Source organism: Delphinapterus leucas, chromosome 12 (assembly GCF_059928025.1).
Source record: "Delphinapterus leucas isolate spDelLeu-1000000601 "Yukka" chromosome 12, BTC_Dleu_Yukka2, whole genome shotgun sequence".
Classification (NCBI taxonomy): domain Eukaryota; kingdom Metazoa; phylum Chordata; class Mammalia; order Artiodactyla; family Monodontidae; genus Delphinapterus; species Delphinapterus leucas.
The window spans coordinates 92,661,346-93,238,061 of NC_143140.1; the positions used below are offsets into that span (position 1 = coordinate 92,661,346).

Sequence of the window (576,716 nt, forward strand, 5' to 3'; positions counted from 1 at the left end):
TTAATTCACAGAATTAGGAAACTGGAATTCGTAATCAGAGGGCAATGAGTAGACAAAGTAAGTACCGCCGAGAAGTAGAATGTGAGGCTGGGAAGGGAAAGGAAGCTCCTGAGAGGGAGGAGAGTGAACACACAATGGAGCATCACGGGTGGCTGCCCCACACCTGGTCTCATTTAATCCTGACGGTGTCCTATGGCAGGGGAGTGAATGATCTCACCTAAGGAGCAAGACAGAGGTCAATAAGAGAGGAAAAAAGCCCTGAGCAACCAAGATTCAAAGGAATAGAAATTGTGAATCAGGAAGTGGGAATGGAAAGGTAGTCCAATGTGGGCAAAAGAGCACAACCCAATGAGAAAGGGAAACAGAACTTCCTCCAAAAGAATTATCATTAACCTTTCCAAACTGATGCACCTTATTTTTTTATTTTTTAAAGAAGATGTTGGGAGTAGGAGTTTATTAATTAATTTATTTATTTTTGCTGTGTTGGGTCTTCATTTCTGTGCGAGGGCTTTCTCTAGCCGCGGCAAGCGGGGGCCACTCTTCATCGCGGTGCGTGGGCCTCTCACTATCATGGCCTCTCTTGTTGCGGACCACAGACTCCAGACGTGCAGGCTCAGTAGTTGTGGCTCACGGGCCTAGTTACTCCACGGCATGTGGGATCCTCCCAGACCAGGGCTCAAACCCGTGTCCCCTGCATTAGCAGGCAGATTCTCAACCACTGCACCACCAGGGAAGCCCATGAACCTTATTTTTAATAACGCCATTAGACTCCAGATTTCTGAGCTATTTTATCTTACTATTTCCTATAAAATTAATAAGAATTATACATTTAGGATAATTACCACACTTATTCTTTCTCTTTTTAAAAGACGTATCCTACTTCCTATCTTCTGATCTTCTGATACCTTCCCGGGTCTCTATTTTTGTACTCTAAAAATACTTTTTAGTACTTGAATTTGTTTCTTAGTTAGTTCAGCTGCAGCACTGCATTCAATGCCATCTGGAACCACTAATTTTATTTTGTTTAAATTATCCAAGTGTGCCCTTACCTGAATTTCAACAGCAGCTATTTTTACAAAGTCTTCATTATTTTCTAATTTTCTGGAACATGTTTCTTCTTTTTCCAGGATTTTTAAAAGAATGATTAAAGATACTAAAAGAACTGAGGTCTCTGAAATGTGCTACTTTGAGATGTCTCATTTTAACAACAAACACCAGTAAGATTTGGTTGAAACACTAGATTTTCACTTGTTTGTTCTCTACTACATGCTTAATTAAAAACCTCTTCAAAACCTTCATTTTTGAATCAGCAGGATACTGACTCAATCTGCTTTGAAAAGTATTTAATAAAACTGAGTCACAAACAATTATTTCAATAACTACTGGAGTACAGGTGAGATTTTAAGACTGGAAAGGGAAATAACAAATGACTTCATTGGTAAAGGAGTAGGTGCTTTCATGAAACATCTATACTTGTCAACATAACCTGATGCTCTCAGGCCACTCCCTGCTCTATCAGACTCCAGGCATTGGTCCTGCATAGAAGGATCAAGACAGCTCCGTCTCTACACCATCCCTGACTCAGAGAAATTTAAGGATCTTAACAGTCCAGCATCAGCACCAAATCATGCTCACCTCTAAATCCTGCTCAGATCTGGTAGCACTTGAGCTACCTGAGCTTCTGCCTTTTTCCTTACGCCTAAATCCTTATTCAGTACTCCAGCCTCCCAGTACATGTGGTCCTGTGGGACCAGGATTCCACCTTGCTTTGAGCATCTACACCCACAGCTCTTCCTGCATCTAGCTGGCATCCACCTGTCCGTGGCCCCTGCCCTGAGATAGAGCTCCAGTGTTTGAGGACATACATTGCCAGGCCATCTGTCTACCTACCTAAACTTCTACTTATCACTCAGCTGAGATTCCTTACTGCCTCATGCTGCCTGCAGGTAGACCTCCCTCTACCTCACATTAGACCACCACACTAGCTTTCTGGCTGAATTTTCCAGCATCACTTGTCAGATTCTTTGATTTACATGCCTTTGTTTTGGAATGGACCTCAATAGTCCCTTCAGATGGCCATAGTAGGGATCAAATTTCTCTTGGTATGAATCTTTCTCAGTCTAATTTATTTTAATAACAACCAGACCAGGTTCAATGTAACATCAGCTTTACAAAAATTTTGACGTCTAAATAGAAATTCAACTGGCAAACAATTACGGCAAGTAATTACTCAAATTGCAGTTGTGTTTTAAAAATTAATAGAATAAGTAATCGTGTGTGAAGAGAAGTTTCTACAAGACAGTAAAGAGGACATTCCAGGACAAAATAATTACAGACTCAAGGGCCCAGAGGCATAAAGCTCAGGGCAGATGTGGTGGATGGAGATGAAGTTGGCCAAGTACAGAAACTTAGTCATAGGGCTTTTCTACCATGATAGAGAGAATGCATTTTCTACTGAGAAATGTTCTCTATGAAAAACACTGAGGGAAGGAGTAAAAGAATCAGATTTATAAGTGATGGAGACCATTCTGTCAGTGGTGTGGAATGGATGAGGCTGGAATCAGGGAGACCAATGGGAACTCTGCTCTTACCAAGGAAAATGGACATGAGCATAGGAGTTAAGAATATGGCTTAGACCACAGCGTAGAAATGAAAAATACTTCAGACAGATCATGGAGAATAGGGAGTGACTGACTATTTGGGGAAGAAATGAGACAGAATGACTGTCCAGTTTTCTGAGTTGGGTAGGTTTGTGGAGAAGCCGATGAGCCCATGATACAAGAATTAATACATTCATTCACTCATCCCTTCTCTTGCCAAATACTTGGTAATTCCTATGGGTCTACATGATGAAAGTCACATTTGGAAAATGCAGATAGAGATATATGTCTCTGGAAATCAGGGGAGATGTATTGACTGGGAACTCATTGCCACAAAGGCAGAAGCTGAATGCCATGAAAATCAACAGAAAAAGCAAAGGAGAGTTCATAAAGTTGGAGGGGAAAAGAGCCAGAGAAGGCAAATTTTAAAAATTAAACCTTTGAGGACTTCCCTGGTGGCATAGTGGTTAAGAATCCGCCTGCCAATGCAGGGGACACGGGTTCGAGCACTGGTCTGGGAAGATCCCACATGCTGTGGAGCGGCTGGGCCCGTGAGCCACAACTACTGAGCCTGCCTTCTAGAGCCTGTGAGCCACAACTACTGAGCCCACATGCCTAGAACCCGTGCTCCGCAACAAGAGAAGCCACTGCAATGAGAAGCCCGCGCACCACAAGGAAGAGTAGCCCTCACTTGCCACAACTAGAGAAAGCCTGTATGCAGCAATGAAGACCCAAGGCAGACAAAGGTAAATAAATAAATTAAATTAAATAATTAAACCTTTTAAGAATGTCTTGTTTATATTCCTTGAAAAATTCCTCAAGGAATAAAAGTTGAAGACATTATTGGGACAATTGAGAAAATTGCAATCTAACCCATGAATTATATAGTAGTATTACATCAATATTAAGTATCCTGATTATAATAATTGTACTATGGTTATTTAAGAGAATGTCCTTTTCCTTAGGAGATACATTCTAACGTATTTAAAGGGGCATTAAGTTTGCCATTTACTCTCTAATGGTTCAGAAAAATAAGATAAAGATATACATATATATAATATATTTAACATGTAATTATAACTTTATTATTATATATATAATTTCTCTCTCTCCCTCTCTTGCTCCCTCTCTTTGAAGGAGAGAGAGTGAACACTGAAACAAATGGGGCAAAATGTAAACAATTAGTAAATCAGGATAAAGGATAAAGAATATACAGGTTTTATTTACCTATTCTTACAACTTTTCTGTAGGTTTTGAATTATTTTACACTGCGAATTCATATCAAAATAAAATGTTTATATTAAAACTTGAGGAAAGGGGGTCATGTTGGAAAAATTGAAAGGAAAGGAGAAATTTTTGTGGAATAAAAATTTTAATGACTATGTAATATGAATAAAGTAAAAAAAAAGTTTTAATATGGAGTCTGACTCATTGTTTAATGACCACTCCTCAGTCCAAAACAAAACTTGTATAATCAAAAGGATGGAAATGGGATATAAAAATTCTGGACAAAATCAGCAGGTGGAGGGGTTGCCTGGGAATCAAGGATTCCTGGCAACTCCACATCAAATGTCTGTGACAAGTGCCAGTTCTGATCAAGGTATGTCCACTGTCAGTAAGAGTCTAGGAGCCCCTCTCTGAGAGCATAGGGATTAGTTTGCTCAGAGGGAGTCTCCATGGCCTCATAAGAGCACTTCTAGCCTTAACATTGTTGGCATATTATGTTTTGGCCATTCTTCCTTTCTAATATTCATGTAACTGTATATAAATATCTTCGCAAGGTAGGATTAAATAACAGTAATTCCAACATAGTTATCTTTTCATTTTTCTTGGGTACAATGAAAGAACTGATTTTTCTTGATTAGACTCATTAATTCTACATAAAAGGAAATCTTGTTAGTTGCAAGTTAAGTGGAACTTAAGATAAGGATAGATGTGTGACCAGGAAGCCCAGGGCAGGAGGAGCATTGTACCTCAGGGAGAGACTGGAAGCAGAAACTGGTGAGTGACAGGCATTCTGCATCTCTTACATCTCTTTCTTTTGTATTTTTGTCTCAATCTCCTCTCACACCAGACTAGCTTCCTCCTCATGCTCCAGAATTAGGATATTGTTTACTCAGAGCCCCTGGGTTTAATGTAAAAGATAAATAGATTTTTATCACACCCTGAGTGTATCAAAAATATACAATTTTCCTGCCAATCGATTTTACACAAGGTGCCAAGATTATTCAACTGGGGAAGAATAGTCTTTTCATTAAGTGATGTCAGAACAACTGAATTTCTACATTCAAAAGAATGAGGTTGGACACTTCATACCATATACAATAATTAACATAAAATGGATCAACAACCTAAATATAATAACTGAAACCATTAAATTCTTAGAAGAAAACATAGGAGTGAATCAGTAATGGATTCTTTGATATGACACCAAAAGCATGAGCAACAAAAGGAAAAATAGATGAGCTGAACTTCACTGGTCAAAAACTTTCATGCATCAAAGGACATTATCAATAAAACAAAAGAGCACCTACAGAATGGGAGAAAATATTTACAAATCTTCTACTTGATAAGGGTCTCGTGTCCAGAATATATAAAGAACTCTTACAACTAAAGTACAAAAGGACAAACAACTCAATTTAAACATGAACAAAGGACTTGAATAGACATCCCATCAAAGAAAAGATACAAATGGCTAACGCACACATGAAAAGATGTTCAAAATCATTAGGCATTAAGGTAATGTAAATCAAACATACAAAGAAGTACCATTTCACACCCACAATAATGGCTATAATTTAGAAAATGGAAAATAACAAATGTTGGTGAGGATGTGGAAAAAGTAGAACCCTCATATATTGCTGCTGACAATGGAAAACGGTTCAGCAATGTGGAATACAGTTTGGTGGTTTCTCAAAAGATTAAACATAGACTTACCCTATGACCTAGAAATTCTACTCCATGGGAAGTATCCCCCAAAATTGAAAACAGGTACTTAAACAAATCGATGTATATGCATGTTCATAGCAGCACTATTACAGTAACCAAAAGGTGAAAAAACCCAAATACCCATCAATGGATGAATAAATAAAAAATAGTGTTAAATATATGCCATGAAATATTAGCCATAAAAAGGAAAGAAGTTCTGATACAGGGTACAATGCGGATGAAATTTCAAAATATTATTTTAAGGACAAGTAACACAGAATTCACATATTGTATGAATAGGTTTATTTGAAATATCCAGAATAGATAAATCCACAGAGAGAATGCAGGTGGATGGTGAGCAGGGCTAGGGGAGGGGAGAAGTGAAGAGCAACTGATTCACGGGTACAGGGTTTCCTTGTGAGGTGATGAAAATCAAGTCAGTTTTGGAGCTAGATAGAGGTGGTGGTTGTATAACATTGTAAATGTACTAAATGGCACTGAACCATTCACTTTAAAATGATTAGTTTTAGGTTATGTCATTTCATGCCAATAAAGAAAGAAAGAAAATAACATACAATTTTCCTCATTTCTACTACTGATCTGAGTCTCCATTTCCACTTGACAGTGAAAATATTAGATACACTCAACAGACATTTCTGATTTAAAACTCAGTGTAGATTGGCAAATAAGCTTTTCAAGATTTCAAGTTACTCTTAATCTAAACCCTAATCCTTCAGTGAGCGACCCCCTTTCGCCTTCTTTGGAATAATCCTCATGATACAATATGGAAGACAGGGGGCTGGGAGGACAGTGGGGATAGGTTTGCTCTTCCCGCCCCCCACCCCGGGAATCTCCTGATATTGTGTGTTGTTGAAATCATGAGTTACATGTTCTCCCAGCTTGGACAATGTTTGGATATTCCTTTGGACAGTGGTGATGGGCCAGGTTTGCATTTTCATTACCCATCTCTGTGAGGTTCCAGAGAACGTGTACCTCCATTTTTATGCTGGGAGGAGCCCCTTACTTCACAGACTGTGAGGGACACCTGGCTATTGTATGTGCCACTCTCCAGCTGGGAGAAAGGGTCAGCAGCATAGCTGTGCCCCTCCCAACCTTGGAGGCACCATCCCATTACCATATGTCTGCCTTCACCCCCAGTGGTGCAGGAGAGGTTTTCACATCAGCTGTTCTCAATGGTGGATTAGCATCTAAGGAATTGGCTCATGCCATTGTGGGGTTGGCAAGTCCAACATCCATAGTGCAAGTTGGCAGTCTGGAGAATCGGGTAAGTGTTGATGGTGCAGTCTTGAGTCTGAAGGCTGGAAATTCCGGCAGAATTTCTATGTTGCAGTCTGGAAACAGAATTCCTTCTTCTTTGGCAAACCTCAGTCTTTGCTCCTAAGGCCTTCATCTGACAGGATGAGTCCTAATCACATTATGGAGGGTGATAATTGACTTACAGTTTACTTAAAGTTAACTGATTGAAAACATCAATCGCATCTAAAAAAATACCTTCACAGCAACATCTAACTGGTGTTTGACCAAACAGCTGGTTCCCATAGCCCAGCCAAGTTGACAAATGAAATTAAGCATCACAGCCACATAGAGGGAGCCTGGATTCTGATACTATAAACCTGCCCAACTAACCTCAGGCAGTCTACCTCCAGACTTTTTATATGAAAGAAAATAAAGTTCTGCTCGATTTAATTCACTATTATCTTTTCCTGTTACTTTTGGCCAAACCTAATCCTGACTGATATGCCTCCTCTCTTATTCTCACTAAATTAATGGATGCTGTATCTTGCCTCCTTTTCTCTGGGAAATCTAAGGGACTTAGGTAGGTGGAGTGATTCCCAGTTCTCCTTTCTTCTCCAAACTCTGTCCTCCAAAGCTGTTTTCTTTCCACAGCCTGGAGTTTATTTACTACCCAGGGTGTAGAGGGAAAATCCTCTTCTCCTTTGTGCACAGTTTCCACAACAACTGTCCACCCACACCCCCCGGTCTCCCGTTGTCAAGAATGTGCCATTTCTCCTTGGTTGATGTGACAGCCAGTGGTTGTGGGGAAGGAGGACAAAACACTGCATTTGGTGGCTCTTAGGCGGCCACAATTTAATGCTCTGGCAGAAAGAGTCAGAGGCAGGACTGTGACACCCTCAACCCTGGAAGCACCATGTCATCACCATTTAGCCACACTCCTTTCAATTTCAGCCACACTCAGAGACAGAGCAAATGGTCCTGGGTCACAATTCTAAATCCCCAGAGAGAAAAGTTATGATCCCAGATGGAGATCTTGTCCACACCTGGTCCACGCAGCTGGGACAAGGGAGGAGAGTCATGTACGGACCGCCGTCCGTAGTAGGGGATGCAATTCTAGATACCTATGCAACCGGCAGATGCCTTAGCAGTGCTTTATTACATTTCCTTTCTAAACTTAGACACAGATGTGGGTGTGAGGAAAGGTACAAACGTGTATGTAACAATATCCAGATAAGTTCTTGAAAGTTTCTGAAGATGGAAAAATGACTTATTGAGAAGAGTTGAAAACGAAATTAGCAATGTGAGCTGCCAGGTGCTTCCCTGGTGGCGCAGTGATTAAGAATCCTCCCGCCAATGCAGGGGACACAGGTTTGAGCCCTGGTCTGGGAAGATCTCACATGCCGGAGAGCAACTAAGCCTGTGAGCCACAAGTACTCAGCTCACGTGCCACAACTACTGAGCCCACGTGCCACAACTACTGCAGCCCACGCATCTAGAGCCCATGCTCCACAGCAAGAGAAGCCACCACAACGAGAAGCCCACGCACCGCAACAAAGAGTAGCCCCCGCTTGCCGAAACTAGAGAAAGCCCTCGCGCAGCTATGAAGACCCAACGCTGCCAAAAATAAATTTAAAAAAAAATGAAATGTGAACTGCAGGCTTGTACTCATGTAAAGTCGTATACTGTACAGGGATTTCTTGTGAGCGTTTTCACTAATCCTTGACCAGTTTTTCCAAGAGAACAGAGATGTGAACGACTCTTCTTTCCTTGCTAAGATATTCGCTCTATGCACTCTTTACACTGGCATGTCTGTTCCTTACTTAAGGGTTCTTATTACTTATTGCCCCAAGCTGTTAACCTCACTTTAGCTATGTACTCAAAGAACAGTTGTTAAAGACTCTGCTTCCCACCATCAAGATTTGCAGAGTTCTGGCTGCCTGCTTTGCTTAACAGAAATGATTGTGTGCGGATGTAGTTCTCTGCCTTGTGCCAGTGTTTTCTGCCAAACTAGCAGTTTTCTCTGCCAGTATCAGTCTCCTGTACTCCACAGTGACAGGAGAAGCACTTTAAACCTCTTTTTTGTGAAGAGACTTACTTCCTATTGCAGAGGTAATAGAAAAAAATTGGCCTGGACACAGCCATTTGAACTGTTACATCATCCTTTCAAATTTCATTGAACATGGAAAAGTTAATTTCAAACTGAACATAGAATAGTGGACTTCTGGGTTTTTCTAACAGTCACACGGTTAGATTTTTAACTCCTGATTTATCAGAGGGTCTTCAATAGGCTTCATAGAGAGTCAACATCAAGGGCTCTCTCTAGTTGCAAAAACTTTATTAACATGATTTTTCTCCTAATTTAAAATTTGGTGGATTATCAATTATATATCACCTTTTCCTAATGAATGCAGAAATGAGACCAACTAACAAACATACAATGGAATACTATTCAGCCATAAAAAAGAATGAAATTTGCAGCAATGTGGATGGGTTTGAAAGTTATTATGCTAAGTGAAATAAGTCAGACAGAGAAAGTCAAGTACCGTATGATATCACTTGTATGTGGAATCTAAAAAATACAACACACTAGTGAATATAACAAAAAAGAAGCAGACTCACAGATATAGAGAACAAATTAGTGGTTGCCAGTGAGGGGGAGGGGCAATATAAAGGTGGGAGAGTGGGATGTACAAACTATTAGCCTCAAGGATACATTGTATAACACAGGGAATGTAGCCAATATTTTGTAATAAGTGTAAATGGAGAGTAACCTTTAAAAGTTGTATAAAAATTTAAACATTTTTTTAAAAAGAACCTTTCCAACCCAATTACTAGAATGAAAGAAAGAAAGAAGAAAAGAAAAAGAAATGCAACCAACTAGAGTCTGCATCCAAACTCCGCCCCAAGCCTCTGCCTCTGTAATGCCCTGGAGACCACACAGGACCCCCTCATTAGCCAGTGCCACACTGGGTGTGTCTCATCACTCTTGGTTTGTTGCTGGTTTGTTGCTGAATCCACCATTATGTATCAGTCAGGGCCAGGTAGGAGACAGAGGGTCTATCCAAGCAGGATAACTGAGAAAAGTTCCAGAATGGGACAATTTATAAAACTGTGTGGAGTTTTAAGAAATCAACAAGAGATGGTGAGGCATCCTGGGGCTGACACAGCTGGACCTGAAGGGAGGAAGTGGCTACCAAAACCTGGAGAGAGCCAACGCAGCTGTACGACACAGCTGTCCAGACAGACAGTGATGCAGCCAACAGCGGGGGAGTCCAGGGGCTGAGCTCCAGTCTCCTCCTGGTGAGTCTCAACAGCCAGAGGGCCCAGCCAGGGCGCCATTGACTCAGCCCATGCAGGACAGCCTCCTGAGGCGCAAGCCGGTTAGAGAAGGAGCAGAAGTGCCTAACAGGAGCAAACAGAAATTTTGCCAGGGCAGCCATTGCATGAAAGGCTCTGATTCTTCCTGCCCTGCTCTGCCAAGCTGGAAGGTTCACTGGCTCACTTACAACCTTTCACAATGGACCCTGGCTTCCATACCAAATGACCATGCTCAGATGTCCTCCTCAGATGGAAGAACCGGTGGGGACAAAAGGTCCATGTCAGCAGGGTCTCCTGATTCTCATTGCTCCTTTAAGAGTCACTGTGAGCTTCTAGAGACTGGTTCTTGTTCATGGCTTCATTCCCAACTCCTTTTTCTGGTGTTTGGTGACAATTAAATGGCATAAAATGCTTCTTTTTAAAAACAATTTATTTTATTTATTTTTTTATACAGCAGGTTCTTATTAGTTATCCATTTTATACATATTAGTGTATATATGTCAATCCCAATCTCCCAATTCATCAGACCACCACCACCCACCTGCCAATTTCCCCCCTTGGTGCCCATAAGTTTGTTCTTTACATCTGTGTCTCTATTTCTTCCCTGCAAACTGGTTCATCTGTACCATTTTTCTAGGTTCCACATATATGCGTTAATATACGATATTTGTTTTTCTCTTTCTGACTTACTTCACTCTGTATGACAGTCCCTAGATCCATCCATGCCTCTACAGATGACCCAATTTGGTTCCCTTTTATGGCTGAGTAATATTCCATTGTATATATGTACCACATCTTCTTTATCCATTCATCTGTCGATGAGCACTTAGGTTGCTTCCATGGCCTGGCTATTGTAAATAATGCTGCAATGAACATTGTGGTACATGACTCTTTGAATTATGGTTTTCTCTGAGTATATGTCCACTAGTGGGATTGCTGGGTAAAAATGCTTCTTGAGTTAATAAACAAGTGAGTGAATGAACACATTTTTTTCTCCTTAAAACAGGCTTTAGCTAAAGTAACTCTATGTCCTAGAACTTCTGGAGCATCCGTATTTCAAATATTCTCACTCAATGTTCCCAGGTAAGTACACTGACATTTGACAGACCCAGTGCCCTGATCTTCAGCTCTGAGCACAGGCATACCAGCTGCTGAGCCCTAGCTTTATTATGCTAAATGTAAGCACCGAGGGCAAAAATGGCAATGGATAGCTTGCTGAGTTCATAGACTATAGTTATCAATATTCTCGCTCACTGGCACATGGTAACATTCCAGCCCTGGAACCAGTTTTGTGCTTTCAAAAGAAAGTACAGCAATCAATTACCAAAGAAGGATTATTTTTGTATTGCAACTGCTTGCCTTCCAGAATAATTCAAAAATCATTATAGACCACCACATTCACAGAAGAACACTCTTCCACCCTTTCCCAATAGATTTTGCCTTACAAAAAAAGAAGAACTTGACAACCTGTTTATTGAAATGTAAGAAACGTCTTTGTTTTACTGTTACTTCATTTTGAACCCACAGCGCTTCTCTATTTCGATCTTTACAAACTAAGTTGTCAAATTTAGTCAGTCTATAAGTTAAGGAGAAGCTAGGATCCTCACATGGCCTGTTATAAAGCCATTTTTCTATTTTATTAGCCACATTAGCATTCTATTGCCCTTTAAATGTCACATGTTCAAGAGTACCACTGTATGCATCCTGGATATATTTCTTCTCATTGTAATAAAACTTTAGGATATAAATTCCTAGAACATAGATAAGACGACAGAGAAACAACAAAATTAGAATCAAATGTGTTGCGTACTGTTAAACAGATAAGAAACTAGTTTATTTTTCAGTCAAAGCTTTGTCATTGTTCTAAAACTGAGCCAGTCAGGAAAGTGTTTCATTTGTTCTTTGGTACATGCTATTGTTTTTTCTTTTATCATCTGAGCCATGACTAGAAAAATGAAATTTGTTCATTCTGAGATGTGCAGAAATATGAGGTGCTACCTCTTTCTAAATAGAGGAAGGAAAATCACATCATGAGGAACAGTATTATTTCAGAAGTGCTTGCAACCCACTAACAATCTGAGTATCCATTGTAGTTACAGATAAGCTTGGAACTATAACATTCCCCATATCTCAAAACCTATAGTGAAATAAAGCAATACAGTAGACTGATCAAACAATGAGAATGGGGAGAGAGTAAAGAATAAGTGAATTCTGATTTTTCTGATGTCTTAAGTCCATATTTAGATCTTGTAAAAATAGGGTGAAATGTGATTTTCACCAATATTTTCAATGACTGATCCCCAAGAAAACACATGCAAAAGATTTCTTCCTTTATCTTACTCTTCCTATCATAATTCTTAGCATTTTCTAAAATTTGAATTCTATTTTTCTTTTTTCATCTGTATACAGGTCCTTTCAGCTCTCTTTCCAAAATTCTGCCGATGTAGGGGACGTGGGTTCGTGTCCCGGTCCGGGAAGATTCCACATGCCGCAGAGCGGCTGGGCCCGTGAGCCGTGGCCGCTGAGCCTGCGCGTCCGGAGCCTGTGCTCCGCAACGGGAGAGGCCACAACAGTGAGAGGCCCGCGTACCGCAAAAAAAAAAAAAACCTCTGTCCCCATTACCAGTAACTCTGCAATTCTTTTCCTGCCCCAGTCCCTGGAAACCACCAATTTATTTTCTCTCTCTATGTATTTGCCTTTTCTAGACATTTCACATAAGTGGAATCATGAGATATGTTGTCTTTTGTGACTGGGCTTCTTTCACAACACCTACTAATGGAATTTCAGGGTCATATGGTAACTCTATATGTATCCTCTTGAAAAGTTGCTTTCCAAAGTGCTACACTGTTTTACATTCCCACCAGCAATGTATGAGGGCTTGAATTTCTTTCCATCCTAGCCAACAGGTGCTGTTGTTTAACTTTTTTTACTGTAGTCATCCTAGTGTGTATGAAGTGGTAACAATCACATCGTGATTTTAACTTGCATTCTCCCATTGACTAATGGTATAGTCTAATGATCTGTTCATTTCTTTATTAATAATTTGCATATCTCCTTTGAAGAAATATTTATTGAAATCATTTTTAATTGCTTTGCATATTGCTGAATTCATTAGTTCTAATAATTTTATTGTAGAACTCTTAGAATTTTCCATATACAAGATTATATAGTCAGCAAATAGAGATAGTCATACATCTTCCTTTCCAAACTTGATGCCTCCTATTTCTTTTTCTTGCCTAATTGCACCAGATAGAACCTTCAATGCAATGTTGAATAGAAGTGGTGATAGCAGGCACACTTGTCTTGTTCCTGATCTTAGGGGGAAAGCATTCAGTTTTTCTCAATTGAGTATATTAGCTTTGGGACTGGCCCCGATGTCCTTTACCAGGTTAAGGAAGTTTCCTCTATTCCTAGTTCGTTGAGTGCTTTTATAATAAAAATAGATTAGGTTCTTGTCAAATGATTTTCTTGTATCTATTGAGTTGTTCATGTGGTTTTGTCCATTGTTCTAGTAATATGGTGTATTACATTGATTTTCAGATGTTGAAACAACCTTCTTATCCAATGATAAGTCCCACTTGGTCATGATGTATAATCATTTTATATGCTGCTTGATTTTGTTTACATTATATTGTTCAGGAATGTTGTATCTATATTTATAGGTGATATTGATCTGTTGTTTTCTTTTATTGTATTTTCTGTCTGGATTTGACATCAGGATAATACTAGCCTCACAGAATGAGATGGGAAGTGTTCTCTCTTTGTTTACTTTTTTGGTAAAGTTTGTGAAAGATAGGCATTAAGTCTTTAAATGTTTGGTGAAATCACCAATGAAGTTGTCTAGGCTTGGTTTTTTTGTTGTTGTTGTAGATTTTTACTTACTAACTCAATCTCTTTGTTTGTAATCAGTCTCTTTCAATTATCTCTTTCTTTTGACCAGTTTCAGTAATCTTTGCCTTTCTAAGAATCTATACATTTCACCTAAGTTACCTAATTTGTCAGCATGCTTTGTTCATGCTATTTTCTTATAATCCTTTTTATTTCTGTGAGGTCAGTGGTGATGTCCCATCTTTTATTAGTGATTTTAGTCATTTGAATTTTCTCTCTTATTTTCTTGATAAGTCTAGCTCAAGGTTGTCAGTCTTACTGGAGAAGAAATATTTTTAAACAAAAAAATCATGTTTACAGTCTTTTATGTATATACCTTTATATATACCTATGTATGTGTATGTACCTTTACTGGTGTTGTTTACCACTTCATGTGGATTTGAGTTATTGTCTAGTGTCCTGTAATTTCAAACTAAAGAACTCACTTTAGCATGTCTTATAGGGAAACCTTGCTAGTAATAAATTTTCTCAGTTTTTGTTTATCTGAAATTGTCTTAATTTCTTATTGTTTCACTGGATATAGAATTCTTGACTGACAATCTTTTTTCTTTCAGCATGTTGAATGCCTCATCCCACTCCTCAAGAAGGTTATACAGACTTCATGAAATCCTAACAAAATCCCTGGAAAATTAACGTTTTGTTAGAAATTCAGAAGACATTTCTAAAATTTGTACAGAAGGGAAGAGCCAAGATTATTTCAAGACAAGCTACTGGATGTTGAGAATTACATAAAGCCACGGTAATTAAAGGAGTGTGTTATTGACATAAGGATCCATAAATAGAAATAAAATAGTAAGAGTCTACCAACAGAACCTCCCATAAGTGGACGCTTTGTTATGACAAAGTTTGTACCGCAGAGCAGTGGAGAAAGAACCGTCTTTTCAAAAAAATTGTACTGGGTCAATTGGATACCAATATGGCAAAAAAGTAAAATGACATCTGCCTCATACCACAGCGAAAAAATTATACCTTATGGATTGGAGTTCTAAACGTGACAGGTAAAACAACAGCACTCCTTGAAGTGTGTCATCCAATAGAACTTTCTGTGCTGATGGACATGCTTTGCTATCTGCACCGTTCAACATGGTAACTGCTCGCCACTTTTGAGCACCTGAAATGTGACTCTTGTAACTGGATCACTTAATTTTTATTTTTACTTTATTTTACTTAATTTAAATTTAAATATGGAGCAGGCAGCTACTTCTTAATACAAAAAGTTCCCCATAATGAAAAAGACTGATAAGTGAGACTACATTTTAATTAAGAACTTATATTCATCAAACAACATCTTCCAGAGGGTACAACAGTAAGCTGGAAAATTGGAGAAACTGTTGTAGCCCACGTAGTAACAAGTCTCCAGAATCTGAAAACACCTCCCATAAAACAATGAGAAAATTACCCCCCCAAAATAGAAATCATACTTATGTCATGAGTCATTAAGGAATTTTGGTTAAAATCACAATGGGGTTTTTCTATACACTCGCCAGAATAGCTAAAATTAAAGACTCACAGGACAAGAGGCAACGATTTGGAGCAACGGGAACATTCACACTCTGCAAGCGGTAAATTGGAACCCACTTTGGAAAACAGTTAAGGCATTATCTTCTAAATTTGAATGCATATGTACTGTAGAAAGAGCAACTCCACTCTAATGGGTATGCCCAACATAAATGCATATAGATGGGCACCAAAAGTCTTGGAAAAGACATGTGGAATGTTCTTCAATCTGGGTTTATGTGGTATTTTCTCATGATAAATAAATTGTGAGATGTGGTAAGAAATTGTGAAATACAATGGAGTATTACAAAGCAATGAAAACGAACAAACTACCTGGACACACAACAACCAGACTGAAACCTATAAGCATCATAGTAAGGGAAAGAAATGAGATACAAAGAATACATGTATGTGATTCCTTTTGTGTTAGATTAAACAAAAAGTAGTACTAGTCCATCATGTTAGAAGTCAACGTCATGGTTGCCATGGTTACCCATGTCATGGTTACCCATGTCATGGTTGTCATGGTTACCCATGGGGAAGAAAAGAATGGGAGGTAGTTAGTACTATACAGCGTGAAGGGGTCTGAGGCATGTATAATGTTCACTTTCAAGCTCTGGATAATGAACACCTAGGTTTGCTCCCATGTGGTCAGACATTCTGTATGTTTATGATTTGTCACTATTTCGGGGTTTGGTTATCTGGCAGTGAAAAATTATAACAAATTTTATAACAAAACAAAAATTATAACATTATTACTTTAAATTCATAGTCTTAGACATTTATCCCATTAACTCTTTGTGTAATTTCTTCCCATAGGCCAGCAGTTCCAAGCCTGGTTTTATGACATTGCTACTCCTGCCAGGTGTTTCAAGAGCATGTTTGTGTATTTCAAATATCCTCAAAATTAAATTAAATTAATTTCTTTGAAATTCAAAAAATAAACAATATTATAGTTTGAAGAGACAATGAGAATATCACAAAAGTCCACAAAGAATTTGACTTCCATCTCCTAAAACAGTGGAATGCCCTGCTTTAAATGATTGGAATCCTTGTCCTAGCAAATATTGATGGAGTCTAACTTTCCAAGGTGAATTTTATGGTGCTAACAACTTTTGTAAATGATTTCTGGGCTAAAATATTGAATTAGTATTATTATCCTTTGGTGTGTCATTAGATGTTTAATGAATGTTTTTTTACACAGATAACAATGGACATTGTTATCCTGGTAGACATATAAAAGAAACCATTATCTCACCACTTTTATATCCTTCTTTGCTTTAGTTCTTTTAAAATCCTTCCAAAGAAAAACGTGTACACCTCTTTTCATTCTTTATGCCTTTCCAGGGCTTACATTAGTTGCTAATTGCAGTATCCTGTTTTATCTGCTTTGGTCCACAGAGGTCAAAGACTTTTTGTGACTTCCTTTCCATAATGCCAGGCATAAATTGCTCTTTATTAGCCACATATATAATGAGCCAGCATTGTCAAGGGGAAATTTCTCTTAGATGAGAAAATTTGCATAAAAATAGATGTTTGCATTTTAATTCTAGGGGCTATGGCTACTCTTATCTATGCCAGAATTAAAATACAAAAACAGCAAAATAATAATGTGTTGGGAAAAGGCTAACCTATAAGCTAATACACAATCTACCCTCGTCTAACCCTCAATAAACTACAACAGCATCAGATATTAGTAGTGAGTTAGATAAAAATAATACTGTTCTAACGTTAACAGGTCAGTGTAGCCTTCTTGTAGAATCCAAAGACTTGAGGGTTTTCTGAATTATCATATTCTGGAAAACATTGCCTTAAATTTCATTTTGAGGCATTTTGAAATATACTCCAATGAAACTTGTGAAGACATGTTTTCCACATGTGTTTATGCCTCACTCCCTCTCACTCTACAACTCCCTTTTCCATTGTAAAATGGAATATTTCCTGAAAAATTGAGGTCTCTCTGGTCTGTCAGGATAACTGACAAAAAAGCTGAAAAGGTATTTCCACTAAACAGTGTATGACAAGCTAGTCTAATGAAGTATAGCGATTTTCGTCATACATCAGTGACCCTGCAAAAGAATTACCCATTCCTCTTATAGGAACAAATTACATTCCACTTGATATACTTTCTACTTTCTGAAATAGCAACAAAAAACACAAATCTCTCACTGGCCGAGTTGTTCCCACCTTGCGCCATCTGGTACAATCCATTACTGCCATTTGAGAGCTGTTGCAACCAGCACTTGTTTGGTGATCTGTGTGTGTGCTTATGTGCATGTGCATGCATACACGTGTACTCATGTGGATGTGTGTGCATGTATGTGCACGTCTCTGATGTTATGTGCGTGTGTGTGTGTGCTTAATTATATTTTAGAGGAAGAAGAGAAAATGAATCTTTCCTCTTTTAATCTGGAAAAAACAAACTATATACGTACATTTTTTTAAATATTCTTAATACCTTGTTCTACCTTTGGAACTGAAGAGAAAGAAGAAATGTAGGATATTTCTTGTGGCATTTTCTGATGGACACACCAGAATCATTGTGATTTCTATAGCCTGCTCATCCATGGCTGTTTTCTCCCCACTTTCCATAGAAACTTTATATTTTTTGCTTTTCTTCTCTGTTGTGTCTTTACTTCTGTGAATTTTCATACTTGGTAAAGTTATAAAAGGAAAGAAAAATTGCACCTGAAAATAGTTTACCTCTTTGTTGAATTTATTTAGTTATTATTTCAGCTATCGGTGCTTCAAATAGGAGTCTCCCACCCACGTAAAATGGCTTCTCCATCTGCTTGATCTTCTGGACATAAAAACTGAATGCCCTGCCATAGATTTAATATCAGAACTTCAGTGTGGGGTCCATATGGCTCACGTGTTTCCTAGGCTGGGAAATAATGAAGCTGCTTTTGTTTTATTTTGTTTTGTTGTTGTTGTTTTAGCATAATTGGATCCAAATAAAAAACTAGGGTCAAAAAAGGAAATGCAAGTCAAAGGTGACTGGAAGTTCATTTTATGTGATGACATTTTTAAGCCCTTTTTCCAAGCTGGCATTATTGTTGGTTTGTTTGCCTGTTTCATTAAAAGGAAAAAAATAGCTGAAATCATAAGAATAAAGTGGCATTGATATAAATCCTGGGATCCCCAGGATTCTTTCTTTACTAAGGATTCTTAAAATTCCAATAGGTTGCCTATCAATACAAGTTATTTTATGAATTAATCTTTCTAGAATATGACACTTCTTAGCCATGCTAGGTTTTCCAGGCTACCACCAAAGAAATAAAACAAGAGTCAAAACAGAGTAAGCACAGACAACATGAAAAGAGGAAAACTTGCGTCACAATAAGGAATCTCCAAAAGCCAAAGGGTCTGTCTTCCAGCTGGGACTTAAGTTTGTAACCTGAATTTTATCAGAAAGCTCAGCAATATTCAGGCTGCCAACAGAGAGATTCTGGAAGCAGAAGAAAACCAAATCTGCAGGGGAAGGAACCCAAACTCCAAAGTGAAATCGTAAACTATATCAAGACATTTTAGCCTCTAGGTTTGCTCCTTTCTTTTGTGTGCGAGAAGGGTCAAACAAGCAGGACCACGCATTCTGCCCTTAAGTGGATGAAGTATTCCTTTGCTGACTTCGGTGGGTGGCTGCTGTGAGCCTCTTACCCTATGGCTGCAGGTGCCAGGCACCTGTAGGCAAGGCGGTTTGCTGTCATCTGGCAAATGATAGGGATGAAAATAACATTTCTGAATTAAAAGCCAGACCAATGTGCCAACATTTGAGCAATTGTCACCAGCACCTGCTTCTGAGGTTCCAAGCCTCCTGCCTGTGACTAGATTTAAAGACAGAGAGGGAAAGACAGAGATCGAGAGACAAAGAGAGACAGAGAGAGACCCAAGAATTTCACTGGCTTTCAGTCTGTAGGAAATTTAAAGCTTTGGATTGTTACCTTCTATAGAGTCAACTAGGGGGACTAGTTAATACTTCGCCTTCCAATGCAGGGTGTGTGGGTTTGATACCTGGTCGGGGAGCTAAGAGACCACATGCCTCAGGGCCAAAAAAACCAAAAACATTAAAAAAAAAAACAGAAGCAATATTGTAACAAATTCTATAAAGACTTTAAAAATGATCTACATCAAAAAAAAATTTTTTTTAAATAGGTCAAGTGGGGAAGGCCCTTTTTAAAGTACAGACCTTGAGTAGATGTTAATTCAACCTGTAAATGTTTATGAGCCCTTCACACACTGGCCATCAACCAGTGTGGAGATCACAACTCTTTATAATAATAAAGTTTTTTAGAGTATTCAGAAGGAATTTCTATTGTCATTCGTGCCATCTTTTTTCCTATGCCTGTTAAATTTGTATGATAGCTATATCTAAATGTATTTAATATCTATATTGACAAATATGAGAAATTTAGAAGTCAAAATTATTCAGAAAAAAAATATCCTGGGGAAAGTATGCAAATTAAGTGAGACAAAAAACATTACGTGCAAAAAAATATTTTAATATATAACATTTAACAGGAACTAAAATAATAAGAAGAAGAAGCAGAAGAAGAAGAACCTAACATTTTAATTTGTAGCTAATTCACACATTTATTGAGCATTTACTTTATGCAAGAGCCTGTGAAAATATTGTAGATATAAAAGATAAACAAAACATGCTCCCTGCCCTCAGAGAACCCCCTTTTTAATAGGGAAGATAAAGCAAATATATTGATAACCCTAACACATGGGAGAATATAGTGAGAGAAAGGAGTATGGTCAGCATGTGGTGAGTGCAAGTGGGAAGCTGAGTTAGAAGCAGAGTCTGAAGAATATTTAAAATCAAGACTTGGAATGCCATGGGCAGGCCTGATACAGGTCCAATAGTGGCAAAAAGAAAACCCAAGGGTATATAACTGCTGCCCTGAAGGAGTGTCCTGACAGCATAGATGGGTGAGGATCCTGTTTAGCAGAGTAACAGAAAACCTTACTGACCTAAACGTGCAAGGAATAGGTCTCTTTCATGGAACAATTTGAACATGATTTTTAATTTATTTTTAATTAACATTTTAATGAACATTTTTAAATGCAAAAAAATAGAAAAAATGGTATAATGATCCCTTAATCACCCAGTTTCAAAAATGTCGAAATGTTTACCTTTATTCTTTCATTAATACACCTTCAGCTTTTCTTTTGTGGAGGGAGCACATCCAGACTATTTTAAAGCAAATCCCAGACAGCGTATCATTTCACCCACATATGCTCAGTACCTGTTTTCATATAAGAACGTTTTTATAAAAACAAAACCACCATTAGTGAACTTAACAAAATTAAAAATTATTTATTGATATCTTTTAATACCCAGTCTGAATATGATTTTCCCTAATTCACTCAAAAATGTCTTTTTATTGTTGATTTATTTGAATTAGATTCCAGGAAAACCCATATCCTACTTTTTGTTGATGTCTTTTAATCTATAACAAGTTCTCTTCCCCCCTTCTTTTTTGGAGTATTTGAAGAGATTAGGTTATTTGTCCTGATGAATTTTCCACTGTTTGAACTGAATTGTGTTCCCCCAAAATTCATGTATTAAAGCTCTAATCCCCTATACCTCATAATGTCACTGTATTTGGAGATAAAACCTTTAAAGAGGTAGTTAAGTTAAAAGGAGGTCCTTGGGGGAAGGGGGGGTCCTAAACCAATCTGACTGGTGTCTTTATAAGAAGAGGAGATTGGGACACAGATGCACAGAAGGAAGATCACATGAGGACACAGGAAGAAGTCAGCCATCTACAACCTAGGAGAGAGGCCACGGAAGAAACCAAGTTGGCTGATACCTCACCTTGATCTCGGACCTTCAGGCTCCAAAACGGTGAGGAAATAAAATTCTGTGGTTTAAGCTGCCCTGGGGTATTTGTGATGTAGCCCTAGCAAATTAATACACCCACATTCTGGATTTAACACATTTCTCTCTCTGTCCCATACTTTTGGTTACCTGGTTGTGGATGATGCTGTGCTGGCCTGCCCTGGTCACCGCTACTGGTCCAGCAAACATCCCCCAGGAACTGTGGGTGAAGGATGCTGACGGCTTATAGCTGTTCCCCTTCTCTGGACAACTACCTACAACTGACAGAGCCACCTTGCCTGGGAAATTGCTCCCACCATCTCACACCTGATGGCCTAAAGCCAATGGCCGAGCTACATAGGGACATGAAAGCCTGGCTCACTAGCCTAAGGTGGGCAGAGGGAAGCAACTCCCTGGTGTGGATTATACTCCCTTTGTGGGTCAGGCCAACACTAGGCTTGACCTGAGACCAGCTTGCTCAGCTTTCCCCCCTGCTCTCTCTTGCTTCACAACCTACAGATTTTTCCCAAAGAGCATTCACTCAATACTGTAAATCACATGCTCTGAACACTGGATTGGGGACGGCTTTTAGAGAACTCAGTTTAAGTTGGTTGGTGACAGTCAACTTCTCTAGAAACAGAATCTTGGTATGGGGTGCAGGAATCAGATCGCTGGCAGACCTGAAGGCAATGAGGTTTTTATGATTGGTGACGGTTGGAGTATTGCTAGAAATTAGCAAGTAGATGTGTGATTGCTAAGGCATCTACCTCTGATAAACGGGATCTGGATAAACATAGAAGGAAACACACTAGCTCTTGCAATACCTCTGTCATTTGAAAAACATGGGGAACTTGGTAATTTTAAGGTCTATAGACTTGGATGAACATGGCTAAGGGCCATAGATTCCTTGAAGAGAGAAAATGGCAGCCATAGATCTATTAAGCACAATTTAGAGCATAATGTGAAGGTCAGTGAACTCCTTTGAAAACATTTGAATGAATTTTCATATTTTGCAATCCAAAGGCAAATGGAGCTAAAGATCAATCATGGAGCCTAATTCTAACAATGGAAAAACTTCAAAGAAGACTCCTCTAGTCATCATTGATGATTTACTTGCTTTCTGAAATGACAAAATGTCCAAAATTTATACTGCTCCCCAGACCTAGAAGCAGCCATTTATTTAAGTGGTCCTTCTTCTTTTCAGTGTGGAATGGTATTTAAGTTCCTGAATCTGGAGGTAAGGGTGCTCTGAATATGGATGGAAATGTCAAACCCAATAAAGTCAGATTACAATCTGTCATTTTTTAATTTTATGAATGTCAATGTAGAATTAAATCTACAGATCATTTGAAGATTTGCACGTTCAATATTTCAATTTTTCCAAAACACAATTTTCAGAGTCAAGTAGTTTAATATGATGTCAAATGACTTTCAGTAACTAGATAAATTTTAAAACATAATTAAATTGGAAAACCCTAAGAAACCTATCCCTGATTAATTTATAAAATACTCAAAACTCTGTGTACCCATGGAAAATGAATTTCAAGAATGCAATAATAAAAGGTGTAAGAGAGCAGTGATATAAACTAAAGTAACAGTAAAAACAGAGACAATCTTACTTACAGTTGAAATGTGGTAAAATAAAGTTCTTAATTCAACTCTTTCTTCATTAATCAAGTACACCTTCTAGTTTATTTCCTTAGAAATTTGTGCATAAAAACCATGGTGTTCAATACACTAAGATCTAACCTCCCTAGGGAAGAGGGAGATTAAAATCATTAAAATATCCAAGTTAACAGAAAGCTTAGAATCAACTATCACCACTAGTGTGCTGTCCATGGTCCTGATTATATATGGGGGATAGAATGAGGGAAACACTAAGGACACAGTATTATCTCCAATCCCCAACTTTCCACCATAACAAGTTAAAATCCCAACACATGTGGAAAAATTATGAGCATTTATTAAAAATATGACAGAACATAAAATATGACATTATATATTAATTAAGTTGTGAGATGTATTAAGTAAGTTGTGAGATGCATTTGCTTTATAAAAGCATAAAATTTGCAAATATCATCAAGATAGAAAACATCTGTAAAGTAAATTGACAGTGTGAACCGATGGACTAATGTCCCACTAGCAGGTCAGATTGTGTTCCCAATGCCAATTCCTTATAAACCCACTCTCCAGTCAAAGCACATTCTATATAACAAAGTATTTATAGTTTATCTCCCAGTGGTCACCCATCCTTTGCTTCAATATTTGTGGACCGGTTTAGTTTTCAGCTCATTTGATGCTTTCTTCTAGTTACCTTCTTCAGCGCAACCCACAAAACCCCTGGGTCCTCACCACATTCCCACCAACAACAACTTAATACTGTGGATTTAACAAAGTATCATTTTAAGGCATAGGAATTGTTTTCCTTAACAAAATGGATTTCTAGTCAAACATTCAAATTTTACTCAGGATTTAATTTGCCCCTTTTCATAAGAAAATGAATGTATTAAATTATTTTAATTGTTGGTAATAAATGGATCATTTCTTTGGTATAGCTCTACTCAGCACTATCTTTTTTCTTGTTTCTTTTAACTATAAGTTACATCACTCAATACGCTCTTGGGCCGTGGGAAGTCTAATTCTTAGATGTCTTAACTAATGCTTAAATCTAAAAGACTGGCAACAAAATCCTAGTCCTAGATTAAAGTCCACTAACATAAAACATGAAGAACGCCTGGAGAAATTAACTCCAGTTAAAGCTTTTGTAAAAAAAAAAAAAAAAAAAAAAAAAAAAACCCTAAATATCTTTAAAGAAAAGTAATGACACTCAACATAAAGACACAGCATAAATACATTTGGGTGAATTGGCTGTGTGTGTGTGCATGTGTGAGTGCGCATACACATGTAGCTATAAGGCCAAAATACTCTAAATATACAAAGATATGTATGCAACCGAATTTATGTTACAGACAATAAACAAATATTGTGTAGGAAAGACCTATTAAGAAATTTTGATTTATATGTCATTTGTGGGTTTATCTCAAGGTGAATTTCCTTAAGATTTTATTTCCTAATAAGAGGCATTAGCACATTTAAACAGTAGTTGAGTTTTACATGTAATAAGAAATGTAATATGTGTAAAGAAATATATTCTTTCTACTGATAGATGCGAATGAGAGAAGGATGAAGATGAGACCTATTGTTTAAGCAAACTATATACATTAGGAAATGGACAACTTTGAGCCATCTACACGAAGTGAGTGAGAGTACAGTAACAGGAAAATTCACATAATTTTTATTATTCTTGGTTCATCACTCTGTTCTGAAATCTTGAGGCTTTGTTTATCCTATCTTAAGTCTACTCATCAAAGATTTGATAAAGATCTGCTCCATGCTTTACTGTACTAAGGGCTTCAAGAAAAATTCATATAAAAATTAGATCCCTTCTCTCAGGGAGATTTTTACAAATTACTACAGTATACAGCAAATGTAATGTGTGTGATAGTGGAAGTACATGAAAATTCTAAGAGTAAAAAGGCAGAGAGAATTATATCCTAGGCATTCTGTAAGGGTTAATCCAGGCAGATTCGCTATGACAAGGGAATTAAAAAAGGTTTCCTGGAGGATTTTACAAGTGAGCTAGATCTTCAAGCTCAGGTAGAAAGAAGAAATGGAAATTACAGATAAAAAACCAGAAAAAGCAAAACTTCAGGTCATGTTTTATCTACTCTCTATAATTTTTGCCATGAAATATTCCATCTTCTGAAAGTGTTCAGAAACTAGGGTCTGTGAATGAGGGTTTTAATAAGGAATGAAACAGCAGATGCCAGATTGTAAAAGACAGTGAAAGAAATCCAGATAAGAGAATTATATTTTATCACATAAGAAGATAGCATGGAAGATTTTAGAGCTGGGAATAGTAAAATCAAGTCTGTTCAGAGGCAGGGAGCAGAGATTGGAGTCACGGAAGCTGTTTAGATACCATCACAGGAAAACAAAATTGCTAAAATACTTTGAACATTTAACCTGGTACCAGGCACTAGGCTAAGCACTTAGCATGAACCACTCTTTTAATCCTCACAATAGTCCTATTATGAGGATACTGCTATGACCTTCAACCTGGCTTTACAGCTGAGGAAACAAGTTGAGATGATACTGAAATGTAGAGAGAACAGGTAACTTGTCCATCCTGTAGCTAATAACACAGTTCATGGTGCTTCCGAGGGGATCAAAATGAATCGGGCCCAAACACATCATTAACATTATGATCTTTCAAGGCTTTGGCCTTATTATAATATCTTGGATTCCTCTAACTTCCCTTAGAGTACAATTCCATTAGCAACCTCCAGTTAGCCCTCATTACAAGAATATTTATCTCAACCCCTTGGGAGTGTATTGTTCTCCCCGCAAACTACCCCAGTGGAATGGGGTGTCCATCACCCCATTGTTGGTGTCACAGATCCTCACCCCTCAGTCTTTTCCCATGCCACCAGTCAGATCCATTTCCATCAATCTCTGTGAACATGAGCCTCCCACTCTCTATAAAAGTCTACAACAATCGTCAATGTCTTCCACTTATCAATCAAGAGTTATTTACTCAGTACAACTGAATGCTCAAAGCTATGCTTGAACGGTAAAAAAGAGAAAAATGGGTTAAGACCCAGGGCCCGAACTGCTAATAGTTTTGATCTAGCTAGAAAGATGAGATTGATATGCTTGTAAAACAAATGCAAGATAAGAGGCAAGTCAATTTCAGAATGTGTGCCTTCTTCCATATCTAAGTTTTAAAGTGCCCACCACTTTCTCTTCATTCATGAATGTGTAAACATTAATGGGATGGATGTGGTAGGCAAATGTATATGTGTATCCCTGAATAAAAGATTGTCAACGGGTAAAATAAATTCCAGATAGTAGATTCTACCTAAACCCTAGGGCCAAAATTACTAGGTGTTGTGAAACTTTAAAGTGAGAATAGGGGATGCTAGATTTGAATTGTCTGGGTAAGAGATGAAACGTGGAATAATCTAAGAGCTGGAGAAAAGAAGAGACAGGTGCTTCATGGTGTTTTCTGAAAACAAAGAAGGAATTAAGAGCTGTACAATGTATACGTCCTCTGCAAAAGCCATCATAATATCCTGCCTGTTTTTAACTAGTTAATTTTAGCCTAAAATTTCATCTCTCCCAAAAGAATTACTGTTTTTTTCTAAAGTAAAAATGAAATTAAGGATGTGAAAAAAATCTAAAGATTATTTTTCTAAGCTTTTATGTGGGTTTACCTAGCTTCAAATCCACTTCAGGGGGCAGACACCAGATTTCCTCTGATTCACAAGTGGATATCTCATCTCTTACATTTGGTAGAACTGAACAGTGACTCATGAGGCTCACTCAGCAGGGAAGTAAGCCACTTGACTAAGGACAATCAAAAGACTGTCCTGCCTTGCTGCTGAATAAGCAACTCCAAAATCGTGTAGAGTGGAAAAAAGAAAATTCCTTTCCTATAACCAGCTTTATCATTAATCATCTCTAATATCTCAAGAGTTATATATTGTCATACGGACTTTTCAAAAACCAAAATGAATACTTTTTCAGAGCAAAATTTTATAATTAAGTTAGATGGAAGTGTACCTCCTAGTCATCATTCTTAGTTGCACACAGCATAATTCACCCAGCTGATTTTAGGAGGAGCTTTTACACGATACAGAGGTGGCCATGCAAGCTAACAACACAGAATAGAGAGTCCAGAAACAGGTCGTACATGTACAGTCAATAAATATTTTACAATGTTGCCAAGGTAATTCAATGGGTAAAAGAAGAACTTTACAACAGCTGGTGTTGAAACATCTAGATACATAGATGCAAAAACAGAAAAAGGAAGGAAGGAAAGAAGGAAGGGAGGGAAGGAGAGAGGGAGGAAGGAAAAGGGGAAGATATAAACTTAAATTCTCACCTTACACTGCAAACAAAAGTAAATTTCAAACACTAAATGTCAGAGCTAAATCTATAACATTCTGAGAACTAAACAGATGAAAATAATTTATCACTGTGGGTTAAAAATACATTTCTAGGGCTTCCCTGGTGGCGCAGTGGTTGAGAGTCCGCTTGCCGATGCAGGGGACACAGGTTCGTTTCCCAATCCAGGAAGATCCCACATGCCACGGAGCGGCTGGGCCCGTGAGCCATGGCCACTGAGCCTGCGCGTCCGGAGCCTGTGCTCTGCAATGGGAGAGGCCACAACGGTGAGAGGCCAGCGTACCGCAAAAAAAATACATTTCTAAAGCACAGGGAACTATATTCAATATCTTGCAATAACCTATAATGGAAAAGAATCTGAAAAAGAATACATAAATGTAACTGAATCACTTTGCTATACACCTGAAACTAACACAACATTGTAAATTAACTATACTTCAATTTAGAGAAATGGTTAAAACCATAAAATAATTTTTTTAAGTTATAAACCTTTATAAGTTTACTTGGAAGTTCTCTTGTTTAATGAATACAGATTTATGATTCCTATAAATCTTTGTCAATTTCTCCATATTTAATGTGTATATTTAATAAAACTTTAATTTAAAATTTTTTTTAAAAATTCTAAGATAATACACAAATTCACAAACCACAAAACAAAAATTAAAAATTGAACTTCCTCAAAATTAAATTTTTTTCTCTTTCAGAGGTGCTTAAAAATTTATAAGTCAATCCACTTGCTGGAGGCAAATAGTTTTTAAAAGTCTCTCCAGGGCTTCCCTGGTGGCGCAGTGGTTGAGAGTCCGCCTGCCAATGCAGGGGACACGGGTTCGTGACCCGGTCCGGGAGGATCCCACATGCAGCGGAGCGGCTGGGCCCGTGAGGCATGGCCGCTGAGCCTGCGCGTCCAGAGCCTGTGCTCTGCGGCGGGAGATGCCACAACAGTGAGAGGCCCGCATACCGCAAAAAAAAAAAAAAAAAAAAGTAAGAATTCCTCAGTTGCACTAACAACATGTCACGTGTTCAATGGTCACGGCAGATAGCTGTACTGGACAGCACTATCTAAAATTACTCACAAGGAAAACACTATTTTTCAGATTGAAATGGAAAAAAGATATTAATTCTTCATTCTTTCCAGACCTCTTTTGAATACAGTAGACGTACTTAGAAACAGCATGTGTGGAGGCTAGGTGATGGAAACTTAGAGCTTTCAACATTTTATTTTTTAGTGAGAGAAATGATTATTTCAGAAGGTTCTTGGTTAGAACACAAGGCAGATTACCATGGGAAATAAGTGTTTCTGTCATGCCATCCAACTAGAGCTTGCAAATGAAGGTCTGTGAAGCTGTGAGCTGATTAAATATTGAAGAAGACATGTGAAAGCTGATGTAAAAGCAAGTTTTGAAGGAACCGCAAACATCAACATTTACTGTCCACATAGGCAAAAGATTAATTCCTCTCAACCATTATTTTCTCTTTTTAAATATATAACTAAGAGGTTTGGTACGCTCCCACCAGAAAGAATGTGTCCTGACTGATTCTCAATTTCATTAAGTTTACAGGTAGGAATGTTAATAGCATAAAAATAATATTTCATAAGGACCTTCCATGGCTTAAACATAGAATCAGGCTTAGTTAATTGATAATAATCTCTGTTTTGGGGTCTTCTACTAACTACTGCCATATATATCATAAGCAAACTTAATATGCAGTGATATTTTCATGTTAATGTCATTTTTTCATAAGATCTATTTTCCAAAGTTATGACAAAAAGACTAGCCAAGCCCATATTTTCCATTTCTATATGTTAGAGCTTTTACTAAAAATTGTTAAACAGTTTTAATGCAGTTGCTTTGCTTCAAAGTGACACTGAAGATTATTATTGTGGAGAAATTCTGTGAAACAATAATATGTGATTGGGAAGAACTTAAATTAAATATTTTATGCATTTTCTTTCCCACCAATTCGCACTTATGGAGTGGTCCTTATCATTAGGGCTCCCATCATTTATGAGATGAAGCTGCCCCTAGGAAGGCTGGCATTTCTCAACAGGTATTTATCGAGCTGTGGGATGAGTTTTCCATGTTTACTGCTGATCATGCACTGTGTTTATAGAAGAGACAATGACATTGAAATTGGACTGGTCCTATCTCTCCATGCCCGCTGAGACCTGGCAGGCAGGAAACTGTGGTGTGTAGCTCTCATTTTTTTAAAGCAAAGACTGCAGATAGCTGTAAGGAAATGTTTCTTAACGTCTGGGAAAAGACAGACTCCACCACCAAATCTGCATATGTTAGAAGGACCAAACCACCTCCTTAGCACACCTTTGAAGGCCTTCTGACAACTGACTTCAGCATAACTTTCTTAATTCATCTCCCACCACGGAACCTGCATTTCCCCAACATCCCCTTTTGTATCTCCCGCCTCTCTGGCTCGATGCCATTCTTCATGCCATGCTTTGACACTTTCCTCCTCCAGGTCTGCTCTGCCCACTGAATTCCTTCAAGGAACGTCTCTAATAGATTTATATCTAATGAATCTATTCAATAAATTATCATAAACTGCCATCCAGGTAGCGTTCCCTAGTGAACCTACACTTAGCCACATACAATAGGGATTATCAATCAACTAACGCTCTTCAAAAATGATTCATTAAACAAGTCTTCTATGCCATAAGCCAGGCTGCACTTGCATTCAGTTATTAGTAATGGCAACAAAAATAACAGACATCAAACCATGATTTTAAAAATAAGGGATTTTTTTCCTCTTCCACAAATGGAATCCCAGTGCAGGATTGATTCAATGGTTCAACAACATGAAAGACTTAGACCCCATTTATCTTCCTGCTCTGCTATCCTTACTGTGGGACAGTTGTGTTCATAATGACAAGATTCTGTTCACCCCCAGACATGTCTTCCATGTTCCTGGTGAGAAGAATAAGGAGAGGGGTATACAACACCCAGAATAATAGAGTAAGGACCACTTATAATAGTAAGGACCACTTTATGAAAATGTGTTCCTCCACAACATCAACGACAACACTAGCAAAAATGGCAAATCAACTTTTTCAGAACTATGGAAATTAAACAAAGGCTTGCAAAAATCCAGTTTATTCAAGGAAAATGACAGAACTTCAGTAAAAACAGTGAGGTTTTTGGTGTTTTAGCTTGCTCTGTTGCCATCTTCCTCACCCCATCTTCGTGAGGCCTTGAGAACCAACAGTCTCGACGGCAGGAGATCTGAAGACTAGCAGCCTAGGCACCTCTGGATGGGAGAGAACTGGTTTGGAACTCCCAAAGCTCCATCCTCAGTGAATTGTCACAATCTGACCTGTCTGGAAGCTCCCTGGAAACCCCCCACTTTCAGGACTTCTCTTTATTGAACCTCACTCAGAAGTCACAGGCTCTGAACTCTTTTCCTCCAGACATATTTTGAAAATAACCAATGGTGACTGTTTAACATCATAGCTGCCTGAGGAAGGGATAATATCTGGATAAAACAAGAAGCTCACAAAAATATTAAAAAGAAAATCTGAGGGATGAAATATCCATAGAAGCTGTGAAAAATGCCAACATATTCCTGGAAATCTAGAATTCAACATGCATATGCAAGGCTGTATGCTTTCCCAGCAAAGACCTTAGAAGATCATAAACACTTATCTCGGTGAAACTTGAAATTTTGTGCAAGTATGTAGTGAAGACAGAGGCAGAGTTGTAAACTCTAGACACATTGTAGACAGATCCCCAACACAAACACAGAGCTCATTAGCAAACACTGGAGTATTATGTCATAGTATTTAAATAAACCTCTGTACAACCATTACCTGACCTCTAAGATAAGCAGGTCAGGAGCTTCAGTGGCTGTACATGAGAAAGAATACAGACTTTACAGAATTAGTTCAAGAAAGTAATTAAAGAAATAAAAAGCAACAAACAGGAAAAGAACATCAACAATAACAAACTCTGAAAAATGCAGGTGGAGAATATGATTTCCAGAGTTGCTACATTACATTGTGTTATTTAAAATTCCAGTTTTCAATAACAAAAAAAAAATTACAAGACATTTAAAGAAGCTATAAGGCATGGCCCCTGTGCAGGAAAAAATAAGTCAATAAAAATTCTCAGGTAGCCCACCTGTTGGACTTACTAGACAAAGATGTTAAATGAACTATTATAACTATGTTCAAAAATGAAAGAAGCCATGTCTAAAGAATTAGAGTAAGTATGAAAACAAATAGAAAATATCAAAAAAGAGATACAAATTAGAAAAAGCTACCAAATCTAAATAGGAGTTGAAAAATGAAATAACTGAAACGTTCATTGGAGGGGCTTAACAGTAGATTTGAGCTGGCAGAAGAAATAATCAGTACACTTTAAGATAAGTCAATGAATACGGTCCAACCCAAATCACAGAAATTAAAACTATGAACAGGGTCTCAGAGACTTACGGGACTTTGATGGTACCGACATACACATAATGAGAATCCCAGAAAGAGAAGAGAGAAAGGGGCAGATAGAATATTTTTTAAAAGTCTGAAAACTTCCCAAACTTGACTTTTAAAATATTAATCTACACTTCAAAATAAATTCTGTTGATTTTTTTAATTTAAAAATATTGTAAATTTGTAAAGTACCACATTTTAAACATATAATTTTTTAAAATATTCACTCAAAATATTTGCCTATTTTTTACTATTAAAAGAGTAGACAGAAATGTTGGGCAAACTTAAGTTCTCTATGATACTTTTGTCTCTTTTTTTTTTTTTTTTTTTTGTGGTACGCGGGCCTCTCACTGTTGTGGCCTCTCCCGTTGCGGAGCACAGGCTCCGGACACACAGGCTCATCAGCCATGGCTCATGGGCCCAGCCGCTCCGTGGCATGTGGGATCTTCCCGGACCGGGGCACGAACCCGTGTCCCCTGCATCGGCAGGCGGACTCTCAACCACTGCGCCACCAGGGAAGCCCTATGATACTTTTGAATCTATATCTTGCTCAAAATCTTGCATCACAGGTTCAAAATATCAATTTTTTTTCTTTTTAAAGTATGGAAGCCATTTTAAAATTGTATTTTTATAACTTTTATTTTATCAATAAAATAATTGTTTTCTTCCAAATTAAAAATTCAGGACAACTAAGTGAATTTGAAACACACAGGGCAGAAGAAAAGAAGGAACGCCTCTAGGGCTTTAAATAGATAATTACTTCTAATATTTCCTTCCAGAATTTTTGTCAGGAATGCTTATTTAAATATATTTAGAATGATAGCATTGCTGTAGGCACAGGTTACAGACAGAAAAGAAACAGAAGACAACTTGGAAACAAATAATATCTATTAATAAGTAGTTTATTTGTATTTCCTAACTTTAACATATGCAGTGTATAAGTCAATCAAAAGGAGGTTTAAAAAAAATAAAATTACCAAATTCTTTTATAAATGGCAATTTCGTTGCCTTTCACAACATTGTTTGAATAGGAGTTAAGATTAGATTTTTTTAAATAAGTAATTTTCCAATCTCAGAGTTCAAATTAGAGAAATATTTTACCAAAATTGGTAAGTAGTGAAGGAGAAAAAAGAGTAATCATAGGAAGTGGACACAAAGTTGAGCGTTAGATTCTGTTTCCATGTATGGGGGTAAGAACATGGCTGAGAAAAGGGATCATCGTGAGAAGAGTAGTCAGGTGTGTAACCAGTGAGGAAAATCTAGCTTGGGCCCACCTGCTGTACCTGTCAGAATACACAGCTCAGCTAAATTCCTGAGTCTCTGGTGGAATCCAGGAAGGGAAGACTTGCAAGCCCTTTTGAGCCATGAATATGTTACTTTTTTTTTTTTAATAAATTTATTTATTTTTGCTGTGTTGGGTCTCCGTTGCTGTGCGCGGGCCCGCTCTATTTGCAGCGAGCAGGGGCAGCTGCTTGTTGGGGTGCGTGGGCTTCTCATTGCAGTGGCTTCTCCCGTCGCGGAGCATGGGCTCTAGGCACACAGGCCCCAGTAGTTGTGTTTCGTGGGCTCTAGAGCGCAGGCTCAGTAGTTTTGGCGCACGGGTGTAGTTGCTCCGCGGCCTGTGGGATCTTCCTGGCCCGGGGCTCGAAGCCATGCCCCCTGCATTGGCAGGCGGATTCCTAACCACTGCGCCACCAGGGAAGGTCCAAATATGTTACTTTTAAAGTCATAGCTTCAATGCATCTTGGTATGTTTCCAAGGTTTCTTTTTACCATAAAAATAACAAATTTACAGTGTATTTTCCTAGTTCTTGTACATCTGTAACTGTCTTTAATGCCTTCCTGCATAAAAAACAACTTCTTTAGTCATGTGCTTCTTGGGTAGCAGGCATTTATCTCATAAATGTTGACTACGGCGCAGTTTTCTTCTGAAACTAGGTGCAGAGGAAAAGAAGGAAGCCAACTTAAGCTTTTGCACCTTTGAATGTAAAAGATTCATACTCCTTCAATACTTCCAGAATCTTTCTAAGTTCTCATAACTAAAAAGAAAAACACCATACAGGGAAGGCTGTGCGTGTGTGGTGGAAGGGAGCATATGGGACTTCTCTATACTTTCTGTTCAATTTTTCTATGAACCTAACTAAAACTGGTCTAAGAAATAAAGTCTATTTTTTTAAAAAAAGGAAAAGAAAAATACCTAGTGGATTTAGGAATGAATCTCTTCTCAAAGAGATTGAGAAGAGATTACTCCAAAATACAGTTATCATTTTGTAAATGAACCCTTCGAATTGACTTAAAGGTACTATTACATTTTTAAAAATTTCACTGCAGTCCTTTCTTAACTCATGCATCTCCATGTTTATTCACCCCTGTTCAGTTTTTATCCTCTTTCTTCTCTTCCAATGTATAGCAGCCCCTGTGTCTTGAGAGTTCATTCTATCGTACAACCTATTAAGAATGTTTAGCAATTTTCTACATTTTTCTTCTTATCCATGTAATAAAACAATTGAAAAGAATGTTAAGTTCCCTCTATGACTCAAGATGTTATTCACTTGCCCCTTTGGTCTTCCTTAGAACCCTTGTTTATTTGTGTTAAAGTAAGGCAGGCTCTCAACAGAACCATTCTGTACCAACAGGAGAGGCATGTGCATTGCTTTTGACTCATTCCCCATCCACTTGGATGATAATCAAAATTCCTCGTAGGATATTCAGGTGCAGAATAAGTTGATGGACATAGTTTCTTTCTCTCTATCCTCATGTTCAGTAGACATTCATCCAGGTAGGTTCTGCTGGACCAGAGTGGGACCTCCCAATACTCCCAACCAATGAAACACAGAGCCCACCATGAATCCCAGCATGCACTGCTCCAGAGCTCTCCCCCTCACCCCACTCCTCCTGGCCCCTGACTTGTGACCAATGTTCTGCCGACAGTCCCCCCCTTCACCCCACCTACTTTCTACTTTTTGTTTTCTATGAGTATGATATTTCAAAAGAGATGATAGAGAAGAGAACACAATAGGGAAGGGAGGAAGATCACTCTAATTGTGCCAATAATCAACACATGAAAATAATGGAACCGTCCTATTTTCTTGATGCTATTAATCTAATCTCTCTGAGATCCATAATATGCAGTGGGCAAAGGCCAAGTAAAGACAGTTCATGAAAGAAATACAAATGCCTGATAAAAATATGGGGAAAATTCCATCTTATGAGTAATTACAGAAATACAAGTTGAAACACTGATGCATTATATTCACCTCCAATCTTAGTAAATACTTAGTATAAAGAGTTATTTTGTGAATATGTATTATTGGTGAGAGTGCGAGACAGTGCAGACATTTTTTAAAGATTGTACCCTTTATATCAGTAATGTTACTTCCTAGCATTTGTTATAAAGAAACTATAATAATAAATATCATTCACAGCACTATTTATAACAGAAAACCAAAGCACCAATAACAGAAAATGATTAAATTGTAAATCTAAAGTGTAATTCTTTTAGAAAATGTTTTTAAATTACTTAATAACATTTAAGAATGCTCATTATGTCATGTTAAGTCAAAAAAAGATTCATGACCCTATTATGAACAATACATCATGTACAGAGTTATTCCAATTTTGCCCTCCACATATACATTTGTATAAGCAAATTTTTTCACCATATAAGCATAAGTTTATATATGTATATTTACATGGAAGAAAACAACTAGAAATATAAAATGTATTAATAATTGTTTTATGTAACAATTTATAAATTTTTCCTTATTTGTTCTATTTCTAATAGACAGTACTATGAAATCAATCTTCTTTTAAAATTAGGATAGAAACAAGTAACAACATAAAAATATTACTGAGAAAGAAGCTAATGAGTTAATGCCCTGATATACAATTGGTATTTTGGGCTCACTTTTAATTGTGACTTAGGCCTCAAAACATTATTGAGTGCATAGCACAGAATTAGACATAACCATATTACCCGTTAACATAAGGGCAGCCTGAATAATGATAGGAAAGGGGTACAACAATTGCTTTACTCCAACAGTGAATCATATTTAGAAACTGCCCTAAGCAAATGTACTCAATATGAAATGAATAAATGTACAGAAGATATTCTGGGACCATTTATATGCTGAAAGAAGTACTTTATCAAGCAATCTCCAATGTATGGGTTAGAAATGATTAATGTTTCCCAAGAGTTACTAAAATAAAAGATACATAGATGGTGAATAAATGATGATGATAGATAGATAGATAGGATGTAGACATTTTTAAAATAGCACAAGAAAGGGAACAAAATACAGTTCAAGGTGGAAGCCTTATTTACTCATTTTATTTGTTCACTTATCACTATTATTCTCTCTCTTCTGTGAAGAGAGCCAGGAATCAGAATTTCTGAAAATTCATTCTCTGCTAGTCTTCTATGGGCACATGTCACAAAAGGCACTCCACAAAAATTCACACATTGGTGATTACTAGAAATTCAGCCACATATCTCTGTAAATTCTCCTCATGTGGTAACATGAGTCAGATTAAGAAATCTTGATTTTACCTCCAGGTTGAAGCCCAGACAAAATGTGACCTTAAGATGTTTCTCTCATGCTTATTGTCTCCTGGGTCCCACTGGGTTGCAACTACCTGGCTTTATCACTCAGAGTTAGTAGAAAGAGGGATGAGAGAAGTATTTTCTCCCAGGTTGGAGGAAATCCTGGATCACATTTCATCACTACTCCCATGGAAAAGGAATACAATAAAAGATGAAAATCTAAATGGTAAAGAAATCAAAAAGGGACATGGAAAAGACCTCTTTGAACCACTTGGATTTTCCACTCAAAAGCTCTATTTACTTTACTTATGAAAGTATAAAAGTCCTAGTCATAGTAGGGTTAATTTTTCCACCATATTCCTTTACATGCCACTTCCTTATGGGAGAAGGAAGGTGGGAAATTTTGCAACCCCCTAGAGGCTGTGCTCCAGCTACAATCACCCACTGCTTGGACCCTTTCTTTAAAAATGAATAAAATGACCATTATTGTATATTTTGTTTTGTTCTAGGGACTATGCTTATTGATTTCCATTTATTTTTTTAACCAATCCCATCAAAGCCTGTACAAAATAAGCACTATGGTTGCTACTCCCATTTTAAAGATGAGAGGCTGAGGCTCCCAGGGGGCCTCACAGCTGGAGAGAGGCAGAGCTGGAATTCTAGTCCAAATCTGTCTGAATCCAGAGCCTTCGTTCTTCACATCTCCACCACATAGCCTGGTGAACTGGTCAATTTAACTAAATCAACTTGTTTTGAAACCAGTGTGGACATAATTTTAATATGAGTATGCTTTATTTCACCCGATATTTCCAATGTAGTTTTAAGATCAAAGATGGTCTAGGTATGTGTAACTAGCAATCTGATCTATAATTAACTGCATAAACCCAACATTTAGTCTCAACCCATTTCTAAATATACATACATACATATATGTAATGTGCATAGTGTATTTTTCTGAAGATATAAGTGGTGACAAGGGAGATTTACAGACTTAAACACAAAACCTGACCCTCAGTCCTTAGAATTATCACTTTCCTTGTTTCTTTTTGTTTTGTTTATGTATGTATGTATTTGTCACTGGATTCTGTTGCGTCTCATCCCACTCTAAGAACTTCATCTTAAATTTCATCTTTTCTTTCTCCTGATAATTATTCCTTAAGTGAGAGTATTTTACAAGATTCCATATCTGTGTCAGAGACTGCTAGCTGACCATCAATCCTATTTTCTTGTATTTTAAGCCACAGTCAGGCTACATTTCCCAGCTTCACACACAGCCAGTGGGAATAACCTATATATGTCCCAAGTCAGACCCATAAAGATATTCTCCGCATAATCCCCCATCTTCTTTACATGTGTGCTGGCTGAACACTGGAGGGCAATGTCAAGATAGCGATGCTTTGGCAGCCTGAGTCCCTGGGTAAAATGTAAGGAACAGAATCCCCTACATCTAGAAACTCTGAAGTTGACCCATATGCTCTGGTTAGATAAGCAGGAAATAAATAAAGCGGAGTCAGAGCATCATGTGTTGCACTGCTTTGGGCTGCCCTTAGCAACATATGAAATAAGCTTAGGCAAAACATCGATGGTTTTCAAGCTGAAATTAAAGGAAATACAGAACTTCTGAAAATAAAGAAAAGCCAAGTGCTTCTGGCCCAAATAGAAGAGAATAAGATTGATTAGAGCTTTGGGCAACAAAGGCTAGTAGGACTCCTCAGTTGGACAGAGTGACCTGGAGCTGCGATAAATACCAGGCTCCACCCCTAAGCCTGTTATTTAAGATGCTTATATGGTGAAAGAAGCATGGAAGGAGGAAGAAAAGATGAAAGGCACATCCAGGAATGAACTTGGGTATGGTTCTCCCACACACAACTGACCAGAAACAGGCCAGAAGCATGATGGTTTCTAAGGGGAGGGTGTTGCCCAGGAAACCATGATTCTGGTATGAAAAAAAAAACCATGATTGTTAGGTGAGCCTTGAAAAAGCCTTGAGGAGCTAGACGTTGCACAAGCCCAAAGCAAACTGCATGTTCAGTCATTAAGGAGAGCGTACTCCCCATAACCTGCCTTAGGTGTAGCCATGGAGAAGGGAAAAGAAAAACCCTTCCAAATGAGAATCCATTTTGTTTCAGTGCGTAAAAGTCATTTTGCAAAGTTAGCAGCTCAAAAAACAAGCATTTATAAGCTCGAACAATTACCGTGGGTCAGGAATCTGCAGTCAGCTTCACCAGGTGGTCTGTCTCAGGCTCCCTTGGGAGGCTGCGGGCAAGATGCTGGCTGGGCTGCAATCGTCTGAAAGCTTGACTGGGCTGGGGTATCTCTTCCAGTGTGGCCCGACATCTGACCCAGCAAGTCAGTGCTGGTGGCTGTCCGAGGCTGCGGTTCCTCACCCCAAGACCTCTCCACTGGGCTGCTTATGTGTCCTCAGACACAGCAGCCGGCTCCCCCCAGAGGGCACTCCAAGAGACGGCAAGGTGGAAGCCACACGTTGTCATGCCAGCAATATACCATGGGTCAGGCAGCCCAGCCCTGTCCAATGCGAGAGAGGACAGCACAGGACCTTGTATTAGTTCCTGGGGCTGCTGTAGCGAAGTACCACAAATCAGGTGGCTTAAACTAGCATTCTCTCACAGCTCTGGAGGCAAGAAGTCCAAAATCGAGGTGTCATCAAAGCTGCTTCTTTCTGGAAGGGAGAATCTCTTCCTTGCCTCTCCTAGCTTCTGGTGGTTGCTGACAATCCTTGGCTGTCGTTGGCTTATAGATATATCACCCAGCCTCTGTGTGCCGCTTCCCATGGGATTCTACACTCTGTGTCTACAGATCTCCCTTTTCTTATAGGGACACCAGTCATTGGATTTACAGACCCACCCAAGTCAGTATGACCTCACCTTAACCTGATTACATCTGCAAAAACCTTATTTCTAGAAAATATCACATTCTGAGGTTCCAGGGGGACAGGATTTGGGGGGGACATTATTTGACCAAAACAGACATGACACCAGGAGCTGAGAATCATTCAGGGCCGTCTGGGAAGTTCACTGCCACAGCCGTTGATGTAGGGATTTAGCTGCTGCTGTGGCTGTCTTCATTGTTATAGCTGTTACCTACCTTAATATTCATTCTCTTTCCTTTTCACTCCACAGATTCTCCTTTGGCAATATGTGCTGCTCTGATAGCTTCCACTAGCAATACTAAGCTGATGGAATACAAAATCCTGTCTCCAGCTTTGATCTATCTTATGAGCTCCAAAACCACTTTTGTTTGTTTGTTTGTTTTTGCGGTACGCGGGCCTCTTACTGTTGTGGCCTCTCCCATTGCGGAGCACAGTCTCCGTACGCGCAGGCTCAGCGGCCATGGCTCACGGGCCCAGCCGCTCCACGGTATGTGGGATCCTCCCGGACCAGGGCACGAACCTGCTTGCCCTGCATCGGCAGGCGGACTCTCAACCACTGCGCCACCAGGGAAGCGCCCAAAACACATTTTGATTTGCCTGATTAACATCTTGATACAAGATTCCCAAACCTTTGAAACAACATTTTCTAAACAGAATTTATCACAGAATCCCCACAGATGCATGGCAAACTACTCCTACTCAGATATATCATCAATGCCTCTCTAATTCCACTCTGAACAATCATTAAATCCACTTCCTCGCATCCACCTTTATCTTATTGCAGCCACTGCCCAGCTTCATAACTGGAATTGATAGCTCTCCTGCTACCATCTCGCTTCTTCCAAATCTGTGCTCTTTACAGCTACCATCATCAGGTTTGTTTCCATAAATACAGAGCAGAGAATGCCACCCCTTTGTTATAAAATAGTCAGTTGCTTTCTATTTCAAACTTTTCATTCTGGTATTTAAAAGCCCCCTAAATTGATGAAGTTCTATTCCCCCTAATATAATCAGTCCTTTGTCTTTCTTCAAGTTGTTTCCTCTGCATGAATTGCCCTTCTGAATTCCAGGCATCTTTTAAATGACCTCTCCAGTTCTAGATTCTTTAAGAAGCTATTACACAGATTTTTTTTTAAAGTATTCACAGATAAAACTGACCTCTCCCTTCCTTTACCCTCAGTATTATATTGTGTCTTACTTATTGTATATCTGCATTGGAATAAAATCGTTTACAGACATGCCTGGCTCCCTGATTGGATGTTAAGATTCTAAAGAAAAAGGACAGATTCTTGGTCATCTTATTAACCCCTAGGGCCTGACAGAGGACACCTCCCCCACGGTAAGAATTTGATAAGCGCTGACTGAATATGTATTGAATAAATTATTACTGAATTATTTTAGATCCTCAAGTTACATGTATTGAAAGCAAATATTCAATTACACACAGTTTTGCCTTCAAAATCCAGCTATGGCATATTTGTCTATCTCTTCCATCATAAGGAATTTGAATCACCACCACCTAAGTTTAAAATGTCATCAGTCAATTCCATGATGTTAGAGAGAGAAAAATAGAAAAGGATGGGGAGACAAAGGGATACACTACTTATTGTCTTGTAATCAGAGGCAGATTTTGATTCTGATTTTTTTAATTGCTTCTGAAAAGAAGTTCAGAACAAATGAGCATGAGTTTAATCTTCCTTGGTCTAGTTACCTTTCTTCCCCAAATAATCGTTGATGGAAGATGTTCTGGCCAGGATGGGCACTGGAAGTTTTGTTTTGTTTTGTTTTGTTTTTTGCGGTACGCGGGCCTCTCACTGTTGTGGCCTCTCCCGTTGTGGAGCACAGGCTCTGGATGCGTAGGCTCAGCGGCCATGGCTCACGGGCCCAGCCGCTCCGCGGCATGTGGGATCTTCCCGGACCGGGGCACGAACCCGTGTCCCCTGCATCGGCAGGCAGACTCTCAACCACTGCGCCACCAGGGAAGCCCCTGGAAGTATTTTCATTAGGTCTCTCGGAGATTTCCCCGCTTTCAGACATTCCTCCCTGTATTTCACACTGTAAGACGTGGCCTTTAGTTCAGCCCACAAGAGCATTGTGGGCAACCCAGCTTGAATGTGTGTCAGACACTTGCCCAGAGTGGAATCGGACAGGTTTGACCCAGTTTCCCTGTTACATTTTTCCAGAAGAATACATTTTCGCCAGGGCCAGAAACCATCGGACTAGATTTGGACCGTGGATTAGAAAGGTCCGTATTTGTAATCCACCTGACACCTTATGCTCTGAAATATTATATACACACTTTACATTTGCTGAAGCCATAAGAAACATTAACAATTCACTAATTCACCCTCTTTTTTGGAGTAGAGAACTCATAAAGTACAAAGTGACTCTAAGCAACAAGGGAAAAGAAAGCTCCAAGCATTGGATAAGGGCTTCCGACAGACACTGAGAGGCTCCTCTGGAGAAAGGCTCATGGTTTCCTCGTCCACAATTGACTTCTGGCCTCACCCTCCTGTGAGTGATTCTGGTCCTTACTCCTGGTTCATGTGACACCAAAGGAGCCCTGGGCAGGACGGGCACAGCAATGACAGCCCCTGCTCTCCACCAGGACTTGCTGGTCCCTCGCCCCTTTCCTTCCTTTGATTTCTCACCCAAATCAGCTTCTCCAGACTCTGCTCCACACATGGGTTGCTTTGGTCCCACTTTAATATGAACCTCCATCAGGGTAGGGATCACTGTCTATTTCTTCACTGATGCATCATCCCAAGACTTTGCAGGTTTCCAGGCCACAGCGGGTGCATAAACAAATACTTGTCGCATGAATGAATGACAGGTCAGGGGCCCAAAACACCAGGGTGTGACACAAACTGAGGGGAAGAGGTTCCCTTGCGGCCTTGCCTTGTGTAACAAGAGGTGGCAGCAGGTCCTGTAGAAGGAGGTGGGAGTCCCCAGTGCCAGGTGCAGAAACCCCGCATCACTGGCCTTAGCAGGTCCTACAGCACAGGGAGGCCGGGCAGCCGACTGGCATCCTCTGTGCTGCTTCATGGCTACTGGTAGCCTTTGCAGTCTGTGGAAGGCATTCAGGACCAGAGAAAATATCGAAACTCTTATCTATGTGCTTTTCTAAAATAGAAAGGACCAAAGATCCTATCTGTATGAAAAGCACTTAGTCATTCTTTAAAGGAAGGCCAGCTCATTTTTATCAATAATGAGTCCAGAAGATTCACTGTGAATGAATGAAAACATGTTGTAATCTGCCAAGGTATAGCCTTTCCTCTTATAAAAGTTGTCACGTGAGAGTGGCATTTTAGATACTGAAAAGTCAGGGATCCATCTATAAGAGAAAAGCTCAGACAGCTTTCTGACCACTATCTTCCTCCCCTCAGCATTTCAAGAGAGGGATGTCTTTGCTCTGGCAGATTTTCTTTCTCCCTCTTAAAAAAATGTGGAGAATATTTTTCTTCTTACAAAAACAAAAGCATTGAGACCGATATCATAAGTAAAGAGAACACACCACAGAGCGGCATTTTAGTGCTCGGATGCCATCAGAAGGTACATTTAGCCACATGACGTCAGCATTAGAGCGACTGCTATGGTGAAATTACAACATACTGGACAGAAGCCCCAATGGCTCCAGTGTGTGCCATGAGATGGGAAGCCAAACACTGGTAAGAACAGCACAAGGAGAAATTCTAAAGGGCTCGTCGCCCTTAATATCTGGAATTCAAACTATGACGGAGACCTGGAAGATAAATGCTTAAGAACGTCAATGACCTTCTCAGCACCTCTGGAAAGTATCTACTGAAGATCCTCCAAGAAAAATCCGTATGTGCTGGATAAGCTCAGTGGTGAACTCATTCAGGATACATAGAAATCAAGGCCTTTTCCAAGAACTGTATGGCTTCTCATCTTCAGATATGCCAGCATGTAAATCAACCGTGGAAAATATTTTCTGAAGAATCGCTAGATCACGTGCTCCTTGAGGGCATAACCCGCCGCATATCCAGAGCAAGCTCCATACCTAGTACAGCAGTTGGCTTATTTGATTGCTTATTTATTGAATTAAATAGATTTCAAGTTGATTTGGAAATTTGAAATCTACACCACTGGGTTGCGAATTAAGTAGATGATTTTTTATAAAATATCTATTTTAAATAAAATTTTGAAGTATATTGGATTAGATTCCGCTAGACCCTAACTGCTATCTAATCCCACTTCTCAGCTGATAGGAGAATATCTGTTACAGCCAGGGCCAGCCGCTGTGGAGTAGAAGCTCCAGGAACAACTACTCTGGACTCTGGGCTGCCAGTTGCCTGCCGGTTAGACAGCAAAACTTCCTGCTAAATCCAAAAGCTGCATTTCAGCTCTGGTCAAATATTCCAGTAGAGATGTACGATAAATTTCTATAAAGCAGGGCTGAGGATTTTCTTCTTATTTCTCCCTCCTCCCCACCTCCTTTTTGCCTCCTAATTGCTGATGTGGACCTAAAAAAAAAAGCAAGGTGTAAAAGCTTCGCTTTTTCTTTTTCTTTATTATCCTAAGTGTGAACCTTACACGGTGAACTTGGGATGTCAACCCAAGAAAATGCAAATATAATTTGAGTTTGAAAATATACCATAGCTGCCTAGCTACAGAAAAGCCTGAACAGCTGTACCTGTTAGTCAGCTGTGCCAGATCTGCCCACACTAGGCTGCAACTACGTTCTTTGCTTTGGAATCTCTTGTACTCTTTTATGTAATCTTCTTTGCTAAAATACGAGGGGAACAATCAAGCGACAGTATGAGAAAACTCATGGAGTGGCAATCCAGTCAATCCATCAGTCCTTACCGAGTGTGAGTCTCTTGTGAGGCACTGTGCTCTGTATGATGTGGGAATGTATGGGTGGTATTGCTTATCCTCAAGAAAAAAATCATCTGTAAAGGAGACAGGAGAAAACACTTGAAAGCGTCATTTACGATACAGGACATGGAGAAAACAAGAAAACTTCAGAGCAGGGAATAAAAACAATGTCCACTGCACTGTCCCTGAGGTGTCTTACCCCACTGTGGGTCCAGCCAGGAGTTTAGTTTAGGATTGCCTTTGGCAGCCTCCAAACCCATCCCAAGGCCGGCTGTGCTTTCAGCTCCTGTGGGGATAATTTCAAGTCTTGTGGTTAGCTGGGACTTGAAGGCAGTGTGGAAATTCCAGAAACCTCCCCATGATGAGGTGCCTGCTTTATTGGCCAATCTGGGGAACTCAGAGCAGGAGAATCCCAAGAATGTGAGCCCCTTGAGCCACCCTGCATTCTAGGGGAGTGTCCCCAGCTGCGTCTCTGAGCCTCTTCAAAAAGAAGCTGGGCGTGGAACAGAAAAAGACAAATATCATATGATACCACTTATATGTGGAATTTAATAAAAATTGATACGGTTGAACCTCTTTACAAAACAGAAACTGAGTCACAGATCTCGAAATCGGACTTACGGTTACCAAGGGGGAAATGCAGGGGAAAGTGATGAATTGGGAGATTGGGATTGACATATACACACGACTACATATAAAATGGATAACTAATAAGGACCTACTGTAGAGCACAGGGAACCCTGAGGTTAGGTGAATAAGGGACATGATTTTTATATCTTCTTGAGGAAATATTGCTTTTATTGTTAAGAAATCTCCTTCTTTATTCTCCTTAGTTCTTTTCCCCATAGCTTTTTTTCTGATATAGCTAATCTAGCTTTCTTTAAGATAATAACTCCATGGTTTATCTTTTTCCCTTTCTACATTTTCGACCCTTCTATATCCTTGTATTTTAGGTACATAGATAACTCTTCTAAACAGCATGTACCTAGACTTTCTTTAATCCGTTCTGAGAATACTTGTCTTTTAATAGATGGATTTAATACATTTAAATTATTAAATTTATTCCTAAGTATGTTATCTTTTTTGTTGCTGTTATAAATGGGGTTTTCTCCTCCATTTTACTCTAATTGGTTATTTTTGTCTGTATATGGAGACTATTGATTTTTGTGTGCAAAGTTTATATTCTACTACCCTGATAAATCCTTTTATGGTTTGAGTTAGTTTTGTTATTGTTTCTCTAGGGCTTTCCAAGCATGCTTTCATATCAGTTATGAATAGTGCTTTTACTCTTCTTCTAAGTCTTGTGTCCCTAATTGTTCTCTCTTTCTTAATTGCGTTGGCTTCCCATGACCTGCTAAATATTCTTGCTTTGTTCCTGACCACGAAGGGAATGCCTCTTTCCTCCCCGTTAATAGTCTGATGTTAAGACTGAGGTATTTATATCTTATGATGTTAAGAAAGTACCTATCCGTACTTATTTTCTTGAAAGTCTTTAATAGGACAGGTGTTGAATTGTGCCAAATTCAAAGTTTTTAAACCACGTTTGGATATAATTACATGATTTTTCCTCTTAGACTCATTAGTATGGGGAGTTATATTAATAGATTTCCTGGGCTTCCCTGATGGGGCAGTGGTTAGGAATCTGCTTGTCAATGCAGGGGACATGGGTTCGAGCCCTGGTCCAGGAAGATCCCACATGCCACGGAGCAACTAGGCCCGTGTGCCACAACTACTGAGCCAGTGCTCTAGAGACCGCGAGCCACAGCTACTGAAGCCCGCGCACCTAGACCCCGTGCTCCACAACAAGAGAAGCCACCGCAATGAGAAGCCCGCACACTGCATTGAAGAGTAACCCCCACTTGCCGCAACTAGAGAAAACCTGTGCACAGCAACAAAGACTCAACGTAGCCAAATATAAAATTTAAAAAAAAAAGAAAGATTTCCTAATACTAAATCAGATTTGCATTCATAGTATACATTTCACTTAGTCATGGTGTAATTACTTTTAACGTGGTTTTCAACCTGTTTACTAATATTGTAACTAGTATTTTTGCACTATATCCATAAGCAACATTGATCTATATTTTATTTTTGGCATATCTGTGTCAATGATAATATTGTTTCATAAAATGAATTTAGAAGTTTTCATTCATTTTCTACAATTTTTTTTTAAATTTGAGATTATCTGGTCATGTAATGATTTGGTGGAAGTCCCCTGTGATAGCATCTGGGCCTGGTGCTTTTTGTGGCCTTGATAACTTTCCTATTTCTTCTATAGGAATGAATAGAAGCTTTTTGTCTCTACTGGGATTAACTTGGATAAATTTTATTTTCCTAAGAAACTGTTCATTTCACTGAGATTTTCAAATATATTTCCATAGTGGTGTAAAAGTGTTTTATGTTGTTTCAAATTCCTCTGTATCAATAAATATTTTGTATATATGTGCTTTCTCCCATTTTCCTTAATGAAATTGGTCAGTGGATTTTCTTCTTTTCTTTCTTTTTTTTTGATATCTGCAAAGAACCAACATTTTGGATTATCAGATTTATCCAATATTTTTCTGTTCCAAACCTCATTAATTTTTCTTTATTATTTTCTTATTGTGCTTTTGTGCTTTTGTTCTGTTTACCTTGTACTTTGAATAACTTTTTAAATTGTAAATACATTTATTTCACTCTTGCTTTCATTGCTAGAGCTATTTGAGGCTATATATTTTCCTCTAGTCACTGCTTTAAATGTATCCCATTGATTCTGATATGTAATATAAGTTCCTATTGTTTTTTCCAGAAATTCTGAAATTTCAATTCATATTTCCCTTCTTCCCATAGTTGTTTAATAGAAGGCTTTAAATTTCCAAATAGAAGGAATTTGAGGAGTTTTTAATTCCTTTTCAAATTTCTAGGATTTTGGAGGGTTTTTTTTTTTTTGATTAAAGAGTTTTGTTTGAAATATATTTACTACATAGAACTTACGAATGCTTTCTTGATGATCTGATATATGATCAAAATTACATACTTTTTGTACATGATCTATGTGCAGTTGTGAAGAAGGTATATTCTCTATTTTCAGGATATATTTTTATATATAGTGATACATAGATAAAGATATAGACAGATATAGGTATATATACATATACATAAGAGCTACTTTATTCTAGATGTTTTTTAGATCCTTTATATTCTTACTTACCTGTGCACTTGACCTGTCTTTCACCATGTGGTATGTTAAAATTTTCTACTAGTAGTGTGTTTATGTGTATCTCCCATTGCATCTCCTGTAGTTTCTGCTTTGTGCAGGTAGTGGCTGTTTGGGGCATAGATAATCATTTCTTGGTTATGAATTTTTACTCTTAGCATTTTAAAGTAACCTCATATGATGCTCTTTTGCCTGAATTTTCCTTCATTCCAAATCAGAATTGCAGCACCAATCTTCTTATTGTTTCCATGCCTGGTATACAGTCCCTCATCCCTTTATTCTTAGCTTTTTGAATCAATGTGCCTTGGGTGTGTCTTTATTTACAGCATAGAGCGGGGTTTTATTTTATCTGCCACTGTGAAGATGGTTTTGCTTTTTTGGGGGGGAGGGGGGCGCATTACATGGCTTGTGGAACTTCCCTGATCAGGGATTGAACCCATGCCTCCTGCATTGGTTGTGTGGAGTCTTAACCACTGGACCAGACTGCCAGGGAAGTCCCACTTTAGCTTTAATAGATGAGTCAAGCCCATTCACCTTTTACTGATATGACTGATATATTGGTCTCAGATCTGTCACATAATTTTTTGTTATAATACCTGTATGTATTATGTCATATTTATTGTTTCTTTATACGGGGAGTCACCTCTGTTATTACTTTTTAAATTCCTTTGGTATTTTTCAAAGGCTTAAACTTATTCTAGCTGTTAAATGTATGTTTATACCTTTTACAACGCAGAGTCCTCATTTTGTTTTCTTACATAACCACCACTATTAGGCCTGTGAGGCTTAAATTGTATTGTTTGACTCACACCTATTTTCGGTGTTTTTCTATTTTCAATGATCTTACTCTAATTTCCCTTTGTCTCTTCCTCTAATTGCCATTATTTACGTGTTTCTTTCTACATTGTCAGAATATATTCTTGTTTTAATCTTAGCTCGTCCGTTAACTGGATTAAGTTATCAGCATCGATTCTTTGCTAAGGCTTCCCCACTTGATGATGGACATCTTTTCGGTGACGTTTCACGCAGCCCATGTGTCCACTCTGTCCCCTGAGTTCCCGCACCTTCAGTGCTGTTTTCCCAAAGCCTATACTTGGAGGACTACTTGGTCTCAAGTTTGCCTAATTCATTTAACCACATCAGTAACTTTTTTTTTTTCAGGAGGTCCAATGAATACTTTTAATAGCCTTTCTCTCAGGTTTAGTGATTTCAGTTCAATTTCCTGGGAAAACAATGGCCATTTTCAAGAAATAAACTTCAGTCTTTCCCAGAAAATTTACCTAGATTGTTATTTTAAATATTGGTTCTCTTCCTTTATTTTGTTTTACTTCTTCAGTAACTCCAATTATATCTACTTGGGGCCATTTTTCCTGCATTCAATTACAAACTCTTTCCCTCTGAACATTTCACTTTTATTACATTTTCATCTTCTTCATTGTTTTTCTGCCTTTCTTCAAAGTTTCTTAGTATATTTCAATTGATTCACTCTAAGCCACCCAATAATTTTTTTTTCACTTCTGACATGGTTTTTGTCTTTTTCTTCATAGTTCTCCTGATTTCTATTCAGGTCATTACCATTATCCCCCTAACACTATAGCTTACGCATTTTATTGTCCTGCAATGTTCATTTCTCCTGCAGAGTAGACTTTTCAATAGTCATTTTTGGTAGACATTCTGTCTTTTCTCTTTGATAGCTGTTTAGATATTTATTTTCATATTTGATAGCCCATAATAGTTTTCCTACAATGTGCCTATGAATAAATGTGTTTTTATTTGTTGTTATTGAGACATTGTGCTTTTTCATACTGAAGTTTCATGTCTTTTTTTTTTTCAATTTCAGAAAACTTCCTTCCCTATTACTTTATTATGTCTTTCTGGAACTTTATTTGATATATGTTGGGACTTCAATTTCTTTCCCAGTGTCTATTTTCCTTTCTTGCTAGTAATAAAATCTCTTTTTTTTTTTCACTTTAAAACCACAAAATTTATTTTGTCACAAGAATCCACTGTATCAGTGATCAGTGGATGGGAAGACATCCCTAGTCTAGTTCCCCATATAAAACTTCTATTTCCCTTTTCTATGGACTGTTGCTCATCTCTGAACCCATCTATTAGTTATACTGGGATAATGGCCATGTCAGTAAATACTGACCAGTGAGCGGGGAACTTGGAAAACCGTTTTATTTCTGTTATCAGTTATACTAATGTATTGTGAGAAGTTAATAATGCAGGCAGATTTAGGCAGATTTAAATGAAACGTGTTTCCAAAATAATCATTTCATAAAAGGTAATTTCAATGATCAGTGTCAGTCGTTCCATCAGCATTTCTTCAAATTGTACTACACATCACTTTCTATTTTACGTGTAAAAAACATCAGTGTAATGTTAATTAATATTGTCATAATCTAGATATAAATATTATGCCAAGTCAGAGATTTAGGGAAACAGCTTTGTACTCAGAGACAGCAGATCAGGTCATATCCCAACTCTGCCCTTCACTGCTTGTGTGACCTTAACAAACTCAATTAAATTCTCTTAGTTCCTTCAGCTGTTAAATGGAGAGTTATTTTAGGAGAATAGCTAATGAAAGTGCCTAGCACAGTTCCTGAAGCAGACTATGATTTAATCTGAAGTATGTCATCAGACAAAATTAAACAATGGTTCTGTGTGATTCTTCACCTTTAGTTCATCAAGCTTTTAAAATCTCTATACTTTAGTGACAACAAGAGGAAGTGAAAATATCAGGTAATGTTTGAACTCTGAGAGTTTTGACATCATCAGACCTAATAACCCAACACAGTCATTTTCCCAATGCAGAAAATGAGACAGTTAAAAACTTGTCAGAAAAAAAATCACCATAAGCCCAGGTGTCCTGACTTCCTTCCCAGCGTTTTTCCGTTACCCTACACTACCTCTGATCAGGCTGGCTCAGAACAATAACTCATCTTAAAGTCTCAATATTCTTAAGTGTTTTTTCCATGTTTGTTATATTTCAAATATCACATGACTTTCCTTCTCCAGTTATCCTGTTTTGCTTTGTGAAATTAACATAGAAAACCTCTATAAAACTCAATTAATATAATTAAATATACATCAATAATACTTTACATATACATGCAAAATTAAAGAGTTTTATTCATATTAGCAAGAGGTGCTTATAAGTTACCATCAAGAAAAGAAGGAAGCCAACAGATCTTTCCATTAATATTTAAGACTGAATAGCTTCATTCTTTTATTTTATTATATCAAGTTCAGTGTTGCTGCCAAACTTGAACTTGACTTTGAAACATCAGCCATATTTTGTTAATATCTCAGCTGTTGCAGGAGTCTTTAGGACAGACTGTGATATAGACAAGAAGATGGTGTGGAAATGAAATGAGAGTGGCTTTATTCTTGTTTGGCAGAACATTTGAAGTTTTTATCATTATCTTTCTTATTTGAGAATCCCTTGTGCCATTCTTCTCTCATCCCAAAATGGACACGTTACAAATGGAAAATTAGTGGCAACAGATAAGGACTTGGTAATTATGTGACTGCTAGGTGGTAAGATTAGGAGCCTATAATTTAAAGGAAATCACTGACAAAGCTTTCTGATTCATAAAGAGCAGAAAGAGAGCACATTTGTGCTGACTACATCTTCTCCAGTCCTCATTTGCCTTTATCCACCAAAAAAACCCACTTTTTCTATTGCAAACATATCTTGACTGTTGAAATATGCAAGTGTATTTGGCTGAGAACTGGTCATTAGAATACTAATAAACAGAGATATAATGATAACATTAGAAACAAAGTTATTGTGGAATCTTAGAATTTTCTGACCAAAGAAGTAAAAAGCTGTTCATTGCAACCTTCATATGCACTGCACCCTATTCACTGTGTGGTAAGAGCTTGTCTCTGACATCTGCTGTAAAATGCTCCTTCTATTCTCAATTCTGGAGGACGAAGAGCATTTAACTAAAGCCCTAGGGAACTGATTAAAAGAACCTGGCTCCCAGAGGCCAGACCAGCAGATTGCAACACAGAATGCCAATATATTATTTTATAATAATGAGAAAATAGACAATTTTCCAATGACCAGCATATCTATGCTCGGTCTCCAAGGAACCTCCTGTCCTAGAAACAAGCTTGGAAGACAAAATTGAGTGCCTTACTCAACAAGCACAAGTAAGAGTAACAAAGGTTTTGAGGAGGATAAATACATTTAAATGTATATCTTTAAAGGACATTTTTAAGTATGCCTATCAAAACTTTGCTGTATAAAAAAAGAAACTGGAAGAATACTGGTGTTAAAATTCATGATAAGATAGACATCTGTCTTGTATTAAAATAGAAAATATCTAGGGCTACCCTGGTGGCGCAGTGGTTGAGAGTCTGCCTGCCGATGCAGGGGACACAGGTTCGTGCCCCGGTCCGGGAAGATCCCACATGCCGCGGAGCAGCTGGGCCTGTGAGCCATGGCTGCTGAGCCTGCGCGTCCGGAGCCTGTGCCCCGCAGTGGGAGAGGCCACAGCAGTGAGAGGCCCGCGTACAGCAAAAAAAAAAAGAAAGAAAATATCTAAAAATAAAATAAAAAGAGATTCTTTAGTAAACTTCATAGACTTCCAGTAAAAAAAAATAAAACAGAAAATATGGTGTTTTTCTCTCTCTCATTTTTTTGGTCTTACTTCTCCAATACCTATGGCACCGAAGTCATGTAGGACAGCATAGTTTTGAAAATTTGACAGAGAACTGTAATAATATATTTTCCCTGAAATATATGTATTCTTGGTATCTTACTGCAATATGACCATCAGAAGAGTCCCTGGGCTACCAGGAAGTAAAATTAAAGGTCACTTATATCATAAAATAGAAATGATGGCTCCAGAAAAACAACAAATGCCTAGAACACACTGTTATAATTTATTGACTACTTTACCCTTTCCTCACTGATTTCCTCTGATGTTGAGCTATATTTCTCAGTGGTTCATAAAGTACATCCCATGAAGGTGAGAAGGGACCAGGGGGATGGAGGGAAAGTAGCTGCACCTGGACATTCGGAACCCCTCTGTGACCGTGACCTTCAGCAATTTCTCCTGTTTGCTGCATCCTTTGTCTTCACTTATGTGTCCTGTGTACCCTGTGGAGTCTGTGAGTTCTTTCAATCCCTCACCCTGGGTCATCAATGCAATGTCTCACCTGTATGGCAAGCAGCCCTCTTATTAATTTACAAAAATATCTTTATTTTCATGCACTTCTTCATTAGGAACTTCAGAAAAAATGCCATCTAGTTATAAAAGGAAAGGCATTACGATTTTGGTTGGAAATTTGCTAAATATGTAGATCTACTTATTAGTCAATTAACAGCATTTCCAATTTCCTTTCATGCCCTTCAGATAGGGATGAACACATACACAACAGTTAAAGATAAAAGCAACACAGCAGGGCATGTATGCAAGTGAGAAAATGGAGAAGGAAAAACTTGGCTGTTATAAAATGCATGATTTTAAGGGTGCCACTAGACAATTTTAAAAGCTAACATTCATTAAATATTTCCTATGGGCCAGGCACTGTTTGAATCACTTTGCATAAAGCAACTTGTTTAATCCTGACAACAACCTGTGAGGTATGGATAGATGTGGATGATAGATAGAAGACTGATAGATTGATGACGGATAGATAGATGACAGATAGATACAGAGATACGAGAGAGACAGAGGATTGATAGATGTAGTGATAGACAGTCAATAGAGATACACAGATATGAGAAAGACAGACAGAGAAAGATGATAGACAGAGGATACATTAGATAGATAGATGATAGATAGATAGATAGATAGATAGATATCAGACGATAGATAGATAGATAGATAGATATCTGACGATGAGGAAACTGACATTCAGAGAAGTTAAGTAATTCACTCAAGGTCAAACATTGAGGAGAATCAAGCTTCAGACACCAGGAGCTGAAGTGAGACCCCAGAGCTGGAGTCCTTAACCACTACTCTACAGTTCTAAGCAAATAAGCTAATAGTCTAAGACGCAACAAAGCTGGATATAGTTAACCCTGCATCTATGGTGTGTGTGCCCACGGTGCAGACATTTGCTTGCACTAGTTGGAGGAGGGATCAGGATTCCTGGAGGGAAGTATTTACTGGGGTTACCTAGGCAGCATCACAGTGCTTCAAAGCAAAGGCCCATTTTTCAGTCCATATTCCCAATCAGCACAAGAGCCCTGTCCACACCTTAGCTGCAGAGAACTCAGTGCGGAGAGGGGCCTTCGGACACATGCCTACAGGAGCTATGCTTGGGGTGATACGCAGCTCTCCTTTCTAGCACATATTCCAATACACGGAGACCAGAAACAGTTACTAAGGCTGCATATCAGAGGGATTTTGAACACGTACCTAAGCAAAAGCTGAGGATATTCTGCAAGCGTGCGAGGGCCTGAAACATGCAGCTCTTCAGCTCATTGGGCAAAACCAAGGGATGGCGGAAAGCTCAGCAGAACCCCAAAGCGACTGAACTTGATGAGGAGAGACGATTGTCTGGTGCTACGTAAGTATCACCCTCAAGGCAGGTAGAACCTGAAGAAAAGCAGGACCTCTCCACTTGTTATGGACAGCCGTGGTTTTTAGGCAAATCTAACACCTGGAAAGAAGCACCTCTACCATTCTTAATCCAGAAAGCAGGTTTGCATCTTAATAAATGCTCTTCTTTCTTCAATATTCTAAGAGAAACTGGGCCTTCTCGCCTTGTTTACATGGTTTGGATGGGGCGGACTCCATCTGAACAATTATAGTCCAACAATCAAAACCTTAGAGACCCCATCAGATAAATCCAAGGTTTTTGTAGACAGCTGCTCTGCTCAGGCCAGACTGAATATCCTTAGCTAATGCCTTTACTATTTGAGGATTTAAACAAGCACCGGCCACAGGCAAATGTAAGCTGCTTTGTAATTCAGTAAAGTGGTCCAAATGTTCTCATCTCTGCTTCTGGAATCCAGATTTCTCAGGTTTAGAAGAATCCTAATTAGCTGAAGCTAATCACATTTATGCAGATCTCCACCGCTGTGTAAGCCTCTTACAGCCTCAGGATGGAATATAACCTTACATAATCACTAACCTTATCCTACGATGGGCCTCCATCTCATTAGATGCAATTGCCCTATATTGGCGACACGACAGAACCTTGCACCAGGCCTGGATGCCAGCTGGGGCTGGAATTATTTGAACAGGTGAAAAGGTGCTTTGGGAAAACAACAGAAAGAACAATCCCCATGATTTTCACCCAGACTTATCCACACAAGTCAAAGTCAGTTTTCTGAGGAACATGATTTAGACCCACTTGCTCCTTGACTCACTTGTAAATCTCTGTCCAAGTTTCTTTCTGTCCTCACCTGCTTGGACTTCCCACTTGCTTTGCCCACCGTCTGTACTGTCCAGGACTCAGCACCACCCAGTGAGTGTCTAGTTGTTACTAGGGTTCTGATCTCCCATAGCCTCTCTGCACAGGTGTTCTGGTCCTAGCCTCCAGCTTAGAGGAATACCTCTAGTTCTACCAAGCTCCAGCATATTCAGTGGGCTATAAGGGCCATAGACTAAGAGACCAAAGTTTACAAAAGTATGTTCTATTTCATTAGGAGTATTATAAGGCATTTTTGGCATCCACCATTTATTACAGAGGAGAAGTGTATTAGAACCTTTCTTACTTTCATCTAATGGGGCCAAATAGAAAAGAGTCTCATTCTCTAAATAAATTCAAAGATCAGATAGTCGGAGGACTAAAGGGATCTTCAATCCTATTCAGTCCATTCCCAGTCATGGTAGCTCTAAGATGGCCCCAGACCTCACATCTCCCATTGTGCTAGGGTTGGTCCATTCAACCAATAGAAATGGCAGAAGTAATGGTGAGTCACCTCTGGGATGATAGTGTAAAAGATGCTGTGCTTCCATCTTCCACTTTCTCTCTCTCTCTCTCTCTCTCTCTCTCTCTCTCTTTCTCTCTCAGATTGCTCACTCTACAGGAAGCCAGTCGCCAAGTCCTGAACAGCCCCACAAAGAAACCACATGGTAACAACCGAGGTCTCCTGCCAACAGCCATGCCGGTGATCTCCCAGCCCCATCAGGTCTTCAGATGATTGAAGCCCCAGCCAACAGACTGGCTGCAATCTCACAAGAAACTACGAGCCAGAAGCACCCAGCTAAGCCATTCCCAGAACCCTGACCCTCAGAAATTGTGTGAGGTAGTGACCTAGACAGCATATAGGAGTGTCCCGTTTGGGAAGGGGGTTGTTGGGTGGGGGGAGTCATCATTTTTTCACAAGTTCTGGAGCTGTTAAATTTGAAAAACAAACCCTACGAGGTGAACCCCCATGGTGTGATGGAAGAAAATACATTTTCTGCATATTATGACATTATCTAAATGTTTAAACACATGGAGCAGAGAAAGTAACAAGAGATCTACACCTCTTATTCTGATCTTGGGTGTAGAGCCCATTCATACCTTATTCACTTTCACAGTCCCCATAGCTCCTGACAGAGCTTCTTGTAATGGCAGGTGTGCAAGAAACGTGATGAATGGGTTAATGAGCCCATGTATTTGAGGGTGAGGGAATATTTTTCTTGTTGAAGTCCTGCCCTGTTACTCTCAAAACTATAATACTGATGATTTAATGCATGATTCAGAAGGTAAATACCAAAGGTCTATGAAGGAAAAAATACTTTCCCTCTGAAAATGTCACAAAAAAGTCATCATCCCACTTGCTACCTGGAGAGGTAACTGTGCTACATTCTACCTCATCTCAGGTGCAGCACCAACGTGTACCTGCTCTGACACTGAGATATATAAACATCCCCTTTCCCGCCAATTTGTAACCAAGGGCTAACACTGAATGTTTGAGGATCACAAGTTTTATTCAAATTCTGTCCCAAACCAATATCCTATTTCTTCCTCCATGAGTGAAAACACATGAAATGTGAATTGTAAGATGGTAACATGACCTGTTTCACTGTGGCCAATTTCAACCCATTTAACCTCCTTAAGAGAAAAAAAGAGTAACAAGAACATGTATTTCTGGGCACTACTGTTTTCTATAATGACTACTAATTTGAACTCCAGAGCCTCCATCTTTAATTAGCAATGTCTAAATAATATGTTGGAACCTTACTATGTATTACCTATTTTGAAACAACTAAATATTGTGCTACTTGTTGCACAAAGCAAGTTCTCCAGACTCAATCTCAATCAGCATTTCACAGTCTTTTTTTCTCTAATGTTCCCTGTTTAAGAGTGGATAATCCCAGTTTCCTTCCAGAAATGCGTATTTGAATGATCTATGGGCTGCTCCTTAATATTATGACTTTTCTTGTCTTTGAGTCCCTTGCGGTTACATGTCACCAATCTTTGCTCTGTCTCTGAAACCCACTGAGTCAATGGCATGAGGATCACTTTTGATAAGTCGCTGGGGAAAAGATTTACAAGAAGGTAATGCATTTGTTGCTTAAATTAGGAAACCATCAGATAATATATACGTCTGATATGACAGCTGAGAAATGAAAAAATAGTACTTCCACAGAGAGAGTCAGAAATTGACAGGAAGAATACATCTCGTTACTATTTTCACAAGGTAAATGATCCTATACTTTTGGATCTATTATCAATTAGTTGTGTTATTTTGGAAAAATCACTTCACATCTCTAAAGACCATATTCCTCATTTTTGCAGTGAAGAGATTTGACTAGATAAACTGTCCAATTCATTTCCTCTCTAAATCATGTGTGATTCAAACAGTACCTTGTGGAGGGGTCTGAAAGCTGACAACAAACGATTAATAATCTATCTCTTGTCCTTTTACAGACAAAAAAAAAAACAGTGAATCCCTTTTCTTCTATCTTTGTAGTGCTCCCCACCTTGTACCCTGCCATTTCCATAAGATCTGCCTCATTGGTTTAGAAATAAGCTTGGCACCCTGCGACATTATTAATATCCTAACAGATCTCTGTGGATTAGCACAGCACACTGACAAAGCACACGTGGGGTTGCTCCAAGGCATCACATCACAAATCCTATTTATGCAAATTTGCAAACTGCAGACTGACAAGATATTCTGTCTAAAAGATTCCTTATTCATGTCTAGGAGCACCCGGCTGACAGGATGCGTTGTTGGAGTTCCACTGGGTGGCCCCAGGCTCCGAGCTGAGGACAGCATTTGTTCCTTCATGAAGCACCAGGCACAGATGAGTAATGAGTGATCTGAAGGGAACCAAGGGGGGCCCCGTTCACAGCAACCAGGTCCTGTCAACTAGCCACTAAAACCGTGGGTTGTGCGTCACTCCCAGCACCACTCAAAATGGACGAGTCTCCCGGCCCTGCTTCCTCTGGAGTCTTCAGATTCAGGGTGATGGTAAGAACACGATGCCACACTCCGCTGTATGCAACCTGCTACAGGTACCATATCACCACTCAATTGAGAATATATTTTACACAAAAACGTACATGTGAAGATGATGTTGGGAATGGTGTGACTGGTGACATACTAAGGATGAGACAGAAAATGTCATCCATCAGTTGGAAAGTTCAGGGAATCAGGGATTCTCAGAGTGGGAAAAACCTCTCTTCCTGAGCTGCTGATCAAATCCAGATTCAAGTAGTGCACACAAGAATTTATGGCCCAGAGTCTTCAGGCCACAACGCAGGATAAGCTCTCAAGAAAGTGTGATGAACTGCAGGTTTGGGAAGCGGAGCCTTAGAGAATCAGAAGCATGAGTTCCCAAGATGTCATTTGACTTGCCAAAACCGTTAATCCAGAAGCAGAGGTAAAACTGCAATAAAGGTCTCCTGATTCCCAAACAAGTGGCTCTTCTGACTATTTTCCAGCAAACAAAGCAAACTCAAGGTCATGCAGACCATCTACTGTTTTCTAGATATTCTACAATACATTTCAAGATCTAGAAAATCCAGCAAAATACGGTACCAACGTCAAATTTGCACACTTGTGGAATCACTTACTAAGTTGCATTTTCTTTTTATGATGTCAGCTTACATTGATTATCTTTAAAATAAATAACTGTGAAAATTATTGCATTTCTAAGGGTTTCAGTAAGTAAACAAACATCTCTTCCCCGTGTGACAGCTGAGCCAATTGAGAAATAGAAAATAAGCAAACAGGTGGAAATCCAACATACTATTTTTTGACTGATAAACGAATATTAAAGAATTTTCAGTCAGTGGGATTACGCGGATCTATTCACAGATCCAGTCATAGGCAGTAGCGGGCTGGCATCATTTCCCATTATTTTTGATGGCTGTAGGGATTCCCCTGTAATAGGTGATAACTCAGAGTAGAGGGAAGTCTGTATCCCAGCAGACACCTTACTCCCAAGGAGAGGGAGAAGCCACTGTGCTCTTCATGCCAAGGTTTGCTTTGCACCAGCTCACAAAGGGAATGAGAGGATGGAGAGAGGCCAGACGTGCTTCTATAATGAAGCATTCTCCACTTGGAGGGAAACATCACGAGTGGGGGACAAGCATCCCCCAGTAATAAAACTCAGTAACTACCATAAAGACATTACTGAGGACTTTGTATGTTGTGTTACATAGAGTGTAATTCTTTACCACACTCTCTGAATTCTCAGCTGACATTAACCCCAGAGCAGTTCCAATTCTAAGTATAGAATACATACAAATAGTCTTGGCCACATGCACTACCAGAATGCCTTAGGACTCAATCAGAGAATACATGCAGGCCTTAGTAACACATGTCTAACGTGATCCTTGTCTGCAGTTCTCATCATCCTTCCCTCCCTCCTCCTCCTTCCTCTTCGTGTTGTAATCGAGTCACTTAATATTGTCACATATCATCCACCCTTGAAAGCCACTTGAAACGCTTTTAGTAACAAGGCAAGGTACAAAATAAATAAATATTGGATTTGCCTCAAAAAGCAGCTCTACCCTGACAAATGATTCATCCAAAGAGCATTTTCTACATACCATAAGATGAATTTCACCTTAGGAGTCCTGATTTTCTGTCAAAATCAAAGCAAAACACTGAACTTTTCTTTCCTTTTTGGAATCATCATTCCACAAAAGCAATCACTCTCTCTCTCTCCATTCCCAAGGTGCATAAGTTTTAAATATATTTCTCCAGCTCAGATATCTATTGGGGTACCAAATACCTACAAGGCTTTTGCACCTGGGCATCTCAAAGAAAGCACCTCCTCAACTGAAGTGACAGCCTTTCTTACAAGAATCTCCCTGTAAAATTCCCTTTTCAATGATCACGGAAGTACCCTGCCGTGCACCACCCAAAAAATGTGGGCATCATTCCAGAATCTTCATGATCCCCACCTCTAAATGCCATAAATAAGCATAAGTAAACATGGTTTTATCAACATAACCTGGGACTATAGAATGCTTCCCCAGCCCCAAACCTCAACACCACATTACTAAAGGCCTATTTACCCTGTGCATCATATCCAGCTATGAAGGAAAAATTACAAGACAGAAAATACGTTGGAAGAGACAGAGAAAGTATCAGAACCAGGCATGACAAAGATAAAGGAATTATCAGATACGGAATTCCAAACAACTGTCATCAACATGCCAAGGACTCTAATGGAATATAAACACAGAGATGGAAACCCTAAGACAGAGCCCAAAAGAAATGCTAGAGATGAAAACACTGTCACAGAAATAAAAAATGCCTTTCATGGGCTTATTAGCAGACTGGACACAGCGGAGGAAAGAATCTCTGAGCTAGATTATATATCAAGAGAATCCTCGAAAACTGAAGAGTGAAGAGAGCAAAGACTGAAAAAAAATAAAACAGAATATCCAGGGACTGTGGGATGACTAAAAAATATGCAACATATGCATAATGGGAATAGCATGAGAAGAAAGAGAAAGGAACAGAAAAAAATATTTGAAACAGTAGTGACTGAGAATTTCCCCAAAATTAATGTCAGATACCACACCACAGAGCCAGGAAGCTCAGAGAACACCAAGCAGAACAAATGTCCCAAAAAATTCTACCTAGGCATATTATATTCAAAGTACAGAAAATCAAAGGTAAAGAAAAGAAAAATCCTGAAAGAAGCCAGAGGGGATAAAAACCAATTTACCTAAAGGGGAAAAAAGATAAGAATTATATCAACTTTTCACAGAAACCATGCAAGCTAGGAGTGTAGTGAAATATTTAAAGTGCTAAGAGAAAAAAATCACCAGCCTAAAATTCTGTACCCTTCAAAATTATCCTTCAAAAGTGAAAGAAAGGGACTTCCCTGGTGGTGCAGTGGTTAAGAAGCTACCTGCCTATGCAGGGGACAGGGGTTCAATCCCTGCTCCAGGAAGACCCCACATGCCATGGAGCAACTATGCCCACGTGCCACAACTACCGAGCCTCTGTGCCTAGAGCCCATGCTCTGCAACAAAAGAAGCCACCGCAATGAGAAGCCCACGCACCACAACGAAAAGTAGCTCCCGCTCACTGCAACTAGAGAAAGCCCACACGCAGCAACGAAGACCCAATGCAGCCATAAATAAATAAAAATTTTTTAAAAGTGAAGGAGAAATGAAGACTTTCTCAGAAACAGAAACTGAAAGGATGTTAAAATAAGTTCTTTAAAGAGAGGGAATATAATACAGCTTAGAAACTCTGATCTACATAAAGAGAGGAAGAATATCAATGAAGGAGTAAATGGGGGTAAAATAAAATTTTTATTTTTCTTATTAATTGATCTAACCAATAACCATTTGTTCAAAATAATAACACTGTATTCCATTATGTATGCTTATGTATAATTGAAATGAATGAAAGCAATGATACAAGGGACAGTACAGAGAAATTACAATTATTTTGTTATTATAAGATACTCAAAATAACAAAAAGAATAAAAAAGAAAGAAAAAAAATAAGATACATTACCTGTAAGGCCATATAGTTTTATTTGCACGTGAACTTGAATTAGTTGTAAATGTATTTTACCAACACTAGAGTAACCACTAAAAATAAATAAATAAATAAAAGTATAACAGATATGCTAAGAAAGGAGAGAAAATGGAACCATATATAAAATGTTTATTAAAACCTCAAAAGGCATAAAAAGTGGAAGACAAAAATAGGAACAAATAACAAGACAACAAATAGAAAACAGTAACAAGTATGGTAGGTATTAATTCAACTATATCAGTAATCAACTTAACATCAAATATCTAAATGTACCAATTAAAAGCTTATCTGAATGAATCAAAAAATAAAACCCAAATATATGTTGCCTATGAAAATAATATAATTAAATATTAGACATATATAGATTAAAAGTAAATGGTTGAAAAAAATTATACCATGATAACACTGATCCAAAGGAAGCAGGAGTAGCTATATTAATTTCAGACAGAGCAGACTTCAAAGCAAGGAAATTTATCAGGAACAAGGAAGCACATTACACAATGATAAAGGGATCAATTTTCCCAGAAGACATAACAATAAACACTTTTAAGAAAATAAACAGAGAAGCTGGGAGAAAATATTTCCAAAGCAGGTATCCAATAAAGAACTTACAACCAAAATATTTTTGTCTTTCAATTCTATAATAAAAAATTTTAAAACCCAGTTAAAAAGATAAGCTAGGGCTTCCCTGGTGGTGCAGTGGTTGAGAGTCTGCCTGCCGATGCAGGGGACACGGGTTCGTGCCCCGGTCCGGGAAGATTCCACATGCCGCGGAGCAGCTAGGCCCATGCGCCATGGCCGCTGAGCCTGCGCGTCTGGAGCCTGTGCTCCGCAACGGGAGAGGCCACAATAGTGAGAGGCCCACATACCGCAAAAAAAAAAGATAAGCTAAAGATTTGAACAGACACTTCACCAAAGAAGAGCTATATAAAGACAGCAAATAGCACATGAAAAGATGCTCAACATCATTAGCTATTATGTAAATCTAACTTAAAACTACAATTTAACACTACTATAAACTTGCAAGAATGACTCAAATTTTTAAAACAATACAGAGAGTTAAGATGTTGAGCAATAGGAAAATTGATCCACTCCTTCCAAGAATGCAATATGGTACAGTCACTTTGGAAAACAATGTCACTCTTGGGTATTTAACATGTGTCTGCACAAAGAATGTTCATAAGAGCTTTATTTGAATAAACCAAAAATCAAAACAACTCAAATGTCCATCAAGTGAATGTATAAACAAATTGTGGCACGTTGCTACCATGGAATACAATTTAGGAATAAAAAGGAATGAACTGTTACTACAAGGTATATCGTGAATAAACCTCAAATTTATAGTGATGAGTAAAAGAATGCAGACATAAAAGTGTACATACTATATAACTCCATGTACTTAAAACTCTAGAAAAGAAAAACCTGTAGAGACAGAAAACAGATGAGCGGCTGCCTGGGGTCATGGCTGGGGAGTTGCCCGGGAAGAGGCACAGGGACTATTTTGTTGTGACAGAAATGCTCTACCTACTGATTGCATTGGTAGATATACAGGTGTATCAATTTGTCAAAAGATGCACCAAAAATGGGTGCTTTTATTGTAAGAAAATTATACATTAATAACGTTAATTTTAAAAACCATACATGAGGACGACTTCTGGTTTGGTAGCATAAGCAAGGACCCACTCTCTTGTGAAATGAGCATGATTGGTGAAACTTTTCTTTAAAAAAAAAATTTTAAGTCTCTAGAAATTGTCCTAAGTGTATATAGCAAACAAATAAACATTTGATCAAGAAAATCTATGAAATCTAAATAAGAATAGAAACAGTCTGTAGTATTTGAGCCATGATCCCCTCCTTCCCTCCTTTTTCCTTCGCCCAAAGTGACAGAAGCACCACATGTATGGGGACAGAAGAGGACACACAGCTTCCTCTCCCCCCAGATCCCAGTGGATGGCTATGGTATCTCCCCAGGAGGGGAAAGCTACCAGTGTTTTTTCACCAAAGCCCCAGGTCCATGTTGTAGAGGCTTTTCTTCCAGACAATGGCAACAGAGGGATCTGAGACTCTTTTATCTACCCAATTCTCATTCATAAAGCAGAAGCTCGGCCTTAAGCACAGCAGGTGGAGAATACCAGGGCCCCAGTTGCTCTCCCCTGAGCCCAGCACCATGGTTGTGAAGCAGGGTGTTTCAGAGAAGTGTGGTACTGTGCTTGGCCCAGCTCCAGAGCAGTCGTACAGAGATTGTTGCTCAGAGGAAGAGGAAAGGCATAATTACAGATAGCGCCCAAAGCTCTCCCCAGTTGAACTAACTTTATTTAGAACAAAACATGGGGAAATTCAATCCTAAAGGTGTTCTTGAAAACAATGGAGATTGTGGTGGCAAGCAAACAAGATATGAAGGTACTGAGTCAAAATTCTTATGTGCAGTAAGAACAGCTCAGGGTGAGGAGAGCTTTGTAGCTGGTGAAAGTTGCAGCTGCTTGAGTCAGCACACGTGATAGAAAATTCTTTTGGAGAGCTCCTAAAACACTTTCATAAGATAGGGAGCATTTGTCCTCATGATCAGGTCAATTTTCAGTTCACGTAATTCTATTCTGTGGCCCTAATATTCTTGATGCCATTTCAATTTTAGCATTCACCCTTGGCATCTTCCGCTTGAGGAAAAGTCTTAACAGACAGCTGTGTCACACCGCCGACATCAACTGGCTTTCACACTCCCTACCTTGACATGGCGACCTTTGTAACTGCAGCTGGCAAACAATGACAGTTTAGTCAAGACACATCAGCTGTTTTTTCTGCAAGTCATACACATGGGAAATATTAATAATTGCCCCATGAAAGTTCATTTCTGTCTTGTTCCTAAACCTAAACAATTTCCTGTGCCTTTATCTTTCAGTGTTACTGTGTTAGTGTGCATTTAATGTTTATGTTATTATAGCAGATGAGACAATGGTGTGGAAAAAAATTAATTAATAGAGATTTCAGCTTGGCTTCAAGTATCCTTAACTCTTAATTCATACAGGCATTTCATTTTTCTAAACTGAACATTCTGCAGAGATAAATGAAGACTGATCGCATTACCCAGAAGCTGCTTATCTTGATGAAAGATCTCAGGGAATCACAGCTGTAAGCAAATGTGACCCTTTGACATCTTACATGTAGACAGGTTTTGGAAGAGAGGGGCGGCAGTGTGTTAGCACAGCTGCTTCTCCGATAGGAATGCTGACAGTGCTGCTGTGATTATTTTTTGTTTAAATTCTGCATCCCATTAGTTCGGATACGAAAGGCTGAACATTTGATTCTAATGTATTCACATTTCTCCCATCAGGAAAAGTCTCAGTCTGGTTCAGCAGTGCTAGAATCCAACACCACTCAGTCAAAATTATCTGAAACCTAAACCCTTATCATGTCTTGTCATATATTTTAAGAACACAGTCAAGTTTGTTATGTCAAGTGATATATGATCAACAAACAGTAAATGTAATAAAAATGAGGATATCGTTCAAAATAAAAGCTATTTGGGCACCTGTGTCTGGCAGGCTATTAAAGGAGAAAATAGATGCTTGGGTTGTTTTCCTGACACTGGATAAACATTCCAATGGGCAATGATAAATTGGAAGGTGAGAAAAAAGTGTCTTATCTCTTACATAGACAAAAAAGGACTTGACAACTATTTTTACATTCTCTGTATGTGTCCAGATAAAGAGTGCATGACTGGTTTCCCTTGGAATCTTACACTGAGTGTTTTTGCCTCAGTCTGAATGAATATTTGTTCAGAGTCTAGATACCACAGATTAACACCATAGAAATAGATGAATACAGAAGATAGTAGAGTTGGCAAGAGTAGGGTCATTTTAGAAGAACCTGGGGGAGGATTGGGACAAAAAGAGAGCATATTCGTATGTTCCTATGCATTCTTATTTTAAATGGCCCAGACCGGTAAAATTTTTAACTACATCAGCATGGGAATTAACTCGAGTGGTCAATTCCTGTCAATACTGAAAACCTTTATCTGTCACCTGGTAGATGGGAATTCAATGTGAGATGAAACATGAAAGTTAAAGTAAGCAATGTATGGAACATTAAAGTTAACGATCATTTTACCCATTAGAGTGCAGTAATGAACAAAGCAGTGTAATTAAAATTATTTATCAAACTGAACACAGAAAGCAAAATACCTATTTACTGGGTGATAATATTCCCATCGGTTACCAATCTAAGTATTTGTTCTCTCCTTTGTCTAGAAAACAGTAAAAATAATATAAGTAGCGTTAAGTTTCTTCATCTGTAAAATGGGAATGACGATATCGCAGGGCATTGTCGTGAAGACTAGAGTAATGATCTTTATTCTGGGCACGCGCTTGGTGCCCTGTGAGAAGCTTTCTTTGCCTTGCCTCCACCAGCATACAGTCTTCTTCCCACATACTGGGAACTTACTGGGAACATACTGGGTCCTTCATTAGGACCCTGCCTAACCCTGCCATGTTCAGCCCATTCTGTCAATCTCTCCTAACACTGATTTGCTCAGTGATCAGATCTAAGCTACCTTTTAGGGAACCAAGTTATTAAACATGTTAAATTAGGCTTTTCCAGTCAGAATTGCTGCTAAGGACTCTAGGTTTCAAGTATCCCCATGTTCGAAAGAGATACACCAGCCAGTACAAACAAGTCACACACAAGACGATGAAAGCTCTTTGGAGCTCTCCCCCAGGCCAGGTACTTACAGGAGACTGATCAGTAAGGGAGAAGACTGACCAGGAGGATTTCCTTGGAAAATGTTTGAAGAGTACTGTGTGTCCTATACCCCCATCCAGGAAAGGGTATATTTCCTCTAATTCAAGTCAGGTAAAAGGAAGCATTACATCCACCATATAAAGTTTGAGGCATAGAGACTGAGTAATTGACCTTTATCTAGAAAAATCCAAAAGCAAGAGTTTGGCTGTAGGTATCTGCGATAGATGAGTGAGAAATTATAGCTACATGGAGAGTGACCTGCCAAGTGCTTTCCACGGGCCAAAGTAGTCACCATGGAAAGTAACCCATGAACTTCCATGAAAGAGCCCGTCCCAAAAATGGCCTGTCAGGGAGAAGCGACACCAATGGAAAGAAGATGTGTGAGCTTTACCCCAAGACTGAAGTGTCTACATGTTCACAGCAGAAACATCAGTACTATACCAGATTGCAATGACAGCAGTCAAGCAAGACCTTTACATTCCTACAACTCCTCCCTCTGCTCACCCTGGAGGCGCCAGAAGAACCAGGGCTAAGAGAAGAAAAGGAGGAAAGAGGAAAACGCAAACCACACCTTCTTCCTACATAAGCTTCTGGGTTAGGCCAGAAGACCTGTGGAAAAGAGAGTTTAAATTGAATGAGAAACCGAAGCTTCGATTTAGGTCTTTTCTGTGCATGAAACTTTATCAGTATCTGAAACTGACTGAGCGTTTGCCAGAGTCTTTGTTCTTAGGGAGAGGGCCCTCTGACATGAGTCAGAAAAAGTTGCTGTGGGGAGTTCCCTGGTGGCCTAGAGGTTAGGATTCCGGGCTTTCACTGCTGCAGCCAGCGTTCAATCCCTTGTCGGGGTACTGAGATCCTGCAAGCCATGCAGTGCAGCCAAAAAAGAATTTGCTTCTTTATTCAGTACTCAGAGCTCAGATCATTCAATAAACCTATTATGATTATTAATGTTCAATGTTTCCTTAATATAGTTTCCCTCTCCTTATGTTTAAATACTAAAAATGTATGATTGGAAAAGTTCTTAAGAAACATTTTGTCCCCCAGCACAGTCTCCAAAAGAAGGTTGCTACTCTTGTGTTTCTGCCACACATTTGCCTTATGCATTCACTTACACATTTTTTTTATTTAACAAATATTTATTAGTATCTTACTGTGTATGCATAAAGGGAGAATAAATGGCATGGGCTCTTGGAATCATAATTCTCCTGACCTGAGTCCCAGTTCCCCAACTGGTTCACTGAGAAAACTAACAGGCTACTTGTGGTACTTCAGTCTTCTTATTGGGAAACATGTAAATAATAATGTCATCAGCATTAAATAAGATAACCCATGCAAAATTTTTAAATAGTTTCTTCCTGATCACAAAGACTCAGAAGAACTATGACTAAAATGAGCTAAGAGAAGAGTATTCCAGGCAGAAGGAACAGCAAGTGCAGAGCCATCCAGGTGAGGGAACCGGTTTTTCTGGTTAGAGGAACAGAATGAAGGCTGGTGTTGCTCTATATCGAATTACCCAAAAAAACTTTAATGCTCTAAAACTGCAACTATTAATGTGGCTCACTTTTCCATGAGTCAGCAATTTGGGCAAGTTGAGATAGACTGTGTTTCTGGTCTCAGTGGGGCTCACTCATGCTGGATCTGTGGTCAGTTGTTGGGTCTGTTGGGGGCTTCTTGATCTTGGACTGCCTCAGAGGCAATAGCAAGTCTCTGCTCCACGTGGTCTCTCATCCTCCAGCAGGCAGCTGTCATGGTGTCTGGATAGTGACTCGAGATGCTAGCAGAAGCACAGTAGGCCTTCTGATGCCAGGACTCAGAACGGATGCACCATCACTTCTGCTGCGCTCATTTAATCAAGGCAATCACAAGGCCAACACAGGTTCATGGGGGAGAGAAATAGACTTCATCTTTTGACGGGATAAGCTTCAGTAAGTCATGAGTCTGGGGAGGGTAATATTCGGGCTGTTTTGCCATCTATACCACGACTGCTGATGCAATTAGTGCAATGAGAGAGATGGGCAGCAGTCAAATGATTCAGCACATGTGGGCCAAGTAAGGAGATGTAGTCTTTTTACTAAATACAGTATAACTCACTAGAAGCTAGGTGATTTATGGTTTTGAAATATTACTTAGGGACCCTACATAGGTAATAAGTTGCAAGAGCAGAAGCAGAGTGATCATTTAGAAGTAATTGAAGAAATACAGGCAATATTTAATGATGTCTTAGATGAGATGCTGGAAAAAATTCAATTAAATCAGGAAATATAAGTAAAGCTGATATGACTTGCTAATGTACAAACTATAGAGGGCTATGGAAAGAGAGGAACCATGCATGATCGCTAGAGCTTTATGTACTGGGTAAGTTATGGGACTCTTTACAGAGAAGTGGAAAAGTGGAGAAGAAACAGGTTTGGTGAAGCAATTCAAATTATATTTTGTACATATGAAGTTTGTGATCCCATTATTCATTCAAATGGCAATGTCAAGTAAGCAATTAGATATGTGAGTCTAGAGGCCATCGGGTGTTTAAAGCTAGAACAATCAGCATACCAATAGCATTTTAAAACAGGAAAATGTATTCGATTACCCATGGAGAGAACATAAATGGAAAATGAAGTACAGGACCAAATCTTATAAAATTCTAACATTTAGAGGTTATCTGGAAGATGATAAGAGCAAATGAGACAGGAGCATCCCTTGAAACCATCAGACAGTTACAAATAAAAGATAACCTCAGCACCTTGGCACTTCATATTGACATGCTGGGCTTGATAATTCTTTGTTGTGAGGGCTTCCTGTTCTCTCCCCACTAGATGCCAGTAGTACGTCTCCATCAGGACAACAAAACATGTCTCTAGACATTCCCAACTAACAAATGGGGTATAAAAATCACCCCCAGTTGAGAACCTCTGATCTAAGGGGGAAAAAATGATGTCAATTGCATCAGATAATACTAAGAAGTCAAATGTACTGTGAAAAGAGAGGTGACCACAGGGTTTGTCACTATGGAGTTCCTGGTAATCCTGATGACGTAGTTCGAGTCCAGGGGCTGGCAGAGTCAGCACCCGGAAAAACCCCATGTTTCAGTTTGTGAGATAATAGAAAAAATATATATATTAATCTCTGCCCCTCAGTCCCTGACACGGGGCTTATAAAAATCTTTGTAAGTTCCTCAATGGTAAGAAAACTAGGAGTATCGTTTGTACTAATGGGGTGAGTCTGGGTAGGCTCCTAGATCGGGGCTGGTCACCAGAAAGACCAAGTCCGAATTAGAAGCTTGGCATTTTCAGCTCCAACCCCACCTCCATCCTCCATAGAGGGAAAAGGGGCTAGAAATGAAGATAATAATTCACCATGCCTGCATTAGAAAGCCTCTATAACACCCCAATAGTATGGGCTTGGGTGAGCCTCCAGGCTGGCAAATACATCCACGCATTGGGAGGTGATGTACCCCAACTCCATGAATACAGAAGTTCTTGTGCTCAGGGCCCTCCCAGACCTCACCCTATTTATTTCTTCATCTGGCAGTTCATTTGTACCCTTTATTATATCCTTTAATAAATGGGTAAATGTAAATAAGTGTTTCCCTGAATTCTGTGAGCTGCTCTAGCAAATTAATCAAACCCAGGAAGGGGAATCATTGGAACGTCTGATCTGTAGCCAATTGGTCAGAACCACAAGTGATAACCTAGGCTGGCGACAAGCATCTGAAGGGTGTGGAGGAGGGGAGGCAGTCTTGTGGGACTGAGCCCTTAACCTGGGGGATCTGATGCTCTGTCCAAGTCACTAGTGTCAGAATTGAGTTAAATTATAGGATACAGAGCTGGTGTCACAGAGAATTGCTTGGTGTGGGGAAAACCTCCATACATTTTGTAACCAGAAGTGTCAGAAGTGAAGTGTTTTCTGGAGACACACGGTAGGGAAGAACTGGGTTATTCCCTACATGGGAAGGAAAAAACTGAGGTGTTTTTTTTTTTTTCCATCATACAGTTCAAGTCTAAAGGCAAGGAAAAAACAATGTTCCAGCTTGAAGACAGTCAGGCAGGAGGAATTCCATCTTACTGGCTGGACAGTTAGTGCTTTGCTCTATTCAGGTATTCAGCTAATTGGATGAAGCTGCCCACATAAGGGATGTTGATTTGCTTTGCTCAGTCTACAGATTCAAATGTTAATCTCATCCAGAAAGGTCCTCACAGACACCACTGGAATAATGTTTGACAAAATATCCTCGCACTTCATGGCCCAGTCAAGTTAACTCATAAGATTAACCATCACAGGTGTCATGGGAGAAAAAGAGAAAACTGGAAAAGAACAAGCCCAGGAGCCTTGCCTTGTAGAATAACCTCTCTCTCTCGTACTTAGCCTTTCATACAGCTGGCTGAGAGCTCCACCATGTAGGATCCAGGGACAGGACAATGTCAGAGCAAAGTCACTGCTTAGGACCCATCCAACCTCCATTCTTGATTACTGCTCCATCCCAAATATTGAGGTCGTATTATAATTACACAAGCCTCTTCACCTACCTGTAACATCAGAAACACATGCTTCTACTCAGGTAAATGTGCCAGTTCATAGCTATTACATGGACAATGGTATCTAAAAATATACCTTCCAGAATAAATCAGAGAAGGCTATAGACTCCCCTTCGGGTCTACGCTACCTGAAGCTTTTATGATTATACCATCATAATCTGAGCATGCACTCTGTCTTTGAGGTTAACAAGGTTTCCCTTCTGTCCACCTGTTTCTCTTGCTCTCGTCACGCCTGTGAGAGTTCTTGGCTTTCTACCCTCTAGTTTCACTGCTGAGGCTCAGACTCAGCTTGCTTGACAATCCATTTGGAAATAGGCCCCCAAGTGATTAATGTCAGCAAACATTAAGCTTAACCCAAATTAAACGTCCCTCAGGTCATAAATATAAGGCTGAGGGTCAAAGGTGTTTCCTCCTACCCATCCAGGTCCCCTGGGACATATAACCACCAGGACAACTTTGCCAGGCTTCCCACTAGGGAGAGGAACTTGGAGAATCAATAATATACTTATTTCCATCTGAAGATGGTGTTTGCCACTTAATCCATACCCCTTGCCCACTTTCTTTTGTACTCAACTCATGGTTTCACTAGATGGATTTAGGCTATAGAGTTTTTTTCTCCATATTAGATGCCCATATTAGCTGCAGACTGATAATCATGCTAACGTTAGCCCATGTTCCATGCCAAACTAGTTGACACCCTGAAAAGGAAAAACAGTGAGAAAAATACATTAGTTTCACATGCACATTTTGCTGAGTTGTTCATAACAAAAACACTCATCACCCTGACTCCTATCTCATTTCCCACGTCAAATCCACCTGACCCTAGTTTGTATGTTATTTTTCTTTTTAAAAACTGTTTTATTTATTTATTTATTTATTGGTGGCACCCTGCAACTTGAGGGATCTCAGTTCCCTCACCAGGGATCGAACCTGTGCCCCCTGCAGTGGAAGCGCAAAGTCTTAACCTCTGTACCACCAGGGAAGCCCCCATATGTGTCTTCTCTCATAGCACTCATCTTCTAACAAGTTACAAATTAAATATTCAAATATATCTTTGTTACTTTCTGTCTTCACATTCCCACCACCTCCATTACAATATAAACTCCAGAAGGACAATAATCTTTTTTTTGTTCACTGATGAATCTCAACCACCAGGAACCCAACTGGTGCTCTAGACAGTCTCTATCAAGTGAATGAATTGGATTTCTCCCAGTAGGCAAACAGTTTTGTCAAAGAGCAGCAAAACAGTCCAATCCAATCTCCTATATTCTCTTTTCTCTTAGAGAGAAGCAAGTGGCCCAGGAACTTCTCCTACATGCTTCCTTGCCTTGTTCTTTCTTCTGAGTTCTTTTTTTAAAAACATCTTTATTGGAGTATAACTGCTTTACAATGGTGTGTTAGTTTCTGCTTTATAACAAAGTGAATCAGCTATACATTCACATATACATGTATCCCCATATCTCCTCCCTCTTGCATCTCCCTCCTACCCTCCCTATCCCTCCCCTCTAGGTGGACACAAAACACCAAGCTGATCTCCCTGTGCTATGAAGCTGCTTCCCACTAGCTATCTATTTTACATTTGGTAGTATGTATAGGTCAATGTTACTCCCTCACTTCGTCCCAGCTTACCCTTCCCCTTCCCTGTGTCCTCAAGCCCATTCTCTACGTCTGTGTCTTTATTCCTGTCCTGCCCCTAGGTTCTTCAGACCTTTTTATTTTTCTTAGATTCCATGTATATGTGTTAGCATATGGTATTTGTTTTTCTCTCTCTGACTTACTTCACTCTGTATGACAGTCTCTACGTCCATCCACCTCACTACAAATAATTCAATTTCATTTCTTTTTACAGCTGAGTAATACTCCATTGTATATATGTGCCACATCTTCTTTATCCATTCATCTGTCGATGAACACTTAGGTTGCTTCCATGTCCTGGCTATTGTAAATAGAGCTGCAATGAACATTGTGGTACATGACTCTTTTTGAATTATGGTTTTCTCAGGGTATATGCCCAGTAGTGGGATTGCTAGGTCATACGGTAGTTCTATTTTTAGTTTTTTAAGGAAGCTCCATACTGTTCTCCACAGTGGCTGTATCAATTTACATTCCCACCAACAGCACAAGAGTGTTCCCTTTTCTTCACACCTTCTCCAGAATTTATTGTTTGTAGATTTTTTGATGATGGCCATTCTGACCTTTGTGAGGTGATATACCTCATTGTAGTTTTGATTTGCATTTCTCTAATGATTAGTGATGTTGAGCATCCGTTCATGTGTTTGTTGACAAGCTGTATATCTTCTTTGGAGAAATGTCTATTTAGGTCTTCTGTCCATTTTTGGATTGGGTTGTTTGTTTTTTGGATATTGAGCTGCATGAGCTTCTTGTATATTTTGGAGATTAATCCTTTGTCAGTTGTTTCATTTGCAAATATTTTCTCCCATTCTGAGGGTTGTCTTTTGGTCTTGTTTATGGTTTCCTTTGCTGTGCAAAAGCTTTGAAGTTTCATTAGGTCCCATTTGTTTATTTTTGTTTTTATTTCCATTTCTCTAGGAGGTGGGTCAAAAAGGATCTTGCTGTGATTTATGTCATAGATTGTTCTGCCTATGTTTTCCTCTAAGAGTTTTATAGTGTCTGGTGTTACAGTTAGGTCTTTAATCCATTTTGAGTTTATTTTTGTGTATGGTGTCAGAGAGTGTTCTAATTTCATTCTTTTACATGTAGCTGTCCAGTTTTCCTAGCACCACTTGTTGAAGAGGCTGTCTTTTCTCCATTGTATATTCTTGCCTCCTTTATCAAAGATAAGGTGACTATATGTCTGTGGGTTTTTCTCTGGGCTTTCTATCCTGTTCCATTGATCTATATTTCTGTTTTTGTGCCAGTACCATACTGTCTTGATTACTGTAGCTTTGTAGTATAGTCTGAAGTCTGGGAGCCTGATTCCCCCAGCTCTGTTTTGCTTTCTCAAGATTGCTTTGGTTATTTGGGGTCTTTTGTGTTTCCTAACAAATAGTGAAATTTTTTGTTCTAGTTCTGTGAAAAATGCCATTGGTAGTTTCATAGGGATTGCATTGAATCTATAGATTGCTTTGGGTAGTATAGTCATTTTCACAATGTTGATTCTTCCAATCCAAGAACATGGTATATCTCTCCATCTATTTGTATCATCTTTAATTTATTTCACAGTGTCTTATAGTTTTCTGCATATAGGTCTTTTTTCTCCTTAGGTAGGTTTATTCCTAACTATTTTATTATTTTTGTTGCAATGGTAAATGGGAGTGTTTCCTTAATTTCTCTTTCAGGTTTTTCATCATTAGTGTATAGGAATGCCAGAGATTTCTGTGCATTAATTTTGTATCCTGCTACTTTACCGAATTCATTGTTTAGCTCTAGTAGTTTTCTGGTAGCATCTTTAGGATTGTCTATGTATAGTAGCATTTCATCTGCAAACAGTGACAGTTTTACTTCTGCTTTTCTGATTTGAATTCCTTTTATTTCTTTTTCTTCTCTGATTGCTGTGGCTAAAATTTCCAAAACGATGTTGAATAGTAGTGGTGAGAGGGGGCAACCTTGTCTTGTTCCTGATCTTAGAGGAAATTGTTTCAGTTTTTCACCATAGAGAATAATGTTGGCTGTTGGTTTATCATATATGGCCTTTATTAGGTTGAGGTAAGTTCCCTTTATGCCTACTTTCTGGAGGGCTTTTAATCATAAATGGGTGTTGAATTTTGTTGATAGCTTTTTCTGCATCTATTGAAATGATCATATGGTTTTTCTCCTTCAGTTTGTTAATATGGTGTATCACATTGATTGATTTGCATATATTGAAGAATCCTTGCATTCCTGGGATAAACCCCACTTGATCACGGTGTATGATCCTTTTAACGTGCTGTTGGATTCTGTCTGCTAGTATTTCATTTGAGGATTTTTGCATCTATGTTCATCAGGGATATTGGCCTGCTGTTTTCTTTTTTTGTGACATCTTTGTCTGGTTTTGGTATCAAGGTGATGATGGCCTTGTAGAATGAGTTTGGGAGTGTTCCTCCCTCTGCTATATTTTGGAAGGGTTTGAGAAAGGTAGGTGTTAGCTCTTCTCTAAATGTTTGATAGAGTTTGTCTGTGAATCCATCTGGTCCTGGGCTTTTGTTTGTTGGAAGATTTTTACTCAGAGTTTCAATTTCAGTGCTTATGATTAGTCTGTTTATATTTTCTAGTTTTTCCTGGTTCAGTCTCAGAAAGTTGTGCTTTTCTAAGACTTTGTCCATTTCTTACAGGTTGTCCATTTTATTGGCATATAGTTGCTTGTAGTATTCTCTCATGATCCTTTGTATTTCTGCAGTGTCAGTTGTTACTTATCCTTTTTCATTTCTAATTATATTGATTTTAGTCTTCTCCCTTTTATTCTTGATGAGTCTGTCTAATGTTTTATCAATTTTGTTTATCTTCTCAAAGAACCAGCTTTTAGTTTTATTGATCTTTGCTATCATTTCCTTCATTTCTTTTTCATTTATTTCTGATCTAACCTTTATGATTTCTTTCTTTTTGCTAACTTTGTGGGGGGGGATGTTTGTTTTTCTTCTTCTTCTTTCTCTAATTGCTTTAGGTGTCAGGTTAGCTTGTTTATTTGAGATGTTTCTTGTTTCCTGATGTAGGATTGTATTGCTATAAACTTCCCTCTTAGAACTGCTTTTGCTGCATCCCATAGGTTTTGGGTCATCATGTTTTCATTGTCATTTGTTTGAGGTATTTTTTGATTTCCTCTTTGATTTCTTCAGTGATCTCTTCGTTATTTAATAGTGTGTTGTTTTGCCTCCATGTGTTTGTATTTTTTACAGATTATTTTTCCTATAATTGATATCTAGTCTCTTAGCATTGTGGTCAGAAAAGATACCTGATACCACTTCAATTTTCTTAAATTTACCAAGGCTTGATTTGTGACCCAATATATGATCTATCCTGGAGAATGTTCCATGAGCACTTGAGACTTTCCTCTGACTTCTGATTTAATCTTTGCTTCCAACTCTAATTTGATTAATTGGCTTTAACCCAACTCTTTCCTGGGAATCTGTTTGCTATTTTTTTATATCCGAGTGACAATCAATCATGTGGCATTTTTCAAGTAGCATTTCTATACTTATCCTTCAATTTCTAACTTGTCCCAAATGTCTCCTTCTTTATTACCTTTTAATCCTCAATTTATGGCACTGGCCTTTGATACCTTGTTCAAGTACATATTGTTTAGAAGACATTGTACAGCCTCTTGGGTACTAGAGTGGTAACAAGTGGCTTAGATCACTCTACCCCATTGAATCAGAGCCAAACCACAAAGCTGTTTGAATCAATTTCAGAATTTTTTTTCTCCAACAGTGGGTGACACTGAACTGATTTTAAGCACGTCTCACCAAATCCACATCATTACATGAGTGCAATATGATGAACTCATTTTGTAGCAGCATTGCTATATTCACACAAACAAGCACCCCAGCCACTGTGTGTAGACCATGCTTTACCTTGATGTCTGAAAACACTTGAAAACCTCTTCTGATGCAAAACTGGCAGCAGTCTGGCTCCCAAATGACTTCCCTCCATTGATTTTCTTGGGTAAGTAGTTTCCAGCCCTACCTGAGAGATTAAAAGAAAAGGGGAAGAATTTCTCCTCAAAAGATAAGGTACAAGGATTGCTGACACTATATTTTCATCTGCTACATTGAGCCATATTTGTCATATCCACTGAAGTATATTACAGATTATTTAGTATTTTTTAAATATTCTATTATTTTTCATCACAGTGGAAGGAAATCTCAGAGCAAAGGATATAAAGATTAGGAAAGTCACTCTTATATGACTTATTCCATCTTGATGAAAGCTTAAACATTCAGTAAGTGTCTTTCATCATCCTCCTTTTCAAGTCTAGCAGTCAGTCATTATAGTGCTAAAGAACTCTAGGAAATTGAAAAGATATTAAACACGTTTTTTGTTGTCAAGGCCCATAATCCAGTTAAAAGAACAAAGCATGTTTTCATGAAAAAATTACCTTTTTGTAAATAGTACAAGGTAATATACTATGACTCAGAGAAAAGGGAAAGATGAGCTTAGGCTAAGCTGATTAAGAGTGGAATAATTTGAGTAGGTGAAATGAGGTCTGCATCTTCAGAATTAGCTCTCATTAAATCAATGGCATGGAGAAGCATGAGTATTCACAGAACAGCAGCAGAGGTAATAGGGCTCAGTGGGCAAATGTCCACATGGCAGATGGCTGGTTGAGGTCACAGGGTTAATTACTTCATCCGTCCCTTTGTTAATTCCCTAGATCAAATAATTGTTTACTGAGTGTGTTTAATATACCAGAGGCCCTGTTGAGTGGGTGCAGGGAATACAAGAGTGAACCAAACAGAAATAATCCCTGCCCTCATGGGGCTTACATTTTACTAGAAGAGACAGAAGCTAAACAAGTTCACTAATTAAATATTATGTTAAGTGCCAGAAAAGAAAGAAGCAGGTTTCTATAAGATTGAGGAGAGTTGGGGGAGAACATTCCAGGAGAGGGAGCAGCAAATGGGAAGCCTCTGTGGTGTGAAGAACTCAACGCGTTGTGACAGTAGAAGCAGACTGGGGTGACCGCGGGGGTACAGACAAGATGAAGCAACACAAAGTGAGGTCACAGTGCTTGTCACAACCCAAGCTTTCCATGGCAAGTGGGTCCAGGGCAATGCGGTAAGGAGCTTGGTGTTTATTCTAAGAGTAACTGGAACACTCTGGAGTATGTTAAGCCATTAACTGGCATAATGAATTTATACTTAAAAGAAATCACGCATGCTGATGTGTGGAATGGAATGGAGGGAACGTAAGCAGAAATCAGGATACCAGTTACGTGACTCCAGAGGTAGGATGCTGACTCCTGGAGGTGGTTTCCAGAGAAAAGACCATGATTTGGGTATGAGAGGGGATCCTTGACAGTATTCCAGGGAAATGTTTACCCATTTTTATTCTTGTGGGAAATACCCATGTCTGCAGGCACAGAGGAGATGCAGTGGGGAGGGAGGACATTGAGGTAAAAGAGGGACAAAAGGGAACATTAAAAGAATACAATCCTGAAGGACACAGAGATGCCAACCGGCAGGGTTAGCCTTGGAAATGAGATCCTTCTTACTCTAAGATGGTTGGAAAGGAAGACAGATAGCTGGCTGCGGAGAGAATGCATGAGTGTGTGGTACATCCACAAGCAGAACGTCACAACTGCTGTGTTCCAGGATATCCACCCATTTTTTAGCCAACACTTGACTGGCCCTGTGACTAAAACTGGTAGAACGCATCTCGGTACTTAGTAGAGCATAGGTTCTTCTGTCTCGATGCAGAAAGAATTCAGTAAGAGGCAGAGTGACAGGTAAGGAAAGAGGTTATTAGAATAGGAGGCTTGTGAGAAATACCAGCTGGCAGGCAAGAGAGTGCCACATTGAGAACTTAGTGGGCTACAGTTTTATAATCAAAAGGAAAGTGGGGAGGGGGAGAAGACCACCTTCTTCCTCATTCTTGAGTAGACGTCGAGCTTCCATCATCAGCCCGTGCCCCTCCTCCACGTTGGGCGGGGGAGTTTTCTTGTCCCTACATGGTCAAACTGGGACTGTCATGGTGCCATGGAAATGAGCAAAAAGTTGGTAACATATGCTAAAATATGGTAAATCTTCTCAGATTTCAGTATAAAGTCACCTTTTCCTTATATTTTTGTTTTTAGTGTGCCCAGAAGAGCATGTCCTAGGAATCATTAGCTTACTGAGCTCACTGGGCAGGATGTGGGTCTCAGGCCACCATTGTTGTATTGTTTGGGGGCATGTCTCATGCTTCTGTTGCATGGTCTTGTTGCTAAAACAAGCCTGCTTGGTTTTGTGGTTAAGCAAACCTGCTTTCTTGAGTGATCATCAAGTTACAGGGGTCTCCCATACTGTTTCCTTTACTTAGGATCCGTTCGTGGGATTAACTATTTAATCACCTACTTTATCCCTTTACTCTGTCCCTACCATGACAAGGTAGAGAGCCTCGCTGTGGCTCCAAAGAAGGTGTCCGGATAGGCTAAATGTCAGTGGACCAGGACCAATGAGGGTTTGAAAAGGACAATATAATCTGATGGTGACAATTGAAAAAAGGAAGCATTTGTTAAGGAATCATGATAGGATAACCCTCTCGAAGCACAGCGGAGAGCAGAGAGCCTGACAACCCCTCTCCTTCCCAGTGTGTCCAGAAGTATGGGAAGGACGGTCCTGAAGTGAATCATCATGGCCTGGCCAGGTCTGGATCAGAAGTGGAGCCCAAACTAGCAAATTATAGACCTGGAATGAAGTCAGAGATTGTAACTCCAAATCCAGACTCTTTTCACAAGGAGAACATTAGGGTAAAAGATTTGCCTGGAGCAGTAATTGTATGCATTGGGATTGAGTGAATTTGGAGGTCTGCAATAAAGCAGCATTAATTTGAGAGGCCAAATGAATAATAATGAAGAATTTAGCTACCGGAGTTTATGAAATTGACCAAGCCTAAATTCCATTTGGAAAATTGCCATAGTTGCCTCTGCAGGACTCTGACTTGGTTCGTATCAATAGTTGTTCACTCTGGCAAGAAAAAAATAAGCCAAACAAAATATGGGGCTCCCGAAATCGGGCTGCCCAGTGCAGAACTGTTTCACTTGACCACACTTGGATTCTTCCAAGCTCTCTCTCCCACCAATTTTTCAGCCCTATTTCTTACATTTCTGCCCATAACTTTACTGTTCCCTAATAAAATGGCACTAACACATGTCTCTGGAAGGAAGCGAGATCCCCAAGTCCTCATGGCTGGACCACTGTTTTAGAAAACAGCACACCTCTGACTTGATTCCATTTCATTGCCCGGAAACGATAGCGATTTGGGGGGAAAGGGGTTTTACTACAGCTTTAGCTGATGATCGCTTTCAGTAAGGGGGAAATAAATTGGCTCAGTAAATGTTTTTGAGCAAAACAAACAAGCAAGAATCTTGCTAGGACAGTCCGGTCTCAACATTAAGGAAATAGCAGCTTAGGGTGACAGCTCACCAATCGGGACATCACCTCACCTCCCCCAGGTAAGGTTTTATAGGGTCAGAGTACCATTTCAGGCTAGTTTATACTGCGTTTAAATCTTCTGCAGTCTCTTTGGAACTTGTTATTCTTGTAACATTCCTATTTCATGTTCATTCAATCTAAAAATGTGGCTTTTCTGAAGTGTTACAAGATAGGCACAAATCAGAATGCTACACAGCGGTGGTGGTGTTGGCTGTGTGTGGTTCTGTTAGGTTAAGTCAGTTTAGTGCTGGATAAAGAGAAGGACTAAATTAGAATTTTGGATGGCAGAAATAGTCTCCCATCTGGCACTGTAATTACATACTACCTTGACCTTGCTGTTCTAGCACTAGGGTTCCTGAGGGGCACACGCAAGATTTAGGAGATATATATTATTTAGAATATCTTCTTTATATTTCTGAAAAAATAAGCTGTATAAAAATTATTTTAATATGCCTCTCGCTTTTAAAATGAAATAACTTCCAGACGCCTAAGAAATGTGACCAATTTATGGTCGAAATAAACAGCCGAGATCTGTCTATTTTCACGCATGACATCAGACATTATTTCAACTAGGACACTGTTTCAGTACACTCTTCGGTGAGCCGGTCCCTGGGCTTTTCTTTCAAAGGGTCGGTCTTGGTTGCTGCTGACACGCGGCATTTTCAAAGACTCAAAGTGGTCTTTATTACAACCCTTGACTTCACCTTCTATGCTAACGGGAAATTTTATACAGCTCTAATCTCCCTGTCGCAGCCCAGCAGGAAGCTGTGCTCTGCCTGGTTCGATACTGCCACCTACTGGCAAAATATATTCCGCCCCCCCTTCTCATTTTATTGATTTTTTTCTGGGCTGACACTTAGTGCTTCCTGGAATCCATGTGGAATTAGCTTTTAACTTTCTACCTAAAGCCACAGGCTGGACTTATAACCAAATAAAATCACCATCTGAATCTCTGCTATTGCAAAATAGGGCTGAAATCACCCAGGCAAGGTGTAAGCCCATTTTTACTGTCAAACACAAGCGTGTGTCGCCATCCTGCGTTTTCTCAGGCCCTGCCCACAGGGTGACCCGAAGCAGCCAATAGCCAGGGCCTTCTCTCTGCCCTCTGGTCTCTCCCCACGCATTGTCCTACTGGGTCTAAGTCTCTAAGTCCCTCCAAATGGCTACTGCACTCACAGGCGGCCAAATAAATGGATTGCTTTTAAACAGAAAAATGGCCCTGATTGTCATTAAATATAACTAGTGCCTTATGTACATTTCATTGGAACTACCAGCTCGAATTAGCCTGTCAGAATTTCACTACTCCTGATGCCAGTGTGTCAAGGGGCACAAACAATCAGCTCAAGAGAGTAAAGAAAAGGCTTGTCACAGCCTTTACAGCATCCTCTTCTCTGAGTTCCATCCCTTTGCATGGTGCCTGATTTATTTCAAATTCTTTTCATGTTTGAAGTGCACGTGTGTGTGTGTGCACACGCGCGCGTGTTACCCTTCAAACTTCAAAACCATCGCACGGTAAAACCTTATTTGTTATAAGGGTCCAAGTGCTTTTTTTCTCCTTTGACTCCCCTTCTGCAGATGAGAATTTATCAAAGGCTGGATCCTAACCCTTTGTGAGAAAAACAAAGTATGCTGAAAAGAGGATGTAAAATTCACACTGAAACTGGAAAGATCAAACTTGAGGAATATTGACCCAGCATGACTAGATACCACCAAATCTGAAGGCTTCAGGACTACCAAGAGTAGCTCTTTCCAGGCGGTGAGAAAACAGAAATAAGTCTGTATTTAATGTGGAATCAGAAGAAGAGTCCCTTCGGTGCCATGTCCTGCCTCCAGGAAAAGTCAGTATGATATTGGATCCTTTTGAGAAAAGCTTCAATACACACGCCTCCAAAACAAACGCTTGGAACAGACCCCGCCAGCCGACGGGGGGAATGTTTCCCAAAAGATGCAAATCCACTCCTGCAGTGAGAGCTGGGATTGCTGCGGATCCTAATCCCAAGGATTGTGAGGAAAGCTCTTTGAATATTGGAGGAGTGTGCCCCAAAGACACGTGTGTTGCGGGATCACATGCCACGGTTCACCAAACTTGGGGCCACGACAGGGGAGTCCACGAGTTCCAGAAAAAACAGGCAATCCCACACAAGCCACTCAGAGGCTGGCAAGAGGGGCAGTGGAGACCCAACCTGGGTCTCTTCCCCTGGAGTCAGCATAAAGGATGCAAGTGTCTCTTCATGCTCAAAAAGCCAATTTTCTACCAGCAAATTATGAAAACATCCTCTTTTGTCTTCAAACCCTTTTTCTCCCATGCCATATCAGTCAGGTATCTCTAGAGAAACAGAACCAATGAGAGAGAGAGAGAGGGAGAGAGACTTATTTTAAGGAATTGGCATGGGAGATTGTGGAGGCTGGCAGGTCCAGAATCTACAGGGCAGGAGGGCAGGCTGGACACACAGGCAGAGCTGACATTGGGATCCTGAGGCTAAATTCCTTCTTATCCAGGAGACCTCTTCAGGCCTTCAACTGATTGGATGAGGCCCACCCACATGACGGAGGGTAATGGGCTTTACCTAAACCAAATGCAGAGTGATTGCAAATGTTCATCACATCTACGGAGTAACCTCAGAGCACCACCTAGATGGTATGTGATGTAACAACCAGCATCACAGCCCAGCCAAGCTGACATAAAATTCCCACCACATCCAGGTCCTCTCCATCTAGGTACCCAAGAGGCTACACACTGAATATAAATCTATGTCACTTTCATATCACTTAAGATTCTGAAACATTTAGACCCCGGTTTAAAATATAACTGTATCCATCCTGTCACTTTCTCTCCTCTACCTTTCAACCTTTCTGCTCCATCTGCCTTTCTTGCCTAAAATCTGGCTTGGGGAGAGCTGGTCTCCTTCCAAGGGGTCAGCTGGCTTTCTAGCGAGGCCACAGGCTGGAGTGCCTGCCTCCTGGAAGCCGCCGGAAGAGCACAGCGTGGAGGATCTCCAATGAGCTCTGCCTTGGTCAGGTACCGCCAGGTGTTCACGGCCTGTCTGTCGCAGGGCCTGGCTCTCCTCCACAGGTACGAACAGGACAGCCAGGGTGGCAAGTTAAATACTAGTGTCTGGATATAGAATCTGAATAGAAGTCAGCAAGTATAACAGGATCTGCTTGGTTATTTTGTTTTAATTCCCAAGATAAAATAAATGTGTTCATTCCCCCTAGGTATCTCCCACCAGCACTGCAGACAGAGCCCCTCTGTGTCCGGGACCCCAGGCTCTGCGTCGGCAGGCGGCCCAGGTGGCAGCCTCGCGGCGCCCCGAAGCAGAGGTCGGGAGCCCCCTGTGCTTCAGGGATCGTGTCTTGCCCTCCACGCGATTTCAGCCCGACTCGGTGCGCAGACCACGGGCAGAGGCTCCACTGAGGACCCCTGGCCTCCCCGGGCTGCCACGCCCCCCGCCCCCCACAGGGGAGCGCAAAGCGACAGAGTAGCTCACGGTGGCGCACGGATTCAGAGCCCAGGGCAGCCCCGGCCCTAGAGGGACAGGCAGTGCAGCCCACGCTGCTCACACCTGACAGGTGCCAGCAGCGGACCTCATCCCCAAGGCTTCTCGGAGCCCACGGGACGCAGACCCGAGCACGCGTCGCCATCAGACCTGCTCCAGGGGATTTTGGCCGCCGAGACAGGACGCTGCTCCCTCACCCCCAGTGGGACGGACTGCAGAGCGGTCACTCCCATACCCGATATCCCTGCCCACACAGAAAGTGCTGTTTTTTTATTTTTGAGATTAAGTATTTTTTTTAATTGAAGTAGAGTTGATTTACAAAGTTGTGTTAGTTTTAGGTGCACAGTAAAGTGAATCAGTTATATATATATTATATATATTTTTATTTATTTATACATATGTAAATGAATCATATAATATTTGTCTTTCTCTGTCTGGCTTACTTAGTATGATAATCTCCAGGTCCATCCAGGTTGCTGCGAATGGCATCATTTCCTTCTCCTTTATGGCCAAGTAATATTCCATTATATATGTAAGGATTTACGGGGTGTGGCACCATGAGACCAGAGCCTAGGAGACGTGGTTAGTGCTGGCCTGGAATCACACGGCAGGTAAGAGGCTGTCATCCTCCGGCTCAGGAGACTGCCGGCGGCCTGCTGGCTGTTCTAGGCACGGTGTGGCAGAGGAAGAACATTGCCCTGAGTGACCAAGGCTGCTCAGAGCATTAATACAATACGTAATCACTGAGATTCACTATAAACAAAATTAGCTGTGCGTACTGGATAAAGAAAATAGAAGATCCATGAAGGTCACGTGCACACACGGAGGAGCAAAGAATTCGGAATTACTGACTTGGTTCTAGGAACAAAGTAATACAAGCAGTCAACCAGGGCATACACTGTCCATGAGCAATCGCTGGTCAGGACAATGCATCACAAACAACAGGCAGGCAACAGAGCCATTGGAGCCTAAGACTGAACAGGCTGTGGATCTAACTTCCAGAAAGCAAATCACTTTAGGTTAACAAAATCAGGCATCATGCCATAAAATTTCTAAAGTAATTGTTATTTGATTTGGGGGTGGTTAGAACATATTCTCTAGTAGATTACTTCTTTATTATTATTATTTTTTATATTTCTAACAGCTTTGTTGATATCTATCTAATATAGAGTACACTGTGCATATTTAGGGGGTACAATTTAAGAATTTTGACAAGTTTATATCCTGTAATCAATGTTATGAAATAAAAACCACGTGCAAAGTTTCTTTCTGCCCCTTTGAAATCCTTCCCTCCTGCCCCTTTCATTTCACCTCCATCCCCAAGAACCAGTAACCCACTTTCAGTCATTATAGGTGAGTTTGCATCTCACAGAATCTTACATAAGTGAAACCATGCAATATATCCTTTCTGCTTCTTTCATTCAGCATCGTGTTTTGGGATTCATCCATTTGTGGCCCATATCAATAGTGTATTCCTTTTTATTGTTGGATAATATTCCATTGTATGGATATATCTATCCATCCATCTATGGATAGACATTTAGGTTTTCTTCAGTTTGAGGCTCTTGCAAATAAAGCTGCTATGAATGTGTGTACAAATGTTTGCAAGGACGTGTTCTTTCATTTCTCTGAATCCCCAAGAGTAGGATGCCTGGGTTGTGTGGGAGGTGTATGTTCAAGTTTTTGAGAAACTGCTGAATCCTTTTCCAAAGTTATTGTACCATTTTACAGTCACAGTGCTGTATGAGAGTTTCAGGTCCTCCACAACCTTGTCAGCACTTGCATGGTCATTCATTTTCATGTAAGATAGTCTATAAGGTATGTCTCACAGTGGTTTTAATTTTCAGTTCCCTTAAAACCCAGTAGTTTTAAGCATGTCTTCATGAGCTTCTTTCCAATGGTTTCATTGACTTCTCTCATCGATTGATCTTATAGTCAACCACTAATTACTTTTTGGCTTTACTATCACAATTTGTCATTTATTTTGCATAGATGCTCAAGGTGTAGTTTTCTTCCAACCTCTATTATTTACTGTGGAACACACAGCATAATATCAATTGTCAATCAGTTGCAAGACAACTCTTTTAGGTAAAAATGAACCAAAATAAAATTTTAGAGTTTTATATTCAAATTCATTTGAGAAATAAACTTTCCATATATTGCTTTATCAGAGAGAAAAATGTGCTCTCACTTAAGAAATATATTTTCTCATTAAAATCAATCTAAATGCAATAAACATTTGTTTTAACTCATTTGGAAGAAGGCTTGAACAACTCTTACCCTGCACCTAAATTTATACCTAATTTTCTTGGGTATAATTTCTAAGTTCAAAGGTTTTTCATAAAGATTTTTAAAACACTTTTCTGCCGAGATTTATGCTTTGTCTCCCCATAGCTACTACCTTTACAACATTTAAATGCTCCATTCCTACTATTCTTAGTCATTCCTAAGTTTTCCAAGGCTGATTTTATCAGTGTGAGGATAAATAAGTTCCATTGGCTGAATAATTGAACACATATCCCCCATGTATACATGCGTTTGAATATGTGAGAGAAAGAGAAGTAAAGAACAAGCTATATTTCCTTTCAAAAATATTATTGTAAACATGTAAATCCAGTGAGACTTTACACATTTGGTATCCTCTACTAGTAAACTACATCAAAATAATAATAATAAATATATTTTCCCAGCCATATAAAAGGTCAAATAAACATTCATAATTGCAAAACATCCCAGTTACAACAATAATATAACAAGCAATAAAGAGTCACATTTCTGCAATATGCCTTTTGTATGCTCATCAATCAGCTGTTATTTCTCTCATCTGATGATACTGTTTAAATATGTGAGTCTATTGTGAAGTCCTTAAGATTCTTCACCGACTGTAGCTAAATACTTTCATTGCAGTAATGTGAAGTTTTACGGCAAAGTAGAGAAACGAATTGTTCAAAAATGAAAAAAAAAAGAAGTCTTTCCAGGAAAGCACTGAGGCAGGGAACACGAGGGGATAGGTGAAGAGGGGAATCAGAGAAAATGATGAAAAGTAAATAAGGTGTCAGAAAGCCAAGAAAGCGTTTAATGAGGTGGAAATGAAGAGTCTATGGGAGGATAAAAGAAGAAAAGTGTCCAAGTATATTTTGAAAATTAGGCCAAAGATTAAATTAGTCCAAAGAGTTCAAAATTAGGCTGAAGATTAAAGAGAACTTCTCTCACCCAGGTCTTAAGTTAGAGGCCATCCCCGCCCGTAGCCCGCCCAGCACCTGGGCAGCAGGGGCCAACAGAAGACAGAGTCTGCACAGACCTGGAGAGCAGACTTGTGGTTGCCAAGGAAGGGGGGGTGAGGGAGGGATGGATTGGGAGGTTGGGGTCGGCAGATGCAAACTATTGTATCTAGAATGGATAAGTAACAAGGTCCTCCTGTAGAGCACAGGGAACTCTATTCAATATCCAGGGATAAACCATAATGGGAAAATATATATATGTATATATGTATAACTGAGTCACTTTGCCGTACAGCAGAAATTACCGCAACCTTGTAAGTCAGCCATACTTCGATAAAATTAAAAAAGAAGAAGGAGACAGGGTCTATTCCTGTGCCCACCAAGGAGTAATGTGCTTCTGTGGTCGTCCTCCCTCCCTCCCCTGCCCCTCCTCCCCCTACACCGTGGCAGCAGGTGTGAAAGAAAGCGCTCTGGGCACAGCAAGCCAGTGACGGAAGCATTCCAAGACAGAGTTTCAATAATATTGCAGCCTCTTGACCCGGCTGCTGAAGACCTTGTAATAACAGTGTGTATTGAATCAAATTATTATGACATGCATCTCAAAACCTCTGACGTCACAAACAAGCAGAAGTGCCTGCTAAGTGGTGCATGACCATGATAAGGTTTGCCTGTCTCTACACTGGCACTCCCTGAGCATTGGAGGGGAATAGAAATGTAAGGGTAACGGAAGCTGTCTGTGCACAGCTCTTCAAATGCACCAGGTATGGCTGGGAGTCCCTGGTTGAAAGGATAGCCCTCTCTCTCAGCCTCGGAGGGACGTTTGCCATCCCAAATGCCAAATAATTGTTGTTAGGATCATAACAATAAGCCAAACGTAATTGAATTTGGATGGAGCATTTTAAAATGTTGTAAAGCAGGCTGCCCTGCCATCTTGTGGTTGATATTATACAAAGAAAATCTCCTGTTCAAAATTGACACACAAAACTTGATCTTTATTTCTTGAGAGGATGGTGTCCGTATTTCAAGATGGAATGTTCCAGAGAACTAAACTAAGAAGAGGGGGTAGCAGGGGTCTTCAACTCAGCCCAACTTCAACCATCCCCATGCCACTTTTCAACACGTACTTGGAACTCTCAATAAAAATTCATGAGAAACATGTTACTAATCAAATTTATTGATTCACTTATTTTGAGCGTACAGTTCAATGGATTTTGACAAATGCAAACAAAACTGTCGCTACCACCACCACAAATAAAATTTTCCATTACCCCCCAAATTTCCCTCATGGCTGTTTGCCAAACTGCCCCCCCATACCAGCCCTAACCACGGATCTGCTTTCTTTTATATTATGCCAGGTTTCGAATTTTTGATAAATTGAATCATACAATATATTTGCTTTGCTTCCTGACTTCTTTCACTCACCATGATTTGGAGATTTACCCATGTTGCATGTACCATGAACTTAACCTTTTTTCTTGCTGAGTAGTATTCCGTTGTACGGATATACCGTATTTTGTTTATTCATTCATTACTTGGTGGGTGTCTAAGTAGTTTCAGTTCGGGGTAATTATAAATAAGTCAGTCAACATTTGTACACAAGTCTTTTCATTTCTCTTGAAATGCCTTGGAGTAAATTCACAAGGTCATATCGTGAGTGTATAATAACTTTGTAAGAAGCTGCCTGAACTTGCTCCAAGGTGGTTATATCATTTTATTTTCCAACCAGCAGTGTATGACTGTACCTGTTGCACCACATGCATGCCGACAGTGGACACCTCACTTTAGCTGACAGAGCAAGTATGCTGGAATATCTCACTACGGTTTCAGGATGCTTTGTCCTGTTTACTAATGATACACATCACACCTGTGAAATAAGATTCATATTTTACGGCAAGACAAGAAAAATTTAAACATAAAAATTCTTCTCTGCCCTTTGGCCTCCCCTCTCCCTCCACTGCATGTTGTGTATCTGCATTATGTGTCAACCAGACCTCCCCCATCAGCAGGAACACCTGCTCAACCATAAAGAGCAGCATTCTCCCAGCATCAACAAGACGACTCCTTAAAAGTAACCTTCCTTCTTCATCTCGTAAGGGGCCACGTGGCGCTTAGCTCTGGATTGTGTGAACTGTCAATAATACGTACATCAGTTGATGCACAGCTCTCTGTCTCAAAAAACTTATATAAACCGTGTCTTGACTTCTAATGGGTGGAACAGTTCTCAGAGCTTTCTGAGATGCTCTTCCCAGATTACAATCCTCAAATTTGGTTTGAATAAAATTTTCCAATGGTTTCTTAGATCAACTGATTAATTTTTCATCAACACACTACAAGTGTACAGTACACATGAGCAGGTACAGATGTTCAGATAAGTACTTAACAAAGATTCAAAGAGACACATAAGCAGACTTCTGGAATCTTTTCTCTGCACAGCTCACAACTCTTCTGTCCACTGTCCTGCAAATTCCAGCCTCTTTGTCTCTCCAACTACCAACACTCACTGGTGACCTCCCTCCTGCTCTAAGGCCCCCTCATTTGTTCTCTTCTCTCAGGGAACACAGTACTACATTGCCTGTTGCCCAATGTCTGTAAGCAGCTCTTTCATTATTTTACCCAGTTTCTAGATTTTTAGAGTAGGAAGGCAAATCTAATCCCAGATAATCCATCAAGTGATAAAAGTGAAAATTCCCAGGAAGTTATCTTTTGATATTCAGTGAAAATTGAATGTGTGTATTAGCTCCCTGTGGCTTCCATAACAAATTATCACAGACTTGGTAGTTTAAAATGATGGAAAGTTATCCTCTCACAGTTCTGGAAGCCAGCATCTGAAATCAAGGTATTGGTAAGGCTATATTCCCCACAGGGGCTTTAGGAGAAGATCCATTCTTTGTCTCTTCTAGCTTCTGGGGGCTGTCAGCGTTCCTTGACTTGTGCCTGCATCCCACGGGAAAGGTCTTCAAAACCACATTCCAGTCTAATCCCCTGATTTAAAACTCTGGAAAATGAGGCCCCCCAAAATGAAGGAGACATTTTCACTCAAGAAGCAGAGGAAATATACAGATTCCCAGACCTCACCCTTAGAGGCTCTGAGTTGGAATAGGAGCAGGGAATCCAAATTTTCCAAAATCTGAGAAGATTCTGATGCAGGTGGTCATTGGACCACACTGAGAAAGAGCATTCAAAGGGCCCTCACCTGGCCAGGAAATAAGGTGTATAAGAACGTCCACAAGCCAAAGGCACAGAATACACCATCAGAGTGGACAGGTGATTAAGCCTACAACGTCAGCATCAGTTCTCCTAGCGTCTGCTACTTTTATTAGACTCAAAGAGCCATGACCCTTGTCATATTATCACCTGATTTCTTCGCTGAAATGGATCCTTTTCTTCTCTAAATCTTGACCTCTAGCAAGCTGATCATAATAGAAAGCCACTGGCCACATCTGAAGGTTTTTGCACTTATAAATTCACTTATGCCTTATGAATGAGGTAGCACTAGGATCAAAGTCCTCTTGGACGCTCCTGGTGCCAAGTTCCATCTTTAGGCTACAGGTGTGCCCTAAAAGTGAACATGGTCCTACCTTCCCTACTGATGAAACTCTAAAGTTGCCCCTCAAACATATCCTGATCAGAGACTTCACAGCAAATATTTTCAGATTTTTCTAATGGCTTTAAAAAGAGGACACCAATGAAATGCATAACATACTTAATTTCGTAAATTGACCTTGAAACTATTTCAGTATCCCATGGATCAATAGGAAAGAGGGGGAAGAACATTTAAGTGGTCTATAATGATATTTTAAAAAGCTAGAGAATAATAACTACATGGAAGTTTACATGACTGACATTTTTAGCTAAAGATCAGCTAGAAAATGATTTTTGTCTATGTGTTCTCAGAGCCAAAACCACCAGTCAATTCAATCAATCCAAATGAATTCAAAAGTCAAACTGGTTAGAAGAAAAATCCTAGTGACTCCTAAAGTTTCCATTTGAACAGGTAAAATATTATAAAAACACGAAGACATTTATAAGACTTAATACACAGTGCCGTAAGAACTCTTTCTTTTATCCACTGAAGGAAATGAAAAATGTGTGTAAATCTAGCTTGGACCCTTGTCAGTTACATGAGAAATGTAAACCACTTGATGACATGGGCTAAGCTTTATTCATCACAGTGTGTAACATATAGAAGGGGCTGAATAAGTATTTGAACAACTCCATAGGAATAGACTTATGTTTTCCTGGAATAGAACAGAAAGCTTTTAATAAAAGTGTTTTATTATTATTACAAAATAAATAATGTAAAGAACCCATGAATTTTGAAATGAGTTGCTGAGTGAAATCTGTTATTTCTTTCTGCTGAATTCTCTAAGTCCTAACCTGACAAAATTAAATAGCAGTAAATTTCCTTATTCCTTCATATGTCTACATACTATATTTCATTTACCCATGAGACTCAAGCCTATTTAAATAAAATAGCATTGCTTTTCAAAGGTAAGCAATTACTTCAGGGAAAACTTTGATAAAATATTTCATGTAGCTCAAAAACATTTCAATAACACCTCCAGATACCCAATTTTTTAGAAATCCTCTATTCTATTCTCTCCTGCATAGTTACCCCTATTACCCATTCATTCCACTGGTGGCACTCCAGCTGGCAATCACAAACGTATCCCATACACTCCTGGAGAGAAAGTGAGATCTGAAATGAATATTTCATCCTTTCACTATAAACGCTTCTTCATGTTTTCAAGTGTCTCCATAGAAAGTCTTGGGTAAAAATGATAAGTGTAAATGGAATGCAAAATGGAAAATACTTTTAACTATTTTAAATGACTTGGTTTGAGAATAAAAATATCAAGCTGGAAGTGGGGAGTAGGCAGTGTGGGGCAGGGTGGGAGTGGGATGGGTATGATAATGAGCTGGTAACAGACAAATAAGCCCCAAAATGCCACTGCAGCAGCAACTCCAAGCTACAGTTCTCAACAGTGATGATTTTCAGGAGCAGATCAGCGCAATCTGTTACCTGGGAACCCTTGCCTGACTGCTTCCATGGTAACATCTCCCTCCCTCTCAATTCCCAAGGGCTGTTACACAAAGCTGAGAAGTGGGTCTGGAGTCTTGATGTTCATTGAGGCTACATCCTGCAAGTACAACCAAGTTTCAACAAATTAGATATCTAAGTAAATAGGATCCCAAAGCAGTGCTAGATAATCATTAGACTCTCACATGACTCAAAAGGCCTGTCAAGATTTTCTAACACATGAGGATTATGTTTGTAAAAACAAATTACTCTATTGACAAAATATGTCCGAAGTTATTAGTAGAGATTTGCAATTGGAAACACAACCGAAGGAAGGTGTTCTCCTTGTGCCTGGGAGTCAGAAAGCTGGGAAGAACATTCCTTCTACTCCAGCCACGAGAAAAAGCTGGATAATTTCAAAAACATAATAATGATATCCCAACAGAGAGCTAAGGTCACAGAGCAAATAACCTAAAATCTACAGAAAGGCATAACCATCCAAGGAAAGAGGTAATGGACCCTGGCTCACTTGTAGTAGAGCATGGGAAGAAACAGTAGGCACCAAGAATTGATCCAAAAATTGTAGAAATTCCTAAAGGCTTGTGTGGGCAAGCCTGAGAATACAGAACTTCTGGAAGCCAGAGACACAAGAGGAGGTCACACCCTCTCGCTGTATCCTTACATACTTCTGCTGGGTGCTCCCAGAAAGGCAGGGCAGAGAAAGCTATGGGCTCTGGTGCAGCCTGGGGGAGGCGATGGTTTACTAGTGCAGAAAAGGCACAAGATAAAAGGACTCCTCCCCTCTGAAAATTAAGCTTTAAGCCACTACTAGAACCCAGCCAATCCCAGTGCTCACGTGATGACACATTGCAGCTGGGGAAAGAGTAAAAGGAACAAAAGCCTTCTGTCCTGGGGAAGGTGAAGGAAAACTCCTGGATCCAGGATCCTAAATCAATTCAGTGAGGTCTTTTACCACTGTGGGAAGAAAAGAAAGACCTCCCAGAATCACTGAAAAAAAAAAATCATGACTCAGGTACATAGAGCCTAAGACTGAGGCTACACTGGGAAACAGAGAAATGCTCCCTCCCAGTGCCCCCCACCAGGCTATCAAGCACCGAGGAACAAGTGACAACAATCTACCACTGGGAGGGGGGTGAGAGCATTGGGTTGAACTGTGTCCCCCCAAACTATATGTCAGTCCAAACACCTAGTACCTGTGAATGTGACCTCATTTGGAAATGGAATCTTTGGATTTGTTATCAAGTTAAAATGAGGTTATTGGATCAGGTTGGCTCTAATCCAATGACTGGCATCTTTATAAAAGGAATTTGAACACAGACATACAGAGTGGAAAAGGCCTTGTGAGGCAGAGACATTCACAGACAGAAGATGGCCATACAAAGACAGAGGTGTAACAGGGAAGAACAAATCTGGCTCCATATTGGATCTGTTTTTTTTAATTTAAACTTCGTAGTCTATTGATTTTGCTGCAAGTTAATCACTAAAGGGATGTTGCCTGTAACTTAAATTACACATAATGGCCCATCACCAGGAACCCTGCCTCCTATGCTTGAAGTTAAGCTAAAATACTTGTTTAGCTGCAAGAAACATCCTGACCAGGCCCACCTATGAATGGCTGCAGGAAGGAAGAAATTAACCCATCCCCTCCAGAGTCTGGCTGGAACCAGGAAATATTTGTAACAACTTATCACCTTTATTACTTTACCTCCTCACCTACCCCTCTTTGTTCTATATAAGAAATGAACACCCAAACCCAGGCAAGATGGTTCTTTAGGACATGAGTCCACCATCTTCTCAGTCTGCCGGCCTTCTGAATAAAGTCGCTATTCCTTGCCCCAGCAATTCGTCTCTCAATTTATTGGCCTGTCGTGCGGTGAGCAGTATGAGCTTGAACTTGGCAACAGAGGCAGCGATTGCAGCGATGCTGCCACAAGCTAATGAACACCTGGGGCCACCAGAAGCTGCAAGAGGCAAGGAAGGATCCTCCCCTGGAAGACTGCAAGGAACATGGCCCTGCTGGCACCTTGATTTCAGCCCTCTGGCCTCAAGAACTGTGAGAGAATACATTCCTGTTGCTGAAAGCCATCAAGTTTGTGGTAATTTGTTACAGCAGGCATGGGAAACTAATACCCAGCCCCCCAGGCATAGGAGCACAGCAAAGATTAAGAGCTGAAGATGGAGGATGAACCTGAGAAAAGCCCTCAGGATGCCAGCCACCACCTTCAACACAAAGCAACACTAACAGAATTTGAAGCTAGGGGTGCAGTGAGTGGAACCAGGGCAACAATAAAACCTAAATCCAGCTCAGATATTGACTGGGCTGACTTCACGTGCCATACTCAAAGCATTATAGATGAAACGTGGACCCGTATACGAGCTCAGTCTCTACAAGTCTACAATACTCAGCACTTAAAAAGTATTAGACACGCAGAAACTCTGACATATCATCTTCAAACTGCTAAAAGTCAAAAGTAAAAATAAATTCTTGAAGGTTACCAGAGATAAAAATACGTGACACACAGAGTAACAATACAGGAGATTGCAGAAGACCTCTTGTCAGAAAATAGGCAACGTTAAATATGATAGAGGGTTTTTTTTTTTTTGCCATATTACCCTTATTTCAATTACCTGTAATTGTCATTGTTGCTCCCAGATTATCTTCCAAGTATCTGTAAATTCCTTAAACCATTGAATATTGAGAATTGAATTTATGCTCTTTCTCTCTTGGCCCTTTCAAATAAGATGCGTTTGCCACTTCAACCCCCAAGATTCAAGCGGCCGAAAGAAAAGACTCTCTCGTCCTGCCTTATGTTCTCCATAGGCACTAAAACGGTGCTTCTCACATAGGAGGCATCAATCAATCAGTTTGGAAGTGAAATTGAGATTGTTCTTGTATTATTTCATTGTCTTGTATTTTATATCATACTTTTCCTTTCTTTATTCAATCTTTTCATAGCTATCTAATCATATCCTATATGTGTTCATTTTCACTTGCAGAAAGAAGTAATCTAAAAAATTCTGCAATGAGTTTGCAAACATTATACAATTTTTTAATCAGTAAAAACTTTTGCTTTGATTGATAGCTTTACTAAGAAAAATCAAGTTGCACACTTCAGTATATTTTATTCACTTATGGTGTTTTGCAAGAAGAGTTTATAATTAAGTTATGCTAGGTTAAAAAAATAATAATAACAAGCTCTTTCAGAAAATCTTATGTGAAGCTTCTGTATTTTGGCACAGTCTTGAGTCCATGTGTTAGAGGAACAGTGGTTGATAAGTCAGAGTCTATATCTTTTCGGTTTGGTCAAGGTTAAGAAAAGGACTTTAATTTAAATTAAAATGTTATGATAAATAAAGATCGAGCACCCTTTAACAACGAATTCAATCATTCATCAAATGTTTATTAATTTCTTACTACATGCCAGGTACTCTCCAAGGCATTTAAGATACACTGGTGAACAAAACAAAACAAGACAAAAATACCCATGCCTTCAAGGAGCTTAAATTTTGCCAAAGGAGGATGAAAGATAAGTAAGTAAATAATATAGCATGTTGGAAGCTGATAAATACTCTGGGGGGAAAAAGTGAAGCAGGAACAAAGGAAGGTAGCAGAAGTGGGTCACATTGTATGAGGCACATGGAAGAATAAGGTAGAGAAAAAGTGTGGAATTTGTTGGAGAAACACAATCAACAGATCAAATTAATAATCCATAGTTAGAAATCTTGCTATAAAATATGACTATTTCATCTATTTGATGTTTTCTAATGATTATCCACTATACTCATAATGTATGCTTACTTTATGCCTCAACTATCGCATTCAATATCTATCCACAACCAAATATGTGCACTTATGCAAGATTCTAGCATGCATACATTTATTCATGAATATCTTCCCAACAGCGGCACGGATTACAACTCTAGGATATATGGAATTCCACTGTCTCCCCCTGGGGATAATTAGAAAAAGAGAAAACTGGGGTTTGGGTACAGAAATGGGACAAAAAGCAGAGGGCAAAGCAGGAGTCAAGTTTTCTTACAATGAAGTCTTCTGAGAAGTAAAGGACATGAAGTGGATATGAGAGCAGGACTTAGAGCTTCTTAGAGTCTCCTGTTTAAAAGGGAGTTAAGAAATGTGTAGATAAAATAAATCTTATTTTAAATATCTCTAAATATCTGTGTGCCTGGAGCAAACCAACCACTGCCCACCAATGGAGATGCAGAAACACACACAAAGCAATGAACTGAGCCCAGGCCGGGGCCCCAGCTCTGAAGGGAAAACACTCAACTTGAGGAGGTGTGGACCGCCCTGGCTCCTGAGTGGTGATAAAAGACTTAAGAACATGTATATGTATCACCGAATCACTTTGCTTTATACCTGAAACTAAAACAACATTGTTAATCAACTATACTCCAATATAAAATAAAAAGTTAAAAAAAAATTTAAAAAAGAACACATACTCTGGAGCCAGGGCACCTCCCCTGCTTACAAACCCCAGGATCTCAGTCAGTTGTTAGGCCCTGCAGGGCTTGCTTCAGCTTTCTCTTTATAAAGTAAGGATAATAACAGGGTACCTACTCTTACGGGTGGAAGGAGGATTAGATGAACTGATGTACACAAGACACATAAAGCATCAGAAAAAGTGTCACAAATTCGTTGTGCCCATCACTGTTCTAGGCTCGGAGGACAGAGTGGACAAAACCAACTTAAATCTACAACTTTTGGAGCTGACATTCAAGCTGGGAGGAAGCAGGCAATAAACAGAGACAATAAGTAAATTAATTGGGGTGTTACATGATATATATGTCTGGGGGAAGAATTAAGCAGGTATGAAGGATGGGAGATGGAGGGCTGTAATTTTGAGTAAGGTGGTCATGGACGGCCCCACCAGGGCACCCTGAACAGAGACTCAGTCCACAGGGAGAGGCCAGAGTGTTCTGGTTGGAACCAACTGGGAGGAGGGGTTGCAGAACAATGGTGGGCGGAGCCATGAGAGCCAGACAGGCACCTAAGCACTTGGGAATTTACTCTTCAGGACTGGGTGCCAGGGAGCCTGTGAGCAGAGTAAGTGCTTGCCTCACGTTTCAGAAGCATCCCTCTGGGTGTTGAGCTGGGGACACCAAGGAGAGAAACAGGGGGACCAGTAGGAGGCAATCACTATAATCCCAGAAAAATATAACCCGGGTCAAGTGCAAAGTGGTGCCCAGGTGGTATTGGCAAGTGACAGCAGTGTGACTCTGGATCTACTCTGAGGGTAAAACAAGCGGAGATATTTTCAACGGGGCCCGTGACATTCGGTGTCTGTCACTGCTCTCTTGATGAATTCTTGTCACAGCAGATGAGGAAAGGTGGTGGGACACAGACAGCTAGAAACGGAAATGTTTGTTATCCCTGTCTTTACAATATTTTGCCAACCCAGATGTTCGATCTCTGATTCTGCAGAGGTGGACGATCTGCAAGTCTGCGCTCCACAACATTACATCTACAATATATAAGTAAAGTTCAAAGTTTAATTAGCATATTTATATAGATTGCAAAGTATTCCTATTTTCTGAGAGCAGAGGGGCTTAGGAATGTGCACCAAGTCTGAAGATAAAAGTTCTTCTTGGATAAGCAGGCTGAAAACACCAGCAGACGTGAGCGTGAGTCTGTAAGGGTCAGCCCTGAACCCTTGTCAGCAGGCACCCATAACTAAAGCAAAATCTACCCAGAAACTGCAATGTGTGATTTGTAGGACTGTGTCATTAGTCACAAAGTTTCATTTTGTTTCCAGTTCAGGGCTTCATATTTTCTGTGAAATGTACAGAAATGGGAGTGGCTTCAAAGTTAGCAATAGTATCAAAATTGCTAACTCTCCCTGCTGCCTGCAGCAAAAATTCACTTAAACTGCAGTAAATATGCTTTAGGTTAGACATGTGGAACAATGTTTCTTTAGAGAGGTAATCATATCTGCAAAAAAGAGTCATCTTTCTTGGAGAAATTTAAGAATTTCTGGAGGTGTCTACGGGGGGAATAAAAATTCCAAAAGCAGAAGGATCCTCTTGCATAGTTTCAAGGCTAACCCCCCCCCCCAGGATACAGAAAGATAACTTTGCTGACAGAGGGAGGAGGACATGTCACCAAGAACCCTCCATATTGGGTGACCGAGGCAGCGCAGAACCTCCAGCCCGTGAAAAGCAGGTGACAAGGTCAGGCCGAGCCACACCAGATCCAGACAATACACTTTTCTCTAGGGGTGCTCCTTTCCAAGGACGCTAATATATAAACCTGAATTCCAAACATACGTTAAAACATGCCTTTGCATATTAATATCTCCTCATCCTTTTTTCAAGAATCATAACTGGTTTTAGTTTAAACAGCTCTACACAATGGAAGCGATTCCAGACAATTCCCGTATTTTGTAAATATTTGTTTCCGCAGAGGGGGCCACACAGCACTCAATCAAGTCGTATGAATCAATGCTTGAATTTGTGAAATCATAAAGGTGCTCTGATCAGGCTATTGGGTGCAAGTGACAGAAATCTATTCGAACTGCCAAAGGAGAGGTTTTATGAGGACCCTACAGGCCAGAGCTCAGACACACAAGTCTGGCGTTGAAGCATCTCTCAGTCCCCAGGGGCTACCCGGCATGTCTCACCTCAGCGTGTCTGCAGGTACGCACCGTGTCCTCTCTGTCCAGCTTCCCCTGGCCTTTCTCCCTTCCCTGTAGCATCATGTACGGTCCCTGCCCTCCCAGAGCCCCTCACCCCACCCTGGATGTCACCTGCAGCTTGGCGGGAAGTTCCCACGCACCCCTGGGCCCCTCTCCTGAGATCTCTCTCTGTCCACAGAGGCCTGCTGGCTCCTTCAGGAGCACCAGGGTCATGATGCACCCCCAGAAGCAACTCTCAACCCACGCAAGATGGAAGTTGGAGATAAATACCCCAGCTTCCGCCCTCCTGGGTGGGATCATTCAGGACTGGGTACAGGCTCCCTGAGCATCCCAGCTGCCCACAGCAGACATGCAATATACTTTCAGTTAGGCGTTCCTGGGGCTCAGGTGTCCATCCTGTGACACTGAGGACTGGTGCCCAGTAACCTGCTGCCCACTCAGGGGCAGGTGTGTGATTCCCTCTGAAGGGGATCTCACCACAATTACTGATATTGCCAAAGCAATTATCTGGGACTTGACCTTCATAGTAGTTATGTGAGTTATTATTATCACCTCCCATTTTGAAAGAGGGAAACTGGAAGGTATTAAGGCAATAACACAAGGGTAACCTTCCACCTGGCCTCCCCGGCCCTGCCAGGGCAGAGACGGAAAGGTCACCTGTATAGCCTCTGTTTGGGATAGGAAGGTCCCATCAAATACTTGGGGTTCTTCTTTGTAATATTCTGGATAACATGCCAATGAGAGTTAACTTAGCTCCAAAAGCCATTGTTCTGCACAAGCCAAGGAAACTTGAAAGTATGTGATTTAGACTAGGGGAAATGAGCATTCATGCCCTAAACCTTACAGGTGAAAAGGAAATACAGTAGCCAAATAGGCTTATTATTGTACAGATGTGAAGAGTAATGTTCTCAGAAAGAATAAGCTAATACTTGCATTTCTGAAAAAACTAGATAATAACTGTTCAGCCATTTTACAAGAGTGTAAATCAACTTTATTTGTGTGTAAATTCCTTGAGATTTGAAAAATCAAATAGGTCAGTTTCACTTTACTACCTGAAGAGAAGTTCACCACTATTTTCTCATTTCTGCCAAGGACTCTGAGTTCAATATGTTTTGAAAGTGTAGGAAAATGTCTAGCAAAGCATTGTCTGGAGAGAGGGAAAACCTGAATTACTTTCAATGAACCGAGAGAATTTGAAATGGAAGATACAGTGAAGCAAATAATTACCTGGAAATAAATTTTAAATATGCAATTGCTTATACGATGCTTGCATTTCAGAAAAGTCTAACATAAATTCTTAAAAGACCAGAGAATAAGAAATCTAGACAAAATTTAGGTTAAAAGATAATTTTCTTAACTAAAAATGAGGAGTGTGAATTCACAAGTAAAAAGTCACATCCAATATTTACACCATTTTGAGCAGGGCCCATCTAGGTTTGAGCCCCAGAACATAGCCCTGTACTAAGCATGCCTCCCCCATCCTTTGGCTCTGTAATAGGGAAGAACAAATCTGACTCCATATTAGATCTGTCTTTTACTTTAAACTTTGTATTCTATTGCTTTCGCTTTGCTTTAAGAATGTTGCCTATAGCCTGAAATATACAGAATAGCTCATTCTCAAGGCTCTGATCTTTAAGGATAACACACTTTTCACTCATACAGAGATAAAAAGCTTCAGAACAGAGAACATTTGTCTTCTTGGAGGTTTACAGGAACGCGTGACCTGACCTACATGGACAGCTGCAAGAACAAAGGATTCCTGCTCAAGAAGTTTGCAACTACCAACCACTCCCCTCCCTCACCTGGCCTTTAAAGATGCTTTGCTGAAACCCGTTGGAGAGTTAGGGGTTTGGAGGGGGGGGATGGGCCCCCTGTTCTTGAATGGTCCTGCAATAAACCTTTCTCTGCTCCAAACTCCACACTTCGGTTTGTTTGACCTCACTGTGCGTCAGGCATAAGAACTTGCGTTCAGTAAAAGCTCTACCTGCATTGGGGGTCAGAGCTTCACTCCTGTGGTCAAGGTTAGCTTCCCTGTTCACTCGTTCACTCAGTCACCCAGCAGACATGCAGGGATTCCTCTCTGTCTTTGCTTCCTGTGACTGCTGTCACAAAGTGCCACAGACTGAGTGGCTTAAACACCAGAAGTGTAAACACCAGAAGTGTATGCTCTCACAGCTCTGGAGGCCAGAAGCCAAAATCAGGGTGTAGGCAGAGCCAGGCTCTGTCCCAGGCCGCTCTCCTAGCTCCTGGCGGTTTCTTGGCTTGCTCTCCCTGTGTGCGGGTCTGGGGCCAATATTCCCCTTTGCATAAGGACACAGTCATACTGGATTAGGGCCCACCCTATGACCTCATCTAAACTTAATAACCTGCAAAGACCCTAATTCCAAATAAGTTCACATTCTGAGGGACAGGGGTTAAGAATTCAACATCTTTGGGGAGAACACATTTCAACCCATAACGTCACCAAAACGCATTACATGTTATGAGGATACTGAAGGCAACAGGTATGACTTGTGGCTCTTGCCTCAAGGAGCCACCCCTCTTGTGGGGGGACACAGACCCACAAACAGAAAATCACCACATCTATGACAATGTGTACACAGAAGGGGCTTTGTGCCCCTAGGACGGTTTCCTAGACAAGGTGAACATCTGATTCTTAAAGATGGATCCTACTTACTGTAGCAGCAAGGTTGGGAAGGCTGTTCTAGGCTGAGAAACCTTCCCTGTGACATTAAAGCAGAGATGGTGTGATGCTCTGTGGGGCCAGGAATGGGTGCTTGTGACAGAGAGCATGAAACGGGATGAAGAGGGGACCAATGAAAAGGACCAAGAACAGTGTCAGGTGTCCTGGACCAACGCCTGATGCCAGCCTTTCAACTGGATGTGAGGAGGTCAGAAGACAGCAGCTCTAAACCCTTTGGAGAGGAAAGCAATGACATGAAGAAGGCCCCAAGAAGTAGAGCCTGAGTCAATGTGGCTCAAATAAGAAAACTCACTGAGAAGGCAGAGGTGGGTGGCCTTCGGGAGACTGTGGTCAGATCAGTTCACAGTCCGCATGCCCCTCTCCTCCCTGTGCCCATCTCTGTGTGTCTATGCTGCTCTCTTGATGTCCTTCTTCATCGTTGCCAGACAGTTGTCAGCAGCAACTGAGCAACTTGCCTCCTTGTTGACCTTCGGGGGCCAGAGGACACTGCTCCCGACCTCACAGTAGCATCCTTGGCTTTCATCTGATTGGTCCAATGTAGGTCTTGGACCCCTAGACAGTAAGAGTCCCCTATACCAGGCTTCAGCCTGAGTTCCTGCCCAGATAGAGGGGAGGGATAAAGTCAAAAGCACCAGCTCAGCCGTCAGAAGAACCAGGGGAACTTACACAAATTTCTAATACCCAAGTCTCACCAATCTCTCAATTTAATTAGTCCAGGTTGAAGCTCAGGCATCTATTTTTTCTTAATTTCCCTTGGAGGAGTCTAATGTTCAGATAAAATTGAGACCCATTGGCACGGTTGAACTTGGGATCCACTCTTGAATGTAGAAGGAAGGTCTGGTCTGCCACATTACAAGGGCTATGGTGGAGGAGGTGTGGGTACGGTGGAAAAAAAATTAAAAGTATAAAACAATTGAAAAACACGGATTCTTTTAGGAAGGCAGAGCGGGTAACAGATGCTAGATAGGCAGCCCACACTACAGCAGAGTAAAATCAAGGGAAGTTTGTTCTTTTTCCTTGCTGTATGTTTGTTTGTAACATGGATAACTTGGCCATGTTTACAAGTTAAGGGAAAAGACCCAGGAAAGGAGCGATTAAAGATAAAGGACAGAGAGTCTGATTGATGGGGCAAGGTTATTGAAGAGTCAGAAATGGGTATCTCCAGAGGCTTAGAGCGTACACAAGTTAAATGCTCAGAGAAGCGCTGTTAACACACCGATGAGTCCCTTGCAAATAAGAGTAGACTCTGAGATCCAAAAAGAGCCGCTGCTCAGCAACTGGAAGTTATAAGTAAAGAGGGAGTGAGTCTTGGAGAGTGCTCTATGAGGACACTCTTAAAATCAATAATTATTTCCTCCCTTCCTGAAAGGCAGTGCTCTTTCACTTTCTGTTGGCAGCTCAGAACAGTTTTGCATCCTTAGGACCTTGGAAAACCCTTCAGAGTGCCCTGACTCTTACTATTCCAGGCAAGAAAGGTACAAGAACAAATCCACAACACACACTGATAGCAGAATTTAAAAACTCATCTTGGAATTAAAATGCTGTTAAGCGTTGCAAGAAGAAAACATGGGAGAAATGGCACATCCATAGACCAAATTAAATAGTTCTTAAGGTCATAAATTTTGAATCAATTAGATCCAAGGGATTTTGTATATATTTAACATAAAACATAATATCCATTTAAATATTATAACTAGAAGGCTCAGCTGAGAGCCAAAGCTAAGCAAATTCGGATGATAAAGTAATAATTTTAGATCAAGTCTCCACGATAACAATCAATGGAGACTGAAAAATCATAGTTTACTCTTGCAAAAATGTTCCTCTTAACAATTTATTTTTACATTTATGAATGGACCTAGAGCAAATTAAAATATGGGACCAATTCAAGTTAGGATGTTCAGCATTCTGAACAGAATGCTTTATTCAACATTATAAAGATAAAGACATATTATAAATCAGTTTTAAATGAGCTCACTAACTGCAAGTGCAAATTAATGGAGTTTATAAAAATAGTTCACAAAAAAAAGACTATGGTGTTTGATTAAAGTTATTGCTATTTCACTCATTCTGCTAATTTGGTCAATGTTTTTAATTCAAGTTTTAAGACTATTATTCAAAATATGCAAAGAACTTTTAAAACTAAACAATAAGAAGATGAACAATCCAAATAAAAAATGGGCAAAAGATCTTAATAGACACCTCATCAAAGAAGATATAGAGATGGGAAGTAGCATATGAACAGATGCTCTACACCATTTGTCATCAGGGAAATGCAAATTAAAATGACAATGAGGTACCACTACACACATGCGAGAATGGCCAAAATCCAGAACACTGACAACACCAAATGCTGACGAGGATGTGTAGCAACAGGAACTCTCATTTCTTGCTGGTGGGAATGCAAAATTGTGCAACAACTTTGGAAGGAGTCTTGCAGTTTCTGACAAAACTAAATATACTCTTCCCAAATGACCCAAATGTGCATATGAATGTTTATAACAACTTGATTCATAATTTCCAAAAGTTGGAAGCAACCAAGATTTCCTTCACTAGGTGATGGATAAATAATCTGTGATACCTCCAGATAATGGAATGTTATTCAGCATTAAAAAGAAATGAGCTGGACTTCCCTGGTGTCACAGTGGTTAAGAATCCGCCTGCCACTGCAGGGGACATGGGTTCGATCCCTGGTCTGGGAAGGTCCCACATGCTGTGGAGCAACTAAGCCCGTGCGCCACAACCACTGAGCCTGCTCTCTAGAGCCCGTGAGCCATAACTACTGAGCTCACATACCACAACTACTGAAGCCCGTGTGTCCTAGAGCCCGTGCTCTGCAACAAGAGAAGCCACCGCAATGAGAAGCCAGTGCACTACAACAAAGAGTAGCCCTTGCTTGCTGCAACTAGAGAAAGCCTGCGCACAGCAAAGAAGACCCAAAGCGGCCAAAAAATAAATAAATAAAAGTAAATAAAAAATTAAAATTAAAAAAATAAAACCAGAAGAAAAATATGCACTACATAAAAAAATTTCCAAAAAAGAAAAGAAAGAAAGAAATGAGCTATCGAGCCATGAAAAGACATAGAGGAAACGTAAATGCATACAACTAAGTGAAACAAGCCAATCTGAAAAAGCTACATACTGTATGATTCCCGCTATATGACGTTTTGGAAAAGGCAAAACTATGGAGCTGTAGAAAGGTCAGTGGTTGCCAGGGGTTAGCGAGTGGATGAATAGGCAGAGTACAGAGGATTTGGGGGACAGTGAGTTAAACTTCTCTGCATGATACTATAATGGTAGATGCATGTCATTATACCCATGGAATGAACAACACCAAGAGTGAACCCCTAAGGTGATGATGTGTCAACATAGGTCCATCGATTATCCTAAATACAACATAGGCCCATTAGATTATCCTCTAATCAGGAGGATTTTCCTCCTGATACAAAAGCGAGGAATAACACGAAATGCCTCTCTTCTTTGGCAAATTTACCATGAGGGAAGAAATCTAAATATTAAACCAAAATACTAGGACAGCAGAACCATGGACAGAACCTGGATACCGAGGACACTGGAACCACTGGATCAGCTCTAAACTGCCTGCCTCTGGGCTTTCTGACATTTAAAATAATACATTCTTAGATTTACTTAAAAGGTATAAAAAAGTGCAGAGAGTTCCTAAGAACCTTCACCCAGATTCCCCTAATGTTAATATCTTATGTGGCTACAGTGCATTTGTGAAAACTATGAAATTAACACTGGTCCACAACTGGTATCTAAACTACCAGCTTTGATTGGGTTTCACCAGTTTTTCCACTACTGTCTTTGTCCTGTTCCGGGATCCAATCCAGAATTCCACATTGCCTTTTACTTTTTTTTCCTCGCTTCCTGTGCCCTCACTTAAAAAGAATGTCTTTGCTGCCCAAGCTCATGAAAATATTCTCTTGTGTTCCCTCTGGTGGCTTATTGTTTAGCATTATTGCCAAGTGTAGGCCCATCTCTAAATGATTTTCCTGGATGGTGTGAAGTAGAACTTGAGAAAGCACTTTCCCCTTACGTATACTCAGTTATTCTAACACCATTTGTTGAAGATATTTTTCCTTCGCCGTGGGATTGCTCTAGCATCCTTTTCAAAAACACTGACCATATATGAGCGAGTCTATTTCTGGTCTCTACTTTTTGTCATTTTACCAATACCATACTCTCTTGATCAACTTTATAGTAAGTTTTGATGTCAGGTAAACTATGTCCTTGATTCTTGGTCCTTCACTTTTCCAAATAAATTTTTAAATTGTCTTTTCAATGTTTAGAAAAGAAATTACCCCCAAGATTTTTATACCCACCAAAGAGTAGCTGGAGAGAGGAACTCTAATAATTGATATGAGCTATCTTTCTACCAGGTGGATAAGGGTTTCAGAGCCAAATTTAATTCGACTTAGAAATAAAGCAACTTGGCATTCCATGTGTGTTATGGAGCAAATTGCACGCTCGTGCTCACCTGCCACCTTGTCGTGCCACGCAGACCCTCAGGCTCCATGGGCTCAGGCAGTGACCCTCTGTTTGACTCATGTGTGTGCAGCCAACTGCAGTCCCTGGCACACAGGGCAGGATGTCTGCTCACAAGCCCACAAAGTGCAGGCAAACGGTCCGTTAAGAACCTCGACTCTGACACAAAGATTTTCCCCTAAGAAGACTATCGAGTAAAGAAGTTCTGGTTCTTTTTGTTTTTAATAGGAGAGATTTAGACATTTTTACCCTGATGCGAAAGAACCGATGGAAAAGGACTATCTGACGATATAAGGAAATAAGACACCACTGAGTCGAGGGGCCAGGGAAGGAAAGAGTAGGATGAGGATGTGGGCAGAAAAGTCTCCCACGTGGAATGAGCTTGGACTCCAGAGGCTACACAGCAGCACTTAGGAGCAGGGCCCCGGGGCCAGACAGCACGGCTTGGCCGCAAGGTTCTGTGAACTTGGGCGAGTCCTTCACCTCCTGTGCCGCGGTTTCCTCATCTGCGGGGCTGGGATAATAACAGCCCCTTCCTCTGTTTAGAACAGCGAGCCCGGCACTGGGCTCTTACTGTGATCACGACACTTGGTATATTCGAGGAAGGCGGCGACGATGGTTGCGAATATGGATGATTCTGTCATCAAAGAGCAGGACATAAAGATGGCTCTGATCAGATGGCTTCCGGTCTTGGTTGTTTTCTTTGTTTTTTTTTTAATTTTATTGGAGTATAGTTGATTTACAACGTTGTTTCAGTTTCAGGAGTACAGCAAAGTGATTCAGTTAGACATATATTTACATATATCCATTCTTTTTCAGATGATTTTCCCATATAGGTTATTACAAGATATTGAGTAGAATTTTCTGTGCTCTGCAGTAGGTCCTTGTTGGTTATCTATTTTATATATAGTAGTGTGTATATGTTAATCCCAAACTCCTGATATATCCCCCCCCACACTTTTCCCCTTTGGTAACTGTAAATCTGTTTTCAATATCTGTAAGTCTGCTTTTGTTTTTTAAATAAGTTCATTTGTATCATTTTTTAAAATTGTTTTCTGCCAAGTAGGAATGAAGGCCAGTAGCAGAAATTGAAGCTGCATGGAAGAAGTGGGGGCTATGGAGGTGTCCTGTGGCTCAGGACAGAGGGAAAGGTCTCTGAGTCGCTGGCCCAAGCCGAGATCTGTTGTCCACGAAAGGCACAGTGTGGACCTCCACAGTGATACATCTGACCTGATTTCCACAAGCAGGTAAGGACGTGGATTCACCTGGATGGACGGTCTTGGTGCCTGGGCCCCCAGTCACCTACAGCTGAGACTCAGTATTGTCATCTGCAAAATGGGAACAAAATGTGATTTTCCTGAAAGAAGGGCTCTCCAGATGCTTTCGAGAGGTTCTAATCAGCTCTGAGAACCATGAGAACTTTGCACGTTGCCCCCTCCTCCTTCAGAATGCTGTTACCTATTTACAGGTTGGCCCCCAAAATTCCAGATGGAGCTGGCTGTGCTCCAACCAGCCATGTGGGGCAACCAGCCTGACCCCTTACAGTGAAAACATACACATCCACACACTTCAGAACCCCACTCAAGCAGGCACACGCCTTAAAAAAATAATTTCAACTTTCTTGCGGTTTTAATTAAATAAAGTAGTACTAATAGAATACACTCTGGGGCTTTCCTGGTGGCGCAGTGGTTGAGAGTCCGCCTGCCGATGCAGGGGACACGGGTTCGTGCCCCGGTCCAGGAAGATCCCACATGCCGCGGAGCGGCTGGGCCCGTGAGCCATGGCCTCTGAGCCTGCGCGTCCAGAGCCTGTGCTCCGCAACAGGAGAGGCCACAACAGTGAGAGGCCCACCTACCGCAAAAAAAAAAAAAAAAAAAGGTAGAAAACACTCTGTGTACAATTGACAGGTGAATAAATTCATGATTACTTAAAAACTGAAGTCCAATTGTCTCAATTGCTGTTATTCCAAACAGAAATCAATGCTTTGTACTTGCTGAATGCTACACAAGATCCGTGTGCCAAGTCACACAGAATTCAGATGAAAAACCCATAAAACAATTGGGTGCGACATAAATGGGTAGCCAATAAGCAATGAAAAATAGTTATTGAGTATCTACCACATGCGAAAAATATAGAGAAGGGGGAAAAGGATAGCTAACATGCATATTTTAAGATGCTTGATCTTGTTAATAAGAAGACATTAAATGGCCAGATAAAATTTATTTTTAAAAGCTCAAGTAAGAATCTTAAATTAACTAAAAACTCATAATTCCCTCCCACTCCACTCTCTCCATTTCCCCAAAACCCATGCTTCCCACAGTCAGCTCCTGCCTGTTGCTCAGACAAAAAGCCTTAAAGTCACCTTAGATTCCATGCTCTCCCTCCAGCGTTAGATCCAAACCATCAGCAAATCCTGCCATTTCCCCTTCAAATCTGCTTTCCTCTACCCCCAGTTTCTAGCACATTTGACCACTTCTCGCCACTCCCAAGTTTCCTGGCTGGCTCAGCATCACCCCCTGCCTGTATTCCTGGAAAATTCTCCTCGTGGGGTCCCTGTGTAGAAGGTTTCTGCCCTGGGGCCTGTATCAGCCATGGTTCTCCAGGGAAAGTTACCCGTAGGCTATACATGTTAAAATGAATCTTTAAAGGAATTGGCTCATGCCATGTGGAGGCTGGCATGCTTGAAATCTATAGGACAGGCCAGCAGATTGGAAACAGGTGGGAATAGATGCTGCCATCTTGAGGCAGAACTTTTTTACAGGGAATCCTCAGTTTTTGCCCTTAAGGCCTTCAACTGATTGGGTGAGGCCCACCAGCATTAGGGAAGGTGATCACCTGTACTTAAAGCCAACGGATGGTAGATGTTAACCCCACCTCCCACATAGCTTTATACCAACACCGCAACAGTATTTGATTAAATCCCTGGGCACTGTGGCCCGCACAGTCTGACTCATAAAACTCACCATCCAAGCCCCTTCCCAGGAGACAGACTGGTCCTCTCTCCTCTATTCTCACCCCCAGTGACTGCCTGTCACCCTCACTGTAGAAGCCCTGCCCTAAATCCGGGCATCTCTCCCTGCTCGTTCTCCCTTGCTCCCTCCTTTCTGTTGTATTTCCCTCCTTGCTGAGCCTATTCTTGGGATGGTAGCACGAGCAGTACTGGATGGACACCCCTGCTGTGCCTTGAAGTCCCAAGTCCTTCTGTTTCCAGGGCCTTTGCACGTGCTCTCTTTCTGCCTGTTTCCAGGGCCTTTGCACGTGCTCTCTTTCACCAGACCCTTGTATGATTTCACCTCTCTTCTTTAGGGTGTCTGCTCCAATATAATGATAGGAGGGAGAGCTTCCCTCACCGCTCTATGTGGAATGGCATCGTCCTCACTCGCCTCCACGCACCCTGTCTCCTTTCCTCTGCTTTACTTTCACTCATAGCACTAATTGCCATCTGCCTTATTCACTAATTTACTGGTGAGGAACTGGTCAGGAACTGGTCAGGAACTGGGGGTCCTGAGCCCAGGACTCCTGGAGCTTTGTATTTGGCATCTACAGCTGTGTCTCCATTAAGTAGGATAACGCCCAGCACACAGTATGTCCTCAATAAATAATTGTGAGTAATGATTGAATTAGAAATAATAACTCCAATAGCTGCTAGTTACAAAGAGGTGAAATGGGTGTTCTATGGCTGATGAGGGTTTAATTTTGGTACAACCAAATTGCAGTTTCACAATTTGGACCAATTTTAACAAAACTAGAAAAAAAATTAATGCATGTACCATTTTACATAGAAATCCTACTTTGAATAGTTTATCTTAAAAAACTACCATCTCAAATAAAGGTTGTTCGTGGCAGTTGCAAACGTCCATTTCATTGCAAAAAGATTTTGAGAACAAGCTAAGAGTCAGTAATCCATGAGAGAATGGTTAAATCAATTAAAATATAGCCACACCATAGAATACGATGTAGCCATTCAACAAAAAAGCAGATTTTCATGTTCTTATTTTAAAAGATGATGCTAGTATAATGTCAAATAGGGACAAATTTCAAAGCTGTTATAAGTTGATCCAGTTTTGTTAAAATATGTATGCACTTATTAATTTATAGTTACAATTAATTTATCATTAATTATTAATGTAAGTGCACAAGCCTATTATAGAGATATGTATATGCACCAAATACATAGAAGGCCATCCAGAAGGTCATCCCTTGAGTCAATATTATGAGTATCTTTGGGAGATAGATCCCTGGGATGATAGCATGTGTAGTATTATCTCTACAATCAAGATAAAGGTTTAAAACTACACAGACAAGATTAAAAGCCAAGATTCACGTCAATTCCAATATGCAAGTTAGACCCATGAGCAGACTGTGGTCTAGAATTTTGCCTTTCATGGAAAAGTAAATAGTGAATATCTTTTGCCTAGAAGGTTTTACCACCTCACGTGGTGAAGGCATGAAAGCAATCCTGTGTGGATGTTTCTATTGCACAGGACATAAAGCATGCTGGAGATGTGCTTCCTAGCTCCCTTCGGCCGTGCAAACTCGCGCAAACTCACGTTGCATGAGGGCTGTGGTGTGCTGGCTGCGGGGGAAAGGAGAGCTCAGTGGGAGACACAGCGCCTGGTGAAGTGCCTACCAGAAGGGAACCCTCTCAGAAACAGATGTGAGACACCTTCTCCTGCGCCCAGAAACACGTGGGGGGTGCCACAGGCTGAGGTGCCCTGTCTATAAGCAGAAGCCACACGCAGGAATTTGAAGCTTGCCTGTTGGGTGACCTGTAGGAGACAGAGGACTGGGGAACGTGGCTTTCGTGTGTAGAAGAGAAAGCGTGGCCCATGGTCCCTATTCACGAATGCCAGCATGCCCTGCTCACCCTTGGGATACCCCCCACCCACTCCCTTGGACTCCAGTGGCCACTTTCATCACAGAAAGCAACTGATTCTCCTGTTCCTTCCTCACTGCAAACTTAATGCTTAAGACATCTGTGTTATGACTCCGGCTTCTCTCTACTATGATTCTCATTCCCTTTCAAAGCCAAGCATTCCTGCAGCATCTCTGATGGACGCTCCTGGCACCACCAAGTCCCTGGAGACCTTGCACTTGCTTCCTATATCCTAACAGTTGGGACTTGGACAGTTAAAGGTTTATCTAAATAAACCTATGTCATAAATACACTACTGTGTGTAAAACAGATAGCTAGTGGGAACCTGCTGTATAGCACGGGGAGCTCAGCTCGGTGCTCTGTGATGGCCTAGATGGGTGGGATGGGGGTCGGGGAGGGAGGTCTAAAAGGGAGGGGATGTGTGTATGCGTAGGGCTGATTCACTTCATCGTGCAGCAGAAACTAACACAACATTGTAAAGCAATTATACTCCAATAAAAAATTAAAAAATAAATAAATCTATGTCACCCAATAGACTCTTTCCAAAATGCTGTGAGATTTGCGATACAACCCAGTCTTCAGGGAGTGATGTCAACATCATTGTTTAATAATATGTCCCTCATTCTTCCCCCCCCCCCCGACTCCACAACAACAATTCATGGTCCATCCACAGACAAAGGTGCCTCTGTGGAAGCTGTGGGATCCAGCACCATATGTCAAGGGACCCAGGGACAGCCTCACCCACGCATGCACCTGGTGATAGGCAGGCAGACCTTGGTCCCAGGTGTGCACCCTACTGGGGCCCACGAACCAGCACCAGCCCCTCTCAGCCATGGGAGCCCTTGAAAAACGCTGTCTTAGACAATCACCTACAGTCAAGGGAGCCTGTGAAGTCCAGGTTTCCAGAGGAGAAGGTCCTGCACAACTTTGGAGCAAAAAATACAAGTTTGGATGCACTCCCGTGGGTAAGAGGAGAACTTTGGCTTTACTACATCATCCTTCTCCCAGGGCAGCCCAGCTGAGGGCCAAGACAGCTCACGATCTTCCACGGGGGAAGGTGTGAGCCTGTGAGGGCCACTTCTCTCTCACTCCATCCCGAGTACCAGATCGTGGCTGCAGGACTGGGCGCAGGAAGAGGCTGGGAGGGCGGTACTGTTCCTGGTAACTTCATGGTAACAAGGGGCTCAAAAAGGCCATCAGGCCTTTCTGACCCCTCTCTCCCAGTGCTCATGAATCCTTTGGGTCCGTCTTTTTACTCTCCTTATACCATTTACAAATACTTACACCACAGCCCCATAACGGGGCTATTCCACTCATCGTTTTATAAAATATATTTAAATTGTGAAACATTCTAAATAAGCAATTCCCCATCTATAAAATGAGGATGATAAGTGTAATCTACCACACGGGGTCATGTGAGAATTAAATGAACACACGTAAAGCGCATAGACTAGCGTCTAGTATATGGTGAGTGTTGGATACATGTTGGGTGCTAGCATAATAGTTGTACAGCAACATACAGAAAATAATATAATCGATCCTTGTGAATCCACTATCAATATTAAACATACATTAGGAATGTATCTAGGGATATCTGCTTCAAATTTTTCTTTTTTAAAAGAAATGAAACATTACAGATATACTAAACCATTAAAGCTCGCTATGCCTTCTCTTTTCTTCCCTACAGCTAATCGGCATCCTAGAATTAGTGAGCTTCATACCAATGTGTGTTTAATTATATGTTTGTTTAATTTTATTTAATAATTGTTTATTTGTTTAATTTTATATTTAATTAATGATACCACGATATATGTATCCTCTTGAAACTTGCTTTTTTCACCTAACATTATATTTTTGATATTTAGCAATGTTAACATATGTAGCTCTATTTCTTTTAACTGCTCTATAGTGTTCCACTGAAAGATTTCATCACCAGGACCATTACTACCCTACTCAGGAACCATTAAGTTGCTTCCATTTTCCACTATCACAGTTATACAGTGACCATTGATAGATAGGTATTGAGATAGATGATAGATAGATAGATAGATAGATAGATAGATAGATAATAGACAGACCAAATGAGAGAGAGAAATCTCCTTGGGTACATGTACATGAGTTTCTTCTTTAGGGTCAGACTTTTTTTTTTTTTGGCCAGCCAGTGCCCTGACCAGGGATCGAACCTGGGCTCTCGGCAGTGAAAGTGTGGAGTACTAACCATTGGACCGCCAGGGACTTCCCTAGGGTCAACCTTTAGAGTAGATCAGGATAGGTTATGCTGCAGTAACAAGTTAATCCTAATACCTATTGACATGTATAATATATATAGCTGTAATAAAGCTTACATCTTACTGATGTTGCAACAGGGGAATGTTTACGTCACAATCCACACTCTGAGTAACAGCATCTTTGGGCTCACTTCCTTCCTGGCATGGAGCGACTCCCAAACTCTCTAAGGGAGACAACTTCCCATCCAGTCACTGCATCCAGCTCAAAGTCCACAATCACTGGGGGATACCCTGTAGTCTCTCCATCCGCTAATAACCAGAAATAATTGCAATAAATGTACAAGTGTGTTTTCATACAGAAAAGGTGAGAATAGGGCTTCCCTGGTGACGCAGTGGTTAAGAATCCGCCTGCCAGCGCAGGTGACACGGGTTCGAGCCCTGGTCACGGAAGATACCACATGCCGCGGAGCAACTAAGCCCGTGCGCCACAACTACTGAGCCTGCGAGCCACAACTACTGAAGCCCACATGCCTAGAGCCCGTGCTCCATAACAAGAGAAGCCACCGCAATGAGAAGCCTGCACACCACAACGAAGCGTAGCCCCCGCTCGTCGCAACCAGAGAAAGCCCGAGTGCAGCAACAAAGACAAAACGCAGCCAAAAATAAATAAATAAAATACATAATTTTTTTAAAAAAGGTGAGAATAGAACATACACATAGCGGCCCTTGCTGTGCAGCGTTTTGAAGCCCTGCAGAGAGACACTGTAAGTGTCCCTAGGAAGCATGGGGTGAAGTGCTCGGTTTAAGTACTGATTCTGCATCTGAATGGAGCCCTCTTGTTCATTGTCCTTGTCACTGGCTTGGCCCTCCTTTGTTCCCCACTTGGACATGTTTGAAGTGGGCTTCCCGGAACATGCTTCCTTGGGAGATACACGTTTTCTCAGCTTCCTTCCTTCACCTCTTCATTGAAGTTCAGGGGGGTCCAAGGATGGTTCAAGATTTTGAACAGCAATGGACTTTCTTGCCTTAGGTTTCCAATTTCCTTGGCAGTAAAAGTCCCCTCAAAACTCATTAGATGTCCACTCCATTTGCTTCCAGTCACTTCCAGGTGACCACTGTTTGCTTAGAGATGCTCTCAGATCTTTTTCTTTGCTTTCTCATTCCCACTGCCCAGCTCTAATCTGCAATTCAAGGACAGTTTCCTGGAGGCAATGGGGCTTTGGTGGAAAGGCCACACCTGTAATTTACTCTTTATTTTCACACGGTCAATCAAGTTACAGAGATTTTATAATCTCATCTCTTACATCTTTGGACTCAAAGCAGTCATTTTTTTTCATAGTAAGAAGTCCAAATTTCTGACTTTTTTGTATTATTCTTTTTTATTTATTTTTACAAATAAGTTGATCTTTCCGGTGCTCACCTTTCTTGTAATATGTTATCACAACCCTCCCACATTGGCCCAAACATGTTACCTGGTCTTCCTGCAAGGGGGGTTGGGACACATTAGGAACACAGATATTCGCTGACCAGCACAACTTGTGGCCTAATTACATTCTAACCTGTTCGTATCAATTTACACTCACTTCAGCAGTGGGTAAGACTTAGTTTATCCGTGTCCTTGTGTGCACTTAGGTTTAGCAGACTTTCTTTTTTGTGGTTATTCTGTTCAGAAATCTGTGCAGCAAACAGTAAACTCCCTAAGGATTGGGACTGTGTCTTCTTTCCCATACTTCCAGCAACTAGCATATTGTCTGAAATGTACCTGAATGTTGATGTAATGAATGTTGCTTGAATAAATGAATGAATAACAGGATGACAAGCAATGAATGTTGTTTGAATAAATGAATGAATAGTAGGATGAATAGTAGGATGACTTTTTTTAAAGAAAAATTAACCAGTCCCAAGGATATACATACCAAAGTGACTGCTACAAGACTTTGATCTTGACAAAGATTTGTTATAGTTTATCTCATATCTCTTCAAAAACAATGTTTCTGTGGCATTAGCCAGAATAATGGCCAATTGAAAGAAGGATTTTCCTGCCCCTCCACTCCTCCCCCACAAATCCATTTGGTCTCTAAAGCCAGTAGCCCTCATAACATGGAATAACACATCCCTTTGCCTCTACATCCAGCTTCTCTGCCTTCAGAGTAGATCTTCCCTGACCCCGTCTCTTGAGTGAATAACTCTCCCTTTCTTGACAAGCAAATAAACGCAGCTTTGTGTGTTGGTCTGTTTTTAGTTCTAGTGGTCTTTACGTCACTCTTTGACATTGCAGAAATTCATTTCCCTATATCTTGACTGGTGATGTGTCAAAATAACATGGCACGCTACAGTGATAAGAGTTTAGGAACTGAGCAAAAGCCACACCTGGGTTTGGATCCCAGTTCTATTATTTAAGTGAACTTGAAGCAAATCAACTCACCATTTTACATTTTCATTCTCTCCCCTGTGTAATGGGATATCAGGTGCCTACTCAATGAGATTCCAAAGAACATAAATAACCCATAGAAAGCAACTTGTACATAGAGAACTCAACAAACATTAATAAAGTCTAATTTATTTCTATACATGGTAAAATGTTTCTGTTTCAGTTGCCACCCGTGTGTCTCTGAAAGCAGAGGGGATCAGGTCCTAGGAAGAGATGGACATCTTAAGGAGACCTGTGATGAACACACCTTCCAGTCCATAGAAAGTAAACCTTGCTTATCTCTTTCTTTCTCTCTAACCTCAAACCCTACAGTTCCAAGTTAGGGTTAAAACCCTCATGTTTATACCTATCGCTGACATTTGACATTCACTGCAGCCCTATATACAGTTGTCCAAAGTAACTGGACTTGCATTTACTCTGAGTGTTCAGACCGTGTTATAGGCAAAGTGCGGATACAAAGGCTGTCATGAAGATTGCCATCAACCAAGAAATGCACAGTGCAAAGCACTGTGCTAGTTTTGTAACGGTGGTAGAGCACTGTGTCATTTCATTAAATGGATATTTATTCAATGACTACTACATTTTATTAAATGCTTATACATAAACTTGCATTGGCAAATAAGAAATAATTTTAATCTGTATTGCAGCAGTGCTGAATTTCCTATCCCTATCAAACAATTGAAAGTATTTTTTCCTGGAGAAAGTTATTGAATGGAAGCAGAAAATACTCTAAGAACTACTATTTTTATGAATATGTATACAAAGTGAAACTAATCACATGAATACATGTACTTATTTCAATATCTTGAGTAGGATACATATACCACATTAATTTTATTGGAGATTAAAACTGACAAAATGAAATGTATCTTCATTAATTTATACCTCTGCAAACATCCACACTATATAGATGGTGGCTGTGAGTTTTCCTGGGTCATTCTTCCAGTCACTTAAGAGTTATCTGTCTGTTTTAATTTTACAAATTCATTAATAAATTCCCAAAGGTTCCTTAAAATACAAAACAAATGAGTACAATGGGTTAGAAAAAAGTACATTAAGCATAAAAGAAAATTTCAAAATAAATATCTATTTAGGACACATTTACTCAAAACCTTAGAGTAAGACTTTGCAACCCTCCACTTTCTTTCAGAGGATATTTGTAGTAGACTTTTGGCCTTGAATGTAGCAAAGTTTCTCTCTCTACATAGGGGCACAGTCCCCTGCAACATTTTCCAGGCTAAGTAGGGTGTGGCAGCAGAGGTAGATTTACCTTGACGATAATGATGTTTAAACGTCAGGTCAGTTCATTCTCACTGCCAAGACTATGGAAGGAATCTTCCCTCTTTTGTATTTGTACTTCTATATTCTTTTCCTTTGAGGATAATACAAGGCCTCACAGAGCCTGGATCTACCTGTGTGGCTCAGTCAACACCCATACTAACACCTTTTCTCCTCTCTCTGCCATGCTGGCAAGTGGAATGGTTCTATTTTCTGACTCCTTTGCAGCTAAGGGTGGCCTTGGGATGCGGTGCTGACCAGTGAGATACGGTAGAAGTCCCTGGGAGGGGATTTCCTTCCTAAATACAACAGAATAAGCTCATAATGAGAAGCTCTTTGCCACCTGTCCTGTACTTTCCCCTTTCTTCCCACATGGGACACGGACCCAGTGCCTGAAGACAGCCACGCTGAGGCCCTGAGGAGGAAAACCATCCTTAAGGAAAGCAGGGAAGGAAGAGAGAAGAACCCTGGTTCCTTGATGATTTCATTGAACCTATGCCACCAACAACTAAACGTCTTTTTACTTGTTGATACAATAAGCTCTTTCCATATTTAAACCATCAAAGGTTTTCCCAGCCTTTCCAAATCCTGAGATTTAAACTATGGTACCAACTCAAATGAAAATTAACTCTACAAAATCTAAATGTATGTAACAGATAATACAAATCAGCGTTTTATTTTTAAATTAAAATTTTCAGAATCATACCTGTATAGGTTGTTTCAAAGATTTAGTATCACTGAAAGCCATATAATTTGAGAAAAGAAAGCCACTCGGAGCCACACATCTCCCCACCTTCCTGATCCCTGTCCATGAGTATTCACCCTCAATTCATCAGCTTTGTCCAAAGAATTTATTTCTAGATTGCTGAACAATATATACAGTGGAGCTTGAAATCTTGGACTAAGCATTCTTAAGCACTGGAAAGGATGTGTGGCATGCATGTGTGAAGTTAACACTCAGGAATGCAAACACTTCAAAAGTACCGTCCAGTGTAATCTAGCTGTAAATGGACGATCTTGATAGTTCCAACATCAGATTATTATGACAGTTCCTTTACCAGGGCATCAGTACTCACTGTTGTTCCCCCTCACTCAGCTTGCTCTTCCCCATGATCCGCTTCACGTGGTTTTCAACAAACTACCAAGAATCAGAAATCACTTGGTCATGTATAATGCATGATACTGCTCATTGGTAATGGCGGTGACGTTGTCGATTACATCCAAATGCATTACCACTTCTAGAATCAGGCATAGCATACTACTTCATACTGTATATAATACATATGTAATCAAGGCAGCACTACCATCTACGAAACAACAGATTGTTACCGTGTATTTCGGAGGGCTATCCTGGAAAGTCATTAAGGGAGCCGGTTCATTACATTCCTTGTCACCAAATAAACTTATTACAATTAATTTTTATGTGCAGAGGGGTTAGAGAAATGGTCAATTCTGATTGACACATTCAACTATTAAAAAAAGAATGCTTTTCTTTTCATTAATACATTAGTTTACACCTGTCCAGTTTTAAGCTAATGTCCGCATAGCAAGATATTCCTGGCATGAGAGAAAGTTATCATTTAGAAAGATTATGCATATACTTTCATATTTGGTTTATGACATAGTACGAGAAGGCACTAGGGGGAATATTTTTATTGAAAAACATAGATTCACACAAACTTACTTGTATTTTCTTCTTTAAAATTTTATTTGCTGTCTCCAACTTTATAGTTTCAGTCTGAAGGAAAAATGGTTTGAAAAGAAAGATACTTGATTAAGAATATTTGTTAAATATTTTTCCCCATTTATGGAAAAAAAGTATTATGTGAATGCTGTTATTCTAATTTCAAAAGTATTCAACAGCACACCACTTAAAAACAATGAATAAACAAAGCATGACTTGAAGGACATTTATTAAGACAGAAAGATCCTGGCCCTCTGGGTCAAAAACTAGAGAAGGTGGAAGCTGATGTTGCAAAAAACTGGAGAAGCTTAGGGAAGTTCCAGAGTAGAAGAGTTACTCATTTATCAGAGCTAATAATGGAATTTTTAAGATAGCCAGATACAATATAAAAATACAAACAGCAATAAGTCACATAATATCAGTGTTAACTGATTATAAACTGTAATGTTAAGAAAAAAAATTTTGAGTTGCCATTCACAATAGTAACAGATACCAAAACGTTGCAAGAACAAAAGTAACAAAACATATTTAAGACCAATGCATTAAAATAAACAAATACAAAATGATCCTAGATGGAGTGCTCACATTGTAAAGCTGCCACTTCTTCCCTAATGAATTTCTAATTCATTAGAAGCACAATAAAAATACCAAGAGTATTATTACTGCAACTGAAAAATCAGTTAATACTGTAAATGACAATATCCAAGATAACTGTGAACAAAATAACGATGAAGAAAGGATATCTGCTCTTCCAGATATCCACCATATTGAAAAGGATTCGCAATTGCATCATGAGGCTGGATAATGTATAATTAAGAAGTCGGGCTGACTTTAAATCCTAATTCTACTACTTGATGCCGTGAGCTTAATCAAGTTACTTAGTATACCTGTGCCTTGGTTTCCCTATCTGAAAAAGAGGGTTACTAACAGCATCTATCTCTTAGGGTTGTTGGGAATTAAGTGAAATAGTGTTTTTGTATTGTTTACAGCAATATCTGTGCATTGTAAATCCGTGATATGTTTAGTTACTTTTTCTTCTGGTTAGAAATAACATTTCGAATCCAGATCCAGATACCAGTTACTTAATAGGATAATAAATGCAATTCTATTGTACCCTCCAGTATTTGAATTAAGGAGCCAAATATAAATAATAAATATTTAAAGTATTATAAGTTACTGATATGGAATCATTATAGGGAATCTTCTATTTCCTAGGTTCAATCCATTTAAAAGGGGTCTTAATTATGAAAGAAAAGTTTACATGATTTTGCATTATAACATGCTCACAATACATAAAGCTACGACTCATTTTCACTGTTTAAAAATTCAACTATAAATTAGTGTTTCTTCTCAAGACAGTTTTAGTTTAAAAAGGAAGGGGCAGACTCTAAATGAAAACACAGAAGGAAATCTGAACAGATTATTTTAAAATAGAGAGAGAGAAATCAAAACAGGTTTAGACCACCCCCACCTTCCTATACACTTTATAATTTGACTTAAAAAGAAAAAAAGGTAGTACTGGGAAAATGTATGTAACTCTATAACCAGGAGAAAAAGAATATTCAAATATCACTTATAAATTCTTTAAGTAGAAGTTGTATTGAGTTAGATTCTGCATAAATAAAATTTAGGTCATAACATTAAAAATTTGGGCATCATAGCATTTCAAAACATAGATCATAATTTATATTTTATTGTTTATCAAGAAAATGGTTAGCAACAATTGATAAAGTCTAATATAGTAGACCCTCAATGGCAGTAACTAATCCTATCTTCCAGCATAACTGTACAACTTGTATGGAGTCTACGTGGCTCAATAGTAAGTATAAGGACTTTGGGGCCCAGAAGAATTAAACTGAATCCCAGCTTTGCCACCTGTATTCTGTGTCAAGTTGGGCAGGTCACTTAGCCTCTCTGGGCTTCAGATTAAACTACATAGTATATATTAGACACTGAATGATGGGAGTAATTTTTATGATAAACATTTTCTATACAAAATTGTTAAGTTTTAAGAGATGTCAACTGACCTGAAAGAGATCCAATTTGACCCTTAACAGAGCTGTACAGAATTTTTATCACCTTCATTTTTGTTGTTTTAGCTGTACGTCTTAATTATTCTAATCATTTGCTATAAGTGTTTTGAAATGAAAATATGTTTGGACCAAATGTTATGTTATTTTTTTTCCCTATTGCAAAATCAAAACGCTTTATGTGTTTGCCAAGATCTTCCAGCAAAAGAACAATGTAAACATTCAAATAAACAATTTGCATACCTCTAAGCTTTTAATCTTATTCTCGGTGATATGCAAAATTCCAGTATGAACCAAAGTTGTTTTAATTTCTCTTTCAAGAGCTTGAATTTCATCCCATTTATTAAGCACTTCACACCTCTTTTTTTCAACCTTCTCAATAAGAGTAGGGCACTCCTCCTTCATTACATTTTTCTCAGGTGATTCTGGAATATTTTATAAAAGCAAAGTATTCTATGTTTAATACCTTAGTCCTTATTAATAACATTATGTATTAACAATATTATGTATGTTGCATATAGTTATAAACTATAATGTAACTGAAACTTCAAGCACATCCATAAAAGTTATCTGATCCAAGTTAAGTATATGTATTTCATTGCCTTGGTATCTATATATTTTTCTATGTTGTGAATCTTTTCCTATTAAAAATATAAACAGTAAAGGCATAGCAACTGAGATAAAAGGAAAAAATTATCTGATCCAAGAATGGGGGGATTACTCCTTTAATTCATTTATGTAATTGATGAGTATTTATTGAGTGCCTAACACAGTGTGGGGAAGATGCGTGGATGGATGACTTTACCAGAGACGTGTGACTAAGTTGAGACCAGGAGGATGAACAGCAGTCAGACAAGCAGGAGGGTGTGGGGAGGAGGCGGAAGGGCAGAATTTGGCACATTCAGTAAAAGGAAAGTTACACAGTAGGCTGGGGGCACTGCAGGACCAGTGAGAGACATGAAGAAATGACACTAGAAAGGAACAGCGGGCAGATCAGAAAAGGTCTTCTAACATGCGTGAAGAAATCAGTCAAACCTGACTTGAAGGCTGGGAGGCTTTTAGGCTGGGAGGAAACACTATCGACCATGGTCACTCTGTCTACGGTATCAAAAGTGACAAAGGCAAGACTCCAATCTGGACGGCCAGTTAGGAAGCTACTGCAGTCATTCGAACCATCAGATCATGATAGAACCTGGGGCATAAAGAGAAGTGGAGGGGGACGATTTAGGAAATACAACTGGTAGCTGCCATGATCAGGATGTAGGGGAGTAGATACCAAAATAACCCCTAGGTTTCAGCTTGGCCATAGCTAAGAACAGATGTGGTGGGAAGGGAATAATGAGCTCAGTGCAGCAGAGGGGTAAGAAAGAGCTGGGTTTAAACCCAACTTGGCCACGGCCACTTACCACAAGCCCTGTTGACATGGTTGCAGGGAGGAGAGTGAAGATGCCTGCCAGTGGTGTTCTGACTTGAGCTGCCACGCGTTTGGAGATGCCATTCATTGAAATTTCCAAGGACATGCAGATTCAGAGAGAGAGCGAACCCAACCTTGGACTTGTTGAGTTGACACTCACGTGCCATGTCCAGTAGGCAGTGGCATATACAGATCTTAAGCCTAAAAATGTATTTTAGCAGGGAAGAGATTTAGAATCAAAGACATGTGGATTGAACCAAAAACATGCTGGGCTCCAATCAATATCAGTATTCAAGGAGTGCCGAGAGGCGGTGGAGACAGAGAGTAACTCACTGCTAAGGCTGCTTTGTTTTCAGGCAGCACAGCTAGATTCTGATGAGTGGGAGGTTAAAATTTTTTGAGAAAGAATGACTACTCCTTTTTGACAGGAAAAAAGGCAGAAGGAGCGATCATGCCTACTTATACATAGGTAAGCAGGACCCAAGTCATTGCCGTCACTCAAACTTGCCAAATTTGGAAGAAGGGAAAAGTGGGAAGGTAAGTTTTGATACATGATGAGCTAACAGAGCAGAAACAGTCATTAAGCCTCTACACGAACTCTGAGAGATACTACAAAATAAAGTCTTTGATCCGCACCTTGATCTAACCTGAGGGTTTCACCTGAAACAATTAACTGTCAGCAAAGAAGCCAAAAGGAGTGTGACCCAACTGTTCCTCTTTTTTACCTAAAGAGGAAGACTGTCGTATCAAAATGGGGGGAATTCCACAGAAAATGTGTATGGTTGGAGAAGGCTTGCGAATGAGAAAACTTTAGAAAAAGAATAAAGGAGGAAGAATACAGGACACCAGATTTCTTCTCAAAACCAGTCTCAAAACAGGTTAGACTTGTGAGAACAACCTCAGAGATGCTGAGAGGAGAAAAGTGATTCCAGGATGAGTTAGTGTGGAACAAACCTGGAGGAAAAATGACATTTGAGTGAATCATAAATGTAAACAGTAAAGATTAATGAGCGGCATACTTAATTGAACTTATTTTGGTTATTTAATCAAACTCTAAGTTGCGTATCTAATTTTGAGATAATTTTTAATATCTTTAAAATATTTTATGTTTAAATATCTTAAAAATTTTTTGATATCTTTAAATTATTTTATGTTACTTCCTAAATGTTCACAAAATGTAATTAATTTCCCGTGACCTGTGTGTTCCTGTTCACATGTAATAATGATACAAGAAGGAGCTGACAGGCAGAGCAACTCCGCTGTGCCAGGCCCTGGCCCTGTGCTCTTGCCTCACACGGGTCATCAGGCTGAATCCTCCCAACGACTGAGGGAAGCACTATCACTGTCCCCAGTGAACAGGCAGCAGCTGAGATGAAACCAGTTCAAATGACAGCCATGTGAGTGGGTCGCTGTGATGGGCAGGTTGAGGACCGTCTGCAAGAGAGGGCACCCCAGACCTGGACAGAAACTCATTGTTGTCTGGAAAAGCTGACTCCTCTGATCCAGGAATAAAGATGTAAAGGTTGTGAAAACCAGGCTGGGCTGTCTTCCTTGCTGTTACCCTGGAAACCACAGGCCACGGCCCCGCTTCCTCTATTTCCATCTCATTTGGTTGCGCTGAAGTGTTCACTGTCTGCCCCCCGCCCCTAAAAACTATTATATATTTCAAGACACTTTCTCTAAAATCAACAGCGTTTAGTCCTTCAGCACTTCCTCGAGGGAGCTGACTCTCATATTTATATCATTTGGTCAATTTTCCTAGAATCTATTCCAAATATCTTGGTCAAAGCTTGACCTAATTCTTGCTACATAAGGTCCTGAATTCATGCAATGTTCCACTAAAACCCACAAAGATCCTGGAGGAAAATGAAATGCACACAAGTCGTCTCTTGTTACAGAGAAACTCAATAACCAAAAGTGCCCAAAGCAGCAGAAACTGGGATAATGATCTTGGCCGTGACATAATCTCTTAAAGAAATCAACTGCTTCCTTGTGTCTTTAAAGTATTTCATTTAAACCACTTCAGATAAAATGAAAACTTACTGAATTTCTAAAGAACTTGATGGGGAAAAAAAGGAATAAAACGTAATAATCTCTCTGAAAAACCCTTTCAAACAACTAACAGAAGAGACCATGAACAGTGGACAAGGTTTGAAGATTCCTCACCCGAAGGTCACAGCAAAAGTCACGTCAGAAGATCAATCACACGGTCACTCACCTGATCTCTTCTTAGTGGATTGCAGCAACATGCGTTCCAGCTCCAATTCACTTTTGAGTCTACGGTTTGGTGAGAAAACATAGTGATGTATTAGAACCCTGTTTGTACCATTTTCCTTTTGTCTATTTTATACAACAGTCCTAAAATTGAGAAATAAGAACAGATCTTCTTAGTTTCTAACAAAAAAGGTGATTTGAAGATGTATGAGAGCCTGGATCAGTCAAGTTCAATAAACAGAAGAATACTTTCTTACCAAGATTGCCTAAGCCACTGGTAAAGGAGCTGGTCTTACAGCATTTATTGATATTACTTTGTGACTTGAATTTTTAAGAAGCAAGGGGGTAAAAAACCTAGCATTTTACACTCTGAAGCCAATAATGAAACAATGAGTCCAATAATGGAAAAATCCTACCGATATTGGAATACATGTTGCATTTTCCCTGTTAATTATGATTGTATCCCATAGATACAATTTACAAATTCCACTATATTTAAACTAAAAATAAAACACAAGAAATTTTAAAAGGAGGAAATAAAACCTTTGTTATCTCTTTGTATCTTCTTCCTCGTTCAAAATAAACTACACTGACTATCTCTAATAGATTTAGAGACAAAAAGGAATCAAATAAGTCTTGCATATACTGAGGGAAACGCTGTGATTTGGTGAAAAACATCAGCACCACAAATGTTTTAACACTGCCTTTTCTACAAGGGGCTTTTGATGGTTTAAGAGTTTCGTACGCATTAACTCATTTTATGACAGACTAAAAGAAATAGAAAAGTATTATGACTCCAAGTTTAAGAAATTAAGGTTAAGTGGGTTAATAATAATGGTGAAAACCTTTTCAATATGTATTTCAGAGGGTTCAGTCTCCACAAACTTTTGATGTGTTGTGTTATATGAGACTTCCCTGGTGATGCAGTGTTTAAGAATCTGCCTGCCGATGCAGGGGACACAGGTTCGATCCCTGGTCCGGGAAGATCCCACATGCTGCAGAGCAGCTAAGCCCACGCACCACAACTACTGAGCCCATGTTCTCTAGGGCCCACGTGCTGTAACTACTGAGCCTGCGTGTCACAACTACTAAAGCCCACATGCCTAGACCCAGTGCTCCACAACAAGAGAAGCCACCACAATGAGAAGCCCATGCACTGCAATGAAGAGTAGCCCCCGCTCACCACAACTAGGGAAAGCGTGCACACAGCAACGAAGACACAATGCAGCCAAAAATAAATTAAAAAAAAAAACTTTTAATGTGTTACAGTTCTAAATTTACTTATGTTTCTATTTCACTGCTTTGTTTTTCTTCCTGGGGACTTCCATTACATATAAGTTGGATCTTCTTTGCCTGTCTTTTATTTCAACCACTTTTTCTCCGACTCTTTTACTTTATTTATCACATTTTAATTCTCTTGATTGTTTCTTGCTTTTTCCTAATGCCCCTTGTTACATTTTCATTCAAAACAATTCCTCCCTGGACATGTCCTAGTTTAGTCTTGATCTGTAATATAATTTTGACTTTTTCACTATCTTTCCTCAGTTGTCAAATCTTGTTTCATGGCCTCCTCTTTTGCTGCTGTTGATTTCTGTGTTTAGGTTTTAAATTTATGACGCAAGGTTGTTTTTATACCCTGAAATGCTCTTTTGAGAATATGTGGTTTAGTTTGCAGGGCTGTGGCACAGTTTTCTTCTCCAGCTGTTTGTTGTTGTTGTCAGATGTTAGGGATTTTCATCAACTAAATCATATGGGTCCTTATTTTCTGTTTTCTTTTTAGAGTCAGCTGTGTGGACACAGACTCTGCATTTTTATGGTTAGGGCTCCTAGTTTGTGAGATTCTTAATTCAAGAAGACACTTTTCTGTCAGAGCAAATTATACTGTTGTTGGGGTTTTATTTTGTTTTGTTTCCTTTTTTTTTGAAGAGGCGGAAAAACAGTAGTGGGAGGGGTTGTGTGCCCTTTGATTTTCTTCTCTTAAGGGGTTCTAAGTTTCTCTCCCTTGCTAATTTTTCTCTTCCAAGTATGCTGATCACTTCCTCTTAACCCTCTTCTCACCCATATCATCATCTCAGAATTGTTTCCTTGCTTCCACACTCACTTTTATGTCCCCTTCTTTTGAGTCAGTTCTCTGGTGGACCTCCCAGTAACCTGTGCAGTATTCTCACTTTGGGTGGTTCACTCTCTCTCACACAGTGCTTTTAAGACAATTTTAGGATTTCTACTAGCTCCATTCTTCTCTCTGCCCCAGACTGACCTTGCTTTCACCAAGTTTTGCAGAAAGAGAGTAGATAATGTTTCACTGGCACAGAATGTTTATTTTCTATTTTCAGGTATTTTGAAATTAGGACACTTTCTGTCTTTTAGTTACACTGAAGGCAGAGTTTTGATTTTTGGTTTTTGTTTTTTGTTTTGTTCGCTTGAGCATATTATGAGTGTGTCAGATTTACTTTCATCTTTTTTTTAATTCTTTAAAAAAATTATACCCTATCAGATTGTGGTTTCACCCTGAAAGACTAATCACAGAGGTTAAAAGATTTTCTAAGTTAAAAAAATAACTAGGGCATTCTTAAAAGCTATCTTGAATTTGCAGCATACTCAGCCAACAATAAATCCTCAGGGGACAACTGAAGATGGCCTGAGATTCCTTCAGAAACCTCCCCAAACTCCTCATAGAAACACCAGATTTAGTAGAACATCCTAGTCACGTGTGTGACGGTTTGTGCAAGACACCCGGCGACCAGGTTGTTGTTGATAAAGGCAAGGTGTCACACCCAACAAGGCAGGAAAAAGTGTAAAATATGCTTGTCACATGGTTTTAAGACATTGTAAAATAAGTGTAATCCCAGCATAGATCAACCCTCACTTGTCATTACGGTCCAGGGCTGCTTTGATGGCCATCACGAGCACCCTCAGCTCCTCCCTGGCCTGGTCGACATCTGCGGTCCTCACCCTCCTCGTCTCCAGCCCCTGGATGTGAGTCAGCAAAGTCTGGGCAGAATGAGGCCGTAACAGGTGAGACAAACACAAAGCAAAGGTGAGCATTTTCCTTTTTCTGTTAATACAGTGTGTTCAAGATGTCCTGAGTCAAAATACAAATTCTAGTCAAAATAGGTAAATAGGGAGGACGGAAGGGAGGGAGGAATATCAGAGGAGGGATAGACAGCCACGTGAAGATCTGGGTAAGGTATATATTTTTTTGGTTTGTGTGGGGGAAGGAAAGTGATGAATAAAGTGCTTCGAGCGCATTATTATCAGGACTGCAATTGTTTTTCTAATTAGTGAGAAACGATAGTAACTCGATGGCTATATCTGCATATAAAGTGATGCTTCTCAAATGTGGTGAAACAAAGGTCTCTGCCTTCTTAAGTGACGGGCTGCCAAGTTTCCAGAAGCAGAAGGAAGGATCTAGTGCCCTGATGCCCTGGGGAATTCTTCATTCTGGTGTTTGATTGGGATATGGGCATATATGTTCCTTTGTGACTTAACCTCAATAAGTAAAGAACAGGGCAGACCCCCAGCTGGAGCCATTGCTTATTCCTGCCAAACAAAAGCTTTTTTCTGAAGCACGAAAAGCTCAAAACAAAGAACACCATGCAAACATGTGATTTTCGATTAAGAGCTAAGTTAGAACGGACTTCCTTATGAGGCTGTGATTTTTATTTTTTCATAGACAAAGTAAGACATTCTTCTTCCCAATTTATAAGATAGAATTTTTAAACTTTATTGAAAATGTCAAAAGTCATCCTAGCTACAGTGCTATATTCTCTTAGTTTTGTAAGTGATAACATCATTCCTGTAGTCCATCTTCCTTATTAAGCATCCACAGGTGTGGCTTAAGCCTAGAGGGAACCCCTGGAAGTTGGCACAGTGAGAGGAGGTAGCCACAGTTTATGTGGGCTGCTCGCTCTCCCCTGAGGGTAAAAACTGTACATGCTTTCCAGTAATTACTAACGTAGCACCCTCTATATTCCCAAACCATTAACATCTATAGCTACTCCACGGTTTGGGACTCCAGAGAGTCCCATCTCTGCTTCCAACTTCCGTGCTGTGTCTGTGTCCAAACTTCCCTCTTCCTCTAAGAACACCTGTCATTGGATTAGGACCCACCCTAATGACCGCATCTGAACTTGATTACATCTGCACAAACCTTATTTGCCAAGAGGTCACCCAGCTTCCAGGTGGACACTATTTCACCTCATTGGGAAAATGCAGAATGTGCAGTTTGGAAGGAGCTGGTGAGGCATCAGGAGACAAGGACCACACACGAACTATGGCAGTAAATATTCAGTAAAGAGCACCTTAACAACAGTGTCGGAAACTGGAGATGTTTGTGGGACATTTTCTTACTTTCATTTTGCTGTCATAACAAATTACCACAAACTTAGTGTCATAACACAAATTTATTATCTCTGTTCTGTAGGGCAGAAATCTGAGTGGCTTTTGGACTCTGCTCAGGGTCTCACTGGGCTGAAATCAAGGTGCAGGCTGCACTGCCTTCCCTTCTGGAGCTCCAGAGCACAAACTCTTTCCATGATCATTCAGGTCATTGGCAGAATCCGGTGCCTCGAGGTTACAGGACTGAAGTCCCATTCCCCTGCTGGCTGTCAGCAGGGTCCACTCTCAGCTCCTAGGGGCCTCTCTCTAGTCCCTGCATCTGGACCCTCCACCTCACAGCTCCCAATGGTCCTGAATTCTTCTCAGGCTTAGAATCACAGAACTCTGACTTCCCCTTCTGCCACCTCTCCCTTCTGACTTCAGCCAGGGAAAGTTCTCTGCTTTTAAGGGCTCGTGTGATTAGATTGGGCCCACCCAGTTAATTCAAGATAATCTCCCAATTTTAAGGTCTGTAACCTGCCGACTCAGACACGTAAGTGTCAGCCTCCAGGGGACACTGGCTGGATACACTGTAATCTGGAACTCACAGGAAAGATTGGGGTGATGCATACAAAGCCAGGAGCCATCAGTGTAAGGGATCTCATCTACCAGCAGGGAGCAAGGAGAGAGAGAGGGCCGATTCTGAGAGAAGCAGACACGCGAGGACTGGGTTACAGAAGGACAGGCCTGCAGAGATCATGGAGAACTGGTGGCCAGAGATACTGCAAAAAACAAGAAACGTGTGTGCCTACCCCGCCCATCCCTCACTGTTGCCTTTACCTGGAGTGTCCTTCATGAGTATAAAGCCAATTCCTATTAAAAGCGTCAGCTGTTCTAAATTATGGAGGCACAAATGGGGCTTCTTTGATTCAGACAAGTTTCCAGTGCTCAGGAAATATGAAGAAATAGGTTCTACTTAAGACTTGCATGATTGATTGTTACCTTATACTGTTCTGTGGGCTGGGTCTTCAGAAGTAATAACATGTAGAGTTCATATTCATCCTATAGAAAGCAAAAAAGAAAAAAAAAGAAAGAAGGAAGAAAGGAAGCAAGGGAGAAAGGAGAGAAGAAAGAAAGATCCATTGGAAATGTGTTATGAGATTACAGTACAATGTAATATTCTTTGCATATGTAAATAAAATGGAGGCTAAGGGTGCCAGTTCAGATCATTTAAAAAAATGTAAGAATGCTCCCGCAATATATTAAATAGTATACATACTAAAATGTACAAAATCTCACCATCTTTAAAGCATATTTGAATATTAACTATTGAGGACTTCAGGATAGAATCACAAAATACCTTGACACATGTACAACATATGACCTCCTGCCACTAGGATGCTCCGTGGATTTGGGTCCTACTGACCTTCCAGAGATGGAGATGTTCTCTGGAGGGCAGACCACCACACCCTGCTTTTAAGCCTTGCTTGTTTTGGGGACTTGGACAATAGCAGATTCCACAAGCAACCTAATTCCAACTCAGCTATGATATGATGGTCACTTTCACCATGAAATCACAACAAACTTAAAACTCCTTAAAGATTTATATAAAATTATATATGCATAACCATAGAAGTTTCTGTGTTACATATGTGCAGTTTATAAGAGTTTATCTACAATTAGGAAGCTTTAGTATATATATATGGGCTTCAGGAGTGAGCTAGCTGGGTGTTTATCTCACGTGACCCATTTATGACTCATGTGTCTGTAGGCATATTCCTTCAAGTCTCCGTGAATGATTTTCCTCATGTGTAGAATGGACACCATGATACTCGGCAGGATTTCTGTGAGGCTTGAGCTCATGTGTGCAAAAAATCATGCATGGCTCTCAATTGTTATCTGGGAAAAGCATGTTTCTCTTACCTTAATTTCTTTCAAGATATCACCAAATATCAAAGAACTATTGCAAATATCTTCAAAGACTTCTCCAAAGACCTGTAGTCTGTTGAACTCTTCAGGGTCACAGACACATATTTTCTGGAGCTTCTGGAGGAAAAAGAGAACTAGCCCGTTTCAGGATGACTTCGTTTTCCCTTCTGATTACTTTCTCAGGTTGAGGAATCAGACACCCCACGGGGCTTTCTATCAGGGGGCACAGGTCCCGCCCCCCAGCGTTGGGTCTCAGCAGAGCTGAGTGCCCAAACACCTGGGGCTGAGAACCTATGTTTGCCTGATTTTTCTTGATTTATTGCCTTGCCTCCCGTGAGTCAGGGATTCACTCTCCACCTCTGCAGTGTCCTCAAGGTCCTTCTCTTTCTCTCAGTCCCCTCAGCCAAACATCTCATCACTGGTTACTTCACATGTAGACTCTTCCCTGCATCCTCACCCTTCCCATCACTAAGTTCCACTCTCAGCCCTCGGTCGCTCCCGGCAGCATGTCCCACGACGCCAAACTACCTTCTAAAGACCGCTTGGCTCCTACTTGGATTTCACCTGCATCCTCAACTCTCTCCTCGCCCTCTCTTCACACTCTTCCATAGTGAGTTAGGCCAACCTCTTCCTCAGGTGCTTCTGCTGTCCCAGGGGCACTTGCTTGACTGTAGCTGCTCTGCAGCATCCATTGCTATCCATTATGACATCACCTCCAAGGCACCACTTTCCAAACTTAACCTTCTTTGATTTCACCCTGTCACCATCTACATCGCGTGGGATATTCTCAGCCTTTTTCCATCCTACCTGGGAAAGTAAGTGAGGTGTCAGAGAGCCAGCCTCCGCCCACAATCTTTATTTATTTATTTATTTATTTATGGCTGTGTTGGGTCTTCGCTTCTGTGCGAGGGCTTTCTCTAGTTGCGGCGAGCGGGGGCCACCCTTCATCGCGGTGCGCGGGCCTCTCACTGTCGCGGCCTTCTCTTGTTGCGGAGCACAGGCTCCAGACGCGCAGGCTCAGTAGCTGTGGCTCATGGGCTTAGTTGCTCCGCGGCATGTGGGATCCTCCCAGACCAGGGCTCGAACCCGTGTCCCCTGCATCGGCAGGCGGACTCTCAACCACTGTGCCACCAGGGAAGCCCCGCCCACAATCTTTAGACTCCCAGGACTGACACCGGTACCGATAGCATCGCAGAACTGCCCTCCTTACCTGCTCCAACTTCTTTTCATGGCACGTCACCACCTTGCTCCCAGTGAAGTCACTCTTCAACACATCTTGCTTTGCAAGAACCTGTTTCTGGAAAATCAAGAACTTCCTGTACTTGTCTGCTTTTGTTATGCCAGCCAAGTGTGAGCTGAGGTACTGGAACTCGTCCCTGCCTGGGGGGCACATCGCACACTCACAGCTGGACTTCACTTCTTTGTACTTCAGAACCTTCATCTTGGGCCATCTTAGCTCTTCTCTCTCTGGCCGTTCGGGGGAACCTTCCTCTCTCAAACCCTTCTTTGGAATCAAATCCTCCTCCGAAGTGTGGGAACCATGTGTCAGAGGGTTCAAATACCTGAAGAGTGGTGTGTTCTCGGCATCGTTTGGGCCCACAGCTGTGTTGATGGTAAAATAAGCTAAAGCACCTTTCATCTTTTTAGTCTTCTTGTCAGATGGCTTTTCTCCTCCAAAGACGTTTGCCTCCTTGGGCCTGTTGGCATTGGGCCAGTGATACAGGATTGTCTCCGGAGGCCTGTAGAGCTTGCTGGGGTTCAGGTGTCCGGAGGTGTACATGTAGACATCATCTCTGTGGTCTTTCTGGAGTTTGTTCAGAAGTGTCCTTAGATTGCACAGAGTCTTAATACCTGGTGTCTCACAGTGTTTCCACCTTAGGTAAACTGGTCAGGAAAGACAAGAAGAACGTTAAATACCACTCTAGCTCTACAAAGAGGCTGTAAGAGGGCTGTGTGTATTGGCTGAGCCAGCATATACCTCTCCCAGAGCAGGACCCACACATACAGAGAGAAGAGAGTACAGGCCAGTCTGACTGCAGACGAAGGGTGAACCAGGGCACTTGATGGGCAATTGCCATCAGAAAGCCCAGGACCCGCAAAGCCAGGAAGAAGGAAAAGGGGATTTTGATCCAACAGGGAATTTCTTACTCTCTTAGCAAAGGCTCTAGAAGAAAAATCTAAAGGCATGATCATAATTCTTAATGACGCTTAAAGCGAGCTATGCTAGGGAATAAATAAAGGTGTTTTTCTTTCTCCCTTAAAACTAAACATCTCAGGAGTCCCTGAGCAAACCGATCCATGACTGATGAGACGTTCACACATCCCCCGCCCCGTGTAGGAAGGAAATGAGCCACAGAGTGAAACCTGCGGCTGTGTTGACAGGGGCCCCAGCTCCCTCCACAAAGGGTCCCGGAGGTAGGAGTCCGTTCGGGCCCTGGGAAACGCCGCCTTCTGAATCAGTTCTAACTGTGTGAGCGCAAAGACCTTGTATAACCTCTTGGAGCAGCCCCGTCCTCTGCACGATGCGGAGAGCCGTCCTACTCTGAAGGGCCGACCGCCAACCAAATGCAGCTGCTTTTGGCAAACAAGCACATGGACGGAGTAGATACTCCGTAAAGGCCACCTAGTTTTATCAAAGGACTGCAGTCCAGGGAACACCTTCTCAACGCTTCTGGTAGGACAGGAGTAGGCCCAGACTCCAACAAGACACGGGGGAGGGGCTTTCTTCCTGGGCTGTCGCTGAGATGCTCACGGAGCGGCAGGCCTGGTGCGCGACCTTCCCAGACAACGCTGGAGGAATCAACCAGCAGACGTCGTATCACTGCCTTGTTACCCGAGCTGGGAGGGGCCCTGGGAACAAGGCAGTGAACCAGGCCCATCGGGGCCCTCGAGGGCCTGGCCTGAGCTCTCAGAGGCCCAGGATTCACCTACATCCACACCTGCCACACCCCCTCAATCCACACGACAGGCCCACCTGTAACTAGGCCCCTTTGGTGACAGGGAAGCCGAGGGGAGTTTTGTGATCAACTCAAGTCCCGGCACCTGACAAGTGGCAGCGTTGATTTCGGAATACGGCAACTTTACCCTAACTATTGGGTTCTTCCCTCATTCCACAAGGGCTCGAGCAAAGGGGGCCAGGGCAGGGCTTTCTGGGACCCACACCAAACCCCTTCCTCCGGCCAATCCACGTCTGAAAGCAGGACCATAAATCAGGACATGTCATTGTCTGCATTGCCACCTGAGAGAAGAAATGAGGCCCCAGAGGGTATGAGGAGGGGTAACAGCGTCTCGTGCTGTGTGACGAAGCCCCCTACGTCCAGAAGCTTCACACCCCCAGACTAGCTCACTACTCCATGGTCGGCACTTCAGCCCGCGGGCTGAGCTCTCCACTCCAGGATCACAACGAGGATATCAGGGTGTGGGCCTAGCTGGGTCCTTGGAGGCTTTGAGGGGAAATCTGACCCTGGGCTCAGTCCTGTTGTGACAGAAGCCAGTTTCTCGCAGGTGTTGGACTGAGGTCCCCACCTCCTAGTTGGCCTTTGGTGGGGGTCACTCTTGGCTCCTGGGGCCACCCACCTTCCTGGCCACACGGGCCACCTTCATCCCTGAGCCAGCAAGGGCACTCTGCATACTTCCCAAGCCCTCGACCTCTGACTCCTCCCTTGTGACTGACCTCATGTGATCAGGTCAGGCCCACCCTGCACTCTCCCGGCCGTGAGGTCACTGGTGCCATGGGACACAGTGCAACCAGAGCGCTCGTCTCATGTTCGGTCCTGGGATCTGTGCTGGGCACGTACAGCAGGGGGCAGGGAACTCGGGCCACCCCAGGGCTCTGCCCACCCCAAGCCCAGAGCCCAGGCTCCCTCTGCACTGTCCCAGGTGGAAAAGAATCATCCTTTCCCTCCTGTGCGGTTGGATCCTGGAGCAAACACTTCTAGCAATGGGATCCTTGAGAATTTCCTTGCTAAGTAGTTTAGTACTTCAAAGAAACCAATTAAGAAATGTTAAAAGAATTTTTTTCAGCCAGAACTCCTTTTTTCTTTTTAACCTTTTATTTTATCTTGGAATATAGTTGACTAACAATGTTGTGATCGTTTCAGGTGTACAGCAAAGTGCTTCAGGTATACATGTACATACACATGTGTCTATCCTTTTTCAAATTCTTTTCCCATTTAGGTTACATAATATTGAGCCGAGTTCCCTGAGCTATACAGTTATCCACTTTAAATATAGCAGTGTGTACATGTCAATCCAAGCCTGTTTCTGTTTTGTAAATAAGTTCATTTGTATCAAGGAAATGTTAAAACATTAATAGAACAAGTTTTCAAGACAGATAATCATAATTCATCAAACGCACCAACATGTAAAGAAAGCACTAAAAAAACATTGCATCAGTTGGGCTTCCCCAGAGAAACAGAACCAGCAGGATGAATATATAGAGACAGAGATTTATTGTAAGGAATTGGCTCACACAGTTATGCAGTCTGCAGAGTCCAAAATCTGCAGGGTAGGTAGCAGGCTGGAGACAGAGTACACGTCCAAATACCTCCTGCTGGAGGATTTTCTCTTGCTTGCGGGAGGTCAGTTTTTGGTCTATTAAGATCTTCAACTGATTAGATGAGGCCCACCCACACTATGGAGGGGAATTTGTTTTATTCAAAGGCTCCTTACTTAAACGTTCATCTCATCCAAAAACACCCTCAACAGAAACATCCAGCATGTTTGACCAAATATCCAGCACTGTAGCCCCACCTAAGCTGACACATAAAATTCACCGTCACACACATTAGACCCACTCTTTTTGGAAAATGGGAGGAGATGACTTAATTGTTGTGTTTTCCTTTGTTTATTCTATTTCCAAAAATGAGTTAGAGCCACCAGCAAATTAATTAGTAAAATCAGTTTCCTACTTAGAATTTCTTTTCCTCAGTTTGCAGGAAGACTTGTGTCACTAGACTTGGAGAATCCAGATTCCGTTTCTCTCTGCCAAGATCTTATGATAAGTACCAAGGGTCCCATCTCAGCAATGAATATTTTAATGATTTTTCTAACTGTAAACATTGTGATTTGCGTATCCTGCCATCTCAAGCTGACACCCGGGAAAAAAAAAATTGAAAGGGTTCATGGAAAATGTGATTCGCTACAAAATGATCAAGGAATAAATTTGCTTTAAGTAAAACCAAACCAACTTTTTGACTAGATACTGATAAGGCAGATACAGTAATAGGTTTGGGGGACTAGATTTGAATTAACAGATATTTCAACCATTATTATTAGCATTTGATATTTTTAAACACGGGGTGTTGTTTTTCAGTAACTCACCTTTTTCAGAATAGAAGCAACAGGTCTTTAACATCAAAATTATTAGAAATCACTGTCCTGTGTTAGCTGAACTCTGGGAACCCTGGCATCCCATGGAAATCTCGTTGGTCTCTTTCCAGAACATCCTACACCACCTGTGTTTTCTGTGCTCCGTCTCCCCCACTTCCATCCTGAAGTCAGCAAATATCCTGGAACGTGTTATTAGCAAGAATTCAGAGAACAGGCCAGGCCAGGTGGGGTGCCAGGCTTCAGACAACCCGGTCCCTCCCTGTGTTCTGTGGTCCCCTACCAACTCCTAACAGAGCCTACAAGGGGCATCTTTCCATCCATGTGGACCCTCTCCTTCTGGCTATTTTGCTCTGCCCCATCTTATCCACCTGGAGGATATTTAAAAACTCCTCTCAAGATTGTCATCTTTCTTTCCTGAACCCAGCAGACGGCATTGGGACTGTTTCCATACACTTCTGCTATGACTCTTAAATTTCCTCAAGGGAAAGAACTATGTTGTATTCACACTAGCATCTTTGGGAAAAGATCAGGGGTAATTGTTTAGTTTAATGAATAAATGTGGAAAAGAAGTAAAGTTTTCAGAATTTTAAATAATAATTTAAAATTTTATTCTGTACCACACACTGTGCTCTCTCTCTTAGGGGATAAAGCAAATGTCCCACTAGGAATCTTAAAGTCCGATAAGGAAGAAGATATGAACACCTGTGATAGGGGAGAATACAGGTGCCGTGGAAGAAGCACACATTACAGTGTTGACTGAGAAAGGAAAAAGAGATCTTATGTCAATTATCTTTCTTAAGTTGGTTGAGAGTGGAAGGCAGAGTAATTGGTGCCTCAAAGATGTCCACCTCCTAAGCCACGCTCCTGACAAAAGGACTTTGCAGATTTAATTAAAGTTATAACCTTAAAATAAAGAGATTTTTCTGAATTATCTGGGTCCAGTCTAATAAATCCCTAAAAGCAGAGAACTTTCCCTGGCTGAAGTCAGAAAAGAGAGGTGGCAGAAGGGGAGGGCAGAATTCTGTGATTCTAAGCCTGAGAAGGATTCAGGACCATTGGGAGCTGTGAGGTGGAGGGTCCAGATGCAGAGACTAGAGAGAGGCCCCTAGGAGCTGGGAGTGGACCCAGTAGACAGCCGGCAAGGGAATGGGACTTCAGTCCTACAACCTCAAGGAGCAGGATTCTGCCAATGACCTGATGATCCTGGAAGGAGTTTGTGCCCTGGAGCCTCCAGAAAGGAAGGCAGCCCAGCCTGCACCTTGATTTCAGCCCAGTGAGACCCTGAACAGAGGCCACCTGAGCTCACCCAGATTTCTGCCCTACAGAACGGAGATAATAAATTTGTGTTGCTTTAAGTTGTGGTAATCCGTTATAGGAGCAGCAGAAAACTAATACATTGGGACAGTGAGTGGAATGTAGGTTTAGTTGATCTGTGATAGGAAGGGTGGGACAGTGATGACAGGGTGGCGGAAGCTAGTGGCCAGCAGAAGGGGCTGCAAAATCCCTAGACAGAACTGGCATTTCAAGGACAGCAGGCATTGCAAGAAGAGGTGACGGGTGACCACCCAGAGCCCACCATCTTCCTCCCCCGGTGACCCTAAACGGAAGAAAGCAGTGACACCTCCCAACCTTATGGAGTAGAGCGACTTCAGTTTCTTTACTTGCCTACTAAAGAAAGAATGACCTCCAGGGCTGACCGACCGTAGAATTGCCACCGCTGTCCCATGCACTTCCCACGGCTGGAATGCAGGCATCTCAGCCTCACTGGCACCGAACACAGACTCTGGCCTTCTACCCACTTTACCTGGTAGGGATTTGCCTGGTAACTAATTTTTCTTCCTACTTTTAATTTACAGATTATGTACTTATTATGAAATACAAAAATAAGGTGAGATGCTTTTCTATGTCCAACCACCGAGTTGTACTTTTACACGTGAAATGAAGTTACTTTATGAATTTCATTCTGTAGGGCAGTTCCTGAGAGTCAGGGACATTAACACGGATGTTCCAGCAAAGTGGGCTTGGATGTTCTGTCTCAACCTCATGAGCTCTACTCTGGGCGCCCACCTCCTTCCCTCCCACCCCTCACGGGAACAACACTGACACCCTCACGGGACACAAAGGAACAGGTATTTTGCGCAAAACTGTCTGAATGACCGGTACGACGGAGGCAACACACCTGGAAGCAGACAGGAGCTTGACAAGAGCTAAAGTAGCACAATTAGAAATTCTTCTCACCCCTAGTGTTGAGGACACTTGCCCAGGGAGGGGACTGACACGATCATTTATATTCTTTATAAAGAAGAGGGTTTTTCTTAGACACAATTAGTATGTTGAGTAACTGCACGCAGAAGAAATAGTCAAAGAACTTATAAAATCACGTTTTAAGCAGCGAACATTTCCAAGACTCTTTGGCACTCACACCAGCTGCTGTTCGCCTTTATTTGTTAAGTTGGGCGATTCCTGCAGTGCGTTGACTGGGCCATATCCCTGAGACCAATCCCAGTGTGCATGTGAGGGAAGCTCTCGTTCTGGCTGAAAGTCTCCATGAGACATTTGAAGACGTTCAGAAATATGGCCCACTTCTGAAGAACTTAGGGGCAGGACAGGAATAAAGACACAGACGTAGAGAATGGACTTGAGGATATGGGGAAGGGGAAGGGGAAGCTGGGATGAAGTGAGAGAGTGGCATGGACATATATACACTACCAAATGTAAAATAGAGAGCTAGTGGGAAGCAGCCGCATAGCAAAGGGAGATCAGCTCGGTGCTTTGTAACCACCTAGAGGGGGTGGGATAGGGAGGGTGGGAGGGAGACGCAAGAGGGCGGGGATACGGGGATATATGTATATGTATAGCTGATTCACTTGGTTATAAAGCAGAAACTGGCACACCATTGTAAAGCAATTATACTCCAATAAAGATGTTAAAAAAATAAAATATAAATAATGAATTAATTAAAAAAAGAAATATGGTCCAGTCACCCTTGAACTAGACTCATTACCTTGTTGAAGAAACAGTAATAGTAATAGCAAATTTAATGAGTACTTACATTTGGTATCCTAAGCGCTTTACATGCACTAGCTCATTTAGTCCTCACCACGGCCCCAGGAGATAGGTGCTCTTACCATCCCCTTTTGCAGATGTGGACACTGAGACACAGGTGGTTAATCAGGTGTGCACGGCTCCCGGAAAGCTGCTTCCACACCCCATGGTCTCACCTGCCCACTAACCAATGCACAGAGGCCAGTACAAACACACTTGGAAGTGATAAAATCCCATTAAAATATTTTATAATTCAGACTGCTTCAATCCAACAAGTTTTCTCTCTGTCCCAAATTCATCTGAATCAGCATTTTCATGCGCGCTGTGTGATGAGAAAGCAAGGACTTCAGAGTCCGAAGACCCAGGGCGAAGTCTGCCCCCCATTTGTAAAATCACAATAACCCAGCCTCCAGAGAGATGAATCTAAATCAGAGATGGGGAAGCACTTTGTACGCAGCGGTGTGGATCTCCTGTGGTTTGTGGTTGTTTAGCGAGACTGTGGAAGGGCCGTGTGCTAAAAAAAATCCTGAAATGTGGTTTTTTAAAAAAGAACATACTAACAGCATCTAGAAATGTCCCCCATCCTCCCTCCTCCCAGAAGACACTCACACACACACACACACACACACACACACACACATCCGACCTCTTTCTCTGCCTTTTATTATTGGATTTTCTGAGAAGTTTCCAATCCCCAAATCCAATCCTAAACCCTGGTGATCCAGGAGATGAGTTGCAGCCACAAGAAAGGTTTTGATTCTTCACAGTGGGTTAGAGAAGCTGGGTTCCTAGGCAGTCAAACATCAAACACCAAACACCAAACACTCAATGTCCACTTACATCCAGGCTTCGAATCCTCAGCCATCACCACCTTCCCACTGCAGCTGCTGAGGCTGGGAGTTGCCCTGGAGACAGACAAACGTTCCAAGTCCCTCCCCCAGGGCTCCTCTGTTGCCAGGCAACCAGGGTACACAGCCCCTTGCCAAGGGATCTCTCCTCTGACCTCCTCATATGCCTCTGGCCTTCTTGAACAGGGAGTACTAGGTTTGCTTGCCTGTTTTCCTTTTTAAAATTCCTTTTTAAAATTTCCTTTTTGTGATTTGAAAAACATCAAAATGCCCTTGCACCCTTTAATTCCTTTCCAAAGCCCAGGAAGCCAAAGGTAAGTGGCCTTTCGTTGGGCATCTTCTATGGAGATGTACAGATTGTACAGTGCACGACCCATCCAACTGTACCTGGAGTTCTAGTGCATAGTAGGTGCCAGTCTCTAAATGATCATTTAGTCATTTTAGTGTTATTATCCCGAAGTTCCTAGTAGGGAATTGATATCGTGTGAGGTGAAGTAACCTGCCGGAGATCAGTTAGCAGGGAACAAAAGCATGTAAATTCACATTTGGCTGCAAAGTCGGTGCTTTTTCCTCAGGCTACCCCATATGTCAAGGGAGGAAACTCTAAAACCCTCTTAAGATTCTTATCTTTAAACACTGTATTCGATTTAAATTTCTTCCAGGCAGAGGGAATTCGGTGCAGTGGAATGCTGGCTCCTCTATTCTCAGGAGACGTCACGCTGAGCAGCCCTCACGACTCACCAGCTCCAGATGACAAAGGTGACAAATCTGACCTTACAGAATTGGGAGGATGAAGTCAGTGCCTGTGAAAGATTCAGGGCACATCGTAGTTTTCTTTTCTTTCCACTGATGCTGGCCGGACACTTTAAATGTGAGCCTTTTCTGAAACCATGAAGTTGTCATGACCCTAGGAGGCTCAGACGGCTCCCTAATCAGGTGTATCTGAATTTAACCTGGAAAAAGATAACGAAAATGTTTACTGATCTTCTCTCTCCAATGTTCACAGTATTTAGGCATCCGACCATAATGAGAAATGCTGGCAGGAAATGCCCACATTACACGAGGCTAGCTAAGCATTGACCCAGGAGAGGAAAGTTCCCGCCTTCAGTTAATTATAAATTAAGAGCAAACATGTGGCAATTCAGGTTGCCATGTTACCAACTACTGGAGATGAAACAGTGAGCTCTTCTGCTCAGAACTGCTTAGTGGTTTAGTAAAATGGCCGATTATTTTTGTAGACAGAGCACCCCACCTTTTCCACCCTGTAGGGGCAGGCAGTCAGGTGGCAGAGGTGTCCCCCCTCCGCCCCACAGGCAGGCTGAAGCAACAGGGCTCCGAGGCGGTGGTAGAGACAGCTGGGGGGTGTCAGCCCCGGCTGGTGGGCGGCCTCCAGTTTCAGCCAGGGCTCATTCTTCGCGGACATGCACAGTCTTGGTTTAGATCAGAAAGAAAATGATACATTTGTCCCCAAGACCTAAGTGTCTCCCAAGTCAAGTCTTATGGACACACATACAGTAAATTAACCTACCCCTTACACACTACAGTTCAGGGAGTCGTTGGTCAAATCAATAGCAAGCCTTAGAAGCCCACCTGCGGCTCTCCGATTGCTAAATATTTCAACGAAGTGTCTGAAGCAGAAATGTATTTAAGTATTACGTTATGGGCGCAACGAACGGATCTGCCAGAACCACAGCGGTCTTCCTGGAGGCCAGACGTCTGTGTAGGAATCAACAGTGGCTCACCTTGGAGTTATTTCTACTGAGATGGATGGTCTATTTTGTGTTTCAGCTCTAGGTGGCGCTGGAGCACATCTTAAAACACGACGGAACGCAGGTGAGATGCAGCCGTCCCAGCTCGTGTCCCCGCATCCTCCATCCTACTCCGCGTCCAGAAAGAAAAAGAATATTGTCTGCTCTTGTCACTTTGTCAAGACTGCAGAGATGCACGATTTATTCCCTGAAGATGCAGAGTGGAGAAGAGACAGACAACTTAGGGGACGGACGCGGTGATCTGAGCGTTGCAGAGACCAGAGGAAAAGGCGCAGAGGAGGGAGTGGTCGAGGACCCCAGACTGAAGTGCCGGGGGCGGGAGGAGAGCCTCGGGTGGGTCAGAACAGCCAATGGCTTGGAAAAAATAAACATTTTCCGTTATTAGAATTCATTGAGCAGAAATGGGCAAAGTTGAACCGACTTTTTAAACATCTTTGTGACCTCAGCTCTGGAGGTGTGAAACAGAGATGCATAGGGCGAACCTGAGGTTAGATGGAAATTACATGCCAGCCCGAGTGGGGAAGTTGCGGAAATGTAGGGATGCTGAGAGCTGCCGGGTGCAAGGGGCAGCGTCACGAGGGAAATTCAGTTTGGTCCCGTAGATGGCAAGGAGTTGTTGGAAGAGTTTACACAGTAGAGAGGTGAGCACAGGTTTCCGTTTGAGAAGCATAACTCTGGTGCTGTATTGGAGACGGTGACAGGGCAGTAGTAAGAGTCAAGACGGGCATTTCCAGGTCCACACACTGAAAGGAGGGCTGGCTGCAAGTCCACCCCGATCCCACCCGCTCCGGACGTGGAGGAAGGAAAGTCTCGCCCATCAAAGGCCCACAGCGGGGTTTTGCGCTGCCTTGCCTGCTTGCCTTTTCAGGGTCCGCACCCCACCTGTGGGTCTTCCCCTCTGCCCCTGCCTTTCTCTCCTTCTCCCTCCCTCCTTCCCTCTACCTGATGGGACATTTCCATCGGTAAAACAAATGTGCTCTCGTTTTTTCCAATCTTAAATATATATAAAAGCAAACCTTTGCTGTGACTCCACTTCTTTCTAAGGCAAAGGCGCCCTCGCATTTATTATTACTTTTTTAACCTCTTTATTGGAGTATAATTGCTTTACAATGGTGTGTTAGTTTCTGCTGTATAACAAAGTGAATCAGCTATACGTATACATATGCTCCCATATCCCCTCCCTCTTGTGTCTCCCTCCCACCCTCCCTATCCCACCCCTCTAGGTGGTCACAAAGCACAGAGCTGATCTCCCTGTGCTATGCGGCTGCTTCCCCCTAGCTACCTATTTTGCTTTTGGTAGTGTATATATGTCCATGCCACTCTCTCGCTTCGTCCCAGCTTACCCTTCCCCCTCCCCGTGTCCTCAAGTGCATTCTCTACGTCTGTGTCTTTATTCCTGTCCTGCCCCTAGGTTCTTCAGGACCTTTTTTTTTAGATTCTGTATATATGTGTTAGCACATGGTATTTTTCTCTTTCTGACTCACTTCACTCTGTATGACAGACTCTATCTAGGTCCATCCACCTCACCACAGATAACTCAGTTGCGCTTCTTTTCATGGCTACTGTTGACGGGACAGGTGGTAGTCAGAGAACACCACAGGCAGCGCAGTGGGCTACCTGCTGAGGTGGGAAGATGCAGCGGGGCAGCCGCCTGGGTGACCCATAACAGTCCTGTCTCCACGCAGCTCACACCTTCTCACGTGCAGCCTTGACTCTGCCCTAACAGTGCTTTTCTGCAGCATCACTTTATTTTTAAGTGGTATTTGAGGGCAAAGTCACCACAAGACCCCAAAAGGTTGGAAATGTGCTGTACACCTTAAACGTACACAGTGCTAAATGTCCATTATATCCCAGTATAACTGAAGGAAATTTACTTTTAAAAGTGCCTGATGGGGCTTGCCTGGTGGCACAGTGGTTGAGAGTCCGCCTGCCGATGCAGGGGACACGGGTTCGTGCCCCGGTCCGGGAAGATCCCACGTGCCGTGAAGCGGCTGGGCCCGTGAGCCATGGCCGCTGAGCCTGCGCGTCCGGAGCCTGTGCTCCGCAACGGGAGAGGCCGCAACAGTGAGAGGCCCACGTACCGCAAAAAAAAAAAAAAAAAGTGCCTGATGGTCAAAGGCTGGTCGAGTCTTCCTCACATCACATCACAGATTCCTGCCTTCCCCCTCCCCCTTAGAAGGACTGTTGTGATCCTGGGCTCAGGGGACAGCGCAGGCCATGACCTCTGGCTAAGGTCAGCTGCCCAGTAGTCTTCCTTCCATCTGCAGCCTCACTTCCTCTTGGACAAGGAATCTGCCCCCAGAGGAGGTGACGCTTGGCCTGAGGCTCCGCCTGCCACACCCAGAGCCAGAGGAAGAAGCTTCTGGCGTCGGGAGCGGAACGGGAGGTGAGGCTCCATCCAGGTAGAGGTGAAACCCAGGCTCCCAACCCAAGTCTCTGTCGGGACAGCAGAGGGAAGGTGGGAGCCAGAGCAGGCGCTGTAGATGGTGCTGCCCTGGGGTGTGATGGGTTTTGTTTGTTTGATGTTGTACGACTGGAGAGATGTGAGCATGGCTATGGAAAGGGCCGTGGAGAAGGGAAGGTTGAGAACCTACCGACCGGGGGCATTCAATTCCACCATCCAGTACATGTCTGAAAGGTACAAGGACCCTCCCAAGGGACGCAGGCAGAGCCGGAGGAAGACAGTCCCTGTCGCTACAGGAAACAAACCATCCGGATGTTTCCCTACACGGCCTGTTTCTGACTCATCCTTTGCATCGCTGGTTTTTCATCGGGATAAAGAGTTGCTCACCTTTAAAAATAATCATGGCGGCCTGTGGGTTCCCCAAAACAAACCCAGAGACGGTGGTGATTGCACCGCTGGGAACCGGCTGCTTTTGCCCGGTTGACAAGCCTTAGGAATCTATCAGAGTCTCCTGGGTTTTGAGAGCGAGTGAGAAGGTCTCCTGGGGAAGGCAGATCGGGTGCAGAAGAGGAGGGCCCTTCCTTCTGTTCGTCCATTGGGCCTTTTCCCAGCAATGTGGCAGAGAAAAGTGGGGGAACACTGTTACTCTCATAAGAAATCAAGCCAGAGTTTACATCAATATAAGAAAAATATGTCTAAGTGATATTTTAAAGTTGAGATGGAGTCTGGTTCCAGGTGCGACTCTGCAGCCAGGAATCCAGGCTGTCACCAGCCCGCCTGGCAGGGCACAGAGCTCCCGGCTCCTGGCCAAGTGATGGGGTCCTGGACCACCCTGTGCCTGTTTGCCACCTTCTCCATCCTGCGCAAGATGCACCTGACGGACAGTCTGAGCCAATGCTGAGAAGGGTTTATGCTCAGCATCTGTGGGAGTGGGAGTGTCTTCACCCATTCTACCCTTCCAGCGGCCCCCAAAGTTATTTCCTCACAGACCTTTTTTTCTTCAAGGTTCCACTCTGTGCAACATGCTTGGAGAAATGCTGAATGAACTTCCTTCGTAAAGCATCTTTTTCCTTAAATGGAGTGGCACCCACAGATGTTTCTCTGGTTTTGGTGGTGGGATTGGGGGCCTTGCAGGGTACTTTACAGCCGTAGAATCTGTGCTCTGTCCTCCAGATTTCTCAGTTCTCAGGGAGGTTTATGATGCAGGCAGAGAGCTGACCTTGTATGGAATGACTCAGTGTGTGTTTTGGAAACCCCATTTCATTGGAGGAAGCGTGCTCAGGGGAGAAGAAAAGAAAAGAGCCTTTGTGGGGTGGGGATGGAGTGGGTAGTAGAACAGAGAGAGGAGGGTCCAAGTCCTCGAGAGGAGAAGTAGGTGGGGCTCCTCCAGTGGCACTCGTCTCTCATAGCGTCCGAAGAGCAGGACATCAGAGTGGACCCCCAGATATCCAGGGTGGACCCCATCTCAGAAGGACCTTGCACCAATCCTGCTCTCCAGCTGCCCTGGACAAGGGCACGTCCTCGGGACCCAGTGTGGAGCCCAGCAGAGAGGCGCCCTGCACCCAGAGCTGGGGGCTCTCACACGATGTTGAGGAGGTCACCCGTGATCAATGGGGTGATGTTCCCACCAGCTGGCGGGAAGGGGAATGATCAGTCAGATCTGAGTTTTGAAAATTATCACTTTTATACACCTATACTGTAAAGTAAAACTCATGCCCACTAGATGTACCATGTACTATTCTTTCAAAAAAACAACAGTAGACTAAACAACCACCCAGATTCAGATATTAACATTTTGACTTATTCACTTTATCTCTCTCTCCATCATTTTTGCTGACACTTTTGAGAATCGGTAGTAGACATCACAAGTCTTTAGCCCTAAATACTACAGCACCCGCCTTCTCCTCCATAACCACAGGACACTATCACACTGAAGAAGAGTAAGTCTTTGCTTTCTGTCTGCTGATACCTAGCCCGATATTCAGGTTTTCCTGAATCATCCACAAAATATCATTCATAGCTGTATTTTCAAACAAGAACCCATACATTTAGTTGCCACCTCTTTCTTTAAACAGCTTTGATATATAATTTACACAGTGTACAATTCACCCGTTTAATGTTTACAATTTGATGCTTTCTAATATAGTCACAGAGTTGTGCTTTTTTCACCTAAAACAGTCACACTTTTCCATTTTTTTAATGACAGTGGCCCTTTGAGAAGACCAGGCCAGTTGTCTCATGCACTGTCTACTCTGAGGTGTGCCTGGTTATTTCTTTTGTGCTGTGGTTGTTTTGTGCTGCCTGCCTTATATCACCTACAAAGTGGAAGTGAGTCTAAGGCCCAAGTATATTTAAGTCAAAACGTCTTGGTAAGTAAGAGTCCTTCACGGGTGGTGATCTGTACTTTCCACTATTAGTAATGTAAAATCTGATCACTGCATATGGAGGGGGCGACCATAATATCTTGTAATTGTGGTGATGGGTTTTCCCTTTGTGATCAGCAGGGATGCTGCGAGGTAATGCTTTGAGGTCATGAAGCTGCCCAGTTTCCAAGAATCTTTCACATCCGTGGATATTCCTTGCCCAAATCAACTAGCTCCGAGGGGTTGCAAATGGTTATTTCCACTTTCATGTCATCCACACTGATGAGATGCAATTCTGTAAAAAGGGCTTTCCCTCATCAATTTGGAATCTCATCTCCTAAAGAGGGAAGTATTTTATTCTTACCTTTAGTTGCCTCTTTTCAAGAAAGGAGTTGGTGTTGTGGTCACCTCCAAAACTGCCTATTGGATTTATTCCTTCTTTTTGTTTTGAGGAGCATTCTGGACTTGTAGGTTTTTCTTTGTAATGTATCCAACATAACATAATCAATTACACATTCTTTTTCATAAGTTTTATTGAAATATAATTAACATACCATAAGATTCACTCTTTTGAAGTGTCTATTCAGAGGTTGGTGCTACATTCGCATTTCAGTGGTTTACAGTATGTTCACAAAATCGTGCAGCCGTCACCACTGTCTATTTTGAGGACAGTTTTTTTCGTCATCACAAAAAGGAACCCTCTACACACTGGCATCATTCCTCATCTTCATGTCCCCCAGCCCCTGGTAACCACTGATCCAGTTTTCTGTCTCTATGAATTCACCTCCTCTGAACATTTTATATAAATGAAATCATACTGTGTGTGGTCTTTTATAACTGGCTTCTTTCACTTAACATAATGTTTTCAAGGTTTCACCCACGTTGTAGCAGGTCTCAGCGCTTCATTCCTTTTCATGACTCAATAATTTTCCGTTGGGTGGATGGACCACCTTTGAGTATGCACTCACCAGTTAACAGACATTGGGTTTGTTTCCACTTTTTCAATATTATGAGTAATGCTGCTGTGAACATTTGTGTACAAGGTATTGTATGAATAAGTTTTTATTTTTCTTGAATATGTAACTAGGGGAGGAATAGCTGGGTTATATGGAAACTCTAAGTTGAACATGTTGAGGAATGGCCAAACTGTTTTCCGAAGTGGCCACACCATCTTACAATCCCACAAGCAACGTGTGATAGCTGTAGTTTCTCTACATCTTTGCCAAAAACTTGTTATTGTCTGTCTTTTTGGTTTTAGCCATTGCAGTAGCAGTGACCTGCTACACTGTTGTGCTTTGGTTTGCATTTCCCGAATAACGAATGACGTAGAACAACTTTGCATGTGCTTATCGGCCATTTATGTATCTTCTTTGGAGAAACATCTATTCAAATCCTTTTCTATTTTGAAATTGGATTGTTGTTTTATTGTTGAAAGAGTTTCTTATATATCTTGGACACAAGTCCCTTATCGCATCTATGATGTGCAAATATTTTCTTCCATTTTAGGGGGTTGTCTTTTCACTTCTTTCACTTTTTGTCCTTTGAAGCGCAAATATTTTTAATGTTAGTGAAGTCTGGTTGATCTGTTTGTTTTATCACTGATAGTTTTTGTGTCATATCCAAGCAACTGTTACCTACCCCAAGGTCACTTGATCAGGAATCTGCTAAAATGCCACCTCATTAGAGATATCCCCCCCTGTCCCTCACCCCCCGCCCTGCTTTTCTTCCTCACAGCTGTCCCCATTTGACACGTTATGTACTGTCTGGCTTGCTCGCTTCTCATCCGTCTTTCCACACTTGCATGTACACTCCTTGAAAGCAGTGTTTCTCTTGTTTTCATCCGTGGCTGGATGCCCAGTGCCTGGAACAGAGCCAGACTCGCGGTCAGAATTCACCACAGCCGGGGAAATGACAGCAGAGCTGTTCGAGCGCCCGAGTGGCAGCACCACGGCCAAAGCCTCCGGAGCAGGGCAGCGTGCAGCTGGATTCTGCAGCGCACATTGGAAGGAGGCCAAAGGGCCAAAACAAAAGGCAGCACACACATAAAGAGCAGAGATCCGAGGAGGACTTTGTGAGCTGGAGAACGATTTACAAATAAGAGTAAGCACCCTGACGGAAGAAAGCACCGTCTTGCTGTGAGGGTCCATGTCACGTGTCAATGCCTGAGCTGAGGGGACCAGATATTTGGCTGAACAGAAGTCTCGGTGCATCTGGGAGGCTGTCGCTGGCTCAGGTGAGCATTGGAATCAGTATAGCATCAAGCGGATCGCATTCCCTAGTGGGGTGGCCCCATCCAAGCTGCTGGGGGCCGGAATAGACAGAAGGCAGGGGTGGTGGGGTTGCTCCCTCTGCCTGAGCCTGAGCCCGGACGCTGGTCTTCTCCTGCCCCCGGAATGAGACTGACACCATCGCTGCTCCTGGCTCTGAGGTCGTAGGACTCAGACTAGAATTTAGAAGCTAAGCCACCAGCTCCCCTGGGTCCCCAGCTTGCAGGCGGCAGATGGTGGGGCTTGTCAGCCTCCGTAATTGCGTGAGCCAGTCCCTTGTAATAAATGCCTGTGTGTGTGTGTGTGTGTGTTAGGGTCCTACACAGAAACAGAGCCAGCGGGATATATATAGACATTCGTATGTACGTAGAGACACGTACAGGTGTATAGCCCATTGGCTCTGCTTGTCTGGGGAGCCCTGACTCATGCTCCTGGGTTGACTCAGTTGGACCGTGAATGCTAATAAGCTATTGAATAAAAGTAGCACTTTTATTCTGAAAGAGAAGCAACTTTTACAAAGGGAATTTTAACACTTCCCTTAGTGAGGAAACTCCGCCTTGGTGATGGCACCGCATTACGATTCGTCAACGCTGTGATGCACAGACGCACGTGTTCACTCTAGTAAATTCCATGTCGCTCTCAGGCCAATGCTGGCAAAGTAGAAGTTAAATAGATCTCTAAACTATTGGAACGAAGAATTTGAAACCCAGAATAAACCATATCAAGATAGCAAAGACACATTTCACTGGCCCTGAATTCAGTGAAAAAAAAAATGTAACTAGTTTTCTAGAACTGTATTTAACTTGCCTTGATTTCCTAATTTGTCCAATGTGGAAACTGAATTCAGGCATGATGGGGTCAGTTGTAGTAAACTTACTGTGTCTTGAAGTCCCTTGGGTTTTAAATCAGTCAAATTAAAAGCCTGTCTCCCTGCTCCATTCCACCTGAATTCTGGGTGTGACTGCAGGGGGGCCGGGGTAAGGGGGTGGGTGCTGTCATGCGGGCTCAGGAGCGGGCTGTGCTGGGTTGTTGCCTGGTTGGGGGGCGAGGGGGGAGCTATGGCTGCTCTCTCCTGTCTGGTCCTCGCCCATCTGTGCTCAGTGATGTCCCCTGAGCCAATCTGTGCTCCTCTGGCTGGTTTCTCGGAGGCAGTGTCCCTCCCCTTTACCCCCAACCACTCAACACGTGCTGCCGTCACAGGAAGGTGGTCCGCAGGGCTGTGACACCCCCAGAGCGGGGATGTGACCCCCAGAGCAGGGCCGTGACCCCCAGAGCGGGGCCATGACCCCCCAGAGCGGGGCTGTGACCCCCAGAGTGCGGCTGTGACCCTCCCCCCAGAGCGCAGCTGTGACCCTGCCCCCAGAGCGGGGCCGTGACCCCCCCCCAGAGCGGGGCCGTGACCCTCCCCCAAGAGCGGGGCTGTGACCTCCCCAGAGCGGGGCTGTGACCCCCCCCAGAGAGGGGCCGTGACCCCCAGAGCAGGGCATGGGCTGTGTTCACCCGGCGGCCCAGGCAGCCCGCCCCGCAGGCTGACTGAGGCTTCAGCTGCGACCTGCACCCACTCTCCGAGCTCTAGGAGAAAAGTGGGCGCCAGGATCCTGTTGACCAGATTCCACAGAACAGGTCCGGGGTGAATCCCCCCCTGCACGGTTCTCACCTGGTGGAGACGGCACGCTGACACCTCGACAGCTTTCTTCTCCACAGTCTGTCCTCCCCGGGGCCATGCGACCCTCAGTACCGGGACAGAACGGTCTGGGGACAGCTCTTTTCAGCCAGACTGTCAGCTTATAAACACCCATAGAAGCGTTTCTCTTAAGACTTCATCTGAGTTTCCCCGTGTGATTTTGCAGCTCGACAGCTGAGTGCGGTTTCTCCCCTTTGAGTCCCCGTTCAGGTCCTCACCGAGGGAGGGCAGGGAAGGAGCCTTGCTTATAAAGCACCAAGTGCTCTGAGGCCGGTCTTCACGGGCGCCTCCAAGGTTCCATGTGTCTACATTAGTCAAGAGGCGCCCTTTACCGGCAGGAAGTGAAGCCAGGCTCACCCAGGATGGCAGGGTGCTTGCGTGTGGGTCTCTGGCCCTGGACGAGCCCAGCCTGCTTTCTCTTTCACCAGCTACTTAACTTCCTTGGGTTTCATTTTCCTCACCTTTAAATGGGGGCAATAGCATGCATAATTTATAGAATTGTCGAATACTCAGTTGATCCAAGTAGTACCTAGAGGGCCAGACACATAGTAAGTGCTCAGTATATGTTAACCTCTGTTATTTCCGTCCGGGCTTGGGGGTGCATCCCTGTCCCAAGTGAGGACAGTCAGGAGGGAGCAGATCACTGAGCGAGAGGAACAGAGATTCTTGAACAGACGAGGGAACACTCGTGCCTCTAAGGATGCACTCAGCAGGAGCCAGACGGAGGTTATCCCAAGAGAGAGACCATTACGGGGCGTGTTCGTGAAAGGACATGTGGGAAGAGCCAAGAACAGGTGCGCCTTGGGATGACAGAGCCACGGAGACGGGAGGTGTAGGAGATGCACCCAGAGTGCCAGCTGATGACCCCGACAGTTGGTTCTCTAGTAAGTACAGGCCCAGCAGAAGGCCACTGGCAAATTTCTACGGGGAGGATGTCGAGAATTGCACGGGCCCCTGAGCCAAGTTACACTGTTTTAAATGAGACTAGCTTAAGTGCAGGACGCCAGATAGCGTCCAGATAGGTAACTGAAAGGCGGTCCGATGAAAGAGGAAGTGGAGGTATCTGTGTTGCTGCAAGTACAGAACTAGCGTCTCGGAAGAAAAATCATAAAGCTACAGATTTCAGGACAACTTTAGCAAAAGCTCTCTGGCAGCCAGAGCTGTCAGGCAATGGTCTGGTTTGCATTATGGGAACGTGTTCTCCACCCCTGATGACTTGGAGGACCATCTACCAGAGGTGGCGAGTAAGTGACCTCGAGTTGCTGGTGGAAGGTCAAACCAGTGACCCTCAAGTCCAAACTCTGACAGTCATAGTGTCACAAGGACAGAACTCAGTTTACCAGGAAGGCTTAGGAAACAGGTGTTTTGATGCATGGCTTCTTTAGTTACTGCCAAGTTAAGCAGGTAAGTGTTATTTTCTTAACATACAGTAATATAATAATGTATCTTAGTCATTCCGTGTGTTAAAATGTTTGACTTTTTTGTTGATGACTGAGCATTTACCCTATTCTAAAAATATCATTCTGAGCAAGAATTCTACCTAATTAATGACACGGACATCAACAAGGCCGGCATTATCGAAATGTATACCGTTACCAAATAAACATTTGGAAGTTGGTGTTTCAAATAAATGCCTGGTTTTATTTTCTAGTCACTTTCCTTTCTCCCCTCAACATCAATCGAGGAAAAATCTCAACCGGCTCCCTTTTACGTGATGGTGGGAGAGGGCCGTGGGGAGGGTGGAGAGGGATGCAGGAACGGCTTATGGAGGTTTCTGTTTCATCAGGCTCCGTGTGTCCTCTTGCGAACCGCATCATTTGTGTATTATTTGGAAGATTTAAAAAACTGTCTTGTTAAATACGTGCGATTCTCAGGTCAAAAAATATGTAGTTTCCCTTTTGTCTCTCCCAGAACTGGACCTCTGAAAACAGTCATCACAGGAGGGGACAAGGGCACAGCAAGTCACAGCAAGGTGACAGAAGGCCTCGGGGAAGGAAGACTTGCGTCCTGCCCCTCCCTGCACTTCCCGGAACATCAGGCGCCCGACACACTTGCTGAATAAATGTTTGCTTAATACTGCTGTGTTTTTAGGGTTCCTTTGGTGTGGAAACAGCTCTTGGTTATGGTAAGTCTGATGGAAAAGTCAAACCTGTGTAATAAAGATAAGGGTTCAAATTCAGATCAGCTTTACAGAGAACCAATCTGCACGCTCAATTACCAAATAAGTTTCTGGAGATATTAGCTCATGAAATTTATTTTTAACACAGTAAACATTTGCTACAGTTTCACAGGAAATGAATATTTAACAAAAATCCTGTCTACAACATGCACAGTGCTGTGTACTCGGAGAGCAGTCCATTAGTAAGAGCTTGGTGTGCAGAATTCCATTTTAAGGTCTTTCTACGTTCGTCTAATTAACAAGGAACGAGGCCGTGGACACCCACGTTTAACAATGCAACAAGTCTTTATTCCAGGAAACATTTATTTCATTCACTCCCGAATGTAGCTCTAATATGTTTTTGGTTAGAGAGGGTCTTGGGATGCGATTCAGCTTTAACATTCTGGTCTTAAATATTTATCATTTCCCTGCCCACCTGATGGCAAGCAGAGAGTGCCAAGTAAACGCCGTTACTTTAAGCGGAGTTTTAAAGATGAAGCCATGAGTATGCTGTGAGTTGAGCTGAGAACATTCTTTTTTTCCTAGCAGAGAGAATCCCAGCGCTTAGTGTAAACACGCCCTCCCCGTGGAGTCCTTCCCACTCTTAAGCCATGTGGGCTTGGACTGGTCCTGGGAGCCCTGCCAGTGGGGAAGCTGTTTCAGGAACCAGCCTTGGCACTGGGGCTCATGAGTTTTGTAACATGAAGCAGTCTTTCTAAAAGACCACACTCTTCCCAAAGAGTCTTTTCACTTTACACAGTGGAGTTAATACAAATCATCGTGTAAAATTTAACGTTTTATGTTGTCTCATCCTTTCTGCTAGAAAATGGCTGAAGCAAACATGCCACGTTGCTCCAGTGTGAACTTGGTCTCTCCTCTGCAGACAAGGCTTGGAGTGTTTGCACATGAACTTTTATGAAGCTGCAAATATCTCTTACCTTCCCCACACGTGAGAACAAATGATGAACGTGAAAGGTGATATTTTAAAAACTCTTGTATTCAATTATTCACACCGAAGGATAGCCATTAAAATTATGAACATCTCTACATATATTTCATGTATCATACATATATATATACTTTAAATGTATAATTACATATCAACAAAGGTTTCTTGCTGCTCTAAGCATGTAAGTAAAACAAAAATTTTGCGAAGTAACACCCATATATGCATATATACTGGCTGTTTGAATTATGAATTTATTTACAACTTGCCTAGGTTATAATCAGTGATTATTGTTATATTATACAAACATGACAGTAAAGGTTTCTTTTAAATACAAAGACTGCAAATGAATACATGAAAAAATTACACACATGTACAATATTTATAATTTATAAATGCAAAGTTAAGACCTCTTTAAATTATTGCACTTGTGCATTTTACAAAGTTTTTGTATGTCATACATATAAAATATTTTTAAATTTATAACTTAGTAACTGTAATGAAGTTGGACATTGTTAACTCAAAATTCCTTCTCCTTCCAAAAGTGAGCCCATTAAAACTTTGGATACAGATCCATCGACTCTACGAATCAGATTATGAGCATTGTATTTTTGACAGCTTGTAACCTGTATTCCACTCCAGCAGCTTCTGGTCAGCAAGGAGATTATCACCAGCAAACTCTTAGTTGCCTTGGCTAGGCAGGGATAGAGGATCTCCTTTGTTCACAAGGACTTGTAAAAAAAAAAAAAAAAAAAGTCACCCCTTCTTTTCAGAAAGAGTCAAGATGCTGCATTTCTACAAATTTTGGTAACTGTTTCACAGTGTTCTGGGCACGCACACTTTTTTCCGGTGGGTCACTGGGTGGGTTCTGGTGAACAGGTGGGGGGTGTGGTATAGAAACACCTTCTACAACTACATCTACTGTCAGTGTGCACACTAAGTGAATATAAAGGGCATACACCATCCAACAGGTCACATGGAAAAGAGTGTTCCCATATGTCGTTTACACAGTATATTTGAGATACGGCACAAGACTGGGAACTAAAGAAAAAACAAAAGCTGCAATGCCCAGGATAGGGTGATATTTTAGGTGGACTAGGGTACTGGATAACACACTTTTAAAACTTATCCTGCAATAGGAATAAAACCTTTCCACTTAAGCTTCAGTGAATGTACGGTTCCTCAAAAGTACTAGCTGAAACTTGATGTGTGGAAACCGACTACCCTAACTGGCAAGCGTGATCTGGCTGGAAGTTTCGGCCTGGGTCCTGGGGTAACGCTAACCTGTGCCCAGCAGAGGTACACGCAGGGCTGAACCCTCTCAGGGCGGTCAGCTCTGCAGGACCTTCCACTGTCAGTCAGAGAAGGGAAAAGTTCAGAGTTCAGGTGACGGTAGTAATACTTCTTTGGATTTCAAACGTGTTTCTTGTCTTTCACTTTGTCCCATCTTTTCAATTTAGAACCAGAACAGCATCAAAACTGTTTTCTTCCTTTTTTTCTATTCTTATCATCACATAAATGTATCTAGTGCTTCAGACAACCAAAATATCCAGTAAAAAAAAAAAAAAAAAAGACAAAAAACAAAAAGTGTAAGCACTGCATTGGGTATCACTCATTTAAACTTAAGTGCTTAAAGAAATTGGCAAAATGTGTATCAGGATAAATACTTAATGCAAAGGTAAAAATATACTAGCCATGCACTGCAGACAAGCCTGGGGAAACCATCACTAACAGCATACTCGGCTAATTTACATTTTACAGTGATTTTAAAATCCGATTAATACTTGCAATAGAAAGGAGACACTAAGGTGACTAAATGAATATGTTTTTAAAGAATTAAATCCTGAATAAAATCAGCCAAGTGTAGAAAGCAAATACATTTGAAATATACAAAGATAGAAGTGATTTTCAAAATCTAAATCATGCATATGTACCTGAAAAAACCGACAAAATCACATCATAATCAGTGTCACAGTTCTTGGAAGTTCTTGCAAAAAAGACTGAATCTGAACAGTTCATCGGTTATGGTCACAAGGGTGACTGTGAATGAAATAAAATAAGGGATAGAAAGCTGATAAGGAGAGAATGATCCTAACTCATTCCACTTGATAAAATTAACCATGGATGTGTCCCTTGAAATGTTTTTAATTATAGTTAAGCAAGAAAGCAAAACAATGAATATATGAATGAAGAGGTAAGATTACAGAGTTTAAAATAAAGGCACAGGCCGAGGCGTGGTGAATCACTTAGTCCTATTAAAACTCAAACCCTACTCTGGGTTAAAAGACCAGCAACATAACACTCAAAACTAAATCTATTAAGCAATCCAGGAAGCTAAGGATTTATGCGTCTATGTGTATCATGTACAAACAGAGCTACTGTGCTTGAATATACCAAGAAAGCAAAATTCACGGAGGTTGACTGCATAAAAGCATGCTAAAGAGAGGAAACCTACACTGAGCGGATCTAGTTCTGAATTAGCTCTGTTTCTGCTGCTGTGAGAACAAGTCACCCCGAGCAGTACCGTGATTGTCTGCACAGATGCTTTTCCATTGAGAGAAGAGTCAGGCTGGAGGACAACGGTGTGTGACTAATTCAAAACCTGGTCTCTCTTCCAACATTGTTTTCTCACGTGCTTCTCAGAAATAACTAAAGCTGGGAAATGGATCACAATTCCTGCCCTAGTAAAAGGGTCATTTTTGGGCTTCCCTGGTGGCGCAGTGGTTGAGAGTCCGCCTGCCGATGCAGGGGACGCGGGTTCGTGCCCCGGTCCGGGAAGATCCCACATGCCACGGAGCAGCTGGGCTCGTGAGCCGTGGCCGCTGGGCCTGCGCGTCCGGAGCCTGTGCTCCGCGGCGGGAGAGGCTGCGGCAGTGAGAGGCCCGCATACCGCAAAAAAAAAAAAAAAAAAAAAAAAGGGTCATTTTTTAGAATTCCTTTCCACATTAATTGCATTTAAGATTTTCTATTTAATTAAATCACAACTAGTAATTAATCAGATACTTGCATTTTTTAGAATTTTATTCCGCTGCCCAAGTTCAATAGTTCACGTTGTTAGCATGCATTTCCAAGAAAATTTCTAGTTAAAAAATATATTCACTATCTCTGAATGGAATAATTGCATTTGATGATAAAACTGTATCTATTATAAATCAGCACAACCAATAAAAAATTTTGCAAATCAAATATTCTACATATACTCACAGCTGATTACCAAATTTATACTGAACAGGGAAACTTTGGCTCAATACAAAATACCACTTTAATGAGAAACTCATCAAAACTTTTGGCCATAAAAACCATCTGCCCTTTAAAGAAAAAATCTGGGGAAAAGACGAAACAGAACTCAAAAGCGTGTCTGCTAAATAAATCTGCCGAGATACAAAATACTCCTAATTGTGTGTTTTCCAAAACAGATTGTTAACTAAATATCACTGCATCTGAGGCCCTTTCATTTTAGGTAAATCTATGATTCCTAAGTCAATCTTACACATGGTAAAAGTAATAGTAACAGTTTACATTAGAATACAGTCCTTTGTTCAAACTTTGCTTCTATTATGACTATTTCACAAGAAATCAACCAACCGATAACTCCATACACGTTTCTTTGGGAAACTACTGTTCAAAGTACAGGTCACATAATGCAATACACCTGGGTATGTCAAAATAAGATACTTTTCTCTAATAATCATGTCAGAACAGCAACCTTAAAAATGCAAAAATAGCCATAGCATTTCCTCCCCCGTGACTGTTGTCTATTTCAAGAAGCAGAATTCATGCACTCTTTTAAAATCCTTTTCATTAAACAATAGTCTTCAATGATATTTCCTTTCCCCTTGCAATTCAGTCTCCAGGTTCAGTTAGATGACCTAAGTAACTTTTGGGATTAAAGTTGAATCTCATGGGTCCAGTTTCATACATTTGGCTGTAGAAAGCTTGGATGTATGCAACGTTTTAGAATTCAGTTCTGTGAATACATTAACATGAGAAAGGACTCTTTCTAGTCAGCTCTATATCAAACCACATACATTTTCCAACATGAAAAATCACTTTTTGAAGAATGGGGCTGATTTTTACTTTTCAAAGATGTGTTTGCCTCTCTCTCCCTTTCTCTCTCTCACACATATATGTGTGTGTATCTACATACATGTGTGTACCTACATGAATGTCTATGTGTACACAGCTACATACATCCGTGTGTGTGTGTGTGTGTGTGTGTGTGTGTGTACCTAGCCACAGTGGTATTCGCTCTCTTTTGTTATTTCATTTTACCTCATATTGTATAATTATAGTAGCAAATGGAGCTCCATGTAAGGAAGATGGCAACTTTCAGAAGCCCATAAGGAAACTGAACACACAGTGTTAATTTTAAAATAAGAACTATGTTTATGTATAGCTAACTCTGCTGCAACACAAATAAACCATATTATAGAAACACCTGATTTCATCATTTTTGCAAAAACCAAGCTCATATGAACAACAATGTGTATAGTACTGGATATGTAGAAGAATATTTTTAAAAATTTATTTTGTTGAAAGTAATATTCCAGTTTCCTGCTTCGAGGATCGTGGATAAGCCATTTGTTAGGGCTCAGCCTAGCGCTTCTGAGACTCTAATTCCTTCAGGTCAGGACTTGCACAGCTTCGGAGGTTACCATGTCATTGTGCTAAAAATCTTTAAAGCATTAACTATGCACCAGAAGTGACTGGTTTATAATCCTTGTAGGAGGGGGTCCAGACTATTACTTTTGTATATTTTTTCAAAACATTTACATTGTAGAGTAATATGAGCCTACCAAAACTGATACAGGAGAGACTCTGCAGACGCAGGTGTCTCTGTAGATATTTGATCTTGAGCAGAGCAAAGAGAACAGAGACGGGCCCCGATGCAGCTGTCGAGGGCAGAGAGCTTACGAAAGACCGTCGAGAGCGCACGAGCATGAGGGGAGTACAAGCAGGAGATGAATGAGCGGCTCGCAGTGAAGACTCCACGAGGCTCAGATGTTATGGTTTAATCGATTTTAGGAGAAATGTGTGGTCTTGTCATTAAATAATTTGTAGAACAACCCTTTCACCTGGAATGTGAGTTTAAGATTTTGCAATGACATCGAGTGCAAACATCAAAGAATCACTGTTAAAAATTCACATTTTACATCCGTAAGACTTGTCCGTTGAAAAAAAATTGTATGCCTTGCTTTTATTTTGTTCTCTATGTAAAGGGTTTAGGAAATTTGCCAAGACTACAATAAAGAAAAAAGTAAAGAAAAAATATTCTCTGACATTTTTTGAATTGATACTTGGATTTTTGAGATTTAGTATGATGTATACCTGCATCTCGTCTCAAGGGGATAGAAAATCTGCTTCCTTTAGTGTTAAATTTATTCATCTAAGCCCTGTAGTATAAGCTTACAGAACACGCTTTAAGTCCACCTAACTTTTAATTCATGAGGCTCTGAAGAAGGATCGATTTTCCATCACTGATTGCAGAAAGGTGCTTCTTACTCTGTAACCTCGATGCCACGTTTCTGAGGCTGTCTGCTATGATTCACGCTAATTACAAGTAGGTCACACATGAACATCCACAAGAGTAACACGTAAAATTTCCTATTTATAACCAACAACATCAAAGCAACACTGGTGTTAAAGCCAAAGTACAATATCCTAATAGTACCGTTTTAACCCTCACTGGAAAGATACAGTGGAAAAGTACCCCCTTCCGAACAATTGTCCGTTTCCATTAAGGCCTCAGCTATATTAGCCCATTAGAAAAGGCCAGTTCACAAGGAGTCACTGGGGCTGTGGATTTCTGGTCCTGGCTGATCACCGTCTGTGACGCAGTACAGAGGAGCCTGGCAGGGAGCCGTCTGCTGGATGTGTTTACTTGATGGTACCTTCTTGAAGAGGTCTGCATCCCAGTTACCAGGTGTAGGTTCCCCCCACAAAAATAAAAGGAAGAAAAGTCAAAGAAGCAAGATGAACATCTTCAGGTGGGGGGGCTCAGGGGCGGCCATCAGTCATCGATCTTCACGGGCAGCTTCTCCGAGGTCCCCTGGGCCGCCGGCGGGTTCGAGATCCACACGGCACTCTCCTCCCCTCGAATCACCTTCTCCCACTGGCTCAGGTTATTCCTGGAATAAGAGACGCAGCGACAGGGGCTGTTTCAGAAAGGATTTCTGGACTCTGTCCCAACAATCATCCACACCATCCTGTGGCATAACTCAGCCTGATGGCTTTTGGGTGTCGTTTTGACTCTGGTGACCTTGACTATAACCAGCTTGCAGGCTCCCAGCCTGTCCCCCGACTTGGCACCACTGCTCAGTCTCCTCAGAGGAGCCTCAACCGCCAAAGCCCTGTCCCACCAGCTCGTTTCTTAGTTGGGATTCACTGGAAAGGGGACTGAGCCAACGGGTGACCACCGAGGACACGTGGGATGGGAGGAAAGGGTGGAAAGGGCCCGGAGCCGCAAGTTCATCCACCAACGACACCTCCGTCCAGGCCTTCCCACCCCATGGGGGGAAGCGTGTGTCCCCCCGGGGCAGCTCCATCCCCTTCACATGCGAGACCGGGGAGAAGCCTTATTTTGAACACCGTGTCATGTATTAGAAAGGCACCATAAGTTACACCTGCTACAAACTTTTGAAAGTTCCTCGTTACGAGGTTGTATTTGTGCTCCGGTGGCCTCTAGTCTCAAACACAGCCTCACTCCCCCACCTCCTATCTTCCCGTCTCAGTACCTGCAGCTCAAGGGTTGCAGCATCTTCCTCTCCTCCGATGGTGTGAGAACTCCCGCTGCCTGACCACCACCCTGCTGGCCCGGCTAACCTCGCAGAGGCCTCGTCAACATTCCCCACCTTGCACCTTGCTTCCTCACACGCAAAGTCAAAATCAGAAGGGAACCTTAGCATTAGCAAACACAAAATTCATGCAAAGAAGACCTGCTAAGATACCTTTGGACAAAAGAAACCCCTAAAATATAACCTGAAAAATGTAACAGTTTAGCTTTTGTCCTATGTCATCAGGTATCATTTTCCCAGAACCTGAAGAGATTTTTTTGATATATTGGAAAAAAAACACCCACTAACTTTGTTGTGTTTCCTTGGATACAATGACACATGATGAATTTTTCAAGTTTTAATCATATTGAAACGGGCTTTAAGGGATTATGCGGTTTAGCCAAGTCCACAGTAGCAAGAAGGCATCAAAACTGCTGAGACAGCTGAATAACAATGCCAGAGCTTGATAATAATAGCAAGCCTTCATTCTGCTGGTTCTAAATATTTAGCATGAATACAGAGAATTTTTGGACAAAAAGAACTTCTGAGTAATGCCTGCATCTATTTTTTTTTTTTTTTTTTTTTTTACAACATGCTCCTTGGATTTCAATTGATACTCTCTTTTCGCTTTGGTGGGACATTCATTTTTCCAACCTGACTCCATCAAGAATGAATACTCGCTCACACTCCAAACTGTCCACGTGGCTGAGCCCTTAGGGAATAATACAATATTTTCAGAAACTAGCTACTGATTAAGGTCAGTGATGGTGCAACAAAATACACTGGGATGTTCTGTTCATCTCCACAGAAGCAGAGAAGAAAGAGAATCACTTAAATACGAAAAAGCAGGATCTTTAAAAAATTTTCTTGCTTGTTAGTTTGTTTTCCTTAAAGAATGAGTTCATCAGGTAAGTTTCCACAGCAGAGAATGGAAGCACACTAAATCCTCAGATTTTGTTTACAAATATCTCGTCACATGTCTGTTCTCCTCCCCTCAACGGTGCATCCACTCCAGCCCCTCAGTGTGGTTCTGGCTGAGTGGTTAGGAAAATCGTGTCGAAACCAATTCTCCTACAGAGAATCAACTCACACAGCCAATGTTCATCACCGTTCGCCTTCCCCAAAGGAATTTCCTTTCAAAGTAAGATGAAAATCTTAAAAAATTTCCAACGTTCTTAGCTGAGTTTAGCCCTCCAAAAAGATGATGAGAGGACACAGAGAAATCTGTTCTGATCAACTGTTGATGGCTTGCATTTCTTTTGGGAAGAAAATGAAACTTAAAGAAGATGCCATTCAAGATTCCACCTCTTCCATTCAAACGATAAACCGTGTGATTTAAACTGGGTCCCTTTCCAAACCAGCAGCCCAGCAAAGACACTACTGTCTTCTTCAAAACAGCATTGGGCGGGGACCTCTGAGTCATAAAAATGAACAAACAAACAAAACTTCAAAACTTTACGAATAAATACTCTTGATGTATACTTGTTACGTAGGCAAACAAACACACAGCCCATTTATTGTAAACTGTAGTGAAGACACATATATACTTGGAGATAAAATCCTATACATTCTTATCTTTTAAAAAATAGCATCACAGGTTGAACTACTGTGCATACCTGCAGGCTTTCAGGAGAGGCTCTGTGGGCGGGAAGATCTGGGTGAGCGTGGTGTAGCAGGGAATGGCCACGGCATTGTAGAATCCAAGCTGCCTCAGCGCAAAAACCACGGACAAGAAACACAATTGCACATTAGCAATTCTAGTAGCACCATATTCCTCAATTGAATTTTCTACTTCTCAAGCCTACCTAAGAAACTAAATGTTCTGGTTTTGCTAAGTAATCTTTGGCTCAAGGAACACTACTGCAGATTACAATTAAAAATTCATTAAAATACATTCACAAAGTAAAACATAAAAATTTAAAACAAAAAGAAGTTAATCTAAAACCCAAGTACAATATTCAATGGGATTCTCTTTATAGATCAGGTATAATTCAGGTCCTATTTTTATCTCTGGTCAGATTTAGTACTTTAAGTGTTAAGCATTTCAAAGTCAAATCTGCTATTCTTCTACATGGGTGACTCTTCACCAACTTAATACTCAGGAATCACCCACTGTTGGGTGTCTTGTTTGTTACTCTTAGCTTTGGTACCTCATTGGGTTTACTGAAATTTTCTTCATCTCCTCCCTCCCTCCCTTTTTTTTTTTTTTTTTTCGGTACGGGGGTCTCACTGTTGTGGCCTCTCCCGTTGCAGGGCACAGGCTCCGGACACTCAGGCCCAGTGGCCACGGCCCACGGGCCCAGCCTCTCCGCGGCACGCGGGATCCTCCCGGACCCGGGCACAAACCCACGTCCCCTGCATCGGCAGGCAGACTCCAACCACTGCGCCACTAGGGAAGCCCCTCCCTCCCTTTTTTTGACCTACGACAAATCTCACTGACCTTATCATAGCTCTCTCAGGTAACAGCTCTCTCAATATGTCAGAATTTAAAGTTTTTAGTCTGTGATACTTTTAAAAATATATTAAAGATTTTACTAGGAATTATTCTGGGCCACTGTGCACATAAGTGATGAGGGCCCCAACTGGCCTTTGAAGGCCACATGGAAAAGAGCTGCTGGATGATTAACCAGAGAACACAGACTGTCTGGCTACAAATAACTGCCCTAATGGTTGACAACATGTACAGGATAAAACTGGCTCCTTAGATAGAGTGACCGGCAAACCATGGCTTACCAGTTTCTTAACTGAATTTCGGTGAGACACACCAAGGAATATAGAAGAGTCAAATCTACTTGGTTCCTTTCTGCTTTCTCCTGTTGTAAAGTCTATCATCATAGTCATCTTGCTAGAATGAATGCATTTCCATTTTTAACTTTACAGTTCATGCACAGACTTTCTTATGTCAATATTTAGCAGACGCCATGGCGCAGAAGGTCTCGAGAGAGAGACTAATTATTGGGAAGTAGAGTCTTTTATTTTTATGGCAAAGAATAATTTCATAGTAATCTCAAGTCGGAAGCAATATATTTGGTAAAATACTAGCTGATCACAGAAATATTGTATTTAAAATTCTCTGATACTATGAACGGATGTGGGATTTCGGCAGAAACATGCTACTCTTAATGAGGTAACCTGAGAACAAAGTTCATTCCCCGGCGACACCTTCAGTTCTCTTATGCACCCTACTGGGATGATGCTCAACTATTCACAAGGAAAAGCTAACGTCATCCACTCCCTATCTTATCCATATAACAGGATAAATTCCAAACGAATTAACAAATTAAATATAAAGTGATGAAATAAAAAAAATAACTGAAGAAAATATAGGCAAATGTTTATATAATCTCAGGGTGGGACAGGACTTTTACAACGTGACATGAAAAGCAGGCACAAGACAGGAAAGGATAATCACTGTGATTACCTACACGGGAAAGTTCCACAAACAATGTTAAAATAAAACGAAACTGCAAAATCTACCTGCAACATGCATGGTAGGCATGTCGGTACACAGTCAGCAGAGACGGAAAGTGGGCCTCCTGCTAGAAGAACTGGTTAAGGATACGAACAAGTGAACTGCTCCCCAGAGGCAACGATGGCGAGAAAATCACGCCACCTCTTGCTGGGCTGTGCCCTCCAAGAGCTGTGGACAAGCTTAAACTTTTGTATTAAGAGTTAATAACTTACCTTTAAATAAATAAAGTAGGAAAATTTGAGAACTTATCCAAAACCTTCATCTTGTGAATTTTCTGAAATGTTTTCTAAACTGAATTTTATATTATTTGTCCATAACTAACATCCTTATTATGATGTTAGAAGATTGAGAGTTTAAAAGGACCATAATAAAAGGAATATATCACACCACACACGCACACATGCAAAACTAACAAGGCACGAGGGCTCTCGAAACATCAAAAATTAACATAAATTATGTAGTAAGACCTGAAAAGAGAATAATTAGTGCCAGTTTATGGCAAGACAAAACTCAAAATGTACTAAAATATATGCATTATTTGTTAGGAAAAGTGGACCTAATCAAAATCTACAATGTTACTCTCCAAAAAATATCTTTGTACATTTGATGACAAAATGTTTTCTGCTTGTTAAAAATATCAACAATTCAAATTCATCCGTCCCCTCTATTTCAAGTAAGAAAAGAAAGCCTGCAATTGACTGCAATTTCATCCGTAGAAGAGGTGATGATGACAAGGCTAGCTGTGAATCCTTTAAATCCAACTAGGATTTCCCATTCGTGGTCTTACTATGCTCCAAGTCCGTCTAAATGGAGATTTCAGGTGGTTCCAGGTCCTATAAGACTGCATATGCTTCTTATTCATATCCGCTGTTATGGCCACTGTAAACGATTGGACTTTACAACACAATTCATACCTGGCCTTGTGGGACTTCGTCCTTCTTGTCTCTGTCCATCATGGGAATAGGCTGTATTCCCAGCTTCTTCATTTCATCACCCTGGGAGAAACAGGGGAAAACGAGGCTCTCTCAATTTTATAAACTGCTATAAAACTTTGGTATTAATGAGTGGTTCCCTTTGTTCGTTAATTTTCTTCAAAATGAATAATGTTGCTGCTTAATGACCCAAACAAATGTCAGAATAATAAAAAATGTAATGTATTATTGCAGGTTTTTATCCTGATATTCCTCTCCTGTACTGAATTACCAGAAACCTAGCCATCTCTTCTGGTTTCATTTTGTAGAAGTTAGTGAAAGTTAGTAATAAGAGGAGATAAATGTGTGAGGTGGAACACAAGAACAAAATGTGAAATAACCGCAAGGTCTTTATCTCACTTCTTCAGATGATTTTTCACATGCAATGCACCGGGTGGGGCTAGGCTTTAAAGAGGAATACTGATACATCAATAATAAACAATAGTCTACTAAAACATGTCAGTAAAGATACAGTATAACTGGCTAGACATCAGCATAGAGGTTAAAAATTATAGATGTTTATTAAAGATGTATGATATCGCAGGCTCTGGGCTAGGCAACTTGTACTATTATTTCACTTAATCTTCATGAAATACTATGAGTTAGATATTATTATCCCCGTTTTATAGATTTTAAAAATTATCTTACTGTTTTTATTTATTTTTTAAGGTTAAAGATTGTTAAAATTTTTCCTGACTACCTCACACTCTTCCCTCACATTTCTTAATTATTTTATTATTTTATTTTAATTGTGCTTGTTTTCAGAAATCCAAAGCACAGAACAACTAAAACCACCCTGAATGTGCTAAGATAAGGTCTAGAGACAAATTACTATAACCCTTGTTAAGAATGTTTGTGTACAGGACAAAGACACTTGACTTGACTACTAAAGGCACTTGAAGTATAGAGTTTGCTCTGGTGTTGTTGCTTTAAATATGAACAGCAGTAGTTCTCAAGATTCTTTTCTTTTCTGTCCTAAGTGAATGAAAATAACTAGGCCCCTTGCTCAAGGATTTCACAAGCCCAACATATAAAAAGATTTAAAATAAGCAGTGATTTGAATATGTACCCGAATAAGGATTGATGCTGACGAGGGAAACAACGGGACACCATGGACCGTGTGTGCAGGAGCACAGGGGTGGCTGGGGCTCAAGGGGGAGGGGCTGCAGGGGTGAGGGAGGGAGCCCCAGGCAGATGAAACTGCACAGCACAGTCAGGGACCCAGAGGACAGAGGGGCTGAAATGTGGGAGAGCCTGGAGGGGCAGAGGGCTTGCTGCATCGAGCGCGTGATTTTCATCTTTATCATATCAGCGTGGAGAGATGGAAGACGGGAGGTGTGGTACTGACATAAACAGAATTAAAGTCGTCCTGAACCGGCAAGCGTGGCCACCGAAGCACAGAGATGAGTCAGAGAACTGGCCTGAGGGCTCAGTCTCAGTACTAAGGCAAGGATTTCATCTCAAGCAACATGACACCGGAGACTATACTCTTAATCACTGTTACACTGATTGTCAAAGATAAAGGCAAGGAACCCAGTTAGATGTTGCAGTAACCCAGGCGGGATCTGGTGAAGCTCTGAAGAAGTGGGAGAGAGTGCGGGGCTGAGGTGAGAAGCGTGGACTTTATGAACGTCTAGGAGATCAACTGGCAAGACTGGGTGATTACGTTTCTGTTTCCACCCCGGGAGCTCCCTGCAGACGTCATCTATGAGCAGACTGGCAGCTAATCGCTCCCGGTGGACTGTTTAACCAACGGGGAATAGAAAGGGAAAAAGTCTACACGTCTCTCACATTTCGATTCGTATTTTAGAATACAGATATAGTTGTTATGGTATGAAGTATGTCATAGTTAAATAAATAAAAGTATTTGCAAAACAATAAGCTAGCTTCAGACAAGTTTTCTTATGTGGTGTTTATAGAATTAATTCTAGGTTACTACTTTTAGACACACATACAAATTAAGTTGACTGTGATAATAAAGTCAAACATTACAGCTCAGACATGTACATCTAAAAACAATCTTCCTGAGTCTGATAGTAACTAGATTTTGACACACACACAATAAAATAAAGGGAAAAAAAAACATGCAAGAGGGTGCTTACACAATGTATGCACTGTGTATTTGAGAAATAACACCATGAGTATATGCAACTCAAGGCCCGTGGTCCTCACCCAACAAAAACTCTTTGGGTTTACAATTATAGGACAGATCAACATTATAGACTATTTCTACTAATCGTTAGCTGAATGATTTACTGTTTTTCACTTTTTACATCCACTCTTCTACATGGATGAGATTCATGGTTTGAACCATCAACTACTGAACTTTTTGTCCTCCAAATTTACTTTTACTTCTTCAGAACAAATGAGGTGCACAAACACTTTACAGGTTTTTTTTCCATAATCTTTGAATATGCAGGGATCTAAGTATTTGTGGATTCATTTTTCTACTTACTCATGGCAAATCAAGGAGTAAACACATGTTTCTGATAATTTGGATAATTCAGTCTAGAAAAGGTATTCATGAAAGTAATTCACAGGGTTGTTTCACATGTCAGGAATTCATGGATTAACATCCCACATGTTCTACAGAACTCATAATCTGCAGCTGAATTGACCATTTGATATATTTACATAATCTCAGTTCCTACGGGTACAACGTGATTAGTCTCTCGAATTTCTAGCTGCAGGCACTTAAAGCCCGTGATATCGTGGGTCCCTCTTAGTACGTTTTCCAGTGGCTGCCATAAAGGAGATGGCCTAATACAGTTTATTGGATGGATGACAAAAGATTGGCTATTAAATAAGGAAAACTGTTGCACTACTGTTCAGGGAGTCAGTTCCTGAACTATTTCAGTGGAGATCAGAGAATTTACACACATATTCAAGTCAGATGTAACAAGAATGACTGTTCTTACTTCATACCTGTATAAATGCTAAACAATAGTTTTTTTAAGTAACCAGCAACATGAGCAACTAAGATACTGTGACTAAATTATCCTTATATTTAATTTCTTCCCAATTGTTTCTCATTTCTTGATATTATCTATGTTCATATAAAAATCAAGGACGTACCTCAGCCCAGAATTCTGCGTATATATCATTTGCCGTCAATTTTGTTACTGGCCACAGCTTTGTCACAGAACAAAGATCACAGGCAGTCATCATCAAACCAATGACACGGTCTCTAGAACACAATAATATAAAACTGGTCACTGCAGCATTTGCAAATTTATAAGAACAACTGGAAAGGCTTTGTATTTTCAGGAGCGAGTGAGGCCTAAAGTGGGCATCGCTTCGTGATGGGGGGACAATAGCGTTACAGAGCAGATGCAGCTAACAGGCAAGAAAATAAAGAATTAAAGAACAGTGTAGCTTTAATTGTAAGAACATCAGTCACTTCTGTCCCTAGTTCCACGAAGAGTATACCCTGTGTTCCTGCTGCCTGGCTGTTACTGTTGAAATAAAATATTATGTGGGCATGGCCCTGATACCAGCTAAATCCCCTGCTGTATTTTACTGCCACAAACCAGATTTTGACTTCCGTGGAATTTTGGAAATTTAGAGTGAGAAGAAACCTTGAAGAAAAAAGTCCCAATCCTTTCATTTTATATAGGAAAATCTGAGGTGCAAATAAATGAAATGATTTCTTCAAGGTATAACTGGCTCAAGACAAGGCCAGAGCAGATGTAGATTCCCAGAATTCTCTCCCATCTCCCCACCAGCAGAGAAATGTGATGTCTCCAAACACTTTACAAGCTCCAACTTTCCAACTGAAAGGAGTTTTCTTTTCAATTGCTTTGCACTCACAACAATGTGTTCTAGGTCTGATTTTTTTATTCTAAATATGGTTTGGCTTAATATTTCCTCTTGGAGAAAGATAAAAATTGCTTAAAAGAATTCAAACAGACATATCCCCTATAATTTTAACGCATCTGGTCTAGTGACATGAGGTCACCCTAAATGAAGTCTACACTTAATGGTGGCACTAAGTACAAGTTATTAAGAGCTTTTAATATTACTGACATTAACTTTTACAAAGCAAATTACATAACAAAAGGAAAATTATCGAGAAAGACACAAAACCACATAACAAGTGAGAAGGTGCCATAATTCCAGCTCCTACCTAAATTCTAATGCGTCTGAGGACTCCACTGCTACTCAAGGCCGCCTTATTTCCTGGAGGTGCACAGACAATCCCCATCTGTGGGCACAGTACTCCCTGGGTCCTGAGCCTGCCCACCCGGCCCACAGCATAGTAAGAGCATCTGTCTGTCGCGTGGGCAGAGTCTCTGATTTAGTGGTGTTCCCTAAAGCAGGTTCCTTTGATGCCAATCACTCTTAAGGTTCTTTCACTTCCCATCAGCCAATTGCGTTTAGCCCATTAGCCTAATTAAATGGTATCTTCTACAACTTTACTTTTCATTAAGGACACATGTCAAAAGGGTATCATGTCTCTAACAGGAAAGCCTAGATAACTTTAAAAACATCAATGAGACTGACATGTACCCATCCTGTGACCCCAAAACAGATGCCACGTGAAGATGCAAATCCCTTAAAATGATCAGGAAACCCCATGGTTTCTTGATGAGGTAGCTTCCTAAGCACTTTGTGGTTTAAAAGAAGAATATTTATTTCTGGATTTGGGCTTCTAAAGCAACAAGTATATTATCTGTTTGCTCAACAGATAAATTCATTTAAACAGAAATAGAACATGAGAAAAAACCTATTATTTTGTTAACAAATAATTATTTCATGAGATAGAAATAATTCAATCTCATTCAATCTACATTCACACAAAAAAAATCAGCATTTATTTCTTTTGGCTAAATATTGTAATAAGCTTTATCTCAAAAAAGATTTCTTATCTCATAAATCTATGAAAAAATGTTAATAGAACTGGGCACTGGAAAGCATGTGGAGCCAACTTTCTCACTGGATATGATTCTGTAGGCAGCATTGCTACTACTAGGGTTGAAAAGTTTATAATCTAGTTATCCTTTAGATTTCACTATCAAAATTACTTAGACAAAACAATTTAAGAGTATTTTACTGTTAACCAAACAAGTAAAAAATAAGACAGATAAGAAAGTTTGTACTAAATGCCTTCAGTAAATAAAAATTACTCATTTTTTACTCTCCGTGACAAATCAGCTAGATGGTCATGGTTTTCCGGAAATATTAACCTGAATTGGAATTGTTTTATTTCTTTCTCTGAGTGGAATATAGACCTAATGGTACAGAGACCTAATTTGTAATGCATTCCAATAACCAACTGTGAAAGGGATGGAGTTTATGCCAACTGTGCTGTTGGTATGATCTTGCACAGATGGTTCCTACGGGGGTAATTTCTGGGGGGGGCGGTTGACTACATCCATTTATTCCAAAAAGTTTTGAATGCCTGTATGTATCAGGCACGGCGAAAATAATAAACAAAATACGCACTGCTCTTGTAGAACTAATGTTCCAATGGGGAGAAGTAGAAAATAAGATAAAGATTTTCACTCAACAAGTCTATATAAAAAATATTTTAGGGGACTTCCCTGGTGGTGCAGGGAAGATAAGACTCCACGCTCCCAATACAGGGGGCCCGGGTTTGATCCCTGGTCAGGGAACTAGATTCCACATGCATGCCGCAACTAAGAGTTCACATGCCGCATCTAAGGAGCCCACGTGCCGCAACTAAGGCCCAGTGCAAACAGACAAGCAAATAAATAAATAAATATTTTAAGAGAGGCAAAAATATGAAGATGAGAGAGAGAGTCCAGTAGAGATGGCAGTGTGCGTACAAGTCCTAACATGGGAATAGGTGAGGTGTGCTGGAGGAACAGCGAGAAAGCCAGTCTGGCAGAAACGCAGGAGCGAGGAGGTGCCAGGCCGCTGCTAAGTCTCCAGACAAGACAGGACCAAGTCTGACGGTGAGATGCTGGCGGCTGAAGAGCAGAAGAGCGACACGACACACTTTTAAAAAGATCCCTCAGCTCTGCCCAGAGGAGGATGAACGGTAGCGTTGTAGGGGGAGGGAGGTTGCTGAGAGGCCGTTTAGGAGAACACGCAGCAGTCCAGATGCGCAAGGACGGCAGCTTGAATTAAGGTGACAGTAGTGGAGACAAAGAAAGTAGGAGGGTTCTAGTCGTTAGAGGCAGAGCCAAGTTGAAATACGTTAACATCCACAGGAGTTACAATAAGAGACATCTCTCTCCCTGTCTTTCCCCCCAGCATCATCCCAGACCGGGTAGAGCAACTTAAAACACAGGACCTGTCACAGGTGAGCAGAGGTTCCGACCTGAAAGTGAGCCCCTCTTGCCAGTCCGTACGTCCACCTTCCCAGTGCCAGCCTATTTTAAAATTCTCTTCCCACATCCCACGATCACAGAATCACTGAACTTTACAAAAGGGAGAGAAAAGAAACCACACAGCCTGCAGGATTTCAGGTGAGTTACTGGTGGCCAAAAAGGAAGCCCCAGCTCTCCCCCACTACCCCCTCATCCCATGCCACAGACTCTGTAAAGTTAGTTAGTCGAGGATACGACGTCCTATTGGAAAAGAAGTAGAACCACACAGATGAAACATATAAGCAACTTTATTATAAAGATTTCAGGTAGCACTGTGAAGATAAACAAAGAATGAATTCTCATATGATTATCATTACAATTTCTCACTGTGTGAATAACTGGAATTCAAAAAGACTGAAAGGCTGGCTGGATTTCCACAGTGAGCTGGAAATGTAATACTCAGTACCTCTGATTCTCTACCCTCACTGTTTACTAGGCTCTGACCTCATTGCAACCTCCCACGTACCAACTAAGTCTTTAAGTGGGAGAAAAATTTAGAAACATAGCCCAGTTGTAAAACACAGTAACTTTAATACCTACTTCAATACAAGGTTATATCAGCCAGGATCCTGACCTGAAACAGATGACACACCCAGGAGAATTGGATGATTGACTGAAGGGACTATTCACATGGCCTGGAGGGAAACCAAGGAATAGTAAGGCACCGAGGGCCAGTGATAGTGGGCAGGTTCCCACCCTGGGCCTGGCAAGGGCCTGAGGTCTTGCCTCCAGACGCGCTGTTAAACCGGGGACCCACAAAGAAGAAGCGAGGGGAACGAACACACCAACTCTTCTCTCCTCCTGCCCTCTGATCTCTTGTCAATGCCACCCATGGCTGAATCCAGATGGAAGCTGGAGGGAGGGCAAGGGAGCTGAGTGACTTGCCCCTGGGGGTCAAAGTGGAAGACAAGCTTAGTGGATCTGGGGGCCAAAAGGAGGCCGCCCAGCACATGGGAGTAGCCCAGAGGGGGAGCTAAGAAGCTGTTGTTCACACGGAAAAATACATTTGAAATTTGAACCATTTAAATATTAAATTGCACAGAAATAGAAAAATGAATTTAAAGCCAACATTTCCACTAATCTAAGAAAATCTATGCCATTAGGCTTTGGGGACCCAGCACAAGATTGTCACCAAAACAACAGAAAAAAAAGAAAACAAATGCACGTCCTGCTTATCTTAGAGTGTGCATATAGAAAGAGCTGATCAAAGACCAGACTTCTATCAGGAGGCGTCTTAACTGTAACTGTTAGAGCAGGTCAGTAAAGTGGCACCAAGCGGTTAAATAAAAAGGAAACCATAAACAAGACCAAAAGACAACCCTCAGAATGGGAAAAAATATTTGCAAATGAAGCAACTGACAAAGGATTAATCTCCAAAATTTACAAGCAGCTCATGCAGCTCAATAACAAAAAAACAGACAACTCAATCCAAAAATGGACAGAAGACCTAAATAAACATTTCTCCAAAGAAGATATACAGATTGCCAACAAACACATGAAAGAATGCTCAACTTCATTAATCATTAGAGAAATGCAAATCAAAACTACAGTGAGATATCACCTCACACAGGTCAGAATGGCCATCATCAAAAAATCTACAAACAATAAATGCTGGAGAGGGTGTGGAGAAAAGGGAACCCTCTTGCACTGTTGGTGGGAACGTAAATTGATACAGCCACTGTGGAGAACAGTATGGACGTTCCTTAAAAAACTAAAAATAGAACTACCATGTGACCCAGCAATCCCACTACTGGGCATATACCCTGAGAAAACCATCATTCAAAAAGAGTCATGTACCAAAATGTTCATTGCAGCTCTATTTACAATAGCCAGGACATGGAAGCTACCTAAGTGCCCATCATCGGATAAACGGATGAAGAAGATGTGGCACATATATACAATGGAATATTACTCAGCCGTAAAAAGAAACGAAATTGAGCTATTTGTAATGAGGTCGATAGACCTAGAGTCTGTCATACAGAGTGAGTAAGTCAGAAAGAGAAAGACAAATACCGTATGCTAACACACATATATGGAATTTAAGAAAAAAAAATGTCATGAGGAACCTAGGAGCAAGACAGGAATAAAGACACAGACCTACTAGAGAATGGACTTGAGGATATGGGGAGGGGCAAGGGTAAGCTGTGACAAAGCGAGAGAGAGGCATGGACATATATACACTACCAAACCTAAGGTAGATAGCTAGTGGGAAGCAGCCACATAGCACAGGGAGATCAGCTCGGTGCTGTGACCGCCTGGAGGGGTGGGATAGGGAGGGTGGGAGGGAGGGAGACGCAAGAGGGAAGAGATATGGGAACATATGTATATGTATAGCTGATTCACTTTGTTATAAAGCAGAAACTAACACACCATTGTAAAGCAATTATACTCCAATAAAGATGTAAAAAAAAAAAAAAAGCAAGCGCTTGGGGGTATACAAGTGGATGTTTTCCTTAGAAACTGTCATCTAGCCTTATTTTAATCCCTTTATTTTAAAATTAGGTCATACATAGCATGTGAAAAGAGACTAGGTTAAATCCGTTTTCCCTTAAATCATCATTTTAATGATTTTTTTTCTTGTTTTAAAACTTATCTTCAAGGACTTTTAATTCACTGTACTGAGTAACTGAAATCATGTCTATAAAAACTACTGCACTTCTCTCATAATATGACCTATTTTGGTGAATTTATTAGACATTAAACTGGACTAAGGATGCTGTAGATTCTGAGAATATTATTCGAACAGGTGCAGAACCAAAATCATAGATAAGATTTTAGAATCTTACTGTTTCCAAAGACACAAATAATAACTCTTTAATATAAACATCAGCGTGATATAGTGATGATCTCACTCAGTAAACTTTAAGTTCTCAATTCTTATTTTTGTGGAACCCTGTGTTGCTTTTTGAAAAACACCATTAAGAAGAGAGAAAACGAAATTATCTGTCAATGCAGAATCAGTCTTGAGCAAATGTGTCTCACAGAGGGATGTGCTGTTATTAAAAACTTATTCTAACTTAAAATTTCTTTGCCTAACAGAATCCTTGTGTGAGTCCCAGAGTTGATGACTCTGACCTCCTAACACGGGCAACTCTGTATTACTTTAAATCAAGTGAAGACATCAGTGATTTCACGCTAGAAAGTAGTTTCCCTACATTTCAAGTTCTTCGGCTGAAACATAAAACACACAGCTAGCAGAACGAGGCCCTCGTACATTTACTACTGCAGGTAAAGACACATCACTGGTGTCACGTTGACAAAATGCTACAGGAAACTGCATTACGGTCTAAGAATAAAGGAAACCACACGAACAAAGTACAGAGCCGTAGCCGTGTGAAAGTGTACATCTTTTCTAGCTCTGTTTCTGAATTGTTTAAAGAATTGGTCAGGTGTTTAACGTACCCTTTCTTTGATGTGCACCTAAATCTAAATTAAGGAAAGACTTCGGAAGAATGGTGGCAAAGGAATGTCTTTGAAGGGTACAAATATTCCCTGAGATTAAGAGAATAAACATTTTCATTCATATATTTCCGAAAGCTTTCAAGGATAAAATTCTGCACTTAGTTGATTTTTAAAATACATGTTTGAGGAAGGCAATTCCAACATGAAATACATGGAAATAAAAATTATAAAAGCTACTACTAACTCATATATTTGTCATTTAACATTTAAAAGGATACTTTAACTTGATTTCATAACCTAAAAAACATTTGATCTTTTATAATGTTTGTTAAGTGGTCCTTAGGTAAGACTATATGTTTTCCTCCATTAAGAAAGATGCTGTAATTCAAGAATAGTGCTCTGATTTCGATGGATGTTATCTTCAGTTTTTGTCAAAAGGGGACAGCTAGTTGTTTCAGGGAAAAACTAAGCTACCCTTTGCCTTGAGTCCAGAGCTGGTTTCCGAATGTGACATTCATTTTAGTTGTGGTTAACTGTGGTTTGACTGTGGTTAGGGAAAGAGTATTGAAGGACATTTTCAGTGAAGGAATAAATTAGTTTACAATTTCTGTTTCTCTTTTTGGTGCACTTTATTTCTCCTCCTCTCCATCTTTTATGTCACTAGCAAGTCCCCTTTTATAAATTAGATTTAAACTGATCTAATAATTCATTTCTGGGGCCCTAAAATCACTTGGCAGGCTCTGTTATTTAAAAAGTTTAAAGAACATACTCATTACTAAATGTGAGATATTTGTGAAAATAAAACTGTATGTATGTCTAATATAAAAGTGAGTCACTCATCTGATTTTGAAAGGCACATGGCAATGACTTTCATACATATCTGGTCTCTGGTTGCTTCATTTTCAAAATAGAAAATAAGAAAGTTACCTAATATTTTCAAGCACAGTTGTGGCTACAATGTCAAGTTCATACAAGACATAATAGTCAATGTCAAGGGCATGTCAAGTTAAGGGGGAGAGGGATAAATTAGGAATTTGGGGTTAACATATATACACTACTATATATAAAATAATCAACAAGGACTTACTGTATAGCACAGGGAGCTATACTCAATATAATACTCTGTAATAACCTATATGAGAAAAAGAATCTGAAAAAGAATGGATATGTGTATATGTCTAACTGAATCACTTTGCTGCACACCTGAAACTAGCACAACATTGTAAATCAACTATACTCCAATATAAAATAAAAATTTAATTTAAAATAGTCATAATAGTAAATGTCAAGGGCAGGTGGCAAGGACCAGTGGTAAGGACAAAAGGTAGGGAAGAAGTGTCAGAATATTAGGACTCCCAGCAATGATGAAGAGATCATGTGACATTCAGCTCCAGACTGAGCGGAACAAAGACTGAGAGAGCCATAAAATGAGAGAATGATCTGTGTAAAGTCCAGCTGACCCAAAAGTAAGAGACCAATAAGAGGCCAACACGCCAAGGACGAGGGAGCAGAAAAACACAAAGAGCCTGGGTTCCTGAAAGCATCACTGGGCAGCTGAACTTAAGCCAGCAACTACCTATCTTCAGACTCTTTACAATAGGATAAAAAATAAAACCTTATATTTTGAGACGCTAGTCATTAGGATTTATCTTTTGTAAAGTAAACGCCTTCCTAACTGATAAAACACTTAATGCACATGCGGCCGTCTGGCTTCATTCAGAATACACTATATCTTTTGATATAAAATGATTATCTGTCATGCTCTAGAGAATACTTGTGAAAAAAACCCAGAGAGTTGAGATATCTGACATGATACTGTCCTTTTTCAGAAAGGACTGGATGCCAGGAAGGGCAGATTTCCAGCTTCATCAGGACATGTAAAATATTGGCAAATTACCAGGACACAAAATGCCACTGAAGATATAATAAGAATACAAGATCACATTATGAAACCTACACTCTTCATTTTTTGTCATTTTGGATTATTTGTTTGCTCGACAAACACTGAACCCTCCTACGTGCTCAGCAGCATCACAGTTACCCGTAGCTCTGGGCCCAACAAGTGGACAAAAGCCTGGAGTGTAATTACTTCCATCACGTGACACTCTGTCCTCTGATTATGCTCTACAGGACATTATGCCATTATAATTTATGTCTGAGACAAGAGAGTTTTGAGAGTGAAGGTGAGCACTAATATTGATTATATCAGGACAACAGGTATTAATTGAGAATGATCCAGACCAACTAGGGAGTCTGGTCACCCTGATTTTAACACAAAAATATCACAAAATAAATAAAGATAATATCAGTACTTTGAGAACTGTTATGAAAAATATTAATCTTAAATATTAATTTTTACCAAATAATTGGTAGGGAAGAAAAAATATCCATCTAAACATTTTTAGGCTTAACGTGGATATGCACATGTAACTAAATAAAACGCTCTTGTAAGTATGACGTTAATCTCTCTGCTTATGGTTTAGAAATACAGTGATTCTTAATTTAAATAAAGGCTGCACTTCTCTAGATATTACGTTACTTCACTCTTGGCCAAAGTCTGCCATTGATGTCCTCAGACGAATGGTAGCATCTTTTGTGTTTTAGTCTTAATTCCAGGTATAAAGGGAGAGGCCATGTCTGTCATTTATTAACTATCTATTGGAGCAATTACAATTACTATCTCTTAACAATTTTCTTCTAAGAAATATAATCATATATTTAACTACAAAAAGTCGAATACCAGATAAATAATTTATTAAAGGTATAAAACAAACTAAACTAAGTTGGATATTCACGTAAGAGGAGAAGAACAACAGTGGCTGAAGTAAACGCCTGCACCAGAAAGTGCTGCTGGAACAGGGTCCCCGAAAGAGAACAAGAATTCACAAAGAAGGATACCACGCTGTTAAGCAAAGATAGACAGTAAAATAACATAATAAACTTTATTCAAAAGTATATTTCCAGCTTATAGACTGCACATTAACTAATAGACAGAAAACAGCTTTGGAGAAGCATCCTTTTTAAACCATATGCAGAGAAGCCCCGGCTACTGTGAATGTGGACCAGCCAGCCCTGGAGGCACCTGCCCCGTGAATGCACCAGCAGAGTCAGGAAAGAGAGCCCTTGCCATGTTTCTTTCGAGCAGAAATTGCTAGAGCAAGAAAACAAGGAGCTAGATGTAAAAACTAGCCTAATTTGGAGACAATATCTGTCCACTTCGTACCATGCTCAATGGAGCTATCTCCGCAAACTGCAACTCTCACTGGAGAAACAGCTGTCAAGTTATAGATGATGCCACGTACAGAACATCTGGAGCGAACCTGTGTCTATGACAGAGGTGGTGGAATATGTACCCTAGTCACAGGGGGAATGATGTCTGTGTTAACTCAAGTGTAGTGAAGGTTCTAGAAAATAGAAAGGAGGAGATAAACATTTCCCACAGCGAGGGCAGCCCTGAGCCTTTGTAAAATCCCCCTGTGGCTGAACTCCATGTCTACCATTTCCTAGGACAACGCAGAATGGCTCAAATTATGCAATTTCTTACATACCTCATTATGGAATCCTCACAAGAAAATCTATGAAAGGCCAACAAAGCCGTGTCAAATGCACGAATACTGAATTCACTAATAATACTAAAATAGATTAAAAGCGGGCTCAGTACCATGCAGAATTCTGTGAACTGCTTCTATGAGCTCATCAACTCCTAATCAGCTCACAGAAATGAGATTTGATCTCATTTGGTGAGTTAAGGGCCATTCTATTTAATTTTTTTTAAAGATTTCATTTAAAGGCCTACTGATATAATTGACATACTCTACCTTGTTTAAGAACAAAACACTTGAAACAAAAGTGTATCATATTTTATCACAGAATCATACTTCCAGATTGTACATTTTTGTTGCTCATACTTTAACTTAGGTGTAACTTACATGGAATTAAATGCATGAATTTGAAAGATATAGTTCAATGAGTACGAAAATGTATACAGTCCAACCACCAGACCAGTGATGACAGGGAACATTTTCATGACCCAGACACTCCTTCTGCCCTTTCCCGTTCAATATCCCTTATCCAACACCAACACCTGCCAGCCTGAATTCTACCGCAACCACTAACACTATTTATTTGTTTGGCCTATTCTAGAATTTGGTAAAAATGTGTTCATATGGTAGGCACTGTTTTGTTCAACATAATGACTGTGTGATTTCTTCATGATGTTGCATGAATCTGTAGTTTCTAATTTTTTTTATTGTTGAATAGTACATTATTCCACTGAGTAAGTGCCAGAAACTGTCTATCCATTCACTGTTGTTGGACCTTTGGGCTGCTTCTGGTTTAGATATATTATGAATAATGCTTTTGTGAATATCTGTGTCCAAGCCCTTGTGTGAAAGGCAGGAAAAAAGTGGAAGACAAAATTGGGAACAAAGAACAAGTGCGAAGGATAGAAAACGGTAACAGGTATGGCAGATACTAATGCAACTATATCAAAAATCACTTTAAATGTCAATGATCTAAATACACCAATTAAAAGAGATTATCAGAGTGGATCAGAAAATAAGGCCTGAATATTTGTTGTTTATAAGAAACACACTTTAACTATAAACACACATACAGACTAAAAGTAAATGGGTGGAGAATGATATACCAGGCTAACATTATTCACAAGAAAATGGGAGCAGCCAGATTAATTTCAGACAGAACAGACTTCAGAGCAAGGATAGGTACTCGCAATAAAGAGGAACATCTCATAAGAATAAAGGGATCAATTCTCCAGGAAGGTATAATTGTCCTCAACCTGTATTCCCCTAGCAACAGAGCCTCAAAATATGTGAGGCAAAAACTGATCAAAGTTCAAGGAAAAGTATATCAGCTCCACTACTATAGTTGCAGACTTCAACACACCTCTATGAGAACTGGATAGGTCCAGCAGGCAGAAAATCAGGACATATTTGAATCCAATAATTTCATCAATGATACAACTGACATCTGTAGATTGCTTCATCCAGCAACAGCAGAAGACACATTCTTTCCAAACTCAAATGGAACATTCACCAAGACAGACCATGTTCCAGACCATAAAATACACTTTTTAACAAACTTAAAAGAACAGAAATCATACAATGTATGCTCTTAGATAACAATGAAATTAACTAGATATCAATAACAGAAAAATAGCTGGAAAACCCTCAAATACTTAGAGATTAAAAAACACTTCTGAATAACACACGGGTCATAGAAGAAACCAAGAGAAATTTTAAAATATTTATAACTAAACATAAATGAGGACACAGCTTAACAAAATCTGTGGGATGTAGTGAAAGCAGTGTTTAGAAGGAAATTTACAGCATTAAATGCATATAAGAGAAAAGAAGAAAGATGTAAAATTAAAAATTTAAGTTTCCACTTCAGGAAACTAGAAAAAGAAGAACACGTTAAATCCAAATATGCAGATGAAAAGAAATAGTAAGAATTAGAGCAGAAATCAGTGAAATTGAAAACAGCAAATCAACAGAGAAAATAAACCAAACTAAAAGCTGGCTCTTTGAAAAGATCCATAAAAGCAATAAGCCTATTGCCAGTCTAACTAAGGAAAAAAGAGAATACAAATTACTAATATCAGCAATGAAAAAGGGAACGTCACTACAGATCTCATGGACATTCAAAGGAGAATTAAGGAGTACTATAAACGACTCTACACCCACAACTTTGGTGACCTAGATAATATGAATCAATTTCTTAAAGGATGCAATCTTCCAAAACTTACACAAGAAGGAATAGGCAATCCAAACAGGTCTGTATCTATTTAAGAAATTTGGTCAATAATTAATAACCTTCCAAAACAGAAATCACCAGGCCCAGATGGGTTCAGAAAGCATATCCTACCAAACAGACTGAACTCACCCTGCTCCCATGGCTTGGGTGTTAGTTCACGGCAGCTGCGACTGAAAACAGAATCAAATCATGCAGGTTTTGATTCCGGGTAATGCTGCAGTGGAAGAGCTCAACTGCTCTTCAGTATGGTCATTATGACTCTCTCAACTTCCCTTCTCCACGAAACCTCGCATTAGTCAGGGCTGGAGAATCTCACTCCACCCGTTTATCCCCAGAAGCAGAAAGTGGGATCCCTGGAGTTTCTCTTCCAGGCACTGAACCCAGCCCTTCCTGCAGGACTGTGACAGCTGATCAGGGTTAGAATATCAGGGAGGCCAGGACCGGGCAGGGGTGAGGCAGGAGTCTCCTTACCCACTTACTCCCCACCCAGGGGGGCCGATGAGTGTCTGGGGTCGGAGGGATTGTGGGCCGGGGTGAGGAAGCAGTGGGGATGGGGGTGACAATGAAGCCAAACAGGCGCACAGCGGGGGCCACCCCACCCCCAGGAAGACCCGTGAAGTCTCTAGGCCTGGCCAGGCTCGTGCCTTTCCAAACTCAAGACTATTTGCTCCCAGGGTCAGTTGGGCTCTTTTGATTGCAGAAGACAAAAACTCACTTAAGCTTCTGTATTAGTTTGCTAGGGTTGCCGTAACAAAGTACCACAAACTGGGTGGCTTAAATGACAGAAATTTATTGTCTCACGGTTTTAGAGGCCAGAAGTCCAAATCAAGGTGTTGGCAGGGTTGGTTCCTTCTGAGGGCCATGAGGGAAGGATCTTTTCCATGCTCCTCTTGTTGGCTGGCAGATGGCCATCTTCTCCCTGTGTCTTCACATGGTCTCCCCACTGACACATCTCTGTCCAAATTTCTTCCAAGGATATCAGTCATGTTGGGTTAGGGCCCACCCACATGGCCTCATTTTACCTTAATCACCTCTATAAAGGCCCTATCTCCAAACACTGTCGCATTCTGGGAATCTGGACTTCAACTTATGAATCTGTGGGGCGACACAATTCATCCCATAAGAGTTTTCTAGAACACAAGTTTATTTTAATGTGTTGTAGAGTTCTTTAGTTGACGCATCCATCTCCCTGTTAGACTGGGAGGACCAGGACAGCAGGGCCAGGGGCTGTCTGGCTCTTTGCTGTACACCCAGCACTCGCCCCAGGCTTGGCACTGAAAGGTACCGAATCTGTAGCTGTGGAATTGGGTGTCTCCCTTGGGTGTCTCTGCTCCCTTCTCCCATTACTTACTGGCCGATCCCTCAAGAGCCTCTGATACAACACACTCACGTGTCAGACAGTACACTTCACATACTGTATTTCACTTGATAGCATCTGTACTAACATACTTAATCTCCTTTAAAGTAAGTCACATTTTTTCTTAAATAAATTGAAAAGGAAATTTTTTCATGTAATTTCTACTTGGATTATCTGTCTTATTATTGAGTTGTAAGAGTTATATGAGACTGCTATTAAACATAAATATTGAGAATATTTTCTCACATTCTGTGGCTTGTCTTTTCATTTCCTTAAAAGCTGTTTTGAAAATCGTAAGTTTTTAATATGATGAAGACGATCTATCATTTATTTGTTTCTTTGAAGGTTAGTGCTTTTCTGTTTTGTTTTTTCCAGCTTTATTGAGGCATGGCTGACCAAAAACAGCTGTATATATTTAGGTTGTACATGTGATTATTTGATATATGTATACATTGTTAAATGATCACCACAATTAAGTTAATTAACACATTCATTACCTTACACGGTTACCTTTTGTGTGTGTGTGTGTGTGGGGGGGGTGAGAACACTTAGGATCCGCTCACTTAGCAAATTTCAAGTGTACAGTACAGTGTTACTAACCGTAATCACCACGCTGTACCTTAGATCCCCAGAACTTATTAATCTCATAACTGAGAGTTTGTACCCTTTGACGGACATCTCTGAAGGTTCATGCTTTTTGCGTGCTAAGGAATCTTTGCCTATGCAAGGTCATGAAGACTTTCTCCTATGTTTTGTTCTAAAGATTTTATAATTTTAGCTTCCACATTTAAGTCTATCATCCATCTGAAACCTCCGTAATTACAAAGCAATGTTGAAATGACTATCCTTTCCCTAGTTGAATTATCTTGGCCCCTTGGCTGAAAATCAACAGGCTACATAGAATGGGTCTTTTGTAATCTGTCCCAATTTGTCTACCCTAACACCAATACACCCAGTCTTGATTACTGTTATTTTATAGTAAGTCTTGAAATCAGGTAGTATAAATCCTCCAATTTGTCTCTGCTTTGTCAAAATTGCTTTGACTATTCTGGGTCTTTTGTATTTCTAGATAAATTTGAGGTCAGTTTGTCACTTTCTACAAAAAGTAGCCTGTGGATATTCTGACTAGAATTGCAGTTTTGGAGGAATGTTTGTAGGGAATCGATAGCAATATTGAGTGTTGCAATTCATAATCATGATACATCTCTCCAGTCGTTTAGTATTCTTTATTTCTCTCAGGAAATGTTATGTATTTTATCATTTATTAAATTTATTTTTAAATGATTTTATATCATTTGTTAAATTTATTTTTTAAGAGACTTTATATCATTTGTTAAATTTATTTCTTAAATGACATTGCAAATGGAATTGCTTTAATTTGAATTTCCAATTAATATTCATATATAAACTAAACTAATTTTTAAATGTATCCTGTGAACTTGCTAAAGTCACTTATTAATTCTAGTAGATTTTTTTGGAGATTCCTGAGGAATTTTTTAGTAGATGGCATGTGATTTAAAAATAAGGACAGATTTACTTTTTCCTTTCTAATTTTATTTGTTGATTTATTTACTTATTTTCAGTATAATGCACTGGCTATGATCATATGGTATTTCTTCTTTGTTCCATTACTGTGAATTATATTAATTAGCAAATGTTAAACCACTTTTCTATTCCTGAGATAAAATCCATTTGTTATATTGTCTCTTGAATATGTGACTGAATTTGTTATACTTTGTTATGAATTGGATCTATGTCCATGAGGAATATAGATCTTTTTTTTTTCATGGAAAGGCATTTTCTTTTAAATATAGCAGTGCATACATGTCAATCAATATAGATCTTCAACTTACTGTTTCTGTAATGTGTTCGTGAGCTTTTGGTATCGGTACTATTCAGGCTTCATAAAATAAAGTGGTAAGTAGTAGTCTCGTTTTCAGTAACATTTTGTGTAAGATTGATCTTATTTCTTCCATAAATGTCTGACAGAATTCACAAGTGAAACCATGAGGTCCTGGAGAATTTTCTGTTTAAGGATAGAATTTCTTTAAGGGGATATTCAGATTTTCTGTTTCATCTTGGTTCAGTACAGTAAGTTGTAATTTTCAAGGAATTATTCCATTTTTAACTGTTTCAAATTACCATAAAATTATTTATAATAATCTCTTACTGCCTCTTTTTGCCCATATTCTGTAACAATATCCTCTCTGTTACTGTTAATATTGGTGATTGGTATTTTCTCCTTTTTCCTTACTTAGTCTTGCTGGGGGTTTATACATTTTAGTAATCTTTTCAAGGTACCGACTACTGGCATCATTGGTTTTCTCTGTTGTTTGTGGCTCTCCGTTTTATTGTTCTGCTCCTCTCTTGATTATTCATTTCAAGTTAGGGCTTAATTTGCTCTTCTTTTTCTAGCTGCTTAAGGTGTCATCTTAAAACACTGACTAACACAGGCATTTAAAAATAAACTTCTAGCTGAATCCTACAAATTGTGATAGTTTGTTTTCCCTAACATTCAGTTTGAAATATTCTATTTCCCTTGTTATTTCTTCTTTGATACATGAGTTATTTAGAGGTGTGTTGTTTAATTTCCACATACGTAGGGCTTTTCTACATAGGTTATTGTGATTTTTATTTCCATCACAATAAAAAATATTCTATGAATCCGATCTTTTGAAATTTATTGAGATTTATTTTAGGTACCAGCACACAGTCTATCTTATAAATATTCCATGTGCAGTTGAAAAGAATGTGTAGTCATTTTTTAGTGTTCAGTGTATATAAAATAGGTTATGTTGACAGTGTTGATTTTTCCTTTGCCTTAGATTTTTATGTACTTGCTCTATAAATTACTTAAAGAAAAATGTAAAACTCTTGAACTATGGTTTTGTTTAGTTTCCTTTTCTGTTCTGTGAGATTTTCCTTCATGTGTTTTGCAGCTCTGTTAATTAGGTGCACGCACACATTTTGCAGTGTTATTTCTCTCTATGTGTTGACCCTTGTGTCATGGTGAATTATCCCTCTTACTGGCTCACAGTATTCTGCCTTCAAAACGACTCTGATACTACTACAGCCATGCAGCTTTTTTAAGGTGTCTGCATGGTATATCTTCTCTCATCATTTTACTTTCAACCTATCTGAGTCTTCCTATTTAGAGTGTGTATTTCTTATATAACATATAATTAAGTCTTGTTATTTTATCAAGTCTGATCATTTTTGGTTTTCAATTGAGGTATTAATCCATTTACGTTTAATTGTTAGTTTGATTGGGTTCACGTCTACTGTCTTCATATTTGCTTTCCGTTTGCTGCATTGTGGGCTGATAAAATGTACTTTTTATGATTCGTTTTTCCTTTCTTTAAAAAAGCTATACTTTTATTTTTTCATGGTTTCTATACATTACAATATACATACTTATAACACACACACAAATTTAATATTGTTCCACTTAGCACTTCACTCTCACCCTTCACAAACATAAGAACCTTATAACGCTATAATTCTGTGTACCCCTCATTCTTTGTGCTATTATTTTCATATATTTAATCTCTACATATGATATAAACCTCACCTTAGTACAATTATTATTTTTGCTTTAATCACTCGTTTATCTTATAAAAAAATTAGAAGATATATATGAGAATTCATACGTCATATTCTCTTTTGGATCCTTTTCTAAGGATCCAAAGTAGCATCCTTAGAAACAAAACAAAAAGTAAGCAAATACCCAAAGTATTTGGAAATTAGGAAATTCTTTTAAATTAACCTCTACATCAATGAGGAAATGGAAACAGAAATGAAAATTATCTAAAAACTAAGAAAAAGAATAATGCTTCATCAAAAACTTGCAGGGTACAGTTCAATTAGTAGTCAGATAATAATACATATACATGTTTTGTTATGAAATTTGAGAAATAAGAAAAGGAACAACTAAGGTACAAAAATAAAAGTTAAAATTAATGAAAGAGGGCTTCCCTGGTGGCGCAGTGGTTGGGAGTCCACCGGCCGATGCAGGGGACGCGGGTTCGTGCCCCGGTCCGGGAGGATCCCGCATGCTGCGGGGAGGCTGGGCCCGTGGGCCGTGGCCACTGGGCCTGAGCGTCCGGAGCCTGTGCTCCGTGGCGGGAGGGGCTGCAGCAGTGAGAGGCCCGCGTACCGAAAAAAAAAAAAAATTAATGAAAGAGCAAACACACAAGAAAGAAATGATAAATTTTTAAAAAGTTTGTAAAAAAGGGATAATTAAAATGAAAGGACAAATTTGATTAAGAAACAAAGGGAGAAATAAAAATATTGAAAATTAGATAACTACAGATATAGTAAGATAAATACATTTTAAGTGAGAATAATTTGTGTAAATATTTTATGTGAATTTGAAAGTCTAAAGGAAAAATGATTTTCTAGCAAAATAAGTTGACCAAGAGGTGAAATAAAATGGAAAAACCAAAACAAAACAATTACCTCAAACCACAAAAGACATTAAAAAGTTTGTTAAAGATCTTCCATTAAAAAAATGTGCCAGACTGTAATGGTTTTACAAATAAATATAATTTAAGCTTCCCCAAATGGATATCTTTAGTTATTTAAACCCTTCTAGACCATAGAGAAATTTAATTTCATAACTATCATAATCTTAATAGCAAATTATGATACCATACAGAAAAACAACTACATGTCAATTAATGGATTCGACATAAACTTGCTAAAAAAAAAAAAAAAGCAAAAATTGATTTCCTTAGTATATTAAAAAAGTAATTCCATGGGAAACTAGAGTACAAGGAATTCAGTGGTAGCACAAAATTAGGAAATTTAAAAATCTATTAATAAAATAAGAAATCAATAACAGAAATTAGGAAAATCATATTATCACTGACATCTGAATATGAATTTCAAAAAATTCCTAATAAAAAGTAATACAAACAAGAAACGAAGAAAAAAACTCATACCAGATGAAAATAATTTACCAAAAAAATCACATAAAAAATTAAAATCTAAAATCACTACAATTAAAATCAAACACATATTAGATATACTTGCTTTATCACCATAAGCCAATACTGTTTTGTAGGTTCTCATTATACAGTCAGATGAGAAAGCAAAATAGGTATCAATATCAGAAAAGTGGAACGAATGATATTTAACTGTAGATGATGTGAAAGTATGCCTAGAAAATCGAAGAGATTCATATTTTCAACTGACACAGAAAACATAATAAAATTGCTAGAAAACACATTTTTAGAGTTCTAGTAATGACGGAATCGATTCTGAACAAAATTTAAAAACAACTCATTGAAGGCAACTGAGTACCTAAAAGCAGGCAGAAACTGAAAGGAGTTCAAAACCTTTGGGCATAATCCACATTTATTAGCTTTTCTGCTAAGATTATGGCTCAGTTGGGGTATGAGACATTTAGCGGCCCCCCAAAAGGCACAGTATGGTGGAGAGGTTAGCATCTGGGCTGTCAGAGCACGTGGAATTTGAGGAGAAAAATCCTGGAAAGGAGAGAGCCACAAAGGCGATAGTCCCCAAATATGCATTCATATTCCCCTCAAATCCTTGGCTGGACCTAAGGACCAAGGCCAAAACAGAAACAGAACCACACAAAAAATGCTTAAGGCACATATCCATAAATTTGGGATAATCCATGAGAAATTTAACTGGCCACTAGAATAAAAGTCAATTATCTTCAGAGAAGGATAACAGGATCCAGAAAGATAACAGAGAATACATATTATCCACAATGTAGCATATAAATTAAAAAATTACTAGACATCTAAAGAGAAAGAAAAATGTGTTCCATGACTCAGAAAAAAAAAAAAGTCAACAAAAAAAGACCCACAGAGGACTCAGTTGGTGGAAATGAAGACAAGCATTGTTAAGTAACTGATAGATATACTAAAGAATCTCAGGAAAATATATACTTGGATACAATGGGTGAAGAGACAGGAATTTTAAAAGAGACATAGAAGCTATAAAAATGAACCCCAAATAAATCTCAGAACTGACAAACACAATATATAAAATAAATCACTGGATGGAATGGACAACAGATTGGAGAGAACATTAGAAAGGATCATTGAAATTAAAGGCGAATCATACCAAATTACCCAGGGAGGCCCAGGGAGGAAAAATGACTGAAAAAACAGTTCAGAGCCCTAATAACCTGTAAGACAGTATTAAGTGATCTATCATATGTGCAATTAGAGTTGCAGAAGAAAAATGACGGGTTGACAGAAAAAACTATTTGAAGAAAAATGGTTAAAACTTTACTACGTTTTCCTGTAACCAGCAGCCCAGAGACCCAGAAACCTCAGAGGAACTCAAGAAGGACAAATACAAGGAGGACACTGAGGCACATTGTAAACAAAGTGCTGAAAAACCAAGGATACAGAGAACATCTTAAATAAAAAGACATGCTACATATAGGAGAATAACAATAAGCATGACTGCTGACTTCTCATCAGGGAAAAAAGAAAAAGATGGAGGTCAGAAGACAACCGAATAACATTTTAAAAATGCTGAAAGAAAGCCTGTCAACTTAAAATCCTAAGTCCAGCAAAAGTATCTTGGAAAAGTGAAGCCAAGATAAAGGCGATAAACTAAGGCTGAAAGAATCTGCTGTCTGGACTGAGGTAAAATAATTACCAGACGGAAATCTGGATCTACACAAATGAATGCAAAGCATTGGAAATGGTATATATATGAGAAAATATGACAGATTATCTTTTTCTTTTCAAAAAATTCTTTAATAACCTATTAACTATTTAATTTAAAGTATTAGCAACCTTGGTGGTATATACAACATACGTAGCAGTATAACATTTAACAACAATAGCATAAAAGACAAAACTGGGCATAACTGGATTCTGTCTTTTTAAGGTTGTTACATTGTACAGAAATGGAGTAATATTAATTCAAGGTGGACTGAAAAATGCAGATTCATGTAAACTCAAGAGCAACCACTTGAAAACATACAAGCGTAACAATAAAAGCCAATAGAAGATACAGAACACAACAACAAAGGAAACATTTCATTAACTCCAATGAAGACAGGAAAGGAAGGACAAAGAACAAAGGGTTAAAGAGAAAACAAACAAGATAATGAGACAAACATAAATATAATTACATTAAAGGCAAACGAACTGACAGTCCTAAAGGAAGCAGCCACTGAAAGTCTCAACTACTGCTGATTACAAGACACATTTAAAATATAAGGATGCAGATAGGGTAACAGTAAAGGATTGGAAAAGAATATGACATGCCAATAAGTAAGCATAAGAAAGCTGGTGTGGCTATTAGACACAGAAAACTTTAAGGCAAGAAGTATTACCAGAATAAAAAGAGAATTTCATAGTGACAAGAGGATAAATCATAGAGAAGACATAACAAATACACAAATGTATAAGCACCTAATAACAAAGTTTCTAAAAACATGAAGCAAAATTGAGAAATATATAAAACTTCATAACTATTTTTATACTGGAAATTGTATTTCCGTTAAAAACTGGAAAAAACACATTCACAAGTGATAACATGTATAACATGACCAGTGCAATTTAACTAAAAAAGTGATAGGATCTGTGTAAATAAACTATATAAAATGTTATCCAAGACTAAAAAGTCATGCCAGTGCTTTTGGATGAGAAGCCAATATACTCTCATTTACAAGTGAAGAAATAAATGCGATATAACTGCAATCAAAATCCCAATGTGGATATTTTTAATTGAAAACAAACACGATAAAATATTCTTTTTCTTTTTTAAGTATTCACTATGAAGGAAATAAAGGGTCATGATGTCTATACACTACAAGGAAGTGGCACAGTCAAAAAATAAAGGCAAAAAATACGTTAAAATGTTAATAATTCTTAAATGTGGGTATGAGTATACATTTTAGTATAATTTCCACTTTTCTTAAGTTTGAAATTTTTCTTATAAAAATATTAAAAATGCATTTACTAAGTAACAATTTCCACGAAATTTTCGGAAAGTAAATGAGAGATTAAGATTATTTTACCAGGTATGTATGATAAATTTCAACATAGTTACAATAATCAAAACAGTACGATCACAGTCGAGGATTAGATAATTAACAATTACATGGCTTAAGGAGTCCAAAGAAGTATTTGAGTTTATATGAAACTTCAATTCAATTCAGTGGAAGAAAATAGATTGTTAATTAAATGGTATTGATTCAACCCATCAGGAAGAAATAAAGTTATGTTCATAAAAAGTATAACTCCAGAAGCATTAATATGCAAAGAAAATTTTAAGTACAATTTATATTACTTTGAGGATAGGGGAGGTCTTCATAAGCAAGACAGGAAACCAGATTTGATAAAAACAAATGAAAGATTTGGCTTCATGAAATTAAATTTCTTTGTATTTAAAATAAAATCTAAATTAAACTTCTGAAAAGCACCTAAGAAAATGTTTGTAACATATAACAGAGAAAATGTTAACATCCTTAACAAAAATATAGAATGCAAACTGATTTATAAAAAAAAGTAAAGAATTCAACAAAAATTAAACAAAAGTTGTGAACAAACAGAAGTAGGAACAAAGTCAACAAACATGAAAAGATCTTTAATGCAGGGAGTTGTCAGAGAATGGCATACTTAAAGAGAAACAGTTTTCACCCTATGTGAGGAGAAGTGTGAATTTCTACCGTCCTTTTAGACAATTTAACATGTATCTACATTTCTAGCACCGTATGCAATGTGATATGTATTTTTAAAGGACAGTAGATGACTTTATGAGAGTTTATTGAAGAATTATTTATGGTGCAAAATTCTAGAAACATCTTATCAATAGGAGGAAGGTTCAGTGAGCCTTTAGCTAGTCCTCCATACTACGTGATGTCACATAACTCTTAAAAATAGGCAAGCATCTGGTATACCGTCGGCCCTGCTCATCTGCGGGTCCTGCATCCGCAGAGTCAACCGACCTCGGATCCTGTACTATGTTGCTTGAATCTGTACAGGCGGAACCTACGGATACGAGGGCTGAGGGCCGACGAAGGGATTTAGGGACTTGAACATCCACTGATTTTGTTATGCGGGTGGTGTCCTGGAACACATTCTCTGTGGATACCGAGGAAGCCCTGTAATCACGGTTTTGTTTAAAGATGTATGTTTGTGCATATAAACAGCTTAGAATAAACAGAGGAGAATGCATGGTTCTATTGGTTCTGCAGGACAGGACCCAGCGGACCCCTGGGTCTCTCATCCGCTCTGTGCGGACGGAAGAGTGACCCTATTCTTCGTCCAGGGCCATTTTATACAAGGGACGTAATACCCGTATTCTGGTACCTGCAGGGGCTCCGGGAACGAACACCCACGGACGACTCTGTTATTGTTTTTCTTGTACATACCCGCACTCTTTGAATTCTTAAAACAAATATGCAACACCTTTAAAATTATTTAAGCATCATAACTATACAGTACACACCACTAACATGTACATATGCATTAAGCACCAAGTATAATATTACTTGCAATTAGATTTAAAAATTTTCTATTTTATAAGAATATTATTATTGTAATCATTTTGCTAAAATCATATGCAAGAAACTTGTTACTACTTACATGACTCTTATTTATAACTTAAAAACAATGTATACACATAGTTTTCAGCAAGCCAAAGGATACCTTAACCCAGCGCATATTTCTCCAGTCTTTATCATTGCCATAAGAGAGAGAACCGCGGACAAACTCCCGTTTCTACAGACATGAAGACTGTAAATCACACGCATCCCTTGGGCTGCAGGCAGAAGAGGGTGTGTTGTCCTGCATGACACTGACCCTTCTGCCAACCCTGGGAGGGTGCTGGCAATGTGTGCAGACTGCCCTCTGTAAAATTAAGATGTATATTTTTTTCCTCAAAGAAGGTTCCCCATAAAAACTCTGATGATCATATTCTTGAAGAGGTCAACTTTATTTATTATGTATCTGTCTCTAGTCATTTGTAGACCTAATGTGTTGTGTTTGGGGTACCTGAGTGAACTGCTTCTTAGAACTGAAAGCAGATTTCTCTAGAAAGAAATGTTATGATCAGTACCTTAATGGATCACAGAGGAGGTACACAAAGCGTCTGAGCAAAAAAGAATAGATTCAACTTCAGCAAGACTAGGATGAACCAATAAACAAGGGTTCCCAAGTCTAAAGATAAAGACGGCATCACTTAAGATGGACCTAGTCAGACATGGAAACAGCAAAAGGAAAGTCCTACAAAGAAAAGCTGGTGGTAACCACCTACACACCGGCAAGGCCAAGAGGGGTTTTAGCCAGTGGACTGAGCTCTAACGGACAGGTGGGTGGACAGGTGCAAGATGAAAACACGTGACACATTTCTGAATCCAGCGGGCAAGTCACACCTTCTCAGAAAAAAAGGAATCAAACTACCTTAGCCTGATGCATTAGAACATTTAAGGAACCTCATTCTCTCTGTTCTGACCCCACGTTCAAACCAACTTTGGATTGCCACTTGGCTTCCTGAAGGATTGTGACCACGCTGAATGCCAATATTCTGATGCTCATAACTAGAATGTATGTTTGCAGGTCAATAAAATGGAATTCAGGTTTTATATATCAATCACATTGGCTTGGTTAATAAGATCTGGATTCTGATGAATCCATTTTCATTTGCTTTTGAGTCTGTGAGGTCAATGACCAAACGCTGGACTGTGATAAATTCAAGGAGAGGCCTCTTGGAAAATGACTTCCCTTTAAAAGTACCCATTCCTTTGTGACCAGTTTAAATTCTAATTCATATTTTAGTGACCTTCACAATACATTGTCAGCAATCTTGTCAAATAACGAAATATCCAAAGTAAATATAAAGTGCACATAAAACAAACAAAAAAACCCACATAAATTCTTTTTACATTTCTTTTTTCAAGTATAAATTTATGCCAAATTACATTTTTGTTTTTAAATATAAATTTATTCCAAATAACACTTCCTGGGCTACTAAACTTTCAAAAATTATTTTTACCTATGTGATTGATTATTAAGGTTTAGCGATCCGGTCTGGTACATCTCTTCCAACTGCTTCCTGTTTCCGAAGTATAACGCGAGGTCTGTGGCAATGATGGCTTTGCGGATGATCTCAAGCACCTGCTCATATTCACTGGAGCTCAGGGTGGAGAAGATATTGTGCCCCTCCAACTAGGGAGAAAATACAAACAAACACCACCAATAACAAGCACAAGCTCCAATCTAATGACATTTTCAGTTACTTGAAACAACAGTCAGTCAATGGCATTTGGTCAGGACGGGTTTTGGGGGAACAAAAGGATAGTTTAAAATGACTAATGAAATTAATGTTTTGGTTTCTCTTCACGATACAACAATGAAGCTACCACTTAAGTGAACTATTTAAACTACGTAACATTTCCCACCGTAAAATCCCAGTGATTTAAATATACACCTAGTTTGGGGATATTTCTAGTAAGGAATTAAAGGACTGGAATATGTAGAATATTTAAGTAAAAGACTTTTCCTTTTAAACTAATTAAGAACTTCGGTAATTTTCACATTATACTGGAAATTAATGGGCTTAAAAAGTCATCTATACCTTCGTCCACTTCCGCAAGCCTCATGATTAATAAACTGTTTTCTCTGTATCAGGACCTGAACGTAAAATTTAGGCGTATTAAAAACTCTCCCTACAGGCAAGAATGCTTTTACATAAAGCACAAATCCCTGAGGTGCAAAAACTGTAAGGCCATCCTGTCTTCTGTCCTCATGGGAGATGGACCCAGCAGATCATCACCCTAAACAAGACCAAACACTGGTCATTTGAATTCTGTTTTCTCATAATTATTCTTCTGTATATGGATCTTTTAAAAACTTTTTACAATAATTTCTTCCTCGGGATTTTAAGTTTTATTTGTAGTTGAGGTTAAAACGGGTCATTTTTGTTCACACACAAAAAGGTAGAGATTCAATGTATGGGTTCATCAATTATTTCTTAGTGGTTCATTAGTCAACGCAGTTGTACTATAAACTGACTTTTAATTGTTTCTGCTTGTCTTAAGCTACATATATTTACTGATAAATTACATGACAAACTTGAAATTATTAAAGTATATTTCTTTACAAAATCAGACATCTCACTAAGATATTGTCTGCTTCCTATTACTCTGAAATAAGGTTGTATGTGCCACATTTATCTTCAGTTATCAGAATCTTCCTGTATTATTTACTTTTAAGGTATTATATTTAAATTATCCTATGATACATGGAGTTAGTTCTAGTTGGTTCTTCTTCAGACAATGATAATATTAAGGACATGTTTGTAGAATGCTCTAAGGTTATGAAGCACTTTCAAACACATGATTGCGCTTTCAAATGATAAAATTTAAATAAATCTTTGAGATCTAATTGAAACGAAGTATTTGCTGAAGCATTAACAACATTTTTATTTGACTAAAGAAAAAGTGCAGTACTTATATAAACTGGTTATTTCAGTAATTTTTAGTAATGTAATCTCCCTTGAAGCAGCCTTCATAAATACAATAGGGCCAAAGCGGGGGACGCGATAAGCACAGGACTTCAGCTCAACACAAGGAAGAACCCCCTTAATGTTCAGAGTTACCAGGTGAACTATGCATGGGATGCTGTTTGTGGAAACATTCAAAACACAGGCTGGTTAGTAACTGATGGGGGACAAGGGGCGGGGATTTAGTCACTGGAAAGGTAATTAACTTCCAAGCCCCTTTCAACCTCAACTCTAAACTTGTACAGTTACAAGAAAGAAATCTTGACTCTAACTTGTGCTAAGAAAGCTGCTTTGCTTTGATCATAACTCAAGTAAAACAGCTGGCCTCCGCTTCAGCACTTAATGCTCTGTGCCCTGGGCTCCCCCCTCATGAACATGTTCCACATTGGATGTGTTTGGCCGGTACTCATGCACACATCTGCTCTTGGCAGGTCGTCTGAAGAGGAATCACGTGTGATATATACTTATATGATGTATCCTCTCTATCACCAACAAACTATTAAATTACAGCACATAAAATATTCTCACATACTGTTGGATTTTACGTTTTATCCTCTCTATCACCAACGAACTATTAAATTACAGCACATAAAATATTCTCACATACTGTTGGATTTTACGTTTTATCCTCTCTATCACCAACGAACTATTAAATTACAGCACATAAAATATTCTCACATACTGTTGGATGTTACGTTTTAACCTCTCTAAAATAGGGACTTCTTAGCCTGGGCCCTATAAATTCTCTTGGGGACCACAGAACAATGAAGTCACTACAACTGAATACAGTGCGTTGGGAGTGGCACATCCATAAACACATGTTTCATCAGAGTCTCAAAAGTGTCCGGGACCTAAGACAAAGTAAGACCCATTTTAATGGGTCTGTATACTCTGCGGGCTATTTCAGATTCATTATTTCTTTTTTTACTTTACTTTTTGATATTAAAGGGAAACTAGGTGGAAAATTTCAGCAGTGAACCTTTATAATGAACAGCTGGACTACTTCCTTCAACATTTTACAAGAGTAAAGGGAATAAGTGATAAAACAACAATAAATGGCCCCTTCCTTTCAGGAGAATATAGTATACATTTATCAACACTTTGCTCCTACCAAAATAAGGGAGATATAGCAACCAAGCACAGCAGATAAATGCTGAAAATGCTTTGAAAGCTCCAATTTCACATTATTTAACAACCTAATAAAACCTCACAAAATAATAAGATGCCTTTATATACCAACTGATAAGTTTATTATAACTAATATTCCAGGTTACGCTGTTTAAAGTTTATATTAATTCAAGGCAGTTGATCCCATGTTGTATCAATCAATCAAGCATAAAATAACAAGCATTTTACACCCAGCAATGTTTCTAAAGTCCCCAAATAGGTAAGGAGCATATAATTCTTACATCTGTGAAAGCTTACGAGTGGGCTCTGTTTGTAAAGGCTCAGCTGCTTAAGTAGCTGAGATCTGTGAGATATGTACGAGAGAATATAAACAACGCTGAAACGGTCCTGATGCTGAGAGACTTATCGGGGACACACTTTAAGGTCTTTAAGGTGGATGGTCTTTAAGGTCCCTCCTAACTCTCAAACATGATGGGTCTAAGGATTCTCAGCATTCTGATTCACTGTTAGAGCACTGCTTTCTTGCCATAGCTGTATCTTTCCCACCACAAAATGAGGAATGTATGTCTCATTGAGCACATATTCAGTCTGTAGCGTCTCACTTTGGGTAAGGATATTAGTAGCTTAGTACCTACTACATCCAAGGTCCTAAACAACATAAGTTCATTTTTTTAAGGCGTTCGCTCTTCAGTGGTACACAAAAAATAGAGTAGCATGGTCCCCACGAATGAGGTAAGTGAAGACCATGGGAGCACATGGGACGCTCTTCTTGGTGGCGACATGAATTCTGAAGGACCAGCGGAGGAACAGAGGAGGCATGAGACCCTGAGCGTTTGCTGGAAGCACAGACACTTCCGTGCGGCTGAGGCAAATTTAATACAGAAATGGTAAGAACTAAAGTAAAAGTTTTTTTAAAAGGCCGGGACGCAGGGCTTCCCTTGTGGCACAGTGGTTGAGAGTCCGCCTGCCGATGCAGGGGACGCGGGTTCGTGCCCTGGTCCGGGAAGATCCCACATGCCGCTGAGCGGCTGGGCCCATGAGCCATGGCCGCTGAGCCTGCGCGTCCGGAGCCTGTGCTCCGCAACGGGAGAGGCCGCAACGGTGAGAGGCCCGCGTACCGCAAAAGAAAAAAAAAAAAAAATGGGGGAAAAGTCAGTCAAACAGACAACGTCTAATGAAGGTGGAATTTGGGATGTCACTCGGGAAAGGTCCTTGATGGACATGTAGGAGACTGTACGCTCAGAGGGGCCAGTTCAGCATCCACTACAGGCGCCAAATGGGAACTCTGCCTCCCATGAATGCCCCTCACGGCCTGTACACAGCCCCTGGCCCCAGTCACCGGGAAAACAGTCCTGAGACCCAATGTTGAGACAAGGGGCAGCTCAGCAAAAGTTAAGAATCTGAACCTATCTTTCCTCTAGATGCTTTCACACTTCTCCTTACTTCATTCCTGACTTAATCTCCTCCCACTGCCCACTCGGGGCGGGGGCGGGGGCGGGGGGGAGGGTGGGAACTGCCCACTGCATCTTTCTCCCTGTGATGGAAGTGAAGGCAAGTGTGAACGAACATACACCCCTCCTGCCGTGCTGTACCGTGAATAGTTCTGTGCTAGTGTGTGAAGGACTGAGGTTAGCTTTTAGATATACTTCCCTTTTCTGTTTGCTGAGGTTGCTGTGGTCACACAGGGGCCCTCTTCCCCACGCTTCCCCAGTCGCCCAGATTATCCCATAAGTAATTGTGGCAACAACACTGAAAGTCAGCATTCGGGTTAACAAGACTGTGGTCTGTAGACACACACACAGAGCCACACACACACAGCTTTGAGGAGGCCTCATGGGGAGCCATCTCTAACCATCATGGTGAATTTTTTTATCTCCTCTTTGGCCACGTTGCCAAAGGATGAATAGTTCGGGACTGCGATCCTCTGTGCAGCCAGAGCGCTGAAGGCTGCCTGCGGAGATGAGGACGCCGAAGGAGAAGCCCTTCACTACCCTGACCACTGGGCGGACAGACCTATCAGAGGGCTCCGTGTGATGTAATGACATATGTCTGATAATTCAGTGACTGGATGTTGAAATTAAATTTTACTCTCAGCCAAGGATATCACCTTAATTGGTCAAGTCTGGAGGTGTCCTGACAAAACTTCAAACTGGCAGGGCTTGGTGACTGGAGCTGGGGGCAGGGTGAGGGGGAAGGACTCTAACAGGGTCACTGACCTGTGGGGTGAGTGAGGCGCCATCACGGGAGCTGTAAAATAACTCAGCACGATTTTGGCCACACTGAATGCCAAACACAGTTCAAGCGTTTGGAAACAGAACCTTACGGTACCCCAGGCTGACACACAGGCGTGAGAGCCACAGTCTGTTAGGATGGCTGGGACCCCAGGAGGCCGGCCAGGTGGAGCGGCAAGAAGATCCGCTTGAGGGCGGAGCTGTGGACACAACAGGCATTTGTGCTTTTGCTATCACTGTCCCCCCGGGCCTGAAACATGTGCTGGCAGCTGCGAGGCAGTGAATAAATATGTTCGCTATTGAAACGAATTTCAAGAGGCAGTTAGATGGGTCTGAGAAGCAAAACTCAGAGGAGTTATCATGAGCATGTACAATCAGCAGATTCTAGAGATTTCCAGAAAATGAAGGGGCCCTCTGCCATTCTCCTGCCCATGAAGATGGGGCCATGAGTTTATGCCCCCTATGTTTCTCCCTGTCACAGCTCACACAGGAGGTGTTGGTCAAGCCAGGATACAGATTCAGATTTTAACTGGTGGGCTGAACCTGTGGCCATGATGGTTCTTCTAGCCGGCTTCCCATCCCATTCATCTGCTGAGAACCTCACCTCTCTAAAGACACAAGAGCAAAGGTGCCCTTATGTTCCCCCCACCAGTGACTGAAATGCCTTCTCTAATACTCGGAATCTAACTACCCTCCAACAACTCTGTGGATGCCAGCAGCGTGCCTGAACTTAATTCACTGCCTGAGTTCCCGTGATGACGCTCTGACCACTCTAGGAACACCGCATCGTGTAACACAGAGCCCCCACGTGGCTGAGGGTTTGCTGAAAATGGGACAAACTGCTCTGTGCCACCTCCACCGTCAACGGCGGCAAACGGAGTAAGTCTTCCTGCCAGAAGTCTTCCTTGGCTGGGTCAGACCCTCTCCACCCCTTCTGCTTTGTATCACTGCTGTATCACACAGTTTATATCTTATTCCATCCAGCAGCAATGTACCTTGCAATCCTGGCCTCTGTAAATTCTCTTATATTTAAAATAGGTTTTCTGAGGGAACTTTAGGAAGGCTGTTAAAATTCATTTGCAGATTAAATTACCAGAAATGCTGTCATAGTCATATGTATGAATTCATTTAGGACACAGGATGCACATGGGAACCAGGAGTCCTAATTATTTCTAAATGAAGGCGTCCTGATGTCCTTTCTGGCATATACCCTTCTTCCTGGGCAAATAAATAGCCTAAGGGGAAAGTAGATATAAACTGTCATAAACTTTTAATAAATGTCTATTTACAAAAAGCATGTTTTAATGCATGTGTGTGCTAATATATATGTGTGTGTATATACACCTATTATATACACACATATATAGGTACACACATCTATATCATACACACATACAAACACATACACATATACATATATCCACACACATCTTTTATCCTGCTTAAATTTCTAAGTATGTATGTATGTATCTATCTATCCAGCCAAACATACATAACATACATCATTTAAAAAATAAAGTATTGGTGCCAAGGGAACATCGGGAATGGTGACTACCTATTGCTTTCAGGGATAGAACCAGCCCGGGAGCAAGGGGGACATTCAGCCACCTGCTGGATATGACTCTGTATCTGACAGACCTTTCACTCTACCCCGCAGGTCATCAGAAGAGCACCTGCACTTCAGTAAGGTCACCATTTACCTTCTCAGTCCTGAGGAAAAGGGGCCTGACCACGTACATGTTGCTGGGTTTTGAAAAGATCTGAGTGTGCAGTACTACCAATCACTGGGACAGCTGGGACCATGAGGCGCCACTAGGAGAAGCTACGGAGAGGAAAAGAGCCCTGGGTGGTCAGGGGAGGCCTGGGCTACACAAGAAAGGAAAACTGCACCAAGTGGCAGACGCCTTTCTGCATCACAAGTCGCCTGCTGAGGTCCTGCCCGGGCTTTGCGTCACAACCTTGAAAATTCCAAATCCTCCCCGTAGACACGTAATCAGAAGATCTAATAAGATTTCTATTCCTACTATGAGGTGCTGACAGTGAGAGGAAGCAACAGGGTCCACTATTCTTAAGTCAAACAGAGATCACATTTTAAAAATTGTCTGTGAGGGGAGTCAGAGCATTACGAGGCGATAGTTACGTAGTTAAGATGACTTTGAGAAAAAGGTTTGAAGTGAAGGAGCGTACGTATCTCACAGGGAAGGGAGACCTGTCAGCATCCAGCTCAGTCACTAAGGACATCTCTTAAAAGCAAGAAAACTCAATTTAAAAACACACAAAAGAAAAAATAAAAGAACTTCAATGCACTTAAAATCTTGTTTGCCTGACGTTCAAGATTCGTTGTTCAACACATTCTGGTTCAAGAACATGATGATCCACGTAGATTAAATTAACTATGTGAAACAAACTTTGCCCTAGGGTATAACGTACTTAAAAATCAAATATATATAAATATATATAAATCTTTTAAAAAAGGTTTTACGATAAAATGTAGCTGCTGTTTCTAAAGAAAGCCAGAAGAATATCCCTCTTTTACGTATAAACCGTGGGTCTCTCTGACAAGACGACGCACACACGGGGCAGCGGGCAGGCACGTGGCCCTGGGCGCCTCACCTGAAGGATGGAAACGGTCTGGGAGAAGTGATGCTGTTCCATGGTCGACGTGGAGTATAGTGCTGCGAGGGGGTGGTCGAATTTCTGCAGGTAGCTGTTACTGAAGCCCCTGTGGTCCAGGTCATGGCACAGACACGCAATTAGCAGTCCCTTGCGCTTAAGGAGAAACCACAGGGCACAGATGTTCAAAACAAAGAAATGGGACATGAGGAAAGTTACGGTTAGTATTCTTATCACACTGACTTCTGTCACTGATGCAGCCAACATGCTCATGAATGCCTGAAATAACAGATAATCTAACTTCTTTTTTAACCAGTTTCTTTGTCGTTCTGCTTATGAACTTAACAATCAAATTATTCTTGAGTTTTCCTGATTGACTCTGGTAAAAAGTGTAAGTGGTATCAAATTAAAGCAAATGTTCCAAAGAATCACAGATAAAGCAAGTCTGCAAAAGGAGAGGACAGTATCGGTTCTTCACTCAAGAATCTGTTCAATATTAAATTCTAACGATGTTACTGCTATCATAAATGAGGAATACAGCAAGTAAATCATAAAGCATGTGAAAAATGGCAAATCGTATACAAAAAGATAAAAGGAAGAGCAGGCTGAAGGGGACAGGTAAGAGGCGGGTGGCTGTGATGTACAGCAGTTAGGATGGGCCTCAGACAGGCAGAGGTGCAGGTGAAGGGGAGAAGCAGGCAGCTCCCGGGGGCGGGGGCGGGGCTCTCAGCCAGCGCACATCCTGGCAGGGGAGCCTGCCCGTGAGTCACAGGACCAGAGTCACATGACCAGGACTGACCACTGCAGGGACTGAGGGGAGAGGAGGACAGAGAGGAACGTGAGGGGAGGGTAAAGATCTTGTATTATTTGTGATCCAGGGACCGATGGCGGGGTTTTTAGCACAGCAGTGAGTGACATCATCTAGCTGACGTTCTTTAAAGATCCCCACGCTGGCCACTGTATTGAGAACAGACTCCAGGAGGGTGGGAGAGACCTGGGGGAGGCTTTCGTCGTGACTCAGGCAAAACATAACAGAAGCTTAGACCAGGACGCTAGCAACGCAGGCTTAGGGGACGTGACTAAAGTCTGGAAGATTCTGCAGGCAGAATCAACAGAGCTTTCTAGCAGGCTGGGCATGAGAAGAAAGGAGGGCAGGACGGCGAGCGGGGGAGGGGAAGCCAAGCCTGAAGGCTAGGTCATCAGCCTTAGACGCTGATGGACGGGGTCGTCACTGAGAAGGGAAAGTTGAAAGGGGAGCGGGCTGCAGGAGCGCTCGGGAACCGAGGGTGCTGGGGGGTCCTGGAAGCCACGTGAGAACAGCGACGCAAAGAGGAAAACTGAGCCCTGACCCTTGGACCCGCACGGCCCCTGGACCAGAGCATTTTCTGGGGGGGTGATGGAGCTGGTTTCAGAGAAAAGGGGAGGAGAGGAATTGCAGGCGGCCAGCACAGCGGCTCCACCAGGGGCCGGCGGCAAAGAAGAGCCTAGAAATCCGGAGGGAGCCGAGCGGAGAGGCAGAGGCAGAGGGTGCAGTGAGGTGGAGGTCACAGCCTGCGACCTGCACGGGATGCAGAGCCTGCGGAGGACCCAGCGCGGAGGGAGCGAGTTAACGGAGGGGGTGCGGGGAGGGAAGAACCGCAAGGGTAGGGACCTCTGAGACCAGGGCAACTGGCAGGGCGGCTCTGGACAGGAGCCCGGGAAGCATCGAGGAGGGCGTGAAGCCGGAGTGCGCGGCGCCACCGGCCGCGGGGCCGGCGCCTGCACAAAGCCCCACCGGAGCACTGCGCCTGCGCCCTGCTGCTGCCTTAGTCTCGCCGAGCCGCGCTGGGTTCTCCTGCCACCTAATGGGTGGGGAGGTCGCCCCGGGCACCCGCACCCCTAAACTATGCGGTAGGCAGGGGACCAACCCTAAGTGTTCGGAGGTCTTAAGACACTGAACTGTGCATGTTCTGGGGGTCGTTTTGTTTGGGGGCTGTTCCCATATTTTATGCTGCAACGTCAGCCATAATGAATCTGGTAAGAAATGTCAAGGTTGTAAAATCTGGCACAATTCCTTTTAACCTATTTTATTTGTATTGATGTTCAATAATTTTGTCAAGTGTATGCCGGAATCAAGCATCTGAAAATAACTTACAAAGTAAAGAACTACCTTTGTTAACTTTTCCTTTAAAAACATCAAATGATCATTTCTAAAGCTCTACTAGAGATTACATATGCACCTTACAAAATATATTTTAAATACTTATGTATGTTATTTGGGGGTTATTTTTAGCCAAAAGACCTGAAGTTTCTGGAGAAACAGAATGATATAATTCTAGAAACTTAAATGGAAGTCAATATGTAGTAACAAAACTTATCTCATTTGTCTTAAAATTTTCCCATTTTTGAATATAAATTTTAATATAATCCAAAAGAATAATTTCTATAATTCTCAAGCTTACAGGCTAACTTTTGGCAGAAAAGATAATAAAATTGCTTTCTTAAAAGGAAGTGAGTGGAGAAATACTGAAATTTTCAAAAATATGGGGTTCAATGAAATGAAAATTGTTTAGAAAAATTTATATTAAAAAAGAAAAAATTTCATCGTGTGTGTGTGATAAATAATTTATTAGGCTAAGCCCCATCTAAAGATTATTAATAAAAAAAGGAACGTTTTGACTCTTTACAATAGCATTTTTTTTCTAAAATGCATCTTTCAAGTTTCCCACCCAAATTGTGAATTTGGTCTGACAGGATGGAAAGGACAGGACTGGACCTCAGGGTTCTAGTGTTGGTGGACGTGACCTTGGGAGAAGCACAATTTCTTTATCACAGAGACGCAGCTCCCTTTCTTCACGTGTCCTGAAGCAGGAGGAGAAAAGGGTGGATTCGAGTTAGGGCTTTCACAGGGCTGCTGGGACCTTGTGGAGAGAGGGCAGCGAGGCCATCAGGAAGGTCCCGCCTGGGAGGAGCACAGCTGGGGCGAAGGCGCCCCATTACCATATGTGGGCTGGGCATTCAAGGAAGGGGCTCGACAGCAGTGGAGTGGAATGGACTAGGTGTCCCCAAATCTTCTCTGAGTGTGTCACCAACTCCAAGTCCGTAAAGTCCGGTGAATCAGTGGAACATTGCCGAGCCCCTGTTCCCTTATGCTAGAGAAGGTCAAATAAGCATTTATGTTTTAATTGTATTTAATGCTCTGGGTTCTCAGATGGGTAGGATATGTCTCCGTTATCCAGGGCATAAGGGCAAAGAGAACAATTCACTTTGTTTACATCCTTTCAGAAGAATTCAGCTTTAATAGGGAAGAAAGACTACAAAAATGAGTGTTTCCTTGAGGGATATTTTGATGAAGTTGGAATTTCTGTATCTACATTCCTTATACAAAATAATAGGAAAAATGCTTGGGTACAACAATTTAAAAAGTGTGCTTCTGTGAACTTACGGAACCAAAATTTGTCCTGGAATGACATAGAGTCGCCTAACTATATCATAAATGTACTCCAGGCATAGAGTACTTCAACCCACTCAGGTTATTTGAAGCGGGAGAAAGAAAGCGTGTGCACACCCACCTCGAGTTCGGTGAAGAGCCCGTGGTTGTTCTGGAGTATGGCGTACATGCAGTGTGCCACCGTGACCGCGTGCTTCCAGTTGTGGTAAGGGACCCGACGATAGTTTTTCTTCACAGACATGATAAAACGACACAACTTTTCAAGCTCAAAGCTGTGTGGAAAAGAAATTGTCATGACAGAAACTGGTAAAGAACCAGTACGTTCCAGGAGACCACTAGATGTGCACGTCTGTCCTGTACGCGCTTGCACGGGTGAACACTTCCGCGGGGACGGGATGCAGGAGCACGGGGGCCTCACTCACCAACCTCCCCACTGCTTCTCCAGCCAGGTGAGAGAGGCAGACTCTTTGGTGGCTCGTGCTCTGACACGGTAACGGGCCCACGGGGGAGCAAATCCCAGAATCAGCTTGCCGTTACCCATCATGAACACCCGCCACCTCTTCCTTAGCTTTCAAGCATCTCCTGCATCCCATCGTGCTCAACGGACAACAGCATATCATCATCCTGTTCAAGGGTATTTTTAGCTAAGTTTTTCCAGAAAGCGTATTCAGATTCACAAGCTGCGAACATGCGTACTATAAGAATTTCCTAGGTGAGTGATTATCCTTTCAAGAGGAATCCAAATTACCATGGGACACTCAAATTATTAAGCGGTGGTAGCAGATGGCTATATCCAAATCTTGACGCAGTCCAGGAAAGAATATGACGTATTTCATCATACAATATGGTTATAAATTTTTATGTGTATCATGTGTTTACACGTATTTAAAGCCCCACCAACTCTCTCAGTGGATTTAAGGCAGCTTAAGACAAAGGCATATCAATATGAAACAGGGCTCCCCGAAATACCAAAGAGACGAGAGTCCATAAAACCTCTAAATACATATAACCTTTATCTTTCTCCACTGAAAATTTCCAAACGTCCCTGAAGTGTGAGGTATGTGATTTTAAGAGTTTCAACTGGTCGAACTCTCAATTGCTATCTAAGAAATAAGTGGCATTAGTTACCCTGTGTGCATCCTTTTGAGACAATAATTTATAAAAGTCGCTGATGGAAATAAGAGAAAACACAGAATTCAATAGGAAACAAGTGACAATTTAGTTCTAGAGATGCTAAGAGCCTCTATAAGCCACTTAATGACTAAATTAGTAAAAAAAGAGAAAAAGAAAATTATTCCTTGCATTTTAAGTATGTGTTTAAGCTGTAAAAAAAAACAAAAACAAAAAAAACCAGATACAAAGTCATGAAAGGCCTCTAGGACAGGCCACAAGGAGAGGAGAGAGATTTGCAAGGAAAGGGCAACATAACTTCATTAATAACAAAGGACTAGACTTTGAATTAGGAGACCTGTTTCTTTCACACTTGTTTTAACTGATATATCGAAGTTAAAGGTGAAAGTCGATGTTAACTGTGTATGTACATTCCAAAACACACCTAAAAACAGTATGCAATTATGTTGAGAAGTAACCTCTGTCTCTTTTAGCTCCACCTATATCCTTCTGATCACCTGGTTAGACCTGGTTGTTAACCAAGGGGCAGCCTCTGAGGGAATCTAAAAAGGCTGCACATTTGTCCAATAATCTTAGCCTTTTTTAATTTAAATATCTAGAAAAACAATTTCTATATGGCATATTTAAGGTAATTATCAACCAAAAAAGTGGCGAGGCATTTAGGTAGGGGAGGAGGATTTTAAAGCAAGTGTGTGCGTCACACATACCAGGCTGTCCCACAGGACTGGTGGACCATGTAGACGAAAATTCCAGGCCACATGTTTTCAAAGGGACCGATGTCAAAGTGGAACCTGAAATAAACAGAAAGCACAGGTCATGAGTAAATGTAATTAATTAGGATAAACATAATAACAAGTAAAGGGAGTAATTTAACTTTTTGCCTATCAAGAGACTAAAAAAAATACTAGGAGTTCGGCCCCCTCTTCCTGCCTCCCTCAGTCACATCTCTGTTGTATTCAAAGGTTTCCAGGAGGAAATTCCACACATTCCCTCAGGAACTTAGTCCAAGATCTAAGCCATTGCTTAATTCTTTATTAAGCAATTTGTAAAAAAGGAACGTCGTGTTTGTTATCAGAGCAATGACAAAGTCCAAAATAATTATATTATGAGCCCTACACATACATTACACAGCTCACAGATACGGGGGAGGAGCTCATCTGAAATTTTCTGAGATGAAAATTAGTCTATTTCCTATTTTAATCCAGAGAAAAGTTTCATAAATATTAACATCCGAAGTTATTACCTATCTTTCATGTGCTAATTTGGTTACAAACACTTAACCCAAATAAGCAGAACGGGAAAGTATTAAAAGAGACCATTTTCCTCTTGTTACAGCACTTCTGACACCAAATGTGTGAGTTTTCCACACCAAGCAATTCTCCGGCTCTCTGCAGACGCCAGCTGACTTCCTGCAATTCAGTTCAATTCTGTCATTACCTGGAGTTAACGCAGACCCCAGAGGTTAGGGGCGCAGGCCCACAGGCTGCCCCCACTTGAAACGTCAATCACAAGCCCAGGCCACCCACACTTCTAATCCATCGGCTGTTCCCACAACCCCTCCTCAGGTCAGATGATGCGCTAGGACAGCTCCAGAACTCAGGGAGACACTTCGTTTACTATCACCGGTTTACTATGAGGGATACAACGCAGGAAGAGCCAAGCAAAAGAGATGCACAGGGTAAGGTGGGGGGAGGGCTGTGGAGCGCCCATGCCTCTCTGGGGGCACCCCCTTTATAGCACCTGATGCCTTTACCCACCTGGAAACTCGCCGAACCCCTTGGTTAGGGTTTTTTGGAGGTTCCAGTATATGGGTACGGTTGACTAAATCACGGATCACTGGTGATTAGCTTAATCCCCAGTTCTCCCTGGAAAGGAGTCCAAGGGTAAGGCTGACTTCCAACCCTCTAACCATATGCTGGTTTCTCTGGCAACTGGCCGTCATCCTCCGAGAGCCACTCAAAAACTCAGGGTGGCTGAAAGAGGTTTAATATGAGTAACAAAAGATGCCTCTCTCACCCAGATCACTCAGGGAATTACAAGAGTAAAAGGAGCTCTGTGCCAGGAACTAGCTACGTGTATATATATATATATATATATATATATATATATATATATATATATACACACACACACACACACGCACACACACTATATAATACATATACTGTTAAAAGATAAACTGAGGCGTATTAAAAATCTTAAGAGTTTATTTGAGCAAAAACCCATTTGAATAGAGCACCACCAACTTAAAGCGGTTGAGTGCTTTGGTGACAGGCGCCATGGAAACACATCTAAAGAGAAGATGCAAAGAAAAGAAAGTATTTGATTGGCTACAGCTTAAAGCCGAGTTGGCTGTTCAAAACTGGCTGTCCTTATTAGCATTTCCATCTCGTTACCTTGAGGCATTTACAGGTTTAGATTTACAGGTTCGTTTACTAGGCCGCCAGGGCATTAAAGTCACATCAGTCTAACGGCCTCCTTGTTTAATTAATTTAAGAATACTCTGTTTCCAGGTATAAACAAATATCAGCTCTGGATCACTTCTGAAGGTTTTTTATGTAGTTATATAGTGTTGGCTGTACTTCTAATGGGCAGGTCCTACCACCAGTAACAAATACATTAGCATAGGATTAGAAACAAAGTGTGAAAGTTGAACTATTTATTACTAATTTCTCAGATTTAATTTGTAAATTTAAAATTATATGGAAATGAAAACTTTCAGCTATCTGATATTAAACGTCATTTTGAATATTAAATATTACATAGTGTAAAGTGTGCAAAAGACTAAAGAGAAAAGCTAACATTTAGGTTAAATCATTTCAAAATGGTGTTCAGACTTTTTTGTTTTAAAGATAAAGAGATGTGGCCTTTCCTTCCTTCCAAGGGGAAAATGGCAACACAAGAAACCACACATGTAATATGGTATTTATGATTCTAATTCTAGAACCCATTTCACTTTAAATTCAATCAAATTAAAAATCTGTTCCTGAAGAAACTGACAAGACAAAACTCTCACAGTTCAATTTCTTTGCAAAGACGGGCGGGAAGGTTGAAATGCATGAGGCCTTGCCATTCCTCTGAAGTACAAATGCTATGATAGGACAGCTTCTCCATGGTGACCCGGTAAATGCACTCCGAATGACGAATTCTATGATACATCTGGAAAGCAAATCCAACAGAGAAAAAAGAAAGAATGTTTAAAGTAGTTTTGTCATTAAAGTTCAGAATTTGGTATAAAAAAATCAGAACTATAATTGGATTCACTGTTACTTTCCATTGACTACTATTACTATATATATATTTCCATGTACACTGAAGATATCCATGACACATGTGACTTTGAAGATACAAATAGTTTTAAAAAAAATTATATCTCCTTTTTAAAAGACTTTTCAAATTCCGTAACAAATGTCTTTTTGCCGGACATTATCTCTGGGTAGAGAGATTACCTGGTACCTTATTCTCGGACTCCCAGCCTCCAGAATGGAGAGAAATAAATGTCTGCTGTTTATAAGCCACCTGGTCCATGTATTTTGTTACAGCAGCACAAACGGACTGAGACAGAGATTAAATGAGACAAGAGTTAAGATATTTTTTTCTATGTCTCCTTTTAAAAATATTTAGCTTAATTCTTGGTGATCGCAAAGTCCCCTAGTCCAGGGAGTTTGAAAAATGTTCGATTGTAAAGTTCTTTACTGGTAAGATAAATTCAAAGATGCATGCATGATAAACGTATACTCCTTCAGCAATTATATGCACATGCCCTGTGCTGATATATTGTTTATATTATGAAACAAGCTAAAATAGAAATTTAAAAAGATAAAAATAAAAAGTACATATTTTTAAAATATTTTATTTTATTTACTTAGTAAACAAGACTCTTTTCGTTCATACTAAACAATTATATATTTTGAAATGAAGCACTATAGTTGTATGTTATCAACCGTCAAGTTTTTTCTTTACTACTTTGTGAGATGATGGCGTCAAGTTTAACACTTAGAAACAGTTGTACTATTGGAGAAGAATATGCCAAAGAGTATGTGGATCCAGATGGAATAAAGGTAGTATCGACTGTTCTTAAATATCACACTTACAGTTTTGCTCCCTAATGACTAACACTTTTGACTGAAATTCAGACAAATTTCCATTTTCCCTGATGTAAATCAGTTAATCTTGCAAACTGATCAGTTGCATCTTTATATATTATCAATCAGGTTCAAAACCCATGACACTCAATGAAATTATTCATGGGGAAGATTTTAATAAATTGAAAGCTGTTTCATAAAATAAAATTTTTTAAAAATTCAACTTTTGAAGACAGAGAGGGAAAAGGAAATAAAAAACGACGGAACAAACAAAACAAATAACAAGTTGATGGACTTATACCTAAACATAAAATGTGCCTGGTCTAAATATCCCCATTAAAAAGAAGAGGTTTTCTGAATAGAACAGGAAAACCCCAACTCACGCTGTTTACAGGAGTCCTGCTTTAAATATAAAGGCTCAAATAGGGTAAAAGTAAAAGGCTGAAAAAGATATTTAAGATTTAACACCAGTCTAGAGAAAGTGGGAATGGCTGTACTTGTATCAAATAAAGTAGATTTCAGAGCAAAGACTATTACCAGGGATAAAGAAGGTCATTTCAAAATGATAAAGGGGTCAGTTCATCAGGAGAACCTCATACTCCTAAGCGTATATGGTCGGTTGGTTGTCAACGAGGGTGCAGAGGCGAGTTAGTGGAGAAAGAAGTCTACACAACAAAGGGGTCTGGATCAATGGGCACCGGTGGGCCAAGTAAACAAACAAATGTTGATCCTTCCCTTGTACCATACACAAAAATTTACTCAAAATGTAAAACTATAGAACTTCTAGAAGACACCATAGGAGAAAATCTTTGTGGTCTTAGGTTAGGCAAATATTTCTTTGATACAATGCTGAAAGCATGATCATAAAAAGAACAAATCATAAATTAGACTTCTTCAAAATAAGAAAGAAACTGTTAAGAGAATGACAAGCCAAACGCTGGGAGCAAATATTTGCAAATAAGCAACGTGATAGATGAGTTGTATCTAGAATATATAAAAGAACTATTAAAGCTCAATAAAAAACAAACCAGACAATCACAAACAAAAAACAGGCAAACAATTTGAGAAGACACTTCACCAAAGAAGACATGGAGATGGCAAATGTGGAGAAACTGGAACACACACAATGATATTGGGAATGTACAACCACTTTGGAAAACGGTTTGGCAGTCTCTTAAACATCCCCTCATCGGATGACCGCACTGTTCTAGGGATTTACTCGAGGGAAATTAAAGCGTACGCCCACGCAAAGACGTGTGCAGCTTTATTTGTAACAGCCAAAAATGAAATAGCTCAAATGCCCATCAACAGGTGACTACACAAACAGCTCATATCCGTTCAATGGAATACTCAGTAATAAAAAAGAATGAACTACGTACACACACAATGTCATGGATGAATCTGTGCTAAGTGAAAGAAGCCAGGTAAAAAGGAACACAGATTTTATGGTTCCAATTATAAAAAATAGTTCTAGAAAATGCAAAGTAAGTTATAGAAAGTAGGTCAGTGGTTACTTGAAACTGGGGGATGAAGATGGGGAGGGTCCCATGGGAGGGATCACAAAGGGGCCACAGAAGCTTGAGGGGGTGATGGGTACATCCGCCGTCTTGATGTGGTGATGCTTGCACTGGGCTGTGTGCATATACACCCGTCAAACTGTATGCTCTAAACGCACGCAGTTCACTGTATATTTATAAACCCCAGTAACGTTTTTCTAAAAAGTCTGCTCCCAGTCTTCGTAAAGGTATGTGATAATCTGCACATGTGACACACAACTTTCGGCAAAAAAAGTCACATAATGGTGATGAAAACATCCGTTTTCAAAGTACTCTGTGGCATGAGTTTATTTGGAAAAGCAATTATCTTCTTTTTCAGTGTTAATGTTACTTGCAATTTGAAAGTTCAGATTAAATGCTTATTTCTTTGAATAGTTCTAAGTAACAAAACATTGTCATTTGTCATCAGAAAAGATCAGCAATTTGGAGTCATCTTTTTGTGAAAGAAATATGTGTAAATAATCAGTGAACTTAATAACTATTCCAAGTACTTTGCCTCATAGCAGCAAATCCTCGGTAGTACAATGGAAATGAATGTACACTGCAAAGCTGTCCTCCTGATATGGTTGAGGAAAAGCCAGGATGGGGCTGAAAAGTGCAGGCTGGACACCGCTGTCACCTCTTCCTCCTTGTAGAAGGCCCACTCTGTCACAGGGGACTCCACACCCTGGACAAGACACAACCACCTGATGCATGAACTGGATGAAAGCTCCATCCGTGTATGACCAATCAAGAAACTGTAGTTTCTTTAATATCATTTACCTAAAAGAAGTTCTTACATTTCCCTCCTACCCCTCAATGGACTGTCACTTGCCTTCCACTCGAGATGATACTGTAGGTTCTTGTAGGAGGGTAAACAGTCAACAGGATTTACTCAGTATTTACCGTGATTCGGTATTACCTGTTATTCAGTGTAATTCTATGGGGGGGGGGTGCTAGTAAAAGTAGCTATTATATGTTAGGCAGCAAAATAATACTGCTATTACAGTCATGAATACTAGTGGACACTAACTCTGTGGCAGGCAGCGTTCTAAGTGCTTTGCATGCACTACTTCACGTAACTCTCACAAAAATACTGTCATTTATCATTTTACAAGCTTATGACCTCCAATTAGAATAAGCTATATTTTTATTTATTATTTTTATTTATAAACTTATATTTATAGTTTCAATAAATTTACAATGTTTACAAATATATAAATTATTCAATTTAGATTTATTTTATTTTTATTCTATTTTGTGTTCAGTGTAGGGAAGTAACGTGAATTTTAACTTTACGGCAAAAAATAATTAGTTTTGGCAAATTTTATAGCTACTTTGGTCCCCATTTTCTACATGACCTTCAATATGAATAGTAGAAAATAATATAATGTAATATTATTAGTAAATGATTTTACCGTATTCATCCTACTGCAAATTACTTTTCTTTATTTTCTTTTTTTTATTTTTTTGCGGTACGCGGGCCTCTCACTGTTGCGGCCTCTCCCGTTGCGGAGCACAGGCTCCAGACGCGCAGGCTCAGCGGCCTATGGCTCAGGGGCTCAGCCGCTCCGCGGCATGTGGGATCCTCCCGGACCGGGACACGAACCCACGTCCCCTGCATCGGCAGACGGACTCTCAACCACTGCGCCACCAGGGAGGCCGCCTACTGAGAATTATGAATGAAGTAGAAAACCATGCTGCCTAAGTTGATTTTGCATGAACTGCCTATGACAGCTGAGTAGTTAATCTTGGGCTCCCTGTCCAGCCAGAAGAGACCGCAAGGAGAGGTGGCTGCCATTTATTCTGACTGTGTTTCAATCTTAGGCTCTAGGATATGGAAAAGTCACAAAAGACAGAAGAAAGAGGACCTGGAAACAGGAATATGACCTAGCATATTTCTACCACATGGTAAAAATGCCACCACTTATAATTTTATAAAATGGCATCCCTAATTATTGGCATCCAAGAATACTTAGTGATGCTTCAGAATGTTTCTCTTGTGCCTATTTCTACAATAATCATCACTGTGAGTAGACATGGTGGTGTCTGGAGGATGCCCTAATATTATTCACGTCATGACAGGCCTGGAATCACTTAAAGGTAAAGCAACTAAGAACCAGACTCCGGATCACCTGCCTGGGTTGAATCTCCTCTCCGACTTTCACTAACGGTACACCTTTAAGTAAGTTACCTAATTCTCTGTGCCTCAGTCTCCCAGGTACAGGCTGTGGACACTGCAGTACCCAAGCCAGGAAGAATATGAAGGTTCAGTGCAGTAACACACTTAAGGAACTGAGAACAAACTCGGTCAAGTGCCGTTAAGCTCTCAGTGCTGTTGGCAGCTACCATCTGCTCATCTCTGATGACACCAGCACTGCTGCCACTCCGTTTGGCTCCTTGATGTTAGTCTGGTGAGGGATTCTTGAGTGGCAGGGGCATCTGTGCTGTCTTGCAAGTGCCGACGGTGCACGTCGCCATGCAAGTCTGCACTCAGTATGTTATGTGGGAGCTTGAGAGAGTCCGTAGTGGGAGCCCGCACTCCACAGAAACTGGGGAACGCTACAAATAAGGCCTCTTCTTGGGTAGAGAGCAGGCTTTACCAGCATACCACTGGGTATGGGCAATCCACAAGATAAAAGTAACTTAACTTCTGCTGTTATAAACTGTGCACTCTTTTCCCCTTTCTACACAATTCCCATTTCCAACCTAATTGACAAAATATTTGCTAGAGTACAAATTTTCAATATGATGTTTGTCAACAGCATTAAATGATATCGTTAATAAAATTAATTTGGTCCCCTAAATAAACCTAAAATGAAAGACACACTCCACACGGGCATGAGCAAGAAACCCTGTGCTATGTATTTAGCGGCATAAGACAGTGCTGCAGTGGGCGAGAGAAACACCAGACCCAGCACAGGCTGCGCTTCGTGGTCTGGGACTTGAAGGCCTGTGTGGGACGAGAGACCTCGCTGTGGCTGCGGAGGCCAGTTACCGAACTGAGGACTCTGTAAAGAGAGAAGGTCACGTAAGTCTCCTGCAGGGCAAGTAATTCCGGATCAGTTTGACTAAATAAGTAAAGATCAAGTAAATAAGTAAATGAATGAATGAATGAATAAATCCAAGAACGAAGAGACCAACACAAGGAAAAATCAACAGATTTACGCCCCCTAAGAACTGAGTTGATAAAAAAAAGAATTGAGTGATTAAAAGTATACTGTTGGGCTTCCCTGGTGGCGCAGTGGTTGAGAGTCCGCCTGCCGATGCAGGGGACACGGGTTCGTGCCCTGGTCCGGGAAGATCCCGCATGCCGCGGAGCGGCTGGGCCCGTGAGCCATGGCCGCTGAGCCTGCGCGTCCGGAGGCTGTGCTCCACAAAGGAAGAGGCCACAACAGTGAGAGGCCCACGTACCGCAAAAAAAAAAGTATACTGTTGAAAACATACACCATTTGATGTGTGACTTCCTTTGCCTGCATGGTTATTCTAGTTTATGGAAACCACAGCACCAAATGCAAAGCAATGATATTTTTTCCTTGAACAAATCCTAGGTAGAAGTGTTTACAATGCTGTCTTTCTTAAAGACAAGTGAAGCACAGCATAGCCAGGGTTCCAGAGCCAGGCTTACACACATTCAGAGCCTGGCTCTGTCACACACTTGCTGTGAGACCTTCCACAAATCACTTAAACGCTACGTGTCCATTTTTCCTCCTGTCAAGTGGAGCTAATGATACTCACTCAGGATTGCTGGGGGACTAATGAAGCGAGTTTTTATACGTCAAGTGTCCACAATAGTGCCTGTCCCAGAGTCAGTGTTACATCGATTAAGAGGACTTCTTATATTACAGTCGCCTTAATAGTCACCTTCTGGTAGAGAAAAGACACGCAGTACTTGGTGGTTGAATTCAGGAATGAATAAAGTTTGGACCATTTATTAAATCTGTTCCTAGCCAATTGGTTTCATCTTAATAACGATTTTTTCCACCTTCCTTTAATGTTAAATGTCTCTCGATTCAAAATGTACACAGCTAATCTGCTTTTAAAGGACTCCTTTTTTCTAGGCAAAAGATATAACAGGTATTTATTATCCTGTTAGCTTTTTGCATCATATCAAATTATTTCTTTAAAATCACATGTATGAGTAAATTAATTGGCTCTTTTAGTTTTAAAAATCTCTTTCACTCTTTTTAAAGGGTTACCGTTCCATTGACAGTACTATCAATTATCTGTCAAAAATAAAATGGAGATGTTGCCAGTCAGAGACGTGCCCCTTTAATCCAATAAAAGGGGTGTAACCTAAGAGATCTACAGATAAACTAAAGAAGAATAAAGACATATGCCTCCCGGACAGGCCTTTCACTCAAACAAGACCGCTGAGCTGAACAGTAAGAGATGCTCTTACATTATTGCATTCGGTATTAGAAGCCTTTTTACATGTGGTAAAATGCTCCTGTTAAGGATATAATAATCTGTTCGGGACCAGAAATATTTTGAATTTCCCAGGACCAACCTGTTTAGTCTGACTTAGTAGCCAGCGATTACAAGGCACTTCACACTGCACAACGCTTCTTCATATTTGCGATCTAAACAAATATTCATGTATATTCTCTAGAAACAAGTAGAGCATTGAGGTAAAGCAGGGAGCCATGGATATGATTAATTGCTTGGGACAATGCTAATACAAGTTGTTGTTTTTAACGAATCTTCATAAGATGCTTGGGGAAAAAAATGTTCAAAACCGCGAAGCAGACTTGCTCAAAGAAACATCCTGTAAGCGCCCGAGTGAGGACAGGAATCCACGTCTTGGCCTTTACCCTAGAGGTCTACGATCTGACATCCTCAGCTGAAGAAAGCGCTGAGAAACTCTCTTGTAAAGAAACCAACTGCTGGCTTATTGAAACTGACATAAATTGGGAGTTGTCTGCTTTTTCTTTCTTCTTTAGAAGGATGCTTGATTCAACAAAGCAAGTATTACTTTAAAGAAGGTATGTAAATTGGTCTTTTTTCTGAATTGGAACAGAAATAACCCCAAACTGGAAGGCCAGGGAAGGGAAGCGGAGAAGAGGAGGTACCCTGAAGCTGCAGCATCAGAGGCTGTTACTCTTTTTGAGTTGGAGAAACTGTCAAAAACTATAGAATTTTTCTAAGCTTTCATGAGGAGAAGAAATACTGCAGTTAAAAGAAGTGGTAATTAACTCCACAGAGAGCTGAAGCTGCATTACTTGGATTTCAACGTGCACCTTCAAGGCAACCAGCCGTGGGTCTGCTCAACCTGGGAGAGTTTTACATCCGGAGCCTGCCAGCGGGCGATGACTTACTACAACCGTGGCACATACACTACCTGTCATTGTTGGAGAGGAGAAATAATTTTGGTGAGTTTCAAAGTGTTTATAAAAATTACAGGGCTTCCCCGGTGGTGCAGTGGTTGAGAGTCCGCCTGCTGATGCAGGGGACGCGGGTTTGTGCCCCGGTCCGGGAAGATCCCACATGCCGCGGAGAGGCTGGGCCCGCGAGTTGTGGCCGCTGAGCCTGCACGTCCGGAGCCTGTGCTCCGCAACGGGAGAGGCCACAACAGTGAGAGGCCCGGATATCGCAAAAAAAAAAAAAAAAAAAAATTACAAGTCTGTTTCACTATAAACGAACTCCACTAACTTTACCCTAAATAATCAATGTAAAAATAGAATGCCTGTTAACTTATTCATGACTTTTCAGAAGGAGTGTTATTTTTCTTGATTCAGTTTGGTATGCAGCTTGGTATAATCATTTAATCGTGACTGAGTGCAGGTTTCATGATGCAACAATCAGTGTTCAGAAGAGCTTTGAACCCACTGGGCTAGCTCGTCTCACAGCACAGCTGAATCAATTCCATAGTACTGAAACTGACATTTATGTATTCTGGGAAGTGCACAGTAATTCTTCAAGGGATACATGAAGACACGGATAGATTATAAGAGGATCAATTTCCACTGCCTTAACTTTCACACGTACATTTACCTAAAAATGACCTTTTCCCACATCCCATTTCAAATCACCCCTTTCTCAAATTGCACTAATACAAAAACCTCTTAAAGCAAAGAGATAATTTAAAATTTAAAATACTGGTGTTAATAAGGTCTAAAAGTGGTTTCTAAAGCTTTCATAAGACACTGAAGGTGGACCTAAATAAATTTTCAGCTGATAAATCATTGAAAATAATTTTTGATGATAGAATTGTCAGTACTTTTCGGCCTCTTAGCTCAGGTGGTGTTCAGATTAAGAGTAATTGCCATAATAAAACTCTTCCTGTCCCCATCTACCCAAAAGGAACACAATTCTTATGGCTTCCCTAAAAATAAAAGCGACAAGGACAAATAAAACTGACGCTGAGTAGTGGGGGCCACATTTCTCAACGTCAAAGAACAAAGTTCCAAAGATGGAAATGAAATGGCTGCGAGGAATTCCGTGGCGTTTCACGGAGGTATTGATATGCAGAGAGGGAGAGAGAGCACAAAGGATATCGAGGCTTATGTGTAAACTCTCTTCTAAAATAGTGAAAAGAGGGGCAAGGACGTTTCAGTGGAGAAACCAGGCAGATGCCTCCGTAACAGAGTAGTAAAGGTCAACATCACCAGGAATGGGCCACGAGCCTTCCCGCAGCGGCTGCCACGAGAACACAGTATCTGCGATAGTCCTGTCAAATGATAACCTTGATGCAGTCATGAGGAAATGCCAGACAAAACCCCGAAGAAACACTCTGCAAAACACCAGCCCATACACTTCAAAAATGCCGAGCTCATGAAAGACAGAGTAAGGAAGGGTTCCAGATTAAAGGAGATTAAAGGGGTCTGCAGATTAGACAACAGTACAGTACCTGTTAGGGGCTGAATTGTGTCCCCCCAAATTCATATGCTGCAACCCTACTCCCCAGTACCTTAGATGTGACTGTGCTTGGAGATGGGGACTTTAAAGCAGTGATTAAGGTAAAATGAGGTCGCTAGGGTGGGCCCTAACCCAACATGACTTGTGTTCTTGTAAGAAGAGGAGAGTGGAACAGAGACTTGCACAGAGAAAAGACCACGTGAAGACACAAGGATGAGGAAGGCGTCCATAAGCCACAGAGAGAGGCCCCCAAAGAAACCAAACCTGCCAGCACCCTTGCCTTTAACTTCCCGTCACCTGAACTGTGGACAAATAATGTTCTGTCCTTTGAGCCACCCAGTCTGTGGTATTTGTTATGGCGGTCCTAACAAACTAATACAGTACCGAGGTGAATTTCTTTATTTTTAATTATGCAGTAGAAAAAGAAGATGTCCTTGTTTGTAAAAAATACAAACTGAAGCATTTAGGGGTTATGAGACATATTGTCTGAAACATACTCTCAAATGTATCAGAGAAAAAATGATACCTATGAATGAAGGAGAGCGAAGGAGAAAGAAAGAATATCAAAGCAAAAATGCTAATATATTAACATTTAATATATTAACATTTGGGGGAACATGGGTAAAGGTATAAGGAAATCCTTTGTATTATTTTTGCAACTTTGCTTTCTGTCTGAGATTATTTCAAAATAAAAAGTGTAAAAAATTTATGGCAAGCCTAGTTTCATTCTAATGATAGGTAAAATTTAAGAATGGGTACATTAACTATTTTTGTTCTAAGCCACAGCCATCTCATTAAGAAACAACAGTTTCCAATAATGTGTACTTTTCATTTTTGATAATTATCAAAATTTAATAACATGGTTGCTTTGATCACATATATAGTAATAATGACATAATACTATAGGTCAAAATTAATTTGTAATCCTTCTTGTACATGTTTGTTTTAGGCTATTATCCTAGGGTAATTAACAAAATAAAGCATAAAATATATTAGATTAGAATAAACTTTTGTGGCATAATAGAAACACATGTTCAAAGAGAGAAAAGAATGATGCTAAATTTTTCAGTCGTAAGAGCTAGTCATTATGTTTTATAAGTGGACTTAAAAAATATAATAAATGTCAAGTTGTTCTAATACATAGAGTCCATCGAATACATTTAAAAGTGATGAAAATCAATATTTAGAATATACTGGAATTTACATTCTCTGAAACTTTTAAACTAAACAGAACAAATGTAGGGAATTCCCTGGCAGTCCAGTGGTTAGGACTCCACGTATTCACTGCCAAGGGCCCGGGTTCAATCTCTGGTCAGGAAACTAACATCCCAAAAGTTGAGTAGTGCAGAAAAAAAAAAAAAAAAAAGTATACTGTCAATATTTTTATTTACGAGGAGATACATAGGTACAGAAAATGTTTGAAGTAAGAAGTATCTGACAACTGCACTAGTTTATTTCCGATGGGCCGAGTAACAATAAATATCCCCACGCGAGGGCCCAGGTGATGCAGAGAGGGGACGGGTGCTCTTACTAAAGAGCACTAAACGCATTGTAAACAGTTATCCCTAGTCACTAGAGTATTTTTTTTTTTTTTTGCCATTTTTGTTTCTCTTTTAACTGTTTCCATTAGTTATGTGCTTGTTCCTATGGAATTCCGTCCTATTTCCAAAAAGACAGTTTCTCTAAACTACTAAGGTGATAATTCCCATTTATGTTGATTTGGCTTTATAAAAGGTTACTAAAATTTTCCTTAACTTCAAAATTCCAGTGATGTCATTAGAGGATTACTAGAGTTTATAGAATACTAAATGTTTAATTCATTTAAAATATAAAAATTTAAAAGAAAGATGATATGTTCAACTGTTTTAAAGTGAGACTTCATAAAATCAATGGAACCTCATCTTATTATTCAGTAAACAGGGTTGGGCCGTTGTGAGGATTAAATGAGTTAACATCTACAAGGCATCTGACAAACGTGCTGAGTGGCTGCCTCACTTTTCCTCACAAAGGAAACTTTCCGGGCTGGTGTTAAGACATGAGTCATTACTCTCTTTTTGTGTACAAGAGCCTCAAGTGCGGTACAAGTGACAAACGCTAAGGGTTTGGATAACCCTCTCATGCACATCAGTAGATTATCAGGAAATGTAAACCTTACATTCGAACGTTTTACCCTTAGGTTAACTTCATTTTTCTTTTTAACAAATTCACACACTGAAATAAGTGTAAAAATCAGGAGATTTTTTTTCTTCCAAGGCATTTTAAGGTATTTCCTAAAACATGCACAACCAGGAATCGCTGTTTGGGGTTTCTAAAAGAAGTGGGGGGGAAAAAAAACAACCTTTATTTAAAAGGTTATAAAATTTAATATTGAGTAGTAAGAAAGGTATTTAAAAAGTATTACTTACATTGGCACAGTGTAAGGCTAAAGCACAAAAGACAGCAAACATTTTGAAGTTGTTTTCGTCCGTCTTAGAGAAGGCACTACCGCTGATTTTGTTCACCATCTGCACCACGCCTATCACGCTGCCCCGACTCACGATGGGCATGCACAGGATGTTCCGGGTCGTGTAGCCTGTGTACAGGTCCACCTCTCTGCGCGAGAGTCAAGGAGCAAGACGACAAAAGAAAGAACAGGCAGAAGAAAATAAACCACACGTTCTATCGTAAATCTCAACTCAGTTTTGCGTCTCTTACAATTAACTGTAATGGAACTGTTAGCGTCTAAATTCAAAGACAACGTGACATCTGCAAGTGTTTTATTAAAACCTTCTCAAAAATATTCTAATGAACTTGTTCCGTTTTCAAGAGAGTTCTTCAGAACAGTAGTATATATTCTGCAAATATTTTCTCACAATCTGTCGCTTGCCTTTTCAGGTTCTTAATAGTTGATCCATACATTTTTATATAAAGGCTTTATATAAGGATATGTAAATATTTTCAATATTTAAGTACTTTAATAGCAAGTTTGTTCCTTTAAGAAAAAACCTGAGATTTTCAGCATACTCTTCACGTATTGATAAAATCTATTACGGGGATACAGCTGTGTTTATATGCGAGTCATGAATATCTGACATTGATCAATCAGACGCCTGAAAAGCTTCCTGTTGCCTGTGGTATTTAATTGTCTCTTGAAGGAAGCCCAGTGTCTGAATGCACAGAGCACTGCTGCCAAGACATGCGAGCCATTACTTTCAGTGGTCAGGGCGTCAACCTTGGGATTTCAATTTTGAGACATTTATTAAAATCGAACTATATAAACTGGTTTCTAGTTCTCCAAAGACACTCAGAACAAAATAAAAAATCTTTATAAGCAATCCTAATATCCACTTCAATAATATCCAATAAAGGCTGCAACTTATTGAGTTCCTACTTTGGGTCATATAAAGTTGCCAGACCTTTTATGAATATTTTAAAAATCTTAAAATCTTAATCTTAAAAAAAAAAAACCTTACAAAATAGGTATTACTGTGCCCATTTTAAAGATGAGAAAACAACTGAGGCTCCAGATTAAGTAACTTACTGCAAGTCATTCTAGAGCCAATAAAGGACAGAACCAGGATTCAAAACAAGTACTTTTATCACTATGTGTTACAGCCTTTGAAGGTATTGTTTGATAAAGAATATGCTCAGGACAAAATGATGACACTATAATGAAGAAAAGTAACTTTATAAATTTAAACTCTTGCTTTTTAGTTATTTTTATAACATTTCAAACCCCTGAAGCTGGAGATAATTAATGGTTTAGAATCCATCATTTTATATTGATAAATACCTGAAAACACTGACTACTGATAATAAGCTGGTTCAAAGACAGTATAACAGCACCAAGTGGGGAAAAAAAAAATTGAGTTGGGACACAAAGAACTAGGGCTCTACCTCAGAGGCTTCGGCCAAGCGGGACCCGAAAGGAGAAACCGACGGAGGACACAAACTCCTTCTTACCTGTTAAAGCGTGGGTCAGCATAGGCATCTGGAATGTTCAGGACTTCCCCTGTTCTTGCTACTTGACCAGCAATTCCTTTCTCAATTGAAAATCTGCACATATAAAAAAGAGGAACATGCTAATTAAAATACAGATGTAAAATAATTTGAGACATTTCAGTACCACCAAATATTGAATAAAACAGATTGCTTTACTTTAAATGCCTGTATTAGTTTTACATTTACATACTCTAAATCATATTATTATAAAATACATAAAGGTAAAGCGTAAAAACACTGCAGAGTAACCACTTGAGAACATTGTTTTAAGATATAATTCACGATGTATTAAATTATACTGAATCACAAGCTGAAATTGAAAATTAACTAGCATTCTCCTGCACTGACCAATAATAATCTTTTATATTTGCAAAATACCTTATAATTTACAAGATGCTTCAACATAAATTTTCTTAATTAATTCTCACTGTGAACTGAGACCCAAATGGGTTCGATAACTTGCCAACACTCTTAAAATATTAGTGACACAATAAAAACAAGAATGCAGGTCAACGCCAGGGTACGTTGCACCACCCATGTAACCAAAACCACAGGTTATCTGTGGTCTTTGAGATACAGGACTTGAATTTTAAGGCATTTGCAATACAAGTACTATACCAAAATAACACAATTTGCAACTTGCAGTATTTTTACTCCTCTAATTTGTTAAATTTAAAAACAGCCAGAATACAGGCATTATCTCACTACACGTAAATGTTTTGATATCTAATATCAGCATTTTTATACATAAATATATTCTAACACAACACTGTAAAGCAATTATACTCCAATAAAGATGTTAAAAAATATTCTTATATTTATAGTTTTTCTCATTACGATATTATAATCAAACATGGATTCATTCAAAATGTAGTTAAGAAGATTACAATCACAATATCTACATATTTCAATAGCTCAAAAATTACTTCCATAATATTACATTTTCAGCATTATAGAAAATAATCATTATTGAAATAAAGCTCCACCCTAAGGATTTCCCTAAGGAAAATTCAAAAGAGAATTGACACCAAAGAGAACTAAATTTCTTAAAACACCAAAACGTGAACCCAACCTTGCACTGCATAAAATGCGAGGTTGTTTTCGCCCTGGTTTTCTTGTGCTTTAAACAACATGACCACAACAAATTAGAGTGCCTTGAGCAGAGCAGCAGAATCCACTTCATGGTTTATGCTTATTTTCTTGGTCTAGGAGTAGCTCGGTGTGGTTTGCTATCTAGGGTCAGTGGAAGCCATAACTGAGGGGCCAGTCCTCACATAAATGGCTGGCATCGCTTGGTCAGCCGAGAGAGCTACAGCCAAACATATCCCCCTCACTTGTTTTTCCCACACTTGTAAATACAGGCTCCCAAGTTAACGTCTTCAAAATGAGATCGATGCCAGCACTGTTACGGAACACTCAAACCTTCAGCAAAAGAAATGACTTTACCTAAATGACTATATCCAGACTGATCTACTGAGCTCCAAACAAACAAACAAAAACTAAAACAACTTTTTAAAAAACCTAAGTGGTGCCTGTAAGTCAGAGTTATGTGAGTACGGAATATAGGTTCTATTACCCCAGGACGACAGAATGGGAAGCACCCAGTGGTGGGCAGTAGTGAGGCCCAGTGCAGACCACATTCCACGTTTCCTTGTATGACAGACGGCCCAAGTGAATAGCAATTCTTATTAATAAGGAACAGCATTTTACTAGCAAGTTGTAACTACCAAGGTACTTTAGAGTACTATGCGAAAAAGTAGTTAAACGATATATATCAATATAAAGCAAAAGAAATGCAAATATCTAAAAAAAATACCATTTCTGAATGTTACGCTTGATTCTTAGCAGTTCTGTGACAGTACCCCTTGTAGGTGCCCAGACTGTCATAGGACTGAGCCATCGCACCTCTACCAGCCAAACTCCATTCTGTTCACCTAACTGACAACAGCTGCCACTTCAAAAACGAAGAAGGCTGCAGTTTCCAGATGCAACAAAAGTGTTCTCTGTGATCGATTAAGCCAGCTGTTGGGTATAGAATAATGTGCTGAAGTTACCAAGTATACCAGGTCAATTTCCACTATGGTCTGGACTCTGAGACAGCGCTATGAGCTGGGAAGGGTGGGGTCCGGATTGTTTAAGTACACCTGCTCCTAGACACAGGAAACCTTGCAGACTCCAGGTGGGGTGCACCTTTACCTACCTGGCAGCACTAGTAAGTTTTTCCAACATGATTTCCAAAAGGACCGCCTCCGGAAGACGGCATTTCCAGGAGTGACGCTAAAGCTTCCTAGGCGCGGTTTCGCTGGCACTGCAAGGTCATTCCCAGAAGCACTACCTTCAGGAGGCGGGTCCTGGTGGGAATGATATCACAGTATGACAAGTACTGTCAGCACACCTGTGAATAGGCACAGACAAGTGGGTAACAGAGCACCTGCACAGCCGCCAGCACAGCGACCGACACGCTACTTCCAGCTGTACCTTATTTCTTTGGTCTTCTTGAAGACAGGTTTTCCTTCCTTTTCCTCTCCGATATCAAAAAGGTCCGAATATAACTCCTTGCTCTTATGGTCTACCTGGAAAAGCGCACAACGATCGGCATTCACCAGGTTTTTTGCATATATCTAAAGGGAAACGAGAAAACAAGAGTAAGCCGATGAGAGATTCACAGAGTTTACAGGTAAACTTTATCAGAAATAAATATTAATTTCAGCTACTCTATACTGTAACTGGGTAGGAAATTAGCATTATAATTAAATAAACACAGGCATATAAATACAAAAAATAATACTCTCTGTCACTGTCAAGGTGCTGACACTGGCAGCCGCTCTCCACCCACGCTGTGCGGGCAGATGTTGGAATGTTACAACACTCCTGGGTGGGCTGGAAAGCAGCTACTGGCCTTTCTCCCTGAGAGCCTGTCTGCCGCCCTGGCTACTTTTCCAGAGCTTCTCAGGGCGCCCTGATGCCCTAGTCTGAGCCTCTGTCAGCTCTCAGGCCAGCACCCGTTCTGACTGGCTGGCGTTTACAACATACCAGTTGTAAAAAGTATGAAATGTGTGTCCAATGAGACACACGGTGTCCGTATTTACATCAGCTGCATTTTATTTGCTGCACTAACAATAATGTGTGACAATTAGTAAGTGTTTACTCTGTGCCAGATAGTTTTTATAGACTTATGTGCATTAATTCACTTAATCCTCACAATAACAACATTAATTCAGGGGAAACTTAACCTCCTTTCTACACATCAGAAAAACTGAGGCACAGAGAGGTAACTTAACTTGTCCGCTATCACGTGGCTAGTAAACGGATCTGGTATTTGAACTCATCCTAGCTGTTTCCATGGCCTATGCTCTTATTATCAAACGTGCCTTACCATTTCTGAACGGAAAACTGTGGATTCATATTGTCATGCATTGGTTCATCAATTCCCTTCAACAAGTACGTCTTTGATGCCTAACATTTCTCACTGTCCCCAGTGGGCTGGGATTACAGTTATATCACAAAAAATTGTATTTACCCATATTCAGAATTCTGGCAACGTCAAGATGATAGACATGAAACTATTGCTCAGAGAAAAAGAATTACTTCTCAGAAAAAGAGCCATCACAAAGTCTACGCAAAAGGGACATAGGCCACCTTGTGGCCAGAGGAAAACATATAATCTCATGTAAAAATACCTTATAGATTAAATAAAAAGAAATCGGAGTGGGTCAGGTACCCTGGTTCATTCTCATATTGTATCTTTGTCTTTCCTGCTATTATAAGCTGTACTCATTCACTCAGCAAACACTGGCTGTGCCTTATACGCCGTGGACCAAGTACTGGGCATTATGAGTGTCAGAATTTCCAGGTGACCTGTCTCGGCCACAAGCTGACCGATGAGGACCTCATCAGTGGAAACTGCTTCCTTTCCCCCACGGTATCCCGAACGCCCAGAACCAGGCCTAGAGCAGAGGACGGCTAAAGTCCACAGGCCATTTAAATCCACCCCATTGCCTGTGTTTGTAAATAAAGTTTCACTGGGACAGAGCCACGTGCATCCTTTATGCATGGTTCACAGTTGCTACAACAGCAGTGCGGGGTAGTTGCAACACAGTACGGCCCACGAAGCATAAAACTTTACTACTGGCCCTTAAAAGAATTTGCCAGCCCTTAGGTTAGGACATATAAGAGCTCTCAATAAATACTTGAGGAGGAGGGACAACGTGACGGTGGGAAGGGAGCTATGGGTGTCACCGCTGGCGATCCCAGAAGCATCACCCGTCTATTCTGCACACTCACGCGATCTTGAGTTATTAAGTCATAATAAATTATCTACAGTGACATCTGCATCCTTAGTGGTCATGCTGGCTGCTTGATACTTGGGCACATATTTAGGTCAATAGTTATAAAAATCTGGATGAAATGGACAATTTTCTAGAAAAGGGAAATGAATTCAGAAGGAGTTGTAAAATCTGAATGGAATCAGAATCATAAAGACAATTGAAATACTGTAAAAATAATTTATTCCCATAAAAGGCAGCAGGTCCAAATGATTTCAAATACGAATTACTCAAGAGTCTTCACGAATAAAGTCCCATCTAATTTAAATTGTTGTAAGTTCAGACAGAACAAAACTTCTCCAGTTATTTTTACAACCCCTGCTATGTCACTGATACTAAAAATTGACAAAGATACTATGAAAAAGAAAATCACAGACCAATTTGCCTTAGAAACAGAAGGAAAATTATAAATACACATATTAGCAAGTCAAACAGGAATAAATATTTTAAAATTTCCATATTTTAAAATTACACTCTATTCATAACTGTCCAGTATTGTAAAGTCTATTGTTATAGTTCATAAAGCAATAAAACAAAGGAGAAAAATCAAATGATTGTCTTTATGGCTGTCAAAAAATATATGTAATGAAATTCAGTAATTATTCATGATAAAGTTTTAGTGAAATGGGAAGAGAAGAAAAAATATATATGTACATGTGTATATATCGGTATGCATACACATCCTGATAATATGTGACAATATCAGTCCTCATCATACAAAATGATAAAATACCAGAATTAACCAATTAAGACATTAAAGTTATGAACAAGACAAAGACATGTTATCATAATTATTAACACACAATTAGGTAAGAAAAGCATGAGTATACATATTTGAAGAGACAAAAGTTTTACTGTTAGGTGACAATGTTACTGAGTATGTTGAAAAGTCAAGAAGATCAACTGAAAACAATGACATGCAATAAGAAAGACTTCCGTTTTAAGGTGAGTGACTCAACACATGTTTACTTTTTCGTTCTCCCCGAATATTAAACTTCCAGTTTGAAATGACACTCACATACTGGAAAAGAGTTAATAAATAAATCCTAGGCATATTTTGGTAATATTGATGAACTCCAAGCCTCAGAAGGTCATTCTAAAAGCCATCCCCGCTCCTACACACATTCTCTCTCACACGTGCACAGACACACACATGCACACACACGCACACAGGTTTACTTACAAGCGGAAGATAATTTTTGACAGCAACAGAGGATTTAAAATTCAGTGGAAATATATCTTCAAATTTCTGAGGAAAACTTGTTTTAAACTTAAAATTCTTTACCAAGTCAAACTAGCATTCAGTCATAAGGCAAAATAAAGACATTTCTCAAGCACACAGATGAGACCGAGCAAAAATAAACAAATAGATAAATTCAAGGAAGCATGGGAAGACTTGGGGTACAAGAAAAGGTGATGAGCAAAGAACCCACTAAAACTATAATGAAGCTGTACAATTCACTAGGAAATGATATGTAAGGAGTTACAGGTGTAATATAAAAAAGCGAATTAAAAAAAAGACCTAAAATATCTGGTTGTGCCCCCAAAATATATAAGATTAAAATGTAAAAAAGGAAGAAGTAAATTTATGCTGTGTTTTATCATGGACCACACATACGTGAGCTGGACAGACAGAGAAGGACATATTCCTGAAAACATAATTTGAGGCCCCAGGTCCGGCAATTACAGAAGTCTGAAATTTCAAGGTTCTCAGTGATAAGGGCCAAGAAATCCCTCCTTTTATTCTCTCAAACTAATCTGAGTTAGGTAGTTGACATCTTTTGGCTTTTACACCAAAGAGTCCAAATTAACAAACAAGATCAAGGCGAGTCTGATTTGAGAGAGACAGAGGGAGGGTGGGAGAAAATATTCATTAATTGAATTACAGATGAGGAAGGGAATTTAAGTACAGATGAGAAGAATATTTAAAGTGCCCATAAATTTATAAAAATTAATTGGAAAGTCTCATTCATTAATTTTCAACTAGCCGATGAACCACCTCTCCACGGAGAATGTGAAAACGGTGAAGGCATTTCTATTTGTGGTGGACCGGCTGGTGATGAGTCGCTCTTGGCATTTAGGTCTCAGAGGTTAAAGATGCTGAACACCTGCAATGCTCAGGCCAGTACTGTGTAAGGAGGAGCGGGTCTGCCTAAAATGTCAATATCACCCCCCCACTGAGGAACAGTGTATGCACATTAGGAAAACTATATCTACTCTCACTGGTTCCTTTCAACAGTGTTCTTAGGTCCCAGCGAATACATTAAAAAACAAAAAAGAAATAGTGTAAGCATTGGAAAAGTAGGACCACTGCTCTCATTATATCATTATAAACGATTTTCTTTCGTGAAAATCCAAGACTGTAAACTGAAAAAACACAGCTTAGCAAATATGGGGAATCAAAGTCAACACATTCAACCTAGAGAGATTTTTAATTGAAAATAAGACAATGTTTTTGTATAAGAAGACTACATATGCTAAAGGTATCAACTCTACTTAAGATTTTATTAAATTAAGGTAGTTCCAATATAAATCATACACCATGATGAAGAGGGATACATCACAGGAATGCAATAGACTAAAAATTTAAAAACACATGATCATCTTAATAAATACAGAGGAAATGGATGTTGACAAAATCCAACGTCCAATTAATATTTACAATACTCAAGAAACTAGGAATACAAGGGAACTTCCTCACCCTGATCAAGGCTACCTATGAACAGTCCACAACTAATCCATCTACTTAATGGTGAAAGACTGGAGAATGGATGCTTCTCCTCTAAGATCAGGAACAAGACAAGGATGTCCACACTCACCATCTCCTAATTCAATATTGTACTGGAGGATCTAGCCAGAACAATTATGCAAGGGAGAAAAAAAAAAAAGGTATACAGATTAGAAGGGAGGAACTAAAACTATAACCAATTACGGATGACATGATCTTGCATATAGAAAACTCTGAATAATCCACTAGGAAACTACTGGAAGTAATGACTTCATCAAGGTTGCAGGATACAGGATCAAAATACAAAAACCAATTTCATTTCTATATATTTTCAATGAAAAATGTGAAAATAAAATTAAGAACACGATTTCATTTCTAATATCACTAAAAGATAAAATACCTAGGAATAACTTTACCAAAAGAAGAGCAATGCTTGTACTCTGAAAATTACAGAACAGTGTTGAAAAGATTAAGAAGAGCTAAATAAATGGAAAACATCTCATGCTGATGTACTGGAAGTCGTAATATTATTAAGATGGCAATACTCCCCAAATTGATCTACAGAGTCAACAAAATCCCTACCAGAATCCCATCTGAATTATTTGTAGAAACTGACAAGTTGGTTTCTAAAATTTATATGGAATTGCAAGGGGCCCAAAACAGCCAAAAAAATAATTCAACCTGGAGAACAAATTTGTAGGACTCACACTTCCTGATTTCAAAACTTTTTATAAAGCAACAGTAATCAAGACATGGTGGTACTGTCATTAAGCTAGACATATAGATCAACTGAATAGAACTGAGACCCTAAAAAGAAACCCATGTGTCTACGCTCACCTGATTCTAACAAGACCACATTTAAAGGGGAAATAATAGTCTTTTCAACAAATGGTACTGGTAAAACTGGATAGCTACATGCAAAAAAAATGAAGTTGGACCCTTACCCCATAAACAAAAATTAACTAACATAAGTCAAAACCTTAAATGTAAAAGCTAAAGCTATAAAACTCTTAGAAGAAAATATTGGAGTCAATTTTCATAATATCTGATTTGGCAATGGATCCTTAGATATGACACCATAAGCATGAGTAACAAAAGATAAATTAGACCTCATCAAAGATAAAACCTTTTGTGCTTCAAAAGATACTATGAAGAAAGTGAAAAGATAATACACAGATGGGAGAAAATGTCTGCTAATGATACATCACATAAGGGAGTGGTATCTATAATACTTGATGAAATCTTAGAACATAACACTAAAAATTAAAGTAAAAAGCAGCCAATGAATCTGAATCTTTCATCACATGACAAGATGTTCAACATCATTAGTTACCAGGGAAATGCTATAGTCAAAACTGCATTGAGGGGCTTCCTTGGTGGTGCAGTGGTTGGGAGTCCGCCTGCCGATGCAGGGGACACGGGTTCGTGCCCCGGTCCGGGAAGATCCCACATGCCGCAGAGCAGCTGGGCCCGTGAGCCATGGCCGCTGAGCCTGTGCGTCCGGAGCCTGTGCTCCGCAACGGGAGAGGCCACAACAGTGAGAGGCCCGCGTACCGCAAAACAAAAACAAAAACAAAAACACATTGAGAGAGCACTTCACATCTACTATGATGGCAATAATCAAAAAGTAAGATAATAACCAGTGCTAGTGAGAACGTGGAGAAATTGGAACCCGTGTGCTGGCAGGAATGTAAAATGATACAAGTGCCATGGAAAAAGTTTGGCTGTTCCTCAAAAAGTTAACCATAGAGTAACCATATGACCTAGCAAATCCACTCTTACCTAAAACAACTGAAAACAGGTATTAGAACTGAAAATTGTACCCAAATGTTCAAAAGAGCACTATTTACATTAGCCAAAATGTGGTGATAGAGAGGCGACAGCTAACATGGTATGAAGTTTCCTTCTGAAGTAATGAAAATGTCCTAAAATTGACTGGTGATGGTTGCAAATGTCTGTGAATATACTAAAAACCACTGATTTAAACACTTTAAATGGATTAATCGTATCATACAGGAATTATATCTCAATAAAACTGTTTCTTAAAGTATAATATTAATAATAGTGTTTCTTGTACTCCTTGTACAAGCTCTATGTTGATCCATATTATATCTACATATTTTCATATTCTTCTTAATACCTTTCATTGCTTTACAGATTCCTTAAATTGTGTCACAACCAAAGAGTTATTTTTTTTTTACTGTGCAATCAATTATTCTCTTTTATTGTCCAAATACAGCTGAACCTTGAACACGGCAGGGGTTGGGGCACCGACCCTCTACACAGTCAAAAACCCCGTATAACTTACATCGCCCTCCACATACACGGTTCCTCCGTATCCACGGTTCCACATCTGCAAATTCCACAACTGCAGATCGTGTAGTACTATAGTATTTAGTACTGACAAAAGTCCACGCATAAGTGGACCCATTCAAACCCATGCAGTTCAAGGGTCAACTGTAAAATCATCAATGTAATTAATTACAGAAAGAATGTGTAAAAGTAATAACCCCTAATATTACCCTCAGTAAACTGTTTCTACAAGACACTGAGCATATCACACTCCATACCTGGCCTGCCATGGTATCAAAGAGGAATTGATCAGTGCACATCAGAAACCTGGAGGTGAAAAAACCCTTGTTGCACAGGATGACTATATTTTGAGAAAGACCAGGAAGATGGGAAGGAGAGAGAATATTTATCAAAATAGACAACAGGGCATGAACAGCACCGAGCAAGCCAGCCTGGCACCCATGGGGTACACATGCACTTCACTTCGACTACTAGAAGCCACTTCCTCAGTGGAGTCTCTCCAGAGCACTAAAGCAGCAACACTACACGTGGCGGAAAAAAATTCTATTTCATATGGCTTTCAACCACAGTTGCCTGTGAGTCTTCTAGAAGAGAGAAATAATTAAGACTAAAACTAAGTAGAATGAACCTCAAGATCAGGAAGAATCCACTGGAAATTCCTAATATAACCTATATGCAAAAGGTATTCTGAAGAAATCATAAAAAGAAAGTAAACGTTTTTCCAAATTAGCTCTCCACTAAATAATCAAAAACTCTGAGGTATTTTTCAAAACACTATTCAAAACCCCTCCAAAAGTAACAGAAGTGACAAATAACTCAAGGCGACGCCTCCAGATCACTAAGCACCACCCTTTCATCATATTTAAAAGAGCATGTATGTCTCGTACATTAAAATGTTCCACCACATATTAGGACATGAATCTAAGGATTAAATCAAATCATTTTCCAAACAGAAGGCAACCTACCATTATGTGTTCAAGTAGAGAATCTATTGCAACTATGTTATCAAAATACGTTCTGAAAAAAAGGAAGATAAAACCTTTAAGTAATGTTATTAGAACAAAGAACATGTTAAACTTTGAATGCATTTCCCAATTTTGTCTACATTTAAATAAAAAACATAAAGGTATATGTTGTTTGATTTTTGTCCTTTTGTGGAAACAACCAATAATATTATTTTAAAGAGAGAAATGAAAGTTTATCATTGACTTTAGTATAAGGACTCTAATTCCGGAGGCTGCATTAAGTAATTATTTTATCAGTAAGTATTCAAGGTAGGGAGAAAGTTTGGGGCATTTAACTTAAACTATGAAGAAATAAAATTGGTTTCATCAAACTTAATACCTCATAAATTACTTTGATCTAAAATAAAAATATTTAAATTTGCTAAATCTCATTAATATGCTAAAATGTAAATTATCACTGGAAAAACTCAAAAGTTAAAATGTAGTTTAAGTGTACTAAGAAAGCAAGGCAATTCATTTGAGACGAGATATCAGAATACAAATAATGGCAAGGACCTGACCACTTTACACGAGTAAAATATATATTCATCATTTTGAACTGCAAGTAAATATTTGGGAGGCATATGGTACATACATTAAAATGTAGACCAGAGAAACAGAGGAATCAACAGGCACGGTGTTACAGGGAATCTATAAAGAAATGCTCTTAATATAGACCCGATTGGCAAGGTACTGCTTTCAGTTTAGTTTTGTGAGAAGTTAGTAATGTATTCAGGATTAAGATAACTTATAGCAATAAACAATGCCTTTTTTTAGAAGAGAAATCATCTGGCTTGAAGCTACTAATACGCTTCGTTACACCATCCACTGAGGAATATCCTGCAAGGAACAGGGGGAAGCAAACGGGTTTCCCACTGGGGAACAGATTTAAGGTGTCACATGAGGGTTTTAATTGGACTTTGGGAGACCTGCAAAGTATTCACATACATTAGTATGAGAACGTGCACAGCTTCCCTTCCTAGGTGTTTCTGAAGTAGTAATATCATGTGTCCCAGAGATACTGTTTAATTCCATCTCAAAGACGACAGTTGGCCTAGGGGATCAATAGAGCACTCCCTCAGTCCCATACCTCTCTAATTTTATATTCCAAAGCACAAAGCAGCAACTTCAGAATCATTAGTGACGAGGATTACTAGACTTGGTGATGAGTTGGTTATGAAGTGTGCCAGGGTGACACGTGAGCAAGAACGCAGTCAGAGTTGTGTTGGAGGCCTTGGAGGCACAGGTACATCACACCTTGAGCTAACTTGTCAGAGGATGGGACCTGAAGTTACCATGTCCTGGGGCGTTTTAGATTTCAACAGTTAAGCAGATGGGTCAGATAGATACGAGAGCTTCCCTGTAGCAAGCAAACCCAGTATGAACCTGAAATTTAATAAGTATCTGTAATTGCTTCCGCTGCCAGCCCAAGGGAGTTTTTCTAGGTCAAACTTCAGGGAAATGGAGCATTTTCTGGAGAATGATATCTGAGCTACTATACATGAGATAATTAAAATGATAATATTATGAGTCTGTTTTAATGTACTGACATTTGTTGAAAAGGCCAGAGAGGGCTATTTGGAAAATAATAAACTAGGACATTTCCTCTCCTTCTACTGCTGTCAGTTTTCTCCCATGAAAATAGAAATATCAATACTTAGTGCCTCTCTCTAGATAGCCTCTAACACCTTCTAGTGAGTCTGTTTAGAAAAGATATACCAACTTGCAAATTAAGATCATCACATATACATCTGCGATCCTTCACTTGTAAAGTGAACGTGGATGAGGATGTAACTCTATGATCCAAAATACGAACGACCATACTTACCTTACCACCCGCCTAATAAAGATTGGTCTTCTGTTACTGACTGCACTAGATAGCAATCTATCACTGTCAGAGCCTGCACTTAATCTAAACTGTTGATCAATAAGAGCTACCACATCCCTAGACATGAACACTTACTTTGATACGTCGAGCAGAAAGTCATTCAATTCAGTTTGTTTGGCAAGACCTCTGCATACCTGCCATACAAAATAATGGCTATTAATTTTAAGGGAGTTCTGCTTATTTAAGAATAAAAATTCCAGAATACTAGTTACCTTATTTATTTAAAAAGGCGTAACACAATCACTACTTCAATGCTTTTAAAATTGTACTTGGGTGCATATCCTACCTACATTCAATACTGTCAGGTCCAGGAAGCCCTTGCTTCTCATACCATTATCCTAAAATATATATACATTTTCTCCCTATCAGACAGTTCCTCATCAACCTGAGTTTGCTGAAATGGACTTAAAGGAACAAAACGAGAAAAAGTGGAAGATACAAAATAGAATTCTATTGCTGCCATGTTCCTGAACTTAAAAGTCTAGTTCTCGGGAAGACTCCATGCAGTTTGTGATCTTTTAAATTAGATCACATTTTCAAGAGAATCAGGTATCTTAAATAACAATTAATGTTTAAGATTAATGTTTTCATATAACACTTAGTTTAGTGGATGTTTTAATTTAGGAAATGGAGTCATAAAAATATCAGTGTTACTGCCAGGAGGAGGTCATTCCTGGGCTTTCAGTGGGAAACAAAAACCATGATGGGGAACATAAATAATTTAACATTATATGTAAATATATAAAAATAATTAATTGGAAAATATTTAAGGCAGGGAGTAAGTAAATATAAGCGAATAGATCAAACATTTTAGAAACAACAAAATACCTAATATCCAAAAACAAAGCACTGGGTTAACCTCCATTCCGTTCCCCAATGCTGCACTCCAAACACCCTTTTCTCCTAGGAAGCCCCTGTGAAAACATCCCAAAGACACACCTGAACCTGATGTATGGCTACTGAAGCCCAGGCAAGATTTGCTGTTGCAACCTAAAAAAAAAAAAAAAAAGAGTATGAAGCAAGTTTTTATCAGTCACATGCAGACATCCCAGCAAAGGACTCTAGCATAAACATATATGAACAATTTTGTAAGATCATTGCATTTTTGAATATTTTGCCAAATGTGAATAGTCAAATATATATAAAGTTTCTCTTTTATATTTCCCACTTCTTTATTATTGAGTTTAATGCTCTCTTGTCCCTCCTACTTCGGGTTAAAAAGGAAGATAAATTGATTAAGAGAGCTGTCATCCAATGATTTTAACATAAAATAATTATTTTTCAGTTCAACCAAAATACTATTAAAAAGGCCTCTAATGACCACTTTAGAATGAGGAAGTATTTCCCAGACTTCACTGACAAGTGCTCAAACTTCTAGCTATTCTATTTCTTTGATTTTTCATCCATCTAACAAATATTTATTGGGTGCCTACTAGGTACCAGGCGCTGTTCTAGATGCTGGAGATACAGCACGAACAACAGAACAGCTCACAGCTGCTGCGGGCAGAGAGAAGGGCAAGAAAGAAAATAAAGCAAAGTGCACGTTATACTGGCTGGTGACGCGGCTATAGCGGAAAAGAGGCACGACAGAGGGACAGGAGCCGCTCACGTCTGTGTGCGGTGTTCAGCGAAGCCTGATCAGAGAGGGTGACCTCAGAGCACATTCCTGAGTGAGGCAGCTGGGGCTGGGTACAGGACAAGCGCAGTGCAAGAGGAGGGAGAACAGAGGCGCAGGCTGCGTGCAGGAGAGGGCCCAGCATGGCTGCAGGCAGGGAAGGGGCTGGAGCAGCAGAAGACGGGTCATCTTGGTAAGTGCACACGGGGTGCAGGCCACGGAGGGGCCTGGGTGAACACCTCGTCTGACAGATAGATCATGTACTGTTTGGTTTTAGTAGGACTGAGCCGTTCCGGTTCAGGGAACAGTGAACGGAAGTTATTGTTTCCCAAATGGATTTGATGCTGCTACTTCTATTCAGGACATACTCTAGGAAGAGGACATTTTTAAGGGGTCAACTAGAATGTGAAAACTCTCCAAAGCCATCCTACGACTTCATTTGATTCACAATATGGTATTTTATTTTTATTGTTAAAATGGATCCTTACTAAAATAACTTACTATAAATTTCTATATCGCTATATTGAGTGAGTTTCCTCTCTAAACAACTGCAAGACAAAAAAAATGTTTTGAAAAATCGTTAGTAGTAGTATCAAAATATTATTAAGCAAATTACGGTTTTAAATATTCCCTCATTAAATATTCATCATTTATTAACTGAATATTACTCAGCACCTTCAATGAACTAGGTGCAACTAAAAGTCCTCACAGGCAGCGTCCAGGCCTCACCTCCTGATGACTCAGACAGAAGGCTTCCTTGCCCCAGTGCCGGTACAGCTCAAGGATGCCGATCAAATCACCGATCGCCGTGACAATTGGCAAACAAAGAACAGACTGGATACGCGTCCCTGATTCCAGTCCGGTACCTCTTGGAAATCGTTCGTCCTAAAAAAACAGAAGGGTAAAAGATATAAACTCAGTGAAAGTAATGGAATCATCCAGTTATGATTCTATCAGCAAATTCCTTATACTCGTCATCAGTAATGAGCAGTCCTTTTCAAAGGAAAACCAAATGACCATGGCCACCATAAACACCGCTTAAGAAAATGCTTATCTTTAGCAACGTGGAACTTATACCCAAATATGGATTTAATGTTTCTTTATCACTGTACAGTAGAATTTAATTAGTGAATGAGTATACATAACTTCATGCAATAATAAAAGTAATTATGATGGTTAACATTCATTTATTCCTCACCTGGTGTGTGCCAGGACTAAGGGATTTACAGGTATAAGGTCACAAGTGAAAATTACTCCAAATGTAAATGCCATAGGAAGGAAATTACATGTATAAAATTTCTTCCCTTCTATTTTTAAGGTTAGAATAACACAAAAGCATACATTAGTGAAAGTCATTGTAACTGAATCTCAAAGGCCCATATTAGATATTCAAATCATCCAATAATTACCAATTACCTATCATAAGAAATGAGTCGGTTCTTTGACTTAGCTTTCTAGCTTAGCAAAATCACTCAAAGGAACACAAGAAACTCAAATGAATTAATATCAAAACGTCAATTCTATGTATTCAATTTCTGTGGTCTACAGGAAGCTTTTCATGAATAGACTGGTATAAATCTATACTTTGTAATTTACAGATATTTTGAAAGCTTGCCTATACATACAATAGAACATTTTGAAATGACAACTTACACAGTATCTACTTTTTACGTTTACTTCTTAGAAATGAAGGATATTTGGCATACCACACTGTGGAAGTTTAAGGTATACAACATGTTGATACGTTTATATGTTGTAATATGGTTGCCACTGTAGCATTGTTAATGCCTCTATCAAGCCACATAATTATCTCTTCTTTTTTGTGGTGAGAATAATTAAGATCTAGTCTCTTAGCAAGTTTGATGATTATAATACAGTATTGTTGTCTATATACATTATACTGTGAAACATTTATTTTTAGCACTTTTTCTTTTCTTATTTTTGATAAAGTAACTAGTAACCTGATTTGTTCAAGGCTATACAGATAACTAGTGGCAAAAACAAAATTAATATCTAGATTTTGTGACTCCAATTTAGTACTTTTTCAGAGCAAATTCATGACACCTATATACTTGTTTGTATGCTTGTCAGTTTCAAAGTCTGAGCTCATGCAGTGACATTTCATCACAGTGTACACATGCACTGTGGCAGACTGCTCTGAGGGCTCTGTTTTGTCCTGTTCTCTGTACCCATGGCCTTGGTCAGACCCTCCTACACTCAGTCTGGGCCTCCCATGAGATTTGCTTGGCTAACCTGAGGGCAGTGAATTTGATGTAAGCAGAGGCTTGAAAAGTCACTTGCATGTGTCCACTTCTTCTCTCTGACACCTGCCACCATCATAAGAACATGACGCTAGCCTTACTGGTTGGGGTGGCGAGACACACACAGAGAACGAAGGCCACCTAAGACTGGCCAGCTCCTAAGTGATGGCCAGTTGATGTCAGACACATAAGCAAGCCCAGTCAAAGATAGCCCAGATCAGCAGAATGGCCCAATCCAGAGACAGTGAGTGGTGGCTGTATGACCCCACTAAAATCTGGGGTAGTTTGTCACACAGCAATAGCTGACTCATTCATATATATCCTGCTAGGATATGAAACATAAAACAGTAATCATCTAGTCTATATGACTATGAGTATACATTTTTATGCTTAACTATACTGGCAAATGTTGAAAGAACAACTACTCAAATCTACATCTTAGGGGTACGTAAGATATAATTCTTGGAGTACAAAGAATTAGTTTACATACAAATGCATTTACTGTTCTGTATCTTGCTTTAAAGCTGTTATAAAATGGCTTAAATTAAAACATCAAGAGTATATGTTATCTTTCTTAATTAAATACTTCAGGTTACGAATGTCACAAAGGGTAAAAAGCCACTTACCCCAAGGATGTCTTCTACTAGCAACGTTTTTCTGGACTTGGCCACATAGGCAGAGGTGGTGGTGCCCTGGGCGATGGGCCCAGCGGGGATGAGCCTGGGTTTTCCTTCCTTGATTCCAGGTGGGGTAAACACACAAAGGCTCTAGGAAGAAAAAAGGAATATGTTTTATAGACTTAGGAAAGTCTTTGGCACAGGACGAAAAGATTACTTAACAATCGCAAGAAATCTGTGAGCCAAGGAAAAGTAGAGACATAAGATGAGGAAAGGTGCTTTGCGTGACCAAACTGAGCATCTGAGGTGAAATTCTCTTTCATATGTCCTACGCACACAACACACAGGCTAGATACAGGACTCACACAAATGTCTAGGTGCAGAAAATCTCTTAAAATAGCCTCCGATTTTTATCCACAGAAAATAATAAAATGAAAACAAAATGTAAGCTGTCCTTGGGCTCAAGAAACTATCACACAAGAAACAGACACACTGCCCTACAGACTTGCCACATGGCTCTGTAACTACAGGTCAACGTGATTTGGTTATATTTTTTCATTTTCATTAAAAATCTTTTTCAGAACATTATTTCTATTTTTAATACTCAACCACTCCATTCCTAAAACTGACCTGCCCATAAAATTACAGATTCAGAATACTCTTGGTAAAATTTTTGCTCTTCTCTGCACACACACACCAAAAAAAAAAAAAGAAAGGACAAAGCTGGGTGTATCTTTCCGTCTCAAAAGACTAGGTGGGAGGGTAACATTTGAAACTATTTTAAAAGAAATGTTTTTTAAAATATGATCTGTTAGTTTGACTAAACCAAATTATATTTTAAAATAACTTTCTACTAAATAAGAATTGCTCATCCAAACAAGTCATCTGGGCATGGGGAGCAATATTTTGACATAACTGTATTATGATTATCTACTCAATTTGAAAAATATTAAAGTTCTGCTAAATTCTCCCAACACTATACTTTTTTTTTTTGCCGTACGCGGGCCTCTCACTGTTGTGGCCTCTCCCATTGTGGAGCACAGGCTCCGGACGCGCAGGCTCAGCGGCCACGGCTCACGGGCCCAGCCGCTCCGCAGCATGTAGGACCTTCCCGGACCGGGGCACGAACCCGTGTCCCCTGCATCGGCAGGCGGACTCTCAACCACTGCGCCGCCAGGGAAGCCCCCAACACTACACTTTTATTTTATTTTTAATTGGAGTGCTGTGACTTAAGGATGATGCCCTTTTGAAGCAGTGAGTATTAGGCAATCCTCTGAAGCTAAAGATGTTCCTATTAATGCTTGCTAGCACTAAGCTAGGTCCAGGTGAGGACAATGAGCTGGATGTGGTTATTACTTTTTAGACAACGTGGTTTTCAAGCTTCGTAATGTCGAAGAGCCCTTTCTTCAAGTGAAATCTTACAGTCACAAGACAGTGAACCCTATAAACTTGAGCTACTTCAGTCACTGGGAGCGGAGAGGAGGAAAAGAGCTTTGGCTCTCACCCCACCTGCTTTAAGTAAGTCGTCATTATCTAAAGATTACAAGTTAAGTTCAAAATATTTTTATTCATTAATATATCTACATTAGTTAGGATTGTGTTTAAGCAGTAATTTGCTATTATGCCTGTGAAAAATGCTTTTTGAATGCATCTTTTAAAAAGGATTAAGCTTAAAATGTTTAAATACAAGTTACACACTTTAAAAAGATTTTTACGTTTCAGCTACACGTAAGATGATAAATGACAAACGCACTTTATTTTTAAAGAGGCTAGAAATAAGTCACTGTTTTTATAGTTACTATAATGCACCAATATACATAAGACATAAACGAAGTAAGACTTTCATTAGATTTAGTATCTATGTGGCAATACAATTCAGTGTGTCACCCCTTCTTAAGATTGAGAGAGAGTAGCGAAATGATCCAAGAACAGGAAGAGAGATGACTGCAAGAAAAAATGTTAAAGGACATGGTATATTTAGCCTGAATAAAAGTCAGAATTGACAATGATTTTTCCAAACTATGACAAAGTTAATCGTAAGAAGGATGCTGAGTAATGTTTCTTTACTCAACCAGAGTCAGAACTGCAGGAAATGAACTTAAATTGACCTGAATCATTTAGTTAAGTCTTAAAGAACTTCCCATGACAGCAATAGAAAGTAAACTCTAAACCAAGCTCCCGACAGAAGCTTTGGATTTTTTAAAAATAGTTGTTGACTTTATTTGTTTGTTGTTTGAAGATATACAACAGATATCTCTTTTGGATGACTTTGCTATATGCCCTTGAAGGCTGGATTTAATAGTATCTTCATAATATCTTCATAATAATATCTTCATTTAGCTTCATAATTCAATATGACAAAATAGCTTACACATACACATTCCTAGGTTATTAGGTCATTTATTTAATATAAAACATTTATTGCCTCTGTGTAGGCTTTCTATATGATGCACAAGAAACAGACAAGCAAATACTGCACCTTGGGTATATGGAAAGCTATTTTACATACTAGATTTGCTGAAAATAAATGATTTAGAAATCTTTCAATTACTTGATTGATGTAGAAAACTCCTTGTGGAAAATAACTATCAAAAAAATAAATAATTTTTTACAGTGGGAACTTTATACTTGTTTTACTAAATAGGTTATGATTTTTGTTCATACTTACCAAACAGAAATGTTTACAAATGAGAGCTGAGGGCAAGTGCTGACAAAATTTTGAATAAGTTGTCATATGAAGGCCAAAAGCTCAGATAGGAAGGGAAAATGAGGACCAACCTAGACAGACACCTGTTTTTTGACGTTTTTACAGCTTCAATTTTTCTCCTCTGTGCACTTAGGAGTTTCCTACTCTTTTTGGATGGCATTTTTTTTTAACTCCATACGATTCACCTGTGCAACAGCTCCGTCCATGACCTCCATTTCTGATTAAAGATCAATCACTGGTTTGAATTGTGTGTTCTGCAATATATTCTGTATGATCTCTGTAGTGGAACAGGCTGATGGGCAGCTATTACTGCAAACAGACAACGTCGATAACGAACCTCCAAATTAGAGGCTAAATTTTACACGTATTCAGGAATGGAGAAAAGTTTATTAAATATACCTTTATTTACTCCACAGAAATAATCAAACAGATAGCTGTGTATCAAATAGTCTTCTTTTTCCCACTGGCTGAACTGACACTTTCATCATATACTAAATCCCCAAGTACACTTGGGTCTGCTTCTGAACTCTCAATTTTGTACCACTTGGTTTATTTGCTAGCACACTATTTTAATTACCGTGAGTTTATAGTACATGTTGTGATCTGGCAAGGCGAGTCTTGCTTGGGTTCTTCATGTTTCAAAATAATCGTAATTTATAAGACATATTTTGCATTTTTCATTGGTGAAGGGCCTGCATTAATGCATTAACAACTGATGGGTGTAAATAAGTTCTAAAGAAACTTAAAAATGAAGTAAGGGCTTTATTTTTCAAAATCAATCATGATGAATTTTTAAAGACGTATTTAAAAAAATTTTTAATACAATGCTTAAAGGTTACGTTCCAGTTAAAGTTATTACAAAATATTGGCTATATTTCCCGTATTGTAGAATACATCCTCGGAAGCCTATCTTACACCCAGTGGTTTGTACCTTCCACTCCTCCATGCCAATCATTATGAATTTTGACATAAGAATTTGACTGGGATGTTCAGATTAATAAGATGAAAGAGATTATACTCACTATTTATTTTCATAGGTGGATGAATGAAAACTTTCATCAAACATCACTACATAACATTTTAAACGTATTAAGACTATTATGCATACATTTACAATCTATAACATCCAGCATTGAAATGAGTCTCTAAAATTAATTTCTGCTTTAATGTTGTATGAATCTATGAAAACTTTTATTAACACAAACATTTTTTAGAGGCTAGAGATGAAAACTACACGAAAACTAAAAACAAGGAAAAGGTTCAAAGTTTCAAACCTCAACCACCTCTACCCTTTCCAGAGAAGAGCATCGCTGCATTCAGGACGTGCACCTGCCCACTGATGCTGTGCACCTTCATTCCCACCTGACAGCTCTGCAGGTGGCTTGACTGTTGTTAGGCCTTTCCCCTCCCAACACCAGCAAGGAGACTGGCCTAAGAGCTAGAAATCAATCCAGAGGTGAGGCCATGCAGTAGTAGGGGATGAATTAGCTCTTTCAATATTTCAAAGAAACTCATTATGAACTACCCAATATTTTTGTGATAACAGTACATTTCGTAAGTATTTCTAAAGTTAAATAATTTAAACTAGAAAAGATTGGTAACGGTAGTCATAATGAATAAGTTGGCTCAACGAAGGAATAAAAAGCATTCAAATTAGTTAAAAAATCTAATTTTGAGAAATAGATTTGGTGGGAAAAGAGCCATAGAATAGACTATCACACATTATTTCTTAAAAACCAGGATTTTTTGATGAATTGGGAAATTGATTCACTGACATCAACTAAAGAGAGAAGTCTACTTCGCTTGGTAAACAGTTGCTCTCATCTTTCTTTCCATGAACGATTCAAAGATCACTTGATTCGTGAAACTTCACTTGCACGTTAAGGCTTCAACTCACAACCAGTTAAATTTTGGAACCACTTTTTAAGAAGAAAAAACATTATTTAGGCTTACCATTAAGTTATTTTTCTTATAGACACTAGATGGCACTGGAGAGTAAATGAATGTAGATCCGGGCAGAGGGCGTGAGCCAGGAACCCCAGGTACACTGGACCTTGAACCACATGCCTAACTTCGTTAGCATAATTCTTAGAAATAAACCTACTAAAGTCATTGTGCACTGAACAAAGTCACACAGTTACTCTAAACTACTGGCTGTAAACTGGTTTCTAAGCTAATACACAAACGCTATCTATGAACTTACTTTATGAATTATAAAGTTTGACGTATAATTAGAGATCACTAGGTTTCCAGCTTTCACAAACCACTAATTACAGGCAACACAAGAAAAACTATAGTAATGACATTATAAAAAATGTTACATAGTAAGTGGAGTATGTGACTAGGTGTGAAAGAGAAAACCTGTAGAAACATTAAAAAGTGAATTAAGCAAAATCTTAATCATGGAAAAATCAGTTTTGCCCAACAAACATTTCAAGAGCACCTTGTATATGTTATGTGTCAGACACTGGTACTGGTCAGAACACAAAAGGCTTCCTTTCCCAGCTCCAGATTTCTCACAAATTGCTTCTTCCTTTACTGTCCCTTCTTGTCTATTAAGGAAGAGGCCTCCTAAGCCCTGCTCCACCAGACGGCTCATCATCCAAGCTCTTTTCAGTGTCACCAACCTCAGCACCCCTGCCAGCCCCATCAACACCTTGGCTCCTCTCTGTTCGCACGTAAGGTCCTGTGCTGTGATTAACTGTGGATTTCTTGATTTCTCCTACTGGTTGTACATTCTTTGAGGACAGGAACGATTTTTTATTTATCTTTGTATGCTCAGCAGTTTAGCACAGTTTTGGGTACGTGGCAGGTGTCTGAAATGGTCTGTTAAATAACATGCATGATGTAACATTTAACCAATGGAGGTTAAATTCAGACTTAGAAAGTGTAAGACTCTTGTCAAAGTCCCAAAGTGGTGAATTGGAACTCACACAATCCAACTCCAGAATCAAAATTCTTTGGAAAACTAAGCTGCTAACTGGGAAGCTTGCCTTCTCTTCCCAAGCTCTGAGACAGTGTAGACGGCACAGGAATTCTCTCTCCTGAAGGGCTGTCCCCAGTGGAGTGTTGAGTGCAGACGTACAGCAAACGATTCTGGTTCATCCGTGCGCCCCACGGCTAGCGACTGCCTGACCAAGGCTGGGGCTCAAGAGGCAGTGTTAAATAAATGTCCTACGAGCTTTTTAAAACACATTATTTCAACACTGCTTTCAATTTCTTCCATTTACTGGTCTATGAGTTTTCTATCATCATTTGCATTAAATGGAGCAATTTATATTTTCCTCAAAAACTGTCCATTTTATCTAGGTTTTCACATTTATCAATATAAGTATCCTCTCATAATTTGTCATTTTCACTCTATTGTTTTACTATCTTTTAAATTATCTTCAAAATGATTGTGATAATCATATTTCATGCTTTATTTTTAGTGCTTTAATACCACTTAGGTTGTTTTCTATCATCTCCTAAACTTTCTATGTTTTCTTTAAATTTTTCCTCTCTGGTAATATGAATGTGGCTTTTAAATTCTCCTAGTATAACTTTTGATGTATTTAAATATTATTTAAATTATATTCCTCAATGCATCAATTTCAGAAATTAAATTTTTTCTACTGATTCTCATTTACGAAAAAAGAAATTAATACTTTTATAAGTATAAGAATGTTATAGTCCCTGCCATGTCTGTCTTAATCCTTGGTATTTATTCATATAGACTAAAAATTTTATCTCAGTCCATTTGGGTTGCATTATTATAATTCTGTCACTAAAGTATATATATTTTGTTTTGAAAGCGAGTTATTAAGAAACACTTTCTAACTATGATTCAAAATCCAGAGACAATTTTTAAAAACATTGATAAATATCTATAATATGCTACCTTTCACGTACAAAGGAAGAAATATAAGAAAATATACATGTATCTGCTCATTGTTAAAAATATGTTTTATTTTATTTAATATGGTTAGCTTACATTTTAGAAGTATGTCAACATCTGTTGCAAGCAATATGGCAGATTAGATAATTTGACATTCCTGAAAAAAACAATTTTAAAATTATTTAAAAGCTGGATAAAGTATATTTCACAAATATTTTATAATGCATCGCTGGGCTGAGAAGAATGGAGGAATCCACAGAAATCTAAAAGGAAGCAGATAAAGGAACCCTGTGAGGTAAGCAAATCCCAAACTGTCTTTTTCTTGAGAGCATCAACTAAAGCCTAGATATAGAGTTGACGCTTGAACAACATGGGTTTGAACTGCGTGGATCCATTAATTTATTTCAATAAATGCCGTGGTAGTACTACACATCTGTGGCTGATTTGAGTCTGCAGATGTGGACCCGTGGATACTGAGGGCCGACTGTAAAGTTATATGTGGATTTTCAGCTGCATGGATGGGGCCAGGACCAGCAAAGGGCTATGGGCTCATCTTAGTTTGAAGGGTGAATATACTTACAGCTGCAAGGGGATTACAAGGAAACCAGATTATATATCTGGATTTATTGCTGGAGGGAAAATAAAAATCTCCTCTGAAAAACAATAACTGCACATCATGTGGATTTGAGGCTTGAATCTATACCACTCAGTAGTCTGAAAAAAAATCTCAACTAGATAATTTGATTAAAATTGTCCTGAATTGATACTGCCTTAGGTGATTGACAAAAACAAATACATATCCAATCTCTAGAAATATAACAGGAAAGGAACTTCAATAGCCTCAAGAATATCCATTTAAAAGGGCCAAAGGAATATGATTTATGGTTAATAAATAAAAGGCATGAGCATATAAGTCACCATCGATGAAAGGCAGATGAACCAAAGCCAAGAAACTAATTTCAGAAAGAATCTGAAACAATACAAGAGAGGTATAGTGAGTCATATTTCAAGAAATAAAAGATAAACTTGAAAATATGTCCAGGGGACAAAGAAAAATGAAGGACTGAGACAAATCTAAAAACCACCAAAATGTAACTAATTATAGTCAATATATGGAGAGATAATATTTATCAACCTGAATTCTCCATCCAGCAAAAATATCTTTCAAGCAAGCAGTGAAAGAAAGATATATTCAGACACACAAAAATGAGAAAGTTTCTTTCAAATCAGCAGATTCTCACTCAGGGAAGTTCTCCGAGACAGAAAAAAACTGATTCCAAATGTCAGACCTGAGATATAAGAAGAAATGAAGAGCAAAGAAACTGGTAATTAGGTAGATACATCTAAAGAAACACCTCAGTGAACTTCAGACTTCAGACAGTATGTCTTCTTCCTATCCAGAGAAACCACTGGGTTAAGGAAGTAACGAGGGCCTCACTACCTATGTGGAATGCATGAAAGGAAAAGTAGAGTGAAAAGAACACGGTCATTATCCCCTAAAATCATCCTCCCAGGGAGACGAGGTCTCTGCTTTCGTGAGGCTTATATTCTAGTGAGAAAGCCAGATAAGCAAATAATCGAACAAATCACAGATAAATATGTAACTACAGGTTCAGCTAAATTCTATGAAGGAGAAGTATATGACATTAAGAAAGCATAGCAGGGGCTGCCCTGGTGGCGCAGTGGTTGAGAGTCCGCCTGCCGATGCAGGGGACGCGGGTTCGTGCCCCGGTCCGGGAAGATCCCACATGCCGCGGAGCGGCTGGACCCGTGAGCCATGGCCGCTGAGCCTGCGCGTCCAGAGGCTGTGCTCCGCAACGGGAGAGGCCACAGCAGTGAGAGGCCCGCGGGCCCATGTTCCACAAAAAAAAAAAAAAGAAAGCATAGCAGAGTGGAATTTGACTTAGGAAGGTCAGAAAAAGCTACAGTTTTGCTATGTACCCTGCTGCTCCTAGGGTTATACGGTTAAACAGGATACACTTGGCCCCTGAGATGCGGCAGAGAAAGGAGTAATGACCCTAGAGAGAACCACATAGAGTATATTAACTGACGTGAGGGGTTTAGAATAAGACGCCCACTGAAGCCTGAAAAGACTTGGCATCCCCCCTCAATTAAGCTACAAAAGGGAATGATAAGTAAAAGTGAAAGAATTAGAATTGATATACAGAGAATTACATTTTGGATTTTATAGATACAAAAGCGTTTTCTAAATCATAATCACGCAGAAGTATGCAAACAATGAAGTGAAAAGTATAGCCAAGTGATTAACAGCATGGGGTTTGGGAATCTAAATCCAGGCTCCAAGAGTCAAGCACCGTTGGAGGTGCCCACACTGCAGACCCAGGCCTCGAGGCGCCCGCCGCTTTTCGACCTCTGCAAACAAGGTCTCCCCGTTCTCCCCATTCTCTTTCACGTGGAGCAGAAGAGGGCCAACCCACCGTGGCAGCCTCGGCTTAGGGTTCATATCATTTCTTTTCAGGTAAACAGCTAGAATGCTGAGCCCACGATCCAGGTTTCAGTAGAGAATCTGACTGGTCCCCGTTTGGGTCACAAAGAGCTGTGATTGAAGGTCAGGGGTCACATGAAACAAACACGGCTGCCATGGCCAACCCCTGTGGGTTGTCTGGAGGTGTTGGGGAAGGAGTAATGAGATGTGGACTATCACAGTTACATGATAATAAACATACCAGGAATCATAAAAATTATAGCAAATTATATAATAATTTTCTGAAAGGAAGTTTTGATTTTTAAGTAAAAATCTCAAATTTTAGAAACAAATTTTTGGAATGAAGAGGAAAGAGATCTGTTTGCTATTTTAGTAGCTTAGCCATTCTAAAATACTACTGGTATGTAAAACATAAAGTATTTACAAGTGGGAGTAATTGTGAATAATTCAATTTACTAAACCCTCTTGTTGACTGTTTATGCGAAAGGCACTAGGAGAGATGCTAGGTGAATACAGAAATGAATAAGGAAAGGTCCTTGTCCTAAAGAGCTTTTAATCTTGTAACATAGATTATCACAACGCAAGGGGAAACGAGGACCGTGCAAATGGAGAGGATCAGTTATGAGCTAAGTCGTTCAGCCAATAAATACTTTTTGTGCAACTACTGCTGTGCTTTGCACATGAATATTATTAAAAATCTCAGACGACTGTGTCTCTATTCCTATTAACATTTTATATAATATAAATATTATATAAATATTATACTATATATTTTGTGAGTTTTGATTACTCACAAAAACAAATATCACATTGCAAAAATACATCCCAAATCTCAAATAACAATACCAAACGCACAAGAAATACACAGTAAAAGTTTGCAAAATAACCTTGTAACGGAGTCTTATATATTTCGGCTATGAATATAGGTGTTATTGGTTCAGAACATTTTTCTAAAATGTTACATATGTGTTGATACCATAATAAAACTCAAATGCCAGTAATGGAATGCCTCGAAATACTTTTGAAAGTGCCTATGCAAGCTGCACTTGACAGTGGGCTGTGCCTGCAGTGAGTCAAGCCAGAAACACAGGGTCTGCCTGGCGCACCAAAGACTGGACCAGGCACCCCTGGGCAGCCCCATGCCACCAAACAGTCTGAGCCACGGCCACCACAGCTCAGGAATCTATACCTAGCAACTCCATCCCTGCACTTTGAGAGTCATCTTAAAAACTATCTAAAATATTCACATAAAACTTCTGCTCTCATTTTCTTCTACCGTGGATTGTGTGTGAAAAAAGGGCATAGACTGTCCCTGACATCCCAGCCCACAGTGATGAAAGAACTTCTATACCAAACAGTAAGTCTAGATATGCCATTCAGAAAATAGGATACCACAAACCAAAACCAAAACAATAAAAAATATATGATTTTATGCCTAAATGTCACCATGTTGGCAAAATTCCCAACTGGTAATAACCACATATAGAAACAAAATACAAAATGAGCTTTAAGGTACTTAATTGTGATACATCTATTAAGTTGTTTGTAACATAATAGTTTATCTTTTTAAAGAAGCTTGTAACATTCTCTTATCTAGAGCACCTATATCTAAATTTAGATACTTACATTATTACACTCTCCAAGGAAATACAGTGCAAATCCATCAGCTTTTGTGGCTGCCAAAGTAATAAAAAAGGAAGAAACTAATCTCAATGGAAGAATATAACATGCGTGAATTCTCTAAGGTGAGACCTCAAATATGAGTCTTTTGAATGGATTTGTTAGCAAAATTAATGGTCATGCAGTAAACTGAACAAAATAATTTATGGCTTTACTGAATCACATAATTAGAATATTAGCTATTGCAATTTTTAAGATGTGACACCCTCAAATGCATACAGCAATGTACTATGTAATAATACATCTGTCAAAATGTGAATATCAGAACTATTAGAAAATATTTTTTAAATTTGAGACTTACATTTAATTTTTAAAGTATTTAAAACTAGACAAAGTGATATTCATAATACTGGATAACCAATAATATAGGCATCAACCAGAAAGAATGATGTACATATGCTTATATATCATCAGTGAAGAGAACATAATTTAACTTTATCTTCGGTTTAATTTTTCTACTAGGAGGAATATAAAACGTTTCTTACCAATTTTAATGATGCTACTCAATTCATAGAGGAGTAGTTGGTTGTCTCCTCCTGTATCCAACCGTTGTTCTATATAGCTGTTTAGTTCGTATACAACTCCCTGCATATTTGTATCTTGATACTATGAATAAAAAGACATAATTAAAGATAATAAAATAAAAATTCCTTAGTTTGTAAAACATACTATTAATATATATGGCTTTATGTTAATAGCTATTCATTATGCTTTTATTTTATAGAGCGTGATTTAAATATTATGATCTACTATAAACACAGATTGAAAATTAAAATTGCTACAACTTACTCAGAATTATCTATAGACTCCATGCATGCTTATTTATGTTAAAACATCGAATGTTACAAATTACAATTTTGTTTCTGAAGTTTTATATTGATATATGATGTATCAGGCAACTAGATCAGTAAAAACAGTTCGAAAGTTTGCTAACTGAATGAAACATCCTAATATGCTAGAAAAGTCCCCCCGTGCATCGCACCGGGTGAAACAAAGTTTATTACTCTCCACTCACTTGGGTCCACGTGGCGACCACTCTAGTCTGACTTCAACTCTGCCACTAGAACGAGATCAAGAGCCGCTGCCGTAGTAGCAGCAGCCCCGCTGCAAGCCTGTGGCCCTAGGCTGCACCGCGGTGCAGGAACAACAGCAGGTGGACAAAGGTCTGGGAAGAAGGTGGAAGGGAAACTGCTATAACCAGCACTGTGTCTACTTCAAAGGGCTGAAAACAGTCTTCTAGTGAGCTTCCCTGCTACACAGCTTGCCTTCCTAAGCCTCTTCTCCTAACATCAACCATGGCGAACTTTAAAATAAAATAAAATTCTGTGGCTCAAAACACTCTTGGGGTTTTTCCCACTGTACTTAGAACAACAGCCTCCTCCCAGCGTGGCCTTCGCACTGCAAGATGTGGTTATTTTCTGCCTCGGAATCCGTCTCAAGCCACCTCTCCCTCTCTCTCTCTCTCTCTCTCTCTGTCTCTCTCTCTGTCTCTCTCTCTCTCTCTCTCTCTCTCTCTGTCTCTCTCTCTCTCGCCCTCTCTCTCTCTCTCTCTCTCTCGCCCTCTCTCTCTGTCTCTCTCTCTGTCTCTCTCTTTCTCTGTCTCTGTCTCTGTCTCTCTCTCTCTCCCTCTCTCGCTCTGTCTCTCTTTCTCTGTCTCTCTCTCTCACCCTCTCTCTCTCTCTCTCTCTCTGTCTCTCTCTCTCGCCCTCTCTCTCTGTCTCTCTCTCGCCCTCTCTCTCTGTCTCTCTGTCTCTCTCTCTCTCGCCCTCTCTCTCTCTCTGTCTCTGTCTCTCTCTCGCCCTCTCTCTCTCGCCCTCTCTCTCTCGCCCTCTCTCTCTCGCCCTCTCTCTCTCTCGCCCTCTCAGCAGGCCTATTGCTTGCTGTTACTGTTGAACACCTGTGAAATGAATAAAGAATGGCTGAACCAATCAGTCAATCATTCCACAGACATGCGCAGCCAATCCTGACAACCTACTATACGTAGGAACACTTCTAGAAACAAAAAATGCTAGAGCATGAACAAAATAAAGTTCCGGTCCTCAAGGAACTTACATTCCCGTTGTTAGAGAATAAGTGATCTACACGGTGTGAAGGAAGGCAGTGGTCACGGTGCAGAAAGGAGAGCTGGGACGGCTGACAGTAAATGCCTTTGGAGGTTGAGGGCTACCTTTTAAATAGGATGGTCAGGGAAGGGAAGGTGCAGTGACATGAGATATGGGGACAGACTCCAATGAAACTTAGAACCCGTAAGGGCTGAGGTCTGCCCATCATCCACCACCTCTCTTGGCTTCTGCCCTATTAACAGACTCAAGTTCCAGCAGGCCCCAGAAAATCAAGTATCAACGATGACTTGTCAAGAGATGAGCACACACCGAAGGGAATGGATTAGATTTAGCTGATGTATAGAAACCTCGGAAACAAAGGAGAATGGAATAGGCTGGTGCTATTCGCAGGTGCTGGAACATGCTAGAATAAAGATGATGGTGGACCAGGCAAATTTTTTATATGGGTGCAAAAAGCAGAAGTACTGGCTTCAGTGCGCCAGCGCTTGCTTAGCTAAAACCTATTCCCCAAAATGGCTGACATTAAATGAGGCTGAAAACCAGAACTTCCCTGGTATATATTCCAACCTTGGCAACAATGAAATGCTAGAGTGGATCTGTCCTGTACGACCCGTTTACCCATTCCCTAGCTATATCCCATGGGCACTCCCTTCATCAAGGCCACGAAAAATGCATCCCGAGGCTACACCCGCCTGGCCTGTGTGAAGAGCTCTGCGGTGTGGGCCTAGGATGACTAGGGGCACCACCGCCCTCCAACAGGGTCCCCTGCTTCATTGAGAAGATGGGATCTTGGCGTCGAGGGGACAAGAGGCAGCACATAATCTCCAGAGGTAAGGTATTGTTAGCAAAATGGACAAAACTGAAGCTGCTACCAGAATGACCTGGCCAGCAGAGCTCTTCGACATTGGATCAAGCACTCGATCAGTGTTCCTGGAACTGAAATAGATAGGGCAACCTACTATTTTTTCATTTGTCTGGAGAGAGAAGTTCTGGGTGAAGCGAACAAAAATCTGACTTAATTACCACAGCGGGAAGTCAGGTACTTCAATGAATTCCAGACTTGAGCCACTTCACAGAACTTCTTGAATAAAGCCAGGGGAGACCAGGTCCCCTTGAGGAAGGATTTTGATTCACAGCCCCAACTTTACAGTGCTTCTTCCTACATTCCCCAGAGAGGTCTGCTGTCTTTAAGCTGGGTAACTGTGCACTGGGCGAACGGGAAATTAGCACAGTGATAGTGAAAATGTGCGTAAGAATCAAGAACACTTGAAATTCCGATGCCTACAAAACGTGACAGCATTGTGTGGGGTCGCAAAAGCTTTTGTTGTTTCTTATCATCTGTAAAAAGATCCTATTTGAGCTATTCCAAGTTTTGAAGAACTCCAGAGAAAATATTCTACTCTAATATACCCTTTCTTCCTTACCGCTCATCAGAACCACTCATTCTAAACACCCCCCGCACCCCAAAGTCCTGGGAAAGAGCTTATCTGAGACTGAAGCCAGGAGATAGAGACTGAGTCTTAATGACAGACTTTGAACCCCTAGACCCAGCCATGCAAAAGCCTTCAAGCCTAAAATTCTATCCCTAGGCATTTCTTTTTCATGAATCAATCCATTCTTCGAATATACCCCCTTTTTGGTGGGGAAGGGATACTTTAGCTAGTTTTAAGGTGGGTGTTTAGTCACTCAATAGAGGAGTCCCTATAAAAATGATATACAGACTGACCCTTTTCTCTGACAATGTAATTCTGAGAATAGGCCCTTTAAAATGACCAGAATGCAGCGCTGACATTAATGACCAGCTGTTCTCCATCTCTTTTGGACAGGAAATGGGCTGTCACACACAAGTGAGAACAAGAAGACATTTGGGGTTATGGACAGTTTATCATGAGATTTCCTTTCAAGTCTCTGGGCTTCATTTTTTTCTTTTGTGTAACAAGAAGATTGAAATATATTGTCTTTAAAATACCTTTCAACAGTAACCTTCTGTGATGATCTATGACCTCCATTTTGTTGTTGTTTATATTAAACTTCAAATTCTAATCTTGAACCTAACAGATGGGTTAGTACACCCTGTTTGCTTTGATAAGCAATGACAATTGCACAAATCTCATAAGAGAAAAATGTTTAATTATGATTACTAAGCTATACAAATGTAATATTACCTCTAAAATATTAAAAGATGTACCTCCATAGTTAGTGGATCATTCAAACCATAATACATTGAAAATTTTAAATTATATATAAATGTGAATAACAGGAATAATTATTATTTGGTTCTTAGCCTTATGGCCATCTTGCTGGTCATGAGCCCTAACACGAGAGGGAAGGAAGACGCAACAAGTGGAGATGAACATCCAAAAATGCACTTCTCTTACGGAAACAACATGATGAAGAAAGTTTACTAAGGGATCAATTCCATTCAGTTGAATAAACTTTCAATTCTATGTCTTCACTAATAGAAAATTACAATAGTATATTAATGAAGTTGTTAAGAACTTGTGTTTGCACAGCATTTTTAACTTCACAAAGTCCTTTCACCACTGCCTTTATTAAAAGAACCCATATAAAGTATATACTGAGTATCACTGAGACATTCCTCAATCAAGATGAGTTAGAACTCTAAGGTACAATGAGTTGGGCGGTATAAACCTTAGAATCAAACTGGACGTGGCCAACCTCATTTTCTGTTCCACGCTGGTTTTCATGCAGTACTTGCTTTTCATTAGCGCAACCACTAAAACAATGGATTTGCAGAGATATGACTTCATTGACAGGACTGCAGTGACCTAACATTAAAACTGGGAACTATGTCAGGTTACTACTGAAACTGTGAGCTCCAGCAAGCTCTGACAGATGGTATTGTTTCCCATGAAACAATGGGATGTCCTAAATCCCATTAGTATGTCCTAAATCATCCCTGTGGGTTTGTTGTGGTGCCTAACGGCATTTGGAACACAGTTTGGGAAGCAGGGGAATGGCCACTCTTTCACCCAGAGGGAAATAGTATTTTATGAGACACAGTGGTAATGAATGGAGAAGTATTAACTCTTGGCTCAGAAAGAAAGCTGAGACCTGGTCTCACCAGAAGAGTAAATGTCCTCAGACTTGCTAAAGTGAATTAGGTGTTTAAACACAGATTGGAAGAGTTTAGAGGCAATTCAAGAATGGAATGGGAGAGAGAACAAGATGAAGTCTGTGACGCCTGCTGGCCCCAGGAGCCCATGACTCCGTGAGGGGTTACTGACATATCTCGAAGCACTGTAACAAACACACTAGAAAACAGAGTGACATGGGGGGTTAAGTTGGATAAATACTTAAACGCATGCAAAATGAGCTCTTAGTTTCCAGTATGAAGCTCAATGTTTGAATAATATCGTCTCATCATCATTCTTTAGATTTTTCCTGTTTCTTTTTTAAATTTACCTTTTTTTAAAAAAAAATAACTTTTTGTTTTGATGTAATTTCAAACCTACAGAAAACTATAAGACTAGTACACGAAACTCCTGCATACCAACAATTATTTACATTTTGTCCTATTTGCCTTATCCTCTTGGTAAATTCTTTCCCTTCCTTCCTTCCTCCCTCCTTCCTTCTCCTTCTCCTCCTTCTTTTTCTCCTTCTTCTTTCTCTCTCTTGCTCCGTCTTTTCTATCTATACACACACACATATATACACACAACAGTAATAAATATTTTTTTCTGAATATTTGAGAACAAGTTGGTATGCTCCTTTCACCCAAACCTTCAGTATATATTTCCTAAGAAAAAGAATATTAAGAGAATACACTGAATTTGTACACTGAACGTGAGAGACATAGTTACAATGCAGTTATCATAATCAGAAAAATTAACATTGCTACAACAATATTAGCTAATTAAAAATTCACATTCATAGAGAACAAACATGTGGACACCAAGGGGGGAAATTGGAGGGGCGGTGGGATGAACTGGGAGATTTGGATTGACGTGTATACACTAATATGTATAACATAGATGACTAATAAGAACCTGCTGTATAAAAAATTAATTAATTAAATTAAAATTTAAAAAATTCACATTCAAATTTCATACCTTGTCCCAATAATGTCTTTATAATTATCCCCCGCTCAGTGGTCCAGGTTTGAACTCCAGATCATATATGGCATCTAGTTGTCGTGTCTTTTTGGTATACTTTAATGTGGAACAATTCCACAGTCTTTCTGTGTTCAAGCCTTTCTTGAACTTGATGTTTTTGAAGAATATGGGCCAATTTTGATTTGTCTGATATTTTCTCAAGATTAGATTCAGGTTCTGTGTTTTTGGCAACAATACAATGAGGTGATGAAGCTAGAATACTATCAACCATCCTACATTTGCTATTTGGCATTCTACGGGGAAGAAGAGCTTTCTGTTTTCCCTCATTCATTCATTTACATGAGCCTGGACTCACAGATGCTTATTTTATTCAACATGTGTAATTAATATTAATTAATACTGTTATACATGCATTTTAATGCTCAAATTGTCCCAGATTTGACCAATGGGAAGCCCTTTAATATATCTCCTACGCCCTTTTGACAAATTTTCATGATGCTTTCAAGGCTTTCTTACTTTCTCATCAAATATTTTGCTAGTGCTTGAACCAGCCATTTCTGTTTCTTAAAAGAAGTCCTAGATCCTTTTAGTGGCAAATGACATTTAAAATCTAAGAGCTGGAGCTATATGTGCCCACTGTTGTCATTGCTTCTAGGCTTCTTATCAACACAAATATAATATATACATATGAGAGGGCCTTATGTAAATATATATATATATACAAATATGTAATTCTTTACTTATTTATTTATAAATACATGTAGAGTAAAAGATTAAAAACTATGAGTTCTTACTGATACTTGCAATTTCAACCAAACACCACAGTGTACACATTCTAATATTCCCCATTTCTATATCTGTAATTCCTCACCCAACAATGAAATATCTTACTGACAATGACTATAACATATTTACATATTTTCTCAAGCCTAGAACATACGGAAGTAGTTTCGGAATTGTTAAGCCATGTCACTGAAAATAGCAAACCTACTAACTAGTTGTCAATATGTTTTAGATTTTTAGGTAAATGTAAGAAATACTAAAATATACAAAAATGAAATGTACAATTCATTAAGTCTTGACAAACAGATACATTCTTGTAACATATACACTAATTAAGACACACAAAATCACCATACAGGAATTAGTTGCATTTCTATTCACAGACTATCTGAAAAAGCAATTAAAATAACAATCTCATTTACAATAGTATGAAAAAGAATAAAATACTTAAGAATAAATTTAACCAAGGTGGTAAAAGATCTGTATGCTAAAAATTATAAAACATTGATGAATGAAATACAAGAAAGCACAAATAAATGAAAAGATACCCCCATACTCATGAATTTGAAGAATTAATATTGTTAAAATGTCAGTGGTATCCAAAGTGATCTACAGATTCAATGCAATCCTTATCAAAATTCCAGTGGCATTTTTCCTAGAAATAGAAAACAATCCTAAGATTGTATGGAACCATAAGAGGCCCTGAATAGCAAAAGCAATCTTGAGAAAGAAGAAAAAAGGTGGAAGCATCACACCTCCTGGTTTCAAACTATATTATAAAGCTATAGTAATCAAAACAGTATGGTACTGTCATAAAAACAGACACTTACCAAATGGAACAGAATAGAGAGCCCAGAAAAAAACCCATGCATATAAGGTCAACTACTCTTTAACAAGGGCAACAAGAATACACAGCATTGAAAGGATAGTCACTTCAATAAGTGTTGATGGGAAAACTGGATATTCACATACAAGAGAATGAAATTTGACCCTTATCATATGCCATACACAAAAATCAACTAGAAATAAAGACTTAAATGTAAGACCTGAATACTGTATTGCATATCTGAAATATGCTAAGAGTAGATCTTCAGCATTCTCACCACACACAAAAAAAGAAAAAGGTAACTATGTGAGTGATGACTGTACTAATTAACTTTATTGTGGTAATCATGTTACAACATATATCAAATCATCACCCTGTATACTTTAGACATATACAATTATTATTTGTCAAAAAAAGAAAAGGAAAATAATTTTTTAAATAAATGTAGTTTTTAAAATAAATAATAAACATCTCAGCAATAATAATAAAGGTATAGAACATTTCATCTTTCTATAAAGTCCCTCCCATGGTCCTTCTTAATAAACCATTTTCCCACTAGAGTGGTGCCTGTTTTAAGAATTTTATGGAAACGGAATCACACAACATGAACTATTTTGAACCTTGCTTTATTTGTTCAACATAGTATTACTGATATTCATCCATGTTGGTGTGTGTTCCGGTAGCTTGTTCCTTTCTATTTCTGGTAGCATCTGTGGTATAAATATACCACAAATTGTTTATCTGTTCTACTATTGTTGGATATCTGGGATGTTTTTGTTTCCAGCTTTGGAATATTGGGAATAAAGCTGTTATGAACATTCTTGCAGAAGTCATTTTGTGAACACAGGTTTTCAATTATATTAGAATAAAGGCCACATGTAACAAACCAACAGGTAACATCATACTCAATGATGAAAAGCTGAAAGCATTTCCTCTAAGATCAGGAACAAGACAAGGATGTCCACTCTCGCCACTTTTATTCAACATGCTTTTGGAAGTCCTAACCACAGCAGTCAGAGAAGAAAAAGAAATACAAATTGAAAAGGAAAAAGGAAAACTGTCACTGTTTGCAGATGACATGATACTATACATAGAAAACCCTAAAGACACCATCAGAAAAGTACTAGAGCTCATCGATGAATTTGGTAAAGTTGCAGGATACAAAATTAACATACAGAAATCTGTTGCATTTCTATACACTAACAATGAACTATCAGAAAGAGAAATTAAGGAAAAAATCTCATTTACCACCACATCAAAAAGAATAAAATACCTAGGAATAAACCTATCTAAGAAGGCAAAAGACCTGTACTTGGAAAACTATAAGACACTGATGAAAGAAATTTAAGAAGACACAGACATTTGGAAAGATAAACAGTGTTCTTGGATTGGAAGAATCAATAATGTTAAAATGACATACGTCCTAAGGCAATCGACAGATACAGTGCAATCCCTATCAAAATACCAATGGCATTTTTCACAGAACTAGAACAAATAGTTTAAAAATTTGTATGGAAACACAAAAGACCTCGAATAGACAAAACAATCTTGAGAAAAAGAACAGGGCTGGAGGAGTCCCCACTTCAGACCACACTACAAAGCCACAGTAATCAAAACAGTATGATACTGGCACAAAAACAGACACAAAGATCAATGAAACAGAATAGAGAGCCCAGAAATGAACCCACACTTATATGAGTAATTAATCTATGACAAAGGAGGCAAGAATATACAATGGAGCAAAGACAGTCTCTTCAGTAAGTGGTGTCGGGAAAACTGGACAGCTACATGTAAAAGGATGAAATCAGAACATTCTCTAACACTACACACAAAAATAAACTCAAAATGGATTAAAGACCTAAATGTAAGACCAGATACCAGAAAACACCTAGAGGAAAACATAGGCAGAACACTCTGACATAAATCACAGCAATATTTTTTGGATCTCTTAGAGCAAAGGAAACAAAGGCAAAAATAAATAAATGGGACCTAATTAAACTTAAAAGCCTTTGCACAGCAACGGATATCACTGACAAAACAAAAAGAAAACTTACTGAATGGGAGAAGATATTTTCAAATGATATGACTGATAAGGGGTTAACATCCAACATACATAAACAGCTCATACAACTCAACATGAAAAAAAACAACTGATTAAAAATTGGGCAGAAGAAGTGAATAGACACTTTTCTAAAGAGGAAATGCAGATGGCCAACAGGCACATGAAAAGATACTCAACATCACTAATCATCAGGAAAATGCAAATCAAAACCACAGTGAGGTATTACCTCACACTTATCAGAATGGCTATCATCAAAAATCACAAATAACAAATGTTGTTGAAAAGCGAACACTTGTGCACTGCTGGTGGGAATGTAAATTGGTGCAGCCACTGCGGAAAACAGTATGGAGGTTTCTCAAAAAACTAAAAATAAAACTACCTTATGACCCAGCAATTCCATTCCTGGGTATATATCCAAAAAAACCCAAGAACACTAATTCAAAAAGATACATGTACCCCAATGTTCATAGCAGCATTATTTACAATTGCCAAGATATCGAAGCAAGTGTCCATCAACAGATGAACGGATAAAGAAGATGTGTTATATATATACAATGGAGTACTACTCAGCCATGAAAAAGAAGTAAATTTTCCCATTTGCAGCAACATGGATGGACTTGGAGAGCATTATGTTAAGTGAAATAAGAAATAGAAAGACAAATACTATATGATATCATATGTGGAATATAAAAGATACAACTAGTGAATAAAATGAAAAAGAAGCAGACTCACAGATATAGAGTACAAATTAACGGTCACCAGTGGGGAGAGGGAAGTGGGGAAGGGCAATACAGGGGTAGAGGATTAAGAGGTACAAGCTATTATATTACATATAAAATAAGCTACAAGAATATGTTGTACAACATGGAGAATATAGCCAATATTTTATAATAACTATAAATGAAGTATCACCTTTAAAAATTGTTAATCACTAAACTGTATACCTGTAACTTATATAATATTGCATAGCAACTATACTTCAATAAAAAATAAATTTTTTAAAAAGTAATACTTAATTCTCAGAAAAAAATAGAAACAAAATTATACTAGGCAAATACATGACAGGGATATTCCTGGGTCAAAAAGTAAATGCATGTTTAACTTGACAAGAAAGTGGCAAACATTTTTCAATGTTATATATTAAAGATCAAGTTATCAAAATGATTTGAGTATTTTAGAGGAAAATAAATTATAAATATAGGTCATCTACTTCACACAAACACCATAGGCAGAAGAATTCTAACTAAGGATGAGCAATCGCAATGAACAGTTAAGAAAACCTGTGGCCTCAAAGGCATCGTGGGAGAAAAAGAGAACAGGGCTAGGAAAGAGGGTGCTACTGACCCTTTTGCAAATGCTTATTTTAAAAGTTTAAAAGTCCTCAACAGCAAGCAAGGGATTAGTAGATATTCATCCTGAGCCTATCCTAACACTAAGAGGAAGCTGCCTCGCTTGTCCTGCCACATAACTGAGTGCAGAGGGAAGGCTACGCGTGGCGCTAGTTCAGAGGAAGCGTCTTACGAAAAGCTGCAAAGGATGGAGAAAACAGGAGGAAGGCAGAAGAGCAACGAGCAGGACATGAGGACAGAATGATCACAGCTTACACTCACGAAAGACAGTAAATTCACTTTAAAAGCGGCGAAAGCAAGCAGGCTGAGCGTCTATAAATGAGTGAGGCATTCTTTTGAAAACACATCATCAGCTCAACACAAGGACAGAAATAATAAAAACTAATATTCCTAAAGAACACTTAAGTTTTCAAAGGACTATTATTAACTAATTTAATTTAGGGCAAAAAGGTCCATGAGATGAAAGGGCTTTTCATAATAAAAATTTAATTTAGGAAGGATGACTCCAGGAGATAAAATAGTTTCAAATCACTCAAGATAAAATAGTTTCAAATCACTCAAGTAAAATAGATTCAAATCACTTAAGACTGCTAATAGAAAACAAATTAAGTTATCAGGAGAAGATGAATAAAGAGAAGGTTAGAGAAACAAAAGATGTATCTAAGGGCTTTACCTAGTAGGTATACTTCTGAATGTCAGTAAGTAAATAAGTCTTTTCAAACAAATATTTATTCACCAACGTGTCAAGCACTATTGTAAGTATCAGATAAGGCTCTAACGCTCACGGAATTTAAATGCCAGTGAGGAGAAAGTGATAAACAAGAAAATATCAGCTTGTGATAACATCTATGGCAAAAATGAAACATATTTATGACTTTGTTGCCACCTTTAATGTAATAAACTGCGATCTAGGAGAAACTGGATTTTATGCACAACTACTCTTTGGCTGGATCATTACTATTTTCGTTTTTCATTCAATAAGGAAATGTGCACAAAATAATGGCCTTTAATTAGCCTTTGGTTCTGTGGCCAAGACCAAACTCTACGAAGACCAAACAGCTTAATACTGTTTCTCCATTGTTAATGCTTCTCAACATCTATATTCTAAAATAAAGTTGTGGTTGCCAAGAATGCTCTTAAAAAACAGGTAATAATTTAAAATCTTGTGAAAGAAGAATGTGTTCAGTTCCCATTTTTTAAAGGAATTATCATAATGGTTTGATATTGTTTTTAATCACCACCGTCATGATTAATAGGATCTGTATTCTTCTATACATCACTCATATCATTTTATTATCATTGATCAGGAACAAACTTTAATAGATGATTGGTATGCTAAATTTATTGTTAAGATTATGGGTTTCATCCTTAGTACAAGAAAACAAAAATCGCTATCTTTGACCACCGTTTTCCAGTATGTAAATAGAATGAAATATTTTCGTATAGCAGATTGATGCATTCAGTTACATAGGGAAATATTTTGCAACTAGTTCTCTCAGGAAACCGAGGTGCTTAGAACTGATACTCCACACGGGTTTCTATGGCTATAGTTAATAACTAGTGGCAAAGCCTGTGAAATGAAATTTAGCTAAAACAAACAATGCCATGCTTTATGAGACATTTTCTTTTGGGTTTCCACAAAACTCAAGTTGGAGTGCCTGAAGCTATTTTGACCTGTGTGATATGGAAAACACAGACTCTGCTTGCAGGCTTCCAGCCAGTATTCTTCGGGAAAGTGGGTGATTTTCCATCAGGGTGAGAAATACTTGTTGCGCTCTTTGATATTTAAAATTCAAAATGCCAGAATTTCACTTTACCTGATAGGAATGCTACATCTCTGCCCGCTCTGGCTTCTCTGTCCTACAGATATGCTGATAATCAATGGGACGGTGACCTGCCTGTCCTCTAGGGCCTTGTTTCTAAGTGTCATATTCAACTGTCCAAACCCCACCTCTTAGCCAAATCCTGATTAAAGTAAATTATATATAGGGAGATTTTAGAAGACATGCTTTCTGTCTGCTTCTCCACACATTCTAACTTCTGTCCTTGGGCCACAGCACACGAGCCCCGTGATTATCAGCTGGAGGCGGGGTATAGGTAACATGAAACATTACTCCAGATAATTCTGCCATGTGTCTACCTACTCTCGCTGTTTGTATATCACCTTCACTTACTGAACAGCGAACCACATTTTAATAGTATGTCTTTGAAACTTTCTAAAGATGGATGTAAGATGATATAAACAGATTTGTACTTTTATGAAATTTAGTAATGATAATAAAAACTTTGTCCTTAATAATAATTGATTGGTATCCTTCCCTAAGACATGTAAAAATAAATAAAGGAAACCTTATTTAAATTGGAATCAGTTAAGGGCAGAAGGGGGAACTCTCATGCAGACCCCAAACAGGAAGAGACTATCTTGCATCTCCCACTGGGAGAAGGCTGCTTACTACCTTAACTACCCAGTAGAAGAAAAGAAAATCTTCACCCCGCCCAGGCACAGCCCAGCCAACAAGAGACTGTCACAACTCAGCCAATGAAAAGACACTACACTCTGAACTCCCAGTTTCCTCCAGTGGACTCCTTGCTTATTAAGAGCCCCTCCAAACTTCCCCTTTTCCTCTGTAAAAGACCATTCCTCTCCTTTGTCTGGACTTGCTTATAGTCTTTGCTATAACATTCTTATCCCAAATTGCAATTCTCTGCTACTCCTGAAAAAAACATACCTTGCTGGTAAAATAACTGTTTTTTATTTTTAAGGTCAACTTTACCCAAGTGAAGCAACCTACTTTGGTTCAGTTTCACATAACTGGAAGTTAACTGCCTGCTTATTCACAGAAAAGTACTGACTATTCCAATTTTTATTTCTCCTCTTCTGTTTCTTCCCCTATTTTGTTTCTTTGGTTATATTTGTTTTCTGATAACCAATTAAAAATTCTTTTTAAGACTGATATGGTATAAAAAGAAATTGAAAGTGAGTAAATTGGAATTAGTTGCCAAGGAAAAGACTTGATGTGTCCTGGGGAGGCTGCCGAAGGTGGGTGAGGCCCCTTGGGCACTCAAGGGCTGTGCAGCAACCAACTTGCCCCCTGTCCCAAATCATCACGTTTTCTCTCTCTACTGTATTACTTCCATTAGTGTATTTCTGTTGTCATTTATCCCATTTTTAAAAAGACAAACCAAACATTTTAAAAAGAAAATATCTCAGGGGTGGAGAGTGGAAAGTGGTCAAAAGATACAAACATTCAGTTATAAAATAAGTAAGTTCTGGGGATATAATGCACAGCATCGTGACTATAATTAATAAGACTGTATTGGATATTTGAAACTTGCTAAAGGGAGTAAATCTTGCAGTTCTCACCACAAGGAAAAAGACATTTATAACTATGTGTGGTGGTGGATGTTAACTAGACCTATTGTGAGGATAATTTCACACTATGCACATATATTGAATCATTATGTTGTATACCTGAAACTAACGAAAGATTATGTGTCAATTATATCTCAAGAAAAATATCTCAACTCCCTATTTAGCTACCACCCTATTTCTCTTCTCTCTTTTAAGACAAGACTCCGTAAAACAATTGTCTATATTTGCTGCCTACAATTTCTCTTCTTCCTCTCCCTCTCCCTCCCTCTCCTTCTCTCTCTCTCTCTCTCTCAAACTCAACCTAATATCTCCAGTGAAACAGCTCTTACTTAAGTCGCCAATGACTCCACATTGCCAAATCCAGTTGTCAACTCTCAGGTTTCATTACCCTTGAAATACAGGCAGCATTTAACACACCGGTGATCATTCTCTCTGTCTTGACATAATTTCTCCTCTTTGCCAGGATGCACACACCCCTGGTCCTCCTCTTGCCCCTTGGACACCTCTTTTCAGTCTCTGTAGGTCCTCCTCCCATCTCAGACTTCTAAATGTTCTGTGCCAGGGCTGGCCTTTGGCTTTTATCTTCTCTTCTCAAACCACACGCACTTCCTAGGTGATCTCATGCAGCCTCACCATCCTACATGCCTATGATTCTTAACTCGTCCGTATTATTAAGACTTCTCAGAGTTATATCTCTAATCCAGATCATTTCCCTACACTCCAGACTTAAATATATCCAGCCAACTACTTAACATCTCTATTTAGAAATCTACTAGGTATCTCAGACTTAGCACATCTAAGACTAAGCACCCAGTAGTGACCTCTGTTTACCCCTCCTCCACACACACCTTGACCTGCCTCTCTGGCAAACACTCCCATCTAAGTAATAGCAACTCACCCTTCCATCTGCTCAGGCAAAACCTCGATGCGATCATTGCTCTTTTTTGTCTTTTTTTATACCAGACGTCTGATTAATCGGCAGTTCTTGTTCGCTCTACTTTCCAAATATACGTAGAATTCAGTCTACCAAATCCAAACACTTCTCCCCACCTCCATCGTCATCAGTCGGGTCCAAGCCATCTTCATCTCTCACCAGGATTACTGCACTAGCCTTCTACCTGCCACCACCCTTGGCAATGAAAATGCTGCCGAATTTATTAAGATTTCTGCACTTATGTTTGCACTAGTAAAACCGGTCAATACTTTTTCTATTTTGTATAATGCTCTAATTTTTGTTTTAGGAATAAAATTCTGTCTTGAGTGAGATAAGTTATTTTCTTAGCTTTGGAAACACATACTTTATATTATGTAGGAATTTTCTCCTTTTTTATGTTTGGTGGAATTATCCAGTAAACGCTTTTGGGTATCATGCCATTTTAGGGGGTCTTTTAATAACTTTTCAGTTTTTTTTCGTTGGTTAACAATATATTTAGGTTTCTTAACTCTTTTTCAATCAATTTTAATAATTTATAATTTCCTTAAAATTTCCCATTACATCTAATTTTTCAAATGCATTAGTATCTACTATTCCTTATTAAATTAGTAATAATCGCCCTGTTGCCTGTACTATAGTTACCTTTCCTTTCGCATTCCTTAATATTTGTTATTTTCTTATTTCTTGAATAGATTGCCAAACACAGCCTATTTTATTGATCTATTTAAGAAAATATCTTTTTCATTATTAATCAAGCCTGTGTTTTAAATTGTGGGCCATTAATTTCTTTTCATTAATTCCCTCTGCTTTTAAAAAGTTTATTTTTGGTGTTCTAGAAATGAATATAAGAATATAAATTTTCATCCTATTGCATACCTTAGGTTTGGTAGATTTTGTCCCCATTTTACATTTGAGCCTTTTAAAAGTTATATTTTTAAAAGGTCACCCAGATGAAGAGTGGCAAAGTAGAAATTCAAATCTAAGTGTGATTTACACTATACCAGAGAAGTTCTTTTGAACGTATCACACGCAAAAGACATAGAGATGCAATTCACACAAAAAGAAACATAGTTAACATATGGCAATATGTTTATTTGCTTTAAAAAAAATATTAAAATAATGGCATGTCATTTACACAAGAAGACATATAATTGCCAATCAAACTGGGTTAAAATGAAACCTTAAATTGGAACAATAATTTGATAAAACAACTTAACAATGTATATTAATTGTCATAAAATATTTGTGTCCTTTGACCAAGTAGCCTCGAATTAGTGTTTTTCCTCAGGACATATTTCATAAGACTAAAACTGCTATATAAAAATTAGAATATAATGAAACATATCTACAGCATTTTGAGCGACAAAGACAGTACCCACGAATTCTAGACCTGGCTAAATTTGTCATATTCTAGCACTCAGGACCCAAATACTCTTCTTATCTTGTTTTCTCTCTCTTTTCCTGTCAGAAGCTGGAACCACTTAACAACAACAACAACAATAGTAAAATAAAAGATTAACTTTGCTGACTAGATGAAAACAAATGACACAGATATGACAGCTACCACATCCCTCTAGATCCCCTCCTGCCTCAACCTCTCTGACCAGGGCTCTTTCCTGCACTCATTCAGTTCTGGCCCAGATGACTTCCTTCTGTAACGTGAACCTTCCTGCCTCTGGGCCCTTGCACTTGCTGTGCCATCTGCCTGGAGTGCTCTTCCCGCAGTTCTCAGCATGGTTCCCTCCTTCATCTCCCATAATATTTCCTCAATTACCCTGGTAAGCCATCCCTGGCTGCACACTCACACCCCTAGCACCACATCCTCTGTCCTGGCTTTGTCTCTACAGTTAAGACCACTCCTAATCCACCATCACTCTCTATCAGCTCATTCTGCTTTATTCTTCTATGTACTTATCATAATATTTATCACTGCCTGATATATAAAAATTAAAAAAAAAACTTGCAACTGTCTCCACCACCTTCCATACTATGATAACTGGAATACTGTTTTGCACTGTATCCCTAAAACCTAGAACAGTGCCTGGCATATAAATGCCCAAGAAATATTTGTCTATGGAATGGCAGGTAAGGAGGAAGACACGGAGAGAGGGAGGGATGGAAGGAGAAAGAAAGGAAGAAAGAGGGGACGGAGAAAGGGCTTCAGACTTATAGATCTGACTTGACTTCATGGAAAAAACATCTTCCATTTCTGGATCAATAACCAGAAATGTCCTATAGTTTCTTGGAAAAGCTAATTCTCCCTAAACCCTATTACAGATACATAGTGTCTGAGGGCTACCTGGCCTACCTCGTCTTATCAGGGTCAAGCCACAGTTGGTCTATAATGTCATGGCACTGCCTCCACCTTCTAAAAAATATATTAATAATGCATACTTTGTCCAGAGAATGTCAACCCAGACCCTAAGGAGGCCAACGGGAAAAAAAGTTATTTTAAGTGAGTGTGTCTCACCGGGAAAGACAGAACACAATCCCTCTAATTAAAGAGCTCTCGTATGGAGTAGGGGGTATAGCCTTTTTTGAGCTGCTACAGAAGTCAAAACAATACTAGTAGATGGCAATTAAAGAGAGATTGTTTGGCGCTAAGTGAGAAAGTATGTCACAATAACCGGAACTGCCTGGAGGGGTAAGAACCTGCAGTCACTCAAGAGCATGCTTTTGACAATGGATGTGCCCTGTGGCCAGTCACCATTTACCAAAAGTTTGCACTAGGATTTCTAAAGCTTAATTTTAACTTAAAACATTGGTATACTATTTTATAATGCAAATTCTATGTATCAGAACTGACCAAGATCTGGGGTATATTCAGAAAAAAAAAAACAAAAAACAACTTTTAAAGATCCTAGCAACTGATACTATTCTAGGTTATCAGTTCATAGAATTACCATTTCTCACCTGGAATTGCATTTTCTCCAAATTTGGTATAAAGTAAAAGAATTTTATAAAATAATAGCAAAGAAAAAATGACTATGTATAGTTTATCATCATTTCTAATGGGCTTAAAGATAGTGTGTGGTATTGTCTGCATCTCTTCTCTCTTCACCCAGAGGAAGGCACTGGCATAGTAAGAAGTAGGTGGCAATCTGAATCCAAGATGTCTTGTGGCGATATTTTGCATAACTAAAATATATAGAAATGCATTCAATTAAAAAGTCTACTCCTTGTCTATATAGCTGTTCTCCCCAAAGAGAACCTGGCTTATAATTGAAAGAGTGAGCTGCAGTAACAAAATCAGTTATGACAGACAGTATGGCACAAAATCTTTAAACTGGGGGACCCTGGAGGCGAAGGGCGAGTTCCACCAAACAGGTGGATAGAGTTAATATATTGAAATAAGCAAGGTATCAGAAGGGCAGCTCTGGTCTTTGCTGTGAGCAGAACAGGGTGTAAGGAAAACACGGGGTGGGTTGAAACCACCTTTTTGGGCATCTCTTTTCCCACTTCTCTCAAAAACAACAACAATGTCTAAAATCTTCTGAAGGCTATAAAGGTTAAATTGAGGTCAGGGGTTCCCTATAAACTAAAGTTATTCTAAAACAAGAATATTGATGAGTAAGTTGTAGTTTTTTTTCCTACTGTCCTGGTTTTACAGACACCTGGTACTATCTCAGAGATCTGAGATAGTAGCTTTGCCAATATCGACACCCCAGTATCTTATGACGGCCCAGGTCCACTTGTGAGAATCTTCTTTTATCCTCAAACATGGCTTTTCAGCCATTTCTGCTGCTCTCAGTAGCTGTAAAATTCCAGGCTGATCCCTCTGTCCCCTGATATACCTCGAAGCACTCAGTCTTGGGAACTTTCCAGGTGTGAACCCTGTAAATGTGAAGTTAATAGTGCATGTACCCAGGAAAACCCTGAGACTTACAGAACCCTTAAGAGTCTGTTAGGTTGCTAGGGACAGAAGGAATTCTGCCCAGTCTCCAACAATGGTCCTTGTCATTTTAAAGATTCCTTTCTACAGATAATTAAAAATAAAGGAACAGATCTATATATGTGATCCTGATAACAGTACTTCAGTTTATATCTTATGATAAAGAGTGATCTCTTATCACTCTTATCACAAGGTTGCATCAGATACAATTCTGATTATTTTCAACATTGAATCCACATTTTAAGATCTTTATCTGTAAACAGGATATATAGTTAAGATTCTTTTTCATATGTAATTACAGAAGTATAATTTTGTAGCATTAAACATGGCATGCTAAAATGCTCTCGATACTCATTTCCCATAAGCTTTTAAATTTAAGTCTCATAACTTCAACACTAAGTACTTCTCCTGAACGTGAGACGGTGCATTTAGTATTTCTAAAAGTACTGAAGAATATCACGTCTTCAGCTCACGAGTAGTCACCTTTTGTTCTCCCAGAAAGAAGGTGCATGAACTTAAAGGCAGGGTTAGCCCGGTAGCACACGTGCAAAGCCACTGAGCAGGGGACGGTGAGGAAGCGGCCTGAGCAGACCGTCGCCACATGGGAACTCGGCGTCAGTGCTGCCTTATCTTAGGGGTTTTCAAGAGAAGCCAGAAATCCAATCTTAATATGCACTCTCTCAATATCTAAATGTTGGCAACAAATTCAGAAAACTCCATAAGCCTGTGCAGGCCAAATGGAACGCATCTGTTAGCTGTATTCAGTTTGAGGCCTCCAATTTCACACCTCTCTCCTCACTGGCTTTACTCCATACTGATGAGTGATACGCTGCAGAGGGCACTCGCTTTTTGTAATTATTCTTCTAACACTTAAAACACGTTAGAGCACTGAAAATATACAAAAGAATTTATTTCCTATATTGTGGTACCAAAAATGATATTCACGTTACTTACTTACCCTGCTGACTTCCTTAGGAGATGATTCATCTGGGGGATGGAGAAGGAAGGGAGAAAAAATACAGTTAGAAAGTCTGAGTAGTTTCTGAAATACAGAACATGTCATTCACGCTCAATAAACTAGAAGGCTATTTGCAATGCCTCCGCTTGTGAAATCTAGGAATTTGGTTTTAAAACTCTATAAAAGTTAAACAGTAAGTGTAGAGCTAGATGTATGTATTAATTTTGGAGGGAAATGAAATAACACAACAGTTTGCCAGTCATTTTCAAGATTACCTTCTTAGACATTCTAAAATGGTAGTACCTGCAAATATGGCTACACTGTGGTTTATCAAATACACGTACTTAGAAAGGGTTTGTAATATTTGCAATATTCTAAATGACACAACCCACATGAATATCTCAAATGGTCATTGACACTTGTGCTGTGAGGGTTATTTCCAGCATTTCTAACTTGCTGAAATAAGACATGTGCCTGCATGGCATCCTGGTTAAGGCATGAAGCACACCTATTAATAGTGCTGCTTTGTACCATGGATCCCAGGAGTTGGCGGGGGCGGGGGGGTTGTACCAGCATGTCAGCATTCTTTACTAGTAAAATCAGACTCATGGACTGACCTGGTCTAGTTGAGGCCCTCTGAAGGGCTCTCCCCACGAATCTGGCTACAGGGCAAGAATATGCCTGTGTCCACCAGCAGGGTACAAGAAACAAACTGTCCAAGACTCCACTTTAGGTCCACTGGTTAAGAGTATCCCGTGCCCAGAAACTGGCTCTGACCCAGAGAAAAGGTGTTGATATGGCCCTTCCAGGGGAAGGGTGACTGGAGCTGGGCCTCTCCAGACCACTCACAGGGAGGCAGCCTTTAATTTCATGCTGTTGCTATCTTGTGTCTTGTTTAGCAACCAAACCCTCTCTACCTGCCACCACCAGCACACACTTAACACAGCAGATTTCTAATGTATTCTACATCACCAAAAAGCACAGCCTAACCTATCTCAACACTGACAAAGTTCACAAGCCCGGACAGGGCTGTGATTCTTCTTTCTCTTTCAATATTCTTATTAACTAAACCACTGAGTCCTTTTGTTTTCTCTTTTTTCTTATCTTTCTCAGATTTACTGCTTACCATCCATTTCCACAAATAACATTAAGTCTAGTTCCAAATCACCTATCAACCAGTAACCTTTAAGCTGATCCCTGAATCCAATATCTGCCCTGGCAATCACGCCTACACACGCACACACACACACACACACACACACACACACACACACTCACCCACCCAGTTTATCTTTCAAAAATATCCCATCTATCATGCCCCTTGGATGCTTCATAATTTAAAGTAAATTAGACTTCAAAACTTGCTGCATGTTGCCTTTACCTGGGAACCTTTTCAAAATTAGCAAGCTTGGGACTAACAGATAGTAAGCGTGCAATAAGCAGTTCCTATTTTTTTGTATTACTGTATTAATACATACTTGCTTATATATTTTTCTTATAATTGTTCCATAACGGTTTGAGCATTGCATCTGATTCCCCTAAGAATGTAACCATGTTATAGGAAAAACATTTATTTTACCTTATACACTGAAGTCACATCATAGAAACATTTTCATTTATTCTTTAACTCCTAACCTCTTATTCTTTTCTAAACCTCTCTGAAGATGGGACTCTTCGATTTAATCATCACAACAAATTTATTAACAGATTATAAAGTTGTAGAGGCATATATGTTTTAAATTTTTTTAATTTTTATCTAAGAAATTCAATGAACAGGGTTGAAAATTCAAGGTTGATTAAAACATGCAAAGGAAAGCAGCAACTGTGTGAACAAGTTTACTGTGGGACTGAATGGAGTTTTCAAGCTGTGACCCTTTGGCACCTTCTACTCTCCAGTCATCAGTACGATCTGAAAGTTAGTTCAAAGGAAGAAGAGCTCGAATGTCCAGACATCTGTACATAAATGTCCCCTTTGCTTTTTCCTTTAGTTTTGCTTAGTGCTTCTCAAACTTGAGTGTGCATAAGAAACTCTACTGATAAGTATTTGTAAAAACCAATTTTTTTCTTGCTTTATGGACAAAGTATTTGAAAGAAAAATGCTACCTGTAACTTATTTCTGGATTTTTCACCTTATGTACAGATTTAGAAATAAATCATCTATCTCTTCCTCCAACTTAGAAGCCAAACAATTTTTGTTAAATGAATGTCAAGTCCATTACATTTAGGGAACATGGTCTTTTAGCTGAGGAAATTAATGGGTCCAGTGAATTTGTTAGGATAAGGGAAGCTTCCTTCCTATTTCCTATACTTGGAATTTTCATTTTGTTGAACTCTCTTGCCCAAGGCAAGTTTCAGCATGTTGCAGACAATCCATTCACTTTCTCGTCCACAATGGAGAGGACAGGATGACCGAATAGCTGAGGTGGCACAGCTAGTGGCTCAGAGCGTGCACTGTGGTCAGAAGCCCACATGGCCAGTCACTTGCTGTCTTACTTTTTGGCAAGGTGTCTGACTTCTTTTGCCACCTTATAAGCCTGAAGTGAGACATCTTATCAGTATAATTTGATACTGAAAAATAATTTTTTCCACAAAAACATTTTCAATGTAAGGTTAAGAGACCACAACTTAGAATGATTCCTAAGAACCCACAACTCTGGAACGTCTCTGTACACTTCCAACACGTACTCCCAGCTAAACTGTCTGAGTGGCATTTCACATGGTTCAGGAGTGAAGCTCACTTAAAAGTGAAGGGACAGGCAATCATGGAAAAGAAGGAAATTGCCACGGATGGGAGATTTTGAGTCCTTCATGAGCATCAGATTAGCAACAAAAATGTTAACAACAGCAGACACTAATTTTTATGTGGCATTAGGGTTCTGTAAACATTTGTTTATTCAAGAAATGTGTACTATGGATCCATTATGTGCCAGGCATTTATCCCTGTTCTCAAGAAGCTTAAATTCTAGTGGGAAGAATAAACAAGAAAAAATTTTAAATAATTTCAGAAAGGGAATATTGATGCTTGTTAAAGAGAAATTTATTTTTTTTTAAAAAAGAAACCGTCTTCAATGTAAGCATCGTTTTAATAATTTTTTAAAGCCTTAGGAAGAATAGCTCATGCAACAAAAAATCCCCTGGAGGATTTCTTAGTAAGTACGTCTTTCAGCAAGTACTTAATTTGGAATATTTTATAAATCCTTATAACTGTGCACATATCTGTACGTTGTTTTTTGTGATCAATTTTGATATTTCTTATATGAAATGGGATTTCAGGAATGAATCCAAATTTATAAGCAGAACTTAAAGGAATTTACATTATGATGACTGATTTAAAGTTCTGTGTCTGCTTCTAATATTCGTCTTTACTCTGGTGTTTAGCCTTGAAGTAAGAGCTCCAGAAATACAGAGTAGACAAAAATTCGACTAAAACTCATATTCTTTAGAATCAATAAGAAATTATTAAATTTTCTTACTATTTGAGCCATAAAAACTATAGACAAAAGTGAATACCATTAAAGAAAAACAAAATGTGATAAAGAAAAATAACAAATAGAATAACAGAATAAGTTTAATAAATTATTATAGATCTAAAAAAGATCCATTTAAAACCAAGCATTAAAGAGTTTTGATTGATTCTTATGATCCTTAAGTAATTTTATTCTTTGTTGATCTTTTAAAATCTTCCCACTGAAAAAGAATATATTTTTTTTACAATAAAGAAAACAGATTCAACATAATCCAAGACTGCAGCTGCTAAAAATGTTGATGAATGTTTATGTTTATTGACATGAAAAATTGTCCATGATTTGGTTAAAATATATGTATATGTATTTAATCTGTAAGTGTATGTAAACACATACACATTTTATAAATTATATACATAGACACACAAATTGGTTTCAATTACAAATTATTTTTTCTTCAGTATATCATGTTACAAGTCTGAAATGAAAACAATTATGGCCGTGTATAATTTATACATGTATAAATGTGTTTTAATATCATTAAAAAGAAAACTTTTTAGATCGATTATCATTTCCTTGAAGTACAATATACAGTTATTTTGACTAAATCTTCCACGGTTAAGTTCTCGGCTTTCAGTGCTCATCCTGTAGTATAAGGAAAGAAGCCTAAGAAGTCACTCATTGATACTATGCATCCAGAGAGGAGAAACAGTGACCACAAGATAGAGAACTTGGGGATCATTGCAAAGATGTCACTGCACTTCAGTCCTTCAAGATTATCCATCTCACTTTGCCTTGCAGTCTCTGCAGATAATGTAAATGGAGCATACTTGTCTTCTCCTTGTGGGAAATACATATTTCCCATGAAAATCAATAAACCAGCCATCTTTTATACAAACTTCCATCTCTTAGGAGCTGGTGTGGCTCCATTCAGCCTCCTCCAGCCATTTCTGGCACAGCTATGGAGCTTGTCTAAAGACAGCTATGTGTCTTCTAACAATGCAATCTTAACGACTCAATCCACAAATATCTATCAGATGTCTAATACGTGCCAGATACTGAATAAATGTCTCAGTTGGCTCAATCATACCAAAGGGGAGGACTTAAATCCCATGGCTTTGAGAGAAAACAAAAAGGCAGCCTTTGGCCCTAGTTGGCGGCAGGAGCCACCTTGTAGTCATGAGAGGAGTCAACCCCAAACAATAACCCAGCAAGGGCAACAGAGGAGAAGGGGAGGCGGGCACAGAGCATTGGGCAGAAGGAGAGGGCAGCTGGGGGAGAGGAAAGAGAGAAAAGCTGGATCTCTGGAGACATTTCTAACCAATTTAATCAGCCAACCTTGAAGACTGCCTTACCTAAAGGCTTCTTCATATGTGAGACAGTTTATTTCCCTATTGATTAAGCCAATTTTACCAGGTGAAACAGAAAGCCCTCAAAAGGAAATGAGGAAAGGAAATGAAGGAAATGTAATAAAATGTTAATAGGATATTACTTTTATATCATTAAATCAATACATCATTATTTAAATTAAAATCTTCAGAAAGCTCTCCGATTCCTACCAAAAATAAACTAACCCTTTGCTTAGGATTCAAGTCCTCACAATTTGGTTCTATTTTTCCAACTGGAATCTGTAACAACAGGACTCAACTGGTCTTACTAGAGCCCCAAATATGCTTTGCTCACTCTTAACTCAAAATCTTCATACCTTCCAACAACAAGTATTTTTTGAGCACCTACTCAATAACTAAGTTCCTGGCACTATCCTCGGTGCCCACAATATATCTGAGAACAAAAAAAGCCAGTAATCCCTGTCCTCCTGAAGCTTTATTCTAAAGGCAGGAGATGGTCCATAAACGTGATGAATAACTAAATTATACAGCAAGCTGGAAGTGGTAACAAAGTAGACCAGGTTAAGAAGGATCAGAAAGCAAGGGGGGAGTGGCTGGGGGCAGGCTGCAGAGGAAAGTGTGGTTAGAGAAGACCTCCTCCAGGGGATGGGCTATAAAAGCAGCTAAGGAAAAGGGAAAAGCATTCCATGCAGAGGGATCGGCCTGAGCAAAAACACTGAGGCATGAGTGTGCCTGCTGTTTCCTCAAAGTTGATTCCTCCCTCTTCCCACTTTCTTTCAAGACTCAGCTCAATTTGTATCTTGTCTCTGAGGCCCTCTCAAAAGCACATAGGCCCACTATATATCTTCCCTCAGAATTCTTACACACTCCTTTCCTGTGAGGAGAGCAGAGTGCTACATTAAAAAAGAAGATAGGCTTAGAGTCCAAAGAGATCTGTTTTCAACTCTCAGCTTCACTTACAAACCATACATGGGCTCCTTGACCTTCCAAACTTGGTAATCTCACATGTATAAAATGAGGTCACTTCAGGAGGTGCTGGGATCAGGTGAGATAATGTACATAAAGTTTTTGCACAGAGCGGGCTCTCAATAAATTGCACTTTTCTATCTCCGCCTTCAACCTGGCATTGACTACATTCTGCTTTGTGTGGATAACTATATACACACGAATGACTTAACTTCTTCACTGAATACAAGTTCTTGGAGACAAGAGACCACATCTAACATTTCTTTTACATTACTGCGGGGGGGAGGCATCTCAAAAAATGATTCTTAAATGATTAAGATATAATGATTCTTTTGCATACAGACAGCAACGTTGTGGTAAAACATTAGGAGATTGTTACCTTTGCCAACGGTTTAAAAATCTCGTGGCCTATTAAACATAGTGCTCAAATCACTTCACTTTTGTTACGCTTCTTACTTCAATTTTCTAACGCTAAAAACCAGGAATTTATGGAAGAATATGAGCCACGTAACCAAGACCTGAAGTACCAGATTGACTGATTTTTGCCAATAAACCCTCTATTTTGCAGTTACTGATGATGAAACATGAAATAATCTACAAATCACTAAATAACTGGACAGTATAAAGAACTATATACTTATTGTAGTCTTGGTCAAAAAGGGGGGGGAGGAAATAATAAGTTTACAAGCTATATCACAAAACAGGAAAAATTATTTTTTTTCCCTGAAGGACTGTAATGATTTTCAGTAACTTACAGAATCACATTTTCTGGCACACCCCATCGTAGTCTATTCTTTGCATTTATTTCTATATAAACAGAAGGAGGCCATTCCTAGTGGGAGTTAGTCCATGGAGCTTTCCAAGTCTATAAATGAAAAGTGATGGCTTAAAAAGGCATTGTGTGAATTGCAGATGGTCTTCTGTATATAATGTAATAACTTACAAAGTACCTTCCCTATACCTATAAATATAAATATATAGAAGCAAAGTTATCATTAAACAATCATTAGGTATCATTAAACAATCACTATGTTTCTCTCCATTTCTATATATTGCGTTATAGAACTTAGCTATCTCTAAATGTCCTGGAGCTGTTTGGATTCTGTGTCTTTGAACTCTGCTTTGGTATCATGTTCGTGAGCAATAACTCACTGTAAGGTTCACCATGAGCAACCTGAGCAACATCTCTCCCAGAGGCAAATGGCAGAGCTGATCTTAGTTTCTCAATTGATAACACGTGAGCTGTTGAAATAGAGAAGCAATTCTATCATTCTGACAGAAGAAACCAAAGTAATTAAATGTAAACTCTGTTAACATTTGGAGAATTAGTCACCTTTTAGCATGGGAAGTTCTATATTCAATAATGTCTTCCAAAATTCATAGTTTCAAGTAACTATTTAGAAACAGCTAAGGAACTTAAAAATTTATTATAATAGATGATAGGTAAAAATTATAAATAAAAAATTATTGAGGCTTCCTAAAACTCTTACAATATTTTGTGCCTTTAAAAACATATCTTTATAATGATGCTTCAATATTGAGGATGTGGGGATATGAGAAATCCAAAGCTTTCCTATCATATTTATAAAAATAATCAACATAAAAGGGCTTAGCATCAAAGTCTACATGGTCTAGGAGTTTTCTGAGGATAGGGAAAAAAATCCCAGAATGTATTGATCACCTCTAGATTTCCCAAATTCTCTGGAGCACACAAGATTCCATGAAATTTGGACATCACACACTGCTATGTCAACAGAGATCTTTTTTTCCTTTTAACATCTTTATTGGAGTATAATTGCTTTAAATGGTGTGTTAGTTTCTGCTGTATAACAAAGTGAATCAGCTATACGTATACATATATCCCCATATTTCCTCCTCCTTGTGTCTCCCTCCCGCGCTCCCTATCCCACCCCTCTAGGTGGTCACAAAGCACCGAGCTGATCTCCCTGTGCTATGCAGCTTCTTACCCCTAGCTACCTATTTTACATTTGGTAGTGTATATATGTCCATGCCACTCTCTCACTTCGTCCCAGCTTACCCTTCCCCCTCCCTGTGTCCTCAAGATCATTCTCTACGTATGCATCTTTATTCCTGTCCTGCCCCTACGTTCTTCAAAACCAGTTTTCTTTTTTTTTTTTAGGTTCCATATATATGTGTTAGCATACGGTATTTGTTTTTCTCTTTCTGACTTGCTTCACTCTGTATGACAGTCTCTAGGTCCATCTGCCTCACTACAAAGAACTCAATTTAGTTTCTTTTTATGGCTGAGTAATATTCCATTGAATATATGTGCCACATCTTCTTTATCCATTCATCTGTCGATGGACACTTAGGTGGCTCCCATGTCCTGGCTATTGTAAATAGAGCTGCAATGAACATTTTGGAACATGACTCTTTTTGAATTATGGTTTTCTCAGGGTATATGCCCAGGAGTGGGATTGCTGGGTCATATGGTAGTTCTATTTGTAGTTTTTTAAGGAACCTCCATACTGTTCTCCATAGTGGCTGTATCAATTTACATTCCCACCAACAGTGCAAGAGTGTTCCCTTTTCTCCACACCCTCTCCAGCATTTATTGTTTGTAGATTTTTTGATGATGGCCATTCTGACCTGTGTGAGGTGATACCTCATTTTAGTTTTGATTAGCACTTCTCTAATGATTAGTGATGTTGAGCAGCTTTTCATGTGCTTCTTGGCCATCTGTATATCTTCTTTGGAGAAATGTCTATATAGGTTTTCAGCCCATTTTTGGATTCAGTTGTTTGTTTTCTTGATATTGAACTGCATGAGCTGCTTGTAAATTTTGGAGATTAATCCTTCGTCAGTTGCTTCGTTTGCAAATATTTTCCCCCATTCTCAGAGTTTTCTATTCGTCTTGTTTATGGTTTCCTTTGCTGTGCAAAAGCTTTGAAGTTTCATTAGGTCCCATTTGTTTATTTTTGTTTTTATTTCCATTTCTATAGGAGGTGGGTCAAAAAGGATCTTGCTGTGATTTATGTCATAGAGTGTTCTTCCTATGTTTTCCTCTAAGAGTTTTATAGTGCCTGGCCTTACATTTAGGCCGTTAATCCATTTTGAGTTTATTTTTGTGTATGGTGTTAGGGAGTGTTCTAATTTCATTCTTTTACATGTAGCTGTCCAGTTTTCCCTGAACCACTTATTGAAGAGGCTGTTTTTTCTCCATTGCATATTCTTGCCTCCTTTATCAAAGATAAGGTGACCATATGTGTGTGGTTTATCTCTGGGCTTTCTATCCTGTTCCATTGATCTATATTTCTGTTTTTGTGCCAGTACCATACTGTCTTTATTACTGTCATTTTGTAGTATAGTCTGAGGTTAGGGAGCCTGATTCCTCCAGCTCCATTTTAATTTCTCAAGATTGCTTTGGCTATTCGGGGTCTTTTGTGTTACCCTATAGATAGTGAAATTTTTTGTTCTAGTTCTGTGAAAAATGCCATTGGTAGTTTGATAGGACTTGCACTGAATCTGTAGATTGCTTTGGGTAGTAGAGTCATTTTCACAATGTCGATTCTTCCAATCCAAGAACATGGTGCATCTCTCCATCTGTTGGTATCATCTTTAATTTCTTTCATCAGTGTCTTATAGTTTTCTGCATACAGGTCTTTTGTCTCCTTAGGTAGCTTTATTCCTAGGTATTTTACTCTTTTTTTCGCAATGGTAAATGAGAGTGTTTCCTTAATTTCTCTTTCACATTTTTCATCATTAGTGTATAGGAATGCAAGAGACTTCTGTGCATTAACTTTGTATCCTGCTACTTTAGCAAATTCAGTGATTAGCTCTAGGAGTTTTTTGGTAGCATCTTTAGGATTCTCTATGTATAGTATCATGTCATCTTCAAACAGCGACAGTTTTACTTCTTCTTTTCTGATTTGGATTCCTTTTATTTCTTTTTCTTCCCTGATTGCTGTGGTTAAAACTTCCAAAACTATGTTGAATAATAGCAGTGAGAGTGGGCAACCTTGCCTTGTTCCTGATCTTAGTGGAAGTGGTTTCAGTTTTTCACCATTGAGAATAATGTTGGATGTAGGTTTGTCATATTTGGCCTTTATTATGTTGAGGTAAGTTCCCTCTATGTCTACTTTCTGGAGGGTTTTTATGACAAATGGGTGTTGAATTTTGTCAAAAGCTTTTTCTGCATCTATTGAGATGATCATATGGTTTTTGTCCTTCAATTTGTTAATATGGTGTATCACGTTGATTGATTTGCGTATATTGAAGAAACCTTGTATTCCTGGGATAAACCCCACTTGACCATGGTGTATGATCCATTTAATGTGCTGTTGGATCCTGTTTGCTAGTATTTTGTTCAGGATTTTTGCATCTATGTTCATCAGTGATATTGGCCTGTAGTTTTCTTTCTTTGTGACATCTTTGTCTGGTTTTGGTATCAGGGTGATGGTGGCCTCGTAGAATGAGTTTGGGAGTGGTCCTCCCTCTGCTATATTTTGGAAGAGTTTGAGAAGGATAGGTGTTAGCTCTTCTCTAAATGTTTGATAGAATTCGCCTGTGAATCCATCTGGTCCTGGGCTTTTGTTTGTTGGAAGATTTTTAATCACAGCTTCAATTTCAGTGCTTGTGATTGGTCTGTTTATATTTTCTATTTCTCCCTGGTTCAGTCTCGGAAAGCTGTGCTTTTCTAAGAATTTGCCCATTTCTTCCAGGTTGTCAATTTTATTGGCACATAGTTGCTTGTAGTAATCTCTCATGATCCTTTGTATTTCTGCAGGGTCATTTGTTACTTCTCCGTTTTTGTTTCTAATTCTATTGATTTGAGTCTTCTCCTTTTTTCTCTTGATGAATCTGGCTAATGGTTTATCAATTTTGTTTATCTTCTCAAAGATCCAGCTTTTAGTTTTATTGATCTTTGCTATCTTTTTCTTCATTTCTTTTTCATTTATTTCTGATCTGATCTTTATGATTTCTTCCCTTCAGCGAACCTTGGGGTATTTTTGTTCTTTCTCTAATTGCTTTAGGTGTAAGGTTAGGTTGTTTGTTTGTGATTTTTCTTGTTTCTTGAGGTAGGATTGCATTGCTATAATCTTCCTTCTTAGAACTGCTTTTGCTGCATCCCATAGGTTTTAGGTCATCGCGTTTGCATTGTCATTTGTTTCTAGGTAGTTTTTTGATTTCCTCTTTGATATCTTCAGTGATCTCTTGGTCATTTAGTAGTGAATTGTTTAGGATCCATGTGTTTTTATTTCTTACAGATTTTTTCCTGTAATTGATATCTTGTCTCATAGCATTGTGGTCAGAAAAGATACTTGATACAATTTCAATTTTCCTAAATTTACCAAGGCTTGATTTGTGAACCAAGGTATGGTCTATCCTGGAGAATGTTCCATGAGCACTTGAGAAGAAAGTGTATTCTGTTGTTTTTGGCTGGAATGTCCTATAAATATCAATTAAGTCCATCTTGTTTAACACATTGTTTACAGCTTGTGTTTCCTTATTTATTTTCATTTTGGACGATCTGTTCATTGGTGAAAGTGGGGTGTTAAAGTCCCATTCTATTATTGTGTTACTGTCGATTTCCCCTTTTATGGCTGTTAGCATTTGCCTTATATCTTGAGGTGCTCCTATGTTGGGTGAATAAATATTTACAACTGTTATATCTTCTTCTTGGATTGATCCCTTGATCACTATGTAGTGTCCTTCTTTGTCTCTTATAATACTCTTTATTTTAAAGACTATTTTGTCTGATATGAGAATTGCTACTCCAGCTTTCTTTTGATTTCCATTTGCATGGAAGATCTTTTTCCATCCCCTCACTTTCAGTCTGTGTGTGTCCCTAGGTCTGAAGTGGGTCTCTTGTAGACAGCATATATACAGGTCTTGTTTTTGTATCCATTCAGCCAGTCTATGTCTTTTGGTTGGAGCATTTAATCCATTTACATTTAAGGTAGTTATCAATATGTGTGTTCCTATTACCATTTTCTTAATTATTTGGGGTTTGTTATTGTAGTTTTTTTCCTTCTCTTGTGTTTCCTGCCTAGAGAAGTTCCTTTAGCATTTGTTGTAGAGCTGGTTTGGTGGTCCTGAATTCTCTTAGCTTTTGCTTGTCTATAAAGGTTTTAATTTCTCTGTTGAATCTGAATGAGATCCTTGCTGGGTAGAGTAATCTTGGTTGTAGGTTTTTCCCTTTCATCACTTTAAATATGTCCTGCCAATCCCTTCTGGTTTGCAGAGTTTCTGCTGAAAGATCAGCTGTTAACCTTATGGGGATTGCCTTGTATGTTATTTGTTGCTTTTCCCTTGCTGCTTTTAATATTTTTTCTTTGTATTTAATTTTTGATAGTTTGATCAATATATGTCTTGGCGTGTTTCTCCTTGGATTTATCCTGTATGGGACTCTCTGTGCTTCCTAGAGTTGATTGACTATTTCCTTTTCCATATTAGGGAAGTTTTCATCTATAATCTCTTCAAATATTTTCTCAGTCCCTTTCTTTTTCTCTTCTTCTTCTGGAACCCCTATAATTGGAATGTTGGTGAGGTTAATGTTGTCCCAGAGGTCTCTGAGACTGTCCTCAATTCTTTTCATTCTTTTTTCTTTATTCTGCTCTGCGGTACTTATTTCCACTATTTTATCTTCCAGGTCACTTATCTATTCTTCTGCCTCAGTTATTCTGCTATTGATTCCTTCCAGAGAATAATTTAATTTCATTTATTGTGTTGTTCATCATTATTTGTTTGTTCTTTAGTTCTTCTGGGTCCTTGTTAAATGTTTCTTGTATTTTCTCCTTTCTATTTCCAAGATTTTGGATCTCTTTACTATGAGTACTCTGAATTCTTTTTCAGGTAGACTGCCTGTTTCCTCTCCATTTGTTTGGTCTGGTGGGTTTTTATCTTGCTCCTTCATCTGCTGTGTGTTTCTCTGTCTTCTCATTTTGCTTAACTTACTGTGTTTGGGGTCTCCTTTTCGCAGGCTGCTGGTTCATAGTTCCCATTGTTTTTGGTGTCTGCCCCCAGTGGCTAAGGTTGGTTCAGTGGGTTGTGTAGGCTTCCTGGTGGAGGAGACTAGTGCCTGTGTTCTGGTGGATGAGGCTGGATCTTGTCTTTCTGGTGGGCAAGACCGCGTCCGGTGGTGTGTTTTGGGCTGTCTGTGACCTTATTATGATTTTAGGCAGCCTCTCTGCTAACAGGTGGGGTTGTGTTCCTGTCTTGCTAGTTGTTTGGCATACGGTGTCCAGCACTGTAGCCTGCTGGTCGTTGAGTGGAGCTGGGTCTTAGCATTGAGATGGAGATCTTGGGAGAGCTCTGATAATATCTCATTGATATTACATGGGACCGGGAGGTCTCTGGTGGTCCAATGTCCTGAACTTGGCTCTCCCACCTCAGAGGTTCAAGCCTGACACCCAGCTGGAGCACCGAAGTCCTGTCAGCAACATGGCTGCTAGTGCTGCAGGGTCTCCTGTAGAGGTGGGGGATGGCTGTGTCTCACCATGGGGACAAGGACACCGGGAGCAGAAGTTCTGGGAAGTACTCCTTGGCGTGAGCCCTCCCAGAGTCTGCCATTAGCCCCACTGAAGAGCCTCTAGCCAGAGATCTTAACCGATATGAAAACAGGAGATGATCCTGGGCCTAAATAGATGATAAACAGTAAGAACTCAGTAAAAGGTTTAAATTTTACTGACTCAATCATATCATTTTGAATTGTAATAACATGAATAAGATAAATAAAATAAATTGGAAATTGTGATACAAAAGTCTTTAGTTCTGTGCAAATCTTTTACTTTACTTTTGATTGAAGATGTTTTTGTTACTATTGTCTGTTATAGCCTAATTACTGCTAACTTAATCTGTACATCTTGGAAGTTCCAATCTAAACTGTTCAGAGGAAAAATTAAAGTAGGGGCTTTATTATTTTTCTCTGAAGTTACTTCACATTCACTCTATTTATTCTGCAGTATATTTCAAGTGTGCGATAAAGTTTAGAACATTGGCTCTCTTTTTTGTTTCTGTGACACTGAAAATGGTAAAACTTTTAAAGAGTCTCATTTTGCTAAAAAAAAAAAAAAAAAATCTGCAGAAAGCTGACGTTTGTGAGCAGTTCTCTTTCTGCTTCAGACCAGCCGACAGGCCAAGAAGGGGAACACCCTCAGGGACAGAGTCTGCTCAGGCCAGTGAGAGCAAAGGGGTCTTAGCAGGGGAGTGGGCAGCTGAACCATGGGGGTGAGGATGGCCCTATACGAAGTACAGCTCTGTCTGAAAATTGCTTATTCTCTAGCAATATGTACGTTTATATTGGACATACATTTTATTTATTATTGATACCAACCAAAGGAATAAAACAAAGAAACAAGGCAAATACTTCATGTTTTTGAGACACTAACAAAAAAATACTAGAACTGAACAAAGAATTTAACTGTCTACAATTTTTAGCATATTGACTCTTTCTTGTTACCACAACCCTATTTCTTCAACATTTCTGGTATCAGTTAAGAAGTAATGACTTGTCAATAATTCCATATTAAGACTTTTTACTTAATTTAAAAGTAACAGCAGTTTATAGCAATGAATCACTGAACATTCATTTTCACTTTGTCTGAAGTTTGATATGGGTGACATTAGTTATAGTATTAAAATAATATTCCACGTTTGCTCATGAAGGATTAACTGAAACAGAAATGGCCTTCCAATCATCAACAACTAGAAAACCAGACAAAATGCATGAAACGAACGTTTTTAGACAGTGGCCACCAGGCAGCGAAAAGACTGTGATCTCAGAGAGAAAATATTTGAAAAAAAATCAGTGCTCTTTCAGGGTAAAAGCTCACTGCAGATTAGGGACTTAAGCGGATTTCTTTAACCTGGTAAAGAGCGTCTGTGAAAAATCTACAGGTACCATCGTACCTAATGGTGAAAGACCAAATGCTTCCTCCTTAAGATGGGGAGGAAGGCAAGAATATCTTCTCTCACCACCCCTCTTAGGCACTGTACTGAAGGTTCTAGCCAGAAAAATAAGACAAAAAAGTGTGTGTTATATAATTTATATTACATATAATATAAATATTATATATGGTATACAGATCTGAAAGGAAAAATAAGTCTTTATTCACAGATGACATGATAACCTAGGTAGACAGTCCTAAGGAATCTGCAAAACAAGACAAAACACACCAAAAAACCACTACTAGAATAAATAAGTGAATTCAGTAAGGTCACAAGATGCAAGATCAGAGAAATTTAACTCCTAAATAGAGAAAGATACCCTGTTACATGATAAGGCAAATGACCCAGAGAAGCCAAGTCAATTTTGAAAAATAAGGAAGTTGTAGAAGCTACACTGCGTTCTAAGGCTTCCCGTAAAGCTGTATTGATCACAACTGCATAGTGCTTCCCCACATCCTCACTGGCATTTATCTCTTGTCTTTTGGTAACAGACTATCCAATAGGATTCTATTTGTACCTCCCTGATGATTAGTGATGTTGATGTTGTGCCCTTTAAGCACATACGATTTTGTCAATTATACCTCAATAAAGCTGGAAACAAAAATAAAATAGTGTGATGGAAACAACCTAATGACAGATATGTGGGTAATGAACCAAAATAGAGAATCCAGAAATAAACATATGGATATATGCGATTGTTCAACAAAGCTTCCAAAGTTTTATTCACAGGAGAAAAAATAATCTTTTTTAACAAATGTTGCTGTAATAAATGGATACTCATATAGAAGAACAAAACAAAATAAAAACTCTTGACCCTTATCTCACACCACATAGGAAAATTAACGTGAAATGAACGAATTTGAAATGACATATACAAAAGAGTGAAAACTATAAAACATGAAAGAAAATCTTGAGTTAATTTATTTCTTGGATTAGGGAAAAAAATCCTAAAAGAAAAAATTGATAAAACAGACTTTATCAGAATTAAACACATTGGCTCTTCAAAAGACACTGCTGGGGAAAAAAAAAGGAACAGCCACAGCCTAGGAGATACATAATATTATATATCTAATAAAGGACTTGTGTCCAGAGTATACAAAGTAATATTACAACTCAATATTAAGATGACAAATATCCCCAATTTTAAAATGGGCAAAATATTTGAATAGATGCTTCACAAAAGAAGACATAGAAATGGCAAGTAAGCTCACTGAAAAAAAAAAATGCTCACCATCTTTAGTTGTTTGGGAAATGCAAACTACAATGAGATACCATCACATACCCATTAGGATGGTAAAGTTAAAAGGAAAGAATGTGAAGTAACTGGAAATTTATAAATTGCTAAAAGTGTCATACATCCAAATAAAGGAATATTACTGAGCAGCGGAAATGAACAGAGCACTGATACACACCACAGACACGAGTCTGAAAAGCATTACGCCAAGTGAGACAAACCAGACGCGAATACTGCCTATTGTATGACTCCATTCATGTGAAACTCCGTAAACAGGACAAAGGCAGCTGAGAGGCTGCCAGAGACTAGACAGGGATGAGGCAGGGGAGCTCGGCTGCAAAGAGGCACATGGGACTTTCCGGGGTGACAGCAATGCTGATGTGCTGATGGTTACATGACACAATACATTCCCGAAAACTCACTGACCTGCATACTTAAAATTGGTCAGATTTATTGTATGTAATCCTGCCTTAATAAAGCTGATTGAACAGGAAAGCATGACTCGCCCTAGGCTTTAGCTCCTCGTGCAGCGGGCGCCAGGACCATTGAGGATACCATCTTGTCTAGAACATCCTCCAGCCCTACACTTCAGTGCTGGCTGGGGGCACTGGGGGCGGGGAGGGAACGTTAACGTGTCCTGCATTCCCTCCATTCTCCCACCGTCCCCAGCCTCTAAGTTACTCCTCCATACTGACTGCGAACCTCGCAACCTGACCCACATCATTCCTTTCCCTCAAGCCCGCCTCAAAGCACCCTGTAGGCGTTCAGCAGCCACACTTGAGAACGCGAGGGCACAGGCAGCAAGCCGAGGGACTCTCACGGGGAGGGACAAAGCTGCTCCAGCCATGGGTCGCTGGGAACTCGGTGTGGGTTTCGGGGCCTGACGGCAGCAGCAGCAGTCCACGCGGAGGGCTGGCAGGCAGCTGAAGCCCTGTCCCGCTTCCCCGGGAATTAACAGGCCCTGCATCATGTTAGCCTGAGCAGTGAGCTCAACAGAGCCCAGGAGGACGGTGTTAAAGGGTCAAAGGCTGCTCACCATCACTGCCTCGTTTCCTAGTTTCCCTACGTGCCCAACTGTCAGAGAGAAGAAAGAAAATTTAGGAAGAAGCTGTCCCAAACTGGAACTCTCACACAGCCACTTCGGAAAACAGTCTGGCACCTTCTGATAATGCTAGTCCTAGGTACTTATCTAAGACTAAGTACGGAGAATACCAAGTTCCAAAAGAGGCCAAGTTAATGCAAAAAAGTAGGCTTTAGAGCAGAAGTAACTGAGACCTTCAATCGCTGAGATTATATGTTTTCTACCAGTAGGAAATGTAATCCATAAGCAGCATAAAATCAGATAAAGAAAACAAAATTATATTTTCTTCTGCACATCCAAAGCAATCTTGCTGCTGTACTTTCTACAAGGAAGGCTAAAATATTGTTATGAAATTCATTATTCTTCAGCATCCATTAATAATAATCAATTATAAAAGTGAATCAAGCATTTATTTGCAGAAAAGACTGTTGAATTAAAAAATGCTGTGTCTGTAGTTCTCTGGAAATGGATAAAAGAACTGATAACAGAATAATTCCAGAATCCTATGGAGTAGAGATCAGTAGAACAAGTATAGGCCAGGGAGAAATAATTTTTTAGAATATTATTTTGGAAGTTCGAGAAGATAACCACTAAGCAGAGACAAGAGGTCACATTCCTAAATTAAAATGCATTAGAGGTAGAAACTATGAGGTATAAAATAAGCTACAAGGATATACTGTGCAACACGGGGAATATAGCCAATATTTTATAACAACTATAAGTGGAGGATAACCTTTAAAAATTGTGAGTCACTATATTGAACACCTGCAACCGATACAATATTGTACAGCAACTATACTTCAGTAAAAAACCGCAAAATAGAAAAATGCATTAGAGACCAACACTATGATGTCTTTTTCTTAATAAATTTATTTATTTTTATTTTTGGCTGCATTGGGTCTTCGTTGCTGCGTGGGGGCTTTCTCCAGTTGCGGCGAGCAGGGGCTACTCTTTGATGCGATGCGCGGCCTTCTTACCGCGGTGGCTTCTCCTGTTGTGAAGCACAGGCTCTAGGCGCGCGGGCTTCAGTAGTTGTGGCATGTGGGTTTCAGTAGTTGTGGCTCGTGGGCTCTAGACCACAGGCTCAGTAGTTGTGGCACACGGGCTTAGTTGCTCCGCGGCATGTGGGATCTTCCCGGACCAGGGAAGAACCTTCCCGGACCAGGCGGATTCTTAACCACTGCACCATTAGGGAAGCCCGATGACTTTCTATTAACACTATAAAAAATAACCAAACATAGCTAGAGTATTAAATACCTAGAATTTAAAAACAAATTACAGCATTATTTGAGATAAATGATTGAATATTCTTCATCTCTACTATGATCCCAATAAACCTGAGGTCTCTCAACACACTGGCTGTGGTTCTGGAGCACAGGTGCAGCCATGACAGCAGATTCTAGGGGCTTCAAATCAACGTGCTTACGGACAGGCAGAGCCATCCACTTGTTATCAGAAGATCTACAGTGTTTGGTACTGAATATCACAATCTAAATTTTGGTGTTTGTATCACTAGTTTCCAAACTTTTTCTAACAGGGCAGGTTTTTATTTCCAAATAAAGTCTTATATGGAATAACCCAATACATTAAATAGATTAAAAGAAATATAGTGGCAGATATAATTCCAACCTCCATTGAAAGCTCCTTCCTGTTTTGCACAGGCTGGAAAGTGAAAAGGCGCATTGTCAGATTTCCTTGCATCTAATCAGATGTACTGCTAATGGGAGACTGAGTTCAGAATGGGGTGAAGTGGGAGCATGAAAGCAGGGACAGCGTGGATCCACAGCCACCAGATTCCTGCCTCTCTGGGCTTCCTGGAGACAAGGGAGCAATTTTTCCTGTCCCAGCTGAGGAAGTGAAATTCTGGGACTGGCAGTCTTGGTAACTCCACCTAGAGTTGACCCCTCCTGCCCTTCCAATGCTTTTTAAGTTGCCCAATACATTTCTTTCTCTTTAAGCTAAATTAGATTGGTTTCTATTATCTATAACCAAACCTTAACCGACATGTGTTTTGTTAGTAAAAATTTATTGTCAGAGTTAAAAATTATTATATATCACATTACAACATCAACAAATGAGAACAAAGAAGCTATTTGGCTAACCTAAAATTTTGAAACAGACGTTCATGGAGGACATCTGTAGTCTTTTTTTTTTTATTTTTTGGTTTTTGCTCCAAATTTATTCTACTCTAATTTTTAAAACAACCATATTCAATTATTTAAACACACAAAAACAATAAGCATTCATTCTATTCATGAGTCCCATGTTTTCTGAATTCTTACTGTAAACAAGACCAAATAAGTTCACGTACCTATTTCAACATTCCCTGGCGCTGTTTATGACTGCGTGCCGATAAAGGTAAAAGCAGTGCTCAGCAAAATGCCTGGAGCAGCAGAAACTAACCATAGCACAGTGTCAAGGACATCTACTGCTTTCCCAGGGACTCACTACTGCATGTAAAACTGAAAGTTATCGAATTCTTTCAGTCTTGGGCATCTCATGTTTTGATGTTTGATGGGCGATATTATAACCCTGAAAAATCCCTTGACTGCAACAAATCTTTTTAAGCTGGCCCTTTGGTAACTAGGAAATTAACAAGTATATGTTATTTCTCATGTTAAGAGTGTTTTAGAATGATTCTGCCCATTTTCCCAGAAGACACTCATTTAAATGAATTTCACTCTTGTAGCAGGTTTACAGGGATGCTGGCCTTTCTGGTTGGTGCCCTGAAATCATTATTTCTTCTCATGGTAGTATTAAAATTATTAGTTCCCATGCCTGGGGAAAATCTTAGTTCAATTGCTTTCAAACAGTTACGGAGAAATATGTTAAAACCAGTTCAGAAAAAAAGGACATCTGTAGTCTTCAGCAGTCTGAGGATCAGATTTATTTCTGAATTTTTTTTGGAGACCCGTAACAGTTCACATAAGTAACAAGATATGAAAGATATTGCTTTAGGGCATTTGTTGTTTGCTTGTTTGTTTTATAGACTGCTTCACAAATTCAAAAGTCTCTTGATTAAAATGACTCAGGGGACTTCCCTGGTGGCACAGTGGTTAAGAATCCGCCTGCCAATGCAGGGGACACAGGTTCGATCCCTGGTCTGGGAAGATCCCACATACTACGGAGCAACTAAGCCCGTGAGCCACAACTACTGAGCCTGCACTCTAGAGCCAGCGAGCCACAACTACTGAAGCCCACGTGCCTAGAGCCTGTGCTCTGCAACAAGAGAAGCCATTGCAATGAGAAGTCCGCACGCCGCAACGAAGAGTAGCCCCCCCGCTCTCCGCAACTAGAGAAAAGCCTGCGCGCAAGAATGAAGACCCAACGCAGCCAAAAAATTTTTTAAAAAAATCTAAGAAAACAAACAAAAAGACTCAGAAGCTTAAAATAGATATATTTACAAATTTTTATTTCAATGTTAAATCACTAAATATATAACAAACACAAATACAAATTTCTTATAACAAGAAACACCCAAACACACAATAAGCCGACTCCTGTATATGTTCTTGTGATTAAATATGCACGGAACTATTTTTTTTTTAAAAAGCTGAGAGCACAGAGCCAAAACTTGACTAATATGACACATTTATAAGAAGTTCAAACAAATATACAGATAGGTTGCTATCAGCTTTATCTGAGTTCTTCTTAAAAATAAGTTGAACCAACAACACAAAGTTATTCTCCTGGTGGTCTCCAATAGATTAAAACTTGGTACATTTAAACATCCCTACTATTTTATTATAGTTTTAAATACTAAAATAAATTTGAATGAAACATTTCTGGAGCCTCTGAAGCACTTCTGTAGCAGTACAGAATTCTAAGGAACACAGCATGAAAACCACTATTTATGTGATTCTCTTTCCTGTTATTTCCTTTTTGTTTTATGCCACAATTAAAAAGAAAAAAGAAGATTCCTAATCATAGGTCTGAGAATGATCTATAAAAGGAAATATATTCAAATAAAATAGGCATAGGGGCTTCAGGTATGAGGCACTAGGCCTAGATAATCATGTTTTAAATCTAATTTCAGGTACACAACAAGATTTACATAAATTCTGGGTACACAAGCTTCAACTCCCCAAATATTTCCCTTGGGTTGAAATTTTAGCATTTTATCTCTTTCATTTCTTATTACATACACTTAAATGTGTTTCTATTTTAGTTCTAAAATAATGTTCATTGGGATTTCCCATTATACAGAAGTCCCACGTGCCTAGGCATTTCCACCTTAGTCAACAAAGTGAGCTCTGTGTCTGTGAATACCCGATAGAGATTACAGCCTCTCATCTGTCCCTTACCCTGGCTTTTGTTTTCTTCATACCTCCAACATAATATAAAAAGTGCTAATTTACTATTTTATTGTCTGTCTTCCCTCTACTCACACTACAGTGAAAGTTTAATGAGGGCAAAAATATCTCTTGTAGAATTCTATATTTTCAGTGCCTAGAACTATCTCTGACACGAAGTAGACAATTCAGTAAATATCTGTTAAATGAATGATCGGATACATAACTACTTGATCATATTTATCCATGAGTATACAGTAAATACATTTATTAGTGATGATTATGAATAAATATTTATTCAATGCCCACTATGTTCTCAGCCTGAAAATATCAAAAGATATAATTTCTTCAGTCAGTGAGTGAACAGATTTAATTTAATAATTTCATATCTACCACAGCACCAAAAGTATAAATAAAATCAATACCTTGTATAATAGACCTGAAGCCACTATTATACTGAATATAAAATTTAGGGCTTCCCTGGTGGCGCAGTGGTTGAGAGTCCGCCTGCCGATGCAGGGGACACGGGTTCGTGCCCTGGTCCGGGAAGATCCCACATGCCGCGGAGCGGCTAGGCCCGTGAGCCACGGCCGCTGAGCCTGCGCGTCCGGAGCCTGTGCTCCACAACGGGAGAGGCCACAACAGTGAGAGGCCCGCGTACCGCAAAAAATAAATAAATAAATAAATAAATAAACAATAAATTTTAAAAAATTTAAATAACTGTCTGATATAGGTCAAAGAATTCATTCATATGTGACATCATGAGCTCTTCTAATTTACCAGAAACTATTTTCATAAAATGTTGATAATAGTTTAAAATGAGTAAACAAATCAAATGAACATTTCAAAATATAAACCCACCTAACCATACACTTCAGAAGGTTCAAGGCTGTGGAAATGGGAACACAGATATTAATATAAAAATAACCTGGAGGTTTGAGGCCAAAATGGCAACTAATATTATGATAATTTTCTTCTTACCACCTTAGAAAGAAAATATGATGTTCACTAATGTTACAGGAAGAAGAAAAAAAATCACAAAAGGTTTCGATAGGTGGTTTTATTTTAATACTGTGAGATAGTAAAATACTAAACCCTGATATTTGTAGACAAGTATATCAAATACATATAAAACAACATCTCCCCAGGATCTTATGAGGAAATGAAAAGATTTTTTTTCCTGTTAGATTATTATTCTTTTTTACTCCATTGTTATCCTCCATGAGTGAATGAATGGCTAGCAGCACAATCATTTCTTTAAATCTTCTAGTTGTCTTCAATCATTAAATCCTTAGACAAAGGAGGAGAAACTAAATATAGATCAGTAGACTAAACTATGCTTTTAACAAAACTATCTCCTATTTCTAAATTTCTTTGAGGTGACAATTTAGACAGTTTCAGTCTACCTTATTTTACCTTAGAGTGATCTATAGCACCTAAATCTTCTTAAAAGATAATATGGGACTTGACCATCCCTGGCGGGAAGGTCACCCCATCTCCCAGATAATGGTAGATACTTAAAAGTGGCTACTGAATGAATGCAGAAAAATAACTGTGTGGCCTGCAGTGGTTTGGAGGACAAAGGGGCAATGGGAGAAATACCAGACTATGGAAGCACAAACTCTTTTAAAAAAAGACCATCAACATAATGGCAAAGGCAGTGAGAAACCCATGGACAATCGTCAGCAAGGCCAGCCCGCACCCTTTAAACACATTTAAGATAAGAAACCAGGAATTCTCTAAAGACACAGACCTACTAGAGAACGGACTTGAGGATATGGGGAGTGGGAAGGGTAAGCTGGGACAAAGTGAGAAAGTGGCATGGACGTATATACACTACCAAACGTAAAATAGATAGCTAGTGGGAAGCAGCCGTATAGCACAGGGAGATCAGCTCGGTGCTTTGTGACCACCTAGAGGGGTTCGATAGGGAGGGTGGGAGGGAGGGAGACGCAAGAGGGAAGAGATATGGGGATATATGTATGGCTGATTCACTTTGTTCTACAGCAGAAACTAACACACCATTGTAAAGCAATTATACTCCAATAAAGATGTAAAAAAAAAAAACAAAAAAAAGAAACCAGGAATTCTCACAGCCTATTGTTCCTTCTCTCATACACCCCAGTTTTTCATGTGATCTCTAGAGAAACAAATGTCCTCCTCCCCAGAAATACCCTTTCTTTGATCATTTCTAACTTGCCTACCTAATACATGTTGGATAAAACTTTTCAAAAATTGTTTCAATTATTTTTACTTTTATGATCCTTGTAAAAATAAATTATATCTCCTTATTGATCTGTCATTATAATGCTAAGAGATTCAGTAACCTGAATGTTCGCAGCAAAAATGTCTAAATACATAAATTATTTCTGAAAATAAGAAATACAACAAAAGAAAACATTATAAATGAAACAAAGTAAAAGTTAATGGGTAAAAAGGAGAAAAAAATGAAAAAAGAAAAAAAAGACAACAAATAAAGGAAAAAAAACAAAATAAAAAAGTCAATGGGTAAAATTATGTTTCTATAGTCCAGTAGTTCAACATCTATTTGGAATGGTTCAAACAACTTTTCCTAGGCATATATATTATTTTTATATCTGTACGACTGTGATGAGTACATTGCAAATATCTGAAGAAACCAAATCATAATATTGCAATGCCTTCCAGTCATGTTCATAAATGTAAATTTTATTATTTAATTTTTATTATATAAATATGTAAAGGGCAGAGAAAGACTACAAAATATGAATAAATGAAAACAATATTTAAATCACTTAATACCATACAAAAATCAGAATTAAACATCTTAAAATTTTAGGTGTCTCCTGTATTTTTTCTATGCCTAAATACACTGTAAATATAATACACATTTCATAAAATAGTGTCATTCTACCTAAACTATATTTAAAATGCTTTTATAAACTATAATACATATTATTAACATTTTATATGTAAGTAAATATAGGTATAATAACCACGTTATGACTATGCTACATAGTATTATGCTCCACAGCGTATGCTACATTGTATATAACTAAGTAGAAGTCAATTGGCCAAATTATATTATTAACATTTTATATGTAAGTAAATATTCGTATAACCAACACGTTATGACCATGCTGTGCAATTATGCTCCACGGAGTATATGCTACATTGTATATAACTACGTAGAAGTCAATTGGCCAAATTATATTATTTGATTGAACTAATCATACACACACACACACACACGCACACACACACTTGGAAAGGTTCCCAGTGTCATATACAATACTAAAGGAAACAATCTTGCGTGCACTCCTGTGTGTATATGTGTATAGTTTTCGTGCTAATAAATTTAAGTCTTAAATCTTTGGTTTCAAATGGCATCATTGCTGGTTTTTTAAGTGTTTTAAAAGCAAAGCCTTTCCTCAGTAGGATGGTTGGTTTAAATCAACAGTATTTGAATACCTAGCTAGAAATTTTCCTTTTAAAAATTCACAAAATGTAAAATCTTGCGGCTAAACAGTACCTTGGAGAGCATGTAGTCCAATCTTATGAAACCAGAGCCTCCCTACCTGCTGAAAGACTGCCCTGACCCCAGTGCCCATCCAGAGTTCCCCATCATGACCCTCACTCTCCATTACTCCATCTGTCTGCATGTTAAATCATCCCTTTCCTTTGCTAAAATAAACTAAGTTCCGTGACACAAACAGCTGTCTCTACTCTGTTCAGTGCTGTACCTCCCGTGCCTAGTTTCCTGCCTGCACATGGACTAGTTGTTCCTTATCTATCTGTTGAACGAAATCAATCAATACTAGAGCCTCTCCTATTACTGCTGGTCCAGACTGTCATCTGGGTCACCAGACTCCATAGCTACGTGTTCCAACTGCCAAAAAGAGGCCATCTCTTGGCAAGTGGTTAGGATATTCCAGACACCTGCATGTATCTCTGGGTATGTGTGAACAAAGTGGAGAGGAGTGGGACAGTCTAATCGTAAAAATTCTAGATTCAGTCCAGTTCACAGACAGTGTTCAGGAATCAAAAGGGGATCAGATCCAGGGAAACTCAGGAGTGGACTCACGTTTCAAAGGGGAAAGACGGTGAGAGTTCCCAATAAAAGGCAATGTCATTTCAAGGATTTGAACAAGCAAGGGATGCAGAGTGACAAGCCCTGAAGAAACGGGGTTCTGGCAGGGCTGCAACCACAGGCGGTTTAGTCGGGAAGTACAAGGCCGGAGAGCCAAGGATCTAACGTCTTTGAAGGAGTCAAGGAAGCCAGCAGTTTGAATGAGGCAGGATACGACCACCTGTGCAAGAAGATAAACCGCTGAGGCTGCTGCCATCAGAAAGAGCCTCCGAACGGACCCAAACTTCTGCTCTCCCCACAGGACAAGCACAGGTGTTTAACCCCACTGAATCTATTCACATGGGCTGGGGATAGGGTACAGACACACTGCGATAACTAGGTGGATCTTCTGGAAAACGAAGGATGGAGCTGAGTGGGAGCCAGGCTGCCAGAGCTGCTAAGACTCTGACGCAGGCGTGGCACAGCTGACCTCACCTTTCCTCCCAACACGCCTAAAGTGGTCGTGCTGTAAAGCTACATCTTAAAATGTAGATTTGTGAGAGAATTTAGCCCACATTTTCTCTAAGAAATGTTTGTAACAATACGGTCGGTGTGTTTAATTGTAGCCGCTCTTAAGAAGTGTGCATTGATATTGTTTTTTATTAGCAGTTTTATTGAAGTCGAATTTACATACCATAAAATTCACCCAATGTACGTATACAATTCAGTGATTCCAATCGATTTAGAGAGGCGTGAAACCCTCTGAACAATCCAGGTTAGAACACTCCATCCCCCAGAAAGTTCCCTTATGCCCATTTCCATTTAATCTCTGCTCCCATCCGTAGCCCAGCCACATTAGTGATGTGCTTTCTGTCTTCACAGATTTGCCTTTTCTGGATATTTCATATAAATGGAATCACACAAAATGGAGCTAGTTGCATCCGGCTTCTTTCACTTAGCACGATATTTTGAGGTTCATCGATGTTAGAATATGCATCAGTACTTCATTTCTCTTTATCGTCAAACAGTATATTCCACTACACGGATATATCACATTTGTTTTTATCCATTTACCCAGCTGATGGACATTTTAATTGTTTTCGGTTTGGAGCTATTCTGAACAATGCGCCTATGAGCAGTTGTATACGTATCTTTTGTATGGACACACTTTCCTTTCTCTTGGATAGACACTTAGGAGTGGATTTGATGAGTAATGAGGTAAATTAAACCTTTTAAGAAACTGACCAACTGTTTCCCAAAGCGCTATTAACATTTTATTTTTCCAGAAGTGAATCGTACAGGTTCCAGTTTATCCATATGCTCATCAACACTGGACACTGTCTGCCTGTTTTAATGTATTTAGTGAGCGTAGAACAGTATCTCATTGCATTTCCCTAATAATTAACGATGTGGAGCAGCCTCTACTGGTCATTTGCATGTCTCCTCTGAGATAATGCATATTCAAATTTGTTGTCTATTTTTAAATCGCGTTATTTATTTTCTTATTGAGTTTAAGAATTCTTTATATATTCTAGATCCAAGTCTATAATGAAGTCTACTTTTCAAAAGAAAATTTTTTATTTTACAGATCATGCTTTAGGTATTGTATAAAATAACTCTTTGCCTCACCCAACATCATGAATATTTTTTCCCAGAAATTTCAGAATTTTAGCTCTTACAAATAGATACAATATCTATATTAAATTGATTGTAGTTTACAATATGAGGAAAGGGTGTTTTTTTATTTTGCATGTGGATACCCAATTGTTCTATAACAACTATCCTTTCTCCCAATGAATTGTTTTGCCACCTTTGTCGAAAATCATTTGACCATGTAGGGATTTTTTTCTGGACTCTGAATTCTGTTGCATTGATCTATATGCCTACCTTTATGGCAGTAACAAAGGGTCTGAAATATCATTTGTGTAGTAAGTCTTGAAATCAGGTAATGTGACTCCTCAATACTAAACTTCACTTTCAAAATGATTATGGCTCTTTGTAGGTCCTTTACATTGAATTTATAGGTCAATTTGGAGAGAACTGTCATCTGGATTTTGATAGGTATTACATTGAATTTATAGGTCAGTTTGGAGAGAACTGTCATCTTGACCATATTGAATCTTCCAACCCATGAACGTAAAATCTGTCTCCATTTATTTAGACTTGTCTTTCATTTCTCTCAGAATGATTTATAGATTTCAGTATACGAGTTCTGCATTTCTTTTGCTAAATTTATTCCTAAGCTTTTAATTTTTTGATTCTATTATGAATGAAATTATTTTCTTAATTTATCTACAATTGTTCCTTTCTAGTAGATAGAAATGGAGTTGATTTTTGTATATTGACTTTTTTTTGTATATTGGCCCTTGAATCCCAAGGCCTTGTTCACTCATTCGTTAGTTTTAGTAGTTTTTTGTGGAATATTTGAAATTTTCTACATGCAGGACCATGTATCTGTGGAAAAAAGTCAGATTTAGTTTTTCCACTTAAATCTGGATACTTTTCGTTTCTCATTGCTCAAGTTAACAGTTCCCTTCTCCTACTTCTCTGAGAGTTTTTATCATGAATGGATGTTGGATTCTGTCAAATGCTTTTTCTGTATTAAGCTGATCATTTTTTTAACTTTAATAAATTTAAATAATTGATTTACTGATATTAAACCCACTGGTATTTGTACTGGGTCATACTATACCATCTTTTTTATATCTTACTGGATTTGGTTTCCTAATTTTATTTAGGGATTATTGCATCTGTGTTCAGGAGGGACTTGATCTATACTTTTCTTGTGCTGTTTTAGTCTGGTTTTCATATCAGGTTAATACATTACTCATAGAATGAGTTGGGAAGCATTTCCCCCTCCTCTATTTTCTGAAAGAGTTTGTGAAGGATTGGTATGATTCCCTTTAAAATATTTGATACAATTCATCAGTACAGTGATCTGGAAACAAGCTTTTGGTTGTGGGAATATGTTTAATCACTGAAGACCTGTTCAGATTTTCTATTTGTTGTTGCCTCAGTTTTGGTGATTTGATTTTTCCAGGAATCTGTTTCATTCAAGTCGTCTGATTTCTGACACGAAGTTTTTCCTCCTCCATCAACTGCTGATGGGTCTGTTCATCAGAAGGGGAGCAAATCCAAAATTCAAACCGTTTTCAGGTCTGCTTGAGTTTTATGTTGTTTGGGCCCTTTCCAAGGGTGACCAGCAGAAGCTGTGAAGAGACAAGGGGCTTCTCCAGGAACGTGTGCATGTCCTCAGCCAGGAGCATGTTTGCCTCAATCTTGACTGAAGTCTCAGGCTGGCGCAGCTCGGCTGTTTGCCAACCCTCTCTCACTCACTGGCCCCCAAAATTCCAGTGAGTGGGGGAGACGGGATGGCCTCCAAGTTGAGTGAGCCCTTTCACCTGTGGCAGAGAAGTTGTCAGAACCTCTGCTCCAACCAAGGGGACAGGGAGTAATGGAAGAAGCTCCAGGCCATAACATGACGAATACGCACAGTTCTTACCTGAATGTCACAGTTTACACATCATAAATGCCTCTCAAATTGTTGTATGCCTTTGACTGATATCCAGAGACTAAAATGTCTGGTTTTGTCCATGACTGTCCATTTTATAATTGCTTTTTGAGAAGAGAATTTGCTGCTTTCTTCACTCAGTCATAGCTGAAAGTCTAGCTTTGCATTCAAATTCATCATTTTCACTGAGTAGCAGCAATTATCAACATGTACTTCAGAGACCTCTGGCCTCTCAGAGAAAATTCAGAGGACTCACAGGTAAAAACTATTGATATTTTCATAATCACACTAAAATGTTATTCACCTTTTTTCACAAGTGTACATTGTATTTTTCAGAGGCTACATGTCCTCTCATGATTCATGGAATGCATCCTTTGTATCCTAATATTTTCTACAATGTTTTAAGGTCATAGCTTTAGCATATCAGTATTCAGAGGCTAATTCATGTTCTCAATCCTTTCACAGTGCTTTTATTTGCTACCTTTGGTCACACCTGCTACAGTCTCTGCAATTTCATTAACATACAATAAATAGTTATTTGAATTCCCAAGTTTTCTTTGTATCTACATACACACAGAAAAAGTACACTTCATCCAAAACTATTATTATTTATAATTTAATATTTAATTATTTTATCTTAAATATAAAATTCATATATAGTATATTTTCTTATATTTAAGGATAGATCATTGGCTTTAAAAGGGGGGGGCATAGTAAACTCATTTTCTCAACCTACAGATGCACTATTTATGTCTAGAGATATTGAAAAAGATGAAATGGACCTATCAGAAGATTCTCTGACTCATGGAAGGGAGTAATCTACTCCAAAGAAACAGGGTGAAACCGTAAATAAGAAACAAAAATATGATAAAAGATGACTCTCTTGGCTTTAATAATTTACCTTATCCTGGTTTTAAAGATTTACCTTATCCTGTCTTGTGCAACAGAACATTTTCAAATAGTACTGCTGTACCAGTTAAGTTGCAAGGTTATTTTGAGACCAATCATTCAGTGTATAAAGAAAATAGAACTGAACATTTTAAATGTAGACATGATGCGCTCTTTAAAAGCCCAAAATTGTTTGGAATAGCTTTTCAAACTAGAAATGTCAAAGCCACTGGCTTCAGGGTAAGTTACTGTTATTGTATTGACCAGAGAGGCACACACAAATGCACAGCTGACACTGCTGAATGCCTGCTGCATGAAAAGTTAGCAAAAGAATCCACAGTGTTGTCATGTTTTCAGTGATAAGGTAACTCATTAAAGACTTAGTTGCAAACATAAAGATTGAATTAGTATCTTCGAAGCTGTAACTTCACCTTACAATGAATGAACCTATAGATGTGGCTGGTGTCATTGTTTTCCTTACATTTGTCTAAAATCAGAAAATAAGAATCATCAAAGACCTTTTATATGAATATTGGATAACAAATACAAGCGGTGCTGAAATATTCAAAGAGCTGAGTAACTTTTTCAAGTATCACAGTTTATCCTGGAACAACTGTGTTGACATTTGTTCTGCTAAAACAGCCTGTGGCTATAGCACAAATCATGGCAATGACTCCAAATTGTGCTAGTAGTCACTGTAATTTTTTTCTATGCCATACAGTAGCAAAAAATATAAATATTTTGTGTAATATTAGGCAACAAGCACAAATGGTAACAAAATATGCTAAGTGTTGAATAACTTTTTTAAAGCTCTCCCACACTCGTAGAAACAACGTCAGTTTAATTTAAGGATTTTTTTTTTTTTTTTTTTAGAGAAACTAGTCCTAGAGAGCTTACTTTAAAATTTGTTTATTTATTTATTTATGGCTGTGGTGGGTCTTCGTTTCTGTGTGAGGGCTTTCTCTAGTTGTGGCAAGCGGGGGCCACTCTTCATCGCGGTGCGCGGGCCTCTCACTATCGCGGCCTCTGTGTTGGAGAGCACAGGCTCCAGACGCGCAGGCTCAGTAGCTGTGGCTCACGGGGCCCAGTTACTCCGCGGCATGTGGGATCCTCCCAGACCAGGGCTCGAACCCGTGTCCCCTGCATTAGCAGGCAGATTCTCAACCACTGCGCCACCAGGGAAGTCCTAGGGATGTTCTTAATGAAGCAGGTCACTGCTGTGGAACCTGCCCATTTAACATCACTAGAAGGCAAGTGTCACAAATAGGTGCCCAAGTGAATGACCTCAGGACCAAGCATAACCTCCATACCCCTTTGTGTAACCCAGTCCCTCTCGTCACTGATACATCTTACATCACAGGATACATTGGGTCATATGGCACCAGAAGCAGAGTCATTTGCATCATGGCCTGGATCTGTTACAGGCAGACTGAGCTTGTTCTGGGTCCCAGTCAAAGCCCAGCCTTTTATGCTATCCAGCATATAGGGTGGAGAGTGTTCTCAGGTGTGGAATATGCTTCCTCCAGACCTGAACAGACTACCAGGAGTATGCTAACTGTTTTGTAATGGGAGGTGCAAGATGTAGTAATTTCCATATTACTTTGCAGGCAATGACCCAGGATCACTGAGCCCCTAAAAATTTTTGCTGATTTTAGGCAGACCTCTGAATCACTGTAGGGTTTATCTCCAGTGGTGAGCTGGTAAGTGTTTAACAAATCACTCCTTGGGGAAAGTATGCTTTGATTTGTAGCATTTTCCAGTCTCTGTGGTATAAATAGTCCTATCATGTGCTGAAACCAGCTTGCATGGGCTCGAAAGAACCAATTATTAAACTTTCAAGAATTTGTCAAGATGGTTGTTAAAATAGCCATTATTAAAAACTTAATTATATAAACTTAAAATTAAACAGAATATATTTTAAAGGTAATAAATATTGAAAACTCATCATTCCCTAATTATTTTATGACATTTTACTGTTATCTATACCCTTGAGATCTACTGTATCTGTATGATAGAAATACTATATAATGTTGTGCTATTGCTTCTCTCTTCTTAATTCCCTGTTTGGTGGCCTCATATTGGTAGCTTGCTATGGACTAGGATGGGAGGAATTCACTGCTCTGTAAGTAAACGTTTACCAGCTCTAGCATAGGAAAAGAAGCAAAACTCTGATTTGTATTGATAGCATTTGTTGACTGCTGTGGTGTGAATACTTCCACCGTGGCTGAGTTCAAGCTACCAACTTTGATATCATCTGGATCATAAAATTCCTGAAAATGTATCAACTGGCTGAGCCAATACAAGCCACTCCAACATACTGCTGCTTCTTTCATTTATATTTGTCATTAATTTTGTTGTCATGTAAAACTTTGATTTTTCAACACATTATGTAAATGCTCAATAAGTTATTTCTGTAATTTGTATGGACCTAACACTACGTGTATGAAACACTTCACAATTATTTTCTAAAAAATCTGTTTCACAGATTTACTTTGAAGAGGTCTGGGAAATGGTGGTACAGTTCATAAGGGTCCAAACATCAGAATTTTAATTGAGGGGAACAGCTCACTTAAAGGAAAAGTAAGCACTATAAAATCAGATTACGTAGCAAAGTATTAAAGATCTAGTTTTGTTGTAAACTGTCTTTCAAAGCAATAAAAATTAGCACTATGGATAAAATTTTTAAATTTAGAATATATAATACAACTGATGCTACTTCATTTTATTGTGTCAAAGGATTTTTAATGAATGAGGAGTTGGGGTAAAAATTACATCTTAAAAACAAGGAAGTACAAACTAATGGGAAAAATACATCATATTACAAGATTTGCATGAAGGGAGAGAGAGAATTCTGAAAATTAGTCTCCCCCTCTAGACAACAACTGCCCTGGCAGAGTCTGTTGGATGTAATTATTTTGAAAGTCTGGAGTCTATTGAAGGTTTGTAACTTCCAGGGAAAGCTTGGATAGTAAATTACAGTTAATTTTGGTCGATTTTGGCTCTTAGCACAGTACCAGCTACCTTCCCCCTACTCCCATGGCAGGCAGCTGTGCAGTGTTCCTGTAGCAGTTTGCACACAGTTTGTGGGAGTCAGGGTGAGTAAAAATGACCTTCTCCTCCAGATATCAAGGTCCTACAATCTGGTCATTGATTGCTGTTTCTGATTTCAGAGGTGCTGGCAAAACAGTGGGCATCCATTGTTGTTATACTTCCCCCAACTGTTGCAAGGCCCTCTCTTCTGGCTAAAGAGACTATCAGGGGACTTAAAAGGCCAGTTCTCTTTTTCCCCTCTGGGAGCCAAGCATTAAAGACATTAAAAACATTCAAAAACAACTGCATATACCATGCATGCTCAGGTAAAGACACAGGCTCAGAAAAGACCCAAGAACATTTTGAGCTTACACCTTAGGCTGATCCTCAGAACAGAGATAGCTTGTAGCAATTGAAAAACTAACAAAAATCACAAATCTTAGAGAAGGGGGAGAATCTGGCTTCCAGAGTTATGTATTTCATTCAAATATACAATTTTAGGGCTTCCCTGGTGGCGCAGTGGTTGAGAGTCCGCCTGCCGATGCAGGGGACACGGGTTCGTGCCCCGGTCCGGGAAGATCCCACATGTCGCGGAGCGGCTGGGCCCGTAAGCCATGGCCGCTGAGCCTGTGCGTCCGGAGCCTGTGCTCTGCAACGGGAGAGGCCACAACAGTTAGAGGCCTGCGTACCGCAAGACAAAAACAAAAACAAAAACAAATATACAATTTTAAACAAAAAAAAAATCAAGGCACACACAGAAACAGTAAAGTATGGTCCATTCAAAGGAAAAAACAGATCAACACAAACTCTCCCTAAAAAATAACTAATGGCAGATCAATAGACAAAGACTTTAAATAAAAGACTGTTTAAACATACTCAAAGTAAACAGAGCCTAAGGGACCTGTGGAACACCACTAAACAAACAAACACATGCATTGTGGGAGTCCTGGAAGAGGAAAACAAGGTGTAGAGAATATTTAAAGAAATGTCTGAAAACTTCCCAAAGTTAATGAAAGACATGAATATAAACATCCAAGAAGGTTAACAAATTCCAAGTAAGGTGTACTCAAAGAGACCCATTCAAGATGTATTATAACCAAGCTTTTAAAAAACAAAGAAACTTGAAAACAGCCAAAGGGAAGCAATTCTTCACACACAAGGGATCTTCAGTAAGATTATCCACAGATTTCTCATCAGAAAATTTGGAGGTCAGAAGGCAGTGGGCCAACATATTTAAAGTTCTGAAAGAAAAAAATTATCAACCAAGAATCCTATATCAGTAAAAATTATACTTCAAAAATGAAAGAGAGATTAAGACATTCTCAGATACAAAAGGGAATTTATGACCATTAGCCCTGCTCTTCAAGAAAGGGAGTTCTGCAAGTTGAAATAAAAAGACATCATATAGTAACTCATGAAAAAAATGAATATCTCAGTAAAACAGGCATGAAACTATAAAAGCTGGTATTATTTTAACTGTTTGAAACTCCACTTTTTGTTTTCTACATGGTTTGAGGCTAAAATATTTTTTTAAAACTAGTTTACAAGTTAGTATTAGTGTAACTTTTGTTTGTAACTCCACATTTTGTTTTTTACATAATTTGAGAGACTGATGCATTTAAGATAATTATTAGCATATGTTTTGGGGTACACAATGTATAAAGAAGTAATTTTATGACAAACAACTAGAAGGGGTGGAGATAGAGCTTAATGGAGTAAAGTTTGTGCATTGTATTTAAGTTTAGCTGGTATAAATTCAAGTGTTATAACTCTAGAATGTGAAATGTAATCTGTGTAGTAATAGCAAGAAAGAAAATAGCTAAAGAATATACACAAAAGGAAATGAGAGGGGATTTAAATGGGTCACAAAAAGAAATTAAACAAACACAAAAGACAACAATAAAGCAGGAGATAAGAGAAAAATATATATGACATGTGGAAAAACAAATAGCAAAATAGAAGTAAGTTCTTCCTTATCAGTTATTATTTTACATGTAAATGATTTTAATTCTCTAATCAAAAGACAGAGATTTAAAGGATAGGTTAAAAAAAACATGATACAAATACATGCTATCTATAAGAAACTCACTTTAGATCCAAAGACACATAAATTGAAAATAAAAGGTCAGAAAGATATATTCCAAGCAAATAACCAAAAGAAAGCAAGGATGGTTATACTAATATCAGATAAAATAGACTTTAAGTCAAAAAAGTTTATAAAAAACAAAGAAGAGCATTATATGTTAATAAAATGTTTAATACAGCAACAAGATATAACAATTACAAACATTTACACACCTAATAAAAGGCCATGAAAACATATGAAGCAAAAACTAACAGAATCAAAGAGGGAAATAGGCAGTTCCACAATAATAGTTCAAAACTTTAATACTCCACTCCCAATAGTGGACAAACCAATCAGACAGAAGATAAGCAAGGAAATAGGGGATTTGAATAACATAATAAACCAACTAAATGTAACAGATATATACAGAATGCTCTACCCAACAATAACAGTATACACATTCTTCTCAAGTGCACATGGGACATTTCACAGGACAGACCATACGATGGTCCACAGATTAAGTCTCAATATACCAAAAAGATAGATACAAAGCATATTCTCCAACCACAATGAGATGAAGTTAGAAATCAATAACAAAAGAGAAGCTGGATAGTTCACAAATTTATGGAAATTAAACAACACATTCTTAAACACTAATGGCTCATAAAAGAAATCACAATAGAAATTATAAAACACTTAAAGATGCATGAGAAAAAAAAACCCCACAACATACCAAACCTTATGTATGGGACACAGTGAAAGTACTGCTAAGGAGAAAATTTATAACTATAAATGCTTATTTAAAAAATAAGGAAGATCTCAGAACAACAACTTAATTTTAGAACTACAGCAACTAGGAAAAGAATAAGCCCCAATCCAGCAGAAGGCAGGATATAAAAAAAGATTAGAGCAGAGCTAAATGAAATAAAGACTAGAGAACAATATAGAAAATCAGTGAAATCAGAAGTTGATTCTTTGAAAGGGTCAACAAAATTGACAAACCCTAGATAGATGGACTAAGGAAAAAAAAAAAAGAAGACTCCAATTACTAAAACAAAACCAGGGATATTACTACTGATTCTACAGAAATAAAAAGGACTATAAGAGAGTACTATGAACAACTGCACACCAACGAACTGAATGAACTGGATGAAATGGAAAATTCCTAGAAACACAAAACACACCAAGACTAAATTGTGAAGAAAAAGAAAATCTGAAGAGACCTGTAACTAGTAGGAGATTGAATCAATAATAATAAAAAAAAAACTCCTGACCAAGAAAAGCCCTGGGCCTGATGGCTTCACTAGTGGATTCTACCAAACATTTAAAGAAGAGTTAACACCAATCCTTTTCAAACTTTTCCAAAAAGCTGAAGAGGAGAAAACATTTCCTAACTTTCTGCTTGTGGCCAGCATTACCCTGACACCAACGCCAGACAAAGAAGCTACAAGAAAAGAAAACTGCAGAACAGTATCTCCTATGAATACTGATGCAAAAATCCTCAAAAAATACAAGCAAACTCAATTTAGTATCATATTAAAAGGATTATACACCATGATCAAGTGAGATTTATTCCTGGAATGCAAGAATGGATCAACATACAAAAATCTATCAGTGTAATATGCCAAATTAATAGAAAGAAGGAAAAAAAAAAAAACACGATCATGTCAATTGAATCAAAAAAATGCATTTAACGAAATTCAACACCCTTTCATGATAAAAACACTGAACAAACTAGAACAGAAAGAAACTACCTCAACAAAATGAAACCCCATATATGAAAAACCCACAGCAAACATTATGCTCAATAATAAAAAAGAGACGCCTTTCCTTTAAGAATGCCAACTTTCAGGCTTCCCTGGTGGCGCAGTGGTTGAGAATCTGCCTGCCAACGCAGGGGACACGGGTTCGAGCCCTGGTCTGGGAAGATCCCACATACCGCAGAGCAACTGGGCCCGTGAGCCACAATTACTGAGCCTGCGCGTCTGGAGCCTGTGCTCCACAGAGAACAAGAGAGGCAGCGATAGTGAGAGGCCCGCGCACGGCAATGAAGAGTGGATCCCGCTTGCCACAACTAGAGAAAGCCCTCACACAGAAACGAAAACCCAACACAGCCATAAATTAATTAATTAATTAAAAAAAAAATTTTAAGAATGCCAACTTTCAACACTTTTATTCAACATAGTACAGGAAGTTCTAGCCAGCAAAATTTGGCAAGAAAAAGAAATAAAAGGCATCCAAGTTGGAAAGAAGTAGTAAAAAGATCTCTGTTTGTACATGATCTCATATGCAAAAACCCTAAAGATTACACACACACACACTATTAGAATTAATAAATGTAAAGTGGCAGGATACAAAGTCAACACACAAAAATCAACTGAATTTCTATGCACTAACAATGAACAATCCAAAAATGAAACTAAGAAAACAATTCCATTTACCCTAGCATCAAAAAGAATAAAATACTTAGGAAGTAATTTAACAAAGGAAGTGAAAGACTTGTACATAAAAACTACACAACATTGATGAAATAAATTAAAGCAGACATAAATGGAAACACATTTCACTTTCATGGATTGGAAGACTTAAAATTGCTACAATGTCAATACTACCCAAAGCAATCTACAGATTCAATACAATCCATATCAAAATCCCAAAGATGACTTGTGAACAAACAGGAAAACCTATCCTAAAGTTCATATGAAATTTCAAGGGACCCCGAAAATCCAAAACAATCTTCAAAAAGAACAAAGCTGGAGGATTCACACTTTCTGCTTTTACAACTACAATAATTAAACCAGTGTGGTGCTGGCATAAAGACAGACATGCAGGTCAGTGGAATAAAATAGAGAACTCAGAAATAAACTTTTACATATACGGTCAAATAATTTGACAAGGGTGCTAAGACCATTCAATGATGCAAGGACAGCCTTTTCAACAAATGGTGCTGGGAAAACTGAATATCCACATGCAAAATAATGAAGTTGGAGCCTTACATACCATCATATAGAAAAATTAACTCAATATGGATCAAAGACCTTAATGTAAGAGCTAAAACTATGAAACTCTTAAAAGAAAATAATGGGCAAAATCTTCATGATATTAGATTCATCAGTGATTTCTTGGACACAACACCAAAGGCATAGACAACAAAAGAAAAAATTGAAATATTGATCTGCATAAACATTTGTTCATCAAAAGACACTATCAACAGATTAAAAAGGCAACCTACAGAACTGAAGAAAATATTTTTGAATAACACATCTGATAAGGGATTAACATCCAGAATATATAAAGAACTCCTAAAACTCAGAAACAGATAAGCAACCAGATTTAAAAATGAGCAAAGGACTTGAATAGACACTTCTCCAAAGAAGATAGGAAACTGGTGAATGAACACATGAAAAGATGCTCAACATCACTAATTATTAGGGAAATGCAAATCAAAATTACAAGATACCACCTCACACCCATTAGGATGGTTATTATCAAAAATATTATAAAAAAGTGTCAGTGAGGATGTGGAAACTGGCATGGCACCTTGTGCACTGCTGGTGAAAATGTAAAATGGTGTTGTTACTATGAAAAACTATATGGTGGTTCCTCAATTAAAAATAGAATTGCTATATGATCCAGCAATTCCACTTCTGAGTATATTCCTGAAAGAATCAAAAGCAGGAGCTTGAAGAGATATCTGTATAACCATGTTCATAGCAGCCTTATTCACAATAGCTAAACATGGAAGCAATCCAAGTGTTCATCAACATATGAACGGATAAGCAAAATGTAGTGTATACGTACAGGAACATTTTTCAACTTTAATAAGGGAGGAAATTCTGATATATGTTAAAACATGGATGAACCTTCAGAAGATTATGCTAAATCAAATAAGCCAGTCACAAATAAAATGCTGTATGATTCCACTTATACGAGATACTTAGTCAAAATGATAGAAAGTAGAATGGTGATTTCTGGGAGCAACAGGGAAGTGGGGAATGGGAGTTATTGTTTAATGGGTATAGAAAAGAGTTCTGGAGATGGATGGTGGTGATGGTAGCATAACATTATGAATGCATTTAATATCAACGATCTGTATACTTAAAAATGGTTCAGATGGGCTTCCCTGGTGGCGCAGTGGTTGAGAGTCCGCCTGCCGATGCAGGGGACACGGGTTCGTGCCCCGGTCTTGGAAGATCCCACATGCCGCGGAGCGGCTGCGTCTGTGAGCCATGGCCGCTGAGCCTGCGTGCCCGGAGCCTGTGCTCCACAATGGGAGAGGCCGCAGCAGTGAGAGGCCCGCGTACCGCAAAAATAAAAAATTTTTAAAAATGGTTCAGATGGTAAATTTTATATGTATTTTACCACTATTTTAAAAATTGGAAAAAAAAGATTACATGAGAGGCAGGTCATTTATTGGCACAAGACTTTTAAGAAGCATATTAAGTATTTTATAGACTAGAATATTTTCATTAAAAGGCAGTAAGTATACAACACTTCCAGTTACATGATTGATACTAACTGTATAGTGATTGCACAGTGATTTTTTTAAAGTTTTATGAAAACAAATGCTAGAACTTATATGCTTTTAAGTACAATACTTGTCCCAAAAGTTCCTTCTCCCTTTACTTCCACACTCTAGATTTGCTTCTAATATGTAAAATCTAAATATCCTAGTTAAGATGGGAATGGTAATGAATTTGAGCAAATAAAAAATGTCACAATGTATTGAATTGCCTTTTAATTAACAAAAGCCCTAGCTATTAGTAAGACAAATACATCATATTTTATATGCTCAACAATATCAGAAAATAATGTTAATATATTATAGAATTGAAGAAATTAAATGAATGTATACATTATGAAGGACTCTACTGCATAAAGTTCTTACACAGAGTACTTAGAATACTTTTTTTAGACCATATTTCTTAAAAGATTTTAGTCTTTCATTAAAAGCCAGCCATGGGAAATCTGGGAGATTCTTACATTGAAGTGGTTCTCAGTTTTTAATCTTACATTCCTTCACACTCAAAAATTAATGAGGAGCCCAGAGAGCTTTTAATTTATGTCTTTTATAAGTACTGATATTTGCTGTAATAGAAATAAAAACAGGCATTTTAAATGTGTATTTATTACTTTTAAAATAATAATAATAATCCCATTACACATAACACGCATACAAATTTTTACAAAAAAACTACTATTTTCCAAAACAAAGAAAATTTTACTGGGAAGAGGGGTATATTTTTACATTTTTATAAATCCTTGTAAAGTCTGCCTAATTTAAAAGGCTAGATTCTTTTTTAAATGACTCTTGAACCTAATTTTTTGTGGCATGTTATTATGGTTGAAGTAATCAAAGAAAATCTGAACTCATAAAGATACGTATGTAGTTAGAGAAGGGAGGAGTATCTCATAGACTTTTCAGAAAACTGTACATATTCTGCTTTGAAATGAAACCACCACTTGGCATATAATAGTTTCTTACAGACGGGTTGAAATGTGAATTCTAAACCATTCTGACCTTCTTGCACTTGGTTTCTGTGGTAGATACTGTGATGTATCCTACCCAGTGGGTAATGAACTTACCTGCCCTGGGAATACTGTCAGTACAAAACCCATGCACCCATGTTAAAAAAAAAAAAAAGAAAGGCCCTCACACCCTTCAGATACCATGCCCTCTCTCTTCTCCTTCACAACAAGCCTTAAGACTTGTATATACAGGGTGGGCCTTCAAGACAGTGGAGGAGTAAGACGTGGAGATCACCTTCCTCCCCACAAATATGTCAAAAATACATCTACATGTGGAACAACTCCTACAGAACAGCTACTGAACGCTGGCAGAAGACCTCAGACTTGCCCAAAAGCAAGAAACTCCCCACATACCTGGGTAGGGCAAAAGAAAAAAGGAAAACCAGAGACAAAAGAATAGGGACAGGGCCTGCACCAGTGGGAGGGAGCTGTGAAGGAGGAAAGGTTTCCACACACTAGGAGCCCCTTCGTGGGCGGAGACTGCAGGTGGCAGAGGGGGGAGCTTCAGAGCCACGGAGGAGAGCGCAGCAAAAGGGGTGCAGAGGGCAAAGCGGGGAGATTCCCACACAGAGGATCGGTGCTGACCCGCACTCACCAGCCTGAGAGCCTTGTCTGCTCACCTGCCGGGGCGGGCGTGGCTGGAAGCTGAGGCTTGGGCTTCGGAGGTCAGACCCCAAGGAGAGGACTGGGGTTGGCTGCGTGAACACAGCCTGAAGGGGGGTAGTGCGCCACGGCTAGCCGGGAGGGAGTCTGGGAAAAAGCCCGGACCTCCAAAAGAGGCAAGAGACCATTGTTTCAGGGTGCTCAAGGAGAGGGGATCCAGAACACGGCCTAAATGATGTTCAGAGACGGGCATGAGCTGTGGCTATCAGTGCGGACACCAGATATGGGCATGAGACGCTAAGGCTGCTGCTGCTGCAGCCACCAAGAATCCTGTGTGCAAGCACAGGTCACTATCCACACCTCCACAGGAACCTGTGCAGCCTGCCACTGCCAGGGTCCCGTGAATCACGGACAAGTGCCCTGGGAGAACACACGGCACACATCAGCCTGTTGCAATGTCATGCTGGCCTCTGCCGACGCAGGCTCACCCTGCATTCCAATTATGACTACCGTGCCCCTCCCTCCCCCCGGCCTGAGTGAGCCAAGCTTCCTAGTCAGCTGCTGCTTTAACCCCGTCCTGTCTCGGCGAAGAGCAGACGTCCCCAGGCGACCTACACCCAGAGCAGACGTCCCCAGGCGACCTACACCCAGAGCAGACGTCCTCAGGCGACCTACACCCAGAACAGACGTCCTCAGGCGACCTACACCCAGAGCAGACGACGTCCTCAGGCGACCTACACCCAGAACAGACGACGTCCTCAGGCGACCTACACCCAGAACAGACGATGTCCTCAGGCGACCTACACCCAGAGCAGACGTCCTCAGGCGACCTACACCCAGAGCAGACGACGTCCTCAGGCGACCTACACCCAGAGGCAGGCCCAAATCCAAAACTGAAGGAGCGGTGCAAACAAAGAAGAGAAAGGGAAATTTCTCTGTTGAGCTTCGGGAGCAGTGGATTAAATCCCCACAGTCAACTTGAAGAACACTGCATCTGTGGAATACCTGAGTAGATAACGAATCAATGCAAAACTGAGGTGGTGGATGTTGAGAGCGACTGTAGACTTGAGGTTTGCTGTCTGTGACTGATTTGTTTCTGATTTTTACATATATCTTAGTACACTTTTAGCACTTGTTATCATTGGTGGATTTCTTTATTGGTTTGCTTGCTCTCTTTTTTTATTATCTTTTATTTTAATAATATTTTATATGAATTATTTAATTAATTTGTTTGTTTTTCTTTCTTTTTTCTTTTTTCTCCCTTTTCTTCTGAGCCGTGTGGCTGACAGGGTCTCGGTGCTCTGGCCTGGTGTCAGGCCTGAGCCTCAGAGATGGGAGGGCCAACTGCAGACACTGGACCACCAGAGACCTCCCGGCCCCATGTAATATCAGTTGGCAACAGCTATCCCAGAGTTCTCCATCTAAATGCTAAGACCCAGCTCCCCGCAAAGGCCAGCAAGCTCCAGTGCTGGACGCCCCATGCCAAACAACTAGCACGACAGGAACACAACCCCACCCATTAGCACAGAGACTGCCTAAAATTATACTAAGTTCACAGACACCCCAAAACACACCATCAGATGTAGCCCTGCCCACCAGAAAGAAAAGATCCAGCCCCACCCACCAGAATACAGGCGCCAATCCCCTCCACCAGGAAGCCTACACAATGCACTGAACCAACCTTAGCTACTGGGGACAGACACCAAAAACAATGGGAACTACAAACCTGCAGCCTACAAAAAGGAGACCCCAAACACAGTAAGTTAAGCAAAATGAGAAGACAGAGAAACACACAGCAGATAAAAGACAAGGGCAAAAACCCACCAGACCAAACAAATGAAGACAAAGTAGGCAATCTACCTGAAAAAGTATTCAGAGTACTGATAGTAAAGATGATCCAAAATCTTGGAAGTAGAATGGAGAAAATACAAGAAACTTTTAACAAGGACCTAGAAGAACTACAGAGCAAACAAATAAGGATGAACAACAAAATAAATGAAATTAAAAATTCTCTAAAAGGAATCAATAGTAGAATAACTGAGGCAGAAGAATGGATAAGTGACCTGGAAGATAAAATAGTGGAAATAACTACCACATAGCAGAATAAAGAAAAAAGAATGAAAAGAATTGAGGACAGTCTCAGAGACCTCTGGGACAACATTAAACACACTAACATTCCAATTAGAAGAAGAAGAAGAGAAAAAGGAAGGGACTGAGAAAATATTTGAAGAGATTATAGATGAAAACTTCCCTAATATGGGAAAGAAGCTAATCAATCAAGTCCAGGAGGCACAGAGAGCCCCATACAGGATAAATCCAAGGAGAACCACACCAAGACATGTATTAATCAAACTATCAAAAATTAAATACAAAGAAAAAATATTAAAAGCAGCAAGGGAAAAGCAACAAATAACATACAAGGGAATCCCCATAAGGTTAGCAGCTGATCTTTCAGCAGAAACTCTGCAAGCCAAAAGGGATTGGCAGGACATATTTAAAGTGATGAAAGGGAAAAACCTACAACCAAGATTACTCTACCCAGGAAAGGATCTCATTCAGATTCAATGGAGAAATTAAAACCTTTACAGAGAAGCAAAAGCTAAGAGAATTCAGGACTACCAAACCAGCTCTACAACAAATGCTAAAGGAACTTCTCTAGGCAGGAAACACAAAAGAAGGAAAAGACTGACAACAACAAACCCAAAACAATTCAGAAAATGGTAATAGAAACACACATATCAATAACTCCTTAAATGTAAAAGGATTAAATGCTCCAACCAAAAGACATAGACTGGCTGAATGGATACAAAAGCAAGACCAGTATATATGCTGTCCGCAAGACACCCACTTCAGACCTAGCGACACATACGGACTGAAAGTGAGGGAATGGAAAAAGATATTCCATGCAAATGGAAATCAAAAGAAAGCTAGAGTAGCAATTCTCATATCACACAAAAAAGACTTTAAAATAAAGACTATTACAAGAGACAAAGAAGGACACTACATAGTGATCAAGGGATCAATCCAAGAAGAAGATATGACAACTGAAAATGTTTATGCACCCAACATAGGAGAACCTCAAGATATAAAGCAAATGCAAACAGCCATAAAGGGGAAATCAACAGTAACACAATAATAGAATGGGACTTTAACACCCCACTTTCACCAATGGACAGGTCATCCAAAATGAAAATAAATAAGGAAACACAAGCTGTAAACAATATGTTAAACAAGATGGACTTAATTGATATTTATAGGACATTCCAGCCAAAAATAACAGAATACACTTTCTTCTCAAGTGTTCATGGAACATTCTCCAGGATAGATCATATCTTGGGTCACAAATCAAGCCTAGGTAAATTTAAGAAAATTGAAATTGTATCAAGTATCTTTTCCAACCACAACACTATGAGACTAGATAGCAATTACAGGGAAAAAACTGTAAAAAATACAAACACATGGAGGCTAAATAACCAAGAGATCACTGAAGAAATCAAAGAGGAAATCAAAAAATATAGAAACACATGACAGTGAAAACACGATGACCCAAAACCTATGGGATGCAGCAAAAGCAGTTCTAGGAAGGAATATTATAGCAATGCAATCCTACTTCAAGAAACAAGAAACATCTCAAATAAACAACCTAACCTTAACCCTAAAGTAATTAGAGAAAGAATAACAAAAAACCCCAAAGGTAGAAGAAGGAAAGAAATCATAAAGATCAGATCAGAAATAAATGAAAAAGAAATGAAGGAAATGATAGCAAAGATCAATAAAACTGAAAGCTGGTTCATTGAGAAGATAAACAAAATTGATAAACCACTAGCCAGACTCATCAAGAAAAAAAGGGAGAAGACTCAAATCAATAGAATTAGAAACGAAAATGGAGAAGGAACAACTGACAATGTAGAAATAGAAAGAATCATGAGGGATTACTACAAGCAACTATATTCCAATAAAATGGACAACCTGGAAGAAATAGACAAATTCTTAGAAAAGCACAACCTTTTGAGACTGAACCAGGAAGAAATAGAAAATATAAACAGACCAATCACAAGCACTGAAATTGAAACTGTGATTAAAAATCTTCCAACAAACAAAAGCCCAGGACCAGATGGATTCACAGGAGAATTCCATCAAACATTTAGAGAAGAGCTAATACCTATCCTTCTCAAACTCTTCCAAAATATAGCAGAGGGAGGACCACTCCCAAACTCATTCTACGAGGCCACCATCACCCTGATACCAAAACCAGACAAAGATGTCACAAAGAAAGAAAACTACAGGCCAATATCACTGATGAACATAGATGCAAAAATCCTGAACAAAATACTAGCAAACAGAATCCAACAGCACATTAAAAGGATCATACACCATGATCAACTGGGGTTTATCCCAGGAATGCAAGGATTCTTCAATATATGCAAATCAATCAATTAGATACACCATATTAACAATCTGAAAGATAAAACCAAATGATAACCTCAATAGATACAGAAAAAGCTTTCGACGAAATTCAGCACCGATTTATGATAAAAACTCTCCAGAAAAAGGGATAGAGGGAACTTATCTCAACATAATAAAGGTCATATATGACAAACCCACAGCCCACAACATTCTCAATGGTGAAAAACTGAAAACATTTCTACTAAGATCATAAACAAGACAAGGTTGCCCACTCTCACCACTAGTATTCAACACAGTTTTGGAAGTTTTAGCCACAGCAACAGAGAAGAAAAAGAAATAAAAGGAATTCAAATCAGAAAAGAAGAAGTAAACCTGTCACTGCTTGCAGATGACATGATACTATATAGAGAGAATCCTAAAGATGCTACCAGAAAACTACTAGAGCTAATCAGTGAGTTGGTAAAATAGCAGGATACAAAGTTAATGCACAGAAATCTCTTACATTCCTATACACTAAGGATGAAAAATCAGAAAGAGAAATTAAGGAAACACTCTCATTTACCATTGCAACAAAAAGAATAAAATACCTAGGAATAAACCTAAGGAGACAAAAGACCTGTATGCAGAAAATTATAAGACGCTGATGAAAGAAATTAAAGATGATACAAACAGATGGAGAACATGTTCTTGGATTGGAAGAATCAACATTGTGAAAATGACTCTACTACCCAATGCAATCTACAGATTCAGTGCAATCCCTATCAAACTACCAATGGCATTTTTCACAGAACTAGAACAAAAAATTTCACTATTTGTTTGGAAGCACAAAAGAACCCGAATAGCCAAAGTAATCTTGAGAAAGAGAAACGGAACTGCAGGAATCAGGCTCCCTGACTTCAGACTATACTACAAAGCTACAGTAATCAAGACAGTATGGTACTGGCAGAAAAACAGAAAAATAGATCAATGGAACAGGATAGAAAGCCCAGAGATAAACCCATGCATATATGGTCACCTTATCTTTGATAAAGGAGGCAAGAATATACAATGGAGAAAAGACAGCCTCTTCAATAAGTGGTGCTGGGAAAACTGGACAGCTACATGTAAAAGGATGAAATTAGAACACTTCCTAACACCATACACAAAAACAAATTCAAAATGGATTAAAGACTTAAATGTAAGGCCAGACACTATAAAACTCTTAGAGGAAAACATAGGAAGAACACTCTTTGACATAAATCACAGCAAGATCCTTTTTGACCCACCTCCTGGAGAAATGGAGATAAAATCAAAAATAAACAAATGGGACCTAATGAAACTTCAAAGCTTTTGCACAGCTAAGGAAACCATAAAAAGACGAAAAGACAGCCCTCAGAATGGGAGAAAATATTTGCAAACGAAGCAACTGACCAAGGATTAATCTCCAAAATTTACAAGCAGCTCATGCAGCTCAATATCAAAAAAACAAACAACCCAATCCAAAAAATGGGCAGAAGATCTAAATAGGCATTTCTCCAAAGGAGATATACAGATTGCCAACAACCATGTGAAAGGATGCTCAACATCACTAATAAATAGAGAAATGCAAATCAAAACTACAATAAGGTATCACCTCACACTGGTCAGAATGGCCATCATCAAAAAATCTACAAACAATAAATGCTGGAGAGGGTGTGAAGAAAAGGGAGCTCTCTTTCACTGTTGGTGGGAATGTAAATTGATACTGCCAATATGGAGAAAAGTATGGAAGTTCCTTAAAAAAACTAAAACTATAACTACTATATGACCCAGCAATCCCATTACTGGGCATACACCCTGAGAAAATCATAATTCAAATAGAGACATGTACCACAATGAACGGCTGTTCACTGCAGCTCTATTTACAATAGCCAGGACACGGAAGCAACCTACGTGGTCCATCGACAGATGAATGGATAAAGAAGACATGGCACATATATACAACGGAATATTACTCAGCCATAGAAAGAAATGAAATTGAGTTATCTGTAGTGAGGTGGATGGACCTAGAGACTGTCATACAGAGCGAAGTAAGTAAAAAAGAGCAAAACAAATACCGTATGCTAACACATATATATGGAATCTAAAAAAAAAAGAAATGGTTCTGATGAACCTAGGGGCAGGACAGGAATAAAGATGCAGACATAGAGAATGGACCTGAGGACATGGGGAGGGGGAAGGGTAAACTGGGACGAAGGGGGAGAGTAACATTGACATATATACACTACCAAATGTAAAATAGATAGCTAGTGGGAAGCAGCCACATAGCACAGGGAGATCAGCTCGGTACTTTGTGACCATCTAGAGGGGTGGGAATAGGGAGGGTGGGAGGGAGATGCAAGAGGGAGGGGATATGGGGATATATGTATATGTATAGCTGATTCACTTTGTTATACAGTTGAAACTGACACAACACTGTAAAGCACTTATACTCCAATAAAGATGTTAAAAAAAAGAAAGACTTGTATATACACTTCACCTTCGAGACCTCTCCTCCCACTCTCTCTTAATCCCACCCCAATCAACTGTACCACTCCACCAAAACCGCGCTTAGCCAAATCACTAATACTTCCACAATGCTAAAGTAAACGATCATTTCTTCATCCTCATCTCACTTGATTCACCAGCAGCGTCTGACACGGCTGTTCACTCCATCCCATAGGTTTTCTGCCCTTGGCTCCCAGGACACCACACTCTCTCAGTTGTCTTCCTAGCTCACTGAACACTTCCCTTTTGTTTCTCTTGCTAGATCCTTTTCCTCAAACTCCTATGTTGAAATTCTACAGGGCGCCTAGTCCTTGAACCTCTGTCTACACGTACTCATATAGTCTCGTGGCTCTAAATGCTGTCTATATGCTCATGATTTCAAATTCATTTCTTCAGCCCTAAGCGTACTCTGAATTTCAGACTCAAATATCCAACTGCCTATCTGACCCTATATTTTTATGTCTAATAAACATCTCAAACTTAACATGTCCATAACGGAACTCCCAATATCCACTGCCCCCCAAAAATTGTGCTCTGCCCGTATTCCTCTCATCTTCAAAATTCTCCCTATTTCTAAAATTAGGATTAAACAGATGCTTTCAAGTTAAAAATTCCTGTTAAAATAGGCCCAGCACATCTGTTGCTACAAAGTAATTATATGTCCATTAAGTTTGCCATGAAGGAATTACATGTCCATTAAGTCATGAAGTACTTGTGTACATAAATTCAAACACAATGAAGTGGGAATCCTCAACATCAGTTTAAGCCACCCTTCTAAACTTATGGAAACTATTGTTTCCAGGTTTTTAATTATCTGGTAGTAGAAATCAGGTTCCTCTTGGGCAAAGCTAATTTAACCTATGTTAAATAAATATATCCCAGGATTTAAATCTTATTTGATGATTAAGTGTAATAGAACCTCAACTGCATCTATCAAAAAGAGAGGAAAATATTATGAAATTAATTGCAGCACTTGACTTTAAAAGTGAAACAAATTTAATTTCATTACCAAATATGCATTTCCAAAATTTGGTTGCAGTAGAACATCTACCATAATTAGAATGAGGAGAACCCGCCTGTGTATTTTTTTTTTTTTTTTGCTAAGAAAATAAGGAAAGAATAAATATATTTTAAATGACGATAAATTACAAAAGGTAATATTCTCCAACTTTTCATTTAACATTGTTGGGCTGGCAGACCAGACGGCCTAACCATACATCGAATAGTTAGAACTGTTTTGACTAGCCTGTGGTAAATATATGAGTGAACAAATGAATGAGTGGATAACAAATACAATAACCACGTAACTGTATAAATTGATAGCTAACTTAAGCTACACCCCCTGCAGATGGTGCGACGAGTACTTATTGAAGCCCACCGTACTGGAGTGGCAGTCAGGAAGTAACAGACTAGTATTTCTGTATGTGAAACTGAGTCTACCTGTGTGCTATTACCAAGAAATAAGAGTATAATTACAGTGTAATTACAATAATATTGAAATTAAGTTAATTCTCGAACTTCTCCAGAAATAAGTTATAGAGTTAACAACCAAATGATGGTATCCGTATTAGGTTTCCTTTTTAAAATATACTCCCAACAGCATCACAGATGTATAAGTTCAGTCAAATTAACTTTCTACAACTCAATTTACTATCTCAGGAAGCATGAAAGCATAGTAAGAATCAGAAGATAAATACAGGATCATTCTAATGTTACAAACAGTCCAGAGAAACAGCAGAATTACAGCAAACTGTCTGAATACTACAATTTTAATTATATTTTCTGACCGTAATTACCTATAACCACCATACTGCTTCCCTATTCTAACCCTGATATTCAAAAATATAAAAGTCCTAGACCGTCAAATTAATGATTGCTTTATTGAGTTACTTTATTCCCAAAGATCTACACACATCCAAAACAGGCTGTCCCTCACCTGTTTTTATTGATCCAGATCAAAGAACCTTCTACTACCACATCACACATGAAACCTTACTTGCTGGCACTATTTCTGATGACAGTATAAAAGCACTTAGTAGTCTGACACCACTTTGCATGTTAAGATTGCAAGAACAAATTATAAGCAACTTTTACATTCCCAAAAGTAATTTTTCATTAACGAATGGAAAAGTGAGGTTAACATGAGACCTATGAGAGCTTCTGGGGCTTTAGAATAAATTGGTCACACGCTTCCCCCTCTATCATGTATCCAAATTAAATCATTAAAGGAAAACAGCAATTGAAAAATATTTAAAATAATCATAAATATCATATTTCACTTTGAATTGCATATATAATTATTCCCTTTTTACCATGTTCGACAACTGACGTAGTAGAATAAAATAACAGCTACCTTTAGACAGTGTGTCCTTGGGCACTAACAAGTGACTCATTTTCTGTGGTAAGCAATATATAAATTACTCTAAAGATTCCAGTTCAAAGTAATACAAAATGCTGATTTTTAATATATGAGCTAAGATAATAACCTTATACCACGATCTTACCATGAATCAAAACTAATTTCATTGTATACATTAGAGTGCTTGTGAATTATTCATTCACTTATTCAATCTCTTATTTATTAAGTGAACATTTAATATTGCCCATTATGTCAAACATTGCGTAAGAGATTAGAGGCTTAGCCAATCCTGGAAAGCTCTGCCACCAAATGATTCCTTCTTACAATTAGAAACCTAGTAAATAAAATAAATCTCTAAGAAATCGAAGCTAAGTAGGGTAAGTATGAAACAGATGATATCTTTTACACATCTAAACACATCTTACGATGTCTTAAATGGACTCAGAAGACTCAAAGATCCCTATCCAAGAGATAAGATTAAACTCTCATCAAAAAGACCAAAACATAAGTCAACACATAAAAACACTCCAGTAAAAGCAACATGACCCAGCATTTCCCATGAAACTGTTCTTCTAGGAAGTTATTTAAAATTGCATTAATATTATTCACAATTCCTCAAAAGTGGAAATAACTAAAGTTAATACAGTATTATGTTAATTCTCTGGATTTGTGTAATGTTCGTAGATTTTTCAGCTTTTAAAAATTCTTAATTTAAGGTCATTTATTTTCCCAGTCCAAAGAAATATTCACTTTCGGATGAACCTAGAGATTACCATAGTAAGTGAAGTAAGTCAGACAAAGAAAAATGTCATATGAATATGTGGAATCTAATTTTTTTAAATGATACAAATAAACGTATTTACGAAACAGAAACAGACTTACAGATATCAGAAACAAACTAATGGTTACCAAAGGGGAAACATGGAATGGGGAGGGATAAATCAGGAGTTTGGGATTAACATATACACACTACTATATATAAAGTAGATAACTAACAAGGACCTACTGTATAGCATAGGGAATTCTACTCAATATTCTGTGATAACCTACATGAGAAAAGAATCTAAAAAAGAATGAATACATGTATATGCATAACTGAATCACTTTGATGTACACCTGAAACTAACACTACATTGTAAATCAACTACACTCCAATAAAATTAAAATTAAAAAAAGAAAAGAAATACTTGTTTTTATACCAAATTTTCTTCAAGAGGGTCTCTCTCTCAAGCCTCACAAACCATGGACTTACTCCTATGCACAGTATCCCAGAGCCAGGAGAGCAAGCCGGGGTGCCATGGGAAGCAATTGGCCCATCTAAATCAACCTGGGAGTGTCCCCCTAAGGCTTCCTAAATGATGTGATAGTTGATTGGAATTTTTTTTTAATTTTTAAGTAAAAAATTTTTGATAAAGTACACAACATAAAATTTACCATTTTAACCACTTCTAAGCATGCAGCTCAGTGGTGTTTACTATATTTACGTTATTGTGCAATCAATCTCCAGAACTTTTTCATCTTGCAAAACTGAAACTCTGTACCCGTTAAACACTGATCCCCCATTCCTCCCTCCCCCAGCCCCTGGCAACCACCATTCTACTTTCTGTCTCTAAGAATCTGTCTACTCTGGGTGCCTCGTATTAGTAGAAACACACAGTACTTGTCCTTTTGTGATGGGATCATGTCCTCAAGGTTCATCTATGTTGTAGCATGTGTCAGAATTCCCTTCCTTTTTAAGGCTGAATGATATTCCACTGTATGGATAGACCACATTTTGCTTATCCACTCATCCATCAGTGGACACTAGGGCTGCTTCCACCATTGGCCATTGCTAATCATGTTACGATGCACATACGTGTATAAATACATCTTCCAAGCCCTGCTTTCTTTCTTTCTTTTTTTTATAAATTTATTTATTTATTTATGGCTGCGTTGCTGCACTCAGGCTTTCTCTAGTTGCAGTGAGCGGGGGCTACTCTTTGCAATGCACGGGCTTCTCATTGCGGTGACTTCTCTTGTTGCAGAGCATGGGCTCTAGGTGCGTGAACATCAGTAGTTGTGACACGCGGGCTTCAGTAGTTGTGGCACGTGGGCTTCAGTAGTTGGGGCTCGCGGGCTCTAGAGTGCAGTCTCAGTAGTTGTGGTGCACGGGCTCAGTTGCTCCGTGGCAGGTGGGATCTTCCCAGACCGGGGATTGAACCCATGTCCCCTGCACTGGCAGGTGGATTCCTAACCACTGTGCCACCAGGGAAGCCCCAGGCCCTGCTTTCAATACTTGTGTTCATATCCCAGCTCTGATGCTTTACAGATCTATTTCAGTTTCCTCATCTGTAAGTTGGGGATGGTGATAATATCCTTCTCATAATATTGTTGTAAGGATTAGCTGAAATAAGTTATCTAAAGCACTTAAAATAGTAGTTGGCAAATAAGTACCACACTATTATTTGCCATTATCATTTGAAAAAATTCATTTTTTACACAATTTATAACTTTACTGAGATCTCTGCTTGTTTTTACTATTTGAGTAAGTTAATATATATATATTTTTTATCCATAGGAGCATCTCCTATACCTGCTCTTTCCTGTTAGAGTATTGTTACTGTTGTTTTTCCTTAATAGCATAAAAACCAGTTTTAAAAATTTTCTTTTTACAAAACAGTATGGAGATTTTCTGTAATCTTATGGGCTTCACTATATTCACTTATTCATTCTTTCTATAAGTGTTTACTAGCCAGGCACTAATTTCATTTCATAAAGCTTTGATTGATTTATATTAGTCATCCCCGGTTTTACTGAAACTTTGCATGTCCATATTTAACTTAAGTGAATTCCTTCCTTCGATGAATATTTAGAGCAAGAATTCTGCATAACAGGATACTGTTCTAAGAAATGGATTTGCAACGCTTAAAACAAAAATAATTTAAATATATGCTACATGTTACATTTTTAAATGTGTATGGGGAATGCATAAGTCTTTTTATGTGAAAAAATATTTTGCTTCTAAAGTCACTTCTAATTTCCTCCTTAGGGTATCAAACACAGAAAAAGAACTGAAGTCACGTATCTTAGAAATTGCCAATAAATTAACACATTTTAAGTTTCTTTGTATTATACTTTCATATAAAAAATTTATGAAGAAAGTTCTAATAGGACTTAGTCTAGAACTTAATTTTCTTAGCCCCACAGTAAAAGAATGTATAGAAAGCTGAATAGGTACTACAGTATAAGGACAATTATAAGCCACACTGAAATCTGAGTGCCTCCACTGATGTCTAAAAAAAATTTCAAGGCTGTGAGAAATATTATTAATAAGTCCATCTCAAATAAATCTCATACATATATACTTAGGAAAATAAATATGCTTGTTTATATATATTTTAGGTAAACTCTTTAAGTGAAAAACATCACATAAATTCCAAAATAAGGAGTTTCAACTCTGATTACTCTAAGGACCCTTGACTTTTAAAATCCTTAGTCTGAGATTAATTTCTAAAACATCCCTAGTATTAATGGTTCATTTGTTGATTACATTTGTTTATAAAATTACTCCAAGATAAATCATTCCTTTCATCATTTTTATCATTTCCTGTTCAATTGTTTTGGAAGTTTGAGAACCATTCTTGTTTTGTTGTGTCTCCTCTCAATGTTCTGTGCTTTATGAGTCATTCTTGATAATGTTTCGTGATTTATACAGATTAAAGAAATGAGTGCTTTCTCTCTTCCTGAATCTTGTTCACTCAATGTTCACTTTTCCCCAAATACATTCAATGTTTTACCATTAGGTTTTAAATTGTGCCAAAACCAACATGAACATTTATTTACTCCACTTGAAAATATTAGTCATACGGGTTCTATAAAAAGTTCCCAGCAAAACTTTATTCCTTGATATTTCATAAACATTAGAGATACACACTTTTGGCTTCCATTTCACAATACTGAGCTACTGCATTAAGATATCTGCAAGTAAGTTATCAACTGATACTGACACAACAAACCATCAGACAGATGTGCTGATGAGTTCTGGGAAGATGACAACTGACCAGAGGCTGAAACTTCACTGCATTGATTTTTTTTCATACCAAACAAGATATTATAGATTGTGAAAATCCATTCAAAATATGTCTTATCAGACTTCCTTCAAATCTTTCGATACCTTCATGTTACTCTCAAGATAAAATCCAAAGCCCTTAAATATGACCTGAACAGTCTTGTAGGATCGTTCTCTGCTCACACCCGCATCCTCCTCCTCCACAATTCTCCAACAAAACCCCTTCCACCTTTGGAGTCCTCCAACTCTTTCTCCCTCTCCTCTAATAGAATTGCAAATTCTGGACTTCCCTGGTGGCACAGCGGTTAAGAATCTGCCTGCCAATGCAGGGGACACGGGTTCGAGCCCTGGTCCGGGAAGATTCCCACATACCGCGGAGCAACTAAGCCCCTGTGCCGCAACTACTGAGCCTGCGCTCTAGAGCCGCGAGCCACAACTACTGAAGCCCACGCGCCACAAATACTGAAGTCCACGTGCCTAGAGCCCGTGCTCCGCAACAAGAGAAGCCACTGCAACAAGAAGCCCGCGCACTGCAACGAAGAGTAGCCCCCGCTCGCCGCAACTAGAGAAAGCCCGCGTGCAGCAACGAAGACCCAGTGCAGCCAAAAAAATAGCAAATTCATCCTTCAGGCCTGAGCTTAAACACCAACCTTCCTTTTTAGCACCTTCTTAAAAGATTTTTTTCTAGTTTTACCGAGATATAATTGACATACAGCACTATACAAGTTCAGGGTATACAGCATAAAGATTTGACTTACATATATTGTGAAATGGTTACCACAGTAAGTTTAGTTTCTATCCATCATCTTATATAGATATAAATTTAAAAAAAGAAAAAAAGAAAAAAAAATTGTTCCTTGTGATGAGAACTCTTACAGTCTACTCTCTTAACAGCTGGTGTATCACATACCAGGGTTAACTATAGTCATCATGTTTTACATTACATTCCTAGTGTTAATTATCTTATAATTGGAAATGTGTGCCTTTTAACCACCTTCATCCAAATCCCCCCTCCCATCACCCCACCCCCAACCTCTAGTAACCACAAATCTGGTCTCCTTTTCAGTTATTTTTTTTTGATTCAACATTAAAAAAAAGTGAGATCTTACAACATTTGTCTTCCTCTGACTTAGCAAAATACCCTCAAAGTCCATCCATGTTGTCACAAGTGGCAGGATTTCCCCTTTTTTTAAATAACTGAATAATATTCTGTTGTATATACATACCACAACTTCTTTATTTGTTCATCAGTGGACACTTAGGTTGCTTCCATGTCTTGGCTATTGTAAATAATGCTGCAGGAAAACACTGGGGTGCAGATATCTCTTTGACAGAGTGTTTTCATTTCCTTCAGATATATTCCCAGGAGTGCAATTGCTGGATCCTATGATAATAGTATTTTTATTTTTTTAAGGAACTCCATACTGTTTTCCACAGTGACTGTACCAATTTAGACACCTATCAAGGGTGCACTAGGATACCCTTTTCTCCACATCCTTGCCAGCATTTGTTAGCTCTTGGCCTTTTTTTTTTTTTTCGGCCACACCACGTGGCATGTGGGATCTTTGTTCCCTGGCCAGGTATCGAACCCATGCCCCTGCAGTGGAAGCATGGAGTCTTAATCACTGGACCACCAGGGAAGTCCCAAAGCTCTTGTGTTTTTGATGATGGCCATTCTAACAGGTGTGAAGTGGTTTTGATTTGCATTTCCCTAATGATTCCAGAAGTTGAACATCTTTTCATGTACCTGTTGGCTATTCCCATATCTCTTTTGGAAAAATGTCTATTCAGGTCCTTTGCCCATTTTTAAATTGGATTATTTTTTTTCTTTTACTGTTGTTGTTGTTGAATTGAATGAGTTCCTTACTTATTTTGATGTATTAATTTCTTATCAGATTGTTTGCAATTTTTTTCCCCATTCTATAGGATGGCTTTTCATTTCATTCATTGTTTCTTTTGTTGTGCAGAAGCTTTTAGCTCCATGTAGTCTCACTTGCTTAGTTTTGTTTTTGTTGCTTGTGTTTGGAGATGTCATATCTAAAACATCATTGCCAACACCAATGTCAAGGAGCTATTTTTCCTGTGTTTTTGTCTCGGAGTTTCATGGTTTCAAGTCTTACATTTAAGTCTTTGATCCATTTCATGTTAATCTTTGTGAATGGTATAAGATAGGGGTCTAAGTTTCATTCTTCTACATGTGAAAACTCAATCTTCCCAGCACCATTTACTGAAGACTGTCTTTTCTCCTTTTAGTATTCTTGGCTCCATGGTCAAGTATTAGTTGACATATGTTTGGGTGTATTTCTGGGCTCTTGATTCTATTCCATTGATCTATTTGTCTTTTTTCATATAGTACCATACTGTTTTAAGTACTATACCTTGAAATCATAAAGTGTGATACCTACCACTTTGTTCTTTCTCAGTATTCTTTGGCTATTTAGGGTCTTTTATGGTTTCATGTAAATTTTAGGATTTTTTTTCTACTTCTATAAAAAAATTGCCGCTGGAATCTTGATAGGGATTGCATTAAATCTACAGATGGTTTTGGGTAGTATGGACATTTTCACAGTATCAATTCTTCCAATCCATGAACGCAGTACACCTTTCAATTTATTCGTGTCTTCTTTGATTTCTTTCATCAGTGTCTTGCAGAGTAGAGGTATTTCACCTCCTTGGTGAAATTTATTCCTAAAAATTTTATTGTTTTTGATGCTATTGTAAATGAGATTGTTTTATTCTTTTTCAAATAATACATTGTTAGTGTACAGAAACACTACTGATTTTTGTGTTCTTCAATTTTCCTGAATTAGCTGATTAGATCTAACAACTTTTTGGCAGTGTCTTTAGTATTTTCTATATATAAAATCATGTAATCTGCAGATAGAGACCCTTTTACATCCTCCTTTCCAATTCTGATGCTTTTTGTATCTTTTTCTTGCCTTATTGTTCTGTCCAGGACTGCCAGTACCATGTTGAATAGAAGTGGTGAGAGTGGGCAAGCTTGTCTTGTGCCTGACCTTCAAGAAAAAGCTTTCAACCTTAACACTTTGTAAACTGATTTAGGATGCGGAGATTGAGTGAAAGTGATCAAAAGGTACAAACTTCAAGTTATGTGATAAGTGAATACTGAGGATTCAACGTACAGCATGATGACTAGAGTTACCACAGCTGCATGGTATTTGAAAGCTGCTAAGAGAGTAGATCCTAAAAGTTCTCATCACAAGGAAAAAACTTATATAACTGATATAAATAATTATGGTCAAATTACTTAATATTTTTTGCCCCCTTTAGACAGCAAATTCCATTACAACTGAATTCATGTCTGATGCTTATTAGCAAATGCTAAACATATAGAAGATATTTGGTAAATCTGAGTAAAATAACTTGTCAACCCAAAATGATGACTCTGGGAAAAAACTAAGCTGTGTGCTTTGCTAGACCCCATTTCAGCCACCAACTTCCTATGTGATAATCTATGTCACCGAAGATAACATATGGGGGAGGGGGAGGAAAAGCCAATAATAAAGGGATTAGTAAATACAGAATAAATGTTTATTATTCCTTGCAACAGAAAAGTAGCCAAACAAGCAGTGGATAATTGGTTTAAACTGAATTAGAAGTACTGAAATTTGGGGCAAAACCCTCCATATAAGAAAAACTCTAAAAACTTTCTTTTAATATTTCTTCTAATTATTTCTTATTATAACAGCAACACATATAAGGATATAAACACACCTATAAATCCCCAAAAACAACCACAATGACATATATTTTACTAGTTCTTTGTCTATGCATTTATAGGTGATTATTATCTTGCAAAAAGGTGATAATATACGTAGCTCTGCAACTCACCATACTTTAGCAAAGCTATCAATTAAACACCTATTTTGGATTTTTACATTGTTTCTGCTTTTCCTATTACAGTCAATGCAGAACATGAATAAATAGCTAAAATAAAATGAGAGTAGAAAGACAAAAATTTTAACAGCAACTTCTCCCATTCTTAGAATAAGAAAAAATATTTTCAAGATGTAAAATCTATACCAAACGACTCCACAGCATATCAAAACTGCCAGCACTACAAAAGCAAACAAACAAACAAACAAAAATCCAGAAACTTTTTTAAAAAGAAAAGAAGAGTGACTGAACGTATTCTCTTTAACCAAACTTCTATTTGAGCTGTTTTAGCCAACTTGCTTTCGATCAACTTGCTTCTACCCAGAATTTTGTGACAAATCCTCCCTCTTCAGCCTCTCCAAGAAGGAAATCCCAGCAAGTCCTGCAGCCCTGCCTTTTCTCCCGTTGCTCGCCAGCAGCACCACACTTACTCCTCCACAGGCCCCCACCCCAGTGCCCAAGGCTGTGGTTCTCAAGTGTTAGCTTGCATCAGATACCGGGGACCTGGGGCCGGGGATGGGGGCTGGGGCCGGGGCCGGGGCCGCGGTGGGCGCTTGTTAAAACACAGATTGCTGGTCCAACCACGGGAGTTTCTGATTCAGGAGGTCTGGGCTAAGACCCAACCTATGGCATTCCTAACTGGTCCCCAAGTGATGTTGGCGGTGATCTGGGGAACAAGTTGCCTAAATCAAAAACCAATTCCTACAAAAAGCCTTCTCAATTTTCATACCTCTTAATGACCCCAATTCTCACAAGTGTTGTCTTGATAAACTATACCACACAATTTAACACTTGATTATACACCCTCAGTTGCTGTACTCTCATAGTTTCATATCTTCTTTCCACACCACAAGATTATGAGTCCCTTAAGGGCAGTAAACAGAGAAACAGTGCTCCTGCGTCTTACAAAGAGCCCAGGACAGGACAGATGGACAGGCACACATGCTTAATATAAAACATAGGCTCTGTCTATCCAAAAGCAAACAATGTGGATTTTAAAATCTCAAACAAATCTAATTCTCCTAAAAATTTCTATTTGCTAGACCTTATGCTAGATGATTTCAAATATACACAGTCAACAAATACTGAAATAAATCTTATTCTTAGCTTATGTGTTTATTATCTGTTTTCCTCTATCAGAAAGTGACCTTGAGGGAATCAAATTTATATTCCTTGTTTTCCAACTACACTCCCATAGTAGGTACTACACAGATCTTTGTCAACTGGCATGCTGAATAAGTAGCTAGAGAAATGAGTAGTACCTGGTCACATTCCAGCTACAACTCACCACTCAAATGAATGTTTCTAAAAATGATTATTCAACCTTTGGTCAAATAATCCAGACCAATGTTAAATCTTCAGGAAGCTTTTAAGGGGTAGATTAAAACACACACACACACACACACACACACACACACACACACACACACACAGAAATGGTTATATCACTTATCTTTCACAGGCTTTTTATTTTATTTTTAAAAATCTGCGTTATATGAAACAAAATTTTAAATGCCGAAAAAATTATATTAAATAGATGCAATGACTTCTATTACACATCTTTATCTATAATGTGTGCAATTAACAAATACAATTTTTATAAAAAGAAACAGAAACAAAGTATTTTCAAAACTCCATTAGCTCATAACATTTTCATTAGTTAGAATCCCTTGCAAACAAAATTTTTATTTAGGAAATGTAGTTAACAATGTTGAATGAAAGAATAATAGCTACCACCGATAGGATCTTTACAGATAATATAAAAATTGCTTCAGAAATCAATCTAGTCTATAACAAAGCTATTAAATTTATTTGAATTAGTTTCATAATCACTAAAAATATTTGTGATGATCTGACTTAATCTTTTTTTTTTTTTTTTTTGCGGTGCACGGGCCTCTCACTGCTGTGGCCTCTCCCGTTGCGGAGCACAGGCTCTGGACTCGCAGGCTCAGCAGCCATGGCTCACAGGCCTAGTTGCTCCATGGCATGTGGGATCCTCCCGGACCAGGGCACGAACCCGTGTCCCCTGCATCGGCAGGCGGACTCTCAACCACTGCGCCACCAGGGAAGCCCTGACTTAATCTTTTGAAATTATCAAAATCCCAATCAACTTGATTGGATTGCTAAGGAGCCCAAACACTCTCAAAAAGAATATATTAAAGATACACCTTTAACAATAATATGTACAATTAACAGAATTAACGAAATACATCAAGTAACTCTTTACAAATGAATTAATATTAACTTTATCCCCCTTCTAGTTACCAGATGGTGAACTCACGTTTATTTGTAATTTAGATTAAGGCATGCAACACTCAACACATTTTCTGTTTTCCACTATGAAAAAAAATATGAAAGTTCTATGTGAAAATGTAATTTCACCATTTGAGACAACGTAATTTTAAGGAAAAGAGAGAAAGTGCCCCAAATGAAGTTCCAAGTAAACTATTTCAATTATGTGTTTTTTCTTATTCCTGGTATGTCCTAATAGTTAACACATCACTGCTTACTTAGTCTTACTAACTGAAGTCTTCTAACATTGTGTGCTTTGGCAAATTCATGCTCTGTTAACTTAATATCCTGCTACATTATATACACTAGCATAGAAACTGTATGTTACATACCAAGTAGGGCAAATGCTACTTAATCCATATATTAGGTTGTATATAATAGGTTTGGGGGGCATAAATTAAATCCCACTAATTCTCAGTATGAAATATCTAACAGTTTTATCTGAATGAAAATTAAATCCCATCTCCAGAATCATGGAGAGGTGAAAAAATGTAACTATATTCTTTGGGTAAAAAAAGAAACCATTCTTGTAAACATTGAAGGCAGCTGACAGCACTAACATTTTCATTGTTAATTACTTGACATTTACAGGTACACGTGATAGACTGGGCAATGCTTTTTCCATGCCACTCACATAAGTTTAGGGCTAACCCTTGCCTTTAAACAGTCTGCAGGGGCCATGCTACAGAATCTCACTGAATATAAAGCAGATGTAATGAGACACATTCTTGTGATAAACGCTGGACCGTTAGTGACCCTTTAGCTTCCCTTGCACAGTTCCAACATCTGCCAAATGAACATGAGCTTACTTAACCTTCATTAATTCAACCAGATGTAAAGGGTCAATATATGTGAGCTGTCTTGAAAATTACAACTGCTCTATGGTCACGCAATATTAGTCCGTTATAAATATTACCATAGTTTAAATAAAATGTCGTGCGTTCTCTATTTTTTAAGTTTTGCCTTCTGAGCACCAAGCAAACAGTAGGTGCTGAATAAAATGCTAAATGATTGAAGAAAAACTAGCTTTTTGGATAGCACAGTCATCATTAAGAAACACGTGCAAGCAGTCTGAAAGCTGACCATTTTAAAGGCAAATATAATTTTGTAATTTAAATAATCACCCCTTTATTCATTTGTTTAAAAATTTGAATTCTCATATAGGATCTTTCTCTAAGCAGAATATGCCTTTACACGATTTTCTGTCCCCATAATGTAGATCATTTCCATACGAGGCTGGTTTATCAGTGTTTAAAAAAATAAATTAAATAAATATTTATTGAGTACTTATAATGTACAAAGTGTTGTGCAAATTACTTATTCCGGCAGTTTTCCTTACTTCATTTTCTTTGACTAAACTGACACAAAATGAAATAATTTGGATGGGCTTTTCTCATTTTCAACAAAATATTCTCCAAGACCTTCTAGCTGTCACACTTTCTGTTCCTGGGTCCACACATTGGAAATAGAAACACTCCCTAAAAATCCTCCTGACCTTGGGCTTCCCTGGTGGTGCAGTGGTTGAGAGTCCGCCTGCCGATGCAGGGGACACGGGTTCGTGCCCCGGTCCGGGAAGATCCCACATGCCGTGGAGCAGCTGCACGCGTGGGCCGTGGCCGCTGAGCCTGCGCGTCTGGAGCCTGTGCTCCGCAATGGGAGAGGCCACAACAGTGACAGGCCTGCGTACCGCAAAAAAAAAAAAAAAAAAAAAAAATCCTCCTGACAAAAATTTTCTTCCTCAAGACATTTTCAATGAAGGGATAATAATGAGAAGGGCAGGGTGAGGGAAAAGAAAGGAGATGGTTCAAAGAACCACTACTTTAATCCATGACTATGTAAATGAATTAAACATATTTAACTGGCTTTCTACATCGCAAAGAAGACTGGGCAATGCTTTTTCCATGCTACTCACACAAGTTTAGTGCTAAACCTTGCCTTTAAACTGTCTGCAGGGGCCATGCTACAGAATCTCACTGGATATAAAGCAGATGTAATGAGATACATTTTTGTGATAAACTCCTTGGAAGAGGAGGTAAAAAGGGTCTTACTGGACCGCAGCAGTAGAATGAAAGATCCCTTTTAATGCCCTTCCACTGCAAACTGCTTGCATCCTTTTTTACTGCTGATGCATTCTGTGCTGTGGTTACTTCTATGCCTTTCCCCACCACTAGACAGTGAGCCCCGAGTGGACGATTCATTCACATTCTCGGTGGCATCAACAGTCTCTAGCCCGGCACAGGGTCACTGTCAAAATCATCTCCTTATAAGGACAAGTTTTTCTTCCAGCATAACTGAGTATTGTTTCAGTTACACATTGCTATTCTTAATAATCATTTAACTCTTGAGTATATGTATTAAGAGGTTTAAAGTATTATTTGGTTAACTAATATAGAAAACAGATTCGGGAGATGTGGAATGACATTCAAATATTTATAAAACTTTAAAAGTTAACTATCACTGTAACACTAAAACAGCATGCAATTCTTTTCATTTTCTAAGACCTACGCTCAATTTCATATCTCAGAGACATCATATATATTTTTAACTTTTCATTTTACATGGGAGTGTAGTTGATTAACAATGTTGGCAGCATATATGTTTGCATTATATTACCGTCCACCATTATAGAGCAGGTTGCCTTAAGTACAACTCAGTCACACTTCTGAAAGTTTCAGACATCTAGAACTGTTTCGAAATGTGTAAGGTTTGTAATAGATGAAACATGCCATGTCAAGCTTTGTTCTTACTATTAATGCCACGATCCTTTTGAAAAGAATATGCGTCTCTGATTTAGGTATATTTCTCTCTCTCTCTCTCTCTCTCCCTCTCTCCCTTTTTCCCTCCCTCTCAATCCACACATACATGCATACACATTCACACCTACCCATGGACACTTTAAAAACAACTTTGTGTTTCAATACCAAAAACTCTCTTTTTAAAAACATCCACCTCTTTTTTATTATAAAAATTATATAAGAAAATTATAGAAACTTTCATCTGTAGAGTGAGGAAAATCAGCTCTAGGCAGCACGCTATTAGCATAGGTCTTACAGCATAATATTTTAATAATGGTCATTTTTGAACTTTAAATGTAGCATTTTTTTACACAGAAAAATAGTAAATATTTTGGTTTTTTTAATATAAAACTTCTCCATGTAGTTAGAATCATATATAAATTTTAATTTCCACTATAAAAGCAACATTCATAGAAATGAGAAGTCATGATTGGCCAAATATAAATTCATTTAAATCCAAAATTAAAATTATACCAGAATAACCAAATCCAATATATTAACATAGATTCAATTTGGGGGAAAATTTATTTGATTTCACATTCCTTTTGAGTCCACCTTTCTTTTTTCCATAAATATAACCACATCTTAAGTTTATGAGTGTAAATAAAATGTCTAATGCAAGTCAAGAGTTCTTTTCCTACTGTGCACATAAAAAAATTGTTTGAATAATTCATTTTGCAAAATATAATAATATAACTCTATTTTTGAAATATATAAAGAGTATTTTTATAATCAATAATAACCATTAAATAAAATCAAGTCTAATATTGACTTTTGCATTTTTCAATGTGGTCATATCTAAATAAATTTTCAATTCTTTGCCAGGCATTTTCTTAAAGATCATCCTTTTGTATTTGTTTCCCCTCATTCTAACTTATTTTAAGTTATCTTTTTAAACACAATAAAATTCTTACAGAATTAAACTACTAATATTTTACTTTCTAGCATGTATTAAATACCTTTTTTGTCACTATAAAATAGAAAATAATCCACATTCAATCTGAATGAGATCTTACCTTCTGGTTTGTTGTTTTTCCTCTTCAGCCATTTTTCTACAGTCTCTGCACTAACACTTTCAGATACAAATTCATCTAATACCTGGGGGTGAAGAGAAAGATATGCCTTCACTTTTTCATCTGTCAAACCTGTAAAAGAATTGAAAAGAATAAAATTAATCAATACGAAATCTTCATTTACATCAAAGATATAGAAAAATGACATTTATGCAGATTGATTTAGCATAGAAATATTTTTAAAAGATGTATATACATACAATGGACTATTATTCATCCATAAGAGGGAATGAAGTTCTGTTACAACATGGAGGAACCTTAAGAATGATATAGTAAATAAAATAAGCTAGACACAACGGGCAAACATTATATGATTCCACTTATATGAAATCTCTAGAACAGGTAAATTCATAGAGACAAAGTAGACTAGGGGCATCCAGGGGCCGAGGGAGAGGAGAATGAGGAATTATTTGCTTAACGGGTACAGAATTTCTGCTTTGGGTAAAGACAAAGTTTGAGAAGTAGACAGGAGTGATGGTTGCACACATAGTGAGTATAATTAGTGCCATTGGATTATATCCTTGATATGGTTAAAATGGCAAATTGTGTGTTATTTATATTTTACCACTATGAAAAAGTAGGGGGAAAAAAGTAAAGTTAGAACTTTAGCAATTTTAAACTATAGCTATTGCATCATGTTACACAGCTGTTTTGCAACAGTAAATTTCAGTGTCATATTTGAACTGATGCTGTAGTCCACTGCTGTTCGGTTAAGCCTTGCAAAGTGCTTCCACTTTTTTGTAAGTAATTATCATAGATTTAAGACTTAAGGTAAGTGAAACTCTAGCAACAGTATCAAATGGGAGAATAAAGCACTGGTACAGTTTAGGTGCTAAAAAACATGCTTAATGAATAAGTTCTTATCTTTTACTGTTTACAACACAAATTCTCCTTTTTCTCAGGGTCACTAAATCCAATGATAAAACTAATGTTCAGTTCAAAATACTCGACATTTTTTCATTGATATTCAATATATGTAGTCAGTTTCACTGAAATAATTTTCATAGTCTAATAATAACGGCTGAATATACACAGAATTTTCAAGCAAAGAACTTTTACATATCTTCACTTAAAAAAATATAAAATTACATGTTTTCAAATTGATGCTTCACGTTGGTATGCCATTTCACTAAACAACTCAAAATCACAAATAGGCTATCAATAATTATTACTCGGTGATTGTAATTATTTGTACTACTGTACACTCTCTGTGAATTATTCAATAAATTACCATCCTTAAGGATGGTTAGGTGAAAAAGACAATGGAAAATTGTACTTTTAGATGCAGAAAAGAGAAAAAGCAAGTATATCTTTATGACTTCAGGGAATAGGCTGCATGTTTCTAGCACAGACAAGGCACAGAATTTATACATATTAATTAATTCTGCTGGGGACTAAAGTCACAACTGTATGATTCTACAACAGACTGGTATTATTGAGAAGGCAACTGATTTATTTCAATGAATTCAGTATTTAAAAAATCAATGTAAACTATATAGATATACAGATCTCTCATATATATATATAATATATATAATTATGTAGTTGTATTAGATAAAAAAAAAAAAAAAAAACAAGATCCAGCCCATGTTCACCCTGCAAAAGAGCCTCAGTGACGTAAAATTCAATTTGAGAAATTCTACAAGGTGCTAAAGATAAGAGACTCATTAAAGTAAGAGAGAGAGAGCTCTCTTGACAAAGCAAGTTCGGGTCCCCAGATACAAAAGGCACAGAATATAGAAGTAAGCTGACAGCTGACTTGGCCTCAAGAAGACAAAGCAATTTTCATACTTTCATTATGTCCGTCATAGTGGTACATATTCAACATTTGATTCCTTCTTAAAACTTCCTTCTATCACTTTTGTGACACAATATGGTTCTTACCCTAACTTCTATTTGCTCTTTACTTCTGCTTTCTCTACAATAATCTATGATGATGACAGCAAAATCTTATTATATTTTTAATCTCTAGTTTGGAAATTCTTCCATCACCTCAAGCTCCATCTTGACTCAAAACTACATGAGTCATCTCCTTCCCACTTATTCCCAAAGTGATTTTAACTCTCAACTTTCTGTTTTCTGTTACTATTACTCTCCGTTTTTTCCAGAAACCCAGGCTGAAAATATAAAGGCATAATTGACTCACTGTCATTTCATTTCATCTTAGTGCATATTATACAAGTCCTATTTGCCAAATTACATATCAGATAAAGGAACCGTATCTAAAATATACAAAGAATGCTTAAAACTCAACAAGAGGGCTTCCCAGGTGGCGCAGTGGTTGAGAGTCCGCCTGCCGATACAGGGGACGCGGGTTCGTGCCCCGGTCCGGGAAGATCCCACATGCCGCGAAGCGGCTGGGCCCATGAGCCATGGCCGCTGAGCCTGCGCGTCTGGAGCCTGTGCTCCGCAGCGGGAGAGGCCACAGCAGTGAGAGGCCCGCGTACCGCAAAAAAAAAAAACTCAACAAGAAAAAAACGCAATTAAAAATGAGTTAAAGAGCTGAATAGACACTTTGCAAAAGAAGATATAGATATGGCAAATAAGAATATGCAAAGATGATCATTTGTGAGTTGAAGTTAAACAAAAATGAGATTCCACTACATACCTATGAGAATGGTTAAAATCCAAAAAACCTACTATCAGTTTCAGCAAGAATGAGGAGTAACAAAAATTCTCCTTCAGTGCTGGTAAGAATACAAAATGGTGGTCACTCTGGAAGACGGGCAGTCTCTTACCAAGCTAAATATAATCTTACCATATGATCCAGCAGTCACACTACCAAGTATTTACCCAACTGATTAACCCTCACAAAACCTGCATGTGAATGTTTAGAGCAGCTTTACTGATAATCAACCAAAATTGGAAATAGCTAAGATGTCCTGCAAAAGTGGTTACCGGGGGGAAAGGGGGGGAGGGATAAATTGAGAGACTGGGATTGACATATACACACTACACTACCATACAGAAAATAGATAACTAATAAGAACCTGCTGTGTGGCACAGGGAACTCTACTCAATACTCTGTAATGACCTATATGGGAAAAGAGTCTAAAAAAGGGTGGATATATGTGTATGTATAACTGATTCACTTTGCTGTACAACAGAAACCAATACAACGTTGTAAATCAACTATACCCCAATAAAATTTTTTAAATAAATAAAATTTAAAAAAATTAAAAAGGTTTAAAAAAGGCAAGTTGGATACATCAGTTGTGCCATAACCATATAATTAAGTATTATTTAGCAACGAGAAGAAATGAGCTAGCAAGCCATGAAAAGACATGGGTTAGCCTTAAATGCATATTACCAAGTACAAAGAGCTAGTCTGAAAAGGCTGCATGTTGTATAATTCTAATTATGCAACATTCTGGAAAAGGCAAAATTATAGAAAAAGATAGTAAAAAGATCACTGGTTGCCAGGTGTGAGAGGCAAAGGGTGGAACCCTCATGAATGGCATTAGTGCCTTATAGAAGTGGATCCGAAGAGATCCCAAGCCCCTTTCCACCATGCGAGAACATAGAAACTCTGTGATTCAGAAGAGGGTCCTCACTCAACCAAGGTGCACCATGGCCTTGGACTTCCCAGCCTCCAGAACTGTGAAAAATAGATTTCTGTTGTTTGTAAGCCACCCAGTCTGTGGTATTTTGTTATAGCAGCCTGAATGGACTAAGAGAATCCATGAGTTCATACTGATATAAATAAATGACTGAATAAATAAATGAACAAACAGAGGAGAGTAGACAAATCTTCCATACAGAAGAATTCCAAATAATTTATGCAGATACTCTGCCCTCAAGAAGGTGAAGCATAACTCCCCACTCCTTGACACTTATTTTTTATAAATTACTCAAAATATTTTTTAAAGATCAATTGAGTCATAAATGAGCTGTGATGTCTAAGTAAACTTCTAAAGAAATTAATCAAATCCTGGATTTAAGTATGTAGGAGAGAATGGGATGGAAAATAGACCATTTTGGTTGTAAAATCCTTTTAGAGTACAAATGTTATTACATAGCTTGATATCTCAAATGTCTCAAAATACCTAATTACAATTTTTCTCCCCAAGTTACCATTCACATTTCATGAAAATAACTACCGCCTTCAACATGAGAATGGCAGGGGGAGTCATTATGTCTTGGTGATTAAAAGTGATAAAAAGCAAAAGTTAGTTTCCTCATTTCACCTATTCACCTGGGCCTGAGCCTGGCCAAAGCACCTAAACTCTCTCAGCCTGGCTTCTTATTTGTATGGGAATGGGATTTGAATAGGAATGAGAACAATAATATCTATCTCACAGTGTCATAATAATTCAATGAGCTAATCCATATACAGCATTTTTGCTGAGTACATTTACTAGTATCGATAGTACCAAAAAGTCATTTTTCACCTGTATGAGAGCCAATTCTTGGATTTTCCACAGAATCAAATCACAGGTTTGTAACTTTTCATTTCTTTAGCATTAAAACTCCAAACTTTCTAAAATGTCCATTTTTTGTTTTATCGTTTAAAGTATGCTCAACTTTCTTAGGCAACAAAAGCACTTTTTTCTAATATTTTATCCATATTTACTTCCTATTAACATGCAATTTTGCAAAGGACCTTTGGGCCAACACAGGACCAACCCAGAATATAAGACACTGAAATAATTATCCACACTCCTGGAAAATGGCAGATGTATGGATGATGAAATCATTCTTCTTTTGTTTTTGTCTGACTTTGGTTTAATGTTTCCATAGCTTCCCATGGTCTGTACATTTTGTTTATGTCAATAAAAGACTTGGTTAGTGTTTCTTTGAAACAAACCCAATGAGAGCGGTGGGATCAGACCACAGCTGTCATTAGCACACACTAGCATCCATCCAGTGATTAAAAATTTGCCACCAATAATCCACAGTGAATCACACAGATAGATACTAATGTCTATTCCAAGGTAACATGAACATTTGAACCAATATATTTAAAAATACTTCATTTCCACTAATGAACTAGATTCTTTCATCTATGCAATATTTTGCCTGCATACAGGTTATAAGATGCTATTATCACATATAAAGACAAATTAATAATCATTTTTAAAACCATCAAATATCCAAGTGTTTGAGTTTCTAATTCTCAATACATTTTTTAATTGGGGTATAGTTGCTTTACAACGTTGTGTTAGTTTCTGCTGCACAACGAAGTGAATCAGCTGTATGTATACATACATCCCCTCCCTCCTGTAGGTCCCTCTCACCCCTCCCCCGCATCCCACCCATCTAGGTCACCACAGAGCACAGAGCTGAGCTCCCCGTGCTATACAACAGGTTCCCCCTAGCTACCTGTTTTATACATGGCAGTGCACATATGTCAATCCCAATCTACCAGTTCATCCCACCCTCTCTCCCCCGCCCCACATCCACACATCCATTCTCTATGCCTGCCTCTCTACTCCTGCCCTGCAAATAGGTTCACCTGTACCATTTTTCTATATATTTTTTGACCAGGTTGTTTGCATAAACCTCAACCCAGGTAGGTCTACATGCTGCAGTTATAGTTGTTCAGTATTTTCATACGTTTCTTTATCCTATAGGTTCCCCCTCTATCTTTTTTGTTTTCCCCATATATTTATTACTGAAGAAAACAGAACTTTTGTTCTATGGTTTTCTAGAGTTTGGAGTTTTCTGACCGTATCCCTGTTGTGTTGTTTAGCATGTTCATCTTCCCTCTGCATTTCCTGAAAACTGAAATTAGATCTAGAGACCTCAGCAGATTGAGGTTCAACATGGAGGTGAGTAGTCAATTTTTATAAGCGGCATTGTATTCTTCTGTCAAAAGGTTGACACCATCTGGCTGTCTCTCTTTGTGACACTAGCAGCACTGATGATCTACGAGCTATTGATTCATTATGCCTTGAAAATGGTGGTTTCCTAATTCTATAATGCCTTTTCCATGTACTAGCTGAAATAATACAAAGAGAAACTTCACCTCATCTAGTATTTGGTTAGTTCATTGAGATAAGACAGGATAAATTTGTTCCACTTTATTTACCAGTTTTCACAATGAGTTGGTTCAGTAGCATTCTCCTGTAGGTGAGGAACTAAAAATATTACTACTATGAACCCACAGATTTGAACAAATTTGATCTGTTTCTTCCATTGTAATTATTTTCCGTGCTGGTACTCAAACTGTCCTATCTTTTGGCCAGTGGAAGGAGCCTCTTCAAGCTGCTTCCCAAGTCACTGTGACAAGAATCTAGTAGCTCTTGACGGCTTCCTTACAATCTGCGAGGATAGGGTGTTTCAGGTTCAGCTTGTACATTTTCTGCCCCAGATATGGATACAGACAATTTTCCTTAGGATCTCTGGTTCCTTTTGGTGGGCAGTGGTGTTTCAGTTCCAGGAATGACGGACTAGATTACGTAACTACTCATTTGTTTTATCATACAATACACATGTAACAGTATGAGTGCTGTAAACAGATAAGGTGGGGTTTTTTTCTCCTTTAGTATATATCTCACTAGAAATGTACAAATTACTATATTTTAAAGTCACTTGGAATATTCTTCTCTCTGATTTTGTCACCAACTGGATACACATTTAGGTTCACTTCAAATATACCTGTAAATGTGTCTTTATAACAAATTATTATTCTAAAAGTGGGTATCTACATGCTGAAGAACTTTTTATTTCTGAAATCCTACCATCTTTATATTCATAAAAAATTAGAAAATCACTTTCAAATCAGAGGCCAAAGAACTATTGTTTTTCTCACTCAGAGGGATACTTTTAAATTAATTATAAGTACTAAAGGATCTGTTGTTAGAAATAAGAAAAAGCACAATTTTTCAAGTATTAATTCTGCTATCTTAATTTGTGGAGAAAAATCCCAATACATGTCTGTATTCTTTTCTTAAAAAGCAGTCAAAAACATATGGCAGAAGCCCAGCACCCTCCCACCGCCCACCCCTGTTCCTGAGCTGTGGTTCCTGAGCCCCATTCCACAGTGCCCTTATGTTACCCTAACTCAGGTCTTCTCAATCTTAAAAGAATTCTTTCCTCTCAAATTAGGGGTCTTACCATCAAGTCTTCTCCTGCCCCATCATCTCACTGTAGCTCATCTCGGCTAGATTAGAAGAAACCGTATACTTTAAAATTCTAAGGTATACATTACTAATAGTGCTTTCTCTGATTGATCACAATAATTGTCTCAATTTTATAATTTCCCTATGTTTACTCCAGGCGTGAAGAATAAGTAAATAATTTTCAGATTCTTAAAGTCGTAATTCAACCATAAGATAGCATTTGATTAAAAATAAACAACCAGGGCTTCCCTGGTGGCGCAGTGGTTGGGAGTCCGCCTGCCGATGCAGGGGACATGGGTTCGTGCCCCGGTCCGGGAAGATCCCACATGCCGCGGAGCGGCTGGGCCCGTGAGCCATGGCCGCTGAGCCTGCACGTCCGGAGCCTGTGCTCCGCAACGGGAGAGGCCACAGCAGTGAGAGGCCCACATACCACCAAAAAAAAAAAAACAACAACCAAAAACAAAACAAAACAAAACAAAACCTCTCATGCTATTAAATATTGTGCTATATTAGCTCAATTGTCAAAGAATAACCTGAACTGTGAGGGGGCTGAAATGCATGTCACGTGAGGAGTCAGGGAATGACTACAAATGCTTAGTTGGGAGAACACAGGATTCCTGGTGGACACTATTACTGCTTAATCTGAATGCTGTTAAGTAAAAAAGGTTAAGAAATTTGGATTGGTTTTCCTTTTCTGTTTTTTGTTTTCCATGTATGAACCCAGGGGACAAAACTAGAATTAACATTTTAGGAAACCAAATTGTACTTCAATATCAGGCAGAAATTTTTAGGATATAAAAGCTTCTGTAACTGGATCTGGAGGTTCAGGAGAGGGGAATCCAGTGGACTCCACCTTATAGTCTGAGGTGTCATCACATTCTCAAACTATCCAGGAGAGAGGCGTATATAACAATTTACTGCAAAAATAATTCTCATTAGCTTCAAAAGACAATTCCAAAATACATGTCTTAAAGAGCAAATATTCTAAATGTACAGTAATCATTTTCGTGCCTTAATAACAAAATCTGTCAAGTTAAAACAAGATATCTCATGTCATACTAAGCAGTGGCGGACAGTCACGGTGCTCAGTGGTAACGCTTTGCGAAGTTGTCTGTGCGTGTGTGTGTGTTCACACAAGTTGCAGGTAGGCGTTCTCCTGGGTTGCATGTGTATGCTTCTAAGCATGACCTTCTGTGTTTATTCCCCAACACAAACTTTGTACACCTTCTCTCTACTGGTTATTGATCTCGCTTTACCTCTGCTCCAACCACTTAATTTCCTTCCCTCACAAAAGGATAAACCAGCTAAGAGCCCTCGTTAATCACGGCTGGCCTCACTTCAACGCTCTCTCTCTGCATATGATTCTATGCTACAGCGGTGGCATGTATTAATTCACTGAAGCCCCAGAGCATCATGTATCTGGCACATAGTAAATGATCAATAAATATTGGTTGAAAAATAAATCCTAATCTTCAAAGTTTAAAAAAGGAAAATGAGCACAGAGAAGTAATTGAATTAGTTTTCTCTTCACCACAAAAGCACTAATTAAGGTTGGAACAAAGCTACAAGCCCAAGAGCTTACCTCTTAAAGGCAAATTGCCTCTTGTTTTTGACACTTTCCCCATCTGAGCTTATCATACTTTAACGGGATTGCTACTGATCAGTGCTACCTCCCAGTCTGGAGTGATATTACACATTTTACTTCAAATTATAAACTGAGAAATCTGACTGCTAAACCTCAGACTTTGATAAGAAGGCAGGAAGAAATCTTTGGAGCAGAAACCACCTGGAACCACAGGCTAGCCCTGAAAATAAGTCTACTTTGAGATCCTACTTTCCCCCATGCTTCCTCTGTTTCCTTCCCCATCTGTGGTCCCTGCTGATGTCTGCCCACTCTTCACCTGGCTAAGCGAGACATCTCACCAATTTCAAAGCAACTTCCTCAGAGGCAACTCCCCTGACCACACACTCTACATTCACTGCCCTTTCCGTGATTCTCTCATACTCCAAATCACTCACCCCAAGCTGAAGTCCCTATTTATTTATTGTTCTCTTTTTTTTTTTTTTTTTTTTTCGGTACGTGGGCCTCTCACTGTTGTGGCCTCTCCCGTTGCAGAGCACAGGCTCCGGACGAGCAGGCTCAGCGGCCATGGCTCACGGGCCCAGCCGCTCCGCGGCATGTGGGATCTTCCCAGACCGGGGCACGAACCCGCGTCCGCTGCATCGGCAGGCGGACTCTCAACCACTGTGCCACCAGGGAAGCCCTATTGTTCTCTTATTAAACGTCAGCCTCTCCTGGTAGACTATAAGCTCCATGAGGACAGCTGATCTGTCTCATTCTCCACTGTCCACGGAGCACAGTCCCTGGCTCCGTGCAGAAGAGACTTGACAGCGGGCCTGAAACTGTTCTGAGAGGCTGCTTGCAAGGCTGGCACCTGGGAACTCGGCCCTGAGAGTGTTTCCAGCGGCCGCTGGGCCTAGCCTGCTTGTGCAAACAGTATGATTTATGCCGAACACCTGCTCTCCTTCTGGGAGTCTGCAATTCTGGACAGTGACAGGCAGAGGGTGCCTATGCAAGGAGCCCCCAGCAGGAACTCTGGGTACTGAGTCTCTAATGAGTTTCCCTAGTAGACAGCACGTCATACGTGTTGTCACAGTCGTTGCTGGAAGAATTATCCGAGTCCTGTGTGGCTCCCCTGGGAGAGTATTCTTGAAAGCTCGTGCCCGATCCCCCCCAACCCCGTCTTCACCCTGGGCACCATTCCCCTTTGCTGATTTGGCACTTTTGCTATAAGAAATCTTAACCATAAGCATGACTATGTGTTCTGGAGTCCTCCTAGCAAATCACCAAACTCAGAAGTAGTCTTGGGAATCCCCAACACAGGGACCGTCATCAATTAGTGAACTAATCCATGAGTCATCATTTTTCTCACGTGATTTCACAGATGTGCAGATGTGCTGCTGCAAACTGTGCCCAGCCCTGCAAGATCACAGATGCACCCAGGTCGGAAAGCAAGTGTCCAAGCAATGGACCCCACCTCTCAGTAGCCCACAGCTCCCACTCAAGTTCCCAATCCTCCCTGAGACCAGATGAGATTCGTTGGTTTCTTTTACACTACTTTCACGTTTATTTTTCCATCCAAACGGTTTGAATGTCTATATGAAGTTTTCTGAAAAACAAGAATTTCTTTACTTCTTGAATATGCTTTTCTAATTCTGACACCCTTCAATCCACCTATAATGTAGCTCCAATTCTGGAAACAGATCCCTGTGTATACTATAATATGAAATCTTTACGTCAAAGTTCTACCCCACAATGGGCTGGTGTACGTGAGTTTATAAACATAAGGATTTATACGGCAGTTCCTTCTTGCCATTTATCAAATAAAGGAAGGGTTTAATGGGCTCTAAAGTTAATTTCCATTTTGGCTTCTTTATTTAGAAAGGCAAAGTCCTTTATATGCAATGAATAAAGGTTATGTGAGAGATGTAAATGGTTTTCAATATCATTAAAATAGCTCCAAAGTTATAATAAAAACAAATAGATGAGATGCTTTTTTGGAGTTCTGTCAAACCCCATAGCCAGTGATATCATTCTTTTTTAACCAAGGAGGAAAAACAAGGAGCAAAATAAAAGCAAATGCCATGTCATTTTTCACAGAAATAAAAGAAAACTCTCAAATTCATAGGACCCACTCCCAATGAGCCAAAGCAATCCTGAGAAAGAACAGCAAAGCTAGAGACACCACTATCCCTGATTTCAAACTTTATTACAAAGTTATACTAATCAAAACAGTATGGTACTGACATAAAAACACATACACGGACCAATGGAACAGAATTGAGAGCCCAGATATAAACCTTCAAATATACAGTCAGCTAATATTTGACAAGGGAGTCTAGAAGACTCAATGGGGAAAAGACAGTCTCTTCAATAAACAGGGTTGGGAAAACTGGATGACCACACACAGAATGAAAGTGGACCCCTAACTTACACCACCCACAAAAATTAACTCATCAAAATACATTAAAGACTTAAATGTAAGACCTGAAACCATAAAACATCTAGAAGAACACACAGGGAAAAGAAATCTTCTTAACATTGTTGTTGGCAAAGTTATTCTGGATATGATACCAAAAGTACAAGCAATAAAGGCAAAAATAAAATTGTGGGACTACATCCAACTGAAAAGCTTCTGCACAGCAGAAACAATCAGCAAAACAAAAAGGCAACCCACAGAATTGGAGAAAATATTTGTAAACTCTCTGATACATGGTTAATAACCAAAATATATAAGAAATTCATACAACTCAATAGCAAAAACAGATCCAATTAAAAAATGAGCAAAGGACTTGAATAGTCATTTTTCCAAGGGAAACATACAAATGGTCAGTAGATGAGTACATAAAAAGGTACTAAATATCGCTAATCATCAGGGAAATGAAAATGAAAACTACAGTGAAGTATCACCTCACACCTGTTAGTATAGCTAGCATCAAAATGACAAGAGATGAAAAGTGTTGGCGAAAAGGGAACACTTGTGCACTGTTGGTGGGAATGTAAATTGGTGCAGCCATTACGGAAAACAGTGTGAAGTTTCCTCAAAAAATTAAAAATAGAACTAACATATGATCCAGCAGTCCTACTTCTGGGTATATATCTGAAGGAAATAAATGCTATCTTGAAGAGATCTATCTGTACCACCATCTTCTTTGCAGCACTATTCATAATAGCCAAGTCATGGAAACGACCTTAAGTGTCCATCAACAGATGAATGGATAAAGAAGATGTGATACACACACACACACACACACACACACACACACACACAGAGGAATATTATTCAGCCATAAAAAGGAAAGAAATCCTGCCTTTTGTGACAACATGGATGGACCTTGAAGGCATTATGCTAAGTTAAATAAGACAGAGAAAGACAAATACTGTATGATTTCATTTGTATGTGGAATCTAAAAAAGCCAGACTCAAAGAGAGAGTATTGGTTGTTGCTAAGAGCTCGCGGATCGGGGATATGGGAGATATTGGTCAACGGGGTCCAACTATAAGATGAGTTAGTGAGTAAATTTTGGGGATCCAATATACAGTGTTGTGGCTGTAATTAACAACACTGTATTATATACTTAAAAGTTGTTGAGAGTAGATCTTAAAAGTTATCACACACACACAAAAAGGTAATTATGTGAGGGGATAGAGGTGTTAACTAACCTTATCGTGGTAATCATTTCTCAATAAATACATATCTGAAGTCATCACGTTGTATACCTTACAGATACATGTAAGTCAATAATACCTCAATAAAGCTAAAAAAATATTTAAATGCCTTGTAATCATTATTCTTGCCTTCTATCTGTCTATCTATATAACCTAAATAATTCCTTCCTACCCAAGTACCTTCTTACTGAGAGAAGATTTGCCTATGCCCTAAAAAGGAGTCAATTAATGAACCTTAATTGAACATACTGCTGGGATTTTGACCTACCTAATTGATTGCTCATTTCAAGTGAATTAACAGCCTGAAGGGTGCCTTGGCTGCAAAGAAGACATCGTTTTCATTGTTTGTAATTTGCATTTATCAGAAGGCAAATCCCACACTGCTGTATTTCTAAACCAAAATGAAATTATGTTTTCCCTTGGCTGAAGATATCGATGAAAGTTTCTTTAACTGAGAAAGCCAAATAAAAACTTCAGCTGCTCAAAGTGATAAGACATAGAGGAAAACAATGATTTTGGAGTAGAACCACAAGGAAGGCTTAAGACGCCAACCTTTACCCTTCTCCTGACTCAGAAAACAACACCAGCAAAGAGAAGCCTACAACAGAGGCAGCCATTCAGGCACACACCTTGTAGCACAAAGGGTTTAAGACGCTCACCCGTTTAACTCAGGTTCACCTGTAAATGTACAGTAACCTGTGGGAGACAGCACACCTTGGTCCTCCAGGTTCTGAGTCACCAGATGTACGCTGAAGCACAGGCTTATGTTCCTTAAGCAAAAGCCACTTAAACTGCTAAGCCTTGTTGGCCTCGCAAACGAAAGATGAGCCCAATAACAGTACCTACTCCACAAGGACACAATACATGCAAAGATCTGAACACATAATAAGTGATTAATGAATAATTATCCACCTTCATCAAAACAGTGGGCACCTTTATGTCAAGAAATATTATGAGATTTAAGATTTTTACAGGTATCTAATCATGCTACTGTTTAAATGTAATTTGACTTCACAAAACCTTTATTTACCTAAAGACCATCATTTCATCTAGGTGTGTTTCAGAATAGTAACACATCTTATACATACCCATGAGTGCTTAAACTGAGAACTATCAAATCCATAAATTGTCTCGCTAACCACCGTATTAACCAGAATGTGTATTTGAACACTAAACTCAAAGGGACCAAAGCAGGTGTAGTTCGAGAGCTTCCAGGAAGGCAGGACCACACAGGGATGGATGCCAAAGCCCGGGTTAAGCCAATTAGATACTGGAGAGAGCCAGAGCGGTGTGGAGGCCATGGGCAAGTCTATAAGCACAGCTCACAGCGTGCGGAGGGGGTAAAGTCAGCTGAAGACAAATCTCTAAGTGAACTCTGAGGGACTTCAGAAAGGAGTAGAAAGAGGGGTAGTCAGACAGATAACCACGCTGCAAGGCTGGTAAGGTACATTAACTGAACACAGAGTTTGGCTGACATGATTAGTTCTAAACACTGAGATTCATTTATTCACTCAATAAGTGTTCATTGAGAGCCTATTATGAGCCAGCATATCTATGTGGTTGATATACAATAAACAAACAATATCCTTACCCTTATAAAGTTTTAAAATTCTCTTTAATCCTGGGTAAGGCCAGCCAACACGAACTAGTGACAAATTAAAAAGACAATGAAGCAGTAGGATACATCAAAGGTGACTCCACCATTTCTAGCTTAGGTAACGGACAGTCATAGGAAATACAGGAGTTAGTGAAAGATGCATGGAAAAGAAAATGGTTTTGGTTTGAGATCTGCTGAAATGCAGTTGCCTATCAGATTACCTATATGGTGATTTCCAGTAAGCAGTAGGAAATATAAATCTGCAGCTCAGAAGAAGGAAGTAGAAGCTAAGAGGTGTACACTTTGGAAGTCACTCATATTGATGACAGATTTACAAATGGACTAGATTTCTCAGGAATACTGCACTGCATCATACATAGCAAAAGAAAATGCTCATTCCCATCCCTATACTATTTTTTAAATCATGGAGGGAAACTGTATTATACACTGTCTCATTAGAAAGATTAAGTCATTCTAGAAAAACGTAAAACACGTATGTATAGGTTTTTGTCAGTTGGATTGCAGAGTAAATACTTTGATCAGTCCCTCTTTATTCAAATCATCAAGATTCAAAATCACAGACATATTCACTTACAGAAAACCCTTTTGTTACAGGCACAATTCTAAGATGCCCATAAGAGCTTCCTCTGGTGTACACACCCTGCATAATTTGCAGGGCTGAAAATGATGGATCTTACTCTCATGATTAGATTATGTTACATTGTAGATTGGCCTTAAAATAGGAAGATTATCCAGTTGGGTCTGACCTAATCACACGAACCCTTGAAGAACAAATAATTTTCTCTGCTGGTGGCAGAAAGGGAAGTTCTAGATTCAAGCACAAGAAAGATTCAGAGCTCCACTGCCGCCTTGAAGACGGAGGGCCATGCATCAAGGAATGCAGTCAAACTCTGGGGGCCCAGCGAGGAAAGGGGGCCTTGGTCCTACTGCCACAAGGAACTGCCTTCTGCCAATGACGAGATCGAGTTTAGGAAGCTGAACTTTCCCCAGAGCCTCCAGATGAGAACTCAGTAAGGTGAACACCTTAATTTTAGCCTTGTGATATACCCTAAGCAAAAAAAAAAAAGTCACACAACACCAGACTGTTGGTCCACAGAACCGTGAGCTAATAAATGGGCATTGTTTTAAATCACTAAATTTGTGGCATTTGTTATGCAAAAATAGTAAATACTCCTTTGAAAGTTGGATTATTTTTAACATTAATCCACTTAAAAGTAAAAAGGAATATAATACAGTTCCCAAACTACGTGACCCATATACAGTTTAACAAAAAGCATAACTGCCAACTGTTGTTAAAGTTTCAAAAATTTTTTGTTTAATGCAAGTTCAAACTCGGAAAAGTAAATCTCTACTTTCCCAAGCTCACGTTAGCACTGAAAGACACTAACAGTTCTGAGGAATATGTACATGATTCTGAGGGAACACACCAACAGGTGGTGGAACATTCCTGACAGGTTATAGTTTGTGAAAACTAGCATTCACAAAACTAGCTACTGTAACACTCCCAGCAGACCATAACAAGCATTCAATCCAGGATTCTTGAAAAGCCCATGCAGAAGACCCTATCAGGTATTCAGTTACATGACAGCACAATTAGGAAAACACATTCCAAAAGTAACAGCATAAAGGAAATATATTAGTCAGCTTGGGCTGTCATAACAAAATATCACAGACTGGGCAGCTTAAATACAGAAGTTTTATTTTCTCACAGTTCTAGAGACTGGGGAGCCTAAGGTCAAGGTTCCATCAGAGTTTGGTTTCTGGAGAGGCCGCCCTCACATGGTGGAGAGAGAACAGTAGTTATCTGGTATCCCCTCTTATAGGGACGCTAATCCCATGGGATTAGGGGCCCACTCTTATAACCTCATTTAACCTGAATTATGTCCTTACTGTAAATACAGTCCCAGTGAAGATTAGGGCTTCAACATATGAATTTTGGGGAAACATAATTCAGTCCACAGCAGCAGAGATTCCCAATCCAAGTATCTTAAATTAGTTCAATTTGTGGTATAATATTATTCAAAAAGGTTTCTTAAATTTTCTTGAATTTTAAAATAACAATGAATGCAAAAAGTGGGCAAATATCATAAATTTAAGTTAGAAAGGGGGTTAAATACCTAACTGAGTGAGGATAAGTGGTTAAAAGGTGTTCATATCAAAGGCTCAATTAGCAGACACAGCAGGTACATAAGGAATAGCCCACGGGAGGATAACCCTGTGAAAAGTTAAACAGTTAGCAATATTACTGAGAATAAATTTTTTTAAAAAGCATATGGTTCCACTGGTGAATTATCTAAAATATTTAAGAAGAAAATAATACCAATCCCACACAAAGGCAAGAGGGAAGATTTCCCAACTCCTGTCATGAGGCATTTTATTTTACCCTCATACCAAACATAAATATGCCTCATGAATGTACAGCAAAAATCCTTAATAAAATATTAGCAAATTAGGGCTTCCCTGATGGCGCAGTGGTTTAGAATCCGCCTGCCAATGCAAAGGACACGGGTTCGAGCCCTGATCCGGGAAGATCCCACATGCCACGGAGCAACTAAGCCCGTGTGCCACAACTACTGATCCTGCACTCTAGAGCCTGCAAGCCACAACTACTGAAGCCCGCACACCTAGAGCCCGTGCTTCACTACAAGGGAAGCCACAGCAATGAGAAGCCCGTGCACTGCAATGAAAAGCAGCCCCCACTCGCCGCAACTAGAGAAAGCCTGCGTGCAGCAACAAAGACCCAACGCAGCCAAAATAAATAATAAATAAAATAAATTTTAAAATACATATATTAGCAAATTAAACCCAACAATATATATAAAGGAATATACAATCAAGAGGGTCTTACCCTAGGAATGTAAGGTTTGTATAACATCCAAAAATAAATTAACATAACATAGCAAATTAATACTCATAACAATAAAGTTATGATACAAAAATCATACAATCACCTAAATCGATACAGGTGAAGTTACATGACAAAATCCAACATCCACTCATGATATAGAAACAGAAGGAGATTTCCTCAACCAGATAAAAGGCACCTATAAAAAACCTATAGCAAAAGCCATAGTTCATGGTAAAAAACTGAATGCTTTCCTAAGACAAGGAACAAGGCAAAGACGTCTGCTCTCACCACTTCTATTCAACATTGTACTGAAGGTTCCAGTCAGTATACTAACGCAAGAAAAAAAATGTAATGACTCAAGAAAAAAAGTAAAAGCATACAGGTTAGAAAGGAAGAGGGAAAGCTATCTTTATTCACAAACAACACACATAACCTTGTAGGTAGAAAATGCTCAAGTATCTACAAGAAACTACTAGAACAAATAAGCATATTTAGCAGGGTCACAGGATACAAATAAATATGCAAAAGTCAATTATTCTTCTAAACACTAGTAGGAAGTAATTGAAAAATGAACTAAAACAATAGCATCATAAAGAATAAAACATGTAGAAACAACTTTAACAAAATAAATTTAAGATCCATACATTGAAAACTAGAAACACAGCAAATACAAATTAAAGAACACTTAAATAGAGAGATATACTATATATACTGATTACAAGCCTCGGTATCATTAAGGTATTTATTCTCTCCAAACTGATCTACAGCTTCTTATAAGAAATTGCTATGGATTCAAAAGACCTAGAATAACCAGAACCATCTTGAAAATGGAAAAAAGACAAGACTTATATACCTAAGTTTGACACTGACTATAAAGTTACAGTAGTATGTCTTAAAAACAAATTAATAATACACTCATGTTACAACATTCTACCTAAAATTGTTTAATCCACATATTTCCAAAATAAGACTTTTCCAAAACCTTCTCCTTGACGGTTTCCATCATCTCTGTAAATGAAAACTCCATTCTCTGACTTTCTCAGGCCAAAATCTCTCTAGTCAGCCTTAACTCCCCTCTCTGTCACTAAGTCCAGTGGGCTCTAAATCGAGAATCCAACCACTCAATACCTTTACTCTTGCTGTCCAGGTTCTAGCCACAAGCTCACTCACCCACACATTTCAGTAGTTTCCTGAAACCTAAATGCTTTCCCTGCTACTACCCTTGCCTTCCTTCTTTCTATTCTATACACAGCAACAAAGCAATTCTGTGAAAATACTGATATAAGTCAGATCACGTCACTTGGCTCAAATGGCTTCCCGTATCTTCAAAATAATAGTCCCTCCCCGAAATGACCCCCTTGACCCCTCACTTCTCTATTTTCCCTCTTGTTTACTTCACTCCAGGCACTTGGTCAGAGGTACTAAGAACGCTGCCTCAGGGCATTTGCATGTTGGGTCCTTGCCTCGGAAACTCTTTTCTTAAAACATCTTTATTGGAGTAAAATTGCTTTAAAATGGTGTGTTAGTTTCTGCTATATAACAAAGTGAATCACCTATACATATACATATACATACAAATATATCCCCACATCTCCTCACTCTTGTGTCTCCCTCCCACCCTCCCTGTCCCACCCCTCTAGGTGGTCACAAAGCACTGAGCTGATCTCCCTGTGCTATGCAGCTGCTTCCCACTAGCTATCTATTTTAAATTTGATAGTGTATATATGTCCGTGCCACTCTCTCACTTCGTCCCAGCGTACCCTTCCCCCTCCCTGTGTCCTCAAGTCCATTCTCTATAGCTGTGTCTTTATTCCTGTCCTGGCTCTAGGTTCTTCAGAACCATTTTTTTCTTTCCTTTTTCTTTTTTGTTATATTCCATATATATGTGTTAGCATACGGGATTTGTTTTTCTCTTTCAGACTTACTTCACTCTGTATGACAGGCTCTAGGTCCATCCACCTGACTACAGATAACTCAATTTCATTTCTTTTCGTGGCTGAGTAATATTCCATTGTATATAAGTGCCACATCTTCTTTACCCATTCATCTGTCGATGGACACTTAGGTTGCTTCTATGTCCTGGCTATTGTAAATAGTGCTGCATTGAACATTGTAGTACATGATTCTTTTTGAATTATAGTTTTATCAGGGTATATGCCCAGTAGTGGGATTGCTGGCTCGTATGGTAGTTCTATTTTTAGTTTTTTAAGGAACTTCCATACTGTTCTCCATAGTGGCTGTATCGATGTACATTCCCACCAACAGTGAAAGAGGGTTCCCTTTTCGCCACACCCTCTCCAGCATTTATTGTTTGCAGATTTTTTGATGATGGCCATTCTGACCAGTGTGAGGTGATACCTTATTGTAGTTTTGACTTGCATTTCTCTAATGATTAGTGATGTTGAGCATGCTTTCATGTGTTTGTTGGCAATATGCATATCTTCTTTGGAGAAATGTCTATTTAGGTCTTCTGCCCATTTTTGGATTGGGTTGTTTGTTTTTTTGTTATTGAGCTGCATGAGCTGCTTGTAAATTTTGGAGATTAATCCTTTGTCAGTTGCTTCATTTGCAACTATTTTCTCCCATTCTGAGGGTTGTCTTTTCATCTTGTTTACGGTTTCCTTTGCTGTACAAAAGCTTTGAAGTTTCATTAGGTCCCATTTGTTTATTTTGTTTTTATTTCCATTTCTGTAGGAGGTGGGTCAAAAAGGATCCTGCTGTGATGGATGTCACAGAGTGTTCTTCCTACATTTTCCTCTAAGAGTTTAATAGTGTCTGGCCTTATATTTAGGTCTTTAATCCATTTTGAGCTTATTTTTGTGTATGGTGTTAGGGAGTGTCCTAATTTCCTTCTTTTACATGTAGCTGACCAGTTTTCCCAGCACCACTTATTGAAGAGGCTGTCTTTTCTCCATTGTGTATTCTTGCCTCCTTTATCAAAGATAAGGTGACCATATGTGCATGGGTTAATCTCTGGGCTTTCTATCCTGTTCCATTGATCTATATTTCTGTTTTTGTGCCAGTACCATACTGTCTTGATTACTGTAGCTTTGTAGTATAGTCTGAGGTTAGGGAGCCTGATTCCTCCAGCTCCATTTTGCTTTCTCAAGATTGCTTTGGCTATTCGGGGACTTTTGTGTTTCCATACAGATTGTGAAATTTTTTATTCTAATTCTGTGAAAAATTCCATTGGTAGTTTGATAGGGATTGCATTGAATCTGTAGATTGCTTTGGGTAGGAGAGTCATTTTCACAATGTTGATTCTTCCAATCGAAGAACATGGTATATCTCTCCATCTATTTGTATCATCCTTAATTTCTTTCATCAGTGTCTTACAGTTTTCTGCATACAGGTCTTTTGTCTCCTTAGGTAGCTTTATTCCTAGGTATTTTATTCTTCTTGTTGCAGTGGTAAATGGGATTGTTTCCTTAATTTCTCTTTCAGATTTTTCATCATTAGTGTATAGAAATGCAAGAGATTTCAGTGCATTAATTTTGTATCCTGCTACTTTACCAAATTCATTGATTAGCTCTAGTAGTCTTCCAGTAGCATCTTTAGAATTCTCTATGTACAGTACCATGTCATCTGCAAACAGTGACAGCTTTACTTTTTCTTTCCCGATTTGGATTCCTTTTATTTCCTTTTCTTCTCTGATTGCTGTGGCTAAAACTTCCAAAACTATGTTGAATAATAGTGGTGAGAGTGGACAACCTTGTCTTGTTCCTGATCTTAGAGGAAATGGTTTCAGTTTTTCACCATTGAGAATGATGTTGGATGTAGGTTTGTCATATGTGGCCTTTATTATGTTGAGGTAAGTTCCCTCTATGCCTACTTTCTGGAGGGTTTTTATGACAAATGGGTGTTGAATTTTGTCAAAAGCTTTTCCTTCATCTATTGAAATGATCGTATGGTTTTTCTCCTTCAGTTTGTTAACATGGTTTATCACATTGATTGATTTGTGTACATTGAAGAATCCTTGCATTCCTGGGATAAACCCCACTTGATCATGGTGTATGACCCTTTTAATGTGCTGTTGGATACTGTTTGCTAGTATTTTGTTGAGGATTTTTGCATCTATGTTCATCAGTGATATTGGCCTGTAGTTTTCTTTCTTTGTGACATCTTTGTCTGGTTTTGGCATCAGGGCGAGGGTGGCCTCATAGAATGAGTTTGGGAGTGTTCCTCCCTCTGCTATATTTTGGAAGAGTTTGAGAAGGATGGGTGTTAGCTCTTCTCTAAATGTTTGATAGAATTTGCCGGTGAAGCCATCTGGTCCTGGGCTTTTGTTTGCTGGGAGATTTTTAATCACAGCTTCAATTTCAGTGCCTGTGATTGGTCTGTTTATATTTTCTGTTTCTTCCTGGTTCAGCCTTGGAAGGTTGTGCTTTTCTAAGGATGTGTCCATTTCTCCCAGGTTGTCCATTTTATTGGCATATAGTTGCTTGTAGTTGTCTCTCATGATCCTTTGTATTTCTGCAGGGTCAGTTTTTACTTCTCTTTTTTCATTTCCAATTCTTTTGATTTGAGTCTTCTCCCTTTTACTCTTGGTGAGTTTGGCTAATGGTTTACCAATTTTGTTTATCTTCTCAATGAACCAATTCTCATATGAGAATTGCTACTCCAGCTTTCTTTTGATTTCCATTTGCATAGAATATCTTTTTGCATCCACTCACTTTCAGTCTGTATCTAGGTCTGAAGCGGGTCTCTTGCAGACAGAATATATAGGGGTCTGGTTTTCGTATCCATTCAGCCAGTCTATGTCTTTTGGTTGGAGCATTTAATCCATTTACGTTTAAGGTAGTTATCGATATGTGTGTTCCTATTACCATTTTCTTAATTGTTTTGGGTTTGTTATTGTAGGTCTTTTCCTTCTCTTGTGTTTCCTGCCTAGAGAAGTTCCTCTAGCATTTGGTGTAGAGCTGGTCTGGTGTTGCTGAATTCTCTTAGCTTTTGCTTGTCTGTAAAGATTTTAATTTCTCCATCAAATCTGAATGGGATTCTTGCTGGGTAGAGTAATCTTGGTTGTAGGTTTTTCCCTTTCATCACTTTAAATATGTCCTGCCAATCCCTTCTGGCTTGCAGAGTTTCTCCTAGAAGACCAGCTGTTAACCTTATGGGGATTCCCTTGTATGTTATTTGTTGTTTTTCCCTTGCTTCTTTTAATGCTTTTTCTTTGTGTTTAATTTTTGATAGTTTGATTAATATGTGTGTTGGTGTGTTTCTCTTCGGATTTATCCTGTATGGGACTCTCTGTGCTTCCTGGACTTGATTGACTATTTCCTTTCCCATATTAGGGAAGTTTTCAACTATAATCTCTTCACATATTTTCTCAGTCCCTTTCTTTTTCTCTTCTTCTTCTGGGACCCCTATAACTTGAATGTTGGTGCCTTTAATGCTGTCCCAGAGTTTCTGAGACTGTCCTCAATTCTTTTCATTCTTTTTTCTTTATTCTGCTCTGCGGTACCTATTTCCACTATTTTATCTTCCAGTTCACTTATCCATTCTTCTGCCTCAGTTATTCTGCTATTGATTCCTTCCAGAGAATTTTAAATTTCATTTATTGTGTTGTTCATCATTGTTTGTTTGTTCTTTAGTTCTTCTAGGTCCTTGTTAAACGTTTCTTTATTTTCTCCTTTCTATTTCCAAGATTTTGGATCATCTTTACTATCAGTACTCTGAATTCTTTGTCAGGTAGACTGCCTATTTCCTCTTCATTTGTTTGGTCTGGTGGGTTTTTACTTTGCTCCCTCATCTGCAGTGTGTTTCTCTGTCTTCTTATTTGGCTTACCTTACTGTGTTTGGGGGTCTCCTTTTCGCAGGCTACATCTTTGTAGTTCCCGTTGTTTTTGGTGTCTGCCCACAGTGGCTAAGGTTGGTTCAGTGTGTCATGTAGGCTTCCTGGTGGAGGGGACTGGTGCCTGTGTTTTGGTGGATGAGGCTGGATCTTGTCTGGTGGGCAGGACCATGTCCAGGGGTGTGTTTTGGGGTGTCTGTGACATTATGATTTTAGGCAGCCTCTCTGCTAACAGGTGGGGTTGTGTTCCTGTCTTGCTAATTGTTTGGCATAGGGTATCCAGCACTGTAGCTTGCTGGTCGTTGGCTGGAGCTGGGTCTTAGGGTTTACATGGAGATCTCTGGGAGAGCTTTCGCCATTTGATATTACATGGGGCCGGGAGGTCTCTGGTGGACCAATGTCCTGAACTCAGCTGTCCCACCTCAGAGGCACAGGCCTGACACCTGGCCGGAGCACCAAGACCTTGTCAGCCATACGGCCAGGTACGTGGGGAGTTTCTTGCCTTTTAGGAAGTGTGAGGTCTTCTGCCAGCGTTCAGTAGGTGTTCTGTAGGAGTTTTTCCACATGTAGATGTATTTCTGATGTATCTGTGGGGAGGAAGGTGATCTCCATGTCTTACTCCTCCACCGTCTTGAAGGTCTCTGACCTGTGGGACGCTCTTAACGCAGTTTTCCCAAGGACCGGTCCCTCACCTCCTCCAGGCTTTAACCCACTCAAGTTGTCATTTTCTCAGTGAGGGTTCCCTGGTATCTTTTCTGTAACTGCCAATTCTGCCATTCAAAACAAACACATAAAGAGTCTCTTCTCTACTTTATTTTTCCCTTTGGTATATATAGTTTATAGACCAGTTTTCTGTTCTTCACTACTTTATTCCTAGCCTAGAATGGTGCCAGGCATATAATAAATACCCAACAAATTATCTGTTGAAAGAATGAATGTGTATGTCTTTTGACAACTCCTCATTAAAAAAACCCAGTAAGCTGATTTTTATATCAATAAGTGTACAGTTCAAATAAAGACTTGTTTAAAATCCCATAAGAGTCTGGAATTTGGGCAGAAGAGTCTGAAAGAAAACATCTGAAAAAGAAAATGATGACAAAAGCATACCATTTATTGCTGTAAAAGAGTGGCACTGTGCTTTTTTCAGGCATACTAAATTAATGTGTTTCAGGTGTTTTAGAAGTAAATCTCTGAGAAGAATTATGACACATATCTTTAACTGTAAATTGAAATAACTGCAATTGCTGCAGATCATCAAATTTCATTTAACTTATGTATTTTATTCATAAGAAAACGACATATTTTTGCATAATCTAAAGAACTACGGAGTCATAGAATGTTAGCATTATTTTTTAATAGTTACCAAATTATAACCATTATTTACCAAATCCTGTCAGAGAGATAAACGAAACATTTTTTTTTAAGTCACTGCATTTTTATTTGAGAAATAAATTTGACCTCCAAACAACGAATATTTCTGGGGATAAAAATGAAATCTAAAAAAGCTGACAAGTTGCTCTTTGACAAGTTAGAGAAATGCGTTTGGAGGAAAGAAATACTAAAAATACACCTTACTCTACTGCACGATACGGTCTTTATGATATATCTTAAAATAGTAAAAAGATTCATATCCTTCATGGAGGGAGAAACCGTGAGCAATTTTTCTTCCAGGAAGTTAAAAGAAAAACAAAGCCAAAAACTCTGTAAGAAATAAAAGCTCTCAGTTTTTGTCTTCCAGAAGGACCATTTTTTAAAAATCTAAGAGGCATCATACAACAAAGGAGTTCACCCAAGACTACAGTTTTGAAAAGATTATTTCTTTATCCTCTGTCTCCAAATCCTGGCTTTGTTGCTCAACCAGACTTTATCCAAATAACAAAATTTTGAGCCCATCTACAAACACATATGACACCATGCCCCTATGTTCTGTAGGTTGCTTATATAAATATTTTGATACCTTCCCTGTTTTCAAGAACAGAGCAAGCAAAAATCGGTAGGACCATTTAGGGCAATTAAGGTCAAGATGCCTCTGACTTGCAATGCTGAAAGAGCTTTTAATACCTTCGAATAGTAAGGTCTTGATTCCCCTAAAACATTATGTTGACCACTGATAAAAGAAATTAGGCCAATAATCACCAACATGAACTCATAAAAGATTAATCATATTAACTTCAATTCTATATTTAAACCCAGAAAATCCCTCCCTCAACATACGAAATTTTATGAAGTATTAAAATTAGTTTTCATGAGTCATGTATGAAGTCATTTTTGTTACTTTTTAGTGCCACTGTGTATTGTTTCAAAATTCCTTTGGAAATTTAAATGATTTAAATATTATAATGCAATTTAATAATATCAGATAAAATGATTTCCAAATTTAAATTGATTTCCTAATGTAATTGCACTAAAAAATACAACACAACAACGGTGACATGACCTCCCTCTTTGGACTGTCAGGAAAAGCAACTGTACTCTCTCAAAGCTGTTCCTTGGCAGTAGAAATGACTAAGTCAGCATGGCCATCATTATTTCACTAAACTCACTATAGCCGTTTATGATTTTAATAATCAAAACAATTATAATGTTTAAAATATTTCAAAAGCTAGAAACAAAATGTACATTTACATTCAAATGTAGGGTGTACTATCACAAAGAAACAGAATATAGTCAGTTATTAAATTTATATCCATGAAGAAAAGGAATGAATTTGATCTTCTTAAATCAATGAAAGGTCTCAATTCTCCAACTATTTTACATGAAAGCACAGGCACTGGTATTAGCTCTTCTTCAACATAGCTTTCAGATAAATATTTTTTAAAGTGCAATTTAAGACAAAAGATGAAAAAAGTCTAGAGCATATCAGAGATAATTCCTAACGATTAGAAACAACAGCTAAGATTTCTTCAAGATACGTGTGAAAAAGCTGCTGATTTTTTAATTTAGCGTCTAGATTCCCAGATCGCTCTACTCCCTTCTCACCCCTGGCACAATCTGACTATGAGTTTCCTTGATACGCTGTCCTCTGCTGCCCTGCACGGCCTACGTGTGTAACCAGTGTCGGTGACCTGAGTCACCTGAGGACGGGAGTTGTCAGAGTCAAATCTTCGATTCCCCGGTGCTTGGCCTGGCACATAGTAAAGTGTAAATCAGTGGTTCTCAGCAGGAGGCAACCTTGTCCCCAGGAGGACATTTAGCAATGTGTCTGGAGACGTTTTGTCACAGTTGGGGGGGGAAGGGGGAAGAAAGAGGAGTTGTACTGGCATCTAGTGGGTAGAGGCCAGGGATGTTGTTAAACAGCCTGCAGTGCCCAGGACAGTCCCATAACAAAGAACCCCCCCCGCACAAAATATCAACAGTGTTGAGGTTGAGAAATCCTGGTTTCAATAAGTGTCTCCTGAATTGATACTAGAAGCTTTCCCACATGTGGAAGTTTAAGAAGAATGTAAGCAAAAGAAAGAAAGGAAGGGAGGGAAAAAAATTAAGAAGATGGAGAACGCTGAGATTCTGAAAAGTACAGCCTGGATAACTGATGGAGATGTGCTAAGTGTAGCTGAAGATGTTGATATAACACTGATTTAAGTATCTTGGCATCTGGACTTTAGGACTTCTAGTAACCATCTGAAACAGAAGGCCTTTGAAATTATGGCAATTAAAAATCACTTAGGGAACGTTATATGTTGAATTGTAGTCCTCCAAATTCACATATTCATATATTCAGATACCTCCCTGAGGTTAACTGTGGCATTCTGCATTCCTGAACATATGTACATTTTCCTGGGGAAGGCTCAACATGCTTTCATCAGATTCTCAAGGAGTTCCGTGGTCCCATCATCTAAAGTAGAATCTAATCCTTTTGCTTCAATAATGTCCTAAAGTTCATACACCATATTTGGTTCCTCCACTGAGCTGAGATTTTTAGATTGACTTTTTTAACCAAGGAAACCATTTTCTGTGCAATGCAATCACCAAACCAGGAAAAGTAAATTAAAGCACATCCTCACAGAAGACTGATTTGTCTTTTTAATTTTTTTAAACATTTGAACATTGTATTAGCTGAAAGTTCTTTGAAAGACGTCTATTTTCTTTCATTGTATGATAATGGTTTGATGTTATCTCCATCTCTCTGCATCTGTAAACCACACACTGGGGAAAAAAGTAAATTTGAAATGCATGTTAAGGTACATTTCAGAAATCCAGGACTTTACTTTTAATTCATCAAAATACGGTGTCTCTCCTCATATAATTTGGACTTTATAAAGACAAGTGTATAAAATACTCCAATCAGGATCATTTCAGTACTTAAAAGCATGGTGCACAGAAATTAAATATCCCAAAACAAAATAAAAGGGAAGTCTACTAATATGATATATGTGGATTTAGTAATGAGATCTAGACGCTAATTTCCTGTGGCACTGTAGATAAACAAACATAAGCAATGTGCTTTTATTTCCCAAGTATGTTAGGGAACAAGGGGCACCCAAAAGTATCCATGTCAGCATGAACAAGGAGAAATGAGTACAGATGTCCACTTTCATCTCCTGCGCGGTAAACAGCTGCTCTGACCACTGCCAGGATTTGCTCCCCCTCGGCAAAACCCTCACATTCCCTGGAAGCATCAACTCACCCCCGGAGTGGGCGCCCACCTCCAGATGAGAGGGGATGCCCAATAACCATAGCAAAGAGAAAATGAATGAGAGAAAACGTGCCACCCCTGCCACCCCAGCTCTAATTCAGAACGTACTGCTGACTAGAAAAAAGGTGCACCGAGTTGCAGTGTAAATGTAGATTATTAGGACCCCAAGCTGAACAACACTGAACCAAGTTTATTTAATCCCTAATGAAGTTTTAACAAATAGCAAAGAGGAGGGGCAGGGAAGGAACAAAATTAAAAGGGAGACAGATAAGGAGCAGGACAGAAATCTAAGAGTCGGAGAGAGTAATAAGCCAGCCAACTTACAGCCTCTGTGTAAATTATTTTAGTGTCAACTATATCCCATCCTAAAATTACAATTAAAACTCTTGTTGACTGTTCCAATGTGAAGGCATGGTACTCTGCACTTTATGCAATCATTACAGGCATAACTACTTCTACTTATTCCCATTCTACAGATAGGAAAACTGAGGCAGAGAGAGGTTAAGTCACATAGCTACTAGGTGGTTTATCCTGATCCCACAGTGTTCACTTCTCAATCACTATGCTATAATACTGTAGATCCTTGTGTGTTGCCTAGGAAACTAAAAAACTATACTTTCTATAGGAAAGGTTCAGTACTTAACCGTATGCAGAACTCTCTTGGGAGGAAATTAAATAGGATCTCTGTACCAAAGAACCAATAATATATTCATGTACGAATTCTTATCGTCCAGACGGTTTTGAAATTATAAAGTTTATTTATGATCACTACATTCATCAAACATTTCCTTTAAGATCTGAAGAGGCTAAAAAGTGCATAAGAACGTATTTTCTTATTACGTATTTATTCATTCTAGTGTATTCATACGAGCTCTGTTAAATTGGTCAGCTTACCTACCCCTCCCCCTGCTCTTCAGGTATCCAAGTCCAGGCAGGCGGTTCACACCTGAGGGCCTGTGAGCTTTCTGCTCTCTTTTCCTTCCACTCCCTTTCTCTAGACTTAACAACTTCCTTTCCAATTCTCAGGTCTCCGCTCAAGTGTGCTTCTCAGAGCAGCCTGACCTGCCTACCCGCTGAGGCAGGTCCCACCACACTCCACAGTCATTCTCGATACTCTAGCTGCTTTTACATCCTTTCTAGCCCTTGACGCTGCTGGAAACTGTCTGAATTATTTACAGGATTATCTGTTCTCCGTCAACCCCGACTGTAACATCCGCTTCAGGAGAACAGACATTTTGTGGGTTTGACTCACTTCTATATACAACACCTGGAACGGTATGTGGTGTGTAAAAAGAGAGGTGCTCAAATGTTTGCTGAATGAATGGATTTTCCCCTGTTTCAGCTAAAATACCTTACAAGCTGATTATCCGTCATTTCTTTTAACTAATAATAATAAGAAGCCTTAAGGCTAAAGAATCCAACCCAAACTTCAACAGGCAAATTGGTTTTGTTTCACATTTAGAAACTGGAGAAGTCTGTGATTCTCAAAATAGGATACAAGAGTCTCCGGCGGGGCAGAAGAAGGTGTTCTGGGTGGGGATACAAAAGGTAAAGATGAGGAATTCCGAGTGCCAACATCTATTTGGGGCTGGGAGTTGGGGAAGTAAGGAAGTAACCAAACTACAGACACAGAGCCCAAGCAGGTATGCTTTTACCTTTCCTCTGACATTAGGAGCACTTGGGTAGAAACCTCGTAAGAAACCACAATTCAGACCACATTAAAGACATAATAATAAAATAATGAAACTACTGTCCTCTATGTTTTGAGTAAATTATCCCATTATGATGTAGTTCTCATTTCTCAGCTGTACCACTGTACAATAGACCAAGGTCTCTTCCCCAGTTGGGCCAGTTTATCTTCAATCTAACCCAAGATCGAGGAGATATTCTACATTTGCAAACCACCTTGCAAATGAATGCTATTATTTACAAATCAGTGCAAGTCCGTTATCACAGGAAATATAATACTAAAGGTGCAGCCATTGCCAATAATTCAAAATACATCAGTTAAAATGTGATACTGTTTTTTACAAAAAGTAACATGCCTTACTTCGGGGGATGGGGGAGAATAAAAGGGGGCTTTTGCCAGAAGGTGCTTTTCTTATTCCAGAAAGTTCAAATGAGTATGCCAGTAGTGTATACTAATTTTATATCTATCTGTGTACATACAAATATACACATAAATACATAAATATCTTTAAAAGGTATATATGTGCATGTTTATCAGACAAAAATCATTTCAAACTCTTGGTTCTGCCACTAATAGGCAGAATGACTTAGCAAGTTAGGGAGGCTTTCTGACCTGTTTTCTGATCTATGAGTAATAATTATACATCCATCTCATGGCTCTGGTGAGAGTTAAAACTGACGTATGGAAAAGACATAAAACTTGGCTCAAAGAAACGGTAGTTGTGATGATGAGACAGATGAAGGAATATACACATATATACCTTCCCGTCCTCTTCCCCCCACTCTTCTCCCTCCCCCTCAACCACATAGGCCAGCCTTCTCTCCAGAAACACACAGCATTCAAAGGGAAGGGACTATTCTTTGAGATTCTACAGAAGAAATTTAAAAATCTCTTAGCCACAAAACCCTCGGTCTGAAATTTTTCTCCCCCAAAATCCCGGAACAAAAAATCCTCAACTCAAACCCCTATACTTCAGAACAAGTATTTACAGCGAAGACTGTTAAATAGTGGATTTCTGAGCAAAGGTTTCCTGAGAAGTCCAAGATTGTTCTCCAAAGCAGGGCTGTGGAGAGAAGCAAGAAGCACAGGGCTGGTGTTTGTGCCTCTGACCACACAAAGAGCTGGCAGCTGAGTGAAGCAAGGCTGCCAAGGCTCTGTGGGCCTGCTTCTCATCCTCAAGCCCACATAAACGCAAGAGGGCGAACAAGGACAGACAAGACCCCTCGACACTCCTGACCAAACAACAATAAAATGTTTTGACTAGGAACATCTTCCTGAAAAACAGAGATCACTCAAATAAATTTATTTCAAAAATCTTTCCTCAAACTCATTCAGACGTAATCGTAGAAAACATCACCGGTGGCCACCTGCCCTGGCATATTCCACACCCATGTGGGCTAGACAGACCTACTAGAGACAGATTTTTCTCCTTGCCTAGTCCAAAAACTTAGTGAGTGTTATACTTCAATTTATAGAAAAAATATATACTTGGTCTTCATCCACAGTTCCTGGCTCATAGCTCCCAAAACCCTTGGAATTTCCTGAGTGATAAGAGCAATGGAATAATATTCAGTCACTTGTCCTCAGTTCCTGAGAAGGCTTCAGGGAAGGTGGCCTTTGGGTCCCACCCAAGGGTGAGGGCTGGTTCCCAGGAGAACCAACCATGTGATAAGAGGGTTGGAACTTTCAGTCCCACCGCCTGATTTCTGGGGAAGGGAGATGGGCTGGAGGTTGAATCCACTGCCATTGGCCAATGATTCAGTCACGTAATGAGGTCTCCATAAAAATCCAGAAGAGATGGCTTTTGTGCCCTTTCTGAGAGCTTCATGACGGCGAACCGTACCAGCGGCCGGGTCCCATGCCCTACAAGGACATAAGCTCCTTTGTTCAGGCCCTTGCCCTATACATCTCTTCATCTGGCCATTGGTTTGTATCCTTTTATAATAAATCAGTAATCTAGTGAGAGTAAAATGGTTCTTTCTGAGTTCGATGAGCCCTTCTAGCAAATTAATCAAACCAGAGGAGGGGGCTCTGGGAACCTCTGATTTATAGCCAGCCAGTCAGAAGTACAGGTTAACAACCTGGACATGTGACTGTCATTCTGAGTAGGAGAAGGTCCTCGAAACCTCCAGTTTGTACCCAGTAGGTCAAAGCGGAGGTAACCACCCGGGCTTGGGACTGGCGTCTGAAGTGGAGGGGAGGTCTTGTGGCACTAAGCCCTTTACCTGTGGAATCTGATTCTATTTCTGGGTAGGTAAGTGTCAAAATTGAGCTAAATTCTCAGACACGCTGCCGGTGTCGGAGAATTGCTTGCTGGTGTTGGGAAGCCTACACACACACCAAGTTGGAACTGGGTCCAGGAACTCTTTGCAGTGAGCCATTGCCCCCCCAAGAAGCATTCGACCCTTCACCTTCACAGTGTACTGCATACTTCTAATTTGTTAGGTCATCATTTCTAATTATTTACTTAATGAATGCAAGATTAAGTTCCATATAGAGTCTCTCTCATTTTCTGATATATGCTCATCAGTAACAAGTAACTGACAGACTGGGAGTGTATTTGACACCTCATATGCCTTACTTTAATATAAACATTTTATCCCACACTTATCAAATAGAAACTCAACAGATAAATCAGGGCTTCTTCATGGGAGAGAAAAATTAACTATTCCTCTCCAACAACTTTAACTTAAAAAGGGAAGCAAAAGACTGGGTAAAGACAGCTATGTTTAGGCTTATAACAAAAATTTTCCCAAAGTATGTCAAAAATTATAACATTATCCTCATAGCATATTAAAACAAGAGGAGAGTTTACACTGTGGTATACATTGAGAAGGTAGGAATTTCCTTCAAGAAATGAAATTTATAACAATATTCCAGGGGAAATATGCAAAGCATGTAATAAAGACATACGAATACAGATAAAAATCTTCAGTAACAAGAATCATTTTATTGAATCAATCCTATTTCCAAGTTTTAAAAAGGAAAATATATTAAAAAATTCTGAGAATATTTTACTAGCATAATTCCACTTCTCAATAAGACATAAAAGTATTACTGCTAAGAATCTACATGGAATATAAAACTGAAGTCTTAGAACTGGAAGGAATTTGGGAGATCACCAATAAGGGGAAGGCCAAGCTACGTGACCAAATAGGTGCACTAGAATAGTAAAAGCTGAATGTCCCACATCTTACTGTAATACTGGGTTGGCCAAAAAGTGCCTTCGGTTTTTAAGTAAAAATAAAAGACACATTTTTCATGTTCACCAAGAACTTTCTTGAACAACATCTTCACCCCTTTGTTCCACTACCTCCTGCCATTTTTCAGGCAACTTCATAATTCCATCTTCCCGAAATTTTTTATCTTTTTTAGCAAAGAACTGTTCCAGGTGCCTTTCACAGTCTTCCAGGGAACTGAAACTTCTTCCGTTAAGAGAAGTTTGTAAAGACCTAAATAAATGGAAATTTGAAGGTGCAATGTCTGGTGAATATGGCAGGTGAATCGGACCTTCCCAGCCAGGCTGTAACAGTTTTTGCCTAGTCATCAAAGAAACATGGGGTCTTGCTTTATCCTGATGGAAGATTATGCATTTTCTGTTGACTAATTCTGGACCCTTTTCGTCAAGTGCTGCTTTCAGTTGGTCTAATTGGGAGCAGTACTTGTTGGAATGAATTGTTTGTTTGGTTTTCCGGGAGGAGCTCATTATAGAGGACTCCCTTCCAATCCCACCATATACACAGCATCACCTTCTTAGGATGAAGACCGGCCTTTGCTGTGGTTGGTGGTGGTTCATTTCGCTTGCCCCATGATCTCTTCTGTTCCACATTATTGTACAGTATCCACTTTTCATCGCCCGTCACAAGGTGTTTTAAGAACGGAATGTTTTCATTACGTTTAAGTAGAGAATCGCATGTGGAAATACGGTCAAGGTTTTTTTCGCTTAATTTAGGTGGAACCCAGACATCAAAGCATCATAACCAAGCCGGTGCAAATGATTTCCAACGCTTGATTTGGGTATTTTGAGTATGTCGGCTATCTCCCGTGTGGTAGTTATACCACAATCAACGTTAGTTGATTGTTCTCAATTAATGTCTCTATTTGATCACTGTCAACTGCAACTGGTCTCCCCGACTGTGGAGCATCGTCCAGTGAGAAATCTCCAGCACGAAACTTCACAAACCACTTTTGACACGTTTGCTCAGTCACAGCACCCTCTCCAAATGCTGCACAAAGCTCGTTTTGGTTGCATTTTTACCGTTCTTGGAATGATAAAGCATAATATGCCGAAAATGTTGCTTTTTTTCTTCCACCTTCAACTTTAAAACGGCTACACAAAAATTCACCAATTTTGGTAAGTTTTTTAAATGCATGCTGATGTGACAGCTGTCACATACAATCTAACAAAACTGTTTCAAATGAAGTTAAAGGCAACTAAGTGCTGCTAGAGCCGCGTCTTACAGAAAAAAACGAAAGAATCTTTTGGCCAACCCAATCCCATCTCTCCCAAAGAATTCTAAGTCTCTGCTTTTTTTCATTAAAAAGAAAAAAAATATCCCCCTGGCCCTTTTAAAATCTTTCAGTGGCTTTCAAATGGCATGCTGAATTCCAAACTGTTATTGGTGATAAAAGACGTTTCCTGTCTCTGACACTATAACATGCTGCTAGGTTCTTACAAATATTTAGTCCAAAAAATTGCAGAGGAAATATTTTTAACAGGGTCAAGGGTGTCTTTAAAAATAGTACATTTTCACATCCCTTGGCTAATATGAGTGCTTAGGGGAAAATAATTACAGTGACGCTTACTGCAATATGTTCAAGTCTAAGAGAATAAGCTCAAAACACTCAACGCAATTTTTAAAGACGACTTCTTAGAACAGTTTTAGGTTTCACGGCAAAATTGAGAGGAAGGTACAAGGATTTCCTATATGTCACCTGACCCCCACGTGCGTGTGACCTCCCCCACTACCAACATCCCCACCAGAGTGGTTCATTTGTTACAGTCTATAAACCTACACTGAGACATCGGAATCACCCAGAGTCCACAGTTGACATTAGGCTTCACTCGGTGTACTTTCCGTGGGTTTGGACAAATGTGAAATGACATGTGTCCACCATTACTGTACCATACACAGTACTTCCACTGCCCTAACAATCCCCCCCACCGTGCTCAGCCTGTTCATCCCTCCCCCACCTCAACCCCTGGCAACCCCTGATTTTTTTTACTGTCTCCATAGTTTTGCCTTTTCCAGAATGTCATGTAGTTAAAAATCATACAGTATCTAACCTTTCCAGATGGGCTTCTTTTACTTAGTAAGATACATTTAACGTTCCTCCATGTCTTGTCATGGCTTGGTAGCTCATTTCTTCCCGGTAATGGATAATACTCCACTATGTGGATTTACCACTGTTTATTTATCCATTCACCTACCGAAGGACATCTTGGCTGCTTCCAGGATTGAAAATTATACATAAACCTGCTATAAACATACATGTGTAAGTTTTGGGGTGGACATAAGTTTTCAACTCATTTGGGTAAAAGAACACAACTGCTGGGCTGTGTGGTAAGATGTTTCATTTTGTAAAAAGTCACCAAACCGTCTTCCAAAGTAGCTGCACCATTTTGCATTCCCAACAGCAGTGAATGAGAGTTCCCGTTGTTCCACATCTTCACCAGCAGTTGGTATTGTCAGTGCCCTAGATTTTGGTTATTCTAATAGGTGTGTAGTGGTAACTCACTGTTGTTTTCATTTGTATTTTCCTGACGACAAATGATTTGGAACATCTTTTCATATGTTTATTTGCCACCCATATATATATATATATATATATATCTTCTCTTGTGAGGTGCTTGTTAAGGTTGCTGGTCATCAGGTTATTTGTTTTCTTACTGTTGAGGTTTAAAAGCTTTTTGTATATTATGGATAATAGTGCTGCATCAGATGTGTGTTTTGCAAATATTTTCTACCAGTCTGTAGCTTGCCTTCTCATTATCCTGACATTGTCTTTCACAGAACAAAAATTTTTAGTTTTAGTGAAGCCCACCTTCTCAATTTTTCTTTAATGGATTGTGCCTTTGAGGCTGCATCTAGAAAATTATCGCCCACACCCAAGGTCATGTAGACTTTTTCTATGTTATCTTCTAGGAGTTTTATAGTTTTGCATTTCACATTTAGGTCTACTATTCAGTTTCAGTTACTTTTTGGTGAAAGGTTTATGGTCTGTGAATAGATTTCTTTTTCTGCTTGTGGATGTCCAATTGTTCAAGCACCCTCTGCTGAAGAGACTATCTTTGCTCCACTGTATTGCCTTTGCTCCTTTGTCAAATATGAGTTGATTATATTTATGTGAGTCTATTTCTGGGCTCTGTATTGTTCCGCGGATCTATTTGTCTATTTTTTTCACCAGTACCTCACTCTCTTGATTACGGTACTTTTATAGTTAAGTCAAGGTGTCAGTTAATGACAATCCTCCAACTCTGTTCTTCTCCTTCAATTTTGTGTTGGCTATTCCGAGTCTTTTGCCACACCATGTAAACTTTAAAATCAGTTTGTCGATATCCACAAAGTAACTTGCTGAAATTTTGATCAGGACTGCACTGAACCTATAGATAAAGTTGGAAAGAAATGACATCTTGCCACTATTGAGTCTTGCTATGTATGAACATGGAATATCCTGTTTATTTAGTTCTCCTTTGATTTCACTCAGTTTTGCAGTTTTCCTCAGATACATTTTGTGTACATCTTCTTAGGTTGATATCTAGGTATTCCATTTTTGGAGGTGCTAATGTAAATGGTATTGTGTGTTTAATTTCAATTTCCACTTGTTCATGGCTGGTATGGGGGAAAGCAACTAACTTTTGCATATTAACTTTATATCCTGAAGCCTTGCTATAATCGCTTATTAGTTCCAGGAGTTTTTTTGTTGTTGATTCTTTCAGATTTTTTACACTAACAATCATAACGTCTGTGAAAAAAGACTTATTGTTTTCCCTCCCAGTCTGGATACCTTGTTTTCCTTTTCTTGTCTTATTGCATTAACTAGATCTTTCAGTACAAGGTTGAAAAGGAGTAGTGATCAAACAGGAGGGAAGAGGGCAGGGCACAAGCTTTGAAAGAATGACACAGCCTGAGGACATGACATAAACTGATTAGAACCAAATGGGTCCAAGATGGCAGACAAGTTGAGTTCCACTAAGCCTTGAGCCCCAGTATACGCTCACTGTAACACATCAGCAAGCTAAATGACACAGACACAGGCTCCATGACAGTTCCAAGCATCAAAGAGTGGGCGGTGGTCCAATTCCTGGAAATCCCCACCCCTTCCAGAAATAGCAGGAATACTCCTCCCCCTCATTAGCCTGTGAAGTTACCCACCCCTATAAAAACTGACAACCCCATACCTTGGTGCCTTTCTCACCTTCTGAGATGGCCCACACTCTGTCTGTGGAGTGTGTTTCTCTCTAAACAAATCCACTTCCTACCTATCACCTTGACTCTCACTGAATTCTTTCTGCGATGAGACATCAAGAACCTGAGCTTCATGAAGTCCTGAAACCAGGTATGTGATCTCAGTTGGAAGAGCATGGGTTTTGGCCGGGTTCGAGTCCCGGCTGTGTGGGTTCAAGTCCCGACACATGGGTTCAAGTCCCAATATGAGGTGCATGGTTTCAGCAAAACGGTACATCCTTGCCTTGTACCTCATCTTAGTTGTAAATTATCAACTTTCTCATCATAAAGTATAATATTAGCTGTAAGGTTTTTATAGACGGAGTGACCTTAACAAAAATGGCAAAGTAGGGAGCTCAAATGGCCTGACCCTCCATAGAGCAAAAACTGTCAGAATCAACTTTTTCAGAATTTTGGAAAATAGTCAGATGTTTACAGCAACCAAAATACGTTAAATCCAGAAAAATGCAACTTAGAAACAGAAGGGCTTTGTGCATTTCTACTTGCCATTGTCCCATCCACTCCCATGCTGGGCAGTGGTATTGAAGACAGCAGCCACATTCCCAGTGTTGGAACCTGGTCCCTAGCTCCAGAGGAAGCAGAGCAGATCGTGATCTCAAAAAATAAAGTGTACGGTGTGGAACCGCCTGCATTAGCGAGTAAAAGTGCAAAAGCACTTCAGTGTTAGCAAATGATAATAGTTAACATTTACGTAGCACTTTCGAGGCGCCAGGTTCTAAGTGCTCTTCCCTACTGCAAACTTCCCAACATCTAAACCTCGTCCTTCCCTCGGTCCTCCCTCTCTCCCATCTTCCCCACTCTGTCCTCTTTCCCCTTCCTCTTCCCCCTCTTTCTCCTCTATTTCACATATCAGAAAACTGAGAGTCAGAATAAAAGATTTGTCCAAGGTCTAATTAGTAAAGGGCAAAGGCAGAATTAAAACCCAGTGGGTCTGTCTTGAAATAAAACAATAGTACAGTCTCCCTTTTTTTTTTTTTTTTTTTTGCTGTTTTGTTTCTGTTTTTGCTTTTTTTCGCTTGTCATTTCCAAATTTAGTGAGGGAGTCACAAACATCTATATGAAAAGTCCGTTGACAGGGGGACCAGAGGTGATCTCTAAACTGGGCACTGAAGGACTAATGAGGGTTAGCCAAGGGGGAGAGGGAAGGCCTTCTGGCAAAGGGAACAGCATGGGTCAAAGTCAGGAAATGAGTGTGTGTGTTTGGGAGTGGGGTGGCGGCGGTGGGGGGTAGGGGGATATTGCAACTAACTCCTGCTGAGAAGTACAATGCCAAGAGAAGATTCTAGAGATAAATGTGTAGAGCAAAGCCAGGGTCAGATAACAACAGGCCTGGTAAGCCATAAACTGTTTTGTCCTGAAGGCAAAGACAGCTACTAAAGGGCTTACTGAAGCATGGGAGTGACAGGATCCTAATCACACTTGTAAAAAACAATCCCAGCTTTAGTGAGTAAGCTCTGGCAAAACGAGCAAGTCAAAATTCCACCCTCATTCCCATATACTGCCGGCGGGAGGATAAATCGGCGTGATCACGCTGGAGCGTTGGGCAGCATCTAGTAAAACTGAACATATGCAGCTCCTATGACCCAGCAAGCCCCCCTGACAGCACTGCATACTTCTGACCATCAAAGCCACACACAGGGGGCTTCCCTGGTGGCGCAGTGGTTGCGAGTCCGCCTACCGATGCAGGGGACACGGGTTCGTGCCCCGGTCCGGGAAGATCCCACATGCCGTGGAGCGGCTGGGCCCGTGAACCATGGCCGCTGAGCCTGCGCGTCCGGAGCCTGTGCTCTGCAACGGGAGAGGCCGCAGCAGTGAGAGGCCCGCGTACCGCAAAAAAAAAAAAAAAGCCACACACAGTACTAGAATATTCAAGGAAGCACTCTTTCTGAGAGCCAAAACCTGGAAAGACCAAAACGTTCGTCAACGGAATAGAAAAGAAAGCTGTATATTCACACAACGGAATACCATATAACAATAAGAACTTGTTACAGCTGCGCGCAACAGTGTGGGTGAAGTGTCAGACAGAACGCTGAACAAAAGCAGCGAAAGACAAAAGCGTAAATACTGCGTGATTCCATTTATAAACTGTTTTTCAATTACCATCTGTAAGAAGTGGGAAAGGTGGGTATCCTAAGGCGTAGTAACTGGAAGGGGTCACGGTAAGGGCTTTGGTAAGATTATCCTCATTTTTCAGTCAAGGAAGCCAAAATTCAGAGAGGTTAAATTACTGCGATCTAGCAAGTGGTAGAAATGACATTCGAACCCGGCTTTACAAAACTCTGAAAACTATACAGCCCGGGGTTAAAAGCTACTTAGAAAAACTGTCATGTCTTTAACCAGTTCTCCTCAGGCCTTCAGGTGGCTGACCGCATTGCGAGCACTGCCTTTCCGTCTCCACACAAGCGTCCGCGCCTCTCCTAAGTGAAACCTGCCCCAATCTCTCCCTACACCCTCAACAGATCAGGAAACTAGCTGGTTTGAAAGTTACTTTTAAAATACTTTTTAAAAAATTATCATTTATTAAGGGCTTACTAATAAGTGCCTGGCATTTATCAGCCTTTTCTCAATAAAAATAGAGGGGGTTCAAGAGATAAATAATCTGGGGTCAAAGGGCTAAAAAGTACCAAAACTAAGATCCAAATCCAAGCCTTGCTGAATCCAAATCCAAAGTTCTACGACATCAGCTTCCATCTTTCACTTTACCTTGTTAATGATCGATTTATCTGTTTTGACCTCAAGATTCTAATCTCTCTGAAAGTCAAGACACTCTAACTTATTACCTTTGGATCCTCTGCTCTAAGTAGAATGCCTACCACATAACAGGAGCTCATTAAAGGTTAGGGTTAGTAAAAGAACTAAGTAATTAATAGGTATAATTTCCTCTGAAGATAAAAAGTAAAGGCTCTATAAGAATACACAGGTGCTTATTAGATCACTCAACAAACATTCACCAAGTGCCTCCTACACCCCCAGAAGCTTGACATTTTCTGGGGTAAGAATTAGAAACACATTCTTCTGTCACAAAGTCTATAGGGCTGTGCTTGTCCAACACAGTAGCTATTAGCCACATGTGGCTACTGAGCGCCTGAAAAGCTGCTTCTCCAAAAGGGAGATGTGCTGTAAGTGTAAAATATATATGGATTTCAAAGCCAACAGTGAGACTGTAACAGTGAAAAATATTAAATAACTGGATGACTTACTGGGTTAGATTAGATGTATTATTAAAATTAATTTCAGCTGTTTACTTTTTTAAAGGGGTCACTAGGAAATTTGTTTTAATTAATTTTTATTGGAGTATGGTTGTTTTACAATGTTGTGTTAGCCTCCACTGCACAACAAAATGAATCAGCCATGCACATACAGATATCCCCTCCCTTTGGGACTTCCCTCCCATTTAGGTTACCACAGTGCACTAGGTGAGTTCCCTGTGCTGTACAGTGCGTTCCCATCAGTTGTCCGTTTTATACAGACTATCAGTAGTGTATATGTGTCAATCCCAGTCTCCCAATTCCTCCCACCCCACCCCTTTCCCCTTGGGGTCCATACATTTTTGTTCCCTACGTCTGTGTCTCTATTTCTGCTTTGCAACTAAGACCACCTATACCATTTTTCTAGATTCCACATATATATGCGTTATTATACGACATTTGTTTTTCTCTGTCTGACTTATTTCCCTCTGTCTGACACTCTCTAGGTCCATCCACGTCTCTACAAATGACCCAATTTCATTCCTTTTTATGGCTGAGTAATATTCCACTGTATATATGTACCAAATCTTTATCCATTCCTCTGCTGATAGACATTTAGATTGCTTCCATGTCCTGTCTATAGTAAATGGTGCTGCGATGAACATTGGGGTGCATGTGTTTTAAGTGGCCACTAGGAAATTTTAACTTACATATGTGGTTTGCATTACATTTCTACTGGACAGCACTGCTCTGAGGACTTTTTGTTTTCCTGCTTATTCAAGATCTCTTTCCCTTAATTTAGGCTATTAAAATGCACAGCAGAAACTAACTGACAGTCCATTCAGTTGCCATCCTCTGTCCTGGGTTCCACATAGAGAAGTAAATTTATTGTGTTGGGGACCTTGAAGATGGCGGAAGAGTAAGACGCGGAGATCACCTTCCTCCCCACAGATACACCAGAAATACATCTACACGTGGAACAACTCCTACAGAACACCTACTGAACGCTGGCAGAAGACCTCAGACCTCCCAAAAGGCAAGAAACTCCCCACGTACCTGGGTAGGGCAAAAGAAAAAAAGAAAAAACAGAGACAAAAGAATAGGGACGGCACCTGCACCAGTGGGAGGGAGCTGTGAAGGAGGAAAAGCTTCCACACACTAGGAAGCCCCTTCGCGGGCGGAGACTGCGGGTGGCGGAGGGGGGAGCTTCGAAGCCACGGAGGAGATCGCAGCAACGGGTGCGGAGGGCAAAGCGGGGAGATTCCCGCACAGAGGATCGGTGCCGACCGGCACTCACCAGCCCGAGAGGCTTGTCTGCTCACCCGCCGGGGCGGGCGGGGCTGGGAGCTGAGGCTCGGGTTTCGGTTTCGGACGCAGCGCAGGGAGACGACTGGGGTTGGCGGCTTGAACACAGCCTGCAGGGGGTTAGTGCGCCACGGCTGGCCGGGAGGGAGTCCGGGGAAAAGTCTGCACCTGCCGAAGAGGCAAGAGCCTTTTTCTTACCTCTTTGTTTCCTGGTGCGCGAGGAGAGGGGATTCAGAGCGCTGCTTAAAGGAGCTCCAGAGACGGGCGCGAGCCGCGGCTAAAAGCGCGGACCCCAGACACGGGCATGAGACGCTAAGGCTGCTGCTGCCGCCACCAAGGGGCCTGTGTGCGAGCACAGGTCACTCTCCACACCCCTCTTCTGCAGAGCCTGTGCAGCCCGCCACCGCCAGGGTCCCGGGATCCAGGGACAACTTCCCCGGGAGAACGCACGGCGGGCCTCAGGCTGGTGCAAAGTCACGCCGGCCTCTGCCGCCGCAGGCCCGCCCCGCACGCAGCGCCCCTCCCTCCCCCCTGGCCAGAGTGCGCCGGAGCCCCCGAATCAGCGGCTTCTTTAACCCCGTCCTGTCTGAGCGAAAAATAGACGCCCTCCGGCGACCTACACGCAGAGGCAGGGCCAAATCCAAAGCTGAGCCCCTGTGAGCTGTGAGAACAAAGAAGAGAAAGGGAAATCTCTCCCAGCAGCCTCAGGAGCAGCGGATTAAAGCTCCACAATCAACTTGATATACCCTGCATCTGTGGAATACCTGAATAGACAAGGGATGATCCCAAATTGAAGAGGTGGAATTTAGGAGCAAGATCTATGATTTTTTTCCCTTTTCCTCTTTTTGTGAATGTGTACGTGTATGCTTCTGTGTGAGATCTTGTCTGTATAGTCTTGCTTCCACCATTTGTCCTAGGGTTCTATCCGTCCATGGTTTTTTTTTAAATTTTTTTCTTAATAATTAATTTTAATTTTAATAACTTTATTATACTTTACCTCCATTCTTTCTTTCTTTCTTTCTTTCTTTCCTTCCTTCCTTCCCTCCTTTAGACAACGAATCATCCCAAATTGAGGAGGTGGTCTCTGAGAGCAAGATTTATGATTTTTCCCCCTTTACCTCTTTTTGTGAGGGTGTATGTGTATGCTTCTGTGTAAGATTTTGTCTATATAGCTTTGCTTCCAACATTTGTCCTAAGGTTCTATCCGTCCCTTTTTTTTTTCCGAAATAAGTATTTTTTAATTCAATAACTTTATTATACTTTATTTTATTTTTACTGTATCTTCTTTCTTTCTGTCTTTTTTCCTTCTTTCCCTCCTTCCTTCCTCCCTCCCTCCCTCCTTTCTTATCTTCTTGCCTTCTTTCCTTCTTTGCTTCTTTCTTTCTTTCTTCTTTCCTTCCTTCCTTCCCTCCTTTCCTTCTTTCTTTCCTCATACTTCTACTAATTCTCTCTACTTTTTCTCCCTTTTATTTTGAGCCGTGTAGATGAAAGGCTCTTGGTGCTCCAGCCAGGAGTCAAGGCTGTACCTCTGAGGTAGGAGAGCCAACTTCAGGACACTGGTCAACAAGAGACCTCCCAGCTCCACATAACATCAAATGGCGAAAATCTCCCAGAGATCTCCATCTCAACACCAGCACCCAGCTTCACTCAATGACCAGCAAGCCACAGTGCTGGACAACCTATGCCAAACAACTAGCAAAACAGGAACACAACCCCACCCATTAGCAGAGAGGCTGCCTAAAATTATAATAAGGCCACAGACACCCCAAAACACACCACCAGACGTGAACCTGCCCACTAGAGAGACAAGATCCAGCCTCATCCACCACAACACAGGCACTAGTCCCCTCCACCAGGAAGCCTACACAACCCACTGAACCAACCTTAGCCACTGGAGACAGACATCAAAAACAGCGGGAACTACGAACCTGCAGCCTGCAAAAAGGAGACCCCAAACACAGTAAGATAAGCAAAATGAGAAGACAGAAAAACACACAGCAGATGAAGGAGCAAGATAAAAATGCACCAGACCTAACAAATGAAGAGGAAATAGGCAGTCTACCTGAAAAAGAATTCAGAATAATGATAGTAAGAATGATCCGAAATCTTGGAAATAGAATGGACAAAACGCAAGAAACAGTTAACAAGAACCTAGAAGAAATAAAGATGAAACAAGAAACGATGAACAACACAATAAATGAAATTAAAAGTACTCTAGAAGGGATCAATAGCAGAATAACTGAGGCAGAAGAACGGATAAGTGACCTGGAAGATAAAATAGTGGAAATAACTACTGCAGAGCAGAATAAAGAAAAAAGAATGAAAAGAACTGAGGACAGTCTCAGAGACCTCTGGGACAACATTAAACGCAGCAACATTCGAATTATAGGGGTTCCAGAAGAAGAAGAGAAAAAGAAAGGGACTGAGAAAATATTTGAAGAGATTATAGTTGAAAACTTCCCTAATATGGGAAAGGAAATAATTAATCAAGTCCAGGAAGCACAGAGAGTCCCATACAGGATAAATCCAAGGAGAAATACGCCAAGACGCATATTAATCAAACTGTCAAAAATTAAATACAAAGAAAGCATATTAAAAGAAGCAAGGGAAAAACAACAAATAACACACAAGGGGATCCCCATAAGGTTAACAGCTGATCTCTCAGCAGAAACCCTACAAGCCAGAAGGGAGTGGCAGGACATACTGAAAGTGATGAAGGAGAAAAACCTGCAGCCAAGACTACTCTACCCAGCAAGGATCTCATTCAGATTTGATGGAGAAATTAAAACCTTTACAGACAAGCAAAAGCTGAGAGAGTTCAGCACCACCAAACCAGCTTTACAACAAATGCTAAAGGAACTTCTCTAGACAAGAAACACAAGAGAAGGAAAAGACCTATAATAACAAACCCAAAACAGTTTAGAAAATGGGAATAGGAACATACATATCGATAATTACCTTAAATGTAAATGGACTAAATGCTCCCACCAAAAGACACAGATTGGCTGAATGGATACAAAAACAAGACCCTTATATATGCTGTCTACAAGAGACCCACTTCAGACCTAGAGACACATACAGACTGAAAGTAAGGGGATGGAAAAAGATATTCCATGCAAATGGAAACCAAAAGAAAGCTGGAGTAGCAATTCTCATATCAGACAAAATAGACTTTAAAATAAGGACTATTAAAAGAGACAAAGCAGGACACTACATAATGATCAAGGGATCGATCCAAGAAGAAGATATAACAATTGTAAATATTTATGCACCCAACACAGGAGCACCTCAATACATAAGGCAAATACTAACAGCCATAAAAGGGGAAATCAACAGTAACACATTCATAGTAGGGGACTTTAACACCCCACTTTCACTCATGGACAGATCATCCAAAATGAAAATAAATAAGGAAACACAAGCCTTAAATGATACATTAAACAAGATGGACTTAATTGATATTTATAGGACACTCCAGCCAAAAACAACAGAATACACATTTTTCTCAAGTGCTCATGGAACATTCTCCAGGATAGATCATATCTTGGGTCACAAATCAAGCCTTGGTAAATTTAAGAAAATTGAAATTGTATCAAGTATATTTTCTGACCACAATGCCATGAGACTAGATATCAATTACAGGAAAAGATCTGTAAAAAATACAAACACATGGAGGCTAAACAATACACTACTTAATAACGAAGTGATCACTGAAGAAATCAAAGAGGAAATAAAAAAATACCTAGAAACAAATGACAATGGAGACACAATGACCCAAAACCTATGGGATGCAGCAAAAGCAGTTCTAAGGGGGAAGTTTATAGCAATACAATCCTACCTTAAGAAACAGGAAACATCTCGAATAAACAACCTAACATTGCACCTAAAGCAATTAGAGAAAGAAGAACAAAAAAACCCCAAAGCTAGCAGAAGGAAAGAAATCATAAAAATCAGATCAGAAATAAATGAAAAAGAAATGAAGGAAACAATAGCAAAGATCAATAAAACTAAAAGCTGGTTCTTTGAGAAGATAAACAAAATAGATAAACCACTAGCCAGACTCATCAAGAAAAAAAGAAGACTCAAATCAATAGAATTAGAAATGAAAAAGGACAAATAACAACTGACACTGCAGAAATAAAAAAGATCATGAGAGATTACTACAAGCAACTCTATGCCAATAAAATGGACAATCTGGAAGAAATGGACAAATTCTTAGAAATGCACAACCTGCCAAGACTGAATCAGGAAGAAATAGAAAATATGAACAGAGCAATCACAAGCACTGAAATTGAAACTGTGATTAAAAATCTTCCAACAAACAAAAGCCCAGGACCAGATGGCTTCACAGGCGAATTCTATCAAACATTTAGAGAAGAGCTAACACCTATCCTTCTCAAACTCTTCCAAAATATAGCAGAGGGAGGAACACTCCCAAATTCCTTCTACGAGGTCACCATCACCTTGATACCAAAACCAGACAAGGATGTCACAAAGAAAGAAAACTACAGGCCAATATCACTGATGAACATAGATGCAAAAATCCTCAACAAAATACTAGCAAACAGAATCCAACAGCACATTAAAAGGATCATACACCATGATCAAGTGGGGTTTATTCCAGGAATGCAAGGATTCTTCAATATACGCAAATCTATCAATGTGATAAACCATATTAACAAATTGAAGGAGAAAAACCATATGATCATCTCAATAGATGCAGAGAAAGCTTTTGACAAAGTTCAACACCCATTTATGATAAAAACCCTGCAGAAAGTAGGCATAGAGGGAACTTTCCTCAACATAATAAAGGCCATATATGACAAGCCCACAGCAAACATCATCCTCAATGGTGAAAAACTGAAAGCATTTCCACTAAGATCAGGAACAAGACAAGGTTGCCCACTCTCACCACTCTTATTCAACATAGTTTTGGAAGTTTTAGCCACAGCAATCAGAGAAGAAAAGGAAATAAAAGGAATCCAAATCGGGAAAGAAAAAGTAAAGCTGTCACTGTTTGCAGATGACATGATACTATACATAGAGAATCCTAAACATGCCACCGGAAAACTACTAGAGCTAATCAATGAATTTGGTAAAGTAGCAGGATACAAAATTAATGCACAGAAATCTCTGGCATTCCTATATACTAATGATGAAAAATCTGAAAGTGAAATCAAGAAAACACTCCCATTTACCATTGCAACAAAAAGAATAAAATATCTAGGAATAAACCTACCTAAGGAGACAAAAGACCTGTATGCAGAAAATTATAAGACACTGATGAAAGAAATTAAAGATGATACAAATAGATGGAGAGATATACCATGTTCTTGGATTGAAAGAATCAACATTGTGAAAATGACTCTACTACCCAAAGCAATCTATAGATTCAATGCAATCCCTATCAAACTACCACTGGCATTTTTCACAGAACTAGAAGAAAAAATTTCGCAATTTGTATGGAAATACAACAGACCCCAAATAGCCAAAGCAGTCTTGAGAACGAAAAAAGGAGCTGGAGGAATCAGGCTCCCTGACTTCAGACTATACTACAAAGCTACAGTAATCAAGACAGTATGGTACTGTCACAAAAACAGAAAGATAGATCAATGGAACAGTATAGAAAGCCCAGAGATAAACCCACACACATATGGACACCTTATCTTTGATAAAGGTGGCAGGAATGTACAGTGGAGAAAGGACAGCCTCTTCAATAAGTGGTGCTGGGAAAACTGGACAGGTACATGTAAAAGTATGAGATTAGATCACTCCCTAACACCATACACAAAAATAAGCTCAAAATGGATTAAAGACCTAAATGTAAGGCCAGAAACTATAAAACTCTTAGAGGAAAACATAGGCAGAACACTCTATGACATAAATCACAGCAAGATCCTTTCTGACCCACCTCCTAGAGTAATGGAAATAAAAACAAAAATAAACAAATGGGACCCTAATGAAACTTCAAAGCTTTTGCACAGCAAAGGAAACCATAAACAAGATGAAAAGACAACCCTCAGAATGGGAGAAAATATTTGCAAATGAAGCAACTGACAAAGGATTAATCTCCAAAATTTACAAGCAGCTCATGCAGCTCAATGTCAAAAAAACAAACAACCCAATCCAAAAATGGGCAGAAGACCTAAATAGACATTTCTCCAAAGAAGATATACAGACTGCCAACAAACACATGAAAGAATGCTCAACTTCATTAATCATTAGAGAAATGCAAATCAAAACTACAATGAGATATCATCTCACACCAGTCAGAATGGCCATCATCAAAAAATCTAGAAACAATAAATGCTGGAGAGGGTGTGGAGAAAAGGGAACACTCTTGCACTGCTGGTGGGAATGTGAATTGGTTCAGCCACTATGGAGAACAGTATGGAGGTTCCTTAATAAACTACAAATAGAACTACCATATGACCCAGCAATCCCACTACTGGGCATATACCCTGAGAAATTCAAAATTCAAAAAGAGTCATGTACCAAATTGTTCATTGCAGCTCTATTTACAATAGCCCGGAGATGGAAACAACCTAAGTGCCCATCATCGGATGAATGGATAAAGAAGATGTGGCACATATATACAATGGAATATTACTCAGCCATAAAAAGAAACGAAATTGAGCTATTTGTAATGAGGTAGATAGACCTAGAGTCTGTCATACAGAGTGAAGTAAGTCAGAAAGAAAAAGACAAATACCTATGCTAACACATATATATGGAATTTAAGAAAAAAAAATGTCATGAAGAACCTAGGGGTAAGACAGGAATAAAGACGCAGACCTACTGGAGAACGGACTTGAGGTTATGGGGAGGGGGAAGGGTGAGCTGTGACAGGGCGAGAGAGAGTCATGGACATATACACACTAACAAACGTAGTAAGATAGATAGCTAGTGGGAAGCAGCCGCATGGCACAGGGATATTGGCTCGGTGCTTTGTGACAGCTTGGAGGGGTGGGACAGGGAGGGTGGGAGGGAGGGAGACGCAAGAGGGAAGAGATATGGGAACATATGTATATGTATAACTGATTCACTTTGTTATAAAGCAGAAACTAACATGCCATTGTAAAGCAATTATACCCCAATAAAGATGTTAAAAAAAAAAATTTATTGTGTTTTCTTCTCTTGCAAGAGTGTTCTTAGACTGTATTAGTATTCAAAAGACATGCTCCAACTTTGCCAACCTACTTAAAAATTGATTTTGACATTACTATTTTTAAGTGATTAACATGTAAGACAAATAACGTTTTTGATTTCTATAAAGTGATGTACATCATCATAATTTCTTTAAACCTTTATAGATCACCTAGTACATTGTCTCATGTGATTCTAACAAAAGGCTTGAGGGAGCTAGGGCTATTATTCTCATCCCCTTTTATGATGCAAAACCGGAAACAAGGATAAGTAATCTGCCCAAGAATATACGACCGACTGACCATTAGCAGAGTGGAGACTCAAGCCAGGCTTTCACACCCATCTCAGGGGTGTTTCAGAATAAGAGATTACTCTTTGCATTAGTTTTCTTTGGTACTATAACAAATCACCACAAACCAAACCGGGTGACTTAAAGCAACAGAAATTCATTTTCTCACAGTTCTGGGGGCAGGGCGGGGCGGGCGGACCTCACTCTGGCCGAGTGACGAGGGACGGTGACTATGCCCTGAGGCCTCCTGGGCAGGCTCCCTCTTCCTCTTTGGCTGTGTGATCTCCCTCCCCGTCTCTCCTGTAAAGACACTAGTCATTGGATTCAGTGCCCATCCAAGTAATCCAGTGTGAACACATCTCAAGATCCTTAGTTTAGTTACATCTGCAAGACTCTTTTTCCAAATAAGGTAACATTCACAGGTTCTGTGGGGGTCGGGGGGAGGGACCATTCAACCCACCATGCTCTCCTGCAGCCCCCCAGAGCCACCGCTCTGTACAGTAGCTTGGCTCTATGTTCCAGTTCACATGTCCTGGCTTTTGTTCCCAGGAGCAGTAAAAATAAAACACCGATGATTGATTAGGGAAAAAGTAAGGATTTGGAGTCAGGCAGACATGGACCCCAAAAGTGGCTCTAACATTGGTTAACTGTGTGACTTTGGATAAATTATTTAATCTCCCTGGGCCTCAGTTTTATCTTCTGTCTGATAGAAGTAATAACACCTGCCTTATGCGGTTTTATGATCATTGCATTTTCTTAAAAAAAGTAAACCGTCAGCACTGTGTAACATCACCTAGGCTACCTTGCCCCACCTTCTTTTTCAGATTTATGCCTTCAGTCAAACAATATCTGGGTTTACCTTACAGAGTGAAGGATCTTTAGAAAACCTACACACACCTATCATGCACAACCTTAAGTAAATCCAGGGTGTAAAACATCTAAATTTCCTAAAAGGATGAGTTATTATGTGCTTCACAAAAGGTTCCTTTGCTTTACAAAAGAATTCAACGTCTACGTTTACCTTAAATACCAAATCAAATCTGCAAATCTCTGTTAAAAGGTTGGCTCGCTCTGCATATGGTTTATGCTTACTAACTGTTTTATGGAAAAGAACACATCTGCATAAAGGGAGGCAAATTTGCAGTCTCTTACCAAAACCTTGTTTCCTACTATAGCGGTGCCCCATTAAAGAAAGAGTACAGTTAGACTTGCCAAGCTGGAAGCACAAACTTGAAACACAAGTGCAAGTAGTTTTCTTCTAAGAGCTGAACTAAACTGCACTCATTTGTGGGCAATCTTTATTGCTGATGCTCACTCGTCCCTGGAGATACTATTGGTCTTTTTTTTTTAATTCATTTTTATTGGAGTACAGTTGATTTACAATGTTGCGTTAATTTCTGCTGTACAGCAAAGAGAATCAGTTATACATACACATATATCCACTCTTTCTTAGATTCTTTTCCCATATAGGTCATTACAGAGTATTGAGTAGAGTTCCCTGTGCTATACGGTAGTTCCTTGCTTGTTATCTATTTTTTTTTCTTAACATCTTTATTGGAGTATAATTGCTTTACTACTGGTTTCATATTTTTTGGCCCACGTTTCCTTACAGAATTAATGTTAAATAGAGCAGAGAGAAGTGCCATCGGGAGAGTATTCTCAGAGGCAGTTTGGTTCAAGAAATAAAATGGACAGTCACTAACTCAGAACTGCATTTTACATGCTGAAAAACAATGGAAAGTAATAAAATGTAGAAGGACAGATGGATAATCCAATGTGACTGATGTTCTTATGGCAGCCCTCGCAAACCAATACATTCTCCTTTCTGACAATCTTATTTCTAAAACTGTTTTTAAAGGCAGAACGAATCTTTCTAATAAATGCATAAATATTGTGTCCAATAATCACCATGCAAAAAAAGACTATTAATCTGATCTGATATCTGAGCCATGCAAATGCATAACTACAGTCTTCCTAATGCTTAAATTTAGTTGCATTCACTAGAACAATCAAGATAAATGGGAGATTTCCGACTAAGAACTAATGCAATGCATATAATAATGTGATTTACTATACACTTGCAAACAATACATATTTGAAATTACAGCAATTCATTATTTTACTTTATTAATTCATTATTTATTATTCATTATTTTAATATCAAAAAATTATATTTTAAGATAAATGTTTTCCAAGTCAAAACCAGTATGCTCAAGTACTACTTAATTTTAAAACAGGAATAACTCAATTCCCTTTAATAAAGTTAATAAACTAGCATCGTATCCCCGAAAAGTCTTCAAAGTCTTTGCTGAAAAGACCTATGCTATATGGGATCTTCGGTACATCAATTTTCTAAACTTTAACTTAAGACCCTCTCCACCATTAGCATGATCTTTGAAGACAGAAACTATAACTTATTTATCTTCTTATTCCCAGAGCCTGTAACTACTGCTGACTCTTGTTAGTAGCAGTAGTTATATTCTATAAATCCAAAGCAAACATTAAATTAGTGAATACTGAGACACTGCCCTTGGAGAAATAGAGGGTTTGGTTCCTATAAACTTCTGTCACAACATTTTCACCAACCGATCAATATATAGCCTTGTTTTTTATGTGTGTTTCTATTTAAAGATACCTTAAATATATAATAAGTATACCTCATTTAGCATATACTGTTGATTAGTTAACATTGAACTTACAGCCAACAGCACTGTAACTCATTCCTGAATGAAGCTTATCTGACACCTGTATTTTCTCCATAATAAGGCCCATCACAGCCGGCTTGTGCCTAAGAAGCCTAACAGCACTTCAGTGCTCTAGTCGGAAGCCATTTTTAACAGTGAAGCCACCAATAAAAAGCACAAAAATGGGGAAAACGTGGCACTAAATATACCACGGAAAGGACTTTTGTTTACAGGGTGAGAGCTGAAACAGTAAGGTAGAGTATGGCACTGTTTGACCTCAGCTGGGAACGTGTGTAGGATGACTCATATTTTCCACTGCTCTATGTGTACACATGCCCATGAGTAACATGAAAGCACTGTGAGTACTGATTTTGGAGCTACAAATAAATTTTAGTGAGCAGGCAAATTTGCAAATGCAGAATCCACAAATAAAGAGATTCAACTCATTTTCACATCATAGTCATTTGATAAATGTCTTAGAATTGAAGGAATAAATGAGTGAAATCACTATCATAATGAGATGTTCCCTTTACTTCTAGTAATTTCATTATTTTGATCCCATCTAAAACATACACATATGACACTGAATCCACCAGGGCAGGAAAAGCTGTGCATGTCATGACCCAGGCTGTTTGTTAGCCATCAAGCTAACAACCTGAGTCTGTGGGAACTAAGCCCTCTGCCTTGCCCGCCTAGCAAGCAGGTTACCTTCTTTGTTTATTCTACTAGCTTTTTGCCGATAAATATGAATATACTGAAACAGCACATGCCATGAAATTATGTTGGGAAATCTAAGGAATCAAGTCCTGCCAATAGAATGGAACAAGAAATCACACACTATTTATAATTGGCACTGAGATATTAAAAACTTCCTATGTTTAAGAGTCAATATCACTGCTGTGGATAATGTTATCTCTGAGGGAAAGTAAGGCCAAAACAAAGTTGAAGGAATCATGCTCCCTGACTTCAGACTACACTAAAAAGCTACAGTAATCAAAACAGTATGGTACTGGCACGAATACAGACTTATAGATCAATGTAATGGGATAGACAGCCCAGAGATAAACCCACACACCTATGGTCAATTAATCCACAACAAAGGAGGCAAGAATATACAACGGAGAAAAACAGTCTCTTCAATAAGTGGTGCTGGGAAAACTGGACAGCTACATATAAAATAAAGAAAATTAGAACATTCTCTAACACCATATATAAAAATTAACTCAAAAAGGGTTAAAAACCTAAATGTAAGACTGGATACTGTAAAACTCCTAGAGGAAAACATAGGCAGAACACCCTTTGACATAAATCGCAGCAACATTTTTTTTGGACTTGTCTCCTAGTGTAAGGGAAATAAAAACAAAAATAAACAAATAGAACCTAATGAAACGTAAAAGCTTTTGCACAGCAAAGGAAACCATAAACAAAATGAAAAGACAACCTACAGACTGGGAGAAACTATTTGCAAATGATGCTACTGACAAGGGATTAATTTCCAAAATATACAGACTGCTCATACAGCTTATTTTTTTTATATATATATATATATATATATATATATATATATATATATATAAACAAGCAACCCAATCAAAGAATGGGCAGAAGATCTAAACAGACATTTCTCCAAAGAAGACATGCAGATGGCCAACAGGCACATGGAAAGATGCTTAATATTGCTAATAATTAGAGAAATGCAAATCAAAAGTACAATGAGCTATCACCTCACACCAGTAAGAATGGCTATCATTAAAAAGTCTACAAATAATAAATGCTGGAGGGCTTCCCTGGTGGCGCAGTGGTTGCAGGGGACATGGGTTCGTGCCCTGGTCCAGGAAGATTCCACATGCCGTGGAGTGGCTAGGCCCGTGAGCCATGGCCGCTGAGCCTGCACGTCCAGAGCCTGTGCTCTGCAACAGGAGAGGCCACAACAGTGAGAGGCCCGCGTACCACAAAAAAAAATAATAATAAATAAATAAATGCTGGAGAGGATGTGGAGAAAAAGGAACCCCCCTGCACTGTTTGTGGGAATGTAAATTGAGAGAGCCACTATGGAGAACAATACGGAGGTTCCTTCAAAACTAAAAACAGAGCTACCGTGTGATCCTGCAATCCCACTCCTGGGCATATACCCTGAGAAAACTTTAATTAGAAAAGATACATGCACCCCAATGTTCATAGAAACACTATTTACAACAACCTAAGTGTCCATCAACAGATGAACAGATAAAGAAGATGTGGTATGTATGTGTGCGTGCACGCGCACACACACACACAGACACACACACACACACACAATGGAATATTAGCCATAAAAAAAGACAGAAAGAATGCCATTTGCAGCAACATGGATGGACCTAAACATTATCACACTAAGTGAGGTAAGTCACAATCTTTTATGGGAAACGAATCTAAAAAAGAGTGGATACATGTATATGTATAATCGAATCACTTTGCTGTACACCTGAAACTAACACAACATTGTAAATTAACTATACTTCAATTTAAAAAATGATTAAAAAATAATTTAAGAAATTAAAAAGTAATAATAATAATGACCCAGTTTCTCCCTGGTGACTAAGAAATGCCACAATTAGGAATATAAACATCTAAGTTCTGCACACTAATTTAAACTTGCTGCACAGAAGTAAGAGAACTGTGTTCATTTATATTAGAGAAAAATTTAAATATTGGGTTGGCCCAAAGTTGGTTCGGGTTCTTCTGTAACATCTTGTGGAAAAACCTGAATGAATTTTTTGGCCAACCCAATGCAAACATACCTGTTTTATTAAAAGTTTCATAAATGTCACCTATTATCTCTAAAGCTCCAGTTCCCTTCCTCAATACTTAATCACTTATAATGATAGTTAAGTTGGCAGCCAAAGAAAAGGTGCATTATTTTTCTGGTCACTGTGACACCGTTTAATCTGTGTTAAAGAAAGACTATCAGCGTCCTTCTCTGAGCTCTCCCACTTACTGAGTTACTGACAAGTTATTTAGCCTTTTTGTGCCTCAATTTCCTCATCTGTAAAATGGAGACAAAAATAGTATCTATACCTCATAGGATTGTTTTAAGGATTAAGTGAGGATATGAGATGAAAATGTTTTAAAATTGTGCTGAGAAATTGTTAGCACATAAATATAAAACATTAGTTTATGTATTAATTAGCAGAAGACACAACACTACGTCATCAGAAAAGTGGCCTTAGTAGAAATATCACAGCTTCAAAATAAAACTTTAGGAATTCAGTGGCATTTATACATTCCCAAAACACTTTTCTTCAGCTTCCTGAGTGACAAAAACATAGACATTAAACAGTCATTCTTCACAGCTTTTTCATTTTCAACATATTTTACCCTTCTCCATTATTCCAATTGGATGTACGTGCTTACCAATGTAATCTAGAGTTCTCACGCTAACTTTATTCAAAAGCGTGTATTCTGAAATAGAAAATCTAGATGATAATGAAAAATCTGAATTTCACTAACCTGAGCTGATCTCTGAATTAATAATTAATAATTTTGATATAAAATGTGCTAGGATGTTTAGGTTTGCAGACCATCCGTTCAATTTGCTGTAGGCACCTTGGGCTCCCCTTTTTAACAAGGCAGTCATAAAATTACAGATTTGAAGCTCTCTTTATTCTCAAGGATTTCATAATGAGCCATTAATATAGTCAAGCAGACATTTTACCGGATAATATAAAGCTCAGACCTTATCACTGTGATGATAATTTGGCTCGAGAGTGTGGTCTGATATCTGGATGTTTTTAATCAGGAGAGAGAATATGTCTGGTGTACACACCAGTAGATTATCACCAGTTTTAACGGTTCAATCCCATGAAACTAAGATTTCTCCTATTTCAGTATAAACACCAATAAGTGTGTTGAGATGAATGGCCTGTCAGATGTTAAGGGCTGCTGAACTGATCCTAGTCAATACTTGGTTTTTTTCCCCCTCCTCATAGATTTATTAAGATACCTGGGGTGATACCCAGGTATCATCTAATTTGCCACACTTATTTTTTCACAAAAAAATAAAAAAAACAAATGCGACGCCTTGTAAATGGTAACAAATATATCACAGAAATCATGCATAATGAGTTAAACATATTTTTGCTGACCAACATTTCTGCCAAACAACTCAGAAATAATATTAAATGGTTTAAACAGACAGGAATCTGGCCTACAGTCAAGCAAAGCAATAACATGTTAAAAAAAAAAACAAAAAAAAAAACTTCAATAGAGCTGATTTTTCAGACAAAGAGCCTTTTCTCCCTCTGGCACAAAATGCAGGAAAGGAGCCAAGGCGCTACTTATCAGCTGTCTGACATCAGGGGAGGGCTGTGTGCGTCAGCCAGCCCAGCAGGGACCCCTGGCTCATGGCAGTGGACCATGTGCTGCTTATCTTATCAGTTTACAGTGTCTGGCACTTCCACCGTTACTGTGCGAACCTGGGGGGAAGGAAGGTGTATAACTGTGAGGGTATAAGTTACAGTTGTGAGCTAAGCAGGTTTTAGCCACTTATTAACAACAACAAAAAAAAACAGTCCAACGTGATACGTTAGTTATAATGAAAGTTTCTGCCCTCAAACTCAACCTTAAGAGAAAGAGAGTTCTTTTAAAAGGGCTCTCTAGCTATATGACGACCACCTCTCCTCCTACTTACACAAATGTATGTCAAAGTTACAGTTCCAGAAGAATGATTCTGTTATATTCCACTTAGAAGAGTTAAAGAAAAAGCAATTTGTTAGAAAATGTACATGTAACTCTTATACTAGCTCCATTAAAACAGTCATTTGGGGGTTGGGAATGAGATTTAAACTGTTTTCAAGTGTTTGCCAATGTTGGCAACTCTTAAACACAAGAGCTGAGAGGCAGAGAGATACACTCAACCACCCGGGTGCAGCTCAGTCACGTCACTCAAACCAGGACTGAGAGTCTCCTGCAGAGATAAACTGACTTATAAAAACTACCTAAAAATTAATTTTTTAAAAAACTGTAATTTATTTTAAAATCACTTTAAAACAAATTTTAAATATTTGGGAAAGATCATACTTGCTAAGTAAAAATTAATTCTGTCAGTGTAATAAACACTTATATTTTGAATGTCCAAAACAAATTTTTATTTACTATTCTCAACTCGTCTTATACGTTAAATGGTTCTCTATAAAAAAATGATAGTACCTTTACATGATGATTTATATCTCAAAATACTACACATCACAAACTACGTTGTCATCTGGGTTATACAGCTAATAAAACTATAGACATAAAATTACAGTAAACCCACTGCTTATTATTCCTTCAAGCTTACTTGTTAAATTAGAATAAATAATTAATTTGCACCCAAATACTCCTCTATATGGGTTGGAGGTCATAAATCATGGACTGGAAAATTGTTCTCGCTCCCCCATGACAAAATTCCTGTCTGACCACACCTTCTGTTACAGACTGAACTGTAACCCCGCAAAATTCTACACTGAAGTTTAAACCCCCAGTGTGATGGTATTTGGAGCTGGAGCCTTTGGGAAGTAATTAGGTTATGGGAGTGGGGCCCTCCTGACGGGATTAGTGTCCTTAAGAGACGCCAAGTCTCTCTTGCTGTGAGGATGCAGCAAGAAGAGGGCCATCTGCAAGCCAGGAAAAGAGCTCTCACCAGGAACTGAACAAGCCAGCACCTGGATCTTGGACCTCTCAGCCTCCAGAACAGTGAGAAATAAATGTCTGTGGTTTAAGCCACACAGTCTATAGTAATCTGTTATAGCAGCCCTAGCAGACTGATCCGCCTTTTCCTATCCTTATGCCTTGTTCTTTCATTCCTGTTGAGCCTGGTCTTTGCCCTCAACTGTACACTTTGGCTCCTGTTCACCTAGTTTCTCTGCCATTAGAATTAATTTTGTCTCACTATTGAGTCTGGAAACCTTTGCCAATTACTGCAATGATGGCTTAACTACCACCACAGAATCCCTTGCATATCCCCAACACTAGGCAAACCCACCATCCAATTCCTTTCACTGGTATTTCTAATTGTTTAGAGAAAAATGCACAGTTATGCCAATACTTTGTATTTCCCCCAAGATGACTCCCTATCTTGATCCCAAAGCAGCTGAACCAAGACTGCTACATTACTCTTAACATCCAGACACATAATTATCTCCCTGACATGTGACATGACCTTTTTTCTTCCTCCTGAGAGCATCCTTCACTTTTCCTATTCAACATTTCTCTCTACCTTCTGTTCTTAACTCAGCTAGGTATCCCTCTTGGTTCTTCATTACTTCTTTGCCTTGCTCACTCAAGTATCTCCCTTCTACATCTCATGTCTTCAAACTCTCTTTATCCCCTTCTATCAATTTCTAATATGCTTAGGCTTCCACTAACCCTGAAACAAAGACTTCCCACCACCACAAAGCAATCTTAAGAAAAACGGAGCTGAAGGAAGCAGGCTCCCTGACTTCAGAATATACTACAAAGCTACAGTAATCAAGACAGTATGGTACTGGCATAAAAACAGAAATATAGATCAACGGAACAGGATAGAAATCCCAGAGATAAACCCATGCACCTATGATCACCCAATCTATGAAAAAGGAGGCAGGAATACACAATAGAGAAAAGACAGCCTCTTCAATATGTGGTGCTGAGAAAACAGGACAGCTACATATAAAAGAATGAAATTAGAACATTCCCTAACACTGTACACAAAAATAAACTCAAAATGAATGAAAGTCCTGAATGTAAGGCCAGACACTATAAAACTCTTAGAGGAAAACATAGGCAGAACACTCTTTGACATAAATTGCAGCAAGGTCTTTTTTGACCCACCTGCTAGAGTAATGAGAATAAAAACAAAAATAAACAAATGGGACCTAATGAAACTTAAAAGCTTTTGCACAGCAAAGAACCATAAACAAGACAATAAGACAACCCTCAGAATGGGAGAAAATATTTGCAAATGAAGCAACTGACAGAGGATTAATGTCTAAGATATACAAACAGTTCATGCAGCCCAATATCAAAAAAACAAACAACACAATCAAAAAATAGGTGGAAGACCTAAATAGACATTTCTCCAAAGAAGACATACAGATGGCCAACAAACACATGAAAAGATGATCAATGTCACAAATTATTAGGGAAATTCAAATCAAAACTACAATGAGGTATCATCTCACACAGGTCAGAATGGCCATCATCAAAAAATCTACAAACAATAAATGCTGGAGAGGGTGTGGAGAAAAGGGAACCCTCTTGCACTGTTGATGGGAATGTAAATTGATACAGCCACTATGGAGAACAGTATGGAGGTTCCTTAAAAAACTAAAAATAGAATTACCATACGACTCAGCAATCCCACTACTGGGCATATACCCTGAGAAAACCATAATTCAAAAAGAGTCATGTACCAAATTGTTCACTGCAGCTCTATTTACAATAGCCAGGACATGGAAGCAACCTAAATGTCCATCAACAGAGGAATGGATAAAGAAGATGTGGTATATATATATACAATGGAATACTAGCCATAAAAAGGAACAAAACTGGGTCATTTGTACAGACATGGATGGACCTATAGACTCATACAGCATGAAGTAAGTCAGAAAGAAAAAAACAAATATCGTAGATTAACGTATATATGTGGAATCTAGAAAAATGGTATAGGCGATCTTACTTGCAAAGCAGAAATAGAGACAGACACAGAGAACAAATGTATGGACACCAAGGGGGAAGGGGGATGGGAGGAACTGGGAGATTGGGATTGACATATATACACTATTGATACTATGTATAAAATAGATAACTAGTGAGAACCTACTGTATAGCTCAGGGGACTTTACTCAGTGCTCTCTGGTGACCGAAATGGGAAGGATATCAAAAAAAGATGGAATATATGTATATGTATAGCTGATTCACTTTGCTGTACAGTAGAAAGTAACATAACATTGTAAAGCAACTATACTCCATGAAAAATTAATTTAAAAATTGTATAAAAATAATTTGTTTAAAAAAAGAAAAAACTATAAAAGTATATAACTATAAATAAATTAAATACATTGGTTTATAATTAAGAAAAATGTTTTATTTCCTTATCTTAGGTGTAAGTAAAACAGACAATCAAAAACTGTAAAAAGTGAACATTACAACCTTTTAACTTTAAAAATCGAGTTAGTATTTCTTACAGTGGTTTGTTACTGCATGGGTGTTCATTTTATTCTCATGTTCTAAACTAATTACATTTATCCACAGACACACAAAAGTGCCGAACACAGAAAATTTTTGTTACTGGATGGATGGAGAATGGATGGATGGATGAATGGACCGATGGAAAGCCAAGTGGATGGATGAGAAAAACTGTGAATTTGGAAAAAGAAAGTCTTAGACTATATGCCCAGGCTAACTAACTTATCTGCAATGTGGTATGACTTGAAAGTTCAATAACAAACTAGAAATTGGGGGAATAGGTTTTCAAAACGTCCATCCATACAGTATATTAAAAATTTTGAGTTTTATTTAAAATTTAAAAGTGTTAAGTTTAATTTAAAGAAAATTTAAAGAGTGTTAAGTTAAAGAAAAACACTTCAAGAGGCAAAATGTTTAGCTTAAATATGCATACTGTATTATTTCTTTTTTTAAGACAAAAATAAAAAAGTATAAAGTTTCTTCTGAAAGTTAATTGAAGAATTTGGATTTTCAGTTGTATATATCTGAGGATAAGATAAATTTTTGGATTATTAGTGAATATGTTTCAGGGATGTTTATAAAGACTAGAAGAGGTTCAGATAGAAGAATAATGACTAAATAATCTTTAATAATTGGTTTTCATATAAAATAACACCAGTATTTATTTTAAGAAAATCTTGGATTGGGCTTTTTTTCCCGCAAGTTTTTACTAATTAAGAGTCAGGTAATAGTGATTTACAGGAAAGTAGTCATAATAATGATAATGGCTGACATTTATTAAGTATTAACCATGGACTAAGCACTGTATTGTTTTACACATATTAACTCATTTATTCTTCACAACAATTCTTTCAGATGAGAATTGCTATTCCCTCCATTTTACAGATGAGAAAACAGAAGCAGAGGAAACGGAAGCAGAGGAAGGCTGAAGAGCTGGTCACACAGCGAGTCAGTGGCAAAGCTGGGGTTAAAATCCAGGGGTCTGCCTCCAGAGTCACACTCTTAATTCCAAGGGCAGAAATACTTCTTGAATTAAACTGAACTATAATGCAAACATATGTCAAACATATAGAGTTTTCTATGCTTTTAATATTTACCCAAACACCTTTTGAGGGCTTACGATGCACCAGTTGCAATACTGCAGCCTTCTTTTCTCTTCTTTTTTTTTTTTTTTTGCGGTACATGGGCCTCTCATTGTTGTGGCCTCTCCCATTGCAGAGCACAGGCTCCGGACGCGCAGGGTCAGCGGCCATGGCTCACGGGCCCAGCCACTCTGCGGCATGTGGGATCTTCCTGGACCGGGGCACGAACCCGCATCCCCTGCATCGGCAGGCGGACTCTCAACCACTGTGCCACCAGGGAAGCCCTTTTTTCTTCTTTTAATGCATACATTTCAGTGTTTGGACAGATGCTGAAAAATGACTTAAGTTAAAGAAATATAATTTTAAATAGTGTAGACATTTAACTCAAAATTACAACAATCAGGATGAAATTATAAATTTCCCTTCAATTAACAAATTGTTTAGACCAAACTAAGTAAGAAGATGAGACAGAGTTGTTTTTCCCGGATACTTTCCCATTGAATCTTATTAGTCATCTGGATTACAAAACCAGTAAAGCAACAAAAGAGGTATTTTCATTGGGAAGAGAAGTAAGAGCAGAGGGTGGAGTGAAAGGGGAAAGCTTTTAACTGTGCATAATTCACTGTAAATTAGATAGCATGGTCAAAAAGGGAATCACATTGCAACCTTCCTGTCTGTGAGTCCTGACAGCCAACAAAAAGGAGGTTTTTCTTTCATAACCCCCAAAACAGCTGAATAGATTTCAAGCATTTTCCCTGACAAGTATTTTCAGTCAACCTTTGTTTGTTATTCTTTGAAGGCAGAACCTGGGATGAAGTTTAAGTTTTGTACTTGAAATACAACTGGTGCAGGGCCTTCCCTGGTGGTCCAAAGGTAAAGAATCCGCCTTCCAATGCAGAGGATGTGGGTTTGATCCCTGGTCAGGGAGCTAAGATCCCATACACCACGGGGCAACTAAGCCCGCGCACCACAACTAACTGAACTCGCACACCTCAACAAGAGAGCCTGTGTGCCTCAAACCACAGAGCCCACATGCCCTGGAGCCCGCACACCACAACCAGAGAGAGAAAACCTGCATGCCACGACTAGAGAGAAGACTGTACACCACAACGAGGAGCCTGTGCGCCACAGTGAAAAATCCCGCATGCCTCAATAAAGATCCCGCGTGCCACAACTAAGACCCAATGCAGCCAAAAAAATAAAGGAAATAAATAAAACATTAAAAAAATATATATACAACTGGTGCAACTGTAGTTGGTGTCAATATAGAAGTTATTTGTTTATTGTTCTATTTTTCTTTGCTCTACTCTACCATAGTAAACCTGTCAGTTCTGGCTGCTGTCTCTCATTCAAAGACCAGGTTTTCCAATAGCAAGAACTGCGGCAGTATGGAATGGGTTCCCAGAAATTTGAACCATTATAAGTATTACTCACCTAGTCCTGCCCTGCTCCTCAATCCTGGTCAAAATGCAATGTCAAGTTCACCTCACACTTGGGACATGCAAACAAAGAGCTTAAATGGCTCTTCGAAAGATCAAAAATCGTTAAGCGGCAGCTGAATATATATTAGCATGACATAAATTAAGAATATAACCTACCTGAGATTGCCTTCAATGGATTTTATGCTATTTGCCAGAAGAAAGAAAAGCACTTAATCCACAAAGCTGACCCAGTCATTCAGCAATGTTTTTATTTAAAAGACTGTATTATGTGTTCATAACAAAAACATCAAATATTTCAAAATATAAGTAGACAAAATGCCATACTAGCATAATAAACACTCATTGCAACATAATCAGTTTTAATTCAAATCGTTTCATATTCATATATATAGTTTAAAATGTTCTTTTATATATATGTGTGTATATATATATATATAGTTTAAAATATTCTAATTAGCAAAAGTGATACTAAGAGGGAAATTTATAGCAATACAAGCCTATTTCAAGAAACAAGAAAAATCTCAAATAAACAATCTAACCTTACACCTAAAGGAACCAGAAAAAGAAGAAGTGAAGCCCAAAGTTAGTAGAAGGAAGGAAATAATAAATATCAGAATGTAAATAAGTGAAATAGAGACTATAAAGACAACAGGGAAAACCAATAAAAAAAACTAAGAGCTGGGTTCTTTGAAAAGATAAAATTAACAAAGTTTTAGCTAGGCTCACTAAGTGAGAGGGCTCTACTAAATAAAATCAAAAATGAAAGAGGAGAACTAACAACAGATACTACAGAAATACAAAGGATTATAAGAAAATCTTATGAACCACCATACGCCAACAAATTGTACAACCCAGAAGATATGGACAAATTCTTAGAATCATACAGCCTCCCATGACTGAATTATGAAGACAGAGAAACTCTAAACAGACTAATCACTAGTACAGAGATTGAAACGGTAATCAAAAAGCTCCCCGAAACAAAAAAGTCCACGACCAGATGGCTTCACAGGTGAATTCTACCAAACATTAAATCAAAGAAGATTTAATACTTGCCCTTCTCAAACTCTTCCAAGAAATTAAAGGGGAGGGAATGTTTCCTAACTCATTTTACAGGGCCAACATCACCCTGACACCAAAATCAGACAAGGACAATGCAAAAAAAGAAAATTAAAGATCATTATCTCTGATGAATATAGACGCAAAAATCCTCAACAAATCAGATAGATCAATACTTTAAAGTGATCATACGCCAAGATCAGCAGGATTTATGCCAGGGATGAAAGGATGGTTCGACATCCACAAGCCAATCAACATGATACATCACATTAACGAAATGAAGGCTAAGAACTATACAATCATCTCGATCGATGCAGAAAAAGCATTTGACAAGATTCAACACCTGTTTATGATTTTTTAAAAAAGTTCTCAATAAAGTGGGTATAGAAGGAATGTACAAAGGTCATATGTGATAGGCCCACAGCTAACATCATACTCAATGATGAAAAACTGAAAGCTATTCCTCTAAAGTCAGGAACAAGACAAGGAGGCCCACTTGCCACTCTTATTAAACACAGTATTAGAGGTCCTAACCAAAGCAATTAGGCAAGAAAAAGAAATACAAGGAATCCAAATTAGAAAGGAAGAAGTAAAACTGCCACTGTCTGCAGATGACATGTTTATATAGAGACAACCCTAAAGACTCCACCGAAAACCTATTAGAGATAATAAATGAAGGCATAAATAATAAATAAATTTCAAGGTACAAAATCAACATACAAAATTCTGTTGCATTTCTATATGCTAACAATGAGCTAGCCATTAAGAAAACAATCCCATTTACAATCAAAACAAAAAGAATACCTAGGAATAAATTTAACCAAAGAGGTGAACGGTCTGTATACTGAAAACTATAAGACACTGTTGACAGAAATTGAAGAGGTCACAAATAAATGTAAGGATCTGTGCTCAGATATTGGAAGAATTAGCATTGTTAAAATGTCCATATTACCTAAAGCGATCTACAGATTCAATGCAGCTCTGATCAAAATCTCAAGGACATTTTTTATAGAAATAGAACAAAAAATTCTAAAATTTATATGGAACCACAAAAGACACTGAATAGTCAAAGCAATCCTGAGAAAAAAGTTTAACAAAGCTGGAGATATCACACTTCCTGACTTCAAACTATATTACAAATCAAAACAGCATGGTACTAGCAGAAAAAGATACATAAATCAATGAAACAGAATTGAGAGTGCAGAAATAAACCCACACATATGTGGCAATTACAAGTCAACAAAGGAGCAAAGTACATATAATGGGTAAATGATAGTTTGTTCAATAAATGGTATTCGGAAAAGTGGATAGCCACATGCAAAAAAATGAAGCTAGACCACCATCTCACACTATACACAAAAGTCAACCCAGAATTGATTAAGCACTTGAATGGAAAACCTGAAACCTTAAAACTCCTAGAAGAACACATAAGACATGCACTCTTTGACTTCAGTCTTGGCAATATCTTTCCAGATACGACTCCTCAGGCAAGGGAAACAAAAGCAAAAATAAACAAAAGGGACTACATCAAACTAAAAAGCTTCTGTACAGCAAAGGAAACCATCAACAAAATGAAAAGACAACCAAGAATGGGAGAAGATAGTTGCAAATGATATATCTGATAAGGAATTCATATCCAAAATATATAAAGAACTCATACAGCTCAACAACAAAATAACAAACAATCCAATTTAAAATGGGAAGAGGAGCTGAAGAGACATTTTCCCAAAGAAGACATACAGATGGCCAACAGGGACATGAAAAGATGTTCAACGTCACTAATTATTAAGGAAATGCAAATTCAAACCATAATTAGATAGCATTTCACAACTGTTAGAATGGCTATTATTAAAAAGGCAAGAAATATCAAGTGTTGGCAAGAATGTGGTGAAAAGGGAACCCCTATATGCTGTTGGTGGGAATGTAAACTTGTACAGCCACTATGGAAACAGCATCGAGATTCCTCAAAAAATTAATAATAAAACTATCATATGATCCAGCAACCCTACTTTTTGGGTATTTATCCAAAGAATATCCAAAAAAAAAAAAAAAGAATATGAAGACACTCATTTAAAAAGATATACACACACCTATGTTCATCTCAGCATTATTTACAATAGCCAAGTATGGAAACAACCTAAGTGCCCATCAATGAATAAATGGATTAAAAAGTTATGATACATATATATAAATACACTAGAATACTAGTCTGCCATAAAAAAGATGAAATCTTGCCATTTGCAACAACATGGATGGACCTTGAGGGTATTATGCTAAGTGAAATAAGTCAGATGGAGAAAGACAAATATTGTATGATTTCACTCATGTGGAATATAAAAAACAAACAAAATAAATGAACAAATCAAACACATACAGATAATACAGTAGTGGTTACCAGAGGGAAAGGGGCAGGGAGGAGGGTGAAACAGATAAAGGGGGTCAACTGTATGTGATGGATGGAAACTAACCTTGTGGTGGCGAGCATGCTGTAGGGTATATGGAAGTATAAATATAATGTTGCACACATGAAATTTACGTAATGTTATAAACCAATACTACCTCTATTTTTTAAATTAATTTTTAAAAATATTCTAATTAGGAGAGTTGATGATATGATTCTATACTGTAAAATGAACAAAAGCAGCACAAATATGGGGTACGAAACTTTAAAAGTCAAAATTCATATGTTGCCTATCACATCAACAAAATCTACAGCGAATATTAAGACATTACATTAGTCACATTTCAATTTCTTCAAAGTCTTATTAGTAAGCATTTGTTTTAATAAATATATTTATGTTATAATTTAAGAAATGGTAAAACAGTAAATGTACTCCTAAACTATCCAACTTGTAAAGACACTAATATTATGAATCATGTAGTCATTCTGAATAAGTTAGGGATGCAAAGAGTTATCAAGATTCCAAAGACAACAAAAATTTTCCTCGGATTTCTTGTTCTATCATAGCCCACAAAAAGATATTATTCTAAGTGAGCTAAATCATCAATATTAATACTTGTACCATAAGATGAGATTCTTATTGAGTCACACTAGCCTGTAATACATTGACTTTCTAATAATTGCTTTCTATGCTGATTACTTGATATAATATTTTTTTTAATTGCCTTTCGTAGTGAGGAAGAACCCTGTGGTATTGGATTTGCATTGGAGCTAGCAGTATAAACTTCTAGCTTTACCCACTGAAAGGGCCTAGAATGAGTAACGGCCAAGTTGCAGCGAGCACACTTGGTGCTCAGGGCTGGGCTACTAACTACCATTCCCCATTAAACAGGACTGGGGCTCCTTGGAGAAACGGCTAATTCCAGGTCTGAGATAGGAAAGTATAAAATAATTATGGAAAATTTTGTGCTAGAAGGGCAAGTAAGTGTCTAAGGCTAATGGAGACATGTTAAATGGGCTGAGGAAAAGTTTTGAGAGAATTGATACTGCCCAAATATGGGGCAATTTAAGGATCAGAAATAATAAATACAGCAATGTATTGCAACATATTAAATATAAAAAGAAAAAGAAGATATGTTGGAATGTATTATCATAACACTGAGTATAAAAGGAATCCATGAGTCCATGATGATACAAAAGGCAAAGCAAAACAACAAAAACAACAAAAAAAAAGAGAGAGAGCAGGGGATTGGGGGTGGGTGGTGAGGGGAGCTCACCTAGCCTATAAGGATAATTCAAGGTTTAAATGTACAACAAATAGAATTCTTCAAAATCATCATTCTGTAAGCCCCAAAGTAATAATTCAAGCAAAGATAATCAATGAATGCTAAAACCATTGAATGAAAGGGTGTTAGAAACATGATATTCACACTATCTCAAAGTATCATTCCACAGATTACTCATTACAAAGGAGAAAAGATACCTTTATAGTAGAGACATCTGGTGGACACCATCTGAACCTAGTGAGCAAATTTAGGATCTCCAAAAATAGAACTGACATTATGGGATGCAATAAGAATTTGTGCTAAGCCAGAGAACCATATACTCTCCTGCATGATTTGAAAGAGAAGTCACACATACAGGGGTGGCAGGAGATAAAGCTGGTATGGTAAACAAGATCCAGATCACGAAATTAGGGTTATCTCCAATCCGCTGATAAAGAAACCGTAATTCGGAGAAATTTGATAACTTTCTCAAAGTCAAGTATCTAGTGATTGCCAAAGCTGAAATTTAAACCAAGTGCACCTGATTCTCAAACCCAGATTATTCTGAGTACAGGAGCCAGGCAACCTCAACCACCACTGGTTCTAAAGTCTACGTCCAGCCGATTGCAGACCGCTCCCTTAAATAGCAGCCCACCCCTTCAGGGCCAGCCCTGGAGCCTACCTGCCCCTGCCTCAGTCCTTCCTCTTCCTAACCTACTTGTCTCTGTGTTAGTCCTTATGAAATTCAAGCTAGAATACCCCACCACCACCAAAGCTGTGTCACAGCACGGTTACAGTAAAGATGGCTAGATGTCTTTGGCTGTATTATAGTCAAGAAAATTATTACAATTATTACAGGGATGGATGCCTGCAAAGTTAATAAAGATGAGCCCATAGAACAACCAAAATTAAAAGATTATTATTATTTTATTGTTCTAGTCAATTTAAATGACTGAATAAAATTAACCATGAGAAATATCCATGAAATGCTTGCCTGTGGTCCATTACAACAGCCTCAAATGAAAATCAATGCCCATTTTAATCAAGCTTTAACACCCAGACTTCTGTCATAACTTAGCCAAAAGCCTACTCAGTAGCTCTACTCAACATGTCCGAAACCAAACACCTGATTTTCCCACCAACCTGATCCCCCATTCTTCCAAAACTTTGGCCAAGAAACTTGGCCAAAACTTTGACACCATCATTCATGCCTTTCCCTCCCACCCCACATTCAAATCCACTGGGAAATTCTGTTAGCTGTACCTTTAAAATATCCACAACCTGCCATTTTTCGTCCAGTCGACTGCCTCTGCTGTGGCCCAGCCACCATCACCCTTTGCCTGGATTGCTCACTGGCTTCCTAACCTGTATCCCTGGCTCCACCCTTCTTCTCCTTAGAGCCTGCTCCCAAAGCAGCAACCAGGGTGATTTTAGTAAGTCAGATCACTCCTCTGCTTAAAACCCTTTAATGGCTCCCTATCTTATGCAGAGAACAGACAAAACCCTTAATGGGGGCCTGAGCACCCTCCACAATCTTTGCTTTTCTCCTCTACTCACACAGGCCTCCCTGCAAAGCATTTAAATATGCCAGCCATGCTCTCCAATCAGGGTTTTGCCTTGCTGGTTGTTCCCTCTGCTTGAAAACCTTGTCACCAGCAATCTACCTGGCTCACCTGCTTGAAATCTTTGCTGAGATTTTACCTTCTTGGTGCAGCCTTCCCTGCTTATATCAACTAAAATTATAACTACACTCTATATCCCCCCTCACTGCTGTATTTTTCTCTGTAGCACTTATCACCAACCGGACACTCTATATATTTCACTTGTTTATTTCTGTCTACCCGCCCACCCCCATCATGTAGGTATCCAGGAGCACAGAGGTTTTTTTTTTTTTAATCTGTTCACTGCTATATTCCCAATTCCTAAAACAGTAGGCTCCTAATATCTGTTGTGTAAATGAATATCAAATAGATAAATATATGACAAACCCATACATACAATCATGGATTAAGAAAATTATCCTTGAGAGCAACAGTCAGCTCTACCCACCACCAGTCCCTCCCATCAAGACTCTTAGATAGCCTCATCCACGAGAGGGCAGACAGCAGAAGCAAGAAGAACTACAATCCTGCAGCCTGTGGAACTAAAACCACATTCATAGGAAGATAGACAAGATGAAAAGGCACAGGGCTATGTACCAGATGTAGGAACAAGATAAAACCCCAGAAAAACAACTGAATGAAGTGGAGATAGGCAACCTTCCAGAAAAAGAATTCAGAATAATGATACTGAAGATGATCCAGGACCTCGGAAAAAGAATGAAGGCAAAGATCAAGAAGATGCAAGGAATGTTTAACAAAGACCTAGAAGAATTAAAGAACAAACAAACGGAGATGAACAATACAATAACTGAAATGAAAACTACACTAGAAGGAATCAACAGCAGAATAACTGAGGCAGAAGAACGGATAAGTGACCTGGAAGACAGAATGGTGGAATGCACTGCTGCAGAACAGAATAAAGAAAAAAGAATGAAAAGAAATGAAGACAGCCTACGAGGCCTCTGGGACAACATTAAATGCAACAGCATTCGCATTATAGGGGTCCCAGAAGGAGAAGAGAGAGAGAAAGAACCCGAGAAAATATTTCAAGAGATTATAGTCGAAAACTTCCCTAACGTGGGAAAGGAAATAGCCACCCAAGTCCAGGAAGCGCAGCAAGTCTCATACAGGATAAACCCAAGGAGAAACATGCCGAGACACATAGTAATCAAACTGGCAAAAATTAAAGGCAAAGAAAAATTATTGAAAGCAGCAAGGGAAAAATGACAAATAACATACAAGGGAACTCCCATAAGGTTAACAGCTGATTTCTCAGCAGAAACTCTACAAGCCAGAAGGGAGTGTCATGATATACTTAAAGTGATGAAAGGGAAGAACCTACAACCAAGATTACTCTACCGGGCAAGGATCTCATTCAGATTCAGTGGAGAAATCAAAAGCTTTACAGTCAAGCAAAAGCTAAGAGAATTCAGCACCATCAAACCAGCTCTACAGCAAATGCTAAAGGAACTTCTCTAAGTGGGAAACACAAGAGAAGAAAAGGACCTACAAAAACAAACCCGAAACAATTAAGAAAATGGTCATAGGAACATACATATCAATAATTACCTTAAACGTGAATGGATTAAATGCTCCAACCAAACGACACAGGCTTGCTGAATGGATACAAAAACAAGACCCATACATATGCTGTCTACAAGAGAACCACTGCAGACCTAGGGACACATACAGACTGAAAGTGAGGGGATGGAAAAAGATAGTGCACACAAATGGAAATCAAAAGAAAGCTGGAGTAGCAATACTCATATCAGATAAAATAGACTTTAAAATAAAGAATGTTACAAGAGACAAGGAAGGACACTACATAATGATCAAGGGATCAATCCAAGAAGAAGATATAACAACTGTAAATATATATGCACCCAACACAGGAGCACCTCAATACATGAGGCAACTGCTAACAGCTGTAAAAGAGGAAATCGACAGTGACACAATAATAGGGGGGACTTTAACACCTCATTTACACCAATGGAAAGATCATCCAAATGAAAATAAATAAGGAAACAGAAGCTTTAAATGACACAATAGACCAGAGAGATTTAATTGATATTTGTAGGACATTCCATCCCAAAACAGCAGATTACGCTTTCTTCTCAAGTGCACACGGAACATTCTCCAGGATAGATCACATCTTGGGTCACAAATCAAGCCTCAGTAAATTTAAGAAAATTGAAATCATATCAAGCATCTTTTCTGATCACAATGCTATGAGATTAGAAATGAATTACAGGGAAAAAAACGTAAAAAACACAAACACGTGGAGGCTAAACAATACGTTACTAAATAACCAAGAGATCACTGAAGAAATCAAAGAGGAAATCAAAAAATACCTAGAGACAAATGACAATGAAAACATGACGATCCAAAACCTATGGGATGCAGCAAAAGCAGTTCTAACACGGAAGTTTATAGCTATAAAAGCCTACCTCAAGAAACAAGAAAAATCTCAAGTAAACAATCTAACCTTACACCTAAAGAACTAGAGAAAGAAAAACAAACAAAACCCAAAGTAAACAGAAGTAAAGAAATCATAAAGATCAGAGCAGAAATAAATGAAACAGAAACAAAGAAAACAATAGCAAAGATCAATAAAACTAAAAGCTGGTTCTTTGAGAAGATAATCAAAATTGATAAACCATTAGCCAGACTCATCAAGAAAAAGAGGGAGAGGACTCAAATCAATAAATTTAGAAATGAAAAAGGAGAAGTTACAACAGACACTGCAGAAATACAAAGCATCCTAAGAGACTACTACAAGCAACTGTATGCCAATAAAATGGACAACCTGGAAGAAATGGACAAATTCTTAGAAAGGTATAATGTTCCAAGACTAAACCAGGAAGAAACAGAAAATATGAACAGACCAATCACAAGTAATGAAATTGAAACTGTGATTAAAAATCTTCCAACAAACAAAAGCCTAGGACCAGATGGCTTCACAGGTGAATTCTATTAAACATCTAGAGAAGAGCTAACACCCATCCTTCTCAAACTCTTCCAAAAAACTGCAGAGGAAGGAACACTCCCAAACTCATTCTATGAGGCCACCATCACCCTGATACCAAAACCAGACAAAGATACTACAAAAAAAGAGAATTACAGACCAATATCACTGATGAACACAGATGCAAAACTCCTCAACAAAATACTAGCAAACAGAATCAAACAGCACATTAAAAGGATCATACACCACGATCAAGTGGGATTTATCCCAGGGATGCAAGGATTCTTCAATATACGCAAATCAATCAATGTGATACACCATATTAATAAATTGAAGAATAAAAACCATATGATCATCTCAATAGATGCAGAAAAAGCTTTTGACAAAATTCAACACCCATTTATGATAAAAACTCTCCAGAAAGTGGCCATAGAGGGAACCTACCTCAACATAATAAAGGCCATATATGACAAACCCACAGCAAACATCCTTCTCAATGGTGAAAAACTGAAAGCATTTCCTCTAAGATCAGGAACGGGACAAGGATGACCACTCTCACCACTATTATTCAACATAGTTTTGGAAGTCCTAGCCACGGCAATCAGAGAAGAAAAAGAAATAAAAGGAATACGAATTGGAAAAGAAGAAGTAAAACTGTCACTGTCGGCAGATGACATGATACTATACATAGAGAATCCTAAAAATGCCACCAGAAAACTACTAGAGCTAATCAATGAGTTTGGTAAAGTTGCAGGATACAAAATTAATGCACAGAAATCTCTTACATTCCTATACACTAAGGATGAAAAATCTGAAAGAGAAATTATGGAAACACTCCCATTTACCTTTGCAACAAAAAGAATAAAATACCTAGGAATAAACCTACCTAGGGAGACAAAAGACCTGTATGCAGAAAACTGTAAGACACTGATGAAAGAAATTAAAGATGATACCAACAGATGGAGAGATATACCATGTTCTTGGATTGGAAGAATCAACATTGTGAAAATGACTATACTACCCAAAGCAATCTACAGATTCAATACAATCCCTATCAAATTATCAATGGCATTTTTTATGGAACTAAAACAAATCATCTTAAAATTTGTATGGAGACACCAAAGACCCCGAATAGCCAAAACAGTCTTGAGGGAAAAAACCGGAGCTGGAGGAATCAGACTCCCTGACTTCAGACTATACTACAAAGCTACAGTATAATCGAGACAATATGGTACTGGCACAAAAACAGAAACATAGATCAATGGAACAAGATAGAAAGCCCAGAGATAAACCCACGCACCTATGGTCAACTAATCTATGATAAAGGAGGCAAGGAATATACAATGGAGAAAAGACAGTCTCTTCAATAAGTGGTGCTGGGAAAACTGGACAGCTACATGTAAAAGAATGAAATTAGAACACTCCCTAACACCATACACAAAAATAAACTCAAAATGGATTTGAGACCTAAATGTAAGACCGGACACTATAAAACTCTTAGAGGAAAACGTAGGAAGAACACTCTTTGACATAAATCACAGCAAGATCCTTTTTGACCCACCTCCTAGAGTAATGGAAATAAGAACAAAAATAAACAAATGGGACCTAATGAAACTTCAAAGCTTTTGCACAACAAAGGAAACCATAAACAAGACGAAAAGACAACACTCAGAATGGGAGAAAATATTTGCAAACGAATCAACGGACAAAGGATTAATCTCCAAACTATATAAACAGCTCATGCAGCTCAATGTTAAAGAAATAAACAACCCAATCCAAAAATGGGCAGAAGACCTAAATAGACATTTCTCCAAAGAAGATGTACAGATGGCCAAGAAGCACATGAAAAGCTGCTCAACATCCCTAATTATTAGAGAAATGCAAATCAAAACTACAATGAGGTATCACCTCACACCAGTTAGAATGGGCATCATCAGAAAATCGACAAACAACAAATGCTGGAGAGGGTGTGGAGAAAAGAGAACCCTCTTGCACTGTTGGTGGGAATGTAAATTGGTACAGCCACTATGGAGAACAGTATGGAGGTTCCTTAAAAAACTAAAAATAGAATTACCATATGATCCAGCAATCCCACTACTGGGCATATACCCAGGGAAAACCATAATTCAAAAAGACACACGCACCCCAATGTTCATTGCAGCACTATTTACAATAGCCAGGTCATGGAAGCAACCTAAATGCCCATCGACAGACAAATGGATAAAGAAGTTGTGGTACATATATACAATGGAATACTACTCAGCCATAAAAAGGAATGAAACTGAGTCATTTGTTGAGACGTGGATGGATCTAGAGACTGTCATACAGAGTGAAGTAAGTCAGAAAGAGAAAAACAAATATCGTATATTAATGCATGTATGAGGAACCTAGAAAAATGGTACAGATGAACCGGTTTTCAGGGCAGAAGTTGAGACACAGATGTAGAGAACAAACATATGGACACTGAGGGGGGGAAACCGCAGTGGGGTGGGGATGGTGGTGTGCTGAATTGGGCGATTGGGATTGACGTGTATACACTGTTGTGTATAAAATTGATGACTAATAAGAACCTGCAGTATAAAAAAACAAACAAACAAACAAAACAACTAATACTAAACTTTCTTTGGGTTATTTGTATGGAAATATGTTAATATAAATGTTTCAGACATTACATGAAATTTCTAAAGATCTTATACGTTCTGGTATAATGTTATAAGTCATAATTCTAGTTATTACTTTAAAATGTATATCTCAGAAATAACTAAAAAGAAAAAAAAGAAAATTACCCTTGTGGGTTGTGTTTTTTTTAAGCCACTTTCTTCTAATCAGTTTTTAATGTTGAACTAATCATGAAGTTATCTTAATTCTTAAAACAAACTATATGTAGAAAAGTAAGCCAATGAGCTTTTGGTTGTATTTTTACCCAAGCATTTTCCTACACAGAACTCAAGTTTTAGCCACAAAAATGTTTTCTCCCTTAGGTTATCTGTGTTGACTACAGAACAGTATATGATATTTAATGTGACTACTGTAATTAATAGGAAGAAGAAGTCCATCAAGTCCAAATGTAGCGCATAAACAAAGACTTGGGAAAGTTTTGTAGGACAGAAACAAATCCACTTTAGAAACAGAATGTCTGTATTACTTGTTCCAGTTAATTATTTTCCAGATCGCTTAGTAGCTGTGGACGGATCTTAGCAATGTCAAATTAAAGTAGACAAGGAAAAACATAAATGACATTAGGTTTACTTACAGTCTAGTTGTGTCCCTCATATGCCTTTTAGTCCTATTTTTATATATAATGGAATGTAATTAGAAGCTAACAGAAAAAAGACTGCAAGGCTAGTATAACGGAAAAGAAGAGAAAGGGCAACTAAGATCTGCTGTGTGCGACCCACATGGAAGAGTGAAACAGATGTCTCCTATGAACCAAACGCTTATGACAACAAGAACTTCACCAGCATAAGTAACAGTTTGGTCCCTGGCCTCCTGGCTTACTCAAGGCCATGAATCAGACCAACAAACCACTCGTAGTCTAATTTAACAAGACTTTTTTCCCACTTATTTTTTGTTGAGGAGAACCTCCAAGCCTGTCCATTTGCTGGTTAGATCTGAAAATACCGACATGCATCTTGGCAGTTCTTTCACTGCATCTGAGAATGGTAAAATTAGTTGTAACAGTTTGAAAGTAAACTTTACTACCGATATTTAATTTCTGTTCTCCTTATTTCCAGATCTTGGAGAGAGCCCCAGAAGACTAACGATATGAAAGAGACCTTAAAAATATAACTTTTAAGAGTTACATGCAAATGCAGTGGCAACTTATTGTCAAATTATCTTTTGAAACAGAAAAATGAAAAAAAATACTTTTTGGCAAAACTGCTTACAGTCTTCCACACTTAAATCATTGGTACAGAAGTTGTTCCACATCACGAAAAAGGAAGTCCTTCCCTTCATTTATAATCAGGGTACAGATGCTATGGTCCTACTGTGTGATGTAGGGCAATGGACTTACCCTAAGGTTCATATCTGTAAAATGGTGATAATAACAGTACCAGTCTTATAAGAATTACTGTAAAAACTAATAAAAATAATGCAGGTAAAATTCTCAATATACTGTCTAGAACACGATAACTGCTCAATAAATGGTTCCTGAGGTTCTTCTATTTTCTATTAAGCTCATACAGTGGGTAGAATCACAAATCAATTTTCAAAGAAAAAAAATCCTTATCCCTATATCCTTTGTCAAATAAATTAGGAGAACTTTAAACTACTTACCCTGGATTAGGAGTTAGAAACTTGCTTTCGCTCTCAGCTAGGAGTGTGGCTTTGGACCTTAGCTTATGTAAAATAAAGTGACCAGATCAGTGCATCACAACAACCTTTGCATCCCCCCATCCCCTCTTGTCTCTGGAAGAGCTCTCCAGCTGTCTCTTACGGAATGTTCTCCTTCCCATGTTCTACCCTAACCCAAATGTGCCTCTCCAACACTTCAAAAGAAGTGAGAAACGGCCCTACCATAAAGTACGTCCAGATTAACGCGAACTCTAATCCAGACATTCTAATCTCTATTTCACTCTGGTAATCTTAGAAATGTCATATTATAGGACAATTATGGATGAATTGTAAAGAATACACATTATCATAATGAATTTTATGCCACTCCTGCCTTCCTGCCGGTGTTTCTGGCGAGTAATAAATGCTCTGCTGAAAACAAAAGCATACTAAAACAAGCAAACGAAAAGAAGCAGTTGCAAAATGTCAGCCCTCACATTCATAAGGCAAACAAGTCTTTATGTGCAGCCCTTGCTCAGTTTCACTCACTCCCTTGCAATGGGGTTGAATTTCTCTCTGTTCCACAAATGCACAGTGCCTCTACAGTTTTCCCCTTTTTTCCGCTCTCTTTCCAAGCTTCTCTCTGATAAACTGTGTTAATATCAGTTTTTGGTTTTGTTTTCTCATCTGTCTCTCTCCTGGCCTTTTAGAATAATGAAAAGTCAGAGGAACCCTTGAAGCCACTGCTTCTATCACTTAACCTACATTAATTAGGAAAATGCTAGGTGTCCCCATTACATTATGATACCATAAAACAGCTACTTAAGAGAACCCAAGGGTTTTTAAACAGGCTCGGCACACCGGTACACAGTAAGGGCTGAACAAGCCTCCATGGCTCTACCGTTTGAACAAGCCTCCACCTCACCATAGAATCTTGCCATCCCCCAGTTAGCCATCAGCCACTGGGGGGCGGGGGCAGGCGCAGGAGTGCTTCTCTGGCCAACAGCACAGAGCTGCTAAGCTGGCCTCTCCGGCCTCTGGGGCAGCCTGACTCCTGGGGTTGGAATCAGGCTTGCAGGCCGTCCTGGGAAGAGGGACTTGCACGAGTCCTCAGATTACTTCCTCTGCACCTGGAGTGAAAGCCGATGCACCGCTGGGGTCTCCTACTGCCCAAGTCTCTCAGGCCAAGGATTGGCCAACCGCCCTCCAACAGATTCCAACTGCCGTGGGCTGAGTACAAGCTTCTTCCCTCCGGGGCCGCTGACATCACAGTTCAAGCCCGGAACCTTCACCTCACCACACCTCAGTTACCTCTCCCCAGCCAGAGGCTTGAGTCCCTCTCCACCAACACTTCCCACCCCAGGGAGAATCTGACACCTTACAATCGATCATCTTCACTTCTCAGGGGGTTCCAGGGAAGCCTCGCGGGGTTTTCAGCGCTCCAGGCTGGCGACGAATGGCCAAGGGGCCCTGAGCTTTTCCGAGGTGCTCACCACTTGGTAGGGAGCGCGAGGCCAGCCAGAGCACAGTTCTAAAGGCCGATTGGTAGGAAATGGCAGGGAATGAGTTCTCGGGAAAGTTGGCTTTGAGACAGGCTGGGACCTAGGACCTGGGCCCCTTTGCTGCAGTGCCTGCACCCGGACAAACGTCTCCTCCAGCAACAAAATACAAAAAAAAAAAAAAACTATAAGGGACTAACAACAACTGCGTCCCTGCGCAGTCGGGGCAAATTATGGACCACAAGATACAAAGAGACCAAAAAGCCCAACTGCCACTTCTGAAGAGCTAGGAGCAGAAGCAGGGCACTGCGCACGCCCCCTGGACACAACACCACCAAAGGGGTGGGCGAAGCGCCTAAGCCACCCCTCCTGCCGAGCCCTGGACCCCCCCTACCCCCAGCTCACCGCCCCCTGCCCTCGGCAAGCGAGCAAGCCAGGGAACCTGTTGTTCGTTCTCGCTGCCCCCTGCTGCAGCAGGGGCCCCAGTAAAGCCTTGCCTGGATTTCTCGTCTGGCCTCTGATTGATTTCTATTGACTAAGGAGGCCAAGAGCCCTGGTCATTAACAGTTTTCAGATCAGTGTAAAACTTACTCTGATGGGAAAGTGGGTTGGTTGCCTTTTGAGGGTCTGTGCTTCTGTTCAAGGAACCAAGCTGTGCTAGTGCGTGTGTGTGTGGACACGCGGGTCCAGCTAAACTGCTCTACTGTACCCTTCCGGGGACAGCGTAGCAAGTCCCGCTTCCTGGGCTCCTGTCACGGAGGCCCCTCCCTCCTCCCCTCTGCCTTGCACGCCAGCTCAGCTGGTGCACCTCCCCTTGTATTAGCTTCTTCCTCACTGGGTTTTCTAGCTCTCGCTGGCAGATTTATATCCATATCTTCCCTCACCACACCTTTCACTCCCACAGGGTGTACTCCATCAAGGTCTTGAGGCTATTTAAGCAAGGACACAGAAAAGCATTTGCCCACAGACATTCCCACAGGGCCTATTAACTGCCTTTAACTTCTCTGCCAGGATTACAGCAAGCGCAATCACAAATTGGTACTTGCAATATTGTTCCTTCTCTATCTGCTCCAGTCTGGCCTCACAAATAAGGAATTAATTCTTAAAACATACCTGCTGCTGAAAGCAATATTAGCGGAATCTAGTGCTCAAAGATTTAGATTAAGTATGACTTCAATATTTTTTCTCTACCTACTCAAATGCAATAATATGAGCATTGTTTTTTCTTAATTTTTTATGAGCGTATAGTTGATTTACAATACTGTGTTAGTTTCAGGTGTACAGCAAAGTGAATCAGTCATACATATACACATATCCACTCGTTTTTAGATTCTTTTCCCATGCAGGTCATTACAAGGCATTGCATAGAGTTCCCTGTGCTATACAGTAGGCTCTTATTAGTTACATATTTTATATACAGTAGTGTGTGTGTGTTAAGCCCAATCTCCCAATTTATCCCTCTCCCTAGCATTCTGCTTTGCAAACAGTTCTTATCACACATAATTTATTACACACGATTTGCTAACATTTATTGAGTGCCTGCTACGTTCTATGTAATGTTTCATGTGATTAGTGGCATTACAAAATGTCATGGTTACAATTTCTCTAGGAGGTAGAGATGAAGACACCAACACACAAAAGTTGATAGACTCCAATACTTACGTCCAGTTGCCCCATCCTTCAAATTCACTTCACAACAGTACCTGCTTTCAAGACTTCCTAGTCTCTGGATGCCTCATCCCCTGACATTTTTACATTAAGAACTTGCTAACAGGGACTTCCCTGGTGGCACAGTGGTTAAGAACCTGCCTGCCAATGCAGGGAACACGGGTTCGAGCCCTGGTCCAGGAAGATCCCACATGCCGTGGAGCAACTAAGCCCGTGCGCCACAACTACTGAGCCTGAGTGTCACAACTACTGAGCCCATGCGCAGCCACGAAGACCCAACACAGCCAAAAATAAATAAATAATAAATAAATAAATAAATATTAAAAAGAAAAAGGAACTTGCGAACAGACAACTTCTTAGTCCTTCTCAAATTTTTCAGAGAGTAGTCAGGCAGGCTATTTTCTGATATTTTTACTTATTTGCTCTTAGTTGAGTTAAATAATAGGTAGGGTCTCTCACGTCTGTCTGAGTTATTGAGAGTTTATGATTATACTGTCTCTTCTCAAAGTCTTCAAATATAAAGGGTCCCATACCTACTACTACAGCATTTAACCCAACTCTATCCTGGTTGCAATAATTCTTGTTATATGATAGATGTCAGAAACAAAGGAGAAAATTGTTTTTCTAATCAATATTTTTACAAACGAACACCTGAGATCAGGATCTACCGAGCTAAACAGGTTGATAAAACAAGTTTGTCTCTGGGTCTGAGTTTTCACTTTTCATCCAGCCCTTTTCCTCCAGATCCACTGCCCTCTTCCTTCTTCACTACTCTCTAGGCCCCAGCATTCTCCACAGGCTTTTACAAGGACAGGGAAAAGTAATATCATAAATCCATAAAGTAACTCATGCTAAGGTGTCAGGCAATGGTAACAAACTGCAGGGACAGAAAACAAGTCCTGCTGACCCACCCCGGGTCTCCCTCCCCCTCCCCCCATCCTACAGACAACTCCCCCTCCCCCTCCCACCACCCCAATCTATATCACACCCTTCCTCAACAAAACACTCCAGGATTTGGCTATGGCCCATGGGAGTCGGGCCTGGAGAATAAACCTACTGGTCTCTGTGGCTTAACTGTTTCAGTCTCTCTCAGAAGTTTCAATTTTACTGGAAGAATTCCAGAAAAAGCAATGTACCACTGGAGTGCCCCCCCAGACATGCAACTTCAGCCACTGTGGAAACTGACCAGGAACAATATTTAGGGGTAGAGGATGATTTACCAAAAAGCTAAGTTTCAAGGCCTAGCACTTGGACAGTCCCCTCCAGGTTCCCGGGAAAGACCCTAATGATAAGGTTGTGTGAAATTTGCAAAATTTCACATGATCACGTTTTTGTGAAATTTGCAAAAGTGAGACATGTGTTCTTCTTCATAAATAGGCACCCATACGGTATAAAGTTCAACCTCACAAAAATCCAGTGCTCCTAAATTATGTCTTATACGGGTATGAGGCTCTAATTAAAAGATAATATGAAGTCTAAACTAGTTCGTATTATATTTACTTATGTGGCATTGCAAGTCATTTTTTCTCCAATATGAAAACAAAATTAGGTTAACTTTCAAAAGAAGGGAAATAAGTTAAAAACAAATTTCATGTTAGAAAGAAAAAATATTTATATAATATGATAGTTACTGGGCTTCCATGGTGGCGTAGTGGTTGAGAATCTGCCTGCCAATGCAGGGGACATGGGTTCGAGCCCTGGTCTGGGAAGATCCCACATGCCGCGGAGCAACTAGGCCCGTGAGCCACAATTACTGAGCCTGCGCGTCTGGAGCCTGTGCTCTGCAACAAGAGAGGCCGCGATAGTGAGAGGCCTGCGCACCGTGATGAAGAGTGGCCCCTGCCTGCCACAACTACAGAAAGCCCTTGAACAGAAACGAAGACCCAACACAGCCAAAAATAAACAAACAAAATGATGGAGGAATTATGTTAAAAAAAGAAAAAAAAAATATATATATATATGATAGTTACTAATGATATGCCTCCTTTTCAGATCTCCCATGAACCAGCTTTGGTAACACATGAGCATCTTTTTAAAAAATGTGTTGTCTGGGGCTTCCCTGGTGGCACAGTGGTTGAGAGTCCGCCTGCCGATGCAGGGGACATGGGTTCATGCCCCGGTCTGGGAAGATCCCACATGCTGCGGAGCGGCTGGGCCCGTGAGCCATGGCCACTGGGACTGCGCATCCAGAGCCTGTGCTCCGCAACGGGAGAGGCCACAGCGGTGAGAGGCCCGCGTACCGCAAAAAAAAAAAAAAAAAAAAAAAGTGTTGTCTGAAGAGTCTGCATGAATAAGTCTAGGACAGGAACGTTGACTCTCCCACAGGATTCTGCTGTGCAATCAGACTGAGGGAAAATTAATGCACCAAAAGGTTCATGGGATTATACTCCATGGCAACCCTTTAAAAACTCACTGACATTTACGATAATTTAGCATTGTACTTTAGTGACATAAGACCCAAGGCAGTTGTAACCCACATGTTGTTAGCAGGAAACAGTTAAAACGGAATCAGAGAAGTAACAGCAGCAAAAATGACACTTCTAATACCCCATGTTGTGTCCACAGTAGGAAGGCTTTCAGGTAAGAGAGAGAGGTCTTCCTGCCAGCACACAGTCCTGAAGACATAGTGTCCTCTTCTTATGCATTCGGACGCTAAGCCCCTCCTACACTGTTCAGAGGAAAGGCCTTTGCAGAGGGTCCGGGAGGACAGTGTACCAGTAAGGATGGGGTCAGGTGGGAAGCACGCCTCCAAGCAAGGAGAAGTCATTGGCACATTGACACCTGCAAACAGAACTAGTACTAAACTAACTAGTGAAACAAGATAAGTTCAATGTTGGATGTGTTGTTCTCGAAAAAGCTTTTTTAAAAAATAAATAAATAAATAACAAAGAGTTGGTAATAACCTAAATGTTTATCCACTGTGGAATGAAAAAAACAAAAGGTGGTATAAGCAAACAATGGAATACTATCCCCCAATTGGCTAAAGCGGGTAATAAAACCACACAAATTATCATCCAAACTGAGAGCATTTCTACTTGTTTAAGCCAATTTTTACACCGTGTGCTCCTTCTAGGGTACATGGAAAGTACAACAATCAAGACACGTACATAAAGAAAATATTATTGAGACTAGCAAAAAAAAAAAAAAAAAAGAATATATGACAAACAGGGAGGGTCTTCCCTACCACTGAATTTAAGAATTAGAGTCCCTCCTACCAGCCGTTTCTTCTTTTTTGTAAACTTTATCAAAATTTTTAGATAGATACACGAGTATCCTTTATAGCATTACTTGTAAAAGCAAATATAAAGAAGTAAAAAGAAACACTATAAATGGAATGAAATACAACTTATCCTTTTACACTAGTAAATAAAATAGATCCATCTCTATGTACTTAAGTGGAAAGCTGCTCATCCCATGCTATTAAATGACAAAAGAAACCTGCAGAAGGTACTATTTTTAAGATGATCATTACACAGACATGTGGTTTTAAACAACTGGGGAAAACTAACAGGGTCATCACGTATGGGGTGTAGAATTCCTCCTTTACTTTGAACATTTTTCACGTTGTTTTACTTTTTAAAGTGAATAATCCCTATACAAAAAAGAAAATTTGCTAGTTAAAAAACAGAACTCTTTCTGCATTCCCAGTCTTTATTACAAACATCTAAGTCACCAAATCCTAAACTCAGGAGCTCTCCTGGGCTCCTTTCTTGCCCTCACTCCTGAAATTGTATAAAGGAATATGTGTCTCAACTTTCATTCTTTAATGTTGCTTTGTATCTAATCTCTCCATTCCATCCCCTCTGCCTTAATTTAAGACTTTATCATCTCTCCCTCTCCAGCAGTTTACTAATTGGCTTCCTTTCCTTCATCTGTGACACCCTCCAATCCATCTTTGACGTTGCTTCCACACTTCCTGAATCCACACTTTGAAAAACAAAAAAAAGCCACAGCGCAGATTTATCCCTCCCAATGGTTCCTTAAGGCCTGAGCAACAAAGCTGAAGCAACTCAGTCGGCCCAGGACACCTGCCAGAACGTCATCTCTCGCCATTTCCTCCACTGTGCTCTGTATTTTTCTAATAATACATTTCTTGCAGTTCCCTAAATGTTTCATGACTTAGTTCATGCTATTCCACTTAGCCTGGAACATGCTTCCCTTTCCCACCTCCTGTAAGTAACGTGCACTTCTGTTCAAGAGCTCAAGCCCAGCATCACCTTCTCCATGAAACTCTCCGGCTCCTTTTCTCTCAGATGGAGGGCTCCTTCCTCATGTTCTCCTGAATCTTCTACTGAAACAACAAGATCAACTGGGAACTACCAGGTATTGTAGGCTGCCAAGTGCCAGGGACTTTAAATATTTGATCTGTTCATGCGAATGCTATTTTTGAGGTAGATGGGCTTCTGAATTTTATAGCTTATAAAATTTTGAAACTTCCCCCATTTTAGGAATGACAGAATAGAAGTCAGGAAATGGGGGTGGGTGTGAGGATGACGACTTGCCCAAGACCATACAGCAGGGGACAGGTTTTGATTCCAAATCTTTGAGTACCCACTATGCTGCATTACTTTTAAGACTTCGTGGTACTTACAGGTCCCTCTCTCCCTGTACGATCCTAATCTTCTCATGGACACAGACTTTTTTTTTTTTTTTTTTTTTTGTGGTACGCGGGCCCCTCACTGCTGTGGCCTCTCCCGTTGCGGAGCACAGGCTCCGGACGCGCAGGCTCAGCGGCCATGGATCACGGGCCCAGCCGCTCAGCGGCATGTGGGATCTTCCCGGACCGGGGCACGAACCCGCATCCCGTGCATCGGCAGGCGGACCCTCAACCACTGCGCCACCAGGGAAGCCCCAGAGACTACTTCTGATTCACATTTTCATCCTCAGACCTAATACAGAGCTGGGCCCACAACAGGAGCTCAGGGATACTTGCAGGATACTGCGGCCCAGGGGGCCAGGGAGAGCAGTCATTGGAAGCACAGGCTCCAGAGACACACGGCATGATCCTGAACAAATTACATTACATCTCCAAGCCTCAGTTTCCCTGAAAGTGCAATAGTGATAAAAAGAACTTCCTGTAGGGCTACTGAGAAGATTCAATGAGATAACACAAATGAAGCACCTTGCACAGAGCATGAGACACAGTAAATTCTCAAAAAATGCCATCAGTAGTTACAATAACCTTGAGGAAAGGAAAGCTCATTACAGGGGGCATGCATCAGTCAGTAAGAGCTAAATTTCACTGAAGTAACAAACTCTTCCAGAATCTTGGTAACTGAAAACACCAAGGATTTCTTTTCACTCACTATACTTGCCCACTGAAGTTCTGGGGATTTACCCCTACTTTGTTCTCACTCAGCCACTCAAAATGAGCATCTAGAACATCCCTACCTACACTGGCGGGGGAAGGCAACATGGTAAACTGTGCACTGGCTATCAAAGACGTCCACTGTTAAGTAACACAGCTCGCTTCCTTCCACATTTTATTGGCCGTGGCAAGTCTCATGATTATAAGGTTGAAGGGGATGGGGAAATGCCATCTTACCTCATAACCAGGGGCAAACCCAGAAACCCCACATCACCAGTGACTACAGGGGGAACAGAAGAGCGTTTCCTGGACCAGTAAGCGTACCAGGTACAGCAAGTGAGAGAAAGGCTCAGGGGAGGCACCAGGAGAAGAATGTACAAAGGTCGTTAGAGAGCAGACAGTAAGCCAGGCTGGGAGACAAGCACCTGCCGCGTGGTGTGGCTGGAACACGGAGTGTGTGGAGACCCTGCGGGAGCTTGGGCTGAGGAAGGCAGGTTGAGTCAGACTGCAAAGGGCTTCTACGCTATGTTAGTGGTCACACGAGTGGTGGGAACTGAGGAGACTGGCATGATAGTATCTGCAATTGAATACGATCAACCTAGGGCTCTTCATATTCCAAGAGGAAGTATATTTATTCTGTTGTTACCTCGTCATAATTGTATGCATGTTTTATCTATTTTCTTGCTTCACAACTTGGAAACAGAAAAACAACTTTTTCAAAGTATTTTCCCCACTTAGATGGAGAAAGAAAATGAAATTCGGAAATTCATGAACCATAGGACCTGAAAGACCTAAAGTGCACACCCATCTCCATGAGGAGTGGCTTCTCCTCACTGGAAGAAGGAGGCCAAGTTGGCACCGCCCGTCCCAGGCTTTGATGGAGTGTGGACCGCAAAGCTCTAATGTAATTATTCGAATGCCAACTCAGACTGGAGCTGGGCGGGTGCGGAGTGAAGGGAGCTCAGGCATGTGGAATTTACCCCCAATTGAGTTCCAGGGTCTCTGGTGTCAGCTGAGTTTACAGAGCACAGACCCCAACATGACCTCTGTGTTATGGGATGATGCCAAAACGCTTGTCCCGGCAAAGAGTCACCCTCTGTTATTCTAGAAAGAGTTCTTCCAATTCAAGCGGTGCTTCTGCTGCCATCAATGATAACTTACAGGATTTTTAAATACAATTCCCAACCTGTGGGCAACGCGCCTACTGTGTGTGCTAACCTCATATACACTTGCCTTTTCTTTAGATACTTTATGAGCGAGGCCCTCAAAACTTTTCTATCTTTATTTGTGAGAGAGAGAGATTGTAAAGCATTGACAAATCACTGCATGTGGAGTCGGAAACCCTTTTTCTGGTTTAAGCCCCAGTCCTTAAATTCCTATTTGACCTTTAACAGGAGGCCCAAGTCACTTCACCTCAGCTTTCCCTTCATAAAATAAGGAAAACTATTGGTCTAAGTTTTAACTTAAGAGTCTTCCAGTGGAAGCAGCTGAGGGCCCATACCCATGTTACAGTGAATCCTAATGCCGTTCCTAACCATTGGCTCTGCTTATATCTCTCTCCTAAGGTGGTGTTCCTTTCCACTGGATAAAATTCCAGTATGTTTCTCAAAAGACCCTTTCAACTGCAAGAGACAAAATCCCAATTCATACTAGCTCAGCAAACAAACAAGCAAGCAAGCAAAAAGCACGGAGCTATGAAGCTATCATCCGGGCCTGCGGAAAACTGTGTGTGAAAAAGAAATACATTACCATTCTACGGAGCCACTGAGATTTCCAGGCCACTTGTTACTGCGTTTTAACCTAGCCCATCCGGACTGAAGCACAAGCTTCCTCCACACGAGTGCAAGCAAATCCACCCCCACTTACCAGCCTCAGCAGAATAAGAGAAGCCCTCCCCCCGCGGCCCCTCCCAGACCTGAGGAAGGGCTCTGATGAGCCTTGCCGTGGTCGAGTCCCTGCACCGGATGACGCGACACTGTGAGGTCCAGCCCCGAGACACACGCCTTCTAACCCAGCAGGCGTGCAGGGGCTGTGACCGAAAGCTGACAGGTGAGCCATAATTACTACTGTCCACGGAATACTCTCTCTAAAACTTACCTACTCTCTGAGCAATTACCTGCAAACCTATCTCTTTATTAGTGCAGCCATCACACATTTTCATTCCCTTGAAAGCAACATGCAGAAAATTCCCCATAAATATTAATATAATTTTCTCTAAGAAAGCCGGCCACAATGTTTGGATTAAACAAGTTGTGTTTGTTTTATGCAACCATAAGTAAAACAAAGATCGCGTACTGTTTAGCGTATTTTGTGTCCTTCATTCAAAAATCAGCTCTCTTTCCCAGCCTATGAAGACCTGCCAAATTCCGTGTGAAAATTACACTATCATCAGTAACTACTGCACACAACTTCCGCTGGTCGCCAAGGTGGGACACAATCTTCCCCCACTTCTCTCACGCACCCACGTGTCCTCTTCTCCTTGGTACCGAAAACATACGTTGTCCACACGCAGAAGACAACTCATCTCATTTAGGGCTTCAAAACATCATATACTGAACAACATCATTATGAAGAAACATCAACACAAGAATATGCATGCTAAATTACCTATCATAAATCTAAAGGTAGACCAAGTGAGATTTATGTCGCTCAGAGAACAGACAGTAATTTTCTGATGGGAAGCATTTGTTATTCTTGTATCGCTCCAAAGTAGGGCAACCCTAGGGAAGGGTCTTTTCATTCCTCTCCCCAACCCAACACATGTAAGCAAACATCAGGTACACTCTCCTTATCTGCATACACTTTTGAAACAGTCTTCACACTAGAAAATGGTGTGAGAAACAAACCTATATGGTTTTCTCTAATGCCAAGAATGCAAACTGAAGTAGACTATGAGAAACGGTACTAAAATAGCCCAGAAAACATCTTTTCCAGCAACAGACTCTCACCTCACTACATTCCTTTCATGAATAACTATAAAAATATCTAGGCTTCCACACATCAAAAACCATTTTAATCAACAGGGCAGAAATTCAAACAGAATGACGTGGAAACTAGCGAAATCCTTTATTACACCTGTAACCAGAAGCAATGTGTAAAGAGGAAACTGCATTCAAACTTGACACATAAAATGTTTTAAAACTCCGAGAGAAAAGAATATTTTTATTTAGGAGATAGCTCCTCTTTTATATTTACTAGAGTTCTTTCCTGCGTTCATACCTTAAGTTGAAACCCAAATGTCTCCCTTTGCTTCTGTTCCTTGCATCAGGTGGTGTAGTAGCCGGCAATGTTATTTCCCCATAGACGCTGCCTTTTGAAGAGTGACGCTACACATTCCTTGTGTGTGTCTGGCTATTTTTCTTAACGTGTCTCACTCCATAACCCAGCAGACGATGAACCAAACACTTATTTGATTGCAGTCAATAAATTGCCTATTCGTGGATACTGAGGAAGCCCACCGAACTGTAAAGCAGAGGTCGTGGAACTTCTTAGTCACAACTCAGTGTGAAATTACCTGAGTCAATCTGTTGCAGAGCTCCTCTTCCAAAGGCAGCATAAAAGTTAAAGATACAGCAATATTCTCATTCACAACTGACTGCTCTCTCTTCAGCCTCAGACCCGTGCTCGAACTGCTAACACCAGCCCGCGCTCTCCACTTGTCCAGCCAACAGGTACCTGAGACTCAGCTGGCCAAGGCGAAGCTCTTCCTCTCACTCCCCAAGCCGGCCCTCCTCCTGGGACCCCTTCCTCACCGCCCAGATCTGACACCTGGAGGTCCTCCGGGGGCCCCGCCATCCTCCCCTCTCTGCCACAGGACTCTGCTTTAACTCGTGCCCCTCCAAACCAGTGGCCCAAACGCCAAAGTCGTCCTTGTCGATGTTCATTCGACCTTATTCCTCACACTCCCTCCTTAAGAGTCTTCAGCCAGTCCTCGTGCCTTGAAGATAAAATCAAAACTGTGGTTGTGGCTCAGAAAGCCTCCCCAAATCCCACCCCAAATCACCTCTTCCGCTTCCCCTCATCCACCCACCTCCCTACTGTAAGCGCAGGGACAGCGACCCCAGGACACTGGGACATACCACGGGAGCCTGACCTGTGGCCCGGCTGTAAACTGGCTCCCCCCCCACACCGAGCGCACCCCCCCACCTCCACCCCCATCTGCCTAAGGCCCACGTATCTTTTAGGCCCACGTATCAGGATGTGCCTGGTTCCAGTGAAGCTTCCCAGTGCGCCCAGCCTGCGGTAGCTGTTCTCCCCTGGGCCTCTTTCGAAACGGGGACTACTTTTTATTTTGTTCACTGATGTATTCCCAGCACCTAGCAGAGTTCTTGGTGCACAAGAGGCAGCCAGTAAACATCTGAATAACTGATTAAATGAAGTAAAACAGAGAAAATACGTTAAAATCCCTATGCAGGTGCAGTGACTGATCAAACAGAAATAAGGACTGGATGAGGGAACTGTTCACTGTAAGGGGTGTGATAAAATAAGAATCTAAGCAAAGTGGTATAAACTCATTGCACCGAACTTACAAACACGCATATAAAATAAATAAATTCCCTTCATTATGTTAAGATAAAACAAATTTGATAAGGTAGCTAATTAAAGTCATAATAATTATGTAAAACCTATCATTTTAAATGTCAGGCTTCCAAAAAAGCTTTTTATTCAGATACTCTCAACAAACTCTGGAATGTTTCTGATACCAAAGTGATAAAGGTAAGCCTGGATTCTTCCACGAGTGACAAACAGAAGCAAAAGGTGAAGATTATGAGGCTATGATGAAAGCGATGAGATATTATTGCTTTGTTGCTTTCTTAAAAGAAATATTTAAAACAAAACAATGATAAAGCATTAGATGTGTGAGTCTGAGGTTCTTTTAAATATGATGGATATCAAAAGTTCTATCTTAAAACTCCTTTTTGCAAAGAAATACTTTATGCATAATAACGCTTACTCATTCAGCTTTGATTCATTTTATTAGGTTACTACTCAGTTGATTTTAATAAAATTCAAATGTCTTTTCACATTTATGCTACTTTCTCTCAGCGCCTCATTCAGGACCCACTTACACACCGTTACCCGTTTATGGTCACTTTCATTTTCCAGTTCCTGTGATCTAACCCTGCGTCCTTGCTGTGTTTGCAGCGTTGCAGGGGAATGCATGAATCACACCCTGAAGACCAAAACGGAGGGAAATAAAGCAAAATCTATTTTCATTGATTCACATTAGATATCTTAAAACCCTGATTTTTGTCCACAAACTTGAGTTTTCTTCCTTTTGTTTTATACCTGATTTGCAGTTTGAAAATACTGACTTTCTAGTAAGTTACTTAAACTTAATTTCCTCTGTTATTCTTTCCAACTGAAGAGAAGACATTTCCCAGGTCAGATGTGTTTTAGTCCCCCGTTTGGCCTTACCCACATGACAGGAACGCAAGTTACCAGAAATCAAGGTAAGCAGTGGCTGCGATATTTTCTACTTTCCTCACCCAGAAACCTCTCAGGAACCAATTTATAAAATTATTCTGAAAATAAGTGCTCTCTTTAGCACAAAGCCTAGTTTGAAGGGGCAAACATCCCAAACCATATTTAGCAAGGAAACAGCATAAGGTCCCGGGGAGCAACCTTCAGCACACATCCCATGAGTTCATGAAGTAACTGATCCTTGGCAGCCGCAGTAAACACTTTTTAAAGAATAATTCCAGTTTTTCCCCAAGTAGCTTTCACTCCTTTAGGGAAATGTTTTCTTTAGGCAGACAGCCTAAAGGGGATAGATCTTTTGTGGCCTTTTCTAAAGTTTCTTTGTGATATTTTCATGATGTGTATGTTATATATATATACACACACACACATACATATATATAACATATATACACATATATATATGTCATGAGATACATAACAAGATATTATAACAAGATATTACCATATACAGGCAAAGCCAATATCATTATTACGTGCACTTGGCTTGGATGTCAAATTAATATCCTATTAGCAAATTATTACACAGCCACTGAATTTCAAAAAGACTAGCTTCCTTCCAGCACAATGAATTATTTTGTTAATAGACAACTCATTACAATCAGTTTCTCCTGAATCCAACAAGTTAATGTGCACTACAGTTTCCTACACAAATAAAACGGAATTTCTAAACGGAAGAGAAAAAGGGCACACGTATTGTACATCTCCAGCATCTTCACACACACACAAAAACTGAAAGCAATACAAATATGCAACAGACCATTTTTTCAATAAATTTTATTTAAAATAAATATTTTATTTAATTATACTGGCAGACATCTCCTGAATCTTTGCAGAATTAGTCAATACTATTCCTGTGTTAGATGCCTAGAATCAAAACTAAGAGCACAACTTCAAGAAAATATATCTTGGTACGAGAGATACTCGTAAGGACATAGGATTGACATTTTCTCAAGTGCAAGAGGCTTTCTCGAGTGTGGTTATGTTTACATCCTTAAGTCCTGAAATGTCAGGAGAACCTCTGGGAAAACAAGCAGGGCAAGCCTAAAAGGGTGAAGCCCATTTATAAAGGGGGCAGGGTTCCTTCCTGTCCTCTGACTCCGACATAGGCAAGTTGACCCCTTGCAAAGGCAAAATACCCAACGAAGCAGTGCCTAGAAATCAGGAAGGGGTCAGCTTTAGGGGTTACAATATCTACAGCAGGGCCACACCTTTCAACTCTGCACGAACAACTTAAAATGAGCTGTTACAGGTGATCAGCTACTAACCGTCAGCACTAAGGTAGGGCCAGGAGGTGGCCAGGCGTTTGCAGCAATGTGCTCCTCGGAAAGTCTGGCCCTAGGGTAAGCAACCCTCTCGGCTTGCCTGGGACTGAGGGGTTTCCCAGGACATGAGACATTTTGTACTGAAACCGGGAAACTCCCAGGCCAAGCAGGACCAGGCAGTAGGCCGGCCTAACGGGCACAGTTGCAACTGCAGCATGAGATTTAGCCAAAATAAAGGTCAAGCAAACACAAAATCAATCTCATGAGCAGAATAAACCCCACTGGGCTTCAGCTTTAAGGATCCACGCTATTCACACAATTCTCAGTAGTGAAGCACAGAGGAATCCCCTGGCCAGCAACACAGCAACTAAGGCTGCTTTTTCTCCAAAATAAATTGCACGCATTAAAGATTAGAAAACTGACCAATGACATACTCAGAGAAGAATATAGTGACCCTACTTTTTTGATAGCAAAAATAATCTGTGTACAAGTATAAATATATAAGTATAGATATATAATATGTGTTGTGTACAGGTATAGATATGTAAGTATAGATATATAATATGTGTTGTGTACAGGTATAGATATGTAAGTATAGATATATAATATGTGTTGTGTACAGGTATAGATATATAATATGTGTTGTGTACAGGTATAGATATGTAAGTATAGATATATAATATGTGTTGTGTACAGGTATAGATATGTAAGTGTAGATATATAATATGTGTTGTGTACAGGTATAGATATGTAAGTGTAGATATATAATATGTGTTGTGTACAGGTATAGATATGTACGTATAGATATATAATATGTGTTGTGTACAGGTATAGATATGTAAGTATAGCTATATAATATGTGTTGTGTACAGGTATAGATATATAATATGTGTTGTGTACAGGTATAGATATGTAAGTATAGATATATAATATGTGTTGTGTACAGGTATAGATATATAATATGTGTTGTGTACAGGTATAGATATGTAAGTATAGATATATAATATGTGTTGTGTACAGGTATAGATATGTAAGTATAGATATATAATATGTGTTGTGTACAGGTATAGATATGTAAGTATAGCTATATAATATGTGTTGTGTACAGGTATAGATATATAATATGTGTTGTGTACAGGTACAGATATGTAAGTATAGCTATATAATATGTGTTGTGTACAGGTATAGATATATAATATGTGTTGTGTACAGGTATAGATATATAAGTATAGATATATAATACGTATTGTTTAAATGTGTATTTGCTACTGTTTTACTTGGTAAATCACTTGGACTAATATAATTGTCTAGTAATTGGGTTTTTTTCTTTACTTTATGTTAGTATAACTGACCTTTAACTTGCAGATTGCACAAGCAAAAAAGAAACAGGAGCAAAACTCACTCTGACAGCAATTCTTGGATCTGAAACCCTGAAACCTGGACACCACATCACACATGAAATCCACCCATTCTGCAAACACAGAGAAGACATGTGAGGATTACCCACAGGTGGCCTGTGTTGGCCGTCTGTGTCAGTCCTGGTCTCCTCACACCACAGCGGGCCCATCTCAACATCAAGCATAAAACCGGCTGCAATTCGCATGCACATGGCTCACATCCTCCAGGAGAAAGTGGTCTATGTGAAGGAAGGACCAAAGACACAGAGGGAGAAAACAGTCCCTTGAACTAGAGAATCCAAGAATTACATGGTCCTTTTCCACACAGTCACAAAGAGGGGGTTCTGGTGCCCCCTCCGATTTTTTTTCAGGCCTCCAGCAAGGGCAGTTTGTACTGATACACAAAAATGTCAGCTCTGCCCCTCAACCATCACCCGACGCCCCCTGGGCCAGACGGTGATGACCTGTACCGGCTTCCCCTCCTCCTGTCATAGCCATGTTCACATGAGAGCTCACAGCAAAAAGCACAAAACCCTCCAACACGATGTGAAGGATGAAGTGTGTTGGGTGAGCATTAAAAAAGAAAAAAGCAGTGTTAGTAGGTAACCAAAGAGCCCTAAGAGTATGGCCTGGCTCATCCCCTGGCCAGCGTGAGAAAGACATGCAGGGTAATGATCAAGGGTGTCATCTTGAGAGCCAGATCAACCGGGTTCTAACTCACCGCAGAGCACCCTGAATAAGTTACCTAAACTCCCTGAGCATGCTGTAGTATCTGTAATCCCTGGATTATGTATAGGGCAGCAGTGGAGATTACACGAGATGATATATTTCATAAGCGCCCAGTCACTCTGAGCTTGTAATAACTGACTCTTAGCTACCCTTGCGCTAACTTTCAAGGTCTCAACCAACAGTAAGGCAGAATTCTAATAATTTCTAAAATGAAGAATCTGTTCCAAAGAAGCTGAGAATGCATTTTAACCTTTCCCTACTCGTATCCCTTTACTCGCCTCCATTAATTGTATTATTTTCCTACCAATTCCTACCCTCCATCTAATAAAAAAATCGACAGGCCATTCAATACTCTGGGTCATGTTACTTTTTTATATACCAAGGACCAATCTCTGTGCTCACAGAATAAAGACACCAAGTAAAGCAGGGTTTTTTGTTTTCTTTCATGTCTCCACTCCTGCCACCACCCCATCCCAGCAGTGCCTAAACGTGGGGAGGTGATGAAGGGCAGTAGAAATGGAAGAGCGGATGCGTCTCGTCAGTGTCCCAATGAAATACCTTGTGACATGTCGAAGCTAGAGCAGCCGCCTACTAGCTTTGTGCTTACTGATGCCACAGAGCATCCCTGAGGGTCTGTAACCAGGTAGCTGTGGAAAACCTGACTGTTCCCTAGGCTAGCAGCAGCCCAGGACCTGGCGAAATGCTGAGCAGAGCTACTTAAGGCCAAAGAAAGAGAGCAAATGTCCAAGTAAAGGAATGGATAAGGTGTGAAGCAGGGTGGCCAAAGGCAAAGGATGAGGAAGGAAGGACGCTACCTCACATGGTGGCGAGTTTCATGGAAGAGCCCAGACCTCTCAGACTCAATTTTTGGTTCCAGAGCAGATGCTATATCAGGACAAGAAGGGCAGAGAAAGGTACAACTGCTCACACTTTGATTCTTACCTCCAATTCTTATTCCATATATCGTCCTGAAACAATTTGAGAAAAAAAAAATTTGAAGACCCTGATCAAATGTAACTGTCGTGATGAAAACTACACAGTGAAGCAAACTGCATATTTTAAAGATATCATTCATAACATTTAGAGAACTAAAAAATTTAAAAACTGGAACTGACGTTCAGGAAAGTATCACATAGCAAATTTAAGCTTAAAAATGACTATGCTTCTTACAGTATGACTTACCTATAACGCTCACAATATAAAATTTGGAAAGTCAAAACTGACTCTTTCTGGAACTGAAAAGGCCTTTTACCTCTCAGATCAGGATCTCTAACAGGTTGCATAAGATCTAAATTGTCAGTAAAGGATTATAAGAGACTGATACAGAAGACAAAATCCCTGATACCAAGAGGTTTCTCCCCTCATTTTCTATCATACCTAAGGCTTCTAACACATAGATAATTGTCCAAAACTGTTTCCTTTCTTCCTGTGATGGTTCATTTTACATGTTAACTTGGCTAGGCCATGGTACCCAAGTGTTTGGTCACACCAGACTCAATGTTGCTATGGAAGTCTTTTTTTAGATGTGATTAAATCAGGCCCCTATGAGTAAAGCAGATCACCCTCCATAACGTGGTGGGCCTCACTCAATCAGTCGAAGGCCTTAAGAGCAAAGACTGAGGTTTCTCCCAAGAAGGAATTCTCCTCAAGACTGCAACACAGAAACCCAACCTGAATTTCCAGCCTGCTGCCCTGAAGAATTCAGACTCAAGACTGCAACACCAACTCTTACCTGAACTTCCAGCCTGCCATACAGATTTCAGAGTTGCAGCCTCCATAATTATGTGAGCCAGCTCCTTAAAATCAATCAATAAATCAATCTCTTTCTCTCCACACTCACACACACACACAAACACACACACACACAACTGGTTCTTTTTTGTTTGCTTGTTTGTTGCAGGCACCACTTATGTGATTTGGTGGGTGGATACTTTTGTTTGTTTTGGTTTGGTTTTTTGTTTTAGACTATTCAGAAGAATAAGAGCCTCTAAGATTGCTCATAGTTTTAAGTGGAATTTTCTATCACAAGTGAGAGGTCATGAATAGCGTTCGTTTTAGGTCAGCTGCAACTGGTTCTAATTGGGATTGGTTCTGTTTTCCTGGAAAACCATGACTAATACACTTTCTCTTCACCCTAAAATACCTAATAAAAGCCTTATGGTAAAACACGCACATGTGTGTGCGTGCACGCGCGCGCACACACACACACACAAACACACACAGTGGAGCTATCAGAAAACACCTTCAGTTGAAAAGTTCATGTGAGAAAGAAACCCAGTAAATGGAAGAAATTTGGGGAATTCCCTGGCGGTCCAGTGGTTAGGACTCTGCACCTTCACTGCCGAACAAGACGCAGGGCACGGCAGAAAAAAAAAAAAAAATTTCTTTACAATCAACTTAGATGCCAAGGGACTCTATCACGTCCTATGCCTTTTAACCTATGAAACAAGAACTGCAGGGAGGCCAAGAGGGAGAGAAGAAAGCAGGGAAATGGGAAGAGGGAGAGAAAAGAAACCAGAGCAACCTAAACACCCTCAAAAAGGAGCTGCCAGAAATGTCACCAAGGGAAGCACGTTTGAAACAGAAACTTTTTTAATGGTACAAACGTATTAATATATTTTAAAGTTACTTGAAGGAAAAAGGAATGGTAGCTTGGGAAGACAAATTCTCCAGATTTCAATGACTGCAATTTACTAATAAGGTTTCCTCTCCATCTTTTACTTGAAAGTGGTTTATTCTTGCTTTATACATAATCTTAAACCTGGCTTATGTGGATTATAAACCAGTGCCACGGTACATCAGCGTAACAAACACAAACAGCTGTAAATGATAAAAATCTTAAACCATCGGAATTTAAGTGTGAAGTGATAGTGTTCAAGCATAAAAAAATTAAGAGAACAGTGCCACTCTGGGATCAGCCTGCCTGGGTTTTGAAACTCTCTGTGCTCACAGGCCAAGTTACCTAATCCCTCTGACATTTATTTTCCTTATATATTCAACGAGGATATCACCACTACCTCACAGGGACGGACTGAGGTGCAAATAAAACAATCCAGGCAAAACGCTAAGCACACTGCCTGACACAGAGTAAGGATGCACTGATTTCTGTTACTTCTATTATTTCTATCAAGAAAAGGCTCAGTGATATCAGTTTGCTCTGATCTGGAAGTCAGAATAGCACGCAGAACTTTTAAGCAAAATTTAAAACATTTCCATCCAAAACGGTAAGTTTTTCAAGTGTGGTGCTTCAAGGGGCGGTGAAATTCACTAATTCACTAAGCTGGTCTAAACCTCCAGAATGATTGATAACCAGGATTTCACTATTGCATGTTTCCCTCACAGTAAAAACACTGTAATGCTCTGAATAATCCAAGTGCAGGATTGAAAAAAAAAAATCTAGATAGTGAAAAGACCCCTTACTTAACTGAGGGCAGCGGACATATGTGTTTAAAAAGCCCAGACTTTCATCACAGTTGTCAGAATCCCTGATACCCAGATTTTCGCGGTGCTGGTTGTTTTTTTAATACAGAGATGAATGACTTGACACTGTTTCAGTATTTCTGATGTGCAAGTGGGCAGATAGCGTGGGAGGATGTGATGACTAAGCGTTGAAAAAAAACTTCTGAAGGGTTCCTAAGAGTTGGAGAAGTTAAGCTGTGCAGTGACTGCGTGAGCAGATAAGACAGAGCTGTAGGCTAATAGCTGCGAACTCCAAGGCAGGGCAGCAAGTCTACCGGACGTCCAGCAAGCAGTTACGGAATGGATCCTACATTCTCCTTAGATGCCTCCAGAAAGGAGAATCCCAGAAGGCTGTGTGCCACAGTGAGGTGTGATCCTAACAGCATACAGCTAAGGTCCCAGAGAAAACCGTTTGCCCTGACCTGGAGTCTTTAAATATCATAATACTGAATTCAGAAAGCCAGAAAACAAGTCACTTGAATGACATTTTCAAATCCAAACTTTGTATTTTCTTAATTAGATATAAATTAATTTAGCAACTTTCCAAATAAAGCATGAATAATTTTTTTTATTGACGTATAGTGGATTTACACTGTTGTGTTAATTTCAGGTGTACAGCAAAGTGATTCAGTTATATTTATATATCTGTTTTTTCAGATTCTTTTCCCTTACACGTTATTACAAAATATTGAGTATAGTTCCCTGTGCTATAACAGTAGGTTTTTGTTGGGTTATTTTTTTATATATAGTAGTGTGTATACGTTAATATTAAAAACTACTTTCAAGTTGCCTAGTTTGCGTTACGAGATTTTTTTAAATTAATGCTCACTAGAGAATTTTAACCAGCTCAGGATTAGCATAAACTATTAAGGGAGGCATGTCTGAATGTAACTGAAATTTCTCCAGGTAGACGTTTGTGGCCCTTCATGTGTCTGCATGAACATTTAGCAAAAGCTTCCCTCCACTTGTGCGGCCCCGGAAGCAGGGCTGAGTGTGGAAGCAGAGAAGTAGGGTCAATGGGGTCAAGCTTTCCATGACAGACATCAGGATACGGGGAATTCTCCTTCACCGTTAAATGTCACAAAGTCAACTAGGTCCCTTGAAATATTAGTATTATTGGGGGGTTTTTTTAACAGCTATCTTGAGATATAATTCACATAACATACAATGAACCCATTTAAAGTGTTCAATTCAATGGTTTTGGTACATAGCATTTTTTAAATTGTGGTAAAAAAAATATGCGAACATATTCTTTATCCATTCATCTGTCACTGGGCACTTAGGTAGCTTCCATGTCTTAAATAAAGGATAAAGAAGACGTGGTATATATACACAACGGAATATTACTCAGCCCTAAAAAAATGAAATAATGCCATTTGCAGCAACATGAATGGACCTAGAGATTATCATACTAAGTGAAGTGAGTCAGACAGAGAAAGACAAATATCATATGAGACGTGGGAAACAAACTTATGGTTACCAGAGGGGATGACGGGGGGACGGGGTGGGGAAGATAAATTAGGATATACACACACGACTATTAAATATACATACTACTATTAAATATGCAGCATACAATTTGCCACTTTAACCTTCTTTAAGAGTACAATTCAATGGCAGTAATGACATTCACAGTGTTACACAACCATCACCATTATCTAGTTCCAAAAACTGTTAACACCCCAAACAGAAACTCTGTAACCGTTAAGCAATAAATCCCCATTCTCTGCTCCCCCCAGCCCCTGGTCACCTCCATTTCACTCTCTGTCTTGATAAGTTTGCCTATGCTAGATAGTTCATATAAGTGGAACCACACAACGTTTATCCTTTTGCATCTGACATAATGTCTTCAAGATTTAGCCATGTTGCAAAAAAGATAAAAAGTAAAATAAATAAATAGTTATCGATGTTGCAGCATGCGTCAGGCTCTCCTTTCTTCTGAAGACTGAATAGCACTCCGTTGTATGCGTATGCCACATTTCGTTCATCCATTCATCTGCCGATGGACATCTGGGGCGTCTCCATCCTTTGGCTGTTGTGAACAGTGCTGCAGTGCACATTATCATACAAGTATTTGTCTGCGTCCCTGATTACGGTTCCTTTGGACATATACCTAAGAGCGGACTTGCTGGGTCATAGGTAATTCTGTGCTTAGCTTTCCGAGGAACCACCACACTGTTCCCTCGTGGCTGCCCCGTCTTACATTCCCATCAGCAGTGCAGGAGGGTCCACATGTCACCACATGTTCACCAACAATAACTTTCCATTTTTAAATTACACCTATTGTACAATATTAGGAGTGAAATGGTATTTCATTGCATTTTTTTAACATCTTTATTGGCGCATAATCGCTTTACAGTGTTGTGTTAGTTGCTGCTGTATAACAAAGTGAATCAGCCATATGCATACGTATATCCCCATATCCCCTCCCTCTTGCGTCTCCCTCCCACCCTCCTAATCCCACCCCTATTTGCATTTTCCTAATGGCTAATGATGCTCAACATCTTTTCATATGCTTACTGGCCATCTGTATATCTTCTCTGGAGAAATATCTACTCAAGTCCTTTGGCCATCTTTTTTTTTACTTTTATTTATTTTTGGCTGTGTTGGGTCTTCGTTGCTGCGTGCAGGCTTTCTCTAGTTGTGGCGAGCGGGGGCTACTCTTTGTTGCAGTACACGGGCTTCTCACGGCGGTGGCTTCTCTTGTTGCGGAGCACAAGCCCTAGCACGCGGGCTTCAGTAGTTGTGGCACGTGGGCTCAGTAGTTGTGGCTCGTGGGCTCAGTAGTTGTGGCACACGGGCTTAGTTCCTCCGCAGCATGTGGGATCCTCCCCATCAGGGATGGAACCCGTGTCCCCTGCATCGGCAGGTGGACTCCCAACCACTGCGCCACCAGGGAAGTCCCTTGACCATCTTTTAGCTGAGTTATCTTTTATCCTTCAGTTGTAGGAGTTCTTTATATATTCTGGCTATTAAACCTTTATCGAACACATGATTTCAAAATATTTTCTCTCACTCCATCAACTGTCTTTTCACTTTCTTGACAGTGTCCCCTAATACCCCAAAGTTCTGAATTTTGAGGAAGTCCAATTTATCTATTTTTTATTATGTTGCTTGTACTTTTGTTTTTTTTGTTTGTTTGTTTGTTTGCAGTACGCGGGCCTCTCACTGTTGTGGCCTCTCCCGTTGCGGAGCACAGGCTCCGGACGCGCAGGCCCAGCGGCCACGGCTCACGGGCCCAGCCACTCCGTGGCATGTGTGATCTTCCCGGACCGGGGCACGAACCCATGTCCCCTGCATCGGCAGGCGGACTCTCAACCACTGCGCCACCAGGGAAGCCCCGTTGCTTGTACTTTTGGTGTCATATCTAGAATCCATTTCCCATATAGATTGTTTTTGAAGGAAGTTTTTCCTTTTCATTCTTTGTCCTATTTCTTACTCTGCATTACACGCTAGAACATTTGGATTCTGACCACCACAATTAACACTGGTAGGACACATTTCAGAGCATATTTGGAAATGAAGAATATTTCTACTGTAAATTATTAGAGAAATGTACACTTGACAACCTTGATGTTTCACATACAGATGGGGAAAAGCTGAAGCAATCTCACAGAAAGTATGATGCTGACAGCCTAGAAAAAGACCTAAGTCTGAGACTCTGTACACACATTAAGTTTTCTGAGTAGAAAGTGTGAAGAATGAAGGAAATCTTGGAGAGACAGAACCCAAGGGACAGCTCCTCCAGAATCAGTTGGGTGGAGTTCTCACTGATCCAAGCCTAAAGCTCTGTCTAGCTCTCCTGCAAACTGCCCCAGTGCAATGAATTTTGTTTTAACAATAAAATAAACATAAGTGTCAAAATAACTGGAATTACTGTTTCCCTGTGCAGTATGTATGAGGCCACCTAACTATTCTCTTTTGATCGAATAAAGGAGAGTTTAATTTCAATTTAACCACCTGACATGTCATAAATGTACACATCATCCCTAGCGTCCACCTGGGAGCAGGGCTGGGGAAAGAAGTCGATCCCCTTAGGACTGTTTGAATGGGACGATTTGGACAAAAGTAAACTGTCATCAATAATTTCCTTCCAAAAATGAATGCTGCGTTATCTGTATCACTACAGATTTATTAATTACAGTGTGCCATTAATTATGTGTCTTAAATACCTTTCTCCGTGTTTTTTATTACAAGATTAAATTTACTGTTACAAAACCATGGATACACAAAACATTATACGTAGAAATAAGAACTGTTAGTAATTACCAAGAGTAAAGAGGGGAGAAAGGAACACCATCCCCCAAACCAGTAGCCTATGGAGGTTGCAAATGTCTTACAAATGTCATTCAGAAATTATATCTTACATAAAACCTAAGTTTAACAAAAATATCCTAATACCCTTAGACTATAAACAGCCACCACCAAAAGACAGTACCTAATACTCAAGGGGATAGTGACACAACTAAAGATTTTTAAAACTAAAAAAGGATATTAAGAGGCTGAGATTACAGAGGCCTGGGGGTGAATGCCATCCCTCGCTAAGCAGGAAGCCACAGAAGCTATGCTGCTTTAGAATCAAACGAAATGGAATTCCAGTTTGAGTTTAAAGCTCATAAGAAAGCTCAGATAGGAGACTGATGGCAAAATGTCAGATAACAGCTACACAGAAGGCCCTTGAGGACAGAGAACAGTGGGCTCCCTCTCTCCCCTGAGAAATTTCTTCCACTGTAATTTGAACGAACTTCTAACACTTCAGAGAACCATCATGAAATGCACTGTTTTGATAATGAGACCCCTAAAGAAAACTGAACTCTGCTCTGATTCTTATCAGCTCCAAGAAGCTGTGAGATAAGGGTTCATCACAATCGCCGTATCTTGTGATTTCAAATTAAGAACAAAAAAAGATGGACTTCCTATGACTTGGGTCCCAGTATCCCAGTAAATCTCAGGGCGGTGGGGGGGGGGGGGAGAATTTCTGCCCAGATTCTACAACCCTTGGGGATGAAGTGGTGTGGGGAAGGCTGTTCTTGCACAAGTCAGACACACCAGAGCCTAACAGGCTGGCTGCATGCAATAACTTTAGTCACAAATATGGGAATGAGGGTTCCTTCAGGCACATAAACTCCAACTAGAAAGAGACCTGGAGGGCTTACGGGACACCAGCTCCAGGACATCTTGACTGACACGCTTCTATAACATCTGTTTTGCTCTTTAGTGTTACACACCCAGGAATTACTCAGATTTGCCGAGATGGGCTCCCAGCTGTAGCTTGAAGGCACAGGGCTTCCTTCCATCCGAGATCCGGGGGCTGCATGATTAAAACATCACCATCACCTTGTGTGTTTTTCAGTTAATCAATGCGGAAGAGATTATTTCACAATTTCTGTAAAGAGGGTACCATGCTCACTTCAGAGAATAAAGAAAGTCATTGTATAGAAAAACACAGCTTTTTATCTCGGTCTGATGTTAACACTGCACACTGAAGTCAATGCCCGTGGTTTATGCACTTGTGAGACGTAGGGTTACTTCTCTACATCCAAACAAAACACCAGGGAGAAAGTAATCATAAGGCCCATAATAATGAATAATAAGGCACCCTCCATTAAGTTAATGCCCATGAAATCTAGCTCAGAAGCTGCCTCTCCATGATAAGGGCACCGCACGCTCACAGGAGCACACGCTTCAGGAACATGGGGGCCCGGTTTCCTTTGTGCAGAAGGGGATCAGAGTGATGTGTAAGAAAATTAAAGCTGTGGGGCTCCTCGTGGCAGGGGAAGGAGAGAGCCCACGAGAGCACGTACTGATGTCAGTGAGCATTGCAACCAAAGGGCTGAGTGCAAAGGATTCTTCTCAATATCTTCAGGTGGGATGTCCTTTGTAAACATATTATAAAATCTTTACTGATAGGTTAGCTTTTTCTCTATAGTTACAGAATGGCCGGCTGGAAAAAACACTGAAAAACTCCCCTTGGAAAAGAGAAAGGATGGAATCATTAAGAAAAGAAAACAACAAGTAAACATTTAAAAACCCTGCGTTCGGGCTTCCCTGGTGGCGCAATGGTTGAGAGTCCGCCTGCCGATGCAGGGGACACGGGTTCTTGCCCCGGTCCGGGAAGATCCCACATGCCGCAGAGCAGCTGGGCCCGTGAGCCATGGCCGCTGAGCCTGCGCGTCCGGAGCCTGTGCTCCGCAACGGGAGAGGCCACACAGTGAGAGACCCACGTACCGCAAAAACAAACAAACAAAAAAAACCCTGCGTTCACTTCTCCAAAGGAAACAGGGACCGGTAGTTTGGAGGAGTATTGAGGAACAGGAATAGTACAGATCATTTTTATTTCTAAAACTTACTCTTTTCACCCAACATATATGTTATGGAAGCGGTGTCTAAAAACTGAATCCTTAAAAATTGAATTCAAATGTACACGGACTTGAAGCGCCCGTTATTTAAGGAAACAATTTTTTTTCTCTAAAAAATAATACTGAGTGGTTTTCAAAGTAAAGAGTGCATCAGCTGGTGCTGGGCCCCCTGCTCTGTCTGAGCTTCCGATGCAGGTGTGGGGTAGGGCCCATGCGCTTTGAGAACCCTACGGGGTCAGCCTGGACAATCTGGATGTGTTTGGCTTGGGGTGTGGATGTGTTTGCAGCTCCCCAGGCAAAGTTCATTTGTGTTTGTGGAGTGTCACGAGTTGTCACATTGTAGTTGTTGGTTTTCCTGAGAGAGAACACAGCATGGTTGGTGGAATGAGCTTGGCTTTTCCAGGAAAGGGACCTACAGCTGAACCTGAATCCTGCCACTCACGTTATTAGCTGTGTGACCTTAAAACTGCTGGTTCCTCTTATGTAAAACAAAGATAATACACCCTACCATCTCTGTACTACACCAAGACTGTACTAAATAATGAATAAATGAAGATTATTTACCTCGCCTTGTTCCAGAGTATGTATTGAAAGTATACATCAAGAGTAGTGAAGAAACAAGATAACATACATTAAGCAAAAATGAAAAAGAAAGCAAAAATAGGGAAATAAAATAGCACAAATGTGGATAAGACAAAACACATCCCACAGAAAGCGACACACACTACAGATAAGCCACAAATTTGCCTACAAACTTTCAGCAGTCAAGGAGAAAACGCAAATTGCTCATTTACACAACTCGGCATCCACAGAATAAAAGCAGACCACTTGCTCTGGAAAAACAGAACAATATTCCCGGTACTAAAAGAATGAACACGTCCCCCAGCTGCTGGTCTCTCACAGCAAACTTTCTGTAGACACAACCTCAGTATAACGTCCCTCCTACAGAGCCGTGTTCACACTGACGGGTCCGGTGGGACACGGTCCAGGGTCCACGCGCAGCACAGGCCTCCGGCCTGTCCTAACTCCAGCTTTTATGTGGCAATCACTGACCTACTGCATTTCCCGAGTAGTGGCTGGACTACAGCTCCTCCAGGTTGTGTCCGTGAAACGAAGACTCATGCACCTCATTAAGGGCTGAGAGGGGAGAGGGGATATTTTTACTAAAATTGAGCAGCCACGCTGCACTCCTCACAGAGGCCACCTCACAGTTACCGAGAAGCAGCCGTGGGCCCCACCCCCAGTTGATGGCAGTATCAGAGGGACAAACAGGCAAGGAAGACCCCAGAAGAAACGAGTGTTGTGGGCACGTGCCGAGCACAGGGAACGGGTTTATAAAAGGCATCAGAATAGGGAATATCCACAAAGGGACCTTACTTGTTATTATCATTTGTGAGGAGTAGGGGTTATTATTTATCAGGTTACAAGGCTGAACGTAGGCACCAGTTTAGTCCTGGCATAAGCATACCATCACAGATTGGTACCAGGTCAAACGGTGCATGCGTGTGTGTGTGTTCGTTGTCTTTGGGAAGCCGGGGAGTTCAATAATATACAGCTTCTTTCTGAGTGTACCATCACAGTCAGTCCATTAAATCAGTTAGTGGGTAAAGAAACTTGCAAAACGTCTTAGGTCTGTATTTATAGACAATTAACCTAGGAAACCACTGTCCATGGCAAGTATCATACCAGATTCAGAATTATGCCATGCAATAAAACAAGTGGATGCTTTAGTTAGAGTACACTTATATCTATCTTAACTTACTTTAAAAGGGATTTGTGACAAGTCTAAACATTTTCCTACGTATGCATTTTGTAAAATTTTTTCAGAGATTTGGAAATACTTCTCAGAGCGAACAGTTTAAATTACGTTCAAATAAATGCATAGGTCTGTTCAAATAAAAAATGTTAAAGACCATAGTCTTTGCTGAGATATATAATTTGAGGCATTCAACAAAGAAGATAACTTTTAATAACCATCTGAGGACTAATTAGGAACAAAAAATAAAGAGACAGGAATATCATATTTTAATAAGAACCAAAGATTCTACTTTCTTAACAGAAAACTATTAAATGCTATATAATTACAGTAATCTGCCTGGCTGCAGGGTTTCAAACAGTAACATTCGCAATAACTGCCAATATCACAAGCTAAGGGTTATCATTATTGTTAAGTGTCTCGATGTAATGCAAGCTGTTCCCATGCCCTCTGGGAAGTCCCTTAGTGTTTGTCCTTTATTTTTTCTACAAATTTCAAATGCATAATTCTATCTATAGGTAGACATTTACATTCATGTGGTAAATAAAAAATCTCTTGTTCACCTGGGGCATGTGATGCATATTATCAAAAGAATCCCGTATTTCTATCCGAGGGTTAGAATCCTGGGAAATAAATCCCATGTGCTTGCTCCCATACATTTTGTCGTATTAACAAACATACAGGCCAGTTCATCGGCTCCATACAAAGAAGATTTTGACACAGTACACAAACACACACACACACCTCAAAACAAAGTTCTAACAATTATTTTGAGGGGCAAAATTGAGGATGAAAATATGGGAATATAACTTGATAAGTTACATTTATGTATCTATAGTCTTTCCATTGATATATAACTTTGAGGATTAAACATCCATCGTCGAACACTGAAAACAATTATACTCCAATAAAGATGTTAAAAAAGAAAACTCCATCATCAAAAAGAAGCACCCTAATCTGATTACAATTTACAGCTTTTTGGTAAATCTTCACAGGAAGAATGCAGGCAAAAGCAGCCCTGACAGGAAACCTCACATTCCAGACGTACCGTGGGCTCAAGTGAATCCCAGGAACGGCAGCTGTCTGTTCCCGTCTACTTCCCACAGTAAATGCAACACTCACTATTCAAACAGAGAAATCTGCTACACAAGCAATTATTCTACAAAAACTGGATAGGCTGTTTATGCACCCACATGAAAATAGATGTGAAAAATTAATTGGAGGTATCGAAATCAGCTTCCTTCTGATGCCACGCATTCGCTCGCTTTAGTCAGGCATGATTCCATCTAGTGTACAAAAGCCCTGCTTCCCAAACCAGCCCCAGGCCCAGACACCCTTCGCCCCGGGAGGAAGGCAGGGCAGGCTACGGGGAGGGCATGGCAATGTCAAAACCTCCACTCAGGCTGAGTGACTGTCACCAAGCCACTTGACACCTCAAAACCAATTTTATGATCTGCAAAACAATAGCTTGCCTCTCTAGCAAGATGGCTATGAGATAATTCACCTGAAAATCCTCAATAAAAGAAATAATAGCTGATATGTATTCAGTGCATTGCCCTGGACTCCAATTATTTAACTCGTTCAATTTAAGAACAAAGTACTTCTTTGCATTCGATATTATAAATGAGATAAGTGGGGCAAAAAGAAGTTATACAACTAACTGCTCGCAGACAGTAGGTGACAGGTCAGGGCTGAGGCACTTCCCCACCTGAACCAAAGTGCAAGTACGAACGCCAAGGGCAGGAACACAGCTGACACACAGAGAACCGGCAAAAGAGTGGCCCCCTGCTTCCCCCAGGCTTCCATTCCTCCGCCCACTGCCCACATCTTCCACCCACCCAGTCCCGCCCGGGCTTCGAGGTGTGTTTATGATCAGATAAACCTATCTCTGACATGCACTGACTGTACTTGACCATGAAATACTGGGTGCAATCTGTTCCGACCCCAAAACTAAGCTTTATGGTGGATGGCAGTGACGTACACACACAGGTTTTGGAAAATTACCCATATCTGCCATGAGAAAACAGATGCTCCATCTGGTCAATATTCAGTAAGTACCCTTTGGAGCACCTGCTACGTGTCAAGCAGCATCACAGGATCACAAAGACAAAGGCCGCATTTTTAATGGCGTGTAAGAGGCTTTGCCCCAGGACTACAAACTTCTTATTTCTTCTTTTCCAAACATGCGGAGAAGAAGAGCAAGGGCCAGTCAGCCCCAGACCTGAGTGTTGACCAGGCACCCCCAGACCTGAGTGTGCAGCTCCCGGGCACAGGCGGGAGATCCTCCCAGATTCGCAGTAAAGCCTTTCGAGAGTTCTCACTGAATTCCCTGGGCAATGATATTTACAATAAAGGCAAGGTGCCAAAGCAGAAGGCAAACTCTGGCTTGAATTCCCTACAGCCAAAAAGTAATTTCTAAAAACGTGCCTTTTCTACCTCTTGAAGTAAGAAAATGCTTTTTAGCAATTATTCTCTATAATCCCACTTTCCCATAGGTCCTCATTTCCTCCATCCAGTACTTGCTGTTAGTAAATGCTGTCACTAACTTCCTTTCTAAAAATGGGTCAGGATTTCTTTATGCTGCGTGAAAAGGTCCAACTCAAAATGGATATCTAATCAGATTCTAAGATCATGCCTTTTGTGAAATGCCTCAGAGTAAAGCCTCCTACTTTTTGCCAAAAGAAAGAAAGGAAGGAAGGAAGGAAGGAAGGAAGGAAGGAAGGAAGGAAGGAAGGAAGGAAGGAAGGACGAAAGAAAGAAAGAAAGAAAGAAAGGAAATTATTTTAACCTTTTCCATTTGGAAATATGCAGCACATCCACCCTTCCCTTTTATTTCCACTTTACAATTCAGAGTAAGCAGAGTAGGAGTCAAAACTAAACGCAAAGAAATTTTAACAAAAAGGAAGGAAGGAAGGGAGGGAAGGAGGGAGGGTAGAAGGAAGGAAGGAAGGAAGGGCTCAGTGATTTTGATATCAAAGAAAATCTATCATTAAAAGAAAAATCATTTAATTTTCTTATACCAATTACTGCACTTTTGTGCTGCATCCTGAAAGGACGCACATAACCTGTCCCTCTGCTCAGACCCCCTCACCTGCACCGGCGTTCGGGATAGAACACTTACGCTGTATATTCCATGCTGTTAACACAAGTACACAGATAAACGCGAAGGGAGTAAGACTTTTGAAAAGCATATACTATAAAGTCTTAAAACTTGGTCATTTAACTATATACTAGTCATACTGGTAAAAGTGATCACCCCAAGGTTGTCACCCACACTGTACAAGGTATGTATTTAGTTGCCCACCTAGCAATCTAAAATAGAGCCTGTGAACAACAATGGCAAATTAACTACTGTACTGAGGGGGGGCCGGTCTCTGAGGGCCTAGAGCACAAAACTGCCACTCAAACACTATATAACAGGGAGAACTATTAACTCTATATTCTCTGTCCCCCAGGTTTTGTAACAATACCCTAAGGGTGCATCGCATTTGCGGTGAATTTTACAGTTTACAAAGCACTTTCACGTTCATTATTTCATCTTTATCCTGACCAAAAAGGGAGGAAGGAGACGGAGGGGCAGACAGTAAGATTGCCAACGTTTTCCAGATTGGGGAAAACCCTCGGAAATGAAGTGGTCTGCCCAGCCATCCATAGCCAGCAGGTGGAGGGACCGGTGTTTAAACTACTCCGTATTCAAACTCCGGCCATTTGATTCCAAGGCGCGCATTCTTTACATGACACTCTGATACCTATATTTTATTGGCTTGCTGCTATTATGACTTTTCATTCATTACCTTAGTTTGTACAACTGAAAACTCAGAAACTAATTTTATTTCTTATAGGAAGTCATACCTATTATAATTCTCAACTGCGATTAATAACAGATAAGCAATGAAGGGAGACAAAAAATAACCTATGTAACATCAAATGGAGCAAAGCTCTTTAGATTGCATGCATGTCACTCTTTTCCACTAGGATACAAGACATGCAAACAATGTGAAATTTCTAGGTGTTGAAAATGCTTTTAAACTGCTAAGACATTTCAAATCATAAAAGTTCTGATGGCTTTTATATACCATTTTCTTTTAAATCTTTTAAAAGTCACATGCCTTTCTGTTTCTGTATTATTTTATATGTAATATTAAGATTTTACACCTTTTTCAAATCACCAACCATAATACATCATTTACTCAGTAAACATATTAAACAAGTACAACTATACTATTCTTGGTTTGTAAAGGTTTAAAAGTAAAATTTTCATGTTACTTATCAACAAATTGTACTGTGAAATTTAACAAGCTTACTCACTTGATTCCAAAATGGCGAGAAAGGCGGTTAATTACTTTAGCACAAAGAAAATGTAAAGAACACAAAGACTAGTAAAAATTAAGGAGAACTTCCATGTAATAACCTATACATTACTATTAACTATTAGTAACTGCTGTGAGGCTCTCCCTCTTCCTCTCTTCCAAAAGTTCTTGTCACAAAGGACTGAAACTACACCAGATTCTCATCTGGATGTCAGATGTATAAAATAAAGTTTTGATAAACTATGCGATGTTGTTTCTATAAGATACAAATTTAGATCAAACGTGGATTGTGTAAATAATGGTCTATACATTTTTAATAAAAATTACTTATTAAAAATAGTTTATAAGTTTGGCAGAGAACAACATAATTCACCCAATAAGTACAATAACTTTATCCTGATTGTTACTTTGCCCAGCAGGCTCTCGGGAAATACTGAAAATGCACACATAGTCAGTGTCACTCATCCAAGGTCACTACTCCAGTGACCATTCTCCACGCAGTCAGCAGTGACATCACCAAGCAGTGGGTGCACTCCATCCACGGGCAGGCCTGCAGTTCCCATATTTAGGGCTAGTAACCTGCACACAAATGTGGTGTCTGCCTTTCCTGACCAGAGGAGATGGAAAGCAAGCTGCCTAGGGGCGGGAGGACAGGAGAGCCTCTATGGCTGATGCCCGTGGGTCCACAGAGAAAAAAAAGGGGAAGAAAAACCTTAAAAGTTGCAAGAAAGATAAATAAAAGTGCACAGTTGTCTGAGATTATTAATTAAAGCAACCTATAGACCCATAAACCTTAAGAGTTCTTTAAGGCACTCCTGTATTATAAAAGAACAGTAACTGATGCTCATAGGATAAAAGGGAAAATATTAGATTAACAACATACATCTAATAAGGTAAGAAAGGCATCACACATTTTTGGAAGATTTCTATGTAAAATAAATTATGAAAAGTAGATGCTTTAAAAGTTACACATGAGTAATCTCAAAAAGGTTCCCCTCCCAGAAAGGCTGGATCACGGAGGCAGAGGCAGTCCATTTCAGGGTGATAACGCACAAGGAGGTCACCATGCAAAAGCACATCCAGGTACAGAAGCCAGCATGCACCAAGGCTCACTGTGTCTACAGCGCTGGGGCCCAGGTCTGTGCCTCTGAGCCTCTCTCTGCTTACAATTTGTCCTCTTGGGACTATTTTAAGAACCAAAAGAGCAAATTTCCAGTTATAAAATAAGTAAGTCACCGGGACAAAATGTACAGCGTAGGGAATATAGTCAATAATACTGTAATGACGTTGTATGGTGACAGATGGTAACTAGACTTACTGAGTTGATCATTTCATAATGTATAAAAATATCGAATCACTGTTATACACCTGAAACTAACATAATACTGTAAGTCAATTATACTTCAAAAAAATAACAACAACAACAAAAAACCATGTGCGATCATGAATATAAAACGATTGAACAAACTGAAAACGCTTCCAGGTCTGTAAAGCGCTGTTACCCCTGGAACTCTCCAGGTCACTGGAGGCCTCCACAGGTGGCTGTGGCAGCACTGCTGGCTGCATCTGCCCTCCGGCCGTCAACCCCCATTTTTAAGGGCGTGGCCTCCCGTGAATTTGGTTTCCTCATCCATCAGGGAGGTGCTGTCACAAACGCACGTGTGATCCATCTGTTCACTCTGTGGGGACTGCAGCGTGTCGCTGTGACGGTGACGAGGCGGCCCCAAGACACCAGCTCCAGACACGTTGCACCTGGGCGACAAGCGCCCTCTCCCCAGGTCTCTGCACCCACTGCTCCTCCTGCAGGGCACCTGCACTCCCCTCCCTCCTCCTCAGAGCATCCACACCGGCTAATCAGCCTCTTCCTTCTCTCTGTCTCTTCCCCAGGGGGTCAAAGGCGCAGTCTAGCTCAGCCCCTGGGCACACGGGTCCAGCATGCTGGTGTAGGTCTGCCTGGACTGCTGGACCACGGGCCACGGGGCTGTGGACGCTGCCAGCTTTGCTCACCTCTGTATCGACGACATGCAGCCCTCAAAAGACACTCACTGGACTGAAGTGCATCGACGTGTAATTTCAAATAAACATAGTGCACCACAGAGATATCCAGAGGGCGACCTCTGCAAAGCAATCTCAAACAGTCCCCCTGGTCATGACACCAGGGGTAGGAGCTGGTTGACAGTAGGAAGACAATTCTGGGGTCCTCTCTGGTCTTGAAGACATCTGTCAGCCAAACCTCAAGCATAATCCCCACCTGTCATCTTTACCCTTTTGGCTTTCCCTCCACCTTTTAGGGCTTTCAGGTACTCTTAGGTGGGGGACACCACGGCCCAGGTAATTCACCCACGTGCAGCACGTCAGTTCAGGTCAAGGGCACCTTTCACATCTACTCACTCCTCTGCAGCGTATTTTACTTCCAGAAGAAACTGTACCCTCTCACGCATTCTTAGGTTGACACATAAGAATTTTTATCACAGGTTTAAATAGATGTGAATGATACATGTTTCTTTTTTTTTTTTTTTACAACAAATATGTCTTACATGTATTTCTATCAAAACCTTGGAGCTGAGGAATAGTTCATTCAGTCTATGGAGTCTGCCCACCACACAGCCATACTGGAAAGCCATGCCAAGAAATAACTAAGTCAGACCTAATTTCGGTCTGAAAGAATTATTTTATAATCTAGATACACATTCTAACTTGTATCTCACTTCTGTGTTAGAATTCGAAGATGGAGGACGGATGGAGACACACAAGGAGCTCGGTAGTGATCTGTTAACGTGAGAAGCAGAGTCTCCACGTCCACAGGAGCTTTGCTCCCTTCACTCTCCCCGGACCCTCTCTCAGAGCAGAGCCTTCTCCCTCAGAGCTGAGCCTTCTCCCTCAGAGCAGAGCCTTCTCCCTCAGAGCACAGCCTTCTCAGATGGTTCAGGACCCACGTCTACACCCCGGGGCAACAAGCCATGGTGAGACTCTGGATAGGAAAGTGGGAAGCCTTTCTTCTTTTGCAAGTGGGAGAAACGCAATCGTGCAAGGGAAGCAAATTCATTTTTCAAGAGTCTATATGAACACTGAGGACATAGCAATTGATTTCTTTAAATCCTTTTCTTAAGTTCTTAAAACCTTTGCCCAAGTCCCCTCTTGGAAGTGGGTACACCAGTTTGAAGACAGCTGATAAGGAATTCCCACCATTTCGAGAGAGCCCTGGGGTCCTCCTGTCATCTCCCCTGAGCGAGGGCATTTCCAGCATCCCTACAGGCTGCCTTTGCCCCTGGGCATCACACATGTGAAGACAGGCCCAGTGGTTTCCCCTCAGGCTTCTCCTTTAATGTAGCCATTACATAATTCATTCATCACTATTACACATGCACTATAATAACAGTTTATCACATGTAATGTATATATATTATTATACAAATATATTTAGCATGCATTCAGTATGTAAACCCTGGAAAGTTTTCCCTAACATATCTAAATAATAAGTCAGGCTGCATATCCAAATCTTCCCTAGGATCCGTAATCAATACATTAAGAAAAAAAGAAAGACGGGCATGTATGTATGTGACAACAGGGGTTTCTTGACAAATTGGCCATTCTGAGTACTAGGTCATTGGCCTCTGTGTAAATTAATCTAGTTATCCCCAAAAAAGGATATATCAATATCATCTCTCCAAGCCAGTTCAACTGTACAAAAAATTTAAAGCATTCTGCCAAAAGAAATTACGCATACCCCATATCCTCAAGTCCATGCTCTAGTAGGTCTATGTAGCTAGTGGGAAGCAGCCGCATAGAATAGGGAGATAGCTCGGTGCTTTGTGACCACCTAGAGGGGTGGGATAGGGAGGGTAGGAGGGAGACGCAAGAGGGAGGGGATATGGGGATATATGTATACGTATATAGCTGATTCACTTTGTTATACAGCAGAAACTAACACACCATTGTAAAGCAATTATACACCAATAAAGATGTAAAAAAAAAAGAAACTAGAGCTCTTCAAGTCCATGCTCTAGTAGGTCTGTGTCTTTATTCCCATCTGGGAAGGGGAAAGGGTAAGCTGGACAAAGCGAGAGAGTGGCATGGACATATATACACTACCAAACGTAAGGTAGATAGCTAGTGGGAAGCAGCCGCGTGGCACAGGGAGATCAGCTCGGTGCTTAGTGACCACCTAGATGGGTGGGATAGGGAGGGTGGGGAGGAGGGAGACACAAGAGGGAAGAGACATGGGAACATATGTATATGTATAACTGATTCACTTTGTTATAAAGCAGAAACTAACACACCATTGTAAAGCAATTATACTCCGATAAAGATGTTAAAAAAAAAAACAAAAAACTAGAGCTCTTCCAAATCTTTCTTCAAGGGAAACGTAGTAATTAAGAGAACCACTGGAGTCAGAGGTGTGAGTGCAGGGTGATTTCACAGCAATGCAACCACACTCTACTCTGGAAAACCTACAGGAGTGGCCAGCTGGAAGCCCCTCAACCTCCCACTGGCTTCAGCCAATCACTGGACTCCACCCGAAGCCGCTACCAAACCAACCACAAATGGTTTCACAGACTCTTCCACTTGAGGACGATAGCCTTACATAAGGTAAGAAAGAAGAATAAAAGAGGCAAAATCACCCAGCAATGGAAACCACTGGGTTTTCAGGTCAAATCCTGAACCCTGTGTCAGTCTTCTCAGGGAGAGGCCACACGGGCCCCCAGGACCAGCTCTGCGCCAGGTGGAGGCCCTGCAGCCCCAGCCGTGACGCTTCCTTACAGACCTTTCCGCTAAGTCACAGACTCTTTTAAGAATCAGAGGCAATATTTTAAGGAATTCTGAAAACTGTTCTGCATTTTCTTGTCTCTCTTAATGCAAAAGAACTAAGCTGAGCCTCTCATACTTAACATAAAATCAAAATGAAAACATTACAAACCTAAACTTGTTACAATTCAAGAAAATTCCAAAGTGTTATGGCTTAGGTCTGCTCTTTCTTCTTTGGGGAAAAGTACTGAAGGGAAGCTAACATGTACTGACCACCCATTTTACAGATAAGCAGAGCTTAGCTCAGAAGTTAAGCAGAGCTGAGATCTGAACCCAACTTTTTTTCCAAAGTACATGTTTCCAGTGCACCCTCCTGCTTCTCGGAAATCTTTCACTCATTCAATACACACTTAGTGAATGATTCCTACTGAAGACTCCGCTGGTCATCTGAGATATAAAGACAGCAAACTTCAAGCTCACAGTGTCAAGGAAAGACAGATGAACAGGTGAGCAATTTCGGCATCATGACAGAGTAATCACCCAGGTCTCCATACAAAGACCAGAATGATGGGGAAGGAGCCTTTGCCATGGCTGCACCGCTGAATGCCCGTCTGGAATTTCTTTTAATTTTTATGAACTATTCTCTGTGGTAAAGCAGAAGCCAATTCAGTATTTTTTTTAAATATACATGTCTACTACATAGTATTAAAGAATTCCAAAAGATCATAACAGATAAAAGTGTAATTCCTCAAATTATTTGTAAAGTTTTCAATGAAAATGAGATAACTCGTTGATAGTTTCGTTTCAGATAAATGTAAACCAGATGTAGAATGTTTTTTTAAAATAGTTCCAAGTGTAGCCTCAAAATTCACCCTTAAGGAGGTAACTGTTCATGGGCACATTCTCACCTTTCTCCAAGTCAGAGCCTATTAAATTACAGAAGAAAAATGTAACACATACATAGGACTAACTAAGACCATTCACGTAGTTAACTAAGAATATAGACCAAAACTCTACAGAAGTCTGAAGCGTATAAAGAGCCAGGTGAAAAGTAAACAGTATACGTACAAACCAAATCTAATCCATCCCGTCCTCTGGATACAGGCCCAGACGTGGGAGCTGCATCCTGGGCCGGCACGCGCCTCACGTGAGGCCTGTCCCTGCGTCCGGGGCTGCTGCACTTTCCCACTCAACTGAAGCAGCAGGGAGGCCCCACAGAAACGTCCCTCTTCAGTCAGGCCAAGTGAGAGTGAACAGTTCAGGGACACGAGAAAATGGAGGTCAAAGATGTTGCAACTGCAGAGGCTCCACAAACGGGGAAAATGATTATATTAGCCGTTCAAATAATAGATTCCCCTAAATGCAAAAATTCTAATGACAATCACTGTTTTTCAGTTCTTTCTCTTTCCAAAAATTCTTCCCTTTTATTTTCAACACACTTTCCTTTAACTCCTTGCCAAGAAACTGGAATTGCTCTAAGGCTCCAGCCATTTCCTGGTATCAGTGTTTCCAGAAGCTGTACTTCCTGTAACGACGAAGAAACACCTTTCCCAGCCAATCGGATGCTTTAGGCAGCCTTTTTCTTCATTTCCCTTTGCCACTTGACCATCTCCCTGGCCAAATGATGCCCTCGCAGGGCTGCCGTGCTTCCCTCCCAGCAAAGCCTGTCTCACAGGGTTCGCTCAGAGCCCAGGGACGTCAGGACAGCGAGTGTACTCTGGCACTAACTCTGTTCAAGGCGCTATTGCCAACAATGGACACACATCATCTCATTTCATCTTCGCTCCAACGTGGGCTTGCCTAACTCCACAAGCACCATGTTATGCTGTGTCCTCGGCATCTGCTTAACAAACAGCGACACAGACCCATTTCTCAACACCCCAGACTCTCTGCTTTTCCTTACTGAAAAGTCGCCAGTCCCAACGCGCTAGGAAATACTGACCAGGGCCAGCAGTGTATCAACAAAGAAAGAAAAAATGAACAAGAGTATGAACTGTTTGTATCTCTCTCCACACACACCCCCTCCCCAGGGCAGATCTCTGTCTCATAATGACATCTGCAAAAAGACTGTGTCGTCCCACACCCTGGTACCTTGCTGTAATAGCAATATGGAGTACTTCTCACCAGACCATAACCCAGATACAAGAAGCCGTAATAATCTGGAATCTTGAAAATCTGGCCAGGATACATTAAAAAAAAATGTGCCAACACAGAACAAAAAGAGTCCAAAAATCACTCAGGAAAAAAAATGACAAATTTCCTAACGATGGCCCATTTGACAAAAAGAACAGAACAGTTACAAGACACATAGGTGCCAAAACTCTACAGCTATGGTAGGATCTTAGGAGAAATGCAATTAAACTAGAGCATTAACGTTAATAAATAACCTTTAGGGCTTCTCTGGTGGCGCAGTGGTTGAGAGTCCGCCTGCCGATGCAGGGGACATGGGTTCCTGCTCCAGTCTGGGAAGATCCCACATGCCGCGGAGCGGCTGGGCCCGTGAGCCATGGCCGCTGAGCCTGCGCATCTGGAGCCTGTGCTCCGCAACGGGAGGGGCCACAACAGTGAGAGGCGTACCGCAAAGAAAAAAGAAAAAGAATAACCTTTAACATAGAGGCATTCCCAGCGACCTGAAAATCCTCTGAAAGTATCTGCAGTGCTCAGCAAAGGACTAGGATCCCACTCCCCCCCCAACACACACACCTGATCCACATGCCTCACTCCAGGAAAAAAGAGCAATAATCAGCAGGGCTTTCCCTGAAAACCTGGCTACTATGGGAAAACCGTGCCTTCAAGAAAGAGGCTTAAGTCTGAGCAAGCTGACAATGTCTGCATCCCCAAGGCTAGGGGGTGTAGCATGGATTACCTGTGTCAAGACCCCGGAAGCATGAATATGTGGGTCAGAGAACTTGGTTAGGGTAGTGGAAGGCTGACATTTAAGGTTAGAAAAGGGTTTGCACAAAATCCAGTAACTAGGAAGGAAGTAGCAGCTAAAATAAAACCAATGGGTGGACTACAGGAGGAAATAATACTAAGCGATAAGACAAAGAAAAATGTCAACATTATACGCAGAACACAGGAAAATCAGCAGCGTTGATAACTAAGGAGGTTAGAAAGAAACCCACTTAGATACTGAGAGAAATGGTGAATATTAACTTTAAACCCAAAATAAAATCAGAGAATAGATCAAACGTGAGGATCTAAAAAATGTTTCCACCACAAAGGCACAGCCAGAAGGAGGGCTCTACCCTTGCTGGTCAGCGAGGTCTCTGAGGTCAGGGGCAGGCTTCCATTGGGTCCCGCCAGACGGCTCCCACAGCGGCTCAGCACATACATGTCTGCTGAGGAATGAATGCATGAGTTCACACTGTCCCTGCTCAAGAGGAAAAATCCAATCACTGTAACGGGAATAAATTATAATGAACTGCTGTGGCCCCTGTTGAGGGGTATTATTAAGTTGCAAGACAACTCAAGGCTACATTTCCACTCACTTAAGAAGCGCTAAAATGTAAAGCCCACGTTTTCACAGGGAAGACGTTCGGTTTCTTGCCAAAATGTAGTGATTTCTACCAGATGAAGCTGGCTGGGCAGCTCTCCAACAGTGTAAACAATAGTTCATATCTTAAATGTGAATCCATAGACTCTATCAGAGTCAGAAATTACATTAAAATAGAAGTGATTTTTTTTTCCATTTTCAAATCTGTGCATGACGTAGAAAAGGAGTTGGTAAGTATGAGAGGTATTGATGCATGTGACTTTTTTTTTTAATATTCATGGTTTGACATTTTGAGATCTTGTGTAGGAGAAGTAAGTGGGAGGCTAGAGAAAGGCAGAAATCAAGTGAACAAACTTCAGGGGCTGAAAAATCAACTATGATCTCAATAGGAGGACAATAAAAAAAAAAAAAGGATAACGTCAACCACAAAGTAGGACGACTACAATTAGTTAAACGGCATCGCAGTAAAATCGTACGTATTTTTAAATTTAATTTTTGAATGGGTAATAAATTGTTATTCAAAAATCAAAAAATATAAAAGGTATACACTGAAGTCTCCCTACAAATCCTGTTCCCAGCCCCCCCAGTTCCCACTCCCGCCATCTCCACCAGTCCTGCAGAGAAAGTGCTGTGGGCACTTCCCTGAGTTTCTGCCCCGTTTCTTTATGCAACACAGACACACACAGGTATACATTTTTATTGTCCTAACACAAAAGTGTGTGGGTACATGTGTGCATTGCTTTACACTTTGCTTTTTTCATGTAGCAATGCATCTGGAAGAGCTTTAGTACCTTTGTTTCACTGCTACAGATTTTATTTAGCCAGGCCCCTACAGGTAGGCCTTCAGGTGGTTTCTTCAAACGTTCTCTTCAACCAATGCTGCAATGTATTAATACCTTGTTAAACCATCTTGCCCAAGTGTGAGTCTACCTGAATGATAAATTCCCAGAAGTAGAATTATTGATTCAATGGGTACATGCATCTTTAATACTGATGGATACTGCCAAATTGCCCACTTCCGAGGCTGTACCAGTGGATGCTCCCACCAGGAATGCATGCCAGTACCTGCTTCCTCATAAAACTGCCAATAGTGTGTTATAAAATTTATTAACTTCTGCAAACCCGACAGGAGAAAACGGTACCTCAGTGTGATTTTAAATGGCATTTATCTTATCATGAATGAGGTTGAGCATCTTTTTGTTCATAGCCTTCGACGAATTTTTAATTGGGTTGTTCTTTTTCTTAAGCATTTCTAGGAGCTCTTCATATGTTAGGAAGGTTGGCCCTATGCTGTGATGTTGGATATTAGTTTTTTTCTAGAGCTGACGGTTAAGAACAGTTTGGTGCTGCTGGAGCCCTAACTGTCCTGTAGGAAGCAGGATAGAGACAGCACAGGAAGTCAGAGGGCGTCACCGCACGGGAGATGCGCAGGAATATATTGTGATTTTTGCTTATGGTATTTAGGGCCATCAAGGTGTTTTTGCTAATGTAGACTCACTTCTCCATCTTTTCTTTATTTACTTCCAGATTTTGAGTCACATTTAAAGGTTCTTCCTACTCCAAGGCTACAAAGGAATTTCCTCATTTTTCTTCCTTCTATGGTACAGTATTTTTTTAAATTATTTTTTTTACACCTTTATTGGAGTATAATTGCTTTACAATGGCGTGTTACTTTCTGCTTTATAACAAAGTGAATCAGTTATACATATGTTCCCATATCTCTTCCCTGTTGCGTCTCCCTCCCTCCCACCCTCCCTATCCCACCCTCCCTATCCCACCCCTCTAGGTGGTCACAAAGCACCAAACTGATCTCCCTGTGCTATGCGGCTGCTTCCCACTAGCTATCTATATTACACTTGGTAGTGTATATATGTCCATGCCACTCTCTCACTTCGTCCCAGCTTACCCTTTCCCCGCCCCGTATCCTCAAGTCCATTCTCTAGTAGGTCTGTGTCTTTATTCCCGTCTTACCCCTACGTTCTTCATGACTTTTTTTTTTTTCTTAGATTCCATATATATGTGTTAGCATACGGTATTTGTTTTTCTCTTTTGGACTTACTTCACTCTGTATGACAGACTCTAGGCCCATCCACCTCATTACAAATAACTCAATTTCGTTTCTTTTTATGGCTGAGTAATATTCCATTGTATATATGTGCCACATCTTCTTTATCCATTCATCTGTCGATGGACACTTAGGTTGCTTCCATCTCCTGGCTATTGTAAATAGTGCTGCAGTGAACATTGTGGTACATGACTCTTTTTGAATTTTGGTTTTCTCAGGGTATATGCCCAGTAGTGGGATTGCTGGGTCATATGGTAGTTCTATTTGTAGTTTTTTAAGGAACCTCCATACTGTTCTCCATAGTGGCTGTACCAATTCACATTCCCACCAGCAGTGCAGGAGTGTTCCCTTTTCTCTGCACCCTCTCCAGCATTTATTGTTTCTAGATTTTTTGATGATGGCTATTCTGACCTGTGTGAGATGATACCTCATTGTAGTTTTGATTTGCATTTCTCTAATGACTAATGATGTTGAGCATTCTTTCATGTGTTTGTTGGCAGTCTGTATATCTTCTTTGGAGAAATGTCTATTTAGGTCTTCTGCCCATTTTTGGATTGGGTTGTTTGTTTTTTTGTTACTGAGCTGCATGAGCTGCTTGTAAATTTTGGAGATTAATCCTTTGTCAGTTGCTTCATCTGCAAATATTTTCTCCCATTCTGAGGGTTGTCTTTTGGTCTTGTTTATGGTTTCCTTTGCTGTGCAAAAGCTTTGAAGTTTCATTAGGTCCCATTTGTTTATTTTTGTTTTTATTTCCATTTCTCTAGGAGGTGGGTCAGAAAGGATCTTGCTGTGACTTATGTCATGGAGTGTCCTGCCTATGTTCTCCTCTAAGAGTTTTATAGTGCCTGGCCTTACATTTAGGTCTTTAACCCATTCTGAGTTTATTTTTGTGTATGGTGTTAGGGAGTGTTCTAGTGTCATTCTTTTACCTGTAACTGTCTAGTTTTCCCAGCACCACTTATTGAAGAGGCTGTCTTTTCTCCACTGTATATTCTTGCTTCCTTTATCAAAGATAAGGTGACCATATGTGCATGGGTTTATCTCTGGGCTTTCTATCCTGTTCCATTGACCTATATTTCTGTTCTTGTGCCAGCATCTATGGTATATCTTTAAATATATATTTAAATATATGATCCATATGGAATTTATCCTGGAGGTATAGTAAAAGGTATGCTCTAATTTTATTTTTTTTCCAGATGACTACCTAGTTGTCCCCAAATCATTTATTCAGTAGTATATCTGTACTCCTCCTATATGAGATGACACTTTTGAAATATATTAAATTCCTTTATGAGTCTGGCTCTGTTCTAAGGCCTTTCCATTCTGTTGTACTGGTCTGTCTATTCACACGCCAGTACCACATTGTTTTAATCACTGCAGTTTTATAAAAAAAAAATTAGATGACATATTTAATCATGAGACACAAAGAGTATTATCCTAAAAAGGCGTGATGACTGCGGACACAAGAATGTTTTCCAAAGTAAACTTCTGGTCCTGGGAGAAAAAGAAAATGTGAAAATGTATGTAATCCTAATAGCAAAGATAACTATATAATTACCAAATCTAGAAAACCATAGTAATCAAGCCCTTCTGGATATCATTTTAGATGTTTATTTTGGAAGCTGCTAAAACTCCAATACAGAAGCACACAGTTGCGTCACGCACAGAAAAGTACAACCTGAACACCGCATACTCATGGTGCTTTGCTCCAGCAGTCACCTGCTCTTCATGCAAAATTGCTCCTTACAGAGTACTTACCAACTTACAAGTTCAAATATGCTTGTATTCTTTTAAATAATTCATCACATCCAAACACATGGCATTGTTTCAGCACTTCACAAGCAACACTTTCTCTTTCCTAGTGTAGAAAATGTTTTCATCAAAGTAAAAAGCTCTTTATCACCGCCTCAGGAACTAAAGCTGAGGCATCCAAAATGCTCTACACACTTATGCCCCACTCCTCCTATCGTCTCCTGGTGCCGCCCCTGGAGCTCCCCATCCAGCAGCTCAGGCGGACAAACACGCTGTGCTCTCAGTAACCCAGAAGCCCTGGTCATTGGTGCCAAACAGTGTACTTGGATCACATGCAACGAATCATGTGGAATTTCAAGCTATGCTAGCAAAATGTATCAACGACATTACTTATTTTATTATTCCCTTCCTTCGCAAAAACTAACATTTTAAAAGGACCGCTTTGATCGTTTTCTCCCGTTTAAACACCTTCACTTACTCATACATTAGACTTGCTGTGCTTTGCACTGTGCTAGGCACTGAGGTTAAGAAAAAGAATAAAACATGCTGCCTGCCCCCAAGGAGCACCCGCAAGCGTGGATGAGTACAAGCGCCGGGCATTAGGGAGACACGGACGGGGCCGGCGGGCAAGCTGGGGAGCGGGGCGGGACTCCAGGGGTCCCCGCAGCTGGCATCGGGGAGGAAGCCCTGTCGCAGGAGACGTCACGACCTGGGCCCGAAGCTCAGGATATCAAGCAAATGGCCCTGTGCACAGTGGGCGGTGGATGCCATTAAAGAGTGTTCTTCACACCTACGCACTCTTCCATCCGCTGTCCGTGATGGCCTTTTATCTTGTCCGCATCCCTCCTTGAAGGCAAGGACGGGTCTGGACATATCCATCACTGGTGATTACGACAGCAAGCGGTACACAGCAGACCCGCGATAAACACCTGTGTGCGACTCCATCTGATAACACTGTGCTCCTGGGCACCTCCCACCCCTTCCCCGTGACACCCCTTCCCCGTGACACCCCTTCCCCGTGACACCCCTTCCCCGTGACACATTCGAATGGCCTCCGGGGAGGACCTGACAGTCTTTCCTTGCTCCATCCTGCCAGCTTTACCTTCGCTTCTCTTCTGCGTGAAGCCCTCACCACCATCAAATCATCCCACTTCCTGTTCCCTGGATTCGGGCTGTAAATTCCTACCCTCCTGCCTCTGTCCAGGGCCTTGCTCAGCTCCACATACCAAACACTCTTTCTCCCTCAAGACACCTCTCAGATTTCATCCCACTGGGCCCTTTTCACCAAGATGTGTACTGAGAGCTTACAAGTGTTCAGCGTACTCTATGTGTGCACAGGCTCTGTGCCAGCCCCCTCTCACGCAAGCCTCTCTACACACCACTGATGGCTAAGTCTTCCTCAACTGTTCCTTCAATCAGATCAGTTCCCTTCTAAAAAGTTCTCAATCGGGCTTCCCTGGTGGCAGAGTGGTTGAAAGTCCGCCTGCTGATGCAGGGGACACGGGTTCGTGCCCCGGTCCAGGAAGATCCCACATGCCGCGGAGCGGCTGGGCCCGTGAGCCACGGCCGCTGAGCCTGCGCGTCCGAGCCTGTGCTCCGCAACAGGAGAGGCCACAACAGTGAGAGGCCCGCGTACCGCAAAGAAAAAACAAAGTTCTCACTCATTCCCATCCCCCAGCTAACCATCCAGTCACTAGCCCATCCTCTCCAGCCTGGACAGGACCCTCGGTCGTGCTCTCGACTCCTGCGTGGCCCCGGGCAGCTCGTCCCCCTCGGGGCTGGCCCTCCCCCTCCACTCACTCCCAGATGCCCACAAGGTTGTCCAGTCAGGGAAGTGGGAAGAGAGCATCCTGTGAAGGTGCTGTTAATTCTCCCCGTTCCCTCTCTCCACCCAAACCCTTCTCAGCACCCACACCCGCTCTTCCCGCCGTTCTCTCTGAGGACAAGGTCCCCTTGCTGTGCCAAGCCTGCTCGTGCCCACTACATTCCATTCCTCCCAGCTTCTCTAAGGTTCTATTCCGTTCTCTTTTTTCCTACTCTTCAAACTCCTTTTCCTCAACAAATAAACACTCTCCAGCCAGTCCTACGTGGGGAAAAGCCAGCTCTTCTCTCCCTGTAGATACGGGGTGACATCTCCCCTTTCCTTCTCTGAGGACTAAAGTGCCACACAGATGCGTCCCCGCCGGCTCCTCGGCCCCTGAAGATGGCTCTCCGCCTCCGTCACTCCACTCGGAAGCCCTGGACAGAGGTCACTGGTGGCACCCTGGCTGCCTCTGTCTCGAGGTTCTTCTTCCAAATTGCACGGCACGTTCATCCTGGCCCGTTTCACCTCCGTGCTCTTGCACTCCTTCTCAGGGCTTCCACGGCTCCTCCTCTTCTGCCAGCTCTGACTCCTGCCCTTCTCTCACTCCCCCTGTTTACTGCAGGTTCCCATTCAGAACCATGGCTCCAACGCCCACCTGGAGAGTCACAAAGCTCATCAGCTCCCTCTGCAGGGTTCCCTCCTGTCGCTCATCAGACTTGGGGAGCACCTACACCGCACCACACGACTGCTCCTTAGCCGACTCCATCGAAGCCCTCCCGGTCACGTAGAGCATCTGCAGACTCTCAGTGGGGGACACAGCCCCAGGGTTTTAGACACCATGACTACAGTCTTTATTCTCTGGCCTTGGTCCATCAACCCTCTGATTTCCAGACTGACTTACCCAACTGCCTTCTTACCATCTCCACTAAACCGTGCAGCAGGCATCTCAGACTTACCACAGCCGAGCGGGACGCCTGGTCCCTGGCGGCCCCCTTGCCAGCTCCCCGCGCTGGGCACAGTTCCACCTTGCGGCCTGTGCTCCAGCTAAAGCCCTGGGCCCTAATTCTTGGTCCTTGCTCCCCCTTATTCCAAGCCGCTGACCAGCCCGCTCGTCTGACATGTTCTAACACCTCCCGAAGGTACGGAGTTCGATGGATTCCACTTCCATCACCATCGCCCTAGTCCAAGCCACCAGTGTCTCCTGTCCTGGCTACCGTGGTGGCCTTTGGGTCCTCCGTTTCCACCTCAGACCCTAGATTCACTCACCACACTGCAGCCAGAATGAACTTCTGAGATCACAAATCACACATCAGCCACCTGCTTAGAACCTTCCAGGACCTGCCCCTTGCACGGGGAGTAAAGTGCACATTTTACAAAGCGCTAACCTGGCCCGAGTGCCTCGTGGTCTTCGTTCCACAGGTACGGTGTTCCCCTGGGTCAAAGCCCCAGCATCAAGGCCCTCGCTCGCTGCCTTGGGTCTCCCTCGGCCTGGGGCGCTCCTTCTCTAACACCTGCAGTTTAACCTCCTCTACCCAGAGAGACCCTCACCACCGCTCAAACCTGCCCACTCTCACGGCACTTGATCTTCCTGATGGCTGACACTCTTGGGTTGTACGCCTGATCGCTCAGCGTCTCCACCATGGCACGTAGGCACCGACGACGCTCGGCCCAGGGTAGGGGCTCAGCGCCGACCCCTCTTTTCTCAGGACCCAGCCACCGCACGCAGCCCAAGCTCCCCGTCAGGAACCGAGCGGCCCTCCGCCCTCACCTCACCCGGCCACCCGCCGTCCTCCCTGCCTCGGGCCGCCTTCCGCGTGCTGGCTGGCTGGCGCAGGCCCACCTCTTCTCACCTGGGGGTGTCCGCCACAGGCCCGAGCCCTCTGTCTCCGTCGCCCACGAGCCCAGCTCCCCCACGGAAGGTGGGCTTCCTGCCTTCCTACCTTACCTCTTCTGTAGAGTCCTTCAAAGGGTAACTGTGAGGCCCTCGGCGTGAGTCCAGAAGAATCCTCTCAGCCTCGCCAGCCTCCCTCCCCAGGCCTCGCCCCACCCGCCTCCTGAGAGCAGCCTCCGATGTGCCTCCCCCGGCCAGAAAGGCTTTCCCCAGAACCCGGCTCTCCCCAGCCCTGGCTGGAAGCACCCTCCACCGCAAGACCCAGCGCATCTCCTCTGGAACCTTTCTGGGGCCCTCGGAGGAGACGGGGCTCAGCTCCGGGTCCTGGAGCGTCTGCACCGCCTCCGTCGGGAACCTGCTTGTCAGCTGGCCTGTCTCTGTGCTCGGCTGTGCGCCCTTACCAGACTTTCTCACCCACGGTGGAATTCTGGCTCCTCAGGACAAGGGCCAAGACCAAGGACGCTTTCGATGAGTGGCTTCAACTTCTGAGCTCCTTGGAGGCAGACACCACGCTGTCATTCATTGCCGCTCATCTTTGAATTTTCAACACAAATATCTGAGCTCCCTCCATATAGGTGTCTGCCACCTTTACAGGCTCAGGGATGTAACCAAGGAAGACAAGCCACTGCCCTCAGGCTGGCACCAAGCTTGCCTTCTGCACAGGGAAGACAGGCAGATAAACAAGTGGGCCAGTAAATGAGCACGAGAACTCCAGAAAGTGGTAAATGCTACAAATAAAAACAGAGTGCTAGGCGTCCTCTGCCTCCTTTGTAAGATTTGAGCGATTCTATCACTGTGGAGTTTTCCCTTAGACAGACGTAGATCAGCTGAAGGAACGTAATTTACATTTTAAAAGGAAATTAAAATGTTTTGAATTAAAACTAAGTGTTCTCCTTTTAAGACAGAAATATTCCTTTCTCATGAAAATTATAGTTTCTTTCCTCCTGGGACCTCATGAGCTGCTTTTAAACAAACAAAAACTAACAGTGTATTAACTGGTAAAATGTTCACCACACCAAGTTTAACCTGCCTTATCGTAAACGAACTCTCGTAATCATCTAGCACGCTGCATTGTGTGTGTGTGTGTGTGTGTGTGATGAGGACTTTTAAGATCTACTCTCTTAGCCACTTTCAAATATGCAGTACCGTCTTAGTAACTACAGTCACCATGCTACGTTACCATCACTTATTTATCTATCGCACTGCATTCATTTTTCTTAATGGGGTAGAAAAAGTTTTAGATGCAGAAATTACCTAAAGTTAATATATCAGGTTGACACGGTAGAAGGCACCATCTTCTACTGTTTCCACCATTGCTCATTTGAATTTTTAGGGATTATCTTTGTTCATGGAAGCTTTTTGAAATTAGAAGAGGAATTTCATGAAATTAAAATTAATGAATCTAAATAGTTCCACCCGCTTTAAACAGTTTGCCCTTTGGATTTAAGCCCTGATTACTCCAGCCAAAACACACGTAGGCACCTCCACTACGCCTGGTCATTTCCTGACCTGCACCCTGGCCTGGCAGGAAGAGTTCACAGCCTTCCTTTGCTGGTTATCTTGGTAGGTATCCCATCTATATTCCAGGTCCTTTGAGGGACTAGTTCTTATTATCTGCATCTCCCTAAAATGATTTGCACTGAATAGGTCCTCAATAATTACCTGTTAGTTGGCTATTAATTGAGTTATACCCAGTTTGGTTGCTGTGTTGTTGGCCTTGCACCCCTCTGCAGTCCCAGTCTCAACAGGTCCATAAAAACAGGTTCAACGTGAAGTCCAGTGTAGCTTCCATGCGGTAGACACATTTGCTCTTAAAAGGGATCATATTTATCTCGATTTGCTCAAGTGTTGGCCACACAGTATCTTAAGTCTCAAGAAACAGAGCAACAGTGGTCGGTGATGGACGCGGAGTATATTTAAAGTCTAGGATTCCTAGACACATACACATTTTCTGTTCGGAATATTTGAGAAATATACAAATTGTGTGAAGAAGTATTGAATATTTCCCACCTGCACTGACAAATCTCTCCTAGCTCGTTTTGCTTGCTGTCTCTGATCTCTCATTGACCAACACTTTTCTTTTCTACAGCACTCTGCATCATTTGGAGCAGCCAACTGGGGAAACACACAGTAGCAGAGCGGTGGGAGCATGCGTGAGAGGGACAGAAAGACAATGACCTTCCTTTAACTTCTGGAAGTCCTTAAGGCAGGGTTCCCAACTCGACTGGTAAAGTCTTTGCCCGCCAGGTATATTTCCTGCACTTCCCGCCACGGCACCAAGCGTACTCAAGGTAAGCTCTTTCCTCCGGAAGACTGAATGCAGCTCCTACTGGCCTATGGAAGCACAACTTCTTGGATTTCCTTTCTTGTGTGTATGTGCATGCGTACACACACACACACACACACACACACACACACACACCGCTGCCAAATGGACTTCTCAGTTCGCTCTGGGAGGATTTGGACTCTCCCTGCACGAGGCTTGCTTTCTATTCCAACCAGCAACAACTCTCAGAGCGGTAAAGTGCTCGAGCCCAGTGCCTGAGGACAAGCTCAGAGGTCAGCAAAGAAAGGTAGACGGCAGATGAGGTGAAGTCAGCAACACCCTGATAGGGATGTAGAGTGACCACTGACCCTTCTAGCACTGGGCATCAATGCTGCACCTGCTTCTAGGAGCTCTCTTCTCCTCGTGGGTGACGTCCTCTTAGACCGCAGCCCGGCTAGGGCAGCGCCTGGCAAGTGGCAGTAGCTCTTAGTAAGTGTTTGCTCCGTGCGTTACTGAGCGAACCAGTGAATCTGTGTGAGCCAAAATGGACAGGAATGGAACTAGGATATTATACTTTTAAAACACAATTTGCTCTTTGATGCTGATAAAAAGCAGGCATTCCTACAAACAACAGTTGGACCCAGCAGCCTTTACATGACAACTTGCTTGTTTGATCAAACTGAAAGGAAAAAAAGGGAATAAACATGCACCAATCACGACACATCTGTATACACTTGGGCGTTCTTCCATTCTTACAGAATTCCAAAGTTTTCTCAAAAAGACTCATTTTTATTGACAAATATCAAAAAAGTCTGCCGACCTTCAGGTACTTCAGTCATTCACACAAATGTGGCTTGTCACGCAACAACAGACAGAAACAGAGTCCCCCAACGTGAAGGATACAGGGTCAGAGCAGAAACTGGCAATGGTCCTTAAAGTCGCCATCTAGCCTTTTTCCACTTTTGCAGTGAGGTGGGTCTAATAATAGATTTTGCTTAAAAGAACCTTAGTATTTACTACCTTAGTAACATCCCAAAGAAGATTTTTATAACCTCTGGTTCCTATTCAAACCCCAAGCTACCTCTCTGTGACTTGGTTAGAGAAAGACAAACAAAAAACCCCAACAACTCCTGAGTCTATACTCACTGGGCTTCTCCCTGTGGGAACTCCCCACAGGGGTGAGGGGGGTGGGAAATGGGGTCAGATAGCCCTCTTCTCTGGGTCCTCTGTCTCTCCAAAAGGAAAGCCTGCTAGGAACTCCCCTAGGACATCTCCATCCCACCTGAGTTGTTCATCTTTATTCTTCTCCCCAGTATCCCTCACAACCTGCCCCACCCTAGACAAACAGCAGTAACAACATACAAACAGAAACTTCATTTTAGGAAAACCCCTGCACAGCTTGTCTCCCTAGCACAGCCTTCTTACCAAAACGTTCGTAGGCAAGATGTGGCAGCCTCTGACCCGCACACCCTCACTCCTCCTACCCCACCAGCTGCCAACTGTAAAGAGTAGATGTTTATTTTTTACAGAAGGAAATCACTAGTGCAGGAGAAGGGGGGAAGACAGGAGCCCCAATTCCAGGCTCCGGACTAACCCAACACAAGTCAGAGCTGGTTGGGAGCTCCGTCCTCTCCCGCAGCCTTCATTCAGTTCACGGCCACTAGGCTCTGTTTCAGCAAATAAAAATGTCCATTCCCAACACATCCAAGGGCAGCTGGCGAGGCCACTCCTGCGCAGTCTATGTCCTCCCTGAACCGCAACATCTCTGAATTAATCAACACCCGCAGGTGGGGCCCAAGGGAGGCAGACCCCTGGGAGCTGCTGTGCAGGTCAGACTACGGGAGGCTACAGGATGGCGGAGTCAGCTGCGAGTCCAGGGCCCACGCCCCGATGTCCTATCGGGTCCACCGGCAGATATGAGCAGAGACAGCCGCCAGCGGCTCCACACAGCCAGCAAGCGAGAGGCCGCTGGACCACGCGGCCCCCTCGGACTGAACCTCGCCAGGGAGGCGGGATCTCGGGGCGGGGCGGGGCTGGGCGGGGAGGGGGTGGGGGTGCCCGGCAGCACAGTACACGCTCGCACGCCCAGGGGCTGCACCCCAAAGGCGCCCTGCGGGCGGTGAGCCCAGACAAGTTCCGGCCGCGAGGAGGGGTTAGACCCCGGGTACCCAGGAGGCGCGGGCCGGCCGGGACTGGGGAGCGAGCGGCAGATGGGAGACGGAAGCCGCAACAGCAACCCTGGAAGAGTCTGCCTGGAGAAGGCGCCGCGGAAACGCGGTTCCCCGGCGAGAAGCAGACAAAGGCTCGGGTGCGCACGCGGTGGACGGTGGCGCCGGAGCCCCGCGCCTAGGGCCTCGAGGGGCCGCGCCCGCCCCGGCTGGCGCCGGAGTCGCCCGGTGTTCCGCGGGCGCGACCTCCCTCCCCGCCCCGCCCCAGGTCTCCGGTCCTCACCTCGCTCGCCCTCCATCCAAGACAACGGCGACCCCCTCCTCTGTGCACCCGGCGCCTCTTCCCTTAACATCTCCCGCCTCCTGTCTTCTAGCAAATATCTGCTTTGACGATTCTGCTCAGTCTTGTCCCCCTCCCCCGTGACACGCCTTCTGCCACCCCTGCTCCAGCGCGCTCTCAGCCCCGATCCCGGGGCTGGGGAGGCGGAGTGGCCGTGATCCCGGGGTGGGGGCTGGGGGGGCCGGGAGTCCGAACCGGCGGCACCTTTCTCCTCCACCCTCACGCCCCATTGTCCTTCCCCTTACCAACCCGACCACCAGCTAACCCCCAGGATCTAGAGAAAGTGGACTCTCGGCGGAGGCGCACCCACTTCCACGCGGCTAGTCCACGCTCTAGAACAGGGTCACTGCGGGGACCGGGGGTAGAGCGGCCAGGCGCCGACACCCAGCCCGGGGAACCGCGAGTGCCTTCACGTTTGGGAGCGCGGGGTCCCGGGGCCCTGGCCTGCCCTCCCCTAGCCTGGGGACGCAGCGGGCGGGACCCCAAGCGGAAAGAAGCGCCTGGACTCCAGCCTAGTGGCCGCAGGCTAAAGAGAGGAGCCTGGCGTCAGTGGCCACAGAGTTGAGAGTATAAAGACGTGCAGGGCAAGCGTGGCCAGAAACAGCACCGGGACCCCGAGGCGGGCAGCAGGTCCTGTTGTAAACGCTCGGCTCCCGCCGCTCTCCCGGTCACCCTTCCCCCGCACGCACGCGGAGCCTGGGAAACCCCGGTGTCCCGCCGCTGGCCGAGCCCCCCGCCCGTCCAGAGAAGCCCGCGGGCCGCCAAACTCTCCGGGCACACGCACCCTGCCGGCCGCCCACCGCGCGGAAGGTGGAGCCAGGCACTTACTGGGGCTCAGGAAACACTCCGTCAGCCTTCGGAAGCAGCTCGCATTATTAGAAGGTCCATCTTCCATGTCGGAACCGAAAAGCAGCGGGGACGCGGCGGCGAGGGCGGCGCCGGCGCCTCGCGGCCACCGCGGAGTTCGGCCGCCGCCGCCGAGGCTGGGACCGGGGCCGGGGCCGGGGCAGCCCCCGCCGGCGCCCGGGAAGCCGTGGGAGCCCGCGCGGAGGACCGCCGGGCCGAGCGGGAGCCGGGGCGGCGGCGGCGGCCGGGGCCCGGCGCGAGCTGGCAGCAGCAAGCCCTGGAGCGCAGGGGAGAGGAAGAGCCGCCGCCGCCCGCCGCCGCGGTGACTGCTGCCGGGGGGGACGCTCAAGGGAGCTGCCTCTTGTCCTCCTCCTCCGCCGCCGCCAGCATCGCCGCCGCCGCCGCGCCCTCCCTTCCTGGGAGACGCACGGGGAAGTGAAAGGCAGATGAGGAGGGGAGAAGAGAAGGAGGGGGCGGAGGGGGCGGCGGCCAGAAGTAAAAGGAAGATGGAGTGGAGGAGCGGACAGGGGAGGAGAAGGCTGGCGCGGAGGGAGCGCGGGCTGCGACCCAGCCGCCGCGCGCAGGCAGGGCGCCGGGGCCCCCCGCGGGGCTGGCGCGGCCTGCGGAAGAGGGGGGAGGGCGCGGGGACACGGCGCGCTCGGCCCGGCCGCGACCAGGCTACTCGGGGGCCGGGCCCTGGACCGCCGCGCTCCCCCCGCCGGCTGCGCTGCCCCCGGGATCCGGGCGGAGTTTGCCGGGGCCGGGCTCGTCCCCGGCCGCGGGCAGGGGGGCCTGGGGGCGGGGAACGAGCGGCTCCACGGGGCCGACCATGGCCCTCCTCCTCGGGCCGCCGGTGAGGGCCGGCCGCGGGCAGGAGGGGCGCGCGGCGGGCCGGGACTCGGCGGGCTCCGCCCCCTCACAACCAGCCCTCCGAGGCCACTCGGCCCGACAGTCAATCTAGCCCTTCTCTCCCTCTCGGCCCGGTCTTCACGTCGTGTTCCGCGCTGGGTGTGGGAGGACCCTGGGCGTGCTCCGGGCCGGGGCGAGGGGCTGCCGAGCAAGCGTGGCGTGGTGTGTGCGCGCTCCGCTGGCGGAGCCTCCGCGACTGCTCGAAAGCAGCGGAGAGAAGCGCCGCAGTGCCGCTGCCCGTGGAGGCGGCAGCGGCTGCAGAAGACGCCCACTGGCGGAGCTGGCGCTCCCCACGCCGCCGCCGCCACCGCCCGCGCCCACGTAGCGCGCCCCGCAGCTTCCCGGCCTCAACGCGCCAGGCCCCGCACCCCGGCGGCTCTCTGCTAACAGTGCGCCCCAGGCCCGGGAGGGAGGACCGAGAAACGCTGCGTCTCTGCGAGGCGTTCTCAAATCCTAGTGTTCCGCATTCGGTACCCGCCGCCCTGCAGCCGCTCCAGCTGTGCACTGCTGGGCGAGCCACGTCGGCCTGTTCCGTGCCCGAGCCCGGGAGCCCTACTGACGGCGGGCCAGCAGCTCCAACTGAGCTGTGCTCAGAGCTCCCAGGAGAGTGCACACTCAGACATTTGGTTGGAGTTCCCTTCAAGGCATACTGTTTCCAATAAGCTAAGGTTTAGAAACCTGGTTCGTCCCCAGTACTCCCTTTCCAATACTCACTTTATAGCGAACTTTGTTTGCACAACCCAGTTTGCCCCGGCCACGTTAGAGAATGGAAAGGGCAAACTATGGCTGCCCTTGGTTAAAAACTAGGAGACCATCACTCCAAAGCCTTCAGGACCGCGTCCTCACCTTTGGGTTTCTTGGACAACGGCCCGTCTCTCCTTCCCCAGCCCCAGTCCACACGGTTGCTACTGAAGAGAGCTGTGCCGCCCAATGGAAGCTCAGAACCAGGAGCGGCCGCCAGAAGTTAGGAAAGTTGGAGCGCTGCGCGCACGGATGCGCTGGTGTCGGTGTCCGGCAGGCGCACGCAGCGGGGCCACCGCAGCGCTCCGGGTCTGAGCCGGGGCGGCGGGCCTGCTGACCCACGGTAGGACGGGCTGTCCAGACTCCCTGGACTAGGTCACCTTCCCAGGACTGCAGCACGCGCGCCGACGCCCAGCTTCCGCGAAGGTCAAGGCGGTCACCTGAGCGCTAGGCGTGCTCGGCGGTGCAGCCGCTCCGGTGACGCAGGGCCCGGGGCCACCAGTGTGCGCTTGGCCTGGGGGGGGGGGGTCTTTTCTCGCCCTCAACTTTTTCTTCCCTCCGTCCAGTTGTCTGGTGTTTTTATTTTGAAACGTACTCCACATTCTTCCCTGGTCTGCTTTTCCCCACTCCCATCCAGACACCCACAGTGGAAAAGGGCATACTGGTATTTGCACCAAACTGGGCCGGTGGGGCGCCTGGGAGGCTCTGCGGCTCCCCTCCCTCTCCAAAGTACCTGGGCGTTTCCGCGACTGCGGGGCGGACTCGGACCGTCGCTTGTTAACGCGCGCCGACCCTGGCACTCACTGGATCGGAATTCGTAACTTTGCGGAAGCAGTAAAAGATTCTGGTGGTTCTTACCTTCCTGAGGGGGGATTTTGCCCGTGGCATTTGCAATTTTTTTCCGGCGAAGAAGAAACGACAACGACCGAGCTGTGCTGCCTGGTCTGCTGCTGCAGCAGCCTCCAGGCTGACGTTTCTGGGCCGCGCAGCTCTGACACCTGTTACTTTCCTGAGAGTTGGCAATTCGCGCGGGCTGAGCACTCGGCCCCGCGGGGAGGGTGTCCTGGGCTGCCCGCAGGTTTGGGGAGGACGTGTTTCTCCTTGGAGTGTTTACTGTTCGTTCTTTTACAGGCAAAATATTTCTACTTGTTTAAGTTTCTTTAGTTGCCTTTCTGGAGTCATTAAAGTGACTTTCCTGTTACAAGAAAATTTGCCTTTAACTTGAATTAAACCGTAGGGGCGCAGGGTGCAGGGCGCGGGATGGAAAACATCAAATATTTGTTCTCCGGGTCTTTGTTAAACCAGGACGCAAACTTTAGAATTTTCAGTAACCCTTTTTCTGGAATCCACCTCTTTCTATTTTTCTTCCTTCTTTTCTCCAAATGATTGCTGGAAGGCACACATTTCCTGGACAAATTAAAAACGACAAAGCCTGACAACGGAAAAGAAACACGATGAGGAGTTTACTGATTATCGGTTACATCTATCTGTTAAGTATTCTCCCTACTTAATGCTGGAGTCCACTTCTGTTAATAGAAGTCTAACAGGCGCCCAGCCACGGTTCCTTTCTTCATGAAATATTGTGCAGTCAAGATGTAAATTACAAACACATAGACATAAAGGCGCTGTCACTCACCCCTGTGTTCAGGTGTTGCCAACACCTGGAGAATGTGTTTCTTGGGGATTCTTTTCCTTCGCTTTGAGCTTCCTTAGTGATATGTCAGGAGAAGAAGACTGTCACTAAACATTTGTTCTCCAAGCCTTTTAGGAATAAACATGCTGGCTCACAGTTAAGTGCACTCTGCATTCTGATAGCCCCCATAAAATGAGCAATTTAGCTATATGTCAAAATGTTATCAGATTACAACACAGCTGAAGCACAACTGAAATTATTAGCTGTAACTCCAGCAAAAGAAGAGCAATGGCAGAAGGTCACACCACGACTGTGCACCCTCTGTGAAATGAACAATCTTCCTTATTCTCAGCTGAAGAAACGCCAGCCCGCACTGCAAAGAATAAAAACTAAAAGAATATTAAGAGGGCGGCTAACACCAGGAAAGGTGCCAAAATTATGATGATCATTACTAGTAGTTCAGCATTTTAAAAGAATGTAAAGCACCTGTCTCTGCCCTTTAGCAAGGAAAATGACCAAGGAAGAAATTGATATCGGTAATGAAACCTTATATTAGTGACCTATGCAACTCTAAGTATATTTAAATTCTCGAAGTATTCTTCCATATGCTGTTATCTTTCAATTACTTTAATTCTATATTAATTTTAGTATTTTATGCATAATAATTCATAGATAGAGGAAACAATATCTGCCCGATTATTATCTAATTTGAAAGATATGTTCTTAAAAACATTTTACAATATGGGTCAAGGAAGAGAATAAGAAATGTTAAAATGTTGGTTTTCTCATAAAATTATAAAATTTCTTTATGATAATTGAACCATGAACCCCTTTTAATAGCCTAAGAGTTAGGTTTACAATAAATATAATTAATATTTTATGAACGCTTTGGTCAACGTGTGGGCCTGCGTCTTAATTGATTTTAGTTTACAACTTTTAACATTAGTGCTTACAGCTGTAAATTTTACAGTGCTAACTGATTTTTGAATAATCTGTTTTCACTTTTAAAATGCTAGTAACCTTTATAAAGATATAAGACAAAGATTGATTAAACGTTAAACTCCTCTATTTGTACAGATAAGGTCTATAAAAAGACACATTCTTTTTACTTTGATTTTAATTTTTGTGACTTATTTAAAATACACAGCTATCAGAGCAAAATAATTCATAAGCAAATGTCTTTTGCTCCCAAGCTCAATAGAAACATGTGTCAGACTTTTCCCTTTAATTGCTAGTCAATTATCAACATATATCATATCACACAAACTCTCTGAATTCTAATAAGATAACTTATCCCTTGTCTGGCATGTTAAAAGTGGAGTTCAGCTGCCAGGGACTAATCCATGCCCTCCCCAGTCCACCAAATCCCTCACTACTAGTTCTACGTTTTCCTTTCTCAAAGCCTCCTTTAATTTTTCTCATCCGCAATCCATCATAGCTTTGCTGTCCAGACTCCTAGAACGAATGCATTTTATCTGCATATATGAATGTGTTGCACTAAACCTCTTAAGAAATTTAATGCACGTATAATCTGCACTGACGATTTTATTTTAAACAGCCTGATATTGGAAGTCACGCTTCTCTTGCCACTCATAACCTTTCATAAAGGCCAGCACACCAAGGGGTACTCAATGTTCACTCCCCTACCTGTCACCTGCATGCCAACTGATTACAAATTTCTATTAGCATCGTTGTTAACAAATCTTGACTAAAGTGACAGATCCATTCTTACAGTACTGTTGTAGTCAGGCCTATTTTTTAAAAAGGGCATTATAATTTTAGTAAGAAAAATATTATTATAAAGTCAATACACTGAATGGGACTGCCTTGAAAATAGACCAGAGTTGATGAAAACAACTTCTTCAGCCCTAATATTCCTAAATCTGCAGTTTTGATTGAATTATTTTTATGAATTCAAACAAATTAACTAGAAAACTACAATTTTAGTACTGCTTTATGTTATTAAACAACTAACACTATATTATTTTTCATTAAAAAAACGCCAAAATAGTGTTTAATTTTCAATGAGGGAATGTTTTTGATAACAGGCCAATTGTTAAAACATTAATATTCCAAATAAATCTCCTTAGGTATCCATACCTTCTGAAAAGGGGGATAAGTGTGTCTCTTGATGAATAACAAGATCAAGTAGACATTTTCATTAATCAAGAGCAAAACACTTAATTCCCTCATGAAAATAAGCTCCGCTTAATGGCTGTGAATATCTAGACCCTAGGAGGCTGCAGTAAAAAGGCCTGCTTAAGTTATATAATCAATACAAAGTTCCTGTGATAACCCTGTGAGCATTTACTTTCTTATATAGCACTACTGTGTTATGACAGAACTAAATTTTGAAAATGTTGCCATTTAAAAAAATATCGAATCACTTTAGAAACCCACTGAGATTTGTAGAATGCTGAAGCAGTTTTCACTTCTCAAAAACACACAAAGTAGAACACAACAGTGAGTTCTGGTTAAATAATCAACACTATCACCAAACTTTCACAAGTCCGATAATCAATTTCCTTTGAGGCTGTCTTAAGAGTCACATAGAAGCTGAATGAGAGATTACATATATTTATATACAATTATATACATAAAAGGCCTAAATGAAAGAAATACTTCTTTAAGAGAGCCAAGTCAATTTAAAGCGCTTAAGTAGAACGTGACCATGGGGCATCAGGGATAAAAAGGATGAGCTAGGGAATGGCTTAGATTCTCTGACCCCTACGACCACCTGACATACAACAAGCAGAGAGTTTCATAAAAGGTTGTGAAAATTCCTACTAAGTCTGTCCCCCCATGATGAGTACCTTAGCGCCCACACAAATTATCATGTGATATTTGAACTGTGTATTGTTAAAGTCATTTGAAATAAGCAGGTCTTCATCTGTGGTTTGGGAATCCTTTCCTTGCAAACATTATTTTAATAGCCATATTCTTACAATGTGCCTTGACATTTATACAAGGGGGTTATGATGCAGTTATGGGAAAAAGCAAAACTGTTGACTCTTATGGATTTGTCTCAAAAATTAGGATCAAAATGGCTCACTTAATCCAGAGAATGTGATTCCTTTCTGTTCATCTCAAAACAAAACAAGAAAAGCCAAGGCATGGCCTGGGGCACAAGTGTTCTGATCTGGACCAGTATCGGATGGGCATTTAAGGGCATGCAGCAGAGGCCACGTTCATTCACACGGGTGAGTTGTTCTGACGTCAGGCCTTGACTTATTACAAAGACAGGTTTTTCCCGGAGCTCCTCTTACAAAAGTGCCCAAAGGAAAAAGGAGATGGAGCGAGAGGTTCATGCAGCCGTCCAGCGCCCTGGGCTCCTGACACGCACTACGCACGTTAGACACACGGCGCCCAGACTGTTCTCAGGATTGGGGCTTTATGATACAGACGGTCCTTGTCCAGACTAAGTCATCCCTCCTTGTTGACACACACACCATCCGGAGTCTGGAAAAGCGACACATTGTGAACGATCACTAGAATTTTGTATATTAAATCTTTTGAAAGGACTCTTATCACAGAAAAAAACAAACGGACGCCAAAAGTAAGCAGCCTTGGTTTTTCAGCCACACTTGTTGTCTATGTGACTTGACCCAAAGCCAGAGACCTGTGGCTGAAGAAAGGGGAAGCTGAGACAATGTATCTTCCATAACCTCTGGACACATTCCTTTTGTTTGGTTGAGAGTCGGGGGGGGGGGCTGGTTAGTAACTTTGTTTTATCTTCTGCACTAATTCATACTGCAGTCATCAACAAAAGCAATGTCAAAAAGTGGGCTTTCCTCCCCAGGGAGCTCATCTGCATCCACATTAGCTCCTGACCTGTGAGCAGTGACGTGGTAGGATTTCCTTGTTTCAGACAGAGGACAGGAGAGTGCTGGCCAAGCACCTGGAGGTCCCCTGAGTTCAAATCTGCCCCTTCACTGATCCCCGGTCTCCAGTTAGATTTCTGCAACAGTGTGTGTGAAAATTCCCTGTTTCTCCCTCCAGGAGAGGGAGAAATTTCCACAGGAAGAGATTTCCACAGGAAATTTCCAGAAATCTCCACCCAGGAGTCTTGTGCCCCTGGCACGTTAATCCATACTCTGCCTACTGGTGTTCAAAATAGTCCTACGGGGGACTTCCCTGGCGGTCCAGTGGCTAAGACTCTGTGCTCCCAACGCGGGGGTCTGGGTTCGATCCCTGGTCAGGGAATTAGGTCTCACATGCCACAACTAAAGACCCTGCATGCCACAACGAAGATTCCACGTGCCGCAACTAGGACCCGACTCGGCCATATAAATAAGTATTTTAAAAAACAGTCCTTTGTAAGGACGCTTGCCCTACTCAAATAACCCACCATCACTGCTATCAGCAACAAAACCCAACTATTTAGCATATCAACCCTAGCTGAAAAAATATACTAAAAAGCCACGTATCCTCCTGACTGGAAATCTCCATAATAAATCTCCATTTTACTTTTCTTCAGTTTGCTGTGCCCTGAGAGCTTCCAGCTGAGCGACATGACTACGGCCCACAAGGCAAATGCCATCTTTACAGAAGAACACACCAAGGTTAAGTGGCGTTAAATAATTTGTTAGCTTTGCTTTCCATGTTACACTGGTCCTTCTTTTAATGGACCCAGCTGGCCCAAGCCCAAGTCTGTACACTTGTGGTTGAACAGGGCAGGAAGGGAACATCTGGAAGCTGCATTTGCTAAAGCTGCACCGCCTGGCAGGGGCCAGGAAGACAATCCTGCCACACACGGATGGTTAGGGTGGCTCGTGGGGAATCAGACACAGAGAGCTTCAGAGGGGCAAGTAATGTGGCACGTTCTGTGTAGACTTTGCCCATCTTCTCCTTCCAAAGGGTGTGAGGGTGGACCTCTGGTCCGGACGTGAGCCTCGTGAGCCACGGACGGCGTACAGGCTGACATATACGGTGTGCAGACCTAATACACCTCTTAATATGAGTCAGCAAAAAATGCATTTGAGTGAAATACAGAAAACAAAGGGTGGCTTTAAGGTATTTATACCGCAGTTACCATTCAGCTGCTGTTTTCCCATCCATAGTGTAAAGTCCTTACCACAGGTGCACTGAGAAAGATAGCGGAACATCATTAACCCAGATTCAACTCATTTGATAACAAACGTTTAGAAATGTTAACGTGCATTCTGAAAAATTCTACTTGGTTAAAAAAATGAAACTGAACAATTAAAACCAAGTTTTAAATGACTGTGACTTTTACCTGACAATCTTATATAACTGACAAATAAATGGTGATATAGTCACCTTAATTTAAACATGAGTGTTTCCTATGACTGCCTTATTCCTTGTTTCTAGAATTACCTAAAAGCGGTGGCAACATTTCTGGGGAAGCTGCCCAGGTTACAGGTGATAGAGAGGGCCTACAATCCCTGGGGTCTTAGCATACCCCAAACTGCCGACACTATACACGCTTTACGTGAGGAACAAGAACGGAGACAAATGTATGCAAACAAACGGAGAAGTTTCATGCGGCAGGGCCCCTTTAGATGAATTACGGTAGGGTCCCACCATGAAGGAGACCTTGATCATATTATCTGATAGCGGCGTGGTGTCTCTGTTGACCGTGTTCCCCTGCCTTCTTGCTAACTGCTGGAGTCTTAACACGCAGATACTGTATACCCGTGGCCTACCTTTCACATTACGCTAAAATAGTAAAGAGATGGATTTCATAGGTTTTCAATGTATCAATGTTAAATCACCCTTTTGGGCAAAAAGAAGTTCACTATTTTTAAAGAATAAAGAGCAGATGTCTTTGCTATAAATTCCCAAAGTCTATTTGTTTTCGTGAATATCACCCAATGATAGGCTACAGTGAAATCCTCTTCTGGCTTTTGTTTCGTTTTTTGTTTTGTTTTGCTTTGTTTTTTAACTATGTTGATTAAATTTCCCCGACCCTCGTTTCCCAAGCCTGGCAAACTTGGTCATTTAATTTTTTCGGGAGACAATGAGCATGATACCCCAGGAGTGATCACAGAGTATGTCTAACCCTGAAGAGCGTCGACGCAGCCCAGGCACTCCTGCCCACTTAACTCAGGAACTGATCATGTACCATCCACACGGCACTTGTGAGTTAAGTCAGCCCAGGAGAGAACAGACTGCTCATTCTGCCCCCTTGACGTGACTATTTTCTGTGTCTCTCCATGAGTGTGTTCACTGTGACTGCCCTCAAAGACAGTTAATTTACCTCCCATAACTGCGCGTAACAGTCCTCAGAGGTGGCTTTTATGGGCTGGGATTTAGGTCCATTTGTAGATTTTGCACACGAATTATAAACCTGATGAAAAGTAGCTACAAAAAGCAAATTAGGCCTTTTGATTTCCCCTTTAGGTATGTAATGTGTGCTTTATTCTCCAAGGCAGGATGTCTGTATTCAGTATTTCCAAATTTTTGTATATATTAAGGTGAGATCACTTTCAAGAGGGCTCAATTAAAATGCTCTTCTGATACAAAAGCAAGCTTAGCATTAAATAGGCCGACTTTATAGCTGGGTTAGTATACATGCTATGAAAATCGATCCATCTGTTTGCAGTCAAATCTTATTTCTTAAGTAACCATAAAATACAGGTGAAGTCTGATTTTGTGCTTTGAACTCTGATTTAAACAAATCCAATATAAATAAGTTTTCAGAAGAGAGAGCGATACAAAGTGATAGATCTATGATTCAAAGTACCCCCTTTGAATCGTGCATTTAGAACTTGATTCTAATTATAAAAAAGAATATTTCCAAGCTGATCTCCCTGTGCTATGTGGCCGCTTCCCACTAGCTTTCGGTTTTACATTTGGTAGTGATCAGCTCGATGCTTTGTGACCACCTAGAGGGGTGGGATAGGGAGGGTGGGAGGGAGGGAGACGCAAGAGGGAAGAGATGTGGGGATATATGTATATGTATAGCTGATTCACTTTGTTATAAAGCAGAAACTAACACACCATTGTAAAGTAATTATACTCCAATAAAGATGTTAAAAAAATTTTTTTTAAAGAGTACTTCCACAAAGTTTATCAGAAACTCATTAACTGCATACAAGTACGCATTACTCATATATATCTCCTGGGTCAATGGTCCTACAAAGCAATGGCTTCTAGCTTGACCAAAGCCTTTTAACATAACTCCAGCACTTCACTGTGGCTACTGGAGTTGCCAGTCTTCGTTGCGTATAAAAGAGTCCTTCCCCCCTTCCTTCTACAACAGATTAAAATAAGGTAACAGCAGTGGGCCCACACTGCTCACAGCAATTAAATCTGGAACCAAACACTTCACATGTCCCAGAACTGTCATTGCTAGGTGAATTCATCCAGAATACAGTTACTGAACACAGTATAACTCTGAAGAAAGCATAATTAGTGAAAAAAATTTAATTTTCAAATCTTTCATTTGTTTTATAAGTCACATCTTATTTTAAAACATTATAGGGTAGAAGAATTACTATCACAACTCCTGTGATGGTAATTGCACTGTGACATTGTTATTGTGGTAGTACAGGCTAGATGGGGGAACGGTTTGTGAAGTCTATTTGGTAGGGCAAATCTTAACTGGAAAGTAAAAGTGTAGATTCACAATCACAAAATACAAATAGAAAGTTTGTGATAACAGAAAAATCCAAAAGCTTGCCCCCAAAAAGCCCAAATCAGTGGTGATACATGAGCTTTGAGTGGCAAAGAATTTAAAGAGGGTCTATAAATCATGGTCTATCTGCTGAATAAGCAGTCAGCAAGCACAGCGCAACTCTGAAGAACATATAACTTTATCAGTAGATAAAGGAGACTGAGGGAAGGGAAGAGGACATGCACCATTACAGGTGAACGGAACGCAGATTCCCTATTGTGTGCAAACTTCCCAAGTGCATTTAAGTGGAATCTGATTGACAAAAGCCAGCATCACATGTCAGGAACCTGTAACCCCACTGTGAGGCGCACTATTCCAAACTAAGAAAAGCAGAGCCGTCAAATACTTTTAATTGTTTCCTTTCATGCCATAGCAGGTTTGGCTCTATTAGACCAAGGCAGCTTCTTTGTCAGTTTTGGAAAGACGGGGGCTAAGGTCCTCAAAGAGCAGGAGCTCCCATACTATGGCGGCAAGAGGGCCCCTCGGAGATGCTGAGGCCCCGCCCACAACTCAGGCCACCTCGGCCACTTCCAGCTTCAAAGACTCAGCTTCCGTATTTGCTTGAACTTTCTCTTATATGTTATTAGTTTGGGCTGTTCTGAATTCTCTCTTTGCGCTTTCGTCTGTTTTCTACTTTGTTATGATGTGTTCTCAGCTCCTTTTAGTCTTTCTTCTTTCATATTGAAGGCATTTCCTTCCATACATTGAGCTTTTGGGGATCCCATAGTCTTCAAAATAAAATATTCCCCCTTTCATATGTTTCTAGATTCCCAATTTCAGTTTTAATATCCTCTTTGATAGATGGGTTATATAGGAGTATGCTTATCAATTTCCAAGTAGTGAAGAATATGTTCAGCCACATTATTATCATTTTTAATCTTTTTTTGGCTACAGTGAAAGTATGTGGCCTGTAAAATCTCTAATTTTACATTTAAATTAAAGTGTTCTTTGTGTCCATGTATATACTCAACCTTTATAAAGGTCTGGTGGGGAAGGAGAATCTGAGCTTTGCAGACTCGTGTCTTTGTTGAGGAGACAAATTGCCCAGGTTCAAACCTTGCTTACTCCGCCTTCCAGGTGTGTGTCTCTGGACAAAATACAGAACTTCTCTGAGCTTCGTTTTCTATCCTGAAAGTGGGAACAATAATAGCATTCACCTCCTAAAGTTGCTGTGAGAATTATGGAAGATTATGTGTGTGAAATGCCTCACATGGTGCCTGGCATGTCCTAGGCACTCAACAAACAGAAATACTACTAAGGAAAAAGAAGGGAAAAAGAAATGGGTCTGTGAAGTCAGAGCAGCCTGGTTCTGAATCCTGGGTCTGCCACAGCCTGGCAGCTCTTTCAATTCATTTTAGACGTAACTGTGGGGACTCAGAGAGAAAGTGCATGGAGGCTGTTAGACGGATGCCTGACACAGAGCCAGTGCCCCATGCCCGGGGCCTGCTACTTAGGGCCATAAAATGAGACAACTCAGACTGAACTGTGCTTTTAGCTAACGAGCTAGCCTAACCGATGATTCTTGAGGGCCTAACCAGGCCAAAGAAAACCACTGACCCTCTCACAAAAGAAGGGCAGAAGCCACCGGGACTCAAAGTGCCCAGAGATTGCTCTTCCAAACGAGACCACAGAGCAGAGTGCAGCCAACCGTCTGTGAACATTGCAACACTAGCTTTCAACACCGGCTTCCAGGTACGCATGTTTCATGTGTTTTGTGGGCATCTCCCATCGCCAATTCTCGAAGCTCGGAGAAAGGTGGTTCCATTGCAAGTGCCTTTTCCTTACCCACTCAGCCCTCGGCCTCCTCTCTGAGTTTCAGCGCTCTCCATTCAGATGCCCACAGCACACAGCAACCCCCTGCAACCAGGGCCTTTTCTTCTGGAAAAAGGGAGCAAAGTTTTCAAGCTGGAGTTTTTAGAATAAGCCATCTTGGTGATAAGAAGAGAGGTGAAGACATCAAGATAATCTGACAGTCCAGGGTTTTCTCTACATCTCTGTCTGCTCTGAAATTATGGCTATATTTTTAATGTGAATTTGCTCTTCTGCAAATAGGCCATTTTTTATATGCGTTTGAAAGCTTGAGATTTAAGTATCTGCTTTGTTTGCTTGGTTTCCTTTTGGAAGACACTTCTGAAGCAAAAAGACCAAACCACAGAACTTCACATTGAGTCACTGGAAAGTGTAAATAAAATTAGACTGCATGGGGCTTCCCTGGTGGCGCGGTGGTTGGGAGTCCGCCTGCCGATGCAGGGGACACGGGTTCATGCCCCGGTCCGGGAAGATCCCACATGCCGCGGAGCGGCTGGGCCCGTGAGCCATGGCCGCTGAGCCTGCGCATCCGGAGCCTGTGCTCCGCAACGGGAGAGGCCACAACACTGAGGCTGGCGTACCGCAAAAAAAAAAAAAATATTAGACTGCATGCTGGCAAGTCATTACCAGTGCTTACCTATGCCTGGGTCTAAAGTAAGGATTTATTTGTATTTGATAAGAGTAAAGTACATAATTCTCTAAGTATTTTCTGTGTACTGAGAAGGAGAGAGAAGTCTTTAATATATTTAATTCAAATTTTCCTTGGATGATTTACATTCTATATTTAGCTGAAATAAGATCATTTAAAATCAGATGTACACATACTCTTGGTGTGCCCATATGCACGGATGCCCCCAGAGGATATTCGCAAAGTGGAAAGGACTCCCATCCCTTCCCAAGATTGCCTCAATCAGGCCAATGAGGAAAACCCAGAAATGCTGAGTGAGGGAGTTAGCGGCAGCTGACCACCAACTCTTGCGGCACACTAGGATATCGCTCACGTGTTCAGTCGACAAAAATTAACTGGGTGTCTGCTACGTGCCAGGCCTTATTCCAGGCACTTGGGGTACATGAGTGGACCAAACAGATACAAACCGCTGCACTTATGAAGCCTATACTCCAGAACGGAGAATACAGAGCCACAAATAACACGAATAAGTCGACTGTGTAATGTGGCAGGTGTGGTGGGTACAGTGAGGTGGGTCGAGGTGCTGGCAGATCTCCAGCAGTGGCTGGGCGGGGCTCACTAAGAAGCTGGTGTGTGAGCCAAGACCTGAGGAGATGAGGGTGACCCTGTGGCGTGTGGGAGGAAGAGTGCTCCAGGGGACAGTCTGTGTGAAGGCCCCACAAGGACCCGTGTGTGGCTTCTCAAAAAGGAGCCTGGAGCAGATCTGAGGGGGGAGGGCGGCCGTGGCCAGGAGGCAGAAAGCGAATGGTGACCCACTCGTGCGAGCTGTTTAGGCCACTGACCTTGGTTTTCCACCTTCCTGAAATGGGGGAACTGGTGGACTCACATCATCTGACTTTTGTTTTTAAAAAAATCATCCACATTTCATGTATTATTTTTTCCTGAATTGCTCTGGAAGGATGGAGGTGCTAGGAGCCTGACAAGGTGGCAATCCACATTTGTGCTTCCTCCCCTGTGTGCCAGGATGGGCCTGTAACCTCAGGAGTGGGTGAAAGAAGATGTTCAAAGAGCGCTGAAGGTGACTGGCGGCCCCAAGGGCCATCTCCTCCCACAGGACGGGCACTAACTTATTCCCAAGAAATGGAACTGTTTTGATAACAACTTTCAGAGAAAAAGTACAAAATCTTGCTTAAATTATCGACGCTCTTCCTTCCTGCAGTGGTTCACTTTATACATCAATTCGCCTCGCCATAGTGCCCATGTTTGGTCTGCATGTTGCAGGGAAGGCATCTTTTAGATGAGATTAACATTTACACAGGTAGACTTTGGCTCTCCTCCCTGTCTGTTTGTCTGTCTCTGTCTCTCCCCTCCCCCCCATCCAATGCTTTTGGTTCTGTTTCTCTGGAGAACACTTCCCCATGATTCCTTCCCTGTTGTTAAGCCTGTATTCAGACCTTGGTCTTCTGTATTTCTGGGAAATGCATCTGTATTATCTCTTACGTAGCAATAACCTTTTGGGATTTCTTTTTTAAATTTAAACTGGAAGTGTGAAAGCGCAAATCCTCATAACCATTTTATTTGGGTTCCAAAATAAAGTTAGTAAAAACTGTCTCCCTTTCCTATTCTGCTTGCCTCATGGCAACAGTTTTCTCTCGTGCTACGTGTTCGGTGCCAAACCCCAGCCCCCAGCCCCCGCCAGCGTCCTTTGCTGCTTTAATCTCAAACCCTTTCGCTGCCAACTCACTAGATCACAACCCTCCTCCGCCCACACTCAGCTTCTCTGTCTCTTTCTCCCTTTGTACTAACAGGTTTTGCACATCAGCCCTTACCAAAAGAGAAAAAAATTCTCTTTGAATGATAAATTAGCATCACATTCTTATTTACACGTGGCAGAAATTTTACCCTAGCAACAGCCACCAAATCAACTGTCATCCCCAAGGATCTGGTCTGTTTTCTTCTAGAAAGAGAAGAAAACAGTCAGCTTTTAAAGCAGTCAGCCAGACTTTTCCAGATTCTTTTATGTTAAGGAGTACATTAGAAGATGAAAGAAGATGGGAGGTTGTCCAGGAAAAAATCCCATTGAAAGGATCAGTTTGGGACTCCTGAATTTTCCCAAGGGTATTTTGATAGTATTTTTTAAGTGTGTGGCATGTGGTCACGTCAGGTAACCAACCGTGGCCTGGGGTGTTCAGAATAAGGGGCTGTCCTATCAATCATCTCAGCTGAACTCTGCAACAACCGCAACAGGTCGGGAGACCAAAATGCATCCCAGGTGAAGGGACAAGAGAAGAGGGGTGAGGTATTTTAGCTCTATTTAAAAGCCAATTTAGGGCTTCCCTGGTGGCGCAGTGGTTGAGAGTCCACCTGCCGGTGCAGGGGACACAGGTTCGTGCCCCGGTCCGGGAGGATCCCACATTCCGCGGAGCGGCTGGGCCCATGAGCCATGGCCGCTGAGCCTGCGCGCCCGGAGCCTGTGCTCCACAGCAGGAGAAGCCACAACAGTGAGAGGCCCGCGTACCACAAAAAATAACAATAATAATAATTGTTGGGAAATGTGTGTGTATGTGTGTGTTTTCCCTCAAAGCAGAGGTTGAGAATCATCTGGAGGATCTCTGCAAAACAGACTGTCCTGCCCCAGAGCTTCTGATTCAGATCTGGCATGGGGCTGAAGATATGCATTTCTAATAAGTCCCCAGGCGATACTGAGGATGCTGGGCCAGCATACCACTACTACTTCCTTAAAACTATAAAGGAATCTATGGTGATTACATATACTTCTCTCCTTCTTCTAAAAACAGCAAACTGTGGACAGGATATAGGCAACATCTATGAGTGTTTTGAAATACATTTGTCGTTTACTCAGAATCAACTCTGAGCTGCATCAGCTTAGCAAACGTGTGACCTTTGCAGAGTCAACAGCAGCTGTAGACCAAATGGGTGGGTTTGACAAAGGCACTGGCCGCCACTACGTGCTCTGCCCTAACACAGCCACTGGAGGGGGTGAGAAGCGTAGATAAGTAAGCGACCGCCTAAACCAACTTGATGACCTGTCCATGTGTATTAATGATAAGGAGTTTAATTTTTCTGAAATAATTTATTGCCATCAGAGGAGTGTATAATCACTCACAGGACAGTGGGTGTCCTTCTGGAAAATCTGTTTCCAATGGCCATGATGAAATCGTGCTAAGTTGTCCTTGATCTAGTTTTTGACTGGCTGATTTTCCCCCAATTATTAAAACAGCCCAGTTTATGTAGACACCGTATTTACCATCACCTGGGAACATGAAGATCACCAGCGACAGTCCAGAATCCGGCTAATGTCAGCTGGTGCGTCACTGCTTCTGGCGAGCCGCACCTGCACCTCCAGGTCTGGCTGGGCGCCCTCTGATCCGGGTCTCTCCTCACCCCTCACCTACCCCCGCCAGAATGCAAACGTTGGGCAGGGACCAGGTCTGTGTGGATCACTGTATCTGACACTTAGCACAGCTCCTGGCACACAGCACGTATTCACTAAAACGTGTGCTGAATGAATGGATGACAGGAAGATGTATAGACAATAACTCGGGATGAGGGGGGTAGTTTTCTGAAAGGGACTGATTACCAGAGTAGCGACGCAGATCTCAGGTGACAGGTGGACGGATGCAGCATGAACAAGACAGAATGTGATTCAGGACACACTGAAGACCTTCGGGTGGGGCATCACCAACACAGCCTTCTAGGAAACAGCCCAGACAGCAGGCATCCCAAAGGAAAAGTCAGGTAAAGATTAAAATAACAAAAAGTGCACACGCGCACACACATGTGCACACACACATGCACACGCGCACACACACACGTTGCCTACTAAGGCCCCTGTGAACTAGCTTTGCAGCCACACTTGTCTGGTGAGGCACCACTCATCGTCCCATGAGGAGCCCTCGGGGGTCCCAACGTGAGATGTGTTTAGAGTCTCAAGCCGCAAACTCTTGGGTCTTTCGTGTTGGGCACGGTGCCTGGGGAACGATGACAGCAACGTTTCCGGATGTGATTTCCCCGTGAGTCTGGCTCTCCTTGCATGTCTGCTCTTTCCCATCTTGGCCGCCATGCTTGCTACATGAGGCCTCTCCTACCTTCAGGTGAGCCCCTCATTTTGTTGCTGCTCAGGGCAGAGCCGTGGCCACACTCTACTCCCAGAGTCTGGCTTATTGGCCCTATTTTAAACATTAGGGTGAGTACTGAATTCTTGCAGTGTCAGCATTTAGAGTGACACATAGAGAGGGCAGAGTACAACAATGTCTAACACGAAGGTCTGTAATATATGCATGTGGTAGGAAGAACAATAGCCTTTTTTCCAATCAAATCGTAAGCTGTATTTGTATCTGTCCTTTTGTTTCCAACACGTTTCTGTAAGTGCTTTTTAGAAAACCCTTAGAGACGCGGTGGATGCAGTGTCTGAATGGAGGCTTGCCATTCAGACCAGGGCACAGATATGAGCACGGGCATCACCCACTCGTCTGCTGGCTCTCGTAGGCATTAGCATTCTCACGGGACAGGACCTCCGCAGCCCAGCCGGGCGTGAGCTCTTACCTAAACGCTCTGCAGAGCCACCTTCTCCACTGAATGCTATTATGCGTGCTTCAGGAACGTTTTGGAAAATGTACAACAGTCTGATGTTAAGGAGAGTGACATAAATAACATTAGAACAAAAACAACAGTTCTTTAAATGACTTTCAAAATTCTCTCTATTCAAAGTTTTAGCAAAAACAAGTCAGAGCACGGCTGTTCCCCAGCACCTGCCTTCCTTTCTGTCCACCCCCCAGCGCGCCTACACTCTACCCCATCCTGCAGCCACTTTAAAGCACCTATCCCACCCTGCAAGTTCCCACACGATGCCCACAGGCAGGCTGCTGCTCCGGCCAAGGCATGCTCTTTGTGAGGAAGCTGTATTTCCACGTCACTTATGAAGATGTCTTAACTATGGGTCAAAGTTGCCAAACTAGGGGAACCTAAAGCGGTTCTTTAAATTAAAGATGAGCATCAATACCTTGTATTTCACTCTCTTAAGAAGAGAAGAACTGCAAAATCGAGAAGTTCATGAAATAAGTTTTCACTTAGTGAGACTACTTTAAATATCATCGACCAGCTTAACTTTCCCGCTAGTTCCGTTAGCAGGACGCAGTTTTCAATAATGTTCATTATTTTGGTAGTGATACCGAGGGGTCGACGTTAAAATGATTCTGTCTCCAAGTATAAACTGCAGAGATGTACTAACATTTGTATAATGTATCAGGCTTTGTCTTTTCTAAGTCATTTCTTTATATTTTGTCTCACAATGCTTCCATGAAATATTGTTGCTGGCTCCACACTCAGATGGGCAGCCTTAGATACAGAGGTTGAGGTTCCCTGAGAGGTTTTTATTATTTAAGCAAATGCTATAGGCAGGATTCACTCTTTGCCAGGCATTAAGTATTTCCCAAATAGTCACTCTTCACAATTCAGCAGCCTCATGAGGTGAAGACTAGCAGGCTGAGGTGGACAGAGGTGACGAGCTCCCCGCAGTCACAGCCGGTAAGTGGCAGAGCGGAGATTTGAGCTGGGACTGACCGAGTCCACAGATCCCGCCCTGAGCCACCAGCCCGGGCCAGCTAGTGGGTCCCACAAACGTAGACTGCTGGTGTGGTTTCACCTGAGACTCTGAAAACACACAGCAGGTACCACGTATGGATATACATCTTCTCACAAGAGTGGGACTTATGTCTAGCTTCTGCATCTCTCCCCTAGTGATGCACTTGAAAAACCTAAACAGAATAGGTTTACATGCCTTTGAAGAAATGTCAAGAGAAAGAAAATGCAAACTGAGGAATTAACTTGAGCGTTAATTCCAATGGATCTCAAATCCACAGGTTTACCTCAGCCCCCTCTAATACGGACCAGTATTGAGTGGTTTAATGGCACAGTTGACAAAGCCTCAGAATAGGTAGCTGGCAACTAGCGGGATTTCCCTCAACTAGAAATTAAGGCAGGAAGCCCAGCTAAGAGCAGCCTCTGTGGGCCGGCAGGGCATCATCTGAATGCTCTTAAATAGTAATATTCTAATCAGATAACCACTGGTGCAGCCAAGCAGGGGAATGGAATATACACTGATCTAGAAAGATCTCCAGGACACATTAAATGAAGAAAACATGATGAAGATCAGTGAATACGGAATGCTACCTTTTGTATAAGAGAGAAAAATGATATATAATCATATTTGCACGTATTGCTTAAAGAAACTCTGGAAGGCTATTGCAGAAATGAATAGAAGTGGTTCTCTCCTCTCCTTCTCCCTCTCCCTCTCTCCCCCCCCTTCGCACTGTGCGTGTGCACATGTGTGCACACGCATGGGTTTAGGAACAGATGGGAGTGGTGAAAGGGAGCAGGGTTAAGAGTGAGACTTCCCCAAATACCCCTTTTTATGGTTTTTATTTAAAGTCATAAAATTAATTTTTAAAAAATCTGTCATGCGTTAAACAAAAGACCAGAAATGAAGACCAAAAAAACATCCCCTACTGGCACTGCTTATGCAGGATATGTATGGGATGTAAGCAGAAGTACAGAAAACTTATGCATGGAATTCATGTAGAATTAATCTAAGCATTAGAATCTCTCAGACCTGGGTTTAAATGTGGACAAAACCCACACAGCCTGTGGGGCAGTTCAGCTCGAGTGCCTTCAAGACAGACGGAGCAACAGGAGCCCCAGTGCTGCTGTGAAGGTTAAACGAGGCCCTGTCTCTAGAGAGCCCAGCACCAGCGTGTCCCCGACAAACGGTGACTGATCACAGAACGCCGCTCTCTGGTGCGAGTTCGGCTTCGCCAACATGTGGGTAAACGCAGGTCTTCGGCAGGCATCACGGGCAGCTGTGTCTTTCCCTAGTAAGTAATAGAGCTTATTTTGCTTTTTTTTGCCAACCAGGTACTTTATACACCGTGCATGGTCTCATTTGCTGAGCATGTTAACTATGGAATGTGGAGTGCCTGCACTTGGGAGACCCTGTGGCTCTCTGTCGGTCTCACAGCAGAACTGCCGGAGTTCAGATTTGAATCCAGTTCTGTCTCAAGCCAAAGCTCATGCTTCTTCCTCCACAGGCCACCTCCTATTTCAATTCAGTGTCAAATACTCTCAGCCCAAGACCCCCGGGGCTGCTCTGCAGGGACCACTACGAATTTCCCAGCTGGTTTAAACCTCACCCTAAGGCTTTTGTTAATGAAAACTGTTCCCTGCCTATCAACAAGCAAAGGATGCTGAGGCCATCAAGCCCTCAGCCACTGCCGCAGCCCAAGATGAGCCCTGCAGGAGCTCAGGATGGAGACAAACGATCTGCCCTCTGCCAAGCCCTCAGCCAAGGCAGCAGCCCCCAAGGGTGCATCCTGAGGGGACCGGGATGGGAGAGAACAGGATGTCGGCCCTAGAGAGCTAAGGTGCATGTCAAAGGAATGATTTCAAGAAGCCCAGACTCTTGCATCTTCCCATACACAGAAAAGCGCTAAATTCCTTACCTCGAGATGTCTGATTTTCTTTACTTAACAGTACTCTCTTGATGTTCTGACTACCTGGTCTTTGTTGCAAAACTCCTATATATCCTGGCTCCCCCCATAGCTCTTTGGAGCAGTCCCTCAGAGCTATCGGAGAGGCTGTCTCCCGGGCTTAAATCCTCAGTTTTGTTTGCCAAATAAAAGATGATTCTCAACTTTTAGGTTGTGCATTTTTTTTTCAGTCGACAGTTTCCAATCTTGTACATGGTCTCATCCCAATAGAAAATGAACAGTCTCTGGCTTTGGGCTGCTCAGCCGCTGTTCTTCTGGCATGCTTCTCCACAAGTTCTCACATCAAATGTTTGTACAGATTGCCATCACTCCAGTCCGCCTGCTTTCTGGTCTCCCTGGCTCTGCCCTCCTCAATTCATTTCCTTATAAAGCCAGAGTGAGCTCCAGAAATGGCGAATCTGATCTGGCCACCCCCTTGGTCCTTGGGGACGAGTCCAAACTTGCTGGCGTGCCCGTGGGGTCTTCACGGGGCTTTCCGGCCTTGTCTGCCACCACCTACAGACGCTTGGAGGTACGGAACAGCCTCCAGCTCCCTGGGTGCCCTTCCTCAAGTCTCCTCCTTTCCTTAGGGCCAGCTCCTGCTGCCGCAGCCCAGGTGTGCTCAGGAGGCCTCCCCGAGCCCCCAAGCGCCCATCAGGAGTCCCAGCGGGGGCTGTCTCCCCTCCCTGAGCTGCGCAGCTCAGCTCCCCAAGGAGCCCAAGCTCCCGGCTCTTCATCTTGCCACCATTGGACTCTAAACTCTGCGTTGGTCCTGTTTATTACCATTTTATCTTACACTTTTGAAATAAGCACTCATTACGTGCTTACTGAATTAATGGATTTTGATTATATCCCTTACACTTTTTGACTGTACACCGAATGAACTGACAAGCAGGCAGCTTACATCATCCCTTTCTTTAAGTGAAGAAATGAACCGCCTTACAATGAACCATCCCTTGAATAGGTGCCCTTTGCTCGGTAATTATAAGTTAAAAGACATAATTGTTAAAAGTACCTCACTAGTGGCAGGACTAACCCTCAAATATAGGCCAGTATAGTCTAGAGCAGTATAGTGCTGTGTTCACCAGACTCCACTCATGCAAAAGTGCAGGGAGGTGATGAGTTGTGACAGCGAGGGGGATTTCGACGCAGGTTCATACCCAGCTCCAACCCCAGATCTATCTGCCTTTACGGACAGCTGATCATGAATCCCAGCCTCAGAGAGTGTTGTGAGATTGTAAAGGTGCTTGATGCTGGGAGAGTTCTCCTTATATTCAGATCCACAGTTACGCTGAAAGCGGGTGGGACAAAGGGCTTACCTAGCCTGGATTCTAGGGCAGAACTTTGTAGCAGACCATTGTGCTTTGAAGAGGAAAAGGCACTCCCACCTCTTTCGGGCATCTGTGAATGAGGACAAGATTATGACTGGGCCTTTGGCATGCCCTGTATCATGATAATTTCGCATTACAAAGACCACTGCTCCCTCTAATTTCACATTACAAAGACCACTGCTCCCTCGGGCAGTGAGGGGCTCAGGCTTCTGGGTCGCTGGCTGGGGAATCCTGTCTGTCCCCAGGGGGCACACTTCATGACCACTATCAACAGGATCCCGCTGCCCTCTCTCTTCTGCTTGTCCTTCCCTCTGCCTTTTGGCTATAACTTCCAGGAGTTACGCATATCTAGAGAAGCGTTTTTCTTTAAACCCTTAGTCCAGAAAGCATTTTCTTCGCAGTAACACATACAGCACACAAACAAATCCTGCAAATCTCAAACAGATTTTGCATTTGGGAGAAATTTTATATTTAGAAATTACCAGAGCACTTCTGATCACATACTTTCAATCTTTCCTTTCCTAACAGAATAAAAAAGCGTTGTCTAATACAACCAGAAGTAGTGGAGTACTGCGTTTTATTTCTAAGTTCCAACTAAATCCACAGTGGCTGTGCTGCAGAGATAAGCCTGCAGTATATTTATAGTTTGCAGGAAACTGGTTCCTCTCTTATCTTGTTAACGTCACAGAGGGGATGGAATAGGTCTAGATAACCATCAATGGTCTAAAAGATGTACCAGTTCTAGGTGTCACATTTTAATTTTTAAAAAAAATCATGATGCCCCCTAATTTGTTTTAAGTGTTGAATCTATGAATCGGGGATTTAGAAACACCGGCTTTAGTGAGTTGAGTTTCACTCTGGGCATCTATGCAGCAGTTAGTTCAGATTCTCATTCTGGAGAATATTGTGTGAAATCATGAGTTAAGTGAAACATTTAAAATTACAGTGACGTTTTTAGAATATACATAGCAGCCAAGTATAATACTCCACGTCACCATCATGGCTTCTCTTCTAACTATTATCTAAAAACCTGTAAGTTCTCTAAGTCACGTAGTATTGGTTTTAAGAACCTGATTTGTTTGAATCATTCTCACCAATCTGAAAGGACAGCCTTGTATTCCCCACATATTGGCACCAACAAAATTGATCTGAGGAATTAATTTTTTTGTGGAGCCAATTAACTTCGGGCAAGAAGGCAAGCTAATACATTCACAGGGCCCTGCTGAGCAATTTTCGGGTTTCAAATAATGCTTGCTGTTCCCGTAATGCTCTAAAGTTTTTCTTTCCTGCTAGCTAATACAGTTATGTGAAATCAACTTATTATTTTTCTAAAATGTATTCTGAATTTCATAAATCTAGTTTGAAGTAAATATTTTACTTTTAATGGATCCAGGTTGAAACATCTCACAAAACCACACAACATCTGTGCACAACAATATCAGATAATGTGTACATAAGTCAAGGCACTGTAAATGTAACATAAACCAGAAGGAAAGGTGGCTCATCATGTAACAGGTTTCCTGCCTTTGTGGGCAGTGCACAGGTATATCTCATTACAAGTTAATTAAATACAGAGACAAACTTACAAAATCAGGGAAGTAGGAAATTCTTTAACTTTTTGACATTAGCCTCAGCCTTATAACTAATCACTTTTCAGGTCACTGTGCATCATGTTTCACTGTAGCGGCTACAAGGCCATGTGATGGAGCCCCCTCCATCAGCATGTTGGGAATGAAGGGGTCAGAGCGGCAGTGGGAGGTCAGGATGCCATCACATGGAGTGGAGGTCAGATCTATAAACAAAACTGGTGAGTCACGTAATGCTGGAGGTTGGGATTCACCGCCCTTCGACTCTACCCCCAGAGTGTCCTGTAACAGCAACAGGTGGGGTAGCAAGCAGCAGGGGGTCTGGGAGACCAGGGCTCTGGACGCAGGGATGATGGCTGCAAGGGGCTTCTTACCGCTGAGGACTGCATTTCCTCACTTATGAGAAAAGAGGAGAGTGCAGTCCACGGTCTGTAAGTGCCTGTTGAGCTAGAAGCTTCTCTGAGTCAAAATATCACCCAGTAAGGTTTTGCTTTGTTGCTTTTTAACTATCTGGGACACAGGGTGGATGAGAAAGGAGCACTGACAGTAAAGACAAGACACAAAATCAGAACAAAATCAGGCTCCAAAATGAAACAAAAACCTACTCGTGGAGAATGTTAACTCCCTAAAAACACAATTTTAACCGGTTGGTAGCTTTCCCCTGTATTTGCCATAGCCTTTCATTCAATTAATTATGGGACTTTTTTCTCCCTAAGAATAAATCTCTTATTTGAAAATGAAGTCAGTGGAAAGTGATGTTTATTTTTCAGCCCCATTTCTGTAACACATTTTCCCCTGAAGTGAACAATGTTTCTATATAGAGATACAAATGAGGGTTTTTTCCCCTAAGAAAAACAGTATGCATAATACTAAGGGTGCATCATTTAGAGATCAACTTTCGGCTTGGCAGTGTGAAGAGCTCTGTGGGCTCCTTCCCCAATGAAACTGGTGAAAACTGTGAAAAAAAAAAACCCCCAAAAAAGCATATACTTAAAGCCTCTACAAATGATCCTAAGAGCATACAACAAATGAAGAAACATCTATTCAAGAAAATCTACAGAAATTTGTTAAGAACGGAGAGAGTCTGTGATATTTGAACTGAGACTGCATCTTCACTCTCTCCTTCCAGCTCAGTGAGGTGGAGACTCTATTTCAGAGAGCCGCAGTCAAGGTGGCAGGGCTTCCTCTCCCCCAGCTCCCAGGGCCCCAGGGGTGGAGGGGAGATGACTTCAGTGTTTCCTATCCTGCCCCAGCTCCCTGTGGCTAAGGCAAAGTCCCGGTGAGTACAGTGGAGAGGTGAGGCTTCCTTCTTCAGCCCAGACTCCATTCATGGAATGGAGGCTCTCCCTTGGACACGGCATGCTCAGAATACTGGGCCTCAGCCACCCTTCCTCCAGCTGCGAGGTGGAGGTTCCTTGCCAGGAGAGGCGAGCTAAGAAGACCCCAGGCTGCTGTCTACCTCTCCTCCCCTACAAGCACTCAGCCCCTAGAGCAGAGGTGTCCCACACAGAGAAGCTAGCCAATGTCCCCCACTCTCAGCCCCAGAGCCCTGGCTCAGAGATTTGGCCTGGGGGCAGAAGCAGGCTGTAAAACAGCTCCCATCTCTTGGGAAGAGGAAGGAACTGCTTTCACTGGAGAAGTTTAAGATTGAGGGCGCTCTCAAGAACAATGGAGGTGTGGCGAAAGGCAACTGGGAGGAGATTTGTGGTTTTAAGGAAGAGACAGTCTAGGCTGTAGGCTGGCTAGCCTGCTTTCGAGAACTGGGGAATAAGATGGCTGGTGGGAGCCCTCCTAGGGTTAGAATATCAAACATGACCTCAGAAACTTTTCCTTCCAAGGAGCCAGAATTTGATTAGATCAGTTTGTAAATCAATCTATCCCTAGGCATTATTGAAAGCAACTGAGCAATCAGCCAGCAACGCAATTAGTGGAGTTAAACAACTGTTTAGTCAAGGAAAGCAGGAAGAGAGCCACCAGTACCATTGTCACCCAGGGCGACTGTGGGCACACCAGAAAAGCTGTGCCTCCAGTGGAGGAGCAATGTCAGAGGGTTATGCTGCGTGTGTGCATGTGTGCGTGTGTGCGTGTGTGTGTGCATGTGTGTGTGTGTGTGTGAGAGAGAGAGAGAGAGAGAGAGAGAGAATAGGCTTCACTAAAATAATCCAGCAATAACTAAACAAATAAGCAAACAAATACAACAGCAAGCCCTGGGCAGAGGGAGGACCAGTAGCCAGAGTGGCTACAATATATTATCTGAAATGTCCAGTTTCCAACAAAAAATTATGAGACATGTAAAGAAACAGGAAGGTATGACCCACGCACTGGGGAAGTGGGTGGGGGAGGAAGGGAAAGTAAAAAATAAACAGATAACAGAAACTGCCTGTGAGAGCAGCCAGATGTCAGATTTCATAGGAGATATCAAAGTAGTCATCACAAATTTGCTCACAGAACTAAAGAAAACCATGATTAAAGACGTAAAGGAAGGCATAATGACAATGTCACATCAAATACACAATGTCAGAAAAGAGAGAGAAATTTATGAAAAAGAACCAGGTAGAAATTGTGGAGTCAAAAAGTACAATAAAAAAATCAACTAGAGGAGCTCAACAGTAGATATAAACTGGCAGAAGAAAGAATTAGCAAACTTGAAGATAGTTTGATAGAGATTATGCAAGCTGAAGAACAGAGAGAAAAAAGAAAAGGAAAAACGAACAGAGCCTCATAGAAAAGTGGGGTACCATTAAGCATACCAACACACACATAATGTAAGTACCAGAAGGATTGAGAGAAAAGAGAAGAAAAAATATTCAAATAAATAATGGCCAAAATGCCTCCAATTTACCAAAAAACTATAACCAATAACCTACACACCTAGGAAACTTGATGAACTTCAAATCTGATGAACTCAAAAAGACCCACAAATAGACACATCACAGTAAAAATACCGAATATCAAAGACAGGAGAAAACCTTGAAAAAAGCAAGAGAAAAATGAAGTGCATAAAAGGGAACACCGAAAGGTTAAAAGCTGACTTCTCAGAACGAACAAGGGAGTCCAGAAGGCAGCCAAATAACACACTCAAAGTGCTCAAAGGGGAAAAAACCTGTCAACAAAGAATTCTATACCCAGCAAAAATAGACTTCAAAAACAAAGGGAAAATCAAGAATTTTCCCAAAGCAAAAACTGAGATAATTCGTTGCTAGCAGACCTGCTTTATGAGAAATACTAAAGGAATTCTTCAGCCTAAAGACTATAATTCTAATCCACGTAAGGACGACCAGTAGAAATAATTATAAAAGACACTGTAAATGCATATTTCTTCTGATTCTTAACTCACTAAAACAGCAACTATATAAAATAATTATATAAAATAATAGATATATATTTTTGGTCCTGTAACATAAAAAATGTGACAGAACTATAATGTACTTGCCAATACAGCACAAAGGAAGTGGGTGGGGGCAAAGCTATAATTGCTAAGGAAATGATGACAGATCGTAAATTAATAATTATAAGAATATATTGTTGGGCTTGTATTATAATAAATCTAATATGTATAACAATAATACCATCAAAAGGGGGGAAAGGAATAGAGCTATATAGGAGTAACATTTCTGTATATCACTGGACTTAAGCTAGTACAAATTCGAAGCTGCTTCTAATAAGATGTATATGGTAAGCCTTAGGGCAACCAGTAAAAAGCAACTCAAAAATACAGTGACGAATTTACACAGCCACTAGGATGGCTATTATCAAAAAACTAAAGTAAACAACAACAACAACAAAAAGAAAATAACATGTTATATGACAAGGATGTGGAGAAACTGGAACCTTTGTTAATGGCTGATGGAAATGTAAAATGATGCAGCTACTATGGAAAATGGCATGCAACTTCTCAAAACTTTAAGCAGTTCTACCTCTGTGTTTATACCCAAAAGAAGTGAAAGCAGGGACTGAAACATACTTGTGCTCTCATATTCCTAGCAGTATTATTCACAACAGCCAAAAGGTGGAAGCAACCAAGTGTTTGCTGGTGGATGAATGGATCAACAAATTGTGGTATATACATACAATAGAATAATATCCCGATGATTAAAATGGTAACTTTTATGTTATGGATATTTTACCATAATAAAAAAAATTAATTGTGACTACAGGGTAAAGATAAAAAGAAAACATTCCAGTCTTACTCAGTTACCATTCCTGCTGACAGTAGAGAGTATTGGTTCCTATCAACCTTCATAATAATAAGCACCTCGGAGAATCATTTTATTCCTCAGGCTTGGCTTTGCAGAATTAAACTCATGAAGTGAATCCTTCCTTTTCCTTAAACATCCCAACTTCCTATTATTAAAAAAAAAAAAATCCAATATTTCCTTAGTACCTAACTAAATTTTAACCTTTTTTTTTTTTCTGGCCACACCACACAGTTTGAGGGATCTTACTTCACTGATCAGGGATCAAACCTGTGCCTCCTGCAGTGGAAATGTGGAGTCCTAACCACTGGACTGCCAGGGAATTCCCCCTAACTGAATTTTAGGTGCTATGAATGCCTCACCTAAACACCAGGGAGATCATTCAGTAACAATTGCTAGTTGCTTAAGGCACCTTTGGTTGAACAGTCACAGCAGGAGGCCCCTTGGCTCTAGCTAGCAATCTCCTGTCTCGACTGAAACACTTAGGTTAATCCTTAAATTCTAGTCCTTTCCCCAGTGTTATAAAAAATGAAAACTGGGATAAATAACCCTAGTAAGGGCTACTACCTAAGGAGAAGGCAGGCAACCTGAACTGGGGCCATATGGAGGGAACACTACTTGTAATCATAAATGTGAGAAGTGGCTTGATATAGTAGAAAGAGTGAGGGGTTTGAAATCAGAAAAGAAAAATAGAATGAAAAAATTATTAATGAAATTAAAATGCTGCTTCAGAAAATATTATGCAATGTCAAAGAAAGCAGTCAAGGAAAAATAGAGAAACAAAAGAGACATGAGCTACACAGAAACAAAAGTAGAATGGCAGAATTAAATCCAACTATAACTAACACAACACTGTTAATCAACTGTACTCCAATATAAAATAATTTTTTTAAATCCAACTATATTAATAATAACATTAAATATAAATGGATTAAACAATCCAATTAAAAGGCAGAGACTGTCAGAATGGATTAAGAAAACTATTTGTTGTCTACTGAAGATACACTTTAAAGTCAAAGATATAAATAGGTTTAAAGTAAAAGGATGAAAAAGATATATAAGGCAAAAAGCACCCACAGGAAAGCTACAGTGACTAGACTAATATCCAAACAAAATAGGCTTTAAAACAAAAAAAAATGTTACTAGAGATAATAGGGATATTTCATAATGATAAAGAGGTTAATCCATCAGGAAGATATAACAATTACAAAGATATATGCACCTAATAACATAGCACCGAAATACATGAAGCAAAAACTGACGGAACTGAAGAGAGAAAAGGACAATTCAACAATAATAGTTAGAGACTTCAATACCCCAATTTCAATAATGGATATAATGAGACAGAGTATCAACAAGGAAATATAAGACATGAATAACACCATAAACCAACTCAATCTACAGAACACTCCACCTAACAGCAGAACACATTCTTCTCAAGAGCACATAGAACATTCTCCAGGATAGACCATATGCTAGACCATAAAAGAACAAATTTAAAAAGATAAAAATAATTGAAAGTATGTTCTCTGGCCACAATGGAATAAAATTTTAAATCAACAACATGGAGAAGTTTGGAGAACTCACAAATAGATGAAAATTAAGCAACACTCTTACACAACCAAGGGGTCAAAGAAGAACTAAAAAGGAAATCAGAAAATACTCTGAGATGAATGAAATGAAGACATAACATATCAAAACTTATGGGATGGGCTTCCCTGGTGGCGCAGTGGTTGAGGGTCTGCCTGCTGATGCAGGGGACACGGGTTCGTGCCCCGGTCCGGGAGGGATCCCACATGCCGCAGAGCGGTTGGGCCCATGGGCCATGGCCGCTGAGCCTGCGCGTCCAGAGCCTGTGCTCTGCAACGGGAGAGGCCACAACAGTGAGAGGCCCGCGTACCGCAAAAGAAAAAAGAAAAAAAAAAAACTTATGGGATGCAGCTAAAGCAGTGCTTAGGTGGAAATGTATAGCTGTAAACGCCTACAATCAATAAAGCAGAAAGACTGTGAATCAGTAACCTACCCTTCCAATCTTAAGACACTGGAAAGAGCAAACTAAATGTAAAGCAAGCAGAAGGAAGGAAATTATAAAGATTAGAGTGGAAATTAATGAAACGAAGAACAGAAAAACAATAGAGAAAAATCAACAAAGCTCAAATGTTTATAACAGCATTATTTACAATAGCCAAAAGGTGAAAATAACCCAGATGTCCATCAATTGATGAGTGGAGAGACAAAATGTGGTATATCCATCAAACAGAATACTATTTGTCCATAAAAAGGAGTGAAGCACTGACACATGCTACAACATGGATAAACCTTGAAAACATTACACTGAATGAAAGAAGCCAGTTGCAAAAGACCATATACTATGTGATTCTTTTCCTTTGAAAGTCCAGAACAGGATGATCTATAGAGACAGACAGTAGATCTGCGGCTGCTTCTGGACGTGGGGGGGTGATGGGGCCAGGGTTAGGGAGTGAGAGTTAAAGGGCATGCAGTTTCCTTCTGAGGTAATGAAGATGTTCCAAAATTGACTGTGGTGACGGTCGCACATATCTATGAATATGCCCCAAACCATCTAACTGCACGCTTCAAATGGGCAAATTATACCTCAAGAAAGCTTTTTTATTTTTAAATATCACCTCTCTTAGCGTCTCCCAACATTAGCACATACACAGCATGTCCTTTTCCTTTACTCTTTGCAGGTAACATCATACAGATGTTAGAGAATTGGGGGGGGAATTAAAATGTCATTCATTACCCAATATATTGTGTAGATTGGGGACTGAAGAGAATTAGAAAGTCAGATTTGAATTTAAATTAACTTTTGCTGCAGATTACATGGTTTATCCTAAGCAGTTTTATACCTACTTTATTTATAAAGATAATGCTCGGAGTTTACCATGATTGGAATGAAATCTCATCTTCTAAGTGCCAGTGGTAAGAGTATTTGCCAAGTATACCGTCACTGGAAGTATTTCACCATCAGCTTATCTCTGATGTCAAAACCACATATACATTATGCAACTTACTAGGTTTCTTGTATCCTTAGGAGAACCTCTGAAGAAAAAGGTACAATTCAACATTCACATGATTTTTTTCTCTTAGAGGATAAAGCTATCATGCAGATGAGTTTATAGGGAGCACCAATGAAAACAAGTGAGACATTTGAAGGGTTTATTTACGCAGGTTCGTTGGCCGCACCGGTTGGGAAATTGTAGGATATTCAACTTATGTCTGATACCTGCATTCTGTCAGTATAATAATTAGGAGAACAAAGACAGAGGTCTTATTTGTAATATCAGATTCTTTTGTGCCTCATAGGTAATAGTACCTCAGTTAAATGCCTTGCATATTTAGAATAAACAAATCAGTTACAAAACACCCCATGGCTCTACTGATAGACAGAAAGAGAGATATTTTGTTCAAATAAAATGCCCTGACTTCAGATGCCTGGGCGTGAATTCCTGGGAAAAAGGAAAGCTTACAGAAGGGCTACCTGTCCAGCACTGCTCAGGCAAACAACCCAACTTGGTCTCCAGTGACTCCATGCCTTCCACAGGTGCGTTTCCTTTGTCCTCTGGTTGTGTTCAGAACCGAAAAACCACAAACAGAATGGGCCACCGCTGCTGTCCTTTGTACTTTTTCAGGAGGGGTCTGACCACTTGGCAGCTCTGTGCCAATCCCAGCTTGGATTATTCCGCTTTCTTTGATTCCACAAAAATTGTTTTGCTGAATTTCTAACATGTTCCAACACTGCAGTAGGTGCTGGGGATACAGAAGTAAATAAGATGGTTTCCGCCATCAGGAAAGTCAGTCTGGAGAGGGGGCTGATGGAAGTATTTGCACAATACCAAGAGATGTAAGGAAAAGATGTGCTGGTACCTGGAGGGGAAGACATCAGCTTTCGTCCTCCTGGAGAATGTGTGTGTTTGGAGTGGGGGTAGGGGTGGAGGAAGACTTCATGGGCTTGAGATGAGTCCTGAGGAATGACTGTCTGATAAACTGAGGGAGGAGAAATTAGACATGTGGAGGGACCCTCACGTGCTACAAAGGAGATGTGCAAGGGAACCCTCAGGCAGTCTGGGCCTGGGTGCTGCAGCCTCGGGTGTCAGAGGGGCGGTCAGGAGGTAGGCAGGGCCACCCCAGCTATGTTAGAGTACGTCTATCCTTCCTTCAAGAGGCAAACAATGTTTGAGCCCTTGATGGATGGAGCTACCTCACAGTCAGGGTCAGGGTTGTGTGAGTTCAGAACATGCCCTGAGACAGAGAGTCTGCTTAAGGATAAACTCTGTGTGCAGTAAATTGCAAAGGAAAAACCGCACAAAGCAGAGAACAGGTTCATTTTTTAAAACTAATTTTCTAAAAACACCCTGCCCTTTCTCTATTTCCTTCTGACAGCGAACACTTTTAACTTATAATGAAACCAGACCACGTTCCCTGGTTGCTGACGTCAATGGGCTTTTTGCCTGAGTAAGGACCTCACAGCCGACCCTAAGGGCTTGATTCTAATCTCGGGCACATGGGCCAGCAGCATCCCTCCACAACCTGGAGAGCAGCAATCACACACTGAAATGGGCCAACGCTGCCATCTGGGGCACACACGCACATACAGGAAACATTCAGAAACCTATTTGAGTGTCAAGAAGTAGACCATTAAGATCAACCAACCCGCCGCGGGAGAGTGACAGCACGTGGCACACTCACAAATGTGCTAAGCTGACAAGCGTTACACAATTCAAAGGAGCGAGAAGCAGAAGAGGACAAGGGCAGGCTCGGTTCTGCACTGAGTAAGCCGAGCTGGCAGCCGGCCTTTGGCCCGCGATCGCTGGACTTCCCACGTCATCTGAGGAGGGAGCGCGCGGCTCATTACAATAATACGCTCTCACTATCTAATCTGCTGGAACCAAATGCACACAGGGTCTCTGATATTCTTATCACACAAGATTAAACCTCTCAGAACCAGGACTTGCTCTGGGAAAAGTCACATACTGAAAATGAGCAGACTAACGAGAACCCACTGCAGCGATCTCTGGCAACCAGAACGCTCTTCACCTTGCTATGCCACCTGAAATACGTCTGAACAAGAACTAGAGAGTGTCTCTTAGAGGTAAAGTGCACACATCTCACTAACTCAAAAACAACTCACTTTGGAGAAGGGAAGACGGTGTTGTGTTGCAAAGGTCAGATTCTGGAGTTGTTTGTAAACTTGCAAACAATTATTTTTAATACGACAAAACTGCAGGCACTCCCTACTTCTGTTAGAGTGGCAGAGACTCTGCAGTCACATTGTCTTATACCCTTGTGCGTTCCAAGCCTCTTAAGTGACGTCGCGGAGGAGTTCTGTGGTTGGGATGTTGAGCTGATGCAGCTGTTGCTTTAGCCTCATCCAGGGATGGCAAGTGGGACAAAAACACGGGTGTCACTTTGCCAAGTTTTAGGGCCGTAAGAGGGTTTTGTGGGCAAAGCCATACAGAGAACACAAGGATAAGACACAACTGGGTTCCTTCTGTGCTCACTCTTGCCGTGAATTCACATTCCCCCTCCGTGAGTTCCAAAGAAACACAAAGCAGAGCAGAGGCTATCAGCTCAAGGCTTTCAAAAGTAAGTTCAAAAGTTGCTGTAGATGTGAAGTTAAAGGAAGGTGGAGATTGATGTGATGCTCTCTTCTGAGAACAAAGATGAGAAACATTATGCATCTGAAAGCTCAGAAACTCTGTCCAATTTGCTGAATTACTCCAACGACCGTGTACCTTGCTCTTCAGCTCTGTAAATCCTGGGCTTAGGCCAAAAGCAAGAAAATGTGACCTGACCTTCTTTGGGACCTCCCAGCCCCCCGTCTCCATCCTGCCTCTTCGGCACCTCCTAACCATCACTCCTTCCCAACAGCGGGTGCCCCTCGCCTCTGACCCTCACCAATGGCTACGGGATGGTGCGGGGCTGAGAAGCCAACCAGGGACCAGCCAGCCTGTCTCTCCTGTTTTCACATCCCCTGAGATTCTCTAAGAAGGAGTGGAGGTAGCTAGTCCCTCGGCAGTAAGAATGTGACTTCGCGAGTCACAAAGTCAGATCACCAGGAAGAAGGGGTGGAACAACTGGCTACCAGAGTAGTCAAGCATGGAAAACACAGCTTCTAGCCTTTTCTTTCCCCACACATTTTTCAAGGCTGCTGCACATACACCCAAACATATTCACACGTGTTCACCAAGGAGGGAGTAAACTCAGCTGCAGTGTCACACACAGTATGTTGTCCCTAACAGAGAAATTCTATATACGTTTGGGAACGGGCTCAAGTTCTCAGGCTCTGGGCCAGCAAACGCTGTGGGTGTTGAACAATACCTACCACCAGAGGAACAGATGCGCACAATGCCAACAGCTTTGGAGGGACCTGCGTGCGCTCCTTCAAGGAAAGGGAGAGTAGCATGGAGATCAGGAAAGAAAGGGAGGAGAGATCTAGGAGTACCCACTTAAATTATGAGTCGACCAGCACCACCATTGCCTGCCTGCCAGGGGACAGGGTGCGGCTGAGATAACTTCGAGGAGAGCTGACAGCAGAAACGCTAGGGATGCTAAAACTTCCCTGAAACCTTGGCTTTCTCTCCACAGTGTCCTTTCCAAGAAGAGTTCACACAGAGTTTACATACGTCATCCTATCTGTCGCCACTAACACTCCTCAGAGGCATTTCTGTCCTTACCATCACACCTGCAAATTCACCAATGTATTGACCATTAAGAGGGGGAAAAAAAATCAATGGGATTTGATCAACAGCAAAAAGCCCTGATGATTAGATTTTGTGAACAGGCTTCACTGAACAGAAAATATCCCTTTTTGAGGATCTGGAGAACAGTGAGAGATTAAAATAAACACACGAAGAGATGCAAAACCAAACAGATAAACCAAAACATCTTTCCTGTTATACATTTGATCATCTCATGCTTTTGGTCAAGGGGAAAAAAAAGCCATAGTACAGAAAGATATAACAAATGAATTCCATCATCAATTGATAATAGCCCGTAACCAAATATGCAATTATAGCATACATCCGTGACTTCCCCTCGTTCTCCTCTTTCCTGTCTCTGCCCTTTACATCATCTCCTTTCAGCGGTCATCCCCTTTTCACTGCAGACCTTACTGTCCTCATGGGCAAAGCACAACAAACCTTGATGCTATAGCTGGTGGCTTCTCCTGCATCACCGGCACCCAGCACTCCAGTTCTCAATGCTCCACCTACCTGTCAACCACCCAGATTCCTGGGAACACCCACAGCTCCCAAGATAGTTCCATGAGGACGGGATAGTTCCATGAGGACGGGACTCAGGAGTTCTTGTAAGGATTTGTAACGTAAAACCTTTTAAAGTACAGAGATTGTTTTAGGCTATGTTCCCCATAGCACCTAGCATGGTGCCAAAGCCAGAATAGTCTTTAAAAACTACTTCTTGGGGTGGCAAGGAAGATGCCAGGAATTCAAGCATTTGTGCAGATGGTCTCTGTTGTTACAGACTCGCGTGGCCTCAAAGACAACTGACAATAAGCAGACCTTCAGCGGGAAAATTATTCATACACAGCTTTTGGTTACCGATTTTTGATATATAAGATGGCTATTATAATTTAGGTACTAGATAATTTTGATAAAAGGTGAAATACGGAGTCTGTTTTTTAAAAAGATGCCATAACGTTAAAAATATTACAATTGCCTATGGATTATTACAATTGCCTATGGATTATTACAACTGCCTATGGGTTATTACAATTGCCTACGGATTATTACAATTGCCTATGGGTTATTACAATTGCCTACGGGTTATTACAATTGCCTATGGGTTATTACAATTGCCTACGGGTTATTACAATTGCCTACGGGTTATTACAATTGCCTACGGATTATTACAATTGCCTACGGGTTATTACAATTGCCTACGGATTATTACAATTGCCTATGGGTTATTACAATTGCCTACGGATTATTACAATTGCCTATGGGTTATTACAATTGCCTACGGATTATTACAATTGCCTATGGGTTATTACAATTGCCTATGGATTATTACAATTGCCTATGGATTATTAAGACAATAACTAAAGCAATCATTTGCTAATGATGAACCCTTCATTTAAATATTGAAAATTTTATTTATTTGCATGCAAAATGTGAATTCCCACCCACCCCCCCGCCCCAGAAAAAGGAGTTCCGATTGATTACAATAATGACACAGGCACTGCCAGAGAGAAGGAAGCGTGGACAGGGCCACGCCCCTCCAGGAACGTGGAGGTATTGGGAATGATCGTCTTCCCAGTGGGACAGCCATCCTCCTAGTACAGCACTCTAACAACACTGGCGATAGAAACGCATCTGAAAAATGTGGAGGGACGGCTGACATGGTGTAGTGGTGTCAGAAAAGCACATTTTAGTAGTCCTTAGCTTTGTAGAGAAGGGAAAAGATAAAGTCTGAGAGGCAAAAGCATCCCTGTCACCAGAAAAATGTTCTCAACTGGGCAGCAACAGTACTGCAATGATATTACTATGGTTTGGATGAAACATCCCTCAAGATATTATTTCCCTTTGCCTTAATCCTAAGCAAACTGCTAATTAGTATTTTGGCTTCCTAGATATCTCAATATCAGGAAAGAGGTTTCCATGGATTACAAACAGGAACATTCCGGTTACCACAAAGAGATCATTGACATTATAAGTCAATAAATTAGTGTTCTTGGCTTCCCGGGTGGCACAGCGGTTAAGAATCCACCTGCCAATGCAGGGGACACGGGTTTGAGCCCTGGTCCAGGAAGATCCCACATGCCGCAGTGCAACTAAGCCCGTGCGCCACAACTACTGGGCCTGCGCTCTAGAGCCCATGAGCCACAAATACTGAGCCCGCGTGTTACAACTCCTGAAGCCCACAAGTCTAGAGCCCGTGCTCCACAACAAGAGAAGCCACCGCAATGAGAAGCCTACGCACCACAAAGAAGAGTAGTCCCCGCTCACTGCAACTAGAGAAAGCCCACATGCAGCAACAAAGACCCAATGCAGCCAAAAATAAATAAATAAATTAGTGTTCTGATAAATACTTATGATAATAGTCAATTACCCAACAGAAGTACTTATTTATGTAGGGTAACTGATAAAGTTGAGTTTCTGGTCCTTCTTAGCTAAGGACAGAGCTTGAACCAGAGACAGACTCCAGAGTCACTGTTCCTTCCCCCCATCCTGTTCTCTCACTCAATTCCAATAACTCTCTTTAGCCTCAGTGTTAAACCTTCCTCATGAAAACTTCGAAGACTGTGATTAAATCAATTCGTTTTTCTAGGAGCTTCCTGGTAGCCAAGACAAAAAGGGCAAGAAACTTTGGCGGATAATTAGTTCTCGTTACCCGATAAAAGGATCCTTTGGAAACCAATATTAAGAGATATTAAAATCCTATTTTCATCTACCATTTAGACTGTAGGGAGAAAAAAACTTATGAGTAACAGTTTTACATGATTTCATGTAAGCATGAAAGCTTTCATGTAAGCTTTCATGAAAGATTTCATGTAAGCATGATTCAGGAAAGCAGATTTTTCAAAAGATGAAACACTACTCTTAGCCTCAACCCCAGCGCTATCCCTATCAAGTAAGTAGTTCAGAATTTGCTTAAGTCTTTGAAAAATGCTAATGCTGTATTCCTAACTAGGAATGTTAACATATAAACGTTGAGATCCAGAAGTTTATTTCAAGTCAGTTGTTTAAAACACAAAATACTTCTCCATGAAAATAGTAGTCTTAAAATTATGGGAATTACCAGGGGGAAGCCCAGGAAATCCTATTTGACCCCAAATGCAGCTGAAATGGTGCTAATAGCAATCGTGATCAGATACCACGTTTTGGTCCCTGGACCTCCAGCCAGGTTGCTCCAGGCTGCACAGTGGCTCCCCTAGCACTGCCCTGATTCTGCTCCAAAACGGGGCTGGCATGAACCCCTCATCTCTGCTCAGAAACACGTCTCAGGGCGCCCAGACTCTAGTCAGGGCCCCCGCCCACCGAGATCCCAGAGAGAGCACTGAGCCAGGACTCAAAGGTCCACCTTCCACGTGTCCTTCCATCTTTTAGGAAACTAGCCTCTCTAAGCCTCAGAAGTCACACCTGAATGTGCTAAGAAGCCCAGCGTTCAAGGACACCATGGGGTGGCGGGGGGGGGCAGAAAGCTCCTCTGTGAATTATTAAACAATCTCAGTTTCAAGGGAATCCTGTTCTGAGTTGCAAAAAATTGAATTACAAATAAAAAATTGAAGTATAATTGTTGGAGCTGCCTTTACTATATTTTTACTGATGTTTTTGCATTCGATTTCTTTCTCTTACAATAAACTCTGATTAGTAGCTGTCGATTTGGTGCTCACCTCTTCAGTTCTCATGAGCAACCTATGATTTCATGTCTAATTCTTCAAATGCATGGCCTTGCTTTCATTATGTTTTTCTTACATTTTATTCAGGATTGACAAATCCCTTCTCAGATTGCTTTGCTCCCTTCTCCAACAAATATTTCCTCTTCTTCCAGGCCAGTCTTTCTTTAAGAACATTCTTTCCCTTAGGATTCGCAGCAGCCTATCCAACAGAATGTGACTGTGGAAAGAGTCCACTTCTATGCTCTTCCCTAAGTAGCCACTCACCACATATGGCTTTTGAGCACTTGAAATGTGGTGGTTTGACTGAGAAACTGAGTTTTTAATTTCACTGAATTTTGATGGATTTAAATTACAGTAGCCACATAGGGCAAGTGGCTACCCAAAAATGTAAAGATGCTGTTATTGGTTTCCCCACTGGAACTGAATTTGACATTGGAATTGAATTTTCACGTGTGTGTGTGTGTGTGTGTGTGTGTGTGTGCGTGTGTGTGTGTGTGCCTGTCTGTCTGTCTGTCTATCTACAGCTTCCTGGCATTGTTTTTGCTTTAAGGTCTCTTGACTGGAGGGATAAGCAGCCTTTTTCCTACGATAAGGCTGAAAAGGTACTGATTTTGCTTTGGAGACTTCTACAGGTAGGAGAAAGTCTCCACCTGGCTGTAGGATGATCACATTTGCTACTGATAGGGTTCAATCAATCTGCCCTGACCCATGTTTAAAAAAAAAAAAAAAAAACACACACAAAATAAACAAACCTTTTTGATCCCTACCTCCCCTGCCAGCTTATCATCCTACTTCCTTGTTCTATAAAACAAAACCCATCGTAAGAGCTTCCCACACTGGCTGCCTCCCATCCCGCTGCCCCCATCCTGCCCTGGGACCTCAGGCCTTCCTCCTGTCCCTGCACGGAACAGCTCTCCCCAAGGTCCACCTGGAATCCACACTGCCAAGTCCACCATTAACTTCCTGGGGCCTCTGTCACCGTTGCTTGCTTTCTCCTTGAAATGCTTCCTCCTCTTGGCCTCTGGGCCACCATATGCCTGGCCTTCCTGCTCCTCTCAGCCACTGTTGGTGGCATCTCCTCTTCCCGTATTCCGGAGGCTGCTGGGCTCATTTCTCAGCTGTTTACTGGCATCTCTCTAGGAGACCGCGACTAGCGCAGTAAGCCCACATGCCGTGCACCTTCTCATGACTGTTGTTGGTCCCCTCAGCACCAGCATCAGACATCTCACTGTCTACTCAACCAAGAAGATGCCTGATCTGACTCGCAAAAAAGAGAGGTAAAGAGCAAGTATACCGGTCAAATAAATCTTCAAACATAGGAGAAATAAGTGAAAGAGAAAAAAGCCATACAGGTGTTTTAGAAAACTCATGCAAGACTGCCTCTGTGTTCCTGGCAACTATTCTAACATCGAGAATCCCCGTATCTTTCCCGATCACAGACAGTTCTTTTGGCCACTGTCCACGAAGCCCCTGCTCAGATGAAGAGGGATTATCAGGGAAGGTAGAGACAGTCTTAAGGGAGGGGGAACGTCACAGCGGGGCTTTCCTTGTACCTGTTGCATCACAAGAGTCCAGGCTGCCTTCTGCTGGGTCATTGCTCATCTGCTCCTGGGTGTCTGGCCTGCTTCTCAGTGTCAGCAAAGCGGGTCCTTTGCTCCCACTTTTAAGTGTGAAGGGGAGGCAGCTGGCTGGAGAGAACAACAGGGTATGGTGTTAATGTCAACTACTCGTGAAATGTACTGTCACAATCAGGAGTGGGGCTCTCCTAGGAAGTCTCCAATCCCAGGAAGGTCATTTACACAGTGTGACCAGGGCTGCAACTGCCCCTCAATACAGGAGCGCGCACACACACACACACACACACACACACACACACACACAGCGCCAAACTGTGGCTTCAGAGCTGTTGTGGTCAGAAACTTACACTGGCTAGAACATCCTGCTTCTGGTCATGTACAGTGGACTCTGAGAGTTAGCTATTTGCAGGTGGCTTTAAGAGTTAGACTCAATTTGGCAGGTTTTCCTAAGGGGATATCAGGTCAGCCTGCACTGTCTAGCACCTCCGATAGGACCCGAAATGTAGGGAATGTGAGTGTATGTGCGTCTTGGTGCGTCAGGAGATGAGATGAGGGCGAGAGGGAAGGTGGAGGGTGAAGGGCTAGACTAACATGCTTGTTCAGTGCAGCGCTGACCTTTGTTCAGCTTAGCCACAAACCTCTTTAAGAACCCAGGAATTGTGCTGTTCCTTCCTCAGGCCTGGGTCTCAGACGCATTCTTGTGACACAGTGATGTTGGTGTTATATTATCTGTAATTCACTTTAACAGCCTTTAGTATAGACAGCGTGATGTTGAGTCATTAGGCAGTTTTAACCTACATCCTTGGGGTAGGTAGTTAGCATCTGAGCACCCTGATCAATGACGCACTTCAGAAGTGTTTCATATGTGAAAGAAGCATTGAAATCTCATACTCCGCAGGTGGCCGCTATAGATTCTTCAACTGTCTTTATTGCTGGTCATACTGGAGGGTTTGTCATCAGAATAATGGGTATAGATATGGCATTTGAGTGATGAAATGAGAGGAATTCAAGAAGGATGAACTGGTTAGAAGATTTGGGGTTCTGCCCGGTGATACGAAGAAGGTAAAAGACTCCAGCAATTCTTTCCAGTTCTGGGAGCTGCAAGTGGAGGGATCTAACATCTGGTGGGACTCAAAGGTTAGCTGAATGCTGCTGCTAGAACAGTACTGACCTTTCCTGAGTGAACATCTCATGAGAGGCCAGCAGAATGCCCAAGATGACAGTGGGCAGAGCACTCACCGCCAGGAGCAGGGCTCTCCCGGGAAGGCTCCAATCACAGGTAAATGGTTTGCCTTTGTGTGTCCCTGTGCCCATTCCCTGACAAAGGTTCATCTCAGTTGCAGGATTTGGTCTGAGATTTACTTCATCCACAAGATACACGGGGAGTGGGGAGATAGGAGAGGCACCCTGTACCCTTCACCCAGCTCTAACTACTGGGGCCCACGGGCATCTTCCATTAAGAACCTGGTTTCGAAAATACCGAAGTGGCTTGGGTCAGTTTGCAACTTCAGCTCTTCTGCTCTTGAAAGTAACTTGTAACAGTAAATGTGATTTTTAATAATAAAGGTTTCACTTTTTCTTGAAAGTAAATTAGAATGAGTAGATTCATCTCTTTCGTGTGCAATCTGAAGAGCTTTCTAGAGAGGAAGGGATGGGGACAGAGTTGCCATGATCCAGTGGGAATTGCCCAGGGCCTTGGATACTCTTCCAAAGGATGGAGCTGTGCCAGTGAACGCCATCGTGGTTAACAAGGGCTGGAGACCACTCTCCTAGAGCCTCACCCTCAAGGGCCCAGTGCTGCAGTAAAACCACGAGGGAGCAATGAAGAGAGCCCTCTGTGTCCCGATTCTGGGGGACCGACCACACCTTCCTAGCACACCTCCTGCGCCTAAAGCACCCAGATTCTGGTTCATACCAGCAGGGCTGATCTGGCCAGCTGAGGGGCAACGGCTAGGAGAATCTTCCCAGTTACTGAACACACGTGGAGAGTGTGGTGTATTTGTTCTCACTGGGAGAATGGCAGTGTGCCGGGGTGTTATAGACACAGAGGGTTCGATTCAGAAGTGTGTCACGGGGCGATGTCGGGCTCAGCCTGGTCTCTTTCCACAGGGTCATGAGGTTTGCTGTCATTAAGGAAGATTCTTGGGGTGGGGACCACCGAACATCATGGGCAGAAGAGCTGGGCACTGTGTGTCGGGAAAAAAGGCAAGGACTGAGGAAAGGAGCAGAGGCGGCTGAAGACAAAGGGCATCAGAGCAAATAAGACCAGAACCATGCCAAACATCAGCCCTTTGAAAAGTTTAATCCAGCCCTCTCCATGCCAGTAACAGCAGGGTGGGGCAGTGGGGTAGAACCAGGACTGCCAGGTACATCTGTGTGCGTGCAACTATTAACTAGTGTTCATGGGTCTCTGTGTTGCTATTCTTACCTTTGATGTGTAAATAACTAACAAGAAAGCTGAGGTCACATGTCTGAAGTGAAAAATCATACAACAACCGATTACAAATAATTTCTAAGTCCTATGTACAGATTCTAGGATGCTTTATTGGTGAGAGGATGACTTTTGATATGCAATAAATATTTCGGATTAAAATGTCCCATAACATATGAATTATTTTAAGACAGCTTAATGCAGGTATAATTGACACCTAAACTGCCCATATTTAAATAGAGCACTCGGATAAATTGTGATATACGTATGCACCCGTGAAACCATCGGCATAACATTTTGAGTAATTAGAGTTGTGTGGAAACGAAAGCACAAAACGGAGAATGCTGGAGCGGGATGACTAGTAGTCTCGTCTCGGTTTCGACATTTCCAGTGCAGTATCGGTCCAGTCACATGACATGCCTCATATCAAAGTCGAGCTATAGGCTTGATGGAGGGGCATGGATATTGCCTATTTCAGGCCACCCCCAATCTGCCAAGAGCCCTTGAGGCAGGAGTGCCAGGAACCACCAGGCCGGGCAGGGCTGGAGGTGGAGGCATCCACAGGTTTGCTTTTCCTGACCCCTCTAGCCTCCAGCCCTGTGTGGCAGATCACATATTCCTTTAAAATTTTAGGACATTCTAATGATAACTGTGTCTAAAAGACCAGGGCCAAAGTTTCTTTCTAAAATAAGAGGAATAGATACGGATTGAAACTCAACCATGAAGACTGCAGAAGAAGGAGAGACATTAAAGGTCAGTAGGAGGGTCTCTCCCCCTGAAAAGCCGGGGCAGGTGGGGCAGGTGACACCTCCCTGCATGGAACTGAGATCATGTCCAGCACTGCGTTACTGGCACAAACAGGCTGGTTGTCACACCAGGGAAAACAGGAATTGGATCACAAAGGGGACCTCCGGGGGCCTTGAGAGAACTCCATTAATTGACACATTAATGAAGTAGGATCCGCTGTGACTAGCTGGATTGAGCCCAGGATCTACGGCTGTAGGGAGTCACTGTTCTGCGTACAAAGTGATGCGCAAAGAAGAAAGTGTGTGTGTGTGAACACCCAGGGAGCCGCGCTGGGGCTCCAGGGACTCCCCGGCCCAGCAAGCAGGCCAGCAGAACACCAGGGGCGACTGCTCTTCCCTGCACAGCTCAGCTGAGCAGAGACCTGTGTGAACTGGGAGCTCTGGGGCCGGATCGGCAGGATGATGGGCCCTTGGCAGGAGCCCAGGCGCACACGCGCAGCAGAGGCTGGCAGCCCTGAGGGCAGCGGGCATCAGGGAGAGAATGAGACGGAGTAAAACGGCACCTCGGCAAGCGCTGGGGCTGGGAGCTGGTGACACCCGTGTGCACTCACGAGCCATAACCGGTACTGTGCCCTTATTCACACTCAAAACTGGTGAGGCTTGGGGACATACAGATTACAAACGTTTCTGAGATAAGCGGCCACATCTTTACACAGATGAAAACCAGGATTTAACGATTTTTAATAATAAGGTGAAAAACATTAATCCTAGAAGATATGCTGCACACAGCCTGGAAATTCAGCCAGCAGAAGCCGCACACGCGCTGAGAAACATCATCTGAGTCTGAGCCAATCTCGAGTTTAGACATTTTCTCCCCAAAGAAACCGTTCAGCAGATTCCAGGAATGCTGTGTTTCGGGGCCACCGAGGAGACCACGTTTTCCTGAAGGAAGGGACTTGTCGGCGAGTAACAGATTCCAAGGGAGTGAAGGAAGGAAGGGGAGAGGTGAAAAGAGGGGACACACACACACACGCACACACGTGCACACGTATGCACACTCTCGTACACACACACTAAGCCTCTTTCAGAGTGTGAGGGGTTGGCGGTATGGAGGACCAATCAGATGGACCAAGGTCCAGGAAAGAGGACGAGATGAAGCTGCCTGACAGAAAACAGAGGGTGGCCAAATAGCTCTAACTGCGTTCTGAAAAGTGTGAGGCTCAAACCTCATTTCCCAGCATCTGTGTCCTCCGCTACGGATCCACTCAGGTTACTACGGCAAACCGCTTTCTCCCCAGCCTTATTCTGTTCCACCAGAGCAGTCGGGATTCCCTTTCTTCTATAAACCATTCCTGGGAGTCAATGTAACGTGAAATGCAGGCTCCTTGACCACAGAAGGCCTCCTGCTTAGGCCCTAGGCCACAGAGTAACTTCACCCACTGAGGACAAACGGCGCGAACAGCAGAGTTCTAACAGGAAGACCACAGAAAGAGAACACTATGTGTTCTCTCGTCCAGACTGATGAAGCCCCAGGCGCCCCGGTGCCAGCCCTGTGTCCTGCACTTACCAAGAGTCAGGGAGTCCTTCTGACAGTTGGGCACCAAGGCCTGGGTTGTAAGTTTCCACAACTGTAAAATTCACAAATTCTTTACAATTGATTCAGTTTGTGAAATTCACAGTATGGGTTTTTTTTTTTATAGCAGCTCCTTCATTTTCTTTTATTTTCTCAATGAGCTCATGCACACTGCAGGGCAAAGCAGAGAGAGAGGGTGCTTCAGGATAGAGCGTGAGCCACAGGGACCGCCGAGGGGCAGTTCTTGTGCGCAGGATCTGATATCGAGTGAGCACCTGACCTTTTAGGAGAATCGTGGAGGCAATGCTATCATTTGCTGTAAGCAGGTTTCAGAGGATTAGGCCTGAGGAACCGTTTCAGTGGTGCTCCGGCAGGGAGTGGAGGTGTGGTGGAGAACCGTCTTAAGAAGAGTGCAACACTTGGAGACGTGGAGCTGAGGGCACAGGGTGGTGGCCAGCATGGACAGCATGCTGCAGGAGGACATTCTCTTAGGCTAATGGAGCTCAGAGCTCGGCTTTAGTGAGGGAATAAGAAGCTGATGGTGACAGGGCCTCACATTTATGGACAAGCAACCAGGGTTCAGAGCCTGGTCGCTGTGTGAGGGAACTGGATGAAGGAGTAAGAAGGAGGGAAGGAGGGAAGACAGTTCTTTTCCTTCCTCAGGGAAGGAGGGAAGACAGTTCTTTTCCTTGCATTTAGGAAAAAGGGGACAATGGGTGAAGACAAAGAGAATTCTGTCATGCAGAAAAGTAAGAGAGAGGAAGCACTACGATGGTTTTGGTGGCGCAGTGGTTAAGAATCCACCTGCCAATGCAGGGGACACGGGTTCAATCCCCGGTCCGGAAAGATCCCACATGCCGCGGAGCAACTAAGCCTGTGCACTACAACTTCTGAGCCCGCGTGCTGCAACTACTGAAGCCCGCACGCCTAGAGCCCGTGCTCCACAAGAGAAGCCACCGCAATGAGAAGCCTGCGCACCTGATTCCCACTAGCTATCTATTTTACATTTGGTAGTTCGTATAAGTCCATGCCACTCTCTCACTTTGTCCCAGCTTACCCTTCCCCCTCCCCGTGTCCTCAAGTCCATTCTCTACGTCTGAAACTAACACACCATTGTAAAGCAATTATACACCAATAAAGTTGTTTAAAAAATAATAATAAAATTAAATTTAAAAAGAAGCCTGTGCACCGCAACGGAGAGCAGCCCCCGCTCGCAGCAACTAAAGAAAGCCCGTGCGAAACAATGAAGACCCAAAGCAGCCAAAAGAAAAGAAAAAAAAAAAAAGGATGGCTTTGAACGTTTGAGTGAGATGAAATATGTGTGAACACAAATCTTTTCTTTTTAATGGCTATTCCTGATTCAAAATGTTTTTATATCGTGGTACATATGCATAACATTTTGCCATAAAATTTTACCATTTCAACCTTTTTAAAGTGTTTGGTTCTGTGGCATTAAGTACATTTGCACTGTTGTGCAGACATTACCACAATCCATCTCCAAGTCTTTTCACTTCCCAAACTAAAACTCTGTGCCCATTAAAAACTATTTCCCCATTCTTTCCACCCCGAGCCCTGGAAACCCCCATTCCACTTTCCATCTCTGTGAATCTGACTACTTTAGGAACTTTATATAAGTGGAATCATACAGTATTTGTCTTTTTATAACTTGTTTATTTCACTTAACATAACGCCCAGGGTTCATCCATGTTGTAGTTATGTGTCAGAATTCCCTACCTCCTTAAGGCTGAATAATATTCCACTATGTGGATATACCAAATTCTGTTATCCATTCATCTCTGGATGGACACTTGGGCTGCTTCCACCTTTTGGCAATTGTGAATAATGCTACTGTGAATATGGATGTACAACTATCTTTTTGAACTCCGGCTTTCATGTCTTTTGGGTATATTTCCAGAAGTGAAATGGCTGGATCATATGATAATTATATATTTAATTTTTTGAGGAATCACTATAGTATTTTCCACAGCTTCTGCATCATGTTTACATTCCCATCAACAATGCACAAGGGTCCAATATTTCCATATCCTCACCAGCACTTGTTATTTTGTTTCCCCCACCCCTTTTTTTTTTATAACAGCCATCCTAAGGGATGTGAAGTGGTATCTCATTGTGGTCTTGATTTGCATTTCTCTAATGCTCAGTGATGTTAAGCACCTTTTCATGTGCTTACTGGACATCTGTATATCTTCTCTGGAGAAATGTCTATCCAAGTCTTTTGCCCATTTTTTAATCAGGTTGTTTTTTGTTGTTGTTGTTGAGTTGTAGGAGTGCTTTTCACAATTTGGATATCAATCCGTTATCAGATATATGATTTGCAAATATTTTGTCCCATTCTGTGGGCTGCCTTTTCACTCTTTTTTATTGTGCCCCAAATTAAAAGTTTTAAATTTTGATGAAGTCCAAGTTATCCCTTTCTTTTTGTCATTGTTGTCCATGCTTTTGGTGTCATGCCCAGGAAATCACTGTAAATCCAATGTCATAGAGCTCTTCTCCTTTATTTTTTCTTAAGAGTTTTATAGTTTTAGCTCATATGTTTAGGTATTTGGTCAACTTTGAGTTAATTTCTTTGAAAATGTAAAATATGGCACAAATTTACTTGTCACCCTTGCACACGGGCCATGCTCACCTTCTCTGCATAGTTCCAATTTTAGTACATGTCCTGACAAACCAAGCACTGAAGGTAAACCCTTGGAGGAGATTCCTTAACACAAATGTCTGAAAGTAAACCTGTCTGTGTTACACTCACAGCAGTAAGTGTCCTCGCTCTCTGTCCTGGGGATTCAGCATATTTATCCCGGGTCCGCCAGATGCTTTAACTGCCGCTGCTCAGGCCCAGCTCCGCCCCCCGTGTGCTCCGTGAAGCTCTTCCTTAAGGTTCTCACCCTGACTCTCACACATTCTATAATCATTCTCCGTGCATGGCCAGCATCTTTCCCACTCTCAATGCCAAGCCAGTGGGGTCACAGCAAGATTTTTAGGTCCTGCTGTGAATTTTCCATAATTTTCAGATGGAAGCTGTGATAAGGACATATTTCTAAGAATTGAGACATTGATTTAAACAAGGGAGGTTGGACTGAAAGCCTTACATTGAGAGTCTAGCCCCTCAGGTACTTTCCCCCATCCCTAGAAGGAACAGAGGATTTATTCTTGGGACAAACTAAACCAGAGGGACTCTAAACTCAGACACACTGACTGGATAGAGGACTCAGAACACTGTACATGCAGGAGGGCAGAGCTGAAGCTCTAGACTGACAGGAACACAGGGAGAGTCAGCATTTCAGTGTTTCAGACTCTAAGGTGCCCACCACTGCCCCAACTGCCTCCCCCCATCCTGCTGCTGGAGTGCACGCTTCCAGGGGTATCCTCCTGCCCCACCCCTGCCCCGACAAGACACGGGAACACTTTTCCCTGAAGAAACCGAACGGTACCAAGGGAAAGACCTACACGTTCTGACGTTTGTGAGGGTGTCCCTAGGCAGTCACTCTACAGCAAGCTCACCAGACCAAAATCGCTGACTCTCCTCCCCACTTCGCTGGAGCTTCCTGTTGGCTTTTCGCGCCTCACTCTTCAGTAGGAAAGGATGATGAAGTATAATAGGATAATCAAGGAAAGCTTCCAACACAGAAGACTGAGGCTAAAATAATAAACAGTTTAAAGAACCTTGGAAAGAGACCACACAGGGAGGAAAATAGTTCTTAACACTATAATATTCTCAGAGAGAGAAGAAAATATATTACATTCATGGTAAAAAGAATGCTATAAAAGGAACAACTAGAGAAGAGAGTTTTTAAAAATAGAATATTAAAAATGGTACAAATCAGTGGAGAATTTCAGGGATAAAACTGAAGAACTCTCTCAGAAAGTAGAGCAAAAATACAAAAATAGCGAAAGAAGAGAAAAGATAAGAAAATATAAGGATTCATTCAACACAGAAAGAACAACAACAGAAGAAATTATCACAGAAATAATACAGGAAAATAACCGAGGGCTGAAGCATACAAGTCTCTGTACTGTATGGTACATCACATGCCTGGAACAATACATTTAAAGAGACCAAGACACATCATTGTGAAATTTATTATCAGTGGAGATCCAGAACAGAGCCCAAGAGCTCCCAGAGAAGGAAAGGGGCCAAAAACAAAGGAAAGGGAAGGAGAATGGTGTTCTCTTCCTCAAGAACATTACTGGACACTAGAAGACAGGGGAGTGAAGTGTCCAGAGCTCAGATGAAAAAGGAGTTTCAACCTGGAATTCTGTATCCGTTGAAAATATCATGGAGGGAGGAAAAAATACACAGTCTCAAAACATACACAGTCTCAAAACATTTATCTCCCAGGTGCCCTTGGTCAGAAAGTCACTAGACGACGGGAGCTGACAAAGTGAGGGAGCACACCAAGGAAAAGAGAAACACGAGACAGTGGGAGCTCCCAAGGTCTGTCCCAGGTTAATGATGATAGGGGCTCCCGGGGCAGCAGGCGTGCAACACATGTAGCCCTTCTGGTGGGTCAGAGCTAAAGGTGGTGGGGGAGTGCTCCAAGGGAAAAGACCACCGAGCTAGTACCGTGCTTTAAACATGTTTGGAATAAATTTGGAAACTGTATTGTTAGCTGTGACAAATCTGTTAGAGCATCTGGAAAAAAAAAAAATCCAAACTAAGATATAGCTAAAACACAAAGCACCCATAAAACAAGGTTAATACTAATTGAAGGGAAAATAAAAGTGATGCAAGAGAAGAAACGGAATCCAGGTACCCTATTGGGCTCAGGCATGAGGAATATTTACATGGACCAAATAACGCAAATGCCACCACGTTAGCCAATAACTGAGATCTCAACACACCGAGCTCATGAGGGTGCATGGCGGGAGCGAGTGTCAGGAGAGTTAGTCCTCACTTCCATCACAGAAAATCAGTAGATGACGTGATGTGACTGGTTAGAGGTAGGGAGTTGTAATACAATTTTAGGATGAATAAATGCAAGTCCAGTCTCAAGAAACGGAAGACTGTCACAACCAACCTTCTGTTCTGGCCAGGCCACTTATGCAGTATCGTTCTCAGTTCCAAGGTCTAAGGAGGTCACTGGTTGTGTTTATGCAGAGTCTTGAAATTGGCAAAGAGCAATCACATGGAGAGTATGGGTATCTGTAACTACAGACCTTCCTTAACTTACGAAGGGGCCACGTCCTGATAAGCCCATCGTCATCTGACAATACCATTAAGTCGAGAATATATCTAATACACCTAACCCACCGAACACCGTGGCTTAGCCAGGCCTGCCTTAAATGTACTCAGAACACCTACATTAGCCTGCAGTTGGACAAAGTGACCTAACACAAGGCCTGTTTTATAGTAAGTGTTGAATATCTCATGTCATTTATTGAATACTGTACTGAAAGTGAAAAACAGAACGGTTGTTAAGTGTACTGGTTGTTTACCCGCATGATCTCGGGGCTGACTGGGAGCTGCAGCTCACTGACACTGCCCAGCATCATGAGAGAAGATGATACCACATGTCACTAGCCTGGAAAAGATGAAAATTCAAAATTCGGAGTACTGTTTCTACTGAATGCGTATTGCTTTCACATGACTGTAAAGTTGAAAAATGGTAAGCCAAACCATCATAATGTGGGGACTGTCTGTAGTCTTAAAAATTTAGAACAGGGGCTTCCCTGGTGGCGCAGTGGTTGAGAGTCCGCCTGCCGATGCAGGGGACACGGGTTCGTGCCCCGGTCCGGGAGGATCCCACATGCTGTGGAGCACCTAAGCCCGTGAGCCACGGCCGCTGAGCCTGCGCGTCCGGAGCCTGTGCTCCGCAACGGGAGAGGCCACAACAGTGAGAGGCCCGCATACCGCAAAAAAAAAAAAAATTTAGAACATCATACAGAACAGCAATACATTAGACATTTTTAAATGTAGAGGATTAAAAAAAGTTAAATGGAGAGAGAGACTGACTCATTATAAAGGACTTTCTAATTCAAATTGAGATATTCAAAAATAAAATGGGTTGCCTTGCACTGTCGGGATTAGAAGTGGGCCCCTGTCGGGGGGAACAGGGGGGCAAAGTCATACGGCTTTTCTGCCCTGTTGGCTGAGACCAAGTTCTAGTGTGAAGGGTTTATGATTTAATGCATTTTATCACTTCCTCTGAACCTTGAGCTAGAAAGTACACTTCAAAAATATTTGATTTAAGTGGTTGGTGAGAAATGATTTCATCCCCAATCCAATTCATTACTTCTTAACTTGAAAACACTGTATTGCTTTTTATGTGCTTCCAAGTAAATGATACCTTGGGGCGTGAATTAAAACCCAAGAGAATTTTCTAAGAATGGTAGATCTGAACTTCTCAACTGCTCTGGAGAGGCTTTTTTGTCACCCTTCATTCCTGCCCTTACTCTAAATGCCACTTACACACTGACATCATAAGTGGTTCCAGACACCGTCAGTGGTCCACAGTGAATTAACAAGCCATAGAATCCAGATGCTTTTTCCGGTAAACAGCTTCTTTGCAGGAAAAATAAACAGAACAAGAAGGACATTCACTGACCTCCTCTACCACATTCATTCACACACTTCACACCCAGTAAGCATGCGAGCCCCATTTGTAGATTCACTGGTCCACAAATATCACCCATCTCATACATTTTTGCACTCCTTCTTTTAATTAATTCACTGATTGTTTTAAATAACATACAGCGAGTAGAGTCTATACAAAAAGATACTAATATATAAATTAAGAGAGGCTGAGACTAATAAAATTACTGAAGCCGTTAAAAATTTCCTCTGAGGACTACTGAGTACAATCTTGTCACGTCAAACTACAAATTGTTGGTGCTTAAATTACAGTTCTCGTGGCATTACACTCCTTCTAAACCTAGGGATTCCAAGGTGATTTCTTACATGGGTGTTAAACCACAAATTTATATATTTCATCAAATATATTTCCCCGCAATGTTTTGAGGGTAAGGAATTATTTACGTGATTACGTCAGGTAATTCTACCAGATTAACCTCATCTTGAGATTGGATGAACTTTATGGAAATCTATTTCCAAGGCATGTCCAGTGCTGTGATATAAAGCAAATATGATGGGTTCCTTGCTACATTTACCCATTTACCATTATCTGTGGCTCCCTTCGACCTAATCCTGCCCCACTGGTTTATAACTATGACACAAGTGTTAGAGGGTTCATTTTTACTCATATTCATGCCAGAACAATACCAGGTAAGGTAAGACACCTGCAAAGTCCGGTATATACAAAGTTCAGGGTCTCTACTTCTGCTGAGCTGATAAATCAGTTCACATCATGTCACACCTCCACAGGTAAAACAATGTGGCCCGCTGACCTTATGAATCCTTTCATGAAATTTGTTCCAAAATAAATAAATCTATATTTTCCACCCAGAAGCTTAATTTGGACAGCATTTTTGCTTGAATAAGACACAATAATTCCTCTCAATCCAATATAAACAAAACGTGAACACAGCCCCATCACCCTCTGCTTTAGACAATAGCGTGAATGCTTAGCCCTCCGCCTCCTATCTGCAGTTACATACAATCCAGCCGGGCCAGGGGATAAATACACAGCTATGACTTCAAAGCAGACGTGGCCAGAGCCACCATCACATGGGCTGTGGCGGTTCAGCAGAGGTGAGTGTCCCCAGCAAGCGAGGCTGTGGAACTCTGACCTGGACGGCAATCACAATTCCTGAGATTCACTCTAGACAAACCCCAATTTCTCCTTTGTCCGCCTCTCCCCTTGCTTTCTCTCTCCTTTGCTTTCTCGGGAGATGGGGGTGAGTGCTTACTATCTAGTATGTAAAGATCTCTGAGTCCTTTCATTTATGGCACGACATATCCTGCAAAAGAGTGAGCATTCATTGTTCTCTTCCCCATGAAATTCCACTTGCTCACACTCAGTGGAGGGATTTGCTCACAAGGGCACAGGTGGAAACAGTGCAGCTGGAAATCCAAGTTGTGTCCCTCACCCTCCAAAGCCCCCGGTGGGCTGTGCAGATTCTGAATCCCCCAGTGATCAAAATACAGCATATTTTGCTATAGTTGTTAACAATTCCATACGTTAAATTCTATATTTCAGAAACAGCAGGGAAATGAGTACATGACTTCAAGCCTCTTCCAGAGAAGTAAGGTAGGACCTGAATTTTAACTATCTTATTTTGAGCTTTGTTTACAACACAAATGCTGCTTCTGATTAGCTGCCTCAAATTGATTACTTAAACATTTTTAAGCCCGTTTTGAAGGTGTATGAACAAACAAGGAATAAAATAAGGGTCTCATTATTTTTTTATTTTCCCTTGGAGGTCAGTCTGGGAATTTTATTCAGATAATAAAATTCCTCTGAGAGATGCTGAAAAATAAAGAAACTTTATTTCACTGAGAAATGCATGCCGTAAACTATGTAAAAGCTATTCCAGAATCAGGACTATTCAGGTTTCTCCGTGTATGCTACAGGCTTCAAGTTTGTAGCATGTAGTTAGTTCATCAAAAATAAAAGTTTGAAGATTATTCAGCAAACCACTACATATAAAATATAAGCTTTATTGTGTGCATACACAGGGTCACACTAGGAAGACGCTGGCAGACTTCCGCATATACTCACTATGCAAAATTGGAGTTTTATTTAAACTCATAGCATTATGATGTTGGAATTGAAAAAGACACTAGAAGTCTCTAAGTCTAATATCCCAGGGGCTCAGATTTTTCATCTATAAAATGAGCTAATGAAATCTTTCCTGCTCTCCTCAGGGCCATTTTGAGACCAAGACTGTCACAGATGTGAAAAGTACGGCGAGAAAATTAGAAGAGCTATACAAATGCAAAATTAAACTATTATTCCTATTACCATCACTCTGATAGACAAATAGGTAAAGGACTAGACTGTTAGAAAAAGACTAGCTAAAAATCAGGTTTGTAATCTTGTCTTTACAAACCTGATATAGTAGTGTTTCTTTTTGATATCTTCATGAGATCCATCTAGTCATTTAGCCTTTGAATATGCCAAGTGTAATTTCAAAATTTCTTTTATCACGCCTACCAGGTCCTTATAATTCCTCTAAGCTATACTTACAAGGGAAATTAACGGAAGTCTGTTCAAATTTCCACATTTGCTGGGAAACGGCTATAATCAAAGGAGGTTTACTTGTGCTACCTGTAATGAGGTAGAAGGAAATGCAGAGTGAAAACAACAGGGCGCAGTCAAGCAGGATAAACACCTGGAAGTCAGGAGACTGCTGATCAGTCACGGAGACAACATCAGATTCCAGGGTCGCCTTTCTCAACACAGCAGATGCAGGTTCCCTCTTCAGGGACGGAGAAGACCGAGCCGTTGTAGGTTGTTCATTTAAGATCATTTCCTGTGGCATCCACGAGACTCGAGCAGTCAGGTGTGGCATGAGGAACTGGTTACAGTTTACCCTAAAGCGTGCAGCTGCTTCTCAACGCTCATTCTTCTTACGGTTGCCATTGCTTTTCAGTAGTTACTGGAAAAACCAACCATGTTTACTTATCCCTTCCTCTTAGTGTTTGACTGAAGGCATCCCCTGCCACCACCCTTCTGCCTCCATGCTCTTCTTTAGTTGCTTCCCATACAGACACACTCTTTCTGCCACAACTGACCGCCAGCATGTGTCTGGTGTATCATCTGCAGCTCCATGTCATCGTCTGCAAAATTCAATGTGGCAGTTTCTCTGTCTGTCTGGTGAAGGACCTGGCTGTGAGCGCAATGGTTTTGAAGGATCCTGTCTACCTGGTACAAGCAACAGAAGTTGAGTTACATCAGCACACTCTGTCTTCTTCAGAGGCTCACACTCCCTGCTAAGAGAATATGGTCTTACGAATAACAGCTCTATTTCTACTTGATTTAATATAGACAAGTATATAATATATATATATTTTTAAGAGAATGTTTTTAATTTATTTATTTTATTTATTTTATTTTTGGTTGTGTTGTGTTTTTGTTGGCTTCTCTTGTTGTGGAGCACAGGTTCTAGGCATGCCGGCTTCAGGAGTTGTGGCACGTGGGCTCGGTAGTTGTGGCCTGCAGGCTCTAGAGCGCAGGCTCAGTAGTTGTGGCGCATGGGCTTAGTTGCTCCGCGGCATGTGGGATCTTCCCAGACCAGGGCTTGAACCCGTGTCCCCTGCACTGGCAGGCGGATTCTTAACCTCTGTGCCACCAGGGAAGCCCCAAATATATAATATATTGTGTTTCAGTACACATGCAAGGCAGGGGAAGGAAGAACCAAGGAGTCACATCATTTACAGGACAAATTTCCAGGGTTTCAATGAACAAAGGCAACTCATCCCACAAGAATGTTCACGCCCTGCAACATTCCAGCCCTTGGAGGGAAAGAGGGAGGAAGATAAAGGAAGTCCAGCAATCCTCTATTCCCTGAAGCAATCAAATATATAAATTGATAAATATTTTATATAACTGGAAAACACTATCATGTTGGGAAAAAAAAAATGAGGAAACAAATTTTTTCCTGGGGAAAAGAATTATCCTCAACAGTTAGATGAAAATATTCAAAATTTTACATTGGTGATAAGCAAGATAAATGAGTTCCCAGATAATATAAGTTAAGCATTGTCAGCAAAAACTTGAAGCGACGACCACGGAGCTAAGCATGGGGAGAGAGGTGGCGGGCGGGGTGTTGCAAAAGCCCAGTGGTTGCAAGTTAGAAGGACTCTGGGCCAGTAATCTTTGCTGATTTGCTTGTAAAAGCGGGGCTGGGGGTATCCAGTGGTTAGATCCCACACAGCCTGAGAATCAGCTTCCCTGGGCAAACCCGGCCCTCCCGACATCAGGGCATAGGCTAGCACAGGACGTCCCCTGCTGAGCTGAACACACAGCACGGTATTTTATAAGCACAGCTGCCTATGAAAGGAAAACAAGCTGAAACTCCCCTTTGGGAAAAGCGCTCCACTTCATTCGTGACCAAACTGGAGATTACTGAGAAGCCCAAACGTGCTCCAAACCAACAAAACAGAAAGCACCCCAAGGACAGATGGGCAAGTCTAGTGAGAATAAAATGTGATACACCACTGTGTCAATAGATAGCCCGAGAGAAAGGGTTCTTCTGAGGGCACAGGAGGAGAGAGCGCCGAGGCATGTCTGCCCTTCCATCCACCCTGCCTCCAGGCCAGAGTCTGCGTTGTGGGCCACGCGCTGGACAGGAAACGCTTCCCCAGCTGTGATGACGACACACTGGACCCCACCATGCATGAGCTGAGGGCTGACCTCAGACACAAGCACTGACCGCAGGAGACCAGCGACTAATACAGAGGAGAGTTCTTGAGAATTGACACTAGTTTCCTCCTCCAAACCACGTACTAACGGCGCAGCCAAATTTTACTTACCTCTGTGTCATGATTCCATCTCAGGAGCTCACATCAGAGGTCAGCATACAGAGCTTGTCAAAGAACCCAGACCACCCCCGGTGAATCACGTGCAACTCATGCCTGCTGAAGACGAGGGGCCTTTCCAGGGGCCCAGGGATGTTCTACAAAAGACAATTCTCCACGCCTATATTCCTCTTCCTTCCTCTCCCTGAACCGAGTTCAGGGTCCAGGAAGGAATCACTACAAGAAAGCCGGCCCCTAACTGACAGATAGCCCTGGGAGTGTCTCCTGAGTGGGCCAGCTCACTGGTTATTTTCCTGAGGCTGAAGCCACAGTGGTACACTCAAGAATTCAAAATGTTTATGGAAATTTGAAGGGAACAGATAGGAGGAAGAGGGCCAGGAGATCGAAAGTTATAAAAGAAATGAATAAATCATTTGCTTTCTTGTCCAGTCACTTGATCACTGCAAGGAAAAATCTTAGTCTGTTTGTTTATTTAATGAAACAGAACCTGAATAATCCATGTTTCCAAAGAAAAATGAAGACATTTTATTTTGTCCAGCTGCTTTTCATCTTATGCTGCTGAAAAGACCAAAATTCAAAGCTGCTTTGTACGTCTGCAAAAATGAGATGAGGGGGGAGAAAAAACCGAAAGGGATTTTACGTTTTTTTCTTCTCAGACAACTAGGCCTTAGTCTTCAGCAGAAAACTAGGCAAAAATCCAACAGTTCGAGGAATCCCCGCCTACCCCTAACACATACATTTTTCAGGGGATAAGACAGTGATGAGATAGGGCAGTTCCCAGGAACACTGCTTGGGCAGGGTTTCTTCTGATGCCCAGCACCCAGAAATAAAGGTTATCCCCTAGCGGAGCCTCTGAGAGCCCTCAGAGCAGCCGGCACCCTTTCGTGCTTGCTTCCCATCAGAGTCCACACCATCACTTTCACTTTATCCAGCTATTCTTCTAAGCACCTTTGGAGCAGCTTCTGGGGCACAAGAAGAAACTCACAGATCTACACACGTGCCGGGAGAAGAGGGCACAAACGTAAGCTGGGTTCACCCCTCCCTTCAGAGGTGATGTGTGGGTGCATGGCACTGACCCAGCACAAAGATTAGCTTTCCTGCTTCCACTTGGAGTTTGCCAGAAACAATACACATTTTGAGAAATGTGATGGTTTGAAGACAAAGAATCCATTCACAATTCCAACATACCAGTTTTCACCACGCAAAAAAACTGCCCCCAAGATGGTAATATGATAATGACTATGAGAGCACTGGAAAAGTTGGAACGGTAAAAAAAAAGAGGGATGTTGCAATGATAACATATTTAGGCAAAAATGCATTTTAAGCCATCCAAAGTGAAGGTAAGATACATAAAACTGTAAAATACCCTGGAATAAAAACAGAGAACGGTGGCCTTGACCTGGGAGAGACTGTGTGCAACATCTAAAGGCAACGACATCCCCGAAGGAGACTTAGACCACTCCTTAGACCAAACAGATCAACATCTGCGGGGCGTGACTGGTCTCTGATTCCTTAGTTTTTGAGACTCTGCTTTCTTTATTGCCTAATTTATATTATGTAAGAGTTATAAACATGTATCATAAAAGATGAAGACCTGTCATTTGGAATGAAGCTAATTAAAGAGAGATCAGGAAAAAATGGATGTATTTAAAGCTTTCCAGTGAAAATTTAATTTCAGTAAAACTGAATAGCAACCTTCTTCAGATGGAAAATACCCAAAGTAAACCGATTTTTTCCATCCTGATTTTACCTTCTAACTTATAGACATGAAGAGATAAAACATTATAATATTTGGATAAATTACTTAAAGCAGGCTTTTCAAATATGGAGAGTTGGAAATCTATTTTTCAAAAAGGATTGTGTTAGGAGACAAAGATAATAACAAAATAATAAATAATCACCACCTGCTCCTACCACTGGGGGGCAGTAACCCAATACTCACCTAATGGGGGTACTCAATGGATAACCGTGGCGCCCAGCCACATGGGTCCAAAGTTCCTGGTGATCACTGTATTAACGGAATCAGAGTCTTAATAAACCTCTGATTTAAGCAGTTCAAAACCATATGCTCAGCAAGGTCTACAGTGGTGAGTACCTCAGAGGTGGGCATTTTGAAGAAATTGTAAAGGGGAGAGCAAATATTGAAAGTGTTCATATCTGTTCTCAGATATCCATACCTGCAGTGGATTATCAGGCAGAAAAAAGTCTAAAGTTATTTTAAGGGCAAACCAGAGCAGCTTCAGGCTTCCAGATAACATCACAAGCTGGAGACTGTGGGGCAACTTCTGTTGTTTGTGATAGAATGATCTATACAGTCAAGCTGTGTTTTGAAGGCAACTGATACACATATATATATATATATATATATATCTTATTATGTGTGTATATTTTCAATAAATATGACACCTGTATACGTTTTTTGAAAAAATTATTAGAAGATGCACTTCAATTAAAAGATGACCAAAAAAAAACAAAAACAAAAACCCAAGCCCACTCAAAACTCAAGACTGGGTTAAAAAAAAAAAAAAAAGGTAGGGAATCCTGAGACCAAGCAAAGACAAAGCTGAATGGAAATCACTCCTTTTTAGCACCTGCACAGCCCTCCTCTATTTCTACCAGAGTGTTCCACTTATTCTACAAGGCTAAACCCAAAAACCACATTTGCTCTGAAGTCCTTCTGTATTCTCAGGTCCCCCTGTCAAATACATCACTTCCTCTGACCCCAGAGCGTCTTCTGCATTATCTGAACTATAGCATGCACACAAAAACGTGAGCAAATAATTCAGAACTCATGTACTCAAGCCAGCGACACAACACCACCACACTCCAGAAACTGCTGGGGTCCTCTCCTTATGTCCCCGCATCCCCAGATGGAACCATCGTCCTGTGGATCCTGGAGACGTGACAGAGAACATGACAGGCAAAACTCAGCCCCTGGGAGAGACAGACAGTAAAGGAATAGAGCCAAGCAGGCAGGATGTAACATGGTGGCAGGTGCTATGGAGGAGAGCCATGCTGGGAAGGGGCTTGCAGCGTTAGGGGAGGGATCTGGACCCTCCTTCGCCAAGTGGGCATTTGAGCAGAGATGAAGGGATTGAAGGAGGGAGCCTCGTGAATATTTGTGGAAGAGGGTGCAGGGCAGAAGTATCAGGTGTAAGGTCCTGAGGCCAGAGTTTGCCTGGGTGTTGGAGGAATAGCAAAGACCAGCCTGGCTGGAGGAGAATTAGCAGAGAGAAGAATGACTCCAGGGTTTGCATTAGTAAGTGGAAGAGTGGAAAAATGAACTGCTCCCATCAATAAGTATTAATTTTATAAAGAGAAAACCTAATAGTTACTTTAAAACAGTAACAGCAAACCAATAAAAATGTCATGTGGGATCAAAGTTTGAGTGTGTCTCAGGGATAATTCTCTAAGCTCTATGCAAGCTTTACTGGTCCAGGAAACACTGCAGAGCACTAAAATGCCCACCCTCTAAAGCCAAGACTTCGGTCTGAACCCTAACTCTGCCACTTTCAATAGTGTGGCAATGGGTGAGTTATCTAACCTTCCTGTGCCTCAGTTTCTTTATCTGCAAGATGGACACACTATACTGTGTTATTGTGAGGACTGTATGAGTTCGGGCATTAAAACACTTAGCACTGTGCCTAGTATGTAGTGAGTGCTCAAAAAGAGTTATCACCTTTACAAGAAATTAGATCTGCAGAAAACTCAGTATTTTGTTTTCACCTGGTATCAGGGGTCAAGGTAAGAAGTAGACAATAAAGATATCTCTATACATTGGGTAAAACCGCTACTGAAGACACGCCCATGGTTTTCAGATCCCTTTACGTGAAGCTCACAAAATTAACTTTTCTGGCAGGGAAATTAGTGTTTTTTTATTAGAAAGTTACAGCTGCACCAGCCCTACTGCAGGATGGACCGCGTAGTGAGCACCCTCTCATTTTGAATGAATTAACTCACCCTGTTCTCTTTTTGCTGTAGCTTTCAGGAAACATGAAGATAAGAGTTTACTCAGTTGGAGAAACAAGACCAGCTTTCTGACAGAAAAAGCCTTAGCCCTTCTATTATTTCATGCCCCTAAGCCCTACTTTACTCCACAGGTTTTTCACAGTTTTAAGCCAACTCCAAATGATATCCTGACAGCCTTTCATCTTTTGACAACTGTCTTATAGGAGTCCGTTGGTATTTTAGTTCTTAGGTCCCTGGTTCCCAGTGACAGTCTCTGGGATGCCAGTTGCCTGTCTGGATGACTGACTACCACCTGCTCCAAGTTCCATAGGTTCTTATTGCCAATGAAGCCTGCACTGTTCCAGAAATAGCATGCCCTCTGTGCCCTTCAGCTTGTCAGTCAGCGCTACAGATGTGCTGGTTTCTTTCCCGCTACAATTATCCTAGTAAGCCCTGCTCTCGTCTTGCTGAAAAACCTCACCAGGCATATGCCCCATAAAGACCCGAGACATAAAACATAAGCAAGCAAGGAGCTATCATATTAAACCTCTTCTTTGAAGAGTATCCAGGAGGGTGATGTATTTTCTCGTACATTGTTTTAGGTTAATAACAGCTTCCTTGAGCTGGGAAAGTGGGGGAAGACTCTTCCTATGTTTCTAGTTGCACCTGTGTGAACTTATTCATGGGATAATATGATATTTTGTTTTCAATGTTGTCGCACTTGGGCTACCTGGTCCTCATTTTCCACTAAACAGACTTTTCTACTAACAAACTAGCTTCCACAGCGTGCAAAGGTGTTGTCAGGATAAATGGCAACGTCTATAAAGTGCTTGGAATTCTCCGAATAAAAAGCACAGTAGAAGAATAGAGTGTTAGCACATTATTATGCTCATGAGGTGTGGGCGGAATTGCAAAGAGGAATCATGTCAAAGATGTGAGGAAACTTAAAAGTCTGAGACTTTAAAAGGCTGGGATTATTAGAACACCCAGTTGTTTGACAGGAGAAAATTAAGCTGTTCTCCTATCTCAAAAGATAGAATGCCACTTTCTCATTACTTTCTGTACTTCACAATCTCTTCTTCCTGCACAGAGCTTTCAGTGAAGTCAAGAAAGCTCCGTATATGAAAAATTGTTGTACAGATGCACCGTAAAATGACAATCTGGTCAGGAGGGGAACGAAGCGATGCCTTTTTGTCAATCACAGCACCTACAGTCATGGGTTATACGGAGGATCCAAAACGCAACACCCAAGTGCACAGGCAACTTTCACTTCTTGCTCATGGATACGGCATGAGGCTTGGGGTCCATGCAAGTTGGGGAAGTGAAGCTGAGACATCAGCTTAGAAGTGGGACTCTTCAGAGGCTACATCGCCATGGAAAAAGGAAACAAGAAAGATCTATTCACTGGAAGGGAGAGGCTACAAAGAGCACATATCTCCCTGGTCTCGGTGAAAAGAAAGGTCTCTGAGGAATAAAAACGTGATAGCTGCATGGAGTCAGAATCTAAACTTATTCTGTGTCTGCATGTGTGTGGGAACCCACCCCCTGGGGTAAAAAAAGCCTAAGGATGGTTCACAGGGGAGTGATACTCCTTGGCCACCTGCCAAAAACACAATAAAATCCATCTGGAGGGACATGGCTACCACCTAAGGCACACATGCTTCCCACAGAAAAAGATGTCGAAACGGGAGGGAAAATACACACAGGAGAGGTTTTGCACATACAGCAAACGCAAAGACAAGCATTCCCAAAATTTCAGAAACTAGAACAAGAAAAAAATTATAGGTCTACTTGAAATTCTTAGACATAAAAGGATTGAGAACTACAAAGAAAAATGTGTTATGAAGAAAGAGGCTGGCAGATTTGAAAAAGAACCAAATCATAGCTTCTGGAAATAAAAATATAGTCACTGAAAACAAAAAAAAGAAATAAACAGCATACTGGATGAAGTTAATGAGAGAGAACTGGTGAACCAGAAGGTGGAACTGAGGATTACCTAGAACACAGCTGGACTAAAGAGCTAGGAAACATGAAAGGAACCGTAAGAGACCAGGCACATAGAAGGAAAACTTCCAGCACATTCCTAGTCGGAGTACCAGAAGGAGAAAATAAAGAAGATGACAGAGAAGATGTTCTCAGAGATAACGGTAGAGAATTCTCAAGATTGTTCAAAGTCAAGAACCCTCAGACGAGAAGTACGACAGTTCTGGGCAGGATCAATACCCACATGCTTGATATTTAACTTCATTCTGTACTAGCAACGGATCTCCAGAGAAACAGAACCAATAATACATATAAAGAGATTTATTATATGGAATTGGCTCACGTAATTATGGTCTGTCCCAGTTTGCGTGTGAGGGCTGGAAGCTGCTGTAGAAGCGGGAGGAGCTGACGTTCCAGCTCCGAGGCCACCTGGCAGAATTCTCTCTTACTCAGGGAGGGTCAGTCTTTCGTTCAAGTCAGGGCTTCAGCCAACTGGATGATAAGCCCCAGCCATATTATGAAGGGCAAGCTGATTTACTCAGTCTACCAAGTTAAAGGCTAATCCCATCCAAAAATACCCTGACAGAAACACTCAGAATCATCTTTGACCAAATATCTGGGCATCCCATGGTCCCGTCAAGTTGACACATAAAATTAACCATCACGTATTTCTTATTAGTGAAGTTACACAACACCAAAAGACGATGGAAAAAAATTAAAATAGCCAGAGAAGAAAGTTATTTGACCTGTGAAGGAATGAAATGGGGCTACAGGGACTTCTTCACAGATCAGAAAATATTTAAATAGTATCTTCAAACTGCTGATGAAAAATAAACATTAACAGAGAACTTTTGACTCAATCTATTAGAGTATGGGCAAAATAAAGACTACTCCAGGAATACAAGGACTAAGGGAGTTTGCAGCTTCGAGCTCAGAATGTCTCTCAGGAGGTGGAAACTGCACTCAGAAGGACGTGGTGGCCAGAGTGACAGCAGCAACTGTGTGAGCAAATCCAAGGGAGACGGCAGACACACAGGCGCGTCTGAGAAAGAGACCGTGACCCAGCGTCACTGTCACTGGCATTATTATTATTGCTGGCAGTGGTTAAAACAAAACCATTCTACGCTTATGTAGCATTCTACATTTCCTAGATGGGTAACAACTAAAAAATGCTACAAGTCCAAATGCTGACAGAGATCTAGATCATCCAAAACTGTTGATGGAAGTTTAATACTGACACAGTTAATTTCAAGAGGGATTTGACAGTAAGTAGTAAAGTTGAGTATAGGCGTATCTTACTACCTAGCAACTTTACCCCGTGGACAATACACTTTTTTTGAAAAGGATGTCACTTTATAACATTAAAAGTAAGCACAGCAATACTATGTATTATATAGGAATCTACTTACACGCAGTAGAAGTTTTAAAATGCGCACGTGAACAAAAGCTGCTAAATTTAGGTGAGTGGATTCTTACGGAGAGGGTAGGAAGGAAATGGGATTGATTATGGGTACACGGGAAGATTTATTTATATCTTTCATGATTTACTTTTAAAAGAAAATCTGCAGAGCATGATTTCTAAATTTACAAGACCACAAACTATAGGCAAAAGGGTTTTCTCTAGAGATTTTGCTTCCATTTTTCTGATATTTCATTTGCAAAGATGACATATTGAGACCGTAAAATGCATACTGCAATTAAATGTTGGCAGCGAGGTGTGAAAGAGCAGAGGGATTTAAACTAAGCCACGTGTGTTTGGTACAGGTCAGGGCAATCGTCAGGGCAAGGAGCATGTACTGATGCCTAAGGACCCGATATGCACTACCTTAGTTAATTGCCACACTGACCTTGTAAATATCATTTCCTTCAGTTTTAGAGAAGATAAAACAAAGGCTCAGAGAAATGTCAAAACCTAACTTTAGACCAGCCTGCATGCCTTCAAACTCTGTGCTACTGCGCCTCCCCTTGGTCTCCCCATCAGAACTGAAGGCGGTCCCCCTAATGACAGATGATATCAAGCGCCTCTCCGTTCCAGTCCTTTCCATCCCCAAAATCTCTTCATCATTACGACAGCAATCACTCAGATGGGGCACTAGCATTTACCCGCTGTCACTGGTGAAGAATGAAGCGCAAAATTAAGCAATTTGCCCATGAGAGAGGCAGCCCGAGCCAAACCCAGCCCATCGGACTCCAGAACGCGCCCTCCACAGCCACATCCATAGGCTCACACAGCAGCAAGACCACTGCACCCTGCCTCTGGCTGCGGACTACGATGTTTAGACACACTTATGAGAAAATGAGATTGATGTGTATCTAACAATGATGACCACAGCAGACTAGACTTCGATCTCCGGCCACTGGCCTGCAATCAGGTCAGCAAGACAGTGCTCTGGACAGGAACCCTTGTGCGGATGACTGGCTCCTAGATATCCTGTTTCCAGCACTGTCTGTCCCTCTTCTCTGTGCTGTCCCACCTCCTGGCACACATACCATGACCCACCATGGAAGTACAGGCTTACCTTCCTAGTTCACGGACAGAAAACTGAAACTCAGCCACTGCCTGCTTGGGTTAACCAAGAATGAACTAGATAATTTACCCTGTAACCAACACTTGCAAGGAGGTGTTCAATTAATGCCTGCCCTGATGTTCCCTTATCTTTTTATAGAGGAAAAAAAAGCTGCCAGTAAGCTGTTTCAGAGCCTAATGATGAGCCTGTATCTTAGCTGTCATTCATTATTACTGGAATGAGTGAGTCATTCATTCTTTTAATAGTAACTGTGTGCCTATGATGTGCTAATTACTACCTAGGCACCAGGACTAAAGTCCATGATATTCTAGTGGACCCATTTCATAAATGTTCCCGGATATGTCACTTTTTAAAACTTTTTTCATTTTGCAGTAATTCTAGACATATAGAAGAACTGCAGAAATAGCGCCCAGTGTTACCCTACGCTGTGTCACCTGTAGCCCCTGCTGTTAACACCTCACGTTACCACGGCACCTTTATCAAAATTAAGAAGTTAGCTTTGGCACGATCCTACTAACTAGACCACATTTCTCAAGTTCTACTCTGAGGACTACTTTGAAAGTACCTCTCCTGCTCGTCTTTAATTTTCATACAAGGCTGTCCATACTTCTACCCTCTGCCTGCAGAGTCAAGGAAGGAGCTCTAGGAGAGATCTGAGTTATTTCAGTCGGTGTTCATGAGTCTCGATTTCTTACTTCATAAACCGGATCAATGTGCTCCTGCAGGTAGTGTAGACATTGTCATACTGCAGACCCTCCAGTTTACTGTATTGTTTCAATACAGTAAACAGCACAACATAGGCCACCTACTAAATCGGCATCAATCACAGAGCTAAGCAAGTGAAAAGCCAGGATTCTACGGGAGATGTTCTGGCTCCCGATTTAATCTTCAACAAGAACATTAGTAAGTGGTACTATCCTCATTTCAGAGATGAGAAAATAGAGGTTCCATGTGATCAGGCCAACTTTATTTTTATTTTCCATCTAGGACATGGACAAACTGAATAGGCGGTATCACCTATGTTTATCCACACACAGGAAAACGGAATGCACGGGGAATATACAACCAGAGAGTTGACTGTGACTTCCGGATGGTGATTTATCGCCTCCCAATATTGCCTTTAGGGTAAAATGGAGGGTTCAGGCTAATCTATTTGAAACGCGTATTTTAAAAAGTGGTTTTACAGTCCCTCTAGGAAAACAGCAGAAATAATGTAAGACCCTAGATTCTTTACAAATTTCTGACATAATCCATGTTTATAAGTAGTGATGTCTACAGAAAAAAGAATTCCAAATTCATCCAATCCTTATGGAGCAAACACATTGGAACAGGTGACGCAGGCAAGCTTGCATTTTCATGTCTACAATAATTAAAGATCTCATAGTAAAGACGGAGCCAATTTTTAAACATTTTTAAACCAGTTTTGCATATTGGTACATAGTTACCTTAATTTTAATTTTAGTCTTCCTAGTTTTTCCCTGAGTTACGCCACCAACATTTGCTTAAGACTTTCCATAATATTCATTTTAAATTGTTTCGTAGTTTGTTTATATTGTTTGTGACAGAAATAATACTGGTATTAATATCTTTTTGAGACGAAGTCTTACACATATTTATGAAATAAAAAAGCACGAAAGCCTAATTTTTTTTAACAAGTTTGAAAGCAAAATTTATTATTTTCCCTTAAGTTTAAACTCAAAATTCATTGCGAGTCATTATCTTGCTTACATGTTCCACAGGAGAGATATCAGTGCGTTTCAATACAAGGTGTCACCTCAGACCCTTGTGGTGTCATGACAGTAGATACATCATATCATCTTTAAAAAAAAAAAAAAAATTAGCCTGAATTGTGAAACACATCTGGCCCAGGGTTTGGATAAGGGATTGTGGACCAGTATTGCCTTTTTAATAGTTAAGTTATTTATTTTTGATAAGTTTCTAGTAGTGAGATTCCTGGCCTAAAGTGTACAAATGTTTTTACTTAAAAGTATTATTCTGATTTACAATATTATTGGTAATTTTTCAGGATACCTATTTCCTTGCAGACTCTCCCACATTCAATTTCATTTTTAGAATAGCTTTTGCTAGTTTTACAGGATTAAAATTGTAGCTCATTGGTATTTTAATTCCCTTTTATTTAGATACAAGCTAATTTAATCATTTTTCCCAGTGAGTTCAATGAAAATAATCTCTTGACATCAGGCACTTAGAGTTGTGGGAAAGTTCATGTCACGGTTTCTTTACATAAAGTGTCTTTGAACTTTCTTTACACATTTACACACACTCTTTACTTTCTGCTACTTGTATAATGTGCTGTATATATTGACCCTTGACCATCACATTTATTACAGATGTTTGTCCATGATTTTTTCTTCACTTTTAGTTGTACTTTAGTTGTACTGGTTTTCATGGTACAAAATTCAGGTCTTTGAGCTTTTAATTTTTAATCCCTTAAAGTGCTTCCATCAGCAGAAAATTAACAGTTTTTAAGAGTTAACACATATCCTTTTAAAACTAATCAAAATAATATTTTTACAATTTTCTTGACTTAAAAATAAACTCCTGACCCAAATATGATTAGAAAACTTAGTTCATTCCCAGTAAACCACTACTTCACCATAAATGTGTTTAATGCATCACATAAAATTTAGTCAAATAATGTTAAAACTCAGGCTTGGCTTATTGATTACAACCAACATTGACCTTACCTTTCTCTAATTGCTAATAAACACTTTTACAACTTTGAAGCTATTGTCTTATTACACGTAAACCTCTTTGCAATCACTTCTACACAGTCTAGCATAAGATCAGGGGCATGCACTCATATGCTTCTAACTCAGTGCTTGGTACATGCCTCTTGGCTCCAAGGGGTGGGAAAGACATATTAGAACTGAACCTTGCACTCAAGTATTTTGCAATTTGTTTAGGAGGCCAGGAAACATTGAAAGTCAAGGCAGAAAGTCATAAGCACAAAAGGAGTGATCCAGACACTAAACATCTGGTTGAGAGAAGGACAAGAACAGGATGAATGTACTAATTAGGTGGCTCGCCTCAGATTTATTCTCTAAATGTTGTTTTATAAACACGCCTTTTAAAAAGTACCCGGTAAAAGAGGTCAGGATAAATTAATAGAGAAGAAACTGAGACCTCAGGGAGTAAATTTAAGAACATTAAATAAAATCCAGGGCCCACAACATCAAATTATTTGCTCTACTTTCTAAGAAAGTGGCTATAGGACCAGCATGTGTTTGAGCTCCCAGGCGAATGAGGTCATGAGGAAAATGTACACCAAGCTCACAGCGTGCACATGATTGAAAAAAGACCATTTGCTAGAAGAAAATGGATAGGCCTGGAGAGTTGTGCTCAAAACTCAAACTTACACTCAGTAACATCTCTAAAGCACACAGGATGACAAGCATCCTCCCAAAGCACAGCGATCACACAACTCAAGAGTGCAAAATCCATAACAGAAACAAAGTTACACGGGGGTCAGAAAGCCAACTTTCTGACCATTTAGCTTGATTTCAGGACAATATTTAGAACAGTTAATATGTTGAAAATAACTATGCATAAGAACTAAGGCATGATCATGACTGCCTGAAGTGGTTGTGAAAAATTAGATTTTCTAAGGTTTTTTGTTTTTTTTTTAATAAGCAGTAAATAAAATTTGCTGAATCCTTTCTTGCAGCCATTAAGATGATCACAGGGCTTTTCTCCTTCACTCGATGGGTGTGATAGATTACATCAACATTCGTCAGCTTAACAATGTGAAACTGTCCATGCAACTTGGTCATAATTTTTTAAAAATTCAGTCAGGTTCAATATGCTATTTTTTTAAAAGAATTATTGCTTATATATTCACAGGAGGGACTGGTTTACAATTTTTTTCCTATGTCCTTTCCTGGCATTTCATTTAATCTCAGAAACACCACACAGACGGCCACTAGCACTGTCAATACTCAATACAGTCACGGACAGAAGCAAAAGAAGTCATTTGAATTACTGGAAAGAGAGACATAAAACTGTCATATTTACAGATCATACTGCTAACTATACAGAGCCTCAGGAAACATAAAGACAAATTGTTAGGATGAATTCAAGTGTGTTGAATAAAAGACCAAATGCTTCCCTATAGCTAGTAACAACTATTTAGAAAATGTAATTTAAATAATATGCTGTTTTGTTGGCAACTACAGCTACAGAGTAACTGCACTAAATCTAGTAAAAGGTGTTAATTATCTTTAAGCTGAAAACTATGATCACATTATTCAAAAACATTTTTGAAAGGCCTAAATATATGGAGTGATAGCACAGTCATGCAATGGGAGAGCTCATCATTATAAAGACATCAGTTCTTCCCAAGCTAATCTGAAAGTTCCATGCAATTCCAACCTGATTCTCAACTGGGCTTTTCGATAAGATGTTCTAAAATTACTGTGGAAGAACAAACGGTCAAAAACAGCCAAGATCATTTTGAGGAAGGAAAAGTTGGGGCACTTGCCATACCAGACATCAAGATTTATTTTAATCTTTGGTGAATCAGACAATAAGATAATTGTGCAGAAATGACAAACAGACCAAGGAATAAGAGACAGAACCTAGAAACAGACTCATACATCAATGAAAATTAAAATATGACAAATGTACAATACATTTTAAAATAAACAGTGCTTGGACAACTGGTTTTTCATATTGAATAAAATCAGCTTCCTACCTTGCACCCCATACAAAAAACAGTTCAGATGGGAAAAAGCCCTTAATATAAAAAGACAACTTCAAAACGCTTAGAAGAAAATTTGGGAGGGTACCTCTAGGTTCTATAAGAACAAATCATAAAAAGAATGGTTACAAAAGTGAGAACTTTAAAATTAAAAACTACTGTTCATCAAAAGGAACAATAAATAATTAAAACAAAATAGACATAAACAGCAAGAAGATACTTATGAATATAAACATAAATAGGAAAGGACAAGTATCCAGCAATATTAAAGAACCAGAAATCTGTTAGGGAAGACATCAAAAACCCAATGGAAAATGAGCAAAAGAAATGCCAGACGCCCAGGGAAAATACTCTAGGGCCTCGTTCTTAAACATGGATCTTTTGGCTCCAAAAAGGCCCACTAGCATTCAGTTGTCAATTCCACTTTTACTATTTATAGTGGTTAGGTACTTGGAACACAGAAGTGTCGCGATGGCTCTTGCCCTGAAAATGGATACACAAACCATTAGAAAATATTAAGTGCTAAGCTACCTAAGGCTTTAAAGAAAAAGGAGAGTGTAGTGTGGGTTCTGGTACTCTTACTTCATCATGTGGTTTCTAACTTTGTAGCATGAATGCATACTCTCTCCCTGCTGGAACTGTAAGGATTGTATTTTTTCCCCTTTCAAATATCTTCCTTCCAGTGTATTTCAGCCTCTGGTTCCGCTAATACCATCGCTGTTATTTCAAAGTCAAGGACATGACAGAAATATTTATGTTTTCTTGCCTGTGCCAAAGGAAGTAGTTAAATATGTGGGTTGTAGGAGCAAACTGTTCACAGTAACAACTACCAACAGTTCTACAAAGGCAAAGATGAGGGGCAGTTATCTGGAAAGAGGCAAACCTCACAGCAGAAAACAGATGTACAGAAGTGCCACAGTGCACAGAGGTTCAAGTGAAGATGACTTTTTTTTGGGGGGGGGAGGGCAGTGCAGCAGGCAGCATCTTAGTTCCCAGTGGAAGCGCAGAGTCTTAACCACTGGACCGCCACGGAAGTCTGCACAGAGGTTCCAGAAGCCCAGTGTTGAAATTTGAGTGCCCACTGCACTTCTGGGATGGGTGTGTGTGTGTGTGTGTGTGTGTGTGTGTGAGACTAGATCCACCTGTGAAGAGGCACTATGATTAGGAAACAGAATTACATTATCCTGAGGGACCCGCTGGAGAGGCAGCTCAATTCATAGACTTCAGGTTAGGACTTCTAATATATGCCATTACCACCGTGTGCTTTGGGCAAGTTACTCAGCCCCTCTCTGCCTCAGTTTCCTCATAGGTAAAGTGAGGATAATATTAGTACCAATCTTGTAAAGCTGCTATGAGAATTGAGTTAATGCACGTTAGAGTTAATGCACATGACAACTGAATCTGGCACATACCAAGCGCTCAGTTTAGACACAGCTACCATCTTCACCATCACCAAACACCATAGCTACCATCTTCACCATCACCACCGTCACCACCACCCTCATCACCATCACCACATGATCCTTATCGACGGTATCACCATCACCATCATCCATGGACTATTTCTTCCAGTAAAGAAATTATTAAATGATTAAGTTATTAAGAAACGACAAATCCAAAATAGGCAACTAAGAGCTCCTAAATCATTGGTCAGACCTCAAATCTTTCCAGCTGGATGCACCTTTTTACCCACTTCCCTACTGGTACACTTACAAACTAATTCCGGCCACCTATCAGATTTAGTTTCTTTACACTTTTCCCGGTGTGTGAAAAACATCTGCTCTTCGGATTTCCGCTTTTTAGCACTTACCTTTTCTGTTACTAAGTGGGCAGAGAGAAACGCCACCTACTGAATCCGAAATGTCTCAGGCTTCCAACTCAAACCCTGACTTACTCAGGATTGGCATTTATTAGGCACTCACATTTCCTGAAGTGTCCTGGAATAACTCATGGGCCGTGTTTAGGGGCAGAAGCCGAGATGTGGGGCTGCTGGCGTGCAGCTTCCTGGTCCTGACTGACTGACAGGTTTCTCCAGCTGCCATCTGAAGGGAGAGAAGCCTTGACACGACGAAGGCCCAGGGTGGGCGGGGGGCTGCATGGGGACCGTGCAGAGGAGGAAGGGGACGGAACCGGCTCTTGTTCACTGGAGAGAAAGATGCTGACGTAAGGAGGGTTGGATGAGAGCCGCAGGTCATAGAGATACGGAGGAGCGGTGAGCGCGCTGGAACGATTAGCGGGAATTATCTGAATTCAATTCCCCAAATCAAAGTGGTGAAACACTGTCAAGTGAAAAGCAAGAAAGGACTGGAGTACCGAGGAACTTTCCTGGACTCTTAGGAGCCACAGTCGAGGGAGGAGGAGGCCGGCTGGAGGAAAGGGTGCAAGGAGCTTGGAGGGACTGCGGGCGGCCTCGTGAGGCTCCGTGTCTGCCCCTGGGCCCGAGGTGGCCGCCGGCGGTTCCCCCTCCGCACACAGGGGCCCCGGGTGGCTGACTCAGCCCTCGGCTCGGCAGACAGGCAGACAGGGCGGAGGGACGGGGGCTCACCTCGCCTTCCGCTTCCGGTCGGGCCTGCCCGGAGTGGGTGAGGGCTTCCGGCTTCCTTCGGTTCCGTTTCGGGCGCGTCTTTCGGCTCCTGTCTCAGGCGCATTTGTTCGTTTTATTTCGCAAATGTCTCCCCGTACACAAACTCCCAGGAGCACACAGACATCGTGCTCTGTCCAGCTGCTGCTGGAAACCAAACTGGGGCTCTGAGCTGACCCCCCCTTCCAGGTGTCACATGGCCGGGGGCGCCCCCACCGGGGGGCGGGCCGCCGCCCACGGGGGTGTCTGGTGGACACAGTCTCTGGCCACAGGGCACTGGCTGCTGGCTCACAGGAAGCCACTCTTCCCTGGCTCTCCGCCCAGGAAGGCGGTGTTGCTTTCAGGCCCAGATACCATGAGGGGCCCTCTATCTGCTTAACACATTCCCACGGTGGCTCCAGTGGTGCCCGCCTCCTGGGGGGTCACACTTGTGTCGCCCCTCCCCTCGAGGGTGGGCTGGAGCCGCGACTGGCTTCTGATGGCTGGAACACAGCAGAGGGATGGATGGCCGCTGGGGGCTGAATTCAGCCTGTCTTCCCGTCTCCTTGCGGCTCTGCTCGAGCTTCCGCACTGAGCACTGCCCTGGGGAGAGGCCAGCCTGGCAGTGAACGGTGGGATGAGGGGTGCAAGAGGCCCAGAGCCAGAGGGACCCGCTGAGCTGCACCCCAACTCCTCCCCCGCTGGAGCCCAGAGACAGGAAGTGTGTGCCCCTTAAACTACCAGGACTTGGGCACTTTTGTTACACAGCAACGGATAACCAGCGTAACTGGCTCTGTCGTTTGTACCCAAAAGAGTCATAATTAACACATCAACGCGGCAGGAGTATTTAAAATTCTCACATACTTGTCCCTTCAGGTTAGAACACTGAAGGGCCTCTGAGCATATCAGTTCTAATGTCAATATCTGTAAGGAAATGGCCTTTGAAGAGAGGCTACTTAAAATATGGAGTACATTATCTAGAGTTATGTATCCTCTGATGCTTTTCTTTCACTTTTTATTTTTTGGCTGTGTTGGGTCTTCATTTCTGTGCGAGGGCTTTCTCTAGTTGCAGCAAGCGGCGGCCACTCTTCATCGCGGGCCGTGGGCCTCTCACTTGTCGCGGCCTCTCGTTGCGGAGCACAGGCTCCAGACGCGCAGGCTCAGTAGTTGTTGCTTACGGGCCTAGTAGCTCCGCGGCACGTGGGATCTTCCCAGACCAGGGCTCAGAACCCGTGTCCCCTGCATTGGCAGGCAGATTCTCAACCACTGCGCCACGAGGGAAGCCCTCTTCTTTCATTCTTGCGGGAAAGTCAATACCAAAATTATATCACATTAGGAAATGCCTGTTCATTTCCTATATAACACATACACACATTAAATGTGTGTATCCATGTATAACTAAGAACTATTTGAAACACGTAACTCATATTTTACTAAACTAGGTCAGCATTATTACAGTATATTGTTAGCATTCGAGAGAAATTTTCATAGCCTTTAAATTGATTATCAATGAAATGTTTTTGTGAGCAATACATGAAACTAGATTACCTGAATTTTAGGTAACCGAAACAAATCAGAGTTGTCGGAAATGTATTCACTAAGTCAGTGCTATCTTATATTGCATCTTTAACAAGTCAAATTTAGGCATCAATTCCCTGGGAGTTGGTAGGTTAAGGTGAAGGAACGCACTTCATCACCGTCTAGATGATGGCAGATGGGCAGTGTCCACCTTTGGACTCTATTCAGGTAGTTTAGCCACTAACAAGGTGAGAGGGCCAAACTCCTGATGGGAGGGGCACCTGGTGGTATCTCATCAGACACATTCTAAAAGAGGAATTTTATTTCATATACAGAAGGCTCACATGAACAGCTTTCCTTTACCTAGGCCAAGTGTACAACTTTGTTTTCGTCTTAAATAACAGTGTCAGAACTCAGAGGTTTTACTTCTCAAAGGATAGTCATAATTTTAATCTTAGTGTTTAGTTTTTTGCCCCACCACGGATGCAAATTTGCTTAAATTTAAGCTAAATGAATTTCAATAATTTATTATAAGCTTATTAAAGTTTTGGATAACTTCCTTTCAGTGACAGAATCTCATCTAGTTCACAGTAGTAAAGAATTCCTCAGCGTTTACAATGCTGTGGTACTTTGAAATGCAGAAATGTTCATGGTTACACAGTTTTTTCCATGTTGAGATAAGTGAGCATAGTTACAATTAACTAGATGTAAGAAAACATGGACAGTAATTCTTCTACAATCATGTGCTTCGTTTTCATCATTTAGTAAAGTTCAAACACGTCCAACTGGTGAGAGACATAATTAAGGTACATGCCAGGCTGCCAAAGGCACTGGAGCTTGCTCACTTGTAATGCGGTGCCAGGAACGTAGCGCTTGATAAGTGACTGTGCAACTGAACCTCCAATGTTTTTGAGAAACAGATTGGAGACATCTCCCCAGAGAGCAAACTAGAACAAATCATTTTCCTGGTATGGAGGAATGAAGACCTAGTACTAGGGATACTAATACTACTAATACTCACCAGTGTGCTATTGGAGACAAACACGGATTTAGAAGTCGTTTTTGGGAAAAAAAATATTTAAATTTTAACATAACAGTTCTTATAGGTATGGACAACCAAAACATACTTTATATACATACGTTGTGTGTGTCTTTTTATTATTATTTTTGGTGGCTAAGCACATGGATTTTGGATTCAGAGAGCTGCAACTCCACACCACTTACAATGTGGACTTGCACAAGTCAGTTAACCTCCTAAAGCTTCCGTTTCTTCATCTGCAGAATGGCAATAACAATGAGACCTTCTTCATTGTGTTGTTTTAAGAATTAATTAGATAAAACATGGAAAGCACATAGCTAGTCACCCTTTTGGGGTCAAAAATAGAAATATATCACTCCCATCTGAACTCCTATCTTACATCAAATCATTTAATCAATCTAGAATTAGGATTTCTGTGGCACAACAAACAAGCTTCTCTCAGATGGCCTGTATCTTGAATTTCATCTAGAAATACTACAAAAAGTCAATTTTTGTTTCAGTAATGAATGTTCATGTTTAAAACTGAACAGAAGCCCCAAGTAGTAAAAGAGTTTTTATAGACAGACCTGCTTTAGTTCTTTGAATATGTGAACAATATTTGAAGTTCCATAAAGACTAACCATGTCCAAATAAAACCATTGGGCAGTTTGTGACCAGTATTATAGGCAATTGAAATTCACAGCCATATTAGAAGGCTTGTTTCCTTAGAGCCATTATTAATGAGGACCAGTTTCAGGAGAGAAAAAAAAGGTTTTGAAAGCGACGTAAATTATACATCCAAGCTGCACTGTGGCAGAAAGCCATGAGTGTCAGTGTCTTTGGTCTTTGAGAACAGTGGGCATCTGACAATCAGTGTCGGTGTTTCTATTTCTAAGTCAGTGAGGGATGTGGGAGCTGTACTATGTGTTTCAATAAAACAGTATATATCAATAGCCACTTAGTTAAAAAAAAATTCTCCTGATTTTTTCTTACAAATCATTTTCTAATATGTGTACCATGATGTACACTTTAAATATTTTACGATTTCGCTTATCAATTGTATTACAATAAAGCTAAAAATTAAAAAAATAAAGACCCATACACACACACAAAAATCTCACTGAAAATACTTGTGTGGTTTTTGTCAGTTTTAATGTTAATCCGTAAGTTAGGAGTGTTAGAAGAAAAACTCCAAATCTATGTCTTGGAAGTGTTCTGCGTCTATCTTATATATTAAACAACAAGCAAAAAGACACAGCCATCCCCTGACCCCCCCCACCCTCCACTCCGGATGTGATTCCATTGAGGACAGGGCAAAGCAGAAATAAATTCCTAAAAATACTTCTCTTTTTCTATTGAACTTCTCTGAAGAGGTGCTTGTGTCCTCCATTCACAGTAAACCAAATGGCATTGACCTGACATGGACCTGTGATTGGCAGGAGAGTCAGAGTCCTGAATCTTTCTGTGTATGCATTCTCATGAAGAACAGCACTCTTAATGAAATCACTTAGTAGCAATTATTATTTCATGATAACAGGGTCCTGACTCTCACCATGTTGTAAAATAATAATTACAAGTTATCAACTTTAAAGTGCTTAATTAAACTTACTCATAAGACTTGTAAAATAAACAGTTGCCCTGGGGAAGTAAGGCCTTGGAAACGATCACACAGCCGGGCACCTGAAGAAAAAGCTCTATGTGTTTAAACAAGTCTTTCTCATCAGACTTCTCTCTATAAATGTCACTCAAAGACATTGCTGTTAGAATCACTCTTTTCCTTGAAATATAGCACAAAAAGCAGGGTGTCGGGCTTCCCTGGTGGCGCAGTGGTTGAGAGTCCGCCTGCCGATGCAGGGGACGCGGGTTCGTGCCCCGGTCCGGGAAGATCCCACATGCCACGGAGCGGCTGGGCCCGTGAGCCATGTCCACTGAGCCTGCGCGTCCGGAGCCTGTGCTCCGCAGCGGGAGAGGCCACAACAGTGAGAGCCCCCCCCCCCCGAAAAAAAAAGCAGGGTGTCGAGTCTTCATTATCAAATAAGCTTCAAAGGTGTTCTTCACCTAGTAATTTGGAAGAATGGCTGATAAACAGTGATTTAAACCAAGGAACGATAGGGTTTAATATTTCAAAAGACAGTAAAGGGAAAAAATTGGGGTGAGGGAGGTTTGTGGAAGAAGAGACAGAAAAGAGGAAAGCACACCGCGTTTGGAAGAGGCAGGACAGAAGACCTCTGTCTCACGCCAGGTGCAGCTCCCTGGGGTCACGGCAGAGAGCCCAGAGATCACCTCACCTGGTCACACGACTCACAGTGAGACTGCTCACTCAGTGGTTCTGAACAAGCCCAGCGCAGTAGCAAAAACGTGGGCGCTGAGGTGCCTGGAGCACGTCCCCAACAATTGTCCTTCTGCCACTTACTGGACCTGAGCACAGAAGGCTGATTCCCGTAGTATTCAAGTTCCTGTCCAGACACAGGATCGGTAAAGCCAGGACCTGCCCGTTTGGGGATCCAAATCATCACTCCATGGCGCCTAGGACGTGGAGCTTTGCTTTTCTCTCAAGGAAAGAGAGAAAAGGCTTTGCTTTTCCCTCTTAGCCACACAAGATATAATTATTTTATAATTTACATCTCAGTTTCCCTTGAAAGTTCTATCACCTGGTCATCTGCAATCTCTCTGCTGGATCCATCACAATTTTGCAAAGACCTTTTAAATTGCCCCTCAGTTTTGCTTAATATATGAGCATGGCTTTTTCTTTAAATTTAAGATGATCTACATGAGGTTAAGACATCAGGTCACCAACAGATGCTTAAAAACAGCAGATTAGAAAAAGCAGTCTCGGTTATTAGAAATACAAAACGCTTAGTGTTTTGACGCAAATAATTAAAATATATTACAATCTTTTAAATGAGTATTTATTATATCTGCCATAATTAATATATAGTGGTTAAAGAAATATCCCTTTCTAGGGAAACTGAGATGTAAATTATAAAATAAATAGTTTAAAGTACATCCTATTGTGTGGCTAGAACTACCTCCTACAATAAGAAGTAACTGTATGCCTAGTAAGTGATGCTCTCTCTAGTTATTTTTAATGGAAATCCACTGAATGGTCTTTTTAAGTAATGCCTTTTTAAAGGTTCATTACAACTTACTCTGTCAGTGGTCACCAGATCTTCAGATTTCAGAAACATTGAGGAAAAAAAAATGATGGTGAGAGTGGGGAAGAGAAAAGGGGGGTAATTTCTAATCTTGTAGACTTGTTCTGTAATTATATCTTACACTCATACAGCGGATCTTTACAAATAAAGTAAGTTAGAACACAAATACATAATGATTACGAATCAAGTAAGTATACCTCCACAAAAATTTTGCTACACTCTTTTCTCTTATGTCACCATAAATACTGCTGCCTTTCCCCCACCTAACTCACTCCGCTTCCACTGTCCTCTGGGCAACTGTCTCCACAATAATACTGAGAGAAACGTAAAGAGATGTGTGCTCATGAAAGCAGTGAGTAGCAGTCCTTGACAGGTTACGATGACAGGACCCAGGAGAAAGGGGTGTATTTCTGGCTGCTTTTGCACATCCCACGTGTGGTAGGACAGTCACCAATACTTCCTTGAAATAAAACCTTTAGCCTACAAAGAGCTAGCTCTTTTTAATTTGGAAAGATTCGTTCTTACATACGATTATATTATTTAGTTACACATTGCTTATAAGGCCTTAGCAAGAATTTTAAAGTTCAATTCGTCTTGTCCTCACAATTTGGCATGGAGACCGCGGTTCAGTGCCCAGTTGAAAAACTCTGTATAAAGTTTAGAGAATGAACCGGAAACCTTAGCAGACAGTCTGAAGTCCTTTGCAGACTAAGGTCAATTCTCCATGCAATCGTTTTCTTCTGCAAACTAGCTGAATTTTTAAATTTTTTACGCCCTTACTTTTATTGTTCATTTGTCACGTGGCAAACACTTCCTGCAGGCAGTTTGTCCAGGCTGGGATTTTATATAACCCAGGAAATAGAGCCACCAGACCTGCAGCTCTGCAACGATTCTGCTCCCCGTTCCTGAGAGAAGCAGGCGCTTCAGAGATTTAAATATAAATGCAAAGACAGTGACAAATAAGTGGAAATAAATGTGTTTAATAGTTTGCCAGTGCACTCAGAATCATTCCATTTATTTAAAACTTTAGAGACGTGTGAAAATCCTATGTGGTTCAGAGCTCTTTTTATATAGCCGTTGAAAGATTACATAACATGTAATTTTGACTAAAAAAGATGCTAACTACTTGAGTCTTTCAAACTCTTCATTGTTTTATAATTAAATTTTCTCGCTTACAAATAACACACTCCACTTATAATTTATACTTTAGCTAAAGTGAAAAGAGCTGCTTTCTTATGTTTCTACATAAAAACATGGACTTGATTTTGCTATTATCATTCACTCTGACACTTGCTCTTATCGAGTTTTTCCCCCCACTCACGTTCCCTGAAAGACTGGGTCAGATGGCACTGAAAAAACTTACATATTATCAGACTAAGTGTTAAAAAGAGAAACCAAGAATTACACACTTATTTTAAAAAATTTTCTTGAGATATAATACATATACCATAAAATTTATCCTTTAAAAGTGCACAGTTCGGGAATTCCCTGGTGGTCCAGTGGTTAGGACGCCATGTTTTCACTGCCGGGGGCCCAGGTTTGATCCCTGGTTGGGGAAACAAGATCCCACAAGCCACGTGGCGTGGCAAAAGAAGAAATGCACAATTCAATGGCTTGTAGAGTATTAACAAGCCTCCACAACCATCACCACCATCTAATTAAAGAACATTTCATAAACCCCAAGGGAAACTCCATCCCCTCTAGAAGTCACCCCCATTCCTTCCGTGCTCCAGCTCCTGGCAAACACTAGCCTTCTTTCCATCTCTGTGGATTTGCTTACGCTGGATATTTCATATACATGGAATCATACAATATGTGGTCCTCTGCGATTGTGTATTAGTACTTCATTCTTTTCATGGCTGAATAATATTCCATGGTAGAGATATGCCTTATTTTGTTTTTCTATCCATCAGTTGATGGACATTTGGGTTGTTTCCACTTTGGGGCTATTATTATATTGCTCCTTTGAACATTCAAATACAAGTTTTTGTGTGACTATACACTTTCAATTATCTTGGGTATACATTTAGTAGGAGAATTGCTGGGTTGTATAATATCTCTACGTTTCACTTTTCGAGGAGCTGCCAAACTCTTTTCCACAGTGGCTGCACCATTTTAAGATTCCCACCAGCAATGCACAGGGTTCCAATTCCCCCTGTCCTTGCCTACAGTTGATGTTTTTGTTTTTTATTTTAGTCATCGTAGTGGTTGTGAAGGGGTATCTCGTCGTGATTTTGATTTGCATTTCCCCGTGACTAATGACGTTGAGCATATCTTCATGTGCTATCTGACCATTTGTATATCTTCTTTAGAGTCATATCTATTCAAATCCTCTACCCATTTTAAAATTGGGTTATTTGTTGAGTTGCAAAAGTTCTTTATATACTCTGAACACTAGATCCTTACCAGGTACAAGATTTGCAAACATGTTCACCCATCCTGCGGGTTGGTCTGTTCATTTTCTTGATAGTGTTCTTTGAAGCACAAAAGTTTTTCATTTTGATGAAGTACAATTTATTTTTTTCTTTTGTTGCTTGTGCTTTAAGTGTCATATGTAAGAAACCATCGCCTATCTAAGATCATAACGATTTACATTTATGTTTTCTTCTAAGAGTTTTACAGTTTTAGCTTTTACATATAGGCCTTTGATCTCTTTTGAGTTAATTTTTGTATATAGTGTAAGGTAGTAATTTACTTTTAATGTCCTTCACGTTGCTCTTAAACTTTTCCATATCTACAGGGAAACAGAAAGTTATCCAACATCATTAATAGCATTAGAGCACCTATAGAAAGAATCCTATCCTGTAACATTTCTAAGCGCTTTGGAAGCTCAACGTATCATATATAGAGAGAAAGAATTGACCCTTGAACAACTCTGGTGATAGGGGTACTGACCCTCTACATAGTTGAAAATCTGAGTATAACTTATCATCGGCCCTCTCAATATGTGGTTCCTCCGTATCCACAGTTCTGCATCCGTGGATTCAACCAACTGCAGATCACACAGTACTGTAGTATTTACTACTGAAAAAAATCCACACACAAGCGGAACCACCCAGTTCAAACTTGTGTCGTTCAAGGGTCAAATATATATATACATATATATGATACATATAAAAATTACAATAACCTAGAGTTAGAAATCCAAAGAATACTAGGAAGAAAAGGTAGGAAATCAAGATTGGCCTCTTAAATCATTTTTCCTTCAATGGCAGTTAAGGTCAGTTAATGTCCTAACTCCACCCAAAGGAGCGCTGTGTCTGAACTTGAATCAGATCTTGCTGTATTAAACCAGAGAAACACTGTGACCGTCATTAACCTTATTATTCTCATACTTTCCTCCTTTTGTCTAAAAAGGCAAATAAAACACACCAAGCATGGAGCTCCACAAACTCAAACATGTTACGCGCTAAGTGAAAACAGAACACAGTAAACTGTGAAGTACTGATGTGCACTTTATATTCTGCTCTGTAAAGAATATACATGAAGGACTTCCCTGGTGGTGCAGTGGTTAAGAATCTGCCTGCCAATGCTAGGGGACACGGGTTTGAGTCCTGGTCCGGGAAGATCCCACGTGCCACAGAGCAATTAAGCCCATGCGCCACAATTACTGAGCCTGCGCTCTAGAGCCCACGAGCCACAACTACTGAGCCTGTGTGCTGCAACTACTGAAGCCTGCACACCTAGAGCCCGTGCTCCGCAACAGGAGAAGCCACCACAATGAGAAGCCCACGCACCGCAACGAAGAGCAATTAGAGAAAGCCCGAGCGCAGCAACAAAAAACCCAACGCAGCCAAAAATAAAATTTTAAAAATTAAAAAAAAAGAATATACATGAAACTGCATCTTTTCCTCCGTTACACAAATCATTACAGAAACTTTTCCATTTTTGACTCTGTTTATGACATATGCTTCCTCTAGATTAGTGCTGTCCAATAGAACTTTCGGAGATGCCGGAATATTCTATATCTGTGCTGTCCCACACAGTGGCCGTCTGTGGCTATTCAGTGCTTGAAGCGTGGCTAGGCTGGCTGAGGAATTAAATGTTTAATGTTATCTAATTTTAGTTAAGTTAAATTTAAATAACCACAGGTAGTTGGTGGCTGCCCTGCCGATGCCACACCTTTATCATCTGGTAGCTATAATCTGCTTAAGAAAACAAATACATTTTAGAGTAGATGAGACTGTCTACTGAAATTGTAAGCTATTTCAGAAAAAGGAAAAAGTTGAGATCTAGCTCCTGTGGTAATCTGTATTGGTTAATTTAAATAGTGATGCATCTCTCAAGACTCATTTCCTCTCTCTCTGCCAAAGAAAAGAATATATGCAGACTTCTGGCTGAATATATCCTATACACTGCCAAGCATGTAACTAAAATTAAGCAAAAGTTTAATTGCTAATAGTTTTTTTTTATACCCTGTGAAAATCTTGGAAAGCACATAATCACATTCAGATAGAAATGTAGAACATTAGCAAGTTTGTCTGTGAGCAAAGAAACAGTACAGTGTCTGATATCTAGACAAAGAGTATAAAGCATTTTATAACATGGACCAGAGAAGAGAAAGGGGCCTCAGTGCTCTGTTCTAAAAACTATCTTGCTCACTTACTTAACACTTTAGTCTTCATGAGTTTGCGTGTATAATACAAAAATAAATTATTTATGCAACATACTATCTTGAGAATTGCAAAGAACTCTACAGACATAATTCCTTGTAGATAAAGAGATCATCCTTAATCTACTATGTGATTTTGATTTTTTTCTTATAATGTAATTCCAGAAAATATTGACAGATATATTAACATCTAGAGAAAACAATTTCTTTACTCAAAAAGGAGTCCTGGCTATTGAACCAATATGTTATATGTAAATTACATGTCTGAAACTAATATATGTAAATTATATGTCAATTTTTTAAAAGAAGAGTCCTGGTAAGATCCTAGTCTCCATTTCTTTTTTTTGTTTGTTTACATCTTTATTGGAGTATAATTGCTTTACAATGGTGTGTTAGTTTCTGCTTTATAACAAAGTGAATCAGTTATACATATACATATGTTCCCATATCTCTTCCCTCTTGCATCTCCCTCCCTCCCACCCTCCCTATCCCACCCCTCCAGGCGGTCCTAGTCTCCATTTCTATTCCTGAGTAACACACAGAGGAGTGAACATTGCAACAGAAATATTACCAAATGAAAACAAACAAACAAAGGCAACCTAATGCAGAAGCATTGAAAAAAAAAAAGGTAGGTCCTTTCTTCTCAGGACTAGAACAGAGTCTGGTGAGGGTCCACAGGCAGTGCTCAGGGACTTAAGAACTGCCAAATAATATGCTCTGAAATGTAGAAAGCAAACATGCAGAAAGGTGTTAAATGGGAAATGCCAGTCTCCCTGCCAACCCCCAATCTCCATATCCACTGCCTACATAAAACAATATTTCCAGGCTTCCCTGGTGGCACAGTGGTTGAGAATCTACCTGCCAATGCAAGGGATACGGGTTCGAGCCCTGGTCTGTGAAGATCCCACATGCTGCGGAGCTACTAGGCCCATAAGCCACAACTACTGAGCCTGCGCGTCTGTAGCCTGTGCTCTGCAACGAGAGGCCACGACAGTGAGAGGCCCGTGCACCGCGATGAAGAGTGGCCCCCACTTGCTGCAACTAGAGAAAGCCCTTGCACAGAAACGAAGACCCAACACAGCCAAAAATAAAAATAAAATAAATAAATTTAAAAATAAAATAGTTGCTTATTAAAAAAAAAAAATTTCCCCCTTTATCCTTCCAGAATGTTCTCTATGCAGAGTCATATACAATAGGCAGTCTTTTATTTCAAGAAGTTAGGTAAGTTTCACAAGCTTGAAGATGTGCTCTGAATTTCCACCCTAGAAACAATGGAGTCACTTTGGACTCCTACTTCCCCTCCTGTTCATACAACACACAGCCCATGCTCCCGGGAGTGGGCAAGAGGGGTGTCATCTCAGGCTTGGGTTTCATCACCTCTGCTCTAAAAATATTTATTAGCCTTCAAGCTGGACTCTACACCATCTTCCATGTCCCCGCCCAGTGAGGGCTCTAAAACACAGGCGTGTCACTTCATTCTCTAACCATGTGATGTCATGACATCACCTGCAGGAGAAAATGCAAAGTTCAGGAGCAGAGCACTGGGACCCCTGGCTGATCCTTCCCGGGCGCACCCATCGCTGCTGCTAATGTGCCCAGTCCATGCCTCTGCCTCGAATTTCCTCCCCATTCATCCTGCTGTCGGTCCCTCTGGCCTGCATTCCCCGTTCCCTGCCAGGCACACCCTCATTCTTTTCCCAAAGACCATGCTCCTAACGTGACCCACTGCAGTTGGTAGAATTTGATTGATAGATTGAGTTTTCCAGGGCAGGGCTCCTGTTTTGTTAATATTTTTACCTGTCGTACCCAGTACAATCTGTGGCTGAGTGACAGGGCCCCAGATATTTGCAGCCTCTGTATTTATTAAATGGTGAGGAGAGCCCGAGAGCCTCTAGGGGGCCGCTATGGAATAAGCGAGTATAAAAATCCGCGGGAGCTGAACCAGCTTCATTGTGTTGTGTCTGCAGAGCCCCGGGGGCCCAGGAACCAGTTCTGGCAGGGCTGCATCTAATCACACAGGACACCGACTGCTAAACCACACTGCAAAGCCTCTCACAGCTGTTAGTGTTCGCACAGCTCCATTTTGCTATTAGCCCCACAGGCTTGTGAGTGGCTCCAGTATGACCCGCACTTTTAATGCTTCCAGGCTCATCAGCATAAGCCCGATTTCACAGATCCAACAACCAGATTCCGATACGGGTGAAGTGACCTGAGAGAGATTTCTGCTCACTCCCATGAAATAAACAGGAAATAAAACTTACTCCCTCAAAGCTTGTGTTCCTCAAGAATTCTGTAAATAAAACAAATAATACATTTGTGACAATGGCAAATAATATAATTTCAAGATCCTGATCTCACCTCTATCAAATCTCCAGTTAAAAAAAAAGGAAGGAAGGAAGGAAGGAAGGAAGAAAGAAAGAAAGAAAGAAAGAAAGAAAGAAAGAAAGGAAGGAAGAAAGAAAAGAAGCAAACAAAGCAAAAGGAAAAATTTTAAAGCCCTGCTTCTCTCTCCTACCTCATTAGGCCCTAGGTTGTAAGCTGGTGGCAGTCCCGGGAAGTTCGTGGACTGTGTAACCTTGCCTGCACTAGAACAGCACGAGGGGCCTAACGACAGCCATACTTGGTCAACTGTAGTGGAACTGGACTGTGGACTGCGTCCATCTGACTGGCTGAGGGACTGGGGCTGGTGCACCCGCTGGGAACGCGTAGCTGGTGGGTTCTGACTGACGTCAGGGGAGGGCTGCTGGGTTTATTTTCAGAAGTCGCCTTGCTCCCCCACCAGAAGTTTAACATTCACGCCACCATATATATTCTACTGTGTTTGAAAATATTTCTTTAAAAGATCCACCTTAAATATTCATATTTCTGGGAAACTGAAATGATGTTTAACTCTGATAATATCTTATTTAAACAAATACAAACTGCTTTTAGTCCCATTGGCAAGACAAAGAATAAAGCATTGTGTGATTTGAAAAAGTCTGACAAGGAAACTACCAACTATTTTATAGGGATTATTTTTCATGTTCAAATAGGATGCACTTTGGTTATTATGCAGCATAATTAGACTAAATGCTCCTTTAATGTTCCTCAACATTTTCATATCCATCTTTCACCTATAGTAAAGCCCTAAGAAAGAGAAGGAAGAAACCCAACCCTTTAACCTTTAACTCCTCTTTCAAAACCCTGCTGCTTCCTAGTATCTATTTTAACATCACATCGCATCACATCCAAAGTTCTCACTGAGGCATCCGGGACCCTCCTCTGCCAATTTCCATTCAGTCCTTCTGAAACGCTGGTCCTTGCCTGATGGGGACCCGCTTTGCGTGGTGAGCAGCTGGACCTCACAGGGCTGCTTTCCTTCACCGGGTCTCATCACCTCATCTATAAACATGGGAGGCTGGGTGACCTCTAGGTTCCCTTTCTAACTCTATGATCTAGTGATTATGACCACTTCTTATTGCAATATTAATTAGTACTTTACTCTCCAAATGAGTCTAGTTGGGAAAACAAATGGGGGGGGGTGGGAGGAGAGGGGCGCAAGGGCTCTGACCCCTTTTTTTTCCTATAATAACTGAGGAAAGATTGTGCTTGTTGATTTTGACGGGGAGCAAAGACTTGGACAGAGTGAAAAGTCTGAAGGACAGTCTATTTCAGAAGCAGCAATGCTGGGATATTCGGAGGCATGCACTGTGACATGGACGCACAGCCCCCAGCCCTGCAAAGCACACACATTCCCGGACTTGCCTGTGAACCAACCATCATTTTCACAGAAATCAGTAAAGCGAGTTCTTCATCCCTAGAAACTTGATTCTTTCAACAAACTCATTTTTATCATTTCCCTGGGCCAAATCACCTTTTACTAGGCAAAATGATCTGTGAAAGCATGCATCCCTCTGAAGTTCTGTTTTTTTATTACTTCAGGTTCAAGTTAATGAGCTTTTACTTATTTCTATTCAAAGAGCACAAATTATTATTTTTTAAATATGCACATGCGTAACTGGTCTCTTCCATCCTTGGCAGAAGAAATAATCACTTTTTTTCTTGAAAATATTTCTTTTTTACTTATTTGAGAAATGCATGTTGACATTACGGGTCCTCTTAGAAGTTTCCACATCCAAATAATGTTCAGCATAAAGTTTGCCTCTCGTTGCTAGGAGAGACAATATTTGAAAAGCTGTTCTTATATTTTGCAATGACAACTTGTTCCCTATCGCTTCATTACGTTTTTCATATTCTCAAATAGAAGTATTAGCTTAAAAAACAGAAAACACTTCTAATTTTCAAATATTTAGTTTTTCTTCCTACAGAGAAAAGTTCAGATCTTCAACTTTAGTAATTTTGACCAGGACACAGCCAAGAACCAAAAATAAGACAGAAAAGAGGCCACTGACTCAAATTTAGGCATTAAATGAGTTCCCCACTGATAGAAGGCTAGTTTCAGTTTAATAGTTTATGGTCAAAATTTCCAAGTAACGGCCTATTAAGAAGCAGGAAAGAGAAAGAAGGAGAGGGTTTCCAGAATCTTAAGCAAGGATGAGAGCAAAAAGTGACTTTGTCAGTGTGACAATAAGTAAACGGACAGAAACACCATAAAATCTAGATATAAGAAAAAAAATCACATGGGGCCATCAGCACAACAGGGAAAAACAACTCTCAACCCTGGAAATTTTTTTTTTTTTTTTTGCTGTACGCGAGCCTCTCACTGTTGTGGCCTCTCCCGTTGCGGAGCACAGGCTCCGGATGCACAGGCTCAGCGGCCATGGCCACGGGCCCAGCCGCTCCGCGGCATGTGGGATCTTCCCGGACCGGGGCACGAACCCATGTCCCCTGCATCGGCAGGCGGACTCTCAACCACTGCGCCACCAGGGAAGCCCAACCCTGGAAAATCTTAAATCATATGATTCAACAAGCATGTTCAACATGTTTCAGGGGTTTTATGTTTGTTTTTTGTTTTTATTTTTAAGGCTGAGATTGTTTAAGACATTATTTCAGAAAGACTACCATCAAAAAAAGATCTGGCATTTCAATTGTTTGAGAAATTCATTTACATGTAACCAGTCTCTTCAAGAACCCCCAATAAATGGAGACCTTTTAAATTTAAACACTCTCTCCCTCTGAAAGCCAGATAGAAAGAAAAAAGTAAAGTAAGAAGTCAATGTAAAGTGAAAGAACTTCAAGTGTGAAGGTAGATGGATGTGACATGGACGCGATTATCTTTAATTCTGTGCTTTCTTTTCATCTCAATTTCACTCTAAAAATAACTATTAAATAGCAAGATTCTTAGGAATAGATTTGCAACACTAGAAATTACAAATATCTGTTTTAAGAGAATGCTGAGGGGAGAAAGCAAATTGCAGGGACATATAGAAATAAATATGCGTTTTTAGGTGTATTTTTAAAACACACATAGAACGACTACATAATATATGTTCTTGAATATGTATGTAACAGTTTAATAGAATGGCCTGGAAAATAACAGACCAAATTCCTAATAGTCATTGCTCTGGAGAGTCAGGAGAGGGCTGGGCCTCAGGATCAGAAAGAAATTCCGGGCTTCCCTGGTGGCACAGTGGTTGAGAAGCCGCCTGCCAATGCAGGGGACACGGGTTCAAGCCGTGGTCCAGGAAGATCCCACATGCCCCGGAGCAACTAAGCCCGTGAGCCACAACTACTGAGCCTGCATGCCACAACTACTGAAGCCTGAGCCCCTAGAGCCCACGCTCTGCAACAAGAGAAGCCACCACAATGAGAAGCCCGTGCACCGCAACGAAGAGTAGCCCCCGCTCGGTGCAACAAGAGACAAGCCCGCGCACAGCAACGTAGACCCAACGCAGCCAAAAATAAAATAAATAAATAAATAAATTTTTAAAAAAGAAAGAAATTCCAATGTTACTGATAACCTTTCCTTTACTTGAAAGAAAAAGATTGTTTCTTTTTTCTTTATTTGAAGGGAAAAGATCATTACTTGGAACTATTGTGACAAAATTATAACAATTCTGGATGGCTGAAATACAGCTCTGTTTTATTACCTTCTCTAATTTTCTTTTTTTAGTTTCTTGTTGCTTTAATTGTTCTGAAACAATAAGCATGAAAGAACCCTCTTTGGGCATGACACAGAATGGCCATGATTTTGAGGACAGTCAGGGGCTAGGTACTTTGCTTTACTTCTGGCACCTTTCCATATCATTATTTAGAAAAGAAAAATTAAGACAAGCCACGAGCGGCCTGTGAAACGGTGTTAGGCTGAGAGATGTGGAAGCAGGTGTTGCTTACTGGTGGTCTTTGGAAACAACCCACATTCTACTAAATACAGATGTGGATACTTCCAGCAGGCCAAGTGGGAAGTTTTTCCTAGTTTATCTCAGTAATATTACCAACAACACAGTCAATGGGGAAAACAAAAGCAAACCATTTCAGAATTGGCTTGTTGCTACAACAAGAATGGTAATCACTGCCGTGGAGAGGATGCCAGGTGGAACTCCAACCTCTGCAGAACAGCTGACGTTTTCCTAACATGTAGAGTGGCCGTAACAACAACCACTTTGGCGGCACAATACCATCCATCGTTAACACTTCCTTAGCAACCATTTAACACCCTGACTCTTAAATCACCCATTATTTTGGCAACAGGAAGAATATTTGCTGTTTATGAACTTTTAAAAGACCATCAGCTGAAAACAAGCCTGCTTCCTGTGACTCACCACCTCCCCTATTCATGAAACGTACCCACTTCTCTGAGGACGTAAAACCTAATTCCTTGAGGAAAAAATAACATACTGTTTGCACCTTTAATGGGAAAACAAAATCTTACTTTGGGGATATTAGAAAAAAGTCCTAATGTTGACTGCCCATATTTTATGACTCTGCTACTGATTAACAGAAAAAATGAAACCGATTGAAAACAAATCATTTTGTTGAAGCAATTTTAAGCATTTTGGTTTACCTTTTAAGGTTAGTTATTAAAGTATGCCTGTAAAGCTCATAGTTAGCAAAAATGCAAATTTAATTCATATTCAACTTTCAACTAGTATTAGATTTTAAGACTTATACTTAATTTTCAGCTAGAAAAAAATGGCCAATATTAGTATTACTTCCAGAAAGGGATGGTTTCATATTCTTATAAAATTCACTTGAATAATAAATTTAATCAGCTTTCACATTGCCAATGTCTTCAAATAATTTTACCACACTGGTATAGTTGAGAAGAAATCAGAGAGATTTGCCAATAGTATTGAGGCGCTTTTATTTATTAACTATTTTCAAAACCTTCTACTTGATGAGAAGAAAATACTCAAACTGTTTCTCATCAAAGTTTTGTAGCTGTGAAATCCACACTAATTAAAATAAACTCCTTTTCAGAATGAGTCCTGTTAATTTTATAAACCAAGTAGCTTTTTCTTACTAATTATGCATATGTATAATAACACACATTTAAATTTTTCTAAAGTATAAAATGGCTAAAAAGTAAGAAAATTTGAGACCATCCATACGAAGTCTCTCTGCTTCCCTCTTCTCCTGGTGGATTATAGTGACGTCCAAATAGATCCAACAAGTTCAGAAGTTGGTACAGTCACTGGTCATTTCTGCTCATTTCTATGAATTCAAAAGACTGCAGTAAAACATACAAGGCAAATGAACGTTGATAAATATAAAGGAATTGCTTTCACTCTAACTCCTTACAAAACAGGGAATTTTTTATATACATATAATTATTAGCAGTAATTGACCTTAACAATGGCATTACTCACTTTAAATTAACTATTGTGAACTCTCTCAAGTTCACAAAGCCTTTGCATGCACTATTCTTCACGGTCTGTGGTTGAACTGCCCTCCTCCCTCCTTCCCCTTCCCTCTCCTTCCCTCCCTCCTTCCTTTCCATCCCACGAGGGCCTTGTATTCAGCTCTGAAAACGTTTAGGAGGCTGTGTCCCTGATCCCTGAGAAACTCACAGGCAAGTCAGCAGAGTGGAGGGGGGTTAGCAGGGCAGGTTATCATTCCATTTAGAGACAGGGAAACTCAGGTTCAGAGAGGGTGAACAACTACCTAAGGTTTGTTCAAATCAGCAGCAGGACTTAAGTCTCCTGGCAGTTTTTCCAGCAAGATTTTTCCCTCCACGTAAGGACGCACATAACAAAATTAATCACACGTATGTGTGGGTTTTATCCTCTCATTCTCTTCACTTTAAAAATAAGGAACGGGACGGAGTGAATTGATGAGGATGATTATAATTTTTGTGACTTTCTGTTTGAATAAAAAACAAAATCCCACAAGGACTCAGAGGCAAAAAAGCATACAAATCAATTTTCACAGCAAAGTAAAGGAGCTGTTGCAGTGGAGGATTCCTGGACTGAATGTCAGTATTATGACAGTGTGAGTGTGTTTCGTGTTTGGGTAATTGCAATCGTTGCTTTTGTTGTGGTCATCCATTTACAATGCTTGGTGTCAGTTGATTGACCTCTTGTAAAAATAAAATACAGGGCTTCCCTGGTGGTGCAGTGGTTGAGAGTCCGTCTGCCGATGCAGCGGATACGGGTTCGTGCCCCGGTCCGGGAAGATCCCACGTGCCGCGGAGCAGCTGGGCCCGTGAGCCATGGCCGCTGAGCCTGCGCGTCCGGAGCCTGTGCTCCGCAACGGGAGAGGCCACAACAGTGAGAGGCCCGCGTACTGCAAAAAAAAAAATAAATAAATAAAATACAGTGTGTGTGTGTGTGTGTGTGTGTGTGTGTGTGTGTGTGTGAAAAAAAAAAAAAAAGAGCTACTTCTTTTGCAAGCTCCAAATGCATACAAATAAGTTTTTTCTCTTGCTAAAAAAAATAAAAATTAAAAATAAGGAGCAGTGGGTATGAAGTAGGGAGGTAAGGGAAAGAGAATCTGGATCCTGCTCCCCTGTTATCTTCAAAACACGAATCAATGTTAGTATCTGGTGCCCTCCAGTTTCCTGAAGAGCAGTGTTGGGTCCAGTGTTAGTTGCAACTGAACCTCGGCTTCCCTCCCTAGGACTGGCGTGTGCGGGTGGGATGGAGGCAGGCTGGCACTGCGGATGGGGCGGCCACCAGGTTGGAGAGTGGACTCAAGGTTGCGTTGGAGTAGCAGGAAAGCCGCTTTCCTAGAATGTAATTTATTTGAGGAGGCATAGAGGGAGACGGGACAAACATCATGGGTCTTCAAGGGATGCAGTGGACTGATTTTTCTCCTGAGAAATGAGCGGTTTCTCTCTGCTATTATCATAGTTTTCACATATGGCCCTTTTCTAAGGAATGGTTGTGACCAAGGTTAAATGTGACCATTTAACCCAGTGGTCCCCACCCTTTTTTGGCACCAGGGACCCGTTTCGTGGAAAACAATTTTCCACAGATTGAGGGCGATGCTTCAGGTGGTCATGCGAGCCATGGGGAGCGACAGATGAAGCTTCGCTCCCTCATCCACCGCTCACCTCCTGCTGTGCGGCCCGGTCCCTAACAGGGGTTGGGAACCCCTGATTTAACCCATGAGAATACAGCCAGAGCCTCATCTTTGCGATCAACGGCAGTGTACCTCTAGGAAGGATAAACTATGATTCTGAGTCATTCTAAGCAAGAACGTAAATCTGGTGAACTCTCTGTTAAATACAGGTGGGTGCTCTCCTGTTATCATCCCTAGTCTAGGGAAAGTGCCAGACGTGCAAAACCACTCAGAAGATGGATAAGATGGAAAGGGTCTCTTCCCCCGGGACATTTGCATTTATTGTTATTTAATATTTAATGCACACAAAAGAATATCTGTATAAAGCACAGCGGTAAGTTATGAAGCATGAGAATAAATGGACCACTGTGAGTCAGTCATCAAACGCAGAACGGGAACAAGGTTTCTCATTGCCGCGCTAGCCTGCTCCTCCCTGCTCCATCTCCAACTTCCCCCCAGAGGGCCTCATTTTCTGAAATTTGGGTTAATCATTACCTCCTTTTAAAGAAAGCATTTTGGGACTCCACTGGTGGTCCAGTAGGTAAGACTCCACACTCCCAATGCAGGGGACCTGGGTTCGATCCCTAGTCGGGGAACTAGATCCCACATGCCACAACTAAGACTTGGCACAGCCAAAATAAATAAATAAATAAATATTTTTTTAAAAGAAGCCATTTTTATCACATATATATGTACTTCTTGAATGATCCATTGTTTAGCTTTGCTCGGTTTGGGGTTTCAACAAGCAATGTCACCATATTCATAATATGCTAGTTTTCACTTAGCATTCTGTTTCTAAGATTCATCCACTTTATACAGTGTAGATAACATAGCCATTTTCACTTTTGTCTAACGTTCCACTTTGCGAATAAAACAATTTTTACTCCTCCATCCTCCTGTTGATGGACTTTCGGGCTGCCTCTAAAGCCACTGGACACATCCCTGGACCCCTAGCAGATCTGAATTCACTTTCAACTGTCATGATGCAGTATGGGTTCCTGTCTTGCAGCTGTCTTTCACCTCCTACCTTCCCACGTGACCACAGCAAGCTGCTTCTCCCACTTCCCCCTCCTTCTCTGATTTGCTGAGAAAGGACCGTTTGCCACCTTCCAATTCACTGCTGCCTATGCCCTGCCCCAGTCCACACACAGTCACAGAGCATACATCATGCCCTGCTTGTCTCTTAAAGGATGAAAAGCTTAACAGGGCCGTTCCACACCACCCTCACTCCACATAACCTCTCATACAGCATTCTGATCCCACCACACCTCTCCCATTCTCTTCATCATCTGTGGTGCTCCCCACAATGTCCCGCCACGTTCCCACCGACCTCCAGGATGAGGTCAGGGCCCTCCTTGCACTTTTCCACTCCACCCTTTTTGCTGACATCTTTCTGGCCCTCAGCATCATTTCACTCACCCATTAATGAATCATCACATGCTCTAACTCTGAATAAATGATTGTTAAGAACTCATGTGACCTTCATCTTGATCCTGCAATACAGTGCCTTGGAAGACCTTATAAGCACTTGAGGAAACTTCAACCCCAGCATTCAGAACTCACCACATTCTCAGTTCACCACAACCATCTCACCTGCTACTTCATATAGTCTCACACCTACAAAATCTGCTCTTGTATTCAGTCGACAAACACATATGTGAACTTGAGAGAGTTCACAAAAGTTAATTTAAAGTGAGTAATGCCATTGTTAAGGTCAATTACTGCTAATAATTATTATATGTACGTAAAAAAATTCTGTGTTTTGTAAGGAGTTAGAGTGAAAGCAATTCTATTATATTTATGAACGTTCTTTGCCTTGTATATTTTACTGCAGTAGCTTGACTTCACAGAAATGAGCAAAAATGGCCAATGACTGTACCAACTTCTGAACTTGTTGGATCTATATGGACATCGCTGTAATTCACCAGGAGAAGACAGAAGCAGAGAGACTTAGTATGGATATTCTCAAATTTTCCTAATTTTTAGCCTTTTTATACTTTGGAAAAATTTAAATGTGTGCTCTACATATGTGTGTGTGTACATATATATATATATATGGAGAGAGAGAGAGAGAGAGAGAGAGAGAGAGTGATGTTGACATACAACTGAATAAGACATGATTCTTGCCCACAGGGGGCTCACAGGTAAGTGGGGCATACAGGAACACAGACAGACAACTATAAATTGCTCTGGTGAGTTCAAAGACAGAGAAGCATTCTATTAAACGGCACACCTGGGAAGGACACCTAACCTCTTCAGGGCTGGGGGAGGAGGTGCTCAGTGACAACTTCCTGGAGGTGAGTGGGATTTGGCAGAGCAAAGAGGAAGAGTCTATTTTATAGAGAAGGAAAAACACGAGCAAAGGAAATAAGGAAATAAGAGAAACATATCATGGTGAATGTGTGGAACTTCAAATTATTCCAGAACTTCTCTACCACCTCTTCTGAAACTGCTCCTTCCATAATCCTCTCCCTCTCATGTCAACACCTCTCTTCCTCTGGCTCATTCTTTTCAGTCTACAAGACTTTCTAGGTCTCCATTCTTCTAAATGATCCTCCCTCAACCCTGCCGTCAGCTCCGGGGAAAGTCCTCTACAGCTGCTCACCACCTCTACCCACCATGGAGCTGTGATCCGAGAGTGGGGCAGACTACCACTGCCCTTTTCTCTTTCTATCCTCCCATTGGCCCAAGACACGGGAAGGATTATGCAGGATACAATCCAAAAATTATTCAGCACTCAAAAAACAGGAAAATCTCAGGTCTTGCATGGGGAAAGACAATCAGTCAACCAACACCAAAGCAAAGATAACACAGATGTTGCTATTCAAATACATCAAAGCAGCTGTTACACAGAAAGGATTTAGAATTTTAAATTTATCTTGTATAAGAGAGTCCACGCTACTTGGAATAAGTTCCCTTTCTCAGGACAGATGCCTGTCTTGCCTCAAGTCTGAATGTTTTATTGCCTTTTACGTCCTCTCCCTATATTCAATTTTTCCCTTCTCAGATTATCCACGTTTGTATCTCTAAGTGGTACAAGTCTGAATTCAATTGCAAAGTGCCTTGAGTTTGTCTAAGGAAACTGAAACTTGACAAATAATAAAAATACAAAAAAAAACAGAAAAACAATCTTATTCCGAGCATTCCAGTTTTAATGCTCTCAGATGACCAAAGCAGCCTTCAGAGCGTTCTCTGTCCTACTTCTCACTTTACTTGTGGTGTGACCATGTTCACTATAATCTCAAAGGAGAAAAAAAAAGCCTTGTAAAAAAAGCAAAAACAACGACAAATAATAATGTCTAGTAACTTTTTTTTGCCTCAACATTCAGGGTGAAAATGCAATAAAATAGTCTTTAATATTCAGAAAGGCCAGTCATTTTCTTTCAAAACGTAACTGAAGTTTCATGCTTAATGAATCCCAATATGGAAAATAATAGAGATGCTGAATCTAGTAGAGTGACAAAAATGAGTTTGTAACAATTATCTTCATACCAAACCAAAAAGGGTATATCATAAAGAGAACAGTTAATAACCCCCTAATGTGATTAATTTGAAATGCTGCACTTTCCAGATAATACATTAGAGCCTGCGTTACAGGAAAAAAAAAAGTCTGTGAACGTTATAAATGGAAAATGGTAAAGTAAAATAGCACAGTTCTGCAGATGCCCAACAAATGCCATCCGACACTGGGTTCTCAGGAGGATGGAGAGCAAATTGACAAGCCCAGGAAGGCAGATCCCTGGTTAACAAAGTCCACGCCAGAGGACAGCATCATCTATGAGAATTTATTCGGACCATCTCTGCGCTCTTCATAGTCACCAAATCCTCATAATAAATAACTACTGAGGTTACGTGCACAAGGCACAGTACTGAGCTTCACCTTCCTGCATTGGTGTCGTCTGCTGGTCTGAATTTGCCGGAGGTCTCTGACTCTCAACTCTTCTGCTGTGATATCTGATACTGACTGTGCTCTACTTAGCATTTGCTTGTTGTTGAACTTTCTGTATTTGTTTGGTGTCTGACCATGGGCAGGTTCAACTCTGGGTGTTGCTTTGCTATTCCTTATTTGGTGCATTCAGCCCCAAGACTGGGTATCAGTGCAGAAGGAACCAAAAAGAATTCACAGAGATGCAAAGACAATAATATTATCATCCTTTCAGGGGTTTATGTAGTAGAGAAGATGAAGTACACACACACTAACCATCACACTAAGGTGAGAGCTTATGGTCAGCAGGATAAGGACCCCTCCCAGATGAAGTCCATGTCCTAATTTCTGGAAACTGTGAATGTTACCTTATGTTGCAAAAGGGCCTCTGAAGAGGTAATTAAGTTACAGACCTTGAGATGGGGACATCATCCTGGATTTATCAGGTGGGCGCAACGTAATCACAGGGGACCTTAAAAGTGGAAGGCAAAGATAGAAGGAGAGACAGTGGGAGACTTGACTATGGAAGAGGAGGTCAGGGTGATATTCCACGAGAAAAACTCGACCAGATGTTGTGGGCTTTGAAGATGGAGGAAGAGGCCTACTAACACCTTGATTTAGCCCAGTGGGACCGGCGCTGAACTGGTTAACTCACAGAACTGTAAGATAATAAGTTCTCGTCGTCTTAGTCCGCTACATTTTTGGTTATCTGTTACATCAGCCATAGCAAATAATACGTTGTCCCAGATTAAGAGCAAAAGAGTCCACAGAAGGGAGAAATATGCAGGAATATGGGAATAAAGGTAGTTGATCTGCTGTCTAAACTAAGTGTAATCTCAAAGTTCTAATTAAAGTATGTTCACCTTGAAGTCCTTAAATCAAAAGTTTCTTAATAATTCAAAATTTAATCACGAAGTTAGCATATAGCTCAGTAAAAGGACTAAAGTCATGTGAATCACTGACAAGTTAATTGGCCTCCGGGATTTCACTGTCATCCTCCCCATGAATTTGATTTATTGCTTCAGAGAAATCATATTACTAATTTAAGTCTGCCTCACAGGCATTGCCATAGACACACCACCTTATCTCATCTCAAGTCACAGAAATTTATTTGGTCACCCTAACTGAAAATCACTCTATAACCTAGTCAGAGGGTCCAGAGTGGGGACCAGGTGTGGGAAATCTGATTAAGTGTATTACAAACTGCCCAAAAAATAGATTGAGCCCCGTGGCAGCTCTGATGTGCCCAAGCATTACACTCAAAGTTAAAGATCAATATGGTTTCACTGTGTTTCATTTGACCTTTCAGAGATGAACACTGGACTCAATTACCCAACCCTCCCCTGTCATTTCCTGTGGAACTTGGAACTCTGCTAACTCAATCCATCATATTTCCCCTGGGTCCACATATAACGTAGTATCCATCATAAACTAATTCTGAAACTAAGACGCCTATTCAGAAGAACATCGAGAACCACATCTTACTGTGTGCCCAGTGACATCCTTACTGCCTCTACAGATGCCTCATGAGCTAATTGATACCCTTTGTGTGGAACAGTAAATCATGTAGTCAAATTTCCAAAGTAAATTATGTACAGTTTTTAAATGCTGCTGAATACAAAGAAAAGAACAAAATGACCTATATAAATATAGATTTTAGTATGTTATTTTCATATTACTGCAGGTTTTAAACACCTACTTTGTAATACTCTCTGATGTTTCACACACACTTTCTTGCCTTATAAATTGATGAGTAAATGACTTACATACTCTAAAAAATTATGTAGTCCTTGAAGGCAGTAACCATTTTATGGCTACCTGGCAATCTGAAATAAAGTATTCGGTTAGCAAGGGCTTGGTGAGTATCTGCTTAACTGGAGATAAGAAAACTCTACAGGAGAGCATCTTATCATAACCGTCCAGCTGCACAGACCCAGGGGGCTGTTACAGAATATAATGTAAGTTACCATCACAGTCATAACTTTACTATGATTTTTTAATGTGTGTCCTATCAGTCCTACTAGGGTATATTCTTTTTAAAGGTCAGGAACAGATAGTTTAGATTTTTATCCTCTACCATAGCATGTAACGTGGCACAGTTTTACTCATTCATACCATTTCTACAGAATGAATGAATAATATTAAGAAACAGCTATGTGTACAATAAAAAAGAGGTCACCTTTTCAGACTGAGGCTTTTTAGTAGTTTGATAATTCTTTTTTAAGCCTGGTTTCTAGAGGAGTGATGGGCATTGATCATAGAAGAGAAGAAGAAGATTCTTTTCAAGAAGGAAGATTTCTTTCCCAGAAGCACAGAAGGAAAGCATCAGGGCATGGCAAGACTATTGGTTTAGAGAAATCTCACACTCAGTACTAAAGTGTCATAGAATCGGTGCTCTACAAACCTTTAGCTGGCTGTTGCTAGGTCAGTTTAGAGAGTCTGAAAAAACACTGTTTGAGAACCAGGAGTGATGGAAGAGAGTCCATCTAATTACACCCCATTCATTTTAGAGAAGAGGGAATTAGAACAGAAGAGTTAAGCGACTTGTCAAGTTCCACCTGCTAGTTAACTTGAAAGCCAGGAGCAACCCAGGTTGATGATATGAAGTGAATGAACTGGTGTCAGGAGAAAGTGAGAGAAGGCAATGCAGGTACGAAAGTGTGTCTGTAGCTCATCTGACTAGTAATGCGCCTACTTCAGTGTGGTGTACAACTAACTTTATTGGCCCTCAGGACTGTTTATCAAACAACCACTCCCATATCCACCTTGTGGGTGTTTGCCCTCTCCTTTCTACTTTTCTTCATTAACTTCCTGCTTGTGTGCTTTCTCTACTGGTCTTTCTATTTGACAATTAAATCCTTTCTTTTCTTTTCAATTTTTAGCCCTTTCTACAAAGGTAAGGAAATTAATTGATATAAATTGAATAAAATTAAATAATTCAAACTTTCAGCTTCCAATATGGAATAATATAGAACAAAAGATGAAATGAAAGGTATTGTTTCTATTTTTAATAGGAGTTAAATGTAAAAAATAGCAAGTGATGCCAAATCTCTTATTTAAATGTGCACTTGAAAATCACCATCCAAACAGCAACCTTCTAGTGAAGTTCCAATGTCCCCAGTAATTTTCTTTGTGTTTTTTTCTCACACAGACCAAGTTAGCTGGTCAGAGGGTGGGAAAATGATGGATATTGGGACAGACAAGGTAGATTGGGTTTGAGTGGCGATGACTGTAACAGGATTTAGGTGGAAACTGTACAGACAAGATGGGATGAAGATAAGTAAAGGTGACTGTTGGTATATAATTGCTTTAGTCCCATTTGGACAAGTTCAAACGAGGTCAGGTAGAGTTGGGGCTGGGACTTTTCAGTACCAGGGAGAATTCCTGGTGGATTGGTACCTGTGGGAAGACCTGAAGCAAATGGCGCCCTTTAACCTCCGAAAGTCTCACAGGTCTTCTATTATAATAAGCCCTAATGCCAAAAGAAGGAGGATGGATTACCATCCATTTAAAATCCAAGCCTTAAAACTTAGCGGGAGGATTCAACCTCCTTGTAAACTTCAAAGAGACTCTGCTTTGCTTCTTACAAGTTATGTGACGCTCAACACCTTGTGCAGTTGTCACAACCTCAGTCTCCCCATCTGTTAAATGGTCATATGACACTTACCTTGTGAGAGCTGAGGGAGGCTGTTTACATTAAATGCACCCACTGGGGCTGTGATGTCACAAGTTCCCCACACCGCTAACCTCTACCTAAGGATGAGCAGTTCTACAGCTCTGCAGGCCCGCATCCCTCCCAGCTTTGCTCCAGTTCACGCTGCCATACTGAGGGTCTCTGACTGTGGCATGATAGGGTTTTCTCCCCAGTCCACACTCAAAGCTTAGGAAAGGTATCCTTTCTTCTCTCCCTTGCAGGGACATGGTGAGCAGAATCTCTGCAGCCACACTCCAGTGAACTCCCATCATGGGGTACGAACCCTCAATGATTTCCTGCTGCTCACAGTCCTGACACCATAGCCCTCACCATGTAGCCCTGCCTGTCTGCTGAAGGCGGGCTGGTCTCCTGCCCTCCAACACTTCTGTCAGTGCCACAGAAGAGCTGCCTTCCTCCGTGTGCCCAGACCCGGCATGCGGTGTTTCTCAGGCCTGGAATGCTGTCCCCTCCCCACCTGCCCTAATCCACTGAAGACAAATGTGACCACTTTTAGGAATCACCAACCATTCAGAGCAGGGTTCCAACCTCTAATATGAATTCCTCAGTCAGACAGAAAGATGTCACTAAAGTTGCCCCTTGTGTTCTGCCTCTTGCTGGATCAAGGGGAGAGAGGGCATCTTCTAAAAGGGTGCAGAGAGAAGCAAACGTGCATCGGCACTGCCCCCACCCTGGTGAAACACCCTTGTCCAGGTCACCCTTGTAGCCCCTTCCAATAGCAAGTCATCAGCGCTCATCTTGCACCACTCAGGAGCCCCTGGTAGTGGCATACTCTCTCCCTGAGATGTTTGTTTGCTTCCAGGATGACACTCTCCCTGGCTCTTCTTAGAAACTGGCACCTTTCCCCCCAGTCTCCACTGCTGGATTCCTTTCATTGCCCCAAATTCCACAGGGTTCAGTCCTGGGGCCACTGCTCTTCTCTACTTGATTCTCCATCTCAGGGACCCCACTGGCATTCGGTCTTAAATGCTGTCTCCATGCTGACCACACCCGAGTTTACATCTCCAGCCCAGACTTCTCCTTGAACTGCAGGCTCAAGTATCCAACCTCTCATTCCTCTTCCACTTTGATGAAACATTCATATGAGATTAACACCATCCAAAATAACCTCTTGACGATCCCAGGAAAACCTCCTCCTCTGCTCCATTTCAGTAGATGGAAACTCCATCCTTCCAGTGGCTCAGGCCAGAACCTTCAAGTCAGCCTTGACTCTTCTCCCCTCATTCACCCTTCTGATCCAGCAACAGATCTGATTGGCTCTGCCTGCAAAATGGATTAAAAATGCATCCTCTCTCACCTGAATCTTTATAATTACCTCCTTAGAGGTCTCCCTGCTTTTTCCTTGCCTTCCTGTGTGCTATTATCTAAACAATATCTTTAATAATATTTTTAAAATACAGGTTTTATCATGTCGCCCCTCTGCACTAACCCTGCAATGGCTTTTCTCCAACACCCAGAATACAGTCCAAGCCTAGGTTCTGGTCGACAGGGTCCTGCCCCATCTGGCTCCCTGCTGCCCCCTCCACACTTCTCTTGCTCGCTGCATTCCAGCCACTCTGGCCTCCAGGCTCACCTCTGGGTACACACATCCCTGAGATCTTGTACTTGCTGCTCCTTCTGCCTGGAGCACTTGCCCCCAGATGTCCACTGGGCTTACTTCCTCATTGACTTGAGTGTCTCTTCAAATGGTGCTTTCCCTGACTACTCTCTGTACAGTAGCATAGCCCTTCCATGGTAATTTTGCTTCCTGATACTTACTTCTTCCAGATGCATGCTGTTAGTTTTTTGTTTACTGACTCCAATCCCTAACTAGAATGTTGGTTCCTTAAGCTCAGGGACCTTGCTTGTTCATAGGCACAGACAGAGAAGTAAAATCAATGAAAATGTGTTTCCTTTTAGACAATGGAGACCCACCTATATGCAAAGGCATCCATAGAGTAGAGGGCTTGATATGATTGGAAAAGGACACTGGTGTCAAAACAACATCCTTCCAGAACTGGAAGAGAAATACTCAGGCACTCAGGGGAAGGGATTGGCTTTGGACAGGAAGTGGTGTATCCCTTATTAATTAGGGCTTGGATTAAGGCTAAGCCAAACAGACAGAGGTGGGACTAACTAAGAATCCAGGGAGACAAGAGCTGTGTAAGAGTGATGAGCCTAAGCACCAATACAATATTGATGAAGAAGAACAAAGAACAGTGACTAGCCAACTTCAAGACCCACTATAAAGATCCAATAATCAAGATGGTGTGGTATTGGCAAAAGAACAGACAAATATAGATCAATGGAGCAGAATAGAGAGCCCAGAAATAGACCCACACAAATAGAGTTGATTGATCTTTGACAAAGGAATAAAGGCAGTTCAACGGGAAAAGGACAGTCTTTTCAAAAATGGGGCTGGAATAAGTGGATTTCCACATGCAAAAATATGAATCTAGATGTTGACTTTATACCCTTCACAAAAATTAACTCAAAACGGATCACAGACCTAAAGTTAAAATGCAAAACTAGAAAACTTCTAGACGATAACATTGGAGAAAATCTAGGTGGCCTGTGGTTTGAGGATGATTTTTTAGATACAATACCAAAGACATGATCCATGAAAGGAATAACTAACAGGCTGAACTTCATTAAAACTAAAAACTTCTGCTCTGTGAAGGACAATGTAAAGACAAGGAGAAGACAAGTCACAGACTGAGAAAAAATATTAACATACATATCTGTCCAAAATATACAGAGAACACTTAAAATTCAACAATAAGAAAACAGACAACACAGTTTAAAGATAGGCAGAAGGACTGAACAGACAACTCACCAGACAAGGTGTACAGACTGAGCTGTGGGCGCTCCCAAAATGGCAGAGTAGGGAGACTCTGTGCTCACCTCCTCTCATGGGCACACCAAAATTACAACCATTTACAGAAAACTATCCATGAAAAAAACAGAATCTCCCAGAAAAGATCTTCTACAACAGAAGATACAAAGAAGGGACCACAACAAGACAGGTAGGAGGGGTGGAGTCACACTATAGTCAAGACCCATTATCCCAGGTGGGTGACCCACAAACGGGAGAATAATTATAATTGCAGAGGTTCTCCCCAAGGAGTGAGGGGTCTGAACCCCACATCAGGCTCCCCAGCCTGGAAGTACTGCCCTGGGAAGACAAGTCCCCAGAACCTTTGTATTTGAAGGTCAGTGAGGCTTACTTTGGGAGTCCCAGAGGGCTGGAGGAAACAGAGACTCCACTCCTAAAGGGCACACACAAAATCTCACATGCTCTGGAACCCAGGGAAGAATCAGTAATTTGAAAGAATCTTTGGTCAGACCTATCTGCTGACTTTGGAGAGTTTCCCAGAGAAGCAAGAGACAACTGCAGCTCACCCAGGGGACACATACACTAGTGGCAGCCATTTGGGGAGCTCCTTCTACCACGTGGACACTGGTGCTGGTGGGCACCATTGTGGAATCCTCCTCCTAGCTTACGAGCTTCAGGACCCAGCCCCGCCCTGGCCCAACAGCCTATAGGCACCATACTGAAATTCCTCAGGCCAAGCAACTAACTAGCAACTAACTAACTAACACAGCCCCACCCACCAGGAAATCAGAAAATACCTTGAGACAAATGAAAACAAAAACATAATAATCTAAAATCTATGGGACACAGCAAAAGCAGTTCTAAGAGGGAAATTTATAGCAATACAAGCTTACATCAGGAAACAAGAAAAACCTCAAATAAACAACCTAAACTCACACCTAAAGGAACTATAAAAATAAGAACAAACAAAACCCAAAGGTAGTTGAAGGAAAGAAATCATAAAGATCAGAGCAGAAATAAAATAAAGACTAAACAAAATAGAAAATATCAATGAAACTAAGAGCTGGTTCTTTGGAAAGATAAACAAACTTGATAAACCTTTAGCCAGACTCATCAAGAAAAAAAGAGAGAGGGCCAAACCCCATAAAGTCAGAAATGAAAAAAAGAGAAGTGCAACAGATGCCACAGAAATGCAAAGGATCATAAGAGATTACTATGAACAGCTTTATGCCAGTAAAATGGACAGCCTAGAAAAAATGAACAAATTCCTAGAAATGTACAATCTCCCAGGACTGACCAGTGAGAAATAAAAAAGTATGAATAGACATATTATCAGTAATAAAACTGAATAAGTAATAAAAAAGAACTCCCAACAAGCAAGAGTCCAGGACCAGATGGCTTCACAGGTGAATTCTACCAAACATTTAGAGAAGAGTTAACACCTGTCCTTTTCAAACTACTCCAAAAAATTGCAGAGGAAGGAACGCTTCTGAACTCATTCTATGAGGCAAAACCAGACGAAGATATCACAAATAAGGAAAATTACAGGCCAATATCACCGATGAACATAGATGCAAAAATCCTCAACAAAATATTAGCAAACCAAATCTAACAATATATTAAAAGGATTACACACCATGATCAAGTGAGATTTATCCCAGGGATGCCAGGATAGTTGAGTAACTGCAAATCAACCAATGTGATACACCACAGTAACAAACTGCAGAATATAAAACATATGACCATCTCCAAAGATGCAAAAAAAACTTTTCACAAAACTCAACATCCATTTGTGATAAAAGCTCTCCAGAAAGTGGGTATAGAGGGATACCTCAACAAAATAAAGACCATATATGATAAGCCCACAAATATCATATTCAGTGGTGAAAAGCTGAAAGCTTCCCCTCTAAGATCAGGAGCAAGATAACAATGTCCACTCTCAACACTTTTATTCATCATAATATTGTAGGTCCTAGCCACAGCAACAAGACAAGAAAAAGAAATAAAAGGAGTTCAAATTGGAAAGAAAGAAATAAAACTGTCACTGTTTGCAGATGACATGATACTACATATAGAAAATCCTAAAGATGCCAGCAAAAGACTGCTAGAGCTCATCCATGAATTCAGTAACATTGCAGCATACAAAATTAATATACATAAATCTGTTGCACTTCTATACCCTAACAATGAACTATCAGAAAGACAAATTAAGGAAACAATCCCATTTACAATCACACTGAAAAGAATAACATAGCTAGCAATAAACCTACCTAAGGAGATAAAAGACCTGTACTCAGGAAACTATAAGCCACTAATGAAAGAAATTGAAGATGACACAAACAGGTGAAAAGATAAACTGTGTTCATGGATTAGAGAAATTAATATTGTTAAAATAACCATACTACCCAAGGCAGATTCAATTCAATCTTTATCAAAATACCAAATGTATTCTTCACAGAACTAAAACAAACAATTCTAAAACTTATATGGAAATACAAAAGACCCTGAATAGCCAAAACAATCTTGAGAAAGAAAAACGGAGCTGAAACACGCTCCCTGACTTCAGACTATACTACAAAGCTACAGTGATCAAAACAGTATGGTACTGGCACAAAAACACATAGATCAATGGAACAGGATAGAGAGTCCAGAAATAAACCCACACACTAATGATCAATTAATCTACAGCAAAGGAGGCAAGAATATACAATGGAAAAAAGACAGTTTCTTCAATAAGTGGTGCTGGGAAAACTGAACAGCTACATGTAAAAGAATGAAATTAGAACATTTTCTCACACCATATACCAAAATAAACTCAAAATGGACTAAAGACCTAAATATAAGACCAGATACTATAAAACTCCTAGAGGGAAACATAGGCAGAACACTCTTTGACATAAATGGAAGCAATACTTTTTTGATCCATCTCCTAAAGTAAAGGAAATAAAAGCAACAATCAATAAATGGGACCTAATTAAACTCAAAAACTTTTGCACAGAAAAGGCAACCATCAAAAAAAGAAAATACAACCTAGTGAATGGGCGACAATATTTGGAAATGACATGACTGATAAGGGGTTAATATCCAAAATATACAAATTGCTCATGCAAGTCAATATCTAAAAAACATACAAGCTGTTTGAAAAATGGGCAGAAAACTTGAATAGACATTTTTCCAAAGAAGACATACAGATGGTCAACGGGTCCAGGAAAAGATGCCCAACGCTGCTAATCATCAGAGAACTGCAAGTCAAAACTACAATGAGATATCAGCTCACACCAGTCAGAATGCCTATTGTCAAAAAGACCAAAAATAATAAATGTTGGCGAGGATGTGGAGAAAAGGGAACCCTCATACACTGTTGGTGGGAATGTAAATTGGTACGGCCACTGTGGAAAACAGCATGGAGTTTCCTCAAAAAATTATTAACAAAAAAAAAACTATAAATAGAACTGCCATATGATCCAGCAATTCCACTCCTGGGTGTAAATTCAAAGAAAACGAGAACACCAGTTTGAAAGGACACAGGTACCTCATGTTCATAGCAACATTATTTACCATAGTCAAGATATGGAAGCAATCTCAGTGTCCTCTAACAGATGAATGGATAAAGAAGATGTGGTATAGATATACAATGGAGTACTACTCAGCCATAAAATGAATGAAAATTTGGTCTTTGTAACAACATGGATGGACCTGGAGGTTATTATGACTAGTAAAATAAGTCAGAGAGAGAAAGACAAATACTCTATGTTATCACTTAAGTGTGGAATCTAAAAAATAAAACAAACTACCAAATATAACAAAAAAGAAACAGAACTCACAGATATAGAGAACAAACTAGTGGTTACCAGTGGGGAGAGGGAAAAGGGGAGGGGAAAGATTAGTAAGAGAATTAAGAGGTACAAACTACTATGTATCAAATAAATAAGCTACAAGGATATATCATACAGCATAGTAAATACAGCCAATATTTTATAATAACTGTTAATGGAGTATAATCTATAAAACTTGTGAATCGCTATGTTATACACCTGAAACTAATATAATATGGTAAATCAAATATACCTCAATAAAAAATATATACAGATTGAAAATAAACATGTGAAACATGTTCAATATCATATGTCATTAGGGAAAAGCAAATTAAAACAATGAGATGATAACTGTGTCGCTACACATCTATTAGAATAACCAAAATCCAGAACACTGACAGCACCAAATGCTGGCAAGGATGTGGAGCAACAGGAACTCTCATTCATCACACTGGGAATGCAAAATGGTGCAGCTATTTTGGTAGACAGTTTGACAGTTTCTTACAAAATTAAACATAATCTTACTATAAGATCTAGCAATCTAACTCTTTGGTATTTACCCAAATGAGCTGAAAACTTAGGTTCACACAAAAACCTGCATATGGATATTTATAGCAGCTTTATTAATAATTGCCAAAACCACGAACCAACCAGGATGTAAACTAGTACATGCAGACAATGGAATATTATTCGGCGCTAAAAAGAAATGAGCTATCAAACTATAAAACGACAGGGAGAAACTTTAAGTGCGTATTGCTGAGTGAAAGAAGCCAACCTATAAAGGCTACATACTGTATGATTCCAACTACAAGACATTCTGGAAAAGGCAAAACTGTGGAGACAATGTGAAGATCACGGTTGCCAGGGAGGAGGAAGGGGTGAGTAGGTGGGCCACAGAGGATTTTTAGGGCAGTAAAACTATGCTCTTTTATATCGTAATGGTAGGTACATGGCATTACCTACCATTTGCATTTGGCAAAACCCATAGAATGTACAACATCAAGAGTGACCCCCCTAATGTAAACTATAGACTTCAATTAGTAATAATGTATCAATATTGGCTCATCAATTGTAACACATATGCCCCACTAAAGCAAGATGTTAGTAATAAGGGAAACCTTTGCAGGGAAGGAGTAGAAGAGAAGAAGAGGGGATATAAGGAATGCTCTGTTCTTTCTGCTCAACTTTTCCGTAAACCTATTAACTACCCTAAAAAATAAAATCTATACAAAAAGTAGGGGCACCAACAGGAATATCTATTTTAGGGCTGGGCCCACATGGCTGATAGTTCAAAAAATCAATGTCATCTTTTTACAGTAATTTAATGACTAAGAACCATCACAAGGCACAGGCCTTATAAGAAAAGGAATCATTCACTATGAAGACGATAAAATTCCATTTTACAGACTCAAAAACCCTGTCATCAGAAATAAAAATGTAATGCAAGGTCTTTTGACAAGAGGACAGTTTTTTCCCCTTGCTATTCCTCTCAGCTACAGCACACTATAGCATGGGGGTGAGATCAGCCATGGTGCCCTGGGGTTCACCCAGCACCAGGCACTGCTCTCCATCAGCTGAGTGGATCCCCACCATCCTACCTGATGAGCTTTACCAATGAGAAGACTGAGACTCACAGCAGTTTAAGCAACTACAAATCATTAGTACCACGTGAAAGCTGCTCTCATCAGGCCTGCTGCTGGATCTCCTCCTCGGGTGTCCCTGCCTACCCACCCCATCAGGGATACACACCCCATTACTCGTGATTTTAAGGAAAGTGGCCAGCTACTTCTGAGCTAGCCAATGGCTCCACCAAGTTGCAAACAGAGCTAAGGATAGGCATTTAGATACGTGGGCCAAAGGCTGGCATTTTGCATTTTAACTTCTGTCTATAGCTCTCCAATGTTAAAAGAGAATAAAGACCTGTTTGAAAGATTTCTACATCAAATATATCTAATGAAAAAGAAATATGCACAAAATAACAGTAATTTGAATTTATTAAGTGTTTATTATGGGCCGGGTACTGGAATTGACATTACTCATATCACCCCATTTTACCTTCAAAAAATCGTGTGTAAAATAGGTATAATTTTTGTTTTACAGATCCAAAAACAGAGCCTCACAAAAATTAAAACCTGCCCAGTGACTCAAAGCTGGTAAGTGGCAGAGTCAGGATCCCAAACCTGAGCTGCCTCCACAACCCAGTGTCTCGTTTATGATAATGCAATTCCACTCTCCACACTCACACCCACAACTCACCCTCACCTTCACACACGCACACGCACCCACACTTACAGTCACACTCGTGCACATTCACACTTGCTCACACACACACTCAAACACTCACAAGAATGAATTTCTCATTTAGCCAAAAGGCAACCTAATACTGAAACAATAAGATCCTCTGAGAATTGATTTCTGCCAGACATCATTGCACTTTAAAGGGAAGGTCTAAAGTGAAGTAATGATTTTATCATTGAATTGCATAAATAATTGGGAGTAAGTGAAACTTTCTGGAATAAGGAACTTACAGTGCTAATGAAAATGGTCTACAAAATTATTAATGAATAAACATGAATTTGCCTATTGTTTTGAGCCACACACAATCCTATAATAGAAAAAATTAAAATTATATAGATACTCTATTATAAAAGAAAACCTTATGTGACATGAGCTTATTTTAGAGCTCTGTCAAAACAGAACTGTCATTTCGATGTCAAAAAGGGAGTTAATTTTTCTGCATCTCCGTACCCCACTCTGCCAGCTATTGTTCCTGTCATCTCGAGGTGCCTGAACTGACTTTCCTGGAGGTGGTTCTGAAGAGCCTGACGCAAGGCACCCCCTCTGGAGGGTGGCTGCCGACGCCCTCGTCTCTCTGTTTGCTCCCCTCCACTTTTCTTTTGTTCTTCCCTCTGGAAATTCTCTAACCCTTCTGTCCTTCGCACATTCACTTGGCCATTAAGCTGTCTAAAGAAATGCATTTCCAGCAGTGATTTTACTGCCCATGACCCTCATCGGCTGCCATACAGCGGCGCCCAGTATGGGCTGTGCTGGCCACTCAGGGGTCTTCATGGAACATCGCAGGGGGCGGGGGGCTTCCAGGGGGTGAAAATGGACCGATGCAGTCAGCTGAGTTCAGCAGACTGCGTCTCTGACATTCATTCCTCTCCTGTGTGGGGAATGTCCTTACTTATAGTGACCTGGGTACACAACTGAAGTCAAAAAGAATACTGTCTTGTAGTCCTCCACTCCCGACACTCATTCACATTGTCCTCTGGATCAGCCCTGCAGCTACACTATGTATTTCGTTTTTTGGGTTTTGGTGTTCCTTAGCTTTTACGTTCTCAATGTTCATCTGAAGCCCTTGCTCATAAAAAGTTGATGAATTCAACACAGTCAAAAGAGAACTCTTGACCAGGAATATTCTATAACTAGATTGCATTGAAATACCTCTTAACTCATCCAAAAATTGGAGAGGAGATTTTGTCAGTCTCGTTAGCCATTTGCTTTCCCATCTGGGCCAATGGAGTTTTCCCCAGAATGGTGGAGCCAAGTAGTGGTATGTCCAGCAGTCCTGGGTGATATATATACAACCACATGGTTATGTGTGAGAATCAACTAGTGAGTTTCCAACATATCTCCCTTTCACATAAATTTCACAAAATGATAGTAATTATTATTCTCTAATATCTAAAATCAAATCTCCCCAATTATTCCTTAATGTCTTCTATAGCAACTTTTATTTTTTGTTATTCCAAACCCAGATCCAATCAAGGTTCATGCATTGCATTTTGGTTGTTATGAGTCCTGAGTGCCTTTAATCAATAAAGCCTCGTGCCCTGGTTCCCTACACTCCCCTCATTTTCACAACATTGAAGCTGTGAAGAAACCAGGCCAATTCTTTTGTAGAATGTTCCACTTTCTGGATTTTACTGATCGTTTCCTCATAGTGTCATTTAACTGCTTCTTCTTTAACTTGTATTTCCTGTTTACTAGAAGTTAGATTTCAACAGGGTAACCATATAACTTATCCTCCTAACTGGAATACCTATGAGAGTAAAAAGGGCCCTTATTAACAATTGTACCTGGATACCAGGCAGGAAATGGGAAATAGGTGCAAATAGGTGAGCGGTGACCTTGGTCTGAAGGCTTGATCGAGTGAACTGTTCAGGCAAGGACACCTCCTAGGTGACACTGTCCACTTCACACTGTCACGATGCTCTGTCTCATGACTTGGTTAAGTCGTGATCATGGGATCCCCCATTGTATGGGTTTGGTTTTACTATTTGCAATTAATAAGTAATTTGTGGAGTGATTATTTTATGGGGTGCCTAGAGGATATGTTGTTCTTCAGCAGCTTTCATCTAATTGTTTTGAACCCATTTTTGATCCTTGTTAGATTTATTACTTCCTTGGGGGTTGCGAAATAGTTATTTTCTAAATCTATCGTTTATCCTACATTTATAAGAGCTTGCATTTTTCATAATAGAGAGCTTTTCATCGTTATCCAGGGTAAACTACAGTCCCTCCTATAAAGACAGGGTAAATCCTTTCCCTGTAATTTACAATGGTCAGAATGACGACTTGGGGGTGACAGTCACATCCAAAAGGGGAGCAGTGTATATTCTCTCTTTCTTCTAAGTATTACCATTGTTTGAAGATGTTTTATTTACTCAATATTTTACAGTCATTCATAGTAATTATTCTTTTTTATGGTAAGCAAATTTTAATATGATCATAAGTTCACGAGTATTACAGTCTGAAAATTTAGCAAATGACTAAAGCGTTGCAGTCAGTTTTAAAATGAAAATATGCATTATTTGGAAGATATTCTTAATCTTTGACCTTGAAAGACAAACATAACGTTTACACACCAAATGCTTTTGGTTTCGAGCAGAGCAGAGCAGTTTGCTCACTCGTTATGGTTTTCTGTGTATTCTGTTTTCTCTACTTTATGTGATACTATATAATCTAATTATTCTGAGAATACAGCAGACTAGGTAGGTGAGGGTGTCAGTAAATTCAGGTCGGATTCCATTACTGGGCAAAGCTTGAAGTGAGATGCTTATAGAGTTAGTATTTTTGTCTTTTGCGTCCATCCAGTTGAAGAAATAGCTCTTGAAGCCCTGCAGTGGGGCAGACATCCCGCTACTCTTTCATACATACTCAAAAATATACAATTTTTAAATGTCTGTGCTTAGCTGGAAAATTTTTAAATGTCCGTGCTTAGGTAGCTTTAAAGTTTCAGATTTTATTAACATTACATTTCTCAAAAATATAATCTTCGTGAACAATTGTAAATACACAGTAAAGTTCCTGACTGTGTTCTGCCTATTTGCTAATGAAAAGTGAATAAGGTAGATTTTGTGAAATCAGGTCCTTGTAACAGAAAACTCAGGATAAAAACTATAACCGAGAAATTATGGGGAAACAAGGTACAAAGTCAGTAGAGACTTTTGAATGTTTGATGTTTGATCCAGTGGGTCCCAGAGTTAAGGCATTCTGTCCCATGTGTGTCAGAACTTGGCCATTTTGGCCGCTCCCCAACCTCACAAGAAGACAGATTCCACTCATGTGTTTGCAGAACCCACACCACTGTCCAAAGTCTGCAAATAGCAGTCATCTCTTTAAGTGGTGGCTCAGAGCGGGCCTGTGGCTGGGAAAGAAGAGCCTGGGATCCACCACCACATGTGAAGCTGCCTCATTCACGGGAAAAGTTGAAAATCTTCACATGGAAATATAATATTTTAATGACATTAATCATCAAAGTTATATTTAAACCAGTAGCATCTAAGAGTTGCTGAATTAATTTCAGTGAGGATATGATTATTAATGATAAAAATTAGTGAAAAGAGGCTCCATGGGAACGTTAATGGTCCAATTTAAATTTTGGCAAAAAAAAAAAAAAAAAAAAAAGACCACAAAACTGGAATTCCCTTGGCAGCCTGCAAATCCTGTCTCCAATTTAGAGCTCTAATCTAGCTTCTGCAGTGAATGAAAATCTGTGAAAGAGAAGATGCCGTGGACAGAAAATCAGGGTAGATCTGTGCTTTCACCGGTCACCCCACCTCTGCCAGCTTCCAGGGCTTTTTGTTTATATGTTTTGGTGGGTTTAAAATCTTACAAAACTAATGACTACCTGGGTGGGATTTCTAACCTACACAGAAGAGCAGAGGTTAGAGATAACTGTTCCTTTTCAAAACTTTTTTTTAACCATTTTAAAAAATTGAAGTATAGTTAATTTACAATGCTGTTAGTTTCGGGTATAAAGCAAAGTGATTCGGTTTTTTTGTTTTAGTTTTTGTTTTTGTTTTCCTTTGGCCTTGCCGTGTGGCATATGGGATCTTTGTTCCCTGACCAGGGATAGAACCCATGCCCACTGCAGCGGAAGCACAGCAGTCCTAACCACTGGACTGCCAGGGAACTCCCCGATTCAGTTTTATATATTTATAAATATATATTTTATATATATATATATTCTTTTTCATATTCGTCACTATTATAGGTTATTACAAGATATTGAATGTAGTTCCCTGTCCTTGTTGTTTACCTATTTTATATACAGTAATGTATATATGTTAATCCTGAACTCCTAATTATCTCTCCCCCTTTTATTTTAAAATTTTTTAAATATATTTTTAAGGGCAAATCTCTGTCCTGCTTCTTGGTGACAGCTTACTTCTCCTCATTTTCCTCCTCTCACTGAAAAGGCAGATAGCAGCTATGTTCTTCCCTAGAAGTGGCTTGGAAACACACTTTCCGTTTTGGATTTCAGTCCACAGAGCAGTGTTGCACCCCTCTGTTAATTAGTTCATCCATTCAGTAAGTGTGCGGTGAGCATCAGTGTGCACAGTTCACACCAGATTTTACTTTTCCCCTACGGTCTCCTTAACTAGGAGATTTTTCCACTTAATCTTTAACGATCTTCAGAAATTGATGGTGATTTTCTTTTTAGACTTGTGTCAGATGAGGTTAGCACTGGCCTAACCCTGATGTCTCTGTCCCTCTTCCACGGATATTACTGTCCTTACTAAACAGGTCCTAACTTGGGAGCATCAGTACTGAACCCTCAAGTGTGGACCCTCCGAAGCACAGGCGTTTGTTCCTGGCCTGCAGTCCATGCCTCCTTTCGGTAACCAGGTCGCCTCGCTGGTGGTGTGGCCTGCAGCTCCCCTGGGCCTTCCGTGGGGCTACTCGCCTTAGTTCTTGTGAGAGCACGCATTAAAGACAAAGGCGGAGGGAGGTCTTGGAATTTATGCTTTTCCAGGAGCAGATTTCAGTCGTTCCTTGTGTGAGAGTGAGATCCCTGGGGCTTTCTTTCTGAGCAGATGTACTCAGAATCCAGGATTAATAGCTCTGTAAAACTAGGCTAAGGAACATTTTTAAACGCAAGTTACTCACGCGATTCCCCAGGCAGGATGGTATCATCCTGGGAGCCGTGAACGAGAGCAGGAGAAAAGAAAGCTTAGACTGTCTTTTCTGCGACTTGTCAGGGGCTGAGAGCTGCCTAAGCCAGGCTCCATCTTCTCATAATGGACTGCGTCATGTCACAGGAGCCTGGAGACGGTCTGCTGGTAAAGGTGTAAGGAAACTGGGGAATTGCACCCTGTGGGTTGGAAACCCTGCCATGGGAGGTGGATACAGACAGGCGGGGGCCAAAAATCTGGGGGCACCTACAGGAAGCAGCCGCGCTGCCCGCAGGGTTCTGGAGTGAAAGCCCCTCTGGCCACAAAGGAAACCCCGCACAGTGTGGCCAGCAGGGCCTCGGAGCCTCTGCCAGAATCCCGTTAGCGAGGAGTGACCTGTGTGCTGCGACTCCACCTGCCACTTAAGATGCGGGTTATGGTCTGTGTACCTGGTGGTAGCTTGATGTGCTTCAGGGAAGCGCAGGGACTTGGCCCTGGTCAAACTGTCAATTAGTGATCAAGGCACAGCTGAAACACATGTCCCGTCCGGTAGCCGCAGAGCAATGGGTGCAGTGGTTAGCATTGCGGGTCCTCCACATCTGCAGATTGCAGCACCAAGTTAAATCCACTTGCGTGGCAGCAGCAGCCTGAGAGGACGCAGAGAGGGGAGTCACTACTGCTCTTACGGCAATGATGAGTCAACCGGCTACTGAGAGGTGAAATGGCTCTTGTGACGGAGCTGGGATGAGTCTCCCTGTCCTGGATCCTGGTCTAGAACTACAGCCATCACGACAGATCAGGGGCTCATTGTAAAGGCAGGAGTTTTTAGCAGTCAGCTGGTCAGCTCAGATCTCTGCATCATCACTGCTTCCTGAACTGTTCTCTGGAATCCTTAAACCCGCTGTCTCTTTCTGCAGAGACCTTCCTCATGCAGGGGGCTAGAGTGGAGCCTGAGCACATCAGCTTCATCAAAGTGAATGGCATTTCAACAGCATCCCCCTCCCCTCTTCACATTCATCGTTTCACTTTGGCTTGGCTAAGGAACTCTAAGGCGATATTTTGTTTGGATATAAAGAAATTGCTAAATTACTAGGACATATTAATTGTCCTGATTCAAAGATTCAAGCAGTCACAAGTTTAAACTCATTTTCAAGCCAGATCAACACTATGTTTCTACTAGATAATTCTTGATATATATTTTGTCATAGAGCTATGGGAAAAATGTTTCTAGGGTTGAATCTTTAAGCCTTTCATGTTCCCCCGTTAAAGATCAAAATGAAAGCCTGTCTAAAGGACAGTTATTTCTGGTTTCGGTATTCTATCAATGGTCTTTTAGGGTCTTGAATAAGACGGCCTCTCCCACAGGTGACCCAGTAGGCGCTAAAGTGGGCAGTTACGGTACCAACAGTGGAAAAGGGCATGCAGAGAAGGGACGGATGAAGGTGAGTCTCATGGTCACTGATAATTATGTTGAACAAGAAGATCTGTACTACCAGAGTCCAAAAGTTATAAACAGTGCCAGATACCACGGGACAACCTCTGCCAGCGCTCAGGTTGAGCCTCTCCTCCCCTGCCCTTGATTCTCTCATCGCCCTGCCATCTGCATCCTGCTGTGGGGTTCATTTTCTTC

At 40.5% G+C, this 576,716-nt stretch overlaps 2 protein-coding genes and 1 non-coding gene across 3 annotated transcripts; all 3 read right to left on the minus strand.

Moving 5' to 3' along the window:
- Nucleotides 1–115,035: 115,035 nt before the first annotated feature.
- Nucleotides 115,036–138,826, minus strand: C12H6orf118 (chromosome 12 C6orf118 homolog). Its single transcript, XM_089922242.1, has 10 exons — nt 138,678–138,826; nt 130,672–131,345; nt 129,456–129,578; nt 128,535–128,594; nt 126,082–126,206; nt 123,220–123,278; nt 119,831–120,012; nt 117,558–117,611; nt 116,950–117,011; nt 115,036–115,603 (listed from the first exon to the last, which is right to left on the minus strand). Exons 1-10 carry the CDS (start codon nt 138,700–138,702, stop codon nt 115,546–115,548), a joined length of 1,422 nt encoding a protein of 473 aa, XP_089778368.1. The 5' UTR covers nt 138,703–138,826; the 3' UTR covers nt 115,036–115,545.
- Nucleotides 138,827–157,437: 18,611 nt separating this feature from the next.
- Nucleotides 157,438–461,883, minus strand: PDE10A (phosphodiesterase 10A). Its single transcript, XM_022560857.2, has 22 exons — nt 461,794–461,883; nt 331,921–332,049; nt 267,632–267,660; nt 247,801–247,921; nt 247,262–247,311; nt 236,615–236,755; nt 234,457–234,612; nt 233,052–233,102; nt 232,188–232,246; nt 230,186–230,237; nt 222,333–222,475; nt 219,816–219,908; nt 218,279–218,465; nt 206,412–206,554; nt 204,103–204,186; nt 202,386–202,536; nt 198,835–198,990; nt 191,354–191,526; nt 166,568–166,679; nt 163,436–163,516; nt 160,666–160,754; nt 157,438–158,404 (listed from the first exon to the last, which is right to left on the minus strand). Exons 1-22 carry the CDS (start codon nt 461,858–461,860, stop codon nt 158,287–158,289), a joined length of 2,385 nt encoding a protein of 794 aa, XP_022416565.1. The 5' UTR covers nt 461,861–461,883; the 3' UTR covers nt 157,438–158,286.
- Nucleotides 461,884–509,124: 47,241 nt separating this feature from the next.
- Nucleotides 509,125–509,231, minus strand: LOC115802074 (U6 spliceosomal RNA). Its single transcript, XR_004022453.1, has one exon. It is a non-coding gene; the product is annotated as a U6 spliceosomal RNA (small nuclear RNA).
- Nucleotides 509,232–576,716: the final 67,485 nt, after the last annotated feature.

Coding starts and splice junctions, on each gene's coding strand:
- C12H6orf118 (XM_089922242.1), bottom strand. CDS start 138,702: ATGGCTGAGGATTCGAAGCCTGGAT. Junction 117,012..117,557: donor TTTTAAAGAAGAAAATACAA/GTAAGTTTGTGT, acceptor GATTCTTGGTAG/TTTGTTGAAAACCACGTGAA. Junction 115,604..116,949: donor CTGAGTGAGGGGGAACAACA/GTGAGTACTGAT, acceptor TTGTATTTTAAG/GAACCTTTGGGAATTTATTA.
- PDE10A (XM_022560857.2), bottom strand. CDS start 461,860: ATGGAAGATGGACCTTCTAATAATGCGAGCTGCTTCCGAAGGCTGACG. Junction 247,922..267,631: donor CTCCTAAGGAAGTCAGCAGG/GTAAGTAAGTAA, acceptor TTTTATTCATAG/TATCAAGATACAAATATGCA. Junction 222,476..230,185: donor CTCTACTTGAACACATAATG/GTAGGTTGCCTT, acceptor GTTTCCCTTTAG/ATATATGCAAAAAACCTGGT.